We start from the raw sequence: 543,227 nt of genomic DNA, 5'->3' as shown, positions 1-543,227 counted from the left end.
TCCAGCTACCTTGTGATATCCAAATAGTTGAATTTCCATTTGTGTTGGGAAAATTTCCCATGGCTTTTTTTCCTTACATACAGCATTAAAGCTGGTTATACATAGAAAGATGGATACTTCCTCATCTTTGCGGCCACCGCTACGCCAATTACGTTAGCCGCTACTTAATCGCTACCTAAGGATTTTCGGCTATGGAACCGGTACAAATCTGCTCACCCTCCTGTGTCCACGTCACCATCTATTACCTTTAGGCTGGTTTCACACACTCCGGCTCCTGCCGGACGGTGAAATCCCGCACGGCCAGGGAGCCGTGCCGCACACAGTACTTTATCATGGAGGGGATGGCCACAGCCCGGCAGCCATCCCTTCCAGTGGTGGGATCCGGCTGCAGCCGTGTGGCCGGGCCGTGGCCGTCCCGTGTGAATGGACACAATAGTGTCCATTCACAACTAATGTGTGCGGCACGGCTCCCTGGCCGTGCGGGATTTCACCGTCCGGCAGGAGCCGGAGTGTGTGAAACCAGCCTTACTAAAGTTGTGGTGAACCACCGAGCCGGAAGGGTGGCCACAAAGATGAGGAAGTACCAAAATATGTATCCAAACTCTCTGGGAAAAAAATCTTGTAATGTATATGAGCAAATGGCAATCAACTATTTTCTCCCAAACACTGAAAAATTGGTAAAATCAAACATTTGGGAGCAAATGGTTGTGCTTTGCTCCGATACATTACCAGATTTGATTGAAAAGATAAGGTACTTGTGAGTTATCCGGGCGTCCGATTTTTTGATTGTATGCCTTAAGTTAAGGCATACAATCAGATGCGATGCGATACGATATCGCATCGCATCGCATGCGACCATCGGATGCGATGACCCGATTTTTCCATAGGAATCAATGTTAAAATGGACTGAGTCCATTTTAACATGGAATTCAATGGGAAAAAGGGGTCCTTTTCATACCCCTACTATCCAAGTGGGCATGGAGTTGGATATAAACCTGTGGCGAGCGTAGCGAGCCACCGAGCCCGAAGCGTGGCGAGCGAAGCGAGCCCCGCGAGGGGACGGTATTCCGTGTCCCCTCGCGGGGCTCGCTACGCTCGCCACGCTTCGGGCTCGGTGGCTCGCTACGCTCGCCACAGGTTTATATCCAACTCCATGCCCACTTGGATAGTAGGGGTATGAAAAGGACCCGATTTTCCCATTGAATTCCATGTTAAAATGGACTCAGTCCATTTTAACATTGATTCCTATGGAAAAATCGGGTCATCGCATCGCATCCGATGGTCGCATGCGATGCGATGTCCCGATCCGACCCGATTTAAAAATCGGACGCCCGGATAACTCACAAGTACCGATAAATCTTCAGGAGTTTACCCAGCCCAATACCAAACACCAGTGGTCCCAGGACAAAGAAAAACTGATGACAAAGCTTAGGCTGGTTTCACACACTCCGGCTCCTGCCGGACGGCGAAATCCTGCACGGCTTAAAAGCCGTGCCGTCCCTGCAGTGTGTAATGGACTGCTATGTGTCCATTCACACAGGACGGTCAGGGCACGGGTGCCGGGTAGCAGCCGGATCTTACCACTGCAGTGTCCGGCTGCCGTGCCATGGCCGTCCCGTACTCACAGGTCAGTGTGTGCTAAGGCCGGTTTCACACACTCCGGCTCCTGCCGGATGGTGAAATCCCGCACGGCCAGGGAGCCGTGCCGCACACACTAGTTTATCATGGAAGGGATGGCCACAGCCCGGCAGCCGTCCCTTCCAGTGGTGGGATCGGGCTGCAGCCGTGCGGCCGGGCCGTGGCCGTCCCGTGTGAATGGACACAATAGTGTCCATTCACAACTAATGTGTGCGGCATGGCTCCCTGGCCGTGCGGGATTTCACCGTCCGGCAGGAGCCGGAGTGTGTGAAACCAGGCTGGTTTCACACACTCCGGCTCCTGCCGGACGGTGAAATCCCGCACGGCCAGGGAGCCGTGCCGCACGCAGTACTTTATCATGGAGGGGATGGCCACAGCCCGGCAGCCGTCCCTTCCAGTGGTGGGATCCGGCTGCAGCCGTGCGGCCGGGCCGTGGCCGTCCCGTGTGAATGGACACAATAGTGTCCATTCACAACTAATGTGTGCGGCACGGCTCCCTGGCCGTGTGGGATTTCACCGTCCGGCAGGAGCCGGAGTGTGTGAAACCGGCCTCAGGGTGATGGGGGCCTTTCACACACACCGGTCATTTGGTGTCCGGTTTTAGCTCTCCACCGCCCCCAAACTGACGTCACTTCAGTTTTTACCCTCAAATTTACACAGCACTGGCTCACGGAGCCGGTGCATGTGAAAGAGACAACTATCAGGCAAAAAGCCGGACAAAGTGTGTCCGGCTTATTGCCGTCCGGTCAAATCCGGAGTGTGTGAAACTAGCCTTAGACTGTTTTGTTAACTGTGTATGCACCTTGCAGGGTTGCCGGACGGCTCCCCGACAGTCGGGATTCCAACAGTAATTCCTCCGACGTCGGAATCCCGACTGCTCCCTCGTGGGGGTCCACGACCCCCATAGAGTAAGAATAAAATAGGTGGCGAGCGCAGCTCGCCACCGTGCCCGCAGTGTGGCGAGCGCAGGATTCCGACGTCCGAGTAATGACTTGTCGGAATCCTGTCATATACTGTCATATGACTGTCATATACATAAGCGCATATGTAATGAGCGGCTCATTGATATGCACGGCGCTCCTTAGATATGCGCATAGTGGGAACTAATAGTTCCTGCCCCGATGCCCTATGGACCCCGAATGGACCCTGCTGCACCACCAGCACAGTGCCCATGCGGGATGGACCCCGCAGCGTCCCCACTTCCCAGCATACAAAGGGACCCGAAGTACTGTGCCCATGCCGGACCCCGGGGCCTCCTCAGCAGTGCATGAACCCCGCTGCCCGGATCCCCCACGCAGGTAAGTATCAGGGGAGGGTGGGCACAGGGGAGGGGGACGTAGTGTGGGATTTTAAATACCGTTTAAGAGGCATTCCCACTGCCTAAAAAACGGTATTTAAAGTGTAGGACTCTGCTTTTTAAACGGGTTGAAATACCGGTTAACTTTAACCGGTAAATCAACTCTGGCGCTTTCCCACTGCAGCCTCAAATGGTAAATAGTGGGGAAAAAATGGCAATTTAACGTTTAAGAGCTGCAGTGGGAAAGGGGCATCACTCCACATTACCTGAATGAGTTGTTCAGCATTGGATAACTATTATTTATTTATTTAACAGTTTCTTATATAGGCGTTCGGTTTTTGGTTCCTGGGCACTGTTCCCAGTTGCCGGGGTTAGCTGCTTCACTTGTTGGATGACTAGTCCAATCAGGGGTACGTGATAAAAGGTAGATTAAGTGCAGCGCTCAGCCCCTTTGGTGTTAGGTGCGATGATATAAATATTAGGCAGGTTTGGGTGCTTGAAATAAACTTTACTGGTAATAATGCAGCGGCGGGTCTGCTGTCCAGTTGTCTGTCTTCTGATTGGCGTTTCAGACTTGTTCTGTTCTGTGTGGTTGGTGCTTTGGTCTGCCTTTTGATTGGTGTTCTTCACACCTTGTCTGTGTTTTTGCTGATTGGTGTAGCTTGCGGTTGCTAGTGGTAACTGGTGTTTCTTGTTTCTCTGCTGTGCTGCACAATTTCTGGACAGATTTGAAGGGAAGGAATCCTGCAATGTTGTGTGCGGATTTTACACGTTATATATATATTATACATGCGGCAATTAGTGTGGCGGGAGGTGCGGTAAATTTCAGATTTGTAAGACGCAGTACATGGGGTGTGCGTGGTCCTGGTGTATATGGGCAAAATATTGATAATAATAGGGTTCTGATAAGATTAATGGCATATATATAGTGATATATATATATATATATATATGTACAAGGAATGACTCTAGTCGCGCCACAGAGATAGCTGCTGCTCTAAAAGACCCCCCTGTTAGTGGGAGACAAGTGGGTATGGATATAGAGATGGATAGAGAGCGCTAAAGGATTCCACCACCCTGTGTGTAATGTACAAATAGTTCAAATGCAACAGTTTCTGAAAAGTTTAACAGTTCTTTTATGAAAAAGTTATAATTTGAAATTGTATTATCTCTTAATTCATTCCTTAAAGATGATGACAGAAAGACTTCATCAGGGTTTTTTAGGGTAAACACAATGAAACAATGAATGAAGATAACGATGGAAATGAAGGTTTCTAACCATATGGTGAATATCAATTTTTTGAAGAAATCGCAATCTTTAGTGGGTGATATATTGTTCCTTTGAACATGAACTTGGAGGCTACTGTTCCCTATACAATAAGTCAATTATTACTTCCATGTTCAGCCATTTTAGATGGGGGGAGCCTTCCAGGAGATGTATGTCGGCAATTGCCGTATAGCAGGATGTGGTCCAATAAAGAGAACAAGTAATACTTTCGGAGCGATCTGATTTACGCCCTTGGGGGTCAAGCAGACACTTCAATATCTTCCCGATGAAAAAATAATAGTAAGGCAAGATGTTCTCCAATGACCAGTGTAGAACAGTGTCTGTGACAGTGCCCCTGTACAGTGTGGTGCAAGATGGCGTACCTTAAATCTGGAGCTGGTGACGGCGGCGGCTTCTGCTGGAGAACCTGTGGCAGGGAACGGCACAACCCAAGGGACCCACAAAAGACAACGCTACTTCGGTTAGCAGCGACAAATATTTATTAAAGTAAAACAACTGGACTAGTCGCTGTGATATACTCCTACACCTATGCAAACATCAATAAGAAAGATAAAAAAAACACAAAGACAATGACAACAAAGAGAGCAATATTAAAGACAATAATATGACATCACTAGAATACTATACTGCACATATAACACAATACTGCACATATAACACTATACTGCACATACAACACTATACTGAACTGTAGTCCCTGGTGCAAGGAAAACAGTCAATGAAGAAACGGTCCCACGCAGGAAGATCCTCACCAGTACAAGGGTAGGCCCTACCTTAGTGTGCACACTACTTTTATGTATATCAAAAGTGATCAAAAATCCTCTCTAAGAGGGGCAGGCAGATTCCCATCCCTTAGGGCAATCTCCTGTATCAGAGGCAAACAGGCAGTCCTGTTAGTGGGGTATCCAACACCCCAGTACCTGAACAATCAGCTGCAGTTGCCAGCTCCTGCTGGTCACGACTCCTGGCTGGCCACTGCCTGTCTTGGGTGCTGTGTGGTCCTCTGGGTGACTCCCAGATGGGCTGCAATGTCCCTCTCTGCCTAGTTCCGTGCTGTAGATCTCTGCAGTCACTCCTACAGGGCTCTATCTCCCTTCACATGCTGCTCACCCCTTCTTCTGGTCAGCAGTGCTGGCTGTCATTCACTGCTGGGTCCTTGCTCCCAGTGCCTGGTCTCAGATGTGTGCTTCTCTCTGCACAGCATCTCTGTCTGCATGCTTCCTGGCTCAGGATACAAGCTCTTCTCCCCTCTGCACACTTTCTCTCTCTCACACACACTGCTGCTGGGATCACCTCTGACCTCCCAGCTTCCTGTCTCATGTCCAGGGGAGCTGGGACACTAGGACACTAGCTGAGTCTGTTAACCCCTCACAGACCTGCAGCTTCCACAAGCAAAGGAGGTTTTCCTCTGAGCAGCATTGGCTGCAATTAAAATCTCTTTGGGGGCACAAGAGTACACCAGGGGTGGACTGCCACATGTCCACACCCAAAAAAGACCTCTGTAAATGTGCCCTAGGAAATGGGGTTGGCACCTCAAAATCAGGGTATTCCAACCACCACCATATATATATAGGAACATTATTGTAAGAGATAATCATAAAGCTGAAGATACAGTTATGGCATACGTATATGTGAAAGAGATAATAGTGTGATACAAATGTTGGCATACTTGTATTGGTACAAATTGGGATGATAACAGTAGGGGTATGGATACAATTGATGGCATATATATATATGTATATATGCATATATTGATGTACAGTGCATGCGGAATTGCGAAGTGTGGAATAAATGAGTACGGTGCGCTTTGGAAAATGGGAGAGGGAAAGAGAAAAAGGAGAAAAGAAGGAAAAAATGGGGGGGGGAAATTATATGGGACTGGAATGGGAGTTGTGGGGCGAGGAAAGGGGGGGGATGCGGGAATGGTGAGTGTACTCTTGGAGTGGGTGATGTTAGTGATTAGCGTCCATGGTTAGTTCTTTTGAGCGCTTGGTTGGTCTAGGCGGATTATTCAGTGTCTTTAGTTCGTACATCCATCTGAGTTCTGTTTTGTTAATAAGTTGTGTGTAGTCTCCTCCTCTCCAGTTTTGTTTTACTGTCTCGATTCCTATGAATGTAAGTTTCTTATATAGTGCACACATATTCTGCAGTGCTTTACAGATAATATCTGAGCATTCTCATCAGTCCTTCCCCAGTGGAGCTTACAATCTATATTCCTACCACATGTACACACACACACACACATTCTAGGGTTCATTTTTTAGGAGCCAATTAACCTACCAGTATATTTTTGGATTGTGGGAGGAAACCAGAGGAAGCCCACGCAAGTACGGGGAGAATAGACAAACTCTGCACAGGTAGAGCCATGGTGGGAATCAAACCCATGACCTCAGTGCTGTGAGGCAGTAATGCTAACCATTACACGATCTGTACAGAACTAGAAGTTACAACTTATTTTCATTCCTTCTCCAGTACGGTATTGCTCTCCTTCTCTTGTTGGCGCTAACAATGTAAATAGCAACTATTCCAGTTTAAATTTATTTGTTGGAAGGGCTTGTGTTACACAACCACCTGCAGCGTCCTGTCACATGGCAATAAAATTTGAAAGGTTTCTATACAATGATAAATAAGCAATACAAACTTTTTTTCTCATATAGTTGTGTGCATGACACTACAATCTTCCTTTACTACTTTTATAGTAGGTGCTTTACTACTGTGTGATAGCTGAGATACGGATCCTCCATTGTTTAGCTCTCAGAATATTACTTATCAAGCCACATGGTTGGTTGATTTATTTGTTTATTTTAAATCGCTCATTTACAATGATTTTCTTGACCGATTTCAAAATGGCAAAACCTGGCGTGATGTTTATTTTGGAAACATCCCCCCCCCAATACATAACATGGTAACATAGAAATAGGGGGTGTGGCGTAATTTTAAAAGGAGTGTGGCTTAATATAAGGGCGTGGTCTAGCAGGAAAACAATAGGTACTTATGTATTATCTGTGCTACCATGTTAAATGCACCCCATTTTTTCATACCCCTACTATCCAACTACGCATGGAGTTGATTTTATATAGTGTGGCGAGCGCAGCGAGCCACCGTGCCCGAAGCGTGGCGAGCCCTGCGAGGGGACGCGGTCTCATAAGAAAATCGGGAGCCCAGATATTACATAAGTACCAAACAATTACCTTACATCACACTTTTGCAACCTGCATGACCAGACATTGGTTACCATAGGAATTGTTATTGTCCTCCCGCACTTAAGTTGGCGGGCTGAAGGCCACACAATGACCTAGTACGCCTCACAGATCAAGGCCAAACAATGACAGGCTACTTAAATCATTATACACTATTTATCCGTGATGCCAATTACACATTACGCTGTACACTGTGATGACAATTACATATTACGCCGCACACCGTGATGACAATTAAACATTATGTCGCAGACCATGATGACAATTACACATTACGCCACACACTGTGATGCCCATTAGACCCCACACTGTGATGGCAATTATACAATACTCCCCACACCGTAATGCCCATTACACATTATGCCCCATGTGCCGCTGCCGCACAACTGATGCCGTTTACTAATATGCCCCCACAGTGCCAGATATGCCCCCACAGCGCCACACATATATGCCCCCACAGTGCCACAAATATATGCCCCCACAGCGCCACACATATGCTCCCACAGTGCCACACATATGCCCCCACAGTGCAACAAATATATGCCCCCACAGTGCCACAAATATATGCCCCCACAGTGCCAGATGTGCCAGATATGCCCCCACAGCGCCGCACATATGCCCCCACAGTGACACAAATATATGCCCCCACAGTGACATATATATAAATACATATGTTTATATACATACATATATATATATATACACATATGTATATATATATATATATATATATACACATATGTGTGTGTATATATATATATATATATATACAGGGTCAGTGTGCAACATTTTCAGGGGGCGAGTTTATTTCTAGACATACCGTCTGGGGTGGTAGGGCTCTGTCTGTGCCTTATGTTATGTGGTGGGCACTGGGTTAGGAAGGTGGGCAGGCATGCGGGCAGGCTCCATCCTGAGTAGCTCTTTCTGCGCGCTGTGCGGCGCCAGCGTCTCCCTCAGACGCCGGCGCAGCACTTTATAGTTTATACCCAGAGGGAGAGCACACGGCGCTGGCTGGCTCCCGGCTCCAGGCTCCACTGCACTGACAGGGGAGTGAGCGGCGGGCGGCAGACAGTAGTGCGCACTATTAAAATGTTTGTGCGCACACCTTACAGGGAACATTGCCGGGCGCCCTGGCTGTTTAACAGAGGCGGACAAGCCGTGCAGCGCCCCGGGCTGCTGCACGGCTTGTCCGCCTCTAGAAATGGCCCTGCCAATCATACACTCTCGAGGGATTGTATGATGTATGTATGCAGATTCTGTGCATACAATCGGGAAATGTACGGTTCCGCGGGTTGGAGGATTGGTCCTCTGATCTGACGTGCTGCACGTCAATGGGTTGCTGTGCAAAATTCTACTACCAGCTATAATCTCACTGAAAATAGTTTTCAAAAGTAGGCAAGTATAGGTAAAATGGTTCCTGGTTCATAAACCCCCTAGTAGGCCAGCCCCAGTGGCGTAACTAGCGGTCCGCAGCCCAAGCACAGTAGCGCAGCAGCATGGGGAAGAACACTGTACATGTATGCCCCGGGCAGCCCTCTCATTCTGCCGTGGCTGGTGATCCTGGGAGTAGCTGAGCGGCAGACACCGCGCAGCACGCAGACACTTCGCCACGCCGGGACACCATTGCCGTCTGACATTGCCTGACGCCTATGCCCCCCCTCCCCCGTGCCTTACTCTCCGTCCAGCAGCAGGGACCCATGGTCTGTGGCGGTGGCGTAACAATAGCCCCGCAGACCCCTAGCGCCCACACTTACACGGCACCTCCCCGCTACTGCGGGCGCTGTGCTGCTACTATTGGAGAACCATAATATAGACATATCTTTCATATAGGTCAGGGGTGTCCAAACTTTTTGCAACGAGGGCCAGATTTGGTGAAGTGTAAATGTGTGGGGGCCGACCATTCAGCCTGACATTCTTTGAATCATTAATCACATCAGAATGGTCCCACACCCAGCCCCATTCACTGTATGTCCCCCAGCCTGCCCCTCCTTCACTCTATGTCCCCATTCACTGTATGTTCCCCACTCTGCCCCCCAGCCTGCCTCCCTTCTCTTAATGTCCATCAGTGCCTCCATTTATTGTATGTCCCCAAGCCTGACCCTCCTTCACTGTATGACTCCCATTCAGAGGCGTAACTAGAACTCTTAGGGCCCCATAGCAAAATCTTGCTATGGGCCCCCCTCCCCCCTCCATATAAAAAGTGACTGTGACTCCAGGCCTGCAACTTGCTGCAAGAGCTTCTTTCTGTACTGTGCTAAACAAGCCTGTGAGTCAGGAGAACCCTTATCTCAGGAGTTACCATCTATTTCAGCATCTCTGCATGCCGGAGAGAAAGGGAGGGTATGGCCAGGAGGTAGAGAATGATGGAGGGAGGGATAGACAGAGTGCCAGGTAGAGTGACAGAATGGGGGGGGGGGGGTAGAAAGAGAGAGGGGTGAAAGGGAAGAGAGGGAGGGGACATGGAGGAAAGAGATAGTTGGGGAAAGAGGTGGGAAGGAGAAAGAATAGGGGCAGAGCAATGGAGGGGGAGAGAGAGATAGATCTTGTTACCTCCACATCGGCGCCGGGACAACAGCAGCAGCGGATCTCCTAAGTGGCTTCCCCTCCTCGGCAGCGGATGCTCTTATTGGCGTCCCCTCAGCGGCAGCATATGTCTTCAGTGGTGTCCCCTCATATCTGGCACCACCGGGTCTCTTTGCCAGCGCCAGCAGCGCAGCATTCCTTTTTCGCGCCGGGGCTGGTCACCAGGTAGTGACGTTGAGCCCCGGCAGCATCAGGGAGACAGGGGGGAGAGCAGAGGCTGGATAAGCCAGACCAGCTCCTCCCCTTCAGGCAAACCAAAGGTGCTGCTGGCGGAGAGGAGAAGAGGAGGTACGGCGCGCAATGATGGCAGGGGAAGAAGCTGGAGGGACGGCGGCACTGCGGCTACCTACTAAGAAAGGTCTAATGGGTGCAGGGGATGCCTGCTTAGCCCTCGGGCCCCCCAAAGACCCGGGCCCCATAGCAGTTGCACCCCTTGCACCCTCCATAGTTACGCCACTGCTCCCATTCACTGTATGACCCCCATTCACTGTATGTCCCCCAGCCTGCCCCTGCTCCCCCTTCTCTGAATGGCCATCACTGCCTCCATTCACTGTATGTCCCCCAGCCTGACCCTCCTTCACTGTATGTTTCCCAGCCCCTTGTGTGAGCCAGAGGAAGGAGAGGCAAAGCATGCACTGCAAGGACAGGAGATGCTTGGGCTCCCACTGCTGCCCTCCTCTGCTCTGCATGTTACGGGAGCAAGCTTCCCCCCTCCACAAACACTGCAGTCACTGTGATTGTGGAGTAGGGTGATATATACGATTGCAGCAGCAGGGGAGGACACCAAACACATCTATAGGTGGCGGCCGGCACCTCCGAACTGCAGCAGACAGCAAGGTAAAGACGCGCCCGCCAGGGCCCCACCTTTAGTGTCCTGTGCTTCCCACATCTGATGCTCTGCCCGCTTCCAGCTGGAGGCTGCAGGCCGCTTAAATTGACAGCACGGGCCGCAATTGGCCCCCGGGCCTGACTTTGGACATGCCTGATATAGGTAAATGTCCATGGCATCACTAATAGGGCAGGGACTATATACCGCTTTCAGTGACATACAGAACACAAAGAAGAACTATAAGGTTTGAAGTTGTGAAACAAGACACCACAATTGGTGGTAATTCAAGTGTTTTGCACCCTGGTGACCACTAGATGTCACCTGACAGAACAATTCAATTGTTGCTCCATTCGGGCTCACACAGCCGCCGGCGCTGACATTACTGTTCTGTTGTTCCGTCATGTTGACTGGTTGGTAGCTGGTTCATTTATAAAATGTTAAATAAAATAATACCGTCACCATGCCACTGGTTTTATTTAGTTGTTGAGTAAGATAAAGCCAGGTGTTTTACTAAACACAATAATACTATTCAACATATAAGATTCAAGATTTTCTTTTTTAACAAACATGTGGTGGCGTCAAATCTATTATTACTAATTCGGATATGGGATCATGGAGTGCAGATGAGGTTGGGGATTAAAATCCATTATGAAATTAAAGCAGATGGGAACTCCTGTGGTTTGCAGTAACATGAGATCCCCCACCATCTGTATGGGGAGTGTGAACAGCACCAAGTTCAAGTGTCTGAACTAATAGAGTTGTGTATGTTACTAATGAAGGATTATACATTATGTGCTGTAGCACTATGCTTTCCTGGATAGCTCAGTATACTAAAATAGCATTGTTCCAAGTATAATACAGTATGAATAAAATAGAGGTGACCCGGTGCATGCACCTCTGAGAAACACATCAGATGTCATTTACTAATAAGGCTCTGTCCTCTTTATGGACACATGCCTGCCATCTAGGGTCACTATCATCTATGTGCGTTATTGAAAATCTGATGTCATAAACTTAAACACAGTGGATGATTGCATTTCTGCAGATATATTAATACTCAGACAGGAAAATAACTGTATAGAGCGAGAGAGATACACAAATGTATTAGTTATATTACACAATGTCATAGCATACCTCTCACCAGTCCCGTGAAAATTTTCACGGGACCATCCTATTTTTTGGGGACGGTTTTGCATCCCACCTAGGTCCGGAGGTGTCTCACAGTGGGGGGAGGTTGGGCGTTCCCCTGCTACCCTCTGTTCTGCTTAGCAGAGCAGCTGGGAATAGAGCAGCATTTGTTCATGGGGCATGGTCATCAGCTCACAGTAGTCAGCAAAACAGGGGTATGGCCTTATGGGAGCATGTTTACGCATGTAGATAGCAATTTCTCAGTAGCGGCAGAGCCTGTGGGCAGACCAGCACAACTTCACCCCCCGCAGTAACGAAAACGGGAAGGCATGAGACTATGCCCTCTTTACCTGATGTAATGTCCTTGGTGGTTCTGTCTGGGTGTCAGCTGGGCAGCTACCTTGCCAGTGTATGCAAGAGATCATGTAATGATGAAGCTGCACAGACAGAAGAACAGTGATAACTGTGACTATAGGTAGGAGTACTCAGATAGTAGCTCTGGTCACCATGGTCATCCACACTTGGGGCCACTTTGCATTCAACTCAGTATCAGGCCCATTGCTCCAGCCTGCAGTATATTGCTTTCACTGTGTAATATTGGTACTCTTTACCTAGAACGGCGCCAGCGATTGAAATCGCGGTCGTCGTGGGTAAAAATCGCGGTCATCGCGGTAATCGCGGGCATCGCGGGTAAATCGGGATGGCCGCGATGCCCGCGATGACCGCGATTACCGCGATTTTCCCATAGGGAACAATGTTAAAAAGCCTGATTGACCGCGATTTTACACTTAAATGCCTCAATGGACCCGATTTGGGCATAGAAATCAATGTAAAATGGGCCACACAGCCCAAATAGGGCCAATTAACCGTTAAATGTCCCCCCCAATTTTTAACGCCACCCCACGATCCACGCCAACCCGAAGCGTGGCGAGCGCAGCGAGCCCGCGAGGGGCGGCGGTACGCGTCCTCCGACCTTTTCATGCCCTACTATCCACTAGGGCGTGGTGTGAGAATATAATAGTGTGGCGAGCGCAGCGAGCCACCGAGCCCGAAGCGTGGCGAGCGCAGCGAGCCCCGCGTGGGGACGCGGATACCTTCACAGGTAGACGCGTCCCCTCGCGGGCTTCACAGGTGTCCGCGTCGCCACGGACACCTGTGAAGCCCGCGAGGGGACGCGCATAACTGTGAAGGTATCCGCGTCCCCTCGCTGGGCTCGCTGCGCTCGCCACGCTTCGGGCTCGGTGGCTCGCTGCGCTCGCCACACTATTATATTCTCACACCACGCCCTAGTGGATAGTAGGGCATGAAAAGGTCGGAGGACGCGTACCGCCGCCCCTCGCGGGCTCGCTGCGCTCGCCACGCTTCGGGTTGGCGTGGATCGTGGGGTGGCGTTAAAAATTTGGGGGGACATTTAAGGGTTAATGGGCTCTGTGGCCCATTTAACATTGATTCCTATTGCCAAATCGGGTGGATTGAGGCATTTAACAGTAAAATCGGGTCCATCGCGTCTTTTAACATTGATTCCTATGGGAAATCGTGAGCATCGCGTCGCGGGCATCGCGGGTACATTTATGGCCGGCCGCGACGCGACCGACACGATTTTCATGTTTAACATTGGTTTCAATGGGAAATCGCGGGCATCGCGTCGGTCGCGTCGCGGCCATACATAAATGATCACCACGACGGGCGCCGTTCTAGGTAAAGAGTACCGTAATATTTTTTTTTAATATACAGTATATAGTAAAGAAAGCTGCATGAGAGAATTTACTTTATATTTGTCATATATTAACTTATTTAATACTGATGTCATGTTATATTTGTGGTGCAATGTACAGTACAGCAACTACAATTATGTACGCAGCAGCTGAGCCATAGCAGATATTGCAGGATTTGTATAAAGGGGCGGTGGGAAGTGAGACGTTGGACAAACAGGATCACTGCACAAGCTATGACACGCCCCTGAAATGGCCTCGGCAGGCCTGTGTTTGAGTCACCCCTCCCTCGTTGCCTCCCACAAATAGTCCATGTTAATCCGTCTGTGATAAATCCTCACTACAACCAAGGTCCCAACACTATCGGGCAACACATGCAACATAGACAATAGGTACAGCGGCAAAAATTGTTCCACTATAGTCTATATACAACATCGATATTCCACCCATTTCAGAATTAGGCCCAGTGTGTCATTACGGCAGGACTTACTAGCAGTAGGATAAACATCCCTGGATCTCACTGATTCCATGATCTTCTAATTAAGAGACAGATCATTTCTGTTTACCCTGATTAGTTCATTAATGAACAGATTGATAGTACAATATCGGATTTTGACAGTCCACAAAGATAATGCCATTTACTAATTGCACCATGAGCATGATTAGGCTTGTGAGGATTAAGGGGTCTGGCGTCTTGCTGGAAACCTGCATTTTGTGGGATTGCTTTACTCCATCCCTAGGCCCTGTGCATCAGTAATCAAACAGGACCATTGCTATACCCACATCACTGCCATGATTGCGTCCTCTGTGTTGCTTTAGCGGAAAAGGTTTTGCTGGCAACACAGTTCTCTTGACTATAGAAAAGATGTTTCTATGCTCCCAGGGATTATCAAATAGCTAATTATGGACAGATTGTCATTAATGTGATTATGGATTGAATATTAACCTGACTCAGAATTGATCTGGACATTTTTAGTCTGCTGCCTGTGGTTAATTGGATTGGAGGCCCTGCAGACAGCTTGCATAGGACTTTAGAAGCTAATAGTTTGATCTCTATTCCCTGCAATCTGCACCTTATATTTCCAGCAGGCCGGCTGATCCCATGCTGACACTAACATAACATCTAACAGCAACTGATAGATTTTTGCTTGCATGGAAATGGGAAAAGTTTCCATTTAACATACTCAGATCTTTTCAACCCATCCTCAGTGTAGTCACCGTGAGCCTGATAAATGTTTCCTCTTCCAACACTGACTCCTGTATGTGGCCCTTCCAGCAGCTGAGAGGTTACAGAGCTCGGAGCCTGGCTGGAAGGATGGCTTTATCATATGAATTTATTATTTCTTTTAAGAGCACAGAGAAAAAAACATCATATAAAATATTCACATGTGGAAAACATTGTAACTGTCAGAATGACATTTATTATTGATGTATCCATTAAGGAGCTTACTCTGTCCAATAACTGCACGAATGTGACAAAAGTTGAAATACAAATAATAGAAAGAGCAGTGACCCCACTTCATATTTACAATAAAGGCAACAATATTACATTTACGTGTATGAGATCCCCCAACAGATATTATATATTTTTGGGGGCGATATTAAAATATTTAGGAAACATTTATTAGTTTATTGATTGCTTTTTTTTCTCATCAGCTTTCACACTCATTTCCTTTATAATTTGCTACAATTTATACCAGGTTTCCACTGTCACAAGAACCAATGTTATTGCTGGGTTTACCTGGGTCGCATCGCAGTGGAAAAGCATTACCCAGGAATCCAACAGGTGTAGGGAGCAGGGCTGGACCCGGGCAGAACCCTATAAGGCTGCAGTATAAATGCAACTTTTGCAAATGAATTAACAAATGCAGAGGCACAGATTGAGTAAATGCCATTTCTTTCTGTGTCCTGGCAGCATCAGGGTGGTTAGATGATTTGTTGGCTCCGTATAATGAGCATGCCTGAGTATGTTCTGCTATAATAAAGGTGGTACACAATATGATAATGAGACAGTGATGAGAACATATTTCAGTGCAAAGGTCTGACACATTACCACCAGCTCATACCCCTTTTACACCAAAAATCCCAGATCCGACCCGGCATTTGGAAGAAGGATCCAAGCTGGGTCGGATCCGGGATTTACTCCATTTACACTGTGGTGCCCACCCGCAGTGTAGACAGAGGCAGCGCTTGGAGATGACATCATCTCCAAGCGTCAAGACCGTGGTAATCCCCGCTGGATACACCGATTGCCGTGCTGGGGGCAGCCCAGCACCAAGGTAAGCTGCTGGGCTACCCCCAGCCCCCGTGCACCCCCCAGCCATCGTCCGGGAGGTGAATGGATGCGGCACACAGGCATCCTTTCACCTCCTCCGCTGCCGCAGCTGTCTGCAGAGTATAGCAGACAGCAGCGCAGGCTGTGTGTGCCCACCCCCCGTCCAACCTGCGGACGCTGTGGTCTGCAGGTTGCACGTCCCCCATTGATGTAAATGGGAGCCGGGTCATCCGACCCGGATTACCAATTTACACCGCCCTCTACCCAGGTCTTAGCCATGTTTTACCCAGGTCAGGACCTGGGTAGAAGTCCCGTGTAAAGGGTCACGGCGTGACACATTTACACTACCTCTGACCCGGGTCTGACCCACCGAAGACCCGGGGTTTTGAGGCGGTGGAAAAGGGGTATCAGAGGTGGCTGCAGGCAGTGCTCTAGATTCTGGGGGATGGCATTTGCTCTGCCTCAATCACTATACTATTTTTCTATTTGGTATTATATACTGACCTAAAGTAGACTTGAGCCCTCAGTGATTGATGCTATCTGCAGTCTCAGGGTCGGAAACCATTGGACTCTCAGGGGTAAATTTACTAAGATCGGAGTTCGGTTGAAGATGGCGTTTCCACGCTGCTTCTGATCAGCAGTCACCAGGCACAGTAAGGCTGGCAAGGGTACATTTGGCGGGAATACAGAAGCAGAGATGATGAAGGTGGCAGAGGCACAGATGGGGTGAGGAGCAGAAGCCTGGCTGTGTGCTCAGTATGGGTCATATTAGGTTGACATGCATTGTCTTAGGGTGACACATGAAATAGGTTGACATGGCTAATATCATGGGTCGACCTAATGACCGTACCCCCTTAGTATGTGCATATAAATTAAATAAATTAGAGTTGCTGACGATGGGACCTTAATTCTTAAGAGTTCTGATGATGGTATAATATCTGTATTATTCTCAAATATTCATATATGTAAAGATTAATAATGTTAATAAACGCTGTTGCCAAAGTTCAGAGCCAGCGTCGGTTATGCAACAGATAAAAGATGCAAAAACGCTCCTGTACTTTATCAAACACCCTGCAAAATACCAGAAATACCAGACAATAGAAGACCAACAGGAGGCGAGTTATGGGGAGGAGCTATATTTACTGTAAGAGGAAAGTGTACATTGTACAGCATTGATGAGACTTATTTCCTTTGGTTTATTGTATTTATTGCTACTTGCTAAACCACTATTCTTTACCAGTACAAGGAGAGGAAATAAGAGGAAGGGGTGTTTGATAGACCATGTGGGGGGACACTGTTGTTCACAATCCTTGGGGCAGCATAAGATCTGAATACAGCAATATCACAGCGCCAGGGCCGCTAAGAGAACTCCTGGGCCCCGGTACAACAACTTCCTGCGCCCCTCACAGACGGAGCTCCACGCACACACTGTGAGGACCCGTTGTAACGCCACTGCTTCCAAAGTGGATACAGGGACAAAAAATTACACCGTAATGCCTATTACACATAACACACATCCATTACATATTATACCACATGCCATAATGCTCATTACACGTTATTCCACACACCATAGTGGGCAGTACACATTATACCATACACCGTAATACCTATTACATATTTTACCACATGCCATAATGCCCATTACATGTTATGCCACACATCGTTATGCTCATTGCATATTAGGGGGTCAACATGAATTAACCTGGTCTGCCAGGGGTTAACATTCTCTGCCAGGGGTTAACATGCTCTTTGCCATGGGATTAACCTGCTCTGCCAGGGGTTACATACTCTGCCTGGGGTTAACATGCTCATTGCCATGGAGTTACATTCTCTGCCATGGGTTACGTTCTTTGCCAGGGGTTAACATTCTCTGCCAGGGGTTACATGATGACTTCCAGAGTTGGATCTCAGTCCCAGCAGCATGGAGGGAGGCAGCAGACACAGAACAACCAGCCACCCACCTTCCACCTTGGAACACAGTGATTTGGATATGGGTGGGGAATGAGGTCTGGGACTGCTAGACTGGAGACATGGCACTGGCACCTGCTGCTGGTGGCGGTTGGGATGGGAATGTGGGCGCTGGATTCTGCGGAGTGGGTGGTACTCCCGTGGGAGGTGGCCTCTCTCTGAGAATGAGTCGGAGAATGGAACGACACAGAAGGACCTCTGTGATGCTGCTGCCGTCTCACTGGCCCACATCCGCACTCCCAATGCTGCCGCTGAATAGCTGACTCTGGCACACTCAGACCCGGTGCACTCACCACCAAATAAATAAAAATTGTGTGTCCAAACCGGGCCCCCCTGACAGGCTCGGGCCCGGGTAAACTGTACCTGCTCTCCCCCCCCCCCCCCCTCTCTCGGCACCCTCCACAGCGTTGAGGTCATGAGTTCGATTCCCACCGTGGCTCTAACTGTGCGGAGTTTGTATATTCTCCCCGTACTTGCGTGGGTTTCCTCCGGGTACTCCGGTTTCCTCCCACAATCCAAAAATATACTGGTAGGTTAATTGGCTCCCAACAAAATTAACCCTAGAATGTCTGTGTGTGCGTGTACATGTGTTAGGGAACATAGATTGTAAGCTCCACTGGGGCAGGGACTGATGTGAATGTTCAACTATACTCTGTAACACGGAATATGTATGCGCTATATAAGAAACTGTTAATAAATAAATAAATGTAGTCTACTGGTTGGTAAGGTAAAAGCTGTATTTCCCTCCACAGCAATCTACACCCCAGTCTCCCCCACACACTGTCTGCCAACTTCTCTGAATGAAACTACTTGGACCCTGTATATGTGTCTAGTTTGTAAACAGAGCTGAGGTATTGCGGTGATTGGATAAAAGCCTAAGAAAACAGTACACACAGTACTAATCATAATAAAATACTAAAAGTCATGTTTGTTTACAGACCCTAAACCCTCAATACTGATGTAGCTAAGCAAATGTTATCTACACAAAAAGTAACAGTTTCTGTACAAAAACAGTCCAGGCACATCCCATTTAGATATGAAGTAGAAATTCATATTTCATGAATAGTAAATATAAATACACACCAAAAAAGAGAATCCGTGAACAAAGAAATAAAATTTCTCCCCATTAACACTTTCTTATAATACTGTTGCCGAACTGGTGGCCACTTACAACAGTAAGGTAAACAGCAACTGGTGTAATAGGGGAAAAAATATGGGTTGTCCGTGGCGCATACCATAAATTAACTGCAAGTAGCACTGCATGGTCAAGAGAACTAGTTCCTCCAAATTTATCGTTTCAGAGATAAAAGAGTTAAAATCTCACTTTTACAATAACTTAAAAAGTAAAGACTGCATTTTACATGAAGTTTTATTTTATTTAAATCTCCCCACATTTATAATAATATTCCCCATGGCTTGGTATGACTATCTACTGATTTGGTATAGTAGCTTCTCTATGACTTACCTGATGGTTGGTATATTTAAGATCAGGGTCAGACTGGTCTATAGAAGTATAGGGGAAACACCTGTTGGGCCCCACTGCCCAAGAATCCACCCCATATCTCTCAACTTTTGACATCTGGAGATCGGGACCCCGCTTGCGCGCAGAAGGAGTGCGCCAAAAATGTTGGTGCCGTGGCCAGGAGGCATGGCCTACAAATGGTGCCACTCATGCTAGGCCACACCCATTTTTGACACTGTGGGAGAGTGGTCAGCTGCTGTCCATGCAATTGTTATGGTGGTAGTTGCTGCCGCCTCCATACAGGGCCAGCAACAGAAATCATGGGGCTCAAATACACCCATTTGTATAGGGCCCCCCATCTCTGGGTCCTTTGTAAAATGTTGTTGAAAGGCAATTACTAAATGCAACAGGCCAAAACAAATACAACAGTGTTAAATACAGTTGTCAACCAGTTAGAATGTACGAATGAAGAGTAGTAGGATCATACTTGTCTACTTTAGAAAACTAGTTTCAGGGAGATTATAGTTGGTATTTGAATTTTGCATGGGCGCGTCATTGAAGGGGGTGTGTCATGCACATGCTCGTGTCTAGTTCCATATATGGGCGTAGATGTGCTTTAAAGCTTGTTGTGAGATAATTCTAGATAACATTATTAACTAAATATTTTTGGAAATGTAGCAAGTATTGGCATAACACTTTGGGGTCTATTCATTGTGGCGGTGAGGGGGGGTTTGTACGGCGAGGACGACTTATTTTCGGCGAGTAAAAGCCATCCTTGCTGTCCAACCCCCTCGACATATTCAATGTTTGGGAGAAATCTTTGCCGTGCTTTAACCCCTTCAGTGGCAATCCCAAGAATTTTCCGGGCTGCGCCTCAGTGCTCAGTCTGGCAAGCCCGGAAAATTCTCAGGATTGCCACTGTTTAGAGCTCTGCCGCACCTCCTCCTCCCTCCTCCTACCCCCTCCCCTCTGGGTTTTCTATTGAAGTCTCCGGCGCCGGCTTATGACAAGCCGGTTGCCGGGAGCATGGACAGGGCGGTGGGGCACAGGGCCGGGCAGCGGCTGATTGATAGTTCAGCAGCGCTGCCTGGACCTGGGGAGAGAGTGGTGGATTTTTTTTAGGGAGCGCTCCCCATAAAAAACTTGCCAAGTGGGGAGCGCTTCCTAAAAAAAAAAAACACCACTGAAGGGGTTAAGGGGCATCCCCTTAAATGGTGAGCCCTGCCGCTTTAATGGGCACACTCGCCATTTCCGCCTTGCTGAAAAGAACTAGTGAGGTGGAAACGGCGAGTGAAGGGAGGCAGTTGAATTATTATTATTATTATTAACATTAATGTCTGCAATACTGGATTTGTTTGTTTGAAAGTATTTGCTGTAATATTTATTTTCTTCTAACTCCGCACAATATCATAATCAATCTGATGCCTATGCAATAAATTCCAAATGCAATTTAACAACACTTGCCTACTTTAAAAAAATAAAATAAAGCATTTTGGGGAGATTGTGACGGTGACACCTAGAAGCATGAAGGTGTTCTGCTACATTTGAAAGCAGTGTCATGAAAGGAATTACATCCAAATGTAGACGAGCACCAAAGCAATTATTAAGATCTAATGTACTTCTTGAAGAAAGGACACTGATATGTGTCTGAGCTTGTTCATGTATTGTGTTTTACAAGTGGCTCCACAAGAAACCTTATTTAAAATGTATGTATGTAGCCATAGGGATCATTGTGCTTTATTACCAATGCAGAGAAATGCCACTGATGATTCCATTTCTGATTTATTTTTTTACCCAGTTGCATAATATGGGTTAGGTGAAATCAGGGAGATTGCTAGACTCTTCCAGGATTCAAGGAGATTGCTACTATTTCAGGGAGTCTCCTGCAGAATGCAGGAGGGAAGGCAAGTATGGGTAGAACAGCAGTTCCTCCGCTATAATAAATTTAGATCAATTGTATGAAATTGAGGTTCTATAATTATGCTGTCCTTAATAAACTGACAGTGATTGGTGACAGTTGAAAACACATCTAGATTCTAAGCAATGGTCGCCAGGAAGTAGGACAGACAACACTATAAAGCTTTTTCATAGCCAGTTACTAAGTGACGCAGCACAGAAGAGCAATAGGTGTGTCAATACACATCAGAGTTGTAAAAAACATCATTTCAGCATTTGGCTAGAATACTTATATCAGACAATCAGGAGTGAACTGCAGTTGGTAGACTGCAAGCCTGAAAAGTGTGTCTACTACATGAAAATAGAATGATGTTGTTCAATTATAGTTATATTTAATAATAATTCATTACAGATCATCTGTAAATATAAGTTTGTGTATATGTAACTTATGCTGCACCGATCCCTTGCTGTGATGAGTGAGTGTCGCTCCTTACAGTATACAATGTCCCTCCATGCTCCCACAGTGCCCCAGAGCAGCAGGCATCCACAGTGGCTCTCCATGTCCCATGTCTTGTTTTCTGGCTTCCCGCCATGGCTCCTCTGCAGCCCTGTGGCACCATTTGAGATCATGCGCAGTGCGCTGCAATAAGATCTAAAAAGTTGTAAAAGGATATTATTATAGTAATGATATATTGTATTTTCATTATAGCTGCCTATTCTACCATATTATTATTATTATTATTATAATAGATAGATAGATAGATAGATAGATAGATAGATAGATAGATAGATAGATAGATAGATCACATGAGAGGGCCCTGCTTGTGAGAACTTACATTCTAAAGGGATATCTTTTGCAATATATTATTATTCCACATTAAGGACAGTCTCAAATAGTACCAATGTAAAACCAATCCAGCATATACCCATTCGGCAAGTAGTGCATATTAGCTGTGAGATTAGAATAATGCCTTATGGAACACCTACATTTGCATAGTTCAAGAAACTAACTTTAGAATTGTGAATTATGAAATCCTTAGTATAAAAAGTGATTGGGAAAATGCTGAAAAACGTGCAAGTCACTTGTTAAATAAATAAATACATAAATAAGTGCAAAATACTATTAAGAACGCGATTAATGCCAAATGTTACGGCTCAGCGTGTTATATGTATATGCCACCAGCAGATGGCGCTCCACCGCTAGATCTACATAGGTAGATGGCAGGAACATATAGCAGAGGGTGACGGTGAAACAGTTATAGAAGAAGGGCAGAGATGGAGCCCGAACATTTGGTACATTTTACCTTTCCTCTACATAGCAAGGCCATCCTGACCTGCATGGAATACCAGTAACCGATGCGAATCTGTTCAATAACAATTCATGGAAGTGAAGACTGGCTGTGAGATATAACTGGGTTATAAGTAAATTACTCAGAAGTAAATATGAAATAGAAATAATATATGTCCTGTTGTGTATCACATACAGTAGTAAGGTAATGGGCATCGCTTTCCTGTAGGAGATATATGATATATCTGAGTTCAATGTTAAAGTGAAATGTAAAAATGATTGGAAACAATCTCTTTAGCCTTATGAATAAGTGTCACACCATATGCTGATAAATATGAGGCCAATTCCCCGGTCCTATGTGCTGCTGCTGCTGCTGCTGCTGCTTCTCAACAGCGTCCCTTGCTGTCATTGTTTTATTAAGTGATTGTCGTTCTATAAGTATATTGTAATATTATATTAAGTGGTTGATGATTATATTATTATTATTATTAATAATATTATTATATTATTATTAGTAGCAGTAGTATTGTTATTAATTTTATTATTACTATTATTATTATGATTATTATTATTATTTATTATTACTATAGAAATATCTGTCTTTTTTTAAACAATGTAATTAAACATAATATAAACGCATGTGTACGTATTATGCTGCTAGCACATATGGAGCGTGCCATGGAGAAGTGTGCCAGTGAGTTGCTGCTGCCTCTGCCCACTGTCACTGCATGGATTGGGCTCATCTGGCACGGGAAGGGCGAATCTGCACAACCTCATGAACGCGTACAATATAGATTTATTAGGCGGGGAAATGTTATGTAGTATCTTATATATTGCAGGTAATTTGTACCGCTGCACCTCAATTGTATCCTGATCCCTCATGGCGTGCCCCCCATCATTGCTGAGCCGGACACACACCACACACCCTCTATATGTCTAACTAGATAAAAAGATAGACAGTATGTATCTATATATATAGATATATATATATTTATACATATATGTATGTATACCTTTTTATATATCCAGATACATATATGTATATCTATCTATATACTGCTGGGAAAATGATACTGTGGGTCTGGGGAAGACATTCTTTCAGTTTCACACGAAATGATGGATCTGATGCCTGAAGAAAATAACATTTCATTTATTTTGGAGCCCAGTTCTACACCTTATATACAGAAACGTATTTTCACCGTTTTCACCTTCACTCTGTTGTCCTCCCAGAAGACGTGATGCACTAATATTACATATATATATAATGCTTTCTGTCACTGTCTCACACACACAAATATATATATATATATATATATATATATATATATATATATATATATATATATATATTAAAAACAAAGACTTTGGTTGTTCTTTTTTATGTATTTTTTAAGACTGTTGCTTGGACAACTCATTTTGGGCACATACTGTACATACATACATCCATATCACTGTTCATGTTGAGTAATAATCAGAAAAGAGTGAAGACGTGGGGAGAGATGTATTAATCAGATCTGGTCCTACTGCTATTTACATCACTCAGCTATTTTGCGCTATTTAGAAGTACTGATATCTGCTTTATAAATCCTGACAATGTCTAAATATTTAAGACACAAATATTGTTCAAGAGATGTATTTTATAGATAGATAGATAGATAGATAGATAGATAGATAGATAGACGGCAGTTCCAAAGTCATTATAATGAAGAATGTTCATTAAAACTCATCTTTCTCACACAAATTATCCATATCACCCAAATGATGCCTCCTATTAAGAGCCCATGATAAACCAGCTGGCACCTCTTTAATAAGCTGCCCATTTAAACTGCCGTCCAATCGCCTTGCGGCATCCCTAGCCCACGCCCATGCTGGTGTCCCTCCTGCAGCCTGGGGCTGAGCCGCTGATCAGTGCGGCGTGACGTCATGCCCCGTGCGTGGGACAGTCCTGTCTCCAGTGCAGGTTCCAGTCCTGGGAGCTGTGAGCAGGGTCCTGCAGCTCTGGCTCCCTGTCCTGCCTCCAGCACCAGACTGCAGCTGTATGGTGGAGCTCATCTTCCCTTATCCTTTCCTGGCTGCTATGGGGGATCATCCCAAAAGTAAGTTTTCTCCAGTGCTCCCACTGTGAGCTTCCCATGTCCATCAACTTGTAGTCTTTATACAGAGCAGAATAATGCAGTGACTACTGGTACCCCAGCACATCAGCACGCTCCTACTATCACTAACTTTCTCCCATCTATGTCTGCTCTACCCCTTCTTATCTGTTTGCTACTTTCCAGCAGGATGAGTGGTTCTGTACATGATCTTACCTATAACTATCACACACATCTCCAGGCACAGCAGGGAATGGCAGAGCTACAGTATTACTCAGAGAAACAGGATCAACGTGCATGAGGACTGGCACCGTGTATGCATGTGTATGACTTGTATAGAAGAGCATTAGGATTGGCAAGGTTTCATTTATAATATGTATGCTAACATGTGGGATATATATATATATATATATAATTCACAGATAGGTAGGTAGAACATTACAAACCTTAGAAAATAAGGATATATGTGAAGTACTAGGCCACTGTTCCCTAGTTCATTCATACTATAGAACTTAGTGCAGTTGAGAAGCTTGTGCTATAAATTGCAGTGTGTGACATACACACACACACACACACACACACACACACACACACACACACACACACAGCGCAGGGATATTATGCCTGATTGTACATTAACAAGTCATATTGTGTGAATTTGGTGTTATGTGCCATTGTTGCATGTGTATTTAATGCAGAATTATTGATAGATTCTCCAATGGGATTACTGGATACACAAGGCTATGATTGCATTGTTGTGTATGAGTGTCAGTTTTGGTTTCTGTGTGTATTGAATATACAAGTGATGGGTGTTATTACTGAGAATATAATGTTTGATTATTTCGTATGACACTGACATATATGAGTGTGACATTATCATTAGAGCCACATGTGCACATAGATAGATGGCTGGATGTGCTGGGGAAGGGCAGTGTCGCAGTCTGGAGTAACCCCGTGTCCCTGTGCTCTGTCTCCGGCAGAGAAGCCCGGCCTGGCTGTGTGTGTGGGCTGCGGGAGTCACATCCTAGACCAGTACATCCTGCGGGTGTCCCCGGACCTGGAGTGGCATGCCGCCTGCCTGAAGTGCGCCGAGTGCTGCCAGTACCTGGATGAGACCTGCACCTGCTTTGTCAGGGATGGGAAGACTTATTGCAAGAGAGACTACATCAGGTGAGACCCTCACACATTACCCCCATGCCACTCTCACATTACCCCCTGCCACCCTCACATTATCCCCCTGCCACCCTCACATTTCCCCCCTGCCACCCTCACATTACCCCCTGCCACCCTTACATTACCCCCCTGCCACCCTCACATTACCCCCTGCCACCTTCATACATTTGATTAATATTATATTACAGTGATGATGACGATGATGATGGTTATTAATAATATTATGACTCCAAACACATTGAACAAAATAATGCAAGTAAATCGTGTATGTGTGTGTATGTGTGTGTGTGTGGTGTTTTTATTTGCTTTTTGTATGTGTGTGTATATATATACACACTTGGCTTAATTGTGAGGTCATTGGTCAGATGTCAGTGCTTATACCTATAGTTGCTGTAATCAGTGTTACTATGGCCAGTGGCTCTGTGTGCTGTGATCATTGTGTATAGTGAGTGCATTGTATTGTGCGATACACACTATAACATAGCATTGTACACACAGAGTGCTCCCTATACAGGGGCCACATTCCCAGGGATAATGGCCCCATCCCCTCTGCCCGGCCTACATGTGCTACTACATACATGTGTCACTGGGAATGGCATTACTGTTACAGAACCCCCACAACTCCCCTGTATGAGATGGGTGCAGACACCAGGCCTGGCTAACTGCGCGTAGAACTAGTTCTATATAGGGATCTGTCTGTGTCTGTCTATCACATACACATACTGTACAATTCATTCAGGATCTATCTATCTATCTATCTATCTATCTATCTATCTATCTATCTATCTATCTATCATCTATCTGTCTAATTAATTCTACTCTGTCACCTATATACCCATAGATATATGATGTGCATGTGGTCGGGGTGTCCGTGCAGTTATGTGACGGGATCCCCCGTGTATTATATATACAGTGTGATCTAGTAATATGTGCAGTGTCACCGCTACAGATCATGTGGGTGCTATATTGATGGCTATATACTAACCTTACAGGCACTATTTATGTGTAGCCCGTATACCGTTTAATTTAGATGGATATATAGATATATATCGATATAGATATGATACATATATAAATACCTATATATATATATATATATATATATATATATATATATATATCAAATCTATATCTATACATATATAGATATTCATAATTGTATATATATATATATATATATATATATATATAATATATATATATATATGCATGTACTGTGCTAAACCCGTGATGATGCATGTTCCCCACGCAGTGCGAGATGTGTCCCCGGATTATTGCTGTTACCATTAGCTAATGGTGCTGTGTGCGGGTCTCGCAGTGCGGTATATTATTTGCGGGTCACGGCGCAGTGCGAGTGCCGGGGATTTGGTTTACGGAATGGACTGCAAAATCCCAGATTACATATATTATACGCATGTGCGCGGTTCTCTCTGTTACTAGCCGCTTTATTATATATACCGAGGACTTGTCACCACAGGCGGGGGATTGGAACACAATCCACACAACATTGTTAATAAAAGGGACAAGTTTAACTGTACCTGCCATACTTGTTGTTGTTATTATTATTATTATTATTTTATTTTGTCATTATTCTATATTATTTTATTATGATTATTATTCTATATTATTATTATTTTTACTACTATATAAATATTGGAAGTATTATTCGATATTATTATTTTTACTATTACTATACTTCTTATTATAATAATACTATATTATTAATAATAATAATAATAATAATCATCATCATAATAATACATATATATATCATATGGAAACTGAGAACACATTTTAATTGACTTTGACTAAATTGTGCATTTATTCCGGGTTTACAGAAAAATGTGCCTAAAATGACCATTACTGCCTTTATCATCATAGCTGCATATACAGTAACCAGATCCTTATTTTTTTTCTTACATTTTTTTTAAAGATTGTTTATACATTTGTCTTGAGTATACGCTGACTTTATTTTTGCTTTGTGTTGTTCTGTTTTGTTACAAGCAATTGTAAATAACTGAAAAAATGTGAAGATTGAGGAAAATGTTTGTTTATAACAAACATGATCACACTTTTCAAAATGACTGTGCAATATAATTATCAGTATGTGGTAATTAGGAATAAATACCATGATAAGAATTGTGATGAAGAGGATGATTACTGCTGTTATTGCTATCCATTGTTTGTAGATTTATCATACAATTTGTATGCAGAGCTGCACACATCGTTTTCTATCTAGTGTGTAAACATAACTAAATAATCTGACAAGATGATTTATATTCATAATTAACTCCCATATATGTATGTGTGTGTGTGTATGTATGTATATATATATATATATATATATATATATATATATATATATATACTGTATATTAATTGTACATTTAATGGTAACAATTTATGTAAATAATTGTTGTACATTGTGGGAGTCATTTAGACTGGAAAGAGAAGAATGATCTCTTTTGTTACCATTATTTATTTATTTATTTATTTACAGTTTCTTATATAGCGCAGCAGATTCCGTTCCGCTTTACAATTGTAGACAGTGATAAAACAAACTGGGTAGCAACAGACAGACTTGGAGGTAGGAGGGCCCATGCTGTGGCGTACATTGTACTGTGAGTTAGATTTACCATGCTGTGGCATACATTGTACTGTGAGTTGGATTTAGCAGCAAGGTGTTTTTTTAATTTTTGCACTAGATATTAATAATTGTATTACTGTATTATTATTATTATTATTATTATTATTATTATTGCTATTGTTTATTTACATAGCCCCAGCATACTCTGCAGAACTCTACAACTAAAAGCAAATTCCATGATAAATCAAACTGGGTGTTAACAAATATCTACAGGATTAGTACATATTGACATCATCCCATTATGTGCCAATTAGTACATCTAACAGACTAGTATTATAATATTTATGTAGTTTATTATAATGAGCTCCACAGGGTGGAGATAAGGCAGTTTCTGAGTTGTTCCCAAATTTTATGACAATGTTTGGTTTTCAGAATCTTGTAAGATAAAATAAACAAGTAAAAATGTGTTTGAAGCTCCAAACACATAACTATAACAAGTTACAAAGACCATTCATTTTCATAATTGAAAAATGGTAAAAGGAGGGTGAAACGTGTTGTGCATTCCAGAATCGAAACAGGAAGAGGAGAAATAAGTGAACAAGCAGGAATTAATAGTGAGGTATCGGCAAAACATGCACAATGATTCACCAATGATGTATCTGTATAGACAGGTAATTCCATTCCTGTTTTGGGCTAGGGAGCAGACAGTGCAATTTCTAACACTGTGCCTTGTATGTTTAACGTGAATTATTACTGTATAATGTAACAGAAGGATACTAGCAGATACAGCCAGCAGAGCTGGGCACACACCCCCACACTCCTTATTATTCTAGGGCAGAGTTCTAAAGTCTTACAGCAGCTTAAACCCTGTATTTCTCTTCAATGCAAGTAGAAAACAATCTGTAAGTAAAATCGTCTAACTCTTCTTCAGATTTTACACTCTACTATATTCTGTTGTGCAGTAAAGCAAGTACCAGCTGCAAATCACAAGTCCTTTGTGGTTAACATCCAATGCGATAGAATATCTTGAGACAGCTAATGTGGGACTATAATCCACTATATATAATCCACTATGCCAGTGGTTCCCAAACTTTTTTGAATCCTAGAGTAACAGAAAGTTTTTCGTGGCACCCCTAGACCAAAAGTTTTGTATTGAATACTTTAGATTTTTTTTTTAAATTAAGTAAATTGTGTTTATATGTTATCCTGGAAGCCACAAGCATTGGTTTTGCTTATTACATTGACCATAAATAATTGAATTGGTACTGGATCACAAACCCTGGGCACCCCGGGGTGCCACAGCACACTGTTTGGGAACCACTGCACTATTCTGATACCATCAAATATGAACATTGGGCCTTTTTCAGATCTGAGCTCAGTACAAATTTGTTCGGAAAATGGGCAAAACCATGTGCACTGCGGGTGGGGCAGATGTAACATGTGCAGAGAGAGTTACATTTGGGTGGGGTGTGTTGAAACTGAAATCTAAATTGCAGTGTAAAAATAATGCAGCCAGTATTTACCCTGCACATAAACAAAATAACTCACATAAATTTAATACAAATTTAATACATGTTACATCTGCCCCCGTGCAGTGCACATGGTTTTGTCCATTTTCCAAACAAATTTGTACTGAGCTCAGATCTGAATAAGGCCCATAGTTTCCTATATGATTTAAGGTGTAGGTTTGGGGATATGTATTGCAGACACCTTTGGGGCAGTTATTAGTTTTTGTTCCTAAAGGGCACACTAAATTAAAACCCATCAATCGGAATTCACAACTTATTGGACAGATCCACCCCACTAGCTTTCATTGTACCTACACTATTGGCTACTTGACAGAGAGTCAGGGAGGAAGAATTAGGGTTATGCTCCAATGAGTTATGTACCATTTTCGTAAAACCTTGTCAATTACAACTACATCTAAGACCAATGAGGAACAAAATCTGTATCATGAAAATCTTATTTTCTATTGCCTGCATGGGTAAGTTTAGGTTTGGATATGGAAAAAAATGTCAGCGTCTCTCACATTTGTTATATAAATTCAAATTAAAAATGTTATGTAAAAAAAGGTTTATATTTCCTATGTAAGGTAAATATCACAGGACATTATTACGAATAAAAACGTTTGCTTGGCAATTTTCACACCCATTTGGACAAATTCACTTGGCACTCAAAGCATTAATAGGTCCAGTAGCAACAGGCAAATTGTCGTAGTAGGTGCCTCATATTACTAGAATGATTTGTTAGTTATATGCCAACATTGTCACATGAATAATGCCATAGGTATCAGCTGTTAGTGCTCTGGGTTCTTAATATTTGAGGAACCACTAAGTATACATTTTGTTCAAATGTGGATAATGGGAGCAACCCTAAAATAATGAAAATAATTGGCACCCATGAATGAAGCAGGAATTGATTGTACAGATGTTAGCAAACTCGGAGCTCTAAGACTAGATGAGTGACCCGCCATGGAAGTAACCCCCTGCCAGACTGCATACAACAATAGCAGGGAACCCTCAGAATTTGTATGAAAATGGAAATACAGTAGGTACAGTAATATAAGGAGTGCTGGTTATTGTTTAATGGAAAAGGGTAGTTCATAGCCTTGAAGATACTGTAGATGTCTATGTGCCAATTGGGTGACATTGTGGAAAGTCAGCTCCCCTACAGTTAATTATGGAGAGAGAATGCTGCCCCCAATCATATGACAATTAGTATGCCATTAAATGTTTAACATTCATTTTTGTATTTCAGCCAGAGCCTGATTAGGGAGGTGATTTAATCTATATATGTCTAGTGTTGGGGCAGTACGGATGATGTAATGGTCAGCATTACTGCCTCACAGCGCTGAGGTCATGGGTTCTATTCCCACCATGGCTCTAACTGTGCGGAGTTTGTATATTCTCCCTATACTTGCGTGGGCTTCCTCTGGGTACTCCAGTTTCCTCCCACAATCCAAAAATATACTGATAGGCTAATTGGCTCCCAACAAATTAACCCTAGAATGCTGTGTGTGCGTGTGATAGGGAATATAGATTGTAAGCTCCACTGGGGCAGGGACTGATGTGAATGTTCAAATATTTGGGCAGATGTATTAAGCCTGGAGAAGAGATTAACTGGACATAAAGTGAAAGGAGATAAAGAGCCAGAAAATGAACTGTGTTTGAAAGTGACAGTTGGGAGTTGATTGGCTGGTGCTTTATCCCCCTTTCACTTTATTTCCATTTTATCTCCAGACTTCTCTAGGCTTATTACATCTGCCCCATTCTCTGTAAAGCGCTGCAGAATATATGTGCACTATATAAGAAACTGTTAATAAATAATAATGAATAAATAATAATAATAGGTAGAAGTGATTAGTTATTTATGATCTGCTAAGGAATTGTGAATGTTACATTTTAATATATACATGTATGTATGTATGTATGTATGTATGTATGTGTGTGTGTATATATATATATATATATATATATATAATATCTATGTATATCTATCTATCTATCTATCTTTATATATATATATATATATTATATATATATATATATATATATATATATATATATATATATATATATATACATACATCACCATAAAAATGATTCTGTGTTTATGTTATACATGTAGTGACAGTGAAATCCCACAATATGATGATGTGCACAACTTATTCTTCCAGGGAAGCTATGACGTCTCAGATCCAATAACATTGGTCATTGTAGGGACAACAGCAATGTAAGGCTTATTTTAGATCTGTGATCTGTTTTTAGCTACTTTTGTCATTTTGATTGATTAGATTTTTGTGAATGTCAAATGTTCATAATGACACTTCTAATGAAACAAAGCTCAATGGAGATTGTAAACTGTAGTTACAATGTGAATTACAAATGTACTGTACATATAAAATGCATTGTTATATGAAGCAGGAATTGCAGTGGCGAGTATCATGGGGACAAATAGAGTTGACAACCTGGCACCTGTTTACAGAAATGTACGATATAACATCCCTTTTAATAGGTTATAATTTCTGTAGTGACTTAGGGGGCATTTATCAAAGCTCAGAGAGAGATGAAATGATGAGAGATAAAGTACACCAACTTCTACCTACTGTAGTACCTTATATGTTACAGGCTGCATTTGCAAAATGTCAGTTGGCAGCTGGTTGACACCTTGGGGGAAATTTACTAAGATAGGAGTTCTAATTGAGATACTGTAGGATGTTGCTATGGGCAACCAATCAGATAATATCTGTTATCTTCTAGAAGGTGCTAAATAAATAAGTAGATTCTGATTGGTTACCCATAGCAACATCCCATGTGAAATAGAATTTCCGTCTTAGTAAATTTCCCCCTTTATCTCTCAGAAATTTATCTTCCTCCAAGTTTTGATAAATACCCTCCTTAGAATCTTTATTTACAAATTCGCCCCTGGTGCATAATATTATACAAAGTTCATTTAGTTGTTTTTGGCGAGAGGCTGCTAGATCCATATTTTATATTGTAAATGTATGTGTGAATGTACAAATACATACAACATACGTACAGCAATCTCATTTATTTAAAGCAGATGTATAATTCAACATTTTCTGTTTTTCATGGCCAGGTTGTTCAGCACTCGGTGCCCCCGATGCCAGGGCGCCTTGCCCCGCTCAGAGCTGGTAATGAGGGTTGGGGAGCGAGTCTATCACACTGATTGCTTCCGATGTTCAATCTGTAGTCGACGGCTGCTTCCAGGAGAGGAGATAAGCCTTAGAGACCAGGAATTATTGTGTGGGGCCGACCATAACATTCCAGGTATAAATGGCTCAGTGCTGCGTACTTCATCATATGGGAAATGCTCATTACACAGTCATGTGCCGAGCTCTCTACATAGTCATGTGCCGAGCTCTCTACATAGTCATGTGCCGAGCTCTCTACATAGTCATGTGCCGAGCTCTCTACATAGTCATGTGCCGAGCTCTCTACACTGTCATGTGCCGAGCTCTCTACACAGTCATGTGCCGAGCTCTCTACACAGTCATGCGCCGAGCTCTCTACATAGTCATGCGCCGAGCTCTCTACATAGTCATGTGCCGAGCTCTCTACATAGTCATGTGCCGAGCTCTCTACATAGTCATGTGCCGAGCTCTCTACATAGTCATGTGCCGAGCTCTCTACACTGTCATGTGCCGAGCTCTCTACACAGTCATGTGCCGAGCTCTCTACACAGTCATGTGCCGAGCTCTCTACACAGTCATGTGCCGAGCTCTCTACATAGTCATGTGCCGAGCTCTCTACATAGTCATGTGCCGAGCTCTCTACATAGTCATGTGCCGAGCTCTCTATATAGTCATGTGCCGAGCTCTCTCTCTCTCTCTCGTAGCCAAAGTGAAAGCTTATTCAATGCAGAACATACTATTTGGTATACTGTACTGTATGTTTGTCTTCTGTCCCACCTGAATCCTGCTCTAGTTATTGTCACATCTGTCATCAGTGTATCCTAGAGTAGTCACTATGGGGGTAATTCAGACCTGATCGCACGTCCTAGTGGATGGCAGGGTATGAAATACCTGCTTTGAAAAAATATATATGGAAAACTCATGTCGACCTTTTGACTGTCGACCTTCCCATTGTCGACCTAATGCTTCCGGATACCTTCTGACCCTTTCAACCTTAGGCCTATCAACCTATTTTATGTGTCGACCTTTAGTGGTCGACCTAATGTATGTTGACCATAGTGTTGACCTAGCGATCCTATCCCATCTGGGGGTGGTAACCGGCCATTTAGTGGGAGCGCTAAAACGCAGGCAGTATGGGTCATAGGATCAACACAATTAAGATCAACCACTATTGGTGGACAGACCATAGAAGGACACATGGCAAAGGTCCATATAGCTTAGGTTGATATGGTCAAAAGGTTGACACAATCAATAGGTCGACATAAAAAAAGTCCCATTTGTCCCTATATTGACATATGTCGACATGGGCACAGTATAAGTGTACCGTGTCCCTCGCATGGCTCATTTCAACCTTTTCCATGTCAACCTATTGCTTGTGTTGACCTTTTGACCATGTCAAGCTAAGCTATGTCAACCTTTTTCATGTGTCAACCAATGACCTATTGACCAATAATGATTGAGCTATTGACTGTGAACCTCAATAGTATTGACCTGCTGACCGCATCCCACGTGCACCATGTACTGTCATGTCAGCTGCCAATTTCAAAGGTACAAAACTAATCTGACAAAGTTGCACATTAGGTCACACCAAAACCATGCTTATTATTGAAATGCAGGGATTGTCCCATTACAAGGATCAAAGTCAGCTATAACAGTCATGCCGGGACAGCAGCAGCTGCAAAAAATAATAATAATTCAAATACAGTTGACCTGGAGGATGCCGTGGAATAACAGAGAGAGAAGAGAGAAGTGTCAGTATTGGACTGAGCTCCTGCTCACTTGTCGGTGCTAAGTCACTGAGTGCTCTGAGTATTGCTATGTCCTGGGCCTGTACAGTGGGATGCGGTCATTTGGTCTACAGCATGATAGTCGACAGTCACTAGGTCGACACCATTAGGTCGATATGGGTCTAGGTCGGCATGGGAAAATGACATGGTTCTAGCTCAAAAGGTCATTAGTTCAACAGGTCGTTAGTTCGACTGGTCATTAGTTCGACCGTGTCTAGGTCGACAGTCAAAAAGTCGACATGGGGGTTTTCACTGTTTTTTGAGCCAACATGTGCCGACAGGCAGTATTCCATGCCCTACCATCCACTAGGGCGTGGTGGGAAAATAAAATAGTGTGCAGAGCGCAGCGAGGCACCATGCCCGAAGCATAGCGAGCGATGTGAGATGATGCAGTGCACTTCAAACTGTGTCCATGTCGACTGTGAAAAACCCTTATGTCAACCATTTGACTGTCGACCTAGACATTGTAGGACTAATGACCTGTCGAACTAACGACCTGTCGAACTAATGACATTTTAACCTATAACCATGTCGACCTTTTCCCATGTCGACCTAGACCCATGTCGACTGAATGACTGTCGACCATCATGCTGTAGACCAAATGATCCCAACCCACCTGGCAAGCATAGAAATGTAACTTCTGACAAGAACTCCGCGATGACAAGACAAGGAGCCAGATGCACTAAGCTTCAAAAGTGATAAAATGGAGAGTGATAAACAGCCAGCCAATCAGCTCCTACCTGCCATGTCACAGACTGTGTTTGAAAATTGTCAGGCAGGAGCTGATTGGCTGGCTGTTTATCACATTCCATTTTCTCACTTTGAAGCTTAGTACATCTGGCCCAAGGTCTGTCCGGTCTGGCCCACAATACATAGCAGCTGGTTGGTAATGCCACCACTAACTAAGGAGCCATTACTAGTATAGGTATGCACTAAGCTGTATGTAGACCTTACCTAGGGGCCTTGACACAATGTAGGTTTCAGTGCAGGATTTGATTATCCATCTGTCCAACTGCTGCAATTATGCGATTTTATTCCTAGTTTTCTTTCCCTTAGAACATGGGTCCTCAAACTGCAGCCCTCCAGATGTTGTGAAACTACAAATCCCAGCATGCCTTGCCACAGTTTTGCTGTAAGGGAGTGTTAAACTGTGGCAAGGCATGCTGGGATTTGTAGTTTCACAACATCTGGAGGGCTGCAGTTTGAGGACCCATGCCTTAGAGCCCCACCTGAAAGCAATGTTATGTGCACTATAGTGGAAAGCAGCGCCTGCTGTATATACAGTATACAAGTATATCTCTCATGCACACATGCTATTTATATGGGCCATTAATAGGCACATATCTCCGCATTTCCTCACAACCCATGTGCTTGGTTATTTTCCACATATTGACTCTTCTACTGTTGTTCCAGAGTCTGGCAGATCCTCCTCACTAAGGTCCCACATCCACAAGCAGACAGAGAAGACAACAAGAGTGCGGACAGTACTGAACGAGAAGCAGTTGCACACATTACGGACATGCTACGCAGCCAACCCCCGACCAGATGCCTTGATGAAGGAACAGCTTGTGGAGATGACTGGGCTCAGCCCTAGGGTGATCCGTGTTTGGTTTCAGAATAAACGCTGTAAAGACAAGAAGAAATCAATTCTCATGAAACAACTTCAACAACAACAGCAAATGAATGACAAGACAGTAAGTAAAGCACTTTAAATGAGTAGTAATAGTAGAAGCAAAAATACCCCATACACTATGGACTTAATCTGACTAATTACCTCCAACCACATCTGACTAATTCTTCTCTTTATGGGTGGGGGGAATCATTCTTTGGATAGAGATAAAGTGGAGCCATTTCCAAAATCAACCAGTCAATTTCAAACTGTCTTTTCCAAATGAGAGTTAAAAGCTGATTGGTCGCTTTGAGAAACTCTCTCCAAGGCTTCTACATGTCTCCCTATGTCTTGTCCCCTCATTTAACAGATGGGTAGGTGTCATTTCCTACTACTTGTATGGAATCTAGCTGCTTTTCTGAAGGCAGTCACTAGTTCATAGCATGGAAGGACATAATATTTCCAGCAGGTTTCATCCATTCAGTTAAAGCTTTCCATCCTGATCTGATGGATTAGACTGGTCAGATTGGTGTTATCTGTTGTGCTAACATCAAGGGCTGATTCCCGCAGGCAAACTCCTACCAATCTCAATCTCCACTAAAACAAGGGCAAGATGATTTTAATCCCCTAAAGCCCAGTTCTAATTTCACAGGGATGGCAGCGTATAAAATAAATAAACTAGGTGGCCTGTTCCAAAACAACTTCCACAAAGGCGCAGTGATGTATTAATCCCTCCTATTTTGGTGTTGGTTCACCAACATTTGATTTGGTAACACCCACGTAAGGCCACACATTTTTCCAGGTCCATTTTTAGTTCCCAATCTGCCCCTGTGCTCTAGCAAAGGTATATTAATGTATTTTTCTCATTGGCTGCAGTAAAGGTGGATGTATGTTTATTTCTCTCTAGATGTAGTAAAAGTGGATAAATGTGTCTCACTGAGGTCATTATTCTAGTTCACTCTTAGAGGCAAATTCCTTCTCAGATGGACAAAACCATGTGCATTGCAGGGGGGCAGATATAACAGGTGCAGATATAATTCGATTTGGGTGAGTTATTTTGCTTCTGTGCAGGGAAAATACTGACTGCTTTATTTTTACACTGCAATATAGATCTCACTTTGAAGAAAACCCCCACCCAAATCTAATTCTCTCTGCACAAGTTACATCTGCCCCACCCGCAGTGCACATGGTTTTGTCCATTTGAGAAGGAATTTGCCTCTAAGAGTGAACTAGAAAAAGGCCCTAGATGTAGTAAAGGTGGATAAGTGTATCTTTCCCATTAGCTGTAGTAGGTGGATACAGTGGCGTAACTATAGCCCCGCAGCCCCCGCGGTGGCGGGGAGGCGCTTAGTAAGTGAGGGGACGGGGGGGGGGGGGGGCTGAGGGGCTATTGTTACCTGCTGCCTCCACTTAATGCCGCCGCCGGTACCTGCCGCTGTGCCGCATCAGTCTGCGGTCCCAGGTCTCCCTGATCTCCCGGCTCCTGCTAATGAAAACTGACACTTAGAAAATGGCTGCCCCCATACTGCAGACCGTTTTTGAGGATGCTAGAGGAAGCGCAGGCCTCCTCTAGAATCCTTAAAAACAGTCTGGCCCGCCAATGAGGGACATTCAGTGGGGATATCACCCCGGGTCGCCCCTTGGCTCCGGAAGATTCCTGCAATTCGACACCCGACCTTATCTCCAACACTCCAGTGTTGGATCAGATACAGACGCCTTTCTTATTTTAACTCAGGCACCTCACTCATCACCCCACTAATCAATAACCCTGAATTTCTCCCAGGGTTCGCCCTTCGGAACCTTCCTAGGTGTTCTATAGATTTGTCTTATTTGGGGCAACTAGTAGATATGTCTGGGCTACGGTCTTTTGCAGATCTTAACGCTGATATTGGTCTCCCGGGGAATCTCTTCTGGTTCTACCTTCAAGTTAGACACTATGGGTGACATTTAATAGGAGTCGATTTGTGTTTTTTTGCGATATTTTCGCATCAAAACGGCGATTTGTCATTTTAACGCATTTTTTGCCCAAATCGCACATTTAATAGGGTGCGGAAGGGCCCATTTTCGCATGTTTTTAAAAGTGCTTAAAAAAAAACGCACTTAATTCGCATCCAGATGTTTTCACACAGAAAAGTATACAAATAGCTTATTTTATATCATGCGCCAATGGAAATCGCACTTTTTTGGTCGATATAAATCGCACTTTTTTCAGACCAGGGTCTGATGTGCGAATTGGTCAGAGACATGCACAGATCATTGTGATCTGTGCATGTTTCTGGTGTAAAAATAGAGTTAAAAAAAAAAAACTTTAAAAAAAAACGGCGTGAGGTCCTGGTTTCATATAATCCCCTGGATTTTATAAAACCAGCACCAGGCTCAAGGGGGCACACGGGGCTGTCCTCGATGCCCCTGGGCATCGAGCTGATATTTGGTGTAAAAAATAGATTATAAACTATTGTCTTACACTGTGGAACTATGAGTCCCAGCAAGCCTCCCCCGCATGCTGGGACTTGAAGAACCACAAGTCCCAGCATGCGGGGCATTAAAGGGCCCGCTAGCACTTGTAGTTCCACAGTTAAAGAAATAGTTAAATAAACACACACTGACACCCATTAAAAATAAAACTTTAATACATCCAAAGCCCATACATACTGATACTTACCTATCTTGAGCCCGTCGGTAGGTCCCAGGGTCCGGTTCCTTGGTTCCGAGGCTGGTCCGTGGCTCCAGGGCTGAAGAGTCCGGGGTCCTGGATCCGAAGAAATCCATGGGGGACCTGTGGAAGGAAATCCTACTCACCCAGGTCCTCTGGCGAAGATCCCCTAATCTTCTCCGCCATAGTCAGCCCCCGGTACCCATTGGTCTTGAGAGGCGCAGAGAGGTTTCATCTTCCGCGCCTCTCATCCGAATGATTCTATTGGCCACCTAGCGGCCAATCAGGACCCGGGAAAGTCGGCTTCTGATTGGCCGCTAGGTGGCCAATAGAAACATTCTATTGGCCAGGGGCATCGAGGACAGCCCCGGGCTTCAGCATGGGCAGGTAAGTTCTGGAGGGGGGGGGACCCCTTCTTTGGGGGGGGGGTTGCCCACTCCCCCAGGACCCCTGCCCATGCTGACCGTTCAGGGGGATGAATGCTTTGGCCGGGGGGACTTGTATAAAAAGTCTCCCCCCGGCTGTGGCATTACCCTGCTGGCTGGTTGGGCCCGGTGCGGGTTCTTGAAATACGGGGGATCCCTAGTCATTTTGTCCCCCGTATTTTGGGAACCAGGACCGGTCCTTGAGCCTGGTGCTGGTTTTATAAAATCCAGGGGAACCCTATTTATTTTGCCCCGTGATTTTATGAAACCAGGACCGGCTCTTTGAGCCCGGGGGCTGGTTATGCTCAGGAGGTGGGACCTCACGCCGTTTTTTTTTTTCCAGAAATAGCAAGTTTTGAAATGTGCACATTTTCATGACTAAAAATGCGCACATTTCCATGACTTAAAATCGCCACAAATCGCACCATATTGCACTTTTTATCCGCTTATGCGCATCTCATTAAATATGCGATTCACACATGAAAACTGCAGAAAAAAAGGGCGATTTGTGGCGATATGGTGCGATTTTAAAAAGTGCGAAAAACTCTCATTCTATTAAATGTCACCCAATGTCTCTTCTCTTCCCAAACGGAATCAAGGATGGGAACCAACTCCTTTTGAATCACTATTTCTCTCTCAAGAGTTCCCAAAACACTTGATCTCTAAATTCTACCAAATATGTCTAAGCAATCTTCCAGATTTGATGCCTGCTTATACTGTAGCTTGGAACAAGGAGCTGGGTCGGGATTTGTCGGGAGCCAATGGACTCAAATATTTAAGTATGTCTTTGCATCCTCCTCCTTAATACAGACACTGGAAACTCAATATAAGATATTGTCCCGCTGGTACAGATGCCCATCGACACTGCACCAAATAAACAATGCCCTGCCTAATCTATGTTGGAGGTGTAACCAGTCTCCGGGTACTCATATACAAATGTGGTGGAAGTGTCCATCCATTCAAACATGCTGGCATCAGATCCACAGTATTGCAAAAAAAACCCAACTAATTCCTCGCTTCCCTTTAGCCCAGAATTCTGGTTGCTTAACCTCATAGACATGCCTATCTCCAGGTTTAAAAAATCCTTGATTAGACACCTAATGAATGCAGCAAGAGCGGTCATTCCGTGTCACCGGAGGTCCCCAGAACCCCCCCCCCCCTCTCTCATTGGCTCCGTAGAATGGACCTGTATAGGACTATGGAAGATCTAACATCCTTTTTGAAAGATATACACAGCCCTTTAATGCTATTTGGCTCGGATGGCTTGCCTTCAAAGAATCCCCTGATTATTCCCACATCATTTCATCAGGCCAGGTTTCTGCTACTTGGTGATCCCTAGGCACAAAAACCCTGCCATTGGCCCTAGTGCTGCCTAGTGGGGGGAGGGGTAGTAATTAGGTGGCAGATGGAAATGAGTTCCCCCACCTCTCCATGACCACTTTTAGCCCTGAGTAATGGTAGATAAATGTATCTTTCTCACTAGATGTAGTAAAGGTAGATGAATGTATCTTGCACCACTGGCGTATATATAATGGGTGCAGCATGTGTGGAGCTCACAGTCACCCGGGGTTCAGGAGGCCCACGCTGTACACCCTGCACCCATTTTTTTTTTATACTGGCATTTTGCAGGAATTTCCTGCATGTGCAATAGACAGTTCCCCTCTAGAAACTCCTATGTCTTGCCCATTATCTATAGTAAATGTAGATGAATGTATCTTTCTCATTAGCTACAGTGAAGGGATATTAACTTACACATATATGACTAGATTTAGGCAATTTAGAAAAAAAGTGTCTAGCCAATCTATGAAATTGTATTACACTGGGAACCATGTCCTTAGTCACTAACTCATGTTTGTTTCCTCACAGAGCCTTCAAGGGTTGACAGGGACGCCACTTGTTGCAGGTAGTCCCATACGCCATGACAGTGCTGTACAGGGTAGTGCAGTAGAGGTACAGACATATCAGCCTCCATGGAAAGCACTCAGTGATTTTGCATTGCAGAGCGACTTGGAGCAACCTGCATTTCAGCAGCTGGTAAGGAAAGAGCATGTGTAGTATAATGTAATATGTGGTGAGGTTGACACTGGCTCAGCTCAGTCCTTGCACACTCAGACAAATGTATATAGAGCAGGGAAGGGCTTTGTCGCTGCCTCTGCATAAAGTCGCAGATAAGTGACCACAGTTAGAAGCCACCGCGGCTGTGTCTCTGTTCACCTCTGAATCCGCCCCTAAGGCACAGCTCTGTTGCTCTTTCCTCCTCTTATTATTGCCATACTCACACTCGCCAGTTGTACACTACTCAATAAGGGTCATTTACAGGCTGGTAATGTTGATACCCACACCACCCATGCACCTTGGTGACATACTTTTTTGTACAGTTTCACTCAGACTTAGCTCCCGCACATCTCCACTACTATACATTTGGATCAATTTTGGCTATATAGCCAACGACCCGCATGTTCAGTGGGTCCTGGTGACAGGACTGAACTATATAATTTACCAATGTGTGTACACTTAATTCGGCCACCCGTGGCTGATATCGTTAACTATATCGGCTGCGGCAACTGACATTCAGTGTGCATGGGGCTTTACAGGAATCTGCATGGATCTGTGGGTCAGCTGTGGGATGCGCAGAATATGAGAGGCATTGGATAGATCATGGCGTTGCTTGATGAACATGGATTAGGTGCATGAATTGGCTACATGCATCAACATGCAAAGGACTTTATACAGGCCATAAAAGCTTGTGGCAGGCACATTGCAGTAGCATTACCTACTTTGCAGGGGGAGTGTATGTATTCCCAGGGCCGCCAAGAAGGGGGCGGGTACTAATTACCCAGGCCTGGGCCAGCGGGGGCCCTGGTCCGACCCTTCCCCCTCCGTCCCTCCCAGGCAGCAGCACACACTTCTACAGAATCTGCTGTGCTGACAGCAGGCTCAGCATGATCGTCTCACTGACAGCGTGGGAGCTCAGCAGAGCACATGCTGTAGGTGTGTGCTGCTGCTGCTGCTGAGGGGGGGACAATAACACCCCCCCCCTCGACTTTAGAGTGTACAGAATATCTATATATTCTGTGTGTCTGTGGTTGTATGCTGTGTGTAGTGTGTATGTATGAATGTATGTATGTATGCAGTGTGTCGTGTGTGTGTGTGTGTGTGTTATGTATGCTGTGTATGTATGTATGTATGTATGTATATGTAGTGTGTGTGTTTGTATGTATGTATGTGTGTATAATATCTATGTGCCTGTGTGTGAGAGAGAATACTGTATTTATGTATGCAGAGTCTGTGTGTGTGTGTGTGTGTGTGTGTGTGTATGTGGGGGGGCCTGCATTGCCTGCCATCAGCAGGGGGGCGGCCCTGGTTCCCAGCCTAGAAATCAGTACCGGGCCCCACAATTTCTAGTGGCAGCCCTGCCCATAAAGCTGCAATTGGATCTCATCCTAACCTTCTAGTGAGATGCACTTTGCACTTTCAAGTTGCATTTCTCCAGGAAAGTAATGTAACAAAAAGCAACAAATAAACAAAGTAACTATTTAAAACAAAACCACCATATGTCTCCGCATTCCCTTGATTGATTAAGGCCACAAATGAAACTAAACTAATCAGTGTTTTACTGACTGATCTAAAGGGATGGATGTTCCTAATATGGTTATTAGGGTGAACCTGGAAGTGACAGTCACACCATCTGAAAGGGACATGCACTGTAATGGTGCATACAATAGGCATTCCACGCCGCCGCCAATATCGGCAGCAGCAGGGTGCCGGCTTCGGCAAGTGCATACACACTTGCTGATGCCGGCGGGGGGTGAGTGGTGGTGGGGGAAACGGTGTTTTAGAGTCTGTGTGGGGGGGCATGCTGCCTTCTACATAACGCATCAGTCATAGGGCAGAGCTTACACACTGATATAAGGAAAAATATCATGTAGAAGTGCCAAAGTGATATTGCTCATTATTGTTATTTTGATATTATTACTAGCAAACTTTATCTCTGCAGCACCAACATATTAAGCAGCACAACACAGATACATCGGCCCCCATCCCATTTGTGCTGTTCATACAGAGAAGTCTGATAATGTTTAACTTATGACAGGGATCCCATAACATGATCCCATAACATGATCCCATAACATGATCCCATAACATGGAGCAGCATAAGGTCATTAGCATTTTCTGTGACTGATGCAATGTTACACATGACGGCAAATGTGTTAAATACGGTATGAATCACAGTATAAAGAGACACGTGCTAGAATGTCCTGCGGAACCTAATCACCATATAAGCATCCATGGACGGTATGAGTACTGAGATCACATTCAAAGCCAGTCTGACGTGTGATAAATTCCATTTCCCTCCCGTGTTATATAACCAATTAGTTAGTGTACAAATGCTGTCTTCAATGTCCAGTCCATTCATTCTGTCTTCCTGCTGTCTATTCTTTCTGCTCACTTTGTTGTCCTTTAATTAGTTGTTTGTTCACCCCTTTGCCCAATATTATCACAGTCGTCATCCATTCATCTCTTTTTTTTATTTTCGCTTTATTGCCTTGTAACTTTTGCTTCTAATTTTATTGCTTTTTACTCTTTTGGCCTCTGCTTTCTCTACTGCCATGCATTCAGTGCTGTGGTCTGCTGTTTACATTTGTAGCTATTCATTTTCCTACTCATTTAATGCTGCCCCTTTGGCCAGTGCGTGTTCTGCATTTTGTTTTAATTAAGTGACTAAATATTTGATTATTTGGCTTCTCTGCTCACTGTGTTGTATCCATTGAATTGCAGGTATCCTTCTCAGAATCAGGATCTCTGGGTAACTCATCTGGGAGCGATGTCACCTCTTTGTCTTCTCAACTTCCTGACACCCCCAACAGCATGATCCCCAGTCCGGTGGAAACGTGAGGTCTTGAATTTGGGACTGAACAGCATGGACCCCGCATGAACCCCCCCTACACTCCAGAAAACAAACCCAGAGCACTCATACAGCAGGAACCTCATCCCCACCATTGGGGCTATTCATCAGTCTGGAACCCTGCACATACCTGACTTTTTACTAGGATTTGGGAAGAAAACAGGAATTTATGGTTCTTTTTTGAACTGGTCTCACCCACAACTCATCTCAGAGGAGGAGGATGACTGATCTGGAGATGGTTTGGTCCTTCATTAGGATAAGAATCATCTGATTTGCAGTCTGGCTGAGACTCTCTCTTTTTACCTGAAGTCATGGGATACAGAAATATTTATATATCAAATGCTGAGACATTTGGCGGACACGGTAATTTATCTTGTGGATCGAGGACTTTATTATCGAACAAAAGTAAGTTATTAATATTTATTGTCAAAAACGCTGTTACATCAATTAATATAAAATGTTAATAAAAAAAAAAAATCTAAAGGTCTGATGTGTCATATTAACTCCAGAGCACTTTTGTTTTTAGCAATGAATGTAATTTAAAGCAGGAATATTGACAATTATTTAAACACTAATGAAAATTTTATAAGAAGCTTCTCTTTAATGACAAAAATATAAACATTGTGTGTCCTAAAAAGTATCCAGGTGTAAAGGTGCCCATACACGTTGCGATTATCGCATCAGTTTTGTACTTTTTGTGCTTCATTGCATCTCATCGCATCAGTACAGGAGTACATGCGATGTCCATTAGTAGCTATCAACTTAAAAAAAAAAAAAAAATCGCATCGCACCCGCACATGTAGGGGAATCGCATTGCATCGCATCCCCCTACAAGTGCCAGAATCGTACGGCACATTTTTAAAGTACAAAACGTACAGCCCCATATCTGAACATGCATGGACACCTTAACAGAGGCAATGCTTAAACAGAAAAATATAAAAACACATATAGATATCTGTCTCTTGGAGTGCCAAAGAGAGAAAGCAAGAGAGAGAGAGAGAATGGAGCACTAAAAATGTAGTGTTTCAATTTCATGCCGCAGGCCATAAAAAATATTATACAGAAGGATGGAAATAGGGGAAACATTTCAAAACAACAGATGTATCATGTCCGTTTCAGCATTACTGCAGGCCCCCTCTATTTTCCTCTCTCTTTCATCCCTTTTTTGGGGGCGGTCCCGTGTCCCACCCAAAGCCAGCAGTGTCCCGTGGTGGTGTGGGGGTGGGGCAGTTGGGAGTTCCCCCTGCTTCCTGATGCTTTGCTGAGCAGAGCAACGCTGAATAGATGCTGTGCGCATGGGCACAGCATCTATACTGGTAGGGAGAGGGGACATGGCCACCAGCTCACACAGAGCTGGCCATGCCCCCATAGCGTCAAAAATGGGGGTGAGGTTTCCCAATCTTAGCATCCCATTAAGCCACGCCCCTTTTTGATCGAAGCCGCACTAATTTTCGGGCCCGTGCCCACATCCCGACTGGGGACCTCTCAAAGTTGGGAGGTATGATTTTATATCCCGTAGGGAAGAATTGGCACTCACGAGACAGATATGAAACAGAAGTGTACTGGTATTTGGAATGATATATATATATATATATATATATATATATATATATATATATATATATATAGTAGGCAAGGAACACATTTGCCATTCATTTGTAGAAGGAGAGGGAATACATACAGTTAGTGAAAATGTAAAATACTCCCATGCAGAGGTGGCCTGGCCTAAAATGATGTATTGGCTTTATCAGGCTGGGGAGATGCAAAAAAAATATCTATAATAATAAAGAAAACACCACAGTAGCCTTTCCTGCAATGTATGTAATGGTTTCTCTATGAGGACTGCAATGAATTTTTCCACAATATGCTCCAGACTGTTTTAATATAGCCAATTACTTATCTTATCAGTAAACTTGTGTTACAGGAACAAACCTGATTATTAAGCAAATCATACTCACAATCTGCCTTTTCTGTAATCACATCAGTGCTGTGCAAATTCATTCTAGTCATGGAAATACATAGATCTTTCATTTAATTAAAATATAATTAAAATAATATGTGCATATTAACATTAAAATAAATGTGCACTTATTTTTTTTATTCAGTTTGTCTGCAATGTGTACACAGTATGTAAAGATAGATAGATAGATAGATAGATAGATAGATAGATAGATACATTTAGATTATACTATACCCTCAGTCACTTCAAGGTGATGTTTATCAACAAAAAGTCAATTATTATTTTTTACAGCAATGTTCCCTAATCAATAAGATAACTTGTGACATTAAATTACTGCTATATGCAACAAAAGTAATAAGTAATTAAAATACTTCCTATTGATTGTGACACGCACACACACACACAAACTGTGCAATTTATACGGTACCAAGTCCCAGTACAGTCCTGTTGAATGGGTTAAATGGCCATGTGCAAGGAATATAAATGTGCAGGGGCATGCGCTGAATCCCATGTGGGCACACCAGCTTTCTGCAGAGAAAGATTCACCTGGCCTTTCTGACATTCAACATTTATATTTTACAACAATCATTTTAAATCAAATAGACCAGAAGTAAACACAATACATATGCCACAATTTAACAGAAATGCAACAATGACAAAACGAAGCAAAGAGTTGCACTTGAATGTGTCCCAGGCAAGGGTGCGAAATGCCCCCCTCAGACTATGGATACCCCAGACTGACTCTTCTAACACTGAGCTTGGTCTTATTACCGTACTTGTCTAGACAGCCGGCAGCTTGTTATCTCCCTCTGGCATCACCTGGAAATGATACACTGCGAGTCCCCAGTATGGCCCGCTCTGGGGTCCAGCCCATCTCCCAAAACCAGTCTGGCGTGTCCTGGTTTATTTTCCTTTCCCAGGAGTAATAACAGTGTTGTGTAAGGGGGAAGGGATCTTGGCCCCAGGTTACAAAATGCCCAGGTCAGCTCCTGGGACATTTGTAGCCCTCAGAATGAATGAGGTTTCAGGAAATAACGCCAAATACTGAATGTAAGAGAAACCTAAGACTGAACACAGTTATTTCATATCCTCCTGCTCACAGTCCCTTCCTATAGAGTTCACCTTACATGTTCCAGTCATTCACTGCACAGAACACTCTGCATTCTCCTTTGCGGCGCATATGAATGTACTTATTTATAGCTGTTGCTCTCCGCTGCACTGGAGTAATGCTGCTCTCCTTCCTTTACCAGATCCATGTAGCACCTGGACCATATCACTCTTATGTGCTGCACAAATGGTTATTTGCTAAGGAATGCAGTGCTGGTTCTGCTGCAGCCAATCTACCCCTGTCAGGGAACCTAATACACAGCATCACAGAAGGGTTAAATCTAGGACGATTTGTTTTAAGGTTGCTCTGCCTTCGTTTGTCAGTCTGCCCTTGTCAGGTAGACATTAATGGCTAAATTTACTGACATGGAGTTCTATTTCAGATGGGATGTTGCTATGGGCAACCAATCAGAATCTACTTCTTATTTATTAAGCACCTTATAGAAGATAATAGATATAATCTGATTGGTCGCCCATAGCAACATCCCATCTGAAATAGAACTCCCATCTCAGGAAATTTTCCCTATAATACCAGAATTTCCCAGGCTCATGTAATCAATAGGGCAATTTTCAACTTGATGCTAGGGACAAAGCTTCATGGGGTAAGGCTGTGTACACACGGCAGCGATGTTTGCTGAAATCGCTGGAAATATGGTCGCAGGCGACCATATTGCCAGTGATGGGAGTGTGCCCCGACGATAAATCGCTGGGTGCGCGCTCCCGTTTTCAGCCCCATTCAAATCGCTGGTCGCAGAGCATGCTCCTGCGACCAGCTGATTACCTCTGCTGCTCCCCTGGCAGAGGTTCCTTTTCATCAGCGACCATCTCTGGGCGCTGATGAAAAGGAGACACTGAGCAATGTATGACTGAGCAATATATTCCCCCCGTGTATACGCACCTTAAGTCTATGCCTTTCAAGAAAAAATGTACATTAAATCCTGTAATTTTTTTATACAGTATATATGGTGTAAAAGACATTTATTGGTACTTGTTTTCTAGCACGGCGCCCATCGGGTCCCATCGCATACCTTAACTTAAGTTATGTGATGGGACCCAACGAGCCCAATTTTCGGGGTTTTTCTGAGGTTTCCTGACAAATGTAAAATCGGGTCCATCGCATGCCATTATAATGGCATGCGATGCGACCGACCCGATTTTACATTGTAAGTGTTGTATACAATGTTAAATTCCTATCTAAAATCGGGTCCATTGTATGCCATTATAATGGCATACAATGCGACCAATGCAATGGACCCGATTTTACATAGGAACCAATGTTAAATGGCCCCCCATACCCAATTTTTGATTGTATACCCACCCTGAAGGGTAATTTCTATGTCAAGTGCCCCCCATTGTTAACGCCACCCCACGATGAACGCCAACCCGAAGCGTGTCGAGCGCCAACCCGAAGCGTGTCCGACCTTTTCATACCCCCACTATCCACGTCAGCGTGGAGTAGATTTTATATAGTGTGGCGAGCGCAGCATGCCACCGAGCACAAAGTGTGGCATAAAAAATCGGGTCGGTCGGGTCAATCGCAAAGAACATGTAAGTGTAGACCTGAAGCCACCAGCAATCATTCTGTAGGGAAAGAGTGTTGAAGACAATGACAATGTGAGAATATTGTACATGGTGGTGGTCTGTGGTAACACATTCTTTCCATCACCTCTGTAGTAACACATCTCCTTCCATCACCTCTGTAGTAACACATCTCCTTCCATCACCTCTGTAGTAACACATCTTCCTCCATCACCTCTGTAGTAACACATTTCCTTCCATCATTTCTGTAGTAACACATCCCCTCCATCACCTATGTAGTAACACCTCCTCTCCATCACCTATGTAGTAACACCTCCTCTCCATCACCTATGTAGTAACACCTCCTCTCCATCACCTATGTAGTAACACCTCCTCTCCATCACCTTTGTAGTGGCACATCCCCCTCTAGAATCTATGTAGTAACACCCCCCCTATCCCCTATATAGTAACACATCCCCCCATCCCCTACAGTACATCTACCACATTTGTAGAAGCATATCCCCTCTAGTACCATGGGTCAAGGTAGCCCACACACCACACCAAGGCTGGATTAATGTCTGTGGGGGTCCTGGACGACAAAATTGTGTGGCGGTTCCCCCCCACCCCAGACGGAGGCAGGACGGTTCCCCCCCCCAGACGGAGGCAGGTCCCCTACTAGCTAATAGTTCTGCTGCAGGGACCCCGCTGCTGACTTCCCAACCACCTGCCCAACCACCTGCAGGGACCCTGCCGCTGACTTCCCATCTGCCGCAGGGACCCCGCTGCCTCCATAGCACTGCATCAACCCCACTGCACGGTTCCCCGCGCTGCCCAGGTTACCAGGGGGGACGACGACTGATCCGGGCCCCCGGACAGCCGCCCCTGTCGCCTGTGGATAATCTGGCACTGCGCCACACAGCCCTTGCACTCTGAACACATGCCACATATTTACCGGTAATGTCTTCAGAAAGAAACAATATGGAATGGATAAAGGGAGTCATGAGATATCAGGGCAGATATATTACAACAATTCCAGGTTTCCCTGCTTCCCACAGAAGGCAACCTATGTGTTACTAAATCCCTTCTCATACCAATAATACTGTAGTTTTCATTCACTTTGTTACAGTATTTTTCCAGTATTTAAAGTCTCAGGGCTGCATAAGGTCAGGGCATGTAATCTGCATGGGTCACACTCAGGCTGAGTGAAAAAGACTTGAGTTGAGTCAAAATACGTCGTTCGGAGTGACAGATTCCTGGGACGGCGACCTGGAGTATTGCCTGAGTGTGTGGGAAGCTGGCTGGTGCTTTGCCTTGGGACAATCCACATGTGCATTTAGAACTGCTCTGCCAGTTCCGACTTCTCCAGTAATATTTGGAGTTCAGACGTTCAGGGCACCTCCATCAAGCTTGTGTATATATATATATATATATATATATATATATATATATATATATATATATATATATATATATATATGTGCAATACATGTTTTAAATGTGAACTTTTTCCTTGTGAATTTCATTTGTGATTTTAAATTTGTGAATATAATTTGCTATTAAATAACTGTACTTCACTATGTATATTTGTTTCCATATTTCTCCCTGCATGACTTCATACTAACTGCGGAGGAGAGAGTAAATTGTGATTTTGAACTAAAAGCGCCTGTGCAAATTATGTACTGATTTTGTTTGCAACATTCCCGCCTAAAGGTGCGTACACACGGGGGAGATATATTGCTCAGCAATATATTGCTCAGTGTCTCCTTTTCATCAGCGACCAGAGATGGTCGCTGATGAAAGGGAACCTCTGCCAGCGGTGCCGCAGAGGTAATCAGCTGGTTGCAGGAGCAAGCTCCCGCGACCAGCGATTAGAACGGGGCTGAAAATGGGAGCGCACACCCAGTGATTTATCGCTGGGGCACACTCCCATCACTGGCACTCCCATCTCGCCAGCTAGGGTGACCAACTCATCCCTTTAATCCGGGACACATATTAATTACACAGGTTCTGTGGCTGGAATCCACCTGGTTTTAAACTGCCACACCTCTAGACTCCATTTCACCTGGTTTTAAACTGCCACAGAACCTGTTTAATTAATATGTGTCCCGGATTAATAGGATGAGTTGGTAACCCTATCGCCAGCGACCATATTCCCAGCGATATCATCCCCTATCGCAGCCGTGTGTACAAGACTAAAGAGTTCAATCTTTTTTCTCATCAGACCAAAGAATTTTATGTGGTCCTTCAGGTGCATTTTGGCAAACTTCAGGTAGGCTGCCATGTGCTTTTTACTAAGGAGTAGCTTCCATCTGGCCACTCTACCATAAAGGCGCCTGATTGGTGGATTGCTGCAAAGATGGTTGTCCTTCTGCAAGGTTTTCCTCTCTCCACAAAGGTTCTTGGTCACCTCCTTTCCACCTCCCTTCTCCCCCGATTGCTCAGTTTAGATAGCTGGCCAGCTCGAGGAAGAGTCCTGGTGGTTCTGGACTTTTTCCATTTACAGGTGGGACCTTTAAAGCAGATATTTTAATGTACCCTTCCCCAGATTTGGGAATCAAGATAATCCTGTGTTGGAGGTCTACAGACAATTCTTTTGACTACATGCTTGGTTTGTGCTCTGACTAAAGACCTGTACACATGCATAGATTTTTCCCAATTTTCTATTCGATTTTGCTTATAGAAGCAAAATCGAATCGAATCCTATATGAAATCGAATGGTTTTTGTGTCACTTTCAATCTACATTCAATTTGATGCGCGCTCCCGTTTTCACAAAATCGAACAGAAAAATCTACTGTGCAGCCAAGGAAATATCGAATTCGATCTAGTAAATCGAATGTGTACAATGTACCATGAATGTATAACTAATTCGATATCTAATGCAAAAGTACAGATCTAATGCCAAATCGAATGGAAAGATCTAATGCCAGATCTAATAGAAAATCGAATCTAACATTGAATCAAAAGCAAATCGATGTGTGTGTACAGGGCTATACACTGTCAAGTGTGGGACCTTATATAGACAGGTGTGTGCTTTTCCAAATCATGTCTTCAACCGAATTTACCACAGGTGGACTCCAATTAAGCTGTAGCATGAGCATGATTTTCAGTGGAAAGAGGATGCACCTGAGCTTCACGGCAAAGGCTGTGAACACTTATGTACATGTGATTTCTTAGTTTTTTATTTGAAATACATTTGCAAAAATCTCCCAAAAACTTTTTTCACGTCGTCATTATGGGGTATTGTGTGTAGAATTTTGAGGCAAAAAATTAATTCCTATTTGGAATAAGGCTGCAACATAACAAAATGTGGAAAAAGCGAAGTCCTGTGAATACTTTCCGGATTCACTGTAAGCTATTTTCTTTCCTTTCCTTAGAAAGTAGAGTAGAAATGCAATCCTCATCTATAGAGTTTTCACTGTACTCAGTACCACTCAGCACTTTGGGCCTTATTCTGGTTCACTGCTTCTGGCAAATTCCTTCTTAGATGGACAAAACCATGTACACTGCAGGGGGGCAGATGTAAAATGTGCAGAGAGAATTAGATTTGGGTGAGTTATTTTGTTTCTGTGCAGGGTAAATACTGGCTGCTTTATTTTTACACTGCAATATAGATCTCACTTTGAAGTAAAACCCCACCCAAATCTAACTCTCTCTGCACGAGTAACATCTACATCTACCCCACCTGCAGTGTACATGGTTTTGTCCATCTAAGAAGGAATTTGCCAGAAGGAGTGAACCAGAATAAGGCCCTTTGTCCCAAGTCACTGAGGACATGTCAAAAGCACTGATCAGTGATATCTATTTCATCCATGTCCACTTATTTTTCACACACAGTTGTTCGCATGGTTACACATAGGAAACACACGTTTTGAAACCCTTGGGGGAAAGATCACCTAGGTAAATATATGAAACTTCAGAACCCTAAAATGAACAGGGGGTGTCCAAGATCAGAAGGTACCATAGAGACTGCTGGTAACAATGTATCATTATCACTATACATTTGTATTTTCTGAAACATGATAAAATAGATAAAACATGAAGGTAACTGAGCACTGAGAATGAAATAACTCAGGTAGGTCACTAAAACTGTCTAGAAGTTGTTGATGGTAATCTTACTGCTTTGAGTGTGTCTGTTGCAGGAAGTCAGTGAATAAACTGTACATCTGTATAGGACACTGTGGTTACTACTACCCACAAATGAATGTATAGCCCAAAAAATATTCACTAAAAGTTTTTGGCCTAGACTAGTGGTTCCCAACCTGAGTTACATGTGAGTCTGTTTTGGGGACATATCATACAGTTTGTCATTGTGCATGCTCTGTAGCCTCAAAGCCGCAACACTGCTAATCAGAGCTGAGTGAACACAGGGGGCCTAATTCAAAGATGTACAAGAAAATATGCAAAATAAGCAACTTCTGGGAGTTATATGGAGACGCCTATAGGGAATTCGGACTCATGATAGACCCTAGGTCGACAGTCATAAGATCGACCACTATTGGTCGACAGTCAAAAGGTGAACAGGGCCCAAAGGTCTAACTGGGTGGAGTTTGTATATTCTCCCCGTGTTTGCGTGGGTTTACTCCGGGTACCTCCCACAATCCAAAAATATACTGGTAGGTCAACTGGCTTCAAACGAAATTAACCCTAGAATGTCTGTGTGCGCGTGCACGTGTACATGTGGTAGGGAATATAGATTGTAAGCTCCACTGGGGCAGGGACTGATGTGAATGTTCAACTATACTCTGTACAGAGCTGCGGAATATGTATGCGCTATATAAGAAACTATAAATAAAAAAGGTTGACAGAGAAAAGGTCGACAGGGTTCAAAGGTCAACAGAGAAAAGGTTAACAGGGTTCAAAGGTTGACAGAGAAAAAGTTGACAGGGTCAAAATGTTGACATGGCCAAAATGTTGACATGAAAAAGGTCAACATAATTTTTTTTTTTAAATAATGAGCCAACATGTGCTGACAGGTGGTATTGCAAACCCTACCATCCACTACGGTGTGGAGGGAGAATATAAGTGTGCCGAGCGCAGTGTGGCACCGAACCCGAAGCATGGAGAGCATAGCGAGCCATGCGTGGGGACGCGGTACACTTAGACGGTGTCCATGCCGACCTATGTCGACATAGACTACAAAAATTAAAACTCCTGTTGACCTTTTGACCGTGTCAACCTTTTCGCTGATGACATTTGGACCCTGTCGACCTTTTCACTGTTGACCATTAGCGGTCAACCATATGACTGCAGACCTAAACATTGTAGATCTACTGTAAAATACCATAATCCTCCTACAGTTGGTGTTTCTGACCTGCTGTATAACTAGTCTGCTATTCTATTATTACATTTCCAGCACGCAGTAATTAAGTAGGCACTGTTTATTTGCAAACATACAGCTGGGCCTAACAGAAAGGAACAGCACAGAATAAAGAATGTATTAACAGGTACATATTACTATTATGCAAGTTCAATAAACATCTCATGTGTGTACTGAGAAGATACAATATATATTGAACTCTAATCATCATCCAAGACAAGACACACTCACAGGTTTTCATTTCTTTAGGGAGGCTTCATGCCCTATCTCAAGATGGCCACTGAGATATCTACTGAGCCATTATGACTATTAATGCATGAGACTATGTATAGTGACACGGTGGTAGACAGAAGACTCCTGCTAAGCTCCACCTGAGATTAAATGATATCCACAACAATTACAGTGTTTCTGCACCACTACCCAGTACATACTGTATAAAGTACACTCTGCTGAAGCTCTGCTCCAAGACAACCAGTGTGTAATTGTACTGCTATCTATCAATAAACCAACACTGCTGTTTATGTAACTGGGCTGTTCATCATTTCAGTCATCCGCTGGTGTGTTCATAGAGAACTCTGTAACATGAACACCTACAAACACATTATTTCTAACAGGTTCATAATACAAGAACTGTCAATGAAAATGGTGATAAAAGAAGAAGAATTAATGTGTAAGGATATGTGGAATGTGTAAGTTTTGTATGGATTGATTGAAAAACATTACTCCCAAGTTTACAGACTGAAAAAACTGTATTGCACCTGCTCTCCTTCCAGCATGACTGATGTCACTGTATATACAAATATATATGCTCTATTTCTCATATTTGCAGTAATCTAGACACAACTGAATCATAAAACATGAGAACCCATGTTCTCATGTACCATGACACTTCCACTTGATTGCGTAATACAGATGACAGGAGTAGAACCACCCTGCACTGGAGCGCTGGTGACATGGGAACTGGAAGAGGACCACCGATTACTGACAATCACATTGTTCCTGCTCTAAATATTTCCTTTATTATTTTTCTGAGCCAAGCTGGGGGACGAAGCACTGGAGGTGTCCCTATAATAACAGAGGCTGAAGGGTGCTCCTGGTTATGGCCAGTTGTTGTTTAAAAATAAACAAATGGGGATGCAGATTTAGTACACTGCATATGGTCCTGTGATGTGGTGCAATCCATTTGGACCGAATTTCAAGACTTCGTCAAATCAAAACTTAAGATTGATTTTGCCATTTCGAAGGCCTGGGTTTTTTGGGGACAATACTCAGCCACTGATCGTAAACGCCTTTCACCAGGTGTCAGGTTATTATTGGTGAAATTAGCTGCGACGGTTAAAAAAACTATTCTGTCGGAGTGGATTTCCCCAACCCCCTCTTCTTTGTCCCTAGCCTTTCCCAGAATGATGTATTTGTTCATGATGGACTGGTCAGAGACCTCCATTCAAAAAGAAAAGCACACAACGAAGTTCTTTAATACTTGGTTACCCTATGTACAAACCCTGTCCACACCTCTGAAAACAGCCCTAAGAAACTCTTTCTCTGACACCACCTGGTATCTTATACCCCTTTCACATTGCACTTTTAAAACGGTATATTGCCGTTTTTTTCCCATTTTAAAACGTTTAAGGCTGCAATGTGAAAGTGCCAAAGTTGATTTACCGGTTAAAGATAACCGGTATTTCAACACGGTTAAAAAGCAGAGTCCTACACGTTTTAAAGCCGTTTTTTAGGCAGTGTGAATGGCTCTATTTCAATGGCTTAAAACGTGTCCCTTGGGGGTTAAACGGGTTGAATTTTGAATGGTATTAAATGATTTTTAAAACGGTTTTCACCTGCAATGTGAAAGGTCTCAAGGCTCAGACCCGTTTTAAAGTCCCATTTAAGAATACCGTGTCATTACCCATTTCTGCAATGTGAAAGCAGTATAACTGAATCTTTGTCTAACGACCCTCCTTTTTAGTGCTAGACTTAAGGATAATATGTGATTGTGATGTAACACCTTAACCCGTCATGATAGTCGACTATTTGCTTTGTCAATTACTTTTAACATTGTTGTAACCCGATTTGTCAAGTATAATAATGTTAGAATAACATTTATTTTGTACACACATGTCTTTTTCCTGTCAATAAAAGATATATTGAAAAATAAATAAATAAATAAATAGGCATCTACAGATAAAAAATGTGAATGCGATCAATTCTTTCTATAATCACAAAATAAATGATTAATATTGTATTTATTCATGTTAACAAAATATAATGACAGTGTTTATATTGTTATAATGTTTGGCTGTTATGTGTACCCTCAGTATGCTAAATAACGCCTTATTACAACTTGTTATAACTATCAAAGGAGCAATGTACTAAACTAATAATAACATCCAACCTCACATACAAAACAGTGGTAACTAGATATTCATCTCGTGTGGATTTCTATTGGTGCTTGTTTGATAGATTCCTACCACAGTCTCTATGTGATGACAACTTATCTTCCTGGCCGCATTTACAATCTGTACCTTTCTCCTCGGGGCATGCTGTAAAACAACTACAAGGAAACCACCCTGTTTGTTCATCCGTGTTTTAGCTTTTAGCAGTACTTGAGCTGTCAAGTGGGAACAATAGAGACATCTTAAGAATAACAGAAGTGGAAAGGAAAAAACAAAACAATAAGATTTGCCCAGTTTTCCATCCAAAATGTAAAATCAATCAGAATTTAAATTGGAAAACAATCATGCTTTGAAGCTGATCAATATAAAATGGTGTTTTATGGCATTAGCTTTATAACTTACATGCAAAACAAAAACATAACCACTGGGAATCACATTTGAAGTGCAGACTATGTCTTTGGTCCTCCTGCGTTCCATTTAGTAAGTGACTGCTATCACTAACCCTAATTCTTATCCTTCCTTCTACAACCCAACACTAACCCCCCCCCCCCCCCATACAACCTAACTGTAGCCTGGACCTACAACCTAACCATAACCTTGACAATATAAATATCATAACTGTCAACTTTGTGGTCTCAACATTGCTACTGTCAACTTTTTTCCCACATCCGTATGAGGGTCATTGTTATATATGACAGATAGTGAGCGCATCAGTGCAGATAAAAAGCAATACCAGTAATATGAATCATTCAATGAATCAAGCGTATTATATGCATTCAATCTAGTTTTGTGTTGCAGTCTATGCCACACTCTGCATCTACTCCAGAGAAAAAGATTCCTTTCAATGCTGGGGGACTTACTATTATTATTATTTTTTGACAGTTTCTTATATAGCGCACACACATATTCCGCAGCGCTTTACACAGAATATTTGAACATCACATCAGTCCCTGCCCCAGTGGAGCTTACAATCTATATTCCCTACCACATGTACACACACACTCATTCATTCTAGGGTTATTTTTGTTGGGAGCCAATTAGCCTACCAGTATATTTTTGAAATGTGGGAGGAAATCGGAGTACCCAGAGAAAACCCACGCAAGTAAGGAGAGAATATACAAACTTCGCACAGTTATGGCCATGGTGGGAATCGAATCCATGACCTCAGTGCTGTGAGGCAGTAATGCTAACTATTACACCCTCCATACTGCCCCACTCAAATGCAGTTCAACTAGTGCTGTCTATGTCAAGTTACCTTTCCAGACAAGGCAGACATCAGTGGTAGTGGTATTACTCTCCCTTAAGTCTATAACAACTGCTCCTGTGGCACATGCTGCAAAGTAGTGAAGTTCAGTATTTTGCAATGTGCAGGGTCTGTTCGGCATGGACATGAATGGGCTGTGCACTTTAGGAAGTACAATGGCATAAGACTGTCAGTGTATTACAGTCTGCTGCCTTTTTGTTAGGGAACCCTGTACTGATTAATAAGTAACTAGAGCCCCTCATTGAAGGGTCTTCTGCCTATAAAAATGACCCATTGTTCCCTTAGTGCAAGCAGGCACACCGGTACTTAGGCCACCGCCAGGTCTTATTGCCTCTGGGCAGTAGATACTTCTAAAACAGACAGAGAACCACTAGGTGGTGTTAGATGGCAGGAAAATACTACAATAGTTACTAAATCCAAAAGTTGCTGAAGGTGCAACTGTAAACTAGTCACTAGGATTACCCCCAAGGTGGTAAATAGGGTATCTGCCAGAAATGCTAAGCGCAGTCACTAAATCACAGTGAATAGCCGGTACAGATATAACAGGACACGGCAAGGCAACTGGAAAAGATGATGAATACACGAGGACTTGACTGTCGACAAAAATCCCAGGACAGGCACGGATGACACAGACACAGACTGGAACTGGACTGGTGTTCTAAGAATCTCCTTGAACAGGAATCCACGGACCTTGCTGGAGATGGTAACGACAGGATCCTCCAATGTACACGCAGCACAAGGTTTTCTCCAAAATCCTTCCAATTAGAATCTTTCGCCACAGAAGCAGCAGAAATGTGTTAATTCTACCAGAGAATTAAAGGGATCTTCTGGACCAGAATGTACTGGACCTTTCTGGAGTTGTTAATACGACAGAATCCTCCAGCAGATTAGGCAGGAACAGACCTCCCCAAAGTTCTTCTCTCTCTCTCTCTTTCTCTCTCTCTAAAGCTAATGGTTGCTCTCAAGTAGAAAACAGGAAAATTGCTAAGAAGAAACTAAACAAGAGAATAGATACAGATATTAATACCCCTGTAAATATCTCAGAGAGCACCACACAATTGGAAAAACCATATGAGTTATAAAAAATATTTTATTAACCCCTTCCCGACATTTGACATATATATACGTCATGGCCGGGATGTACTTCCCGACACATGACGTATATATACGTCATGACTTCAAAGTGCCACTGCGTCTAGAGACGCAGTGACAGAGGGACGATGTCTGCTGTCCCTGACAGCAGACATGTCCCTGCATGCCCAGGGGGGGCGGCGATGTCGCCCCCCCGTCGGCGATCGCTGTGATTGGCTGTTCAATGTGAACAGCCAGTCGCAGCGTTTTCCTGTGTTACCGGCGAATCAGACGCTCGGTAACACAGGTGTCAATCACCGCCGGGTGTGAGGGGGCATGAGGGGGTCATCGGTGACGACGACACCTCACCCCACCTGCCCCCAAGGCTGTGATTGGTCCGTCGGACCGACGGACCAATCACAGCCAAGGCGCGCCATTTAAACTAACGGTGACTGCGCTGCAGACGCCATTCCGGTCTGGAATTGCGTGCAGAGCGGTCACCGGCCACTCTGTCCTGCTATACATACCTGAACCTTGCCTGATACTTACCTGATCACCGCTGATCACCGCTGGTAGCGTGCTGCCAGCAGCTGAATGCTTCCTGGATCTTGTGACTTCCTGTGTCCTGCTGCTGCAGTGTCATAGAGTCACAGATCGTGAGATAGTCAGAGATAGTCAGATATAGTGAGAGAGAGTGATAGAGAATGATAGAGAGTGGTATATTTTGTGTCTGCTGCACCCCCTTTTGTGCTGATTACTATATCTGAGCTGATCAGCAACTTTTTGGGGGTGCAGAGGTTTTTTTTTTATATATATACCTGTCAGTTGCACCAAAGGTTGTGCTGCCTGTGCAACTGACTGCTGCCCCCCCTGCTTCCCCCCCTTTTGTGCTGATCAGTTTAATTTAATTAAGATCAGCAACTTTTTGGGGGTCCAGGTTTTTTTTTTTTATATATATATACCTGTCAGTTGCACCAAAGGTTGTGCTGCGTGTGCAACTGACTGCTGCCCCCCCTTTTGTGCTGATCAGTTTAAATTAATTAATCAGCAACTTTTTGGGGGTCCAGGGTTTTTTTTTTTATATATACCCTGTCAGGTTGCACCCACAGTTTTGTGCCTGCTGCCCCTCACTGCATCCCTGCATCACAGATCTGCAGTGTTGCATCACAGCATCACAGATCTGCAGTTTTTTTTTTTTTTTGGAGAGTGTAGTGGGGTTTTGTTTTTACACCCACGTTGCTTTTGTGGGTGTCCTGTGGCCGCTGAGCGCTGATCAGTGACGTACAATCACTGAACAGCATTTTTGGCACAGGGTTGATAAAAAAAATTTTCTGCAGTTTTTTTAAATTGTTTTTTTTTTTGGAGAGTGCTGTGGTATATTTTTTTTAATTGTTTTTACACCCACGTTGCTTTTGTGGGTGTCCTGTGGCCACTGATCAGTGACGTACATCACTGAACAGCATTTTTGGCACAGGGTTGATATTTTTTTTCTGCAGTTTTTTTAAATTGTTTTTTTTTTTTGGGAGAGTGCTGTGGTTTATTTTTTTTTTTTATTGTTTTTACACCCACGTTGCTTTTGTGGGTGTCCTGTTGCCTTTGAGCGCTGTTCAGTGACGGACGTTACTGACCAACATCTGTGCTCAATTTTTGGCGCAGGACCTTTTTTTTTTTTTTTTTTTACCCCTTCAATTTTTTTTTTTTTTTATTGGGATCAAATTCCTGTATAAAGTATTTTTTTTTCTGCACTACATACACACTACACACTACATACCCCCCGTGTTGAAATAAAGTTTGTACCCCCCCTACACTATACACGTGTTGAAACATTACACTTACAGAAACACAAAAATAAAAATGGCATCCCAAATGTCATCCCAGTCATCCAGAAGAATGTATTCAGCGGAGGAGGCATATGCCTGCTTGCCTCTGACTCTGACACAGCCAGTGATGCAAGCGGGGAATTTGAAGGATTCGTCTTAAGCTCCTCTTCCTCCTCTGGTGATGAGGGACCCCCTCAAAGACGCCCCCGTAGAGCAGCTGAGACCCCCCCCCCAAATGATTGATCCCACCACCAGACAATTTTGAGCCCCAGGTTCCTGAGTTTTTGGCCATCCCAGGAATCCAATTTGATTCAACAGGTCTCAGAGAAATTGACTTTTTAAAATTATTTTTCTCTGATGATTTTATAAATTTAATGGTGGACCAAAGTAATTTATATGCCCAGCAGTTTATTGCTCAAAACCCCACGTCATCATTTGCTAGGTGGACCCCTGTAGATGCAGTAGAGATGATGACGTTTTGGGGTCTGGTGTTACATATGGGCATAGTAAAAAAGCCAGAAATTAGGCAATATTGGAGTACAGATGTTCTGTACAGCACCCCACTTTACCGTATGGCCATGACTCGGACTCGTTTTGAGATAATCCTTAAATTTTTACATTACACCGATAATGCACAGTGCCCACCCAGAGATGATCCCACCTTTGACCGGCTATTCAAAGTCAGGCCGGTCATTGATCATTTCAGTGCCAAATTTGCAGAGATGTACATCCCTGAAAAATTTATTTGTATCGACGAGTCCCTTATACATTTTAAAGGAAGGGTTAAATTCCGCCAGTACCTTCCCAGTAAGAGGGCAAGGTATGGCATAAAAATGTATAAACTGTGTGAAAGCACCTCAGGGTACACCCACAGGTTTAGGGTATATGAAGGGAAGGATTCAAGAATTGAACCGCCAGAATGCCCCCCCTCCCTCGTAGGTGTTAGTGGAAAAATTGTCTGGGATTTAGTGCACCCCTTCCTGGATAAAGGTTATCACCTCTATGTGGATAACTTTTACACTAGCATCCCCCTGTTTAAGGCCCTTGGTTCAAGAGGTACAGCAGCTTGCGGTACTGTGCGCAAGAACCAAAGAGGCCTCCCAAAAACGCACATTGCCCAAGTACTGAGAAGGGGTGAAAGCAGGGGAATATGCACCGAAAATATGTTGTTGGTCAAATATAAGGACAAGAGGGATGTCCTTATACTGACAACAATTCATGGAGACAGTACCACCTCCGTCCCTGTACGAGGTACCAGTACCCACACCTCAAAACCTAATTGTATCCTAGATTACAATAGGTACATGGGCGGAGTGGATCTTTCAGATCAGGTACTGAAGCCGTACAGTGCCCTGCGGAAAACAAAAATCTGGTACAAGAAGCTGGCCGTGTATATCATCCAGATGGCACTGTATAACGCTTACGTGCTATTCCGTTCTACCGGCCAGAGGGGGACATTTATGCACTTTCAAGAGGAAGTCATAAAGGGCCTAATATTTGGGAACCAGCAGGCAGAGGGCCCCAGTACTTCTAGTACTGGCCCCTGTATTGTACCAGGGCAGCATTTTCCTAACGAAATCCCCTCCACTGCAAGAAAGGGCAGGACACAAAAAAGGTGCAAAGTTTGCTATAAAAAGGGAATAAGAAAGGATACTATTTTCCACTGTGAAACTTGCCCCGACAAACCCGGCCTATGTATAAAGGAGTGTTTTAAAATATACCACACATCTATGGATTATTAGGTTCATCATTTCACCGTGCTTCGGGGGTCTTGCTAATGCCACATAGCACCCACCATTCATTCCACCAGAATCTGAGCTGCAAAATCCAAAAATCACTCCTTCCCTTCTGAGTCCTGCCATGCACCCAAATGGTATTTTTTGGTCACATGTGAGGCATTGCCGTACTCGGGAGAAATTGGGGCACAGATTTTGGGGTGCTTTGTCTCCTTCATTCCTTGTGAAAATGAAAAATTTTGAGCCAGAACTGCATTTTTGTGTAAAAAATGTAATTTTTCATTTGCACAGCCCAGTTGTATCAAAATTGGTGAAACCCCTGGGGGTTTGAAATGTACACTATACCCCTAGATGAATTCCCTGAGGGGTGTAGTTTGCAAAATGGGATCACTTGTGGGGGGGTTCCACTGTATTGGTGCTTCGGGGGTCTTGCTAATGCGACATAGCACCCACCAACATTCCACCAGAATCTGAGCTGCAAAATCCAAATATCACTCCTTCCCTTCTGAGTCCTGCCATGCACCCAAATGGTATTTTTTGGTCACATGTGAGGCATTGCCGTACTCGGGAGAAATTGGGGCACAGATTTTGGGGTGCTTTGTCTCCTTCATTCCTTGTGAAAATGAAAAATTTTGAGCTAGAACTGCATTTTTGTGTAAAAAATTTAATTTTTCATTTGCACAGCCCAGTTGTATCAAAATTGGTGAAACCCCTGGGGGTTTGAAATGTACACTATACCCCTAGATGAATTCCCTGAGGGGTGTAGTTTGCAAAATGGGATCACTTGTGGGGGGGTTCCACTGTATTGGTGCTTCGGGGGTCTTGCTAATGCGACATAGCACCCACCAACATTCCACCAGAATCTGAGCTGCAAAATCCAAATATCACTCCTTCCCTTCTGAGTCCTGCCATGCACCCAAATGGTATTTTTTGGTCACATGTGAGGCATTGCCGTACTCGGGAGAAATTGGGGCACAGATTTTGGGGTGCTTTGTCTCCTTCATTCCTTGTGAAAATGAAAAATTTTGAGCTAGAACTGCATTTTTGTGTAAAAAATGTAATTTTTCATTTGCACAGCCCAGTTGTATCAAAATTGGTGAAACCCCTGGGGGTTTGAAATGTACACTATACCCCTAGATGAATTCCCTGAGGGGTGTAGTTTGCAAAATGGGATCACTTGTGGGGGGGTTCCACTGTATTGGTGCTTCGGGGGTCTTGCTAATGCGACATAGCACCCACCAACATTCCACCAGAATCTGAGCTGCAAAATCCAAATATCACTCCTTCCCTTCTGAGTCCTGCCATGCACCCAAATGGTATTTTTTGGTCACATGTGAGGCATTGCCGTACTCGGGAGAAATTGGGGCACAGATTTTGGGGTGCTTTGTCTCCTTCATTCCTTGTGAAAATGAAAAAATTTTGAGCCAGAACTGCATTTTTGTGTAAAAAATGTAATTTTTCATTTTCACAGCCCAGTTGTACCACAATTGGTGAAACCCCTGGGGGTTTGAAATGTACGCTATACCCCTAGATGAATTCCCTGAGGGGTGTAGTTTGCAAAATGGGGTCACTTGTGGGGGGGTTCCTAACTTTTAGCATCTTATGGTGCCTAGAAACCTACATGGTGCCTAAAAAATAATCTCATAAAAAGAAGGCTCCAAAATCAAGTAGGTGCTCCTTCTATTATGAAGCCTATGGTTTGGTCAACGTGCACACTAGGGCCACATATAGGATATTTATGAAAACAAAAGAATTGGGGGAATCAATTTTTAGTCACATTTCTCTAGTAAAATCTACTGTGTTCCTTAGAAAAATGTATTAAAATTGCAAATCTGCAAAAAAAAATGAAATTTTGAAATTTCACCTACACTTTGTTTTAATTCCTGTGAAACACCTAAAGGGTTAACAAACTTCCAAAATGCTGTTTTGAATACTGTGAGGGGTGCAGTTTTTGAAATGGCATCATTTATGGGGGTGCCTCACATACAAGTCCCTCAAAGTCACATCAGAACTGAACTGGTCCCTAAAAAAATCAGTGTTTGAAATTTTCTTGAAAATTTGAGAATTTGCTATTCATATTTTAAGCCTCCTAGTGTCCAAAAAATTTAAAAGGAAGTTGAAATAATGATGGAAACATAAAGTAGACATATGGTCTATGTTAGTTATTAACTATTTTGAGTGGTATGATAATTTGTCTCACAAGCAGAAAATTTAACATTTTGAAAATTGCTAAATTTTCCATTTTTTTACGACATTTTGGTATTTTTCACAAAAAAACACAGATTGTATCGACCCAAATTTACCACTAACTTGAAGTACAATGTGTCACGAGAAAACAATCTCAAAATCACTGGGATAAGTAAAAGCAAAAAAAAGTTATCCCCACTTAAGTGATACCTGTCAGATTTGAAAAAAAGGGCTCTGTCAGGAAGGCAAAAACAGGCTGCGGCGGGAAGGGGTTAATATTAATAGTATAAATCTATACCAATAATGCATAAAAAACTTTTAAATAAAACAAATACATACTGTATACATATATTCCCTATAAATTCAGATTCTGGTTAATAGGTTGGCAGAGAAGGATTATATAGTATAACACTGCTCCTAAGAAATGAAGAATTGGATTTTAAGCTGATGCCGGTACAAAGTCACTGTTTGCAGACAGCTCCAGCTACCCTGCTCAGCAGAGCGAGCCATCCACTGTCAGCAGTCAGTGTGGATGGAAAACACTGAATTGCTGGAAAGTGGCTGTGATTATAAGCGGTGTAAGGCAACTCATCCAGGTGGACAATTTGTGCTCAGCACAAAGCCGCCAGAGGGAGTAGATAGTGAGCCGTTCACCGCTCAGATGCAGGACGCAGTCCAGGTGATTGATTAGATGACAAGCTGGCAGGGGTGTGGTACAGGGTTCCGACAATTGGGATCCCGACGTCAGGATCCGGACTGGCCGGACCCAGACAGCATGGTGAGCGCAACTAAGCCCCTTGCGGGCTCGCTGTGCTTGCCGCGCTGCGGGCACGGTGCCTCTATGGGGGTTGTGGACCCCCACGAGGGAAAATAGCAGGTGGCCGTCGGGAACCCGGCTGTCTGTGTTTTGACAGTCGGGATCCCAAGGTCTGTAAATGTCTGTCGGGATCCTGACTGTCGGGACCCCGTCCGGCACCCGCATCATTGGGAATTACCATGGGAACGCCCAGCATTCTCATGGGAATGCCTATGAAATGCTGGGCGTTCCCACAGATTCCTCATCCCACCTCCCCATGCCTCTCCATGCCCCCCTGCCCAAACTTCTGTGTGTCAGAACTGTGGGCACTCAAACACAGCGGCTGCACAAGTGCAAAAAAACTATGTGCATGTACAGTTGCAAACTATTAGTCACGCGAGGACCGATTGCATTAGAATAACCCCCAGGTGTCGTGCGGTTCCTTTGTCATCTGTTTACCAGATTGTCAATCTTTTTCCAGATCATCAATGAAGGCAAATAAAACCTTGGTGTTTTTTAAATTCCTAAGTGAATTTTCCTAAAAAACAGCTTTGAGGTGCATGCCCCCAAGTCCAGAGGTACCTTGTTGCAAAATTTGGCGGCTCTGAGTACCATGGTATCTCCGCAATGTGACAGAAATGCACACACACTCAAGTTAGACAATGTGCACTCACGCAGATCGTTAACGATAACTCATATTGCCTGACCATGTAGTCAAATCTGACAATATCATCAGTAACTGCATAATCATGGGGGCTCCCCAGTGATGTCACTGAATGATATCGTTAACGATATTGTTCAGTGAGTATGCATTATATTGGTTGCCTAGGAGTTCAAGGGAAAATCGTTAACAATATTGTTCATGTTATGTTATAGACATATTGGGGGAAATTTACTAAGATGTGTAATACACTTCACAGGTCATGTTGCTATGGGCAACCAATCAGATCATGTCTACTATCTTCTAGAGGGTGGAAAATAAATAAGAAGTAGATTCTGATTGGTTGCCCATAGCAACATGACCTGCGAAGTGTATTTCACATCTTAGCAAATTTCCCCCATTGTCTATTGTGTACACAACTTTAATCTCATTCATCGCACTGACTTCTTCCCCCTCAATCCACAACATCATAGTCTTAAAAGCACTCCAAGACATCTTTTGATACTTTTAACCCCTTTATCAGCTGCAGTAACCCTCAAATTGCCAAAAATTAACTCTAATTTATCTCATCATAACAATCATTAAAACAGACATCTTTGGTCATTAACTTTGCCTAATAGTTAAATCTTCCCTCATTATATCCTCTTCATTAACATCAACCTCCACATCATTAATTAACCCCCAAACATTACAGTTAACCCATTATACTCATTAGTGCCTCCTAATAACATATCTGATCATTATAATCTCTCCATCAACTTTAACCTCCACATCATTAATGAATCCCCAACGCTATAGTTAACCCCTTATAATTATTAACTCTATCAACCTCATCAAAAATCCCCTTCAATATTATTGAACACTTTGCTATCATTAACCCCATGTATAATACATCAGTTCAATTTACATTCATTAACCCCTCATTACCTTCCACATTGTTATCTACAGAACTGCTTCACTGAACAACTTCTATATTGAAATACAATTTGTATTACCCCCCCCCCCCCCCAATCTAGAGTATACACCCAAACAGGTCCGGTGCTAGGGTGCTCAGCCCTATAAATGTGTACCCTCCTATAATTATGTCCTCTGAGACAGAAATGGGACTGGTTGGGGATACAGAAAGGTAACTGGCTGGGGAGGCACATGGGGTACTGACAGAGCCGTAACAAGACATTTTGGTGCTCTGTGTCAGAAAGATTGTTGGTGCCCCCCTCCCAGTAAAAAAAAAAAAAAGAATTCAGATATAATTGACATCCAGGACATGAATCAACTAACAACTCAGATGCAGTGCACAGTCAGCACATCCTATAGACTGGATCTCACAACACCCACCCGGAACTCTACCATCATTTTCTGACTTAGCAGGAATAAAGATTAGAACAGTATAAAATGGGAAGAGGAATTTTGGAAAAGTAGTTCACAACAATGGGTGGTCAGTGGTAAGGTCTGGCAGACGACAGGGTGAGAGTGCGGAGACAATTGTGGTAAGTGACGGTGAGTGTCTCCAGGGGGATATTGTGAGCAATGATGCAAGTAGAGAAAATGTCTGTAGTGCATAAAAAAGGGATATAGCCTCTCGAAACAGGGACCTGTCAGCATTACATGCTGCCTGTTTCTTGTCACTCCTGGAGCATTCCTCTCCATTGTATTCCAAATACACTTTAGTTCATTGCAGTAAGGAACTTATAAAGAAATGGATCCACCCTGGGCAGACAGCTTCTTCAGTTGGTATTCACTATAAATGCAAGAGCTTACCTGGTCTGTTGATGCCTGTTTGTGTAGGAATATAACCAATGTCATCATCAAACAAAGGTTCAACCATACTCATGCCCTGTGTCACTTCCTTCCCCCCTGCATCCACTCCAGCCTCCTACCCCTTGTGTCTTACCAGCTTCTTGCCCATGTGTCACTCCAGCCTCCTGTCACACCTTTATGCCCATGTCCCTCAACCTTCCTCCCACTCACATTCTCTCAGCTTATCTGTGTCTCTCAGCATCTCCCCCTATGTCTCTCAGCCTCCCACTCTGACAGCCTTCCTCCAAAATGTCTCTCAGACTACCTTCCCTGTGTCTTTCAGACTCCTTCTCTTTGTCAGCCTCCCCTCCCTGTGTCTCTCAGCATTCCTGTGTTTTCCAGCCACCCTTCCATGTTTCTTTCGACAGTCAAAAGGTCGACATGGGGTTTTTCAGTTTTTTGAGTGACATGTGTACAGGCCCCTGTGCATTGCTTTGAACATGGGCCTACAGTGATTTAAAGATGGCGCTGGCCCCATGACTTCCAGCCTTCTTATAGATATCAGCTACCTTTCATATATAAGGGACACTAATGCGTGAATAAGGGGTACATTACTACTGTATGGTATAATATGAATAAGGGGCAGTACTTTGTGAATATTGGGCACTACAATGTGGTGTTAGATGAGTCAGGGGTACTACATGACGTGTAATGTGAGCATGATTGTGCCACTATGTGGTGTAATTCTAGTTACTATTGCGTGATCATGCACCTTCCTTGTGGGACCATTATCCTATTATAAAGTATAAACACAAATTTCTAGTTTGCAGGGGTTGCCAAAAACCCTGGCACTGCCCCAGGCTTCACCTAATTGGAGGGGAAAGGGGGGAGGGGGTGTCAGTGCTAGGGATAATGAGTTCCACCACCTCTCTATGACCATTTAAAGCTCTGCCCTTCATGTCTGTTGTCTGCTTCCCGTTGTCTCTCATCAGCCTCGAGTCACAGCACACACACTGACCTGTGGATTTTGATTGCGAACAGCCAGCCCCTGTTGCATGGAATACTTCCATTACATTATGTGATAAGCTGCGCAAGCTCTAAGCCAAAGCTGGAGTGTAGAGCCACACTGGGTCCTAGTGCCTGCTGACTCATGACAGTAAATAACAGAGAAGCCTGGTAAAAATGTATAGGAACAACAGGAGGGGAGGGACGCACATGTCTGGGTGCCCATCCCCTGAATCTGCTACTGCAGCTATTTACAATATGGAAGAAGTTTAAAAAATCAAAATACAGAAGAGAATAAAAAATAAACTACACATTTATATGCGTGCGTACTGTATATGGATAGATAGAAGAGGCTACAACTCTAAAATTGTATATTTTTCATAGGTTGCAGTACTTTCCAGAAGATAAAAACATTTTTTAACCACTCACATTTGCCCATAAATTAAAAACATATGAACTCAGAAAGACCTATCTGTCTTGCAAGAAAATATTAATATAATCTACTTGGATAGCCAAAAAATTAAATAAAAAAAGTTATTCCTGGCAATGCAAAACCCATCAAAACAATAAACATTGTGGTTTCATAGGTGGAAATTTGACAAGGATCTCGGGGAGCATAAAGGCTAAAGATGCACTCTTCACAACATGCAGAAATGTGATTGTATCCTGTCGTAAAAGGTGCTACTCCTCACCTCTTTCAGTTTTGTTATGTTGTTTCAGCATTTTAAAGGGCTGGTAACTAATATGATATAATTTACAGTACTCACAGAACAAAGCAACAGTGGCATAATAATGGCACTGCAGCCAACGGGGTGGCTAGGGGAGTCGGCACAGTGGGGGCGCATGGTCTCTGCAGATTTCAATGGGTCTGGCTGTCCATACAAAATCTGCTAAAAATGTCCCTCCAAAAATATCTGCCACCTTGGAGGAGACAGTTGATAGAGGTCCTACTGGGTAGCGTATATCGCTTCCCGGGAGTTACGGATTCCGATTAGCAACGTATATATATTGCGGCAGAGCCAGCATTCCCTCACATGAAAGTAATGGGGAGGATCCAGACCAGGTTTTGGTTGTAGTAGCAGAATCCCAGGTGTAATCAGCAGCACCTGGGATTTAACGATATAAGGGTTTTCAGGGCAGAGTCACCTTGCTCTCGATTGTGGAAGACCGGGGGTGTTAAAGCATAGGGACCATTGGAGCCTTTCAAGAGTATGCAATGCTGAGAGAGCCTGTATGCTACTGCCTGTAATACCAACTGCATATGAATTTAATCTGCTATACTGTATCCTGCTGTTGAGAATAAACAACAAAGTTGTTATCTGAGACCCTGTGTTTGTGATCCTTGTCACTATATATATATATATATATATATATATATATATATATATATATATATATATATAATTGGAATGTACAGTATAACCCACTGGTAGCAAGCAACAAATCCCCCACTGGCAATGAATCCCTGGAAACGATCATGAAACTGCTGGCAATGAGCATGAAACACCTGGCAAGAAGCATTTATATATAAAAAATTATAATAAATGTATGGGGGTAGGGGCCAAAAGTATTTAAATCTACTTGGTGATAATTTCCTAGGCATGTTCTAGCACTGGTAGTATAAAGCAAAGGCCAATACTAATAACCCTTTTCCACTGACATAAAAATCTCGGGATTTGCACATGAACACACACCTACCTGGGATTTTTTGTCAGTGAAATGGTGACAAATTAAAAATATCAGGTAAAGTGACCTGAGAATTTTACCCTGGTCACAAGCAGGGTGTTTAGCGGTTCTTTCTTGGGTAACGAGTAGTGGAAACCGCTCTAACCTGGGATTTTGGTGGAAATGGGGTATAGTGGATAGGTTGTTCAAGTTTTAGCTACTTTTAGTACAAGTCAATGTTTATTAGCAATCAAATATGAACCAGTACAGTACTAGCAATAAAAGTAACAGTTGCAGAGCAAGTGCATTTATTTCAATATACTGTAACAATAGAAAAGAACAAAAAGACACTGAAAAAAAGAATCAACGCCTGTGCCAAGCGATCACAGATTTATCTTGGGTCTCACGAGATCTGGGCCAAGAGGGCAATCCTGCTTACTATCAGTAACAGCCTGTTAATATCTCCACCCACTGCACAATGCATTCATATTTTTCTGCCACCACCAGGCCCTACCACTGGCCCTGGAACCGCTTACTGCTGTGTATACATAGACATTTTGCTGCAACATCTCCTGACTTGCACGGACATCTCCTGACTGACATGGACAAGGCCCTGTATGGTCGCTGGCTGAGGGCAGAGCTTGGAGATGCTGGCTCAGCCCAGAACAGGCGAAGAACCAGTCAGATGGAAATATATAGTTACTTTTACCATACTAACAAATTTTATTTTATTATTTATTAACAGTTTCTTATATAGGGCACACATATTCCGCAGCGCTTTACAGAGGATATTTTAACATTCACATTAGTCCCTGCCCCAGTGGAGCTTACAATATATATTCCCTACCACATGTACACACACACTCTTCTAGGGTTAATTTTTTCAGGAGCCAAATAACCTACATGTATATTTTTGGAATGTTGGAGGAAACCGGAGTACCTGGAGGAAACCCACGTAAACTCCGCACAGTTAGGGCCATGATGGGAATCAAAACCATGACCTCAGAGCTGTGAGGCAATAATGCTAACTATTACACCCTCCATACTGCACCCAACAAAGTCTTGGAGCAGGGACTTCTTATATTTAGCAATTCGTATGTACTTTAAATGATTAAACTATTGTTAGTAAACTTTGGGCTCAGTGTTCCCAATTATGGAAGAACTAAACTCAAATTTCCAAATGTTTGATAGCCCACCCCAACTCATGTTGTAATGACCCTGCGATACTCATATTAACAGTGTGCACTGCAAGCCAAGATGGATCTAATTATTTCTGAAATCTCTTCATTATGATCCCAGTCCTGGACATCATCATGGGTTTTTTCCTTTTTTTTTTGTTGACATTCAATTTTATGTGATGTTGGGCATATTTCACATATTGTATATTAGGTAAGTTCAGCTTTGCTGATTTTCAAATGAGGCACAAGGCAAAAAATGTAATGTTGGTGGTCACAAAGTTCCATCCTACAGCACATGTTGAGACAATCACACAGAACCGAAAAGCCCCTTTAGATTGTTGGAAGTACAAATGTGTATGTTGAACTTATATTTATGAATAATTTGAGTTTCAGTCAGTCAGATCAGGGTGGTGGGAACAGGATGATTGTACTGTGTAAAATTAGAACTAATAACTATTTGTTTCTGCTGTGGAACTATGAGTCCCAGTAAGCCTATCCTGCATGCTGGGCTTTGTAAAAGCACAAGTCCCAGCATGTGGGGCATTAATGGGCCTTCTGGGACCCAATAAACACATACACACACGCCTGAAAAGTACAATTTTATTACATCCGGAGCACTCTACTCACCTACTTGACCTGAAGGATCGGTGCCTTTGTCCAGTAGAATATGACAAAGATAATGTCCTCTTTGTTCCATGTAGGAATCCCGGGTCAGGTAACATAACAATACTCTGACCAGAGCCACTGAACTGAGCAGTGGAGAATGTAAAGTTTACATTCTCTGCTCCTCCCCCAAACTGCGCGATTGGCCACATAGCGACCAATCAGGAGCCGAGTTTCATGAAGGTATCTTTAGATTCAGAAGCAATTTTGCCGCAAACAAAGCGGCAACACACGAAGCTGCACGTGGCCCACCCATTGGTGCTACCATAATGAGCAGTGTTGGTACCACCAATAGGTGCAGGGATCTGTACAAAGCCTACTGGTGGGCATAGAGGATGGCTAGGGATGGGGTCATGGGTCTTTACGCTGTGTGGTAAATTCCTTTCTGGGTGCCTAAAAGGAATCTGTTTAAATAGGAATTAGTTTCTGTGCATTTGATAGATCTGCAGATAATGTTGAAGTTTTCTCTGTAATTTTCCATCCAGCCATAATACTATGTCCGTCGGCCAGGGCTCTAGACAAACTGAAACCGCACAAACCTTTCAGGGCCCTTGTGAAAGCGAGACGTTTTTATGCTCACCTGGAGTCAGGAGACCTGAAGAATGTTAAAAAGCTGTAAAGCCGTGTTTAGGAGCCTTAAATCAAATAGCAACTTGAGACTAGAAAGACTCAGGACACATTCTCCTAGTGCAGCTAGGAATTAGATGAAAGAAAGCTGTTTTAGTGGTATTATGTAGAAATGCATGCATGCAACTTTATGTAACTGCTATGGAAAAAACAACACTGAAAACAAGGATAAATGCTTCAGAAAATAAAGTTCATTGTATCCATGTTACCAGAGCATTAAATACTATGCCTTGTATCTAATCTACAAGGATGTATTTTCTAACACTGAACAATAGCCAGTAACCTTAAATCATTGAATTTGATCCAATATAAAAAAGCATCTTATAGCACTGACAGATATATATGTGTAAAGTTAGCAAACTAGAACGGAATGCAGTATATCTGATACATGTCCGTAGCCTTCATATACGGAATCTTATACTTTAGGTTTAATGGTATTCTTTGCTGAAAGTACCTTGTGTTCCTTATGAGTGTACTGTAGCTGATTTATATTCAATAGCCTTGCTGTGGGCTGCTGTGCAAAAAACGGGCAAATGCGCATGCGCAGTACCTATATCGGTACTGCACATGCGATGGTCACGGTGCCTGTAATTTATATTGTACAGGTGCCGGGACCATGATTACTTCTATGGGCTGCTGCCGAAGCAGCCCATACAAGCTGGCCATATGCGCAGTACATATGTTTGTACTGCGCATGCGCCAGTCCCGGCACCTGTCATCATAGGACAGGCGCCAGGGACCTGAAGGCAGCGGCGGCGACAGGGGGGAGCCTGCGGCCAGAGGCAGCCCTCCTCCCTGAAAGAGGTAGGAGCCGCCACTGATATATTATGCTGTCTTTCGGGAAATAACAAGTAGTCTCATAGATTATTGGTGGGAAATTTATTAAAGGTTCTAAACATGACAAAAGGTCATGGTGCCCCTGGCAACCAATCAGATTCTGTCTATGATTTCTTTATTGACAGAATCTGATCCTCTTTTCATTTTTTTTAGAACCTTTAGTGAATTGACCCTCTACCTTTAACAACAGACTGCTATAATAATGCTAATGATAACTGCTATATGTATAATTGTGTAATTTATTGATTACAGCTGTTACTAATGCCCCACACACACAGGGCAAGTTGAGCTCTGTGCTGAGCGACACTCAGTACAGATCGTTCTGCACACAGTGCTGCACCAGTGATGTAGACTGAGAGATCTGTCATTGTGTTCTCAACAGAGAGAACATTTATTTATTATTATTTATTTATTAACAGTTTCTTATATAGCGCACACATATTCCGCAGCGCTTTACAGAGAATATTTGAACACTCACATCAGTCCCTGCCCCAGTGGAGCTTACAATCTATATTCCCTACCACATGTACACGCACACACAGACATTTTAGGATTAATTTTGTTGGAAGCCAATTAACCTACCAGTATATTTTTGGACTGTGGGAGGAAACCGGAGTACCCGGAGGAAACCCATGCAAGCACGGGGAGAATATATAAATATACAAACTCCGCACAGGTAGAGCCATGGTGGGTATTGAACCCATGACCTCAGCGCTGTGAGGCAGTAATGCTAATCATTACACCATTCGTACTGCCCTTGGGCGAAGAGTAGATATTTTAAGCATGCTTGAAATATCTAGCCCGGTGATAGCGACGCGTGGGGCCACGTATTGCTATGGGGCAGACACACACGGCAATGTGCGCTTTATTTCTAAGCGATCTAGTCAGATCACTTAGAAATGGGGTTTAAATTGCCCTGTGTGTATGCCCCATAACGGAGACTCGTTCTCTGTAAAATGACTGATTTTTTTGCTTTGTGTAATGGAATTTGACATCTTGTTTCTGCAATTTTCAGCATCATATTCCCCTAATTGTCACCGCACCACACACAGACTTCCTCAGATACTGCAAATTGCGTACAGTAGCTCTGAGATTGGGAAAATGATAAATTCACCCATTAACTGACATTCTATACCGCTCTGCCAGACTTACATACAGTATAAAAGGAGAGCTTTATTCTATGTTAGACAGCTGGTAAATTCACTGATGAATTTTATTATGTATCAAAGTGTGTCTTATATCAGGGCAAAGAAAATAATCAAATGAAATTAGATTGAACTGATTCTACACAGAATGCTGCATATGGGGTAGAGTCTCATACGGGTGCTCATACCTCATACCGTTGCTGCGTAATGTGCATTTCCAGATGCAGGGGCAAACGCAGGATTTTCAGAAGGGGGTTTCCAGAGAGGGGCGGAGCAAAGCACAGAGATGGGCACTTAGGTGACCCAGTATATGCCGGGTCAGTTAAATTATTACAGATAGACCAAATGTATATAAATAATAATATATATATAGTGAAAAATACTTAGAGCCCGTCGACTACAGTAAAAAAAAAAAAAAAAAAAAAAAATATATATATATATATATATATATATATATGAATAGGCTTTGTGATAAAAAAATAATTCATTTATTTTACAGGTAAATAAAACAATCAATAAAAATAGGGGTGGGGATGCCTCAAAAGTATATCAAAATAGGGAGAAATTTCATAAACAATGAAGTGCTAAAAAATGACAAAAAATATATATACTGTATATGCACAATTAAACGGATAAAAATAAGAGACAGTTGATATTTCATAAACAAGATAAGATACAAACTATGATCAAAGTAAAAGAATTGAGTGGAAACGCTTAGCTAAGCACTTCATTGTTTATGAAATTTCTCGCTATTTTGATATACTTTTGAGGCATCCCCACCCCTATCTTTATTGATTGTTTTATTTACCTGTAAAATAAATGTATTAATTTTTTATCACAAAGCCTATTAATATATATATATATATTTTTTACTGTAGTCGCCGGGCTCTAAGTATTTTTCACAGTAACTCTTCTCCAATAAAGACAGCACACCACTGTCTTTTTAGGACCCGAGCAGACACCCCTAATAAGTAGTAGGGGGAGTATCTTTTAGAATAGGCACCCAGCTCCTCCTCCTGTTATATTACCTGGCGCTGACTTCCCTTTCTTTTCTGTATCTATATATATATATATATATATATATATATATATATATGTATACATACACATAACAGCAGTGTAGACCCCTGGGCATAGCAATGTATTGGGGCCCCTACCTATCCTCCAGCGGTAGGGGTGGGAGGTGCTATGAGCGGAAACTTTGATGTCCCGCAGGTGGTAGGGGGTATTATATCAACGGCTTAGCATGTAGGGCAGTGATTTTCAACCTTTTTCAAGCCGCGGCACACCAGACAAGACTTTAAAATTGCCAAGGCACACCAACAGTTTTTAATCAAATATAAGACAAGTAATAACAAATATTGACATATATATATATATATATATATATATATGTTGATATCTGTTATTATTTCCTTTAAAATTAGTTTATTATAGTACATAGTACATTATACATATGCCCCACACCGTCATGCCCATTATACATATGCCCCACACTGTACCGCTTATTATACATATGCCGCACACAGAGATGCCCATTATACATATGCCACACACCGAGATGCCCATTATACATAAGGCCCACACAGAAATGCCCATTATACATATGTCCCATACCGACATGCCCATTATACATAAGGCCCACACAGAATTGCCCATTATACATATGCCCCACACCGACATGCCCATTATACATAAGGCCCACACAGAAATGTCCATTATACATATGCCCCACACCGACATGCCCATTATACATAAGGCCCACACAGATATGCCCATTATACAAATGCCCCACACCGACTTGCCCATTATACATATGCCCCACACTGTACCTCTTATTATACATATGCCACACACAGAGATGCCCATTATACATAAGGCCCACACAGAAATGCCCATTATACATAATGCCCACACAGAGGTGCCCAATATACATAAGGCCAACACAGAGATGCCCATTATACATATGCCCCACACCGACATGCCCATTATACATAAGGCCCACACAGAAATGCCCATTATACATAATGCCCACACAGAGGTGCCCAATATACATAAGGCCAACACAGAGATGCCCATTATACATAAGGCCAACACAAGGATGCCCATTATACATAAGGCCCACACAAAGGTGCCCAATATACATAAGGCCAACACAGAGATGCCCATTATACATATGCCCCACACCGACATGCCCATTATACATAAGGCCCACACAGAAATGCCCATTATACATAATGCCCACACAGAGGTGCCCAATATACATAAGGCCAACACAGAGATGCCCATTATACATAAGGCCAACACAAGGATGCCCATTATACATAAGGCCCACACAGAGGTGCCCATTATACATAAGGCCCACACAGAGATGCCCATGTAGCCCACACAGAGATGCCCGTCAAACATATGGCCCACACCAAGATGCCCATACCTGGAGCTGCTCGCCTGAGAGATCTCCAATAGGCAGGCAGGCGGAGGGAGGAGACAGAGAGTGGATCCTGGGGGTGCTTGCCGCGCTTCAGACAGGAGGGCGCCGCGGCCTGGGTGGGAAATAGGATGATGCTGGAGCCGTCCAGAGTGTGCCTCGGCGGGTGGGGGGGCGGGCACCATGGATGATGCGCGCTGACACTGACGTCAGGCGCACACATCCATTGGAGTAGAGCGGGCGGGCGGCGTGAGTCTCGGCGGGTGGGGGGGAGGGCACCATGGATAATGCGCGCTGACACTGACGTCTGGCGCGCACATCCATTGGAGTAGGGCGGGCGGCTGCGGGAGGACCTGGGTGTGTCGCCGTGATCAGCTGTCGCGCGGCACACCTGAGGGTTGGCCGCGGCACACTAGTGTGCCGCGGCACACCGGTTGAAAAACCCTGATGTAGGGCCTGGATCAGTAATTTCCACTACTTACCCCTTTACTGCACAGATGGTGGGAGATGGGGTGGGAGAAGGGGGCATTGGGCTGAATGAAGGGGCCCTGATACATAACTTCCAGGGTGGTAGAGGGTGTTTAATATGCAGAGGAGGGGTGTATAGTGGAGTGGGCTTATTATTCATAATTTTCTGGTGGGAGGACAGCTTGCTTGACTGCAGATATCTCCAGTTCTCGGAAATAGATTTCTTAGATTTTAGCTGGAATTTAAAAACTAGAGAATCCCACCTACCAAATGGTACTGGGGACTAGGGGACTAGGGGATCAGAGTTCAGGAGACAGAGCAATCTGCCAACGAGTATATAAAACTACATACCAGGTGTGTGGAGCTGGAGCAGTAACCAGCTGCTGGAAGGCTGACATCTCTGGTTCTGGGCAGAGTAGAGACAAGCTTCTAGTGTCCTTCAAAGGGGGTGAGTCCCAGCTTTTGGAATATATCCTCAGAAAAACAGGCTTGGATGGGGACCACTGCTTTGAAGTCAGATATCTCCGGTTTCCCAGGGCCGATTTTTAAAATTCTTGTACCCATGGTAAGAGGGGACCCTCAGCTTTCAGTCTAGGGCCCTTAGATTCCTGGGGAGGGTGTTTCTGGGTACTCAGAACCCCCCCTGCATGCGCTACTGAGATAGTATGCTGCCGTAAACATTCCTTATTTTTACAAAGCAATAAAATGAAGCAAAGATTGATTCCATAAGTTCTGCACAGTGGTATCAAAAGAAGCATCAATGGGACTTTGGGGGTTATTCTAGTTCACTCTTTCTGACAAAATCCTTCTTAAGCCCCGTACACACGGGGGGATAGATTGCTCACGATGAGCGATATATTGCTCAGTGTCCCATTTGCATCAGCAACCAGAGATGGTCGCTGATGAAAAATAAACTGCCAGGGGAGCCCGGCAGTGGAAATGAGTTGGTCGCAGGAGCATGTTCGTGCGACCAGCAATCACTACGGGGGAGAAAACGGGAGTATATCGCCGGTGCACATCAGCGACCATATTGCTCGCGATATTAGACAAAATCGCCCCCGTGTGTACACAGCCTTAGATGGACAAAACCATGTGCACTGCAGGTTGGGCAGATGTAACATGTGCAGAGAGAATTAGATTTGGGTGGGGTTTTACTTCAAAGTGAGATCTATATTGCAGTGTAAAAATAAAGCAGCCAGTATTTACCCTGCACAGAAACGAAATAACTCACCCAAATCTAGTTCTCTCTGCACATTTTACATCTGCCCCCCTGCAGTGCACATGGTTTTGTCCATCTGAGAAGGATTTTGTCAGAAAGAGTGAACTAGAATAAAGCCCTTTGTACATGGCTGGATCTCCCATTTGCTGAAATGTCACATCCATCAAACACAATTTAATATGACTCATTTGTCTGCTATAGATGACACTACATATATGTTCATAAAATGTATATATCATACATGCCTACCTGACCCTCTCCATGCGGGAGAAAATGCTCTGTTCCTGGACTTCCCTGGATGCAGGACAGAAAACAGAGAGTTGTAGTAAATGGAGTACAGTCAAAGGAGGGAAAGGTTACAAGTGGAGTACCCCAGTGATCTGTACTTGGACCAGTGCTTTTTAATATCTTTATTGGTGATATTGCAAATGGAAACAAGGGTAAAATGTGCCTTTTTGTAGATGACACAAAGGTATGCAACAGGGTAGACACACCTGGAGGGGTAAAACAAATGATTGATGATCTAGGTAGATTAGAGGAATGGCCAAGAGCATGGCAACTACAGTTTAATGCCAAAAAATGCAAAATCATGCACTTGGGTCTCAGAAATCCAAAGACTAAATATAGTATAAATGGCACTATAATGGAAACTACTGAGGAAGAGAGGGATCTAGGTGTCCCTATTTCAGGGGACTTAAAGGCAGGTAGGCAATGTAACAAAGCATTGAAGGAGACAAGTCAGATGCTTGGTTGCATAGGGAGAGGTATCAGCAGTAGAAAGAAAGAAGTAATAATGCCACTGTATAGGTCATTGGTACGACCTCATCTAGAGTAGTGGTAATTTCTGGAGGCCATATCTCCAGAAGGATATAAATAAATTAGAGACTGTACAAAGAAGGGCAACTAAAATGGTGCAAGGCCTACATCACAAAACAAACCAGGAAAGACTATACGATCTTAATATGTATAGTTTACAGCAGGGAAGGGAAAGGGGGACATGATAGAAACTTTCAAATATATCAATGGTTTTAACAAGGTACAGGTGGGAGACATTCTTCACAGGAAGAGGAGCAACAGAACACAAGGACATGCACTGAAAATAGAGGGAGGAAGATTCAGGGGAAATATGAGGAAGAATTACTTCACAGAAAGAGTAGTAGATAAGTGGAATAGCCTCCCATCAGAGGTGGTAAAGGCAAATACAGTAAAACAATTTAAACATGCTTGGGATAGGCATATTGATATCCTTACAAACAAATAAGGATCAAATATGATTTGAGGTAACATGTTTAAAAAAGGGGACTAGATGGGCCAAGTGGTTCTTATGTGCCGTCAAATTCTATGTTTCTATGTTTAATGTATGACATAGAAGAGGAGGGGGGGGGCTTAAGTGTGACATCACTAAGCCCCGCCCCCATGATGGTAACACAGCGAATTCACGGATCTCCGAGGAGGGGGCGGGGCTAAAATGACGCGATTGTGTCACTTTAGCTCCGCCCCCTCCTCTGAGACCCGAGGATTGCGGCATTTTAATACCGGGGGACAGCGGGGGTCCCCCCTTAATTTGGGAGGGTTGCCCACCCTTCCGGGGGGCCGGGAGGGGGATCCGATTTTCGGGAGACTCCCGGAAATTCCGGGAGGGTCGGCAACCCTGTTTTAGATGGGCAGATTAGATTGGCAGTCAAGGTAATAATGCTAAACTGTGCCCTTCTATCTAGGCCTCTGTGCATACACATGGTGCAGTCTAATAATTGCTATTGGACAAAGGGCCTGATTCAGACCAATTCGCTAGCCTGCATATGTTCCCAGCCTAGCGAACACTTAAACGCCGCCCTGCTGAACGCATGACCCCCCCCCCGCCACACAAATCACCTCTCTAACATGCGAGGGTATGTGTACGATAACACATCCCCTCACATGCGGCCGCAGGAAGGAGAAATCATTCGATGGTCGCTTATCATCAGATGATTTCTCCATCCTTCGCTAAGAAATGTCAGCCTGGACTGACTTTTCTAGTACCTGCTGTCCTCCGAATTTAGGGCGGGCGCTGACATCATGTGACGTCAGCCACCCACGCAGGCATCACCACGCCTGCTTCTGCAGAGGAACTCCCAGCATTTTTATGCTTTTTCCCCTGCACCGGCCCCTTCCCTCCCACTACGGAGCAAACGGCTTGGCAAGCTTAAAACTCACAGAGGCCGTTCTCTCCTGTGGTTTGCGCATGCACAAACCCTGACCATTGGGAATGGGGAAGAATTCGGCCCTTAATGAATGGGTCTGAATCGGCCCCAAAGTTCTGGGACTTACATCTATTTGTTTTCTCATGGAGTGAAATGGATCTGTCAATCACAGAAAGCAGATACTGTAGTACTCCGCACTGATGGTGGGTACAATTACTGTATTTGACAATTACTGTATTTAAGGCTTGACCTGTGCCCATAAAGCCGGGTACACACTAGATAATATGCTCCAAGAGCTATATCGAATGATTTCCCTTGTACTTCCCGATGCCCCGGACAAATGATTTTGTGCATACGTACTGAAAGTTATCGTTAACTAGATCGTCTAGTGACGTCATCCTGTCCCCTGGCACTGGCAATAAAGACAATTTGAGCTGCATGTACAGATAAAGGACATCGCTAAGGACTTTCAGGAGTGCGCATTTTTAACAATATTGAGCATAAACACTAGACGGTATTACCGATTATATCGAAAGGCCAAAATGAGCGATATCATTTCAAATATTGCTTTGTGTGAATGGGGCTTTAGCCTTACTGCACACAATGTCATTGTCAGCTCTGCTTACTCCTTATGCCAGGATTTTGCCAGCCTGGATTTTTCTTTCACCTCAATAATTATTAAACTTAACATAATAAAATAGTTACTAGCACTGTGCTTACTCTGATAACACCACCCTAATAATATATTATTATATCAAAATGCATTAAAATAAATATATTCTATTTTATGTAATTTCCTCATAATAGGAACCTTGCTACAGCATCACCTCTGGCACTAAGCTGGTAAAAAAAGTTTCCAGATGAAACAAAAAAAAAAAAAAAAAGATGTTTTAAAATAATTATTTTATTTATTTCTATAAACAGATTTATTTGTAGCCTGTGTTGCTCTGCACTGTGTTTGGCCAGTCACAAGAAAAATGTGCAAAGACTAGACAATACAGATGTGGAGCAAAGTGAGCAGATCCTTGTCTGGGGCCTACACACGTAACCTAATTTGGCTAGATCGCTTAGAACATGACCCTACTTCGCTCCGTGTGCAGGGCCCATAGTGATAGCGTGTCTGCATGTCGCTATTGCTGGGCAATGTAGATCAAGCATGCATTAAAAATCAAGTCAGATTGCCAGTGTTCTCACCACTAGGGGCATTGGCTCCCTTTAATCCCCTCCTGGCTGTGCCACCAGACATAACACAAACATTTTTATAAATCTAATGCAACAACATATATACATACAAAACCCTAAACAAAGATTTTGTCCATTACATATTAATCTGTCCAGAGCTAGTCAGCATTGTGCCACTGTTATCCCAATATAGGCAGTAGCATGGCACAGCAATTAGCAAGGCTCAGGTACTGAGATAAATGATATACAGTACATTTATCAGTAAAGTGATTTATAATACGATGGTGCTATATAAAGTACGATAATAATATTAGGGGGAAAAAATATGATTACATGTACTGCACAGAATGTATGTAATCAGTATAGAGGACCTGGCGGAACCATTGAACATCACAGTTCGAATGCCAATCCAAGCGAACAATCATTTATAGTTAGATCAGCTTTTTTCTTTTCCAGCTGCCAGTGTATAAAATGGTACTTATCACACTGACTGGCTGAGCGTAAATCATGTGCTAATCAAACCTGTCATCTCTCAGATTATATATTTAATATAAAGTGACTTATATTAATATTAATCTTTAAATCACGTAATTTAACAGTTGGGTGAGCCATGACGTCCTTCAAATATTGTCCTTGCAGAAAGTGATTTTTATAAATGTAATTGGAACATGCCAACTGCACAGATTAAGTATGTATGTTACCTATTAATAGGGTAATCATATGTGTGAGACAGAAGACCAGTACATACATGACGTGACATGGGCTATAGTAACATATCCAACTACTTATGTAAACCTAAGCACATCAGAACTCAGTAAATATAAGGATTCCATGGTATAGGTAATATTAAGGACTCATTCGCCTTTATGGAACATACAGTATACATTAGCAACAGCTGACGTGTCAGGTGATACCTATGTACAAAACAGACACTATCGATGCATCCCCCCCCTCCCCCAATTTGCCATTAAAGGGTTAAAAAAAAAGTCGCCAAAACCTCAATGGTCATGGTGCAAAATCGTGTTTAAGATTTGAAACAGTGACTTGGATTTTTCAATTAGATGTTTAATTGAAATACAAACCCACTTCTATTTGGGGTTAATGACGTGCTGCCTCCATTATTTATGGCCAAGTTGGCAGAGTTCCCAAAGCTGTAAATAGCCAGCGCTCAGAGAATATAGCAGTGGTAAGAGACACTGAGACACTTCTACATTTCCTTGCTGGTAGTCGCAGCAGCCAATCTTATGTGGCAAAATAAGTCGTTCTTCTTTGTCAGTGAGATCATGAATCAAAAAGAAACTTACATTTTGTTGAACAGCCTGATAGACTTTATATGGCATGCCAGCATCTTATTACTGGGAACTGCAATAGCGTTCTGCTTGGGGAAGAACTTTTCTCTTTTGTGCTAACTTTTCTAAATGAGATATTTTTTTTGATGAAAGAAGAAGCAAGTTTTACACAGATGTAGTATTTGTGTTTATCTGTTTGTGCTGGATAAAGAGATACTGCCATTGATCGTTCTGATGGAATTTCAAGGAGAAAGTATGAAGCCGGAGGAAAACACACATATATTAACAGAACTTCTAAAATTAACAAGTTGTTTTTTTTTCAATCAAAAGTACAAAAAGGCTGGTCAGGTCACACATGTAGGAAACGTTTTGAGAATTAAAACATTGTCTCACCCCTAACAGTGAGAAAGAAAAACACATACAAATAGGCTGGGAATTCTATTCTGCCAACACGTGCAGCTGTGTGCTGTTATTGGTAGATTATACTAACTGGGATCAAAATGATCATGTACTGGGCTCAACTGCCAAACACCAAAGTCTATGCGACTTGGCTCACATATTGTGTATGAGGCCAATCAGGAGTCACTAGGCCGCCAATAGCGGTATTCAGGAGGAGCCACAGGATGTAACACATCCTGTGGCACTCTTCTTAGTTTGTGGGTGTCGCGTTGGTTGTTTTTTTTATTTTGCCAAGACAGTGGATGCCTACATGGACAGAAGAGGATGCTATATACACTGGAGGACCTACATAAGTATGATTTCCTTCCACAGGTACCCTAATTGGATTTCTTCAGGACCAGCGGACCCCCCATGTGCCCTTCAGGAATGTGATACTGACAATAACTGGTGGACAAAGGTTGTGTAAGGAACATGCATCACTGAGGAACTGTGCCGTTTGAGGAAATCAAAGTTTCTTTCAAAAAAACTTTGGATGGGAGTATCAGACATGATAACTGATTCCATTAATAAAAATAAGAGGTGTATAAGGATTTATTTAGTGATTGGCAATAGTCCAAAATGCCCAATATATACTACAGGACACTTTATTGTAAATATTGGAGAAAGGTAATATTTCTAGATTATACTGACAATAATAAATCATAAACACTTGATTACTGACTGGGTAGTTATTGACTCATAGAGAATCAGAAAGTGAGAGATTTTGGGAGGGCTCACATACAATTTGGCACTTGATATGCCATTTTTTACAGGAAAAAAAAAACATTCAAAAGAATGGGTAGCCAATCAATGGCCACCTATTTCTTTGGATGTTTTTTTTTTTATACATCCACCATGGATGTAGAGTCCACGATGTGCCACTGACGGCTGCACATACGACCTATCTTATGCGCAGGGAGTCAGACCTCTGATTCGATTCACATGGGACTGCGCATAAGATCGGATGTCTTACACATACAATTTGGACCAATTTCACATGATATCTCGACAGGATCCACCGAAATCTGGTCCAAATCGCATAGTGTATGGGGACTTACACCTGTGAGTGCCAAAGTTGAAATATATGAAGCTTTATGTATATGAAGTTAAGTCATGCTTCTTGTATACTTGAAATTCTATTTTGCTACCATTCCAGGGAAAAATTATAATCACATTGGCCTGTATTCAATGCCAGGCAAAAAACCCATCTGCTTTCACCGTTTTTTGAGCGAATTCAATTTGCCTATTCAATCCCAGTGCTGATTTTGCGTAAACCGAGTGTATTGGCGAAATTGTCAGGAATTCACCTGGTTTTGACAAATTCACAGCTGTTTTTCTGGCCATTTACTGGTTCTGGTTTAATCGGAACCCCGTGCTTTCATGCAGGGGAGTGATTTCTAGCATCTGCGCATGTGCAGATGCCTGGTGCTAGCAGGCATGGCAAACTAGGGCATGCAGCATTTGGTGCGGCACATGGACCTTTCAAGTCCGCCAAACGCATGCAGCGTTTGATGGACTCGCAAGGCTGTGAAATTCGTAGCCTTGCGAGTCAACCAGAATAAGGTCCTTAATTTGACTAGATCGCTTAGAAAATGGCCCTACATTGCTTCATGTGTCCGGGCTACAGAGAACACTGGCCCTGACACATCATTGTTTGCTGAGCGATCTAGCACCGCTCAGCAAAATCTCTCCATGTGTGGGCCCCATAACAGTAAGAATTAAGGGCATGCATGTTAGTAGCAAATACTTAAACAGCACACAAGGATGAAAATAAGTTACTTTATTGCAAGATGTATAGTACAGAAATGTTCATTTTACTGTAATACAATGAACAGTCACTGCCAGATGATCTCAAACCACTGCTAAACAATGTGCTAGATGAGAACCCTTTGGTAGTGAGCGATTGGCCAAGACAAGTCTAGCACACAATCCAAATATCACAGCACACTTTATCTACACACAGAACATATAAATAGTGCACATTAAATATATAAAGGCATTTTTACACGCAGCTGGTTAGGCATAATTACATGGTATAATTACATGGTATCCCAGTTCTTTATACGTTATGGAAGGCCCATATTTTGAGCCAATCGTGCTATATAAAAACACATAAAAGTAATATATACTATAGTAGCTTAGTCTTTCTTCAGGAAAAACTGCCGTGAGGGCTCCCAGCACTGACGTGGGAAACGATAGGCGAATTCTAGGTACTGCTGGGAACGGTCTGTGGAAGAAAAGATACACATTATTACATATAAATATGTAAAAAAGAAGCAAAGATCATTTCCTACTCAGACACTGCTAGACCAGTGAGATCAGGATACAGAAGAACACAGAGGGGGAGATATGATTACTCACCAGTGTTTACACAACCTCCTGCTAAACACATTAGAAATGGTGAAAGATTTATCTCTTACGACAAACTCTGCTAGAGGTTGGTAGTCCATTTATTGGCTTATTTGTTTTTGCATGCCTTCTACTTAAGGGTTCTAGTGCATGGACCACAGAGACAAAGTGCCCAAGCTAGAGGTTAAACAGGGGTTAAGTAGGATTGAAGCCAGGCTCTTCTAGTTCATAGTCAGTGTCATTGCCCTATAAATAGCATGCTTGTAATGCACAATATTATGCTTTGGGGATAGACACCATAGTAAACTGTGGCTGGTTTCCCTATAAATGTTCAGTAAAACATATACAGTAGGGGGATATTCAATCTCCCGCCGCTATTTCCGACAGGGGAAATAGCGGCGGCGCCCTATTCAATGCTATTCAAAATAAAAAAACGGCGTGGGGTCCCCCCTCCTGAGCATAACCAGCCCCGGGCTCAGAGAGCCGGTCCTGGTTTCATAAAATCACATAGCCAAACAAATAGGGGTCCCCAGGATTTTATAAAACCAGCACCAGGCTCAAGGGCCGGTCCTGGTTCCCAAAATCCAGGGGACAAAATGACTAGGGGTCCCCCATATTTCAAGAACCAGCACCGGGCCCAACGAGCCAGCAGGATATTGCCACAGCCGGGGGGGAGACTTTTTATACAAGTCCCCCCGGCCAAAGCATTCTCCCTCTGACCGGTCAGCAGGGGTCCTGGGGAAGTGGGGACCCCCCCAAAGAAGGGGTCCCTCCCCTCCAGAACTTACCTGCCCATGCTGAAGCCCGGGGCTGTCCTCGATGCCCCTGGACGGTGGGCAACGAGCTGATAAATGTGTAAAAAGAATATTAAACCTATTGTGTATTGCTGTGGAACTATGAGTCCCAGCAAGCCTGCATCGCATACAGGAACTTGGAGAACCACAAGTCCCAGCATGCGGGGCCATAAAGGACCCGCTGGGACTTGTAGTCCCACAAAAGTACAAATAGTTAAAAAAAAAATACACACATACAGTAAAACTTTATTTCACACGGAGCCGTGCAGGGATCCCGGAGAAGCACCTGAAGACATCTGTGAGTATGTTTTCCTTCCACAGGTACCCCACTGGATTCTACTGGAGAAGAGGACTGAGCTTCAATCAAGTCATGTGAGTTGGAATGTATGGGCTCCTTGTGAAATGAAGTTTTACTGTAACATAGAAACATAGAATTTGACGGCAGATAAGAACCACTTGGCCCATCTAGTCTGCCCCTTTTATAAACATGTTACCTCAAACCATATTTGATCCTTATTTTTTTTGTAAGGATATCAATATGCCTATCCCAAGCATGTTTAAATTGTACTACTGTATTTGCCTCTACCACCTCTGATGGGAGGCTATTCCACTTATCTACTACTCTTTCTGTGAAGTACGTGTGTGTTTTTTTAACTATTTGCACTACAAGTCCCAGCAGGTCCTTTATTGCCCCGCATGCTGGGACTTGTGGTTCTCCAAGTCCCTGCATGCGGTGCAGGCTTGCTGGGACTCATAGTTCCACAGCAATACACAATAGGTTTAATCTTCTTTTTACACATTCATTAGCTCGATGCCCACCACCCAGGGGCATTGAGGACAGCCCCGGGCTTTAGCATGGGCAGGTAAGTCCTGGAGGGGGGGGGGGTGGGAGCCCCCCAAAGAAGGGGGGAGACCCCCCTTTCCCAGGACCGGTGCCCAATGCTCCATAAAAAGCTGTGGCATTACCCTGCTGGCTAGTTGGGCCTGGTGCTGGTTCTTGAAATACGGGGGACCCCTAGTCATTTTGTCCCCCATATTTTGGGAACCAGGACCGGCCCTTGAGCCTAGTGCTGGTTTTATAAAATCAAGGGAACCCCTATTTGTTTGGCTCTGTGATTTTATGAAACCAGGACCAGTTCTTTGAGCCCGGGGCTGGTTATGCTCAGGAGGGGGGATCCCACGACGTTTTTTTTGTTTTTTTTACACAAAATCGCACATTGTCATGACTGAAAAATGCACATTTTCATGACTAAAATTAGCACTATATCGAACTTTTTTGCTGTGAATTCGCATCTCATTAAATATGTGAAGTCACAGAAAAAAATTCAATTTTTAAAAAGTGCGATTGCGTAAAGTGCCTAATAATCGGCCCCTAATAAATCTCACCCAATGTCTCTGTATATTTGAATACACTACCAATTAGTCTTGAAGCAAAAATACTAATGAGGATCAACGAAATTCCAATGGAAAATGGTAGAATATGGCTTTGGTTTTCATTAAGCTACTGTATATACTTTCAAAAGTATCACATTTATGGGAGTGTACTAATTAATGTATTATTTAAAAATATCATGCATCAGTAGACTGTTCTAATTCATTTATTCTTGATATACATTGAAGATAATCATTCTCTCTCCTTATTATATTATTTGTTACAGGTTTGAGTCTTAAATTTAGCTGAAAAGTACCCATCTCATTTGGAACATACATTATATATCTACTAAACCGAATACACAAGGCCTTTCATTATATCTACTTGAAAAAAAAAATAGAAATCTGCTAACTTTAAAATGATTGGGTTTGAATGTGTCCTGTTATCATTCATTTTGGAATTTAAATTCAGGAGTCAAATGTACTCATTAAAAAAAGAAAAGAAAAAAAGCTTTGAAGGTGGCCTTCTTAAAGTTGAGCCATTTTTTACCAGTGGTAAAAGCTTTTCTATGCATCTGTATGGGGCTTTCATATTACTCCGCACAGCAAGTTCATAAGGGCAGCACTTGTAGGACTGAAGGACCACCCGCAGGCGATGCAATGAGCACTTCTAATTGTCATGTTCACAGGCCCTATGAAGTACAGTGTTTAGCAGTGACGTGTCCTGCAGAGAGTGTGTAATGTGGAGGTAATTTAACCTACTCCCAATATGCTAGTTTGTTTAGTAAGTAACTATTTCCAATGGCAGGCAGAGCCTTTGAGTAAACTCGCTTTTGTTGCTAATAAAAAAGAACAAGCTGTCTCTCAATAGGCTTTTGTTGTGAAGTTGTTCAGTGTTCATTATGTACAATGAATTAGCACCATGCTCATTATACTGCTTGGGCTGTCAATGGCATCTTCTGAAAACAAGTCATTTCCTTGGTCTGAAGGTCAGGAGGATAGACAGTACCATGTCTGAATGACTGCAATCACCCAGCCTTGGTTACATTACCTTTGTGATGAGACGTCCTGCTGTCGGCATGACTTGATCCTTGCAAACAGTCCTAAGACAATAGCACAATGTATTGGTTAGCAGAGCGGCAAACAGCTACAATCCTTGCACACTGGTACTATTCTCCATTTACAGTGAGTTGGGCGCCACTGGCTTAATATAAGCACTGAACGATTTTTTAATAGTTTTGTTTAAACTCCTAGAATAAACCATACAAACCCAACTAAATAAATAACTGCCAAAAAAAAACAAACAGCAAAATAAACAACAAACATTACTTAAAGCGTGTAGACATAAACATAAACTAGACTAGAATAGTAAATTTACCTCAGGTTAGACATCCCAACTACACAAATAAATCATCACACAGCCGTTTTAAGGCCCAGGGATGAGCTCTGCTACCCAAATGTTGGTGCCTGACTGTCATATTCTACTGCTTGCAATGTAGAAACACATTTCATTACAGACTGAGCACATTTTTAAACCATATACATGTCATAAGACAAATGGAAAAGTAGACATCCTCTTTTCCAGCAGCTACTATGAGTGCTCTGCAGATAAAAGCATCCAAGTTCCTGCTTCCTCCTTACAATGAAAAATAAGCAAATGTGACACAGTGTTTATAGGTTATAAGATTAGAGGCCAGAAAGTAACTGGGCACAGCAGAGAATTACACAGCTCACAGCTCCCTACACTGTAATTTAACTCATCCACTACACACTTCTGCAGAGATGTGTATAAGGGGAATATACCAACAACTATCTCTAAACCATGTAGGTAATGCGATAACATACAGGACAGCATACACTAGCCAAACATATCTGTACTGCATGCACCAATTCAATTACAATAATACTAATCAAAATGTACCCATCTACTGGTTTATTATAATTATTTTAATTAACTCTATTAGATCATAGAGTAAAAGCACAAAAATAACTCACTTTTGCTTTAATTTACAGACATGTAATGGTTAACATTACTGCCTCACAGCACTGAGGTCATGGGTTCAATTCCCACCATGGCCCTGTGTGGAGTTTGTAAATTCTACCCCTGCCTGTATGGGTTTCCTCTGGGTACTCCGGTTTCCTCCCACAAATCCAAAAATATACCGGTAGGTTAATTGGCTCCCAATAAATTAACCCTAGAATGTGTGTGTGTGTGTGTGTGCATGAACATGTGGTAGGGAATATAGATTGTAAGCTCCATTGGGGCAGGTGCTGATGTGAAGTATTCTCTATAAAGCGCTGCAGAATATGCAACGCTATATAAATAACTGGTAATAAATAAATACATTTACTGTCTAGCTGGAAGTCACTGTTTTCTTGTTTTGCATATTTGTGTATGTACTCAGTAACTGACGCTGTGGAACCCTTGTGGCGCTATATAAATAAAGTATATTAATTATAATTATTATTACTACATGTCTGGAAATTTGGTTGTGATGAAAACATTCTAGTAACCATAGGATTTAATTTTAAACAAATGGTAGAAATAATGAAATTTTGTAGCTAAATGTCTTAACTGCTAATTACATAGCTAAAATCTAATATCAGATTAATTCTTCTATATCTAAAGCAGCTGCTAGCTGATATATCATGCTCCTTACTCTAGTTCCTAGAATTCGTTGTCATTTTGTTCTCATATATCAGGGTGTTTCTAATGATAAAAAAAAAAAACACATACGTTTAACAGGCTTAATGTTCTGTCTCAAATTTAATTATATTTGGCCTATGGTAACCTTATGCGGTTGGAAGATATAGCACAGAAAGATGGTAAAAAAAAACCTAGGTTCATTATATTTCTCAAGAAGCTAATCATATGTTAAATATCAGTAGACAAGTTCATTTTCAGAATTTCATCAGCTGCATGTCAACAGCATGCAACTGAATGAGACACAATGGTTCAAACCTACAGCTGCTACCAATTCTGACTAAATATACACAACTTGTCATAATAAAATAACTTTCGCGAAAGTACAGGAATCTGCTCCAGTGAACATGGAGACACTATTAATGCTATTTTCTATATGACATTTACAGATTTTTTTCTGAAGATGACAAATGAGAATAAATAAGAAGAACGGGAATATTATCATAGCCACAATGGTACACTGTATATTTATGCAGTGCAAGATTGAAAATGAATACTGTAAAGGTATAAACATAAAAATACAGGCTTTCGTACCTCTTCATCATTAATGCCGGGCACATTTATAATTTGTGATAGGCATACATAGTCATGATAATAAATTATACAATACTTTAATATCACAGAAATATTTTGTATGTTTCATGCATTAAGTTTAATCTGCACTACATGTTATTAGATTCATCTCATAATACTATAATAAGTAAAATATTGTATTGTCATTGTAAAAACAACAATACAAACAGGTCATCCACATACATAATGAGCTAAGTACCATTCTGTTCAATCGGTTATTGTAATTATATTTATAGAGCTGTTTACTGATTTATAACAATTTGTGAAATATTTCTGAGCAACATGTAAATCTGAGTGTAGTCTGATGATATGTACTAAAAACTATCCAGGCCAGAAATGACCTACCTGCAAAGCAATCAATAATTCAGCGTATACTTTAACATACTTACAGGACTGACCAATAATGTGGTAAGAAGCAAAGTCCTGGCTCCTGCCAAGTAGTACCCAATTCAGTCTGGCTAAAAATGCCACCATTACTCTTTCAGTCTAATGTTACTAAATAATAAACCTGTCACTTTATTAAATATTCAGTAGTTTAATTAAATATCATTGATCCAGAATGTTTTTTTTTAAATGCAATATGTAAACTATTAACATTTTACATATTTATTTGCATAGTTTCTAAGTTTTCAAAATGTATTATTTATTAATTTGCTTACACCAAAAAATGACAGTTTAATACATGGCATTCAAAATAATAACTTTGTAACATCTTTTATAAATAACCATAACAATCACATCTACTGTACATAAGGAATAAAGCCGCTAGTATTCTGGAATATGGAACTAAATATTTGACAGAACTTTAATTGCAATATGATTTTATCAACAACTATGATACTGTAGTCCTTTCTTTTAATTTAAGATATATTTGATTAGTTTTCATCCATTTTTTATTCTATAATTTCTATAATTTTGTATATATGCATTTTTATAGACTAACTTGCATAGTTCTTACTTAGTAAATAACATTTATTATAACAACAATAATAACAATTAAAAGTTTAATTAATAAAAATATATAAATCCCCGAGTAGTTGTGCACCAGATTTATGATACAATATATGATTAAATATGAAATGTTTACATCTATGTAAATTTGTAAATGATTATTAGTACAGTACCTGTCTTCAAGAACAAATGCGTAATATAATTTTTTTTACTAACGCGTATGCCATTAGCAAATTTATACTTACTGTCACATGAGGAATCACGGTTTCTGTGGGCAGTGCTGTGACACTTCCGCTGTGCCCAGATTCACATATCATATCCTATAATTTTACTATTCCCCTTTCACAAATAGTTCCCTATGCACACACTTGTTAAAACATTTTAGAGGTATACAGGTCATTGCTCCCTTCCCAGCTCTGTACCTGAATGAAAGTGGCAAGCAGCTGACAGCTTAACTCCTGCTCCAAAATCAGTCTGTTCTGGGGGTTGTTGTAGCAGGCGGAGATCAGTGTGGGAAATAGGAGCCGGACCAGCCGGGAGTCACTAAAATACTGGAAGGGGAGCTGGCAAAGTTTCTGAAGAACAGTGGGGTGACGGCCAGACTGGACAATGACCTGTTAAAATGAATAGCACACATCAACAGTGGATCTATGTGAGAGCATAAACTGTCCCAATCATGCAATCCTTATTTCAGCATCTGAAATACATGCGTAATAACAAAACAAATGTATAAGGTTAGTGGCTGGCCTCCTAAATGAAAACGTATTTCTGCTGAGTTCTCTTTCTCTTGATACTCATATATCCAAACATCAACAGGCCACGATGCGTAGGCTGTGTCACTGATTACTTTACAACATGTGTGATAAATATATTCCATCATACTAAGCCTGGCACTGATGAGGGCATTCCAGTACACATTCTCCAAATCAGCCGTCTACTTACGTATTGTACACACATTTTGTTACATTAACAACACATTGCTACAGTAATGTGAAAGAAGTGGTTACTTATACACGTCTACTACAGCAAATATTCCTCCATATCTGATGACACAGCACTTATATAGGCATCCAACAGCGTGTATAAGTGGTAGAAGTCTGTACTAATAGAAGTAATATAGGATAATCTTGCAGGGACTGCGTGCTACAGTCACATATAACATACTGGCTGGAGGTTTACTTATACACCCCCATGAAAGAGATATACCACAACAGAGCATCACAGATACATCAGAATGCAAAATTCAGATAAGACTTTCCATAGGCTGGTCCCGACTCACAGCCTATATCTGCAGTGTTCTTATATTTCCATGTTTTGGTAATTATGGTTCAATAAAATACGGTAAATACGTTTTCTATGCAAATCATGCCCACTGCCAGTTTCCCCCAGTATGGTCATTAGTCATTCTTCTATTTTATTATAGTTTTGTATACAGCCACTGGCCATATGTGGTACCCCTACGACAAGAATAGAGTGTAACTAGGGAGTTATGTCGTAGCTACGGGTTTGTAAAAATGAGTTTGAATGTAAAATAATTTGTTTTAAAAAGAAAAGGGGACAAACCCTGTAATCACAAAATCTACGGAGTGTCCAGTAAACAGGTATCTAAGAAGTTCATTATCTGATTTGTACATTTATTTTCAGGTACAGGCATTATTTTCATGCCAGACATGATGGTAAAGAGATTCAGACAGATAATGAAGTGTCAGAAGCTGATCTCCATATATTACTTTACTCTGGACTGATTGTATAAGTATTCTATATATTTGAAAATATATGCTAATTTGAATGTCGTTCTGCAGTTTCATAGCATTCCTCAGAAGAGGTGGGGACAGAAAACTCCTTATCTGTTACTCTTATGCTGGTAGGTGAGAAGAAGGCCTGCGCCATAATAGGGGAAGCAGGTGATTAACAGTAAAGCAAACAGACGCCAAGCTACTACAATGGATATGTATTTGCCCTTTACTACAATGCATTACACTGTACTATTAGTACTTTATAGGACAATGCATTTATGTAAAAACACCAATTACAAAAACATATTGGTTTGCTAATTCCCTTTGTAAATGTTTTTATTTTCTTAATCATGTTTTAATTCAATTGGGTCAGTCCATAAAAATTTGTAAAAATGTCCTATATGTGACAAAAAAAAATCTGTATCTGTTTATGTGTAAGCTTTTAACATAGTTTGAGTAGTTAAAGTATAGCTTTATATCAGGCTTTCATAAAAAAAATAACGGCAGTTCTACATTTGGAGTTCGGGGGTATTGTCAAGTAAAAGTTTATTTTACAAAATGGTGGTGGATCTGGCTTGCTCTGGCTTAACATTTTGTAATATTGTGTTGGATATTAGAATGTTTTTTTTTTTCAACCTAAAAAATAAGCCTTTTGATATTACAGCCAAGTTTAAAAAAAAAAAAACTATCTTATGTTAAGGTTTAACAAAAATGTTATGCAAAATGTCCCGTATGTACTGTAAAAGCGGAACGGCCCATTTATACCTTTGTCAATGTATTTTTTATTAACAGTTCTACAACTTTGTCTAAACCTTTTAGAAGGTTTATTCCCTATTTGAACATCTATTACATAGTGCATCAAAGTCTTTGCTATGAAACATCTACAGCATAAAATCTATCAATATAAGTAAGAATTCAAGAACCTAGGAACTGCTAATGAAGAATAAAGTAATTAATTAAAGGCAAATTAATTCCCTTAGAGACAAATGATTGAAATGTTACAGCGATAAGCCTGACCTACACTGATTTAAAAAATATAATATAATAACAATAAGATCCAAAATACATGTTTTACCTTATAAAAGTAATACTTGGAAGAGCAAGAAAAAGGTGTAATAAATACATATGTGTGCACCAATATTACATATTACAGTATATTAGTAATCTTATACATACAGTGTAAATATATCAGGAAACTGCATATATATGTTAGGTGAGAGTGACAAATTCGAAAATACTGACCCAATAATGATTTGCTCCATGAATCTCATCAGACGTTATTACAATATGTGTACAGATAAAATAAAATATATAACGTGATGCAATTCTTGGGTCAGCTATAAAATCAAATATGTGACAATTACAAAAATGTACTAAACAGTTTAATATTTTTAGTGTAAATCCAAGTTCTTTGCGCTTACAAAAACCAAAGTGCAAAATAAGGTCCATATGTGAAAAATGAAAGTTGGTACAGAATTGAATGAATCTGTAGTGTGAGGTCTGAAAGCATAGGAGAACCAAGAAAGACAGAAGTGTGTGCAAAGGCCGCATTCTCTACAGGACAGTGACATTGGGTTAGTTTGGCGACAGACCCCCCTTCAGAGTGTCTGGTGTGCAGGGGTTAAACTAGTAAATGTCAAGGGGCTTTCTATACCCAGCATTAGTGAACAGTTCATCCAAAAGCCCTAACATTTCATAGCCACTTAGTCAGGCTTTGTGAAAAACTTTTCATCAGCCCATGATAAACATCTCCCATTAACCTTGATGGAGGGAGGGGCAGACTTTTAGGTGTAAGCACTGGGTCTGTGAGGTGGGACACCCACGTTTTATCTTTGGCGCCAGATCAGCTTCTAGGCAAAGAGGATCCTTTAACCCAGTGTCTGCCAGAAGTCCAGAGCATATTCCAGTTCACTGAAGGCATAATTCACTTCAGCAGTTTATATATATTTGTACAAAGTATAATGGACTGGACAATTAGGACAAGCAGATGACAGGGAATATCAACCAGCCATGCAGTCATATAGTGTCGCTGTAAGTAGTTCGGCAAAGCTTATTTATGGCTGTTTAGTAATATCCCCCAAAAAAGCTAATTCATTGAAAAAAATAAAAAGCCTAATAGCACACATGATTAAAACGATATTTATTTTCTATAATCTTAACTAGTGCTTCAATTCTTTCCAAAACTCATGTGATTAAAATATCATTAGGACTGCAGTGTTCAATATTTGTATTATCAGAAATTACACTGTCGCTAACTTTGGGTATAATGACGCCAACTATTAGTTCATAAGGAAGGTCTATCTTAAACTCAGCTGAAAAGAAATACATTTCAGCGTAACACTTGGAATAGTGAACTTTAAGCTACAACTAACATGAGACCATTACAGAGAACATGTTAGTTTCAGAACACACTTATACTTAAATTACTTTCGAAAGTAAATACTTGTAGTAACTAATTCTTTCTTGCAGGAGGTTACCACCACTGTGTAGGTGACATAAATCCTCTGTTCTCAGCTCATACACACAAAGTATTACTTTTACAATTATGACCCTCTAGCTACACAAAAAATGGTCCCTAAACTGAAATACCGCTCCAATAGAGCTTGTGCCAGTGCTGTTCAGATCTGTCCTGGCCCCATAGTGATATGGACAGAATGAAACCCACAGCATACAGGCATTTATTCATCCAAAAGACACATCTTAAGGGGCATACACATGGGGTGATTTCAGCTAACTACATCGATTAGAAATGGAGCATGTGAACCCATGCCTACGCATGCGGCGGAAGGGGAGAAAAATCATTCGATGGTCAGTGACATTAATAAAGGTCAGTCTAAACTGACTTTTATTTCCGTCTGAGTCCTCCGAAGAGGGGGCATCGGCCCATCTGCATTCCCAGCAGAACACCAAGCGTTCTTAAGGAGGCACCTATAAAATGCTGGCCGTTACCCTGCTGCCGCCCCCTATACCTCCTGGCAATCACTCCCCGCAGCGAACGGCCCGGTTAGGTGTAACTCGGCCAACCAGTCACTCCCAGGGTCTGCACATGCGCAGACCGCCCACCATCAGAACGGGGACGAATTCGGCCCAGTCCGATCATTACTGAATCACCCCCTTTATGCAATAGATAACACCTATCCTTGTGTATCAATGCCTATTTCATTATAGCTTGTGAGCAGGGCCCTCCTACCTCTATGCCAGTCTGTTACTACCCAGTTTGTTTTATCACTGTTTCCAATTGTAAAGCGCAATGGAATTTGCTGCGCTGTATAAGAAACTGTTAATTATGATAATAAATGGTCATTTGCACAAAGTGCATTGCAATGTGTAATTGGAAGCTATTCTGCATACATTTACAGGCAATGCTTACTGAATGACACAAGTGGACTGCTAATGGGAATGGCACTTAAATTTGTACCAAGAAAGATTGATTGAAAGACTGGTGAACATAAAGGGTTACATGATGTATATGGTTCTAGTATACAGGTAACTAGATGTTTACCTGTTCTGGCATAAAGTAATACAGTATAGGTATAGTCACTCAAAAAAAGATATTTAATCCCTTTAGGTATCTAAATAGATACTTCTTCACGAGGAGATGGGAGGGAGGTAGACTTGGTAATATGCATTACTTATACTGAATTCTAATTTTGCAACAGGGCAGGTTTTTTGTTAAATATCATAGAAAAAAAAAACAGCAACCAAGTGAAGGAGTTAACAAACAATGCCATCTTGTAATTACTTTGGTCAGGACGACATATAGTTAGGAAGCAGTTTATCACAGGTACACGCCCAAGGCATGGCCACCTTAAATTGAAGCCAGAAGGAGTGAAAGCAACTTCATTCTGAGAGATTTACAAGGTTTCAAAGGCTTTGAACAATACGCTAAGAACACACTGAGAGTTCATAATGTACCTTAATCAGGGACAAGATCAACAAACGAAGAGTTGGCATTTTTCAGTTGATGGGTGGGAGGGAGTGAGGAAGGTGGAGTTTATTGGCAAAAACCCTTTACATATGCATCTGAACGTGGCTTCAACCACAGACATTTACTATGCGACTCTGAAATAGTGTATTGGCAGTAACGAACAAGATGGATAAAAAGCAGGAAGATACACAGGGTTTGACTTTGAGTCAAACAAAGTTCAAGCTGTGCCAGTGTCTTTTGCCGCAGCCCCATCTCATGTTAACGTCATGGATAATTTCAATAATACAGATGCATACTTGCAGCATCTTGCTGTTCCATTTCAGAGCATCTTTAGATGGCACCACTAATGCTTGTGCCAGCCCTATGGGAGATGCAATTATCCGCCTGATCATGGCCTCCTGTATGAGTGTTGTGCATCTTTGGATGCAGCCCCTTACTGCAACATGCCCAAATCTGCTCAGCCAGCCCCTCATTATCTGCCATGTATGCTCACAAACTATTAGTTTGATTCTGTTCTGCATCTTTTAGTGCTAACACTGGGATACATGTGCTGTTGCGACTGGGCCGTATGCGCAGAATTAAAATATTGGCCAACTGGTTGCAGCATCAACACCCAGTGTGACTCAGAATCGGGCCCTAAACATCTATAAAGGCATTTTGCAATAAATTACTTTGGGGATTTAATTTGGAGAGAGTTAAAGTACCAACCAATCAGCTCCTGTTATATTTGCAAGCACAGCCTATAACATGGCAATTCTCAGTTGATTAGCTGGTATGTTTTCTTTCCCCACTTTATCTCTCTCTATGGCTTAGTAAAAAGACTGGTGTATAATTTGAACATATCTACATTAGTACTACGTGCTGGGTTGACCATTGCTAAGAAAAATGTAACATAGTGGGCATGGTTAAAATGTTCTTGACCTGTCTTAGTACAGGATGCCATTCATAAGACAATATTATGTTAAAAAATATAAACACATTTCCACATGTTGAATCACCAAACTCATGAACTAGGTCCCGGGTGACTGACCGACAGTTGGGATTCCGACTGTCGTTTCTCCAACACCAGAATCCTGACTGCCAGGAGCCCAACAGTCGGAATCCCAACTTCACGGCCTATTCTCCCTCATGGGGGTCCATGACCCCTATAGAGGGAGAATAGAATAGGTGTCGAGTGCCCGCAATGGGCTTGAATGCGCTTGCCCATGACAGTCAGGATTCCCATGTCGGAGAAATGGCAGTCGGAATTTGGTCTATCGGAGAGTTATACTCTACCCAAAGAACCTATAGTGATCAGGTGTATCACAGATAAGATAAGCAGACTCACACCCATCAATAGTTACCACTTCCTTTTATACCACATATTATTTATTTATTAACAGTTTCTTATATAGCGCATATATATTCTGCATCGTTTTACAGAGAATATTTGAACATTCACATCAGTTCCTGTCCCAGTGGAGCTTACAATCTATATTCCCTACCACATATACACGCACACACAGACATTCTAGGGTTAATTTTATTTAGAGCCAATTAGCCTACCAGTATATTTTTGGATTGTGGGAGGAAACCAGAGTACCCGGAGGAAACCCACGCAAGTACGGGGAGAATATACAAACTCCACACAGTTTGGCCCATGGTGAGAATTGAACCCATGACCTCAGCACTGTGAGGCAGTTATTCTAACCATTACACCATCCGTACTGCCCAACAGTACACATATACATTCTAAACACTAATGTAAGCAATTACATATCAATTCCCACTTGTAGGAGTATAATTACAAAGATTTTGCATGGTGTTTTCACTCCACAAATAGAATTGAATGTTGAGCTGGCTGTCTCCTGCTCTTGTCTCTTACATTGATACTGCTTTTATTTTGCATTTGAGCCAAAAAATCCCTATTCCCAGCACTGTAATTAAAAACTTCATGCACAGAACTGTTGTGCATGTAATAAAGACAATCTGGGTTTTCAATGGGATTATTTATTTAAGCAATAAGACAACATTGGACAGCATTTTTAAGAAACACTTATTTGTGTACTGACTCCTTTTTAATGTTACCCCCTACCTGCACCCCTAGGCACACATCCAGCTTGTAGAAGCATCTGCCAGGAGCAAAGGGTTTTGAGCAGATCACGTAAATGCGCCAATACAATACCAAGGCATTTGTGGATCATATCCTCTACCTCTTTTCAATATATTGTCATCCCTTTAGACCTGGTCATAGCAAGCAGCCTTGTCAATCTTTCTCTGTGCATTTCTGTACAATATATGAGGGTCCCCAGCCATTGTACAAATGCAAATCCCATAAGGCAATGACTAGATACAATATTAGATGACCTACAAAATTTGCAGGATATCTCCCCAAAACACCTGTTTTAAGGACATAGTCACAAATTTCAACTGTCCTCTGGATATATCGAAGGGAAAAACAGTAGAATACATGTGAGATACTGTATTGGCTTGCAGTCCGCGAATTATGACAGCACATTGAGTCCCTTGGTTTCTACTGGGGCTATTTGTATGACCTACCAAGCTTGATCCTGGTAGCTACAGCCATCGTAGTCTATGGGCTACATTCCGCACAATTGTCTGCGAGTATAGTGGGTACAGTAGTCGCACTAGCATGCATATTTTAATAACGATACATCATATCTTATCGATGTGATAAGAAATGATAAACATTGGATCTGAAATCTAATAATTAATAAATATTACCAAGAGTAACATAGCATATGGGAAACCACATTTACAGGAATTTCCAAAACATAATATTAAGTAGACATATAATAACAGTCTATAGAGTTTTTGTCCCAGCAATCATATGAAATCAAGGACATATTATGTCACACATTCAGAGCAAAAACATTAAAGAATGTGATGGAGATCATACATTTGTTCGCCATGTGTATAGGCCAACGTTTAGTGTATTTTCTCCAAAAGGGCAGACAGTAAATGCAAATATATGTATAAATAAGCTCCTTGTACGCGTAATAATTCTAAATTAGCACTATTTATTATATGCAATAAAAATGTATGATGAGAGTAAATGTATGAGCATACAGCAACATTCAGTGCTCTGTATTATACGGTTTTCCTGATGATATCCTTGTGGGCTCTGGACACATCTGAATGCTCCATAATTATAAATAAAACATATTGAAAGCATCCGAGCTGGAAACACAATAGTGGGTATGTGATACTGCTGGTTCCAGATCACTTCTTCCCTCTGGCAAGTAACAAAGGCCAGGTAATAAGGATTAAATTGTTAACACCTCTAGGAAACTTTGCACGCCATACACAACTACAGCAGCAGGTAATTGAGGGAGACAAGAGCTTGTGATATGATCCATTATGTCTTAGGCAATGGAGAGAGTTAACTATTGGTAGGTCAGATCAGAACGAGGTATTCACCACTATTAATTTAATAGGAAAGACACTTTTAATTTAAATGTATTAATTTAAATGTGTGATTAAAGTAAAAGTAATGTAAAGTTTTAGGGGGTTATTCAATGTATTTTATGCCAATATTACCGGAAATATTGACAAACATCTATTCAACATAGTCCTTTCCGACCGCATTGAATTCTGTTTAGATTTGATTTTTAAAATATTGGATTGTTGAATACACATCCGTTTTCGCAAAAATACATGCGAATTTGACAATCCACGTGTATTCCAACTGTCGAATTGGCCGATATTTTCCAACTGTCAGAACGTTCCATCAGTCAGAATCAACACTGAATCTGCACAGAGCTGGTGGCTTGTAATAGCAACAGTGAAATGGCTTTATCATCACCTACTACATATTGGGGCAGATGTATTAAGCCTGGTGTGGAGATAAAGTGGAAGGTGATAATGCACCAGCAAATCAACTGTCATTTTTCAAACATAGCCGATTGGCTGGTTCATTATCAACGTCTACTTTATCTCCACCGTATGGAATGCCCTTCCATGCACATTTAGGGTGCCCGTACACGTTACAATTATTGTATACAATATCGCATCTCATCACGTCTCGGTTTTGCGATGAGATGAGATCTAGTTCAAAAAGTATGTGCAGCACATACTTTTTGTACTAGATCTCATCTCATCGCAAAACCGAGATGCAATGAGATGCGATATTGTATACAATATTGTATACAATAATTGTAACGTTTATGGGCACCTTAAGACTCTCTTCTAGCCTCCAAACTTTCAAGCATTCCCTGAAAACTCACCTCTTCAGGCAAGCTTATCAAATTCTGGAACCCCCACATAACCTCCAGTAGCATTCATATCTAATTGCATCCCATCAGGACTGTCTTGCAATCTGGTTGGACTGCCATGCTAGGAAATCCTAACCTTATGTATCCCTCATATTATCCCTATAGATTGTAAACTTGCAAGCAGGGCCCTCCTACCTCTATGTCAGTCTGTTATTACCCAGTTTGTTTTATCACTGATTCCTATTGTAAAGCACAATGGAATTTGCTGTGCTATATAAGAAACTGTAAATAAATAAATACATAATTCTCCACGTTATGTCATCAACAGACTTAATACATCTGCCCTACAATTAGAATGCACCATGTTATTATCATTATAACATTACTATACAAAATGCAGTTGGCATACAGGCACTCGGGGTGCTGGTTGTTGAAATCCCGGTGCCAGAATACCATCACTGCTTACAATGTTGGCACCAGAATCCTGACTGTCACTATGCCAAACATAAGTATACCGGGGAGAATTAGGCACTGTGGGGGTTGTTTAGGCCACAGGTAATTAGGGTTAGGACATAAAGGCTGAGGGTTAGGATACTTATATACTAGGTGTAGAGATCCTCTGCATCAGGATGCCGCTGTTGGTTTTCTAATCACTGGCATATATTTCACAGCACATAATCACATTGATTTTTCAGATCTTTCGTAAATCATGTCATTGTTTTTATGCATAGTACAATAGATTCCAAGTAACCAAAACACGTTTAACATTCACTAATTGCAAAAGAGTTTAATCCAGTGGTTTCCAAACTGGGTGCCATGGCAACCTATACTCTGATGGTACCAAATCTCTGACTTTATGGTTCTTTATGACTTTATGGTTCTTGAGATAGGTAGCAGTAGGAGTTGTGTCTACCTTGTCAGATAATATATATATATATATATATATATATATATATATATATATATATAGTTTTTGTAGTTCCGCACTCCCAGCCAACAATGTAACATATATATATATATATATATAGGCAAAGCAAATGAAGCAGCACTCTCGGGTCTTGTAATACCATAAATCATAGGCAGGACCGCTGTGTCCTGCCTATGATTTATGGTATTACAAGACCCGAGAGTGCTGCTTCATTTGCTTTGCCTGTATCACACGGATTTGTCCGCGTCCCTGGCACTTTGCTACACTACAGAAACTTGGAGTGCCGGTATTCAGATTGATTGATATATATATATATATATATATATATATATATATATATATATATATATATAACTACAGAAGATACACTGATTGGAAGTATATATGAGTGGGTTGGGATCGTTTGGTCTACAGCATGATGGTCGTCAAGCATTAGGTCGACAGGTCAATGGGTCGACGCAAGCATTAGGTTGACAGTAAAGAAACCTTGATGTGAGAGTGATAACACAGTTTGATGTGAGTGAGGTACGCAGAACAGATGAGAGTGAACATCTCTAGAGTAAAAGATAACAAGCAAGTAAAGCAAGGAACCTACTGGTGAAAAAGGAGAACACTTTTTAGGATAAGTATCCGACCCAACTATGATTCCACGATTTAGCGCCATCTTCCTCATTTGTTTTCTTTTTCTTAGCCTATTGTTTTTGGGACTTGAGGGTACAGTCCAAGTAGTGAGGTTGAGGTAGCATAAGAAGCAGCGCTTGAGGTTTTGCATAAAAAAACCTCAAATTAGGTCGACAGTGTCTAGGTTGACAGTCAAAAGGTCAACATGGGGTTTTTCACTGCTTTTTTTGAACCGAATGTCGACACAGTCGACATGGACACAGTTTCCAGTGCACTGCATGCGCTCGTGCTGTGCTCGGCACACTATTTTACTTTTCCATCATGCCCTAGTGGATGGTAGGGCATGAAATACTGCCTGTCGGCTAAAAAAAAAACAGGGAAAAACCCCATGTCGACCTTTGGACTGTTGACCTAATGCTTGTGTCGACTTAGAACCATGTCGACAACATACTGTAGACCCAATGACCGTATCCTGTCTGAGTAATGCTGGCCATACCATGCCAACTTTTTTTTATCATGTAAGACCGACTGAACGGCGGTACAGAATGTTGACACGACCTGTATGTCTGGAAGCAAACAGCTGATTTTGGGGTTAGGGTTAGATAAGAGTTAGGATTAGGTTTATATACAAACTGAAGTTAAAATTGAATTGTTAATAGTCTGTCAGGGACAACACTGTGAATGATGACATTTGACTTGTCAACGTTCTGTCTAGGTCAACATTCTCAATGTTTACATTTTATCTTTAAAACTACTTCCCTATAATATGGTATATTCCCAAGGATATGACCTCCGGTGACTGGATTAAACAAGAAAGAGTTCTGGAAGGTTATAAAATAAACCCTCCTTCAAGAGGTCTTGGGGAGTTGCTGTGTATTCATTTTGCTTTTTAAAAAAATTTTGTTCTCAGTTTTTATTTGTATTTTTCTCTAGTGCAATACAGCAGGTTCCTGGGCTTGCCAGCACTTGTGGTCCTTCAAGTGCCATAAAGCTTTGTCGGATGTTTTTGGCACCTGACCATTCTGGTCACAAGGACAAAATGTCATAAATCTATTTTTTACGTCTATTACCTAGCACCCACCAAAGCATAGTGTTATTGGCAAAAGGACTGGTTACATCCAGTAGAAAGGTGCAGTTTTTATCATTTTCCTGATAATAGTTCAGTACCACAGTACAGACTGAATGATAATTATTGAAACTAGTAGTTTGCATGGTTATCATTCAATAATGCATATGGCCACTGAGGTTACCATGGGGGAAAACTTAGTAAGATTGCTGTTTATGGCCGATCTGCGGTACGAATGGATATGTCCGGGATTGCCCGAAAATACAATGGAGTATATGGCAAATTTACTAAGCCGTAAATTTGGCATACGCCAATGGCGTAGGAGTTCGTATTTGATGGCCATATTTAACGGCCGCCAAATACATTCGATGTGGTAGCATCGCACAGATCAGTCAGATATATGCGATTCTGCAAACTGTAAAATAAATAAATACATTTAAAAAAAACGGCGTGGAGTCCCCCGCCCAGCAATAACCAGGGTTGCAGAAATACAGGGGGGAAAAAAAGTTGGGGGTCCCCCTGTATTTCTAAAACCAGCACCAGGCTGAACATTCATTATTTAATATCTTATTATCATACGGATAAGCTTTTTTTCCCTAGAGTTGAATTTCCTTATTGTTTGATAGCATATTTTATGCTTTTTTAAAATACAACCTCCCCCATCTTCAAATTCTGTACACATCAATGTTATTGAGAGATTAAGATTTATTGATATTTAGAGCTGTGGTGGGCTTCACCTCTGTTATTGTAACACAAACATCACCTGCATGGGGATCTGAATTGCCCTAAATCCTACAAGAGACAGTTGTAAGGCTAAGTACTGATGTCACTGTAATTATGCACATCATTAGCTGCCATTCAAAATGTTCAGGATTTACCGTGAGGTTCTGTATGGCACATTCCTTGCTAAATGCAGCATTCAAAATAACCTCCCTGATTTGCCTCTGGTCTTACTAAATCCTACTCTTTAGTCTTAAATCCCAACACAAAGCACTCTCTGAAAAGTTTGTGACTGCTCATGTGTCAAATACAGTGTTGCAAGTTTTCCCATCTCTTTACTGGAAGAAGGGAAGCAAAGCAAGGAGGTGTGGGCAGCTGAATGATAGAATATTATGATGCAATGGTAGATTTTCCCTCTACTCCTTCCACCTATCCCTATACTTCACCCTGTTCCTCCTGTCTTGCTTTACTTTTCTCCCTGTTTATCCCATCTTCCCATCCTCCTTTCTTCGGGTCGTCCACTATTCCTACTGTCTCATTGTATTCTTCACCCTTTTCCTGATGTCTATGACTATACTAATACGGTCTCTTTTCCTCTCCTTATTTTTCCAATCCCCACCTATTCCTATCGGTTTTTTCTTCTGTTCATTAGTCCTATCTCCCCTATTTTTCCACAATTCCTACTGTCTCCCCCTATTGCTCCCATCTTCCCCTATTCTTTCCGTTCAAAATCTATTCTGTGTCCCCCAATCTCACTCTACAGGTATGTCAGTCTAGCAGCAAAAGTTCTTAGGGCAACGGGGTCTCCCCTAATCCTGAGAGTGCAACTGCTAAACTTACATTATATAACAGCATACTTGCCTACTTTGAATTTCACCTCTCTGGGAGAACCCTGGAGAGGAAACACGTCAGTGGGGCGGGGGCAAGGCTGACATCACTTGGCCCGCCTCCATGCTGTAAAACAGTGATTTGCAAGCCGTGGAGAGGGGGCAGAGCTCAAATGCTACGAAATGCTGCTATTGCATCATTTTAGCCCCGCCCCTTCTCAACGGACCCGCGATTTGTGGTAATTGAACCAGCGGGGGAGGGTGGTGGGGGTGTGTGTGTGTGTGGGGGGGGTGGGGGTGCAGGGACTCTGGCCAGCAAGTGGGAGACTTGCCCACCTTTCTGGTACGCAAGCCTGTATAACAGACTGCTTACCAGCTCTTCATAATGATGGAAAAACACGACAGTAAGATCAGTGACATTGGCTGTGTGTGGCCGAACGGAGTTAAATTGATTCATCGATCGCCATCTAGTGGTCCCCAGCGTGCAAAACACTTGAATTCCACACATAGATGTGAGAAGCAGCATTAGCCTTTTCTGTTTTAGGATAGTTGTAATTCATAACATTAATTATATCATACCACACTTGAATAATTTTGAAAAAGCATTTCAGGGAGATTGTGAAGGTGACACCTTTAGCATGGATGTGCACTCCTACATTTTATAGGTGTGTCATAAAATGACTTACATCCAAATGTAAATGAGCCCAAAGCAGTTAGTAAGATCACCTTGTTTAAGAAAAGTCACTGATACGTGTCTAAGCTTGTTCATGTATTGTGTTTTTCAAGTGGTTCCATATAAGTGGCTATGAGAAACCTTATTTAAAATGCATGTAGTCGTAGGATTCATTCTGCACAGATAATTCATTTGAATGTATATATACAGTATCTCTGATTTATTTTTTGTCCCAAGAATTAGGGAGATTGCTAGACTCTTCAGGGAGACAGGCAGATTGCTACTATTTCAGGTAGTCTCCTGCAGAATGTAAGTGGATTGGTAACTAAGTATGATTTCTTTTAAAATATGGTGAAACTACGTTTAATTCTCTTGATACTAATATTTTTTTATTTTCTCATTTAGTATTATACAAAATACGCATGTAGGGAATAATTTTGTAGACTTTGAAAGACAGTTCTATTGTTTTGAAAGAAATTAGGAAAGTAGTATCTTTGATATTTCCTCTTTATTAAATTTAGCAACTTATTTGTCTGTGTATACTTTCACAAAAATTACTAAAATGATTCAGTAACTTTACAGACAAAATCTTATCGATTTGAAGCCAATGAATTGGTTTATGAATACGAAGCTTCACAACATAAAATAAATGCCCAAAAAATTATAAAGAAAAAACGATTTATGACCTCACAGAGGGCCTAATTCAGCATGGATCGTTGATCTGAGAGGTTGCCATTCACTGCGAGTAGAAAGCCGCCACCCAGACAGAAAGAGAAAATGCCCTGCGCAAATTTGAGAATAGATCGCAGATCACTATATACTTGCCACTCCATATGCAATTTCTGAAACATCGAAGAAACTTTGCTATCTGAGCAAATGTGGGCAGTTCTGAGGCTGCCACTAATCTTCGACTGAGACAGACTCTAAGTGGTTATCGCTGATGTCAGAGACCGAAGAAATGCCTGGGCACACCTGCGTTTTTTTCTGGCACAGGTTTACACCCAGAAACACTGGCATCCTGTCAGTCAAACTGCGGATAGATTGTGATTACGATCCATATTCATTTTTTGACTCTATTTCCCCTTGCACATGCACGATGCGAACTATATGCATGTATAGGTGTCGATAATTGGTTGATTTACAAATTCTCTAATTAGCAATCCATGATGAATTAGGCACAGAACGTGGAGACTGATCAAATGACCTTATCTTAGAGTTATTTCTCCTTCCTCTTTGATTTTTCAACAAGTTTAAGCAATTAAATCTGCAGAACGCAATCTTGCTAAAAAGTTGCCGCTAATCACCAGGATTCCAAACCACTTAGTAAACTTATCCATTTAAATCTTTACCTTCTATATTTTTTTTTTATAAAAAATATTCTCACTATGATCTTCCGCATATGCCTTAATCACCATTCTTCCTTTCACACGTATGTTCCCCACCTCACGAGAGAAAGATCTGGTGGAGAAGACTTCCCTGGTTAGTATTTCAGAGCTGGTGATAAACCCTTACCATACACTAAATCATTGGCTCTCAAACTTTTTTTAAACCATGGCACCCTAGAGTATCAGAATTATTTTTCAGGGAACTCCTAGGTCAGAAATGTAAAAAAATAAATACATTTGAATTAAGTAAATTATTTCTAAATGTCATCATTAGGTTTAATTACTTCTTTAGGGATACAATTTGCTTCTGGTTGTCCATATATTTTATAATTAGCAGGCACCAGCACTGGTTTTGACTATTACATGGATCATAAATAATTTTAACTGGTCCACCAATTTAAGGCACCCCTGCAAGTGTTCCAAAGCACCCCAAGGTTCCACAGCACACAGTTTGAAAACCACTGCCCTAGACAGACAACAGCATAGCGGGGGTTATTCTGGTTGATTTGTAAGGCTTCAAATTCCAGACTCTGCCCGCCGAATGCCGGTAGCCCCCACCTCGCATGCCGCATACGCTCGCACGGGCTGCGAATGGATACTTAAGATTAACATCCATTCGCAGGCTGTGAGGGAACACCCACATCATTCGTTGGTCGCCGACCATCGAATTATGTGGAAGGCCCATGCACATCTCAGGTTAATCTCAGTAACCTTAAATATGTGTGGATATTTGGCAGCTAGTGGGCAGCAGCTAACATCTGGTGATGTCAGCTGCCTGCCCCCGGCACCCACGTCAAAGGCCAATTTCCATGGAAACGCCCATCAGTTTCATGGAAACGCCTAGGAAACGTTATCTGCCGCCGCCCCATGCCCCCTCCCTAGGGTGTGTGCACCTGGCGAACAGTCTGTTCACTGTAGCTGCACGTACCCAGCATATGCGCAGAAATGTGGCTGTGCATGCACATACACCCAACACCGGTCCCCCATGCAAATGCACGGGGATGCGAGTAGATTAGAATAAGGGCCAGTGTCTCTTCTTGGATTGCCCCCTTCCTAGTGATGGGCCTGGCATGCCCAACCCTTGCTGTCCTCTGCTGGTGGGGCCATACCATACCAAAGAATGTCTTTCTTTTAATGACAGGTCCACATTGTGATACTGTTTTGAACTACTCATAGCTTGGGGAGAAATCAATATTTCATTATATTCAAAAATCAGCAGGAGCGAGCCAAAGGGACAAGGGACATGGCCTAGGGGCAGACCAAAAGAATGGTCAGCTTGCACATACTCTTACAAACACAATGATTGGTAACACTAGACACCCTCGGATCACAGAAGCAGTAAGGAGGTGTCTATTAACACACTTCCGTCAGCATTGTATATAATCAGCCAGCTGCAGCTATGTGATCTGCATCCATTTGTGCATCAGTCTGCAGTTCAGGGCAAATAATTCATTTCATACAGTAGCAACAGTAGTCTGACAAATTAAGACTAAAGAATTTTCATCTACACTTAGCACCGGGCACAGACATAGGCGGTTCAACAATGGGGGCAATGTGTGCAGTGCACATAGGCCCCTGGATCCAGGGGAGCAAACATCGCACCCATGCGTAATTACATACCTCTCTAGAGTTCTGCCACAGAGCTGTAGTCATGGCAAAAAAATTGCCGGTAAAATGGGTGTTGCGCATGCGCAGTAGTAACTGGTACAATACAGAGTCTACTGCACCACGAAGAGGAGGGGGCCCATCCAGAGTATGCACACGGGCCCCCTTCTCTGTTAAAATGCCCCTGGGCACAGACACTATTTCATCATGTGTGCTAGGGCATAGGTCATGGGAAATGCCTAGTAATTAGCTGTTTCTTTAACTCTGACAAGTACTAATTAAAATTTAGAACCAGTTACCGCTGTATTAGCCAAACGTCCATCAAAAGTATATAAAATGTTTGCTTTATGAACAAAATAGGTAAAAATATAAGAAACAGCTAAATAGGTATACACCACGAATACTCATCTGCTTCTTCCAATGCTAGATATATGTATATAAGTATAATTTTAGTGATCATTGTGACTAATGTAATTATAGAGTCCAGGAACAAAAGGTATACATTTTAGACTTCAAAGTATATTTCTCCTTGATTATAAGGTCTACCTAGACATCGGTCATAAACAAATGAAAAAAAAAAAAAAAAAAACAATGAAAAAAAAAAATAATTCAAGCATTGCCAGTGGGGAATATGTTCTGTTTAGATAACACAACCCTGCTATTAAAACTATTACCTTATACTATGGGCTTAGTTTATATCTAAATATAATGAATTATATCATTTGTTTTACCAGCTGCACAAAAAATTTGCCCTCCAAACAACAGGATGTATAATCCTTGAGTTGAAGGCTTAAAATAAAAATCTGCAACAATGTAATGGGCCAGGGCTAGGTTTCAAAGCGGTTTGATTTTTGTCCAAAACTTGGATCATATTACATTTGCAATTTCCTTTTTTTTTGGGGGGGGGGGGGGGGGGGGGATTCGATTGGGAGCAAAGTTTAGTGAGGGGGGAAAAAAAGCACTTACCCAGCACAAATTTTCGATTCTGTGGGTATGCACCTTCCAGATACCTACGATATTCAGTTGTTCTTTAAATATGACTGCAGGGTTTACAGCACTGAATACCCTGTAGCCCGAGTTTAAAAATAATAGTAAAAACAACTGGCTAGCAAAACCATGCGGCTGTGGGAAAGTCCCCGTGGCACATTTTTAACAAAGATTTCCTGACTGCAATTGAACTCCTCTCTTAAAGTGCAAATCCTTGCGGGGTAGAGAGATGTTACAGGTGTGAAAGAACTGAATCAGATTTCCTTAGGTAAAGATCCATGCAAAATGGATCAAATAGTAATCACTATACCAATTAATATTATGTCCAATTTGGGAAGTGAGCTTGACGTATTGGGTTTATTTTGTTGCTTTGCCAACAAGCAGTGGCTTTTGTTGAATGGTTGGAAAACTAATAGTTGATGGTGAGAGATCCGATAAGGACAGATAAATCCGGTTGTCATGCAAATAAACCATAATACTGGAAGCAAAAGGAGCTTATTAGTTAGAAGATCCATTAAATACAGTGAGTGACTGACAATGCCAAATGCAGCAGAGAGATATCGAATAATCATATATGAGTAGTGGGCTTAAATTTAGCAGTGGCCAATTTGGCCAGTGGTGTTTCCTTTGAGTGTTAGATTAGAAATGAAAGTTACAGTATACTAGGACCTAACATGCTGTGAAATTCACATAATTATGACATTTGCAATATTGGCTATGGGCTTGTCATACCAGATCATTTTCACTGAGAGAAATCGTGAGCCAACCAGGAGAAGAGGACTGCCATCAAAAATGTAGCCTGGCTAGGGCATCTCCTCTTTAAAATGAATGATTGATCAAGGGCAAACAATACATTATATTCTTAATATTAACTGTTAAATATATTTAACAATACAAAATTAATTCCCCCTAAATTTAAGCTTAGACCTAGACCAGGCATGTCCAAACTGTGGTCCTCCAGCTGTTGTGAAACTACACTTCCCAGCATGCATTGTCAGTTTTATCATTCCCTAATAGCAAAACTGTGGCAAGGCATGATGGGGCTTGTAGTTTCACAAGAGCTGGATGGCCATACATTAGACTTGCCTGACCTAGACCAAGCTCAAGTCTACTTCCTAACCACAATAACCAATCTGTAAAATACACCCAAAATTCTAAACAAAATTTGTGCCAGTAGAATAACAACAGGGCTCCCAGCTTTAGGAATGGTGAAACACTACTTTTGGAGAATTATAGACTCAAAGAAAGAATTACTTGTTTTACCGAGTTATATTTAACCTCGTCTCTTTTTCTAGGTAACACTATAAATAGATGTATTGTATAGTTCACTACTGTATCCAGCATTACTAGTAATCACTGGCCATGTCTCTTTCCATGTAATAATGCACAATTTTGTTTGTACACAAAAAATAAATATATAATTACAAATATCTTCTTCTACTGCATATATTAGCTGAGTGTTCCACTTCAATCCCAGCTAACATCATACAATTTCTTTTGATTTTCACATGCTGCAGGCTTAGATCCTTCTTGAATATAAACTACAGACAGAGCTCAGGGCGGTTTATCAGATGCGTTTCTGACAGATTATTTATAAAAGGGTTGAAAAAAATGACTCTTGACGTTCGTGCACCCTCTGTAAAGTGGTGTCTGTGAATTCTCTGCCTGTATGTAAACAATCGGGTGTGTTCAATCAGCAAAGTGTCACTGCTGGGACTCTCCACATGGAGGTCACACTGTTTCAGCATTTTCAACAGAGCAAGTTCCAAATTTCCCTGAATACATCTATATACAGTGGGAGAAAGAAGGGATTTGACAGGAAATTCAATGAAGTCTGCCAGCTAGGCTGACTGCAAAGTTTGGTGTCATATTGTGTTATTTTTGCGCGTTATAATAAAACGTACTTCAATGTACTGTATGACACTATAAATATATATTTTTTCTAATATAAATATGAATACAAAACATGGGGTAGATGTATGAAAAAGTAATAAGGGAGCAGAAAGCCAGAGGAGAAGTGACCCATAGCAGCCAATTAGCACTGAAATAACATCTAGAATTTGCATAATATAAAATTATACAGAGCAGCTGATTGGTTGCCATGGGCCACTTCTCATCTGGCTCACTTCTCCCTAATCACTGCTTCATACATCTACCCCATAGAGCAGTCAATTTGTAACTTGCCCTTGTAAATGTGTGCGAGAAGGCTGTATATTAGCCCCACTGGTACTTATGTATTATCTGGGCGCCTGATTTTTTCATTGCATGCCACTACTTAAGGCATGCGATGTGATGCGATTTTTCATTGTAAAGACCCAATTTTTAATTGCATAGTCAACCATGGGTGATTTCATAACCCCACTATCCAACTACGCATTGGAGTTGATTTTATATAGTGTGGCTGCGCTCGCCACACTATATAAAATCAACTCCACGCGTAGTTGGATAGTGGGGTATGAAATCACCCATGGGTGACTATACAATTAAAACTCGGGTCTTTACAATGAAAAATCGCATCGCATGATTTGTATGCCACTATATTGCATGCGATGCGATGAAAAAAAACAGACGCCCAGATACTACATAAGTACCGCCCCACTTATGGTAGCTCTAGACTAAGATGTTTGTTTGCAGCACTTAGCGATACTAACAAATATCAGCAAGATCAGGCCACAAGTGGGGTGCACTTGGCTGCCAATTCCAGCTCTCATGTAATTGAAATTACCTCAAAAACTGGCACGATGTACTCAGTGCTAATGGGCCGATTCAGACCCAATAGTTAGGGTCGGAATTTGGCTCCGTCCCCGATGTTTGGGGTTTGCGTATTTGCAAACCTGGGAGGAGAAAGGCTTTGGCGAGTTTCACACTCACCGAGCTGTTTGCTTTGGGAAGCTAGGGCCCAAGGGCAGCAGTGATAGAGCAAACTGGGTAAACAACAGACAGACATGGAAGTAGGTGGGCCCTGATGCAAGTTTACAATCTATGATATATTTTTTTAATTCTGTACTATGCTAGGATACATTACTGACTATGGGCATGGTTCGGAGATTTATGTAAATTTTATATTTACGTGATCACGCAGATGATCCGATGCTGTGTCTTCAGATGCAGTAGCGGATTAGAGAAGACGACAGGAGGCAGCAACAATGGCATCCACCACATGCCTAAGAAGTACAACTACAGATATAGCCACGCTCATCATTGCCACACCAATCACCATGTGCGACTTCTGTGGTGATTGGTGCCATCCAGTCGCCATGTTCGTGTGTCTAATTTGCTCCCACAGCTAATAGAACTGCATTGAGTGGCAGTATTGCAGCCTAGAGATTCGACGCTGTGGGTGCAAATTTGATGCAGTAAACCAAAATGATGTCAAAGTAGTATGCTATTGGCAGCTATATGAGCTTGCGCCAGGAAACACCCACTAGTTGCCACACCTATTAACACCCACAAGGCTATTACACCTCAACAATGACAGCATATAAAAAATTTAAAAAAAATAACAAGATGTAATAAAGCCACTATTGACCAGAATACAGCACACCATAAAATATGACAATAAATTATATTTGGTAAACATAATACTGTGTATCATAATTTCCATACTATATTTATATAAAGAATACAAGTTGGGTACAAAATCAGTCACTCAGGACAATGACAGTGGCATCGATTATTTTAATCCTCCCAATAACCCATCCCTTATGCAGGGGTGGGACACTAATCCCTCCCCCAAACCTATACCCTAACCAACTCCCCACCCCCGTAGACTAACCCCCCCCCCCTACTGCCTATCCAATGACCGTAATTTGACTCTCACAACATCAACCGTATCCCAAAAATACAACATATACCTAAACAGAAGTTTATATATAGGCAGCTAGGAACCTGGTGACTTCTCCTGTAACAGACATTTGTCATGTGAATATATAAAGCAGCACAATGTATTGCAATTATCTATGGCTTGAAGGACTAATGCCACATACAGCCAAGGAGGCCCAATATGTGCAGTTACCCAAATCATACTGACAGGGCACTTGAACATAGTAAAAGAAAGAAACCTGTCTAATGTTACAAGACTTTCAGGCTAATTTAATATGGCAGCTTCATTTTGATCTTTGCTCATAGACACTAACACAATTCAGCTCACACTGGTTTATGAGCAACACAAGTTTGCTAAATATCCTCATCACTGATAGCTCTTTGCAAGTAACAGTTACACTAAGTTGACATTTAATTATGTTTTCAGCAAAAGCATAATTACCAAAGCAACAAAGAGGCCCACATCTGATGGGGACACACTTTCCCTTTTAGAGCCTTATGTATCAGGCATTACAGGGTGCCCTTTTAAAATGCTTCCATGAAACCTGCAAATGTTTCATTATGCCCATAGTTTTCAGCACCTATTTCTGAATTGGCACCAACGTTAATATTATTTGTAACGTTTTGCTCAATTCAAATTACCATAGTGTAAGTCTATTTTGATCTCATAAAGACATTTAATCTCTGTATCTGCAGTTCATCCACACAAAAAAAGATTATACCTCACACAAGCACTGATCCTTACACAACCTCAGACATTTCTCGTGTAGACTCAATTCATCATAGCGGTGAGCTAAGAAATGATCACGTAGTGACTGAGAATAGGTGGTGGAAGACTTAGCTCCACCAAGGCTCATTTTTACAGCACTTAGGGGCAGATTTATTAAGCTTGGAGAAGAGATAAACTGGAGATATAGCGGAGAAAAGGTAAAAGGAGATAAAGCATCAGCCAATCAACTCCCAACTGTCTTTTTCAAACACAGCTGATTGGCTGCTGCTTTATCTCCTTTTACCTTTTCTCCGCTATATCTCCAGTTTATCTCTTCTCCAAGCTTAATAAATCTGCCCCAATGACCTGATTCTTACTGGTAGGTCCTAATTACCTAGTAGGTTTTGTTCATTCACTGATATATCTATTACACAACATGGGAAGATGGTCTTAATGGTGCAATTACATCAGGGGAAAAAACACTAAAGTTATCAAATTAAGAACAATTAAATATTTATTTGTAAATGCGTGACTGCTGCTGGCATATTAGCTCAATAGGCCACTTAATGTGCTGAAAACACATACTGTACCATTGTTTATGCAAATGGTGGGTTCATGTGGTCAGACATTCCCAGTGTCAACATGAAAATGGCAACATAATGACATTGATGTTATAGTGACAATGTTAGTATGTTGACATACTGGCTTTCCTGGCATTCAGCTCCAAACCCTAATGGAAACCCTTAAGTTTACCCTAACCCTCATGAAAATGTTGATATTACCAATGTTGACATTCTGCAGGTGTTGACATCAATCGATCAATGCAGTCCTCATGCTGTAGACATTGTGAACAGACCCATGGAGGCTGCATACTGTAAATTGCCCTTAGCATTGATCACAAGGTATAAGCACAAAGATTTAAATCGGCACTACTGTTTATACAGGGTTTTGCTGGTTGCATGTCATAGATTGTTCTAATAATAGTTCAGAAATTGCAAAAACACTGAAGCACATATTTATTAAAGCTGTACTGTAGGAAATCCATGCCAAAAAAACATTTATGGGGTATTCCTGCAAAATCTAAGTATAACCTAACTATAAAAAGGAGATCTCCGATACCTGCATTGGCTCTTCCATATTTGACTGCAAAAGCAGCCTCACTGATGCATGCACAGTCCTATAAATTAAAACACATGTTTATGTTTTGATGGTAAGTACAAGAGCAGGAATTTCCATAAGGCAAGCTAGGCACCTGCCTAGGGCCCAGCAGGTTCCCACAGGAGCACTTGCCCGCACTCCCAACGTCCCTTTAATGTACTTTAATTGTCTAAAAAATGTTTGGACACACAAAATGGTTTCATCCACTGTATGTGACACATGTATTAAACCTACTTCCAACAGACCTAATTCAAATTTATATGCAATGCTAATGGTCACGTGGCTTAGCATTTGTTGGTAGACTGTGCCAAGTTACTCTATCCATGCCTTCTGCAATCAGAAGCAAAAATATAGTGCTATGGATTGTTAGGAGAGGGCCCCAAACTGGTATCTTGCCTAGGGCCCTATAATGTCTAAATTCAACTCTAGTAACTACATGATTTTTTTTTGTTGCTATAACTTTGCTCCCAGGTATTCGCCAGAACAGAAGTTTTCAGAGTTTTTGTCCCTGTGCCACAACCTTAGCTAACAGTCATTTCCAACTGCATTTTATATGCTGTTGTTGGTTAAATTTATTAATAATAAAACAAAATGCTTATACTCTAGGAAACAGTGGTTCAAGAGAATTTGGGAACCACTGAGACAGACCCTGACTTCTCTTTGAATTATCAGTGTATTGTACAGGGCAATTTGTGAGGAAGATGCAACTTTAAAAACACAATGATAAAGTAATGCTGTATTTGTGGTTAAGCCCAGATCTTAAGGTGTGTACACATGGTTAGATGTGGAATTCGATCAATTTCGATTTGACATGCCATTTATTTCGATCTGTCATTCGATTTGATTTCCACTTGATTTCTACTTGCCTGTCAAGACTATTTTTCTTTTCGATTTCCACTAAACGGAAACGAGCATCGGGATCGAATCTGCATCGTATGCTGCTAAAAGCATTCGATTTTGATTTGATTTCCATTCGATTTTGACTATATAGTCAAAACTGAGTTTTATATCTAACCATGTGTACACAGCATCAGGCTGTAAATCTTTAGGATAAGCAGCCTGGTCGATATTTGGGGATTTTAATACATTTTTTACTACATTTTTGTTTTACTTCAGCAAAAGTTGTCTAGGTTGGCTCAAAATTATGTATATTAATTAAATAAATGATTCACAGTTGAAATCACTTAAAGTTACCATACAACCATGGAAAATATTTTATTTGAATAATGTTAAAAAATGAAATCTAAGATTTTTGGCATTATGTCGGAAGGAACTCATGTGACTCTGGGAGGGTCCACAAATTGCCCATTGTTTCCTTTGGTGCTAAGAAATGTCTTTTATAACTTTGGCTGCACTGTACGTCCCCCTCCATTCTCCCTTTTCCTCACTAAATGACACCATATTTTTTTAAATGGAATGGTTGGACGGACCTTTGCGGAAATATGTATCTACTGAAAAAAAAATGTAACACGTGGGAGAGCTACATTGATACTCAGCCTCATGCTATGAAGCAGTGGTTCTCAACCTTGTTCCTCAAGACCGCCCAACAATGCACGTTTTCCAGGTCACTCTGCAGGTGCACAGGTGCACTCATTATTCACTGACACATTTTAAAAGATCACAGGTGGAGCTAATTATTATACCTGTGATTCTGGGGGAAATTTACTAAAGGAAATTTGTAAAAAATAGGTGTATTTGTATTTAGAAATACACTTAAGGTGTGTACACACGGAAGATGTGCCTTAAGATCCTATCCACGATCCGTTCAGATAAGATCGTGGATAGGATCTTAAGGCACATCCGATTTGCATCCTATCTTGACTATATAGTGCAGATCTGCACTATATAGACAAGGCAGCCAAGACTTTCTGGCTTCCGATACGTGAGCGCGCATCAGGATCGGATCGGGATCGCAAGGGTTAAAACCCTTGCGATCTGTATCCGATTCCGATCCGATGTTGACTATATCGTCAACATCGGAAAGGAAATCGGACCGTGTGTACAGAGCATTATTTTTGACATTTACTATCCTGAAAATACGGCAATTCGTATTCGTATTGATAGCACATCAATACGAATACGAATTGCCGTATTTTCAGGATTGTAAATGTCAAAAATAAGTGTATTTCTAAATACAAATACACCTATTTTTTTACAAATTTCCTTTAGCAAATTTCACCCTCTGTGTGGAGACCTGGAAAACGTATATCTTTTATAGCAGTGGATGAGAACCACTGCTATAAAAGATCAGATATGGAGGTGCTTCCAAAATTCACTTTGGTATGAGGCTCATGTTTGTATGCAAGATCCCCCGATTTTACTTGAAGCGATCTAACATTAGTGCCTTAAGTTCTTATTTGGGAATGCCTGTGGGACTATTGATTTGGGAGTGGACCTAAACCCACCACGTTCTGATGTGTATTTTGCCTCTTCCCCTTTATTTATTATGCATTGATGTACTTGTGTTTTTGTATTTTGACATATTATTGTGTTATTCATATCTTGTATTTTGTGCATAAACTATTTGTATTGAATTTTCTCTTTACGCTTCAATAAAAGAAAATGTATTTGAAAAAAAAATGAAATGTAATGGTGCCCACAGACACTACAATAATCGAATGCGTTTTGTACTTTTTAAGTACAAAACGCATCCTCTGTACAATCATCGGGTGCAGTTTAAGTGCCTCTGCGACGCGATGCGCGTCCCCGGCACCCCGATATTGTATGTCCAAAAAAGTATGTGCAGCACATACTTTTTTGGACAATATCGCACAGCATCGGGCCTGCTGTGTAGTGGCATACGATATTGTATGCTGTCCGTGCTTTTATTTTATTTTTTAGACACGCCCCCTCCGCTGTCAGTCATCTGCTGCTGAGGCGCGAAGAGGGCTGTCACGTGGAGGCAGTACAGGCGGCAGCACAGGTCGGTGCGGAGCGGAGAGGAAAGACTATCAGGTAAGGTTTTTGTTTTTTTTGCAGGTGCCCGCAAAAATAAAAAGGAGCAGAGGCGTAGCCGCCCGTATTGGCCGCCCGCTCGCCTCAAGGCCGCCCGCCCGCCCGCTTCAATCCTGCCCGCAGCCCCCGCAGGAACGCCAGCACCCCCCCGCAGCCAGGTAGACGCTGCACGGCCGGCCGGACCCCCGCCACTGGGTAATTTTAATCTAAGGAACGCCAGCACCCCCCCGCAGCCAGGTAGACGCTGCACGGCCAGCCGGACCCCCCCACACGGTAATTTTGATCTAGCGCAGGAACGCCAGCACCCCCCCGCAGCCAGGTAGACGCTGCACGGCCGGCCGGACCCCCCCACAGGGTAATTTTGATCTGGGTAGGGGGTATTGCTGGGGCAGAAGAGGCTGCAGTGAAGGGGCAAAGTGTATTGCCTCCAGGCCTCCACGCTCCTTCAGCAGAGCATTCTCATTAAAACGTTCCCCTGCCTGACCCCTCTTCTGCTTCATAAACCATTAGTTTCTCCCCACTGCCTTATACATTGTTTGGGGAAGCAGTGTGGTGGGGGCTCATATTTAATGAAGCTGCAGCAGCGTGGGGACCTGGAATGGGGAGAGGAGGAAAGATCCCTAGGGGCTGCCTCATCAATACCAATAATGAAGCAGGGGGAGGCAGATAGGTACTGTTTGGAGTGGGGGCATGGGGAGATGCATAACATTTATGAACAAGTGGGGAAAGGGCAGGAGAGAAGGAAAAAATGTTTCTCTCCCCCTTCCCTGCAGTTGTTTTTGGTGCCTGGAAATTATGGGTGTCCCTTTGTTTTATTTTGTTTGTTTTTAAAATGATTTATCCCTTCTAAATGATAGCTTCCCTGGACACGCCCATATGTATCATTAGACACGCCCTTTGGGTGGAACATCACACACCCCCTCAGAATCTCAAATCTCCCTGAAACTGATTTTCAAAAGTAGGAAACCCTGATGTACATTGAAGGGGTGGGGCGGGGGAGGGGGGGGGGGGGGGGTTGTTCTTTTTCACCGGTCTTTTTCTTTTATGGGGGACCCCAAGATTTCTGTTGCCATCCCTGCCGCGCATGGGCAGCGTGCTCAGCAGAGCAGAACACACTGCACTATTGTGTATAGAGGCCTGGAAAGCCATTTAGGTCATTTCAGAATGCAGAAACTTGGAAAATGGCTGCCCCCATACAGCATTATGGTGGCAGACATTTTCCAAATGTCTCTTATTACATTACCACTGCAGCCGGAGCCAGGGACCGGCCGGGGTAAGGAGGGGGCAATGGGATAAGGAGGGGGAGGGCAGGAGCTGGGACCAGGTGGTAACTATACTCCCGGCGACCCCCCCAGGTGCCCACATCTGCCTAATGCCTCCCCGCCACCGCGGGGCCTGCAGGACTATAGTTACGCCAGTACTCCCCACCCCACATGACCCTGCACTCGTCAGTTTGACGGGGATTTACTAATTAGGAGCCGCTAGGCCGCAGGGCGGCCAATAGCGGCATTCGGGAGGCGGAGCTGCTCGATGTGAACAAACACCGTGCCGCTCTCTGCTGTCCGGGCTGGTTTCGCGTTTGCGGTTTGTATTTTTGCAGAGACCCTTACCTGGACTACGTCGCCCAGGGACAGGTGAGTATGGTTTCCTTCCATAGGTTCCCACATGGATTTCTTCGGACTCCGGACCGCCGACGCCATCGCCGACATGGATACAGACGCCGACACAGACCAGAACATCAGGAACAAGGCTACCTACGGGCTCAAGATCGGTCAGTATCAGTATGTATGTGTTATGTATGTATTAAACTTTTATTTTTCACGTGTGTCAGTGTGTTTATTGTACTATTTCTTTTACTGTTGAACTACAAGACCCAGCGGGCCCTTTGATGCCCTGCAGGCTGGGACTTGTGGTTCTCCAAATCCCAGCTTGTGGGGGAGGCATGCTGCCACTTGTAGTTCACTAGTAACAGACAATAGTTTTTATTCTATTTGTTACACCATTCCATCAGCCCGATGCCCACCGGCCAGGGGCATCGGGGACAGCACCAGGCTTCAGCCTGGTCAGGGAAGTCCTGGAGGGGGGGGACCCTTTCATTGGGGGGGCCCCCACTCCCCCAGTGCCCCTGGCCAGGCTGACCGGTCGGTAGGGCTGAATGCTTTGACCGCGGGAACTTATATCATAAGTGTCCCCCGGCTGTGGCATTACCATGCTGGCTGGTTTGGCCTGGGGCTGGTTCTTAAAATACGGAGGACCCCTACTCATTTTGTCCCCCGTATTTTGGGAACCAGCCCCGGACCTGGAGCCTTGGGCTGGTTTTAAAAAATCAGCGAAGCCCTATTAGTCGGGTTTTCCTGATTCTTTATTGCCAGTCCCGGCTCTTTCAGCCTGGTGCTGGTTACATCAGTGGGGGGGACCCCACGCCATTTTTTTTTTAAATCCCCCCCCCCCTCCCCCAAACATTGGTCTATGGGTGGATTTCATGTCTATATGTCTTAATTTTTAGGTTGCAAATTGTGCTGTGTTTTAGTTTACATTAAGATCTCTTAAAGAGAGGCTACGGGATGTGGTTTAGTGCAGGGCAATGCCAAGCTTCCCATTATGGTACCCTCATTCTCCTCGCTGTGAGCACAAAGTAGCCATGTTTCTGGATGCAGTATGAATGTTTCATTTTGCCCATCACAATGAATTGAATCGCCCCTTGTATGTGAGAGAACCCTGGGCATTATGGTGTTTGGCATAATGTGTACTGGGCATTACGGTGGGATGTGTAAAGGCCCAAACACACTTGACGTTTTTCAGCTGAAAATCGGTGAAAACAGTAGTTTTGAGCGGTTTTCGGCTCGAAATCACCTAGTGTGTATGGGCCAGAGTTTTCCTACTAGCAATGATGCGCGCTCCCGCATCATTGCAAGCAAAGTGGTTTATCTGCTGGTTTTACCAGCAGATGTGGTGATGATGGATGGTTTTTCATCCATCATCGCCATGTGTGCATGCTGCCGTGCTGATAGTGTAACCACTTTCAGCCCAGCGGACAGTGCCGCTGCCCCTGCCCCCTCGTCTGTCATACTCACCCTGTGCTGGTCCGCGCCGCCCCGCTCATCACCAGGCTCCGTCTGGTCGCCTGCTGCTGCTGCTCCCCGGCCAGGCCGTCCCGCCCCCTTCCATGTTTAACTCGGAGCAGTCACAAATGCTGTCTGCCCAGTGCCCAGCTAAACACACTGGCCACCAATGTTTATATTTTTCTGCCCACTGCCACCAATGAATTCATTTAAATGCAGCAGTATATTATTATTAATATATAATAAATATATATATATATATATATATTTATTTATATATAAATATATATATATAAAGTAGCCAGGTAAGCGGCACCCGGAGACTAATCAATAAGGTAAACCAAACGTGGATGGGATCAAACGTTTTCGAAGTTTATTCACTTCTTCATCCTGATGAAGAAGTGAATAAACTTCGAAAACGTTTGATCCCATCCACGTTTGGTTTACCTTATTGATTAGTCTCCGGGTGCCGCTTACCTGGCTACTTTGTTTGGATACTGCGGTATCTTTAAAGCTTGGCACCGGAGCAAGTATACACTTGCAAGCTTGGAAGTGCTGCCCCACCACCCTCCTAAATATATATATATATATTTATATATATTCACAAGTGTAAATAATAATAATAATTATATATATAATTAAATGAGGGATGGCCAGGTATGGTCCAACGGAGCGCCCCAAGGGGAGGGGGGAACGATTTGGCGGTTACTCGCTCCATGGGGGAAGGGGCTGGTGGGTGATGCGGCCGGCGCTGCATCGATCCACGGGTGGGGGGGGGAGGTTGGGGGATGATGCGGTGAGAGCTGTTTAGTCGCTCAATGAGGGTGGTGGGTGATGTGGCGACGGCCGCCGAGTTGCTCCGGGGGGGCAGGGGGGGGGGGGAGTTGAGCCCCCCCTGTCTAGTATACACATGCCATTTAAATAAGTATATAGGTGTGAAGTTTGCGTTTAAATAAATATCCATTGGTGAGATTGGCCATATAAATATCTGAACATTGGTGGGCAGTGTTAGCGGTAACATATACATTGCTTGTCTGTTCCAGCAATGCATAAATAAGTGCCAACACTGTCCACATTATTGCGCAGGCCAGCAATCTATCCATTACCGTGAACACTACCCACCAATGTTCATAAATTTATATGTCCATTGCCACCAATGTAAGGTAAATATGGAAACCTTGAAAATCAAACACAGCCCATTTATAATGAAAGATTTTCAGAAAAGTCTTTCGCCTCCTGAAAATCTCTTGCTCTTTGTGGAAAATAGCTAAGTGTGTACGCACTACTTTGGTGAATGATTTATCTATCAAAGATTTTGTCAAAGTCTTTAGAAATGAAAAATTTCAAATGTGTATGGGCCTTAAGTGTCATTATGGCGTGTTGCGTATAGTGGATGTGGCATTACAGTGTGTGGCGTAATCTGTTATGCCCCTGCATAGGAGCAAGGGACCCCTCTAGATGACATTACCCATTTTGTCAACATTGTGAAGTATTTCACATTCAGAAGGGTTCAATGTTTTGTCCTTACATATTTATAGAGTATGCATAATCTGTTCATTTTTTCTAACCAAAAACCCTTTCTCCAAATGTAATAACCGAGTATAATTTTACACTTTCTTTAACAGTTTGCCATACCATTGTCCAGGTGGAATTAGGATAAAAAAGCATTTTGCCACAGAAGCATTTTTCATTAAAGGTATGTGAAATCCACAGGTATACAATACATGAGCATATTAGCATTTTGTGGAAACGATGGGTACAGGGTAGGGTTGTGGTTTTTTTTTTTTTTAAAAGGTGGATTGTGCAACCATCCTTGAGTTTCTGTATTGCGTAGGCATTGTGTCTACTGGTGCTGTTTAAAAAGCTCAGTGGGGCTCTCTGTAACGCGGCGTGTAGCGTTTGTAGTGCAGATATTGGGGGTTGTGTATTAAGGTGCGTGTTCCCTATGTTGATTTTCATGTTCAATATATACATATCGGCATTGGGGGCTGTGTTTAATAAGGCGTAGGGGCTGTGTATTAGACGTAGTGGCGGTTTGGCATAGCGGTAGAGGCGGCTCTATGTAATGCCAGCAGTGGATGTGTGTGAGATGGAGAGGGGGAGTTGTGTATTTTACTGAATGGGGGAGGAGTTTGATGTTTTGTTGGGATGCAAAGGTGTACTCATAAATATATAGCCCAATGGTTGTGAAAATGTTGCACAGCATACAATTTCGATGCACGCATGTAAAGCTGCGTGGCACTATTAAGGCAAATGTTGGTGCACATTATGACTATAAACTAATGCCACACACATTGATAGACATTTTGCATTTAAAGAGCACTATATCTGGTACCGTGATGGCCATTCTTTCAATGTCACACAAAATTACATGCCAGATTTCAAATGTCATTACGGTGTGTGTTGTTTGGGTAATATTGCTTGGGGAAGATGGACATGTGTGACATGTGCATTGGGGGGTGGGCAGATTTAAAATGTTTTGACAGCATACTTTTGAATCATGTATTGTATGATTTCTTAATGTACACTTGTCGACCAATTGTTCACAATGTTTGCATTTTGACTTTTTCTTTTACAGATTGCCTTTATTTTCACGTGGCTGGTTAAATTGTATTGAACAAATTTGGTTTCAACAGGTATGTTGTATTCCTATCAGGGTCCACCATAATGCATTGCGGAATATGTCTATTGCAAAGAGGGTTTACAGTGTATCTGTGCTTGCCTTTGATTTCAAAATTAAAATGTTTATGGGGTCTTCTGAAGGGAGCACGGTATATTAAGACCAGAAGGAATATATGTTTAGGTCTGCACATATTTGACATGGTTGTAGACGTACTACAATTAAGGATGACTTAAATGTATTCGTGTTGGCATATTAGTAATGCAAAATTCCCTTTTAAGTGTGCAGTTTTTGCATACTTTATGGTATGATCCTTTGGAGTACACCAAAATAGTTTCACAGGTGATTTCCATGAATGTATTTAAAATTGTAATTTTTTGCATTTCTCCCTAGCTTTGGAACTTGGTTTTGCTACATCTCTTCAGGACCTCCACGACTGAGATTTAATGTCATCTACTGGACATTTAACCAAAGGTAAGTATTAGTGAATGTAAATATGTGAAAATTCACCAATATTCAACTGGATGTGGTGTATATCCACATTTGTGCAATTGTGGTCTGAACAATGTTATTGGAGCACTATGATGTTGGGGTTTTTAAAAATTTACGCATATCGTTGTAGTCCATGTATACAGTGAGCTTATAAGAATGGCCCATAAGTATATTGCACAGAAGATCCATGAAGACCTGATGCTGCCAATTTCACAGTAATTGAGTTAAAATTGCAACATCGACTTTGCACTTTAGTTTTATTTGTATGTACTAATTTTTCATAATTGGTTGCTAGGGATGCTCCTTCCATTGTTGCTTACTGCTGACAACTTTAGCAAGTTCACCACCTTGATTTTGACTAATAAACTAGCCCAATGACCCCTATGAGAGTCTACCATTACTTTTGTATGTAGTTCCAAAGTCATGGTAGTGCAGACTTTTTTAAGCTCCATTACTAGAAGTGCACTAATATCTCTGCCTAGAGTGTATTACCTTTGTTGCTGCTGTTGCTTGTTGTTGTTCCCAAGCATTTTCCTGAGCAGTAATTTGGATAGCTCGGGTAAAGTATGGTTTTCCAGCAACCACACTGTCTGGAATGTGCTATGCCGATATATTGTTTGGTTGTGCACTCTGGTTTACAACCACATGTTGATTACCGAGCAAAATGATATGCATGTGTACTCTGTTCCGAAGGATCCAGTGTCAATGAATGTCAATGTTTTAAAATATTTCTCAGTATGAAGTTGCCCCTCTCCTCTTTAAATACACCAAATGGACGTTCTCCATGATTTCAATCAACATGCTGAAGCCATATTTATATAACAATGTGCAATATTTAACATTGTAGGGTTTCAATTGTAAAGTTAATTTTTTTGCAATTTTTTCTAACAGAAATGGAAACTCCATTGGGGCAAAAGTTCTGGACCCGATTTATTGAAATTTACGAGGCAAACGACTGTCTCTGGAGGACCGAAAACAGAGACTATCATAACAAGGAAAAAAGGAATCGGGCATATGAGAAACTGATCGCTTACTGTAAGGCACGAAACAGTGAGGCAGACTTGAAATTTGTGCGGAAGAAGATTGCTAACATGCGGACAGTAGTAGTCAAGGAGTATCATCTGGTCCAAGAATCGCGACGTTCAGGAGCCGGTACTGATGAGATCTATAAGCCGAAATTATGGTATTATGACATAATGAAATTTATTGTTGAGCAACCACCACGGAGAAGTGCACAGGAAACGCCGATGGATGACGACTCTCCTGAACCCCCTGCACTTGAAGATCAGGAGAGTGATGACATCGTAAGTTGTTTCTTTTTTTCCTTTTTGCTAAATGTGACAAGAATACGTTTTAATTTTCATTTTATTTCTATTTCTCCTTAGGACGCTATCCCCACTACGGATGTAACGGCTGTAGTCGAGACATTGCCAGAGGACCCTGTGGTGGAATCTCCTTCAGTGGCTCCACCAAAACGAGCACGGAGGAAGCAACCCACCCATGGAACCTGCTTTGCTGCATCCGTAGCGGCACCTTTTTTTAAGCAAGCGGAGGCACTCTTGCAAAGACCCCCGGATGATTTTCAAATTTTTGGCAACCATATTGCCGGCGAGTGTAGGAAGATGAACCCAGAGCAATGTCGCATCTTCAAGCGCATTGTCCATTGTGGATTGGCACGCGCATCAGATAATACGTTAACTGATGAGTGTGACATTACACCGTTATCAATGCGCCAGCGTAACCTGCCCACACAGCCCACCTACCCATTTCCCCGTCCCGTGCACAGTGCGTCGGGAAATCCTCCGCATCCCCCCTCTTCATATTATGCGCCCGGGCCTTCCACCCAGTCACCCGCCACCTCTCAACCCAACACATTGTCTGGTGGTCTTTATTCAGGGATGATGTGTTTGGAATCCCCCTCACCAGATGATGATGTTTATTTCCATTGATTTTTATAGTTTGATTTGGCACTAATCTTATTTTGCGTTAATTTTTGTTGCTTAAAAAAAGGTTTCTGCACTTCTCCGTGGTGTCTGCTCAATACTAAATTTCATATGTTGTAATATCATTATTTATGGCATTGTAGATCTCATCAGTACTGACCTTCTGAACGTTGTGGTTCTTGTTTCCAATGATTTCCTTTTCTACCTACTGTTTCGCATGTTAGCATTTTCTTCCGTACACATGGATAGTTTGCCCCATTGTTTTGTGCCTTCCATGTGACTGTTTGGTCTTGTGCCTGATTCCTTTTTTCCTTGTTATTTTGCACAATCCTCAGAGGCAGTGTTTTGCCTCCGTGAATGGAATGAATCGGGTCCAGAATTTTACTTATTTTTTTACTCCAAGTAAAATTTTAAAGTTCAAATAACTGTGTGGAGTCTTATTTATTGCATAATATTTTTAGAAGATATTTATACATGTTTGGGGAATTATTATTTATAGTGCACTTTTGCTTATTGAAAACTTAGTACACACATTATCATGGGTGACTACACACACGGCACTTGGTTTGTGAAATTCACTGATCTTTTGACTGGTTTTCTTCATTTCACACTACGACAGTGTATATTGTTCCAATATTTTTATTTGTTCCATCCGTAAAATATGTGATCTCAGTGTATGACTCAAACCATATGACTTGTGTCAACCCAAACAGCCCGAGGAATTGATCAGCATGTGATTATAATGGGTGTTAGGGTACCTCTCCAGGAATGTTTCTCCAAATTACAGGGTTGTATGCATGTGGTGTGTAAAATTGTCCATAGGGCCAGTAGTAGTGTATTAGTTTGTAGAACCCAAGGTAGTAACCTGCAAATCCTATCCATGGATAGCAGAATTGTATTAAACTTTAGAGGTGTATGAATTGTGACATTTTTATACCATTAAAAATATGGAACATCCAAAGTGTCGTGCACATTACCTGTGAACCGTGATGTGTGCTCAAAGGACCATTTGAAAAATAGACGACCGATATTAGAAGGTAAACTGCAAACGTGGTTAAATTTAATGACATGGAAAAGGAGGAAAACATAAATAATGAGTCTGAGATTCCGTGCAGGGACTGGGTAAACAATGTTACTCCATTTTTTTACAAATACAGTAGCTATTAAATAACCTTCATCAATGAAACTAAGCCAAAAAAGAATTAATGCTGCTCAAAATATCCTTTTTATGATATGCTCTGGTCCTGCCATGGAACCGAGCCAATTCCATTGAAGAAGGTCTTGTACTGCTCTCTAACTTGTCGTGCAGATGTGGAGGAACCATGTGCTGTGGAGTTGACTGTGAAGTTGTCTAGGGGACAATTCTCGATGGCTTCAGTAGTCAATTCTGACACATACGGTGTGGATGGTCTAGTAGCACATCTAGATGTTTGCCGTAAGTGGTTGTGAAGGGCACAGGCTGCTAGGACAACTTTATCAATTTTGTTTAACGACAAATCAATGGTGGTGTGAAACACCCGGAATTTGCTGCACAAAATCCCGAAGGCATTCTCAATGACCCTGCGTGCCCGTGACAATCTATAATTGAAAATTCGCTTCTCTTGGTCGAGACTTCTTTGCGGGTAAGGTTTGAGGAGGTGCTCTTCAAGTGCAAAGGCCTCGTCAGCCACAAAAACAGATTTCAATCCAAATTTGCAGGCATTATCACAGGGCAAATGTAGAGCATTGTCTCTAAGTCTTTCATAGAATTTGGTGGCCTTAAAGGTTCCACCATCAGATGATCTCCCATTTGTACCAACCGATATATATATAAACTCATAATTGGAATTGGCAATAGCCATCAGCACAGTGCTAAAATACCCTTTGTAATTATAAAATATGGATCCACTGTTGGCTGGTGGCTTTATTCGGATATGTTTGCCATCGATTGCGCCACAGCAATTGGGAAATTGCCACCGGTCCTCGAAACCCTGTGCCAATTGAATCCATTCATCTGAGTTTTTGGGGAACTATATGTAAAAATGATGAAAGACATATGATTAAACCTAGATATAAATATTATGTTGACATCTAATATTATGAATAGATATATATTTATGTGTGTGTATATGTATATATATATATATATATATACATACATACAGCAGAATTAGGCGCCACTCACAGAATTCTTCAGTGAAAAAAAATGCAAGTTTATTGCATGTTACATGGGTCTGTAACATGCAATAAACTTGCATTTTTTTCACTGAAGAATTCCGTGAGTGCCGCCTAATTCTGCTGTATATACGTGGGCTGAGAGGTCTAGTAAGGAAGGCACCGGGTAAGAGGTTTATGTGGAAACTACTTGGAGAGTGACGGTTCTTGGTACTAATATATATAAATATATATATATACACACACACACACATACAGGTGAAGGATCTGCGCAAGGTTAGCACATAATCAATTGGTTCTGCCTCTAGAATGTGGTGTTGCTCACTCCAAATAGGCTTTGTCACGGCCTCAGTAACGTGCATTGAACAAAAGATATGAGGAGCGCACAGGTAATTATAATTGCACAGTGTTTACTGAAGAAAAGTGTTGGTTCACATACAATCCAATAAGTAGGAATCACCATCAGTACGTCAGCTTCATATCGCGGACACCGGAGGACATCAAGGGAACCGGCAGATGGAAACAGCTGTGGCGAGGACAGAGTTCCAGACACGAGGACTGCAAACAGACGGGAATCACATTGGCAGAGATCCCATACGTCAGGTGACCACGGCCCAACGCGTTTCATCACTGATGACTTATACGTACCTTTGACACGCCTCCTGACGAAGTCATCAGTGATGAAACGCGTTGGGGCGTGGTCACCTGACGTATGGGATCTCTGCCAATGTGATTCCCGTCTGTTTGCATGTGTAAGTCCAGACTTCCAGGAATCCGCTACAATGTGGCCAACTAAATTTATACGGTAAAGCGTCTCAATTTCATAGGGTCAAGGTGTATACTACTGAACCTGTTCACAATGGCAATGGTCAACGCAACAGCTGTCGACCATGTTAATTGCACTAGCCACATCAACCTGCGGCGTCGTGAGCGCTGCGAGCACTGAAAATACCTGTGAAGGCCAAAGTGGAACCCGGATACCTGTGAAAGGTATCCATCTCCCGTGTGGGGACTCGCAGCACTCACGACGCTTCAGGTTGATGTGGCTAGTGGAATTAACATGGTCGACAGCTGTTGCGTTGACCATTGCCATTGTGAACAGGTTCAGTAGTATACACCTTGACCCTATGAAATTGAGACGCTTTACCATCACATTTTGTGGACATTTTACACCTCCCAATATCATCCTTTTGCCAGACAGCATCGTGAGGAGGGTGGGTTCGAAGTACAGAACTTGTTGCCTTTAAAAAACTTAAATGTTTTGAACAAATTACATTGCCTCATTTTTACTGCCTGCCTTTCTCCCTGTAATCCCCATGACTCAAATGGTGCTGAAAGTCAGTGGAGGAAACCTACACAGTCCAATGTGTAACGGAGTCAATTGTTCCGGCACCATAATTACACATCCAAGCATTCCTTGGCAAATTATTTATATTAGGGAATGCACAAACTGTGGGAAGCCATGCTGCAATGTGTACATAAACAGCAGCTAGAGGCCCACGGTATCCAGAGTATTTGTCGACAACAAGAGGGAGGACAGCCATTTGGTCGACACCATTAGTTCGACATCGTATTAGGTTGACATGTCCTTAAGTCGACATGCCATTAGGTCGACATTGTCTAGGTTGACAGTCAAATGGTCAACATGGGTTTTTTCACAGTTTTTTGAGCCGACATGTGCCAACAGGTGGAATTTCATGCCCTAATATCCAGTAGGGCGTGGTGGGTGAATAAAAAACCATACCCGAAGCATAGCGAGTGAAGCGTGTGATGCGAGGGGCTGCGTTTGACTTCAAACTGCGTCCATGTCGGCTGTGTCGACATTTTGGTCAAAAAACATTGTAAAAAACCATATCGACCATTTGACTGTCGACCTAGCCACTGTCGACCTAGCCACTGTCGACCTAACGTCAGTGTCGACCTAATGGCATGTCGACTTAATAACATGTCAACCTAATGGAATGTTGACCTAAAAGCATGTCAACCTATTGAGTTGTCGAACTAATGGTGTCGTCCGAATGGCTGTCTATCTTCTTGTTGAAGACAAATGGTCCCGCATCCGCGGTCCACAGGATGGATATTGTAACAGTAAAGGAACTTTATTTATGTTGTGACAATATGAGGGAAAGCACAACGTTACCTGAAAGCACTTTCTCTTCAGAACTGTGTAGATGGCTTCACAGGTTTCTGGAATAATCTCTCCCAAAGCCTGCGGGGAAATCCTTGTGGAGAATTTCAGGTCCTCCAATGACCTCCCTGTGGCTAGATAGCGCAAGGTAGCCACTAGCCGATCGTTTGCTGATATGGCCTTTCGCATGATAGTGTCATTTTTACTTATCAGGGGAGACACCAATTCAAGAAGATCCCGGAAGGTTTGGTCATCCATCCGTAAGTAATTACGGTAGTCCTCCGGATTTTTCTCTTGCAATTCAGCAAGGAGGGATGTATGGGACATGGCTTCACGTTTCAGAAACCAAGCTTTAGACCAGCAGCTCCGAGACCTTTTCTGCTTTTTATGGTGATGCTCATGTTCCATGTGCATCACGGCTATGCCCTGTGCATAAAGAACTTGTACCTGGTATTGAAACTCATCCATTATATGCAGCGCAGCAGTACCAAACATACACACAAAGTGAATGATCAGATAAAGCAAATCTATTTTTTTTTACTTTATTGTACTGACATTACCTCAGAAGTACTTTTTTCACATCATTGAAAAAATTCCAAACAACTTTATGGGTTCTTTAAACAAGTGAACAATAAACAGAATAAAGTTCAGAAAATTAACATTACAAAACTAAGATCAAATCGCATCGCATCGCATCGCACGTACATCGTACGTGCTAAGTGCCAATCGCATCGCATGCTAAAAGAAAATTGTATAGAACCATTGTATAGTCAAAAACGCATAGCACAGTACAATTGTAGTGTCTGTGGGCACCATTACAAAGAATATATAGAAAGACAGTGCCGTTCCTGGGGTATCAGGACTTTAGATCGACAGTAATAAAGTCGATCACTTATGGTTGACATTGTCAAAGGTCAACATGGCCAAAAGGTTGACATGACAATGGTCGACAAAGCATATAGTCTATATTTTGTACAATTTTTTCCTTTTTTTTTTAAACGGTTTCATTCTTCCATCCACATGGACTACAGTTGGAAAACATGGTGCGCAAATGTGGTAAACTAATTGGAGGTCCACATGCAACAAGATACAAATTGACACCCACAAAGACCTAAAAAACAACTCATGTGCTACTCATTTCCATGTCAACCTTTTGCTTGTGCTGCCCTGTTTTTCCATACAACCTTGTGCAATCGGCCTACAAATTGGCCACCTTTTCACTGTCTCAGTAAGAAACAAAACCCATTCCCAGCGTAAGTGTTTAGTCTACTGTACATGTTCTCCTGTTAGCAGAAGCAAAACTCATGCCAATAACACATTATAATTGTAAATCCAAGCTGCTAACTCATTCCAGTGACCCATCAGGCCAGATTTCCTGTCCAGTCTATTCACTAAAATTAAATGACTTTATTTAGATCATACAAAATGCAAATTTAACATAGTCCAATTAAGTTAATTACCTTAATTAGGATTGTGTAGTTACAGTACAAAACATAAGCATATGTTTTAATTAATAAGACAGCAGCATCTGTTATTGGGATCTTTTAGCACACAGTGTGATTTCTCTAAGCGGGATTGGGACCAATTCTCTATGGACAAAGACTTATAATAGACTGAACGCTAATAAATTACTTGCCAGGCACACAGTAAACTCAGGTCTGTGCCAGATGCAAAGCAGGTGACAGTGCAAGCTTAGCAGTGACTAATGAGAGGAAGGTGATTTAGGAATTACAGTGTCCTGGGCAGGATGCTCACTGCTGCTCTTATGAGATTTCTGCATCAAGAAGGAAACACAGTGTTATAGTTGCTTGTCCTATTTATGAATGCTATGTGCTGCATGAATACTAAATAACACAAAATAATATAATCCTATAAATGAGGACATGAAGCAAATTTGTATGAATAACTAGCACTAAGATATGAGATTTCACAAGCTGAAGGTCCGACCTATGATCTATGTGATCTAAGATGCTGTAGTGGTACCTGTTTGTAACACAGACCGTGCACTAGAAATCCTTAATAGATTATGGCGTATATTCAATTACAGTCGAAACTGCCATCTTGTCGGAAAGACATCAATTTCCGACTGATGTAGGTCAGAAGGTGTACCGACCGATTCAATGCTGAATGCACTGACCTGTCAGAAACCAGGTGGATTGGCGGAATAGCTGCAGTTGCACCTGCTTTTGACAGAAACGCGGCTAAACCCGACAGGTTTTGGCCCTGTTTCCAGCAATCTCAATCAGTCTTGAAAAAGATGTTGGATTAAGGCAGGGGGGGGGCGGTGGCTGGTGAGCAGCAGCAGCTCACCCGGCGCAGTCCTCGCGCCAGCTGTCGCTCACTCTAGTCCATTTCAAAGTTTACACAAGTTTTCAGAGCGTGGCAATATACTTAAGAAAGTTAACTTGTGGATTGACCTACAAATGTATATGTTGGAATAAATAAAAGCATCACATCAGAGTAATTCTAATTAGCACTTCAGGAAAGAAACTTTATACCTGTAAGCTTTTGTATTTATCTCCTAAAATGCGTCTTTGTTTATACGCAAAGAAAAGTCTGTGTTCCCCTAAATATGTGTACATTTAAATAATTTTACAAGCATCTAGTAGCAGAAACACCAGAAAATGATTTTTTGTTGTTGTTATGTATTGCATTGCTCACTCTCAAGAAAATTTGGTACAAGATTCATCTGGGATACAGCCCGCCCCTGATTTTTTGTCTAGAGGTATGTGAATCTGCTAATAGGAAATTTACTTGCACTGGGCACATTAATGCTTTAAAACAACCCTGTCTGCAGCCCAGCCCTTTGATTATGGAGTATGAAAGGACAGGAGTGAGGTGTCTGCACTCACAAGCAGCAGTGCTGACTGTATTTGTGTGGAATTGTATGGGAATCATTTAATTTATGGTGTTGTGTTTTATGTGATCAGAATTTGTATTTGTTTCATTCTGTGGTAGAATTGATTATTTCCTATGATGAATGGTTTAACACTTAACAAGCAATCTGATCTCTTAATGATGTGCTCAGTGGTGAATTAGCATGATATTGGGCAATGAGCTGTATGCACACCATGACCCACTTTCCTGAATCTCTATTACATGTCAAACATATATTATGCAGTGAGCCATGCAAGGGCAGGTGTGGGCTGCCACATAATATATGTTTTACATGTAGTCAAGGCTCATAGACCTGCTGCTTACACACCTCTACCGATCTTCCTTTATAAGACATTACATCAACCGCCCCTCCCTTCCCTTGCCACTCCCTACTAGCAATTGTCAAACGACAAATATAAACATTAGGGAGAGGGAGTGAAAGCACATATGGCAATATGAAAAGTGTGTGGGAGCATACGTCTTCTCCATTCTGCTCTGGTCCTATATTACTCCTACAATCTTCCCTTGTCACATTCGCCCCAAACTGTATGCTTATATACTACAAATACAAGTTCCACCTCCCTGTAGTATCTGTAGGTTGGTCTTCTTCTCCACAGCTCCCACTGCTGCTACTGGAGTGCAGGAACACTGTTTCAGCACACAGTCCCTATGGCTCCTCTAAGGGGAAGGTTAGCTCAGTTAAACGTTAACAATTGAGTACAGTAGGACTGCTCCTTTCAACACAAATGTCATTGGATGCACTGCAAAAGCACTAACATTAAAATGACAAAATAACTGTATAACAACTAAAACAATAGATTACTTATTCAGATGACTTAGTCAATAGATGACTGATTAAAAACATCTACAAAGGCTTAGACCTCATAATGTTGACTGGTCATAAAAAATACACAAAATAGTGAACCTAATGCAAGGGTAGATAGAACCAGTCCTGATCTAGTAAAATATGCAGTTTGTCAGGTATATCTAATAAATCAAGTCTTAACAATTTGTGTTTCTAAAGCAGTATATCAACATGTTAAAATTCAATATAATAAAAACAGAAAAGTCTTTCTTGAATAAAATAACAGAAATATCCAGAAGCATGCATGCAATAGTGTTTACTCTGGTAAACAGTGTTATAAAGAAAATACTATTTGGTTTTATTAGTCCTGAAAATGTAGATTAAAGCATATCTAAAAATCCAATAATAATAATTATTATTATTAAAATACATAACAGATTGGCTTTATCAGAGCTCTGATTAAGTTTAATTTTCTTTATTCTCATATAAATGCCGTGTACACTGACCTCAGCCTCCAGACATGTGGAACCTACAGATCTGCAAGCTGACACATTACCGCTCTCTTATCAACTAAAAATGATGATTGTGATATTAGGTAGGCCAGTCTAATGTAATGTAACATATCACTCACCTGATTATCGGGGTGATTCACTGTGAAGTAACCAACACACACAATGATTTCATGAAGAAGATCCTCACAGGTGTATTGTGTGCAAAACCAAGTCAGGCAACTAATCACATGTCGGAAAGCAAGAGACATGCCCTCTGCACCTACAACAGACTGGCCGCAAACAAGAGGGAGACACTTTATAAACTGGGAAATCTTCGGAAAATAATTATATAAATGACATGTTTATGTATCTAGAACACAAGCACAATACTGGGCAGTATTCAATGAGAAAAATTTGCCCTGTTTTATGGCGAATTTGTGCTTTTTTCGCCTTGGACGGAGCATTTTGCTCTCCAAAAGCGAGCAACCCTATTCAATGTGAAATATTCGCCGTCTTTCTAAGTGATTTTCGCCATCTCTCTCCGTGTAGCAATTCTCCATCTTTTCATGGAGAACTGGAATGTGAACTTTTAAACTAAAAGGTTTTTTTTTAATTTTGGTGTTAAAAAATCAGGATTTTTTTTTTCTGTGAAGGGGCATGTTATTTTTATTCATGTGCTTATAGCAAATGAATATATATTTAATTTAAAAAAATATATATTTTTTAAATTTATTTATTTATAATTTTTTTTTACACAGAGCAGCCAGCAGGGGGCCAGAGCTCTCGAGCCGCTCATTAGATATTCATATATTCACTGCATCCGATCATTACATATGCACGATCGGGTGCAGTGAATACTGGGTCCCCCGCTGGCTATAGGGGGGGGGGGGGGCAGCTTGTGCTGCCTGGGTCCCGGGGAGCCCACCTCCCCTCCACATATGTTCTGAGGCAGCCAGGGAGACTTTAATCTCCCTGGCTGCCACCGTCCCACGGCTCCCTGCCAGCTCCCTGCTGCGGACGCTCGTCCGCTGCAGGGGTTAAGACTCGCCGCGAGTGGCGGCGAGTCTTAACCACATTGAATAGAGGGTGCAGGAGAGGCAGCGAGCCCTCCGGAACAGGGCGAGTGCATGGCGAGAGACAAAATCTCTCGCCATGCACGACAAATTTTTTTCATTGAATACTGCCCTCTGAGATGCAAATGTCAGGAGGTAAGCAGAGCAAAGAAGGAGAGGATCTAGCTCAGGTAGCAGAGCGCTGAGGGCAACCTGACCAGGTGATTGAAGTCTTAAGGTACATGGTACAATTATTGTATGCAGTGGCGGAACTTGCCGGTGGTAGCCCCAGGTGCAAAAATATAATTTGGGTCCCTTTGGGTCCCTTCCTCTACCCCAACCCAAGTCCACAATGTGCACCATGGCTGTGGGTGACAGGAAGAAGCAGGGGGAGGCAGATTGTGACAGAGAAAACAGTGTATTACAGAAAGATGGTGACACAGGCAGCAGTGTGCCCCTTAGTCCTCAGGGGCCCCGGTGCACTGCACCTGCTGCACCAATGGTAGTTCCGCCTCTGATTGTATGCAATTTGGACTAGATCACATGGCATGTTTTGCAAGGAAATGGATCATTGGATAGACAGCAACTAGGTCGACATGAGGTTAAGTCGTCAGGGTCATTAGGTCGACACACGTGTTAGGTCGACATGAGGAAGGTCGACAGGTTAACATTTTCACTCTTTTTACCTGGAATGTCGACACAGTCGACATGGACACCAAAAAAGTGCTCCACGTCCCTTCACATGGCTCGCTGTGCTTCACGGATGGTGCCTTGCTACACTGGGCCCACTATTTTATTCTCCCACCACACCGTTGTGGATGGTAGGGCATGACATACCACGTTGGCTCAAAAAAATAGTGAAAAACCCCATGTCGACCATTTGACTGTTGATCTTCCCCATGTCGACCTAACCCCAAGTCGACCTTCATGCATGTCGACCTAATGCTTGTCAACCTAGTGACCGTATCCTGTTTGCAATGCAATGAGATGCAATATAGTAAGAACAGTATGTGCAGCACATACTTTTTGAGATGTGCATTGGGATGTGAGCGGGAGTGCTGCGCATCTCATCACAACTGGCAATTGTACCGTGTATGGGTACCTTTAATGCTAGTATCTGAGCCCTAAAAGTAGACAATGATTTCAATGCTAGATGCTAGGCATGTGCTGTAGCCAGTTTTGTTATGGCTAGCAACTAGGCAAAGGATGTACAACTTCTAACACATTTACAGTTATAGATAATGCTTGCTTGTAGAAAGACAATGTACAGAATTATTTCAGCTCTTTTCTAATAAATGGACTATTTTCATTAGACAAAGAAAAGAAAACATTTTATAATTATAGTTTAGATCACTTATTTCTAGTTTATACAATGTGTATGTTTTTGAAAATATCTGTTGTTTTCAGAGTAGTTGTAGTTTTGAGTCACTATTAACTAGTTACCTGGAACGACTGTAGATGAAGTGTGGCAAAGCTGTTCAGAAACCTCAAACAGTGAATTGCCACTTGGATAGTATTCTGCTCATAGGTTTCTTTAGAGCTGGAAACGCTAGGGTCGGAGGCGGTATTATGGAACAATGCACAATACAACATATGCAGGACACCCACAAGATCGGAGTTCTGAAGGGCACCTGACAGACCTGTGGGGTCCTGAGAGCTTTCAAATAAGTCCCGGGAACTATATCAAAACAAGATAAAAAAAATACATTACTGGACAATTATGCAAAAAAAAAAAAAAAAAAAGCTATCTTAATGTATATAAATGTTTACAGGTTAAGATAGGAAATAGTCATGATGAGAAGGTAACAAGCAACTATAGGCATCAGGCAACCAAACCCGTGGACTGGGGAGTGCAGCACTACAACAACTAAATAAAAGTAGAGACAGACTAAATATAACTTATTATATAGACCTAAACAAATGACATGTAAACTCTTTAAACAATACATTAATTATAACACAGGAGTTTGAAATATTTCCATCAATATAATTATATATATAAAAATAAAAATCTTCAGTAATGTACAGCTATTACATACAGTAGACATTGGTTTCTTATTTATCCGACTGCTCTGTCATGCTCGCATTGCATCTGATATCGCTCTTTGCAAACATTACCACATGGGTTGGTGGTATGAAGAGACTCGTAACCACACAACCAAAATACTCCCAACAACCAAAATATTTTTAGTTGGGTTACTGGAGCTATGTTTACATTTAGGGCTGATAGTATATTTGGGAGGTCCCGATGTCTCCTGTTGGTTTTGGATGTCAGTTTTAATCATGTAAACTTCTGAAATTTAGCATTGGAAAATGAAAGGGTCTATTCAGCAATCCCAAATTTAAGATACCAAGAAAAAGGGTATCTATTACTAGTGGGAATCCAATCAGTACCAATTTTGGATATGTGGTGTAAACAATAAAGGCTAAAATCAAATAGTTCAGTTACATACAAGTAACTAGTTAATATATTTTTAGTTTTAAAATCACACATGCATACCGAGTACAACAAAGGCACCACAAGTGCTGATAGATGTGTGTGACTTATCACAACCAGTAGGTGGTAGTGTTCTGATTATGGGCGCTATTCAATGTGAATACCAGCGGCGTGCAGTGAATCCTGTTTAGGATTCGCTGCACATTCGCCACTGCTCGCTGCGTTCCGGAGCCTCGCCGGCTCCGGTATCCAACGAGTCAGGGGCTCGCTGCCCCTGACCGGCAAATTTGAGCTCCTGCGGCGGACGCCGCAGGGAGCCTGAGGACGGTGGCAGGCAGGGAGATGGAAGTCTCCCTGCCTGCCCCAGAACGTTTGTGGGTGGGAGTTGGGCTCCCCGGGTGCCAGGCAGCACAGGCTGCCCCCCTGGTGTTGCCAGCAGGGGACTGGGTATATTCACTACACCCGATCATGAATTGGTAATGATCGGGTGAAGTAAATATATGAATATCTAATAAGCGGCTCGGCTCCGGCCCCCTGCTGGCTGGTCTGTGTAAAAAAAAATATATATATTTTTTTAAATTAAATATATATTCATGTGCTTACAGCACATGAATAAAAATAGCATGCCCCTCCTCAGAATAAAATTCCAGATTTTTTGACACCAATTGTAAAAAACAAAACACTTTATTTTAAAAGTTCACCTTCCACTTCACCATAAAAAGATAGTGATTGCTACTCGGTGAATCATGGCGAAAAAAACCTTGAAATGTATTCGCCATCTGGTCATTGAATTGGGTGATTCACCGTTTTAGTCAGAAATTCGCCTTACAGCACAAAATCGCCATAAAAACCTGGCGAATCAGCCTCATTGAATACCGCCCTATGTCTTTCCTTAGTCGCCAACAATAACTTTGGGGTTTATTTTACGGTACTTGTGTAGTTTCACGGCGCCATGCAGGGCTTGCTTCACTCGCCCACGCTACGGGCTCGCCACGCTATCTAAAATCAACTCCATGCCAACGTGGATAGTGGGGGTATGAACTATCCACGTTGGCATGGAGTTAAGTTACTTTATTTTAGATAGTTTGGCGAGCGTACAACCCGGAAGTAGCATGCTGACGCCGTGAAACTACACAAGAACCTTATTTACTAAATGACTGCTCTGCTATTTCCAACTGTATGCACACATACTACGAGCATTATTATTTTGGATTGTGAGAGAAAACCTGAGAGTACTCGGAATAAAAACATACAGATACAGAAAGAAGATACTAACTCCACACAGATAATACTCTATATAATCCACAACAGTGACTATACATTGTAAAGTAGACATCTAAGTTGATCACACATGAGACAACCAAGACATTTAATTGACAATTTAATTAGATGTGAGTTGGCCCACATTGCAAGATTTTGTTGCCATACTGTATGCTGAATTTCTAGGAGCTCACTGTCTCAGTCATATACCAGTGCCTATGTACATTATTCCAGCCTCAGGTGCCTTTGCCACTACATTATGCCAGCATCCATTGCTTATACATACCAGCACTCACATCATATCAGCCTATAGTTCCCATACAAAACTCCAGAGCCATATTACACACTATATAGACAAAAGCGATTGGACACTGACAGCAAATGTATCAATTAAATTTTATTGATGTCAGTCCAGTGATTACTGTCCACAAGTTCCTGGACAACAACAGGTGGTATGTTTTACCATTCTGCCTTAAGTACAGTGACCAAATGTTGACACAGAAGGAGGCGGAGTTATACATATTTACAGCTCCCTCTCTAAGGCTGTAGACATTAACTACAACTCCCTCTTATCTCAGATAGATTTTTTGTTAAAACTTTGGCTTAGCTTGGAGGTGTCACATCTGGGTAGATTGGCGGCTTTTAAGATGGTGATACTTCCTAAATTAATCTTTTCTGCTTAATACTTTACTTAATCCCCCAGAAGGTGATCGGCCAAATACACTCAGTGATACAGAAGTTATCTGGAGACAGAAATCTCCTAGAATAGCATATAGTAAGTATAGAAGTATAGTAAGTAAGTACTACAGCGAGGAGACTCGGTGGCCTGGAGATCCCTGATGTCCGAAAATACCAGCTTGCTTGCCTTGTGGCACAGATAAGTGATTGGTCTCGGTCTATCGATGTCAATCGATGGGATGACCTAGAAAAACAGCTCTACACTCATATTCCTCTAACGGACCTTCTATGGATCCCGACCCAACAGAGACCGGCCCTATGTGGCACCCCACAGGCTGTAATGGAGTCGCTCAAAGCATGGGACAAGGTTCTAGTTCATAGAAAGACTATCTGTTTATCTACTTGTAAATTGTCATTAAAGGCCGTTTCGGGTTTTATTCTTAATCTGAATCTTGTTAACTGGAGGACTAATATTATAGATACCATTTCAGATTTGGTAGATGCATGCCAAGTACACTATTTAGTTCAGTACAGGTCCAGTTTAACCTCCCCTCTACAGAACTATTCACATATACTCGTATTGTGCATTGGTTGTCTAGTATGTTACAAGCTTCCGGTACAGTACGTTTGCCCCCACCTACTATTTTAGCAAAGATATCTTCTGGCAACTTTATGCGCTCAATCAGATTTTGGTATGTTTTGGCACAGGGTATTGAAGGAGACAATAAATTGACTTCACAGTTTAAGTGGGAAGCAGATTTGAATTCCACATTTACTCTGCAACAGTGGCAATGCAAAACAGTGAATCATGGCAAAAATCATGCTGAAAGTTTGCCTCTCACACTACCTCTGAATGTAACAATCACATAGAAATACCTTTTTAATTATTGCATGGCCTCTATTTCACACTGGTTAAAATGCACAGGATTTGGTCTAGGTATCCAAGTTATGTTGGAGGAACTGTTCAGAAGTGGGTGACTGACGCCTTTCACATTTTCTGGGTATGCTCTAAAATTTGTCAACTCTGTTTTTGATCTATCATCTAAGATCCTACAAGTCAATATCCCATTATCACCTGCCATCGCCCTACTACACATCTATCCAAGTGATCTGCTATGTGTTAGGCCATATTTTATTTGCTACTAGGATAGCAATAGCTCAAAATTGGAAGAACCCCTCCCTAACAGATTATCGGAACAATTCACTAAGCCTACTTGATGGAAAGATTATTATTTACAGTTTCTTATATAGTGCAGCATATTCTGTTGCGCTTTACAATTGGATGTACCTTATTCCCTCAAAGCCAAGTCTCCATTGGCTAAATGGCTTAGATGGCATAAGTTTACATCGTCTAGAGAGAGGAGAATTTTTCTTGACTCTGGTTGACAATGTCTATTTAACACTATTTGGGATCCTTGTTTCTATCTCTGTTGAATGATTGCATTGTTTTTAGTATTTTTTTGTCTTCTTATATTTTTCTTATACAACAGACATGTTGGTTTATTGTTATGTTTTATGTACGGCTATTACAAGTGTATCTGTTTTATTTGTATACTGTATTTTGATTCGCTTACTGTCTCTTATAATCTCTGTATTTCCTCCTATTTCTTTTTTTCTGTACCCCCTCCCCTTCTGTGGATAACATAATTAAAACATTTCAATAAAAACTATTGATGGAAAAAAAGAAGGTGGAGTTAGCCTAGAATGTACCTGTCGCCCCATTTTTCCCCCAGAAGTTCTCAATAGGGTAATGTATGGACTCTAAGCTGTTCAGTTCATCCTGGTTACTGTAAAACCAGCAGAAACAGCCCCACAGCATAATATCATTGCCTCCATGCTTTACTTTAGCTACTTTACACTACAATCAGACATTGTCCTGTCTATCTGATCTGAAAGGTTTTATACCTTCAGGGACATGTGTCTGCTGCAGGAGCTCATAATTTCTCTTGAATGGGAATGTCCAATCACTTTTGTCTACATAGTGTACAACGCTCTGGTGCCACATATATACCATGTCTGATGGTCCATACCATGTGGTACATCCACTTATAAACATAGGTTTATTGGCAAATACAATTTAGCATAACATCAATAATAAAAAAAGATAAAACATTTTTTTGTACAATTTCTGTCATTTTTAGCAGAAGGTACCTTACTAAAACAAAAATTTGATTAATCAGTGATAATGATTGTTAATTAAAGGCAATGTTCACAATCAATGTGACTATCTTCATACAATGTGATGAAAACCACAAACATAATGTACATGTGATAACGAACAAAGTATGGGTACTTATTTCCTAGCACGGTGCCACCGATTTTGATTGTATCCATCGGGTCGGAAAAATCGGGTGGATCGAATCGCATGCCAACCAAATCACATGCGATGCGATCAACGCGATTTTTACATTGGAATCAATGTAAAATGGTCCCTGAGACCCGATTTTACATTGATTTCAATGTAAAAAGCCCCAAAACCCCCCATTTTAATACCAAACCCCCCATATGTTTCAAATGCCCCCCCATTGTTAACGCCACCCCACTATTGACGCCAACCCGAAGCGTGGCGAGCGGCGGCGGTACGCGTCCCCCGGACCTTTTCATACCCCTACTATCCACGTCGGCGTGGAGTTGATTTTATAAAGTGTGGCGAGCGCAGCGAGTCCCGCGAGGGGACGCGGATACCTTCACAGGTATCCGCGTCCCCTCGCGGGCTTTACAGGTATCCGCGTCCGCTCGCCACGCTTCGGGCTCGCCACACTATATAAACTCAACTCCACGCCGACGTGGATAGTAGGGGTATGAAAAGGTCAGAGGACGTGTACCGCCACCCCTTAACAATGGTTGGGGGGCATTAAACATACTTTTTAACCATATTCAATGTGAAATGGGCCATATTGGCCCATTTCACATTGTCACCTATGTAATATCGGGTTGATTGCGTTGATTGCATCGCGGGCCATTATAATGGCCCGTGACCGACGCAATCAACCCGATTTTCACTTTAAAAATAAATTTACATTGTTCCCTATGGGAAAATCGTGTTGATTGCGTCGGTCTTATTAGGGGCCGCGATGGACGCGATCAACCCGATTTTGTCTCTCACCAGCAAATTAGCTGGTGATTGACACAAAATCGGGTCCATCGCGTTGATTGTATGCCTTAAGTGCCTTAAACTTAAGGCATACAATCAACGAGATGGGCGCCGTGCTAGGAAACAAGTACCTAAGTATGTTACCAATATAACAGGAATTCTCAGAAATCCTGTGGGCTAAGTGCCACACCCAGAACATGGAAAATTGCTTATAAGTCATTGTACTATCCAGAGCCCATGTAATATAGAAATGCTGGAGAAGATCCTTACCTCGGAGCTACAGAAATGCATAGCCTGCAAAGCTCATGTAACAGAGCAGTTGCTGCCTGCAGGAATTCGGACATTTTGGGACTCTCATCAAGAGGACCTTGTACAGACATAAAGCAGCCAGACAGCTTCTCCATTAGACCAATTTGAACTGCGTAACTGCAGAAAACAAAACACAGAGTAAGGATGATAGTTTCTTGACTACCACTGGTAATCAACACATCATTGGATGGAAAGAAAGAAGCCGATCTGTAGCAACATATGAATGAAAATCAATTAATTATTATAGTTATAATTTTATTTATAAGGCGTCACAAGTGTTTTGCAGCGCCGTACAAAGGAACAGTACAGGGAGACAAGCTTAACATTACAGTAAATGAATAACAGAATAGAGTACCGGTAAAATGAATGCCACAATTCAATACACATTACAGCTTAAATGTAAGTAGTGAGGGCTTGACCAATGTGCTACTAGAGGCTTGTGGCCAAAGACAGAGATGAGTATGCAGACAAAGATGGTGACTGAGTGTTTGAGTTTGGGAGAGCTGCGAGTTAAATGTGAAGAGAATAGGGCTTTGACATCAGGAGGGAAGAGGGCCCTGCTCTGAGGAGCTTACAATCTAGTAGGAAGGGGAAACAGACAGATTACATGAGGTGCAAACAAGTAAGAGGTGGCTTGATAGCAGGATATAAGCAGGCAGAGATTGTCAAGGCATGTGGCAGGGGTAGGAGGACAAGCCTCAGAGCTAAGTTATGCAGTAAAGCTATGCAAAGTTGGGGAGAGTCAAATGGGGTGAGGGAGTGCGTTCCGCTGAAGGGGTGCAGCACGGACAAAGTCCTGAACTCTGGCGTGGGAAGCAGTAATCAGGGCGGAGAAGAGGCAAATTCATTTTATTATTTATTTATTAACAGTTTCACACATATTCCGCAGTGCTTTACAGAGAATATTTGAACATTTACATCAGTCCCTGCCCCAGTGGAGCTTACAATCTATATTCCCTACCACATATACATGCACACACATTCATTCTAGGGTTAATTTTGTTAGGAGTCAAATAACCTACAAGAATATTTTTGGATTGTGGGAGGAAACCGGAGTACCCGGTGGTAACCCACGCAAGCACGGGAAGAATATACAAACTTCGCACAGTTCGGGCCATGGTGGGAATCAAACCCATGACCTTGGTGCTGTGAGGCAGTAATGCTAACCATTACTCCATCCGAATAGAAACCAAATACTGCACAGATTACTACGAACCTAAAAATTAAAATTACATTTAAGGGAAAAAAATCAATTACCAGCTCTGAATCTCATAGCCTGGGTTGGCACATGAAATATATGCAATTTATGGGGCTTCCCCTAGTTTTCAGAAACCAACACCAAGCTAAACCAGCTGGAGGATAACTCTTTAGTAGTAAGACACAGCGTGGAGTCCGCTGCCCTAATGTTACCCAGCTGCAAACTGTTCAGCCCAGAGCTGGAAATCTGGGAAAAAGTCAGGACCCCAAAAGAATGGGTCACCCCTACTGAAGACAACCAACCGTGAGTTGTGTGTGCTGTTTTAATGATAATAAAATAGTTAACAATAATGTTCTATACATGCAAATTAGTAAAGCCTGCCCTGACATGATATTTGACATGGCAATTGTAGAACCATAAGTGCTAGCATTCCATAATAAGGGCCTGTTGGTTATTGTAGTCAGACTGTAAAAAAAAAATACTCACTCAGCAAGGGGCTGCAGTCACCCCCCTACCCGCTAATTTTTGCACTTAACATTATCACCTGCCCTGCAACCTAAAGGTGTGTTAGACACACACAGTGTGATTCTGGCTCATGGCTGATTTTGACTATACAATTTTTTTTAATAACAGTATGTGATTTTGACAATCTTCACTTACAATTTTGACTATGTGGTATTTGGTCTATGGCCGAACACACTGTGCACATACTGTAGACATAGTCAAAATTGTCTTGCCTGCTCAGTCTATCTCTACTTACGATACCGACATCCCTGAGCCGTGAATTGGTTTTGCATGCAAGGTTAACACAAATTTGGCTAACTTACTATATGATTTTATATATACAGCATTGTCAAAATCAGAAGCCAAAATCGCACCGTGTGTACACAGCCCATTCTGAGGGGGAAATTTACTAAAAGGGAAGTTGTATTTCACATGGGATGTTGCTATGGGCAACCAATCAGAATCTACTTGTTATTTCTTTAGCACCATCTAGAAGATAACAGATAGTATCTGATTGGTTGCCAATAGCAACATCCCATGTGAAATACAACTCCCATCTTAGAAAATGTCCCCATAAGTGTCTAACCCTGCATGCCAGCAGCCTAACCATAACCTCCCCCCAATCTCCACAGCATAACCCTAAATCCCACCCTCTAGTGGCTAAACCTGACCTCCCAATATCTTAATTGTCGCTGGTCTCCCGGCGATGGTTGGGATGCCGACATTGATATAGTGCAGGGGTCCTCAAACTATTTTGCTCTGGGACCCCATCAGACAAAAAAATAATTACAGGACACTAGCAAGTTACTGCAGAAGAACATCATATCACATGTATAGGGAGCAGACAGCACACACATGGCAGCATTGTGGAGGCACAACATGATGGGAGTCAAAAATAATAGCTCAACAGATCTATCAGACTCCTTTAATCACTGACTGAGATGAAAAAAGTCATCAGCCTGATGGTCAGCAACATGGAGTCGCGACACCATGCTGAGAAGGTCGGGACCCACTTTGGAGTCAGGACCCACAGTTTGAGAACTGCTGGTATAGTGAGTTCAGAATATGGGACCCACTTGGCTAGCATAACTAAAAAGCTTCAGAACAACATTAAACTTCTTCAGAACATTAAAAGGTGTACCCTTGTGGGCTTGGTGGCTCACTCGAATTAGATATCCAAGTGGACAGTATACTTGCTATCCAAGGGGTCACATGTTCTGAATTTAAATATCTACTTATTGCTGCTGGGAGGCATGTCATTCAGTAAGTTGTTGCTTTTTCCCCTGCTAGATTACCCCCAAAGCGGAACAGCCATGAGCCCAATATGCTGCAGCCACAACACCTCCAGGGGGGCCAATGAAGTAACTGTACCGAGGCCCAGGATTTCTCTTGGCAGCCTGCCTGCCAGTCACATTGCATGAATGAATTAGAGAAGCACCTCCCTCCTAACACAGCATTCAGCTACAAACAAAATAGAATGTGCAATAATGACGACATAATATAGTGATTTCATGTATATTATGCAGCTCAGCAACATACAGACTTTGAGACAACTTACTCTATTTCCATATAGTCTAGATATAAAGTCAATATGTCTACCAGAAATGGTTGACAATCAAAAGGTCGATAGGGTCAAAAGGTCGATATGAAACAGGTTGACGTGCATTAGGTCGACATGGTCAAAATGTCAACATGAAAAAGGTAGACACATGAAAAGGTTGACACGAGTTTTTCATAATTTTTTTTACTTTACCATCCATGTCAGCATCGAGTAGTGGTTCCCCAACTTTTTACAATCACGGCACCCTAGAGTATCATAATTTTTTCTATGGCACACCTAGGCCAAAAAATAAAATGTAAAAAAATATATCTAAAATTAGGTAGATTGGGTTTATATGCCATCCTTAGGTTCAGTAATGTGGTGAGGGACAAGATTTGCTTCTGTTTGGCCACATATATTATGATTAGTAGCCAACAGCACTGGTTTTGTCTATTACATTGACCATAAATTATTTTAATTGCTCCTGGGCCACCAACCTGTGGCACCCCTGCAAGTTTTTCTGAGGCACCAAAGGGAACCACGGCACACAGTTTGGGAACCATTGGCCTAGAGTAAGAATATAATAGTGCGCCAAACATAGTGAGGTACTGAGTCCGAAGCATGGCGAGCAAAGCGAGCCATGCGAGCGTACGCATTTTTAAATAATTGGGGGTCCACGTTGACAGTGGTCAACATTGACACAAACATTTTTGAAAAACCCATGTCAAACTGTAATGTTGCTAACTTTTGACCCTGGTGAATCTATTGGCGTAGACCTATTGACTATCTAGACACTGTCTGTCTAATAATCCACACTTGTCCCAATATCACCTTCTCAGTTGCACCCATTCTTCTTTTTTCAATTGTGCCATCTTGCCATTAGAATAAGCAGGCTGCCATACATGCTTTGTTTTAAAAGTCTGCACTGTTTTAAGCTACCTTCAGGGGCAAACGCAGGATTTTCAGAAGGGGGTTTCCAGAGGGGAGGAGCAAAGCACAGAGATGGACACTTAGGTGACCCAGTATATGCCAGATCAGTTAAAATATTATAGATAGACCAAATGTATATAAATAATAATAATAAATATACATAACAGCAGTGTAGACCCCTGGGCATAGCAATGTATTGGGGCCCCTACCTATCCTCCTGCGGTAGGGGTGGGGGGTGCTATGAGCGGAAGCTTTGATGTCCCGCGGGTGGTAGGGGGTATTATATCAACCGCTCAGCATGTAGGGCTCAGTAATTTCCACTAATTACCCCTTTACTGCACAGATGGTGGGTGATGGGGTGGGAGAAGGGGGCATTGGGCTGAATGAAGGGGCCCTAATACATAACTTCCAGGGTGGTAGAGGATGTTTAATACACAAAGGAGGGGTGTATAGTGGAGTGGGCTTATTATTCATAATTTTCTGGTGGGAGGACAGCGGTACTTGTGAGTTATCCGGGCTGCCGATTTTGTCCTTAACTTAAGGACACCCGACCGACGCGATGCCCGCGATTTAACCCGATATCGTGGGCATCGCGTCGGTCGTGGCCGTTATAAGGGGCCGCGACGCGATGCCCGCGATTTCCCATATACAGTAATGTTAAAAGACACGATGGACCCGATTTCCCATAGACAGTAATGTTAAAAGACGCGATGGACCCGATTTCCCATAGACAGCAATGTTAAAATAAAATGACAATGTGAAATTGGCCAATATGGCCATTTCACATTGGATATGTTTTAAAAAAAAATGTTTCATGGCCCCCCACCACCGTTAACGCCACCCCGCTATTGACGCCAACCCGAAGCGTGGCGAGCGCAGCGAGTCCGCAAGGGGCAGCGGTACGCGTTCTCCGACCTTTTCATACCCCTACTATCCACTAGGGCGTGGAGTGGGAATAGAATAGTGTGGCGAGCGCAGCGAGCCACCGCGCCCGAAGCGTGGCGAGCGCAGCGAGCCCCGCGAGGGGACGCGGACACCTTCACAGGTATCCGCGTGCCCTTGCGGGCTTCACAGGTGTCCGCGTCCGCTCGCCACGCTTCGGGCTCGGTGGCTCGCTGCGCTCGCCACACTATTCTATTCTCACTCCACACCCTAGTGGATAGTAGGGGTATGAAAAGGTCGGAGGACGCGTACCGCCGCCCCTCGCGGGCTCGCTGCGCTCGCCACGCTTCGGGTTGGCGTCAATAGCGGGGTGGCGTTAACGGTGGTGGGGGGCCATGAAACATTTTTTTTTAAAACATATCCAATGTGAAATGCCCATATTGGCCAATTTCACATTGTCATTTTATTTTAACATTGTTGTCTATGGGAAATCGGGTCCATCGCGTCTTTTAACATTACTGTCTATGGGAAATCGGGTCGGAAATCGGGTCCATCGTGTCTTTTAACATTACTGTCTATGGGAAATCGCGGGCATCGCGGCTCCTTATAACGGCCACGACCGACGCGATGCCCACGATTTTGGGCGCGATGAAAAAATCGGCAGCCCGGATAACTCTCAAGTACCAGGACAGCTTGCTTAACTGCAGATATCTCCAGTTCCCGGAACTAGATTTCTTAGCTTTTAATGGAATTAAAAACCAGAGAATCCCACCTACCAAATGGTACTGGGGACTAGGGGATCAGATTTCAGGAGGCAGAGCAATCTGCCAACGAGTATATAAAACTACATACCAGGTGTGTGGAGCTGGAGCAGTAACCAGCTGCTTGAAGGCTGATATCGCACAGTAGAGACAAGCTACTAGTGTCCCTCAAAGGGGGAGAGTCCCAGCTTTTGGAATATACCCTCAGAAAAACTCTAAGTCAGACAGAAACTGAAATATCTGACTGGGGAGAGCAATTAACAGGCTTGGATGGGGACCACTGCTTTGAAGTCAGATATCTCCGGTTCCCCAGGGCCGATTTTTTAAATTATTGTACCCATGGAAAGAGGGGACCCTCAGCTTTCAGACTAGGGCCCTCAGATTCCTAGGGGGGTTTCTGGGTACTCAGAAACCCCCCCTGCGTGCTATACTGACCTTGCATGTTACTGTGTGTTTTGTGTTCTCCATTGTCCAGAGATGTGGAGTACTGCAGCTCATTAAAATTTAGCAATAACAATATGAATACACACACAATGTCCAGTATTACCATTACTCTATGTCAGGGGTCCTCAAACTATTTTACTCTGGGGCCCCATCAGACAATAAAAATAATGACAGGACCCCAGCAAGTTACTGCAGAAGGCCATCACATAACATGTGTAGTCAGCAGACAGTGATGGGAGGAGTCTAACATATAGACAATTCAAAAGATTTTTCAGACTCATTGAATCACTGACTGAGATTAGAAAAGTCATCAGCCTGATGGTCAGCAACATGGAGTAATGACCCCATGCTGAGTAGGTTGGGACCCACTTTGGGGTCAGGAGCCACAGTTTGAGAACTGCTGCTCTATGTTTAAAAGGAATAAAATTAAAACATTGTCACTCCCTGGTAGAAGTACATACCTGATGATGTCTTGGATACGGCCAATAAAAGCATCAGTTGGGGATAATTTCGTTTTGGGTACTACTTTTATTTTGATGGAGTCTGTCTGTTCATTGTGACCCAGAGGTTTGGCAGTCAGACAAGAAAATATCTTACAGCAGAGATGGAGAAGTCCAGTAGTCAAACCATCAAACACCTGCTTGTTACTGTTCCTTCCTACGATGGTCTTTTCTTCATCTGGCACAAACAGCTATAAAGTACAAAAGAAATATAATATTTTAGGGTGTTTGATGCTTTAGCAAATAAGTCTGTATCCCCTTAGAAACCAATTCATTGTTTTGTCCTTCCACTGAATGAATTTGGATGGAAACTTTAATGAAATATAATAACTGACAGATATGACAATAAGTCAACAACATGCAGTAACCATACATCAATAATCTGACAGAAAAGGAGAAGGGAAGATAAAAAACTACTGTGTACCACAAAGCCTCGGAATAGCAACACTAATAACAGAAGAAAAACTTTAAATAAATTTTGCAACGTAAAAGTGATTCTAAAACTGAAAGGAAAGCCAGGGATAGGGGCAACTGGTAATACCACCAAAAAACAATACAATAAAACCTCAGCAACTAATTATTTTTGAAATGTTGACGGTTACATTCAACTCATTGATAACAACGATTTAAACCCAAGCGATTTAGGTGTGTGTCCACATACTGTATATCTAGCCTCTTCGTGCAATTTTTATCATTAAAGTACTGTAGTACAATACAGTATAATTAAAATACTGTAATGTTGCATTTTGTTTTAAGATACATAAGCAGTTGCACACAGAATACAGACATGCTGAATATTTTTTTAATCAGAAGAAGCTGCTAGAGCACCTCGAATAAAACACATTTAAAAAAAAGTATGTGTGAGTCACATGTTGCTCATTATGTGTTATGCGATATGTGATATGCACATAAATAAATACAATAAAACACTATGGGGGCATTTAATGCGTGACGATATTTCCGACAGTAGGAACTATCGGCACACACCTATTCGATGTGCCCGTTTTCAGCCACATTGAAGCCCATGCAGATTCGACTTTTTAAAAAGTCTCATTTGCATTGTTGAAAACGGGCGCTAGATAAGTCAAATCTGCGGTTGTTTTCAACAGTCGGAAGATTGAATGGCGTTGGTCGAATTGGATGTTATTTACTACTGTCGGAAATATTCGAGAGTCTGAAAAAGGTTGCGCTATGCATGCGCTACTGAGAAAATACAATAGTTCTAATACACACAGTTTTCAAACAAGTTTCAACAATCCTGCTGCTTCTGTTGGCCAAAGATTGAATGGCGTTGGTCGAATTGGATGTTATTTACTACTGTCGGAAATATTCGAGAGTCTGAAAAAAGTTGCGCTATGCATGCGCTACTGAGAAAATACAATATTTCGGTACTTGTGAGTTATCTGGACGCCCGATTTTTTGATTGTATGCCTTAAGTTAAGGCATACAATCAGATGCGATGCGATATCGCATCGCATCGCATGCGATCATCGGATGCGATGACCCGATTTTTCCATAGGAATCAATGTTAAAATGATTCCTATGGAAAAAGGGGTCCTTTTCATACCCCTACTATCCAAGTGGGCATGGAGTTGGATATAAACCTGTGGCGAGCGTAGCGAGCCACCGAGCCCGAAGCGTGGCGAGCGAAGCGAGCCCCGCGAGGGGACGGTATTCCGTGTCCCCTCGCGGGGCTCGCTACGCTCGCCACGCTTCGGGCTCGGTGGCTCGCTACGCTCGCCACAGGTTTATATCCAACTCCATGCCCACTTGGATAGTAGGGGTATGAAAAGGACCCCTTTTTCCCATTGAATTCCATGTTAAAATGGACTCAGTCCATTTTAACATTGATTCCTATGGAAAAATCGGGTCATCGCATCGCATCGCATCGCATCCGATGGTCGCATGCGATGCGATGTGCCCGATCCGACCCGATTTAGAAATCGGGCGTCCGGATAACTCACAAGTACCAATATTTCTAATACACACAGTTTTCAAACAAGTTTCAACAATCCTGCTGCTTCTGTTGGCCAAAGACCAAAATCCACAATCTTACACCTATCACAACCCGTGCAGTTCCACTTTCCTGCCTGGGGGTCACTGTCTGCTCTGGTGCGTCTAGCACACTCGGGTCTGGTCTGTACTGAGGCAATATTTTTAAATATAGTTTATCGAAAGGATCAAATGTAGAGTAACATACAAAATTCCATAAAGGAAACATGGGACAGCATGCATTGGCCAGTGCAGCAATTTGTCATACATTACATGCAAAATGAAACTAAACCATCCTTTTTAGTAATAAAACCAGATAAATATTCTAATAAAAGAAAGAGCATAGGAAAAAGAGAGGGTACAAAAAGTTGTCGTTCAAACAGGCACCACCAGAATGTGAACAATCAGAATGCCAACATGCCAAATGTCAACAATAATATGACGCTGACAGTTGTCCTGTTGACAATGCTTCTTAGCATTCATTCTGAATATGACAATAACCACAGGCAGGCCATACTTTGGGACAATCTCATTCCAACCACACAATTAGTTGGCCCAAATATAAATATAAGCAATTGGAGTCTTGTTACTGTCAGCAGTCATTTAGAGGCATCTGGTATCAAGGTTATATTGTATAATATAACTATAGGACTAAATCAGGTTGGTTTGCAAAAGCAAACTCCTTTAATGGCCAAAACCATGTGCATTGCGGGTGGGGCAGATGTAACATGTGCAGAGAGAGTTACATTTGGGTGGGGTGTGTACACACTGAAATCTAAACTGCAGTGTAAGAATAAAGCAGCCTGTATTTACTCTACACAGAAACAAAATAACTCACCAAATCTAACTCTCTGCACGTTACATCAGCACCACCTGCAGTGCACATGGTTTTGTCCATTAAAGATGAATTTGCTCTTGCAAACCAACCTGAATCACCTCCTATGTACCAGGCTACTGATATGATGTTCAATAACCATTGAAAGAGGCAGCCAAAATCCTCAGTATACAAACAGATGACAGGCATGACTCATACCACCTATTCTACCTTACTTGCTGCTGTAAAAGAAAAAGTGCAGCATCTCTCATGAAGTGATTAAAATGTTAGCAACGTAAAGTAGGAACCTGTACAATTAACCTATTGTCTGTGATACCCCACATTACAGAAACACATGTTCATACGAGTGAACACGCTATAACATGATGTGTAGGGCACATACAGGCACGCCTTGGCCTTTCAGCGTTCTCTGAAGGGTTTTCATGGCTAGAAGCATTATTTTTGGTAAAACACAGGGATGTCATCACAAAACCATCTTGCAATTTTCTTGATATATCTGCACTGATGATACTGTCAAGTGGAATCTCTACTGAACTAATGTAACAAGTTCTATTTAACTACTAATCTCAAATTATAAACACACATTACAGAAAATGAGTGCTCTGAAACATCCCACATATCATCTATTGCAGGGGTTCTCAAACTGTGGGACCCGACCCCAAGGTGGGTCCCGACCACCTCAGCATGGGGTCATGACTCCATATTGCTGACCATCAGGCTAATGTGTCTGTGGAGGGAGACAGGGGATAACTCATTATGTAAACACCTTCTGCTTCCCTCTTTCATCCCCCTTTCACCCTTTTCCATTTCCCCATTACCCACTGCATTCCTGTCACAATAGCGGTCACTTCACTTCACTGACCACACATGTGGCCATTCTGTGGTAACTGCACCTTCTGTTTAAAAGAATTACCATTTTGTTATATTTATTTTGTGAAATCACATGTTATCTGCAAATCACAAATGTAATAGAGTGCGTGCAGGCTCAATTTTTTTACCTTTACCAAAAATTGCAAGGCAAAAACCTCATCCAGGTTTTCCCATTCTATACTATAAATCTAAGGATGAGATTTCTCATATTGCACTCCTAACCTTAACAAAAATTACCAGAAAAGTAGACTAGCTTCTGGCTGGCGAGCTTGAAAGAAGCATGCACAGATTAGTGAGATCCGTGCATCCTTCTGTCAGAAAATGTGCAGTCCCGCCTTGTAAGCATAGCCAGCCCTGGGTTCTTTGAACTGGTCCTGGTTGTAAAAATACAGGGGAAAAAAAAAGTGTGGTTCCCCTGTATTTTAACAACCAGCACCGGGTGTCTTGGATCAGTCCTGGAGCCAAAAATATGGGGGAAACAGCTAATTCATGAGTTTTCAACTTTTTCACCCAGTTTTTAGACAGTTTTCACCAGTGCAGTATCGACAAAAAAAACCCTGTTAATCAACATCAGTGAAAAAGGACTTAAAAATGAATTGAAATTGAATACCCCCTAAATGTGAAATATTTTGGAACTGTGGTATAAATGTTATTAAATAAATCAGTTTCTCATTTTTTTTTATACAAGTGATGAGCAAATCACCCCGAGCTTCGAAAGGGAGCAATTCTGAATTGACAGTGTTAGGCTTTTTTTTAACCAATGAGGATATAATGGGAATATAAGCATTCCTTGTAGATGACATTATTTGTTTTTGCTCCTGGCGTCAAAATGCGAAAGGTCCACGTAAAATTCCCCATGAGAAAAACATCCTCCACTTATGTTAATGGTTAAAGCTGGTGTTTTCTGGGTCGGTCATAAAATAAATCTGGATGAATTTGTGATCTTTACGATCATAAGGAAACAGACTATCGGCCAATTGTTATACTTGTCCTTGCACCTTAAATATTGGCACAAAGCCACATTTGATTACTCATAAATGAGGTAATTTGAAATGCATTATTATGCTGACATATGTGCTTCATAAATACTTGACTGTAGATGGTCACCTGTAAGAAGCAATGCAATGCTTCCGAAGGGGGATTGCTTCTTATTTAATTTTTCTCGGCAAAACAACATATACTTTTTGATTTGTGTCATGAAACTCGCAGACATTCATACAAATGCGAGCTCCAGATAATTTTCCAATAAAATTAAAAATACCTATTAATAGTACTCGCAGTAGGGATTTGCAAATTGTCAGCCATATGTAATGTGAGAAAAGTGTATTATAAAGGGGGGTGACCTTCCTGTACCCCCTACAAATTACTATTTAGAATAATACAGAAGGCTGTTAGTGGTCATAAGGAAAGTACTGGAGGTATTTAAACGCAGCCCCCCAAAAAAGCGAACTATTTAAAAAAAAAAAAATTATACGGAAAATAATGAAAGATGCCCCCAAAAAAGGAAGGAAAAATATGCTTTGGGTTTACTTTGATGTTACTAAAAAAAATTGTAAAAGAAATGATGAAAAGCAATTATTTTTCAAAAATAAAAATAATATTCTCATATAATTTTTAATGCATAAATCAACAAAACTGTTGATTTTGGGGCAATTTGAGATCATTGTTTTTAAATCCCCCAAATGACACGTAATTATTGCACTAATTAAGCAAGGTAAAACTTTCAATTGCCTAATTAGTCATTAGCAGGGGTGTGAAAGTGTATATGCACAGCGTCCTGACATTTTCACCTTAAAATAAGGATTTTCAGTACCATTTCTCACCCTTGGTGAGGTTCGAATTGAATAATGAGCGTTTACTTTAAGGGTGCCCACACAGGATGCACTGATGCCTGTTAATACTAGATTGTATTGCATCTAGTTAAAAAAGCATGCTGTTGTAGCGCTATCACATGCATTTTGATCTAGAGCTGATCTAGTACAAAATGCAAAGGAGCACATCGCACTGTGCGTAGGCACCTTTACTGGTTTAATGTGATTTGCTAATTGGATTGTGAAATTAATTTGCAATGTAAATTTGCAGAAATAATGGCAACTTGTATCTCACAACTCACACCTAATTGGATTGACCCCATATTACTGTACCTATAGAAATTAAAATATACATTTTATAATTTATGGCTAAATTCATAGCGGAATACTCTTTATCGGACCACAAGACAGGATTATTTGTTCTTTCAGTTCGAGTTACTCATCTCCTCTCTTAACATGTCTGGCCCTGTCAGCAGATAGAAGATAGAATAGTTTCGCTCAACAGAGGAGTCCCTTTCTCCCTGAGAATTAAATCTGCTGTGATTTGCAGAAAGACACAATTATTTTGCTAAGCAGAAGACTGTCTTTCCTTTTGTAAAGCCATTCTTTCTCTGTCATTTGAAAATCAAGATTATCTTGGTCAGTTCCATTAATACAGGATAAACAAATTCTTTTGGCAAGTACTATGACCTATATTCGCTTTTTGTTGCAGAATAATGGTAATACAATATTTAAATTGTAATCAAAGAGCTTCTCAAACAGAGACGTATAGATGCAACAACAGACACATTTACTGTGGGTGATCATCATGTATACCCTCACACAGGCAATGCATGTGCCTATGATTGTCCCCTCGCCCATCTATTCGGTTCTTTCCTACTGTCTAAAAAAATGTATAGAATTTTTTTTTTCAAAATGAATGTTACTTTGAGAAATTAATTTTTTTTTCACATAAATGAAATATTAACAGAAAAAATGGAGGTTTACACCAATTTTTCTGGCAAAACTGGGTAGTGTTCACTCTAGGTTTGTTTTACAGGGTGCCACGTCCTTCCCATTTTGTTTTACTTCTAAAGCTGTCCCGGACCTTTGAACAGGTTTTACAGTGTGCCCTTCCACCTCCCCTGCCACGCTGTGTAAGTCCAGTCCACTGCGACTGGGTGCTGCTGGTAGAGCTGTCTGACAACTGCTCTCAGCAGAAAAGGTGAGCGGCCAGTCAGGGTAGCAGGGTACGGGATGCAACTGGAACAGCTCGCTGTCGCATAATGTGTAATGGGCGTAATCTTGGTATGTGTGCAATTTTTTATATATGATTTTTTTTTCTAATGTCAATTTTGAATGTAAAATGTGCCCTGCTCGGTGGTGAGCACTCTGCCCTAAAAAAAATCCTAGAGCGAACACTACTGGGGACATTTTTTTTTACTTCTATATAGAGATTAATATGTCAAAGATGTATTTTGCAGCTTTTTACAGAGAATATATGACAAATTATATCAGTCCCTGCCCCAGAGGAGCTTACAATCTATATATGAAATAAACAAAACTGGAATATTCACACACCCAAGTTCCTAAACCAACCTCAGACAGCATAGACAGCATAGACTGGTTACCACTAAAACATTGAGGTAATGATGGTGGGGCTCCCATTCTTCAGTGGAAATACACCTTGAAAAATCCATAAGAGCGAAACGCGTTGGTATATTGGAGCCCAGATACCCACCTTTGGATCTCCCACTCAGCCTCCTTACTGTGACCGGACCAGCTTCCCGAGTAAATCCCAGCAGCCATGCTAACCAGGACACTACACCGTCAACAAACCAGGACAAGCCCTATACCAACTGGGGCTCCCTGGGCTGGAGGATACCATCACTCCTAAACAGTCCTTCCAAAACCATCGGCACAATACATATGGGACACAAATAGGAAGCGTATCTAGGAACGGACACAAGGACATAATCCCATTGGAAAACTGGGTGACTATCTTTGCTCTATTTTATGAATACCACTACCAGTACTCACCATGTTTACATGAATTTCTTTTTAAAGTGTTTATTTTAATAAATGTGTTTTTTTTTATTTTTCACCTGTTGCATGTTATTAGGTAAAGCGCGGTTTCACATCCCCCTTTTTACCATATATTTCTGTTTGTTTGGGCTTGACTCCCAAACCCACGAAACCGCAGCTCAAAGCAAAGCCACCCATTTTTAGGTGCCCTCTCGGGACACTTAGTGCCCCACAACCGCTTTTTCTTCAGTGGAAATAACCTGCTATGATTCTAACTATTAACAGGTCCACCTGTCATTGCCTGTTTAGATTCTTTATGGGGGGACAAGGGTCTGCAAAAGAGCCCTGCTCTGAGAAAACATGGGGCTGCACTAAGGGATCCATAAAACTCTGCTACATTATACTACGATAGTAATGAAATGTAAACATAGGCATTACTACCCCCCTTCCCCAATAAGGTCTTATTTATATATGTATTAATAATACCTACAAACAGATGGAAGACATTGCTAGTGGAGGCCATATGGTCGCTGCCAGCATCGGCAAGTGTGTAGAGTATTGCCAATGCTGGCTTTGCCTCTGGGTCCAGTTGTAGGCAATGTTGTGCTGTGTACACATTGTATAGTGTACCCATAAATACTTATCGCCAAGAGGTATATCCCGCACTGGACCGGATATAGAGTATATGGACAGATAAGAAGGGTATAAATCATTGGGCAGGGAGTAAGTTGGTCGACATGACTGAAAATTGATGTGGGTTAGGTCAACAGGTCATTAGGTCGACACAAGCATTAGGTCGACATGGGGAAGGTCAACAGTCAAAAGTTCGACATGGGGTTTTTCACATTTTTTGTCCAAATTTCAACACAGTCGACACGGACACTGAAACGTGGCACTGCGTCCCCTCGCATGGCTCTTAATGCTTCAGGCACGGTGCTTTGCCATGCTACACTATTTTATTCTCCCACCACGCCCTAGTGGATGGTAGGGCATGAAATACCGCCTGTCAGCACATGCCGGCTCAAAAAAAAATAATCAAAAAATCCCATGTCCACCTAATGCTTGTGTCGACCAAATGACCGTTCGACCTTCATGCATGACGACCTTTCGTCAAGTAGACATTAATGAATGTCGACCTAGTGGTGTCAACCTAATGCTTGTCGACCCAATGCTTGTAGACCTAGTGACCGTATCCCGATAAGAAAACAAGCTTACGTAATAAATTTGATAATCAAGTAATTTATAGTAGTTGGAGGTGCCCCCATAAATTTGAATAAGTAGAAAGAGTTTGTTGCATGTACCCAGAAATAGGCAAATTGAGGCATAGAAATAGGCAAATTGATCACATTGTTTAATAATTGTGATTGAGCGATTATTAAAAGGCTTAGAAACGTTGGCTGCAATGGCCGTTTGAAGTGTCTACTTTTTTGAGAGTGCCGCCCGTACAACATGGTATATTGGGGACCTGGGTTACAAAGAGTGCATGACTAAAAGTAAGGCAATGGGTTAAACATGGGTGGATACAGCTGCAGCACAGTCTCCTTCTTGCAAAAAAAAATGCAATTCTATTACAAGATTGTCTGTGGCTATAGCCTCGGGGAGAGTTTATATAAAAACAAAAGCTTTAAGACATCCGCAAAACACGGGGAAATCTTTCTTCAACTCGTCAAAAAAAATAATCACTTTGTAAAGAGTATGCGTCCAGGAATAAAACTTACATTTTGTCATTTTAGTTTAATACAGGTATTTCTTTTACTCACTACCCAGGTGACTCACATGTCAAATGCTCCAGTCTTTAGTTTTTAGTATAAATCTGCTTCCACATTAACAGGAAGACCTTATCTTTATTTATATACATCACTGTAGTCAATAGGCAAATTATTAATATGGCTTTTAGGAAATAGAAACAGACAAACATGGAGGAACCATTTTCTTTTACTGTAGCTTCACAATAAATGTATGGTTCTCTTTTTTATGTTAATTAAATAAACCATTTTAAATAGTTCTAAAATGTGCGATGATCACCTACGTATACTGTATGCATTTTTTTCTGAAGCAATTATGCATGATGCATATATTAGTAAATGTTTCAATTCTTGGTGCAACATTTTGTGGATTCCAACTAAAATTTAAAAGCGCTCAAGTTGGGGTACACTCTAAAGCTTCTAAAAAGGAAAGAGTGATGGTGTTGCGCATAGTAACCAATCCGATTCTGTCTTTCATTTTCTAGGATGCAGTAGACAAATAACAGTTGCAAATCTGATTAGTTGTTATGCGTAACACCACTTTTCATTTTTAGAAGCGTGTTTTTAAATCTACCCCTTAAAAGCTGCACCATCTGTATCTCTTTAGGTTAACTGAAACATTTAGAAATATGTGCATAAAACAGATGCATTATTGTGCATATCCCACATTTAGGGGGGTCATTCAATTAAGCCTTTTTTGGATAGCTGAAAAAATAAAATTTAGTATTCAGTTGCGTGGTTGTCTTACCTATTTTGTTAGGTTTTTTTTCACAGATGACGATTCACAGTTTTTTGGGGGTCGAATTGGCATCGGCGAAAAAGAACTAAAATAGGTGAAGATGCCTGCATTTTCACCAGAAACATGTGAGTAATTACTTGCCAATAAACATGTAATATGATAAACATGTTTTTCGACCATTACTTTTTCAATTACTCCGTAAATCATCACTCTGATTACATAGGTTGAATCTAAATTTGATCTAAAAACAGCAAATAGTGCAGTTTTTTGACTAGTCGAAAAAACAACACTTAATTTAATACCCCTTAGTATCAAAAGAAACAAATCTGTTTATCACACAATCATTGCCACACTGTTGTTCATGAAAGTCACTGAAAGTGAGGAGCTAATATCATTATTATCTTTTGTTTCTTATTCAGATTTAACCATGGTTTTAAATTCCTTTATGGGGCTTTATGTTCTGTTTTTGAAATCTCACTGATTTGTAATTCATTTTGTTGTAACGTTACATTTTATTCATTGTGATCCCGTTATTAATTTTCTCTTTTTGCTTTCTCCATCCTGCCCCTGTTCTAAATCTCAAAAAATGTTATTTAAAAAAAAAAATACAAAACATAACCAACCCACCAGCTTGCCAATCGAGCGACTAATATGATAAGCTATACACACTTGCCATTGGGATGTTTGGCCATTTTATATGCCGGGCCAAACATCACAACTGTCCCAATTGAGTATCAGCATTTGATTCAAGGCACTCTTTGTTTTTTATTGTTGTTTTAAAAAGAATATTCAAAACTTCAATAACAAAAATGTGTTGTCCTGTAAACCAGAGTTTTAGTTATGTGGTGGTGTACAGTTGTGCTTCTAATTGCCCACATGTTTATTACTGGCAGCCACTAGCACTGATTTTGACCATACAGTAAATAATTTGATTTCGTCCTAGACCACCAATGTGAGGCACCCTTGCAAGAGCCTTGTGGCGTCCCAGTGTGCACACAACTTTGGAACCACTGGTCTAGGTGTAAAAAAAAATAAAGCTTGAAAAAAAAAAAAGTAAATAAAGCTGTAAGAAAGTACCTTTCTATGTTACTGGAAAGCAGCCAGTTATCAATGGAGAACAAGAAAAAAATACAAATCCCCAATACAAATGGTGCCCTGGTTGGAATCAAATCATGGGTTCTGAACTGGAGGTGGCAATGTAATACAATGTTACTAAGGCCCTTATTCTGATCGGTGCGGCCGGATCCGAATATGCGGCCAGCACGGTGCGTCCTAAACCCCGCCTTCCATACGGATCGCCAGCTCCGTCCGTACGCGGTAAGAAGCTGTCCGAACGGACCGCACGTGTATTTCTCATGAATACACCTCCTCCATCTCAGGGAACCTCCCCCATCATTCGATGGTTCCAGACCATCGAATGCAGGACCGAGTGGCCAGGCAGCTCCCGCAACCTCAGACCACACGGGCATTTCTCCGTGCAAAAGCAGGGATCTGGGCGGGCAGCTGACATCCGGCAATGTCATATTTCCGCCCCCTACACGTGCGTCACGGCCGCATTGCCATACGTACTCCCAGCGTTTGCATTGGAACGCCCATGAAACGCAGGGTGTAAACATATGGTAATGAGCCCAAACAGCCCTTTACACCCCTCTCCACCCCCTGTTCGTAGTGTACACATTTAATGCGGAATGTGGCCGTGCGTCCCGCTCGCACACGCGCAGAGACGCCTCTGCACATGCGCAGACACAAAACATCGGCGGCACGAACGCACGCTAATACTACCGCACCAACCAGAATAAGGGCCAAAGTCACCTATTTACAATTGTGTCATTGTTGTTCTCATTCATAATTATTAAACAAAAAAACTTGAGAAAAGGAAATTGTTGGTTGTTTATAGAAACCAATGACATATTTAGCAGAGCTGTATACCAGGGGGATCCTGTTACACACAGATTACATATAAGGATGAAGTGTAGCAAAAATTTGTAGAGTTGATTGTGAGCACATGCGCCTACATTAATTGCAATTTATAACAGATTCATTGATTTTCGAACTAATTTCATTTAAAAAGTTGTTGAGAAAGCAGGGAACATAAATTTGAATATTCGGAAGGAGCTTAGCATGTACAGTACACATAGGAAATACATCATTGCAGGAGAATGTGAAATAGGTAAACAAGCCTATAAATCCAGTAGGGTGCTGTAGTTTCCATAGCTTCTTCTCAAGTTCTAGTAGATACCACAGAGTTTATTATAATCCGTCCACACAATACTGATGCCTGCCTGTTAAGTGAACCTTCCCATTAAATGTAAACCATGTAACACACATGGATGGATGAACTGATGGGTTTGGGAATGTACTGACAGATATTGCACTGGAACATAAAAGGAATTGTGTGTTATGAATGTTTCACAGACAAGCTAACAAGCACAGCCATTAAATGTCCCTAAACAGTCCAATTTATGTCTGATTCAAAAGGAGTTATGTAAATTATTAAAGGCACATACATAGATTTTCAATTACCATTCGACTTGGCTCGGGGACAGATTTGGACACCAAGACTTAGGACGAATGTTGTGTCTGAATATCTTACGATTAGGAAGTACTGATGAATTAAGAATGAAACTGTTAATTAAATATTCAGTGTGCTTTCATATACAGAATTGCTGTCTCCAGAAAGTATTTACATTTACTCGAATTTCAGCATTTTGTGGTATTTACTGAAATATCATGTTATGGGAGGCTGATGATCATTTTGGTTTGGTTATAAAACCTTCATGATTGTGCTTTGAGGCTTTTGCTAAACCTTTTCATTGATAAAATAAAAACATCTCGTAAAAATGCAGAAAGTCATGGCAGAAGCAGAAGCAGCAAATAAGACTAGTACAAACTGGCAATTTTACTTGAATATATGTACAATATACTGTATAGAGCGCATGTTATTTGTAGCTACAAATATACACAGCACAAAGCATGTATATTGGACACATTCTAAAAAGGAAAATTAGGACAGTAAAATGTCATGCATATTATAATTTTCTTTTACAATCCACACAGCTAATTGACACAGCGGATTAGAATCTTACTATACTCTAAAATAAATTTGTCATCAAACTCCTGATCCTGACCACCATGAAATGAGAACATACCGATAGCTGCTGTATGAGTAGCTCCAGAAGGAATGTGATTCTGCTGCTCAGCAGGACGTAGGTACAATTCTCAGGGCAGTTACTACAAGTTAATGTGTAGATATTCACAGCACTGCAAAGAGACCTACACAAAATAAACAGCAAATAGTTACCATATAAAAATATGTTCCTATTACATGAAAAAAGTAAAGAAGCAAATCGACTTATAAGATCCATCATACGAAACAAGCTAAATGCTGGAAAATCTGACAGAAGTGTTAACTAGAGAGATGTTTGTGGCTATTTAGAAATATAAAACAAATTCCAGATACTGGTGACGGGAAAAAAATAACTGACTTAACTAAAAGTGGCCACACAAGAAGTACAGTAATCCAGCTTTATTTTCAAATGTCTGGATCTATATCCGGTTGGACAAACAAATGGGTAGCTGATTTTCAGATGAAATAGTTCAACAGGCAGTGTGACTGACTATTCACTACGGGATTACATTTGTATAGTGGACTGATGACTGCATACATGTAGCCACAGGGGGTATTCAATCCTGGATTCCGGCTGTCGGAATCCTGCCGTGCTTTTGGACAGCTTGACAACTCATCGGCAGGAGGAATTCAATTATCTGCCTTTTGACTGGCGAAAAGGGGGTGTGTCGGCAAAAATGGCTGGGGATTGTCGAGATCAGGCCGTGAATTTGACAATCCACAGCTGTTCCCGACAAAACAGATCTGAGCGGTTTGAAAGTCGTATCGGAGTTACGCCTTAAATGCTGTTGGAAACATAAGATTCAGTAGGCGCCGCCGCTATTGACCCTGTCAGAAATAGCGGTTGGGATTGAATACCTGCCCATAGTGTTACTACACAACTGCATTTATGGCCACAACTGATAGGAATTAGGAATGATTTCAATTAGTCTATGCACTCTACAGTGGCCAGTGGAGGCCCAAACATTTAACTCTTGCTTTATGTTAGCTACCAGAATCAACCAACTACATGCGTACATTATGAAGAGCATGTTAAATGAACACATAGACAGACATTTTATTGATGAATACAATTATAGGGATATATCACCATTATTATCAGCTACATAAAACATGGTTACATATGCCATAAACAGTAAATACATTTTATCTTTAGGATTATAGGCAATAGGCTGATTAGGTTGCAGGCTGGAGTACTGGGTCCTGGGTTGGCACAGCATGGCAGGGGTAGTCAGACCATGCCACTGGTTTCTGGTGTATCTGGTGCTCCCGGGGTTTGCGCAGGCGCATATTTGGGAATGCACAAACCCCGACCATCAGGGACGGGGACAAATTCAGCCTGAAATTAATGGGTCTGAATCGGCCCAAAATATTGTAATTGAAAAAAAAAAGTGAACATTTCTTAAAATCTGAGATAACACAGAATTTCATAATGCCAATTAAACAACACAATGGAATGGTTCACATGGGTGTAACTATAACGGGTGCAAGGGGTGACAATGATATGTGGCCTACAGGCTTAGGGGAAACTGAACCCATAAAGTTGTGTCAATCTGATCGGCTTGTAATGGAGATGTAATGTGTCAATCTGATCAGCTTGTAATGGGAAGGGTACTATACTGTTACATAATAAGAACTATATAGAACAATATGAATGGAGGCACTGCAATTTGGCATAATATGATATGAGCTGAGGACACTGTATGTTATAATGGGGTCGATTTATTAAGCTCGGTGAAGTGATAAAGCGTCTGGTTTTTATCACCGGCCAATCAGCTCCTACCTGTCATTTTTCAAACCAAGCTTGTAACTTCACAGTTAGGAGCTGATTAGCCGGTGATAAAAAACAGACACTTTATCACTTCCCTGAAGCTTAATAAATCTGCCCCAGAGTGAATTGTGGGGAACCGTATGGCATAATCTGTAAAGGCAGCCCTCCATCCATCATGTAAAATTAGGGACCTACTATGGTTTATTAAATAAACTAGGGCACTAGTATGGGGCTTAATATTAACTAGGGCACAACTATGGAATGAACTAAGGGACTAATATGGAGTATAAAATAAATATGTGCAATGGAGAGATGTCTCCCAAAAAGCACTGGGACAGTGGCCCTTTCAATATGCTGCTATGTAACCCACAATATTCTTCTTATGCACCTGACATTTCCAAAATATTTGTGATTTATGGCACTATACCAAGGTGGAATTCAAATAAATGACCAATAGTGGGACTCTGTCTATGATCTATAATGATGTCTTAGGGGACATCCTACTATCCCTAAAGCCGCGTTGGTCGATAAAAACAGACGGATATTGCAATTAATGACCGATGGTCATTATCGCAATATCCAATTCATGTCCATCTTTATTCGCTGAAAATTGACACCTGATCGGGCGAAATGCCTCAGAAAGGAAATGTGCATCAGGACTAATAGGATAGCCCTGGCCGTAGCTACTCGCGGTGGTGAATCACCGCTGCTAATGGGATATCCCTATGAGTATAACCCTCCATATGACTGAAAGTTTACACAATACAGAATTCCAAGACCAACATTAATGTCATATGTGCTATAAAATAGTATTGAATGCTATCTTGCTTTGTTTTGATCTTTTCTTTATTAAAAACCTAATAAGCCTAATATAGTTTTTTTTACTTTTTTGTACAGTAATTATAGGCCATCAAGCTTCTTATCCTCTTTGCCAATGATGCATTTCTTATTACTATGCAATTTTAATACACAGATGAAGTCTGACCTGCTTTTAGGGACTGTATAATGGGATTAGCTGTGTACCTCAAACACAGACTGGTCAGGAAGATTTGTGTTGCTGGATGGCAGATTGGAATCCGAACCAACAATATATTAATCCTATTACAAAAGCTGCTTCCATTCCAGTAAAAAAATATTTACCCATCTAAAATCAGCAGAAACAGATAAACTCCCCCTGACCAGGGCTTTAGGAGCACAGCAACCAGTAGGGACTGTGAACAGTATAATCTGCCAGCAGTAATACGGTAATACTTTACAGCAAGAGGGTGTAAACGCACAGGCAAATAATGGGACTTTCTAGTATATTCTGTCAGAAGGTGGTGGTGGAATAAATGCATGTCACAACCTACTAAAGCAGTATCTGATGTCCTGACTTCAGGATATGATAATGTGTTTTACGAATACATAAAAAAAAACAGGGGCATATTTAACAACAAGTGATATTATTGTTATGTTCTGGTTACTTATCTTAAATGATGCACCAACCAATCAAAGCCTGTTGTTTTTCAAACACATCACAGTTAAAAGCTGATTGATTGCAGCAGCATTTAAGATTAGTAACGAGAGATAACACTCCCTTTGTTGTTAAATATGCCCCATATTCTTTATCCAGTGGAAGTGAGACTACCAGGGGATCTAGATTGGTCTGGATTAATTACTGATAAATTACTTATTTTATGACTTGTTTATGATATATCTTTTTTTTGTTTAATGATATATCTATTAATACAGTGCAGCTCAGAGTCTTATTTATGTGCAAAATGTGCCCTAAACCAGTTACTTTTCAGTAATTAGCTATAATCCATCCCATGCAAGGTAGACAATTAAAGTAATGGGCCCCATACATCAGCAATCACAATTTATGGATTTTCAGATATTGGGATATTTTGGCCAGATAAATGGATTTTACAATCTATCTGACTTTGCCCACACATTACAGATTTATTTCAGTGATCGACAGATTTTTCCATCTACTCCTTGTGTGTGTCAACCTGTCCTTGTGTGTGTCAACCTGTCCCAGCTTTCAGCAGAATCCTGAGGCGTGTGACGTCAGCCATGTTTAGGCGCAAGGGGCACTTCGTGGCCATGTCTTTTGCCCAAGAGACCCTTCACCGAAGCCAGCAGGCATTCCATCAAATTGCTGTCTTCCCTAATGTGATAGGGGCTGTGGATGGCACCCATGTACCATTTGTGCCTCCATCACGAAGTGAGAAGATCTATAGGAACCAAAAATTGTTCCACTCACTCAACGTGATGGTGGTATGTGGCCCATCCATGGAAATTCTCTCCTTCAACTCGAAGTTTCCCGGAAGTGCCCATGACTCTCATGTTATCCGACAAACCGGGATTTGGCAGAGACTACAAGAGCTTGAAGGCCGTGATTGCATCTTCATATCTGGAAATTGCCCCAATCAATTGTCATTTCAGCTGTTCATAATGTAAATAGATGAAGAAGACGAATTGGGAATGCCCACACATCTAAAAAAGATCTGCAGATAATACCAGATTATTAAACATGTTTAAAAACCTGATTAAGCAATCGATTGGCGATTTTGATTGGGATTGCCAAAAGGGGAGCCCACACATCTAAAATTAATTGTGGCAATCATCTCCATATCTGAAAATTGTCACAATTAATTGCTGATGTGTGGGGCCCTTTAGTGTCTGTTTTTTTGCTATGGTCTTGTGAGATGGATTTAAATGAAAAGTTAGTAAATGAGGCTTTCAGTCTGCAACTCTGGAAAAGTACGTATATATTAATATTATTGTTGATTTGCAAGATTCCACAGTTCTCTGCAGCACTGGACACCAGGAGAACAGGTCAAATATAAAACAGAGAAAGATCAAATAAATGCCATAATTACAACAAGGAGTAAAGAGGACCTTATTCATAACGAAGCTTACATTCCAAGCTCATATATTGTACAGAGATACAGTCCAGGCCATAAATATTGGGACATCAACACAATTCTCATATTTTGGGTTATTTACACCACCACAACAGGTTTGAAATGAAACAAACAAAATATGCTGTAACTGCAGACTTTCAGCTTTAATTTAAGGGTATTTCTAGCCAAATCAGGTGAACGGAGTAGGAATAACAATGGTTTCTATATGTGCCTCCCACTTTTTAAGGGACCAAAATTAATGGGACAATCAACTCAAAAGCTATTTCTTGGACAGCTGTGGGGTATTCTCTCTATATTTCATTATCAATTAAGCAGGTAAAGGGTCTGGAGTTGATTCCAGGTGTGACATTAGTATTTGAAATCTGTTGCTATCGACTCTCAATGGGGCAGATGTATTAAGCCTGGAGAAGAGATAAACTGGAGATAAAGTGGAGATAACATGGAAGAGATAACGCACCAGCCAATCAGCTGTGTTTGAAATATGACAGTTGGGATCTGATTGGCTGGTGCGTTATCTCCTTCCACTTTATCTCCAGTTTATCTCTTCACCAGGCTTAATACATCTGCCCCACTATGAGATCCAAAGAGCCGTCACTATCAGTGAAGCAAGCCATCATTGGGCTGAAAAATCAAAACAAACCCATCAGAGAGATAGTAAAAACATTAGGGGTTGCCAAATCAACTGTGTGAAACATTCTTAAAAAGAAAGAATGTACCGGAGAGCTACATTAAAAGACCCGGAGGACCACAAAAAACAACTGTGGTGGATGACAGAAGAATTACTTCCCTGGTGGAGAAAAAATCCTTCAAAACAGTTGGCCATATCAAGAACACTCTCCGGGAGGTAGGTGTATATGTGTCAAAGTCAACAATCAAGAGAAAATTTCACAATACTGAATATAAAGGGTTCACCACAAGAAGTAAACCATTGGTGAGCCTCAAAAACAGGAAGACCAGATTAGAGTTTGCCAAACAACCTCTAAAAAAGCCTTTACAGTTCTGGAACAACATCCTATGGACAGATGAGACAAAGATCAACCAGAGTGATGGGAAGAGAAGAGTAGCAAAGGAACTGCTTATGATACAAATCATACCACCTCATCAGTGAAGCATGGTGGTGGCAGAGTCAAGGGTCAAGGTCATGTATGGCTGCCAATGGAACTGGTTCCCTTGTATTTATTGATAATATGACTGCTGACAAAAGTAGCAGGATGACTTCTGAAATGTTTTGGGCAATATTATCTGCTCAAATTCAGTCAAATGCTTCAGAACTAATTGGACGGCGCTTCACCAAGCAGATGGACAATGACCCGAAGCCTACTTCAAAAGCAACCAAAGAGCTTTTTAAGGCAAATAAGTGAAATGTTATGCAATGACCAAGTCAATCACCTGACCTGTATCCGATTGAGCATACATTTCACATGATGAAGACAAAACTGAAGGGAGAATGCCCCAAGAACAAGCAGGAACTGAAGACATTTGCAGCAGAGGCCTGACATGGCATCACCAGGAATGAAACCCAGCATCTGGTGATGTCTATGCATTACAGATTTAAGGCTGTAATTGACTGCAAAGGATTTGCAACAACGTATTAAAAAGTGAAAGTTTGATTTAGGATTGCTTATCAGCGGCATCCTCAGATGATTACTGGACAGGTGGGGAAAAGCGTCATCAGGATTCCCAACTACTGCCACACACAGTCTTTGCCAACCGGGGGACATAGACCGGAGCTGAGAAGTCCCGGAGAAGGCTGCACGACTAGGGAGGCACCAGCAGCCGGGGGCCCGCTCCAGGTACATAAGGATTACCCCCATAAGAACGGAGTACAAAGTGTATGATTTACGGAGCATAAGTATAAAACCTTTTTCTTCATACTAATCAGTACTGACTTACTTACCCTGCATGGATGGCTATGTGATCAAGACCAGCTTTCTATCAGCTTAACATTTGCACATGTGCTTAAGCTATAAACGCTACAGCTATAAGGATCTGAATATAGAGACTGTTCTCTGCTTGATTGAATAAGGCTCTTATTTGCTTTCTATTGACACACACTAACCTATTGCTGCTTTGCTGGACTAATTCAATAACTAACTCTGCATGATTAACAGTATATATACTTTTTTGTGAAAGTGAAGTTGTTGCCAGATTATATCTTCCATAATTTTTACCTTAATACTTTGATAGCATGTGATGTGTCACTAATATGTGATTTTATTGTAATTTTGTCTCACCGGCCGGTGCATTTATATATATTACATTTTATTGAATAAATATTTGATAACCTTGAAGGTTATAGTCCTACAGTGCTGTCTACTTTGTGTTTTTTTCTGATTTGATATATAAGGGTTGAGTATACCTTAGAGACAGCCGCTAGGAGTGTAACTTGGTTTGCTGCGCTCAGTTGTTCCACTAGTCTGTACCAGGCTGATTGGACCGGAGGACTGAAGAGTCACCAGACGGTCTGGAGCAAAGTACTAAAGAATTACCAGACGGACTGGAGCTGAGTTCTGAAGAATTACCAGATGGACTGGAGCAGAGTTCTGGAGAACTTTGAAAACACAAAGGAGAGCAAAGGACACACTTGTACAGGTTAGCTGAGAAAAGTTTTGCACTGGTGTCTCAGCCTTGTGAGGAACCCCCTTATAAATCAACTAGTGCTCCCTGATTGGCTGATTGAGTTTGCTGGGAACTACTGTAACTGGACAGCTTACAAAAAATAATATGGTGGCGACTATACTAGGCTCCCAGCAGGGAAACGTGCTGCCGAACCCTCAGTTGGTAAAGGGAGGCAGGCACTCACTTGCCGCATGGAGGAGCTGCAGCCTCCGATGGGTTGTACAAACGGGTGAGTGCTGCACCCGTTGAGTCCTGACATGTTGGAGCAAACTTGTTATAAATCTAGTGACTGAAAGGGGGGGAATTTCATAGGGGATCCTCCATATATTTTTATTTATTATTGTCCCGATGAGAAGTATTTTTCTCAACTTTTAGACTTTGATAAAGTCTGAACCACCAATACAAGATGAAACCCTAGATGGCCCTTATGGACCTCCATACAAAAAGAAGGACATGTGTTGTTTTAAACGAAACATATGCTATTGATTTTAAACAAAAACCATGTAGCTATGTGTATTCACCATAATTTGTTATGACTAAGAAACAATGCTGATATCTTACAACCACCAGTTTTCAGACTCATTCATTGCAAAATGAACCTAATAAGGAATAGAAAGGTTGTGCTGCACTGAATATTCATTACAGTAGTAATTATTGCATCCTTCTAAAGGCGGCCATATAGGGCAATTTATCTGAGGCTTCAAATTGCATCAGATTTCTCTAGAACTCTCCGGCAGCTTCCCAGGAATCCAGCATGTCAGACTTTGTACTCGAGTGCTTATTTCACATAAGATATATCGCATGCAATTTATCAACCCGTGACAAATCGCATGCAATTTATCTTACTGCTACACTTGTACCATACAATTTATCTGATGGGCTGTACTACAGGGCTGGCCTAAATAGTGCTATTTAAAGCTATGTAGAATAGGCTAGTAGCTACCCTACTTATGGGGCCAATTCAGACCTTGTCCTAAGGGGAAGCCCGGGGCTGTCCTCACCACCCCTGGGCTGTGGGTGGCAGGCTGATTGCAAAAAAAAACACATTGGTGGCCAGTGTCAGTAGCAGCATGGTAAAGTGCTTCCACCACACAGGGAGGGAGGAGGAGGAGGGAACGAGCAGCAAGTAGGGAGGGAGCAGTGAGGCCTCACAATGGCAATGCCTTGCATGGGCAGCTGCGGTGCGGTGATGACCTGTTGACCCGGCGACGGATTTCTCTGGTGGAAGGTGCAACCGAGGAGGGGCGATGCAATGCGCACAGGAACGCGCATTACATCGCCCCTCTTGTCATGTACATGCAATCTGGGCATTGTAAATGCGATTTAATGCTTAAATCGCATGTAAAATTGCCCAAATTGCATGTACATCGCCCTAGTGTATGGGGGCTTTTAGTCAGAAGGTCCCTACCTCTGTTTGTTTCAGATATAGGGATTGATCTAGAGATGGACAGAAAGCAGATTTTATGCGGCGGAGTGATTATCAGACAACTGCGCATGTGTTGCAGCGGCCTTGAGACAGTGGTCACGGTGAGGAATTATTTTGCAAAGTGGTTGACAGTCAGGGGCCATTATGGGAAGTGGCAGCAACAACACAGGTGTTTTTGGGGTATTTCTCAGACTGCGACTGCAATCCTGTAAGCAGCTGCAATGGCTCCTGGGCTTTATTGCCAGGGACATATTGCATGACCTTAGAGGTAATCGGGAATTCTATAATAAATTAATATGCAAACAATGCTGTCTTTGGGGCTGATTTAGACCTGATCGCACAGTCATAAATTCAACACGGCCAGTGTTCAGGTAAGCTAGAGTGAAATCCCGCCTTGGGAATGAATGTGATCACTGTGTGAATGGATGTGCATAGCTACAAATCAATTTGCAGCCAAGCAAATATGTTCAAACCCCAAAGTAACAGACTCCAAGCACACCTGTGTTTTTCTTGGCGCTCCCACTAAACGGCCACTGTTACCCCTTTGTAAGCAGTTGATGGGAGTTTCAATACAGCTGCAGCATTTGCATATTTCCACACTGCCGCTATATACAAATTTGCACTACTCCAAAATCAAAAGCGGTTACAACCAGTGACGGTCTGCAGCACAGTCCAAATTTCAAATAGGGGAGCCACACCCACTGCCAGTGAGTCAGTTTAGAATGGCAGTGGGTGTGGCTCCCCTATTTGAAATTTGAACTGTGCTGTAACCCCACCTCTGGAGCCTCCCCTGGTTACAATGTCTCCAAAGTAAGACAAATAAGCCAATTAAATTGTTTAGAAAAATATCAAGTTTCAGTAGTGCTATAAATCACAATATAAAGCATAGGTCATACCTGTGGAAAGTGGTTAATGTCATTTATACCCCTATTCCACTAGCCTAAATAAACTGGGTTTGCAGGCAGTGTAAATGCTCCATTTTGAATTTCAACGCGGCTACCGAATAGGGTTGAACACGGATTAAATATATAAAAAATTATTTAGGTGCAGTTTTGTCTCTTTTCTTATAAGTGCGCTTTGTTTCATTTCTTTAATTGTTATTTGGTATATGTTGGTAGATGTTGTTTTAAAAAAAAAAAAAACAGACAGCACTACAGGGAAGAAACTGAAAGTAAATGATATTGTGTTTACTTTCAGTTTCATGCCTGCAGTGAGTGCACACAGGACCCGGCTGCCGTAGCAGCAGTGACTGTAAGTGCTGCTGACTTTGATCTGGCTGGGCTCCCACAGTTTTGCCCCCCTAATTTTTGCACTTGCTCCTTCTCTCCTGCTGTGACTGCTCTGCGTTGCCGCTCACTGCAGAAGCAGAAGGACAGGAGATGCCTGGTTCTGGCTCCTCTGTGCCCCCCCTAGTGGCTAACGCCCGGCGGCCAATGTCTCCATTGCCTCCGGGAGTTACGCCACTGCCCAGCGATATGTATCCCCACTGTACACGGAGCCCGAAAACATGGCACAGGAGTGTGTGTATGTTTTTGGCTCCTGCCTACTGGGGTTTTGACTACGTCTGTACCCTGGCTCCCGGCATTCTGTATGCTGCAATTCCAGACTGTGGAACGCTTGTGGGTAGTTGCCTAGCAACTCCCCCAGCATCCTCACCCGGAAGTGCGTGGTGGCCACTACCGGTAGTCAGGAGGTGGTGCGCGGTGGCCCTGAGAGGATCAGTCAGGTAGGTATAAGAATTGTGGGTGTTGGGGTTACTGTAGGTGTGGTCCGAGGACGGGGTTCACTCCCCGAAACGTTACCTGTCACCCAAAACAGAATGAATTTTGATGTCAGTCCCGTCTACATTATTTGCTTTCTGGCACCTGAGCAAGCTAACCGTTTAAGTGAGTGCCAGCAGTATATATATATGTGTGTGTGTGCGTGTATATATATATATATTTACAGAAAAACACAATTGCAGCATTGTTTATTGACATTGTTTGCAGTGTGTGAAAATCAAGACATACTGTAGTAACTAGAAATTATGTATATAAAATGACAGGGTTAGTACTATGAAAATGTGTACATATGTACAATATGACCTTCCCATGCATGGAACACAGAAACTATAGATTCTTACTTAAAAGGAATGCGGTAGGATGTGCTGGTGTTAGATGTAGGTGTCGCTGCTTGCAGGATCTGTTCTAAAACAGTCAGCCCACCAGCAGCCTGGAAGGATATCTGATCGGAGGTATTCTGTGAAAAGAGAACAGGCAGTTAGACAAGTCTTCAATGAGGGCAAGAGAATTGGAAAAGAAAACTAGTATTCATTTTCTAACATGTTAAACACTGACGCTTACATATGTATCAAAATGTATATTATACAAAAAAAAAAAACGATGGCTGCAAGTTATGCAATACATATAATAAGTAGTACTACAGGTTGAGTATCCTGTATCCGAATATCCAAAAACCGAAATATTCCAAAACCCGTGGTTTTTCAGAATATATTTTTTGTTTGTTCCCCCACCCCCCCTGACCCTTTTTTGATACTTACTACGTCCTCCGGCATCCACGGCGGACTTCAGGATCCTCTTCTGCGGCATCTCCGCTCCCAAAGGTGCATTGCGCAAGCGTGCCAGTGACATCGCCGGCGCACCTGCAAACTCGCTCAATGCACCCCTGGGACCGCTGAAGAAGATCCTGAAGGCGGCCATGAGACCATTGGGGGGACGAGGTAAGTATGTTAAAGAAAATTTTTACAAAAATCCGAAATGCTCATGGTTCCGAGCATTTCGGATAAGGGATACTCAACCTGTATTATTATTACAAGTTATTTATATAGTGCAGCATATTCTGCAGCGCTTTACAGAGAATATTAGAACACTCACTCAGTCCCTGACCCAGTGTATCTTACAATCTATATTCCCTGCAACATGCGCACAAAGTTTCATTCTAGGCTTATTTTCACTATAACTTCACGCGCTGGGGTCATGGGTTTGTCTTTGAGTAGTGCCCTATCTACTGTATGTAAAGTTATATATCTACTGTATGTAAAGTTGTATGTTCTTGTATGTGTTTCGTTCAGGTGTTCCGGGATCCTCCCACACTTCATAAACATACTGGTAGGTGAAATGCTTACTGACAAAATGTACACTTGTGTGTGGCAGAGATTAATGTGAATTGTCATTTTTCTCTGTAAATGCTACAAAATTATAATCACTTACATCACTTATTTGACAAAGCACACCTATGGGTACAACAAAACAAATAAATAGGAGTAAAACTAATAGTAATATATATATATATATATATATATATATATATATAAAAACACAAATTATATAAATGACAGTTAAATATATAATACACTTACCAGATAAAATGTTACGAGTGTATTAATGCAAGTTTAACGGATGCTTTTACTACCAGCACTAACAATAATTTGCTACAAATCTGTTGGTGTCTAGCAAATAAAAAGGGAAGGGGTCATAGGGTCAGCATACATTGAGTTGACCACTCAAGGTCGATAGGGCTTAGGTCAACACCTGAAATAGGTGGACATGGCTAAGGTCAACGGGGTTGGAAGGTTGACACAAACATTAGGTTGACAATGGGAAGGTAAACATGAGGTTTTCAGGGTTTTTTGTCCCGAATGTCGACATAGACATTGTCTTAATGTACCGCATCCCCTCCCATGCTTCGGGTGCGGTGCTTTGCTGCATTCCTCGCACTATTATATTCTCCCACCATGCATAGTGGATGGTAGGGAATGAAAAACTCATGTCGAACTTTTGACAGTTGACCTGATGCTTGCGTTGACATTCCGCATGTTGACTTTAATTGAGTCGACCTAGTGACCGTATCCCAATAAAAAACATGGGGATTTTGTTTATATTGTGATTAAAATATTGAAGCTTGCAGCCCATCGTCAAGCGACCCCAATTATCTGCACGTCCCTACAATAATGTATCTACATATATGCCCCAAACACCATTACAGTGCTGCTAAATGCATGGTGTCCTGGTGGATACAGTAGGGACTTGCACATAATTGGGGTATCTTGGCGACGCACTGCAAGCTTAAATGTACTGCTCAAAATTTAAACAAAAGCCCCATGTTTTTATTTAGCACTGCCCCTTCACACTTGGCTATAATGAAGATGACCAGACTCAAAACATTCTGTACCTGAGCCATAAAGCTGACTAAAGATCAAAAGCAATTCCTTAGAAACAAAGACCCAAAATGAATGTTTATACATATGTCCTGCAATATACACTAGAGAGATTCATGGCATGGGTACACATTGATGCAATCTTATTATTGCCAAAGGGCTGGTCTCCCAGCAGTCTAACAAAAACAATAGATATGGAAAGCTTTTTCATTCTGCGTAGTTTGCAAACGAGTGTACCAGACAGCAGTAAGAAGAATAAAAAAAAAGACTGGTATCCAAATATAATCCCTTCCAACGGTGTCTTTCCCACAGCAAATGACATGTTAAAAATAAAACTCAACCTAGTACTTGAAATACAATGTTTGCTATTTATCTGCTGTGTGAAACACATATTTTTATTTCCATTTAGAGCTCTTAACTTTACGCCTCTTGGTTTTAAATATCCAAATGGCAGCCATCTTTAGTAGCCCCAAGAGAATGCAGTTTTATAACTGAACTTCTTCAAAGCCCAATGCTATGAGTAGTGGCTGATCTGACAATGTGTGAGGAGATGAAAGGAAAAGGATTTGAGATGTAAACCATTATACAATATTAATAAAGCATATGTGCTCCATGAGTCTAAATAAGGAAAGAACATTTAGGATTGCGCACAGTTCTATGGTGCTTCATGGCATAGTTACAAAGAGTCTCTTTTACTAATAGTTTGTATGCACTTCTATGTAAAGATAACTGACTGATGTAGATCTGGTTCTGACAAATGCTATAAGTAAAATACTCTCCCATTTGTAGAAAAAAAAATTCTTGAAAAAGAACACATCAAACAGAATACAATATGTGCTTTGGTAACACCATACTGAAAATCTGAAAATCTATAACACATTTAAAAGTGAACAATCTTTCTCTAATGTATCCTGATTACTTCTCTACTCCTTAATGTATACAGCGGTATTACTAACAGTAGAAGCAGGAGAAATGTGGTGTGTGTATATGTATATATATATATATATATATATATATATATATATATATATATATATATATATATATAATGTACGTCAATAACGCCAGAACTCGTGTTTTCCTGAATTTCTGGGCATTCTATAAAACAGGTGTGTTAAGAGAGCCGGCAAAGTCCAAATCTGCAGATTTCAAGCAACAGAAACTGTTGTCCCTACAGAATTCATTCAAAAGACAGAAGTAAGCTTATTGCCTTAGCTACTAGAGTTTGTATAATTGCAGCAATACAGATACAAATGTATAAACCACCATAATAAATGTGTGTCATTATACGAAACACTCATACAAATGAAAAGTGAAGTAACAGTCTTTAAAAATATAATAAGGCTCAATAAAGAGTGTGCATAACCATAGTGTAAAAATTTTTTAGTAACATCTGCCTACTTTAGCAGGTTTACTTGATTTAATAGGATGTACAATCTACAGTAGGTGTTTGGCTTGCTAGTCAAAGATTGCAGGCATATAATCAGAGTGCTGTGCTCAGGTCTCACTATACTGCCTGCTAGATCCTGCTCTAAAGGGCCCTACATACGCAGAGATTTGTGCCAGAGATTCATAACGGGAGATTCAGCACAAGAGATTTCACTCTCTCAGATAATGAACCACATACAGAGAGATATGTGTCAGAGATTCATAATGGGAGATTCAGCACGGGAGATTTCAAATCTGTCACAACTGTCACAGAAAGTGACGTAAAAAACTGCACTTCATCACAAAAATAATGTTATGTGGTATAGACATCTACCACATAAATAATGTCTTCTTTAATAAATGTTCTTTCACCTCCCCCTAGTATCCACCTCCCCCCCCCCAAAAAAAGTTGAATCATTGGTGGCTAGTGGTTCCCCCAGAACCCCCCACCCCCATATGCAAACTATTAAACATTGGTGGCACAGTGGGAACTGACAAAAGAAATACTTACCAAGTCCAGGGTCCAGCATCTCCTCCTCTCAGTCATACAGACAATAATTTTCTATAATAAAAAAATGGTTCCCAAAATACGGAGGACAAAGTGCGTGGGGTCCCCCGGATTTTGGGGACCAGCACTAGGCTCTTGAGTTGGCCCTGGTTTCCAAAATACGGGGGACAAAATGAATAGGGGTCCCCCGTATTTTGGGGACCAGCACCAGGCTCCACTAGCAGGGGGTGTAATGCCATAGCCAGGGGACATGCTTGATGGGGTCTCGTGGCCAAAGCATTACCCACCCTAACTAGTCAGCCCAGGCTGGGAGTTTTTGGGGAGGTGGGGACCACCAAATAAGGGGGTCCCCGCTCTCCAGGGCACCCCAGGCCTGAGCTGAAGCCCGGGGCTATCCCCTGCACCCCTGGGTGGTGGGTGCAGGGTTGATAGCTTGTTTAACAGTTATATTGTCTTTTACAGTAGGACTACAGGTCCCAGCAAGCCTGCCCCACATGCTGGCACTTGGGAGAACCACAGGTACCAGCATGTGGGGCATTAAAGGCCCGCCGGTACCTATAGCCCCCCTGTAAAGGAAATATTAAAATAAAAACACAAACACTGGTTTTTACATATTTTATTAAAATGCATCTTGTCTTCACCCAGGGGGGCTCCTGCGGCGTCTTCACCAGGGGGTGTTGGCCCCCTAAGCTCTTTTGCATGGCTGCCGCCTCCCAGGGCTTCTGCCTCGTCATCTGTGTTCTTCACCTGGGGACGACGGCCTTTTAAGCTCTTTTGCATTGGCCCCGCCTCCCAGGACTTCAGGAGCTCTTCTCCGCTGTCGGACTGACTGCCCCTACCCTGTCTCGAGCTGGCTAATATAGCCAGCTCTAGGGGGGGGGGGAATGATGTGGTGAGCCGTGATTGGCTGGCCGTGGCCATTTTGAATTTTTTTTTAAACATCTCCCAGTGTGATATCCTGTGTGGCCATCAATTCTTCCCATATTTCCCTGCTCGTTTTAAGCTTCTTTCTGATATTGACATTACAATCACACTGATGTACCGCCAAGAGGAGTTCCAATACAACCTGATGTATGAAGCGGTGATAAGGCTGGAGAAGTGATAAACTGCCTGGCACTTTATCAACGGCCAATCAGCTCCTGACTTTCCATTTTTAAACAGTCTGTAACTTAACAGTCAGTAGCTGATTGGCCGGTGATAAAGTACCAGGCACTTTATCACTTCTCCTCCCTTATCACTGCTTCATACATCTACCCCTCTGTGGCTCATTGTAGTTTGCCTTTAGTGTGCACTTTCACCGTATTACCTTGAACTGACTTTGTGCCTTTGAATTATTGCATTTAGACTTGGGTCTGTGTTAGACAACTATTATGTCTTTTACATGTTGAGACTGTGTTCAGTTACATTAGTTTTTCCTCATCTATTTTACTATTGTGCTTGTAATATATATGCCTATATTATTAATGGTTTGCCACCTAATTGCCAATGTTCATATACAGTATGTTGAACATGGCAGGTGGCCACTAGTGCCACTTGCCCTATAGTAAATACTATTTGTAAAAAAAAAAAAAAAAAAAGCAGTAATCATTTACAAGGAAAAACCAGGCTGGTTTTGCCTTGCAAATGACTGCTTTATAAAAAATGGGCCGACTCAGACAAAATCCTATACCACCGGCAACTTGGAGTCTATTGCATTTAGCCTCTATTCTTTTAAATTCAGTACTTTTGCAAGATATTCAGGTACTCTTTACCTAGAAGGGCGCCAGCGATGTTGATCGTGGGCATCGTGAGGTAAAAAATCGCGTCGGTCGCGTCGTATGCGGGCTAAAGATGCCCGGACGCGACGCGACCGACGCGATGTCCACGATTTCCCCATTGAAAACCATGTTAAACATGGACATCGCGTCGGTCGTGTCGCGGCCGGCCATAAATGTGCACACGATGGCCGCGACGCGATGCCCACGATTTGCCATAGGAATCAATGTTAAAAGGCCCGATGGACACGATTTTCATGTTAAATGGCTGAATGGACCCGATTTTACCATAGGAAACAATGTTAAATGGGCCTTAGAGCCCAAATAGTTACCCTGAACTCTGAAATGGCCCCCCCAATTGTTTACGCCACCCCACGATCAACGTCAACCCGAAGCGTGGCGAGCGCAGCGAGCCCGCGAGGGGCGGCGGTACGCGTCCTCCGACCTTTTCATACCCCCACTATCCACGTCGGCGTGGAGTTGAGAATAGAATAGTGTGGCGAGCGCAGCGAGCCACCGAGCCCGAAGCGTGGGGACGCGGATACCTTCACAGATAAACGCGTCCCTTCGCGGGCTTCACAGGTGTCCGCGTCGCCATGGACACCTGTGAAGCCCGCGAGGGGACGCGTATAGCTGTGAAGGTATCCGCGTGCGCTCGCCACGCTTCGGGCTCGGTAGCTCGCTGCGCTCGCCACACTATTCTATTCTCAACTCCACGCCGACGTGGATAGTAGGGCATGAAAAGGTTGGAGGACGCGTACCGCCGCCCCTCGCGGGCTCGCTGCGCTCGCCACGCTTCGGGTTGACGTTGATCGTGGGGTGGCGTAAACAATTGGGGGGGCCATTTCAGAGTTCAGGGTAACTATTTGGGCTCTAAGGCCCATTTAACATTGTTTCCTATGGCCACATCGGGTCCATTGAGGCATTTAACAGTAAAATCGCGTCAGTCGGGCCATTTAACATTGATTCCTATGGGAAATCGGGTGTATCGCGTCGCGGGTATCGCGGGTACATTTATGGCCGGCCGCGACGCGACCGACGCGATTTCCATGTTTAACATGGGTTTCAATGGGAAATCGCGGGCATCGCGTCGCGGCCAGACATAAATGTACCCGCGATCACCACGACGGGCGCCCTTCTAGGTAAAGAGTACCGATATTCACATTTTTACATTATAAAGGGACAAATAACACTTTATAATGATTCTCATGTTAGTACTACATCCTAATAAACATGCTATGCACCACACTGTCAATCTAAAATTAATAAATTGGGATATACACAACTGTGGCATATTTGTAACTTAGGGGGTGACTCAGACCTGGTCAGGCAGGTCCGAATTCACTGTCCAGGCCGATGGTGCAGGTCTGCGCATACACATGGGCAAATATGCACTTATGTAGTCCCCCTGTGCCAACGCTTTCACTGAGTATCACACTCGCTGAGGCGTTCGCTGTGTGAAAGGAGGGAAGGGGGCAGGCAGGGGGAACACCAGCATTTTATGGTCATCCCCATAAAACCGCTGGGCCTTCCCCCAGCGAATGGAGGTGTGTCGATGCCTGCTGACATCACATGATGTCAGCACCCGCCCAGAATTCAGCCATCTTCATTGGAAATAAAAATCAGTCTAGACATTCGGTTGGCCGGCGGGTGCCATTTATCTGTTCGCTAGGCTGCGAACATGTGCAGCCTAGCAAACAGGCCTGAATCAGGCCCTTATTACATTAAATTAAACAAATAGTAAATAAACATTACAAAGTAATTTTTGACGCAAAAAGAAAACCAGTCTGGCCTGATATACGGTCTGTAGAACCACTTTTATGAATATTTTTCACAATTGGACTACAAAATACTAAATGTAGAAAGGTGTAAACAATTAAAAAGACTAAAAAGTTATGCAATTATTATATACAGATAATATATACATATATACAGATGATAGACAGCCTTTCACATAGAAGTTACACAATTTTTAACACTGGTCTAGTGCTGTTTGACATTGTGGCAGGGGGATCCCAAGCTTTTTGTTCTCTTCTACAGTGTCAACACCTGGTTCAACCTAGTGCATGCTAGTAAAACAATACTGTGCTTTTTCTTTAATCATTTTTTAAATAAGACTAAACTTTCATAGGCAGTTAATTTATTTGGGAGGGATTTGGGCTAGGGTTGTCCATATATGGTTACATTGTTTTGCAAACGAAAGCAGACCTTTAAGGGTTCACCAACATTGCTGGTATAGAGTGCACCCAATTTTTTTTGTACCCTTACCTTGGTGTTCGGGATACTGAGCCTAGCTCTTTCCTGGACACACACGCAAAGCCCAACCCCAGGCTCTGATTTGCCTGCAGCCCAGTGAGTAATATAGCAGGGATGACCATTGTTGAGTGAGATAAATGACGGTTCCACTGTAAATGGTTTAAAAACTTGGGGATTAACCCCCAATGGTACCATCAATGGTTAACCCACAGTTATAAACCTTCTATTTGGTAAATCTGGAAATTCTATACTTTTAAAAAATAATACAAAAAATGTATGGCAATTTGATGCTCTATCCTATATCAAAGTGAGGTTTCTCTGGGTTTTTGTGATGGGCTTGAGCTTAATAAACCTGCAAAGATGCAATCCTGCTGGTAAACCACTGCTAAAGTGCCAAAACTGACACTTAGTAAATTTAAGGTGGGGTATTCAATCTGCTGAGAACGGCCGGCAATTGTCGAGCTCCCAGCTGCAGCTCGAAGATTTCCGGCCACATCTCGCGGCCACCCCCCCTTTTTCGGGGCACGGCAGGCGGGACATTGAATCCCGCCTGCCGATTCAGCGTCGAGCCGGCTGAGAACAGGACAGGGTCACGGCTGTCCGGCCAGCCTGACAGTCGTGGCCATGCATTGAATACCCCCCTAATTCTGAAAAAAAGAAGCTGTCACACATAAAACTCCTAGACACACAGGGTACTATAAATGAAATGACAGGCCTTTTGCATGCCAAACCATGTATAGAAGCCATGGTCTTTCTTGGTTTCCACTTTGGTATATCATTTCACTTCGATCCATGTCTGATATTTGTAAGCTCTTAAGGTGCCCATACACGGTCCGTTTAACGGATCCGTTTGGGACTTAATTAGCACACATCGGATCGGATCCCTAGTGCATGCAGTGTGCATGCACTGTGATCCGATGCGATGTGTACCTAGTACAAAAAGTATGTGCAGCACATACTTTTTGTACCGTACGATGAGATGCCCGGGAGCACGCATCTCATAGTACAGAACGGACGGTCCGGGAACGGACCGTCTATGGGCACCATAAGTTTGATACACAGAATTATTTGATTCCAAATATTCTGTATAGAAAAACCAGAGAATGCTACATACAGGGATGCATTTGGCATTGTCAATACCTGTGTTATTTTGGGATTTATCTAAAAATATAGTGATTTATCAAATGCCCCATTTTTTGGTGATTTTGATAAATGCTGAACACAATGTTTGATAAAAAGCTCATTAATTGACCTATTTACCATCTAAAAAATCTCACAAACTTACCTGATATTTACAGCAGAAAGTGGTAAGATACCATATTGTCATGTGTACTTAACATGAAATATACAGTATTCATAAGCTTCGTGTTACTTAAACTCACATAGACAGAACATAAAATGAGTGACATTGGAAGGTGTCTTCTATGTGAGACCTGACCCGGCATAAGTACTTGGGATATACAGCACAATGATCAGCACTGTCCTGGAATCTCCTCTGTGTGTGGCATCCCCACAGACCTGTTTAAACTGCTAAATGGTGCTTGGCCTCCAAGGCTCACGGTGTGAGTGACAGCAGACTAATAAGATTAGCGACTGCCTTCCAGTAACACTGCCAGAAGGGGGATAACAGGGAGACGACCTGAATTACACTGCAAAGGAATACAACCAATTTTGAATACAAGTTACAATTACCTCGGCTAATGAAAGGAATAACAGCTGTTATGCTAGGTACACACCAGGACGACTAGGGCACGATTCTGTCAATTTAGATCCGATTCCGACCGGTTGTATGCAGATTGTGTGTACTATCGTGTGTTTTTGCCATTTATTTGATCCGATTCCGATCCAATGCGCGTTCACGCCGCTCGTTTGGTCGCATCTTTGGTCCTACGTGCTGCAGGTAGGATCCGTCAATCCCAGGCCGACCGACCGTCAATCGTATGCAGATCGTGAGTGTTTTTTGCCGCCTACGTCGTCCGTCCGTCGGTGCGTCCGTCGTTTGATCCAGCCTATTTGAGTGGCATTTCCTAAACACTCCCCCGGCGCCATGTTTTTCCACATAGCAAACAGCGCTGGCGCAGCAGTTGGACTCTCCTTCTTGTCTCATCTCCCAGAACAACAACCTGGTATGTTTGCACTCCCAATGCTCTTCTATGCATGCCCACTGTTGCCACCAATGTATATAGTGTGTATAAAGCACTGGTTTGGCAACCGTGCACCCGACCATGTCACTGTTTTTTTTGGGTGGGCCCCATGTGTGTGTGTATACATATAACCAGTGTCCACCATTGCAGTATTCCAAGCACTCCTCTCTGCTAGGCCCCATTCACCTGTGTGTGTGTGTGTGTTTGTGTATATATAGATATATATACATAAACCATTGTCCACCATTGCAGTATTCCATGCACTCCTCTCTGCTAGGCCCCATTCACCTGTGTGTGTGTGTGTGTTTGTGTATATATAGATATATATACATAAACCATTGTCCACCATTGCAGTATTCCATGCACTCCTCTCTGCTAGGCCCCATTCACCTGTGTGTGTGTGTGTTTGTGTATATATAGATATATATACATAAACCATTGTCCACCATTGCAGTATTCCATGCACTCCTCTCTGCTAGGCCCCATTCACCTGTGTGTGTGTGTGTTTGTGTATATATAGATATATATACATAAACCATTGTCCACCATTGCAGTATTCCATGCACTCCTCTCTGCTAGGCCCCATTCACCTGTGTGTGTGTGTGTTTGTGTATATATAGATATATATACATAAACCATTGTCCACCATTGCAGTATTCCATGCACTCCTCTCTGCTAGGCCCCATTCACCTGTGTGTGTGAATAGCAATCTGCACAATAAAATGTATAGTGGTTTTCATAAAAGTTTATTAACATTTTAAATACTTAAAACATAAGAACTAGGTAACTGGTGTAACTATAAAAATTTAAATATGAAACAAAACATGGGTATAACTATAACTATAAAAATTTAAATATGAAACAAAACAAACAACTAAAATGGTTTTATCTTTTTACAGTCCCAATGTCCAACGCAAAGGAACAAGAGTTTTTGGAAGGGTTTATTGAAAAATATCGTACACACGAATGCCTGTGGAGAACCAAATCCAAGGAGTATTCAAACAAAATGAAAAGAAACCAAGCCTTGGAGGAGTTGGCACGCTACAGTCTTCCATTTCACCCAGAGGCCAATGTTGAATGGGTGAGGAAACGCATCCAGAATATGCGCACGGTGTTCTTAAAGGAACACAAGAAGATGGAGGCTGCAAAGAAGTCTGGTGCTGGAGTCGACGAGATGTATCAAACATCGCTCTGGTACTATGACCGGTTGACATTCACCCTCAGCCAGGAGTCGATGAGGACAGGAGTAGTCCTTATGGTAGAACATGAAAACCAAGAAGTCACGGCGCAGGAGGAGGAGGAGAATTCGCAGTCTGCATCGGTGAGTCTATTTTTTTGGCTATCTAATTGATTCCTCCTGCCAATCCACAGCGCCCTCCCCATTAAAGTAGGCCATGTACTCTTCCCTCACCTGTTTGGCTCGTGCACTCCCTGTGTAGCGTTGTGTTGGGGTTTGCAAGGAGGATATCTGCACTACCTCCTCTGGCAGTTCTTGGTCTTCTTGGAGTGCTGTGCCTGTAGCCCTTTGCTGTGTGGCTTTTCTGCGGAGCAAATTGTGCAGGACACAGCACGCCGTGACAACCCAGTCAATTTTGTCCACCCTCAGGTTAATGGCAGTGTGGAAAATGCGAAACCGGCTTGCCAGGATGCCAAAAGCATTTTCCACAACACGCCGTGCCCTGGATAGCCTGTAGTTAAAGATCCTTTTGTCATGGTTCAACCCCCTTTGCGCATATGGCTTCATGACATGCTCGTGCAGGCCAAAAGCCTCGTCAGCCACAAAAACAAAGTTAAGCCCCTGTTTAGTTTCCTGGACAGACGGCAAGTGAAGGGTGTTCGCTATGAGCCTTTCGTAGAACTTTGTGTCCTTGAAAGTGCCACCATCCGATGCACGGCCATTCCTTCCTACATCCAGGAAGATAAACTCATAGTTCGCATTAACAACAGCCATTAGTACAATGCTAAAATAGCCCTTGTAATTAAAATAGTAGGAACCACTATTGATAGGCTGGGCTATGCGGACATGTTTGCCATCAATGGCTCCACCGCAATTTGGGAAGTTCCATCGCTGTTCAAACTCCTCTGCGATGACTTTCCATTCATTCACGCTGGTAGGGAACTGAAATTAGAAGTAAATAGAATTGATTAGTAAACATGTTCAATTTTTTTACAGCTTGGTGACTACCCACCTGCAACCCCAGACCTATCTGTCCTATCTGATAATGCATGCACATCGAACGAAGTTCCTACTCCGGCACGCACTCCGCCACCCACCCTGGAACCCACTCCACCACTCCCCCGTGCCAAAAAAATGCGTGGCAAAGGAAAAAAAGAAGAAGCAGCGGCACATGAAGAATTTATGATGCGGGCACATCAAGTCCTGCAAAGAAACCCGGACAAACATGACAACTACTTCACTTATGTGGCAGAGTGTGTTCGCAACATGGCTCCTGACCAGCAACTTACTTTTGAAAAGTTATGCATGGAGTTGGTGTATAATGGCAGTTTAGGGTATCTCAACAGTGGCACTAAAATAGTTGGCATTGGTAGTGCACCAGACACACCACTGTCATTAGAATCACCAGTGCCTACTCCGCCTGCCACCGTAGCAGGCCAGTCGAGCACAATTCCAACACATACCCAGTCAACACCTACACAGCCTTCTCAACCCCCCAAGTACCGTCAATTCTACAGTTCTTTACTGATAGAAGATCCAGAGTGTCCTGTTTTTGAGGATCTGTCTTAAAAAATAGGCTACTTTATCATTTACCATCGACATGGTCTCAGCTGCAGGTATGTGATGGCCACTGCTCACATGGCGTATGGCGCACATCAATGGGGCCGGGACCATTGCATCTGCGCCATGCGCCATGTGGGCCGCAGCCTTTACATATCTGCAGCAGACATCCTCTGCCACACAAGGGCCACAGTGTGTATTTTTGTTTATTTATATGCTGCTACCTGTACCTGCATTACCAGAGGGAGAACAGGATTCTCCTCAATCTGGATAGCAAACTCCATTTATTGTCCTTTTGTCTTTGCCAATAGTATGGGGTACTGTGCGGCAGACATGGTCTCAGCTGCAGGTATGTGATGGCCACTGCTCACATGGCGTATGGCGCACATCAATGGGGCCGGGACCATTGCATCTGCGCCATGCGCCATGTGGGCCGCAGCCTTTACATATCTGCAGCAGACATCCTCTGCCGCACAGTACCTATCCCTACTGTTGTAAGGGCATGTTCCAGAAGTTACCAGAGTGTGTTTTTTTTGTTTATTTATATGCTGCTACCTGTACCTGCATTACCAGAGGGAGAACAGAATTCTCCTCAATCTGGATAGCAAACTCCATTTATTGCCCTTTTGTCTTTGCCAATAGTATGGGGTACTGTGCGGCAGACATGGTCTCAGCTGCAGGTATGTGATGGCCACTGCTCACATGGCGTATGGCGCACATCAATGGGGCCGGGACCATTGCATCTGCGCCATGCGCCATGTGGGCCGCAGCCTTTACATATCTGCAGCAGACATCCTCTGCCACACAGTACCTTATCCCTACTGTTGTAAGGGCCTGTTTCAGAAGTTACCAGAGTGTCTTTTTTTTCTTTTTATATGCTGCTACCTGTACCTGCATTACCAGAGGGAGAACAGGATTCTCCTCAATCTGGAGAGCAAACTCCATTTATTACCCTTTTGTCTTTGCCAATAGTATGGGGTACTGTGCGGCAGACATGGTCTCAGCTGCAGGTATGTGATGGCCACTGCTCACATGGCGTATGGCGCACATCAATGGGGCCGGGACCATTGCATCTGCGCCATGCGCCATGTGGGCCGCAGCCTTTACATATCTGCAGCAGACATCCTCTGCCACACAGTACCTTATCCCTACTGTTGTAAGGGCCTGTTTCAGAAGTTACCAGAGTGTCTTTTTTTTCTTTTTATATGCTGCTACCTGTACCTGCATTACCAGAGGGAGAACAGGATTCTCCTCAATCTGGAGAGCAAACTCCATTTATTACCCTTTTGTCTTTGCCAATAGTATGGGGTACTGTGCGGCAGACATGGTCTCAGCTGCAGGTATGTGATGGCCACTGCTCACATGGCGTATGGCGCACATCAATGGGGCCGGGACCATTGCATCTGCGCCATGCGCTATGTGGGCCGCAGCCTTTACTTATCTGCGGCAGACATCCTCTGCCACACAGTAGCCCGTACTTAGTGGGAAAGTTTAAACTGGGTCATACATACTTAAATCTTTATATATAGTGTGTGTTTTTGTACAATATCTTTTATATATGGTATTATAATATATTTGTGTTGACACAATCTATTTACTATTTTACATGTTTTAACCATGAAAGGCCTAAAAAACCTGTTTCTGTCCTAGGCCTAAATTATAAATAAAAATATTTTGTTTGCACAATAAAGTGTACGGTGTATATTTCATCCTTACCTTGCAATACTGGTACTGCAGCACCTTCACAATGGCTTTGCAGGTCTCCGGGATGATGAGGCCCAAAGCTTGCGGGGAGATGAGGGATCCAAACTTTAGGTCAGCAAGAGACCGTCCTGTCGCCAGAAACCTCAGGGTCACCACCAGTCGTTCCTCAGCAGGGATAGCCATGCGATACTTGGTATCCTGCTTCTCGATGTGGGGAGTCACCAGACGCAGCAATTCCTGGAATGTGGCATCATCCATCCTCAAGAAGTTACGAAAATCGTCTGGGTTATTCTCCCTGATGTCCCTGAGCAGTGGCATGTGCGAACGAGTCTGACGCTGAAGTAGCCACTGCTTTGTCCAGCATGATCTTTCTCTCCTGCGCTGGGCTCTCTGACGCCTGAGCTTCAAAACTGCATAATAGAGCAGGTACTGTTGCTGGTGACTACCCATCACTGCATTCTCCATAGTGCAGGGTTAAAAGACACTTTGTAATGGCAGGCAAAACAAAGTAATGTGTAAATAGCTATGTCCAGCGTTCAGCAGGTATAAACCAAGCCTCACTAGTAACAAAGCAGAAATACACTGGTTTAAAATGGCTGCTGCTATTCCTATCCCCCTCTGCTAGTCCTCCCCCCTCTGCTAGTCCAGCCCCGTCATTCAAATTTCAAAGGCCCATCTGACGACGGTCGCATGTGTTCTTGCAAAAAAACAAAAACCAGCGATCCGACCGTCTTAACGACCATCGCGGGCGCATCGGGATCGGATCTAGATCGTTCCGCAAAAAAACACAATTTTTGCTAATCGTTTGCTGGGGACTGCCTGGGAGCTCCCGGGAAGTCCAAGGGAAATCGTTCCATGGTCGTCTATCGGTCGTGAACGACGGTGGTCGTCCTGGTGTGTACCCTACATTGATGTGAAGGAGGTTTCCCCTGGGTGAGGGGTCAGAACAGCTTTGTACTTGACTTAGACAGGGACTGGAACTGGAGAATTTAACCCTTCCTGAGTAAAATAACAGAAGCATTTTGCTATAGGACAGGATAACCAGCTTCCGGTAGTCCATCAATCTAGGTTATCAGGAACGAACAAATCATCCCTAATTCTCTACAATATCTGGTGTGCATGGACTGTCCAACTACTCACGTATCATGCCTAACAAAGAAGTTTTCTTTGGTGAAGTGTATCCTTACACAGTGTCTGTGTGATAAGGACACTTTTGATGATGACACTTTTGAAAAATCTTTTTTTCACATTTTTATAATATGGTTACCTCACCTATAGGCCTGTACCTGGCTCATTTCCACCCAAAACAAAATAAGAAATCTGTCCAAAGGGTCAACAGTGTCTAGGTCAACGTGAAATGGTTGACATTGTCAAAAAATCAACATGGGATTGGTCAAAACATGGGCAAGGTGCCGCACTCCACGACTGCTGTGCTCGACACTCTTTACTTTTTCTAACCTGAATGGTAAAGTATAAAAAAAGTACCCCCCCCCACCCCAAAAAAAATGCATGTTGACCTTTCCATGTGTAGACCATTGTCGTGACCACCATATGACCATGTTGACTATATGTTCCCATCTCTCTGGGTCACTTACTTGCTCCTTGCTAACAGATCACTTGCCAGTAATGCATGATGTACCGCGTTTTTACTGGACAATGTCCGACCTCGCACATCACACTTTCTGCTTCATCATGATGAGCATGCCAATGAGGGAAGACATGCAGGAACTGGGACTATCTACAAGTCCTATTTCTGCCCTTATATGTGTTCTCCAAATACAATGAGAGGAGGTTCCAAATAATCATGCTATTCACTGACATATCGATCTACTAGTTACATTTAACATTCCCAAAATACTGCTTATGCCAATAAAAAAAAATGGTTCCTTGCCCTCAACTTAATGTCTTCCTTGTCTCATTATATGCCACTTTATACATCATCATAGCTGCAAAACACAGTCCCATTTCTGTATAATACCCCCTAAACAGCAACATATATCAGATATCCAGGCTGGGATCCTGTGGTCAAAAGACCAACTCCAGCATCCTGATACAGATAATCCCAACAGGGGCTCCATAAGTAACCTAACCATCTCCCCCTATCCTCTCTGCAGCCTAAACCTAACACTCCCTACTAATGTCTAACCCCCATACCCAGCTGCCTAAAGATAACCCTGCATCCTATCTCTAACCTCCTCTTCACAGCATAACCCTAAGTCCACTCCCCCCCCCCCCCCCAAGTGCCTAAACCTAACTCCGCCTTTCCTCAGCTTGATCCTAACCTACCCTGGCATACTTACTTTTGGGATGTCGGTATTCAGGCATCGACATCCTGATGTCTTACGAAGTTCCCGTGCTGGTGTTCTGAAGGCATTCGGGATGCGGGCATCAGTATACTGAACACTGACCTCCTGACCACCTCACTAAACAGCGGACACCTGTATAAAATTCCTAATCACATATCTTGTAAAATTTCTGCTTAATACTACACTTTGTTCATCTCTCTATACAAACCAATCCTTAGCATCCTCCGTTTTTACCTCATATCCCAACTTATTACCTATGTATGTATGTATGTATGTATGTATGTATGTATGTATGTATGTATGTATGTATACTATCTAAGTATATATCTACTTTTATTTCACTATCTTCCGACTTTTAACAACTCTTTCTCTTTTGATATAATAACAAAGGACAACTAATAGTATATAAGTATATTGGTCATCAACACATTTAATACTTGTTATTTATAAAGCAATCGTTACAAATATTTCTCATTGTGTTTTTTTTACAGGCAAATATTAACAAAACCATCGTATCCAATATACAGTTTACACATTTATTTTGAATAGATCTAGATACAATTGCAAACCTTAACCCAGTGGTTCCCAAACTGTGTGCCGCGGCACCCTGGGGTGCCATGGAAGACTTGCAGGAGTGCCCTGGGTTGGTTGTCCAGGACCATGAAACACTATTTATGACTAATGTAATAGGCCAAATGTGAACAAACAGAAGTGAATCCTGTCCATTATCACATAACTGTCACTCGGCATGAGATATAAATACAATATACTTAACTAAATATTTTTTTCTTATTTGATCATTGAGAAAAGTTTCCCTAGGGGGTGCCATGAAAAAATTATGATACTCCGGGGTGCCTTGAATCAAAAAATTTTTGGAACCACTGCCTTAAACCTATATATAGGGTATATATATAGGATGGGGGAGTGGACCGGCACTCTCCAGACAATGAGGTTGGTGCTCCGGTGCCTGCTAAATAGTTGATGCAGTACGTAGAAACAGAGGCACTCAGAGGCTGCTGACAAAAAACAAAATACCAACATTTCGGGGTACTTGGGCCCCTTTGTCTGCACCTTGACAAAGGGGTCCAAGCACCCCGAAACATTGGTATCTTGTATGCACCTTATTTAAAGTAAAAGCATTTTTTGGGATTTATCAGCAGCCTCTGATTCTATTATATATATATATATATATATATATATATATATACAGAAAAAAGTCTCACCGTGAGGTAAGACAAAAGCACTCTCCACTAATTAAAGATCAGGGAAAAACTCCTGATGAATCAAAACCCAGCCACAACAATAAACATTATCCTGAGCTGTATGCTCCAACGTTTCGGTCACTAACCGTGACCTTTGTCAAGGAGTCTGTCAAGTCCAGCAGCAAAGTAAGGTGGTCACCAAGTTCAAAGAAAAAAGACAGCAGGGAATATCCACAGGATCGCGGCCCTGATCCTGTGGATATTCCCTGCTGTCTTTTTTCTTTGAACTTGGTGACCACCTTACTTTGCTGCTGGACTTGACAGACTCCTTGACAAAGGTCACTGTTAGTGACCGAAACGTTGGAGCATACAGCTCAGGATAATGTTTATTGTTGTGGCTGGTTTTTGATTCATCAGGAGTTTTTCCCTGATCTTTAATTAGTGGAGAGTGCTTTTGTCTTACCTCACGGTGAGACTTTTTTCTGTACATATTGGTTACAGGCTAAGAACCTGTATTCCATTAAGGCACCCCACCCAATTGACTCTCTGATGCAAGTGCGAGTGCAGGCTTTGTGGATCTGTATATATATATATATATATATATATATATATAGTACAGAGATAGGTCGCACAACGCTTAGATTCCAATGGTGTCCGTGCCCGGTTTTGTATATTCATATAGTTGCCATCCTTTATAGAGAGCCTGTCCCTTTAAGGAAGAAACCAGCACTGGACCAAAGCTTTTGTAGCAAAAACAACTTTTTATAAATCCAACTCAGGGAAATAATTTTACAATGGCATGAATCCGGCTTGTCACAGTCTGTAACCACTTAAGTCTGGGACATTTAGTCCCCACCCTCAGGCATACACATAGATACGTTACTGTGAGTTGATCTTCAAGCCAGGATTTGTGCTCGGTCCCCGACGGACCGTTTCGGTGCCTTGTGCACCTTCTTCAAGGGAAATGAGCTATATATATATATATATTGAAAAGTAATGCCTCCATGGCTATATGTTTTGTATTTGTGAACATATTTAAACACTTTTTTTTGTACATGATAACTTAGTTTATCCTCCATGTAATGCACTATTCAACGTAGTCCCCATACCTTTCCACGCATGTGTGCCAATGCCTGATGAGTCGGGCAAACCCGTCGGAGAAGAAAGCTGGTGGTTGATGTTGACACCAGGACCGAATGTCAGTTTTCACCTCGTCCACAGAGTTGAAGTTTTGACCCTTAAGGTGCTCTTTCACCTTTGGGAAGAGGCGAAAGTCACAGGGCGCAAGGCCGGTGCTATACGACAGGTGTGGCAGAACTCCCTATATATATATATATATATATATATATATATATATATATATATATATATATATATATATATATTCATATATCTCTTCTGCTTTGGGATATGTATAATCAATACACACAAGAGGCAAAACCTGCCAGTGTGCAAATTACAAATGTAATCTACAAAAATAACTGCTATAACTCCATCCATCCCTTTATGTGTGATATATCATGCATTATATATGTGTGTGCAGGTATGTATCTATACACACACACACAAATCTGTATGTGCTTCTTCTCTTTCTGATGTAAAACAATATAAGACAAGGTTAGGATTCTGGGAATAACCCTGCTCCAGCTAATCACAGCTCATGTTTGCATCTGTGATATTTCTTAGAGAGGTCATTTTGATTACAGGAAATTTCACCCCAATATGTTTTATCAGCAATGTATTAATGTTTAAATCAAATTGTCTCGTTTTTCGTTAATAGGATCACGGTGAAGTAACAAGACGGTCACCTCATGACTCTGTAATAAGACAGCCTAGGAACCTTTACTTCATTACAGTCCATGCGGCAGCTTCGATTTAATTAGATGCTCACCGGAGACCACTGCCAACTTTTTGATACGTTGTGTCTTTTTACAACATATTTACACTTTTATGAGCAGAAAACCAGTAATAGCAAGCCTTCCCACTAGTGATGTCTTATATATAACAGCCCAATCTGAACTTTATCAAAGCCTACATAAATTACAAAACTGACCTCTTGTAATAAAGCATGACTTTATAAAAAGTACAGACTGGCCAGAAAGACAAGAGACCAAATGTGCCCATGGTAATATAGGGTTCCCTTTCCTGCTGTAGTAGAGTCGACAGGAGAAGTTGCTAAATATAATTCTGAATGATTTCTATAGAGCTCTAATCCATTCCCTGCATATGTGCGGACACACATAAATATTTGAACACAAAGTAGATTACTATAACTCACACATTTATAAAGTCAAATGCCCGAAGCACTTATCATCATTTATTAATATTTACTAGAGACACACAGACATGCACCAACCTACAATAAATTCATAGAAACAAGAGCAACACAAAGGGGGGTATTAATTTTAAATTAAAATATTAATTAAACATACCTATATTCTATATTAATCATACTTATAAACAGGCTTAATGTGCCTTAAGAACAATTTTAGATACAGAAACTTGACCCACATAGGATAAAAGTTGAATGAAAATCAAATCAGAAAACTATTGTTTAGTACAAGAAAATGGATTACTAAAAATAGATACATGAACGCACAAAAGAAGCGCTTGTGAATGAGGTGTAGTAACTTTACTTTTCACAAGCTTCTTATATACGTAAAGGGTTACTTTCTGAATACATCTATATGAACCAGGGCACATGTATCAGTTTCCAACCAGTACCTTATATATGCAGAGTTTTTATGTGCTCCCATGTTTCCTCCTGGTACATACCTTCACAGAACCCAGACAAACATCTCCCACATCTTTAAAACATCTGTTTATGCACTGCAGCTGATTAGAGCCATCTCATTAGGAAGCTAATCAGCTGCAGCACTACATTAGCATAAAATCACAGTCAGGCTGTGCAAAATGTTGCAGTTGCACTTGCAACTGCGGACGCTTCCGAATCAGGTCCCCAATGTTTGGAAGACTGGAGCACCCTAGAACAAAGGTGCAAAAAGTGAAGACAGCACCTGTCTGGATGTGTAAAAGTTTTGAATAGGTACATTGGTCATTCACAAGCCTGCCATACTGTACATCTGAAATCTCTTAAAGTCTTCAGAACTTTAATGCAATGTTATTCATCACTGAACGGTTCATATTCTTACCGATCAGCAACAATTAGGTCATATGGGCAAAGTTAAACTAGAATCATTAACTCAGAGCCTTATTCCTTGGCTAGCATTAAGAATTATAATAAAGGAAAAAAAAAAAACACAGGCTACTCACTTCATCATTACAATGTGAAGCAAAAGATTACTAGATCTTGCAAACGTTTTGAAAGAAATTCTAGAACCAATCTGGCACATATTAAGTATTGTACATAATTAAATGATGTTAGTATATGTGTATTTTTAGCAATGATACCTTAAGTTCTGGAAACAACTAGACTTGTAGGTAATGAAGAATTCAGTGCTCTGCCATAGTCGCACCTGCACTTTTCTGCTAATGGTAATATCAGACCTTCCCCTGGGGTACAAGCGTTTGTCTCACTGTGCAAGGCCTAGGATACAGAAATACTGCTTGCTTTCTTTTTAGATGCAACCACTGGATACTTACACTAGCCTCATGCTGGGTGAATGACCATCAGAGAATCGGAGTGATTGTTTGGGTTTGCAATCACTTTTGTGACATGTCATATCATGCCCATAAGATGGTGCATCCTTGTGTGTCTGATTAGTCACCTCCCAGTCACCATTCAAGATCACCTAATATATTTCCAATATATTTCTGTTCATCTGAATCAGTACGGTGCCTCTGTGTGTGCACACGATAGGACATTTTAGCAATCAATTGCACAAATATCAGTACAATGTATCCTAGAGAAAAAAAAAGAAGCAAACCTTTATTTGTTAACAAAACAATTGTTTCTTATTCAAAAGGATAATAAAATCTCCTTGGTCAAATAAAAGAAAAATAATAAAAGGAGGGTAACACAATAGTTTTAATCTTAAACCGTATAACTCTCTATGTTTCTATGTAACATTTAGCCAATTGCTAAACATCAACTTATTATGTTTTTAGGATACAACACTCCAACTTGGCTGAGTCTGTGCCCACTAAGATCGTACAGCACTTCTAAAGGGCCCTACACACGGGGCGACATTCAGGATTTTCTAAACTAATTGACTTAATCACTCAGAAAATGCTTAAAAACGTATGTAAATCGCTGTGTGTGTAGACCACACAGTGATTTAAATGCCTGGCCCATGGGTCCGAATCCTGGGGGTGATTAATCATTTGCTTGCAGGTTATTAATCAGTTTGATGTTTGTCAGCCATGACCTTTAGACATCAGGGAGGCATTTCAAAGTTAGGCTTCTATCTAAACACTGCTCTGTGTATTGGTCAATACTTTTGGTCAAATTATATACAACTTTGTACTGTGTACGCCAAAATGTGATTGTATCTAGATTTCTGTAGACACATTGCATTTTTCCTAATGTCTATGGAGGCAGTTGGATTGAAAACATTAAATGCAGTTTTAAATTAACACACATCCCGAAGGCGTGACATTAGATGGATGTGGACACATAGGGCCTGATTCAGACCTGTTTGCTAGGCTGCGTATACTCAAAGCACCACCTCCCCTCTCCCGCGCCAAATCCCCTCACAATCATGCGAGGGGATGTGTACTCTAACACATCCTCTCGCATGTGGCCGAAGGGGAAAGAAATCATTTGATGGTTGCTGATGTCTAGGCTGACTTTTATTTCTACTGCTGATCGACGAATATGGGTGGGTGCTGATGTCATGTGACGTCCGCCACCCGTCCAGGCATCGACCCGCCTGCGTTTCCAGGGGAACGCCCATAAAATGCTGGGTGTTCCCCTGCACCAGCCCCCTGTCTGATCCCTCTCATTGCGAATACCTTGGCAAGTGTGAATATCTGCTTGCACAGACCGCCACTATCGGAAATGGGGCCCCGTCTGATCAAGCCTAAATCAGGCTCATAGTGAGATACGCATCTCTTGTTGGTACATGAGAGCTGGTGTTAGGCTACATGGTAAGAATGATCTACAGCACTATCTAGGCACTCCTGAGAGGCTGTTTGCATACTGCCACCCAGAGGCCTAACTAGTACATTGCTGGCCCCATTTTGAAGGGTCCTCTGCTCCAATGCTACTACTGTATAGAGGCAATTCTCTCTTTAGCAGTTGTTGACTTTATACCTTATAGTAGTGTCCTAGTTCATTTAATGTCTATGCAGGCTGCCAGCCTGATGTGTCTGTACAGGGCATGTGTATAAATAGTGTGCACAATATAACCTCCATCAGCCTGTCCAAATGCTGATGTTCATTGTGGCCCCTGCATTAACTTTTACTGCTATCTGTGGCAAAGTCACATGTCAGTCAAATGTTCCAATATGTGACAACCAGTAATGTCCATGGGGTTATTCTGGTTCACTCTTCTGGGAAATTCCTTCTCAAATGGACAAAACCATGTGCACTGCAGGTGGGGCAGATGTAACTTGTGCAGAGAGAATTAGATTTGGGTGGGGTTTTACTGCAAAGTGAGATCTATACTGCAGTGTAAAAATAAAGCAGATGGGATAACAAATCTCTGTGGCATCTAATATCAAGCCTTGTTCAAAGTAGCTTAAATCATTATATGCTGCCATCTTCAATGTGAAGTATATGACAATGTATAGCAGAGTCTCTCTATGTTTAGTAATTCAATTGTGAAAGATACCATTTAATACTGGGGTGTGGTGGCATGTACTGGGAATAAAAATGACTAACAGACTGGATTCCAAATCTGAAGGAACCAAGCACTGTAACAACCACACAAGTGACTTTCAACTGTTTTGTGCTCTCCTCCTAATGTTTATTGATTTGTATGCACTAGGAGCTTTTTCCACAGGTTATTGTAAGACTTTTCCTTTGCTTACCACTTCCTTATAAGATGTTTCCTAGGCAGGCTTTGAAAATACACGCATTTTGTTATCTGTATTCCCAGATGATCTAATGGGCGTTCTACCCCAGTTGAGTATATCAGAATTTTCACTCTCAGACGATAGGCTATCTTCTAATTCCCATGTGGTCTGATGGGAGACTTTTCTTTTAGTTAACATGTTATACATTTTGTTGTTCTATTATTATTTGCATTTGTTTTCAGCATTCCTCCTCTCTATTCTTTCCTCCTTTTCTATTGCCACTTGCATCTCTTTCGGGATGTCATATTCTACCGCCCTAAAAGTATAGCGAATGCATCTGCTTTTCATACCTCCAGGTCAGATGGCTACTCCTATTTTCAGCCAAATACTTCTCTCGGAGGTCTCCCACCAAATCCTGGAAGAGGGTAAGGGACATGTCCTCAAATGTAAGATTTTTAACCATTCATGAACTATTGATAACCTTGTCCAGGCTGCTGCGCATTATTAAACTGTCAAGGGAGGGGAGGGATCTAGTTGTTGGACATAACTTTAATTGGTTTTTGGACCCCAATATGCTCCACTCATTCTTGTCTCATACTATGCTGCCATTGTAGAGTGTAAACATCTACACAATCTCTAGTTGGTTAAGGGCCTCGAGGAGAAACCATCCCCAGGTACGAGATTACACTTCCTACTCTACACTACATTCCACTAACTCTAGTGATGCGTACACACGGGGCAATATGATCGCTGGCAATATATTGCTCAGCAATCATATTGCTCAGTGTCCCATTTTCACACTGCCAGGAGAAGAGGCAGTGGAAGTCGCTGGTCGGAGGAGCATGCTCCTCCGACCATTTATTGCTGGTGCACACTTCATAAGTGTACCGTGTGTACACAGCTTTAGATAGATTATTTACGAGTTGAGCTCAGTGCATTTATACACAGGTAGTTCTATTAATCAAATCACAGGGAATGACCATGCCCCAATTCTGAAACTGTTACAAATGCACTCTGCTCTTTGACATTCTGACAGGATGCAACACTTTTTACGTTACAAGCAAACAATGGCCTCTCATCGAGGAACAGTATGGACGGGTTCCCTTCCACTTCCTTCTTTGGGTAGCATGATCCCTAGGACCAAACATACCACCCTTGATCTGACATTAGTATGCAATGAGAAATGTAAACATTTTATCCAATTTGCCCCTGAAACATCTCTCCTTATTCCCATAGTGTCAAATACAGATTTCTCATTGGGGCTCCCATCAACACAACTTATATATTTGTCTACAAATGCTGTGCTTTCATCCAGCCAACATGTGGTCTATAATGGGTTAATTCAATCACAGATCTCCAATGCACGCTTGACCTTCCTCCACAATCTTTCTGCATTTAGCTCTAATTGAGACATGTTATTGGCCCAATCCTGCTATTGCTCATTTCAGTGTCCACTTTTGAGTCCCTTTGCCTGCAAAAGGTACTCCTAAACAGTATGGGCCAAATGTAATAGGATGTGAGAATTAGAAAGTGAGAGATTTTAGAAGAGTTTTCTCTTTTTTTTTTTAAAGCGGCAATCATTTACATGGCAAAATCAACGTGGTTTTTCAGTTTCATTTATTACCGCTTTAACAAAAATGGGAATACTCTCCCAAAATCTCTCACATTCTTATTCTTACACCCTATTTAATTTGTCCCTTTATATCAAAATTATACCAATCTTGTTTGCTCCCTGCATAATCCCTGGAATGAAAACTTAGGTGTGGCGTTTAATGAAAACTTTTTATCAAATATTCCAATATTTTCAATTCACCTCAACATGATCTCTATTGGTACAGTATGAAAACACTGTACAAATACTCTTCAGATATTGAAGTTGCTCCCCCATCCTTAAGCAAATGTTTAAGAGTCTTTTGGACCTTTGCTGGTCATGCACCGCCCATACCTTCATATCAGCTGGCACTGTGCAGTATTGTTGAGATTTTGGTAAACAGTGAAGAGATTCACAAAAATTGTTACTGGAATTCCTTTTAACTTGAGTTGGTATCTGGTCGATTGGTGGAAAGGGAATAGGTTGACCACTATTGGTCGTGAGGAAATAGGTTGACAATAGAAAAAGGTGAACATGGTCTAGGTCAACACTGACAAAAGGTCAACATGTCAATGGTTGACACATTAAAATGTTGACGCAAGTTTTTCATGATTTTTTTTTAAACCGACCAGTAAGCAAAGATAAAGAAAATGACAGTGCCCAAAGCTTGGCAAGTGCAGCGAGCCATGCGAGGAGACGCGGTACACTTTTACAGTGTCCATTACGACATAGACACAAAAAATGTGATAAATGCGTGTCTACCATTTACATGTGTACCTTTTTGTCAACCTTTTTCATGTGTCGATTAATAGTGGTCGACCTAGACACTGTTGACCTAAAAAACACATCCCTTGACTTCTGGCTTATAAATCTAATGGATTGAACCCATCTCCCACTCTAAAGAATTTCTAGTAAGACATCTTATGAATGCAGCCAGAGCTGTGCACCCTTGTCTCCACCATTCATCTTTCAGTGGTTCAAGAGAACTAACTTTTACATCGAGATGGACGACTTAAGCAATGGCTTTAAAAAAGGCTAGTGTGTATTGGGCTTTAAATGCGTCACTTCTGTACTTCACTGTGATATAAAATGACTGGTTGAGATTTAAGGAATAAGAGGACTATAAAACCTAATGCCTACTACTCCTTAGGGTCAGTTTTATCCCCGCACTGCTGGCTTCAGTAATGCCTACTACTTCTCAGCAAGCCCATATACTCTCTTTCAACTATAGTGTCCTGGCAGATTCTCTAGGTTTCCCAACTGAGACATTCACTCCTTCTCCTTCCTCCATTTACCCCTGTATTCTTTTTATCTCCCCCACACTCTTATCTTTTCCTATATTACTTTGATTCCCCTGAAATTATTTTTGTCTAGTTACTAATTATTTCTTAAGTTCCAGAAATAACTGGTTTTAATTGTCATATGTACATTGGTGATTATGTTCTTTTTGCTAGATAGAAACATAGAATTTGACAGCAGATAAGAACCGCTTGGCCCATCTAATCTGCCCCTCTTTATCCTTTAGAATCTCATTCCTATTTCATCCTTAGTTCTTTGTAAGGATATTTGCATGCCTATCCCAAGGGGAAGCAGTCAGCATCCCGGCAGTCTGAATGCTGCCATTCAAACTACCAAGGCATCCGTATGCGATCATAACATTGGCACCAGAATACTGACAGCCGGCATCTCAATCAGTAAGTATATGGGGCGGGCTAGCATGCGGCCAGGGAAGGAGGGGTGGGGTTAGACATTAATCGTGAGACTTATGGACTGTGGGGGGAAGGGAAAGGTTAAGCCACGTACACACGGTGAGATTTCACTTTCTATTAGACCTCTATTCGATCTGGGTTGGTTACAGTGTTTACATTAGATTTTGACTATGTAGTGACGATCGGTACTGTATAGTCTTGGCTATTATTCTATTCGATTTACACTACACGGGAGCACGCACTGGGATCGAATCCGCATTGAATGTAGAAAAAACATTCTGTGCCCATTTGATTTTCTAATCAATTTTGCTTCTATAAGGAGGGGGGGGGAGCAAGGCTGCTGCAAGGGAGGGTTGGGGGGTAGGGGGGTCGGGATTTTCCATATCGAGATGCTAGGATCGGTCTTTTGACCACCATCATCCGTACAACCAGGTTAAGGTATGTATCCCATATCAAGCATGTTTAAAAATTCCTCTGCTTTTATTATATTCTTGTCTTATTCCTATGCTATTGACAGATTTTTACCATGATTTACTTTTTTTTAATAAACACAAATTGCATAAAAAAAGTTTCATTATATTTTTTCTCACAGATACACCCAGAGAAAAAAGACTTTGAAAAGCACTGATAAGACAAAAGGCAATGCATGTGCTGTTTGTGCTATTACTTGTACAGTTCTTGTTTACAAAACCACCAATGTACTGTTACATTACAAGAATGTCACACACATGATGACACTAGTCTTATGACATTTTTAATGTCATAAGCTGTGATCCGTTTAGGCTGTGTGCATAATAGTTTTGAAGTGAATCATTTTTAAAGTGCGGCATAATTTAAATACAACTGCAGCGTTATACTGGCGTTACACTGAAGTGAAACAGAAGGACAGAAAACAACAACTGAGAAAAACAAAGACTGCTTTGAGTGAGTTCAATTCATTCACACAACATACTACTCCTGGCTGCTTAATCTGGCTACTCAACCATAATATCATCATTTTTACATCTGCAAACAACTTTTACTATCACTGTTAATGCTTGTATTTGCACTGTCAGTTTTGAAAATGCCCAGCTGTACCTCTAATGACTTCACCTCTCCTGCTTTTCCATTGATAGTAGGTGTCTCCCATCATTTTATTCTTGCACCTCTTCTTCTCTATCTCTATACAGCCTATCTGGGTGAGCTTATGTGCTCACTCAACTTCCACTATCACTCTATGCTGATAATACAAAAATCTACCGCTCCTTTCCTGATCTCTCTCCCTCTATCCTCACTCATATCTCCAACTGTATCTCTGCTATCTACTCTTGGAAGACCCAGCGCTTTTTTAGACTTAAAATATCAAGGACTAAGCTGACCTCTTCCCACCCTCCAGCATAAAACCTGACCATCTCTCATCCTAACCTGTTTATGCCCACTTCTACCCCTTCTGTGTCACCCCTGTCTGTCTAACCCTCCCCTTTAGAATGTAAGCTCTCACAAGCAGGGCCCTCTCTCCTCATGTGCCTTTCTTAGAATATACTGTATAAACCTCTGCCACCCTGATGATTGCTGCAGCGTCCTGTCTCCTGATGCAACTATCCATATTTACCATGTAATTGTCCTAAACTGTCTTGTGCTTTAACTCGGTATGTGATTTTGCTTATAATTATTCTCTGTAAAGCGCTGCGGAATATGTGTGCGCTATATAAGAACCTGTTAATAAATGAATAAATAATAATGACAGAGAGCATCTGACAGTTTAAGTTACATAGCATTCTATCTGCTCTTTCTGGTGTATTAGTTTACCTTTTATTGCACAACTTGGCTTGGAAAGATTGACTGTCCAGCTAGTGGCGGACTGACTTTACATTGACATCAACAACTCAGATCAGATCCGATTATCAAAAACTCAGTTAATCTTCTTTAACAAAATAAACTCTGTTATCCAATCTGTGCTAATCTATGTTCTCTAGGAAGCTTGGCTTACCTGCCAGCACTGCATCCGGCCTTCTTACATGGCATTTTATTGCCTAATTCACAAATACACGTCATAAGCATCAATAAGCAAAGTCTATACCTTACTGTATTCCATAAAATACCAAATTGTTTTTATGTTTCCAAAAAGTGAACAAATTATGCATGAAATAATATATTTGAACAATATAAGCTGTAAAATGTATGCACACAATACTCTGTTGGACAGCCTAGTAATGGAAGCCATGACACCGATAGATGAAAAAATAATGTAACTCAATAAAGCATTCAAAAGCTTTAAGTCAGGGGAAACTATAACGGACCCTATGACCTATACCCTTTGTAGCTGCAATCCTGTCTGCAGGTACTGCTAAAATAGGCATACTGTATGAAGCAGCTGTCTGGACTTATTATTGATATGCCAACAAGTGGCTTAGCAGATTTAAGCAACCGCATACAAAGAAGCAGAATTGGTTGCAGATCAGCCAATCGCAGTTCCGAGTAACAATATGGACCTACAGTATGGCCATGGGAATGGAGACACGTGGAGTCATATTTTCTGCATAAGGTATAGCAAAGACATTCCCTTGAAAACAGGCGCCACTACCCGTAGCTTCCACGAATGGTCCCTGGCTGCCAATCACTTTGCTAATAATACCTCTCTGTTATTGTTGTTGTTACTGAATCGAGATGCAGTGCAAACAGGGGGCATTCACAGTTGGCTGATAATTATTCAACTCCTTATATATCGGCATTGTGTACAACTGTGATTTAGGCTCTCTATTACAGAAAGGTTTCAAATACACATTTTTATTGCTGAGAGAAGTAATGCTCGAGTAAGACAGCTGTCGAAGATTTTGAACAAAAACAATCATTTGTACGATCCCTTATGTTGCTGCGATTTTAGAATGCTAAGTTACAGGTACAACATCTAACCCCAACAGCACTTAGAGAATAGGACTTTTTTAGATTTATTTCTACAATGATTTGGAAGTAAGCAATGCAAATAATTATGTTGTTGAACAAATATAAAAAAAAAAACATGTTCCTATGTGTGCAAATAATATACTCAGACAACACATTTTTTTATTTGCCAAGATTAAATCAATGGAGAAAAAGCATATGGAGTATATGAAAGTTTTAATACTCTGATTGGAAAGGGTTGGGGGTCTCCTGTGTACCTTCATTATGATGCAGCTCATAAAGAAGTCCATTTAGTAAGTGAAAGCTATTGTCCTGCACTCTGACCCTCCCAGGAGAGCATTCTGTATGCGATCTCTGCGATTAGCAACGGTATACAATGTCTTCCGCTCAAGTACAGAGCAGCATGCCCCAACCACTTCCTACACAATACCTCCCCAGGGAAATTCAATTAACAGTGTCAACTCTACTCCCTCCAGTCAATGGCTGACACTATCAGGGTGCTTCCTCCCGCCCACCATACAAGAGAATTACTGCCCACATTTAAGTATAATCTTATATAGGCATGACTATACACTGCTAAACCCATCTGCTGGAAGGTTATTGATCCAGCAATAAGAATGAATGACCCTCCAGGGAGTATGTAGGAATACTTCACAACAAATATACAGAACAACTCTGTCTTTGAATAATGTATTGACTGTGATACATTTATAAAATTGCAGGTTCTGTGTGAATGTGGAATATAATACAGTTATGTTTGTTGGGCTAGTTATCATTTACAGAGGTCTGTAAAACATATGCATAAAGCAGAGAGAACCTTAATGCTCTGCACTTAGGGCCTGATTCATGTTTGGTTGGTAAACTGTGAACATCCCAGCTTATCAAGCTCATGAGACACCGCCCGTCCGAACGCCCGCCCCCTGCCACCGCCTATTCCCCTCTGTAACATGCAAGGAGATGTGTAACGAGAACACATGCCTCTGCAGCAGGAAAAATCATTCAATGTCACCGACCATTGAATGATTCTCCTGCCTTCACAAGTAGAAGTCAGTGGAAATGGACTTTCATTTGCGTGCACCTGGACGAAGACGGGGCAGGTGCCTGACGTTCCTGTGATATCAGCCGCTCGCGTACTCATGGGAATGCATAAAACGCTGGGCGTTCCCATGGTTGACTGAGGTACTAATTATGTCAATTGCACTATACATGGGTATACGTAAAACCCTTACAATTAAAAGACCACGTTTGGAAACCTCTGACTTAATGAATAATTGACTTACGACAAAAAAAAGAATAATACATGCTTTATGAAGGAGCACCTTGAGCAAACAGAGCCTGATTCTGAGTCAAATGCAGATGAGAAAGTGAACTTTCCTCCCATGCACAGACTTACACTACCTGATGGAGATCGCTTCTGTGGCTAGATTGATTTGTCTGTTGATAGACCACACTTTCCTTGAAAATGGGCTTTGAATGGTAACTGGGCGTCGACTAATCAATAGCTAAGAACCTCCTTATTTTTTTGGGAGTGTTGGGGGTACATAATACAACTTCAATGCCTGACATATTGACAGTTAACATGCAAAATGTCAACATAATAACAGGTTGACATTTTGACCATGTCGACACATTGCATGCTGAAATAACATCCATGCCAACATATAATACAACAGCAATGCAGCTCACTGTCAGCTGCATGGATTCTGGCATTTGCTAACGAATGTAAGTAGAATGCCATGAGCATGCAGAACAGCAGCTGCTAGATGCGTGCAACTCAAAATCAGGACCATAGTATTGCTTTACACGTACAAAATGTTGACACTATTAAGGAGCTGAAGTGCTCTTCTTATAGAGGAAACCATTTTGATTTGTGATCTTGTACTTCATATTAGGTCAGTGTTCACTCAGTGAAAACTATTTCACAGACAGGCTTTTATGGATTTCAATATAAAGCAATGAAAGTATGTGTTTGATTACATTATCACATAGGGGGTATTCAATGCCAGATGAAAGAACTGTAATTTTTACCTGTTTTTAGGGTTAATTTGACTCGCCTATTCAATCCCAGTGCCAATTTTTTGCCTGGGTGAAAATCCAGCATTGCAGAAAACCGAGTAAATCGCAGAAATTGCCGCAAATTCACGTGGTCTTGGAGAATCTGCGGCCGCTTTTATCCATGCCAAATGGCCCCCCCAAAAAATTAAAAAAACTTTGAAAATGCACTGAAAAATGTATACTGACCGTCGAGTCATTGCCGATTTTTCACCTGGTCAGGAAATTTGTTCGGTGTTGAATACTTAATATAATGGGAAAATAGTAATTGCACAGACCTAAATAATTCTCTCCCCAAAATGTGGTTAAATTAAAACACACAACAATAAAGGTGATTCCTTGATTTCTAAAGCTGAAAAAGGTAAAAAAGTTAAAAATTTTATTCAGATCTTAAGTATTACATCAAAATTCCAGTTTAGAATAATGTTTTTAAATATAAGCTCAATTAATAAACAAGATAGTCCCTACGTTTTTTTCCAGGCTATAATTTGAGGTAATCACCATATTTTTTGTAATGAAATCACGGAACAGAATTGTCCTCATTCAACGAGCCTCAATATGGGTGTTTTGCAAGATAGCTGACTTGTCCCATGTGGTTTTGCTAAAGTCAGGCATCTTTTTGTTTCATATTTTTAGTTAGGGGCAGTATCCATTTAGCCGTGGCAAATGGATCCGCTGGGGGTTTCAAAAACACATCCTACTTCAAATGTGTCTATGAACTGATTGTATAGCCCAGTACTGAGTAACCATTGGGCTAAAAAAATTATTGCTGAAAAGTTAATATGGGTAAATAGATACCCCCCTTAGTTATAATGCGTCACGACTAGGATGTGACAGGAGACTGAATCTATGCAATTCAGAGTAATGATTTCGCAAACCTTCAGGCAACACTGTATTCAAAATGAAAATGTATAACTCATTGTGTGAATAATGGTTACTGAGCGAATGTAACATTTTCTTTATACTGATAAAAAAAAACCTTTGCCTGCTATCATTAAACAAAAATCATTGATCCCAAGAGGACGTTATGATGTTGATTGTGATCTTGGTGCCTGAACTGAATGACTCTACGACAAACTGTAAGCAATGCAGTCACATCTGACCATCTGATCATAACCCTGCTTGTAGGAATGTCAGGCTTTTTAGGAACTGCATGTAAAAGATGCAGTTTTCACCTGTTATTTATATATCTATTGAAATAGGGGTATGCCTGATAAGATATTAATGCAGGAAATGGTATTATCCCGCTCGGGCCCCACTAATGGCCTCAATTTTGAGAACATGATTTAAAGTTAATGGGGAAGTCTGTAGAATGGAAAGCTGTTCTGCTATCTGATTGGCAGCATATTACTTGTGGGGGAAGGCAAGGACTCCTATCCAAGTAATCCCTCAATTGTGGCTTTTAATGGGAATAACTCTCCGTGGCTATGCTAGTATATCCGATATCTGATAACAAACAGTTACAGTCAGGATCCGACTGGGAAAGGCTGCAAATACAGCCTCTTCTGGAATGTTATCAGTCAAATGCTGCACACTTTGAAAGATGATCCAGAGCTTGCAGTAAAGCCTTTCTACAATAAATAAAGGCAGGGATAAAAATGGCTGCATTTAGCAAACAATACTGGGGCATACACACAGGGCACCTATTTCTAAGTGATCTGACTAGATCATTTAGAAACTAAGCACGGATAGCGCCATGTGTAAGCCCAACAGCGACGGCGATGTGAGGTCCTGCGCGTTGCTATCGCCTGACTAGATTTATACTGCATGCAGTATAAATCTAGTCATTGCCAGTGTTCTCTTAATTGAGAACACTGGCCATGCCAGATCGCTAATCACACATCTCTGGTGCATTGCATGTGTGCCATGCTGAGCTATCTGTGCTACACTACATCGCTGAGAACGGAGGCTCTTTCACCCCGTGTGTATGCCGCATACTGCAGGGGACACAAAAACTGCTTATACCATATGGAGGTAATGTCTATTTCCTGTGAACATTCAAATGCAGTCAGATGCTGGGAGCAGTGGCGTAACTATAGTGCCGCAGACCCCGTGATGGTGGGGAGGAGTGTCCAGGAACTGAAGGGCTGAGAGCAGAGACTGTAGACGGACAGCGGCGGCCGAGGCCGCTGATTGGCTGAGAGAGAGTGCTCTTTTTAATTTTCAAACTCTGCCGCCATTGTCCATCTGCAGTGTCTGCTCTCAGCATTTCAGTTCCGGGACACTGCGGACGCCGCACCCGGTCCCACAGCACCCTTCAGTTCCCGCCGCACCCATGGCACCGGCACTTCATGCTGCCCAGGACAGGTACAGGTTACCACCTCGCCTCCCCCATGCCTATATCTGTCCCAGCCACGGTGGTGGGGGGCGCCAAAATTTTCCTGGTGGCAGGGGCGCATCATTTCTTGTTATGCCACTGGCTGGCAGTCTGCATTGTAGAAAACATCAGATGTGAGAAACTTGCATCTGCTCTAAAGCAGCTGCAGAGTATATATAATAAGCATACACATATCATGGACTGTGACTATTGAAGCACCTATGAGCTCTGATTTGTCATCCACTTAATAAATTATAACACAGGTCAATGGCTGTATGGGAGACACGGGGGTTGGAGAGTGCGCCTTCTTGCAATAATAACATGCAGCCGTGCAGTGTTACCCACACACTCAGGGAACTGGAGGAACAATGCAACCATCAAAAACTAAACATAATGGGGTGTATTCAATGCCTATGGCGAGCAGCGCGGAAAGCTCACCATCACAGCTCGCAGGTCAATTCAACTGATACCCCCTGCACTCGCTGTTTCCACCTCTCAGGGTTTTTCTAGTGAGGTGGAAATGGCGAATGTGGCCATAAAAATGGGGAGGGTCACAATTATATGCAGCAGGCTCGCTACAGAGGAGGCAAACCTCGCCGTTTGGGGGAATCCTCGCCATTCTGTGAAATCGTCCCCGAAAACAAGCCACCCTTGCCGCAGAAACCCCATCCCCGGCAGCATTGAATACCGCCAAATGTTTATCTGTTGCACAATGTGATTATACTGCTGTGAACGGAGGTCCTGATTTGCATTCAAGACTGAGGAATGATAAAAGGGAAAGGTTGTACACATATTAATTAACCCTTTGATTGCCAACATCTCTGTGAGAGCTGCGCAAAATATCAGCTAAAAATGGCAGCGTCGCTCACATTAGTTATATAAAGTTGTTATAAAATGTTGTGTAAAAAAAGATTATATTTCCTACAGGTGTCATGTACATAAGGGAAAAATTACAGGTCATTATGATGAATAAAAATATTTGGCAATTTTCACACCAATTTTGACAATTTCACTTGGTACTCAAAGGGTTAAGCTTTGTTCGATCTTCTACTGTACGTATAACACTGTTAAGTGTTCAGTTGTGAAATAAAATGTTTCACTTCCTTTAACAAAATAAATACCCGAATAATTACAGTAAAATTAATAAGTGAAACTGTTTGGCAGGTATCCTAAAAAAAATGATATCCAAGAGTGTTTAGTAAAGACTTTAATCTGAATATCTTCCATGTATTCCTCTATAATGCCAAAATGTACATGTTTGTATGCATCTCTCTTGTTCAGATCAAGTGTGCAGCAAAACTAATTTATACTTTTCATACAACTAGTAAAATGACATAGTACTGTACATGGCTCCATCTACAGTATCTTGTTCTCAGCTTATGTACAGATCTGCCTGTCCTTTTCTGTAGGATGGCTATGTCATCTCTGTCCCCAGAGTGAAAGACATTGGGGTATATTCAATGTGGCCGGCAAGGGGTTTTTTTATGGCGAGGATCACTGAAAACAAGCCATCCTTGCCATCTAACCCTCCCGCCAGCTGCTCGCCCTTACTCTATGTTCCAGGGAAATCCTCGCCGTCCAATTCCAACGAATGGTGAGGTTCGCTGTTAATGCAGCGAGCCCGCTGCATATAGTCTCGAGCCTTGCTGTTTTGATGCCCGTACTCGCCATTTCCACCTCGCTTTTTAGAAACAGCGAGGTAGAAAGGGCGTGTGCAGGGGGTGGGTTGAATACTGAGGGCGCTAGGCACAGCTCGCTGTCATAGCTCGCCTGTTTGGCATTGAATATACCCTAATGGAGAGGAGCCAATGGGCAAAGATAACACCTTGCTACTGGTGTTAACCATAACAAGGAGAAACTGTTGTTCAGATGCATGCAGGCCATGTAGGTAATGGTGGTATCTATATAATAATCCTCAATTGTTAGGTACCCTTACATATATGGGGGGTTATTCTGATTCATTCGGAAAGGCACAATCACTCTCTAATGGACAAAACCATATGCACTGCAGGTGAGGCAGATGTAACATGTGCAGAGAGAGTGAGATTTGGGTGTTTTATTGTTTCTGTGTAGGGTAAATACTGGCTGCTTTATTTTTACACTGCAATATAGATATCAGTTTGAAGTAAAAACTTCACCCATGTCTAAATCTCTTTGCACCTGTTACATCAGCCCAACCTGCAGTGTATATGGTTTTGTCCATAAGAGAGTGATTGTGCCTTTCCGATTGAATCAGAATAACCCCCATGGTCTGCATGCATGTGAGTAACATTTAGTTTTTGTTACTGACAATATCAAGCAAATATCAAGAATATAGCCAGCATATTTTAACATATTTCAGTTACTGTGTTCCCCTCCCATCCTTAGGGGGTGCAGTCGGTTGGTCGACAGTAATCATGTCTACAGACATTAGGTCAACAGAGTTTTTCAAGTTTTTCCCCACCAAAAAGGTGTTTTTTCATACTTTACTATCCAAGTGGGCATATAGTTAGATTATAAGTGTGCTGAGCATAGCTAGACACCGTGCCCGAAGCATGGCAAACGACGCAAGCCACGCAAGGGGACACGGTACAGTTAAAGGGATATTATGGCATGCCTTGCTAGAGTTACCAGTCATGTTCTCGTCAAATGTGTAGTACATTCCTTACATCAAAAACCTTTATCAATAACAAGTATGTATTATCTTTCTAGCCCACTACATACAGCTAGTGTGCTTACTGGTGATTGGCGCATGTATAGTGTTGTGCAGAGCAGATAGATGTACTGTTGGCAAAGCATGTGTAATACACTAGCAGTAATTGCATGTTATATGAAATTAGCAGATTGGCCTTACCTGCTTTTCTAGGATTCTGGTGACTTCTCCTAGAGCTCTGTCCAGTGCAGATACTTTATTGCTGGCTGAGAGCCCACTGTCTTGTGATTGCAACTGTTTCTGGAGATCTTTGGTAAGTCGCTGTAGCCTGAAGAAATCAAAAACAATGTTCACTGCACATGTTAGTGAAAGTTCAGCTAAGGTTTCTATTTTATTTATACTGTGGGCAGGTGCACAGTTTAGTGGTCTCATAGCTAGCCTACTTTTCTGTCGACAAGGCTGGTACCAGTGGATTGATTAGTGAGCTACCAAGCACATACTTCCCAACTGTCCCGCTTTTCGTGGGAAAGTCCCGGTTCTTTGGGATGTTCCCACATCACGCCCAGGCCAGTTGGGAGTCCCCCCCCGTCAACTGTGAATAGATGCTGTGGGGCATAGCCTGTAGCTCACAGAACTGCTGGGCATGCCCCCACAGCAGTGAAAATGGGGCGTGGCCTCACGGTAGCAGCATACAGGCCATGCCCCCTTCCCTCTAGATCCCCCCCCCCCCCCCCCAAAAAAAAATATATATTTTGGGGCTCACCTCCGGCGCGCACACTGTCCCTCCTCCCAACACTCAAATGTTGGGAGGAATGCAAGCAGCATGGGTGTGGCAAACAACTGTTGACTATCGGCATGCAGTCAATGTGTCAAGTGTTGACATTTGATATTCTGACACTAACATAATGTTGACGTTGTTAATGTCAACAGTCCGTATGTCAACATTGTTTTTTTCATGTAGATATGTATCCAGCACTGTTGACATTCTGTCCTGTCAGTGTTGAAATTGTGAATTTTGACATAAAGAATGTCCACATCTTGTCCATGTCAACAATCGTTGGCATGAACATATACTGAAGGAATAAACCCACTAAACTACTTTCAGGTCCAGTTCTGCATGAACACCAAAGCCAGTATCCAATAAGCCGTGCTAATATTCTGTGGCTAATGGATTTGCTGGGGGCTATCCAAATAGCCCCAACAGCTGCCATTTATTGGGGATTGTGCTTTGCCTCAGGAATGCAAAGCATAATCCCAGATAAACAGCCCCGAGAGCCATAATAACACATGAGTCTGGATACTTATCCAGGATCCCATGGGTTATTGTCAAAAAATTTGAAATTTTTCAGCTGATAAAATTGGGCTATAATTGGATAGCCCAATAATGTCCATGAGTCAAAAATCAGTTTTTAATCTGCTAAAAAATGACTGAAACTAATTGGATACCGACCCATGTTAGAGTGAGAGGAGGGATAAATGGCTATGTGTTTATAAGAAGTATCTACAATAGAGTTTCCCAAACTTTGCTATTACAGTCAATGTTTTACAGAAATCCATGCTTGACCACAGGTACAGTACATAACAAATACATGGATAAAAAAATACTACTTGGGAGGGAATGGCATGGGCTAATAATGCTGCTTTCACACCACAAAACCTGCTTTAGACCAGGTATTTAAAACGTTTTTTAAAACGATTCATGAGGAAGTTTACCCGGCTCACATTGCTCCCCTGTGCACTGTGGCCGGTCCAGGCTGGGGGGGGGGGGGGGGAGCGGCTGCCCGCGGGTCCTCCCGCAAAACTGATATTGGGGGGGGGGGGGGGAGGCTCAATGAATCAATTCTTACAGAGGAGCCCCAGGGTCCCCACCAAGACTTTGTAGCCACAGAGGGGGCAGACCTGTGCCGCCCTGTGCACCCCCATTATCATCATCCCAGCAGTAGCCAGTCACCCATGAGCCCCGGGAGCAGCCCTGGTGCGCTGCCTGCTGTAATAGCAGCATCTCAGCCGCACACATGCCCGGAGCCGTGGCCGCCGTTACCATGCTGCTGATACAAGACGTCCGGCCAGGTGTAGCTGCAGGAGGCGTCCAATCAGGGATCCCGATGTCCCCATCATTCGGGGGTTAGTAGTGCGGGAGGAGCAGAAGCCTCGCTTCCTATCACCACTCCCTGCGGGCTGTGCACAGGGACATACGGGAGGGCGGCCGCAGCGCATCGCCGGCTGCAGGACATGACGCGTCGCCGCTGGCACTGACCGCTGGCAGCGAGGACTGAGGAGAGCGCCTGGCGGCGGCGGCAGCAGCGGGGACTCGGCTCGGGAGGCATCACAGCATGGGCTGCACTGTAAGCATCCACATCTCTGACAGCAGGGTGGTGTATCAGAGGGGGGGGGGGGGGCGCGTCCCTACAGTGTATGTTATATCAGTGGCGGGGTCCCGGCAGCGTATGGGAACTAGTGGCTGCAGGGACCCCGCCACTGATATAACATACACTGTAGGGACCCCCTGCCCCCAGCGCGATTATTCCCCTCCCTGCGCTGCCCAGGGGGAGAGGGGGTTAGGAAAACGTTTCAGATCCGTTTTGTCACCAAAAAAAAACGGGTCTGAAACGGGTAGGACCCTGCTTTTTTACTAAAATCACTTTGCACCTTTCAGACTGCACAGATTACCGTTTCAAAACTACCGGGTTTTTTTGTGCGGTCTGAAAAGGGCATAAATTAGTAAATAAGAAAGCACAGCCACAAACATTTAGCTTAAATGAATTAGTTGCACCAAACATGCATTGATACATATTTTCTTCATCACATCTAGATAAATGCAACCTTAACATTCTGTCCAAGCTTTACATTTTCTGCAGAATCTGGAACAGTCTATATACACAGTATGCTTTTAGGACATGTACCTGGTGTGTGCATTTTATTGGGGATTAATGATTCTTCTATTACTGAAAATAACTAACTTTTCTTTTACTGTTAATAGTTTTTTTTTAATCAAAGATTAATAATAAAGAGTAATAATACTAGGCTGCATGTTCCAAGATCCACCACAAGTGATACCCTGCCAAATCATACATTTATATACTCAAATGTATACTCTAGTCTAGACTGTAAGCTCCTTAGAGCAGGGTCCTCTTCTCTCCTGTTCTCACAGCACTCTTCTTGCATTTCAACTACAGCTCTCTTACTCACCTACAATCTATACCCGCATCTCTTCTCACTCACTTCCCTTTATCTCAGCTGTATTGTGTACTAAGAATTAGGCTATTAATTGTGCACTGTTTTCGTTCTTCTGTTGCTGTTATGTCTAATTCTGTGTACCTTGTACCGTTCTAATGTGCTCAATATATACGGCGCTGCATACCATTTGTGGCGCCTTATAAATAAAAATATAGTAATAATATAATAGAGGTTCAGATTAATTTGACAACGTGTTAAACTCTGAGGTATTGTCTTCTGATCTGCTAACACAGGATAGTCCTGGGTTTAATCTGTTTTTTTTTTTTAATGTCATGCATCAGGTGAAAATGTCATGCATCATTGTTAAAAGTATGAATTAGTGTGTGATAATGATTATATGTTTAGTTGTACTGTTAAGAAAATGCAATCTCACTGCCACCCTGAAACTTATTTCTGTGTCTCCTGCTGTTGCAGTTTGTTTATGTACCATGTACTTGTCCTATCATGTATTCAACTGTACACATTTGAACAGTGGGATACGATAAGATATTGGATACAATTTTCTTTGCTCTCTCAGACATGTGATATCTTATGTACACACTATACAATGTGATATAAGATCATAATATGTGCATAGCATCACCCAATATCCTACCATTAAACCTGCAAGCAGGACTATCATACGATGTCTGATAAGATGCATGGGAGTGTGCATCTTACGACACTTTGGGCTCGATTCAGACCCATACACAGGGCTGGGAATTCACAGCTTGGCGATTATCGAAAGACCATACATGCGCATGGTAGGCTGGGCATATCTGCAGGGTCCCCTTGCGAATAGCTAGCCTTCCCTGGCCGCTCGCAAAGTGATTGACAGGCACCAGCGTTTCCGAGAGTGATTGACAGGCAATCCCCGGTCATTGGGATGGAGGGTCGCTGAAATCCACAGCGGCCTCCTCCTCCCCACGGCCTTCACAGCACCAAGTTAGTCTAGGCTTACTCAGCACTGCGAGCAGGGGCAAAATCATTTCATGGTGGTTTTCCTTAAAGCAATCGCACACTTTACCATTATCACTTCAAAGTCCAAGTGGATGGTAAAGTATGAAAAATTCCCCAAAAATCATCTCGACCCGTTCATGTGTTGAATGTAGACCATGTCAACCATATGTATGTAGACCATATGGTGATAACATTGACATTGTCTATCAGCCATCCAGATACCTACTGATGTTATACACTACTGTCACTACAGAAGTGTACTCACTTAGCTTTGTATGGAGAATCAGACACAGGCGGTTTAGCTTCCACAGCTTTCTCATATTCTTTTGCTCTGAAAGACAAATATAAAAGAATGTGAATATTTGAAGGCAATAGTATAGTCCCTGTTTCTCCTTATACAGGATTGTTTCCACACACTTATACCATTTATTTACTCTCAGGATTTCTTTCTTCAGAAGTTTATTAGAATTTTTGTAATGGTTAAAAATATAGCAAGTATTGTAAGGTTCCAGCAGATACTGTGACCATAGGAATACACACAGTAATGGAGCCCACACACGCACCGATCCCGGCGTGCGTTGTGGGCTTAACTAGCACACATAGCATCGCATCGTATGTCTTGTGCATACGATGTGCATGCGATGCTATGCTAGAAAAAGCTAGTACAAAAAGTATGTGCAGCACATACTTTTTGTACTGTACGATGAGGTGCCGCGGGAGCGCGCACCCCATCGTACAGCATCGCACCACCGGCAACGGTGCGTGTGTGGGCTCCTTTACTCTACCACTGAACAGGACAGCACACATATACTGTTACATATACTGTACTCTACCAGAAGGTGTATTCCACCAATGGTAACAGTTGTGATGTCAGTCTTCCTTTTATACTATTGAAGCATTAGTGCTCAAATTGTATATATTATTCACACCTAATATGATAAGTATCGTTTGAAGCCAATTGAATGAAACATGGATAACAGGTTCCTGGAGATATATCAAGCAAGACTTATGTCTTACAGGGCCAGATGCCTCAAGCTTCAAAAAGTGATATTTTGAGAGTGATAAACAACCAGCCAATCACCTTCTATCTACCATGTTACATGCTGGGTTTAAAAAATGGCATGTATGAGTTAATTGGCTGGTTGTTTATCACTCTCAAAATATCACTTTTTGAAGCTTGAGGCATCTAGTCCATAAAGAGAGTATATGTCCCTCTCTTTAGGAAATGGGGGAATTTTTAAATACAGGTTGAGTATCCCGTATCCAAAATGCTCGGGACCAGGAGAATTTTGGATAACGGATTATTCCGTATTTCGGAATATTTTAATATTTCAATGATGTATTTTGAAGTATCTTGCATTTATGCTGTATAAACACATAATATACACACAAATATATTTTATTACCACATAAAATACACACAAATATATTTTAATTGTTCAAAAAACAAGGTTTCAAAACGTGAAACAAAATTTGTGTACTATCTCAGCACTGAATTTGAATGCCAAGCAATCATTGTCTTGCACATATATAGTGCCAGTTACATATCATGTCCCCAGTGATGCTGTTACAAATGTCCCCAGTGAGTTTTTAGCAAAAAAAAAAAAAAAATTTCACTTTCTGGAAAGTCCGTATTTCGGAATAATTTGGATAACGGATATTCGGATACGGGATACTCGACCTGTATACTGTATAGAAAAGCAACACACTTGCAAATACTCATCTAGAAATATTCACAGATAGCTAACACTATATGCAATAAGAGAGGAGAACAGCTATAAAAGAAAAAACAAAATCTTGTTTCTGAAATGGAAAGTCCCACCTCTAACAATCGACTCAGAGGAAAGGCAAACGTTATCTATTGTCTGTTAGAGAGAGATAAGGGACAGAAAGGTCTTCCTACAGGTGATGTATGGTCAGGAAAGTAAACTGCAAACAATTGAGCAAGTTTGTCTAAAGCTGGGCATACACTGGTGCAACTTCTCCCCTCGCAGAAGTCGCACACAATCTGCCCTTAACCGTACGGGTCTTTCCCGAGCGGTAGGATCGCATGCAATAAATCATATGCAGTCCTTTCGCATAAGATCTATCACAATCGATGCCAGCAAAGCCTGCCCGGCTCAGATGCAATGCAACAGATCACTTCTGCAGCTGGTGCGACTCGCAAGCTCCGGTGTGATGCACATGGGACCACGTATCGCATCGGCTCTGCTGTCAATCACATGCAATTTGAATTATTTTCATACAATTGATTGTCGCAATCGGTTGAAAAGAGCACAAATTGCATGTGAATCGCCTAGTGTATGGGCACCTTTAGGGGGTATACTATTATAGGTGGTAATTCACCGCAGGAAAAAACACGCTAATATTATGATTTTAATATGATGGTATTATTTTAGGGGGATAACAAAGGGCATCCAGACCCATGTGTTATCGTGGAAAAACAGGGCTGATAAGGTTGGATCAGAGATCCTGCTTTGCATGAAAAAGGCACACAAAGCATAATTCACAATAATTGCTGGCGGTCAGGGCTAATTGGATAGCCCCTGGGAGATTCATTAGCCACAGTTATTTACCACAGCGAATTAGATACCCCCTTAACATCTTACAACCATATCTAGACAGCACAGTTCATCTATGCAACTATGGTCGAAGACTGACATAGACTTGTAACTTCATTGATTATCAGACAGCATAATCAAGGGTATCCAGTCACAAGGTGGGCAGTAATCATGTTGACATTCATAATATCAACACAATGTTGATGTGATTCAAATTGTCAACAGGCACCAGGTCAGCATCATCAACTGTTGACAGGTTTACAATGTTAACATTCGAATTTTGCCAACACTGGAAGATGCGCATTACATTGACGTCATAGAACCTCCCTACTTAGTCTTCCTACTCAGAAGACAAATTGTTTCCTACACAAATATGAATTCTGGAAATCACCGTCAAATTTGTGAAGACCATACCAAGCTGACATACTGAATAACATGAATTATATGTACCATATGTAGCATATAATGCAGAGACCGTAATGGCTTTTGTTATCGTGTCCTATCTGGGAAAAGCTCTATCGGGGAACAATGTGTGAACTGTGTGCAATATAATATTGCTAAAATCCACCATTTACTTTATAGCTGTCCATGGGAAAATGTACCCTATATGGACAACAGCAAAATTACTTGATGGAGGTCAAGTCAGGTGACACTACAGGTCACTGCAGTGGCAAACTGAATATTTTCTGGAATCCTGGTACAATTGGCAGTCCTTTAACCTACTGTAAGTGCCACATTTTGCTATCAGATACAACAGATTGATATTGGAAGGTAAAATTCCTATCCAGATCCCTAAAAATGATGGCTAGGCTACTATCCTAAAATATGAACTGAACATTTCTGTAAAAGAAAATTATAATTCTGGGTACATATAAAAAAAAAACCTCTAATAAAATATAAAATATATTTTTTTACATTGATAACGCTTTTAAGACAATGGGGGAAATTTACTAAAGGAAACTTGTAAAAAAAATAGGTGTATTTGTATCCAGAAATACACCTATTTTTTACATTTACTATCCCGAAAATATGGCAATTCGTATTCGTATTGATGTGCTATCAATACGAATACGAATTGCCATATTTTCGGGATAGTAAATGTCAAAAATAAGTGCATTTCTGGATACAAATACACCTATTTTTTTTTACAAATTTCCTTTAGTAAATTTCCCCCAATGTGTGAGCAGTATGAAAAATGATATTGCTAAAATCCCCCATTTACTTTACAGCTGTCTACGGGTTGAGAGTAAAATGGCACAGTGCAGTCAGTATTGGAAGTAAAATGGCACATTTTCAATTATATTGAAAATTATATATATATATATAATTATAATATATTATAATTATATATATATTCAGTTATATATATATATATATATATATATATATATATATAGTACGGGTTGTATAGGCACTCCTCTGGTAGACCAGCAAGTAGGTAAGTGCCCCAGTGCCCACTCGTGTGCTCCCAGAATACAGGATGGACAGGCAGTGGCAGTCGTGGGTCTCAGAAAACGAAGAAAACTATTTGGAACGCAAGATGGTTACTGAAATGACCTGCTATTAAAACCATACATACGTTAAAACCATACATACGTAGCTAAGCTGCAGTAAACACCAAGTCAGCTATATGGAACGCAAAATGCGGATATGATTGATATGTGTGGAACGCATAGAGGTACAAGGTAACAACCCAGCGTGATGTCAGTTCCGGCCGTACGAAAGCGCGGAAGTGCGCAATGATAACGAGGCTTGAATGCAATGACACGACGCATGCGCAGCCGGAAGCGGGCGCTATAAAACTCAGCAAAGACACTGAGAAACTTATACACCTCCTGAGGAAGCCGCTGAGATTCGTTTAGGCGGAGAAACACGTAGAGGAGAGCGGGGACTTTGTTTGGCAGCCATTATACAGATCCGGTGGAAATACCTTTGATATGACCAAATCATCTGGAAAAGTACCAATGGTCGGAGTGTGACACCGAGGTCTGGGAGCCACTTGCCCTATCAAACAGCTGGAAAACTATAAGTATACTCAAATACCCTTAAAAGTACCTTGTGCACATAGGTGGGACTGGACTGAGCTATAACTAATATACTAACCTGCATACAGTGATCACAGAAGCAACTAACCTATAAATTCAATTCATGCATGCATGCAATTAACCATTTGTCTACTAAAACTCAATAATATGGGGATTACTCTGTATATTTTGTTGTAGGAATTATTTTGGCTGCTAAAATTGTTTATATATGGTATTTAACCATTTTAAAGTGTTACTATTTATAAATTATTTTTAATAAATAAGTGTATTTTGATTTTGCACAGCGCTGCCTCCATTGTTTCTTTTTTCTTGTGTGTCCATACATAAGGGGTCTGGTATTCCCCTTAATTGAGACAGCTGCAGTGCATAATCACACAATCTGCGCTCAGAAACCCTTCTGTTTTTTTCTTGTTGCCTCCCATTCTAGCTGCTTCTGACTGCCTGTGGCCCCCTTGAGTTTATTTACAGTTTTAAAATCTTTAGTACTGAAAGCCCTGCTAATATTCATGGTAAATTGCAGTGAGTTGCTTGAGCCTAAACCAGAAACAGAAAGTGGGGCGGAGCTATGACCGCGACTCGGGATCAGCAAAAAACACCATTTGGCCCATCGGGAGGGGGTTTCTGTGCGCTACTGCATTCCCTCACTGAGCATTGCTTAAGACAGAACAGTGAGGAATGGGCAAGTAAGAGACTGGAGGTTGGAGAAGGGGGGTTGGGGAGTAAAACTAGAGTCAGTAAGAAATCAATAGAGCATCAAGATTTCAACCTAGCCTTAACAGAAGCAACTAAAAATAAACGTCAACTTAAATGCTTACTGGGTAATGCAAGAAGCTTAGCAGGAAAAATCGGGGAACTAGAAACTGTGGTCACTAGGGACGATTATGACATTATTGGTATTACAGAAACATGGTGTAATGAGTCGCACAACTGGGCATTAAGCATGGAGGGATATGCTCTCTACAGAAAAGACAGGGAAAATAGAAGGGGGGGGGTGCCTTTATGTAAAAAATAACTTAACATTGTGTGGTAAAGAAATGAGCTCAGATACAGAGGAAGATAACTGATAATAACAAAAAACCTAATAACAGAATTTTAATAAAAAAATGTGCTCAAATCTTTTACTATTAAATACATCCCAAAAGTCAATAAGGGTAAATTCAATAAAAAAAAGCCATCATGGTTGGACAAAAAAGTAAGGACAGCAATCAACAATATAACAAGAGCATTTAAATTCTATAAAAATTCTATAAAATGAGGCGTTCATCAAGTACAAAGAAGCAAACAAAATTTGTAAAGAGGTAATCAAAGTAGCTAAAAAAGGGAAAATGAAGAGCGCATAGCCACTGAAAGCAAAACTAACCCCAAAAAGTTTTTCAAGTACATAAATAGTAAGCGAATAATTAAAGAGAACATAGGCGCATTAACCGATATCAATGGTGAAAGTTTTACAGAGGATAAGGGAAAAGCAGAACTGTTAAATGGGTTCTTCTCATCAGTGTTTACTAGGGGAGAGCAGAGAGTTGAACGCACAGGTACCGCAAATGGGACGAACAAGCAGGATCTCAATATTGATTTCACGACAGATGAGATAATATTGCGGCTCAGCAAAAACAAAACAAACAAATCACCAGGGCCAGATGGGATCCATCCTAGAGAACTAATGGAATTAAGGGAGGAACTAGCGACCCCCCTATATTGCATTTTTGATAATTCACTATCATCAGGTAAGGTACCAAAAGACTGGAGAATAGCAGAGGTAGTGCCAATATTCAAAAATGGAAAAAGGGATGACCCAATAGTGAGTAAAATATTTGAAGGATTTTTAAGGGATGGTATCCAGGAATATTTAGACCTTCATAGTTTACTTAGTATTAACCAACATGGGTTTGTGAAAAATCGTTCATGCCAGACAAATTTACTAGGCTTCTATGAGGATGTCAGCAAAAACTTCCTAGATTTTGCTAAAGCTTTTAAAACTGTACCACACAAGAGTTTGATAAATAAAATGGAGGACCTGGGATTAGCGGCAAATATCTGTAGATGGGTAGGGAACTGGCTGTGTAATAGAGAACAAAGAGTGGTTGTGAACAGTGCCGTCACCAGTACTAAGGAGAGTGCCACAGGGTTCGGTACTAGGGCCCATTTTATTTAACATATATATTAACGATATTGGGATGGGGTTACTCAGCAATGTATCCATCTATGCTGATGACACAAAAATTGAGTAGTTATTAAATCAACAGAGGATGTCTTCGCGCTTCACTTAACAATCTAGATGAGTGGGCAAAAAAGTGGAAGATGAGGTTCAATATGGATAAATGCAAGGTTATGCACCTTGGGAGACATAACCAGTGTGCTAGTTATAACCTAAGTGGGGAGGCATTGGGTAATTCAGTACTTGAAAAGGATCTAGGAGTCCAAATAGATAACAACTGAGGTGTAGTGCTCAATGTCACATAGCAACAAAAAAGGGCAACATAATTCTAGCATGTATTGCTATATATGCTAGAATTTTATATATGGGCAGCACGGATGGTGTAATGGTTAGCACTACTGCTTCACAGCGCTGAGGTCATGGGTTCGATCCCCACCATGGCACTAACTGTGCAGAGTTTGTATATTCTCTCAGTGTTTGCGTGGGTTTCCTCCGGGTACTCCGGTTTCCTCCCACAATCCAAAATATACCAGTAGGTTAATTGGCTTCCAACAAAATTAACCCTAGAATGTCTGTGTGTGCATATACATGTGGTAGGGAATATAGATTGGGAGCTCCACTGGGGCAGGGACTGATGCGAATGTTCAAATATTCTCTGTAAAGCGCTGCGTAATATATATGCGCTATATAAGAAACTGTTAATAAATAAATAATAAATAAATGTATTAAAAGGAGCATGGAAACTAATGATTTAAAAGTAATTATGCCACTGTACATGGCATTGGTTATACCTCACCTTGAATATGGAGTACAATTCTGGGCCCTGCACTATAAAAAGGACATCATAGTGTTGGGAAAAAAACCAAAGAAGTGCAACAAAGCTAATCAGGGGAATGGAGAATTTAAACTACGAGGAGAAATTGAGCAATTTGGGACTATTTACACTAGAGAAGAGACGTTTAAGGGGGGGCATGCTCAACATGTACAAATATATCAAGGGCCAATATAAGGAACTGTCAAACACCCTTTTTACTGCAAGAAAGGAATCTAGGACATGAGGGCACGAGTTTAGATTAGAAGAAAGAAGATTTTGTTCCCTTAGAAGAAAACATTTCTTTACGGTCAGAGCAGTCAAACTGTGGAACTCTCTTCTTGGAGAAGTGGTGTCGGCAGACACAATAAATGCATTTAAAATAAGGTTGGACAAGCATTTATTGGTTAAAAACATCCAAGGGTACAAATAAGAATCATAATCTGTCTTTAAAAATAATCATAATCTGTCTTTAAAAATATCAGAACATACTATATAATAAGGGATACGCTATTAAAACATAGGTTGAACTCGATGGACGCAATTCTTTATTCAGCCTTATCTACTATGTAACTATATATGTGAGGACTCCTCCCACCACACTTCCAGCTCTACAGTGGTAAAACTCAATATGCCCAAATAACATAGGACAATCCCAATACAATAAGTAAGGACGAGCCTCAATACATCTCTCAACTTCAATACCAAGATCCCTTCTGTCACAAGGGAGCACTGCAACATTACCAGGAAAATGAAAAATTCTGTGGTGTCTTCTTTATTAATGGACGTGCATTATTGTTGTCTTTGATCTGGAAGCCATTTTGTTTCAGTAGGAATTAGAAACAAGGTAAATATTGCCCTGCCAGGCACAATGATCAGGAGAGAATAGACGTAATAAATGTAAAGTATTTATGGGTTGAATCTTCCTGATTTTGCCTCAGTGAGCTTGTGATCCAGAGGCAGCCTGAAGGATACTGAACTATACTTTTACACAGATAAGAATCTTGGATTTTTTTTAGCAGATATTTTGCACATCTATCACAGCAACGTTGGCACTCCAAGAGTTAATAACAGCTATTATACTGGGTCTACTAACATAGGCAGATGTATGAAACAGTTATAAGGCAAAAGAGAGCCAGTAGAGAAGTTGCCTATAGCAACCATTGAGCACTGAAGTAACATCTATAATTTGCATAATATAAAATTATACAGAGCAGCTGCTCCAAAAGACAAAGTGAATGAATAAACAGCTTCATCCACTCATAGAAATTAATATTGAGAGAAATAACTTTACTTAGAACATTGACTCCTTAACAACTTTTCCATGAAAAAGGAACATCACCTGAATGAATTGGGAGACAAAAGGTTTGTGATTGAGGGGTAGATGTATGAAGCAGTGAAAAGGGAGAAGAAGTGATAAAACGTCTGGTACTTTATCACTGGCTGATCAGCTTCTGACTGTTAAGTTACAGGCTGGGTTAAAATAGGAGCTGATTGGCTGGTGATAAATTACCAGGCACTGTATCACTTCTCCTCCCTTTTCACTGATTCATATAGCTACCCCTGAGGGACTGCATCTACTACCTCATTTCCCACTGTACTGCATTTATTGTTGCTCTGCATAAGCTCTAGATAGGACTTTCAGTCTCATAAGCCCCGTACACACACGGGGGAGATATATTGCTCTGCAATATATTGCTAGCAATGTATTGCTGAGCAATATATTGCTCAGTTTCTCCTTTTCATCAGTGACCAGAGATGGTCGTTGATGAAAGGGAACCTCTGCCGGTGGAGCAGCAGAGGTAAACAGCTGGTCGCAGGAGCAAGCTCCTGCGACCAGCGATCATAAGGGGGCTAAAAACGGGTGCGCACTCCAATCACTGGCAATATGGTCGCCAGCGACCATATTTCCAGCGATTTTAGCCCCTATCGCCCCCGTGTGTACACAGCTTAACAACTTACTGGGTAAGGCAAAATGTCCTTTATGGCAATTTTTATATGTACTGCCCATATGTGTATTAATTGCTTAGGTAAGAAAAAGAGTGAGAAAGGTAACAATGCTAGTAAGGGTGTTGGGAACATGGTAGAGGTAAAGAGAATACGTATTGCTCCAAGTTCTGAAATTAAAACCATGACTTAGATCCTGTGATATTGAGGAGCAGTGTCATTTCATTGCAAAGTGATATATTCCTATATTCCATCAAGGATATTGGTGTGGATCAAAGAGTTGACAATGTCTAGGTCGACAGACAATAGGTCAACACCAAAAGGTCGACAGACAGAAGGTTGACATTGACAAAAGGTTGACAGGGAAAAGGTTGAACTGAGGATTTCACGGCTTATGTTGTCAATGTTGGCACATACCCTCACATGCTTTGGGCATGCTGTTCACTTTACCATTGCCAATAGTAGTCCATGTCGATCATAAAGCACGAAAAAGTCCAAAGAAAGAAAAAAATGGTGAAGGACTCATGTCGATCATTCCATGCGTTGATTATTACCACATCAACATTTGTCAACATCGACCAAATGCACATTATAAGATAAGGGGGGAAATTGAATAGGATGAGAGATTTAGAAAGTGGGAGATTTGGTAAGAAATCTCCAGTTTTTTTAAAGTGGCAATCATTTACACTGCAAAACCAGTTTGATTTTGCAGAGTAAATGATTGCAACTTAAAAAAAAAAAAAAATGGAGATGTTTTGCCAAATCTCTCACTTTCTGAATCTCTCATCCTATTACATTTCACCCATACATTATTGTCATGAAAAGTGCCTATTTTTTTCAGGCTTACAATTTGCTATTTTAATTCAAGTGAACATTGTTCAATCCTAAAAGTCATTTTATTATTATCCTGCCCAGCATACACTGTTTAATTGCTTCTTCAAGTTATTATACCAGTAGCACATATTGGTCTACAGATGAGCATGCCTTCACCAGATAATATGCTGCTGCTCACTGGATGTTTCCCTGCTGTGGTACACTGTCATATACACATCGCTCTGCTCTGACAGATTAAAGTGTTTCTCTGACAGACCCTCCTCACACGTTACACAGTTCACACGCCTGCCCATAAATTATCACATTTTCTCCTACCTAATTTAATAACCCAGGGTTATAAATAATATTAATAAGACCAACAAAACTTCTACAGAGAAATAATAAGCCATTTATCAGCATCTGTCCCGTGCTCCCCTCTGCCCTCAGTAATGTGAGGATTTAGATGAGAAAGCAGTTTGTAAAACCTTCATACGCACTAAACCAGCATAATATTAAAAATCATTATCCAAAAAAATATCACTGAACCACAGTATTTTCTACTTTTTTGTTAGTATTAACACATATCTGACAATACAAGGCTGTCTAGCTATCTACTATTTATTATACTTTTTACACGATAACTGCATGAAAAGTGTATTAAAAACAGATCTTTTACTCACCATATAATGTTATAAAATCTAAACATTTTAAATTGAATTGTTAATGCAAAAAATGTTAAACATGCATTGATGAAAACAGCTTCAGTTTTCATGTGTTAATTTTGGATGTGCCTCTGGGGGGGGGGGATTCAATTGTGGGCAAAGAGGGTTAACTGAAGATGCAGTGGCTTTTAAATGCTGCTTGACTTGCCCCCTTCGTCAGGTTGGCTGAATACCAGACTCACGTAAAACTGCTTACTACCCTTAGGCCGGTTTCACACACTCCGGCTCCTGCCGGACGGTGAAATCCCGCACGGCCAGGGAGCCGTGCCGCACACATTAGTTGTGAATGGACACTATTGTGTCCATTCACACGGGACGGCCACGATCCGTCCGCACGGTTGCAGCCGGATCCCGCCACTGGAAGGGACGGCTGCCGGGCTGTGGTCATCCCTTCCATGATAAACTAGTGTGTGCGGCACGGCTCCCAGGCTGTACGGGATTTCACCGTCCGGCAGGAGCCGGAGTGTGTGAAACCAGCCTTAAGGGAGCAAACTCTTTTGAGCCATATCCTGCTATCGTAAATTGTGTTGCGCAGATTCGCTGAGCAAATCCATCCACAAGTCCTAATGTTAAAAACCGGGTAAATCCTAAACAATGTGTATATTTAGGATCAAAGGGCAAAGCCTGAGAGCTACTGTGCCATCAGCATGCTGACCTCCGATGCTGTGGCCTCCTTACTGAGAGTGGGTTAGAGGGAATTTAGGACTCCTGACAGAATGATGCCATACTTGTCCGTTTTGATCTTGCATTTTTATACAGCAGTGATAAACTGCAGACCTGACCATTCTCCTTCCACGGGATGATATTTTAACTTGTCCCATGTTGTGACAGAACTCTAAATTGATTAAACTAGCACCGAGATTTGACACCGGTGGCGGACGCATTCTATTTGTTGATTATTATTGATTTTCTTTGATACTTCATTTAAAAATCAATAGCTGCGGAGAAGAATCGGCCTGGTTTACCCAGTCTGATACAGGCTATTGTGAACTGGAGATGAGCCACAGACTCACACACGACAGCGCCTTCCAATTATGAAAAAGCTCTTAACAGGTAAAACTTCATCTTGAAAATCAATAGTCCGTTTTCTTGCTCAATCAGAGAAAGTGGCCATAAATTAGGCTCATCTCTGGGAATCTCTAGACAAATACATAGCAAATAATCTTTACATTATTTTCATTCACTTTTATACATTCAAAACATATGGCCTTATATGTTTCCAAAGGTAGTAGGTGGCTGTATACTCTTATTTCTATTCTGACCCCAGTCTTTCTCAAAGGTCGGTATTCAATGCCTTTTCGGCGAGGGGGATTGTACAGTGATAAGGGCTTTTTATCGCCGAAAACAAGCCAGCCTCACCGTCAAACCTTTGTCGAAGCCTCGCCATAGTCAATGTACATCCCATATCCGCATTTTGTGGCGAGACCCCCCCTGTTTTAATGGCCACACCTGCCGTTTCCACTTCACCTCAGGGAACATGCGAGGTGGAAACAGCGAGTGAAGGGGAGGGAGCTAAATACATGATGGCGAGCTATCGGCATTTCCCATCATTGATATCTCTCCGTCAGGGCATTGAATATACTCCATAGTTGACATGGCCAACTACTGTCATTCACAGTGTTGACATTCTGGCAATGCTAACATTATGTCAGTGTCGATATTGTGAACGTCGACATTTGACACGCTGCCCATTTACCACACCTGGTTTACAAGGAAATGAATCTCATCTCAAAGATCTACATCAGATTTATTTTAAAGAAATAAGTGTGTATGTTTAATGTCCATTTAGCTTATAGAAGATGATGATGAAGAAAGACACCAGCTTTAAAGTGCTCTATATATAACGGAGTTCAGTGGTGATGAAGCCTGCTGCAGAAATCAATATGCACTGTGATTTTAGACATTCATATGATGACTAGATATGGACTTCAATGCTAAAGAATTTCCGTGTATTAACACATTTTGTTTGAGACATAAATATATGATAATTGCCATCATGAGGATACTGGTTGTTCCATGCACACATAACATTAGTGAGTATAGATGTCCACAGATATAAGTCTAATGTTATTGGCTTATGCACATTTGTATGTCACAACAAATGCGCATACTGCAAAATAATAGCGACAGCTTTTAAATATCTGTAAAATGTAAAAGTACAGTATATACGCAAAGCCAGTACAATAAAGACAGCAGCCAGTTATTTTAATTCAGTGCTACTTTTTATTGAACAAAAGCACTCACTAAGGACAGCATTTTCTTATAGTCATGGTATAGCGGCTGTTCTGTAATGGTGTGCGCAGACGGTGAGATTTGTTTGCGATGCGATTGCTATGGGATTTCTGCTCCTCTGCTAACTCATGTGCGATTTCTTTTCGATTTAGATTTTCTGCACTTTCGAAGACTATGCAATAAATTTGGTACTTGTTTCCTAGCAAATTGATTAGCGGGTGATTCTGCGTAAGAAAATCACATTGCATCGCATGCGTTTTTTTGCAATTTATTCACTGCTCTTTTTTGCCCCAGGCGGTGTGATGCGATCGAATCGCATCGCAACATTGCATGCGATTTTATAGGGTGCGATGCCATTTACTTTACTATACACTTATATGAGAGCTATGTGATTGAGGAACCCCCACATTATCCATGCCACCCCAAAGCGTGGTGAGCGGCGGTGGAGGCGTCGTCCCGACCTTTTCATACCCCCACTATCCTCGTCGGTGAGGAGTTGATTTTATATAGTGTGGCGAGCCCGAAGTGCGGCGAGCCCCATGAGGGGACGTGGAATACATGTAGGGGGACGCAAAATACATGTAACATAATCCGCGTGCCACGCTTCGGGTTCGAATCATCTCGACGTGGATAGTGGGGGTATGAAAAGGTCGGGAGGACGCGTTCCGCTGCACTAGCCACGCCACGCATTCGATTCATTCTATCTGTATATATTTTCCGCTATATTGTCCTGGCTGCACTGTCTATATAGCTTTTTGATTTAGGCTAAACATAAAACCATGAAAACTTAAAATCATGTTCGATCTCCATTTGATGTCTATGCGATACCGATTAGATTTTGACTATATAGACAAAATCGAAGGGTAAATGTCACCATGTATCACCATAAGTCATTTCAGAATGGAAGAAACTAGATCCTTTATATATCCATTATTTGTATGTTCCTCTGTCTCGAAGGACCTTCAGGGTCTGTATTATGATATAATAACTGTTGCGCCAAATGAGAGACAATTTTCTTTGCTTTTAGATTTGTCGTATTGTTTTCTGAACTACTAGTAAGTGTTTATTGGCAAAGCCATGTTTGTTACACTATTTTGTACAAATTACTTTCAAATATGTATTTGGGAATATTAGAAAGTTGTATTTCATATCTGTAAGGAAACATACCTGGAGTTCATACGGGTCTTCAGCTTCTTAGCTTTTTTTTTATTTTTTAGCTTCTCTTCCCCATCTTTTACAGGTTCTACGGGAAGAGCTGTTTCAACCAGAATATCCACAATATATTTTTTCAAGGAAAGATGTTCCTAGAGGAAAGATGAAAAAGATTTAGGTCTCAGGAGTTTCCACTCCAAATCAGTTCATTTAAAAACGTCACCAAAGGAGAAATTCTAGAACCCGTTTTATGGCCTAATAGAAAGATCTGGAACTGGGGTTTAAACACATCAGCACATTTTGATCATAGCAAACTCCAGCTAAACAATATAGGAAGAGATGGGGTAAAGACAGTGGGGTAAATTCACTAAGATGGGAGTTCTTTGAAGGTGGGAGGTTGTCCATAGCAACCAATAAAATTCTACCTATTATCTTCTAGAAGGTGCTAAATAAATAAGAAGAATCTGATAGGTTGCTATGGGCAACCTCCCATCTCAATAGAACTCCCATTTTAATAAATTTACCCCAGTGGGTGCCAACATGAAGATATGCAAGAGTAGCCTAATTGCTGGACACTGTGGCTTCTAGTCTATCTAACCAATCTAGGCAGGACTCATACAGTGTTAAACATTAAACACATTTTTTGCAGAATGTGTGAAACCTAGGTCAATGTTCTGCCATGCATTATAATAGTATAATATGTAGGTGCTATAACAGCAGTCAGGAAGAGAAATCTGTTTTTTTTTTGCGTCCGCGCATGTGCAGATTTTGGGCCAGTGACGCGGGTGCAGGGGGCGGGCAGCTGACGTCAGCTGCCCACCCGCTTCCTGCACAGGGCTGGGTAAATCAAATGAGTTCTCCCCGGCGTTTAGTCCGCACGCAACGCTGCGAAATTAGCAGCATTGTGTGGGGACCAGAATAAGTCCTTAATCTGTATTTAAAATATGATACATACAAAATATGGTACATATTTTTCATCTTTGCAGGGCAGAACATATGCAATTCTCTGTTTATGCTCCCCCCATCCTGTGTGTCACATTAAACTAGAGTAAGGAACTTTTATACCCTGTGGTTAGATGGGTACTTTTAGGCACCTTAAAATGGTGCATCTGGTCAATAAAGTACTGATAAAATACTACACTGTACAGCTATTGATGCATATTTACCATAAATTAACAACACAGATCATAGCTAGAGCTGGACCATTGATATACTTCCCAGCCTGTGCATATGGGCGTCTCTCACCCCTTTCTCAGACTTCTCAACTTTCAGGGCGGGAAAAGTGGATTAATACAAACTTTATACTCAAAACTCATCAAAAGAAGGCAAAGGGAATATCAGAAATACACAGATTGGAGTGTCATTTAAACTCAATGCAGATCAAAAAGAAGGATTAGTGTTGTCTCCAAACTAAGTGTGAAGTTAACGCAGCATATTAAGTGACATCGCTGTTGTGCGGATATCACATTTTAATTCTTGGACAGGTCCGTGTAATCAAACTATATAAAATATTCCTGCTATTAATAGAACATATAATCAAAAGATTACAAAAAAACATGTTTTTGAAAAAGAGTTTTGTGTTCTGGAAAAAAAAATCCAAAAGCAGGAATATAGAAAGCTGAGATTCTGAGAGCCGGTTATGTTACAATGACCTCTTGTGCTTGTGGTTCTCCTCTCAATAGCAGGAACAACTGGTGCCACTAAGGTACACTACCTTATGTAGCTACTGCTACTGACCAGCTTCACTTTTATATGTTCCCTATAACCCAGAGCACTGACTTATTTTATAACAATCAGGAGGAACAGGACTAGCAGAACTTTAGTTCATGATCCATATACAAAGGCATCTGTTGGCCAATATTGTAAGGACAAACAAAACACTGCTGTGCATCCCATTAATGCCAATCACCCATGCAAACTGGTCTTAAAATCAACAACGCGACAATGCATTATGGCCCTTATTCTGGTTCACTTGCAAAGGCAAATTCCTTCTCAAATGGACAAAACAATGTGCAATGCAGGTGGGGCAGATGTAACTTGTGCAGAGAGAATCAGATTTGAGGGGGGAATATCACTTCAAAGTGATATCTATATTGTAGTGTAAAAATAAAGCAGCCAGTATTTTCCCTGCACAGAAACCCACATCTAACTCTCTCTGCACATTACATCTGCCCCCCTACTGCAGTGCACATGGTTTTGTACATTTGAGAAGGAATTTGCCTTTGCTCGTTAACCAGAATAAGGGCCTATATGACTACAGACTCAAACAGACTTTGAGGTACCATAGAATGACTTGGTCATGACAAAAAAAAATTATATATATATATATATTTATTTATTTGTAATGTTTATTTGTAATGTATTACAATTTACATTATCTATGATCTGTAATCCGCTTTTTACATTGAATTACTGAATCTATATATCTATATTCTATTGGACAGAATTTTCACAAAACCAAGAAAAAAATCATAACAGATCAGAAAGAATTAACAATCGTCTATTACATATATAATGCATTTCAATGATAATACAAATAAAGATGTTTCAGTAAACTGTATAATTAGTAGCTGGCGGTCAGATATTGCATAAAAGTCAGGCAGATGAATCTAGTAGCTAGGTGATCTTCTAAAGGAGCTACAGAAGGAAAAACAGATGTCCATAGACAACTTGTTTACTTGGCTTCTGGAACTTGTTCAGTCCTAATATTACATTGTAGGCACCTCTATATGACTTTATTACATTAAAACAGAGGACCCAGAGCCAGAAGCAACACATAATTAATTTGTAAGGAACTTATTAATGCAGATAGTGTCATTGTAAACAGCTTATGTAAACATATTTGAGTTGAGCCTTTCAACCATAAAATCTGACCCCTTGTAACAACATTCGCATTTTACTCTGAGGTAATGAAATCCATAAATAATAAACATTAATTGCTCTACACAATTAGCAACAGGGAACTAGTATTATATTCTGCCCAGAATCACAACATTTATATTCCAAGAGCATACAGTGCAACACATGGAATGTGTACATTTTTGAGCTGCTAAAACACCAATTAGTTTAAAACAACTAATTTCTTGATCACAATCTTAAAACTCGGCAGTAGGTTCATTGTGAAAATGACATATCCTCTTTAGACTTGTCACCATCTGTATTCATCCTCATTACTGAATGCCTTTCTGCCATTTCATCTTAAGGTGATCATACACTACTGCGAGAAGTTGCAGCAGTGTATTGCTAGACGATCCCTCTTGAGCCCTGGTCACATGTGATGTATCGCATGTGATCCCGTTACCCGCTGCCTGGAGGGGAGGAGAGTCGGAGGTCGGACGTGCAGCAGGTCCCGCGCGCATATAAATAGGTAGTAGTGGAAGGCTGCTGAATTCATGGGAGTGTAGCTGTAGTGAAGGGACTGGTTTAGAAAATCACATGGAGAAATCCAAAATGGCCATACCCATGCAACCAGCTTGTTTGTTTACAAACATGTGTTGAGGGAATGTGGATGCTGTGGTCGAATTTTGCAGAAAGAAATTATATGGCACAGGGTACTTCTCACATATGATTGAACTAAAAGTTATGTATGGTTGCCTTTTGTGGCAAAAGTATTTACACTTATAAATGTATGTATTGAAAATTAAAGCACTTGCTACTTGGAATGCATATGAGAACTCCTGAGGCCAAATGTAATAGGGTGAAAGTTAGGGAAATGTGCAAGTTTACCACAAATATTGCAAATTTTTAGAACTAGCACCAAGTAATAGGGTGTAAGAACATGCAAACTCACATGTTTCTCCCATCCCAGGCACTCACAATGGTGAAAATTGCATGCAGTCAAAGTGGCTGATACAGTAACAGATTTAGGGGAGTATTTGTTCCTGGCCAGGTGACAAATTGGCAATAATTCACCTATCACTATTCAATCATGGGCGTTTGCCCTTGCCTTCGGGCATTTGGTCCTGTCTGCCCTTGCCTTAAAGCATGAGGATGTGGTTGCACCTGCTGTTAGGCATGTCTTGAGGGCCGCAATGACGGCTCTCAATCGCGGTGAAAAAAAATTCAGATTGACCAAGATCCAGCCAGTGTCTGCCATGTCGGAGGTCCTGTCCACGTCTGCTGTCCTGTTGGTGCCAGAATGGACTGTTGCTCTGCCCAGTGAGAAAAGCCTCTGGCATCTGGAATCCGCCTTCTCAAGGGGGCATTATGTCAGGACTTCCATTTATGTCTTGTTTGGTCTGCAGTGCCTCTGGTTTGCCTGAGGTGCTGTTGTTGTTATGTTCAGCTTGCAGTACCTCTGTGTGGCCAGAGGTGCTGCTGTCATTTCTTGGACTGCAGTACTTATGGGTGACCATAGGTGCTGCTGTTGGGTTCTGCCTGCAGAACTGTGGTTTCTGAGAGCAGTTCCAGCTGGTGTAATCAGCTGGACTGGGCTGTTCTCAGAATGTCATTCCCAGCTGCAGCACATATTGATCATTGAGGGGCCTGTCTCTGTGTGCTGCAGCGATTGGTCTGCTCTGGTTTTAAAACTGCATTTGCCCTGAGCTCAGGGCCAGTTATAGTTTTACCAGCCTTGTCTGAACTTCTGAGTCCTGTTACCTGACTCCTAATACCTGTACCTGATTTATTATCCTGATAAAGCAGTGAGTTACATCCATCCTGCCTCCGTTTGTCCGTTCCTCCAGCAAGTACCATTACTTCTAGTCTTGCAGTCCACTGGGACTCCTAACAGCGTTTTTGCTTGTTTTTTATTACATTTTCGACAATGCCATTTCACTTTTTGGTACTTGTGGAGTATCACGGCTCCCACGACCTGCATCGTATGCAGATCGTATGCTAAAAATCGCATCGCATGTGGCATACGATGGCATACGATGCGATGCGATGTTTTACCGATTTTTTACTATTTTTGCTCAAAAATCGTATGCCATCGCATAACATCGTATGCCATATGTAGTGGCATACGATGTCATACGATGTTTTACCGATTTTTGAGCAAAAATGGTCAAAAATCGGTAAAACATCGAATGGCATCGTATGCCATATGTAGTGGCATACGATGTCATACGATGCGATACGATGTTTTACCGATTTTTGAGCATTTTAGCTCAAAAATCGTATGCGATCGCATCGGATGCCATACATGCATTGAATGCGTTGAAATGTGTATTAAAGTAGTGAAATGCCCCCAAATGCCATTTTTCATAGTGCACCACCCCCACTATCAACGTCAACCCGAAGCGTGGCGAGCGCAGCGAGCCCGCGAGGGGCGGCGGTACGCGTCCTACGACCTTTTCATACCCTCACTATCCACGTCGGCGTGGAGTTGAGAATAGAATAGTGTGGCGAGCGGACGCGGATACCGTCACAGCTATACGCGTCTCCTCGCGGGCTTTACAGGTATCCGCGTCCGCTCGCCACGCTTCGGGCTCGGTGGCTCGCTGCGCTCGCCACACTATTCTATTCTCAACTCCACGCCGACGTGGATAGTGGGGGTATGAAAAGGTCGTAGGACGCGTACCGCCGCCCCTAGCGGGCTCGCTGCGCTCGCCACGCTTCGGGTTGACGTTGATAGTGGGGATGGTGCACTATGAAAAATGGCATTTGGGGGCATTTCACTACTTTAATACACATTTCAATGCATTCTGATGCATTTCAGTGCAAAATCGGGTGCCATCGCATCGCATCGGATGCCATCGTATGGCATCCGATGCGATCGCATACGATTTTTGAGCTAAAATGGTCAAAAATCGGTAAAACATCGTATCGCATCGTATGCCACTACATATGGCATACGATGTTATGCGATGTTTTATCGATTTTTGCTCAAAAATCGGTAAAACATCGTATCACATCGTATGCCACTACATATGGCATACAATGCCATGCGATGGCATACGATTTTTGAGCAAAAATGCTCAAAAATCGGTAAAACATCGCATCGTATGCCATCGTATGCCACTACATATGGCATACGATGCCATACGATGGGAGCCGTGATACTCCACAAGTACCCACTTTTTTTTTTGGGGGGGGGGGGGGGGGGGGGGGGTGAATCGGCATTGGCAAAAATGCATGCAAATTCACCAAAACCACATGGATTTGTGGCAAATTCACCAAGCCACACAGTTTTTGCAGATGCTGTATTTTTAGCCGAGGCAAAATCACCCTAAAAACTGATGCAAATTGCCAATTTTTGGTCTGGCAAAAAAATTTGCCCGAGATTGAATACCCACCTTAATCCATTGTGGAGAATGCACAAGATAAACTCCAGTCCTGCAAGACTCTAGTGACAACAGATAAAAGCGAGGGGGTGTCTTGGTTGCTCCCTGCATTCATAATGTAGTAATTAAGATATTACTATGTACATTATCATTATATTTTATGTTTAAGGCTTCACAAAGTTCTGCAGTGCTGTACAGAGTATATATAATAAAGAGTAACCACTACATATCAAAAGAAAGGTAGTTCGCTCTGTATATGCTTAAGCACCACTAATATTTGTGCTGCCATAGTACTAACCATAACATACAGCAATAATATAACAGACTATATTGAACTAGGACACAGGGCGAGGGTCGGGCACCTTACTATCTTGTAAGGCAAGAAGGGGAAAGCGCAGGTATGGGAGGCAGTTGCTCACTCAGTGATACTATAAACAAGTAAGGGCAAGCCTACACAGTCACAGTGACTGACTGGACTTGACACACATGTCAAGGTTAGAACAAGTGGAAAGAGGGCTTTGCTGGCAAATATACGAATATGTTTTTTTTATATGTTTTGATCACATTTATGTTTGTCAGGATGCTCTAGATAACAGAGTTCCATATAAAATATCCTATTATTTGACATAAACATTCATATCAATGCTGAGAACTGAGCATCAGTACTAATAATAATTGCATGGCCCTCTTTTGGATGCTAAGTGGTTAAGCACTGAAGAAATATGCCCCTGCATGTCATCCATGTGGCCAGTCTTAACTCTTAGGCATCAATACAAAATATGTCAGCAGGGCAGCTGGATAAAAAGTCAAGTGTGTGAGGTCAGAGCGGCAGCTGTGTGAGTTCACAGGAGAGGTGTTTATTATCCAGGCAACTAATGTGTGAGGTCACCAGAGAGATATATTATATAAGGGCACATACTGCTTGGCATTTAATAACCATGAGTACTTACATTCACTGATTGCGTTTGGACAAAATAACACTCACTATTGCTTAAAGGGAAGCTGCACTGAAAATCTAACATGCACTAGTAATTCCAGTAGACTGAATAGCGGTTCAATGTGTTTTTATTTTTATCTTCCAGTGTTACCTGTCTGAGCCCTTCACAGCGATTACCCAATCATGGACAACACGGACGTCAAGTTCATGCTGCCTAGGGCAGGGTGTCAATGCTCCTTCCATCTTTATGGCATTAGTAAGTTTTGCAATGTTTATTTTACTTGGGGGGGGGTTTAAGGTAAAAAGACCTCTCGCGTGTAAAAATGTTCTCTATATCATTCTAATTTACCACCTGGCCAGAGCAGGTAGCAGCATTGCTTCTTCTCACAGACATTTAGGGGGATATTCAATCGCCGTCGAGCATCTCCCGTGGGGGAGATGCTCGACGGGCCCTATTCAATGCTGTCTTCCCCGACAGCATTGAACAGGGTTTCCTGGCAGAACGAGCCCGACATCTCTAGCTGTCGGGCTCGTTCTGCCGAGAACAGCCGGGAAGTGACAAGCTGCCGGCTGCATCTCGTCACTTCCCGGCCGCAACTCGCGGCCACGCCCCCTTCTCGTCCCGCTGCAGGCGTGACATTGAATCCCGCCTGCATGTTCTCGGTCGAGCTGACCGAGAACGGGACTGGGTCACGGCAGGCGAGCAAGCTCGTCTGCCGTGACCCGAAGATTGAATACCCCCCTAAGCTGGGTATACACTAGTGATTACCGCAGCCACCGATATCGATAATTATATCGGCGGTGATGAGGGAGAACAATATAGTGCATACATACTGACTGATATCATTCCCTCCATTCATGCAGTCACTGAGGATATTGGCAGATTGAGCTACATGTACAGACAACAGTGTGTATTAAGCCTGGTAAAGTGATAAAGTTGGTAATAAAGTGGAAGATTATGCACCAGCCAATCAGCTGAGTTTGAAACAAGACAGTTATGAGCTGATTGGCTGGTGCATTATCACCTTACACTTTATCACCAGTTTATCACTTTACCAATTTTGCCGCAATGATTCAATTGTCAACATTTTTAAGTTGTTAACATTTCATGTTTAACTACAGTTTGTTGACATTACGACATTCTTTGACAATCGACAACATGACTATATCCCATCTGATTAATGTTAATAATAATCCCAATAACATGTTTGTTAATGCAGTCACATAATGACCACATCAGCTTGAATACGTGGTCAACTTCTGGTTGAATATAAAAAAAAGGCCTAATTGTAGCAAAGCAAGACTATAATGCTTAATGCTTTTTTCAGCTACTCGTTAGATTTGATTTTCACCGATGCCAGTTCCAAAAGTGAATCCTCTTCGGCGAAAAAAAGTAAAAAACAAACTTAATTGAATAACCCCTTTTGCTCATAGAACTATAACCAACAAAGATATAAAAGAAAAGATAATTTCACCACTGGCGCTGTATACTAAATGCAGCAAAAGACTAAAATGATGGTCACCGGACCATCTACATATACCATAGAGTAACAAACTTAGTCCATTTGCGCTTAAAGCATTGTTCCACAATGATCTCCACTCTTTCTCTCCAACCACAATGGCTCGAATATGTGAAAAGAAAGAAGAATACACAATTGTAGTGGGATATAAGACACTGAAGACAAAATCTCCTCCAAACGTGCAGGGGGACTATTAGAAGATAGTGCTCCCAAAGTTCCCGAATGATCCAGGGGTCACTCAATTGCAGGTCACCACACTCTAATGAGTATCAACAGGTGCTTACATGTATGCTTACATGAGTAGGTTTAGGACAACTCGCATAAAGGTATCTTTATGGGATATGGAGTCTCACAAGCTTCTTCCAAATAAACAAATTTTATTCCAATAAAAACACAGTGTAGGCCACAATCCTTCACAGCAGAAATAACCACACTAGTTGGAACCCGGGTAACATGTGGGTAATACTGTACTGTATGAAAAGTGATCCCGCACCATTGGACAGTAAAATAGACACTGGTTGCGACGCGTTTCGGCACACTGCGGTGCCTTTATCAAGTATTGTGTCAGCAGCAGGGGTTTCTGAGCATTCAATTCAGTGGGGGACTGTTTCCACAGCTCCCTCCACGTGCAAACAGAAAAGCCAGCAGGCTGCTGTGAAGGATTGTGGCCTACACCGTGTTTTTATTGGAATAAAATTTGTTTATTTGGAAGAAGCTTGTGAGACTCCATATCCCATAAAGATACCTTTATGCGAGTTGTCCTAAACCTATTCATGTAAGCATACATGTAAGCACCTGTTGATACTCATTAGAGTGTGGTGACCTGCAATTGAGTGACCCCTGGATCATTCGGGAACTTTGGGAGCACTATCTTCTAATAGTCCCCCTGCACGTTTGGAGGAGATTTTGTCTTCAGTGTCTTATATCCCACTACAATTGTGTATTCTTTTTTATTTTCACATATTCGAGCCATTGTGGTTGGAGAGAAACAGTGGAGATCATTGTGGAACATTCCTTTAAGCGCAAATGGACTAAGTTTGTTACTCAAAGATATAAAAGAATTGTCATTGAAAATTGGGGGAATATTATAGCAGTAAGGTAACTAGACATTTTGGTGCCTCCCCCCCCATACTTAAAATAGCGATGTTGCTTTGTGTGAAAGGGGCACATAATAGTACCAGTTCACATTACACCACATAGTGGTGTCTGATATTCACATTATACTACACAGTACACACTGTGCCAGGTAGAGCCCTTAGACACACTGTGCCAGTTAGAGCTCCTTAGACACACTGCATCAGGATTCCGCACACCTTAATGCCCATTACACAATATGCCACACACCGTAAAGCCCATTCCACATTATGCCACCCACTGTAATGCCGATTATACCACATACCATAATGACCATTACATATTATACCACACTGTAATATCCATTACACATAATACTCCCAGTAGTGCCGCTTACACAGTGCCCCTAGAAGTAATAACTGTCCAGTACGCCACCGTTGTTGCTGCTGCTGAAGCCAAGCTGAGGAGGGCAGAGCGGAATGCTCACTGACACTACCCTGTATGCGCTACACTCAGATCCTACAATGCTGAGGGGCTCACACCAGTGCCGACGGACATTTGAAATATTGCGCCAGCTCGTAATCCAATCGGAGCCCGTAGTCCAACAGACAATTGCTAACTGCAGTTGCCGGTTTGCAAGATCTGCTGCTGATCTGCATCCAACGTTGCAGACCTGTAATGCACATGTATAGTATATATCCACTACTTTGTCAGATAGTCAGATATCACGCTACTTTGCTTCTCCAGCCACATCTGAATATATCCATATTTTTTGTACCACATTCCTTTATTTAGTATTTTATGATGCTGCTATTGTGTGAGGAGTGTTTTGCTGTATAACATGTGCTATACGAAAAGCATAACAATAATTGTGTTACATTCTGACTGTATTCCTGTCTAGTTGAGAGCAGACAGACTGGAAGCACATTGGGGGAAATTTTAGTAAGATGTGTATTCTACTTCACATGTGATGTTGCTATGGGCAACCAATCAGATCCTGTCTACTATGTTCTAGAGCAGGATTCCTCAAACTATTTTGCCCTGGGACCCCGTCAGACAATAAAAATAAATTACAGGACCCCAGCAAGTTATTGCAGAAGGTCATCACGTCACATGTGTAGTCAGCAGACAGCACATACATGGCAGCATTGAGCATGGAGGCACTAAATAATGGGAGGAGTCTAAAATAACAGACAATTCAACAGATTTTTCACCTTGAATCACTGACTGAGATTAGAAAAGTCATAAGCCTGATGGTCAGCAACATGGAGTCGTGACCCCATGCTGAGAAGGTTGGGACCCACTTTGGGTCAGGACCCACAGTTTGAAAACCGCTGTTCTAGAGGGTGCTAAAAAAAATAAGAAATAGATTCTGATTGGTTGCCCATAGCAACATCACATGTGAAGTAGAATACTTTGTAAATTTCCCCCATTGGTGGCCAGCTTAATGTGTATTGCAGGATGTGCAGATCCTGATTATAATTTATAAAGTAGGTAATATCATCAAAGATGTCACTTTAGCGTACTGGTAAAAGTGAGAGCAAAATATATGAGACATGTTATTGCGTATACAATGTTCTCACCTTTCACTAAGGCCAGTATTCAATGAGAAATTTTCTCCGTGCATGGCGAGAGATTTTTTCTCTCGCCATGCACTCTCCGTGTTCCGGAGCCTCCTGCTCCCCCTATTCAACGTGTTAAAGACTCGCCGCCACTCGCGGCGAGTCTTAACCCCTGCAGCGGACGAGCGTCCGCGGCAGGGAGCTGTCAGGGACCCGGGGGACGTAGCAGCCAAGAGAGATTAAAGTCTCTCTTGGCTGCTGTAGGGGATATGGGGAGGGGAGCAGGGCTCCCCTGGACCCAGGCAGCACAGGCTGCCCCCCCTATAGCCAGCGGGGGACCCAGTATTCACTGTACCCAAACGTGCATCGGGTGCAGTGAATATATGAATATCTAATGAGCGGCTCGAGCGCTCCGGCCCCCTGCTGGCTGCACTGTGTAAAAAAAAAAAAAAAAAAATTGTAAAAAAATATTTTTTTTTAAATTAAATATATATTCATGTGCTATAGGCACATGAATAAAAATAACATGGCCCTTCACAGAAAAAAAAACCTGATTTTTTGACACCAAAATTAAAAAAAACACCCTTTTAGTTTAAAAGTTCACATTCCTGCTCTCCATCAAAAGATGGAGAATTTCTACACGGAGAGAGACGGCGAGAATCACTTAGAAAGACGGAGAATATTTCACATTGAATAGGGTGGCTCGCCTTTGGAGAAAAAAAACCTCTCTCCACCGCGTGAAAAGCACAAACTCTCCAGAAATCACAGCGAATTTTTCTCATTGAATACTGGCCTAAGAAACTTATCTACTTGGGGCGTGGCCACGGCGGCAAGGGTGTAGGACGCGAGTCTGAGATGCTCCGTCCCCAGCTGGCAGCAACACATCCTAACCCTGCAGCACTGCCTCTGACCTGGCTGATCTGTCTGCTTGCTGTCCCTGGAGTCCGACAGTGTGGTCGGAAGCCATCAAATCCGCCCGCCTGTGTCCCTCCAGCCTCCTCTTTCGAGCGGCCTGACCTCCCTGGTGACCTCCGGCGCTGGCCTGCGGGATCCCGGCTCGGCAACCTCTGCCTCCCTGGTGACCTCCGGCGCCCGCGGGATCCCGGCCCGGCGATCTCTGCCTGCCACACGCCCTGTGCGCACAGTCTCCCCGCTGTAGCGGTGTATGGTGGGGGAGCGTTTATTCATCCTCCTCCGCTGAGGGCTGAGCACGGGACTGCTGGCATCCATGTTCAGAGGTGAAGGGGCGTGGCCTAATTGAGTGGTGGCCATCTTGGAGGGTATACTGTCCTGGACAGCAATTTACATGTATATATGGACAGTTCTGCTACATGTATATCATACCCTCCAACATTTGAGGGGCAGAAATCGGTACACACTTAGGAAGGGGGCGTGGTCACGGGCAAAGTGGGCGTGATCACGCCCCCTTTCCGAATGTGTCATGGGCAGTTTTTTCCCCACATTATTCTTGTGGCCCGAGACAGTGTGAAATAACATAGTGGCCCTGGGGGGCATATGGCAGTGACCCTGCCCCCTGGCTGAGCACCTGATGAAGCTGATGAGCTGATGGAATATTAAATCAATATATTTAATATACTTATTTTTTAAATACTATATTAAATATACTGATTTAATAGGCCAGCAGCCCACTTATAAAACTAATCCACCAGTCAGACACAGTCACAATGTCCAGGCTATACCCCCACCCCCACCACGCTCACTGGAATGAGATTTTGAGACAGTGACTCACGAAGAGGATGATCTGCAGCTTGAACATGTTAGGCAGCTGGGCTGAGCTCCGGGTCACCAGGGTCAGACTCCTCAGATCCCCCCTCATGTGTGCCCCGGCTGGTGGCCGCCGCGCACCTGCCAGTCTGCCTCTGCCTCACATGATCTTTCGTGCCGACAGTGAGGCAGGGCAGTACAGTTGTCTCTCCGTCCCCTGAGCGCACAGACTGTGCGCAGGGTATGGCGCTGGTGCAGCAGTGACGCCATGACGTCATGCAATGCCCGCCGGCGCCGCAAGGGACACTTGGGAACGGGAGGGGAGAGCCGGGCACCGCAAAGAGCAGAAGACACTTGAAAAAAATGCACAGAACACTTGGGAATGGGAGGGGAGAGCCGGGCACCGCACAAAGCAGAGGACACTTGAAAAAAAAAACGGTACATTCGGTACAAAATGATTTTGCCGGTACAGACTGTTAAAAAACGGTACTGTACCGGCAAAATCGGTACAGTTGGAGGGTATGGTATATAATACTGTATATGTATAGTGAGCCCTGCTGACAGCCTGTATTCTGCTAGTGATTGCTGGCTGTGACTAGTTCCTGAGATCTTGCTCTGCATTTTTCTTTTCTACTTATATATTGCAGTGATCCGTTATATTGCTGTGTGGAACACACAGTTAAATTCCAGCCAACCGTATTTTATATATATGAACATGGAAGCTTCTATCTCACAAATCCTGCATGCAATCTATGCTTCTACTAACAGGCTCCTTGACAGGGTGCCGGACGTCTCTCCGACAGTCGGGATTCCGACAGTCATTACTCCGACGTCGGAATCCCGACTGCTCCCTCGTGGGGGTCCACGCCCCCCATAGAGGGAGAATAAAATAGGTGACGAGCGCAGCTCACCACCGTGCCCGCAAGGGGCTTCATTGCACTCCCCCCGCTGTGCAGTCGGGATTCCGACGTCGGGCTAATGACTGTCGGAATCCCGACTGTCGGTGTGTTATACCACACCCCCTTGACAAGCTGGATGGCACACAGGGTGCTGTCCCTCCCTCATATACCACAGATGAGAGCTACACTGTGCTTAAGAGAGATGAACCTATGTGTACTGACCCTGTGGCCTTTACGGCTTCTGTAGTTGTTCATTCTCTGGACATGTATTTTAGTATGGATTTGCCCAGAATAGAAACTTTTGGCTGCCCCATACCGGACTCCTATTAGTATTTTGGTTCACAGAAAGCACCCTCCATTACTCCTGGTTTAAATTTTGGGATCCTGGACTGTGATGTTTCCATTAGCGAGATAGGGGTAAGTGGGTATGGGATCCACGTATGCCTAAATTCGGGGGTAGGTTATACAGGGTGGGGGGTATGGGGAGGTTTGCTTTGGGGCTTTTGGGGAATTATTTTTGTTAGTAATAAGTAGGTGTATTTTAGCTCTTAGTATAGATTTCCTGGCAGATGGCAATTTATAGTTTATCTCTCCTAAATTATTGGGTTACAGTATATTTTCCAATACTAGGACTGTATTACTGTGTTCCTATACCTCCTGCTGTCTTTGTCGCCTGGGTGGCGGCTTCGGGCAACTATGTTTCATTTATATAGACGAAGGGAGTCAGTACTTTTTCATTCATCCTATTTCCTTCTATTATTATATGTATGTACAAATTATTGTCTGTGCCCACTTGCTTTATGCTCATTTTGTCTGTCAGGACCTGTACGTTAGCTTGTTCTTCTCTATTTAAATATTTAATAAAAAATTACTCAATTAAAAAAAAAAGAAACTTATCTACTTCAATGGATGTAGCAACAGTTGGTGAAAACATAATTCTATGAAAAACATTGCTTTGAATAATGTTGCCCCTACCTGGTAAGGAGAGCATTGGCTATACTAACAATTAGGAGGCATTACTGTCTGCAGAATAAAGTATGAAGATAACAGATTTATGCAAAGCAAAATTACATTTTGGACAACGCAGTAAGGGTTAAAATAATAAAGTCCTCACTTGAACCTAGTTAGTAGGGTTGTAAGAAAGCATGGTAATTGCATGTTTCAGGTGTCCATATAAATGATCCCATATTTATGCATTTGCGGTGAAGGTTTGCACTAGAAATCTAATACTACACCAAATGTCACCTAGAGATCTGCCATGCAGCCTGTTTCTTTATGCACAGGGTATCATTTACAATGCATTAACACCAGCTCTCACTATATTTATATATATATATATATATATATATATATATATATATATATATATATATATATATATATATATATATATATTGTGGACGGCCGGCACTTCTCCTCTTATAAGAATGTCTCAGGGCCAGGTGCCTTCAGCGGGGGAACAGCCGGTGGATGCCCCAAATATGCAATGGAGATAGCAGCGGCACTCAGGACTTCAAAGACTAGTAGCCAATAGCAGTGACGTTTCAGCCCTTTCAGGCTTTTATCAAAGCTGTTTTTTGATAAAAGCCTGAAAGGGCTGAAACGTCACTGCTATTGGCTACTAGTCTTTTTTCTTATTGAAGTCCTGAGTGCCGCTGCTATCTCCATTGTGTGTATATATATATATATATATATATATATATATATATATATATATTATATACACACACACACACACACACACACACACACACAAATAATGGCCTCTATATTTTTTGGGTAATGGTATTTTAGATCTACAGTCATATGATCGACCACTAATGGTCGACTGTGAAAAGGTTGACAGGATCCAAAGGTCGACAATGAAAAGGGTCAAAAGGTCAACAGGTTTTTTTTTTTTTTGGGGGGTGGGGGGGTGTACGTCGACATAGGTGGACATGGACACCATCTAAGTGTACCGCGTCCCCTCGGTTCCTCGCAGTGCTCAGCACATTATAATATTCTTCCTCCACGCCATAGTTGATGGTAGGTTATGAAATACCGCCTATCGACACATATCGGCTCAAAATTTTGTCCAAAAATTCATGTGTACCTTTGGACCCTGTCGACCTTTTGTCGGTCGACCAATAGTGGTCAATCTATCATGAGTCCGGATACCTTGAAAAACATACCATAAAAGCATTCCAATCAATACATAGATTCCCTCCCTTACTTGTAAGGCAGTGGAGGCATCGTGGCATGGTGTCTTTCCTTGTGCATATCAGATGCTGCTTTTAGAGCCCACTGACAACTCTTGTAAGGTAGGGGAATGTTTTCAAGGGAAGACAGGGAGGCTTCCTAAGCGGTATACTCTACATGGGAGGAACCTTTCTGTAAGCACCAGGGGCCATTAAACACAACCACAGAGCATCACATTTATTATTAGGCATCACTGATTTATTTATTTTTTAAATAACCGATGAAGACATAATATAGGTAGCTACAGTACGGTAGTCAGAAAACATCTGACGATGAGGAGTAAAAAGTCAAAGCAATAAGATTATCATAACAACTTACAAAATACAACAATAAACAAGAATAGAAGATGCCAAATTGTCAACATACAGGATGGGGAGAAGAAGAGAACAAGGAGTAGATGGACAGATGAGTGGATAGGACAACAAGAGATGAACCGCTAGTATGTGAATGCAGGGACGTGATTATATTGTGTCCATTGACCTCGCAAGTATCAGAAAAACCTTGTAGGAAATTGTAATTTGCAAGATTTCATAAACAAACCAAGTTTTCTGGTGGAGGATCAGGAGATGCCAGTGTCTTGCAAGCCTATTATGGTGGAATGGCATATCAGAGAATGGAAGGGGGAGTAGTACATGCTTTGGTAAATACAGCATTGTGGTGCCAAAAAGAGCAGCCAGGGAAGGACGTATTTACAGCCAAAAATCTTGGAGAATGGGCCACACGACCTCAAAGTTTGAGGGACACAGCCAGTATTTCTGCAACCAGTAGGGAAATTGTGTAATCTAGTAAGTAACATATACTGTATATAGTACCATTGATAGAGTAATGTACCATATATACTCGAGTATTAGCCTACTTTTTCAGACCATTTTGTATGCTGAAAAAGCCCCCCCTCGGCTTATACTCGAGTGAAGGTCCCACTTGAGTCAATGAGTTTTCCCAGTTTTTTGTTGTAAAATTAGGTGCCTCGGCTTATATTCGGGTTGGCTTATACTTGAGTATATACGGTATGTGTTTTCTTTAATGCATACACATTTAAAGGATTTGGAGACTCCAGCCCAGATGTCTGCCCAGTCATCTGCAACAAGAGACCCACATAGATCATGTTCCTCTGCAGTTCACGTGTATAGCGACTCGGGGTGGATGGAAGCAGGACAGAGTTATAAAAGGAGGAATGAGTCGCAGAGGTGGACAGCCAGTCTAAATAAAAGAAGCTGAGAAGAAGAAGAGAGTAAGGTTCCTGGAAGTCTTAGGGGGATATTCAATCCTCCCGCAGCCATTCCTGACGGGGGAGATGGCTGCAGGGCCCTATTCAATGCTGTCTTCTCTGACGGGGGAGAACAGGACAGGATCAACCCAACATTGAATACCCCCATGAGAGTGTGGAAAAAGGTATCACTGATTATTATACCTTTTCCAAAGCCATCATTGTCCCAAAGGAAAGTGACAGCATTTAAAAAAATTGCCACTATATACTGAATTTACAGAGCCCCAATTTAGCAACTTGCGGGATTTAACTTCCATTGAATGCTAATCACTTTGCAAACATAAAGAACAGTCAAATTTCACTTATGCAAAAGAAATGAAGATTGGATAACACATAACACTAAAGGCCCCCATACACTAGGGCGACTTGTCCTTAGGACAAGTCGCCCCCGACTTCCCCCTGAGCTTCCCCGGCTGCTCCCCGGGGGAGCTTGATTAGATTGGCACTTGATGTGCCATTTTTTACATGTGATAAATCGTCTCGATTTATCACATGTAAAAAACCCGGGGAGCAGGGGGGGGGGGGGGGGTTAAGAGGTGGGAGCTGGTGGGAGCAGGGGGGCTGGGGACGCTGCGGGGGACACGTCTGTGTCCCCCGCTGCTGGGGACGCTTAGGGGGACAGCGTCTGTGCGGCGAGAAGGTAGAGGGAGCAGGGGGGGCTGGAGACGCTGCGGGGGACACAGGCGGCATAGAGCCGGGCAGGGGGAGCCGGCCGGGAGCTGTCAGTAATGAATAAAAAAAAAAAGCCCATACAATGAATGGGCGGCCTGTGATTGGCTGAGCGCTCTCTCAGCCAGTCAGCAATTGGCTGAGAGAGCGCTCAGCAGCCAATCACAGGCTGCCCATTCATTGTATGGGCTTTTTTTTTTATTCATTACTGACAGCTCCCGGCCGGCTCCCCCTGCCCGGCTCTATGCAGCCTGTGTCCCCCGCAGCGTCTCCAGCCCCCCCTGCTCCCTCTACCTTCTCGCCGCACAGACGCTGTCCCCCGCAGCGTCCCCAGCAGCGGGGGACACAGACGTGTCCCCCGCAGCGTCCCCAGCCCCCCCTGCTCCCTCCACCGCCGCGCCGCCCCACTAGGTCCCAAGTCGGGTGGTCGGACGTGCAGCAGGTCCGACCACCCGACGCAGATCCGATGCGCACGGGACCGCGCATCGGATCTGAGGGGACATCAAAACTAGCCGATTTTGGTCCGATTTTGGCCAGATCAGTCGGATCTGGCCAAAATCGGACCAAAATCGGCTAGTGTATGGGGGCCTTAAGGGGCAGATGAATTAAGCCTTAACAAGAGATAAATGCAAGAGTGATAAAGAGAGATAAATGTCCAGCCAATCACATCCTAACTGCCATGTTACAGGCTGTGTTTGAAAAAAGTCAGTTAGGAGGTGATTGGCTGGGCGTTTATCTCTCCTTATCACCCTTGCATTTATCTCTTGTTAAGGCTTAATACATCTGCCCCTAAAAGAGTTATAATCTACTAGTAAGCCCGCTCAAAGCAAAAGCTTTGAAAGTTAGTTGCCTCTGTATGTGTGTGTGTGAGAGAGAGAGAGAGAGAGAGAGAGAGAGAGAGAGAGAGAGAGAGAGAAAGTTTTACTCGCTACCAACAGATGGCAGTGTTTTGGACACACAGAGACACTAGACACATATACAGTTGATAGGAAACCATTTTTGCGATGAATCCAGTAAGGACCACAAAAGAAACATCTATCCTTGCACATTATGAAGAGATAATTACAGATGACATGTGGGAATTCCGTTCATGTCTATGTAATGAATACATCATCTATATATATATAATAAAACTGTAAGAGTTGTGGCTGTACGTAGAATTTTTCTTTCTTTTTTAATATACTTCTAGGGACTGTTTATGATCTATCGAGATATTAAAAAAACCCTCTGAATTTCATCTCCTGTGGATGGGACCAGTGGCAGCACCAACAGCTGGACGGAGATACAGAGGACACTGCATACTACAGAAGCAACACTCAGCAGCAACGGCTATTCCGGACACGCAACTTAATCTCGATAGAAGTAAACTATCTTTAGGTTGGCCCGGACACTCCCACGCACTTAAGAAGAGTGTGTGCTCTGCATAATATTGCTGCATTAAGGATACAGAGCATATGCAACATTCGAAACTTGATAAGTTCACATAAAGGGTGACATTCTATGGGATGAGATAATCTGACTTTTGCGATTTTTTTCGCAAAAACGGCCGTTTTCGCACTTTTTCCCTAATTCGCATATTTAATGAGATGCGACAAATGGCAAAAAGTGTGGTTTTGCCGCGAAATCGCACTTTTTAAAAGTGCGATTTTTAGTTTTCGCCAGAACTCACATCCAGATGTTTTTACATTGAAAAGTATACAATTCGCATATTTAATGAGATGTGAATTAGAAAAATGTGTCTAAAATTCGCAAAAAAATCAGACCAGGTTCTGATATGCGAAATGGCCAGAACCCTGCACAGATCATTGAGATCTGTGCATCTGCGCTGTCCTCTTCACAGCCGGCTCCCCCCGCACTGACAGCGGGGAGAACCGGATCTCTCCGATGCCGCTAACAGCCTCTGTAGCGCTGTCCCAGCGCTACAGAGGCTGAGAGCGTGATTGGCCGATGCGTCTTCATGGAGACGCATAGCTCAGCCCTGATTGGCTGAGCTATGCGTCTCCATGGAGACGCATAAGCCAAAGACGCTCTCAGCCTCTGTAGCGCTGGGACAGCGCTACAGAGGCTGTTAGCGGCATCGGAGAGAGCCGGTTCTCCCCGCTGTCAGTGCGGGGGGAGCCGGCTGTGAAGAGGAGAGCGCTGGACCTGGATTGGTGAGTATATTTGTGTAAAAGTGAGGTGTGTGTGTATGTGTGTGTAATAAAGTTTTACTTCTCTGTGTGTGTGTGTTTTTTTTAACATTCTTTTTACAGGTGGACTACAAGTCCCAGCGGGCCCATTAATGCCCCGCATGCTGGGACTTGTGGTTCTCCAAGTCCCAGCTGCGGGGTAGGTCTGCTGGCACTTGTAGTTCTCCTGTATCAAGCAATGTTATGTATGGAAGATTTAACCCTATCAGGCCGGCGTCCACTGGCCACGGACGCCGGTGACAGCCCCGGTGTTCAGCCCTGGACGGGTGAAGCCTGGGGGGGGGGGACCCCTTTATGGGGGGGTCCCCACTACTCCAGGTACCCCGTCCAAGGCTGACCAGCCACGGTGCTCATGTTTCGGCCGGGGGACCTTATATAAAAAGTGTCCCCCGGCTGTGGCATGACACCGAGGGCTGTTGGAGCCCGGTGCTAGTTTCAAAATACGGGGGACCCCCAGATTTTTTGTCCCTCGTATTTTTGGAATCAGGACCGGTCCAAGAGTCCGGGGCGGGTTTCAGAAATACGGGGGACCCCTATGCTTTTTGTCCCCCGTATTTTTGGAACCAGCCCCGGCTCAATGAGCCCGGGGCTGGTTATGTTTAGGAGGGGGGACCTCACACCAATTTTATTTTTTTTTATGAACACAAAATCACACATTTCCTCAAAATCGCACATTTTCATGCCTACAATTCACACATTTTCATGGCTAAAATTCGCACATTTTCATGCCTAAAATTCGCACATTATCGCACTAAATCGCACTTTTCATTCCAGAATTCGCACCTCATTAAATATGCGAATTCGCGGCAAAAATGTGATATTAAAAAAGTGCGATAATGTGCGATTTTGAAAGTGCGAAAAAATCTCATCCCATAGAATGTCACCCAATATATCAATACAAATGTAAACTTCCAATCTGTGATTGAAAACTTACTATATAAAAGTTTATAATAGTGAGATCCTCCTCCACTTTTTTAATATATATTTTTATGGGAAGAATATTTTATAGATACTTTGTTCAATAAATATTAATGATATAGTTACAAAATGTGTGATATCTCCATGTCAATCCTGTTTTATACTAATTAGCGCAGAGGTATTCTATTAGTTATAAATGAGTGCCCTTTGACATTTCTTTATGATAAATAGCTTTTCAGTTATATTAACCCTTTGAGTGCCAAGATCTCTGTGAGAGATGTACAAAATATCTGCTAAAAATCCCAACGTCACTCACCTTTGAAAATAAATTAAAATAAAAAATGTTGTGTGAAAAAAGATTATATTTCCTATATAAGGTAAACATTACAGGTCATTATGATGAATAGAAATGTTTGCTTTTCACACCTACTTTAACAAATTCACTTGGCACGCAAAGGGTTAAAAAAAGGGCTACAATGAAGCAGTCATTTTGGGGAGTTTCTAAACATATGTTATACAGTATCTAGTGTTCATTCTAGCACCCGCCATCTTTGAAAACCCATGCAGTTCCTCTTCCCTGCCTGGGGTGTCACTGTATGCTGTAGTGCTTCTAGTACAGTGTGGTCTGTATATCAAAACTGATATGTAAACCAGACCTATGCTAGAAGCACCACAGCAGACAGCGACACCCCAGGCAGGGAACAGGAACTACATGAGTTTTTAAAGATGGCGGGTGCTAGAATGAGCTCTAGTATCATTAACATGTATATGGCTTCAGACAGGACGATCATTTCATGAACAGTGCCCAATTCAATAGCTCAAGCCCTGTACACCATTCTAAATGGCTAGGAAAATCGCCCTTGTGCTTCCCATCGCTACAGTAGATCGCCCATACACGGATAGATCTGTGTATGGGCGATCGCTTAGAAAATGGGCTAAAGTCCCCCCGTGTGTATGCCTCCTTATGGAGTGAGGTTAGAATGATGGCTGCCACTGAACTTCATTTAGAGGCCGCCTGATGATGATAAAAGTAATTTACACCAAGATTATTAGTGGCTTCCTGTTTATATGTGCTGTGATATAGTATACTATAAATTGTCTGATATTGCAGCCATACAAAATGTTATGTTGATTTGTGTCTCCATTTCAGCTACCACGTCAGACAGCAGAACAACACCCATAATCACACAATGAAAAAAGAGAGTGATGTCACTGCAGCCATATCTACCAGGCACACAGCAAATGTGACATCCAGTAATTGCTGCACGCAGGGACAGAGAAGCAGCCAATTCCAAAATTCAATCATTTTTTCAGATTTCCCTGCAGTGTGATAAAATTAGAGGCTATATTATTTAATGTTATGCAGTTTATCACATTTCGGGTAATACAATACCAAGAGGGTATTAGAGATCAGATTGCATGATGGAATAACCTGTAAAAATGATTATCAAGGGAAGAAGAGGTTCTGCATCGAGAAGTAAGACTATGAATACAATAAGCACCTACATGGGAATAACTGCAGAAGATGTCAGTCTGCTTCAGAAAAAAAGAGATATATCAAGGAAGCGCTTAATTTTAGTGTTGTGTATGAATATATCTAATAAAGTAGTTGGCTCAATAGTGGACACGGCCTTTTCACCAGGAATTAATAGTTCTACCAGTACTTGTCCTTTTCTGGCAGGTCTTCCCTCACACCAGTGACACTACGCGCAAGCCGACAGACACATTCCTCAGGCTTATTAAAAGAATAAAGAGTTGTCGTAAAAGTTGATAAAGAAATTAAAAGATAATTAGAAACAGTTCAATACTGTTTCAGTGTACAGTAATACACCAGCAGTTACAGATGTGTCCTTATACACCTGTGCCTTTTGTGCCACATGGCAATAGACGAACACCACAGCTTCGATGCTGTCATGAGGAGTAATTCCCAGACTTACATATTTAATTCTGAATTTAGTATCTTATTGTACTTAGGATCTCACAAAGGAAGGTCACAAATATTGCAAAATGCTGCTGCTGTGATGCATGATATTGCCCACTCATATCAGTACCCAGCCTGTTACCTATTTACACGTGCTAAACAAAGCCATTTGGCACAATTTGAGGATGGATATATGAACCGATATGTAATGACTGTTAGTACTAAATTGGAAGCCAGTACAAGCAGGGCTACTGTATGTTCTTATTGTTTCTTCAACATGTGCAGTTTCACAATATCCTGTATTACTGCTTGCTCACTACACTGATGAACAAGGCACTGGGCAATTTTTCCAGCTACATCCCTAAACACGTCTTTATGTGGAGACAGGGCTGGTGCTAGGGTGTTAGCCCCCCCCCCGCTCACCCCCCCCCCCCCCTTGCAAACTATAAATGTGCGTACTTGGGGACCATGCGTGCCGGAGGTGCCCCATTTAATAATTTAGAGAAACAGATAAGGTAATAATGTGTACACACGGTGCAATATGGTTTCCGATGTTGCCGATATAGTGAACATCGGAAGCCATATCGCATGCTTTTTCAGAGCTTGCGAGCCCGATGTGCTGCCGATGCGCGCTCCCGTGTGAGCGAAAATCGGCAGCCAAATAGAGAGGGCAGGCAAGACTATAGTGCAGATCTGCACTATATAGTCAAAATTGTGCCTCTGCAGTATGCCGTGCAATGTGAGTCCTGATCGTATCGGGACTACTGTGTGTACACACCTTAAGACAGACATCTTATTTTCTCTTTCAGCCATGGGAGACACAAGAGAACCATGTGGATGTACCAAAAGGTCCTGAAAGCTCATTGGCGGCATGTACGACCCTTCAACCAAAACCAACATCTCTGGTAGCAAAGGAATCAAAATGATAGAAACAAGGTATGTGCAGATGACCAAGAGGTGGTCCTGCAAAGCAGCTCTGCCAAGGCCTCGCACCATGCCACTCAGGAGGTCCCAACTGACTGGGCAGAGTCAGCGAAAACCGAAGCCCACATACATGGATCTAAGAGATGTCAGCGAATCAACATCTCCTAAGAAAGAAGGAACTACTATCATCTGAGTAATATGAATACAGTAGATCACCTTTGGTAAACAGTAAAAAAAAAAAAAGACCAATTAGTTCTTAAGACTCCATGGTCTGGATGAAACATCAGGAATGCAAATCAAGGAGATAAAGCACTCAATTCTGATACCATACGGACATAAACCATTTGAGAGCCCCAAAGGCTCAAAAGGGAAATGTTGAAGAGGCTGAAGTGCTAATACCAAATCCCTGGACAATTCAAGAGGAATAAATAAAGGCTGAATGTGAAGTAGCCCTTAAAGGAAAGGCTGTATAGCAAAATACAGAACATCTCAGATTTTAATTTCTGCTGAGCAGGTGAAGTAGGCTTTCCAGACCCTGCGGCATGGTTTAGTTTAAACCAGCTTCCTACCAAATAGAATATGGCCTTATTCCTGTTTTTAATAAGTAAAGCAAAAAACAACATAACTAGGCAAAAGTATGTTGAACAGCAGGTAGGGCTGATGTAATAAATGCAGAGAGTTGGATTTGAGTGGGTTATATTTTTTTTCTGTGCAGCATAAATACTGGTTGCTTTTACATGTAGCCCATAAATGTAAAATCTTTTTGCACATCTAACATCTAACTCACCTACAGTGCAACATGGTTTTGCCTAGTTGTTGCTTTTTGCTTTACTTGCAAACAGGCACCACTTCTAAGTGGAAAACAGGGAAACAGGCACTTTGACCCATTGAAGGATCCAAAATCTGTTGAAATGTAGCAAAATCTTGACTCTGATACTCTGAGACCAAGGGGGTTCAATTACCTACAGAGCCAAAGAAGGTCCTGCTGTAGGTGCATAAAGAAAGTGCCCAGCATTCAAGGGCACTAAAAAAATAATGTATTTTGCAAGGGGCGAGGTATAGCAATGGAAAAGACCAATCTGCCTTAACTGTTTAGTGCTAAGACTTCTCCAGCACCAGCCATGGTTCTCCAGTGTCCCCATGACTGATAAAGAAAATTATTTGTATCTACTCCAAAACTCATCTAAAAAAAATGAGATATCAATGTGATTATATTGTGCATGTATGACCACCCAAGACAGAAATACTGGTCACAGCATCAACACAACCAGTAACAACATCTTCATAGTCAAAACCCAATATACCCAGTCATAGCCTTAAACCACCATGAACATTCCTTGTTGGAGTCATATTTATGACTCATGAACTGTGACACAGCAATGACAACTGCTGTTTTTAATTATGAGTATATATATATTGAAAAATTTAACTTTTGTTGCTATGGGTTAGCTTGATTAATCTTTACGCTAATAATCTAATTCAGGTCTGTCCCACAAAATAAAAAAATGTTGTCAGTGAGAAGAGCTATATTAAAAGTACCCAACTTTTAGAGAATAAAAGCAAAGTATTTTCTGTACAGTATGTAGATATTTAATGGGCTTCCATGGTGTTTTGATTATCCCGAAAATTTGAACAATAAGATGACAAATGTACCAACTAAATAAAGAAGTGAATTGTTTATTAAATGTTCTGGTGGTTTTTACTTAATTTGTGTGGCACTCGTTTCATAACTGCCGATATTAGCTGTTTCACCTGGTCTTCATCAGTCTGCGTGTTTCAGCATATTTTTAAATCCTTTTGGACAAGACTTCCATTTTTCTATTTTCTAATTATCTTTTATAGCATACACCGCTGTTTAATCTTAAAATCATAAATGAAGTTAAATTCTCACTGACATCTTAAATATTTGTATGGCAACTGGCTTACATTTATTTGTATGCAAGTGAGGATTGGGGAATGACAGCACCCTAGACACGGGCAGATATAATTGTTTTGTGTTAAGATTAATCAAGCAGATCCATAGCAGTAGTCTATTGTATTTTGCAATATAAAAGTTTAAATGTCCAATAAGATTTTGCAACATTTGTCAATCTGTTCATTAAACAGAAGATAATGGGACAGATGCACTAAGCTTCAAAAGTGATAAAATGGAGAGTGATAAACAACCAATTAGCTCCTGCCTGACATTTTTTAACCACAGTATGTGACATGGAAGTTAGGAGCTGATTGGTTAAAGCTCAGTGCATCTGCCCAATGTCATTGTGTGATGGCTTTGTGTCTCACAGTAAGTACTGCTGCCTCACAGTGTTGGGGGTCAGAGATTAGATTACGCCCACATTTGCAAGACTTAGGGGGAGATTCAATCGCCGTCGAGCATCTCCCATGGGGGAGATGCTCGACGGCCATATTCAATGCTGTCTTCCCCGACAGCATTGAACAGGGTTTCCTGTCAGAACGAGCCCGACATCTCTAGCTGTCGGGCTCGTTCTGCCGAGAACAGCCGGGAAGTGACGAGCTGCCGGCTGCAGCGCGTCACTTCCCGGCCGCAACTCGCGGCCACGCCCCCTTCTCGCCGCTCGGCGGCCGGGACATTGAATCCTGGCTGCCGAGCTCCAGGCGAGCTCACCGAGAACGGGACAGGGGCACGGCTGTCGCGCTAGCTCGACAGCCGTGCCCCTGACATTGAATACCCCCCATACTAGTGATATCCCTTACAGACATACGGCAAAATCCTGGGATTTTTCATGTGCACGAGCACAATCCCGGGACCAGGGTATGTCTGAAAGGCTCTACCCAGGATTTTAGTCCTCTAAAATCCCGGGTCCTGTGCACCTGCAATGGACCCGGGATTTTTTAAAAACCCGGGTTTGAACTGGGTCTAAAATGCTGGGTAGTATGTCTGAAAGGGGTATGAATTAATTGGTTTCTGCCACTAAATGTTGACTGATTATTTTCTGTAAAGAATCAGGTTTACTGTAGGTATGAAAAAACTCAGATACAAATTGCTATTTAGCTGTCTCACAATACTGCAATGCTTCAAGTTTCAGGCATTGAGGCTTATGTGATAGAATGTGAGCTACACAGAATTACAGGGAGACCCACAGTATAAATGATTGCCGATTATAAATACGGGCAGACGCACTGGAATTCCTGCAGAGTGTGCAGCCGCCCAGGTTATTACATAAGCCTTATGGTTGCTTTCACCTCTTTATGCACAACACAGAATGTTTTATTTTCTTGTACTACTCACCACTTCTTCATCGGATAATTCCCGGCCCTGGATACTGCTGTTCTCTCGCACAGCCAGTTGGTGTTTCTTTCCTTTAATGTGGCTAAAGAGATACACCTCAGAGGAAATCTGTCAGGAAGAGTTCAGCTCATTATTAGTATATAAATAAAATATCCACTGCATAATTAGTTGCATAACCATCTTGTGCCATACACAGACATGTGAACAAGCACAAAAAGAAGGGAAGTGGCACAAGAAACGCGAGATTTAATTTACGTCTTGGAGAAGTAAGGCTCAGAAAGAATACAAGGTTATGAAAATGAAAACAAAATAATGATAATATTCAGAACATGCAAAATAAGATTGGCAGAAGGGGAAACCGAAGAAATAGAATGCTAAGAGATATTCCGAGGAGAAATATACTGACATACTGTATACTGTAGGAAGCAAGGTTCTGTGCAATAGACACCCAATACGACATGGAGTGAGGGAATGAATGGAAGTAATCCTTACCATTACACTACAGAGAGTGCACTGCTTCTTCCGCTCATAAGGGGTGAGTTTAGGTGCATAGTCTGTGTTTGCATGTCTTCCACTGCTAAACTCTGCTGCTTTCTCCTTCCGTTGTTCAATCTGCTCCAGGTGTCTCCGTACACCCTCGTCATGCTGAAATAAAAGATGTGAGACTATTCTATGGCTGACATACTGTATAATGATACATAGACAGATTTCTACAGCTGCCATCAAACTAGAAATAATGCACAGAGGAAGAAGTCACCACTACCAATCATAGCCATGTATTAAACACAATGGCTATTGTACACGTACTGCCAAAAACCCCATGTCGACCTAATGACCCTGTTGACCTTACCCAAGTCGACCTTAAGTCATGTCAACCATCCTGCATGTCTACCTAATGGCGTCGAACTAATGCTTGTCTACCACATGCTGGTGACACAATGACCGTATCCCGCCAGCAACCTGGGTGTTGTGAGTGCTCAAGCAGCCCATATATTTGTGCTACCTGCAACCATGTCCCTATGGTGGAAGAAAAGTTAACAACAATAATCATAAAAAGGTATCTCTTTGCATATTACTACAGTTACTGTTTCCATTGTAATGATCTGTTCCCATCACACTGTACACAGATCTACATGAGCAATGGTACTTCTTCATCTGGCCACTGGGTCATGTGGGATTTGTGTGGTGTGGTACTGAAGTCATGAGGTGAAGTTTGCACATGGATATTACTGTTCATTAGTTGCAACCAAGAACTCTCAACATTCTTATTTTTCACAAATAAGCTCCTTGTATCCACTGCACTGTTTAATGCAAATGAGCTGTCTCTGTTACTGATCAGGGGTTTCCCAATGTGCAATCCTCTAGACTCCACATTGCCAACTTAAAGCACCCAATGAACCCCAAAACAGTCTTTTGAAGAATTTCAGCTCCTCAGTCTGCACTAATGTTGCCAGAGGTACTCTGGGTCAGCAACCCCAAACTGCAACCTACAATGCGTCAATCATTTAGCAGCAGATCAGGGCATTATTTATGCTAAATCCAAATTTAGCTTGTGTGAATCTAGACATATACCATATATGATACCTTTTTACTCAGCACAATCTGGATTTATAGCATTTATAGTTTGTGGATTGTCTTTTTGGTACAGAACACTACTGGGGACATGAACTGTAACTGCCACTACTGGGGACATGAGATGTAACTGGCATTACTGGGGACATGAGATATAACTGGCACTACTGGGGACATCTGTAACTGGCATTACTGGGGACATGAGATGTAACTGGCACTACTGGGGACATCTGTAACTGGCATTACTGGGGACATGAGATGTAACTGGCACTACTGGGGACATCTGTAACTGGCATTACTGGGGACATCTGTAACTGACACTACTGGGGACATCTGTAACTGGCATTACTGAGGACATGATATGTATCTGGCACTACTGGGGACATGATATGTAACTGGCACTACTGGGGACATGATATGTACTTGGCCCTACTGGGGCCATGCTATGTACCTGGCCCTACTGGGAACATTCTTAACTGGCACTACTGGGGAAATGATAGGTAACTGGCACTACTGGGGAAATGATAGGTAACTAGCACTACTGGGGAAATGATATGTAACTGGCACTACTGGAGACATGATATGTAACTGGAACTACTGGTGACATGTTATGTAACTGGAACTACTGTGGACATGATATGTAACTGGAACTACTGTGGACATGATATGTAAATGGTACTAAATATGTGCAATAAAAAGATTGCTTAGCATTCAATTTCAGTACCTCAGAAAGTATACAAACTTTATCCTCAAGATACCTCATTGAAATATAAAAATATTCCAAAATACAGAATAATTTGTTATTCAAAATGCTTTCTGGTCCCGAGCATTTTGGATAAGAGATACAGAACCTGTACTACATTTGGATTTTCTTATGTGCTGAAGCATGTGGCTTCACATTGCAGGGTAACTTTTGTTTTATTTCATGGTGATTCTTAAATCATAATCATTGTCACATTGTAGCACTGTGATACACTTGTACAGTATATGCAGCGGCTTCAATTACTGCATGTGCTATTGCAGAGTCTACTAACACATTAATTAGAGGGTAATATGCATAGTTAGGTGCCGTTATCATGACAGAATAGCATACTGTGTACCTTTAGAGAAATCAGTTCACCGCAATGAGAACTAAAGCTAACAAATGTTAGAACATTTTAGCTAATATTTGTATTGCCCATAAAGCGACAAAGTAAAAGCAAAGTAGTAGTTCAGTGAGAGTTTACATGTATGGGAGTATGGTGAATTCTCCTGCAGGACTCCATAGTATCCCAGTTTCTCTAATCATAAACAGAATGCTTTTCTCATGATATAAAGGAGGTTTGTAGCTCTGAAAAGTGAGTAGTAGTTTAGAGGTCATGCTGTAATCTGCAGTCTAACAAAGCTAATTTACTCTAAAGTCAGGATGCGGTGTAGCAGTAACACAGGAGTCTGCTGGAGAGCGCTCTGCTCACAGACACATACAGATAACATCTAGAGAGGCAGAGACTGGCCTGAGGCATACCCATTATTAGGGGCGGGGCTCCGAATGAAAGCTTCAAGTCTCTGAGGTGGTTAACTCCAATCTGCTAACTGACATGTCATGTCCTTGCTTTACAAACTAGGTGGGCTCAATGCAGCTTATCTGTCCCAAATATCTTGCTTTCTAGGCTATGAAATTAGGTAAGGGAATGCTTTGAATGGTTCCTCCTTCCGCCTAATATAAACAAAAAAGACCTCAGGCCTAAATATTCGGCTAAATAGAAAACATAGGTATCTTAATTTAATTCCATTGAAGCCAGATCAATGCTGTGGGTACGCATAAAGTAGAATAATTTCTCTAGCAGGCATCACTGCCCACTCACTCCAGAGCCTTGCTGATTCAATACCAACCTTAAGCTGGATCTTCTTTTGCAGCTCCTCCATTGCCTCTTGTTGTGCTGCTGTCAGCGCGGCCAGTCTTTCTTCCCTGTCCCTTTAAGTGAAGAGGTGACACTGATCAGTGAGTAACGCATGTAAAAATAGAATTGATAAAGGTGACATATTGAAAATGATACAGAACATTTTACAGTTCATGAATTTTATGCTTAAATTATGATACTCTAAAACAAGGTCATGTCATTAATGAAAGCCCATTGGTATAACAGATTGCATATGAAGCTAAATGATAGATCATAACAGAACTCCAGTTAAATACAGACAATGGATTAAAAGGGCATTATGGTAAGTTAAGGGTTAATATAATATCCTGTGCAATGCAGGCATCGTCGACTTGCTGCCCAGTTTTTTAAAGGAGCAACCAATAACAAAATAGTTTTTGCCTTTCAAATTATTACCCCTTTAAAGTATAGGGGGTGGTTCAGGTTGGTTTGCCAAGCACATTTGGTTTGCTAATGGACAAAACCATGTGCATTGCAGTTGTGGCAAATATAATGTACTCAGGAGTAGATATATGAAGCAGTGATATGGGAGGAGAAGTGGGCCGTTGCTACCAATCGGCTGCTCTGTATAATTTTAGACAATGCAATAGATGTTACATCAGTGCTGAGTGGTTGCCATGAGACACTTCTCTTTTGGCTCATTTCTCCTCCCTTATCGCTTCATACATCTACCCAATAGAGAATAAGGTTTGGGTGAGTTATTTTGTTTCTGTGCAGGGTAAATACTGCTTTATTCTTACACAGCAATATAGATATTTGTTTGAAGTACACAACCCACCCAAATGTAGCTCTCTCTGCACATGTTACAGCAGCCCCATCTGCAGTACACATGGTTTTGTCCTTTAGCAAACCTGAATCACCTCCAAAATGCAGACTCGCTTCAAACTCTCTCATGTCTCCATTTACCCTATAGAGGGTCAGTCCATCTACTCAGAAAACACAGTTACAGGCTGGGAATACCATAAGCAACACACCTGACTCATTAATGACAAATGGGGGGTGGGGGAGTGTTGTTTTTTTACACACATTGAACTGGTGGCTGATGATCCACTGTTGCAAAGAAGCTTTATAACAAAGGTTTATAACATTTAACAGCATCAACCATAATTAGCAACTAATTTTATTACATTTTAAGACATTGAACATTTGGCATATAGCACTGAAAGCCAATTCTATATTAAACCATTTCACTGTTGAAGGTTAGAAGAAAAACTACTGTAGCTACTGTATTCTGTGCACATTCCAATACTACCACAAATGTTACCTAGAAAATAAATCAATGCCATCATCAACAGTTAAAGAAACATTTCTCCAATTCATGAATTATCTATACTCCCCCCTGTCACAAGATTTATACTGTAGGTTTGAAAATCAGTGATCTAATTTCATATTTACGGCTACTAAACATCACATTTTCCATAAGGAGATTTCAGCTTCATGCTGTCCAAAGCTGTCTAATGGCTTCTAAAGTCCTATTAGAAATCCAGATAATAGACCAAACGATGCTCTGTACTTCACTACACTGTCCCTTTCATAAGAAAGTTTAATTGTCACCAGATGTATAGCAGCAGCTGAATGTGCAGGCAGACCTTTAAGCATATGAACAAACTATGTCTTTAGTCAAAGTGGTAGCAGATTCTGTTAATTGAGCCAAGTGTTGATAGTTTTTAGGCTCTGGTTTAAACTACTGATTTCAAACTAGTTTATTTACAGTGAGGTTCAGAGACAGTAATCCGATTATCAATAGCTTTGAAATGGTTAAGTGCCACAGCAAAATAATTTAAATGACATCAGATACCAAAGCTTCTGCAGTCCAAAATTTATTATGCAGGATTCAAAGCAAAATAAATCAACACACAAAATAACAGGGGGGACATGTGGCTGAAACTCAGGGCGAGTGCTGTTTGAGAAGGACCACTTAAGTGCAGTCGGTATAACTGACAACACTGCTCTGTAATCACAGTGTCTGGAACTAAAAGTTCAGTGTATTGGGGCTGATACAGTAACTGTGATTATTACGTGACCATATGCAGAGGCGTTACTACACTGATATTCGGTGTGCCAAAAGTGTACTCCAGGAAAAGGGGTAGAGCTTTGTTGCCAAATCATGGGGGGGCATGTTCTTGTGGCCCCATCACCGTTTTCGGCACACCAGGGGTCCAGGATATGCAATCTGTCCCCAGTGAGTGCTGTGGCTACAAGTGCCAGCTCCTACACACTGACAGGAGCCGGGTGCTGCATGTAATGTTACAGTGCAGCCCCTAGCTCCTATCACTAAGCAGGAGCCAGCATTTTGGTATCACCGCTTGGCAGATGAAAACAAAATGCAAAGAGAATGAACAGTAGAGAAATCTAATGTAAATCAAATCAATATTTGGTGTGACTATGCCTTCAAAACAGCATCAATGCTTCTAGGTACACTTGCAAGAAGTCTGGGATTTTTAAGATTATAGTTAGGTGTATGATCATCATACCAAACAAGTGATAATGACCATCATTTTTATGTGTAAGTTAAAACACAGCCATTAACTGAAACTGATGTTTAAGAGACTTAAAACTATGTGAGGAACACCCAAAAGCTACTACGAAAGTGAGATTGTGGAAGAAACTTTCAAGTCACCAGTCATACACCATGGCAAGACTGACCACAGCAACAAGACACAGGGTAGTTATACTGCATCAGCAAGGTCTCTCCCAGGCAAAGATATCAAAGCAGACTGGGGTTTCAAGATGTGCTGTTCAAGCTGTTTGAAAAAGCACAAAGAAATGTGCAATGTTGAGGACAATATAGGCTGTGGTCGTCCAAGGAAACTTAAGGTGCCCACACACGTACCGATCCCGGCGTGCGTTGTGGGCTTAACTAGCACACATAGCATTGCATCGTATGCCTTGTGCATGCGATGCTATAAAAAGCTAGTACAAAAAGTATGTGCAGCACTAACTTTTTGTACTGTGCAATGAGGTGCCGCGGGAGCGCGCACCCCATCGCACCGCCGGGATCGGTGCGTGTGTGGGCACCTTTAGTGCATCAGTTGAAAGACACATCATGTTTACTTCCCTTCAAAACCATAATTATGTCTAGCAGTGCCATCAGCTCAGAACTGGTAGAAACCAGAGGAACCCAAGTACACCAATTTACTGTTCGTAGTTGTTTGGTTAGAAGTGGTCTACATAGAAGAATTGCAGCCAAAAAGCTATACCTCCGACGTGAAACAAGGACAAGCGATTTAGCCATGCACGGATATATAGAAATCGGAGTGCAGAAAAATGGAAGCAGATGGATCGATGGATCAAAATTTTAATTATTGAAACAGAAGGTTGTTTGTTCAGGTAGGACTGAGGAGCGGTACAATATTGAGTGTCTACAGGCAACACTGAAGTATGGTGGAAGTTCCTTGCAAGTTTGAGGCTGCATTTATATATCTTGCCTCCGGGCAACTGGAAAGAACTTACGCCACTGCAGGTACTTATCCATCATTTAATACCATCAGGGAAGCTTCTGATTGGCTACAAATGTATTCTGCCGCAGGACATAAACCCCAAACATACAGCCAATTAAGAATGATCTTCAGCGTAAAGAAAAACAAGGGGCGAAATGTAATAGGGTGCGATTTTTTAGACATGTGCGATTTTTGGTCAAAAACGGCCGAAATCGCACATTTTCCGAAAATCGCACATTTAATAGGTTGAAAATCGCGGTAAAAAATCGCACTTTTTACCGCGAAATCGCACTTTTAGAAGTGCGATTTTTAGTCACATTTCAATTCGCATCCAGATGTTTTCCCATTATAAAGTATACAACTCGCAAATGTAATAGGGTGCGATTTTTGGTAAATGTTACCAAAAATCGCAAAAAAAATAGACCAGGTTCTGACAGGCGAATTTGACAGAACCATGCACAGATCATTGAGATCTGTGCATGGTTCTGTTAATAAAAATGTGTAAAAGTGTTTTTATAAAAAAAAAACGGCGTGGGGTCCCCCCTCCTAAGCATAACCAGCCCCGGGCTCATTGAGCCGGACCTGGTTCCAAAAATACGGGGGACAAAAAATCTGGGGGTCCCCCGTATTTTGAAACCAGCACCGGGCTCCAACAGCCCGCGGTGTCATGCCACAGCCGGGGGACACTTTTTATACAAGGTCCCCCGGCCAAAACATGAGCACCGTGGCTGGTCAGCCTTGGACGGGGTACCTGGAGGAGTGGGGACCCCCCCAATAATGGGGTCCCCCCCCCCCAGGCTTCACCCGTCCAGGGCTGAAGCCCGGGGCTGTCACCGGCGTCCGTGGCCAGTGGACGCCGGCCTGATAGGGTTAAATCCATCATACATATCATTACATTGCTTTTTTACCGGCGAACTACAAGTGCCAGCAGACCTCCCCCGCATGCTGGGACTTGGAGAACCACAAGTCCCAGCATGCGGGGCATTAATGGGCCCGCTGGGACTTGTAGTCCACCTGTAAAAAGAATGTTTATAAAAAACACACACACAGAGAAGTAAAAGTTTATTACACACACACACCTCACTTTTACACCAGCGTTACTTACCATTCCTGGATCCAGCGCTGGTCTGGCTGCTTTACAGCCGGCTCCCCCCGCACTGACAGGCAGCGGGGAGAACCGGCTTTCTCCGTTGCCTCTTACAGCTTCTGTAGCGCTGTCCGAGTGCTACAGAGGCTGAGAGCGTGATTGGCTGAGCTACAGTATGCGTCTCCATGGAGACGCATAGCTCAGTCCTGATTGGCTGAGCTATGCGTCTCCATGGAGACGCATACTGTAGCTCAGCCAATCGCGCTCTCAGCCTCTGTAGCACTCGGACAGCGCTACAGAAGCTGTTAGAAGCAACGGAGAAAGCCGGTTCTCCCCGCTGCCTGTCAGTGCGGGGGGAGCCGGCTGTAAAGCAGCCAGACCAGCGCTGGATCCAGGAATGGTAAGTAACGCTGGTGTAAAAGTGAGGTGTGTGTGTGTAATAAACTTTTACTTCTCTGTGTGTGTGTTTTTTATAAACATTCTTTTTACAGGTGGACTACAAGTCCCAGCGGGCCCATTAATGCCCCGCATGCTGGGACTTGTGGTTCTCCAAGTCCCAGCATGCGGGGGAGGTCTGCTGGCACTTGTAGTTCTCCGGTATAAAGCAATGTAATGATATGTATGATGGATTTAACCCTATCAGGCCGGCGTCCACTGGCCACGGACGCCGATGACAGCCCCGGGCTTCAGCCCTGGACGGGTGAAGCCTGGGGGGGGGGGACCCCTTTATTGGGGGGGTCCCCACTCCTCCAGGTACCCCGTCCAAGGCTGACCAGCCACGGTGCTCATGTTTTGGCCGGGGGACCTTGTATAAAAAGTGTCCCCCGGCTGTGGCATGACACCGCGGGCTGTTGGAGCCCGGTGCTGGTTTCAAAATACGGGGGACCCCCAGATTTTTTGTCCCCCGTATTTTTGGAACCAGGACCGGTCCAAGAGTCCGGGGCTGGTTTCAGAAATACGGGGGACCCCTATGCTTTTTGTCCCCCCGTATTTTTGGAACCAGGTCCGGCTCAATGAGCCCGGGGCTGGTTATGCTTAGGAGGGGGGACCCCACGCCGTTTTTTTTTTTACTTTTTTTTTTTTCCACAAAATCGCATTTATGAAAATGCGCACATTCTCATGACTGAAAATGCGCACATTTTCATGACTAAAAATCGCGGCAAATCGCATTTTTTGCCGCTAATTCGCATCTCATTACATATGCGAATTCGCGGCAAAAAACGCGATTTTTAAAGGTGCGATTTCTGGCGAGTTTGGAACTCGTCCAAAAATCGCACCCTATTACATTTCGCCCAAGGAGTCCATGACATGGTTCCAGCAGAGCTGTGATCTCAACATCATCTAGTTTGTCTGGGATTACATGAAGAGAACAATGGATTTGAGTAAGCTAATATCCACAGAAGATCTGTGGTTAGTTCTCCAAGATATTTGGAACAATCTCTTTGCCAAGTGTTTTCATAAACTGTGTGCAAGTGTACCTAGAACTAGTGTTCACTCTAGGAGTGACACCGGGCAGGGCGCTGGGGGGGGCGGAGCGGGCACACCGACGTCACAGCTGGGGGCGTGCCCGGGCCGCGACGTCATGAAAGGGGCGTGCCCGGGCCGCGACGTCATGAAAGGGGCGTGCCCGGGCCGCGACGTCATGAAAGGGGCGTGCCCGGGCCACCGCCGTAATGAAAGAGGCGTGCCCGGGCCACCGCCGTAATGAAAGAGGCGTGCTTGGGCCGCCATTGTCATCAAAGGAGGCGGGCCCGGCCGGCAGAGTCATCAAAGTGGGCGGGCCCGGCCCCTCCGAATACACTGTGCTGCCGGGGAAGCGCCAGGCATCGCCATCAACGGCGACGCTGGGCTTCCCCGTGAGGCTGTTTTAGCATGGCGCTGCGAGACGGGCAGGGCGCATTTTGCCCTTTAAAAATCGGGCAGGGCGCAGCGCCCCGCTAAAACAGCCTAGCGGGAACACTATAGAACAGGCATGTCCAAAGACCGGCGCGGGACCAATTGCGGCCCGTGCTGTCATTTGAAGCGGCCCGCAGCCTCCAGCCAGAAGCAGGTGTAGCATCAGATGCGGGACACACAGCACTAAAGGTGGGGCCCGGCGAGCGCGCCTTTACCTTGCTGCTGGCAGCAGCGAGGAGGTGCCGGCCGCTACAGTGATATGTGTTTGGTGTCTTTCAGGTGAGTATGCATCCAACCCCTGCAGCTGCAACTGTATATCACCATCCTCCGCAATCACAGTGACAGCAGTGTGTGGGGAGGGGGTGCAGCAAAGGGGAAGCTTGCTCCCATAACATGCAGAGTCGAGGAGGGAAGCAGCGGGAGCCCAAGCATCTCCTGTCCTTGCAGTTCCTGCTTTGCCTCTCTGTCATCTGGCTCACACAAGGGGCTGGGAAAGATACAGAGAAGGGAGGGGGCAGGCAGGGGGACATACAGTCAATGGGGGCAGAGTGGGGGACATACAGTGAAGGAGGATCAGGCTGGGGGACACACAGTGAATGGAGGCAGTGATGGACATTCAGAGAATGGGGGGCAGGCTGTCGGACATAGAGTGAATGGGGGCAGAGTAGGGGACATAATGAATGGGGGTCATACAGTGAATGGGAGTCATACAGTGAACGGGGGCAGATTGGGGGACATACAGTGAAGCAGGGTCAGGCTTTGTGACATACAGCGAATGGAGGCAGTGATGGACATTCATAGAAGAGGGGACAGGCTGGGCGACAGAGTGAATGGGTGCAGAGTGGGGAACATACAGTGAATGGTGGACATACAGTGAAGGAGGAGCAGGCTGGGGGGCATACAGTGAAAGGGGGCAGGCTGGAGGACATAAAGTGAATGGGGGCAGAGTGGGGGACCATTCTGATGTGATTAATGATTCAAAAAATGTCAGGCTGAATGGTCGGCACCCCACATTTTCACCTCACCAAAACTGTCCCTTGTCGCAAAAAGTTTGGACACCCCTGACCTAGAATAAATGCTGTTTTGAAAGCAAAGGGTGGGTACACCAAATACTGATTTGATTAAGATTTATCTTCTGGAATATTTTAAACTACAGGTTGAGTATCCCGTATCCGAATATCCATTATCCAAATAATTGTGAATAAGTGAACCAAAAAAAATTTTTTTTGATAAAAACTTACATCATTGAAATATTAAAATATTCCGAAATACGGAATAATCCGTTATCCAAAATTCTCCTGGTTCCGAGCATTTTGGATAAGGGATACTCAACCTGTATTACAGCTTTAGTAGACCTAGTTAAAGATTTGGTTAACAACAACACTCCTTTCCCATACTTCACTAATATGTCCACCTTGTTACTCCCTAAGCCACATAAAGACCATACACTATTGGATTCCTATAGACCAATTAGTTTGCTCAACACAGAAGTCAAACTTTTAGCTAAAGTAATGGCAGATAGTTTACAAAGTATTATGCCAGCGTTAATCACCTCACTCAGTTAACCCCTTCCCGACATTTGACGTACATTTACGTCATGGTCGGGAAGCACTTCCCGACACATGGCGTAAATGTACGTCATGGATTTAAACTGTCACCGCGTCTATAGACGCGGTGACAGTTTCAACATGTCTGCTGTCCCTGACAGCAGACATGTCCGTGCATGCCCAGGGGGGGCTGCGATGCCGCCCCCCCGTCGGCGATCGCTGTGATTGGCTGTTCAGTGTGAACAGCCAATTACAGCGTTTTCCTGTGTCACCGGCGAATAACGTTCGCCGGTGACACGGGATCAGAGGTGATTGGTGCTGTAAAGTACAGCACCAATCACCGCGGGGTGTAAGGGTGACACTGGTGTCACCCCACCTCACCCCGCCCGCCCCCAAAGGCCGTGATTGGTTCGTCGGACCGACGGACCAATCACAGCCAAGGAGGGGGATTTAAACTAACGGTGACTGCACTGCAGACGCCATTCCGGTCTGGAATAGCGTGCAGTGCGGTCACCGTACCCCCCTGCCGCCATACTGACCAGAACCTTGCTCCATACTTGCTCCATACTTACCTGATCGCTGCTTCATCACTGCTTTCTGGATCCTGTTGCTACTTGTGCCTTCCTGTGAAATTGTGCTGCTGCAGTGTACTAGCTAGATAGAGAGAGAGATAGATAGAGAGATAGAGAGAGATAGAGAGAGATAGAGAGAGATAGAGAGAGAGATAGTGTCAGAGAGTGCTATATTTTGTGCTGCTGCAGTGTGATATAGTTATAGATAGAGAGAGAGAGATAGAGAGAGAGAGATAGATAGAGAGGCCTAGTGACAGAGTGCTATATTTTGTGCTGCTGCAGTGTGATAGTTATAGAGAGATAGAGAGAGATAGAGAGAGAGAGATAGAGAGAGAGATAGTGTCAGAGAGTGCTATATTTTGTGCTGCTGCAGTGTGATATAGTTATAGATAGAGAGAGAGATAGAGAGAGAGATAGATAGAGAGGCCTAGTGACAGAGTGCTATATTTTGTGCTGCTGCAGTGTGATAGTTATAGAGAGATAGAGAGAGAGAGATAGAGAGAGATAGTGACAGATTGTGCTATATATTTTTGATATAACTGACTGCTGCCCCCTCCTTTTGTGCTGATCAGTATAAATTAACTGATCAGCAACTTTTTGGGGGCGCAGGTTTTTTTTTATATATAGATATACCTGTCAGTGCTGCTGCTGCAGTGTCATAGAGTGATAGATAGTGAGAGATAGAGAGATAGAGAGAGATAGTGACAGAGAGTGATAGAGAGTGCTAAATTTTTTGTCTGCTGCCCCCGCCTTTTGTGCTGATCACTATATCTGAGGTGATCAACAACTTTTTTGGGGGTACAGAGGTTTTTTTTTTTTTATATATACCTGTCAGTTGCACCAAAGGTTGTGCACCTGCTGCACCTCACTGGTAATCAGTGTCGCATCACTGATCACCTTTTTTTTTTGTGTGTGTGCTGTGGGGTCTTTTTTTAATTTTTTTTTTACACACACTGTGATTTTGTGGGTGTCCTGTGGCCGCTGTGCGCTGATCAGTGACGTACATCACTGATCATCTTTTTCGGCACAGGGTTGATCTATATTTTTTTTTTTTTGATCAAATTCCTGTTGCCTTTGAGCGCTGTTCAGTGACAGACGTTACTGACCAACATCTGTGCTCAATTTTTGGCGCAGGACCTTTTTTTTTTTTTTAACCCCTTAAATTTTTTATTTTTAACCCCTTCATTTTTTTTTTTTTTATTGGTATAAAGTATTTTTTTTTTTCTGCACCACATACACACTACACACTACATACCCCCCGGATTTAAATAAAGTTTGTACCCCCCCCTACACTATACACGTGTTGAAACATTTCACTACCAGTAACACAAAAATAAAAATGGCATCCCAAATGTCCTCCCAAATGTCCTCCCAAATGTCCTCCCAGTCATCCAGGAGAATGTATTCAGTGGAGGAGGCATATGCCATGCTTGCTTCTGACTCTGACACAGCCAGTGATGCAAGCGGGGAATTTGAAGGATTCGCCTTAAGCTCCTCTTCCTCCTCTGGTGATGAGGGACCCCCTCAAAGACGCCCCCGTAGAGCAGCTGAGACCCCCCCCCCCCAATAATTGATCTCGTATGGACCCCACCACCAGACAATTTTGAGCCCCAGGTTCCTGAGTTTTTGGCCATGCCAGGAATCCAATTTGATTCCACAGGTCTCAGAGAAATTGACTTTTTCAAATTATTTTTCTCTGATGATTTTATAAATTTAATGGTGGACCAAACTAATTTATATGCCCAGCAGTTTATTGCTCAAAACCCCACGTCATCATTTGCTAGGTGGACCCCTGTAGATGCAGTAGAGATGATGACGTTTTGGGGTCTGGTGTTTCATATGGGCATAGTAAAAAAGCCAGAAATTAGGCAATATTGGAGTACAGATGTTCTGTACAGTACTCCATTTTACCGTATGGCCATGACCCGGACTCGATTTGAGACAATTCTTAAATTTATACATTACACCGATAATGCACAGTGCCCACCCAGAGATGATCCCACCTTTGACCGGCTATTCAAAGTCAGGCCGGTCATTGATCATTTCAGTGCCAAATTTGAAGAGGTGTACATCCCTGAAAAATTTATTTGTATCGACGAGTCCCTTATACATTTTAAAGGAAGGGTTAAATTCCGCCAGTACCTTCCCAGTAAGAGGGCAAGGTATGGCATAAAAATGTACAAACTGTGTGAAAGCACCTCAGGGTACACCCACAGGTTTAGGGTTTATGAAGGGAAGGATTCAAGAATTGAACCGCCAGAATGCCCCCCCTCCCTCGTAGGTGTTAGTGGGAAAATTGTCTGGGATTTAGTGCACCCCTTCCTGGATAAAGGTTATCACCTCTATGTGGATAACTTTTACACCAGCATCCCCCTGTTTAAGGCCCTTGGTTCAAGAGGTACAGCAGCTTGCGGTACTGTGCGCAAGAACCAAAGAGGCCTCCCAAAAACGCACATTGCCCAAGTAATGAGAAGGGGTGAAAGCAGGGGAATATGCACCGAAAATATGTTGTTGGTCAAATATAAGGACAAGAGGGATGTCCTTATACTGACAACAATTCACGGAGACAGTACCACCTCCGTCCCTGTACGAGGTACCAGTACCCACACCTCAAAACCTAATTGTATCCTGGATTACAATAGGTACATGGGCGGAGTGGATCTTTCAGATCAGGTACTGAAGCCGTACAGTGCCCTGCGGAAAACAAAAATCTGGTACAAGAAGGTGGCCGTGTATATCATCCAGATGGCACTGTATAACGCTTACGTGCTATTCCGTTCTACCGGCCAGAGGGGGACATTTATGCACTTTCAAGAGGAAGTCATAAAGGGCCTAATATTTGGGAACCAGCAGGCAGAGGGCCCCAGTACTTCTAGTACTGGCCCCCGTATTGTACCAGGGCAGCATTTTCCTGATGAAATCCCCTCCACTGGAAAAAAGGGCAGGACACAAAAAAGGTGCAAAGTTTGCTATAAAAAGGGAATAAGAAAGCAAACTATTTTCCAGTGTGACACTTGCCCCGACAAACCCGGCCTATGTATAAAGGAGTGTTTTAAAATATACCACACATCTATGGAATATTAGGTTCATAATTTCACCGTGCTTCGGGGGTCTTGCTAATGCCACATAGCACCCACCATTCATTCCACCAGAATCTGAGCCGCAAAATCCAAAAATCACTCCTTCCCTTCTGAGTCCTGCCATGCACCCAACTGGTATTTTTTGGTCACATGTGAGGCATTGCCGTACTCGGGAGAAATTGGGGCACATATTTTGGGGTGCTTTGTCTCCTTCATTCCTTGTGAAAATGAAAAATTTTGAGCCAGAACTGCATTTTTGTGTAAAAAAATGTAATTTTTCATGTTCACTGCCCACTTGTATCAAAATTGGTGAAACCCCTGGGGGTTTGAAATGTACACTATACCCCTAGATGAATTCCCTGAGGGGTGTAGTTTGCAAAATGGGGTCACTTGTGGGGGGGTTCCACTGTATTGGTGCTTTGGGGGTCTTGCTAATGCGACATAGCACCCACCATCATTCCACCAGAATTTGTGCTGCAATATCCAAATATCACTCCTTCCCTTCTGAGTCCTGCCACTTTTTGGTCACACATGAGGCATTGCCGTACTCGGGAGAAATTGGGGCACAGATTTTGGGGTGCTTTGTCTCCTTCATTCCTTCTGAAAATGAAAAATTTTGAGCCAGAACTGCATTTTTGTGTAAAAAAATGTAATTTTTCATTTTCACTGCCCACTTGTATCAAAATTGGTGAAACCCCTGGGGGTTTTAAATGTACACTATACCCCTAGATGAATTCCCTGAGGGGTGTAGTTTGCAAAATGGGGTGACTTGTGGGGGGGTTCCACTGTATTGGTGCAACATAGCACCCACCATTCATTCCACCAGAATCTGTGCTGCAAAATCCAAAAATCACTCCTTCCCTTCTGAGTCCTGCCATGCACCCAACTGGTATTTTTTGGTCACATGTGAGGCATTGCCGTACTCGGGAGAAATTGGGGCACAGATTTTGGGGTGCTTTTTCTCCTTCATACCTTCTGAAAATGAAAAATTTTGAGCCAGAACTGCATTTTTGTGTAAAAAATGTAATTTTTCTTTTTCACTGCCCACTTGTATCAAAATTGGTGAAACCCCTGGGGGTTTGAAATGTACACTATACCCCTAGATGAATTCCCTGAGGGGTGTAGTTTGCAAAATGGGGTCACTTGTGGGGGGGTTCCACTGTATTGGTGCTTGGGGGGTCTTGCTAATGCGACATAGCACCCACCAAAATTCCACCAGAATCTGAGCTGCAAAATCCAAAAATCACTCCTTCCCTTTTGAGTCCTGCCATGCACCCAACTGGTATTTTTTGGTCACATGTGAGGCATTGCCGTACTCGGGAGAAATTGGGGCACAGATTTTGGGGTGCTTTTTCTCCTTCATACCTTCTGAAAATGAAAAATTTTGAGCCAGAACTGCATTTTTGTGTAAAAAATGTAATTTTTCATGTTCACTGCCCACTTGTATCAAAATTGGTGAAACCCCTGGGGGTTTGAAATGTACACTATACCCCTAGATGAATTCCCTGAGGGGTGTAGTTTGCAAAATGGGGTCACTTGTGGGGGGGTTCCACTGTATTGGTGCTTGGGGGGTCTTGCTAATGCAACATAGCACCCACCAAAATTCCACCAGAATCTGAGCTGCAAAATCCAAAAATCACTCCTTCCCTTCTGAGTCCTGCCATGCACCCAACTGGTATTTTTTGGTCACATGTGAGGCATTGCCGTACTCGGGAGAAATTGGGGCACAGATTTTGGGGTGCTTTGTCTCCTTCATACCTTCTGAAAATGAAAAATTTTGAGCCAGAACTGCATTTTTGTGTAAAAAAATGTAATTTTTCATTTTCACTGCCCACTTGTATCAAAATTGGTGAAACCCCTGGGGGTTTGAAATGTACACTATACCCCTAGATGAATTCCCTGAGGGGTGTACTTTGCAAAATGGGGTGACTTGTGGGGGGGTTCCACTGTATTGGTGCAACATAGCACCCACCATTCATTCCACCAAAATCTGAGCTGCAAAATCCAAAAATCACTCCTTCCGTTCTGAGTCCTGCCATGCACCCAACTGGTATTTTTTGGTCACATGTGAGGCATTGCCGTACTCGGGAGAAATTGGGGCACAGATTTTGGGGTGCTTTTTCTCCTTCATACCTTCTGAAAATGAAAAATTTTGAGCCAGAACTGCATTTTTGTGTAAAAAAATGTAATTTTTCATTTTCACTGCCCACTTGTATCAAAATTGGTGAAACCCCTGGGGGTTTGAAATGTACACTATACCCCTAGATGAATTCCCTGAGGGGTGTAGTTTTCAAAATGGGGTGACTTGTGGGGGGGTTCCACTGTATTGGTGCTTGGGGGGTCTTGCTAATGCGACATAGCACCCACCAAAATTCCACCAGAATCTGAGCTGCAAAATCCAAAAATCACTCCTTCCGTTCTGAGTCCTGCCATGCACCCAACTGGTATTTTTTGGTCACATGTGAGGCATTGCCGTACTCGGGAGAAATTGAGGCACAGATTTTGGGGTGCTTTTTCTCCTTCATACCTTCTGAAAATGAAAAATTTCGAGCCAGAACTGCATTTTTGTGTAAAAAATGTAATTTTTCAATTTCACTGCCCACTTGTATCAAAATTGGTGAAACCCCTGGGGGTTTGAAATGTACACTATACCCCTAGATGAATTCCCTGAGGGGTGTAGTTTTCAAAATGGGGTGACTTGTGGGGGGGTTCCACTGTATTGGTGCTTGGGGGGTCTTGCTAATGCGACATAGCACCCACCAAAATTCCACCAGAATCTGAGCCGCAAAATCCAAAAATCACTCCTTCCGTTCTGAGTCCTGCCATGCACCCAACTGGTATTTTTTGGTCACATGTGAGGCATTTCCGTACTCGGGAGAAATTGGGGCACATATTTTGGGGTGCTTTTTCTCCTTCATACCTTCTGAAAATGAAAAATTTTGAGCCAGAACTGCATTTTTGTGTAAAAAAATGTAATTTTTCATTTTCACTGCCCACTTGTATCAAAATTGGTGAAACCCCTGGGGGTTTGAAATGTACACTATACCCCTAGATGAATTCCCTGAGGGGTGTACTTTGCAAAATGGGGTGACTTGTGGGGGGGTTCCACTGTATTGGTGCAACATAGCACCCACCATTGATTCCACCAGAATCTGTGCTGCAAAATCCAAAAATCACTCCTTCCCTTCTGAGTCCTGCCATGCACCCAACTGGTATTTTTTGGTCACATGTGAGGCATTGCCGTACTCGGGAGAAATTGGGGCACAGATTTTGGGGTGCTTTTTCTCCTTCATACCTTCTGAAAATGAAAAATTTTGAGCCAGAACTGCATTTTTGTGTAAAAAAATGTAATTTTTCATTTTCACTGCCCACTTGTATCAAAATTGGTGAAACCCCTGGGGGTTTGAAATGTACACTATACCCCTAGATGAATTCCCTGAGGGGTGTAGTTTGCAAAATGGGGTGACTTGTGGGGGGGTTCCACTGTATTGGTGCTTGGGGGGTCTTGCTAATGCGACATAGCACCCACCAAAATTCCACCAGAATCTGAGCCGCAAAATCCAAAAATCACTCCTTCCGTTCTGAGTCCTGCCATGCACCCAACTGGTATTTTTTGGTCACATGTGAGGCATTTCCGTACTCGGGAGAAATTGGGGCACATATTTTGGGGTGCTTTTTCTCCTTCATACCTTCTGAAAATGAAAAATTTTGAGCCAGAACTGCATTTTTGTGTAAAAAAATGTAATTTTTCATTTTCACTGCCCACTTGTATCAAAATTGGTGAAACCCCTGGGGGTTTGAAATGTACACTATACCCCTAGATGAATTCCCTGAGGGGTGTACTTTGCAAAATGGGGTGACTTGTGGGGGGGTTCCACTGTATTGGTGCAACATAGCACCCACCATTGATTCCACCAGAATCTGTGCTGCAAAATCCAAAAATCACTCCTTCCCTTCTGAGTCCTGCCATGCACCCAACTGGTATTTTTTGGTCACATGTGAGGCATTGCCGTACTCGGGAGAAATTGGGGCACAGATTTTGGGGTGCTTTTTCTCCTTCATACCTTCTGAAAATGAAAAATTTTGAGCCAGAACTGCATTTTTGTGTAAAAAAATGTAATTTTTCATTTTCACTGCCCACTTGTATCAAAATTGGTGAAACCCCTGGGGGTTTGAAATGTACACTATACCCCTAGATGAATTCCCTGAGGGGTGTAGTTTGCAAAATGGGGTGATTTGTGGGGGGGTTCCACTGTATTGGTGCTTGGGGGGTCTTGCTAATGCGACATAGCACCCACCAAAATTCCACCAGAATCTGAGCTGCAAAATCCAAAAATCACTCCTTCCCTTCTGAGTCCTGCCATGCACCCAACTGGTATTTTTTGGTCACATGTGAGGCATTGCCGTACTCGGGAGAAATTGGGGCACAGATTTTGGGGTGCTTTGTCTCCTTCATACCTTCTGAAAATGACAAATTTGGAGCCAGAACTGCATTTTTGTGTAAAAAAAATAATTTTTCATTTTCACTGCCCAGTTGTACCACAATTGGTGAAACCCCTGGGGGTTTGAAATGTACACTATACCCCTAGATGAATTCCCTGAGGGGTGTAGTTTGCAAAATGGGGTCACTTGTGGGGGGGTTCCTAACTTTTAGCATCTTATGGTGCCTTGAAACCTACATGGTGCCTAAAAAATAATCTCATAAAAAGGAGGCTCCAAAATCAAGTAGGTGCTCCTTCTATTATGAAGCCTGTGGTTTGGTCACCGTGCACACTAGGGCCACATATAGGATATTTATGAAAACAAAAGAATTGGGGGAATCAATTTTTAGTCACATTTCTCTAGTAAAATGTACTGTGTTCCTTATAAAAATGTATTAAAATTGCAAATCTGCAAAAAAAAAGAAATTTTGAAATTTCACCTACACTTTGTTTTAATTCCTGTGAAACACCTAAAGGGTTAACAAACTTCCAAAATGCTGTTTTGAATACTGTGAGGGGTGCAGTTTTTGAAATGGCATCATTTATGGGGGTGTCTCACATACAAGTCCCTCAAAGTCACATCAGAACTGAACTGGTCCCTAAAAAAATCAGTGTTTGAAATTTTCTTGAAAATTTGAGAATTTGCTATTCATATTGTAAGCCTCCTAGTGTCCCAAAAAATTAAAAGGAAGTTGAAATAATGATGTCAACATAAAGTAGACATATGGTCTATGTTAGTTATTCACTATTTTGAGTGGTAAGATTATTTGTCTCACAAGCAGAAAATTTAACATTTTGCAAATCGCTAAATTTTCCATTTTTTCACGATATTTTGGTATTTTTCACAAAAAAACACAGACTGTATCGACCCAAATTTACCACTAATTTGAAGTACAATGTGTCACGAAAAAACAATCTCAAAACCACTGGGATAAGTAAAAGCAAAAAAAAGTTATCCCCACTTAAGTGAGACATGTCAGATTTGAAAAAAAGGGCTCTGTCAGGAACGCAAAAACTGGCTCTGTCAGGAAGGGGTTAAAGGAATTCAAACCGATATTGCGGCAGTGGCTGCTTCATCTATGACACATTCACACAAAAACATTTTATTGAGTTTAGATACCGTCAGAGCTTTTGACACAGTCCTATGGCCCCACTTATTTATAATTTAGCAAAAACAAGGCTTTGGCTCCTTTTTTATTTAATTATTATTTGTTTATTTATATGGCGCCACAAGGGTTCCGCAGCGCATAACAATACATAAATGAGCAAAAAACAAATAACGAATTCAATTACAAGACAAATTAGGACAAGTAAATGGTAAATAAGGATAGTTATATCAGGGGACAGAACACTGCAGCAATTATTAGGGTGGCAGAGGTTTATATATTCTAAGAAAGGCACACGAGGAGAGAGGGCCCTGCTTGTGAGAACTTACATTCTAAAGTGAAGGGTAAGACAGACAGGAGTGACACAGAAGGGGTATCAGTGAGCATAAATAGACGGTTAGGATGAGAGATGGTTGGGTTTTATGCGGGAGGGTGCGAAGATGATCAGTTCAGTCTCTGACATTTTAAATCTATTTAATACTATTAATTATCTGTAAACGTCCCCTATAACAAACCTGATGATAAACGGCAGCAGTAGTGCCCCTCATGTGTTACGTAGAGGTACTCGCCAGGGATGTCCCCTTTCGCCATTATTGTTCAACCTTGCAATTGATCAGCTACTGGGTGTATTGGAATCTGATTTGATTTTCAAAGGCATATATAGGATTGAGGGAATTCAAACTAACATTCTTTGCTGATGACGTTCTCCTCTATATATCCAATCCCTCTTATTCATTACCTCACATATTTAATAAATATGTATAAATATTAATATAATCCTATATTATAGGATTGAGGGAACTCAAACTAACAGTCTTTGCTGATGACGTTCTCCTCAATATATCCAATCCCTCTTATTCATTACCTTACATATTTAATGTATTAAAAAGCTTTGAAGAAATATCAGGCTTTGCAATAAACTTAAATAAATCAGTGGCTCTCTCCATAGGTACTTCTGCTAGATTAAATCAAATAATGGCGAATGTATCTTTGTAATGGACAAAAGATACAGTAACTTTACTTATCTAGGGGTCGAAACCCCTCATTAAATATCCAATTATCCGTTATATATGCTAAATTACACACCTCTAATTAGACAAATCTCAGAAGAACTCAAAAATTGGAAAAATTTACTATTGTCATACCTAGGACGTATAAACCTAATAAAAATGATTTCCTTTCCAAGATTAATGTACTTTATCCAGGCCCTCCCTTTACACATTACGTTGAAGGATTTACAACACCAATACAAACTTTTTAGACGCTTTATTTGGCATGGTAAATGACATATAATAAGTTTAATAAAACTACAACAGTCAAGAGAAAATGGAGGGGTTGGATTTCCAGACATCCGACTTTACAATAATGCCACTATGTTCCTCTATATTTCTGACTGGATCTCTGAACAGGATAACTATGCCAATACCTATCTAGAAAAATAACTATTAGGTGGAGGCAGCTTAGACTCTTTTTTACATCTCCATGACCAAGAAGTTCCTACACACATATAAAACAACCCCTTACTATGGAACGTCAAAAGAACCTTGCACTGGGTTAGACATAAACCCGGGATTAATTCTCACAAATCTCTTTTCCTTCCCTTCATTGACAACCCTGAGTTTTAAAATGGGCTGGCCTCATATCCATTCACAATATGGAGAGTAGGTGGTGTGTCTAACTTAGTCGCCTAAAATACACGTGATTACGAATTTTGGTGCAGCTGTTTGGCCCTTTAGCAGCATATCCCCTGGCTTTCCTACGAGCAAAACACTACATATCCTTGGTGACAAGGCAGTTCTCAGAAAGAGACTGGATGAATCCGATAGATGCATTATTGACGAAACCCGCATATTTAAAAAAGCATTTTCCCTTTATTATCGATAGATTAAGGTTGACATGGATCATTCTACTTTAAATAGTGGCATGTCGCAGTGGTTAGCTAAATTTGCTAATTATGAAATTAGAGATCTGCTCACTGCTCTTACAAAGTCCTGCAGGAACAATTTCCATAGAGGCAAAAGGTGAATGATGGGTATTCCCTCCAATGGTGCCTGAAAACAGGAAAGATACATTCCTATATATGGTCCCCCTATATATAGGGATGTAACTTTCCTGTTTTCAGGCGCCATTGGAGGGAATACCCATCATTCACCTTTTATTTATGGTGTAGGGTCACCATTGTTTGGGTTTTTCCCGACTCATGCTGCCAGGCGCACCTACGGACTTTTGTCACCTTTGTTGCCATTTTCCATAGAGCATACCTATCGCCACAAAGGAGATTCCTCATCCCATGTATGCTATAGATGTGGAGAACCTTATGTAGAATTATACCACAGTTTCTGGTCCTGCCCAATAGTCTGGAAGTTCTGGCTACAAGTCAGACAATATGCAGAATCATCACTAGTTGATCATATTCTATTTACACCAGAATGGGCACTCGTTCAGACGCTGACCCGCTGTTTCTGGTGCCCGGCCTGCGACGCTGTCACGAGGTCACGCAGCGCAGGCCGAACAATCGATACGTCCGCTCACAGCCGAAAAATCATAGAAGACAATCTGCATCCTGGCCACGACCTGATCAAAATGCCTGCCCGGCACCAAGATGCGCCTCCAGCAGCACATCATCTATCCCCAGTCGGGCTCCCAGACGCCGGTTGCCCCGCAAAGCTCCCGCCGCACCCCCCCGCACCCGGCCATGAAGGTAAATTATGCTGCATTTTAAGCATCATCAGTGGAACCTGCTAGACGCTTATGTAACTTTAGCGTCATGGTGTCATCACACAGTGACAATAGATTGTAACACATTGGGGATATTATAGGGATATTTATAAGCCTAGAAGCTATGAGTGTAATTTCATGATCTCAGTATGAAGGATATAAGTTAAATAGAATTATAATTGCCTGGAGAAATTAGCACTGGACAAAAAAACAGGACTCACTGTCCTTGCTCGGCCTTTCCTGTTTCTGATTTATTCTATTTAGCATGTAAGCTCTCTTAAGCAGGACACTTTCCGCTCCCATATGTATTGGTTTATACTTCTATAAAACATCTGTTTACACTATATGTGACAAATTTGACGATACATTGTAAAAGGATAGAGCTTTTAGAAGACTGCAAAATGTTAATACATAAAAGTACATAGTCAGCTTATAGAAATAAACCTTTACCACCGCAGCCTAAAAAGGTGTAGTAGATAGCATTCTTTACTAATTGCACATTTCCATCAGTACAGATTTCATGCATCCATGCCAAAAGAAAATTCTATAAAGCAGATTGTTTTTAAATAGGAGAAGGTATAGATACGGAGATCTGCCAAACAGGTTTGTGCTGCTGTTACAAAGTTGGATAAACAGTTACCCAGTGCCTGATTAACCAATGGGCTGATTAGGCTGCAGCATAGGGCGCCAGGACTGGGGGGCCTTATATGTGATAGCCGAGGTATAAAATGAAGGCCTAATTTATTCCGTGCTTGTTGGCTATCACCCGTCCCAATGTACTGTTGGGGGTAAAGTTCTTAAGGTGACTGCCATATGGCTGTGCCAATGTAACTTGCTGATGGAACCATTACGTTATGTACATTGTGCTACAGCGCCAGCTGGGCAGCCTAAAGCCAAAGTTTCCTTCACATGCCGCAAGCATTAGATCATACATGCCAGTTGTATAACCTTCATTACATGCACAAGTGCAGTATGACTGGCAAGTCCTTAGGTGCCCAAAAGTGTCTCAGCAGCATTACAATGGGAGCTACATGTATTACCCTAGTGCACCTTTAATCAGGCCCTGCAGTTATCTATACCTTCGGTAAAACTTGTACTTTGTAAATTGTATAAAGTGTCAAATACTTAAAATGCAGTCCAGTTTATCTTAGAAGCATATTTAATGACACTGATGTAACTGATGTAACTAGTAAGCAGCCATGATGTCTGATTTTGAGAGTTGCAATAAATAAGACTTAAACCAGCAGCCATGTTATATACTAGTCACTTACCTAGCTCTCTCCCTAGCTGCATCCTCTCGAGCACGCTCCTTTTCTTGCCGTTGCATCTCTATACGTGCTTCTTGTTCCTTCCTCTTCATCAACAGCTCCTCAACACGGGCCTGGCGTTCTGCTTCTAGAACTCGCTTGCGTTCCTAAGGAACATCATATAGGTGTTATTCCCCTGTATTTATGGCGATGGATACTTTAGAACTAGCTAAATGCTATGCACTATGGACCTTATTCAGGTTCATTCGCAAGTGCTGTTCGTTTGCATGGGGACTGATGTTTTATTTCTGCGCATGTGCATACGCAGGGTGCGTGCACCACTGCAAATACACGGATTGATAGGTGCACGCACCCAGTACTGCGGGCGGTTGGGCGGAGAGGGGCATGGGATGGCGGGCGGACCCATTAGCATATGTGATCATCCAGCATTTTATGGGCGTTCCCATTAGAACTCATGCTAATGAGGCCATGACATGGCTGAGGGGTGGACAAATGACATCACCGGATGTCAGATGCCTTCTCATTTCCTTCAGAACGTTCAAGCATATGTAAGGGTGCCTCAGACCACTCTTACATATGCGTGCAAGTTGCACATCCTTCGATGGTCGGCGAACATCGAATGATGTGGGCATTCCCCTGCATGTCTATGCAAAACATCCATTCGCAGCCAGTGCGAAGGAGTGTGACTTGCAATTGGTGGGGTGGCGTGCCACCATCCGCAAGGTGGGGTTAGGCTTACTCGCAAGGACGCGTATACGCATCCGAGCAAATTAACCAGAATAACCCCTTATCTGTTTTGAAAGCCTTGTACATATTGCTCACTTGATATAAGCAAATGAAATGTGTGTTCATAAAGTGAAGGTGGTTGCTCTACCTGTACAGCTTCATCTCGCGCTTGCTTCTCCTCCTGCCTCCGCTGCCGTTCCTCCTGTAGCTCATTAAGTCTTTGCTCATATTCCTTCAGTTTAGCTAAGACATCGTGACGCTTGTTTTGAGCTTCCAAAGTGTTGATGAAAGCAATCTCATTTACCTAAAACGTCAAGGTCAAAGTTATGAAAAGTCAATATTTTATGATCCATAATAGATAACCATACTGTCTTATTTGGAAGACAGAAATGCAATGTGTACTTTGCAACTATTTCTGAAAAAGTTCCATTAATTTATATTCCATGCTACACACACACTAGATGCACTTTACACTTACACATGTGTGCTCCAGAAATATCATCTCAGTGACTTATGCCAGTTGGTTAAATCCACTCAGCAATCAATCAAACGATTACACACATGACAATGGCAGCTTTGTAAACCTTGAGACATTAGTTCTTTAAAAACCTTGAATACCACAACTATAAGCTCCCTGATAATGGAGGCGGATGTAAAGCCATGAAGTGATGAATTCAGTGCTCGTGCTATAATGGCTTACAATTCCAGCTATATCTGCCTGAAGACAATCTGTCCTGAGCTGAAAAAAAAAACTGTAGTACAGCATGTTTTACTGGCAGTTATTTTCTGTCAGCTCTGCTGACATTTGGATCTTCTCTTCACAGACAAATGGTGGTGTTGCCCATAGCAATTCATCGGATTCTGTCTATCGTTTTCTGGAATGCAACAGAGAAATTATAGCTAGATCTTCTTGGCTACTATTGGCACAACCAACACTGGACTGTTTAATATGACCTACACATGGGGCGACTGTGTTGAGCGATCTGAGCGATGCTAGAATGTTTAGATCACTCTGCAAGATTGCTCAGAACACAGCGCTGCACAGTGATGTGGCAGCTATGTGTCAGCACTGTGTGCTGAGCAATCTGTTAGGGTGAGAACACTCACCCTGACTGCCGATCTGACTAGAATTTTTCTGCATGCAGGATCTTAGTCGCCTGGCGATAGCGACGCACAGGACCGCTATATTGCTATAGCCCCTACACACAGAGAGATGTAGGGGCATTTTTTAAGATCGCTTAGAAAATCAGCTGAAATCGCCCCATGTGCAGGCCCAATTAGAGCTTTAGTAAATCTACTGTACATTCAACTGCTAGTGACATTAGATAGGATGCAGCACATCAAATCTGTCCACACACACACACACACACACCTATCTTCAAATGTCACCAAACAGAATTGGACTTTGCTAGTCAGCTGCGCTAAACACGAATCGGAAATGCCTAGAACACGATTTGCTACTACTACTGTATGACCCATGATCGGAAAAAAAATAGCGGCAAAGTTAAGAAAAAGTATAAAGCACAGGAGTGATACACAAAATTAGTCCAGTGGCACCAGGGGACCACTTGCTTTTAATTAATAAAGTTACCAAGTAATGGAGTATTGCGACTCTTATTCAACAAACCCCATAAATACAGCATACTTAGAAAGGGAGCCTTACATTACTTATATCAAGTATGTACATACTTCTTTGCAAAACTTATAAGCTAATAGACAATGGGGGAAATTTACTAAGATGGGAGTATTTCACATGAGATGTTACTATGGGAAACCAATCAGATCCTATCTATTATCTTCTAGAGCAGGGGTGGGTAACCGGTGGCCCGTGACCACCTGCCACTCGGCGCTGCTGTATGTTGTGTCCGATGGCGGCTGAGTGTGAGCGCGGCGTAGTCCTGTGTAGCCAATGCTCAGCCTGTGTGTAGCAGGCACCAGACGTTGCCTGGTGCATGCGTGAAAGGCCACTGGACTACACCTCGTGCACACACAGCCGCCATCGGACACACATACAGCAGCGCCGACCCACCCACGTCACTACGGCTGCAGTGCCACCGCAGAGGATGGGTGAGTCGCCGTGACTGCATGGGGCTGCAATCTGCACCATTTTTCAAGGCTGGCGTGCAGGTGTTTGGAATATCTAAAGGGGTAGGTGTGTGGCATTACTAATGGGGGCAGGTGTGTGGAATAACTAAAGGGGAGCTGGTGTGTATAAATGTGAGGGGCATGTGTGGCATTACTAATGGGGGCAGGTGAGTGGAATTACTAATGTAAGGGGCAAGTATAAGGGGCCTACTATTGTGTTGCATGATGTATAAAAGGGGTGTATGGTGTGCTACAATACAACATTTTTATTGGTAAGCTGCTCAATCAGAGGTCTGTCATTCAGGTGCCAACAGGGAGGGGTAAATCTGGTTAGGAAAGAAAAACAGTTTGTATCCCTATTGCACACTGAATGAGAAATATACATATAATAATCAGACAATACAGAGATCTTGGTTGCATATATCTGCGGTGTGCTACAATACATTCAAAGACACACACCCTTTTGAGTGACCACACCCCCTATTTCTAGAGTGCGGCCCTCGAATATCTGCTGTAAGTATTAAGCTGCCCCCCAGCTGAAATAATTGCCCTCCCCTGTTCTAGCAACATCCCATGTGAAATATAACTCCCATCTTAGTAAATTTCCCCCAATATATGTTATATAATGCATGACACACTGCCTGTATTTCATCCTGCATTTATGTACAAGTCAATAAAGAGAAAATAAAAACATATTTTTTTATTATGTTTTATATTAAACTGAAGGTGCCCATACACGTTGCGATAACAGCGTGCAATGTGATGGGTTATCGGGCGGATCACATCGCAATGCATGCGTTTTGCGTGCGATGCGCTCTGCGGACAGTACAAATGTGTGTGCAGAACATACTTTTTGCACTGTGTGATATGATGCCTGCGGGAGCACGCATCGCGATGCATTGCACGTTGCTTGTCGCAACATGTATGGGCACCTTGAGATCTTCTTCAAGTTAAAAAAAAAAAATAGACTAATACCCATTTCGACTTATATTACAATCCCAAGTTATTGCACGTGAATCCAGGATTTTTTGCACGTGAATCCAGGGTTTGTCCTGGAAGAGAAGGAACCTGGTACCCGTTTACAGTATAGGATGAGCTGGTACTAAATGACACATATAAAAAACATGCTACTAATGAACTGAGCAACAGGAACATTTTCATCTGTGCTATTAAAACTACTACAATATTTTTGTGCGTTTTGAACTAGATCGCATCACGCGCAAATCGCATGTGATTTGCATGCAATGCGATCCGAAGCTAGTTAAAAAAGCACGGGCTGCACAGACTTTATGTGCTGTGCGATGGGATGCCCACGGGAGCGCGCATTGCACGGCACTGTGTATGAGCATCTTTTCTTACCATTAATACATAAGCTTTTATGGGAATCTGGCCAGATGTCTCTTGCCATATGGCACAAAAGGGATAGGTGTATGATGACACAATGTACATCCCAAAGATCCCACCTGATAGACAATGACTATGGTGTTCCACTTTTAGACACAACATTTCAGAATACAGAAGGTGTGCAAAATGGAAAGATACAAAAATTATTAAGGTATACAGTTGCTCTATTATTGAACTCACAAACAGCAGCAATCATTGTTTCCTCTACGCTAAGGGGTACGATGAAATCAGGATGGTTTACTTTCACTACCACCAAATCGGTTTAAGTGGTCCACATGTGGCTACAAGTGTTACTGCACCCCATGTTGTAATAAAAACACAAAACTACAAAGTTCTTTATATATTTTCAAAACAGTCATAACTTTCAAAGGTTCAATAAAAACTTCATATGTTTAAGGTTATGATAGAAAAGTAAGATGACTAAAGATAGGGTCATTTATCTATAGCCATCTTGCTTTCATCTGGTTTATCTTAATCCTTCAGCAAGCAAAGTGCCAGATCAAACACTACTTGCTAAGATCCGGAACCAGCCGTACAGCTGCCTAACATTTCCTGTACCATCTCCACCATATTAACAGACTCTATCTCTTTATACTAATGGCAATATCATCTTTATTTTTGTGTTTGTCCAAAATATGCGATGCTTGTTCTGCTGATTCCATACCTTAGCTTCCTCCTCCTGAGCCTTCTTCACAATGGCTTGTAGCTGAACATCCCTCTTAAACTCTGCATGGAACAGTTTTTCATCCATCATTTTGCGCCTCTGCTCTAACAATTCCTCCTTCCACTTTCGCACATCTTTCTCCTGTAACAAAATGAAAGCTATAAAAAGAAATATCTCCAAATACTGTGAGAGATTCCTACAAATGTATGGCCCAAATTCAATGATCCACAGAAAAAGGAAATAGCCTCTGCCTTTAACCAATATGGCTATACAATTGCACTCCCTTTCTCACCTGACAGCATTCTTAACACGTGTTAAACTAGCATGCTAAACAGATTTGGGGATCGATTTAGGCCCAAATTCAGCCCCTCCCCCCGATGTTTGGGGTTTGCACATGCACGTGCATGCGCAAACCGCCAGAACAAATGGCTTTGGTGAGTTTCATACTCCTTGAGCCGTTCACTCCTGAGGGGGTGGACATGGGAGTAGGGGAACACCCAGCTTTTTATGGGCATTACCATGAAAACACTTGGCTTTCCCCTAGGAACTCCGGCGGGCCAATGCCTGCTCTGTGTGGACAGCTGACGTAACATGACGTCAGCGCCTGCCACCTTTTCGGTCATCACTGTGTAAAATAACTATTTGGGTTGTCTTGGTCTCACGATAACCTAATACTCCTATTGTGCTGGTTTTGGGCCAGATGCACTAAGCTTCAAAAGTGGTAAAACGGAGAGTGATAAACAGCCAGCCAATCAGCTCCTGTCTGCCATGTCCCAGACTGTGTTTGAAAAATGTCAGGCAGGAGCTGATTGGCTGGCTGTTTATTGCTCTACATTTGATCACTTTTGAAGCTAAGTGCATCTGGCCCACTGAATTTCTCAGCTCACCCTTTCCAGCAGCTTTTGTAGCTTAAGGGCTTTCTCTTCTCGCAGCTTTTCCCTCAGCTGCTGTGCCTTTAGTTGCTTCTCTTCATGCTTCTTCTTGGATTCAGCAATTGTCCTGGGGAAAGGAAAATAATGGGAATTCATCAACTGTGAGACTCCTCACTTACCGACTCAGGAACTGAAATACAGCCATAACTACAGCTACAGGGTTTTTCAAGGGGATTTTTTGAGTCAATGTCAAAACCCGAGGAAGTGGATCCCCAAATAGTGTACCTCTTTGCTCGCCATGCTTTGGGGCCAGCTGCCTCTCTCTGCTACTGCTGAGCTCATCAAACAACAATTACCAATTGAAGGAAACATGGATGGCAAAGTAGGAAAAGTACAAAACAAATTGAAAAAATAAAAAGTAAATCGGGAAAAAATCATGTAGACCTTTTTGCTTGTGTCAATCCTTTGCTGTCAGCCTAGACATTGTCTGCCATAGCTGCATCATATAGCCATATACACTTAGCAGGTTTAGGGAATTACCAATATATATATATATATATATATTCCCTCACATAAGTACATGAGTTATATAGACATAACACATAAAGCGCAAGTAAGTAACAGGTATCACCAAACTTTCCGGCAGTATCTTTGGCTATGGCGCTGTGTTATATATAGCATCTGCTTTGCATAATTGTGGGTTATAAGGGGTGACACATGAAATGATGCTGTTAAAGTTAGGAAGAATGGAGATTAAAATAAATTGTGTACATTTTAGATGAAGGTCATTGATAAAAATGTTAGAATGTACACTGGCTCTTTACTTTACATGCTTCATAACTATTGCATGAGACTTATCTCTCTAGAACACTGGATAATATACCTCTTCAGAGTTGGACGGAGCATGTAAACACACACCCATACATAAACATGTAAATATATATATATCATAGGCAGAAAGCTGACCTTTTCCTGGAGGGTGAGGACAGCTTTTCATGCATGTGGATACCATGACCTGGTGGCCTGGAAGGTTCCTCTTCCACTATATCTCCCCAGGATGTGTTCTGTCTCCACGACTCACGAGCTACAAGAAGAAGCATGTATTGTGTAAATAAGATTTTCCTTCCCATTATTACAAAGGTTCTTTCTTGTTCACCTGAAGTAATCACGTTGTTCTATATCAAGAAACCCCTACCATTAGAGATACATTGCTGATTTATATGTAAAATAGGCATTCATGAGTCTAGAATAAAAAGCAAGTAAAAAAGTGATTTTTGCAAATGCAATTATATTTATTCCACATCAAACATAATCCCTGTGACCCTCACCCCCAAAATCTCCACAATGGCTAAATAAATATCCAGACCTGTGTAACCTTTACCTCTACTTCAGTTTAAAGGAACATGAACATAAAAATAGAAAAGTACAGTATTTCAAAACAGTGGCAAAAGTGACGTATTCCCACCCCTATTCCCATTACTATGCAGAGGTAGTCTCTCCCCTGGGGGGTGTGGTACAGGGTTCCGACAGTCGGGATCCCGACAGTCATTAGCCCGCAGTCGGGATCCCAACTGGCCGGACCCAGACAGCATGACAAGCGCAACAAAGCCCCTTGCGGGCTCCCTGCGCTCACCACGCTGCGGGCACGGTGGCGAGCGTAGCTCGCCACCTATTCTATTCTCCCTCTGTGGGGGTCGTGGACCCCCATGAGGGAGAATAGCAGGTGGCCATCGGGAACCCGTGCATCAGTATTTTAACAGTTGGAATCCGGACGTGTGGTAAATGACTGTCGGGATGTCATCTGGCACCCCCCCCCCTGGGTCTCCTACTATGTGTTCTCCTTAGTAGAGGCATTTCACCGCTGATCTCTTTCCATAGCAGGGAAGATTCAAGGCAGTTTCTGAATGAACATCTGCAGAGTTTCATGTGTCCGCTGCTCAGCAGAGCAGATCCAAGTGACAGGCAAGTGTCAGGGATCTGATATATAGAGCGAACAGTTGTGGTTCTAGACCATGGACCACTACCACAGTACTATTATTTGGAAAGGAGTATGGATCAGAGGTTATTTAAGGTGTACTAGAATTTTAATTCCAAATCCAGTATATGAACACTGAAGATATATTTTCTGAAATGGCACCTGCCTGCTAAGTTTTTCAGTAAGTCATAAAACTTGTTGCCAAACATTAACATCATTTTTTAACATCTTTTAAATCATATTAACCTGAAAAAAGTACAAAACATATGTACAGTATATGAATTATTCCTGAGGTAACAACCGACCTTTACTCCAAAGTGTTGCTCTTTAAAGTTTACATCACTTACTATATATAGCACCCTACTGGATACATGAACACTACTCATGGAAAGAGGTATGGGATATGATATTGATCCTATCTATTTCCTAAGTAAACATAATATGTATCTCATATATAAAATAAATGGATAAAAACTAGAAATAAATTAGAGTTCACACACCACCATGTCAGGAGTGTACATATTGTCATTTACATACCTACATTGGTAACATACCTTCATAATCTGCTAGAACCTCATTCCAGTCCATGGACATACCACTGAATAATATGCTTCCACTGCCCATACTAGCCTGAAATAAAACACAGTTGCAAATATTAATAGCAATACGGTAGCTAACATCGTTATCAGTTGTGTTCACAACCTGAGAGCCAAAGATTTATGTGTAATTTCTTGTGCAGTGCCCAAAGGTTAATTAAAAGATGTTCAAAATTATGTAAAAAAAACTGGACAGCTAGAGTGGAAGCAACAATTTACTGAAGTTAGATCTAAAGACCATAAATGGGATTCATGTTTCAGTAGAGTATGGGGTCTCCAGGTAAACGTGCTGGGATATTACATTAAAAAAAAGCTTAAAACAAGTCCAACTGATTCCAGGAGTCAGTAGTACTACCCCTGAAGTGCTATCTCTACATTTATAATCGTGTGCAAATAGAGAGCAGTCCAATATGGAATGTTCATGTCTTATGAACACTGATGACTAAACTAGAATAACCTTATTAAAATGGTCCAACATTATACTGTAGTTCTAAAGTTGAAATTTAGACAACAAAAATGACTTTGCAGGTAACAGGACTCACTGAGAACTCGCTTTCATTGTCTATTTCAATGTCATTTTCTTCTGCCGCAATCTCTCTGGTTAACTGTTCTTCCTCTGCAATGGCGCTTGCTATGGCTTCCTCATTGGCTTTTTCCAGGCGATCTGCAAGTTCTTCTTTTTTTGCAAGAACCTCTGCCATGGACTGTGAGAAAAAGGGACATAAACAGTGACAAAAATTAGGGAACAGACAAAGCATGGACTTCGCACAGATTACATAGCAATTCAAAGTCACATTTTATTTAATTTGTCATCAAAGTAAAACCTTTATGCAAATTAGTCATCTGTATAGGAAATTCCTCATGTATTGTTGACAACTTTCACAGTCTATAGAGCATTTGTATGTATATGATTATTCAGGCTTTCTTGGTCTCCCCTCTCTCCAAGTAGTAGGAGCACTACTGGGCTACAGTAGTTGCATGAAGAAGCTGCTCAACTAAGTCAGCTTGCAGCGACAAACTCTGTACAAAGTGGGTCTTAAATAAGCTTCTCCAGACATTGAACCATTAGGATCATGACAAGAGAGGCACAAGTGTAGTCCAGTCTCCATAAATCCAAAGATCTCAAACCCATGTGCTGTTACATGAGGAGAGGGACGTCCAGTTAAAAAATAATGCATAGATTTTAGTGTTAAATAGTAAAATCCAAATGCAAAATTGACATAACACAGAAGCCAGCCATGCTGGATTGCTCACTCTGTAATTCATCTAAAAATACAGCTGTGTCATTGCGTAAATTAGGCTTAATATAAATACCCAACACAGAGTCACATGACCTGCATGCACAAGTCCTACAACACATGCAGGGGCAAGAAATGGATTAACTGCCGCACATGCTAGGCAAAAATCATGCACTGACTGAGTACTATAGCGGTATATTTATCTAGAAGAATACATATCTTATTAATTCAGCACCTACATTAACAAAGTTGGGCACACTACTAAATTATTAATCGTGATTTATGTGTAGTTAAGATAGTTTTACTAGAGCTCTGTCTAACAGCAATTTGGGTGCATTGCTATGATATAGTAAAAAGTCCTATTAGTGTGTCCAAGTGTCAGACTGTGTAAAGTGCTGTATTTTTTTTATATCATCTAAACACCTTCTCTGGAAATCTCACCAATGTAGGACTATTTATGTACTTACATATATATATCAGGTGATTTTTGGTTGTCACAGCAATAACTCTCCAATGATAGCATTTATAATGCAATATGGTGGTATATTAATTGCAGGCTGTGTGAGAGTTTTTACTACATCTCAGGTATAATGTGTAGCAGCTGCTATCATGTGATACTGTATATTTACATGTATTTATATTTTTGGGAGATGCCACTTGTTTTCTTAACTGTATTAAAATGATTTGTAATGAACTTCAAAAGAACGATACTTTTAATTTCAACAAAGACAGAGAAATTGCTTTTCTAAAGCTGGGTACACACTATAAGATATTTCTTAAGGATTTGGATAATAATGATATTATTGTGTATATGGTAAAGTGTGTACCCACTATATCGTTAAAGATGCACACTCCTGCGTCTGAACATGCTGTCCAATTCTGACTATATTGCCACAGACTGCATGTTCTGAGCAAGGGTATATAACATTTAGCGTGTATGCGCTGGATCGATTGAGAGATATCGTTAGCAATATCGCTCATGGAGGAATCATATAGTGTTTACATAGATTAAGGCAAGACATATACAAAGCATATTTAGTTTAGCACAAATATTAAATATAATTCAGTACGGTATTATTTGAAAACAAGTTGGCCTCTAAAATGCAGCAGATAGGATTTCAATTCAGTTAATCCAGAACATTAGAAAATTAGGACTGTGCTCCTAATAATATACCCCTTTATCACAGTTATTGCTGTGAAATGACCAGCTCACAGACGTGAGTCCAACCTTAAGATAATGATTTTATGAGCAACCCTGAGCATCTAACTCACTAACATGATTTTTGCTTATTATAACAACAGGGAAAGCAAAATAAAGGTATACATGATGACACAATGTGACAAAAACATGGACAGTCTCTGTTAGCATCTTAAATCTTTCTTCTAACACCTCTGTAACTAGAATGGTCGGAAGAGTTTACCTGTTCTGAACAAGTACACCGTGAGAAGAAACATTTTGACAGATGAGAAAAAGAAACTGTTAGGTCACATTAGAGAGAAACCATCTTTCACACGCAAATACCAGCTATCCCCACATACAGTAAAGTCACCCACACACTCACCGGTTCAATGAAGATCGCACCCACATTTCTTTTTATTCTCTTATTGTCATTTTCATTCATGAACAAATGCTTCAAGTAAATATAGATTCACAACATCAGCCATACACATAAGAATTCACACTTGCACAATTCACGTCATTGTCGAGCTGCTAGAATTAGATTTACAACATGCAAATTAATCAGAATATTTATTCTGTAAACTCTGTATAAATCTAGAAATAAAAGATTCAAATGTTTCAAGTAATTCCCTGGATACTTTATTGTACCCATTATATAATAATATAAATGAATTCAGAGATTAACCTGTGTTATCAAGTCACTAGTTATCAGTTCCACGTATTACATACACTGGGAGGTCAATAAAAATTAAGCCCTGGTTATATTACAGGAACTGTTCTGCCAAATGGAGCAAATTTCATATTGTAAAACCACGTTTCACAGCTTAGAAATGACAGATAAATCCTACTGCTGTCCAATGGTTGAAGTTACCGTGGTCTCACTGATCCTAATAAAAGAGCTCTCAAAGTGGTCAACCAAGACTGTCCTGTTCCTTATTGTCTCCTCAATACTTCACTGAGCAACCAACTACATATTAATTTCCCACCCAATATCGCACCATTCAAGCCTTATGTATATGTGGCACTGGAGCCTTCGTACAACTTACAAGAGGCAGTTAGGTAAGCTATTGTGTGAATCTGCTAAAGGGAATGTGGAAATACTCGCTGATGATCAGGGCTTGCTGTACCAGAAGCATATGGTGCTAGCGATGTGCTTAAACAATTTATTCACTTCTGAATCTTTTCCTATTTAATTCAAGTTTGTGACCAATGCATGTGCTACTTTCTGGAGTAAGAACCCCTCCTTCTCATCCCATACATAACCCATCCAGCATTCATTTCACACATACCATGATAGAAAATACTTAAATAGAGAAATAAAAAAGTAATATAAGGCAAAATGTTCTTACCAATCTTCCAGCACTCACGTTTGAAAGGTCCAGATCACTGGCACTTCTCCCTCCCCCTTCTGGGTCTGCAGTGCAGGTGACCTTGGCCTTTCGTATCCTTGACAAGGGATCCAGGAACACAACAGGGATGTCCAAGCAGGGTAGTGATGGTGTTGGTTGTGGGATTAATGGGCCAGTGGTCTTTAGTTCTTCTAAAGCCTTGTGGACTGTAAACTAAAAACAAATGATAACATAGTCAAAATCATATATATATTATTTCTGGAAGGTGATTTTTGGTAACGATCCCTTTTTCTCCCTTCATACTTAACCAAAACCGATAAATGAGGTACCATTTTAAAAATTAAGTTGTCTGCTTCTGACAAATTGTTAATTTAGAATTGCACATTTTATTGTTTGTATAAAAATTGTTAGAAATTGACTTTTGACCCTAGAGTTCTTTCCGTGAATGCGTCTATACGGCACGGCTAGGATGATCACTTTTGCTTGGCTACTTGATTACAACTTTTAATACAATATACGTTCCACACACTAATATACAATATGTGGACCGTGTGAAAATTTTGCATGCAAATAAAATACCATTTATTTTATAGCGAGGTTGATGGTTTGTATTAGGATGAAAGAAGACCTGGTTCATTTGTAGCCATTGTTCATTTGTCAAATAACAATGGTGTGTAAGGACAATATCAAACCAAAATTAATCTTATTTTATTCACATGCAAAATTTTCACACGGGCCACCTAGTGTTATTGAATTACTGAATGGTATTAATATGTCATTAAAACTTTTAGAAAACTAATCATTTTACCATGTATAATGTTTAATGAAACAATTTAGTCTATAGTCTATTACCCAGTCCCCAATGTGTATCTCTTTAGTATAGGAATCAAAGAGAACTGTACCAGCAAATACTGTACTACCATGGCTTTAAACATATTGGGCCAAGGAATCCCCGCATTCCTCTAACGCCTGATACTGCAGAACTGGGTGTTGATGTCAATTGTGGGAGCTGATAGCCACAGTCTATCAATAAGTCTGTTTACTCTATGATATGATGAGAACGCATTACCCTATATGGAATGATATTTACACTATACACATTCAGCGCATGAACAATGATCTTTCTCTTCTCTAACTATCTTTTCTTTCCTCTTCTTGTATATTTTAATGTAAAAAAAATTTTTTTTTTAAATGTTGACATTCAGACAGAACGGAGCAGAGATACCATTTCCATTTATTAACTAATGTCTTTATTGTGATCTACATGGCAACATGTTATGTGAACATAATATACAGACCAGTATGTTAGACTGGCTATCATTTGACATCTGTGTATGTACATTCTCTGCCTTGATACTCTGTTCTGTACTCATATTTTGCTGAATAAAAAAGACTTTATTTAAATAAAAAAAACATATTGGGCCAAATGTAATAGGGCGTGAGAGATTTTGGCAGAGTTTTCCAATTTTTATAAAGCGGCAATCAATTAGGTCAAAATCAGATTAAAATCAACCCGGTTTTTAAGTGTAAATGACTGCTGCTTTAGAAAAATGGGAAAACTTTCCCAAAATCTCTCACACTGTATTATATTTGGCCTATTGTATTTTTATAATATCAGGAAATACCATTCTATCCTAAATTAGATGAAGATCACTAGAGGTTCATTCTATCTCCAGCACCCAGAGGGTGTGTAACTCTCTCTGGGGCTTTGCACTGCTGGCAGGTAGACTGTGGGGGGAGGAATGTATTGCCTTACATGGATGGATATTCACTTAATTTATAGATCAGAAAAAAAGACTTGGCTACTAATATAAGGATCATTAAGCATAATATCTTCCTCCTCATCAATAAATCATGTTGCTATCTTCTACATAAGTAAACAGCAAGGTGCCCACGCGGCCCTTCATTGTAAACATTCTGTTAACCTGTACAATCCTAACATGTGTAAATGCTATTAAATGCAAAATAAATTGGGTACAGTTATGAAATGTGTTCTACAGGTAACTATGCATAAAAGTGGTGATGGTCATAGAGGTTATGTGAGGCAGTAGAAAATTGGTGATGGCAGTTTTAAAAAATGTTTCCTTTTATATAAAGCTAAACTACAGTAACATTAGTTTACAGCGCTATTTAGAACTGAACGCTCCTTTAGGACAAAGGAAATGTATGCAAAAACCTGACAATGCAGTCATTTCAGCTGCTGTAATATCACTGGCCTTGCCTTGTGCAGGAAGTCACTAATTCACATTAATATTCTGGCAAATAGCAGTCATTCAGTTATTTTATGAAATCCTTCCTAAATGGCAATCTATGGGGTTATTCAGACCCGATCGCTGCTCTGCTAATTAGCAGAGACCTACAATCAGGTATGCCCCCAAGTCAGAGTGAAATCCCACCCTTAGCGGGGCTTGCGAAAATTATCTGGATCAGCAACTAGCTGCAAATCGATTCACCAGCCGCTCACCATCTATTGATTTTTCCAGTGTGTGCAGTCTGTGTGTAGCCCAGGAATTACTCTGAGGCTGCGATAAAAATATCACACACCCTCCCTTCTAATGCCTGTGTTTTCCCTCACACTCCAAGAAAATGGCTGATTAATACCCCCCCACCCCCAAGTGTCGGCTTTCTGTCAATCAACTAGAGTACAGAAAGTGGTTAAAATAAAAAAGAGCAGGAATTTAACACAGGATATGATCCGTCTGCATGCAGTCATTAGTCGGCCGGCCTGCGAAATCACAGCCATGCGAACAGGTATTAATAACCCCCTAGGGTGCATTTATTTTATTATTTATTACCACTTATTTATATAGCGCACACATATTCCGCAGCGCTTTACAGAGAATATTTGACCATTCACATCATACCCTGCCCCAGTGGAGCTTACAATCTATATTCCCTACCACATGTACACGTGCACACAGACATTGGCCCTTATTTTGATCTGAGCGGTACGGACCGCGTGCGGCCGTACCGCCGATGTTTACACTCTGTACATGCGCAGAGGTCACTCTGCGCATGTGCAGGGGAATTCGCCGAGTAAAAAATTTAGACGCCGCAAAGGGGGCGTATAGGGGTGTGAGGGGCTTAATAGCCTCATTACCCTATGTATACGCCCAGCGTTTCATGGGCGTTCCCATGCAAACGCGGGGCGTATGCATGGTAATGAGGCTATGACGCCAGTGATGGGGGCGGAAAGCTGACATCGCCGGATGTCAGCTGCCCGCCCCAATACAAGCTTTCACACGGACGATTGTCCGTGTGCTCTAAGCTTGCGTGAGCGGGGGGAGCGTGCGGCCCTGCCTTCGATGGTCATCGACCATCGAATGCAGGGGGCAGCTCCCAACATGGTGGAGGCGTACGCCCCGCCATTTTCATGCGGATCGGCAGCCGTCCGTGTACGGACGGCCGTGCCGATCCGTCTTGTAGGCGGGGATTCGTCTGGTGCGGTCGGAGCCGCATATGCGGCTCGACCGCACCAACCAGAATAAGGGCCATTCTAGGGTTAATTTGCTGGGATTGTGGGAGGAAACCGGAGTACCCGGAGGAAACCCACACGAGTATGGGGAGAATATACAAACTCTCCACAGTTAGGGCCATGGTGGGTATTGAACCCATGACCTCAGTGCTGTGAGTATTTAGAAACAATGTAGTTATTTCATATATATTATTCAGCTCAGTAATACATAGCTCGTGACCTATAAAATAGACATTGACTTTACTTGAATTTGTTGCTTTCAGCACACACATTTTTCTTTCTACATAATAATTATTATAACTATTGTTAACCTTTTATTATACAACGCAGCAAGTTCTGTTGCACTTTACAAAAATAAGATGATGGGAACAGTATGTACAGTATGGTTCTACAGGTGACTGTAGGAAAGTTCTTGTTGCAATAGAATGCCAATATACTGTATATTAAATCATGGGTAATGACTAGAGACAGGATTATATGCATTTGCATATTTGCATATGCATTTGCATATTTTGCCCATTCTCACTGGTTATTGCATATTTTACCTAAAATCTAGTGATGGTGCATATTTTAGGCCCCGCTCCCTTTCCACCCGCGAGTCACAGCACTGCTTTGCCCTGCTGCTGCTGGCCAGGTAGTGGTGGAGTGTGCAGGCTGGGGCAATATGTGCGCAGTGTGGGGAACCTTGGATGTACGCTATGTCTGACACTGCTCTAGGCTGCAAATCCATGTTGATAAAAGTCAGTCGGGCGGATGCCATTACGAAGCTCCTGAACCTTTGCCTGCCCCTGGCCTGGGACTTTATACCAAGAGACAGACTTCTGCTGCAGAGGAGGCAGGCAGAAGGGTTGTGACATCATGTGGCAAGGAGAAAATGCCGTGTCACAGTGAGTATGCGGCGCAGGGAGGAAGCCTTCCACTGCGCCGCCCTCACACGCTATGATGACATTTGATCCATCGGCGCTGGAGATGAGGGTCTGTGTAGTTGATGCAAGAAGAGCTTTGGACGCTGCAGTCTGCTGTAGCAGCCAGAAAGAAAAAAAATCCTGTGTACAGCACTAGACATCTGCAGATGCTGTGGGCCTATTTTTGAGGTTTATTTGCAACTAATTTTATGCTGATTTTTTAATAAATAAGTTAAAAATTACTTTTTATTATTATTTAATGTAGCATATTTTAACACTTTTCATGCATATTTTAAGTATTTTTCAGGCATATTTGCATGCATATTTCAAGCTTTTTATGTTGCATATAATCCTGTCTCTAGTAATGACTATCAAAACAAGTTGGATATATATATATATATAGAGACAGGATTATATGCATTTGCATATTTGCATATGCATTTGCATATTTTGCCCATTCTCACTGGTTATTGCATATTTTACCTAAAATCTAGTGATGGTGCATATTTTAGGCCCCGCTCCCTTTCCACCCGCGAGTCACAGCACTGCTTTGCCCTGCTGCTGCTGGCCAGGTAGTGGTGGAGTGTGCAGGCTGGGGCAATATGTGCGCAGTGTGGGGAACCTTGGATGTACGCTATGTCTGACACTGCTCTAGGCTGCAAATCCATGTTGATAAAAGTCAGTCGGGCGGATGCCATTACGAAGCTCCTGAACCTTTGCCTGCCCCTGGCCTGGGACTTTATACCAAGAGACAGACTTCTGCTGCAGAGGAGGCAGGCAGAAGGGTTGTGACATCATGTGGCAAGGAGAAAATGCCGTGTCACAGTGAGTATGCGGCGCAGGGAGGAAGCCTTCCACTGCGCCGCCCTCACACGCTATGATGACATTTGATCCATCGGCGCTGGAGATGAGGGTCTGTGTAGTTGATGCAAGAAGAGCTTTGGACGCTGCAGTCTGCTGTAGCAGCCAGAAAGAAAAAAAATCCTGTGTACAGCACTAGACATCTGCAGATGCTGTGGGCCTATTTTTGAGGTTTATTTGCAACTAATTTTATGCTGATTTTTTAATAAATAAGTTAAAAATTACTTTTTATTATTATTTAATGTAGCATATTTTAACACTTTTCATGCATATTTTAAGTATTTTTCAGGCATATTTGCATGCATATTTCAAGCTTTTTATGTTGCATATAATCCTGTCTCTATATATATATATACCTTCCTATCATACAAAAGTACATTTCAAAATATATCACTTTAATATAATAGTGACACAATATTACCATGGGCTGCTGGGCAATTCTGCTTCTTTCTATATCTAATTTCCAATGTGTACCTCCCCTCATCACATCATGCCACTGACAATATCACATGCTGCTCTACCGTTACTAATATAAACACACATATGAGCAGGTCTCTGTTTCCTGCAAGATCAGCAAATGAGTTTCCTGCTGCTGCTGCTGCTGCTGCTGCTGCTGCTGCTGCTGCTGCTGCTGTGAACAGTCCCAACAACTACAGGTTGTTGTTCTATTACTGTCCCCTCTGAAGGAGGGTGCCTCATCATATTTTTCCTACTTTTCTTGAATGACAGGAAAGTCCCAAATTTTGTGATGCTTCCACAATTCCAATTAGAGTGGACCAATATCTTGGATCTGGCCCACTCCCCAGTGAAATGGTGGTCTGACAGCTTAATGATGTTATCTGCGAGAAATCACATTATTGTGGTACAACTCCCAGCCGTATAATACTGTAAGATGTACTAACAGCAGGGGCCATGACCATAATGTTGCAATTAGTGGCACCATCCCACTTCCCCTAATTTTCCCACAAATCTACACATGGAAGCAGTAATGAAGAGTTGGATATGCGTCACATATGAGTTGGAGATTGGACATAGGCCTCATTTCATTGGTCAGTGTAATTGGCAAAACTAGTGCTTGTGGATTCCCATCATAAAATATGAGGAAAAAACAGATGCAAATACTGTCTTCCACCACATAACTAGCCCTACGAATGACAATAACAATTTATTTAATATATTTTTCAACCAGAAAAGTTTGGCATATGGGTTCCACTTATAAAATTCTGATACTCTAGGGCCCCTTGATTCAAAAACATTTGTGAACCACTGCTGTAGCTACATGGACTGAAAGAACCTGTAAGTGACACAGTAGTAAATCTATGCCAGGTGACATCGATTATCCATTATCTGGTCACCTATCCACTGACCATCCCAATGTTACCTACTATCTTCAGGCAGGCCAGTGTTCACCTTTATAGATGGAGTATTAAATAAGAAAACCACAAAGATTTTGGATTTCCTATTTTATACTTCTGTAAACAATGAACAGTGCATAGAGCTCCCTAGAACGCAGCCCTGATGCCAAATCCTATTTCTTCATTGAAGGTTTAACCTGCTTACAGCAAATATCTTCCGTGGTTTGGGAAGTTTTCCGGAGTAAACCTTGGAATGACATGAAGGCTTCTCAATCCTATTACTCATTGAGACGCTGCCAAAGATTGTGCCCTGTAATCCCTGGGATGTTCTTTGCGTCTGTGCCTCTGCTGGTGAAAACTTCCTTGAAAAACATGTTCTATACAATGATATAATTCACCAGAAATCTTTTATTTACTGTCACACTGGGTCAAAGACTCCTGCCGATACATGTCTCCCTCTGGGCCTGTGCATTGCCTATGGCAGGCGTAAGGTTTGCTTTTTGCTAAAATACACAGTTATATTTTGCTTCACTACCATTTATACCAATAAATGCTGTTTTGCATTAAATTCAAATTAGCTTCCCTGAATGTAATATGCCTACAATTCTTTATTTTGGGCTTACTAACCTTAAATTCGGTGTCTAATTAGCAGGGGCTGGCTGGGAACTTTCAGCCTGGGGGGCAAACACAAGCAAGTGGCCCCACTTTTTTTTACAAGCGCATTAAATGGAAAATCAGATTCACAATGTTGGAGGCCTAGTTTGCTTATTTAGCCGGAATGGGCTTAGAATGCCGCCTGTCAGAAACCGGCAAGTGGAACATAAAACATTGCATCCTTCTGCACATGCGTCAGATAAATGCGCTGCATGGGGCACTGGGAGGAGACCGATTAAATCCCTCTCAGTACATATTGCAAAAAGAAACCCATAGGCTTCTATAAGGCAATGCCATTTACAGATGGCAATGCCCACCAAGTCCATGCTCTAGAACAGGGGTAGCCAACTCCAGTCCTCGAGAGCTACCAACAGATCACAGTTTCCAGCTCACCTCACAGGTACACAGGTGCACTCATTACTGACTGACACATTTTAAAAGATCCACAGGTGGAGCTAATTACATCACTTGTGATTCTGTGAGGAGACCTGGAAAACATGAACTGTTGGTAGCTCTCGAGTACTGGAGTTGGCTACCCCAGCTCTAGAATGTATCGCATTCAGGAGCTTGGTGTATATGAGAAATGTGGTCAGACCTCTGACTATGGATTTTCAGAGGTTTGGACACATTTTTACCTTTGGTGCACCCTACCCCAGTGAGTATACAGAACCCATCTACAGTAGGAAACAATATATTTTGAAATAAATTAAAAAAAAAAATTCAAAATCCCTAGATACTATTATAATAACAACCTGAATCAATAATGGAGTCCTATTCATAAGTCCCAAATATAATTTTTTGTATACAGTATATGAACAGACAGACAGATGGAGCACAAAACTTCCTTTACAAAACCCAATCCAACACAAAAAAATTAACATATCTAAGTTTAAACATTACAGTACTTGGTGCACGGCATCTGTACCCTGTGCTACTGAACTCTCTTCCCTAGATTACTGACCCGTGTGAAGCCTATTCCACAGATGGAGCGCCTCCCGTTCAGTGCCGGAGATCGCCAGAATGTCCCTGCTGGCGATCGCCAGCGGAGAGGCGCTCTATCTGACTGGGATGTGCGAGCATCTCACACGCACGTACGCCCCAGTTTTTTGGCGTCGGGAGACGCGAACCCTGCCCGTCTTTGCTTCAGGGAGACGGGCAGTGTTAGGGGGGTGCGGGGAGGCGGAGGGGACCACCGAGGAATGACGACGAGACGACAGCGGGGACCAACGACGGAAGGGAACACGCAAGTGTCTTGTACACGCGCGTCCCCTTCCGGTGGCTGGCGGGGCAATCCTGCCAGACCCCCGCTAAACGAAAGGTGCTCCATCTGTATATGACCGCTCCCTTTACACTCAATCGATAAATATACAATATGCACACGTGCACTCATACATATATTTAATTTTATATACACAAAATACACCTTTACACACCACACTCAAAATGCAAATTTTGTTATCAGACAGGCAGCTGGCCTGGCTCCTAGGAAAGGGGAGGAGACTTAGGAGAGTGTATGGGACGAGATCTGAGGGAAGGCATCTGGGCTGGAACCACAGCACAGATGACCAGAATGGCAGGGGACAGAGCAGCAGTGTGAAATGAGGGATAGAGTTTGGGGCTAGTGGGCCGCTGCTAATACCATGTTACAGAAGGATGGTATGGGGTTTATGTGACACCCTCCGCGGTTTGGTGGTCTGGGCTACAGCTCTGCCAACTGCCCCTTAAATATGTGCACAATTAGTCACAAACACACACACAATAAAGAATAAAACAACAAGCCCCCCACAGACATGTATGCAACACTGATATTTTTCCCACATATAAAGACACATACCTATAATTAAGAAAACACCAGCAAACTCCCCCCCCCCTACCCCCCCACACACACACACACACACACATATGTATGCAAAAGTTACACATATATTTTTACACTCACATGCAGACACATCTAGTAGTCCCTACACACTCACTAAACAAGATAACAGCCCCCCCACACATGTATTTTACCTCCAGTACAGACAGGCAGGGACGAGAGAAGGGAGGGAGTAGGATGCATGCTGCTGCCCGGGAGGAGAGGAGAGTAGGAGGTCGGGACACAGGAGGGGAGGGGCCAGCCTGTATGGGAGCTCAGCTCATTGGTGGCTGGTCCCAGTAAAGGGGCTGGCCCCAGTATCAAGTATTGCAGCTGAGCTGTGTACAGTAGGCTGAGCCTGAGGCTCCGTACTGGCTGTACTGAGTGTGCCTGACCCGTCTGCACCAGCCCTGAACGGCTGTCAGTGCAGCGAGGAGCACACGCTGCAATGTCTCCCGGCCACATGAATGTGCAAGTGCAGCACACACCTGCGGCCCCAAACAGGTACAGTTTGCTGGCCTGGGGGGCAACTGGCACCCTGCCCCCCTGCCCAGCCCGCCACTGCTAATTAGGATAACAAACATCAGACCACAATACACATCAGGCACTAAAGGAACTGTAGGTTTGGCATGTTGATTCCCAGTAAAATCACTGAATTTCTAAATATATTATTTATAACGACATCTAGCTTACATTTAGTAATTATAAACTTTAAAGACAGAAGAGGAAGAGTGCTGATTCAGCCTGTAACATTTGCTGCAAGCTAATGGTCTGTTAATGGTTGCTCCAACTGGAGCTGCTCCGTCTGTAGTTTTGTGTGCTCCTTCCAAACACATTCGATGGTCAGCGACCATCAAATGATTTGTCCCCGCACCCAAGCCTACGAATGGATGTTTATGCAAAATTTCCATTTGTTCCTTGCGATAGAATCGCCATCCGCCAACCTGTGCCAAACAATGGAAGGGGGACACGTGCACGAGACGCTCGCGAGCCCCGTTCCGATAGAGCCCTCTGCAGTCTCCCACCGCTCCCTCGTCACTGCCCGCACCCACCCCTAACCCTGCCCATCTCCCTGAAGCGTCCCTGTCAGATGGAGCGCCTCTCCGTTGGTGAATGCCAGCTAAGGGAATCTGGTGATTCCCAGTGCTGATTAAGAGGAGCTCCATCTGTAAGACACTCTCAGGTGTCTTAGCTTTTCCTGCTCCCTGTACAGGAAGACGGCAAGCAACTGACATCCAGTGATGTTAGCTGCCCGCCTCCGGCAGCCGCGTCACTGCCTCATTTCCATGGGAACGCCCAGCATTTTCCTGGGAACACCCATGAAATGATGTGCGCTCCCCTGGGCTTAGCTTGTTGCCGCCGCCACCCCCCGTCCTCACTGGCAGGTGTGAATGGGAAGGTGAACTAGCACTTCGCCATGCCCACTCGCACCCAGCATATGCACATGCGCAGAAACAGTGAGACAACCAAAATAAGGCCCGGTAATCCTTAATGATTTGACAGTTGTGTAGTGAAAACCATAAGTCCCTGGAAAATAGATGTATGTTGCAGCTCCAAGGGCACTGGCCACTAAAAGTATACACTATGAGAAGAAAAAATGCTTTAAAACTTTCCACCAAATTGAGGTCCCAGCAACAATATAAAGGGAACCATGGAAATTGTGCATTAGGATCTATCCAGATCTGGTATACTGAACAGACAGGCATGAGAGAAGGTGTCTCGCCTCAGTAGCCAGTCTCTTGTCCAGCAGCTTCGATTTTTGCTCCTCTTTTTTTTTAGTTAGAGACAGCAATATAGTGACCATAGCAGTAAGAATGCCAGCATGAGCCTTTCTTTTCCTCAAGCTCATAATGAAAGTGGTAGAAAACAACGGAACGAATGAACGTACGTACGTGTCCTCTGCACAGCCAGCACTGATGTAAAAAAGAAAATCACTTCTGTTTAGGTTCTGTAATCACGCCCCTTTGTTTTGGTATGCCCTTAACCCAGCCCATTATGATAATTATGTTTATATATATCGTGTCGGGAGAGTGTGTACGGTGGTACAATCTTTCTCTTGCGACTGTTTGGACGGGAGTACATCGGACGTCGCAAGTAAAATTGTACAGGTGTGTACGCGCGTGATCGGCTGTTGTTTGTGGACGGTCCGACGGGAGTGCGGTTGGCCGAACGGTTGCAAGAAACAGGGATTGTATATATGTGTACCCAGCTTTAGGCCAGATGTATCAAGCTTCAAAAAGTGAAAAGGTTGGGACTGATAAACAACCAGCCAATCATCTCCCAACTGTAATTTTTCCAACTCAGCCTGTAATATGGTAGTTAGGGGCTGGCTGTTTATCACTCCCATTTTATCACTTTTTGAAGCTTAAAACATCTGGCCCATAAGCATCTCTTATATATTTGGCTACATCTGCGGCACTAACGCTGGGCGGGGTCACACACCACCCAGCCTGCAAAATCGTAGCCATAGCCAAATATATAAGAGAAAGGTAACCCTACCTAACCCACACCTATGCTATGCCCACCTAACCCACCTAACGCACACCTTTAAACAAATACCACCAGCACGGTCCCGGTCGTTGTGCCCCGGCTCCTGCGCTCAGGGCAGTCAGAGTGTCGCGTCACACAGACACTCTCGCGGGAACACGCTCCGCACACACACTGTGCCAAAGCAGTGCGCACACTGACTCCGGCTGCTTACCGTGCGCTGAGCCCCGCAAGAGCGCCCGCTGCCTCCGGCTGCTCACCGTGCACTGAGCCCCGCAAGAGTGCTCGCACAGTGCCCTCCCTGACGGAATGTGTGCATTCTTCATACAAGGGGGACATGCACGCAGGTCCCGTCACATCACCGTTGGAGGCGTGCCCTTGCACCGATTATTGGGCGTGCCTCCAGGTAACGTCCACACCCCCATAAGCTCCCGCCGCTGTAAGTGGGGGAAGCCTCTTACCGCCACCGCTCACTGTGCACCGCGCTGTGCTGCTGTCAGTGGGAACACACGCTGACAATTTGCTCACTTGCGCCCACGCTCCTGCCCTGCTGCGCCACTACAATACTGCCCGGGGGACCCGCACCGACCTGCCTTTCATCACTGCATGGAGCCGTCCCTTCTAACCTATGAGGGGCGTGGCTCCAGATAGCGGCAACACCCCCCAAACGCTAGCGCTAATGTGTGTGTGTGGACCTGCGTGCGTGTTCCCCGGGCAGGAAAGTACAGTATGGGGTGCTTCACCTATAGTGCCGCTGGAAGGAGATGTTCCCTGTCTGACACAATCCTCCACTCTTGCTGGACTGCGTACTGGGACAGCAGCTACAAGAGCCACAGGTGGGTGCTAAAATATGGAGCCCCTTTCTTTTCTCACCCTGGACCTACTACAGTGGCAAAACTCCATTGACCATGCAAGCAATCCTCCCCCCACCCACCCTACCAACCCATCCGCATCTCCCACACCAGCACCGCAACTGTCCATCACTAAGCCTGTGCACCCCTGCACCTAACCACCACAGAGCACCCACACAAGGCACACCCCGTCTCTCACCCACGACAACCCCACGTCCATCCGTCAAACCCCACTGCCACCATCGCTCCCAACCATCCCGCAAACAACTTCACCACCCCCACACCCACCCCTACACGACATACACCACACACATGCGGAACCCCTGCCCCTGAAGCTCCACCACCCACAGCACACCCGCACCACACCCTCCCCCACCTATGCAAAAACAACACCTACAACTCCCACACCCGTCGTAATCAGGCACCCACCTACACCACTCCTGCACGCACACCTCCTCAACCACCACTACCCCTGCACCCAACCAAGGCAAAACTACATGCACACATCCCCCACCTGCAGTAAAATAGAAATTATATTTCACGCAATAAATACGTTCACATGTTAAGGGGGCAAAGCCCCATACGACGGTGTGAAGAGCGCCCGTAGGGCGCGATGAATCACCTAGTACATGCATAATTGGTAATAACACTGGTTGAATCAGGATGGTATTTGTTTTTTCATTAAACTGGTTAAACTATTATTATTATTATTTGCAACAGCAATACCAGTAAGATTGAGATGCGGCATAATGTGCGTGACCTAGGATGCTGTGATGTGGCAGGCAGTAGGGGGGGTAATCACAGGTTATCTGAGATTGGCAGTTGAAAGGTCTGTTAGATTTATCTTGAAGGAGTGCATTTTGTTTCCAAAATGACACATTTGTTCTGAAATGTCTTAATGGCATTCTGTCCGCCTGTCTTCTTGATACAAACATATTATTTACAAAGCATTTTTTGCCGTTATTGTTATTAATGTGACAGTCATAACCTCATCCAAGCTTATTGGTTGTATTTCCGAAAGCTGGACTAATGATGAGGGCGGAGGGAGCATCCTTCTAGGGGAGATCACATCACTGCCAGCTCGCTGATAAATCAATACCTATTATATGGAGCTGTTTGGATGTTGATACAAACAAGTCACCATCCTCTTACTGCTGAGTAATGAGACTTCTCTCAGTTGCTCTTCCGTCACTCACAGAACTTGGCAGAAAAAAGCAGCACTGCCATTCCTCCTCAGCTGGCAGGACGTTCCAGAGTCATCGCTATTTACCTTATAAACCACTGTTAAATGCATCATAACTCACCAGCTGCGCAGGAACATAATGGCAGGCAGGGAACAGCGAGAAACCATCAAAGGAAAAACACTACAACAATACATTAGCTGTGTCCTAGAATCAATTCCTTCTATTAATATCTAAATCCATTTTTTATATGTTCCTCAAATTGGAAAGCCTCAATATTACAAATATACAAGAGAACAAACATGTAAACAGAAAACAGTAGCAGATAAAATAGATCTCTGACTAGTGATGGAAACCAGAACAGTGCACACTACAAGTGTTTAGTCTTCAATAATATAAATTATCTAACAGTCTGCATGCAGGCAAATGCATCATTTGTAACTCATCTCCTCATACATTCTCCCTACAGCATGTAGACACATTCATTCCTGCTAGTGCCTTTAATCATTATGTACACAGCGTATAAGCACAGGAAATGCACTAAACACATAAGTATTTTGTATATACATGGGAACATTTTGCAAACACCAGATAATAAAAAATACATTTATTTATTCTACAATGATTCAGTAAGTAAATAATATACTGATGGGAAAAATGACCTGCCTTCCGGACTATAAATATGTATGCCCATCGCAGAGGTTACACGATTTCAACGTGCCATCTTAGTAAGAAAATGGGAGCTCTTCTACTTTCACATGTTTAAATTATGGCCCACACTTGTGGGGAGTGGGGTGCAGAATATTAGTGGTTCTGTATTGGGGTGCAGGAGTGGGGCGTACGGTACTGGTGGTAGTGTAGTGCAGGTAACACAGGGTAGCAATGGTAGTGTGAGCTGGGAGTGGGGTGCAGGGTAGCAGTGGTTGTGCATGAGAGGAAAGGGAGTGCTGGTTAGTGGTGGTATTGTGTTGTATTGAGTGCAGGGTAGCTGTGGTAATCTAGGTAGTGTAGCGCAGATGGTGTTGCAGTTAGCAGCAGTAGTGTAGCGTATGCAGGGAGGAGGTGAGGATAGTGGTGGTAGTACAGTGTTTGCAGGGAGGAGGTCCAGGATAGCTGTGGTAGTGTAGTGTATGCAAGGAGAGGGTGCAAGATAGTGGTGGTAGTGTAGTGTATGCAGGTGCAAGATAGCAGTGGTAGTGGGCCTAGATTGAAGTGGGCCGTTATTAAAGTGGGAAAACTGATTCATAACTACAGCGTTATACCAGCGTTAAACCGAAGTAAAACTGAAGGACAAAACAACAACTTAGGAAAACCAAAGTCTGCTTGGAGTGAGTTAAATTCATTCACACAACATACTACTCCTGCCTGCTTAATCTGGCAATTCAACCATAATATCACCATTCTTACATCTGCAAACAACTTTTACTATCACTGTTAAAGCTTGTACTTGCACTGTCTGTTTTGAAAATGACCAGCTGTACCTCTAATGACCTCACCTCTCCTGCTCTTCCATTGATAGTAGGTGTCCCCGACATTTTATTCTTGGCCTTCTTCTTCTCTTTCTCTATACGTCCTCTCTGGGTGAGCTTATGTGCTCACTCGACTTCCACTATCACATCTATGCTGATAACACTGAAATCTACCGCTCCTCTCCTGATATCTCTCCCTCTATCCTCACTCATATCTCCAACTGTCTCTCTGCTGTCTACTCTTGGATGACTCAACGCTTTTTTAGACTTTAAATATCAAAGACTAAGCTGACCCCTTCCCACCCTCCTGCATAAAACCTGACCATCTCTCATCCTAACCTACTGTTTATGCCCACTTCTTCCCCTTCTGTGTCACCCCTGTCTGTCTAACCCTCCCCTTTAGAATGTAAGCTCTCACGAGCAGGGCCCTTTTTCCTCATGTGCCTTTCTTAGAATATATAAACCACTGCCACCCTGATGATTGCTTCAGTGTCCTGTCCCCTGATGTAACTATCCATATTAACCATGTACTTGTCCCAAACTGTCTTGTACTGTAATTTGATATGTGTTTTTGATTATAACTATGCTCTGTAAAGCACTGCGTAATTTGTGTGCGCTATATAAGAAACTGTTAATAAATAAATAAATAGTGCAGTGTGTGCAAGTAGGGTGCAGTGTAGTGGCGATATTGTAGTGGCTATGCTTTTTGAAGGGAGACTACCATGTTGTTTTTTTATTATTATTTCTTTTAGATGTGGACTAAAAGTACTAGTGGACTGGAAGATCCCCACGGCCCTAAGTCACTAGCCTCCAGAACAACACGGTGAAACAATTCAATTCAATCTGGCTTCCGTGGTATTCTCACCATAATCTTGTTCTCAAGTTATATTTCCCACTCTCAAAAATCAATATATCTCCAATTATCCCCTGACTGCTCCTGGTCGCTATACCGGCTGAGATTGCTGTCACTCACACAATGGTGATGCTGCTTATTCACATAATTGTGTGCTCATTGGAATACACACACGCAGTCTAGGCAACTGAAGGTCTTAGCAGTTATGTGGCACACTCATCTACTGCATATTGCACACTGACTGAACATCACTTTCTGCCAAGAGCTTGCAGGATCTTGGGTGAGGTTGAATTGCTGGATAATTACATTTAAATTCAGTTCTATGCTATTGACGATTATTTTTATGTTAGGATATTTAAACTCCAGATAGAGCAAATAATTACTGTATGAGGCTAAACTCACCCAGTTATCATAAAGCTAATTATCTGCAGGATTATAGTACAACAAAGGGCATCATTTAAGTTGCGTTCTTTACTCAACTGTAACTGTGCTATACATTTTACAGTACATGACATCATTTGTGAGCCCATTGGCCTTTCGAGTGTTATCACACATCAGTACCATGGACAGAGCATGGGACAAGAAAGATATTTTGAGCTTGGCTGTATTGGCAGCTTTGTAACACAGCAATCACATGCAGTAATACTGTGAAATGAAGAGCAATTTACACTGTCCATGAAATATTAATGAAATACATTGTCCAGTGGATTGTATAATGATACCACGGATGGCATGATGTTAGCACCATACCGACTAACAGACCGGAAGTCTAAACATGAGACAATTGACAATCTGAGGGAGTAGGGTTACCCATGCAATGCTTGTTTTTCATGAAGCAGAGGGTTCCGGATGACTGGTTGACGGTCAGGATCCTGACAGTCAGTAAACCAATGTCGCAATCCCGACTGGTCAAATGCCGACAGTCAGTTGATCCAGACCAACAGAACCTGGGGAATAGAACCTGTGGCAAGCCCACCGCCATTAGCTGTAACTAATTATGTACTGTATAAGTATGTGTGGCTTTTAGAATGATACGCTAAAAAAGAGAACCCTTTTTATATACCATACCTGAAGTGCAAAGCCACTGTGGGTATACAGTTTATCATTCTGGAAAAATGTAATTATTATTTTAATAAAAAAAATAGCATTAACCATTTAGAATAAACAGCAGCTGATAAAATGAACACACGTGAAAACAAACAAAAGCAGTTGCTCATTACCCACAACCATCACTACAGTGTTCATTTGATTTAGATCACTATTGCATTCTATCTGTTTTATGGTTCAGCAACACTTAGTTGTAGTGTAATGGCTTTTTAACTTGCATGTGTTTAGTAGGTCCGAATGTTGTACAGCCCGGTAATACTGTCCTGAGTGATCCCACTTCTGTCTGAGTCACACAGCTGTATGACCAGGCTTCTTCTCTACTGACTACCACACTGCCTACTGTATGGCTTTAATCCTAGTCCTCAGACAACTGCAGGAATATTTATTGCTTGTTCCCTATCAGTTTATTCTTTAGCAATATGCTGCCAAATTAAAACCTAACAAATTTTTGGCTGTGCATTGCGCATCCATCATTTATAGAAGAAATTTCCACTGCTATTGTTATCCAGCTGGGAGCTCTTCTGTGCAAATATCTTGTGGTTGCCAGGCCCAGACATTCCACCCAGACTAGTGCTTGCTTCATTGTACAACGTAAATGAAAGGCTTGGCTCCAGAATGGACTCAACTGACCAACTTTCTAAACTGTTAAACCCCAGGCCACCCCAGCAGCAAACTGGTGTATTAGAGTAATCAATCCACCCTCAGATAACTTTCTCATTTTACTTTTTACTGCTTAAGAGAGAAAAAAATAAAATAAAATGTTTCCGGTCTCAGACCAGCTTCCTCCAACCACACTCATTTCACGAAGATTTCAACATATCATTGGTGCACATCCGGTGCATGACACATCCAAATGTAATTAGATGCAATTTTTTTAAATATGTGATTTTTCTGGGGAAAAAAACACATTTTCCAAAAATTGCACATGTAGTAGCAAGGGAATTGGGTTAAAATTCATGCATTTTGCTGCAACCAAAAAAATTGCACATTACAAATCGCATCCATGTGTTTTCCCATTAAAAAGTACGCAACTCGCAAATGTAATTACGTGCGATTATCCAAATTACACCCAAAAATCACCAGTAAAATAGAGCTGGTTCTGGCTGGCGAGTTTGATATCTGTGCATGGTTCTGTCCAAAAAGTGTCTAAAAATAAAAATGTTAAATATAAAAATGGCATGGGGCACCTTTACTAAAAATCACACATTGTGATTTCTGACTTTGACTAAAAAAAATGGAACCTAATTACGAATTTGCGAATTTTGCAAAAAAAAATGTTGGTGCGATTTTTTTTATCTGTCTAAAAAATTGCACCCAATTACATCTTGCCCCAGGTGTCCACACATTGGAAGGCACACCATTTATAAAGATGTATGTCTAGCGGCTCCTGGAGGTATAGCGGACTGACACGCAATGGTTATGATGACTATCCCCGGCACTATCCTACTACATATGACTGTGTACTGATCTTGCCAGGTGAGAGCATTTTGCTACTACTTGCATTGTGGGCAGTATTCAATGCTTTTTGCGAGATGTGACTGCTCGCTGTCACAGCTCGCACAGTCAGTATTCAACTGACCCCTGCACACGCCGTTTCTCACTGCAACGTTTTTTTACAGCGACGTGGAAACAGCCTATGCAGCCGCCAAAACAGCGAGGCTCGTGGCTAAATGCAGCCGGCTCCTTACATTAGCCGCGAACTTCGCCTTTTGGGGGAATCAGATTTACCCGGAACGTTGAATACGTTGAGGGGCTGGCACAGGGTTTAAACGGCGAGGGTCGCTTGTTTTCGGTGAATTGAATACGGCCCTATGTATTTGGACTACAGAATTTGATTGAGTATAATTACAGATGTGGAAGTGTACATATTTTATTAAATCTAATATGGATAATACAACTGACTGGATGAAACCAGGAAAATCATTTAGTAAGGAATGAATACATTTGATTAGAAGCCTCACAACATGAAAACCAATGCCCAACATAGTTACATTATCCTTTATTTTAATCAAACATTTCTTAGCAGTCATATGCAGGACCTTCACTCACAGCCTCCTTATTTAAAGCATACATTTAAAAATACTGTAGTGGCCCTTCCATATTGCAGCTAGACAGAAGCTACTGGCTTCTGTAGCGGAAGTACTGTAGGAGAGCATATTGAAATGTGTAAAATGTGTGAGTGAAGATGCTTAGGGATGTGAGGGAGAAATGGAGGTGACAAGGTGATGCTCTAAATTAAAGAGGAGAAAGTTGCAAATGAGATTAATTAAATCAGAAAATTGTCAGGCGCTGCCAAACAGCCTTTTGGAGCCCTGAGCGGTGGCACATGTCGCACCACTCTAGTTATGGACTTGCTCAGTTTGCCTACACTGTACAGCAATTGCAGATCACAGTTAAAGTCACTTCGGCTATAATGTCGACACTCATAATGCAGCTTTTCATTATATCGGTTCACATAATCCAACAGTGATTTAGCCTGTTCGTCAAGCCTCTTGGTCAGCTGACAAAGAAGTTAGTTGATCCTGCAGCAGTTTCGGTGGTAATACTAGCCCCTTGTCATTATCTTAACCCTAACCTCCCACATAATAACCATAACCCTCCTCACCTAGCCCCTGTCAGCAGTCTGAGAATGTGGGCAATGTACATTTCAGAACACTGAGAAAATGACATTCTGTAGATGTTGACATGTTCTTTGTCGACATCGCAACTGTCAACAATGCAATGTCAACATTATAAATATCAACATAGCAACTGCATCCCCCACCAATATTAATAAATGCTCTCTACAGCTCAAGTTTATTGTATTGGTAATATACTGAATCCCTTCTTTGAAACTCACCCCAGTTAAATTAAACTTGTATACTTAGCTCCCAACTGCCATTTTGCAACCACTGCCTATAACATGACAATTTGGAGCTTTATTACCCTCGCATTTATCTCCCTTAAGGGCTTAACCCTTTGAGTGGCAACATCTCTATGAGAGATGTGCAAAATTTCTGCTAAATATGCCAACATCGCTCACATTTGTTATATAAATTCAAATAAAAAAAATGTTGTGTAAAAAAAATAAATTTCCTATATACGGTAAACATTACAGGTTATTATGATGAATACAAATGTTTGCTGGGCAAATTTCACACCTATTTTGACAAATTCACTTGGCACTCAAAGGGTTAATACATCTGCTTCATAGTGAGATACATGACTTTACAACAGTTAAGAGATATGGCTAGAAGTTTTTGATTATATTGGCTTGCATAAATACAATGTCCTACCTGGGTGATTTCTGTCAGTGGAATTTCACAAGGACATAGCAATTCCTTAGGAGGAGGGTCGACAAGTACCGGAGGGAGCTCTGATTTTGCAGTCTGTTCGTGGATCTCTTCTGGAGACTTGGAACAGATGTTTTCTTTGTCACTATCATCTTTCGGCCTATGTTCTATTACTGAAGGAGCAGGCTTGTTTGTCACAGCAGAAGATCTGGATCGTACGGGCCTTCCACGCTGCACAGTCTCCCAACCTTCTGTATCTGTCCGATCTACAAGTGCAGAATCTGCGTTATTAAAAAAAGCCATGTTATTCTGCCCAACACCCAGTAAAATGTCTGACACAACATCACAAGATGGTGACAGCAACAATCCTCTACTACCTTTTCCTACCTACAGTACAGTTGTCTACAAAAGTGGCTCAGAAAATAGAGAAAAGATCAAATTGATCTGTAAATGTGTCTGCTGCTGACAGCAGTACGGCAGGATATAGGCAGTTTTACAAGAGAATGGTGTCTGCTGCAAATATAAGTATTTTATAGCTATCTTCCCTTATCCATACTGTTAAGATCAATGATTACATTATGCCAGGGCTGAAAATGGCCCAACTGGTGAGTAGACTACAAATCAAAACCTGGAGGGATCCATGATACCTGTTTTCACCATAGCATCAAATCTGAGAACCAACGTATTGGCTGCAACTCAACAGCTATTGGCACTCAGACTTTAAGGGTGACATTTAATAGGATGCACTTTTAGTAAGGTTCTGAAATTATCGCGATATTTCAAATCGCAAATTTCTTGAAAAAATCTACTTTTTAATAGGATGCAAATTCACAGGTGAAAAATGTGATATGGTATGAATTTTAGTCATGAAAATGTGAAAATTTTAATCATGAATGTGTGAATTAATGCACATGTGCGATGTGTAAATGAGTAGGGCACTGGGGACAGCCCCAGGCTTCAGTCTGGGCAGGGGCAACTCTGGAGGGGGGACCCCTTTATTGGGGGGGGACCCCACTCCTCCAGGGTCCCCTTCCCGGGCTGACCAGCCCCGGGGATGAATGCTTTGGCATGGGGAACTTGAATAAAAAGTTTTCCCCCAGCTGTGGGTCTGGTGCTGGTTGTCAAAATACGGGGGACCCCTACTCATTTTGTCCCTGTATTTTGGAAACCAGGACCAGCTCTTGAGCCTGGTGCTGGTTTTAGAAAACCTAGGGATCCCCTATGTTTTTTGACCAGGACCGGTTCTTTGAACCAGGGACTGGTTGCTCAGGAGGGGGGACCCCATGATGTTTTTTATTTTTACTTTTACACATTTTTTGGGACAGAACCATGCACAGATCGCACTGGTCTGTGCATGGTTCTGTCAAACTCAACATGTTGAACTGGGTCTATTTGTTGTGTGATTTTTGGTAACGTTTTCCAAAAATCGCATCCTATTAAATTTGCGTGTGGAATACTTTATAATGGGAAAATATCTGAATGCGAATTGAAGCGGGAGACAAAATCGATAGGTCAGAATGTGCGATTTTCTCAGCAAAAATTGCAAAACAGTCAAAATATCCTGTCACCCTAAATGTAGCAACTTGGATGTTGAGTCGCGGCAATGTTTGGGATGGCCATTGGTTTGACATACCTATATGAAGTTTGGACTGTGCTGCTGCCCCACCTTTGAAGTGTAAATATTGTAGGAATAAACAACTCATATGCATGTGCAGATGAAAAGCTGCTGCACTATACCAGACATTGCCGCTGCCCCCGACTCAGAATCAGGAGCTAAGTACAGTATATATCTGAAAACAAACAAAATGTTTTCTTACCTATGTACATGACGTGTAAGACATATTAAAAGTACCAACAATCATCAATCACCTTATTTGGAGTCAATAACTACTGGCAAGGAGAAAAATCTATTAAATTGGTTGTGTGTGTGTTTCATATACTGTACAAATGACTATAGCAGTAGTCCAGCAATATTATAGACGTTCTGATCTCAAACTTTATCCCCAGAGAAATTTCAATTACATTTTTTAGTTTTATTTCTATTCATATAAAAACAAACTAGTGTTCCCATCTGGAGTTCTTCCACTCCACTTCCCTTTCCTCACTGATAGATTTATGACTGGGGGAAAGTAGAAAGGTTTAGTGTAAGAAAGGGAGGTATTTCATAACAACTGCTGAGCACCAGAGAAAGGACTAGCACAGAACATGCCTGTGATACATGTCATATTCATACAGCCTCCAGTGGCACAGAGATTGAGCGGATATAGTAACTCGGAGTGGTATCTCGGTCCATGCCGTTGAATAAAAAAAATGTTTTAAAGTATAAACAAGTTGATATCAGAAGATCTCCTAGGTTTTGAACATACTGACCATCTCATTATTTAGGTTGACACCTGAAATAGGTCGACATGGCTAAGATCAACATATACAATAGGACAATGGCAATGTTGACAGTCAAAAGGTCGATGGGAGTGTTTCACGAAGTCGACACAGACACCTCGCTTGGCTCGGCACACTTTTCTAGTCTCCCTCCATGCCGGGCCTAGTGAATGGTAGGACATGAAATACTGCCTCACGGCACATGTCGGCTCAATTATTTTTTTTAAAACATGTCACCTTTTGAATGACGACCTTGCCATTGTCAGCCTAATGCTTGCCATTGTTACACACAAGCTGCCCGCAAAGCCAATGTGCATATAGTTAAGGGATTATTTTCAACTGTGTAGGAGTATAAATTTATGAAAACACCCATGGCACATGTGTCCTTACAAGTGACTGCACTGACAGACGCAGTAGAGAAGGCTGTGGTCAGAAAGAGACACTGCACCTGCAACATGACTGAAGATTCGGAATTGATATAAACATAAAGGAGGTAAAACCATGAGGTGTTTCTCTGTGTATTGCCTCTTTAATGTGTTGGAGTTGTTTACCCTTGAAGATTGAGATGTTAGTTGTGGTTTCTCCTGTCCTATAGGATTGTTAGGGGAGGAGCTTGTTGAGTCTCAGTTGATGCTAGGCAGATTTAGTACCCCTCTCTTCACTTTCCCTATTTCTCTGTTGTGTAATTTATTGCATTGGTTCAACTCATTCAAATGAAGACCACAAGCAACAATGGTATGCTGTCATTAGGTCGAGTGTCTAGGCCAACAGTCAAAAAGTCATCCACAATTGGTTGACACATGCAAACGGTTGATGTGAGTTATTCATGATTTTTTTTTTTTTTTTTTTTAAACATATTTTTAGTACTTTATCATCCCAGTGGGCAAAGACTAAAAATATAAGTGTGCGGTACACTAATAAAATGTCTATGTTGACCTATGGCAAGATAAACACAACAAAAAAGTGAAAAACTCATGTTAACCCTTTTCCATGTTGACCTTTTTTTAATGTGTCGACCTTCTGCCAGTTGACCAATAGTGATCAATCTTTTTACTGTTGACATAGACACTGTCAACCTAACAATCCACACACAGCAACAATACCATGTAATAATACCAGGGGTATTTCCTTATAGACTTTTCGAGAAGTCACTGCTTCACAAAACCTTTTACCAGTGCTATTTCTCACCATTTTCCTGCAGTGCTCTCTGTATTGGGGAGGAGGCACACTGGTGCACAATCTCTGGGACCTGATTACTGGGAGCAGTTCCATGATTTGCTTTCACTTTATCAGCCCAACTGACACCTGATGGAGTCAACCGCCCAGGAGTCATAGCGAGCGATGGTCCCCTGGAATGCAGATTATCATACAGTAAAACTTAATGTCGTATTACATGAATAAATATTATACTTGCAGATATTTAAAACTAAACACATCATTACTATGGGTATTCCCTTTACTTAGTTATAACACAGATTTAATGAAACAAAAAGATATACTGTATACCAATAGAAGAGTAGACTAGTGTTTATGGAGTTTTCTTGGGTTTAGCAGAAAATCTGACATTAGTGGGTTTCATTAATGGACATTAAGGGGGAAATTTACTAAGATGTGAAATACACTTCACAGGTCATGTTGCTATGGGCAACCAATCAGAGCCTGTCTACTATCTTCTAGAGAGTGAAAAAGAAATAAGAAGTAGCTTCTGATTGGTTGCCCATAGCAACAGGACCTGTGAAGTGTATTTCACATCTTAGTAAATTTCCCCCTAAATCTCAGCTTCAACGTGAACAATATGGAGAAAACAGAAGTGGAAAGGTGAAAATATCAATGGTTTGGGAAGGGATTGATAAAGCACGGCACTTTTGAATAGGTTCATAGTCTGTGCTTTTGCGATCGCAAAAGCGAAAAACTGCACTTATTCATGTTAGACGAATACCCCCCTATCTGTTCTGAAATCATGCATGAGGGACTGCTACCTAAATATTGCATTTTCTTAAATAGTAACAGTATGAATAAACAATTGTAGAAAATAATGACTTACTGAATTGTTTATTGAAAGAATGTAAAAGACAGAGCCATACATGAAACAAAAAAATCAAGAGATTCCACACAAAAAAAACACAATGTTACAGATATAAATTCTGTGTGGCCAAAATATATGATGTTTACTTCAACATGTTCTCAAGAAGATCTGCGGAAAGTTGGCAGTGTGAAGCTCTGAATGGCCTAGAGGTGTACACCTATGGGGACATTTAATAGGATGAGAGATTCAGAAATCTCCAGGTTTTTTTAAAGCGGCAATCATTTACACCTCAAATTCAAACTGTTTTTGCAGTGTAAATGATTGCTGCTTAAAAAAACCTTGAGATTTCTTACCAAATCTCTCACTTTCTGAATCTCTCATCCTTTTAAATTTCACCACTTGTTTCTGCACTACTTGTGCTTCTCTTCCCACACGGCGTCTAATTCTGGTTCACTCGCAAAAGCAGTTTCTGTGCAGGGTAAATACTGTTTGCTTATAGATATCAGTTTGAAGTAAAAACCCCACCCAAATTTAACTCTCTATGCACATGTTACATCTATATATACATATACATATATATATATGGAAACAGACTCAGGTGCAACTCGGCTACAAAGTGACATCATCAAGGAGCGTCAAACAGCTGGGTGTAGTATACACAACCGTGTAAGTAACCATGGTGACCACTTACTACGCGGCTCAATTATAGTATTAAAACCACAGTATAAGCTAATAAGGCAATCAATAACGGGACTATACAAAATATAAAATAAAAATTTAAAACAGATTATGTATACATCACTAACCGGTATCATATCTTCACTGCGTAATCATAGTTACCAGGCATAATAAAGCAATTTAAAATAATACCTAATATTGGAACCAGACATTAATACTATGGGCAGTATTCAATGTCGCTGATTCGCCACTTTTCACGGCGAATGTGTCCTATTTTCGTGCTCCCTGGCAAATCTGACCTGAAAAGTAATTTGCCATATTCAATGCTCACAATTCGCCAATGGCGAACTATGAATAACGGACAATTCGCCATCTTCTAGTCGCCGCAATTCGTCGTTGGATTTTAATGGGTTTTTCAATGTGACTAGCCATGAGTGTATTCTAAACAGGATTCGCTGCACATGCCGAAAATCGGCATTGAATACTGCCCTATGTATTCAACAACACATCCTGATGTCTTATTAACACCTCTGGTGGCCATAGAGCCCATCCTCAGAGTCCAGCATGCTTCATATGAAAGTAGTTTAGCACTGTGATCGCCACCCCAAATGGATTTGGGTATTTTAAACAAGCAATATAATGCACACTACCAATAGTTTCGATTTCACTGTATCTTTCTCACGCCTTGAGAAAGATATAGTGGTATCGAAACCGGTCGGCCTGTGACCTGTGGACACAAAGGAGGATTTCAGGGGACCCAGCTTTGACGACCAGCATCCAGGGACGCCTGTGGAAACATTCTTATGCTATATTTGTCTGCATTCCATCTGTAGACATAAAGTCATGGTGAGAGTCCTTTGATCATATCCACCGGTGTCATCTTGTTTTAACGTACTGCACCATAAATTGTTTCTTTTATCCTTCCAAGTGTACAGTACATCCACTTTATTGGGCAAATGAGAGGAGGAGGATCCATTGGTGGAACATAGATTCTCCTCAATCAAGCGCTATTGTCTACAATTTAAGTAGACATATCCATTCGGTACGAGTTGACAATCTCTATGTCCTACATGTGTTTATTGAAGTGAAACAATATCACACTATCTGTGTTCTTTTCTCTTCTTTTTTGGGTCATTCTACTCAATTTGGGAGAAAAATCATCTATCATAAGCGCTCTGGGAATATCAGACAACAATTGGTATTGTATTTGGATGTGAAGTGGTTCTTCTTTGTCTGTGTACCCTAAGCTGCTTTGAATTAGCGCACGATCAGTTGGTCTACACCCTTGTTTTGCAATATAATGCACAGAATGTACAAAATGCCAGGCAATTTTAAGAGCCTTCCTGATGGCCGACCGATGTGCAGTTCTTTAAAACTTCTCTTGTCTTCTCAATATAATTCAACCCATCTCTCAGTGTCTAAAATAAATATTTTATTTTTATACACATCCATAGTTTGTCTCGATAACAATGCTATAACACCACAGGCTGCCAACATCCAAATATTACTGTTTTATATAGATATGCAGCAGGAGAATCATTGCATAGGGGGTGCGTGTATATTAATGCTCGCGCTATCCATTTGTTTTAGGGGTGCCAGCAGCAGATGCACGTGGCATCATCATGGCACTTCTATACACCCCTGCTATACACAGCAAAGTGATAACAGGACACATCTACAGTATATAAAGGAATTCACCAGTTATAGCCTTTTATAGTTATATACAATAATGCATCACTTCTAATACCCAAAATTAAGGGCCCTCCTCGCAGTAGACGTTGAGCTCACTCGATCAGATGATGGACTAGGCAAGACATGGCGTCCAGGAGACATCTTCTTCACTTCCCATGCCAAAGAGGTAGGTCTACAAAATAACAGACATTGATTCTGTAATCATTTATGACTGCAATAAATGGTATATGTATCTAAGCTACAGTATCAACCAAAGTTAGTTATATTGCTGTTCACATTATATAAATTAACATGAATTTGTGTGCACAAACACGAAAAAAAAAATTTAACTTAAAAAAAAGGCCAAGAAAGTTTGAACATGACAATCCACTGCCGTTTTCCAACAAAACAGATCCGACTTTAAGAAAAAAGCCAGATCTGACAGCCTTCAGTGCTGTCATTAATGGTAGCATTGCTGTCAATAATGACAGCATTGAATAGGGGAGTGCCAATATTTCCCAGTCCGGAAATATCAGCACAGTAAAAACACACAGTATGTAGGCATGGAGTGGAGAATGATAACGCCGCAGCCAAACAGCTCATGACTGCCATGCCACAGGCTGTGTTTGCAAAAATGACAGTTGGGGGCTGGTTGGCTGGTTGTTTATCACTCTCCACTTTATAACATGTTTGAAGCTTGGTACATCTGGCCCAAAGGATGAAATTATATAATATACAAGGATTTAGTACATATACAGTACAGTAGTAAATAAATGAGTGGATCTGTATGATCCTACAGTATAACTGTGTTTGAAAATTACTGTAAATATAAAGTGAAAATCATGCGCACATAGAATGCAAGAATGGTTTTTGCCATTGGGGAAGAGAGAACCTAGGATTGAGGGCTAATTACCAGTTGCAAGCACAGCAAAAAGAGCAAGTACAGTAACTCTGCACTCTGTGTATTGGCACCACCATGCTGCACTGCAGGTGAGGCAGATGAAACATGTGCAGAGGTGCAGATGTGAGAAAAGTGTGTCCCAAACCGAAATTTAACTTGTAGCATAACAATAAGTTGTCCAGGATGCAGGCTACATGCAAAAACATCCAGTACTTACCCTGTATAGTAACATAGTAATTGAGGTTGAAAAAAAATGTTAGTCCATTGAGTTCAACCTATTTGACTTGTAACTACTGACTTGAGTAAGTCATATCTATAGGATTCCCTGAGTGGCCAAAAATGTATCCAGTTTTGATTTAAATTCATTAACAGTAGTTGCTGTAACCACCCCCACCGGCAATGAGTTCCAGGATTTTACTGCTCTAATGGTGAAGAATCCTCTTCTTAATTCAATATGGAATTTATTTCCTTTGAGTACATGCCCCTGTGTCCTAAGTGGGTGTGGTATAGGGTTCCGACAGTCAGGATCTTGACAGTCATTAGCCTGATGTTGGGATCCCAACTGGCCGGACTCAAACAGCATGGTGAGCGGGGCCATGCTGCGGGCACGGTGGGGGTCTATGGGGGTCCACGAGGGAGAATAGCCGGTGCCCGTCGGGAACCCGTCTTTCGGTGTTTTAACAGTCGGGATCCCGACGTTGGGTAAATGACAGTCGGACCCCGTCCTTCACCCGTCTTAAGTATGGGCCTGTTAGTGAACAAATCATCTCCCAGTTCCATGTGATTCCCAATCCTGTATTTGTACATACTAATCATATCACCTCTCAACCTCCGTTTCTCCAGTGAAAACATATTCAGCCTGGTTTACCTATTTTTGTATTCTAGTGATTCAAAATCTTTTAATAGCTTAGTCGCCCTTCTCTGTACCCATCCCACTTCATTTATGTCCTTTTTAAGGTGCGGTGCCCAGAACTGAACACCTTATTCCATGTGTGGTCTCACCAATGCCTTGTAAACAGGCACTATCACATTGGCATCCCTTGAATCCTTTCCCCTTTAATGCCTGCAAGTGTACAGTTGGCTTTTGTTGCTGCACTTGAGCAGCGTGCACTACAGATGGAGCACCTCTCTTCCTTGCCCGACTCTCACCAGAACGTCTCCGCTGGCAAGAGCCAGCACAGAGGGACTCCATTAAACTGGGACGCGCGTGTGTCTCACGAGCATGCGAGTCCAAGTCTCTCAGCGGCTGGGCAGCGGGTCCCTGCCCATCTCTGCTTCAGGGAGACAGGCAGGGTTAGGGGGGTGGAGATGGGGACCGTCCCTGGCGGTGGGGGAGGTGGTGGAGAACTTCGTTGCCAGCGACTCGTCTCATGTGCGCACGCGGGAGCTGGTGATGGAGGCGCCAGCCCCTGGAATAGCAAGAGACGCTCCATCTGTATTACCCAATTTTTCATCTATGATGACCCCCAAGTCCTTCTCTACAGCAGAATTCCCTATAATAGCTTGTTTATTTTTGTGCCCATAATGAATTACTTTACACTTATCAACGTTAAACCGCATTTTCCACCTTTTCGCCCACCTTTCCAGTTTAATTAGGTCACTTTGTAGTGTTTCCACATCCTCTCCTGAGTTAATTTCCTTACTCAATTTCGTGTCTTCTGCAAATATTGCAATCTTACTCACTATGGGCCTTATTCTAGTTCACTCTTTCTGACAAAATCCTTCTTAGATGGACAAAACCATGTGCACTGCAGGTGGGGCAGATGTAAAATGTGCAGAGAGAATTAGATTTGGGTGAGTTATTGGTACTTGTTTCCTAGAACGGCCACAATCGTGAGTGATCGTGGCTCTTAATTAAGGGACACGATCCTCACGATGTGGCCGATTTTTTACAATTTTTTCACTTTGATTGACAGAAATCGGGTCAATCGGTCGGTCGCGACCAATTAAAATCGGCCGCGATGCGACCGACCGATTGACCCGATTTTTCCATAGACTTCAATGTTAAAAAAACTTTTAACATTGAAATCGGGAGGATCGCGTCGGTCTTGTGCCATTATAATGGCACAAGATGAGATGGACTTGATTAAGTCCATCTCACATAGGGTAAAATGATAAAAAAGGTGAAATGGCCCAATATGACCCATTTCACATTTTTTATGTGCCCGCCATGACCCCACGATAGACGTCAACCCGAAGCGTGGCGAGCGCAGCGAGCCCGCGAGGGGCGGCGGTGCGCGTCCTCCGACCTTTTCATTCCCCTACTATCCACTAGGGCGTGGAGTGAGAATAGAATAGTGTGGCGAGCGAAGCGAGCCACCGAGCCCGAAGCGTGGCGACGCGTATACCTGTGAAGTTAGACGCGTCCCCTCGCGGGGCTCGCTGCGCTCGCCACGCTTCGGGCTCGGTGCCCACTTAGTAACATTTGGGGGGGCAATTGAAACAAATCTGGTGAAAAAAAAAAAAAAATCGGGTGAAAATGCGATGCGATCGATCCGATTTTTTATCTTACGACCACAACGATCTAAATCGTTGTGGCCGTGCTAGGAAACAAGTACCGAGTTATTTTGTTTCTGTGCAGGGTAAATACTGGCTGCTTTATTTTTACACTGCAATATAGATTTCACTTTGAAGTAAAACCCCACCTAAATCTAATTCTCTCTGCACATGTTATATCTGCCCCACCTGCAGTGCACATGGTTTTGTCCATCTAAGAAGGATTTTGTTAGAAAGAGTGAACTAGAATAAGGCCCTAAGTCACTTCCTATATCATTAATCAATATATTAAACAAGGCGGGTCCCAATATTGAACCTTGCGGGACTCCACTTTGGACCTTACCCCAGCTGGAATGTATACCATTGCATGCTGTTTGTTCCATATATCAAGTTAGTTGCTTTTCTTTTTGCTTTGCTTCAAATCCCAACTTTGATCCAGAATCATTGCAAGAGAAAATAGCTAGAGCAGGGATGGGTCTGGCATATTGGTTATAATTCATATTTCATGTCAATGCTACCTTTTTTCAGAGAATCTGCCGACCATCAAAAATCTGACACACACTTGCAAAATATGCCCGGTAAAATAGAAGTTAAAGTATAGTACAGTATCAGCGTGAGCATCGTTCCGCATTACTGTTACATTTATTTTGTGGTATCTTCCAAAGCAGTTGAAAACACAAACCGTTTCAATTTGGAGGAGTGGTGCAGTGTCAAAGGATGCCCTGTAGAGGTTGCTGTTATCATCTGACTGGTAGCAAACATCCATCTCGCACTATAGGCATTTATACATAACTGGGATAAACAAAGGTCTGCACTGGCAAGAAATAATGAAATAGGTAGCACTTATGAACCAATTGTTCTTTATCTGTTGACAATATTTTATAAATGACATCCTGAGGCAGGGATTAAACAGGACTGTTCTTTAAAAAAAAAGGGGGGGGGGATTTTGATGGCTGCCTTAAAATAAACCTTTATTTTACATTTGCAATTGAACAATGTGAGACATGTGCAATTCATTCATGTTGACACAAATAAGGTGGAATAGAGGACAATATATTCTCTTACAAATGTGTGCGCCAAGGTGAACTTGTAATGGTATAGTCAGGCTTGTACATGTCAGCGGAAGACCTGTATACATTTACAGTACCTGCTCTGGGCATCTGTCTTCTCCAACTTTTCCTGCAGCTGAATCCAGTCAATAAGAGCTTTAAAGTCTCTCACGTAGTTATCCAGCATCATTAACACTTCCTGCACAAAGGGGCATAAAACACCAGGTTAATGCAGGAAACACAATTTGCTGACAATCTATGTATCTCTATTTCATTTTAGTGTTGCCCATTTTCACTACCAATGTCTCAATTAATTAGACTTAAACAACAAATCTATTTTTTTTATATTTCAAAATAAGTGTAAACCTTTTGGATTAATTTAGCTATGTTCCATATGGACAGTAAAGATTGGGCTCTCCTATTGTCCTTGATAAGAAAGAAATGCAAATGAAGGCCTGAATCTGATTAGCGAACTCACCCATACGCTCTTGCACAGGGAGATCGATGATGAAGCTGTGCATGCGCATATTCACTTATGCACAAGTGCAGGGCTCACACACCCTGTGTTTCCTGGGCATACCCACAAAACGCTGGGTACGTCCAGAAAAACGCTGGGCCTCCTCATGCAAACGGGGGTGGCCACCTGACATCCGGGGGCGGGCAGCTGACGTCACTGATGTCAGCTGCCCGCCCAGTTCTCAGAGCAGCGTGCTGCAGATCTATGTCAGCAGAGACTGACTTAGATTTGCGAGCACTGATGAAATAATTCGATGCCCACTGACAATCGAATGATTTCAGGCCCGCACGCAAGTCTGCGAATGGATGAGTATGCAAAACATCCATTCACAGTGCACCGGGTATCTTCGCTGTGCAATGAGGGCGGGCATTCACATGCCCGGCGGGCGGTGTTACAAGGCTCGCAAGGCAGCAAACTACAGCTGCTTTGCGAGCCAACCAGAATCAGGGCCACAGTTTGTTGGAAGTTTCTTTTATTAACAATTGTAAATAGCATCTAGTCACGCATTGTATATTTTATCACTACAGTAAAATCGTTTTTGCATTTGTTTATGTATAGATAAATGCATTAAAATGTAAGGAAACAATGACGGTCCCCGCAGTCATTAGGGGAGATGCATAAAACACATTTTAAGACATACTTTATAAAAAATGACCTGCCAAAGTGTTACTAGTTAGTTGTGCCTAAAAGAGCAAGGTTTGATTATCTGCCAAATAACAGAAAGAACAAGTGGTATCACCCATTGGGCTCTGCCTGTGAATGGTCATGCTCCTCTAGTATGCTAGAACTAAGGCTACATTCATGTTAACAACTCACAGGCTATATAGCTAGTTTAAAAAGCAATATTACATGAAACAGAGGCCTGGACTGGTTTCAGAAAAGCAGAATAGCTTAGAGTGCCAGATGGACAGTATTGCCTTGGGCTAACCCACTTAGCTGCAGAACCTTCTGCATACCTATTATATTTCACCCATTTAGGCCCATGCTCTCTAGGGAGAAGTGACCACTTCCACATATTTTGGAACTGTACTTGTATAGTTACATTTTGCTCCAACATTATATATTTATGACTTGCCAGTTGGTGGGGCAACTTGATCATTCTCATGAAACCAACCTCACAGGAATTGTTCATTCTAAAACCATGTGTTCTGTGGGTGCCTGTTACACCTCCAGTCTTGACATAAAGTGGGAAATAATCTACTACACGGAGAAAGTTTTCAGCCAAATACAAATTAATCTGGCAGATGTAACAAAAAGCCATTAATACCACCACATGCTAAATATGTTTACTTTCTGTATGTCACTGCTACGGAACCTCTTGCTGGTTGTATTACAGATGACGGTCGTACCAAAAGCCTGGAGATGTACAAGACTGAAATATATGCTGTTGGTGGGATTTTATATCTGGGGGACACCTACTGAAAACCAGAAATGAGGCTGGACAATACCCTGGATTAAATGTTAAGAGGGACAACCCTGAATTTTCTACCACCGATGTGCATCTACCACTTTTTTGTAATTAAAGACTTTTCATTCTTCTATAAACAGGATATTGTATGAAGTGTTTAGAAATGTAGCATGTTACAATACTGTATGTAGCAATAACAAAGATTTAATGATAGATTTCCTTTACATTGCCAGGCTCCACAGAGCTCAGGACAAGGCTGAATGTGGACAGTTTATGTAGATGTTCTTTTCCTGCCAGCTATTATCATCTTATGATGTATTACACTGTTTTAAAGTTCTGCTATAAAAAAATAATACAGAATGTAAACAGAGATCACCAAATATTCCGTAGATCATACATTAAATATAGTAGCTCATCAGTTATTTCTTATTTATGAATCTTTATTTTAGAATAATTATTTTATTGGAAAATATGATATTGCACAAGTATACAGTATGATGGGTTTATTTGTTTTAGTTATCCAACTTTGGCCCCAACTTCCTTCTCCTCATAAATGACATACAAAATGGCATTATGACATCATATTGTACTACAGGACAGTATAGAGTGGCAAAGACAGAGAGACGACAGGAGAGGGTCCTGGGTGGCTGCTAGCCTTTAGTACAGGGCTGGGCAATTGCGGCCCTCCAGATGTTGAGGAACTACACATCCCAGCATGCCTTGCATCAGTTTCAGCATGGCCACATAGCAAAACTAATGCAAAGCATCCTGGGATGTGTAGTTCCTCAACACCTGGAGGGCCGCAATTGCCCAGCCCTGCTTTAGTATGTGCATTCCTGCTCTGTTGCTCTACATAATCCGGAATAATTATATTTCCCCCAAATTGTGGCTGTCACAGTCCTGCAATTAGTCCTAATTTGCAGCAGTATAGCCCCCTCTGCCTGTAAATGCGTGATCATCTCTCTTGCAGGTACCTACTTGAAGGACTGCTCTGTTCACCTTATCAGGCTGATCATACTTCATGCCATGTGAGCTGTAACACAAGCCATGTTTTCCGAACAAGGGAATACAAACAGGACAAGCAGCAGCGGGGGCTCCGTCTCCACTCATGCACATCTCTCTCCGGACATCTCACCCACAGCTGGACAAAAGTGTCTCTCAGGATACTCCCTCCCCCATCCCGGATCACCAGAGCTAGATACCCATATTATGTTACCAATTAGTTTACCAATTGGCTGCAACGGATTCGATTGGTTTGTAATTAATTCTAGTCACTGGCGCGCAAGGCAGGACTGTTGGCGCCATCTCTTTGTCCTGATGACACTCTATACCAAGACGCCAAGACCCCAGGGCCCAGCACATCAATACAGCTCTCTTGTTCACCTACAAAGCTTCTAGCTGCAGATAAACTCTGGTGCTGAAGCAGTGGAAATTGCATGAACTATAGGATACACAAGAGCGGAGACCTTTACAGAAGAAGGAACGTAAGCTCTAAATGGCCTTGTTTCCGAAGGTCAAATTGTGTTTGTCAAATTGATGAGAAGCAAAAAGATATTAAATAACAAAATACACATGACTGAAAAGACTGTCACAAAGTATTTATCAGAAACCAGATTTGCAGGTGGAAAAATGATCATTTTACAGTTACTGTAAATACATGAGAATTTGTCTTTAAATATATTATTGTTTAGTACATTCAATGTATGAAAAAGCTCAATGCAAAAAGCTGTTGTGTGAAGGAGTTTGACAAGAGTTAATAACTGGAGAAACAAGACAGTAAAGGACAAGAATGAGAACACAGAGGATATTACTTTGGGACCATTAGGGCAGACTTTCCCAACATTGGTTCCCAAGGCACACTAACAGTTAAGGTTCTAGTGATATCCGTGCTTGAGCACAGGTGACTAATTTGTAGCCCAGTTATTTGGGCTTAACCATCTGTGCTGAAGCCTGGATATCATTAAAACCTGCACTGTTAAACTAGATACACACCTACAGATTTATCTATCCAATATAACTGGTGTGAACAAAAATCTGTTAATGTATGGGAGTATATGAGAAGTCAAAATTTGCTCCCAAATGCTGAAAAGCAGACAACGTCATTCATACAAATAGATTAAATCCATGTGATTTAACAAATTTATCCAAACAATTTTTTTAATCTATTTTCCAATATTTGGCAGCAAATGCTTGACTGTTATTTGCTCATATACACATCCAGATTTTAGTTCCAACCAGACAGATTGAACAGATAAATATTTAGGTGTGTACCCAGCTTTAGGGGGGTATTCAATCTGGGGTCGCGGCTGTCGAGCTGGCCCGACAGTCGTGATCCTGTCCCGTTCTCGGTCTGCTCGACCGAGAACAAGCCGGCGGGATTCTATGTCCCTCCTGCCACGGGACAATAAGGGGGCGTGGCCACAAGCTGCGGCCAGGAAGAGGTGAGCTGCGGCCGAGAGCTTGTCACTTCCCGGCTGTACTCGGCAGAACGAGCCCGACTGATTGTGAAGTCAGGCTCATTCTGCCGAGATACCCTGTTCAATGCTGTCGGGGAAGACAGCATTGAATAGGGCCCCGCAGCCATATCCCCCGTCAGGAGATGGCTGCAGGTGATTGAATACCCCCCTTAGTGTGCTTTGAGAACTGAGGTTGGGAATGCCTGCATCAGAGGAATGAATGAGAAAGAGAAATTCTACACATAGTATGTATTAAACCAAAATCATGTCTCTTTAATAGTAAAATAAGATATCTCACTCCAATGATAAAGCCAATGCTTCCTTTTCTCCTGGACTATGAATAATAGAATAAGTTACTGTTTCCTCAATGAGCAGAAAGACAATAGAGGAATAACAACAGTGCCATCTACAGCTGATTAGAAGTATCACATAAAAGAAAAGGTACTAAATAGTGAAATCAATGACTCTTGTCTGTTTTCATGTCATAACAATGTGTTAAAATAAAGCTGCAAAATTATAATTGTGTGATGATCCCAAGACAAATGTTCGCTATTACTGGCATGTCTTCAACATTGCTTTTTCTTCAAGAATCTTGTACCTTTAACGTCTAAATTCATGTGACACACAGCACTGTATTATATAGCCATAATCTGGAAATATTACCTTGAAAAGTAGTTACTTTTGAAAATGAGTTATTCCCCCCCACACACACACACACATTTATGTGTTTATATTAAAAATAATTACAAGTAAATGTATTCTATATAAATATTTCCATACATACACTAAGGGGGGTATTCAATGTCAGGGGAACGGCTGTCGAGTAAGCCCGACAGCCGTGCCCCTGTCCCGTTCTCCTTTTGCTCGCCTGGAGCTCGGCAGTCGGGATTCAATGTCCCGGCCGCCGAGCGGCGAGAAGGGGGCGTGGCCGCGAGTTGATGACGAAAATAGACGAGCTCCGGCCGGGAGCTCGCCTATTTCCGGCTTTTCTCGGCAGAACGAGCCTGACAGCTTGTGCTGTCGGGCTCGTTCTGCGCAAAACCCCTGTTCAATGCTGTCGGGGAAGACAGCATTGAATATTGCCCCGCAGCCATCTACCCCATCGGGAGATGGCTGCGGGAGCACGCCTAACATTGAATACCCCCCTAAGGCCCTTATTCTGGTTCACTCGCAAAGGCAAATTCCTTCTCAAATGGACAAAACCATGTGCACTGCAGGTGGGGTAGATGTAACTTGTGCAGAAAGAATTATATTTGGGTGGGGTTTTACTTCAATCCTCCTAAGTGTGCAAAGCACATGTGTCTGGGAAGTCTGCTCATATTAGTGAATAGGATATCTCTGGACCAGGCAAAATGAATTAATTGATTCAGCTCAATACTACATGGTTCCCACATTTTTTAATGACAACATCCGTTTTTAAAGAGAAATTTCCGTTTTTTGCAAATAAAGTTTCAGCAAAGAAAAAAGTTTTTTATCTCGAAAAAGTGCCACCGCGCATGAAACGCGTAGATTCAGCAAGAAGACACACAGAGACCTTCTCAAAGCCCCCTGCCATGGACAAGCTTGAAAGCCGGAAATTAACACCCGCCGCACGCACCAGACTGACAGGTGGAAGTCGGATGCTGTCTGAGTTCTCCAGCCTCAAACACCCACCACAGCATATCTGGATGCTGCTCAAGTTCCCCAACCGCCCATACCACCAGCAGCAATTCCAATAGCTATAATTGCCGGGATTTAAGAACAGGGCTAGATTAGGAAACTCTGTGGACTTCTTACATTATCAAAAAAAGAGCTTAAACATTTTTGCCTTACTTATTTATTTAACCATTATATTTTATCTCATTACTGATTTAATCTTAAAATTCCACTTTTCTGTCTGCTCTTTCAACCCCTTCTTCTGTTCAATTAGTGCTCTAGAAAACCTTTCAGCATTCTATATTGCAGATCTATATTGCAGTGTAAAAATGAAGCAGCCATTTCAGGCGTTTTTCTTTGTGATTGAACCAGAATAAGGGCCTAAGTACATACATATTCACTCACCCACACCGTTGCTGTGGGTGAGCGAAAGACTAAAAGACTTTAGAATTGATTTTATGACATTTTCACATTACAAAATGTCTCTAAACTTCCCAAAGCAGCAGTCAAATAATTGGGCATTAAGTGATGCTTATTATATACTGTGTGTTAACTTTTAGTGGTGATTATGTTTAAGTTATAAAACTACAAGGTCATATATATCAACATTCATCACATCTGAATGGATTATATGTCAAATGAATAACTGATGACAATGAGTCCCAGGTGGTCTAGAGGTGCCTTGCCTTGTCCCGGAGACTGCACTGGCTCCAGCGGTGTTTTCCAAGTCTCAGCTATCCCATTCAGCAGCAGCATTCTTATGAGTATTTTCTCCACTATGCCTAAATCTAATCCCTCTGCCAAACCCTCCCACTAGTCCCTAATTGTAATCTCCCCCAGCCCGCAATTTAATCCTATACCCTCTCGATGGCACCTATCCCTAACTGTCGGCATCCTCAGACTGTCATAATTTTAATTTTGATATTAATATTTAATAATATTTAATAGTTCTGATGTCGACACCATGAACATGTCAACATTGTGCGAATGTTGGCAAGGTGCCAGTCGGGAGTCTGCACCATGTAGATATGGCTACTGTCAACCTCTTGAACGGATATCTGCTTGATGAGCCCATAATATTCATTATTGGAGCTACAAATGCCCAGAACCCCTGGATTGCCACCTGAAGGAAATTTGCTAATTAATGATGTATTATATAATAGATGATATAGTCCTAGATACTATTATAAGGCAACTCTTATTATACAGTTCACCAGTGAAAATCTGCCCCTCAGTTACAACAGATACAGCAAGGTAATTGCCCACCGTAAAAATGAACTCTTAAATAACATAGCTAATGTGCACACATCCATTACATGATAATAAATATGATGCACCTTACCTTGCATTCCACAACACTCTGATCTGATTCACAAGTTACATAGATCTCATCCACAGCTCTTCTTAGATTGTCAAACAGAAATGCCCAGTACCGGGCACGCAGGTCTACTTTCCGGGGAAGCCTTGTCTTGGAGGGACTTTTATCTTGGAGTTTATCACCCAGCGAACCAACATTTAATTTAAGGTGCAATGAGTTACTCTGAAAATATAAAACAAAAATTATACCATGGATCATGTGCTGTCTGAAAAATAATGGGGGAAATTTACTAAGATCGAATGAGTACAAACGTATCCATTCAATGTGATATACAGCCAGGAGCAGTGCACGGCAACTTTTAAAACAGCCGAATTCATCTGATTTGCTGTATTTACAAATGTCAACTAGAGATGAATTCCCTCATTTTCGGGACTGCAAGTGTCAACACACCCTAAACCCTGGATGCTACTTGGACCGAAGATGACGCAATCTTCGCTGGATGTAATGGTGAGTACGATTTTTATTCACAGGTAAAGATGTGGATTCTAGTGGACAAGAGGACAGTCATAGGTAAGTACTGTATGTATTAATGTATGTAGTATGTATTAAAGTTTGTTTTTTACAGGTGTTTCTATGTTCTTGGGGTATTGGTTCTGTAGTAGAACTACAAGTCCCAGTGGGCCCATTAATGTCCCGCATGCTGGGACTTGTGGTTCTCCAAGTCCCAGAATGCAGGGGAGGCTTGCTGGGCCCTTTAATTCTACTACAGAACCCAATATCTATTTTATAACACTTTAGTTTTACACTTTTAACACCATCAGTCCGCCAATCACAGCCCAGGGGTGGTGGACTTCATCCCAGGCCGGGCCTTCCCTAGAGGGGGGGACCCTACTCCCCCATGAACCCGGCCCGGGCTGACCATGATGCTCATGCTTTGGCCAGGGGACCTTATGTCAAAAGTGTCCCCCGGCTGTGGCATGACACCGCTGGCTGTTTGAGCCCAATGCTGGTTTCCAAAATAAGGGAACCCCTACTCCATTTATTCCCCCCCCCCCCATATTTTGGGAACCAGGACTGAGCAAAGAGCCTGGTGCTGATTATAGAAATACAGGAGCACCCCATTTCATTTTTCCCTGTATTTCTGCAACCGGGGTGGGTGTATTTTTTTTACACAGAGAAGCATTGCACGGATATGACTGTTCCATGCAATGCTTCATGCTCGTCCGTATTTGGCTGCCAGTAAACACAGCAGCCAAATACGAATGACTTCACCATCCGAAAATATAAATCAGGACAACACGGCAACATTGTAAATTAGCCGTACTATCCTTTCATATAAAAAGTTGTATCTGTTTTGTCGAAATCCACCTTAAATGCTGTCGGAAACAGCAGTATTGAATAGGCAGTGGGTGCTATTTCCCCTGTTGGAAGGGGTGTTTTGGCACAAGTATGTAGGGATGAGAGGCATTTTGGGATGAATAGGTTTGTGATAGATATATAATGATGTATAAGCATTTAAAGGGAGTGAAAGAGTTTAACTACCATGACAGAAATTCTGTACATATTAGATCTTTCTAAATACATTTTTATAATGCTTACATATTACAAAATACTTTACAGATATTATTTTAATCATTCACCTCAGTCACTGTCTTAGCAGAATTTACAATGTACAGTATATTAACTACATCACAGCCTTAAAAACCAGTGTTAATTTTTGACAGAGGCAAATAAAGTTATCAGTATAGCTTCTTACACACTAGCCGACCTGGCTAATCCCGATATTGAGGGTCATTCTGGTTAACTTGCAAAGGAACAATCACTCTCTAATGGACAAAACCATGTGCACTGCAGGTGGGGCTGATGTAACATGTACAGGGTAAATACTGGCTGCTTTAGTTTTACACTGCAATATAGATATCAGTTTGAAGTACAAACTGCACCCAAATCTAACTCTATGCATATGTCCATTAGAGAGTGATTGTGCCATTGCAAGTGAACCAGAATAACCCCCATTGTGCGTACACACTGCACAATATCAGCTGCCTATATTGTTCAGTGACATCACCGGGACCCACTAAACATGCAGGCAGTTTGGTTCTATAGTCAACTTAACCTGCATGTTCTGCAGACATCAATCATCGTCAACGACAAATGGGAGCGTGCATCATTAATGAACTTGAGTGTACCCACTACACAATATTGTGAAAGATATCAATCAGAAACCCTCTTCCTGAGCGATATCTTTCACAATATCCTTTAATGTGTATGGGGCTTATGTCTTTAGAAACCGACGCAAGCACAGAAAGAACATGTGCCCAGATCTGTGAGGCAGACACTATGCCAACATACTTGTGTTACATGAATTGTTGGAAGTGCCTGAAACAGTAAATTTATTTCTAACCTGCTTGACCTGTCATACAGTGTGAGAGCCAACACATAATGAGACAGACAGACCAATCTGAGATTGCCATACATAGGGGCAGATGTATTATAGTGGCGCTTATCGCGCCGCTATAATACTTCCTGCTTCACCTCATTAGCGAGGCGAAGCAGGAAGGGACATCGACAAGATGTATTAACATCTTGTCTGCCGAAGCGGGGGAGTGCTAACTCCCCCTCCGGCGATGTCCCCTCCTGGAGATAGCGCATCAGTTTACACTCGACGGCCGGCTCGACTGGGCAAGCGAGGAATCTCGCTGCTCACGTGAGTTCCCCAGCGCAGCCCAGAGCTAACAGCAGCGCTGTCCCTGCTGTTTAGATAGGGCTTCGCCAGCCTGATGCTTGCGAAGCCAAAAGCGGCAACGGGCGGAACGGTCAGCGATGCTGACCGTTCATACATTCGGCCTGCTATCATTTAGATACCAGCGCCAATATGGACAGGGGCGCATAGTGCCCCTATCCTTAACCGCACTTTGGCTCTGTCATACATGGGGGAGAAGCGGTATCAGTGCACATAACGTGCGCTGATACCCCTTCTCCCGCATAACAAACGTTTATACATCTGCCCCATAGTCAGATAAAACTGAGGAATGGTCAATCTGTTGCCAGTGATTTAAGAGTCCATTTCGATTCATTTTGTGCTACCAATCATGAATATGCCATGCTTATTTTTCAATTGTCTTTAGTTTTTGAGATATGCATTTGCCTCCTCCCAGCATTGGTGAGGAGATATGTTACGTGTCTCAAATGTGATTATAGCTACTTTATCACACATAAAACAAATTATTTTTATTGGTGAAAGACATTCTTTCAAAATTGCAAAACTACATTGATCCTGTTAAGTAAGCGGCATAGACTAGAAACCTATTTCAAATGGATAAAATAATAAAATTGTATCTTTTTTTTAGTAATTTGTTCCCTAGTGAAATTAAAGAAAAATTATAAAATAAATTATTTTCTCCATTAAAAGTACCTTACTAGTCTAGGCCATATTAGACAGAACAGAACTGGCTTAGTTTTGCTTTTTTAACAACTATCTTTTTTCAACAACAACAAGAATTTGTTTTATTTGTGATAACATAGTTGGTAGTCATATTTAAGACACATAACATATTCATATCTCCTCACTAACTCTGTGAGGAGACATATGTTTATCTAAATAACTAGAGTTAATCAAAAAAATAAGCATTGTTATGATCAAAAGCACAAAATTAATCAGAATCGACTCTTATATCCCTGGCATCAAATTCACTGTTCCAGATTTTTTTGTCCCCCTTATTTTTGGAACCAAGACCGGTCCAAGAGTCCGGGGCTGGTTTCAGAAATACGGGGGACCCCTACGCTTTTTGTCCCCCGTATTTTTGGAACCAGGTCCGGCTCAATGAGCCTGGGGCTGGTTATGCTCAGGAGGAGGGACCCCACGCCATTTAAAAAAAAAAAAACACCTTTATACATTTTTTTTACACAGGACCATGCACAGAACTCAAAGATCTGTGCATGGTTCTGTCAAATTCACCTGTCAGAACCTGGTCTATTTTTTGGGTGATTTTTGGTAACGTTTACCAAAAATCGCACCCTATTACATTTGCGAGTTGTATACTTTATAATGGGAAAACAAATGCGATTTTTTACCGTAAATCGCACCCTATTACAGGTGCGATTTTTGGAAAACGTGCGATTTTTTGGAAAACTTTTTATCAAAAATCGCAGATTTCTAAAAAATCGCACCCTATTACATTTCGCCCATAGTGTTTAAAAACAATTATGTTATCTTACATAACACATTCTCTATAGGGATTCATGCCTAGCATGCAGTCACTGTGTAGGGGGTAATCTGAACTCTTTGTTATAAAATGTTTCTACTGTACTGTACTTTAGTATAAATGGGCTAAATCTCGCTATGCCTCACAGCACTAGAGAACACAATCTACCCAGTCTTCTCCAACAGAAAGTCCATGGTGTTTGAAGGTATAGATGGATTTTATGATCGCCTTGTGAGGTGCAGAAAAAAATTAGTCAATCTACAAAACATCCCTGCACAAGGCCCCGGTATATAGGGGGGATCTTAACATATTGGCCATACACAAGGGATAGGCTGGAACCGTCAGGAAAGTAATGACTTTTAAAAGTTTAGGCAATTTGTGGCATTGCTGTTCTTGTGGAACTAGAAGTTCCAGCAATCCCTCATACTAGAGTGTATGTTTACTTTTACCTCCCTACAAAGACAATTCCTACAAGGAAATCATAATTATCCAACTTCACAAAAAGGTAATTTGGAAAGAATAACCAGTACACAAAGGTGAAAGTACAAAAGTCAAAAGTAGATCATCATTAAGAAGTAGTAAATGGGGCCTAGAGATGTAACGTGTGCTATGCAGGGATATAAGAAAACCTCTTAGAAGGCAATGGGCCTTATTCAGACTTGATCACTGCTCTGCGAAATTGCAGAGCCCTGTGATCAGACAGCCGCACCACACCAGAGTGAACAGCCACCCTGTGCAAGGCTGCAATGGCTTGTGAAAATCATGGTGATCAGTGGCTAGCTGTAAATCCATTTGCAACTCACTCACCATAGAATGTTTTTTTCAGTTTGTGCATTACCCAGGACGTTATCTACCTGTGCAATAGAAACAGGATGACAAGGCCGAAGCTGACACACCCGGTTACCACCCACAAGCGCTGGCATATTATCAAACATTGGCTGGCTCGGGATTAAAAATATTGATGTTTGGTATTGCGCATGCGTACTGTGATCCGTATGCATGTGCAGTAATTCTAGACGGACGCAGTGGGAATTCGCACAACAGCGCTCAGGTCTGATTAAACCGCAGTATTCCTGCCCATGATGATAACTGCAATAATAGCAGTTATGTTTCCATTGGTAGCTATTGCTTAATCCCATTCAGGGAGTGGATCAAAAGGTTGACAGTCAATAGTTAGAAACCAAAAGGTCGACATGCGCTAGGTCATCACTGACAAAAGGTCAACATGAAGGACGAAACATGTAAAGGTCGACATGACCAATTAGTGTAGCGCGTACAGAAAGAGCACCTGGATATACTGCAAACAGCACAAAACAAACTTGCTTTCTTTCAAATTGAATTGTATATCTTGTTTTATTTTAAATCCATTCAGTAAATATTGGGGATTTCATGGCACACAACATGCTAAATCACATATACAAAGCATAATAAAGGGAAAGAGCATAGCATAGATAGAAGTTACATATCTTGTTGCATCATTAACCCTTCAGTATCCCCTATAATGCAATGTTGTCTTCAGTGAAATAGTTGCCATGAAACCTTTTTTGTCCCCAAAGTCATCATTTCCTAAACAGATTGAGGCATAAACTTCTGTTGTGATGATTTATCCATTTTGGATTAATGCATGTAAAATAAACACCCTTATCTCAGACACCCAGAAAATATCATAAACAGTCCTCTCATTTCAATTAATCTTCCTTTCCTGAGATTACGGGTCTATCAACAACTCCAAGAACTCCCAGCACTGGCTTCCTGCTGCAGGAATGAGTGATGAGCTCACTAATGTACAACTAAGTAAGGCCGTGGGCCGCAAAGAACTTCTGCCTGCAGTCCCTGTTATGTGTTTACTGCACCTAAGTACAATTCAGCCTTTTCATGGAAACTGATAAATAAATTAAATATCACTAAGAATGTCATTTAAAACAGCTAGTATGAACTGGAAGAAATAACAGGGAGCAAGTATACAAAGAATGTTATGAAAGAACTATAAAGTGCTGATTCTCACACAGACAATCATATTTGGACTGTTTTAATACCCTAAGAATATTAGTAGATTTATATGCACAGTGATTGCCCGTCAGTGAGCATTTGTAGGAGGTAATGGTGGAGTGGGCACGCAAATACCCATTTCAGGGGTCTGACGCAGCTAGTGACAGCGATCCCCTATGCCAGGGAAGGGAAACCTTTGGCCCTCCAGTTGTTGTTCAACTACGCATCCCAGCATGCCCTGCAACAGTTTTAGCATGGCCAAATAGCAAAACTGATGCAGGGCATACTGGGATGTGTAGTTCAACAACAGCTGGAGGGCCACAGGTTCCCCATCTCTGCCCTAAGCCATAAACATGGCTCTGGTGTCCAGCAGTGTATGGCCATCCAAAACCCCTCCATCTGATATATTGCATGCGACCCCGTTCCCTGCTGCCGGAAGGGGGTCCGAGACAGAGGTCAGTCATGCCGCAGGTCCGACGTGTCTCCGGTCGGAGGCGCACTGGACCCGATAGGATGTCAAACACTTCCGATTTTAGCCGATTTCTTGTCCCGATCTGTGTATGGGAGCCTTTACTTCCAACCACCATTTTGGCCGGTGATTGCTAACTGCCAGGTTTACAGGCTGTATTTGAAAAATGACAGGTAGGAGCTGCTTGGTTGGTAGTTTATTACTCTCCACTTTATTACAAGAAGCAGTAGTACACAGAAAGGGGATGATTGTGGAGGAAGGGCAGCATGGGGGATCATTTGAAGAAACCAAAGGCGTTACATGACAATGCACAGTAGGAGCTGCTAGTCTGATGTGTACTTGGGGGTTTATTCTGGCTGATTCGTTCGGATGCAAATTCGCTTCCTTGCGAGTCAATCAGAATCCGCCCTGCGAATGATGGTACCACCATTCGCACGACACGTACATTCGCATAGCATCCAAGGTGGGAACCTCCCACATCTTTCGATGGTCACGACCATTAAACCATGTGGTGCGCACACGCATATAAAAAGTGACTCTCAGGTCACTTTTATATGTGTGAGCGTTCTCTGTGAAATGGGTGAGCAGCAGACATCCAGTGCCCACGTCACTGGCGACTACCATGGGAATGTCCATGAAACACTGGGCGTTCCCATGGGCGATTACCCCCGCCCGCCAACCTGCAACACCCACCGGTCGCAAGGACCCACTAGCCTCCCATCCCCCCCGTGGGTGCACGTACCCAGCGTCTGCAACTGCAAAGAAATTGTCCCATGCAAACGCATATGCAGTAACGAACGGACCAGAATAAGGTCCCCAGTGCTTCTGTTACAGTAAGCAGTTGGCATAACTAAAACATAGTATTGCTGCCAATTTTAGGCATTTTCCAAGCTTACACAAGGGATGTCTTACAGGCGTGTATTGTCCAACAGGGTGCACCCAGATGCTTGCAGCATAAATTACCTGTTTGGGGAGTTTATGTGCTCCATGCGTTCCATGTGTTCCTCTCTTAGGTTTTCCACATGGCCACTTGGCTTTCCCTGCGTGAAACAATATATACAGTATATATAGGATAAGATACATTTACACTCTTATAGAGTACACTAAGCAGCAACAAGAGAAAAAATAATAGCTCATAAACTATTTTTTTAGAAATAAATCTGTGAAGGTTCCATGCTTTAACAGATGATGATTCTGGGACAGAATTGCATTAAATCTAAAGTACAAATGCAATACAGGCTGCATGCACTGTTGTTGTTTTTCTTCATTTGGGGTTAAACACATGAAAAAGGATCACTAACCCATATAATCGTATACAGTGACATGTTTAATATCAATAGCTGTGTTACAGGGCTAATGCATGCAAATGAGAGAGAGTTACTTCCTGGGTAAGAGTGTAAGGCCTGAAACAATAGGTTATAGTGCTCAGCCACCCCTTGTTTCACACCAGTGGAGAACGCTGTGCTCCTAGCAGGCAGGCCATGTGATGGTTTATTCATGGCTGTACAGTACAAGGGATATCGATTGCCAAGAGATGTATCTCATTTTGTGCATTGATTTTGTATTCTCTTCCCGTGTAACCTGACCACTGACAGCCCCTTGGAAGGAGCCGTATTTCCCATAATCAATATGTGACCCAGGCCCAGGGCACAGTCTTACAGTGCTGGCTGAGGTAATAGCATAACATGGGAGAGGAATCCTTATTACCATTTACAGGCATATGCTTGTAAATCTCCCTGTTGCCCTCTTCTATACCCTTATATTATACTAGCTACTGGCCCCGGTTTCACACGGGAGCAGTTCTGAATTTACGGCGATAGGCTTTTTTTAACTGAGGTATTTCTCTTTGTGCAGCCATTGTCTCTCTGTCATCTGACAACTGAGTTTCTATTTCTTGGTCAGTATCATTATTACGGGATAAACTAATTATTTTAGCGTCTGATGTGCTATGAATAAGATTTTCATCTCAACATAATGGTAACACAATACTTATATTTTAATTAGAGGGCTCCTCAAACAGAGACATTTACTATAGCAAGTGCACTGTATGCTCGGCGGCCACACATGAGTCTACGAGCGTCCTGCCCTTCCCCCGTCCTCTGCCAGTTTGGCCATCACCCTTTGACTTCCACTCCTACTGGACATGTGTTTTTTCTATAACTTGCAGCACTAAAATCATCACTGGCCAGCTTCTTCTGGTCATACACTAATGTTACATACTCCTCAACCCTTCTCAACAAATGTTCTATAGAATTGTGCAGACCACATTAAAATACGTGCCGTGGTTCTCGGCATTAGCCCAAACAAATTGACAAACGCCTACTAGGGACTTTATTTTTTGTAGAGATATTATTAAAGGTGCGTACACACTGGCCGATATTTTGAACAATATGATAAATTTGTTAACAAGGGTTTCTATTGTCTGTCCACGCAGCTCAATTTTGGCTATGTCCTTCACAAAAAGCTGCATTTTACAAGACTCTAGCTAGAATGTTCGTCATATCGTTCAGTGTGTACGCACAGTAACAATTGTCCAGGACATTGGAACGTTCAAGGGAAAATGTTCAGCAATATCATTCACTGAACACATCGTCTAGTGTATGGGCCTATAGAGACGCTAAGCTCTGCTATAGTCTCCAACAGAAAACAGCTGTAAGATTTATGTACAATTCAACTGAATTCTCAATTGAAATCAATTTGCAATTCAGCATTAATGTAGTCGTAGTATCACTAATTAAAAAGGCTCTGCCCACCTTATCCCATGATGGCATCATGGGATATATATATATATATATATATATATATATATATCGATGATGCCCATTTATGGGGCCCCTGTGTGGCATGCTTAACCTTCCAACCCTGTTTGGCATGCTATAAATTGGGGGCCATGCTATGTGGCATGCTATGTATTGGAGGCAGTACTGTGTGGTATAATATAAATTGGACACCAGAGATAGTCATGTGGCTCGGTCGGATGAGTACCGACAAGTGTCTGAGGACATGTCGAGAGGTCTGTGGAGCACTGAAGGGGTTTGCATGGTGGTTTATACAAGCTTTCATATATGTTTGGTTGGTGATGATGGTCTGGCTCCAAACTTTTTAAACTGGCTAGATTATAGAAAAATGTATCAAGTTCTACATTAGAGTTTCAGAAACCTGGGCTTTATTTGAGTGAGGTACACGGCTATATAGAGAAGTACAATTACGGTACAAACACAACTGAAAACAATTCAGCACAAAATAATTAAGAAATGTAATTAGCCTGATCTTAATTACCAATATTTAAAAATAATTAAACTCTGTTTGTCCAGACTAAATGACTCATAATTATGCAAAACATTTACATAATTAATATTCCCAGAGAGTTTAATGAAGGGTGTAGTGCAGCAGCTCACATTGCCAATAAATACGAGGCAAAACAGTGCTTGTTTTACTCAAACTTACTGTACTGGTCAGGTTCTAGTGCTAGATAAGCCATTTTATATTAAAGTGTGAGGTTCAGTTCGAACCACTACCCCATGGCTGCTCCATGTGAATGAATTGATCAGTGATAATGCTGCTCATGAAAGTTTTGTACGTACCTTCACTTTCTTTGTTCTCCAGAGGAACGCTCCAGGCTATCAGGTTTCTGGCTGTTCGTCCTTCCTCTGCCACAATTTTTCGAACCTTGTCATGACTGTTGGATCTTTGAAATGAAGCCTGTTAAATAAAAGTGAACCAGAATAAATAGATTTTTAATGTCTTTAGCATGCTACTTCTTAATGTACAGTAAGTATATTCATAAACCCTTAATAAAAGAGATGTATGCCTTTGGGCATTATAGGGAGAAGGGGTATCAGCACCGTTATGTGCGCAACACCACTTGTTCCCCATGTATGAAGGAGAAGTAGGGCAAGTTAAAGGGGCATCCATGCTATCTACATGATAACATGCTGATAGCAGGGGGCAAGGTATGAATTGTCAGCAGCATCAATATCAGCAACTGCAGCTATCAATCTGTTAGGGAATCTGCAAAATACTGCATGTAATCGAAAAAGGGGCCTAATTCAGACCCGCTTACTAAGCAGAGTTCTTCACTGCCTAGCGAGCAAGTAAACACTGCCCACCGGAGGAGTGAACACCCACTCCCCTTCTACGACTCAATACCTGCGCTGGCATGCGAATGGATGGGTACACTGACACATACAATTGTATGCGGGTGTATGGACAAAAATAATTTGAATTTGCAAACTTTACATATAAAAGTCAGTGTAGACTGACTTTTATTGGGAAATGGTCGAAATCGGAACGGCGCTGATGTCAGCCGCCCACCCTGTGGAGGCTTCGGCACACCTGTGTTAGTATGGGGTCGCCCAAGAAACGACCACCATTTGTTGTGGGCACGCCCAGGAAATGCTGGGCATCCCCATGCGACAGTGCCTGAAAATGTGAAAAAATGCCTTGGAGAGTGTGATACTTGCCAAAGGCGTTCGCACTGGGGGTCTGCACATGCATATTTCCGTTGCTGCGTTGTCCGTTGGCCTCCGGACCGAATTCAGTTTTCTACGAGCCAACCTGAATCACGCCACATGTCTCCTCACCTCTAATTTTGATCATTACGCCATTCAATTATGGCATTTTAGATCAGTGCTTCCCTCACTGAATGTAGCAGATCCTCATACCCCATTATAACATCCTCACTCACTGACTGCATTGTATATGAGTGACCCAGGCTTACTAACTGTTGCAAATACTCATTATTATCTCCCTCACTCACTGGCCACATTTTAGAAGACCCATTATTACACCCCTCAGTCTATTACTGTAATGATTATATATCAGTGACACCCCTCCCCTGACTGATTGTAGTGTCTGCTACAATCAGGGAGGGGGGGGGGGGGGGGGTATTGATATAATTGGTTCACGCTAAAGACAATGATACGTAATCAATACAGTCACTGACTGATTTAGGGTTTAATTAAATATTGTAATATAGTGCATGGGAAGAACTCCTGTTTTCCTGTGCGCATCCAGCTCCTCTCCCTGCACGTCTGATGTCATATACCCTTCTGTCATGATGGGGACAAGGACCTAATTATGAAAAGTACCATGCCCAGGTCCAGCATCAATTACTTTTTGCTGTGGCATCCAGAAGTCACTGTGTATATTCCTGTGTATACATATGTGTTTATGTTCTATAGGTGTGTGTGTGGGTGTTCTATTTGTGTATAAAAATACAGAAGAGCTTAGCTCGTAGCTACCATAGGTGCAGGGAGAGCAGCTTCTATGGAGCCCAGAACTGAGAGGGGCCCACCTTTCCTGTCAAGTATACATTTTTCACCATTGGTTAGTATACCGACATTGGAATCCCGACTGCCAGTACTCCGACAGGGGGCGAGCGCATTGAATGGTCTTGCAGGCTCGATGGCTCGCCATAGGTTCTGTTTTCCCTCTATGGGGGTCATGGACCCCCACAAGGGAGAATAGCCCCGCAATTTTGGTATCCCGACTGTCGGGCATTTTATCAGCCAGGATTCCGACTATTGGAAGGTCATCCGGCACCCTAATGGTGGCAGCCAATTTTAGCAGGGATTGTTGAAAGTAAAAATGTGCATGCTTTGATTTACTCTGATTTAAGGTGCCCATACACTAGTATGTTTGCAGGAACGTGCACCAGTTTACATCGTAGGACGCTCCTGCCCGCCGTAGTGTTCAGCGGCTCACACTTGGCTTTCTGGCCAGTGTAGCTGCTTCTACATCTTACACTGCTGGACACATGGCGGAGCGCTCACCCACGCACCCCAATTGGGACCTGCTAAAGCCTGCACATCAGGGACTGCGAGACACTATCAAGCCGTTCCCCACCAATTTTATGAGGTAACCAACAAGTGCCGACTTTGCAATCTCCACAAATAAGGAATTACAAGGAATCCATTTGCCTACTGTTGTGGCCTATTTGGGAAAACATACCCTCATATTTCTATCACAGCGCTGGGACTTTCACCCTTTCATAGAGGACAGTAATCATCTCTTGTCCATATTGTGCGCAATATTCAAAGTACCTAGTCAGGACTTGGTAACTATTTGTTTCTTTTATACAATCTTGCATTGATGTTCATGTTTTAATTGTGTATTGCATGCATGCAATTTATTATTTGTGTTATTTATTATTAATTAAATTATAAGTTTCTGTGTGCATAAGGCGCCCACTGGTAATTCTTTCTACCTGTTTCTCTTTTTGAGGGCGGCATCCCTCTACCAGAGGGCAGCCACTTGCACACTGCACACACACACTTGTCCTTAGCGCTCAAAGCTTTTTGCTAAAATTTTTTACATGTTGTTAGAAAATGTGTGTGAATTTACATAATAATTCTTACAGCCAGGAGCACATTCTCATGAATGCACAGATGTCAAAGACTGAGAGACATCCCTGTTCTTGTATGGACAGCAGGGGGCAATGTGTCGGTCATATAGTAAAACAAATACCGAAAGTAGCCAAGCAAGACATGTATAAATCGCCAGGTTTGATGAAATATTTGTGACGTATAATAGGACAATAGTTCAGGGTTGCCTACCTGACCCTCAAGGAGAAAATGCTCTGTTCTTGGGCTTCCATGGTGATGTATGAATGCCATCACCTGTAGGGAGGTAGGAAATTGATAAGAAAGGTGTTTCACCACAGGTGGCGGCAATTAAACATTACCAGTGAAGTCCAGGAACAGAGCATTTTCTCCCTGAAGGAGAGGGTCAGGTAGGCAAACCTGCAATAGGTACAAATAATGAGATGACGTGTACATTTCAGGACTGGCCATCCAAAACAATAACACTAAAGGCCCATACACACTAGGCGATTTTCAGCTGAAAATGGATAATTTTGTCTGTTTTGAGCGATTTTCAGCTGAAAATCGCCTAGTGTGTATGGCTCACCGATGGCAGACTAGTGATGATGCGCACTTCCGCATCGTCACTAGCGAGGTCATCAGTCAGCTGGTTTTACCAGCATAGTCAACCAATTCCCCCCGCCCTGCTCCAGATGGAGCTTTCTACCTGCGTTTCCCAGCTCCCTCCCCCTGCCCCGCCGTCCACTGGCTCCACACAGAACATACATTAATGCCGCCTGGCTCCCTCCCCCTTCTCCTAGTCCTTCCCCCTGCTCCTTTATGTGATGCCGCATGGAGCAGGGGAGAAGAAACACCATGTATCCCTCCTGCAGTGCACAGGGTTTTGCCCATTTTGAGAACAAATTTGTACTGTGATCAGATCTGAATAAGGGCCACTGGGCGCTCAAACAAGTAAACTGAGCTGCTTTCAGCTCAAAGTTGCCCAGTGTTGGCCTTAAGAGCAAAGGTCCTAAAGGTCTTCCTTGCTTTGGGTAATATTGTTATTCATGAATCCAACATTAGGAAATCATTACACTAAGTGTTCATGAAAAGCTACAAAAGTAACCACTGACGGTCAACTGACTCAAGACCACTGAGATGACCAAGAACTCTTGAGGTGAAAGTGGAACTTTCATATTTTATAATATTTTTTTTACAAAATCTTTCAAAATCCAAAACCTCAGTAAAAAATAAAATCGCACCTCAATACTCGTCTGAATGTGCAACTAGACTTGTTAAGCTCCTCTTTAAACCCTCCCGCACCTCTGAGTAAAATTAGTATCTAGATTCTGGTAAATGCCTCCTATGCTACAAGATAAATACAGATGTTGATAGATAGATAGATAGATAGATAGATAGATAGATAGATAGATAGATAATACTTGGCACTCCAGATTAAAGTTGATTCTGCTGCCGGTTGCCTTCTCAGTGATGGTAGTATATAGATTGTAGTTAGAGCGGCACTCACAGGCTTATATCAATCAGTAATGACAGAGGGGCAGATTTAATAAGCTCGGTGAAGTGATAAAAAGGTCTGGTGTTTATCACGGGCCAATCAGCTCCTAACTGTGAAGTTGCAGGCTTGGTTTGAAAAATGACAGGTAGGAGCTGATTGGCCGGTGATAAAAACCAGACACTTTATCACTTCCTCAAGCTTAATAAATCTACCCCAGAGTCACAGTCAGTGTTTCAACGTTTCAGTTTTGTTTCAAACCGTCATCAGGTATGACATACAGTGAACACGTACAGCTTATATAACCCAGCAGGGTGCATTTCAACAAACCACGTGGTTAGTATATAAGCTGTACATGTTCACTCTATGTCATTCCTAATGATGGTTTGACATAAAACTGAAATGTTGAAACACTGACTGTGACTCTGGAATATCTTCTGAAGGTGCTTCTGTAACTTTATGTGGCATCAAGAGCTATTCTGGAGTCACTTACCATGTTTTCACATGAGATCATTTCTATGCTGTTGTTCATGGGATACGGTCGCAAGGTCGACATACATTAAGTCGACCACTAAAGGTCAAAAGGGCTTAGGTCGACATGGCTATGGTCGGCAAAGTGGGAAGGCCGACACAAGCATTAGGTCAACAATGGGAAGATCAACAGGCAAAAGGTCAACATGAGTTTTTCCCCTTTTTTTTAGCCAACAGGCCGTATTACATACTCTACAATCTACTAGGGAATGGAGGGAGAATATAATAGTGCATGGCAATAGTGCAAAAGCATGGCCCAAAGCATGGCGAGAGCAGCAAGGGGACGCGGTACACTGATGTACTTACGTCGAAATTCGAGACAAAAAAAACTTGAAAAGCTCATGTCGACCTTTTGACTGTCGACCTTTCCATTGTCAATATAATGCTTGTGTTGACCTTCCCACCCTGTTGACCTTAGCTATGTCGATCTAATTCATGTATGTTGACCTTCATAGTGTTGATCTACAGTATAACTCTAATGCTAATTTAGGTTGAGGTATTGATCCCAGGAGATTGAGATTGGTGATAATTTGGATGTTTTTTCTCCCGCATTTTAAATGGTGCAATATTCAGTTGAGCGTACCGGTGGGTGTGAATAGCTGGGCGTCCCTTACATATAATTACTTCAGTAGACACAGGTGTTTAAATTGGATTGCTCAAGAAGCTTTTGTAATGCATCCACTTCCCTTTATGACAGTCCAGGGCCACAGAAAATTATCAGATGTTAATAGCAGTAGGGTGCCAAGAGTTACAGACTTTACAGGATTTGTTTTCTCATAATATTCCTGCATGGCTACGGAGCATATGTATGAGGGTGATTCATTAGGAAAGGTGAAAATACCTCTCAAATGTTTATTGTTCTCTCTTTTATTCTAATTTCCAGGCCAAAGTAGGGGATTCAGTATTGAATCCCGGCGGTCGGGATCCCGGCGTTCAGAATCCCGACGCCGGAATCCCGACCGCCGAAATGTCGACAAGGGGGGGACGTGGATCGCCCCCCCTTGCGGGCTCGCTGCGCTCGCCACGCAGCGGGCCCGGTGCCTCGCTACGCTCGGCACGCTATTTTATTCTCCCTCCAGGGGTGTCGTGGACACCCCAGGAGGGAGAAAGTGTCGGCATTTCGGCGGTCGGGATTCCGGCGTCGGGATTCTGAACGCCAGGATCCCGACCGCCGGGATCTTAACTGCATCCCAAAGTAGGTTGAGCACTGCTTCCCTCACAGCCATTAGACCATACCTCATATCTGTCATACTGTCCCAACATCAGATGGTGAGACTGGAAGAAACATGGGCAAATAGTGTGAACCAATCAACAGCTGATATACACTGCAAAAACACTATTTCCTGCTTTGTGTATGAGATTCAGATCTCACGGTCTACGTTTATACTTGGCTTAATAAAATAATACTGATTGAAGATAAGAATTTTTGGTACTTGTGTATTATAGCGGCGCCCATCGCATCGCATACCATAAGGCATGCGATGGTATGCGATGCGACGCGATATCGCGCGATATTGTACAATGTCATACAATTTTAAAATTGTATGACATTCTGTATGGCATACAATGCCATACAATGCGATGCGATTAAAAATTGTATAAGCACCCTAATGGGTGTTTACAATTTGAAATGCACCCCCACGCCACCCCCCCACTATAAACGTGAACCCGAAGCGTGGCGAGCGCAGCGAGCCCACGAGGGGCAGCGGTACGCGTCCTCCGACCTTTTCATACCCCCACTATCCACGTCGGCGTGGAGTTGAGAATAGAAAGTGTGGCGAGCGCAGCGAGCCACCCAGCCTGAAGCGTGAGGAGCGCAGCGAGGGGACGCCGATACCTTCACAGGTATCGGCGTCCCCTCGCGGGCTTCACAGGTATCTGCGTCCGCTCGCCATGCTTCGGGCTCGGTGGCTCGCCACACTTTCTATTCTCAACTCGACGCCGACGTGGATAGTGGGTTCACGTTTATAGTGGGGGGGGGTGGCGTGGGGGTGCATTTAACATTGTAAGCACCCATTTGGGTGCTTATACAATGTTTCATCACATAGGGGGCAAAAATCGCGTTGCATCGCATGCCATCGGGTGCATGGCATGCGATGCGATAAAAACATTGCGCGATGTACATCGGGGGCGCCGCTATAATACACAAGTACCGAATTTGGACCTGGAGCCTGGGGCTGGTTGTTAAAAATCGGGGAACCCCTATTTGTCGGGTTCCCTGATTTTTAATTGCCGGCCCCGGCTCTTTCAGCCTGGTGCTGGTTACAGCTGTGGGGGGGACCCCACGCTGTTTTTTTTTTAAATCCCCCCTCATATTTTTTATGGGTTAAACAGGTTTTTAAACGGCAGTGTGAATGTGCCAAAAACGGCTTTTAAACGGTAATTTACCGTTTAAAAGCTGCAGTGGGAAAGGGTCTTTATGGCTCTTGCCGTTTAAAAAAAACGGGTAATGACCCGTTTCAGCAGTGGGAAAGCAGCATCAGTTGTATTGTGTACTACAAATTGTGCTAATTGTTACCTGTGCTCTGTTTTTGTTCTTCAGTTACTATTATGTCTAGTTCTATGTACCCTGCATTGTTCTAATTATGTGCCCTATGTACGGCACTGTGAACCACTTGTGGCGCCTTATAAATAAAATGGGTACTTGTTTCCTAGCACGGCCACATATCTTATGGATCGTGTACCTTTAGTTAAGGTACACGATCCATAAGATGGACCCGATTTCCTTTGAAATCAGGTCCATTTGGCCGGCTAGGATAAAATATCGGGGGCATCGCGTCGGTCGGGACCGTTAACAATGGTCCCGACGCGACCGACGCGATGCCCGCGATTTCCCCATAGGCTTCAATGTTAAAAAATATTTTAACATTGAAATCGTGTCGGGAAAGGTAAAATATCGGGGGCATCGCGTCGGTCGGGACCATTAACATAGGTCCCGACGCGATGCCCCCGATTTTTACATAGGCTTCAATGTTAAAAGATTTTTTAACATTGAAATCCTGAAAAAATGTGAAAAATGTGAAATGGGCCAATATGACCCATTTCACATTTTAGATGTCCCCGTCGTCACCCCACGATAGACGCCAACCCGAAGCGTGGCGAGCGCAGCGAGCCCGCGAGGGGCGGCGGTGCGCGTCCTCCGACCTTTTCATTCCCCTACTATCCACGTCGGCGTGGAGTTGAGAATAGAATAGTGTGGCGAGCGCAGCGAGCCACCGAGCCCGAAGCGTGGCAAGCGCAGCGAGCCCCGCGAGGGGACGCGGATACCTTCACAGTTATACGCGTCCCCTCGCGGGCTTCACAGGTGTGCGTGGCGACGCGGACACCTGTGAAGTCCGCGAAGGGACGCGTTTACCTGTGAAGGTATCCGCATCCCCTCGCTGCGCTCGCCACGCTTCGGGCTCGGTGGCTCGCTGCGCTCGCCACACTATTCTATTCTCAACTCCACGCCGACGTGGATAGTAGGGGAATAAAAAGGTCGGAGGACGCGCACCGCCGCCCCTCGCGGGCTCGCTGCGCTCGCCACGCTTCGGGTTGACGTCTATCGTGGGGTGGGGTGTACGCCGTGACATTTGGGGGGGTTGGGAATATTTTACATTGAATCCAATGTAAAATCGGGTCCCAGGGACCCGATTTACATTTAATAAAAAAAAAAAAATCGGGTCCAAAATCGGTCGGTCGTGACGATCGCATCGCATGCGACCAAATCGCATGCGATCGACCCGATTTTTCCGACACGACCACCCCGATGTAAATCGGTGTGGCCGTGCTAGGAAACAAGTACCATAAAATGTTATAATAATAATGACTAAGCTGTCATTTGATGGGGTTTTAATTAGTACTTTAATAACATGGCAAATGCATTGCCCATAATATGTTTTCATGTATCTGACCAGCAGAAAATATCACTGCAATATCTAGTAAACTGTTAAAGACTCTGCAGGTACTCAAGATATCACTTAGGCTGGGTACATTTTACAACGGGATGCAGTTAAGATCCCGGCGGTCGGGATCCCGGCGTTCAGAATCCCGACGCCGGAATCCCCACCGCCGAAATGCCGACACTTTCTCCCTCCTGGGGTGTCCACGACACCCCTGGAGGGAGAATAAATTAGTGTGCCGAGCGTAGCGAGGCACCGGGCCCGCTGCATGGCGAGCGCAGCGAGCCCGCAAGGGGGGGCGATCCACGTCCCCCCCTTGTCGGCATTTCGGCTGTCGGGATTCCGGCGTCGGGATTCTGAACGCCGGGATCCCGACCGCCGGGATTCAATACTGAATCCTTTACAACAACCGGCAAGCTTGGCAATAGTCAATGTGATTTACCTTTGCCTTGGACCAGTGGAGATTGCCGGTATACACTACAGAATTTAATGAGCAACAGAATGATACCTTGTTTTGTCCCTCGTTAAACTGTACCTAGTGTTCTCTCTAGGCTTCTTTGGCAGGGCATTGCCCTTCTGTGTGCGCCCCCTGCTGCAGTGACTTGCCGCTGAGGACTATCTGCGGATGTCAGTGTCTGCTCTTCCAGCAGCCACTGCCGCTCCCCGCACAGCACTGACACGCCGCTCAAGTCCGCTGCTGGGAGTGGCGTGTCAACTCTTCAAGTTGTGTGTGTGTGACTGCGGGCCAGGAGGGGTGTGGCCTATGGGCATATAAATAGATGTTGGGGCAGATTAGGCAGGGAATGCTAGCCTCACGGAACGGTGTGTGAAGGCGGCATTACTGCATTGAACTCTGCAACACAAGTCACATACAATGTAGATGATTGGGGGGTGTGGGGGGGGGGTGGATGGGCACAGTGTGCACTGCGGCATAGCTGCAGGTTGCATGGAGCATGATTCCTCCTTCAGTGACAATAGGAATCGGAGCGGTGATGGAGCAAGGTCCTTGTAGTGCCTGAACTGTTCCCTACAGCTGGCAGGATTGGTCAGGGATGTGGCCCTAGTTGTATAACATGACAGATGGGTGTGATGAGAGCTGACAGCAGTTTTGAGGAGATGGGTAATTATGCCTGAACTGTGCACTACAACTGGCAGGATTGGTCATAAACTGCAGCCATCTTTGAGTTCAGCAAGGCGACTCCTTCTAAAGGTGCCCATGTATGAAGGGGGCGGGGGTGAAGTCACTGACTGAATGATATCTCTCACTGTGTATACACTACATCATTCTACTTCGGCACCGCCGATATAGTTAACTATATAGTTAACTATATCGGCGCCCGTGGGAATCGGTCCAGTGTTTACCCAGCATAAGACTCCCTGCATTAACCCTTCCAGGGCTGGCATGAATAAATACATGGCCATGTCACATCATGGGGCCAGAGGAAGACAGACTGCCAAAAAGAAAGAGAAATCTACTACTGCTGCTGCTTCTCCTTTAAGACCCGCTGCCTCACCTCTCTATCCACTCCAATCTATCCTCAATGATGCTGCCTGGCACATCTTCCTTTTCAAAACATACTATGACCGCGTGCCCTCTCTTACAAGCCATACACTACACTACACTTATAAAGCACTCACCCATCCTCTCCAAATTATATCTCTGACATTTTCTACCTTAACACTCCCGCCAACCCCCCCACATACTGTACATGAGGCATCTCCTGCCTGATGATGACTTATTTTCACTCCTACTTTATCCTACCCTATCTGTGGAATTCTATTTCTCCCCATCACACTCTCCACCTCCATAAAACTCAAACAGATGCTAAAGACCCATTCCTTTTTTAAATCCAGCAGTCTTTCTTTCTAACCCTCTGTTCCACACTCACTGTCTACCCCATCTGTAGTAGACTGATATATGCTCAGATAAGATAAAGAAAGTACCCTGCTGGGTAGCCGGTGTCAGCAAGTCTATCGGGGTTGAAATGTTATAGTCCGTACACACTACACAATATACACAATAATGTCGTTATCATGCATATGGTTTGAGAGAAGCCGTCTCCCATTCATTGCTCTTGGCTGTCCGCACACTGGACAAGGTATTAACCTTTTCCGGTCCAATTTCATTTTTGTAATTTAAACAGTCTGGTCCAATTGAATTTTTTCGAAATAATTATAGACAGTATTGAATAATGAATGGAATGGATCCTGGCGCCGCTGCACAACACCCAGCCATCGACCCACAGGCAGACGTCATACTGGGACGGATCCCCAGGAACAGGGAGGGATGGGTTTGACAGCTGTGGTATCAACCATGGGGTCAATGACAGGTCCAGTGGGGTAGGCACCTTCACCCCACAGTGATCTGCATCAACACGGTGCAAGCATTTGCCCTTCAGCCCCCATCCGGCTGCCCCTCTGCCCGCTCCCCATCTCTCACTCAGCGGCGTGATCTAACTTTCAAACAGGCGGTGCCCAGCACCTGCATTCCCCTTGGCCGGATGTCCCCTCTGCATAACGCTGACAGCAGCCCTGTTCTCAGTATATACAGCAGGGACTCCCACGGGGTTGGGATCCACCTATCCCAGACTTGCGGGAAGGAGAGCGCAGGTTCCTAGGGGGGTGATCGCCGTCAGCTTGACGATGGACCTGATACTAGCGCCAGGCCTGTCGAGTCTGACTCGACGTTGGACCACAAAATAATTAAGTTGGTTACTGTGACTGGTCACTAGTGCCATTTTCAAGAGGCTTCTGAGTGTCCTACGACTTATAGCACTGCAGTGATTTCGGGCTAAAGTATACACTAATCCACCCTGACATACTGAGCTCATTACAATTAAGGGAAAGTGACAACATTAGGGCTGCTATAGTGGAAGAGGGAGGCTGGAGTCACACATAAGGGGTTGCTGGAATGATCCACAAGGTTGTCCTGGAGGGAGAGCGAAGTTTATTATATGAATCCGGCTTTTTCGATGTATTTTATGTTGGATCTGGGTTTATCAATGTATTTTTGTACCAGGGGCATGGCCTAGTGGACACAAGGCATGTCCTATTCTTGGTACACACATGATGTTGGTTTGGGGGCACCCCTAAATATATATTTTTGGCAAACCCTGGTCTAGTGGTGTATGCCCATTAAATGTGACACCTGACAGGATATGATTTGCACGCATCTATCCAAAGCTACAGTCACTTCCCGCTCCTTATCCCATGGACTATATAACAACACTAGGTGATTCATCGCGCCCTACGGGCGCTCTTCACACCGTCGTAAGGGGCTGCGCCCCCTTAATTTGTGAACGTTTGTATATGAGAAATATGGTTAGAATTGTATGAAAGATGCCCTGTATTGCAACTTAGGTGTCCGCGAATCGCGGGAGGGGGGGTCGCGGAGGGTGCCGCGAATTGCAGGAGGGGGGGTCGCGGGGGGTGCCGCGAATTGCAGGAGGGGGGGTTGTGGGGGGGTGGATGCTGCGAATCGCGGGAGGGGAGGGATTGCAGAGAATCGCGGGAGGGGGGTCGCGGGGTGGGTTGCCGCAAATCGCGGGAGGGGGGTTACGGGGGCGGGGGTTGCGGCGAATCATGGTAGGGGGGGTCGCGGGGGGTGTGCCGTGAATCACGGGAGGGGGGGTCACGGGGTGGGGTACCGAGAATCGCGGGGTGGTGTGTGTGTGCCGTGAATCGCGGGAGTGGGGGTTGCGGGGGGGGGGTGGGGGGGGTGTGACGCGAATCGCCACAAGAAAAAATCAACACAGAAAGGTCAACACATGTAAATGTTGACATAAGTGTGGCACTTCATTGGTGTCCATGTCGACACATGAGAATGAATATGAAAACATTCAAAAAATGAAAAAAAAAACTTCAAAAACTCATGTCAACCTTTTTCATTGTCGACCATAGCCATGTCAGTGTTTTCCATGTGCAATTTAATTCTGGAGCTGCCGCGAATCGCGGGGGGGGGGTGCCGCGAATTGCGGGAGGGGGGGTCGCGGGGGTGGGTGCCGCGAATCGCGGGAGGGGGGGTTACGGGGCGGGGGTAGCGGCGAATCATGGGAGGGGGGGTCGCGGGGGTGTGCCGTGAATCACAGGAGGGGGGGTCACGGGGTGGGGTGCCGAGAATCGCGGGGGAGGTGTGTGTGTGTGTGCCGTGAATCGCGGGAGTGGGGGTTGTGGGGGGGTGGGGTGGGGGGGGTGTGACACAAATCGCCACAAGAAAAAATCAACACAGAAAGGTCAACACATGTAAATGTTGACATAAGTGTGGCACTTCATTGGTGTCCATGTCGACACATGAGAATGAATATGAAAATATTAAAAAAATGAAAAAAAAACTTCAAAAACTCATGTCAACCTTTTTCATTGTCGACCATAGCCATGTCAGTGTTTTCCATGTGCAATTTAATTCTGGAGCTGCCGCGAATCACGGGGGGTGCCGCGAATTGCGGGAGGGGGGGGGTCGCGGGGTTGGGTGCCGCGAATCGCGGGAGGGCGGGGTTCACAGGGGTTCCGGTGGGGGGTTGCCGCGAATTGCGGGAGGTGGGGGGTCACAGGGGGTGCCGCGAATCGCGGGGGGGTTGCGGGGGGGTGTGACGCGAATCGCCACAAGAAAAAATCAACACAGAAAGGTCAACACATGTAAATGTTGACATAAGTGTGCCACTTCATTGGTGTCCATGTTGACACATGACAATGAATATGAAAACATTCAAAAAATGAAATAAATCTTCAAAAACTCATGTCAACCTTTTTCATTGTCGACCATAGCCGTGCCAGTGTTTTGCATGTGCCATTTAATCCTGGGGCTGCCGCGAATCGCGGGGGGGTGCCGCGATTTGTGGGAGGGGGGGGGTTGCGGGTGGTGGGTGCCGCGAATCGCGGGAGAGCGGGGTTCATGGGGGTTCCGGTGGGGGGTTGCCGCGAATTGCGGGAGGGGGGGGTCGCAGGGGGGTGCCGCGAATCGCCGGAGGGGGGGTTGCGGGGGGTGTGACGCGAATCGCCACAAGAAAAAAATCAACACAGAAAGGTCAACACATGTAAATGTTGACATAAGTGTGGCACTTCATTGGTGTCCATGTCGACACATGACAATGAATATGAAAAAATTAAAAAAATTAAAAATAAATCTTCAAAAACTCATGTCAACCTTTTTCATTGTCGACCATAGCCATGTCAGTGTTTTGCATGTGCCATTTAATCCTGGGGCTGCTGCGAATTGCGGGGGGGGGGGGGGGTGCCGCGAATCGCGGGAGGGGGGTCGCAGGGGGGGTGCCGCCAATCGTGCAAGGGGGGGTCGCGGGGGGGTTCTTTTTGCCGCGAATCGCGGGAGGGAGGTCGCGGGGGGGGGTGTTTTTTCCGCGAATCGGGGGGGGGGTGTCACGGGGGAGGGTTTGCCGCGATTCGCGGGAGGGGGGGTCGCGGGGTGGTGGTTATGCCGCGAATTGCGGGAGGGGTCGTGGGGGGGTTCTTTGTGCAGCGAATCGTGGGAGGGGGGGTCGCGGGGGTGTTTTTGCTGCGAATCGCGGTAGGGGGGGTCGCGGGGGAGCGGGTGTTTTTGCCGCGAATCGCGGGAGGGGGGGGGGCGCGCGGGGGGGGGAGGTTTTGCCGCAAATCGCGGGAGGGGGGCGCTCACCTGGTGGCTGTGGAGTAGCAGTGCTGGGCAACATGGGAAGGCAGTGGATGTCTGGCACTGTCTGTGGGCTCACTGGGCTGGTTCTCTGTCACATACCTCCCAACATGACCCTCTCCAGGAGGGACACAATGCTCTGTTTCTAGACTTCCCCTTAATGTATGATTGCCATCACCTGTTTTAAACAGGTTAATTTCTCAGAAAGGTGTTCAGCACAGATGAAGGCAATCACACATTAAGAGGAAAGTCCAGGAACAGAGCGTTATAGACACAGACACCCACTTTGAGTGACAGATGTAGCCAAATATATAGGAGATATTATACAAGAGCAGTATTAATCTGGCACAGATAGGCACTAAAAAAACTTAACGTGCACTTTTCAACTGTGTCCTGTCTGAAAAGCCAGGAAATAGAGTCAAGCTTTGGAAAAGATACACATACTAGGCAAGCTAGAAAAGAATGGTGGAGGTAATTTGCAGAGGTCAGGGTTTGGAGAAGACAGAGTGCCAAAAGTTCATTAGAGTAATAAAAGTTAACATTCCAAAACAATATTTTGCTCATATTGGAAGTGCTGCCAAGCGTCTTAAATAAGAGCAATCCAGGTGCATACATGCTGTCATGACTCACTTACATTACATTCACCTGACAGAGGACACCAGGATTTCGATTTTTTTAGTTTAGTAACCAGATGGCATTTCCCATACTTTTAATGGGAAATGCGATATGGATGTATTTACAAAAAAAATGTAAAGAAAACACTGCAGTGAGCCCTGTCATAATTATGCCAACTTGCGCAGTCAGGGGGCTCACTACGGATCCCCTAACCCTACACAGCTGTCTGCCTCTATGCAGCAGTCATAGCGGCAATGCATGAACAGCACATAATTGGGGTGTTTTTCTCCATAGATATCCATCCACACTTCTTAAAAGAGATATACTGGGTGAGATTTAATAGGAGGAGAGATTCAGAAAGTGAGAGATTTGTTAAGAAATCACCAGTTGTTTTTTTTAAAGCGGCAATCATTTACACTACTAAACCAGTTTGATTTTGCAGTGTAAATGCAGTGCCACTTTAATAAAACTGGATATTTCTTACCAAATCTCTCATCCTATTAAATTTCACCCCCTGTATCTAGGGGAAGATGACAAGCTTCCCATACACGGTCCGTTGTGGACCGGCTCCGTTCTGTACTATGCGATGTGCGCTCCCGCGCATCACATAGTACGGTACAAAAAGTATGTGCTGCACATACTTTTTGTACTAGCTACACATCGCATTGCATGCACAAGGCATGCAATGCGATGCGATGTGTACTAATTAAGTCCCGAACGGATCCGTTAAACGGACCGTGTATGGGCAGCTTTACACATTGATAATGTCCAATGTACCCAAATTAGCTACTAATAAATTATTAGTATCTTAGTATTATCAGTATCTCAGGCACACACAGATCCCAACGGACCATTTGTATTTCTTTAATGTTATTTTTGTAATTAATCAATATTTTTGTGTGTACATCACTCCAGCATTCCAGTCACAGCCGATTGAGTCAGTATTTATTTTGTGTCAAAACTACAACTCCCAATGCTAGCATGCGGAGAGCACAGGGCAAGTCCACCCTGCATGGCGAGTCCTCCCCCACAAAATTGGAACTATTCGCTTCATAGCTAAATGCTCCCGTCCTTAGAGGGGTTTGGTATAACACACCGACAGTCGGGATTCTGACAGCCAATATCCCGACTGCCTGGACTCAGACAGCGGGAGGGAGAGCAACAAAGCCCCCTGCAGGCTCACTATGCTCGCCACCTATTTTATTCTCCCTCTATGAGGGTCATGGACCCCCATGAGGGAGAATACCCCCTGCCCGTGTGACGGGCTTTTAGCAGTCGGGATTTGTAATGACTGTCGGAACCCAAATGCTGGTGAGTCCTCCGGCACCCCCTTAGATATGCCGCCTACCTCCAAAGACAGGCACTGAGATTTCATGTTTTGATTCACAGCTGCTGCGCGATGTTATATAGCTGTTGTGGGGTGAAAATGGTACAGATCTTGCTCCTAACGCCGTGTTGCCACCACCCATCAACCATTAGACTGCGGTCGCATTTTCCCAGAATGTAATCACAGATTCAAAGTAAGCGCATGCGCAGATTAACCAAAATCACCTAATCACCCAACCACTGCTGAATTAGCCCCAAATTGTGTGATACTGTAAATGTAATTGTTCACTAAACAGGCTTTCTTCTAGTACATTCATTCAACTACCAAATTTGTCACATAACACTCACTGAGGACTTCAATAGACATTTTTATGTACTGCAGCATGTGCAATTTATGCCGACGGCAAGGTTTTACCTATTCAGTTGTCTACCGTAATTTCAAGAAGAATTACCATGACTTTTCCTCCCAGCCGCAGAGCAGATGCAAAATGGGGTGGAATTGCTATTTTAAGGTAACATTTTAGCAAAAGGTTCAGAACTCCTGGGACACCCCCTAGTAATTTAATTAGAAGTTTTTAATTGCTTATTTAGGGTAATAAATACTATGATTGGGGTAAAATTCTGCCTGTAGGAATGGTGCCCTCAGTGAGAGCTATAACAACGGTGCAATCAGTGAGAGCTACAACAACGGTGCAATCAGTGAGAGCTACAACAACGGTGCAAACAGTGAGAGCTACAACAACGGTGCAATCAGTGAGAGCTACAACAACGGTGCAATCAGTGAGAGCTACAACAACGGTGCAATCAGTGAGAGCTACAACAACAGTGCAATCAGTGAGAGCTACAACAACGGTGCAATCAGTGAGAGCTACAACAACGGTGCAATCAGTGAGAGCTACAACAACGGTGCAATCAGTGAGAGCTACAACAACGGTGCAATCAGTGAGAGCTACAACAACGGTGCAATCAGTGAGAGCTACAACAACGGTGCAATCAGTGAGAGCTACAACAACGGTGCAATCAGTGAGAGCTACAACAACGGTGCAATCAGTGAGAGCTACAACGGTGCCTATGGTGCCCTCAGTGAGAGCTACAACAATGGTGCCCTCAGTGAGAGCTACAACAATGGTGCCCTCAGTGAGAGCTACAACAATGGTGCCCTCAGTGAGAGCTACAACAATGGTGCCCTCAGTGAGAGCTACAACAATGGTGCCCTCAGTATCAGCTATAACAGCAGGGCCCTCAGTGAGAGCTATAACATCGGAGAGAGCTACAAGAACGGTGCCATCGGAGAGAGCTACAAGAACGGTGCCATCGGAGAGAGCTACAAGAACGGTGCCATCGGAGAGAGCTACAAGAACGGTGCCATCGGAGAGAGCTACAAGAACGGTGCCATCGGAGAGAGCTACAAGAACGGTGCCATCGGAGAGAGCTACAAGAACGGTGCCATCGGAGAGAGCTACAAGAACGGTGCCATCGGAGAGAGCTACAAGAACGCTGCCATCGCAGTTATGGTGCCATCACAATTATGGTGCCTCCAGCGAGAGCAACAGTGATGGTGCCACCAGCGAGAGCTACAGTGATGGTGCCACCAGCGAGAGCTACAGTGATGTTGCCAACAGCGAGAGCTACAGTGATGTTGCCAACAGCGAGAGCTACAGTGATTGTGCCACCAGCGAGAGCTACAGTGATTGTGCCACCACCGAGAGCTACAGTGATGGTGCCACCAGCGAGAGCTACAAGGATGGTGCCATCAGTGAGAGATACAAGGATGGTGCCATCAGTGAGAGATACAAGGATGGTGCCATCAGTGAGAGCTATAATAATGGTGCTATCAGTGAGAGCTATAATAATGGTGCTATCAGTGAGAGCTGTAGGAATGGGGCAACGCAGCCGCTACAAAGGACGGCTCTAACTCTGGTTATTACACTGGATGTTTCCCATGTTTATACATGTTACATGGCTGTTCACACACTGACTGGGAGCCATGACATCTGTCACACCTAGCACAGACAGGTATATGACAACGTCTGTACAAGTTGTTACAACCCCACACACACAAACAGCAATGAGCTAGACTGCATAGCAGCAAAATCTTCAGCATAACCAAACAGCCTGTGACACAGGGAACCTGACCGTGCATCACAGGTATAAGCCACCCCCAACAGGCTCTAATATATATCCACAGCATCTTCTCTTATATCCGCTGCGCCATACACCGAGACATGCGCACAGCCCAGCGTCATCGCCTTACCATCCGCCCGCCACTGCGTTCCCTCCTCTCTCCGGTGTCACCGGCAACTGACCGGAAAGGCGGGAAGCGCAGGCGCGGGATTCAAGGGGCGTGGTTTGGCACAACCAATTGCTGGGGGGAGATGGGCGGAAATTAAATGTAATTGGTTCAGGTCATAGAGAACTGTCAGGCGCGAGATAGGCTTAGCCAATCGCGTTCCAGAACCTTTTACTATATCCTCGCGGTCTACTTGTTTGTAAGCGGAGGTTGCTGTGGTAACTGCATTGAGCTTCCCGGAAGCATGAAACGGATGACAACATCACATGATAAACCTGGACACAAAAGTGTGTTACTTGTGAGGAGGGCATACCTCCCAACATGACCCTCTCCAGGAGGGACACAATGCTCTGCTTCTGGACTTTTTTCTTAATGCATAATTACCTTCATCTGTGTTGAACGTTAATTTATAAGTAAAGCCCCGTACACACGGGGGAGATATATTGCTCAGCCATATATGGCTGAGCAATATATGGCTGAGCAATATATTGCTCAGTTTCTCCTTTTCATCAGCGACCAGAGATGGTCGCTAATGAAAAAGAAACTGCCGGGGGAGCCTGGCAGTGGTAATCAGCTGGTCGCAGGAGCATGTTCCTGCGACCAGTGATCACTACAGGGGTAAAAACGGGAGCGCGCACCCGGCGGTATATCGCCGGTGCACACTCCCATCGTGGGCAATATGGTCGCTTAGCGACCATATTTCACGCGATATTATAAAAAATCGCCCCCGTATGTATGCACCTTATGGTGCTTCAACACAGGTGATGATAATCATACATTAAGAGGGAAGAGCAGGAGCAGAGCGATATGTCCCTCCTGGAGAGGGTCATGTTGGGAGGTATGGGATGGGAAGCGTCTCATAGGGTACAACCTGTTACGTTACTAATCTGGGTTCTACCTGCCTCGGTTCCCCTGTCACTGCATTGTATTATAGCGTCACCATGCCGTATGCAATGTACAATACACTGACCAGCGATGTATTGGGCCCCATACATCAGCAATTAATTATGACAATCCTCCACTCTTAAAATGATTGTCACAATTAATCTTTATTGTGTGGGCTCCCCTTTTGGTGATCCCGATCAAAAATTGATCGGGATCACCAATCAATTGCTGAATCTGATTTTTAAACATGTTTAAAAATCTGGTTTTATTGGAATTTCATTTTTGTATGTGTGGGCGTTCCCTAAGTAAATTGTGCTTACCTGCAGGGCCGGTGCTACCCACTCAGCAGCTCCTGCAAAGCAGGGAGGCGTCATGCTGAAAAGGCGCTGTCTCCCTCCCTGCTCTGCTAAAGCTGCCTCAGTCCTCACTGTCACTGCCTCCTGCACGCCACCCGCAGCACCTGTCTAACAGCGGGCGGGTGGCCTGCCCCCCTCTTCCTCACGGACACTTGCGCTGAGGCATGAAGCGCTGTCTGTGAATGCCTGGATGACATGTAAAGTTCCGGATCTGCCCCCCTACCCATTCCCACTGCGCCTGTCAGCTGTCAAACAAATGACGAACAGGCAGCAGCGCCGCCCTTCCTTCCCTCTTCTCAGTGTGCTGTGCCAGTGCAACTGCCAGTCCTCAACACTCCGCCTCCTCTATCTCCTCCCCTTTTCTTCCATCTCCTCCTCTCCCCTCCTTTCCCCCTCAGTCACGAGAGGGGTGTAATGGCGTCCCCAGCGTCATGCCTACGCAGATAGAAGAGGAGGGACTACACAAGAGTTAAACAGCAAAAGAACAGTGAGTCTTTTATTATACATGTTTATAACAATTTTTTTAATAATTGTAGATTTTTTTTTTTTAATATTTAGACACTTTTTAAATAATGGGCTGAGTTATGTGCCTAAAGGTGGCCATACACGCTGCAATAGCAGGGTGTGATGCGATGTGCGCTCCTGCGGGCATCGCATAGTACAAAAAGTATGTGCTGCACATACTTTTTGCACTGCTTTCAAATCGCATCGCACACACATTGCATGCATGCCGTGCGATGGGATCTAGCACATAACGTATGCGATTCTCGCAGCGTGTATGGGCACCTTTAGTGCCTGCAACATTTTGCGGACACAGCACAGAGATGGTGTATGCATACATGTACATGCACCCGAGATCCTCCATAGGATCGCATGTTGCATAAGCTCCCACAATCGGGCTGCAGCTTGTTGCAATGGCAATGTGAAAGGGCGCAAAATTTATGGTTTGCAGGAGGGCGCCGGACACCCTAGCACCGGCCCTGCTTACCTGTCATCCTTTGGCAGGGGGAATGTGCGGTGGCAGGGCTTCGGGTGGCCTGCGACGTTCATGAGTGGGGTTGGCGGCTGGGCTCAGGAGCACAGAACACGTGGCGTGTCCCCTGTGCTCCTAATTTCCCCCATTGGCAGCTGCGTGGCTCAGGGTGGCCTGCGGTCAGTGAGGGGAGGGTGCAGTTGCTGGGCTCAGGGACTCGGCATATAAACGCGGGCGAAGCATCAAGGACATATTGGTAAAAACCAACTTAACCCCTATCCCAAGGGAATCTTTCCTGCCATCACAGATACGTGGCTGAGTCAGATGCCCTTCTTGCATAACCTGCCGATACATGGAACCGGGTACATATGTAAAAAATCCACATACGGGATATCGACACAAGATAAAGCATACGTTGACATGCACAACCACATATTTATATACATTATAATCTGCCCATGTGGCTTAATGTATGTTGGACAGACTTGCAGAGATCCTAGAACACGTATGGCTTTACATACTGATCATCAATTCGAGCATTACTGGAAGGTAAACCATCTAATGGCCCTGAACAGCCAGCCGCAAAACATTTTAGTATACTCTCCTAGTGAAGCCTGGAATTTAGGGCATAAGAGACGAAACGCATAGAGAGGCCTCTACCCAACCTTCATTTGCACACCTTTAATCACTTTATTATCCTTCTTCTTTTGGCAATCACCACTGCACAAATATTGGAGCACAACTGTGAACTCACTTGGGGGACCCAAAACAAAAGGTCCAATCTGGATAGCAGCCAGGAAGATCCTGGTAACCAGCTCAACCAAGGAGGGATAACAGTAATTTAATGAGCACTATTTTCTTTATTATATGGTACGCAGAACTTAAATATAAGTCACAGTGAATACACTAATCTATTACACTATATAGCGCCATTCTCATTACAAATCTAATTCTCTCTGCACATGTTACATCTGCCCCACCTGCAGTGCACATGGTTTTGTCCATCTAAGCAGGAATTTGCCAGACGGAGTGAACCAGAATAACCCCCACTCTCTTTACCTATTTGAAGAAGAGACAGTTGAGAAGAAGGATCTGTTTGGATCTTTCAAAGGATTCGCATGCGGGAACCCAAGGTCAAGCATGTGCAGTAACACTAGCAAGGTCAGACTCTGCAGTTTCTGGTCAATGAAAGAATGTTTTCTATAGACAAAAGTACATTTACAATAAAATTCTATCACTTACTGAATAATAGTATGGTCTGTATATCCATTCTTCTTTGTATAGCTCTTTCATGTCTCTGGAAGATAATTGCCGTTAAATATTTGTGACACAGTTGATCGAATTATTCACAATTATTATCTCCCCTTCAGAATAACCTGAAGGTAAACAAGTGTGGAGTCAAATGTGATTATATGTCTAATTGGTTGCTTAGCCCATTGTTGCTAAGGGAAGCGTTGCTAGTGACTCCATAATTCCACTGTTCTGGATGTACTGTATAATGTCTGCCTTCCTACTCTGGAATCAGTATTACACAATGTTAAGAAAAATGTTAATATGTTATTTATTCTTTACAGGATACTTGTATTCTAGATATGTGAATTTATAAATCAGATGTAACTTCATATTATTTGCTGTGTTGGCAACGTACTTAAGATTAAGATCAGTGGTCAGGGAACTCTGTCCTCATTACCCCACACAGTGCATGTTTTGCTAGTAACCCAGCAGGTGCACAGGTGTACTAATTACTCACAGAAACATATTATAAGGTCCGCAGGTGGAGTTAATTATTTCACTCCTGTGAGGAGACCTGCAAAACATGCACTGCGTGGGGTAATGAGGACCGAGTTCCCTGACAACTGCTCTAGATAGTATAAAATCCTCCAGTCATTTTTATTACAAGCTTGTTTGGACAGTGTCACCTATATTAACTTTTCCTTAATGGCCCACACACACTGGGTGATTTTGAGCTGAATGCAGCACAGTTGCCTAGTGTGTATGGACCTTGACTTAGAGCTTTCCTACACAGTGCCACCATTAAGGGCACGGGGGGTGGGTGAGGGTGCATTGGAATGCATTTTATGGCAATGGGGGTATGGTTGGTATGGTTCCCAAACTGTGTGCCATGGCACCCTGAGGTGCCTCGAGATACTTGCAGGGTTGCCCTGGGTTGGTGGTCCTGAACCAGTTCAAATTATTTATGGTCAATGTAATAAGCAAAACCAGTGCTTGTAGCTGCCGATCATAAAATATGTGGACAAAAAGAAGCGAATCCTGTCCCTCACCACATAACCGACCCTAAGGATGACATATAAACATAATTTTAATTATTATTTTTTCCTAAAGTTCTCAATTTAAAAAAAATGATCCTAGGTGTGCTACACTAAAATTTCTGATACTCTAGGGTGCCATGATTCGAAAAAATGTTTTGGAACCTTTGCTATAGTGTTTAGGGAGTGCAGAGCTATAAGAATATTTGGTACTTGTGTAGGTTCACGGCGGCAGGCTACGCTACGCTGTCAGCGTAGCCCAACGGCAGTCTAGTGTAGTTAGTGTAGTGTCCCAGTGGCAGCCCTGCGTAGTCAGCATAGTGTCCCCGTCAGGCAGCGTAGTCACCGTACTGTCCCCGCGAGCTGCAGCTCTGTCCCCGGCATCCCTGGGAAGCCTAGTAAGCGCCTCTCACACAGCGCCTCTAAACGCCAGATCCCCAGCGCTGGTGGATCCCGGCGGAGAGGCGATCATGCGGGCACTGGTGGAGAGGCGCTCCATCTGCCTGAGATGCACGAGCATCTCATACACTTGTGCGTCACAGTAATTTGTGCAGCAGGGTACGGCAACCCTGCCCGTGTCTGCTTCAGGGAGACGGCAAGTGCATCTTATACACAATAAAGGACGGATTTGCCAGTGCTCCATATTACATACTGGCAAGTGCCTCCAGTTCAAACCCCCACTATCCATGTCAGCCCAAAGCGCAGTGAGCATAGCGAGCCCTGTGAGGGGATGCGGTACGCGTCCTCCTGACCTGTTCATACCCGCACTATCCATGTCGGTGTGGAGGGGACTGTATAAAGTCTGGTGAGCGCAGCGAGCCACCAAGCCCGAAGCGTGGCGAGGGCAGTGCGCCCCGCGAGGAGATGCGTAAAAGGAGCCCGAAGCGTGGCGAGCGCAGTGATCCCCGTGTGTGGTCGGGGAATATATGTCAAGTATACTGCGTCCCCACGCGGGGCACGATGCGCTCGCCATGCTTCAGGCTCGGTGGCTTGCTGCACTCGCAGACACAAGCTGACTATGCTGACTACGCTGGCCGCGGGAACACTATGCTGATTGTGACAGGGACACTTCGCTGACTACGTACAGTACCTGCCGCCGTGAAACTACACATGTGCAGAATATTATCTGTGCAGTTACATCTAAAGGGACCCAGACCAAGCACTCTAAAGGTTGGCCAAGCCTTTCTGGTAGCTGGCCACACCCAAGTGAGTACCTGTCAAGATGCAAACTGCCTTGATAGCACTGTGATAGCATAGGTTGTCATGAGTGACAACTTCACATAGAAAAAGGCATAGTAGATGGCAATATTAGGGAGATACCTGGAACAGTGGATAGTGGTATGTGATGGCATACTGGTATATTATGTATATTTAGTATGTGTATTAAAGGGGAAATAAAACTTTGTAAGATAAGGAATCCCTATCTTCTGTGACTAGAAGAAAATTGGTATGCTAATTGCATTTGATAACAGGAGGATTTGTCAATGGCAGAGCTTTTGATATTGGCCAATGTACTCACCCCATGGGCCAGTGTGCTGCATAAACTATATATACTTTGTATCTGTGTAATAAAGAAGGAATGTAATACCCCTTTCAGACAGAAAAAAAGACCCGGTAATTTCCCTGCTCTTGCCGTGTCGACACGGGTTTTTCTTCTGTCTGAAAGGGTCAACACGGGTCTAAAGTTCCGGGACTTCGACCCAGGTATTTACCTGGGTTTTTCCCGTGTCAGACACGTGTTTGCGGCTGTGTGAAAGGCTCCGACCCGTGTTTTTCTCCCGACTATTGAAAAATCATGCTGATTGGCTGTGCAGCATGGCGCTGCGTGATTGGCTGATCTTTACAGGTTCCCTGATTGGCTGAGCGCACGTGGCAGAGGCGTGCAGCGCAGCAGTAAATGGCCATGGCACACTGGAAAGATGAGGAGATCCGTGAGCTGCTCAATGTCAGAGGGGAGGAAGAAATCCGCAAACAGATTACTGGCACAGTGAAGGACGCTGTAGTCTACACCAATATTGCCAAGGTCCTCACTTCAAGGGGCATTGTGCGTACCCAGCAGCAGGTGGTCAACAAACTAAAAGCTCTGCGCAGGTACTACAACAAAGTTTGTGACAACAACAGGAGGAAAAGTGGTGCTGGGAGGATGGAATGGGTTTACTTCGACCAATGTAACGAGGTCTTTGGCAATTCTGCCCTGGTGAACCCTGTTGCCATATCATCATCCAGTGCAGCTTCATCACGGAGCATAACTCCAGAATGCAGCCCATCTTGCCCACCTATAATGGAGTTGGAAGACAGCATAGACAACAGCATCCCTGATCCTATTGCTGCCATGGAGGACACAATTGATCCATTAGAGGCTGAGGTTGAGGACAGTGGAGCCAGCACCATTACTCCATCTGGGACACCCACTCCTGCACAGACTGAGACCCCAACGTTGCGTCGTAACAGTAAGTTTTTCAAGTATTGTTTGTGTATCTATTTTAATAGATGTACAGGGGGCTATAGGTATCAGCAGGCCTTTAATGCCCCACATGCTGGTACCTGTGGTTCTTCCAAGTATCAGCATGTGTTGCAGGCTTGCTGGGACCTGTAGTCCCACTGTAACACAGGTAACAACCCCGCACCCACTACTACAGCACACGTGTGGTGTGCCCTGGAGAGGGGTATTGTGGGAACCAGTAGTAGTAGTCTCTATCTATCTATCTATCTATCTATCTATCTATCTATCTATCTATCTATCTATCTATCTATCTATATATATATATATATATAGATATATATATATATCTATATATATATATATATATACACACTGGCATGCCGCTATTGGATTGTAATGATTTTTCCTTTATTTTTAGTATTTGATGTACCTGCAAGGAAGAAAAAAACGTCAAAGATGGAGCTTGCTACGCGCTCAATGTCAAGAATCCTGGTAGATCATCTCCGAGAGTCCGATCTTGAATTTCAAACTCAAGAGGATGCCTGACTGCAGCGCTTCTTTGACAACGAGAGACAGTTGCAAGATTCCTTTCTCACACAGTTGGTGGGTCTGCACGAACGCATAGCGCGTGAAAATCGAGATGCACAGATGACCTTCCTTACCAATATGGTGTCTACATTACAGAATCCGCAGCCTTACAAGCTGTGTAGTCCGTACGCTGAGGGTGATTATTGTAATCCTCCACACAGAGGCCATACATTTATGCCTTCAAATTCAAGCCAAACTACTGTGCAGGGCCAAGGGCGTAGTTATACTGAAAACATGGGCAATAATTTTTCACATGCCACACAGCCAAGTAGGCCACATGCCAATACCAGTCCACAGGAGACAGTGCATGATACTGTCAATGGCACAGGATATAGTAGGCAATATGGCAATGTGAAAAATTATGCTGATGATTCAGTGAATGCCAGTAATCATAACACTCCTGTTAGCACTGTAATCAGCACTGCCTACAGGCATTTGTAGTAATGTTGCTATATGGTTGTTCTTTTTATATTTTTTCTGGGCTCGTTCAATTTTTCTTGCTTAAAAAGTGGCACTTACAAGGCCCGTTAAATGCTGTGTTCCATTTTGATGTACACAGTAGAGTATTATGGTTCTTTAGTTTATGAGCCTCAAAAAAGCTCATTTGGTTCTTCAGTTTGGAGCTGAATCAAAGTTCTCAAACTTTTTTTTTATTTAAATGTGTACAAATAGAGTATACTCTAGATATGTGACTGAACATAATCTATAATGTGTACACAGTATGCCTTCTTCTTTATCTTTAAGGCAATAAAAAAATTCCCTGTTTGGGGCTTATATTTATATATTTATATTTTTTTGGGGTGTACTAAGGGCTATTTCACACACTCCGACTCCTGTCGGATGGCGAAACCCCGCACGGCCAGGAAGCCGTGCCACACACCGTAGTTAATAATGGGCACAGATGTGGCCATTCACCCAGGCCGCCTGGTTTCAGCCGGATCCCATCATTGTAAACTGCTGTGTGTGGCACAGATTCCTGGCCGTGCGGGTTTTCACTGCCCGGCAGGAGCCAGAGTGTTTCGAATTGCCCTACAGCACAGGTCTTCAACCTGTGGCCCTCCAGATGTTGTGAAACTACATGTCCCACCATACATTGCCACATTTTTTCCTATAGTAGGATGGCAAAAAAACTCAGGGCATGCGGGGACATGTAGTTCCACAACATCTGAAGGGCCACAGGTTGAAGACCTGTGCCCTACAGGTACCAAAAATTGCAAATACAAGTGTTTATCTATATATACAGTGCCGGATGAAAAGGTGTGGCTGCTGGACAGTCAGACTAGGTGTGTGTCTCCCCTATACAATATCAGCTTGGATGGCAGCACAACCTATTCACCCACCACTGATAGTAGACCTATGCTAAATACATATTCTACCTCGTGTTGCAATAGTTCAATGTTGTTTCAGTGTTGAAAGGGTATTTATGACCACTAAAGATTTATATTTGAAAACATTTTATATTTAAAGTGAACTGCATAAAACATGTTTTGTGAAAAATAAAACAAGTTCTTTCAAAATACAACCAATGTGTCCTTGTACTTCTACTGTGTCATAGTATTTAGGTTAATAGAGAGGGTGTTCTGCAACTTGTCAGCCATGTTTAATGCAATGCAGTGAGCAGTCACCACCCACTTTTCATGATCTCATCTCTGTGTGCCTTTAAAACTGTCCTTTTCTTATGACACACAGAGTTTTGCAGGAAAAATCCGGCTTCTGTGTGAAAGGGGTCGACACGGGAAATACCCGGGTTTTTGCTCCTGTGTGAAAGGGGGTCAGCCCCTTGCTGTCTAGTTGTACCCGGGTTTTTGTATCCGGGAAATACCTGGGTTTTTGGGATTTTTCTGTGTGAAAGGGGTATTAATGACCAGTTCCTGTGTCTTCTGACTACATACTGTATAAAGGGCTGTGAGCCCTGAGTTGTTAATACCCTTTTTACACCAAAAATCCCGGGTCCGACCCGGCATTTGTAAGGAGGATCCAAGCCGGGTCGGATCCGGGATTTACACCGTTTACACTGGGGTGCCCACCCGCAGTGTAGACGGAGGCGGCGCTTGGAGATGACATCATCAAGTGCTGGGACCGCGGTCATCCATGCCGGGACCGTTGATCACCGTGCTGGGGCAGCTCAGCACCTAGGTAAGCTGCTGGGCCGCCCCCGTACACCCCCCAGCCGTCGTCCGGGAGGTGAATGGATGCCGCACACAGGCATCCATTCACCTCCTCCGCTGCTTTCTGCAGAGTATAGCAGACAGCAGCGCAGGCTGCTGTGCCCCCTGTCCAACCTGAGGACGCTGCGGTCCGCAGGTTGCACATCCCCCATTGATGTAAATGGGAGCCGGGTCAGATGACCCAGCGTACCCATTTACACCGCCCTCTAACAAGGCCCTAGCCATGTTCTACCCAGGTCAGGACCTAGGTTGAAGTCCCGTGTAAAGGGACATGGCGTGTCCCATTTACACCGCCGCTGACCCGGGTCTGACCCGCCGAAGACCCGGGGTTTTGCGGCGGTGTAAAAGTAGTATAAGAGAGACATTCTCTGACTGAGAGAAATGATAACTGCTGTAAACATCTTGTATGCAGTGAATGGTCCTTAGCACCTTCAGAGACAGACTTAGGGATCCATTTATTAAAACTACCTTCACTAAAATAAAGTGAAAAGAGTGATTTCACACCTTTCATATTATTTTAGTATAACCCATATGTAGTCAAAGGGCAATTTGAGGAGAATTCGTAAAATTCTCCCCCAAGCCCTAATAGTGCATATTTTTTGGTAAGCAGATCACGTTTCCCATACATATAACCAGTAGTGGCTCTTACTGTTTGGGAGGAGGGGGGCTGCCCCAATGCCCCTCCGCTGCCGCGCTTCACTGCCACCGCGCTTCACTGCCGCTGGTCCCCTGCACGGGGCCAGGGCATGCGCAGTAACTTCATACATACTGCACATGCGCTAGCCCAAGCTGCCTTTGCAGCAGCCCCCGGAGGCTTGATCGGGTTCCCGGGTTCCAGCGCATGCGCAGTATGTTCCGCGATACTGCGCATGCGTAGAACCCATTGTGGGGGCTGCCGCGCATTTGCGCAGAGAGAGGCATCCCGGAGGGATGGAACACCTCCCGATGGGATGCCTTGAGTGACTGGCAGGTCGGACTTCCAATAGGAAGTCACTGCCAGTCACAGTGAAGCCAGAGCACTCTCACAGACTGCATCTGGCTTCGCTTTAGGCAGAGACAGTGGCGGATTTTACCTGGGGGTGGGGGCTGCAGCCCTGCAGCCAATGTTCCCTCTAATTTTACGAAGGCTGTGTGCGGCTAAAGATTTTGGCTGTGCAACTTTGGAATGAAATTAAAATTTTTGTGCGTCACTTATATATAACTGGAAAATGACATTCAGCATTTGTTTTAACTTTACTTCAAAATGATATTAAACATTTAAACATTCAAAATACAGTACACAATGTAGTTAATGGGTGAAACACACATTAATTGAGTCCACAACTGCAAAAAGGGACCACTGCTGCTTTGTGAGCTCAGTTGTAATGTCTGTGCGAAGGCTCTTCAAGGTTTGTGCGCGCGCACGTGCGCACAGCTTAGAGGGAACACTGCCTGCAGCCCATAGGTAAAAACCACCACTGCATATAACATATCTCCCAACTGACTCAATTTTCGCGGGACTGTCCTATTTTTCAGGGGACTGTCCCATAGAGGGAGGGGCATTTGGGAGTCCCCCCTGCCCTGGGCTGCTCTGCTGAGCAGATCAGTGGTGATGCATGTGTCTATTCCTGGAGACAGGGGACATGGCCAGCACCCCAGAGTCGGTGACCATAACCCCACAGCAGTGAAAAACCGGGAGCATGGCCTCGCGGGAGTGACGGGATTTGTAGGCCATGTCCCCTTGACATTAGGTCATAACCCCAAATTTTTAGTGTGCGCAGGGATCATTTCAGAAATTGGGATGTATGCTATAATGGGAAATGTGATCTGCTTAAATGTACTAAGGTTAAATTGTAAAAGAAAAAGAGCAGACAGGTTCATGATATTAACACCAGTTTGGGGTGGTGGATAGAGGCTGTAGCTGCTTCGAGATCACTGTGTTCATGTCAGAGTTGGAGATAACAGGGCACCTCCATCAAAAACCCACACTCCCCACTCCTGCTGTGGATCGTACATTGTAACTGCATTCGTCAAGCTTTTTTAACTTACGCTTGCCACCATCTTTTTTTTTCTATGCTCACTGTTGGAGTACCCACCCCTTCTCCTCCATGTAGCTGCACACGCATGATCACAATATCCCTTTCACATTTGCCATAATGTTTGTGAACAATGAGGAGATAGTGATATTCACTGGTTAAGGGATCATTTGCAAGCTCTGTGCCTTGATTCGAATCTTAATACATTTAAGGGATAATTACAGAAATTGCAATGCGGATATAATCATTAGATAAACAAAAAAATTGTTTAGGGACTATTTTGGTGTAACTGGTCACCCTGCAGCCACCACGTTGGAGGATTGCCAACCTCCAAAAGGTACACAAGAAAGAAATGAACGTGGGGCACTCAAAGGTGTACCCAATAAATCAAACAATTTAATAAAACACAAACACACATAGATTACACATTACATTAATTTTAAAATTAATTCATGCACAGTGGATATGTAAAGGTACACACACTGTTACTTTTTGTTGTACTATAGCCACTTTGTTATATTGGGCCTTATTTTGGTTCATTCTTTCTGACAAAATCCTTCTTAGATGGACAAAACCATGTGCACTGCAGGGGGGCAGATGTAACATGTGCAGAGAGAATTAGATTTGGGTGAGTAATTTTGTTTCTGTGCAGGGAAAATACTGACTGCTTTATTTTTACACTGCAATATAGATCTCACTTTGAAGTAAAACCCCACCCAAATCTGAGGTGTGGCTTCAGCGGCCAGGTAGCAGGAGCAATCCTTTGTAGCTCCCGGCTGCATATATCCTGTATCCACATCCTGATCTAGCAAACTCACCCTCTGCTGCCCGAGGTGGTGTGTGAAGCTGCCGTGCTCACTCTGGCTGGTCCGCGGAGTCTCCTGTGTGCGCGGTATGCTGGGGAAGCCCTGAAGTTTATCATCGCGCTGTTCCCGGGGGGGGGAGACCCGCACCATCTTGCTGCTGCTGCTTCCCGGAGGTTGCGTGCTCGTTCAGTGCTGCTGTGCCGCTCCTCCGCTGAACTTGGACCTTCTCCCCAGCGATCAACTCCTCTGCTGCTAGGTTCTGTCTGGCTGCCTGTTGCTGCCCCTGGACACCGCTATTTGAGGGAGTCGGAGGCCTGTTCTTGCCACGAGGTGGTCGGGAGGGACCGCGTCCATCTTGGCGCGGGGGGCCTAATACACAGACATTACTCCTGCAAGGGTCATATGCTCTCTCCACACTTCATATACAGTGTGGTGACTTTGGCCTGCTACATGTGAGCTGATGGTCCTCACTGCTCATTCATAGTGGACTACCTGAAACCACCTGTCTGTGCTGCTCTCCACTATATGAGCCACGGCACTTGAGGCACTTTGTGAGGGTGCCTGTTTCAATATCAGCCTGATATATTAGACATTTTTTCTGAACTGAGCTTATTTATATTAATGTTGCCATATTGCTGTCTGGATAATTAATCCTCATTGCTTATATCTATTTGATTCTTGGTGGTGTGCTAGCCACCGCCAGGTTACTGATTCCACCCTCCTGGTGGGTCTATATCTATAAGTTCATTCCAAGATGGATATCTCCGTTTCTACAATCATCCTGGCATTGAATGCCTCGACACAGAGGCTGCTCCAGCTGTTCTCATCTACAATAGTCACACCTCAGTCATCTTCTACCTCTGATCACGATGTTGGAGTGAGTGCTGATCACAATGTTGGAGTGAGTGAGGCAGACTCATCTTCCCCTATTCTGGATTTCCCTGTATGCTCCTCTACTGGCTGTGATTGGACCCTTTCTCCCATAGAGATGCCCTGCCTAATGGAGAAAAGTTATCCTCAGTCATCCTCTTATACCTCTGATCACAATGATGGAGGGACCTCTCCTATTCTGGATTTCCCTGTATATTCCTTTACTGGCTGTAGCCGGACCTTCTCTCCTGTAGAGGTGCCCTGCTTGATGGAGAAGTGTTATCCTCCAGAGTTTGGATGCAATTATGATATTAAGTATTATCTACAGTTTCCCTCTGCTTTTAAAATTGAGGACAAGGGGCCCATTTACCGTCTTTATGTGACAAACGAACAATATTTTCGTTATCCTTTTGGACCTTGGAGCGGGACTATTGCTATGCTTTTATATATGAGAAGCTCTGATACTTGGCCAGACTAAAAGATAGTGTTGTACATACAGTACTTGGCCGGAATAAAGTTAAAGATAATGCTTTGCACCGTTCACATTAGCGGACTGACCTCTCTGTTTCTACTCTCCTTTATTGTAACACTGCCCTTATATCCTTACATATTGTAGACAAGTTGATCCTGGTCTTTTTAATTATACCATGTTTTTGCTATCCTACTGATCCTTGGAGCGGGACTGTCGCTGTACCTACTTACCTGAAACACGTTGACACTTAGCCGGACTAAAAGATAATGCAACCATATACCTGCTGAAATGAAAATAGTTTTTAAATACTGTTCTACATACGCTGACTAACCCTCATGTTACTATTATTTCATGTGATCGATCTCTATGTTGTGATTTTGTTGATATGTACTGGCTATACGTATTTAATGGCCACTGGGTCATTGCCCCACATAGTCCATTCTTCCGTTATTCGCACACGGATGTTTGGTGGGTGGGTGTTTTGGGGTTTATCTGGGTGGGTGGGTGGGATGGGGCGGGTTGGGTTAGATTAGTATTAGTGTAGTATAGTATAATATTAGATGTAGTTGGGTGGGCGGGTAGGATGAGGGGGGGGTAGGTTAGGTTTTTGGTAAAATTAGCTACAATATAGCTAAAGACCACTAACTTACTTCTTCTATAGTCCATACGTAGGAATAGGTAGAGGGGTAGTATGTTTGCAGGGCTCCAGGTACACCTAAGTTGGGGGTGGGTAGTACAGGGTGGGGGGTTATGTGGGAGGTTTGCTTTGGGTCCTTTGGGAGTTTTTTTTTTTTCTATTAATGTTTGTTGGTTTATTTAAGTTTAGACAGTGGGGTTTTTCGATAGTTGATTATTTTATGATGAAGATCAATGGTGCCTACAGATTTGTTACGCACTATGTTCATACGAGTGAGCCTCCTTCTACCTCTCCATTCCCGGGAACCTGGATGGCGCCTCCAGGTGCTTGACTTAATGTAAATTTATATCCTGTGGGGAAGGTGCTCATCATATGTATTGCTCATATATGTTCTGTGCTCGAACGCGTATAGATACCTTTATATAATTGTGTATTTATACTATGTGCGCTGTTACATACCTCCTGCCTGCACCTACTGATCTTCTTGATACACTGCTGTCTGTAATGTCATTTCTTTTTTTCTTGTTTGTTTCATTTTGCAAAACTAATAAAAATTACTCAATTAAAAAAAAAAAACCCCACCCAAATCTAATTCTCTCTGCACAAGTAACACCTGCCCCACCTGCAGTGCACATGGTTTTGCCCATCTAAGAAGGATTTTGTCAGAAAGAATGAACCAAAATAAGGCCCATGGTGTCCTTATCTCCTTTACAGTTGCAATTAATTGCCAATTGGAGGGCTAGTTTAGGAGATAAGGACACCATGTAACAAAGTGGATATAGCACAACAAAAAGTTACAGTGTGTGTACCTTTACATATCCACTGTGCATGAATTAATTTAAAAATGTTAAAATAACCATTATTTTCACATTATGTTTTCATTTAATAAATTTGCCCCTGTCTTTTGTAAGACTATCTGAGCAATAAACATCTTTAAAATGAGTGCATTCATAGCCTGCGACTACCAGAATTGCAAAAAAATGCTACTCCAATTTCTAGCTGACTTGGAGTGAGCCCACTGTCTTCTGTAAGCTACCATACAGGTCCTGGTCCAGGTCAGTGACCAGTAAAGGATAGCAGATGCCAGTTGGAAGGTGTGGCAACAGTGTTTTCATGCATACGCAACAGCACGCAGTTCCAGGTGTCGTTTTAAAGGGGCCTGGTGGTGTAAGCAACAAATTTGCCCACTGCAGAGTGGGTGGAGTCTATAATAGGAAGAGATATTCCCCTATTGGTCCAGGTCCCATAAGTCCCAAATCAAATCTGAAAACACTTGGCGTGTTCAGCAAGGGTGCATCAGAAGATGCAGGGGAGACAAGTAGGACCCACGGAGACCAGTAGAGAGTTAAGCACCCTTTATTTTTTATTTTTTACACGAGCCGTGGGGTTTCTATGGCTGAAAATCCCAAAACCATTTTTTATTTTATTGGATACCACATGTATTGGGAGCACACATACCTATGGTAAGACAGAGTTACTTGGAGATGGCCTGGGAGCTGGAGATACTCGGAGACGGCCTGGGAGCCGGTAGAGGTGTCGATGGCCTGGGAGACAGAGATACTTGGAGACGGTGTCTCCCCCAAACCCAAACTCGCTCATCTGACTGCAAGACAGAGAAATGTGATTCGTCACTCCACAGAATACGTTTCCAATGCTCCACAGCCCATTGTTGGTGTACTTTTCACCATTTCGTTCCACGCTTGATATTGGACTTGGTGATGTGAGGCTTGCATTTAACTGCTCGCCCATGAAAAAAAAAACATTCCTTTAAGCTCCAACCGCACAGTTTTTGTGCTAACATTAATGCCAGTGGAATTTTGGAAGTCTTCAGTTATGGTATCAACAGAGCATTGGTGACTTTTATGCACCATGCACCTCAGCTTTTACGTGGTCTGAGCTGCTTTTATTCATAAATGTGTTCACTCTCTAATAATATCACTTACAGCTGACTATCCAGCAGGATAGTGATATAAGGTGCGTACACATGGGGCGATATATCGCTCAGTGTCCCGTTTTCATCAGCGAACAGAGATGGCCTCTGATGAAAGAGAACCTTTGCCAGGGGAGCCACAGAGGGAATCAGCAATCATAAGGGGACTAAAAACGGGAGCGCTCAGCGACCATATTGCCAGCGATTTTTGCCCGTGTGTACAAAGCTAAACTGTCTTATTACCAATTACCACAATACCAGTCAACAAATGCTCAATAAATTTAAGAAAACTGCATCAAAATGTGTACAATGTTACTTAAGATTACCCTCAACAGACAGACAGACAGATGCCTACCAGCAATTTCTATCAACATCTTAATAATATCACTTGAAAATTCAGTTTAATCTAATTTTGCTGTATGCCTACTTTAGAATATCTTCTGAGGTGGCACCATTTTAGAGTCAGCAGCAATAGGTTGTTCACAAGGTATCCTTAAGCTGGGTACACATACATACAATCGTCGGGCCGTTCTTCCGTTCTGGGTCGGACAGCCGTTCAATTGTATAGGTGTGTACACTGTCCCGAGCGAGCGATAAACGGGCAAAAACGGTCTTGTCCGTCCATACTCGGACGGTCGAAGGTCCATCGCTGTTTAATTTTCATCCAACCGGCCGGGTCCATATCGGAACAAAAGTGCAGTGTGTATGCACGTTTGATCGATATGCTGGACGTTCTTGCGACTATACGTTCCATAGCTGCATGATCTCTCCTACAGCACAGCATGTAGTCACTCTCTCGATTATCATTGTCATTGCATGATGGTTAACACCCCTGCTGCACAGGTACTTGTTGTGCCACGTAAAAAGTTAAGTCCGGCAAACCGCTCTGAAGAACGGTGTATCTGGCCGTCTAGATGTAGTCAGCCGGCAGGGTGACTAGAGACAGACATACGGCTGACTACATCTAGACGCACACCCCAGCTATTTGCCGTATGTCTGTCTCTAGTCACCCTGCCGGCTGACTACATCTTTTTACGTGGCACTACAAGTACCTGTGCAACAGGGGTGCACCATCATGCAATGACAATGACAATCGAGAGAGTGTGTACAGTGGTACAATTCTTTTCTTGCAACTGTTTGGATGGGAGTACATCGGACCTCGCAAGTAAAATTGTACAGGTGTGTACGCGCGTATCGGCTGTTGTTTGTGGACGGTCCAACGTGTCTACGGTCGGTCAAACGGTAGCAAGAAAACAGGGATTGTATAGATGTGTACCCATGGCCGGATTTGTGCCTAGGCCCGTGAGGCACCGGCCTCAGGGCGGCACCAATTAAGGGCGGCAGGCAGGCTGACATTCTGTTAAATGGCACAGCGGGTGGGCAGCAGCGAGTGACGAGCGCCGCCGCCGCAGACATGAATTATCATATGTCGGCGGCAGCGCCGCTCGTCACCCGCCACTGCCCACCCACTCTGCCATGCACATTACATCACCGATTAGTGGCTGGGTCTGATGGTCCCCCTGCGCGTCCGGAAAGGGCTAAGACTCACTGCTGCCGGCTCCCGTCCATTGGCTACTCTACACATACACACAGTCTATTGGCTGCTGTGTATCCAGGAGCTGAGCTGAGCGGCGCGCAGATCCTCCCTGCACTCAGTCAGTCACAGTGTGTGAGCCGGAGAGAGACTGATGGAGACACTGTGCTTATCACTGTACTAATAAGTGCCTCCCTCCCTTCGGGTCCTCCGTACAGTGAGCAGTCCAAAGTGCTTAAAAAAATATTAAGGTGGGCTACAGTTACATTTTTATGAAATATATAAATAACAATGTATATACATATATGATTACATTAAAATAGGGGGAGGGGGGACACACAATATGTTGTGCCTAGGGGCGGCCTGACCCCTAAATTCGTCCCTGTGTGTACCCAGCTTTAATGTAACAGTAGTTTATTTCTGTATCATTCACAACCTGCAATTCCACCACATTTCCACCAGGGAGAGCTATTGATATAAGCTGCCAAAACCAAAAAAAAAAATTGTAGTAGTGATTTAATTGCACAATAGCCAACGTGAGAATGACTTAAAAGTATGTATTTTATAGATAATAGAAAGTTATTTACAAGCTTAACCATCAAATCCCCAAAGCCAAAATAGATAAATAGTACTCCAGTGCAGGTGAAGCTTGATTAGAAATTATTTAGGAAAGCAGATGGAATTTGGACTTAATTGCACAACACCTAAGCTCAGTTCAGGCAACTATTTATAGTATGTATAATGTCCTAAGCAGCTGCAATGTAAGTACCTCTGCTACAAAATATATGTACCTCACACAGAATGATTCGCGGACCAGGTAGCTGAACTCCTTGCCAAGATTTGCGGCATTATTAATCGCTCTACGTTTTCCACAGTTGTTAGGCACCAACTCTAAAAATCCAAGCATCATAATATCAAATGATTCACTGACTCTGGGTCATATTTTAGGCATACTCTAGCTAATATTTTTGTGTCTTGTAGGTCTTCAATTTAATTCTCTAGCCTCCCTCCTCTTAAAAAGATTTAGATTTGCTTTTGTTGCATTTACCATGTTTTGTTCAGTCATGTAATCTACTTGGTACAGTACTTAGTACAGTACAGTACAGTACCGTTTTGAATGGACTGTACCGGCCAAAAATATTTTGTACCGTGGTCATGCTCCTTTCCGAATTTTTACCAGCTTCTGCCCTTAAGATGTTGGAGGGTATGATGTATGATGTAAGAGTACTTTTAGTCCAACTGTTTGTGCCAAGTGTAAGCACATCCTTTCATTACAGATATGTTTTAGAAAGCATTGTATTATTTTGATATATTTATACAATTCAATCTGTTGTTATTTATTAGTGTGATTGCCTGTTTTCTTTGTATTAAACCAACATATATTTTTTTATCAATACCATCTCCATATTTACTTTATGAGATACATCTCGCGGGCTTCACAGGTGTCCGCGTTCGCTCGCCACGCTTCGGGCTCGGTGGCTCGCTGCGCTCGCCACACTTTTTATTCTCAACTCCACGCCGACGTGGATAGTGGGGGTATGAAAAGGTCGTAGGACGCGTATCGCTGCCCCTCGCGGGCTCGCTGCGCTCGCCACGCTTCGGGTTGGCGTTGTTAGTGGGGGTGGTACACTCTGAAAAATGACATTTGGGGGCATTTAACATGTTTGCTACACATTTCAATGCATTTGGATGTATTTCAGTGCAAAAACGCATGCCATCGCATCGCATCGCATGCGATTTGATTGCATGCGATGCGATTTTTGCTAAAAATAGCTAAAAAACGGTAAAAATCGCATCTCATCGCATGCCATCTCATGCCACTACATATGGCATGCGATGGGAGCCGTGATACTCCACAAGTACCAATTTTTCTTCTGCATGATTTGATAGACCATGTAAATTGGTCATTGAGATTTAGCTGTAGCTTAATGTTCTCTCATTAATCAGTGTCCTGTATCTTCCCCACACCCCTCTCACAGCCATGCTCATGTGCATCCTTCTGAACTTGATCAGTAAAGCTTGGTAGAGGAAGGAAATCTAAGTCTTGGGAGGACACTTCATTTTGAAAGACCATTCATATCAATGATGTTTATGGAAGGTGTGACATTTTGTGAAGGCAATGGTAGAAGTATAGATATTGATCTGCAAAGAGAAAAAATATACTGGCCCACCAGCTGACCTGTCTTCTGGGCCATTAAGTAGTTTTTGAAGACCTTACCATATTGCATGGCAAGGATTTAAAGGTCTGAGCAAATCCCCCTCAGTGCAGTGCACACCATTGGTATTAAAGAGGTGTTGTAAAATGGAGAAGAAGAAGAGTGGAAGATCTGAGCACCCCACAGGGGAGCATGGTGCACAGGCCTACTGTAATGCAGTCACACCCCATTTAACAGGACTATGTCACACAATTCAGTATGTCAAAGAAGCGCGCAAAATGCTACTAGGTAATTTTCACAGTTCTGTGCATGCATGTCTGCCGCAATGCGCATGCACAAAGCTGAAACTGTGGGACAATCCAGGCATTCTGGGACACTTTCCAGGCAGTATGCATCAGCTGCATGACGTTACATGCAGCCACTGTGAACCGAAATTGGCGGTCCTGCCTTTGCAGACAGGGGGTTACCCTAGAATTGCAGCAGCCTGTCCTCTACTCCCACTGTCCGGCTCACTGCAGCAAAGGCAAAAAGTACCAGCTCCCCCTCTCAATGACCCTGATTATACCATCAAGTTGTGATGGTGTGTACTTAGAATCAGAGATTAATTTACTAAAGGTTCTAAAAGTGAAAAGTGGGCATGTTACAGCTATCAGATTCTTGGGGTTGTAGAATTTACTAAGATGGGAGTTCTATTTCACATGGGATGTTGCCATGGGCAACCAATCAGAATCCACTTCTTGTTTATTTAGCACCTTCCAGAAGATAGTAGATAGGGAAGTATTCAATGACTATTTTCGGCATGTATAGCGAATCCTGTTTAGGATTCGCTGCAGATTCGCCGCATTCTGGAGGGCCGGAGCATTTGCTGCCAGCCCTCCCTGTCACCCTATTCAATGCCGCAGGGGCTCGCTGCCCCTGGCTGCAAATTTTATTCGCCACAGGGAGCTGGGGAACGGCGACAGGCAGGGAGATGGAAGTCTCCCTGCCTGCACCGGAATGTGTGGGGCAGAAGGAGAGCTCCCCGGGACACAGGCAGCACAAGCTTCCCCCCCGGGAGAGCTGGCAGGGGACGCGGGTAGGGAGCTTCTGCACTGCTCCAGCTTGTGCATATGTAATGAGCCGGAGCAGTAAATATATGAATATGTAATGAGCGGCTCTCGGCCCCCTGCTGGCTGTTATCTGGCAGCACGCACATGAATAAAAATAGCATGCCCCTTCACCGAAAAAAAATTACTGATTTTTTTACACCAAATAAAAAAAAAACCTATATTGTAAAAGATAACATTCCAGTTCACCCTAAAAAGATGGCGATCGCTACACGGTGAAGCACAGCAAAAATCACGCTGAAAGCCATTCGCTATCCTAACATTGAATGCCCTCAGGGCTAATCACGGCGAATCACAGTGAAAAACCCATTGGAAAACAGCAGTCATTCACTGTTCGTCGTCTGCAAATTTTGAGTGTTGAATAGGGCGAATTACTTTTTCAGTCAAAAAATTCACTAGGGAGCACGAAAATAGGACACATTCGCTGTGAATCAGCGTCATTGAATACTGCCCATAGAATCTGATTGGTTGCCCATAGCAATATCCCATCTTAGTAAATTTCCCCCTAGGTATCAATCATTTTTCTATTGCATCCTAGAAAATGATAGACAGAATTTGGTAGGTTGCCATGGGCAAAATCCCCATTTGTTTCGCTGTTAGAAACTTTAGTAAATTTACCCTTAGAGACATATGGCCTCATTCAGCACTGTTTATACGATTTCCACACTTCTGTTTATGTGCACATGCGGCAGCGTGCATGCAGAAGCCCTTAAACTGTGGTCGCCTTCAAGAAAATGGGACCGTAGTCTAAGCGCCAGCAGGGAGTGGTGATGTGGTGGTATGGAGGTTGTGGTCTGTATAAAGGAGTGGGTTGCGGTGGCTGCTTGATGTCACATGCAGAGACTACGAACATGTTAGGCTGCATAGGCAAGAGGCTAGCCTAGTCATGTAAACACTTCACTGTCCAGTGAAGTGTTTGCATATTTTCGATGCGATTGTAAAAGTTTGCAATTGTGGGGAGGGACTCGACATGTGGAGTGGCCTTGTCCTGTGCTTGGCAGCCCACCGCCTACTAGTGACAGCCAAATTTGCTTTAAGCTTGTTATTTAGTTATGTGGACTACTAATGTTAATTCAGCTGTTGATTAAATATTTATTTGGTATCTTTAAAAATGATAGTCCCAGCATTTAAACCTAGAAGCTGTCAGTTGGCACTACCTCAGTGGGTTTTTCTTTGCACAATTTCCGAGAAGTGCATAGATCTTCCTCATCTGCAAAGACATTGTCTGATGTACAACTTCCTGTGCTACTCTTTTGTACAGTTATAGAGAACTGGAACATCCTGATAAAGTCAGTATAGTATACCTGCTGTAACCCAGCCCTCAGCACTCACTATACAGCTGAGGAGAATATTTCATGATACAATCTAAGCTGCCGCTCGGACTTATGATCTTTCTCTTCTGCAAGAAGCCATTATATCATGTGTCTGTGTAACACAGAGCAATTTTATCATTAAGCCTTTTTGCAGATCAGAAGCAGTAAATCTTTCTTGGCTGGACATAAATCATTCTTATAACCACATTATCTCCTGCAAAGACCTGAAACCTGGTGACATCTGTCCAAGCTGAAATGCACCATCTACAATAACCATATTACTTACTCTGCTGTATCAGGACAGAACAATGGCGCAGTTGCAGTTTAAAGACGTTTTCTGGGTAAGTGATTATTCATTTTATAGTGTTTGCAATGAAAGTACATTAACTGGTCAAATACAGTATTTTCCTTTTTAAATTATATATTTGTGAAAGTTGGCTTTTCCTTTTGAGTCTATTTAAAGAAACCAAAATCAGTGACAGGTATAAAGGTCTGATTTGGAGCCGTAGACAAAAGTGAACGCATCTGCATTACTTGCTTAAAAGTATCTGCCCGTTTTCAGAGACGGCCTCAGCTATGCGGCTGCTTCGACTAAGACATCCGCTTCTTAATGAAGGCATCATAACTGTCATCACAGAGTTGCACCAGGCCTGTCTTGGGTGCTAAAGATCCATCTGAAACCTCTGCATGTTTGTGAACTCTGAAAAGGCCACATTTCTGGTCTACCCGCTCACAGCCATGCCCACGTCAAGCTTATGCTATTGCCAAATGCCCAGTTTCTTCCCAGTTATCCCCATTAATGCTCATGTGGAGATTTGGTTGATTTCAATGCGACAGTTCTACAAAGATACAAATATTACGCCTGGATGGCCTCATACGCACAAGCAGTGAAGAATCACAGGCGCATCAGCTGTGCATGCAGCTCTGAATGAGGCCCACAGTGCCTTAAATCATTCAGCCCATATCCGTTTCCTATTTCTACAGGCTGGACTTTTGTATTATGTTAAGCTGTCCATACACTTATGCAACTTCACGGAGGCGGAAGTCACATAATATTTCCCTTTTGAGGCATGCGGTCCTTTTGCATGTGATATACCGTACGTGATCCATTCACCGCTGCCAGATATGACAGATCTTGCATGCAGCACGTCCGATCTCTGACAATGATGAGCATGAGACCACAAATTGGATCGAATCTGAGACAAAACACATACAATTTGCCGCTTTGCATACGATTTATCATCCTGTTCCGTCGGAATTGGATGAAAAGTGGTCAAAACAGACACTATAAATACTTTTAAAATAAGGTTGGATAAACATTTATTGGTTAAAAACATCCATGGGTACAAATAAGTAACATAATCTGTCTTAAATATCAGAACATACTATACAACAAGGGCTAAACTATTATAAAAATAGGTTGAATTAGATGGATGCAAGTCTTTATTTAGCCTCACCTACTATGTAACTATGTAAAAAAATCACACTAGTGTTTGGCCAGCTTTACACTTTCATATTAATCCTTAAAAAAATAGTGAACCATAAAGTAATGGAAATTCAAAAGTGAAAGATTGGGTACTTGTTTCCTAGCACGGCCACCCCGATTAAGATCGGGGTGGTCGTGCTGAAAAAAATCGGTCGATCGCATCGCATGCGATTTGGTCGCATGCGATGCGATCGACGCGACCGACCGATTTTTGACCCGATTTTTTTTATTGAATCCAATGTAAATTGGGTCCCTGGGACCCAATTTTACATTGTATTCAATGAAAAAAATTCCCAACCCCCCCAAATTGAAGCGCGTAAACAGCAGCCCACGATAGACGCATACCCGAAGCGTGGCGAGCGCAGCGAGCCCGCGAGGGGCGGCGGTACGCGTCCTCCGACCTTTTCATGCCCTACTATCCACTAGGGCGTGGAGTGAGAATAGAATAGTGTGGCGAGCGCAGCGAGCCACCGAGCCCGAAGCGTGGCGAGCGCAGCGAGCCCCGCGAGGGGACGCGGATACCTTCACAGGTAAACGCGTCCCTTCGCGGGCTTCACAGGTGTCCGCGTCGCCACGGACACCTGTGAAGCCCGCAAGGGGACGCGTATAACTGTGAAGGTATCCGCGTCCCCTCGCGGGGCTCGCTGCGCTCGCCACGCTTCGGGCTCGGTGGCTCGCTGCGCTCGCCACACTATTCTATTCTCACTCCACGCCCTAGTGGATAGTAGGGCATGAAAAGGTCGGAGGACGCGTACCGCCGCCCCTCGCGGGCTCGCTGCGCTCGCCACGCTTCGGGTTGGCGTCTATCGTGGGGCGACGACGGGGACATCTATAATGTGAAATGGGTCATATGGACCCATTTCACATTTTTTGACATTTTTACACCATTTCAATGTTAAAAATTTTTTTAACATTGAATCCTATGCAAAAATCGGGGGCATCGCGTCGCATCGCGTCGGGACCAATGTTAATGGTCCCGACCGACGCGATGCCCCCGATATTTTACCTTTCCCGACAAGATTTCAATGTTAAAATATTTTTTAACATTGAAGTCTATGGAAATATCGGGGGCATCGCGTCGGTCGCGTCGGGACCAATGTTAATGGTCCCGACCGACGCGATGCCCCCGATATTTTATCCTAGCCGGCAAAATGGACCTGATTTCAAAAGAAATCGGGTCCATCGTGGGTAATCGTGTCCCTTAAGTAAGGGACACGATTACTCACGATTGTGGCCGTGCTAGGAAACAAGTACCAAAGATTGTTTAATACGTAGAGCATATTTGCTTATACCTTCATTAAAAAATGGATGTGGCTAGATCGGGTTAATTGGGGAGCAGCACGTAAGAGGAAGTTTGAGGTTGTGTCACAGATTATCCATGGAATTTAGGTGCAGGCTTTGAGTAGACATAGACATCTACTGTATTTCCTTCATTCTAACACATTTTTAGCATAAAGGGGGTTTTCCTAATTCACTGGCAAAGGCAAATTTCTTCTCAAATGGGCAATAGCATGTGCACTGCGGGGGGGGGGGGGGGAGATGTAACTTGTGCAGAGAGAGTTAGATTTGGGTGAGGTTTTACTTCAAAGTGCGATCTATGTTGCAGTGTAAAAATAAAGCAGCCAGTATTTTTCCTGCACAGAAACCTAATAACTCACCACATCTAAATCTCTCTGCCCATGTTACATCTGTCCCCCTGCAGTGCACATGGTTTTGTCCATTTGAGAAGGAACTTGCCTTTGCGAGTGAACCAGAATAACCTCCTATGTCACAGACTCAATTGCAGCAAAAGACGCAAGGAAGGCCACAGCAACATCCAAATGAAACTCTGGCTGCTCAGTAGACCCCACCACTGTTAGGGCTGCTTTCTTAAATTTCACTGGCTGCTTTTCCATCACAATCCACCCCTGCATGCAGCTAACAAGGATACTGAGCAGGCTCAGAAACAAGTCTGTGTTAAATAGCCTGTTTTGAGGTGCAAAGACCATGTTAACCCATTTGTCTGGAAACTTGTCAGATTGTATGGATTAAGTACTGTTAACACAATAATTTACTGGGCAAAATAAAAAAGTCTAGAATTGGAAAGCCCAGGGCGTTAAAGCCCAAGGCTACAACACTTATACACAGTAAATTTCTGCATCTAATACCCCTTTCAGAGCAGAATGCTGGGGAATTGCTCAGGAATTTGTAGACTCTCCAACCCAGACCAGGCTGAGACCAGTGGCGTAACTAAGTTTTGGGAGCCCCCCCACCCCACCCCACCCCCCCAATCCCCCACCGCCCATGCAAACCCCCCCCCCAATCCCCAGCAATTTTACCTATCGCGCTGGTCCAGACGGCTCCGTTCTTCTTCTGCTGAGGACCACCACAAAATGGCCGCCCCCCCATACAGCAGAAAGTTTCAGAGAACTGTGTGCTATATGGGGGCGGCCATTTTGTGGTGGTCCTCAGCAGAAGAACGGAGCCGCCGGGACCAGCGAGATAGGTAAGTCTGCGGGGGATTGGGGGGGGGGGTGTAACTATAGCACCGCAGCCCCCGGCGCCCCCACATGCACAGCGCCCCCCCGCAGTGGCGGGGGCTGCGGTGCTATAGTTACGCCGCTGGCTGAGACCCCTTTTAGACTTGCAGCAAGACCCGGGTTATTGCCAGGTCATCACTGCTTACGTGGACAATGTCGGTGTTTGAAAGCACAAGCTCTGCCTATGCAGGAGCAGAACATAGTGTCCCTCCTCTAGAGGGTCATGTTGGGAGGTATGTATTTTATGTACCTAAGGCCTGTCGACCTTCAGTGTTCAACCCAATGCATGTCGACCTTAATAGGGTCGACCTAATGACGGTATCCCTCAGCACCTATACTTATTTTTGTTTAGAATGCTAGAATGTTTTATATCTACGCAGATATATTTTTTAACTGCTATAATTTAGCAGAACTCCATTCAGAATGTAGGTTCTAATCAACCACGCCTATCTAAGTCTGGAGCTGTAATGAGCAGGGTATATAATTATTGGGCAGCACCAAGATGGTATTAGAACCTTTGGTACTTGTTTCCTAGCACAGCGCCCATCACATACCGTACTTAGTGGTGTGCGATGCATGCGATATTCCCATTAAATTAACTGGAGTGTTTGTACAATGAAATATCGCATAGCATTGCATGCCAGCAAATGGCATGCGATGCAATGCGATTTTTAATTGTACAAGCATCGTGATAGGTGCTTACGATGTTAAATGCACCCCCCATTGTCAACGCCACCCCCACTATCAACGCCAACCCGAAGCGTGGCGAGCGAAGTGAGCCCGTGAGGGGCGGCGGTATGCGTCCTCCGACCTTTTCATACCCCCACTATCCACGTCGGCGTGGAGTTGATTTTAGATAGTGTGGCGAGTGCAGCGAGCCACCAAGCCCGAAGCGTGGCGAGCGGCCGCGGAATATGAGCCAGAAGCATGTCGAGCGGACGCAGAATACATGTAAACTAATCCGTGTCCCCTCGCAGTGTTTTCTGCGCTCGCCACACTATCTAAAATCAACTCCACGCCGACGTGGATAGTGGGGGGTATGAAAAGGTCGGAGGATGCGTACCGCCGCCCCTCGAGGGCTCGCTGCGCTCGCCACGCGTCGGGTTGGTGTTGATAGTGGGGGTGGCGTTGACAATGGGGGTGCATTTAACATTGTAAGCAATCAGGGTGCTTGTACAATTAAAAATCGAATCACATCGCATGCCACTATATTGCATGCGATGCAATGCGATTGTATACAATGCACTTTGATCAAAATCAGGGGCGCCGTGCTAGGAAATAAGTACCGAACCTTTTCTTATGATGCTTATACCAGGGTTGCCTACCCTCCCGGGAATGGCCAGGAGGCTCCCGAAATTCAGGTCCCCCTCCTGGCCCACCAGAAAGGTGGGCAACCGTCTAGGATACTGCCGGAATCCTCCCGAATCTCACTGGCCGCAGCAGTAAATTACCGCGATTTGGCACTTTCAAGGGGGAGGGGGGATAAAGATGCAAATTGGGCTTGCTGAAATCTACACTAGGCCCCACCCCCCGAAGTACTGCTGACAGTCTCCTCACTGGGCTTCTCCTGGAGAGCAGACTTTAAAAGTAGGAAACCCTGGCTTATGCTGATTACTAATAATTAGGGGTATCTCTACATTTGGAGTCAGTTTCACACCAATTTCGCTATTAACAACCTTGATCATAGCTGTTTTTGTAGGACAATCATGCTGTTGTTTTTCATTTATAATATACTAGTGCCACTGGTAAATGTAATGAAGCAGTCCTGTAAAATATGTTTCATTTAAATAATTCATGGGCATTATGTAAGCTATAAATTACGTAGGTTAATGTTTCCAAATTGTCAAAATGGTAACTAAGTAATAGAATAGCCCTACTGGCTGCACATTTGTGTCTTGTATTATGCTGATGAAGATAGCTGTCCACTTAGTGTGGAAAACTTTCAATTGTGTGCCAAGCCACATATAAGGAACAAAGTTGTCATTGACAAGCCAAGATTATACACATCTGGCCAAGAAGAGTTAATTTTAGTTGCTAGATGACTTATTGCTTCATACAGTGTTCATTGTGTTAGCTGTTTGCAGCACAATGAAGAAGCAGCTGCTTCCATGTTGGTCAAAACAAACGATGTCACAGTTATGATCAAGGATTTCCCTGATTCGGATATGATATAAAAATATTCCCTGCTTGTCTTCACTGACTGATCCTGTGTAACTTTGATCTTAGTTATTGATATGTCAGTTTCTGTTAGATTTAGATAATTTGCACTGAATCTTTTTATGGAATACGTAGTTTGAGCGTTCGGAGCGATGCTAGATCGCTCAGCACAGATTGCTGCACAGCGCTGTGCTGCTGAGTGATCTGTCAGGGCCAGTGTTCTCTGTGAGAACACTGGCCCTGACACCGGCATTTATAGATTTATCCAGCATCCTGGATATTAATCGCCAGGACAATAGCGACATATGGGGCCGCGCAATGCTATCGCTATAGCCACTACACGGAGAGGTGCAGGGGCATTTTCTAAGCTATCTAGTGAGATCGCTTAGGAAATGCGCGGAAATTGCTACGTGTGTAGGCTCCATAAGTTGAACTAAATGTCGAATACTTGCAATGGGAAGAATCATGGCAAAGTGTATTTTGTTTTCAGATCCATCTTATACTGTAATTCTTTTTAACCAGAGAGTGAGAGAGAGCAATGGTGTCATGGAGAGAGCGAGAGAGAGAGAGAGAGAGAGAGACAGCACCAGTTAGAGACTTTCAAGAGAGAGTGAGTGAGGAAAAAGAGAGAGGTGAAGCAGTGGGGAAAGAGGTGAGGAGGAAAGAGATAGAGGAGAGTGAGATTAGGAGCAGAGAGGGTTATAGATAGAGAGGTGAGACAGAGAGATGGATGAGAAATGAGAGAGAGGGTTGGGAGGAAGCTAGGAGAAGAGAAAGAGAGCAGAAGGGGTGAGGGGGTAGAAGAGAATGGGGGGGGTAGAGTAGGATGGTTTGGGAGGGTAGAGGAGGAGAGAGAGGGTGAAGAGGACTAAAGAGGGAGAAAAGAGGGGTAGAGGAGGATAGAGGGGGCAAGAGGAGGAAAGGGGGGTAGAGGAAGAGAGGGGAAATAGGATGAGTAGAAGTAGAGGAGAGGGAGTAGAGGAGAATAAAGGAGCGGTAAAGGAGGTGAGGGTAAAAGGAGAGAGGGAGAGAGTAGAGGATGAGAGGGGGAGTATAGGACAAGAGGGGGTTAGAGGAGGGGAGGGATGTAGAAGAAGAGAGGGGGGAATAGAGGATAAGAGTTAGAGAGGGGGTGAGTAGAGGTAGAGAGCAGGTAGAGCAGGAGACAGGGTAGAGGATGAGAGGGGGAGTAGAGGGGGAGTAGAGAATGAGAGGGGGGTAGAGGATGGGGGTAGAAAATTGCACAGTATCATTACCAAAAACTTTGTTTATCGCACCCTATTACATATTTCACAATGCGATTTAGTGCGATTTTAAAACATGCCTAAAAATCACACCCTATTACATATCACCCATAGTGTTTCCAATAACAAAAGAGACTTTAATTGAGCAATCTAACCAAGTAAAGCTGGATACACACTTAAAGATTTATCTGTCCAATTTATCTGGTGGGAACAAAAATCTTAGAGTTTATGAGAATTAAAAAGTTGCTCCTAAACGCTGGAAAACAGACAATGGTCATTACTGCAAATTTGTTAAATCTGTTTTATTTAACAAATTTATCTGAACAAACATTGGCCCTTATTCTGGTTGGTGCGGATATGTCCGCGTGCATTCGTTCCGCCGATGTTTTGTGTTTGCGCATGTGCAGAGGCATATCTGCGCATGTGCGAAAGGGACATACGTCCAAATTCCGCATGAATTGTTTACACTACGAACAGGGGGAGGAGAGGGGCGTGAAGGGCTGTTTGGCCTCATTAACATATGCATACGCCCCGCGTTTCATGGGCGTTCCCATGAAAACGCTGGGCGTACGTATGGTAATGCGGCCGTGACGCACGTGTAGGGGGCGGACATATGACATTGCCGGATGTCAGCTGCCCGCCCAGATCCCAGCTTTTGCACGGAGAAATGCCCGAGTGGTCTGAGCTCGCGGGAGCTGCCTGACCACTCGGTCCTGCATTCGATGGTATGCGACCATCGAATGATGGGGGGAGGTTCCCAGAGATGGAGGAGGTGTATACATGAGAAATCCGCTCGTGCTCCGTGCGGTCAGCGGCTTACCGCATTCGGACGGAGTGAGCGATCCGTACGGAAGGCGGGGTTTAGGACGCACGGTCCTGGCCGCATATTTGGCTCCGGCCGCACAGACCAGAATAAGGCCCATTGTTTTTGTCCATTTTTCAGTGTTTTGGAGCGAATGGTTGATTATCATATGCTCCTATACATTACCAGATATGTGTTCCAACAGACAAATTGGACAGATACATCTGTTGGTGTGTACCCAGTTTGAGAGTATACTGGTGTATAGGTGTCTTGTACACCACATTTATTTTGATGGGGTTCTTATGTAATATCTGGGCTCCCGTTTTTCTTATGAGACCGCGTCCCTTCGCCACGCTTCGTGCACGGTGGCTCACTGCGCTCGCCACACTATATAAAATCAACTCCATGCGTAGTTGGATAGTGGGGGTATGAAAAAATGGGGTGAATGGGAGCCCAGATAATACATAAGTACCTTTGATGGTTGTGATTCTTTAAAGCAGAATTTGATTAGATCATTCCACAATGAAACAATGAAAACCGTACTTCATCTGTGGGAAAAGTTCTTACACAGTTGATTAACCCTCAACATTCTCCTCTTGAGCCCAGACCAGGCTTGACCATCTTTTAAACAACCAAAAGTTGCTCTCTCTAAAGATTCAAACACTTCTATATGAGGGGGATTTACTTCTCCTCAAGTCTTAAAAATACTACAATATGTCATATATAATAAATAAATAAATAAATATAAATATATATATATATATATATATATATATATATATATATACTGCACTTTAATAACACACATTCAGACGGTCCAAGTATTGGTCAACGTTTCGAAGCCTTTAATAAGTACGCTTCTTCATCAGGACATGATATATATATTTCCAGAGTGTCCGCACTCACTTAACGATGTCCAGAATGGGGTGTATCCACTACAGATGAACAAGCATCCAATTGTATAAACAATAATGAATGGCCACTGGCCCACTCACCAAATCTTTCAAAGTTAGAAGGGTTTATTCACAGATCATAGATAGTTGTCAGGTGGTTGATGTTCAGTCCCCTCATATATACTGTATAGTTTTATTTGACCACTATTCTTCTCATTTGGAACTTATAATTTACACCTGTCCTTACTTGCATGATTTCAATGAATAGTTCTAATCGTCTAAATCAATAATACTATATTATGCAAATTACCCCCACACATTCCACCCACAAACCTACTCCCTAGGTCTCATCCTTCACTTGATCTGTTCCATCCCCCTCGGTCATCTACAGTACTTTCCCCATTCTCAGTGGCCAGACAGGTCCTCTTCAGCGTTGCCAGCTCTGTCCTGTGTCCCTAGCAGTAGGAACCATAGAAGGGGTGGTGCATGCATGTTAGAGATGGGGCAGACCTTACACAGTTGTTATATACTGTGTTTATATATATATATATATATATATATATATATATGTTGGAGGGGTGCTGGCACTCAATTCATGCAGTGTTGATCTGCCCGGTGCCCTCGGATGGGACCTGCCGCGGTAGGACCCGAAATGTGTACAGGAGGGGATCGTGGCACTCGGGACTGACGTACAAAGAATCGACTGGAGCCAAATAGTATGGTTGACGTTTCAGCCTTTTTAATCAAGGCTTTTTTCAATGTAAGCTGTTTTGAAAAAAGCCTTGATTAAAAAGGCTGAAACGTCAACCATACTATTTGGCTCCAGTCGATTCTTTGTACGTCAGTCCCGAGTGCCGCGATCCCCTCCTGTATATATATATATATATATATATATATATATATATATACGCTCCTTGTTGCTGGCGGCACTCAGGGACTCAATACTACGCAGTACTTTGTGAAACTTTAATCTTTAAACTTTGATTAAAGTTTCACAAAGTACTGCGTAGTATCGAGTCCCTGAGTGTTGCCAGCAACAAGGAGCGTATTGAGTGGAATTCATCCCACATAGGAAGGCACCAGGGCAAGACACCAGGGCAACAGAGTGCCGGGGATCTCCACTGGCTATATATATATATATATATATATATATATATATATATATATATATATATATATAAAAATCTTCAATCTTCATTCTAATACCCTCCAACATCTGGGACGCCAAAATTGATACAGGGGGTGTGGCCATAGATAGGGGCGTGGTCATGGGTAAAAGAGCTGTGGTCATGACCCTTTAACTATCCAATTTATTTAAAAGTTTGGCCCTACCTAAGGGTTCCTGATGTTCTAGAAGTGTAGGCACTGGGCAGGAATGTCCCTATACTTCTGACAGTCCCGTCGGCTGTGCGGGGTCTGCCTGGAATGGAAACTTTGGCCGCTGTTGGTACCCGCTGCTGGGTCCTCCGTGCTGCGGCACTTCAGGGCCCCTGCTGGTGAAGTCATGCTGCCTATTCTTGATCCCAGTGGCGGCTTGTGCCAGTCACTGCAGATTGGCTGCGCACAGGCTATCCCCAAGCAGGTGGGAGGAGGGCCCGCCGCGCACCCCCCGCCGTGTACCCTGGGAGATGTAGTCCAGGCCGGCTGATCCCCCATGCTCCAGTCGGTGTTGTCCTGAACTACAACTCCCAAAATCCCTCAGAAACCGGTATAATCAGTACTTGCATTTTTAGTCGTTACAGACCGTTAAAAAACTGTACTGTACCGGCTAAATCGGTACAGTTGGAGGGTATGCAGTCTTGATAAGAATAGTTTGTCCTTTTTGTCAATGCCACAAAAAAAGTTTTCTGAATTATTACAATCTGGCAATCTGTATGTGATGTATAATAGCATAATATATTTATTCTTTGCGGAAGAATGCTAGCACAAAGCTCACGACAAGCAGTTACAGCACTTACTTGTATATGTTCTGAATTATAGCAACTAATGCGCATGATGGATGCCAACAAACTTCTTTTGGGAGAACTTTTTTGAGCCAGATTATGACAGTTTTCACTCTGCAGAAGCCCAGGCTTCCCTGGGTATGCGGGCCACACTTGGGTCCTTTAGATGGGATAGTTTAGATAGGGTCTAGCTAGCTAAAAAGGTCTCCTTTGTGAGGGAAGGAGGTGGAGCAGGAGGAGAGAACAGAACACCTAGTAGGAAGGTGACTGGCTTTGAAGGTGTCACTCAAAACATCCTCAGGTTATACATGCCAACTTTTTGTTATCTGTACTCTGGGACAAGCCCATGTAGGAGATGCTGCTAACACCTGAGAGAGCAGGCCCTCACAACACCATTAGGCCATCATCCACCATACCAAAATTCATTGATTAACTGGTTTGCTGGGTAGGGGCAGGGCTTATACAGTATATACATGTTTTTAGTTGTTTTGTTCTCACTCCCTCTATATGGACCTGAGAGTTCTTATATTATCTCCCCATGCTACCCACTTTACTAGAAAAAAAGAAGAAGCCTGATTTGCCTATTCTTTCAGTGGTGCTGTTGACTACCTCAAAAATTCTGAGTTTTCAACAAATTGGTGGTGAATAGGAAAGTAAGCCAAGTCTTGCCTACCCCTGCTCTAGGAAGTAATACTTGTTTATGTCTAGAGCTAATACTTATTACAACCCTTGTTTGGGTTTGATTTTCCCTGAACAAGAAGCAAAACTTTGCTACCTTGGTATTCTATTTAAATAACGTTAGATTCCTCTGAGCACAATCCCACTTCTGCATTACATGTTTAAATTGTTAATGTTCAAAGAACTACTTTACTTACAGCTCAAAATCACTATGGGTTTGTAAGCAATTATTAACTGATGGGGCAGATTGCAGGAAGGCAAGGGCGTAACTACTATTGGTGCAGGGGGTGCAGCTGCTATGGGGCCCAGAGCTGAGGGGGGCCCACTTTGCCTGTCAAAGTATCATATACTGTACACATTTTTCAGCATTAGGTGATAAATAGGGGCCCTTACAAACTTTTGCTATGGGGCCCACATGTATCTAGTTACGCCACTGCAGGAAGGCTAAAAATGGGGCCAGACCTCAGAAAATGCAGTTGTCAGAAGTATGGACGTTTATGCATATGCACCAAGCCCCAGAATGCAATAGATTCCAGAGCTTGGATGCAGTAGGCAACGACACTTTTAGATGACATTGTCCAATAGAAGCCTATGGGCTTCTATTAAACTACTCTTCTGTTCTGAGAGGGATCCTATCGGTTCCCTGCCAGCACCACCCACAGCACGTGCCTCACTAGATGCATGTGCAGATGGGATCCAGGACTTAGTAAATAATAAATCTTATTATTGTCTTTCAGCTGCATGCTGATTGGTTTGGGTGCTATAAATGGCTCATGAAATAGAAGATGAAATATATGCCAAGGGCTAGTAGGTGCTAGGGGTGATGTGGCTATGGGGCCTGGAGACTCAGGGATCTGCCTTCCCTACTCCCAGATCATAGTTGCTTAGCAAGTACCTGGAATATCTACCCCCTTCATCCCTGACATGGCTGAGTGACATGTGGGATGTCATCAGCTATCTGTGAATCGGATGCATCCCAATCATGCATACAACATGGTGGGATGCATGAGAGGAGGGTGTGGATGCAGTGCCTTCTGACCTGCACACTCAGGCCACACTCAGCTGGCAGCTAGATAAATGAGACATGTGTTCTTCCAGATATGGGGAAAAGAGCGATTGAGAAGGGATAGAGCGGGCAAAGAAGCATTAATTGGAAGGGGGGCTGATTTCAATTTATTTAGTTTATAATAAGACGCCATATTCAGGTGCTACGGAACCCTTGTGGAACCATATAAATAAATGATAATAATAATAATAATATTTAAATAATCTGGGATGTTATGTAAAGCAAGCAAAGAGGTCAAAGGGTTAATGAGGAAGAGGAGAATGTCATCAGCAAAATATATTATTTATGTAGGCCACTGAGAATGGGGTAGCTTATCAATTCTGTGTAGAGCTTAATTTTTTTGAACTAAGGGTTCAATAAAAAAAAATAGAGAGGAGAAGGGACAACCCTGTCTGGCGCCAATGAAAATTGGAAATGTGTTGGATAGAAAGCCATTGCTAAAGACCCAATCCATGGGGCATTGATAAAGGGCCTTGAGCCAAAGATAGCTCCATGAAAACCAAAGAGCGACAAAGTTTGCCGCATATAGGGTCTTATTCAGTTTGTGTTGTAGTCTTGCGAATTCTCACAAAAATACAACCCATGGTGGCAGGCTGCTGGGATACTACACATTTAGAGGATGTTTCAACTGATTTTAGAGTCTTCGTTTTGTTCATAAGAGATTTGTAATCACCCATCAGTACGTTAGAAGAGGGTTTATTCAAAAGGAAACCATTAAAATAAGAACTTCAAATGTTCCCGACTTTGAAATGAATTCCCTTTTTCGCTATGAAAATATATGTATGATTCATCCAGCCAATATCATCTGGTGGAGCACAGTGTCGCTTTACACATATATAATAATGTTAAGATGTGATTTATTTTGAAGTAGGAGTAGATGAGTAACAACCTGTAAAACATTATTTAATTTAGCTTATATACAAACTAGTAAGCCCGCTCTAAGCAAAAGTTTCGAAAGCTAATCTGCTTCCATCTGTGTTTGTGCATGTGTGAGAAAGAGATATAGTTTTACTCTCTGCCAGCAGATGGCAGTGTTTTGGAGACTCACAGACACTAGACATAGGCCCTTATTCTGGTTGGTGCGGATATGTCCGCGTGCGTTCGTGCCGCCGATGTTTTGTGTTTGCGCATGTGCAGAGGCATATCTGCGCATGTGCAAAAGGGACATACGTCCAAATTCCGCATGAATTGTCTACACTACGAACAGGGGGAGGAGAGGGGCGTGAAGGGCTGTTTGGCCTCAATAACATATGCATACGCCCCGCGTTTCATGGGCGTTCCCATGAAAACGCTGGGCGTACGTATGGTAATGCGGCCGTGACGCACGTGTAGGGGGCGGACATATGACATTGCCGGATGTCAGCTGCCCGCCCAGATCCCTGCTTTCGCACTGAGAAATGCCCGAGTGGTCTGAGCTCGCGGGAGCTGCCTGACCACTCGGTCCTGTATTCGATGGTATGCGACCATCGAATGATGGGGGAGGTTCCCAGAGATGGAGGAGGTGTGTCCATGAGAAATCCACTCGTGCTCCGTGCGGTCAGCGGCTTACCGCATTCGGACGGAGTGAGCGATCCGTACGGAAGGCGGGGTTTAGGACGCACGGTCCTGGCCGCATATTTGGCTCCGGCCGCACAGACCAGAATAAGGCCCATAGATAGATAGATAGATAGATAGTTAGATAGATAGATAGATAGATGAGATAGTTATATAGGAAGGAAGAAACAATACAATCTTCTTACAGGCTGCCTACTGCATTGCATTTGTGCATCTGAAAAATCTGTTTTATAAAGATGTCTTCTTTAGGCCAAAGGTGCATTTCATATCTCCCCAGCTTCTAGTGCCCCATATTTAACAGCCTCCAGGTCTCCTGCAATAATACACTGGTGCTTGGGGTGCGGCTGCCACTCTGCTCTGGATGCTCCTCAGTCATGTGGTCTGGACCTTTGTAGATTATATCATCTGCAGGTGCACCAAACAGCCAAACCCAGGTTGGATGCATTCACACAACATGCAATCAACATCGCCCCAATGAAAAACCCTGGTACCTAGGGTCATTTCTGTGTTTACAAGAAGGAAAGCTTGTTTTTGTCCTATGTATAAAATGGTTATTAATAATATGTTCTTTCTGCATCCTGTTTTGAGTGCAACTTTAGTTTTTGGTATATTATGGTTATTGCAAAATATAATAGTGGAAAACTGTGGAGACTGTTAGTTAGATTTTGCTGTCAGTGATATGTAAATATGAGTAATGACCCATACAGATATAGCAACGGAGCCTCCGTGCTGAGCGAAGTAGTGTAGTACAGATCACTCAGCACACATCGCTCAGCAAACAGCAATGCATTATCGATGTGTGCTGAGCAATCTGTCACGGTCAGTGTTCTCTGGTGAGTGAACACAGGCGATAACTAGATTTATACTGCTGACTTGAAATATCTAGCCTGGTGATAGCGACGTGCCGGCCCATGCATCGCCATCGCTATGGGGCATACACATTGAGCAATTTGTGCTTAATTTATAAGCAAGCTTGCCCGATCGCTTAGAAAACAAGCTAAAATCTCCCCATGTGTATGCCCCACAAGGCCTTTTTATTTTGCAGTATGTTATGTTGTAATATACAGCCCTTTATTTATTGATAGTTTACATAGTTTGCATGTAACTTCCCCAAGCTCCATTCAACCTGAAAACAGTGTCCAGTCAAACTCTGATTGTTACAGTTGAACTGAGTTTTGTAACCAAATCAGCCATCCATATAACCACAAGTTTGTGCTTTGTGTAAAGAGTATTAGAGGAACTGTACTACGATTACTGGTATTGTGTTAGTAAGAGAAGACTCATAAAATAGTTAATTTATGGCTCAAATATTACAAACAAATTGCAAAAGCACTAATTTAGCAGATTTAATAAAAATAATGACACAATTATACCATTTATTTGTTATCTATATTTTTAATGACAAGTAAAACTTTTTGGTACTTGTGTAACAGCACGGTGCCCGGCTACGCTACGTTTTGTAGGCTAAACTACGCTGTCAGCGTAGCCCAACGGCTGCCTAGCATACTTAGCGTAGTGACTCCGCGGCAGCCCAATGGCTGCATAGCGTAGTTAGCGTAGTGACTCCGGTGTCCATGGCAAGCCTAGTGAGCGCCTCTCACACAGGGCCGGTAACCACCAGATCCCCTGCGCTGGCGGATGCCGGCAGAGAGGGAATCATGCGGGCGCCGGCGGAGAGACGCTCCAGCTGTCTGAGACGCAGGTGCGTCTCTGACGCTCCTGCGTCTCAGTAATTGTTGTGGTAGGGTACGACAACCCTGTCCGTGTCCGTTTCAGGGAGAGCCTCCTTTTCAAACCCCCACTATCCACACCAGCCCGAAGCATGGTGAGCGTGGAGTTACTCGTCCCCCTACCTGTTCATACCCCCACTATCCGAGCCACCAAGACCGAAGCGTGGCGAGCACAGCAAGCCACCCACGAGGGGACGTGGATTACTTTACATGTATTCCACGTCCCCACACTTTATACAATCGACTCCACGCTGACGTGGATAGCGGGGGTATGAACAGGTCGGGGGACACATAACGCACCCACTCGCCACGCTTTCTGCTGGCGTGGATAGTGGGGGTGTTTCAGGAAAACATTCACACCTGCCATATCATACATCTGAGACCGTAATGACGACGTGATAACTGATAACTGGATTTTTGTGAATAATAAAGAAGAAGAAAAACCACTTAACAAAGTACAATAATATGAAATAACAAGACATAGAAAATAATAAAAGTTATTCTTCAGTTTCGGCATTCACAGAAACTGCAGCTGAAGTTGACGCAGTTGTGTCTGCATCTTTGTCAGCCTTTTGGGAGCAGAGTTAGGGCATATAGAATCCGCTGGAAAGCTTTTTCTGAACCAACAGTTAGCCAAGATAGGAGTCCAGATTTTGGCGCACAGTGCCCCTCTGGCATTTGCTACGCCACTTACAAGATCTCCAAAGGTGTTCAATGTTTTGGGTATGAACTCCAGTTTCCGTATCAACAAAATTATACCAGTGATTTACCCGTGCATGGTGGTACCCTGCCTGCTCCAGCTGTTGAGTGTTATATACACGCCATCAATCTGAATAAATAGTCGTCCCCGGTTCTATATATTTGTTGATAGCAGCCATCAGGGTGCTGGCGTCACGTCTGTCCACAGGCGTTATAAAATATTCACCTGTGTCTCAGGATATGCCTCCAAACAGCCACTGTTGAGGCAGCACGCGTCCAACATGACTTTTTCTCTGTACAAAGAGACTCTCGACCACCTCAACTATATTTCCCACACCGCCAATCTGGCTTTTGGGGTGGAACATCCATGGTGCAGGCCTCCCCCATACGGTTATTATACAGCACGATGGTTTTGTTCGACAACTTTATTTGTCGCTCACAAAAAAAAAATGCTTGTGAGCTCCTCTGCCCAGGAAAGTATAAAATGAATGAGGGTAAGAAATGGGATACGACAGCTTGGAAACCAATGTGCTGATCAGGAAACAGGGACTTGCAGTTCAGAAGGCATTAACGCATGCGGGTAAGGGACGTGGAGGCGCATTGCAATTTCTGACACTTCCCCACTGGATCCTTCGTGCCCTGTGCTGCTCTCTGCATCCCAAAGTAGATTTGGGGGAAAGTCAGCCAACTTGCAGCTCTCAAGTGAAGCCACATGTAGTACACCCCCTGCAACTGGCTACTTGGCAAGGATCGAAGCCTGCAGACAGCTCCAGCTACCCCACCAGAATCGTCTTTGGCATGCTTGTGTCCATCACCTGCACCGGCCACCTGTTACGGACAGCCCCGTTGTGTCCATTTACTCACCACCAACAGCTTTGGATGTTCCTGGCGCGTCTGTGCAGACCATCAGCAATGACTGCTTGCGGCGGAAGGCTCGCTCCCTGCTGATTCCGACATCAGCAGTTCATTAACAGGCGATGACCGCTGAGCGGGGTAGCTGGAGCGGTCTACAGGCTTTGAACCTTGCCGTAGCCGGAAGGATATATTTTTTCACAAGTCTCAGGTTTATTTCTACCTACTAAATTATTCTACCACTGAGGTTCGCTTCAAGGAGAGCGGGCTAAATATATTAATAAGTTGGAGCCTTATCCATTGCATTAATTGCACAGTTGGGGAATTCAGTACCGAACAACATCACAGGATCTCTGGTCTGGACTTCAGGTGATAACCACAATTTCCAAATCATAGGGAGTGTATGAAAGTATTCATATCTTTTATTCAATTTTAATGTATGTGTATTCTTTTATTTATTAAATTTTTATTGCTTATGCAAATTAACTAATAAATTGTATACTAATTACTTATCCAATTGTGTGGCACTCTCTGAGGTATATACACAAGAGAAAAATCTCTGTGTATTTCTATTCAATTCGATCGCTGTCACCCTTCCGACTCAAAGGAGGGACCAGGGCTTAATGTTAATGTGTGGGGCATGTGGTGGAACTCAGTTACCCCGCCTATAATAGTGGGAAGAACTAGTTCCACCACAGCCCTAAACAGAAAACCTATCCCAACAGCTTTCTTTTTTGGCACACATATGCGATGTCATGCCACCACGACCTCTAAAGGGAGGAAGAGCAGGAGGGTAATTATTAGAAAAATGGGTGCAGCATGTGTGGTGTGGGTCCCCCTGAGAATCAGGGGCCCATGTGCACACCACACATTTTAAATGTGCCACGGGCAGTGCTGAAGATTGAGGTTATTGTTGAATTCCCCGCGAAGCCAAGTGTGATAACCTGTTATAGAGCATATTAACAGGTTAGAGGTTGTGGTTTAGCAATTAATGTTTACTGAGAACCTGTTTTTAGTAATTTATTTATTTTTACTTACAGTGTCTTATATGCTGCGCTATATATAAATATATATATATATAGCTTGCAGTGTGAGGTGCGGCACTCCAAAATATAATATTCAGGCTGGTAGTAGCATCTTTTATTTAGCAGTAAGCAACGTTTCAACGCCGCTACAGCGTTGTCATCAGGCTAAACACAGGGGGGAAAAAAGAGAACACATACCATTATAGCAGCACCCGGTGGAAGACACACCAGCCGGAGGCCGTCCCAACGCCATCTCTGTGGCGCAGATCTATGACGTCAGCGGCAACCTCCGTCCTAGCGTGAAAGAGGATAGGAGTGTTCCCGTCACCAAGGGAACGGACATACACAAAACAAAGACAGACAGTACATATGTATAGACGGAAGAAATTGAAGTATCCTATTACTTACAGAGAATAGGATAATAGCTTTAGGAACAGTGCAAATGCGAATACTAGCAAGGTATAAGAGACAAAGAGAGCATGTATGTAGTCAGCATTATGTAAGGACTGAAATCCCAGAATGCTCGTTAAGTCCATGGGGGGACACGGTGCCAAGTCTTATAATCCATTTCGCCTAACATTGGAGTAAGGCCGCTCCTCTGTTACCTCCACGTATAGATGCTGGGATGTGGTCAATCATCCGGTATTTGATCGAAGTGATGCTGTGCTTACAGTTGGCAAAATGACGTGCAACAGGCTGTTCGCTGGCATCGGTGGCAAGCGCTTTCTTGATAGCCGACCGGTGTGCTGCCATCCATTCTTTAAAACTGCGTTCTGCCTTGCCTATGTAAGACAGCCAGCAGGGGCATATTATCTGATATACCGTGTATTATGTCGGCACTCTTACCGGCACACCCATTGGTGCCACTTTTCTATTGCACCCCAAAAGTGCACAAGACTCTAGTGGACCCCCCTGGGGAGGCCCATAGTGGCCACTAGAAATTCTCTCATACCTCGACAGCATATTACAACCGTGCATACAGAACCACCATCGATATTTGATGGACACCACTGCCTTGCTTTGTTCTCTACAAACACTACCAAAATTGGATAAGGAGACATATATGTTTACCATAGACATCTGTGCATTATATACAGCTATACCCCATGACCTTGGGTTGTCAGCACTACGTCACTTTCTATCCAACAATGAGACCTATGATGCACCAGATGTCGACTTGGTTATTGACCTGATGAATATCATCTTGACTAAGAACTTTTTCGGTACTTATGTAGTATCTGGGCGTCCGATTTAGAAATCAGATCGGATCGCATCGCATCGCATGCGACCAAATCGTATGCGATGCGATGGTCAAGATTTTTCCATAGGATTCAATGTTAAAATGGTCTGAGTCCATTTTAACATAGAATTCAATGGGAAAAAGGGGTCCTTTTCCTTTCCCCACTATCCAAGTGGGCATGGAGTTGGATAAAAACCTGTGGCGAGCGTAGCGAGCCACCGAGCCCGAAGCGTGGCGAGCGTAGCGAGCCCCGCGAGGGGACACAGAATACATTTTAAGAAATATGCGTCGCTTCGCTCGCCACGCTTCGGGCTCGGTGGCTCGCTGCGCTCGCCACGCTATATAAAATCAACTCTATGCCCACTTGGATAGTGGGGAAATGAACAGGACCTTCTTAACATTGAATCCTATGCAAAATCGCATCGAATCGCATCGCATCGCATCTGATTGTATGCCTTAAGGTAAGGCATACAATCACAAAATCGGCAGCCCAGATACTACATAAGTACCACTTTTTCCGGTACTCTTTACCTAGAACGGCGCCCATCGCGGTGATCGCGACATCGCGGGCAGCACATAAACGGCCGCGACGCGATGCCCGCGATCACCGCGATTTTCCCATAGGGAACAATGTTAAAAAGCCTAATTGACCGCGATTTTGCATTCAATGCCTCAATGCCCGCGATTTTCCCATAGGAATCAATGTTAAATGGGCTACAGAGCCCAAATAGCCCCAATTAACCCTTAAAAGTCCCCCAAATTTTTGTACGCCACCCCACGATCCACGCCAACCCGAAGCGTGGCGAGCGCAGCGAGCCCGCGAGGGGCGGCGGTACGCGTCCTCCGACCTTTTCATGCCCTACTATCCACGTCGGCGTGGAGTTGAGAATAGAATAGTGTGGCGAGCGCAGCGAGCCACCGTCCCCTCGCGGACTTCACAGGTGTCCGTGGCGACGCGGACACCTGTGAAGCCCGCGAAGGGACGCGTTTACCTGTGAAGGTATCCGCGTCCCCTCGCGGGGCTCGCTGCGCTCGCCACGCTATTCTATTCTCAACTCCACGCCGACGTGGATAGTAGGGCATGAAAAGGTCGGAGGACGCGTACCGCCGCCCCTCGCGGGCTCGCTGCGCTCGCCACGCTTCGGGTTGGCGTGGATCGTGGGGTGGCGTACAAAAATTGGGGGGACATTTAAGGGTTAATTGGGGCTATTTGGGCTCTGTAGCCCATTTAACATTGATTCCTATGGGAAAATCGCGGGCATTGAGGCATTTTACAGTAAAATCGCGGTCAATCAGGCTTTTTAACATTGTTCCCTATGGGAAAATCGCGGTAATCGCGGGTACCCGATTTTGATGTACCCGCGATTTACCCGCGATGCCCGCGATTACCGCGATTTTTTACCCCCGACGCCCGCGATTCTGATCGCGGGCGCCGTTCTAGGTAAAGAGTACCCTTTTTCCATTACAATGAAGAGTTCTATTTGCAACTCATGGGCGTGGCTAGTGGCCCCCTCATATGCCAACGTCTTCATGTTCGAATTTGAACAACATTTCATCTTTGAAAATTCTGCTATATCATCACATATAATCCAATATCACCGATACATCGATGATTTGCTGCTTTTCTGCAAAAGGTGCACCTATGGTACTTTGTGACTACATCGTCCAACACAATTGTAGTAATAGTCCGATAAAATTTACGTATACACATGATGCGCAAAAAATTCATTTTCTGGACGTCCAGATCAGGATTGAAGATGGGAATATTGCCACTAGTGTATACTCTAAACCGACTGACCGGAATAATGCTCTTCTGTACTCCAGCTGCCACCCACGAGCATCCATCAGGAGCCTACCCCATTCCCAAATGCTGAGGGTGAGAAGAATTGTTTCCGACCCCCTGGTCGCCTCCACGCAAATAGATGAAATGATCAATCGCTTTGCAGCAAGGGGTTATCCAATTACCGAGCTGATTGACACAAAAAAGAAAGTGATGCTATTAAACAGATCTGATTTGCTGCAAGCTAAAGACCGTCCTTCTTCTACGACCGACATTATACCTTGGGTAACCACATACACCCATATGAGCCCTAATGTTAACAAAATTGCCCGTTCACACTGGTCTATCGTACAATCGGACTCAGATATTGGAATTAAAAACTCTCAATTATTAATGAGCTACAAGCGCTCTAGAAATCTGAAAGACACGCTAGTGAAATCCGATGCAGCACCTTTCAAGAATACCTGCAAAAGTAGTCAACTAGCTGTGTACGCTGCCCATGTTTGACTTGTCAGTACCTTATTCCTGGCCCCGAATTCAAACACCCCCTAACAGGCAAAACTCTATACATTCGGCACACATTATCGTGTAATACCCAATACACGGTATATCAGATAATATGCCCCTGCGGGCTGTCTTACATAGGCAAGACAGAACGCAGTTTTAAAGAACGGCTGGCAGCGCACCAGTCGGCTATCAAGAAAGCGCTTCCCACCGGTCCAGCGAACAGCCTGTTGCACGTCATTTTGCTCAACTGTAAGCACAGCATCACTTCGATCAAATACAGGATGATTGACCACATTTTGTGTATGTCCGTTCCCTTGGTGACGGGAACACTCCTTTCCTCTTTCACGCTAGGACGAAGGTTGCCGCCGACGTCATAGATCTGCACCACAGAGACGGCGTCGGGACGGCCTCCGGCTGGCGTGTCTTCCACCGGGTGCTGCTATAAAGGTATGTGTTCTCTTCCCCCCCCCCCCCCTGTGTTTAGCCTGATGACAACGCTGTAGCGGCGTTGAAACTTTGCTTACTGCTAAATAAAAGATGCTTCTACCAGCCTGAATATTATATTTTGGAGTGCCGCACCCCACACTGCAAGCTATATGATTTTCACCCAGTGCGGGCACCCACACAGCTGCTAGCCAGGAGGCCGTACCGGGCAATACTGTTTGAATATATATATATATATATATATATATATATATATATATCTGTGGGTTGCGGTCTGGCACTCTCCCCAATAATCAGCTGCCCGGTCCCTTCGGGATTGTATGGATATCCTTGTAGAAAAGCAAACAGCGGCACTTTCTCGGCTCCTGATTGGCCACTAGGCGGCCAATAGAATCATTTGGATGAGAGGCGCGGAAGATGAAACATCTCTGCGCCTTTCATTCCAATTGTGTACCGGCGGTGGAGGCGGCAGAGACGGAGAAGATGAAGAAGATGACGGGATGTTCGCCAGAGGACCTGGGTGAGTAGGATTTCCTTCCACAGGTCCCCCATGGATTTCTTAGGATCTAGGACCCCGGACTCTTCAGCCATGAAGCCCCAGACCCGGACCAGCCCCGGAACCAAGCCCCCGGACCGGACCCAGGGACCTACCGACGGGATCAAGATAGGTAAGTATCAGTATGTGTGGGCTTTGTATGTATTAAAGTTTTATTTTTACTGGGTGTCAGTGTGTTTATTTAACTATTTATTTTACTGTGGAACTACAAGTGCCAGCGGGCCCTTTAATGCCCCGCATGCTGGGACTTGTGGTTCTCCAAGTCCCAGCATGCAGGGGAGGCTTGCTGGGACTCATACTTCCACGGTATAAGAGAATAGTTTATCATCTATTTTTTTACACCATTTATCAGCTCGATGCCCACCGCCCAGGGGCATCGAGGACAGCCCCGGGCTTCAGCATGGGCAGGTAAGTTCTGGAGGGGGGGACCCCTTCTTTGGGGGGGGGTCCCCACTCCCCTAGGACCCCTGCCCATGCTGACTGGTCAGGGGGATGAATGCTTTGGCCGGGGGGACTTGTATAAAAAGTCTCCCCCCGGCTGTGGCATTACCCTGCTGGCTGGTTGGGCCCGGTGCGTGTTCTTGAAATACGAGGGACCCCTAGTCATTTTGTCCCCCGTATTTTGGGAACCAGGATCGGCCCTTGAGCCTGGTGCTGGTTTTATTTACCAAAAATCGCACCCTATTACATGTGCGTGTTAGATGCTTTCCAATGGGAAAACATCGGGATGCGAATTGAAGTGTGACTAAAAATCGCCACTTCAGTATGTTTGATTTCGCAGCAAAAAGTGCGATTTTTTGTCGCGAATCGCACCCTATAAAATATGCGATTTTCTGAAAATGGCCGAAAGCGGACGATTTTCCAAAAAAAAACAACGCAAAAAAAAACGCACCCTATTACATTTCATCCTAAGTGTTGAACTATTAATATAGGGACATGTGTGTGATCCAACTAACTCTGTGAAAAATCGTGGTACAGTACTATAAGTGTAAAATAACTCGATCTGTCCCCTATAATTCCTGGTTCAGTCATAAAAAGAAAAGAAAAAAAAAGATTTGACTATTTAAGAGGATCTGTATCTATAAAAAACAATTACCGTGTGGAATACACAAATGATGAAAGAATCTTTTTGAAAAATGACATTATGCTTTTACTTGATGTCTAGGAGCAGGGAATCATATTACCTTGGTGTCCTGCTTATCTACCAGTAGTGAAGTCCATGACTAATACGCGGTACCTGTCTAGAGGATATCTATTGTGGCTTAACTGTATTAGATTTGTGTTTACCATTACATGATATGAGAGATGCGGATGAATCTAAGAGTTGTAGATACGGTGTCCAAGACACGTGAAGCTATGAGTAATGTAAATAATGTGGACAATATGTAAAGAATATGGACAATATGCAAAGAACTGTAAAGAAATGTCCAAAGGGTCTGTTTCTTGCGGGGTCCTGGACCGAACACTGGGCTGTGCTGTATTCTCAAAGTTGGTGGGCATAGATAGCATTCTCCAACCCTGTTAAGTGATGGTGATGGTTTCATTGATTTCAACCGATGTATCCATCTGGTTTCTAGATTAAGCAATCCCATAGACAAAATATGCTGTTATGGTTTTACAGAGAACCGGAACTACCAAACTTCCCGTTTCGACCCGGGATATGAATCCGGCTTGGGTTTTCCCACCAGACTCGGATCCCACATTGAGGCAAAACTCATCATCCCACTGTTGGTTTCTCATGGGTTTTGGATACTTTATAAGTCCCTGCTGATCGACACTATCTTCACTCTGGCATTGGAGAGTGTACCAGATGGACGTGTGTCTGTCTTCAGTGCACTCCTGTGGTTCTGGGACTGGCACGGGGTGGATGCTCTGTCTGCTGAATCCGTCCAGAGGTGCACTGTCTGCCCTGAAAACTCACCTCTTCAGGCAAGCCTATCATATTTAAGTTCTACACGCATAACCCTCTGAGGCACTTATGTATTATATAGCTTCCCTTCTGGACTTGTAACTTGTTGGGACTGCTATGCTATTACTGGTGCCTGTCCTTGTGTTTGCCTCCTATATCCCTATAGATTGTAAGCTTGCAGCAGGGCCCTCTAACTCCAAATCTGTCTGTTACCCAGTTTGTTTTATCACTGTCTACTATTGTAAAGCGCAACGGAATCTGCTGCGCTATATAAGAAACTGCAAATAAATAAATATAAGTCCAGGGGTGCTATGTCCGCTGTATCATTCCAGGGGTGCTGCTAGGTCTGCCGAATCAGTCCAGGTGTGCTGTTAAGACTGCAGTATCAGTTCAGGGTTGCTGCTAAGTCTCCCGTATCAGCCATGGGGTGCTGCTAAGACTGCAGTATCAGTCCAGGGTTGCTGCTAAGTCTCCCGTATCAGCCCAGGGGTGCTGCTAAGACTGCAGTATCAGTCCAGGGTTGCTGCTAAGACTGCAGTATCAGTCCAGGGTTGCTGCTAAATCTCCTGTATCAGTCCAGGGGTGCTGCTAAGCCTTGTGGCTGAAATTATTGGTTTGTTTGGGGCTCTACAAAATAGGAAGCAATGCTCCAAACAGTGCACAATGCAAATAAAAAAGGTGCAAGATGGAAATGCAATACACAGTGCACAAACTGGATTTAGTACTTTAAATAGGCACAATGTTGTCATCATCCTCCAGTTCCTCACCCTATTAGTGTGTACATCCTCATCTTCACAGATTACTTATTTTGTCAAAGAACTGGACCCACACGAATTTCCTGATATGAGCCGGGCTCCGATTCCTGTTAGGGTTTTCCCAACAGACTCGGATCCCAAATAGAGGCAAAACGTCATCATCCTACGGTCGGATTCTCACGGTTTTTGGATTCTATATATGCCCCTGCTGATCAGCGCCATCTTCACTCCAGCACAAAACCCGAAACACAAAAATGGCGCAGTTACTACCCTAGTTTTACAGTATTAATCCTGCCAACATTAAAAAAGAGCACGCATGACTTAATTAAACTGACTGTTTAATATAATGCACAGGAAGGAAATATGAAACATGTTATGTTGAAATGGATCTGAAATTGTGCAATGCATTGTTTTTTTTGTCACTAAGCTGTTACTAAGCATTACATATGCTTATTACCAATGGCAGCTGCTACACCCCTGCCCCAAGAGGAAAATGCCATCAGCCCGGGTCCCGGCAACTGTGCAATGAATCTGACAGGTGCCGAAACCGGTGCATGCACAGATGCCACTGTAGGACTGTGCACCATACCACATACCCCCAACTTCTATGGCCTCCATCAACTGCAACGCCATTTGGTACGAACCACCTAATCCTTCCACATGTGTGTGAGTACTGTTGACAAGCTGAACACCTCAGTAAACATCGTAAACTACATTATCCAAAAGCTCTTGGAGCTAAACAAAGGAATACACATCGCTCTTGGGCGTAACTCCCAGAGGCAATGGAGATGCTTGCTTATGGGTGCCATGCCCTTAAGGGCTCCCTGCATGTCCAGAAGCACCTGTGTAGTTCACAGCGGGATCAAAGTGTGACAGCGCACCCACTGCTACTGCAGAGTTTATTGGCTCTGTCCCAAGAGCTCTACTAACACAGCAACAGGGGACAGGACGAATGTCATCTGGGACTGCCCAGCCTGCACTGCAGCAAGCAACAGTTCACCTGCCGCTGCTGCTAGCTTGTAAGATGGGACTCACTGATGAACTCTGATCCAGCTTTCTGCAGACAACTGATTGTCACCTATCCCACTGGCTGTTGCCACACAGCTGGAGCCCAACCTATACACTGTGGGCTATGGTATGGTAATAATGGAGTTGTATAACACTGATATCGCACCCTTACACTCCACCAAGAACAGGGAAGGACAATGAAGCATCCTGCATAGGCTCTGGGTCTGGGTGGTATCCATTAAGCACAACTTGTTGTGGAATTTTTAACATTTAGAAACATGAAAAATGGAGGTGTTGCCCATAGGAAGAAATTAAATTCTTGCTATCATATTTCTATCGCATTCTAAAAAATACTAGACAGAATCAGGTTGCTATGGGTAACACCACCACATGTCTGTTTTAGAAACTTCATTAAATCCACCCCTCTTTGAATAAAGTTTATTCTGTCCACTGTTTCTGCTTATGGAGTGATTACATAATTAGTAAAACACTAATCTCTGCCCCCACTTCTATCCAGCCCGGCGTCAGGGTGATATTTAGACTCTATGAGTAGGTTGGGAGATAAGTCTGGGCATTTAGGGCTAGCCCACCACCTGCAGAATGCCCGCCCCCAAGACCATTCCCCAAACTAGCATACAATGGGATGTGTACGCTAACACATGCCCTCGCATACATCTGCATGCATCCGCATGGGGGAGTAAAGATTTTTTCACTGTTCACTAAGAAAACTCAGCCTGGACTGACTTTTTCAGCACCCACTATCCGCTGGCTGATGTCAGCCGCTCACACCAAGCAAGAAAAAGGGGAGGATAGCAGCGCTCAAATAGAAATTTCAATTGGATGATCTGTACAGAGTATTTATAGATAATATATATAAAATCAATATATCACAGAAAATAAAAGAACAAATTACAATAAAAACATAGTGAATAACATGAGGCCCATTTTCACAGTATAGCAGCAGTTTAGAGGGAGAGTCCGTTCCTATTATGCTCAAACAATTGTTAGATAGTAATTGTATAGTTACCACTCCTGGCTGGATTGATGGAATAAACTGATGGTAGTGACCATAGAGTCCAAGTGGTTGGTCCAATGCTGGCAAAAATTACCGAAGTCCACTGGCAAGATGTTGAGTTAATTAGGGTAGAGGTATATCCAGTTTGGGGGTGGCACTTTATGCACGATGGTGAAGGTTGGAAGTATCCCAGTGAGGAGTCCAAATGTAGATTCAATCCTGTTGGGCTGTTTCGAACTGTGATTCCAATTAAAGTAGTGGAAGGTGGGCAAGCACTGCTGACGCGTTTCGCTGTGCTTGGCAGCTTTATCAAAGGTATAGTGCTTGTGGGCATGTGTCGGTATATATCCTCAGTAAAAAAGGTCACATGACCAATCAAACAATAGATCAAACATAGATCATCCAATTATCCTAGTAAAATAAAATATTAACATCATAGACCTCACACCAAGCAGGCATAGACTTGCCTGCAAACGAGTCCGCCCAGTGTTTTCATGCGTGTTTGTAGGCACGCCCATGAAACTCTGGGTGTCTCCTGAGTCTGCCCTCTGGTTGTCCCCTGCCCGGTTTCCCAGTGGGCGAACGCCCCGGTGTGTGTGAAACTGGCGGGAGGCATTCGCTCTGGGGTTTGGTTATTTATTTGTCCTGGTGTCACTAATTCCCATCAAAATACCTCAACAAATTGTGTTCTCTCCTGAATTTAACCCAACTATAATAATAAATACTCCATCATCATAATTGATATGGACGACTTGATATTTCAGAGTTGCACTATCATGGATGCTAAGGTTTATTTATTTAAGGCCCCGATACACTATGCAACATCTCCTATGGGAGAAGTCGCATTCCATTAATTTTGAGCCAGCCGGGACCCTCTATGGCAGCAGGATTGCATGCAATACATTCCATGCGATACATCACATGCCTCCCTTCTGCATGCGATGTATGTATTGCATGCAATAAATGCTTCCTGCTGCTGGGAGGGGGTCTGACCCAGAGATCTTACATGTGGCACGTATGATCTCCAGGTCCGATCCAATGCGCATGGGGCCGCACATCAGATCGGACGTCGCACATAGACTGTTTGGGACGATTTCACCAAATTTCTCTGCCTGATCCGGTCCGATCCACCGGAATCGGGAACAATTACATTGGACATCCCAAGAACTTGGGGGAGATTTCTTTATAAAATCTCCTGATCAACACTTCAAGAATCATGTTTTTGGAAGGTGATGATGCCCCAAAAATATGGGGGGGAAAAGGATGTAGGTGTCTGACATATTTTTTAAATCAGCCCGGAACGCCACTAGTTAGTAATGCAATGTCACAGCTAGGGGACATGTTTATATTGCATTAACCCCCAATCTAGTCAGCCGGGGTTCCTGGGGGAATGTGTCGTCGTCCCCCCCCCCCCCCCACCCACCCATCCAGGGCACCTAAGGAAGAGGGCTAAAGCCCGGTGCTATGGCTGAAACACCTGGGTGCCAAATTCAAAGCAATCAAGTGAAAAATGTACCTATAATATTGTGTTTTACTTGTAGAACTACAGGTCCCAGCAAGCCTCCCCACACTTGGAGGTACTTGAAAAACTGCAAGTACTAGCATTTGAGACATTAAAGGGCCCACTGGTACCTGTAGTTCCACCTGTAATACAAATAATACGATAAACACAACACACATACAATGTAAAAGTACAATTTTAGTAAACATTCCTGCACACTAACAAACATACATACACACTCACACATACTTACCTACATTCTCCTAGACCTCCGGTCCTCTTGTACAGTAGAATCCATAGGATACCTGTAAAAAACAAAAAAATAATTAATAATTACAAAATCCAATGTAAATTCATCCTCTTCATTAGTAAGATTTAGTAGGAATCCAGGGGTTAAAAAAATAAAAAAATTGCAAGTCCCTATCCAAGTGAACTGAAGAATACGTGTGTCATAATAACGTAAATAAGGGGCACTAGTAGGTGGTGTAATATGAATGGGTGTGGATCGTATTGTCGACCAGACTTAGGTCGACAGTCATTAGGTTGACACCGTTAGGTCGACAGGCAGCAAGGTCGACAGGGTTCTAGGTCGACATGGGTGAAGGTCGACAGGTGTCTAGGTCGACATGGTTTTAGTTGACAAATGAGTTAGGTCGACATGGGTTGGGTCGACAGGTCGCGAGGCCGACATGTTTTTTTTCACAGTTTTTTTACCCGAATGTCGACACAGTCGAAACAGTTGAAAGTCAACCGCAGCCCCTCGCATCACTCGCTTTGCTTGCAATGCTTCGGACACGGTGTCTCGCTGCGCTCTGCACACTATTTTATTTTCCCACCAAGCCCTAGTGGATGGTAGGGCATGAAATACCGCCTGTTGGCACATGTCGGCTCAAAAAACAGTGAAAAAACCCATGTCGACCTCACGACCTGTCAACCTCACGACCTGTCAATCTAACGCATTTGTCAACCTAAAACCATGTTGACCTAGACACCTGTCGACCTTCACCCATGTCGACCTAGAACCCTGTCAACCTTGTTGCCTGTCGACCCAACGGTGTTGACCTAATGACTGTCGACCTAAGTCTGGTCGACAATACGACCGTATCCCAATATGAATTGGGCACTACATGTTATGTAATGTGAATATGATTGTGCTACTGTGTGGCATCATTTAAATTGGCGGGACTTTTGTGTGACCACACTCCTTCCTTGTGAGATCGCTGTCCCTTTATTAAGCAATATAGTTTGCAGAGGGTGCAGAAAACCCTAGCACTGTCACAGGCTCAGTCTAATGTGTGTGTGTGTGTGTGGGGGGGGGGGGGGGGGGGGGGGTGGACCACTTTAAGTCCTGGGTGGATCACTATCAATTATTTTGTAGCTGAGTATTTACCTTCAATGGTTATTTTTATTGCTGAGCAAGGAAGAGCCAATGCTCTTTGAACATGTGAGATGTCTGACCCAGATATTTCAAATCACATGGACAAGTAAGCTGTGCATGTAAGCTGTGCAACTCAGGGGCATCACAAGGTGGGTGAAGGCCTCTTCCGGTGTTACCCTTCCAGGACACCAAAATTACTACTCCTCCAAAGTAACAGGAGTCGGTTTGCTGTTGGGTGACATTAAAACAATATAACTGTGCTAAAAAGGTGCTATAACACTTATGTCAATAATGTAAACCAATTTAATAAATTAAAATACACAAAAAAATGTATAATAAAATAAGCAAACTAATAAAAAAATGTATAAACCCATTCAAAAAATGAAATATAAATTAAAATGCGGGTGACAAAAGCAGCTTCAGTCTATACGGCAACTTATATTTTTAGATATCCAATGTGTCCCTGTCTGTTGATATGTTGCCATGCTCTGTAAAATATTCAGGGCTGGGGATGGTATTTGTCCACAGGGTCCCTTAGTGTAGGCTTTATTGAGGATGCTTACCCCTTGCTTCTTATAGCCTTGGTGTGTATAAAAGGTCCATTTTGAGTAGTATTAAAGTCCCCAGGTACTTAGGCGGATTCTCTATCATCCTCCGCCACACATCGCCGGCATTCACATTTTTAATAATTGCATATGCACTAACATATGCGATTATTAACGCAAAGGACAGCTCTTGCGATAAGAGCTGTTCTTTGTTTTGTGGCGGGCAATGTGCAGTGGGTCCCCCCTCCTTCCCTGTACCCTTACACGGCTCCACTTCCTCCTTCCTGCATTCGGAAGAGGTGCAGGGAGAAGGAGGTCACTGGTCGGGGCAGCACAGCAGGAGGCTGCCCGGACACAGGTGAAGGGGATGGTGACGTGGATCGGTCGGGGGCACGCGGGGTGGCAGGGGACACAAAGGGAAGCCCATAGGCTTCTATGGGGTTATGCCATCTAGAACTGGCATAACCCCCCGCAGCGAAGCCCCGGCGGTGGGGCTTTGCTGCATATTAAAATGCGGTAAAACCCTGAAAACTGTTTTTCTTATGGCATTTTTTGTTTGGAGCACCCCACCCAATATGTGATGTAATCGAAGGAGGTAGAGCTGCTGGAGTCACCTATCAAAATCCACCAATGTGTGGCATTAGTCTGCAGTAGTCAGATTCTGACACTGAAAATGAATTGGCAGCGCTCAAGAGTGTTTTAAGAAAGTAGGAGGCCCATGTGCGGCCAGGCCCCCTTCTCTCTGCCAGAAGCAGCGCTGTGTAGTAGGGTCTGAGCACTAGAGAGTCCAGACCCCACTGCACATATGCGAATCCTTGGAAAAATGGCACGGCGGCCATTTTTTCAATGATTTAACGTTCATGCTTCACTGCACATACGATTTCGGCAGTGATCCTGCTGCTGGGTGCAGCGTGTGCGGTGTGGGCCCCACTGGAACTCATTTTGAATATATGCCACTGGCAGTGCTGAAGAGTGAAACATTGGTGACTTTCCCACAAAGCCAAGTGTGAATACTCTTTATAGAGCATATTAACAAGTTAGAGGTTGTGGTTTAGCAAGTCATTTTTATTGAGAACTTGTTTTTACTTTAGTATGATAAAAATTTAATCTGCGACCAGTAACCTTTTGATGAATCGCTAGACATGTTCAGAGCTTTATGGATTTATCACATATTTTATTTATGTCTAGATGTGACAATTATGCTTAAAAACTTAAAACAAAACTGTAGCTTGTTTCACATCCTAAGGATGTAGTGTCTATGACACAACTCCCCCCCCACCACCACCACCTTGCCCGCTATACTACTACTGGCAGTGGGGCTGGTTGAATGTAATGGACAGTGAATACCAGCTACACTGGAAACTGGACATTTGGGTTCCAGCCAGAACATCACTTTTGGCAGAAGAACATGCTGTCCATGTTTTTAAAAGAAGTGTTGTACTAACTCTGGGTCTACCAAAATGTTACAGATTATAATGTATGCTATCTGTGTGTATGTTTTTATATTGTGTTAGGAGCCACATTAGGGTCCTTATTACTTTTATTGACTGACCCTGCCCCCCCCCCCCTTCTCTTTCAAGAGGAAATTATTAATTGGACATTAGTAGTTTCCCCTGTTGAGTGTACATCAGGGGATTGGCATTACCATGTTCATTTCCCCTGTGTGGAATATGTTTTAATCTTGGAATAAAGTAATTGCTTCACAGTAGCCACTGACCTCCTTCATTTCTGAGTATTTGAGAGAAGAGTGAGCCACCACAGATACCATCATTCGATTTCAGGGCTATTATTAGCCCTACAAAAGGGGGAGTGTGATCAAATATACAGCTGTCTGATAACGGTACAGTTCTATACTATATGTGTCTTTTCTCTTATACTGTATGTACTGCATCCTACGATCACATCCAATGTGAGACTTCCTCCTTATTTACCACTAGGTCAGTGGTTCCCAAACTGTGTGCTGTGGCACCCTGTAGGTGTGCCATGGACCAAATAAAATTATTTATGGTCATTGTAATAGTCAAAACCAGTGCTTGTGTCTGCCAAATGCCAATAATAACATATGTGTAGAACAGTGGTGCAAGTAGAATTTTTTTCTTGGTGGTACTGATAGCCTCCACCAAAAATGGGCGTGGCCATGTGTCATGAGGGGCGTGGTTACACAAAGCTAGAGGGGTGACTAAATGACAATAGAGGTGTGGACACAGGAGACAGGGAGTGAGAAACAGGGAATGACTGGGGGTGGGTTGGCTCTTGCTTGGGGGAGAGCCAGGCAGCTTGTGCTTACAATAGTGGAGCCTGCTCTTCATGCTGTCGGCGCTGCTGATGCCTGTCAGTGTGACAGGCTAAATCAGTAGTAGCCGGTAGCTGCATACAGCACCAATCATAACGCTGGGTGGGCAGGCAGCGGATGCATTATATTTAGACTTAAAATGAAAATAGAATTGACAATGGGTCAGGGGGGTAAGTGGTACTGCGTACCTGCAACATATTTCTTACAGGTACTCCGTACCACGCCGTACCCCCTTACTTGCAACACTGGTGTAGAAACAGAAGCAAATCATGTCCCTCACCACATAACTGACCCTAAGGATGACATATAAACACAATCTACTTCATTTTATAATTATTTTCTACATTTTCTTTGGCCTAGGGGGTGCCGTGAAAAACTTCTGATACTCTAGGTTGCTGTGATTCCAAAAAGTTTGGGAACCACTGCACTAGGTGGGTTTTAGACCAACACTCACATAGGTGTTACATGGAATTCACCAAATTCACACTTCCCATCCTTTTCCTGCAATACTGTATGCGGACTAGATTTTGTGAGCGCCATCTGTATAGGCTCTGTAAGTTGACACCTTTTGGATTCATATTGGATGGCAGATTTATGGTTGCTCAGTAGTGCATCTTCATTCATTGTATTTTATACAAGGAAAAATGAAATCGTCCCAAGGCGCAAAGCCAGAATCCTGCAGCCGTACACTGGAAGAAAGAGGTTCACCAGATACCTCTCGACGACGGAATTGTAGAAAGAAAAGAAACAATGTAAGATGGGCGCTGGTTTCTTGTTTGCTCCAATGGTTTGCTCATAGAAGAAAAAATAGAGACATAGACATACATAGGTTAGCAATGTATGTGTATGAATTCAAAGGCAAACAGAAATGGGGCTGGGTTTTGCCCAAATGGGTAATTTCTTTAAACGAATATCGTACCCGCACTCACATGGAGCAATGGGTGTATAAGCACATAAAGGTATCTTTGGGTATCAGTAAATCTTTAAAAGTGCCAACGTAAGGAGGGTAGATTCGTACCGTACTCAAATGTACGATCACTTTTCAAATCGTATAAAGGTATCTTTTTGGATCCCACAGGTGCTGCTAGAAGGTGATAGCGGAGTTCCTCCAACCATTCCCAGGGTATCCAAAAAAGAAGGAGAACGTTCTCTCTTATTTCAAAGTTTTTATTACATAAAGAAAGTGTGCAGGATGCAACCTGTACCCAAGATGTTTAAAATGGACAAAAAGGAATCGTACCTGAGTTGGCAGAGTATGGCCATTCACTGCCAGTCAGGTGCTTCCAGGGTTTACAGGTGTGGTTGCTGCACAGCTCCTCTCCACCGACGCGTTTCGACAGATAAACTGTCTTTTTCAAGGCTGGAGAGCAGTTGTGCCTAGTGCTGGTATTTATAGCAATGGCTTAATGGTGTGGTATCCTCCCACTAAAGGGGAGGGAATCCCACCGGAAGTGTAATGGCTGTGTAGAGATTTAATCTACACAGCGCGAATACCCTAAAACAGGGTGTTTATCTGAACTTAATAAGTTTGCTTAGACCCCCTCTTGGGTTAAAAGAGGTGTAAGCATTGGTGGCAGGGTTATAAAAGTATATAAATACATTTAGACGGTGACCGGAAGCGGCTGGTGACCCGCATGTGACACGCATGTGTCACTTCCGCCGCTTCTCCTGTTCCTATGGGCACAAGCAGGCTCCGTCGTCTATGGACGAAATGTCACTTACGGAAGCGGCGGGTGACCCGCATGTGGAACGCATGCGTCACTTCCGCCGCTTCTCCTATACCTATGGACACAAACAGGCTCCGGCGTCTATGGACGGAACGTCACTTTCGCTGCTTGATTAGGATGACGCGCGCTCTAGGCGTCTCGCGTCACTACCGCCGGATGGCTCTGCGTGCGCTCATGTGTCCGGGCAGTGACCCGCACATGGAGCGCATATACCACTTCCGCCTGACGGAGATTTGGATGAAAGGCGGAACAAGGATCTTCATATGGAATTAAAGTGCCAGTGCTGCGTTATATAGTAATAAAGTGCCAATGCTTGTTTAGGACTGTCATCAAAAAATCCCAATATGATTCTAATGGGAATGATTAAAAACATGATGGGGAAATAACTATAAAGCCATGCTAAAAAAATACCATTACTATTACAAAAACGAAGATTTCTAAAAATTCATAAAAATACCAATACAGAAAATATGGATAAAAGATATATAAATAAAATACCAGGATTTAACAGTACATAAGGGGCAAAACGTGCAAAAAGTGCTTATAACGATAAGAAGTACCACCAAAAACATATAATGAACACACAATTTATAAAAACCACTTCAATTCAAAATCAGAATTAAGGCCATGAGGTGAAAGGGTATTTAGATCATAGATCCACCTCATTTCCTTTTGTGCTAATTGGATATCTCTATTATTGTGTCTCCAATTTTCCTTTATTAGTTCTAGACCCCAAAAACCCACAATCCCATTCGGAGAACTATTATGGTGGGTTTTGAAGTGCATAGAAAAAGGGTGGTCCATATGTGCCTTTTTTATGTTCCTGATATGTTCGGACCAACGTATTTTTAAGGTCCTCGTGGTTTTTCCTATATATACTTTATTACATGCGCACATGATCGCATATATTGCATATTTAGAATTACAAGTTAAAAATTGTTTGATCCTAAAATTGTGGTTATTTAAAATAAGATTGGTAGTCTTCTTATCAGTGGTCTTGCACGACCTGCACATGGGGCAATCCCCACACCTATGAAAGCCCTGGCTTCTAATCTGGCCACCTATGGCTCTATTCGTGAATGAGCTGGACACTATCTTATCCTTCACTGTAGGAGCCCTCCGGTAGATAAACCGTGGTTTGTTTGGCAGGATATTTGTGAGGACAGGGTCTTTTAAAAGGAGGTTCCAATTTTTATGAAATATCTTTTCTACATACTTATGATGACTCGAGTATTGCAGAATGATGGGTACATTCAATCTGAACCTTCTTGTACAGTTACTTCTTTTGAGGTCAATAAGTCTTCCCTCTGGAGTTTTGACACATCGTCTAGAGCACTGTCTAGTAACTGGTTTTTATAACCTTTTTGTAAAAATTTGTGTTTCATGACCTTGGAGCTGTCTTCAAAGGATTCCTGTTTTGAGCAATTTCTTTTTAAGCGTATAAATTGGCTTTTGGGTACGTTGGTAAGCCATCGCTTAAGATGGTTGCTTTTTGGATCAATGAAAGTGTTAGAATCAGAGGGTTTTATGAAAACAGCGGTCTCCAATGCGTTATTCTCCACATAAATTTTTAAATCTAAGAAATTGACGGTGACCTTACTAATATTAAAAGTTAAATGAATATTAAGAGAATTGGAATTTAAAAAGATACAAAAATCATTTAAAAAGATACAAAAATCAAATATATGGAGGAAGTTTTTAGACAATTAAGGGATGGAAAAACTTATAAGAAGTTGAGGTCTGACCCTTCTCAAAAGGTATTAAAAAACCTAAAAATCCTCATCTCCACGTATAACGAAACAGGAACCCTGTCCAAAGAGGTATCTGACTTTCTAATAAAGGAGGATTATTCTGTACCGGTAATCTACTTGTTACCGAAAGTCCATAAAAGCCTCACAGAGCCTCCGGGTCGCCCCATCATTGCAGGGACTAATTCCATAACGTCCAATTTGTCATTTTTTATCGATCACCATTTACAGCCCTTTGTGGTAAAAAATAAGTCGTATTTGAAAGATACGAAAGATATACTAAACAAAATCAAAGAGGTCAAATGGGAAGAAAGTTATTTTCTTGTGACAGCTGACGTTACGTCTCTGTACACGATCATCGATCACAAACATGGTATTGAAGCCATTAAAGAGACACTAATACCCACAGATATGGACACCAACCTCCAGACATTCATTTTAGAGAGCATCAATTTTATCTTGTGTAACAACTATTTTAATTTTGATGGCTCTTTTTACAACCAAGAGGTTGGTACCGCTATGGGGACCAGGTTCGCCCCCAGTTATGCCAACACATTCATGGCACGCTGGGAGGATAAGATGGTATGGAGCGGCCATGATTGGGAGGCGAACCTGGTCCGCTGGTGGCGGTACATCGATGATGTACTTTTTATTTGGAATGGCGAAGGATCCATTTTAAATGATTTTGTATCTTTTTAAATTCCAATTCTCTTAATATTCATTTAACTTTTAATATTAGTAAGGTCACCGTCAATTTCTTAGATTTAAAAATTTATGTGGAGAATAACGCATTGGAGACCGCTGTTTTCATAAAACCCTCTGATTCTAACACTTTCATTGATCCAAAAAGCAACCATCTTAAGCGATGGCTTACCAACGTACCCAAAAGCCAATTTATACGCTTAAAAAGAAATTGCTCAAAACAGGAATCCTTTGAAGACAGCTCCAAGGTCATGAAACACAAATTTTTACAAAAAGGTTATAAAAACCAGTTACTAGACAGTGCTCTAGACGATGTGTCAAAACTCCAGAGGGAAGACTTATTGACCTCAAAAGAAGTAACTGTACAAGAAGGTTCAGATTTGAATGTACCCATCATTCTGCAATACTCGAGTCATCATAAGTATGTAGAAAAGATATTTCATAAAAATTGGAACCTCCTTTTAAAAGACCCTGTCCTCACAAATATCCTGCCAAACAAACCACGGTTTATCTACCGGAGGGCTCCTACAGTGAAGGATAAGATAGTGTCCAGCTCATTCACGAATAGAGCCATAGGTGGCCAGATTAGAAGCCAGGGCTTTCATAGGTGTGGGGATTGCCCCATGTGCAGGTCGTGCAAGACCACTGATAAGAAGACTACCAATCTTATTTTAAATAACCACAATTTTAGGATCAAACAATTTTTAACTTGTAATTCTAAATATGCAATATATGCGATCATGTGCGCATGTAATAAAGTATATATAGGAAAAACCACGAGGACCTTAAAAATACGTTGGTCCGAACATATCAGGAACATAAAAAAGGCACATATGGACCACCCTTTTTCTATGCACTTCAAAACCCACCATAATAGTTCTCCGAATGGGATTGTGGGTTTTTGGGGTCTAGAACTAATAAAGGAAAATTGGAGACACAATAATAGAGATATCCAATTAGCACAAAAGGAAATGAGGTGGATCTATGATCTAAATACCCTTTCACCTCATGGCTTAATTCTGATTTTGAATTGAAGTGGTTTTTATAAATTGTGTGTTCATTATATGTTTTTGGTGGTACTTCTTATCGTTATAAGCACTTTTTGCACGTTTTGCCCCTTATGTACTGTTAAATCCTGGTATTTTATTTATATATCTTTTATCCATATTTTCTGTATTGGTATTTTTATGAATTTTTAGAAATCTTCGTTTTTGTAATAGTAATGGTATTTTTTTAGCATGGCTTTATAGTTATTTCCCCATCATGTTTTTAATCATTCCCATTAGAATCATATTGGGATTTTTTGATGACAGTCCTAAACAAGCATTGGCACTTTATTACTATATAACGCAGCACTGGCACTTTAATTCCATATGAAGATCCTTGTTCCGCCTTTCATCCAAATCTCCGTCAGGCGGAAGTGGTATATGCGCTCCATGTGCGGGTCACTGCCCGGACACATGAGCGCACGCAGAGCCATCCGGCGGTAGTGACGCGAGACGCCTAGAGCGCGCGCCATCCTAATCAAGCAGCGAAAGTGAACGTTCCGTCCATAGACGCCGGAGCCTGTTTGTGTCCATAGGTATAGGAGAAGCGGCGGAAGTGACGCATGCGTTCCACATGCGGGTCACCCGCCGCTTCCGTAAGTGACATTTCGTCCATAGACGCCGGAGCCTGCTTGTGCCCATAGGAACAGGAGAAGCGGCGGAAGTGACACATGCGTGTCACATGCGGGTCACCCGCCGCTTCCGGTCACCGTCTAAATGTATTTATATACTTTTATAACCCTGCCACCAATGCTTACACCTCTTTTAACCCAAGAGGGGGTCTAAGCAAACTTATTAAGTTCAGATAAACACCCTGTTTTAGGGTATTCGCGCTGTGTAGATTAAATCTCTACACAGCCATTACACTTCCGGTGGGATTCCCTCCCCTTTAGTGGGAGGATACCACACCATTAAGCCATTGCTATAAATACCAGCACTAGGCACAACTGCTCTCCAGCCTTGAAAAAGACAGTTTATCTGTCGAAACGCGTCGGTGGAGAGGAGCTGTGCAGCAACCACACCTGTAAACCCTGGAAGCACCTGACTGGCAGTGAATGGCCATACTCTGCCAACTCAGGTACGATTCCTTTTTGTCCATTTTAAACATCTTGGGTACAGGTTGCATCCTGCACACTTTCTTTATGTAATAAAAACTTTGAAATAAGAGAGAACGTTCTCCTTCTTTTTTGGATACCCTGGGAATGGTTGGAGGAACTCCGCTATCACCTTCTAGCAGCACCTGTGGGATCCAAAAAGATACCTTTATACGATTTGAAAAGTGATCGTACATGTGAGTACGGTACGAATCTACCCTCCTTACGTTGGCACTTTTAAAGATTTACTGATACCCAAAGATACCTTTATGTGCTTATACACCCATTGCTCCATGTGAGTGCGGGTACGATATTCGTTTAAAGAAATTACCCATTTGGGCAAAACCCAGCCCCATTTCTGTTTGCCTTTGAATTCATACACATACATTGCTAACCTATGTATGTCTATGTCTCTATTTTTTCTTCTATGAGCAAACCATTGGAGCAAACAAGAAACCAGCGCCCATCTTACATTGTTTCTTTTCTTTCTTCATTCATTGTATTATTTGTTTCACTTACAGTAAGCACTCTCCTTTTTATTACAGTGTACAGATTTAATTCTGAATACAGGATATGATATTATCCAGCAGCGATTGCTGGATGGCAGGAAAATGTGTAAGGATGTGGAGGACCTTCTGAGGCAGAGGTGAGAATCAGCAATACACTTCATCAAAATGTATTTTAAACCAGGAACTGGCTACAGAAATAAGCATCAGGCAGTATGGTTTCCCAGTGTAATCTTAGGATTTATTTGTCTTGGTGTCACTAATTCCCATCAAAATACCTCAACAAATTTTGTTATCTCCTGATTTTAAACCCAACTATAATAACAAATACTCCACCATCATAATTGATATGGACTTAATGTGATTTTTGAGAGTTGCACTATTATGGATACTACGGTGTAGGTTTAATAAGAATCGTGATCAATCACACTGGACATTGCAGGTACTCAGAGGAGATTTTTTGGTAAAATCTCCATATCAACATTTTAAGAATCATGTTTATTAATGGTGAAGATCAAGAAATCTACTCCTGTGTGGGGTCACATCTCCTATGCATTAACGATCTCTGGCTCTTTGAGCCGGTGCTGCTTTTAAAAATACAGGGGAAAAATTGCATAGGAATTCCATGTATTTAAAGAACCAGCAACAGTTTCTTGGACCAGTGCTGGTTCCAAAAATATGGGGGGGAAAAGGATGTGGGTGTACCCAATATTTTTTAAACCAGTAACAGACTCCACTACATTCATGCAATGCCACAGCTTGGGGACATGTTTATATTGCATTTACCCCCCAACTCGTCAGCTCAGGACTGGGTCTCTGAGGTAATGGGTCACCCCAATAAAGGGGACCCCCTATCAAGGGCACCTAAGGCTTTAGGAATGACTAAGAAGGGTAACACTTCAGAATGTAGAACTCAAAATCAGAATCTCAGAGACATAAGGTGCGTACACACGTACAGATTTTCTGTCTGATCTATCTGGTGGGAACAAAAACCTGGAAATGTATGGGAGCAACTGACAAACAAAAAATTGTTCCCAAACACTTGAAAACAGACAGTGATCAGTCAGACAAATTGTTTCATCATTCTGATATAACAAATTTATCAAAGCATATTTTTTTTTTCTGTTTTCCTGCATTTGGGTGGAAATTTTTGATTGTCATATGCTCCCATACATTTTCAGGTTTTTGTTCCCACCAGATAGATCAGACAGAAAATCTGTACATGTGTACGCACCTATAGACTGATGAGTCACAAAGCCTTATGGAATTTTACTGCCCACAACTGCTGTAATGGAAATTGCACATGACAGGGCAATTGATGTTTCCAAACAATATAAAGTTTCCTGCGGCAGTGGAATCCATAATGCTGGAAGAAACATAGGATTGCGAGGATGCTTTAGGATCACAGTAAGGGAACAGTCTGATTTTTTTGTGGAGAATTAGTACTTACTCTTAACTTCACCATTAGTTTGAAGCTGAAGTTTGCTGGATGAAGAGAACAGGATTTAACCAGATGACTAAAAGCTCCACAAAGGAAGACAAAGATCTTCTTGGCGACATCTTTGCCTCTCTTCAGAAGTAAAATGCAATCAGTTCATGTGCATTGTTTCTTCATGAGAAGGCGATGAAAGACTAGCACATGAAGCCAGATGATTGTGCTCTTTTCCAATGCATACTCTCTGTAGTGCAAAACTAATTTGTTGCAGAGTGGTGTGGTGCACTTGCTCTCTTGTTTCTATATTGTTGCAGAGTAAGATAAGTTCATCTAGCTTGGGAGGAATATCACAGGTAGCAAGCAAGATCATCTTGGGCTTGTCAGAAACACCATTCCAGGAAGCTACAATTAGTGGATACTCATTGCAGATTATTAAACATTTAAATATTCTCCTTGCATGATCAAAAATCTTGCAGAATGTTGAAATAAAGTCTAAGTACTTGGAAAGCAACGTGACTGAACTTTAACAGACCAGGGAGGTCCAAGCAAAAACTAGAATTAACAACAAGATAATGTACAGTAGGGAAATCAGTGGCTCTAACGCTGGTTTAAAAAGCTGGACATGCCTTAGACCAGGCATGTCCAACTATGGCCCTCCAACTGTTGTGAAACTACAAGTCCCCTCATGCCTTGCAGCAGTTTTGATGGGACTTGTAGTTTCACAACAGCTGGAGGGCCATAGTTTGGTAATGCCTGTCTTAGACCTATGTGACTAATGCAAACTGTCCATTCTGGATTAGTTTGTGTTCCCAGTCTGGAGCCAAGGTTGGGAGGAGAGGCTATGTGCAGGAAGCTAGGTGGTCTGATGAAGTTCTTGCGCATGTAAGAAGGCCACCACACAGCAGAGATGTGCAGGGCCTTCTGAGCAACCACTTTGAATTTACAAACAGGGCTGTTATAGATCGGGGACCTGCAGGGCCGCACATTTGTACCGCTGTGTGGGTTACACACACAGCAATACTCATACACTTTCTGAGCTAGTTAGTAAAATTATGTAAAATCGCTCAGAAAGTGTCTGTATATCGCTCCTTGTGTAGGACCCATTAGAGTACACAAGGAAGTCCGACCTGCCAGTCACAAAGGCAGTCCCATTGGGAGGTGTTAACGCCCTCCGGGACACCTTGTTATGGGCTGCCGGGCAAAAATGGCAAATGTGCAGTACCTATATCGGTACTGCGCACGCGCTGGTCCCGGTGCCTGTAACTTATATTGTACAGGCGCCTGGCCCATGATTACTTCTATGGGCTGTTGCCGAAGCAGCCCATAGAAGCTGGTCATAATAGGACAGGCGCCGGGGACGGGAAGAGGCAACGGTGGCGGCGGTGATAGGGGTAGGGTTGTGCCTGCGGCCAGAGGCAGCCCCCATCCCCGAAAGAGGTACGAGCCGCCAGTGCATACAGTACTGATACAGTCATTGATTAAATTACTTGTGAATTTTCTTTACCAGGGCCATTGCAGAGGAAAAATATGGAAAAGAATTAGTTCAAATTGCGAAAAAGGCTGGAGGACAAACAGAGATCAAGTAAGAATTGGATGACATCCAGTGGTGTATCTATAAAAGTTGCAGTGTGTGCGGCAAACACAGGACACATCTCCAGGTCAACAGGGGATGTTGCTCCAGAAAAGGAGGCATTGAGATCTTATCACATAACCCCCTCCACACACACAGCTTTACATTACTGGTATTGTAAGGAGGCATGGCTACAATGAGTCAAATCAGAGAAAAGCGCATAATAGCACTACCCACTTTTCCTTTGCTCGACTAAGGGGGGTGAACGCGCTGAGCGGGGGGGGGGGGGGGGGGGGGTAAGTAGGCTGCAGGAGACTTGCCCACTCCTCTGGGTGGCTGGGAGTACCAAATCGGGAGAGTAGGCAAGCATGCCTTACATTGTATGCTTGTGCAGGGCAGTGTACCTAGTTGCTGTATTCAAAATACACTGTAGCAGTGAAAGTCTCATACTGTACATGTAAATCAGGAATGCAGTAATACAAATACAAAACAAAATCTCCGTACTTCCACTAGGATGCAGCAGGAATGCAGCAAGTTTGGAAAAATTGTGTTTTTATATGTTAAAGACATTTGTTTTTAAAGCAATATTTGTATTTAATTACCTGTGTATGTGCTAATTTCAGCAAACTACGGGAGTCCTTTGATACTGTAAAACAACGTAAGTATCAAACTTTATTCTTTAAAATGTAAATATTGTATTAGATGTTAGGTATTTAGAGACAATGGGCCAAATGAAATGTTATTTGTAAAAAGTCCCTGCCGTGGAATTAAAAGTATAGGGAAATTTACTAAAATGGGAGATCTATTTCACATGGGATGTTGCTATGGTAAACCAATCAGAAACGGTCTATTATCTTCTAGAGGGTGCTAAATAAATAAGAAATAGATTCTGATTGGTTGCCCATAGCAACATCCCTGCAATAAAACACCCAACTTAGTAAATTTTCCCCAAAATTTGTTAAATGAAAGCAACTAGCTTTTGTCTTTCACAAATTCGCCACTATACATCTCATGATAAAATTGTACAGAAATCTGATCTATTGCCTTATAACATTTCGCTTAATATATGTCAATATGATGTGTAGCCCTTTTATGTGCTTTATTACAATATATACCCCAATGTATTTTAGAAATTGAGATTATAGGTCTCGCACACATCCAACTGGCCACAGCACTGAGGGAGGAGCTGCGGAGTTTGGAAGATTTCAGAGAGAGGCAGAAGGAACTAAGAAAAAAGGTGACTTAAAAAGTAGAATATAAAGTGTAATGTACTCAAAAATTATAACTTTTTTATGAATACACTTAGGGCCTGATTCTGGTTGACTCAGTAAGCTGCGAAGATCAGCTTACCGAGTCCCAGAGTGCCCGTCTGGCTAATATAACTGTGACACCAGTGGAGTATTTATAATAGATGCAGTGGGAGCCCACACTGCACACGCTGCACCCATTTTGAAAATACTTACCCTCTGGAGTCCAGCGATGGAGACAGAAATTGCCGGAAAAATGTCACAGTGTGCTGCACATTCGCAATGGAGTCTGTGCGCGCTAGTGCTTAGGCTCCACATTACTGCAGGTGCAGAAATCTCCAGAATATGGCCACAGCGCCATTTTTCTGGAGATCTGCACATGCGTAGAAGGGTCTGAGCGCTCTTGTGCTCTGATCCTGCTACTCTTAGCAGAGAGGAAGGAGCCCGGCTGGAGGAGGCTGCACATGGGCCTCCCCTCTCTTAAAACAACCCTGTGTGACAATACTGTAGTGCCAGGGTAATTTCACACTGCAAACACTGGGTACCTGACTACTATTGGGGTGCCAGGGTAATCACACAACCCACACACTAACTACCTACTAACTTGGGAGTGCTGCTAAGACCTCTTCTCTTATGGACATTGAGTTTGAAGCACTTTACTTGGTGATGTCCCAGTTTCCTAATGATTTAGCAGGTTGCATTTCCATGAATATTTACAGCGCTCACAAAATGGCTGCCGTCAATTAATTGCTTTTATGAAATGCAATATCTGAGATGAGTTACTTTGCCAACCATAATATAGTATAACATATAAACACCACTATAGCAGTGTTACTGTCTGACTGATATATTTTATTGTGTCCTTGCACAGTATGAGTATGCCATGGAGCGTCTGCAGAAAAATAAAGTATCCTTGTACAAGAAGACAATGGATGTGAGTTCTAATAAAGTATTAATCTAAGTAATTATAATTAATTTAAATAAGATCTGTATTCAGTAGTGTACATTGTTTGTGCTAGCTGTGCAAAATCGTAAAATTAGAAATGTTCATTTTAAATTCTCATACAGGTTGAGTATCCCTTATCCAAGGGATACTCAATGTCAGCACCGGGGTTCCTTGTGTTCCCGGCTGTGACCGTGGTGGACCAGTGGAGGGCGCTGGGTAGCAGGACGAAGGAGGTTTGAGGTAGTCGGAACTCATGCACGGTGGATCGAGGAAGATGACCTGCTGGGGACACAGAGGATTGGCTGAGACCTAAAGCAGAGGCGCGGGGTCTAAGCCGACAATGGTATTCACCAGGGACCCCCGCAAGGGGATATGGACTTAGCTGCAACTGCCGACCAGGTCGCGGCCCTCTGCCCAGGTTCCTCTGTGGCTTTTGCAGGGTTAGATACTCTGGGGTCTCTAGAGCAATGATGTTGAGGGTTACTTAAACCATCGATGGTGACCGATGGCACTGAATGCTTGACAGCAACACGGAGGGTACGGAGGGATGCATATAACAGACAGTTCACAGTATAGGGGACTGAGTACCACGGGATGCGGCCTGGGAGCCGGAGAAGACACGAGGGTGAACACAGGGAGTACTGGAGATCGCTGGGGAATACTTAAGGATCACTGGAGATCGCTGGAGCGGCCTGGAAGCCGACACTGGGGATCACTGGGGCGGCCTGGGAGCCGAGGTTGTAGTTGGCAGCCTGGGAGCTGCGAGATGGCCTGGGAGCCGGTGATGACAGTTGGCAGCCTGGGAGCTGCAGGATGGCCTGGAAGCCGGAGATGACGACCTGGGAGTCGTTGGTCTATGATGTCGATAACCAGGAGAGAATGTCGGAGTCTCTGGAGGCACTTTGGAAAACAGTTGACACAGGATGTCGACAACAGACGATAATGTGACAATACTGGGATGCAGCAACTGGTGGACGTCAGGGATGTCGACTGAGATGTAATAGTCTCTATGGAGCACAATAACAGTGAGCCAACCCAGGTGTTGACGGGGACTGTCGACAGGATCAGGACAAGATGGTGAAATCACTGATATTGGTAACTGGCTTAAGAGCCAGAGAGGTGCTCAGCGAGACACCTGATACTGGACCGCAGGGATGGTATTAGCAGGAGTCTCTGGAGATGAAAGGAACCAGGTAAGTAGCAGCAGGACACTTGGAGATGGTATCGCTGGAGACTGGATAGCCAGGAGCCTTGGAACTCTCTGTCTCTGGGGTAACCACACAGGAAGCAGAATGAACATTTGTTCAAGGCAAGGAGGACTCTGGGAAGCTGGCTTATATTCCTCCAGGTGATTGCTTGATTGTCTGCAGCTTGCAGTAGCAGACAGAACCAGGAAGTATGCCTTGAGTTACCTGGGATCATGTGACTGGTGCTGAACTCAGGGAGCTTCACAGGAGTTCTAATCACTGAAAATGCAGAGCAGCTGCAATAGCAGCAGCTAGGAAACAAACAGGCATAGAAACCTCAGGAAATAATTGTGAACCAAGTCAGGTTCATGACACTCAACCTGTACTTACATTTTGCAATTTTTGTGATATACATCATGCCTCAATCATAAACTGCGGAGACAGCTTTTCTGAATTGTGATAATGTTCCCCTACTGCTGAGTCCATAAGAACTTCATCACGTACCTTGTCCGTATCTCCGCTTCCCAATCCCTCCTGGCATCACGTGTGTGTCCTCTTCCCCGCTCCCCTTCTCTTGCTTACCTTGTCCATGTCATACTTAAAAAAATATATCCTGTTAACTGATTATAATTATAAAGAGATTGTGCTGTAGAAACAGAAAAACTTTTATTGTTTATTGTGGGGCTTTCATGAGGCATGCACGCGGGATGTTTTTGCTGTTTTTGTAAACGATCTATAGTACATTGCTTCGAAATGATGCACAAATTGCTCTATGTGTACACAATATAGCAACGGCAATACATGGTTCAGCACTTTCCCATACCCTGCTGATATTTAGGGCATGCAATATATATCTAGAACTGAATTTCAGATCAGGAGCTATATACAAAGAAATTATGATAATACTAATAACAATAATACCACCATATTATAATAAATGGATGCTGTATATATAAAAAAAACTAGCAGCGGACCCTTAGTGTGTCTGTGTATACCTGTATCAATTGATGAGGACAACTATCAATCGATAGGTCTTGGAGCAATGAAAAAAGGAACTGGGTCCCGCACCAATTTAATCAGGTGCATGTATGTCTGACTTAAAAACCAAACAATAATAACCTCCCTCTGGGACTGCCAGTCCGGGCTGCAATAAGTACAGAGCTGGTATCTGTATGAAGTCTACTCTACAATGACGGGGGTAGAGGCAGTCCCCCTGACAAATGCTTAAGTAGGAGCCGCCGTTGATAAATGTACCTTTTACAGTTCAAATAGCACAATATATGGAAGGTGTGTTTGGATTAGAAATTATGCAAAAGCCGCAAGATGTTTTTATGATATATTTGTCTCTTTCCATTTCTGTTTAGTCGAAGAAAAATTATGAGCAGAAGTGCAGAGATGCAGAGGAAGCTGAGCAGAGCTTTGAACTCCTGGCAGTATCAGGAAATGCTAAACAAGTAGACAAGGTAAACCAGAGCCATATCACATATCTCCCTTTTTATATACATGCAGAAGGGCATACGCACCAATAATGGCTGCTCCCACTGGGAGTTAGGTTGTATAGGACGGTACATGGAGGAGACGGCCCAAAGGGTGTTTTAAAGCATTTTCCCTTTAGTACATGCCACCGTGGATCACATGACCGTGCATTATTTCCCCAGTTCCCATCTGTCACATGACCATCTATAAATAAACCCAACTGTAAACAGACCTGTCAGAAATCTAACTGGGCCTGATTCAGAGGTTGTCGCAGGTCCTGTGCTGTATGCAGATTTACAATTATTGTGAGTCTGTGGCGGCACATGGTCCATTCTGCACATTGTACACCTACGCAGGGAGAGAGAAGACAGAATGCTGCTGCCTCTCTCCCCAGAGCAGCACACAGCACTGAGCAGCATGTGCTGGGCAGGGGAGAGAGGCTGCTGCAGTCAGTTTTCTCTCTCCCTTCCGGTACTTGTGTATTTTGGCGGCGCCTCCGATGTCCGTCGTACAACGAACAGATCGCATCGCATGCCATGCACCCGATGGCATGCGATGCGATGCGATTTTGACCCCCTATACGACCAAAAATCGTATAAGCACCCTAAAGGGTGCTTTTGAGCACCCAAATGGGTGCTTACAATGTTAAATGCACCCCCACGCCACCCCCCACTATAAACGTGAACCCGAAGCGTGGCGAGCGCAGCGAGCCCGCGAGGGGCGGCGGTACGCGTCCTACGACCTTTTCATACCCCCACTATCCACGTCGGCGTGGAGTTGAGAATAGAATAGTGTGGCGAGCGCAGCGAGCCACCGAGCCCGAAGTGTGGCGAGCGCAGCGAGCCCCGCAAGGGGACGCGGATACCTTCACAGTTATACGCGTCCCCTCGCGGGCTTCACAGGTGTCCGTGGCGACGCGGACACCTGTGAAGCCCGCGAGGGGACGCGTTTACCTGTGAAGGTATCCGCGTCCCCTCGCGGGGCTCGCTGCGCTCGCCACGCTTCGGGCGCGGTGGCTCGCTGCGCTCGCCACACTATTCTATTCTCAACTCCACGCCGACGTGGATAGTGGGGGTATGAAAAGGTCGTAGGACGCGTACCGCCGCCCCTCGCGGGCTCGCTGCGCTCGCCACGCTTCGGGTTCACGTTTATAGTGGGGGGTGGCGTGGGGGTGCCTTTAACATTGTAAGCACCCATTTGGGTGCTTAACATTGTATAAGCACCCATTAGGGTGCTTATACAATGTTTAATCGCATCGCATCGCATCGTATGGCATCGTATGCCATGTACAATGGCATACAATTTCAAAATTGTATGCCATCGTGCACTATCGTACGATATCGCGTCGCATCGCATACCATCGTATGTGTTATGGTATGCGATGCGATGGGCGCCGCCAAAATACACAAGTACCTCCCTTCCTTGCTCTTTGCAACAGGGGAGGGGGTAACAGGAAATGGGCCAGTTGTGGGCACGGGTAAAGACTACCTGCACCACCACCCCTTTCGGTGCCACTGGTTAGGTTCAGTGGTGGCTCATACCTTTTAGGGGGTGGGATGCTGCCTCTGGCCATAGCCACTGCGAGGGTACTGTGATGCAGGCACCCATCCCCCCCATGTCGCCACCACCTCTACTCCAGGTCCCCGCAAAGTTTCTGGTGTCTGTGCTGCACATGTTGCCAGCTTCTATGGGCTGCTTCAGCAACAGCACATAGAATGGAATCATGGCCCTGGCGCCTGTATAATACAAATGACAGGCACCAGGACCAGCACGTGCGCAGTACTGATGTAGGTACTGGCCATGCACAAGTGTGGAATTTGCTTGGCATCCCACAGAAAGGCGTCCCGGACTGAGGGAACACCTCCCAATGGGACTGCCTTGGTGACTGGCAGGTCGGACTTCCAATAGGAAATCACTGCCAGTCACAGTGAAACCAGTGCGGTTTCACAGACTGTATCTGGCTTCACTGCAGTGGTGGATTTTACCTGGGGGGGCTGCAGCCCTGCAGCCCATAGTTAAAAGCTGCCACTGGTTAGGGTACGGGAAGGGTGGGTTAGTGTTACAACCAAAATACATCTCCATGCTGAGCGCAGAGATATTATTCCTAAACCATCCATAACATGGGCTGAGGTAGTTGTGCAAGGGAAATCAGATTGTTTCCCTGAGCCTTAAGCTCTGTACCCAGAGGACGATCGAGGAGCCTGTGCTGACCGACGTGCTTAAGCACGGATTGCTCAGCACACATCGCTGCACACTCGAGATGCACCCGGGATATGTGCTGAGGCAGCTGAGCAATCTTAGCAGGAAAGACAGTGCATGCATAGGGCAGTATTCAATGAGGCTGATTCGCCATGTTTTATGGCGATTTTGTGCTATTTTCGTGCTGTAAGGCGATTTTTTTGACTAAAACGGTGAATCACCCTATTTAATGACCAGATGGCGAATACATTTCAAGGTTTTTATCGCCATGATTCACCGAGTAGCAATCGCTATCTTTTTATGGTGAAGTGGAATGTGAACTTTTAAAATAAAGTGTTTTGTTTTTTTACATTTGGTGTCAAAAAATCAGGAATTTTATTCTGAGGAGGGGCATGCTATTTTTATTCATGTGCTGTATTTTTTTTACACAGAGCAGCCAGCAGGGGGCCGGGAGCCGAGCCGCTCATTAGATATTCATATATTCACTGCACCCGATCATTACATATGCACAATCGGGTGTAGTGAATACCCGGTCCCCTGTTGGCTATCCCGGGGGGGCAGCCTGTGCTGCCTGGCTCCCGGGGAGCCCACCTCTCCCCCACAAACATTCTGGAGCAGGCAGGGAGACTTCCATCTCCCTGCCTGCCGCCGTCCTCAGGCTCCCTGTGGCATCGCCGCAGGAGTTAAAATTCGCTGGTCAGGGGCAGTGAGCCCCTGACTCGTTGAATACTGAAGCCGGCGAGGCTCCGGAACACGGCGGGCAGTGGCGAATGTGCAGCGAATCCTAAACAGGATTCGCTGCACATCGTCAAAATTCTCATTGAATACTGCCCATAGTCTTTCCCTGCAGATGATGGCGACACGCGACACCGCGTATCACCGTCGCTGGGAGGCATATACGCGGAGCCATCCATGCTCCATTTCTACGTTTTTCCTGTGCTGCTCTCAGCACACTATTATAATCAAACTATCTTCCCACTTGGATAGTACAGTAAGTTTGTCTATACAAATCAAATCGGCCTATGGAGTTTCTACCATTTTAAGGCATTGACCTGGATATTGTTGACCCAATATACCCTAACCATTGAGCGGTGGATGCAGTTTTGATGCTTTTGCAAATGGCGGATGGTTTGCAGTCTGTGTATGTGTCTGAGCCAAAGTGCACATGTGCCATAATGGTCTTGTGAAGCCTGTAGTAGTGAGGATTTAGGCGCAGTTTGATTGACAAACTACAACAGTTTGGGGATGGTAAAGCCATGTGGTGGAAGCTTATCACAGCCAGCTTATTAGCAATGGACATTCTAATCAACCACAGAGCTGCACATAGGTCCATTGGTCTGACATGTTTCCACTGTTCATCCAATACTGCATCTTTGGAGGCATGCAGCGGATGTGCAAAGCCAGTGGGGGTGTCTCATTAAAAAAGATGGCTCCTGCAGCATTAGCATATCTTCTCAGACTGAATACACAGCACCCACAATTTGTATCCTCCTATGAGTCAGTCCCTATGTCAGTAGCTTAAAGCCGCTGTGGCCTGTGGCTATTCTTTCACTACAGCTTTTAGTTCTTCTTCCCACAAATGGATGTTTCATTTCCTGTTTTTAAATAATCCAACAAATCTTTCTAAAAAAGAATGAAAGAGTCATTAACCTGTTTTGGCCCGGTACCTGAATCAGTTGAAATGTTTTCGAGATTTTTTTGAGGATGGCTAATTTTGTCCCAATTAAGGAAAATATGGTGGAATTTTCAGATGTAATGAAAAAATATTAAAGTTCTATGTATACAACTACGCAGCTGGGCAGGCTGTCTATCCCCTTACCTTGCCAGTCTATACCACGGGGCTGCTGCCAGTGTGCGACTAGGGCATGAAGGGCCCACCAGGAAAATGTAGTGGTAGGGGCCCATGCTTGGGGTTTTTATGGTCAACCACCACAAAGTTATGGCTATCTATTAGAGCAGGGGTTCTCCAACTATTTGCTCTAGGACCCCGTCAGACAATAAATATTAATACAGGACCCCAGCAAGTTACCACAGAATGGCCGCCACATGTGTGGACAGTGAAGTGAAGTGACCACTATTGTAACAGGGAGGCAGTGGGTAATAAGGGGATGGAAAAGGGGGTAGGGTGATAGAAGAGGGAAGCAGAGGGTGTTTACTTAATGAGTTATCCCCTGTCCCCCCTCAACAAACACATTAGTCTGATGGCCAGCAACATGGAGTTATGGGACCCACTTTGGGGCCAGGACCCACAGTTTGAGAACCGCTGCATTAGATAGTGCTCTAGGCACTTTACATATATAGTAAATACTGCCAGTGCATGCATGATAATGTACCTTACTAATAACAGGAATGCACTGCATAAAATACACCATAGTCCTGTGCAGTATAATGAGACATATGTATAACTCAAGAACTTGATCCTTAGAGAAAGAGGTGGACCTACTGGGGGTTTCCCCCTTTCCTTTTATGGGCCTGTCCAACCCTGGCTGCTGCCAACAGCCAAATTCCCCAAGGCTACAACATCGGTAGTGGACAGTAAGTAGGTCGACATCAAAAGGTGACATTTAATAGGTTGTCAGGGTCAAAAGGTTGACATTCAAAATGTCGGCATGGTCAAAAGCTTGACATTCAAAACGTCAACATGAGTTTTTCATATTTTTGGGGTGTCAATGTCGACATCTGTCAACATGGACCCTCAATTTATGTAACATGTAACCTTGCATGGTTCACTTTGCTCGGCATGCTTCGGGCACACTGTTATATTCTTACTCTATGCCGACATGGATGTGGAAGTATGAAAAAGTCCAAAAAAATTACAAAAATAAAAAGTGGAAAAAAAAACATGTTGAATTTCGCGGATTTTTTTAATGTAGACCTTTTGATCATGTCGACCTTTTGAATGTTGACACTTTCACCCTATCAACCTGTTGCATGTTGTCCATTTGTTGTCGACCTATGTCTATCTAGACACTGTAGATCTATCATCTGGATACCACGACATCTGACTGTTCTGTATTACAGAACCAACATATTCATTTTTGTAGCAAACTTAAAATGTAGACAGAAGTGCGACATGATTTAAAACCATCGATTTTGTGTAGTGTTTTCAATGTTAGTTCTATGTATTTTGTTGAACAGTATTTGCTTTGTAAACTCCATCAAGTATTGTTCTATAATGAGTCATAAAGCTAAAGAAGCCTGATGGAAAAGCTTGGGCTTCCTCTCTGGTGACACTAACTACTAAAGAAAACCCACAGTACACACTTCACATGTACACTAGGATTAAATGACCAGTCTTTATAATAGCTCAATACTGTTAGCGTGTTTAGTAATTATACAACATAACTCATTCCATCCTGTAGCACTTTCACTATGAATCCTAGGCATGAGTGAGCAGCGAGTATTCTTAACCACATACTGAATCTGCACAAAAGATATCTAAAATAAACTACCCACACTGTTTCCTCCTCTAGTCTACTCTATACTCACATATTGTACAACACGTATATATCATTTACTATTATTGTATGTGAAAGAATAATGTATTCTGTACTGTGACTGTTTATATTAATAGGACCTTAATCTAATGGGGCCTACACATAGGGCAGAATGTACAGTATTAAAGAAAAGATGCAGTAAAAAAGTTTTCAGTGTTTTTACTGAATTTTTGAAATGCACTAGAAATGAGGAAGTCCAAACACCAAGCAGTAGCGGGGATCGCGGGACAGCTGCCCTTTGCGTTGCTCATCGCATATGTTAGTACATATGCAATGAGCATTGCCGCGATGGGTGGCTGGATGTACTGCTGCTGCTTGGTACATCCCGCCCATAGCGATTTTTAGCCATTTTCTAAGTGAAAAATAACCCTACAGGGGTATGTAGGGGCCAACAATAGCAGTGCGTAGCCTCCTGCGGCATTATTTCTGTGACCTCATCAGATTTGGTACTTGTGTATTATCACGGCGCCCATCGCATCACATCGCATACCATTAATTAAGGTATGCGATGGCATGCGATGGACCCGATTTCAGCCTTTTCCAGGGCTGATAATACAATTTTAAAATCGGGTCACATCGCATGCCATTACAATGGTATGCGATGCGACGCAATTTGCCATTGAGTCCCATGTTAAATGGCACCCCCAGACCCGATTTTTAATTGCATACCCACCCTGATGGGTAATAAATATGTAAAATGTCCCCACATTGTTAACGGCCCCCCACTATGAACGCCAACCCGAAGCGTGGCGAGTGCCGCGAGCCCGCTAGGGGCGGCGGTACGCATCCTCCGACTTTTTCATACCCCCACTATCCACGTTGGCGTGGAGTTGATTTTATAAAGTGTGGCGAGCGCAGCGAGCCCCGCGAGGGGACGCGCATTACTTCACAGGTATACGCGTCCCCTCGCGGGGCTCGCCACGCTTCAGGCTCGCCACACTTTATAAAATCAACTCCACGCCGACGTGGATAGTGGGGGTATGAAAAGGGCGGGGGACGCGTACCGCTGCGCACGCCACGCTTCGGGTTGCCGTTCATAGTGGGGTGGCGTTAACAATGGGAGGCATTTCACATACTCATGACCCATGAGGGTGGGTATACAATTAAAAATCTGGTCTGGGGGGCATTTAACATGGTAATAAGGCATCTGGGTGCCTGTACAATTAGGAATCGGGTGAAATCGCGTCGCATCGCATGCGATTTTTCATCGTACAATGCCCTGCGATGGAAATCGGGGGCGCCGTGATAATACACAAGTACCTCAGATTTTCCTAGTACATCCCATGGCTGGCAACTCTCAGCTGCTGGCACTGGCGTCTCTTCCTCCATTGATGCCCCAGCTCTCCTACAGGTAGCTATGGCTGTGATCTACTTAGTGATGCCGTAAACCGGTTTCCAAAAAGTGGCTATTATGGGGCAGTGCCACCATATATGAAAGGGCGGACCGGATGAGTGGCCACATCTCCAACAACGTGCCAGCTCCTCTCTGACAATACAGATGCAACATTCGGGTCAGATACGGACGTGGATTGTCAAATTTCTGTGTTCCACCAGAGACCTATCTAGCGGCATACCACTCTCCATTGTTATACTGCAAATAATAACAGAATGCTGTGACATTGGGGTGAATTTATGAAGCTTGGAGAAGTGTTATCTATCCCCATAAAGAACGTTATGAGCAAGGTGATAATGGTTCAGCCAATCAGCTCTTACCTGTCAATTTACATATTGTAGCTGATTGGCTGAACCATTATCACCTTGCTCATAACGTTCTTTATGGGGATAGATAACACTTCTCCAAGCTTCATAAATTCACCCCATTGTCTCTTTCTTTGGAGTAGTAAAGAACTTAAATCTCTTTTATATTTCAGAGTCAGAACAAACTGAAGCAGTGTAAGGATGCTGCTGCTGATGCAGGTACAGAAAGTGCTGTGCTGTCTCTCTAATGTGGGAATGAGGTCTACTGCCTCCCTAGTCTTTATAACAAGTTATACATTATCTGTTTTATAATATACGCCATTTGTAGATAATTATATCAGTGTTGGAATTCACAAGCAATTTAGGACCTGATTCACGTTGGCTTACTAACTAGAGTGTAAATTCACTGCTTAGCGAGCCATCTAATGCCACCCACTGGACGAGCGAATGCCCGTCCCCCCCCCCCCCTGCCGCTGTCTTAAAATCCCCACCGCATAAACATCCATTCGTAGGGGAGCATACGGGGGCAAATTCATTCGATTTTCCCCTGTTTGCAAATATACATCAGTCTTGACTGACCTACTGACATCCTGTGACCTCAGCCACCCGCCCCTGGCAGGCATCGGCCTGCCTGCGTGATCGGGAAAGCCCGGAATTTTCACAAGGAACCTCTTCGGCTGGATGCCCAGAAATGTTTCGGGCTGAGCTGTGCTGCAGGAGCATGATCTCAGGAGAAATTTCCATGCATATCACTGATTAAAAGGTGTGCCTCCAGCTGTGCACCACTGGCGCACCACCATCTGCAAGCATACACAACCCCCTCTGTTGCTCACCTCCCAGTCCCCGCCTCTCCATCCCATTGATTATGCTCCGGATCACCAGGGCTCCACTGCTGCTTCCCTGCCCAGCCACTATTCACAGCAGCCCTGCTTGAGCAAGTTTGGGGGCAACTTGGCAGCAATCGGGAGCTCTCGGGAGTTCAGTCACCCGAACACATGAATGCCCAAGCACAAACCTCCCCTCGAAAATAGCAGCAGGGTTTTTGAGCGCTAGGGACAGGTGTGCTGTGATGTGTACAGATAGCTGCCCTCTGGTAGAGGGATGCCGCCCTCAATGCAAGGTGCACAAAGAAAAAGAACCAGTAGGCGCCTTCTGTACACTTAAAACAATTTATTTACTAAATATCACAAGAAACCATAAAAACATATGTATAAATAAACAATAAAACAATGATGCATGCATGCACAATAACCACAATTATTCTAAAAAGCCATTCAGATGCAAGTGCATAATGTTTGTAACTATAGTTACCAGTTCCTTTTTAGGACAAGTGGGGCGTTGAGGTTGGCAAATGTTTCCAACAGATCACACTCAGTTGTGGTGTAATTAGTGAAAGAAAAATCCTTTCCAGCAAGCCTTAGGCAAAGTCCTTTCCTTAAATGCTGATGTTTCTATATATAAAGGTCAGTCTTTTATTGGACAATGCAACCTCCTGTGACCATCTGACATGTAAGTTGCTCAGTGTGTTATTTATTAGGTCACAGTACCTTTTGTGAGGTTTTCCACACTTGCTTTGTCCGGCCAGTGGATCTGACTGCAGCCAGACTGCACAATACTCCAAAGGGTGAGCAGCAGGTGACAGCCGCTCTTGGGTGCGCTGTTGTCAGGCGCACAAACCACCGTGTGTGGTAACTGCTGGATGAAGCTCTGTTTGCAGGCTAAATGTGTCAGCTGCAGGAACTGGGTTGTCGCGGGTTGGTTCAAGCCGATATGGCAGATGTTTCCTCTCGGTCTAATGCCGTCAGTGTTCCCCGTCGGTCCTCAGCTGTCGACACTTCTGAATAGCTCCTCACAAGACGCGTTTCGCCGCGCTCAGGCGGCTTTTTCAATTGCTGCTGTCTTAAAATCCCCACCGCATAAACATCCATTCGTAGGGGAGCATACGGGGGCAAATTCATTTGATTTTCCCCTGTTTGCAAATATACATCAGTCTTGACTGACCTACTGACATCCTGTGACCTCAGCCTCCCGCCCCTGGCAGGCATCGGCCTGCCTGCGTGATCGGGAAAGCCCGGAATTTTCACAAGGAACCTCTTCGGCTGGATGCCCAGAAATGTTTCGGGCTGAGCTGTGCTGCAGGAGCATGATCTCAGGAGAAATTTCCATGCATATCACTGATTAAAAGGTGTGCCTCCAGCTGTGCACCACTGGCGCACCACCATCTGCAAGCATACACAACCCCCTCTGTTGCTCACCTCCCAGTCCCCGCCTCTCCATCCCGTTGATTATGCTCCGGATCACCGGGGCTCCACTGCTGCTTCCCTGCCCAGCCACTATTCACAGCAGCCCTGCTTGAGCAAGTTTGGGGGCAACTTGGCAGCAATCGGGAGGTCTCGGGAGTTCAGTCACCCGAACACATGAATGCCCAAGCACAAACCTCCCCTCAGCGGCTGTGAACAGCTGAAGCCAGTAGCAGCCCCAGGGGAGCAGGGGCTGCTGCAGAAGACCAGCGGCTCAGCTGCAGCTTGAGTGGTGAGTATTTCTGGGGCAGGACAAACCTGCCCTGGTAAGTTTGTCCTGTCCCAGGAAAACCCACCACTCAAGGGGTTAAAGATGATTGCATCCTTTGCATTTGAGTTACAGACACAATAATGTAAATATACAGAACACCTTTTCCCCTTGTAACCAAATTGTGCTTATTATTTCCTAGACAAGCTATACAAGCAAAATGTTTGTTTACTGGACAAAGCTCGCATTGAGTGGGAGATGGAGCACATTAACACCTGTGAGGTACTCAGTCTGTCTTGGACATATGCTTGGACTAATATGTATGCATCATGCAAATGTTATACTGTGTACAATATTCTTCTTTTCAGGCATTTCAACAGCAGGAGATAGACCGGATAACAATACTGCGCAATTCACTCTGGGTTCAGTCCAACCAGTTCTCCATGCAATGTGTGAAGGATGATGAGGTAACAAACACCTTCAAGCATTAGGGGAAATCCACTCACTGAAGGGACTAGTAGCTCTAAGCATGCAAGGGTCAAATGTTACCCTATATAAGAGCATGTAGTTTTCACTTCAGTTTAAATACTTACATCTCATACTGCATAGGAAACGGACAGGGAAAAGAAATAAGAAACACCAGCCAGGGATACATTAAATATATAAAAGGGGGACAGAGGTACACATGGATAGGGGTAGTGGTAAACATGGGTACTGGCAGAGTCAGATGGACCCACTGGGGTCCATTTATCAATACATTTTTTTGCTATTTCCACAAACAACCCTCTGAGCCCCTGCCTGTGTGAGTGCTCTATAATACATAGGGCCGGTACATTAGCACCCCAAATACTCATATCGCGCCCAGATCGCATTGAATATGGGTTTTGGAGCAGATGTAGTCATCTGTTCACTTACTTTGCAGCAGGTGGTTCTAGTGCAGAAAACAAGATATAGGTAGGGAAGTAAGTCATATTGATGGTGTGTAAATTAGCCCAGCCAACAGAAGAGGGCAGAGGAGTACTCATTCAAAATATTAGCTAGACAAAAGAAATGTAGAGAGGGTGAGTGGCAGCATATGTGCTCAGCTGCAACTGTAACAGCCTATGGGTCCATTTATCAATAATCACATTGGTAATGCCATCTGGGCAGGATATTAGCTCCCAAAATCACATTGCAATGTTATCACTCCCAAATGTATGATGCTGCAACTGCGTTGTGCTCACTTCAGTTCAATTAGAAAAATGGCAGTTGGGAGTTGATTGGCAGGTGCATTATCACCTTCTACTTTATCTCCACTTTGTCTCTTCACCAGACTTAACCTGCTCCATTGTTAGATGCGAGGAACAATCTAGTAAATCTTATAGCATCCAAACCCCATAGAATTTAATGGGTTTTGCAATTATTTTTTAGAAATGGAGGCAATGCAGCAGATAACGGAGATCCCTGCTGCAATCCTTCCTTCCTGCATGTGGGTGATACTAAATATTTTCAAGTAGCTTGGAAATGTGTGGTGTTTTTTTTTTTTTTTTAAATAAGTCCCTACGTAACATAGCTTCATGGATGCCAATGGCCAGTTAAAGGAACTGGGAACGAGACTGTCCTTGGAGCACCTGACACCCGGGTCTCTCCTGCCCCTGAGCCCGGTAATGTATGCAGAATGATTGCATATCTGCTATATTCTGCTGTGGATAATCCAAATGCCACCTGACACCCAACATAGGTCATTAGTTTTACAATGTCTAGGTCAAAACCAAAAGGTCGACAGTAACAAAAGCATGATACAGATATGACAACACATGAAAAAGTCGGGCCAACTTTTCAGTTCCCAATGATAGTTCACGTGGATGGTAAAGTATGGAAAAATTTTAAAATGGGGAAAAAAAATCCCCAAAAATTTACTTTTTATCGTTTCGACCTTAGCCATGTTGATCATTTGAAGATGTCCACTTTTGACCATTTTGACATTATGATGTAGACATACAGTATTGACTGTCTACCATCCTAGACATTGTCAACCTACCATCTGGACAAGGTCCACCTGTATTAAAGTATGTGCTAACCCTGCATAAAATTTAAAGCAATTCATTTTGTGCCTACCAATTGCATTGAAAAACGGAAAACCATTTTTCTGAGATACACTTTGCCAATGCAAAACAAAGCTTCATACACAGGAAAGGACCACATACACTTTCATGCTTATGTTTAGCTAGAAATGAGTCAAAAACAAGCCGTATATTAGATGAAAACAGGAAAGTTGAATGAAAAGTAGTGGGTGTAAAGAGGTGGGAGGTAGGTCTCTGATGTGAGGTAGGTCTGCCTAATTGCTGTTATCTGTTCTTGTCTAGATGATGGAGGTTGTCAGACAGAGCCTGGAAAAGTGTGATGTGGACGAAGAGATTCATCTGTTCATTGAGGCCAAAACCACAGGAAAGATTCCCCCCGGTACATACTGTAACATATGTTGTCATGTCTAATATCATAACCATCATTTCTACACATATAATGGTTGCATAATACTGCAGCCTAGGGAAATCAGGGGTGGATACAAAATAAAATTACAGGAGGGGGGGGGGGCACCATGGTGGGAAGGAGGGGACAGCCGGTATTTGTGCGAGCTCCTGGGAAAGACTCGCAACAAGGGAATGCCGTATTATGGGGAGAGGGTGATGCCTTGAAGAGGCAGAGGGTGACAGGAGAGAGAGTGGGACATGGGGAGGATAGTGACACAAAAGAGATGCAGAGCGTGAGGCAGTAGGGGAAGGGGAGAGGTAGTGGGAGACAAAGCAGCAGTGGGTGACAGCGAGAGGCAATTTGTGATGTCATGGAATCGGTGACATGGGAGATAGTGGGTGATAAAGGCACTTAATGATCAAGAGAGTCAGGGAAAATGAAAGGCAGGAGATGACACTGATTATGGAATGAAGCTGGCTATGTCTTGAAAAAGGCTCAGGTGAGAGCCGAAATGTAGACTGTTCCACATATAGCTATGCGACCATGAATAACTAACAAGTATTTTTGCTGATTGAGGACTCCAGTGCAAACACCCCAGCATTGAAAAAAAAAAACTTGACGTCAGCGAGTGCATCATCTCCAAATAAATGTTATAATATATATATTTGATATTTGATGTTGGAATATAAGTACTGCTATTATCTGCTTGCAGCTCCTGTACTGTATGAGAGCTACGATAATGTTTATAGACCAGGGAGCAGTAATGGAAACAATCTTCATGCTGGCAGTAGTAAGATGATAAAAAGGTGAGATGTTAAGTTATGTCATTGTAAGTGAGTATATTGTATATGATGCAATATGAAGTGTACTTAAGCACTATTCTAGCTGTAAACGAGGATTGTGAAATCAGATAATACCCACAGTTTATGCACAACTCTGCTAGTCAGCAATAAAAATCCATAGGCCCTCACCAATCTTTCAGTATGTGCAAATTATCCATTACAAGTGAGTCCCACATCTTCAGACACATGTGGAGGTGTGACTAAGATGCATGTAACTCTACATTGCCCATACTTACATATGCCACTGCAAATTTCATTTTCAGTATTCAAATAGGGTTACCACCTTCTTGTTGAGCGATTCCCGGACATTGACCCACCCCTTGATCCACCCACAGCCCACCCATTGACCAGCCCCAAGTCCCACCCCTTGACCCGCCTTATCATGGTTTATTTTCCTTTGCTCCAATTCTGTTCTTGATTTTGCACACCGTAATGCCACTTACATATTTTACGACACACCGCGATACCCATTATACATTTTGCCACATACTGCGATGCCCATTACACATTTTGCCATAGATTGCAATATCCATTACATGTTATGTGACACACCGTGATGCCCATTACACGTTATGCCACACATGCCCATTAAATGTTATGCCAGGGCTTGGCAAATGTTTTTAACATGTAGGAGCCAGACAAACTAAAAATAGGGATAGTGTGCGCCGAAGGCAAGCACCAAAGATTTACACTGTAATGCCTATTACACATCACACACATCTTACACATTATGCCACATGCCATATTGCCCATTACACATTATACCAAACACCATAATGCCCATTACACATTATATTAAACACCGTAATGCCCATTACACATTATACCAAACACCGTAATGTCCATTACAAGTTATGCCACACACACTGTAATGCCCATTATATATAATACCACATGCCGTAAAGCCTATTACATATAAGTGCTGCTTACCTACATGCTCGTTGTTATGGGTTTAATTCTTGATGCCAAGGGTTTCAATATTTCATGCTCGATGGCAGGGATGTGCCAGGGGTTATATGCTCTATGCCAGGGGTTATATGCTCTATACCAGGGGTTAAATGCTCTATAACAGGGGTTATATGCTTTATGCCACGGGTTATATGCTCTGTGCCAGGGGTTATATGCTCTATCCCAGGGGTTATATCAGGGGTTATATGCTCTGTGCAAGGGATTATAGGCTCTATGCCAGTGGTTATATGCTCTATGCCAAGGGTTATATGCTCAATCCCAGGGGTTATACAATCTATGCCCCGGGTTATAGGCTCTATGCCAGGGGTTATAGGCTCTATGCCAGGGGTTATATGCTCTATCCCAGGGGTTATATGCTCTATCCCAGGGGTTATATGCTCTATGCCAGGGGTTATATGCTCTATGCCAGGGGTTATATGCTCTATGCCAGGGGTTATATGCTCTATGCCAGGGGTTATATGCTTTATGCCAGGGGTTATATGCTTTATGCCAGGGGTTATTTTCTCTATCCCAGGGGTTATATGCTCTATCCCAGGGGTTATATGCTTTATGCCAGGGGTTATATGCTCTGTGCCAGGGCTTATATGCTCGATGCCAGGGGTTATATGCTCTATACCAGGGGTTATATTCTCTATCCCAGGGGTTACATGCTTGTTGCCAAGGGGGGAGTGAGAGGTGAAGCCAGGCAGGGTGAGCGGTGCGGCAGTCAGGGTGAATGGTGAGACAGGCAGGGTGAGCGGTATGACAGGCAGGGTGAGAGGTACGACAGGCAGGGTGAGCGGTGTGACAGGCAGGGTGAGCGGTGTGACAGGCAAGGTGAGCGGTGCGACAGGCAGGGTGAGCGGTGCGGCAGGCAGGGTGAGTGTCGAGGGCAGATTCAAATTAGCTGCAGACCTGCTCTTCTATCTTTGTTGGGCCAGCGGCTATTATCTCTACCGGTGGCCCGGCTCTCCCTCCCTGCTCTGTTCCCGGCTTAATTACCAGACTAGCCTAGAAGAAAGAAAGAACTCTCACTTTTTGAGGGGCACAACTTTTTTGATTTTTAAAATATAATGTTTAATTAATTATGCATATAAAAATTATTATTGGGAGCCAATTATTAGAACATGGACACATATACATACACATACGACAAAAAACATGCAAAATCTCACAATTATGAAAAAAACAAGACAAAACAAGAAAGCCCTTGCTTCAATTGATCTTTGCGGCAGAGGGGCTGAAATTAAATGATTGCGAACTAGCGAAAATATCTGGCACAATTGCTTAAACTAAATCTGGCAAATATTGCTACAAAGTGAGACATGAAATGATAGATACAAAACAAATAATTGTTAATACAGATGGGGCAGGCCTCTTCTTTGCTGGCGAATCTCCAGAACGTCACCGCTGGCGATCCGCCAGCAGCCTGCCTCACCATCTGACTGAGACGCGCGTGCGTCTCACGCGCGTCTCAATCTCCGTCGGCGGGGCGATGGGAACCCTGTCCGTCTCCACTTCAGGGAGACGGACAGGGTTAGGGGGGGTGCGGGCAGGCGGCGGGGACCCCGGGTGACTGCCGACAAGCCGGCGGTGACCCGGGGAAAGCGCCGTCGGAAGGGGACGCGCGTGCGCGTCCCCTTCTCGCTATAGAGACTGGCGCTAGCAGGGGATGGCGTCTGGCATCGCCATCGCCATCCCCTGCAAAGATGGGACCTGCCCCATCTGTAACTGTTGCCTGTGATGTCCTTTGCAACAGTTGTAGTAGTTAAGTGTGACAAAGTTGCAATTACTTAATTTTTTAGGTTAGCAGTGTCTCTGTGTCTCTAGAAAAAAGCTTTGAAGAGAACAATTGCACATACCAGCCACTTGATTGAAAGATAATAATCTCTTATTAATGAAATATTGGTACTTGTGTAATTTACACCAGGATCACATAAATGCATATTTATTAATTATCTGTTGCTTTGTTTTGCTAAATAGTAGACCACAGGCTACTATAGGATAAAGCCATGTGGAGATAGTGTTATCCTATTTAGGCTTGGTAAATCCAACAGCTCGACAGTCCCATGGAAATTTATGGAGGTAGGATTTGGGGATGACAATAAAGGGACTGCAGATACCTCCATAGTACATCTGAGGGATACTTAGTATTTGTGGGTGCACCTCCCAAAAAAGACTGTTTTTAACCCTTTGAGTGCCAACATCTCTGTGAGAGATCTGCAAAATATCTGCTAAAAGTGCCAACATCTCTGTTAAAGATGGTCAAAAAAATGACATTCAAAATCTTTGTGAGAGATGTGCAAAATATTCTCTAAAAATGCCAGCATCACTCACATTTGTTGTTATATAAATTCAAATACAAAATGTGTAAAAAAAGTTCCCATTTCCTACATAAGGTCATTATGATGAATAAAAATGATGGTACTTGTTTCCTAGCACGGCGCCACCGATTTTGATTGTATCCATCGGGTCGGAAAAATCGCGTCGATCGCATCCCATACCAACCAAATCGCATGCGATGCGATCGACCCGATTTTTACATTGGAATCAATGTAAAATGGTCCCTGAGACGCGATTTTACATCGATTTCAATGTAAAAAGCCCCAAAACCCCCCATTTTAATACCAAATCCCCCCTCATGTTTTAAATGCCCCCCCCCCCCATTGTTTTTTTTTTTTTATAAACGTTTTATTGTAGTTTTTTTGAAAATAGAGAAAACAAAACAAATAATAATAAGATACAAACAGTGGTCGAAGTGGGGCGGTATACGGGGGTATGGCATACCCCCACTCTGAAGATAAAAAAAATAGTTTTTTTTCCCCCTCAGGATGCTCTCTGATCACTCAGCAGCACATATTGTGCTTTTGTAATACCCCTGTACAACGGGGCAGTCTGGCAGGGGACGTTGATGGACAGGGGGGTGTCCGAAGGTGCGCACTATATTCACTCTTTACTTTTCCATACCCCCACTTCAAAATTTCCATACCCCCACTTCAAAATTTCCACTTCGACCACTGGATACAAATACAGGTAAACTGTTACATCAGAAGAGGTCTCCGGCATGTATTGTACACAGTCTCCGGTCTGCTCATCTCGCAAACTATGAATATAAATTACTAAAGCATATCTTGTCTGTAGTAGACAATGCCACCGTAGAAAGTTTTGAGACTAATACAGGTCTAACTAGGACGGAGAGATGGAGAAGTAACTCAGGGGTGGCCACGTACAGGGCCGCCGAGAGGCAGGGGGGGCGGGTACATTTTACCTGGGCCCGGGCCTGCCAGGGGGGCCCGGGTCCAGACACACACTTTGAAAAAAAATATTTGTTGGGGCTGCGGGAGGATTAGCGCCCGCCCGCCCGCCCATGTGTCCGGCCACCCACTTGTCATCTGTGGCTGCCCCTGCCTTCCCCTTCCCCTGCATATAGTGCACAGTCAGTCAGTCAGTGAGAGACAGACGCTAGAAGTGATAGTTCACCTCTAGCGTCTGACAGGAAGCACAGCTCTGCACTTCCTGGTAACGCTGCAGAGCTGTGCTCCCTGTCAGATGCTGGAAGTGAAAAATGACTTCTAGCGTCTTATCAGCGGAAGCAGGGGAGAGTGAGACTGACAGCCAGGGCTCTGCACTGCGGGGCTGGCCCCGCCCACCACACTCGGAGCAGCAGCAGCAGCCAGGCTCCGTGTGTCAGGGACAAGCCCTGCTCCTGCCTCTTCCAGCTCCTATATGTCTGCCTTTAGCTGCCTGCTCCACTACACTGCCGGGTCCCTGCACCTGCACAGGAGGGAGAACAACACAGCCAGGTGAGAGCTGTATCTCCTGGGGCAGTGGGGGCTGCAGAAAATGTGTATGTATGTGTGGGGTGGGGGTGGGGTGGGAGGAGTTGGCTGGGTGTAATTTAAAACAGAGGTTTTCATGGCTTTAATATGATTTTTTATTTTGGGGGGGGGGGGGGGGTGTATAATGTAATACTGTATAATGGTGTGTGTGTATGTGTAAGGTCAGGGGCGTAACTAGTGTAAGGCAGCCCCCGCTGCCGCTTGGGGGCGCGGGGGCTGCGTGGGCGCCGGGTGGGGGCCGCTGTCCGGCACTGCTGCGATTAGTGGTGTATCTATGCTTTGGCAGGCGCTGGGTGTAATGAAGGAGCCCCAGGTTAGCGGTGTGCGTCGGGCTCGGCGGCTGGGCTGTGCTTCCATAGCACACAGGATCTATTGCCTTCCGGATCCCCTGCAGCTGCCTGCTACATTTATTTTCTGCGTCTCCGCCGGCTGCCTGGCCATTTTAAATGCAGCCATGGCTAGTGAGCTCAATCAGAGCTAGCAGCTCGGCAGCCGTTCTGATTGGCTGCCGGGCCGCGAGCTCTGATTAGTTAATGAATTTTCGCCGCATTTGAAATGGCCGGGCACTGCGGGCAGCCGGCGGAGACGCAGAAGCTAAATGTAGCAGGCAGCTGCAGGGGCTGGCTGGGGCGGGCTGTGATGTGTCCCCGATGCCATTAGATTTAGGTCTAGTGACATGATGATTGCGTGTGGCTGGGAGGGATCACCTGATGTATCTTCTTACTGCCTTTCCGGCTGTCAATGTCAGGCAGCGGCTTAGTCACTGCTGTGACCAGCCGCATAGGAGAGCTCTGAAAGTGGGCAGGGCTAATGGGGCTTAGCAGGGCTCCATTAGGGTCGGCCATTAGTGGGGCTCCATGAGAGGGCAGGGAGGATCATGCTAACGTCAGCATGCAGTCAGCAGATGGGAACAGACAGTGGAGCAGTGGCACGCTGGTCGCCAGAGGAATGAACATAAATGCAGCAGCAAAAACTTCCTGGATGTCAGGCTGCGCGCCACTGTGCAGGGGAGCAAGCTGCTGTCAAGGAACATCCGCAGAACCGGGGTCCAGTATAAAAAAAGGGTAATCTTTCTGGCTATGGGGAGAGATGGGGCTGCGGGGTGGACACAAGGGGGGCTTGGACACCAGCCTGAGGAAATCGGGCAATTTGCTCTCCAGCATGCCCCACAATAATGATCTATATATGGGGGGGGGGGGGGGGGGGGGGGTGTACACCAAAGCTTTTTGGCAGGGGGGAGCAAAATTTGTAGTTACGCCACTGTGTAATGTAACAGCAGTGTGTGTGTGTACTGGCTGTAAGATGGCATGCTGTGTATAATTTAATATAATGGTGTGTGTGTGTAATGTGACAGCAGTGTGTGTGTGTACTGGCTGTAAGATGGCATGCTGTGTATAATTTAATATAATGGTGTGTGTGTGTGTGTGTAATGTGACAGCAGTGTGTGTGTGTGTGTACTGGTTGTAATATGGAGTACTGTGTATAATTTAATATGTGTGTTATGTGGCAGTGTGTGTATGGGGGAGCTGTGCGTAATGCAGGGCTCGACAAACCCCGGGGCCAGGTCGCCAGATTTGCCAGGTATCAGATCACACTGCGCAGAGTGGTGGTTTCTGTCAATGCAACAGCCGGGCAGAGTGGGGGATAATCCCCCTGGCTCCGGCTGTGTCAGATCAAGTCCGCAGTGTGGAGATGGCTTGCGACCAATCGGAGCTCGCACTTCGGGAGCCAAGCAGGAGCAACAGTGTTGGCTCCTGATTGGCTGTCAGACCACAAGCTCCAATTGGCCCTAAAGCCACCTTGAGTTTTGAAATAGCCACGCCGTGGACCTGATCTGATACAGCCGGAGCCAGGTGGATTGTCCCCCACAGCGTTTGTCATTACCGCGCATTGTAGCGGTGGGGAGGGAGAGAGAGGGAAGAGGAGGAGGGGTAATCCCTTATGGCAAATAGCATGTTACCCCTGGCAAAGAGTATGCAACCCCTGGCATCAAGCAAGTGGTATAATATGTAATGGGTGTGTAGCATGTATAATAGGCATTGCAGTTCACACATTTTCATCCTGGCTCCTACATTTTTAAACATTTGCCAAGCCCTGGTGTAATGTAATAGCATGTATGTACTGGGTGTAATATGGGGGAATGTGTGTAATGTAATGTAGTGGTGTGTACTGACTGCAATATGAGGGGAGGGTGGTGGGGTAGATGTGTGTAATACATACTTATATATGTATAGGCAGCAAAAGAGGCAGAAGTTTTCTTTCACATGTTTAGTGCAGTGTTACAGGAAGCAACATCCGTAACTGAATCAGGCCCAAAGTGTTCCAGAGTTTTCTTCTGCCACTGCAGGAAAACCCCATAGTGGCCATAGGTGCGCCCATAGGTGAAGTTAGACACGCCCTCTGGGCAGAGCATGACACACCCTATCAGTGATACGTTGCGTTCTTTTAGCAGCTCAAATCTCCCTGAAATTAGTTTTCAAAAGTAGGCAAGTATGATTAACCCCTTGGCAACAAGCTAGAACCACTGGCAATGGAAAATAACCCCCTTGGCAACGAGCATTTACCCTTGACAAAAAATAACCCCTTGGCAACATCCAATAACCCCACCCCTGGCAACGCATATTAACCCCTTGGCAACGAGCAAGAACCCCTGGCAACAGACATTAACCCCCCCTTGGCAACGAACAAGAACCCTTGGCAACAGACATTAACTGCTCTTGACAACAAGCAATAACCCCTGGCAATGCATATTAACCCCTTGGTAACCGACATTAGCCACCTTGGCAACGGACATTAACCCCCTTGGCAACGGACATTAACCCCCTTGGCAACAAGCAGGTAATTTATAATTTATTAGAAGCCTTACTGTGGGGGGGCAATGTGGTGTGGCATAGTCAGTGTGTATCGATTTTTGTGTGACATCCCATTTTTTGGGGACGGTCCTGCGGGAATTAAACACTGCATGCGTCTAATAAGGCGGGGAGGCTGAGGGCATGGCCAGCAGTTCACACAGCACTGGCCATGTCCTCACAGCGACAAAACGGCACCCAAAATTTTTTGGCGTGTGCCTGCGGCACGCACATTTATTCCTTTGTCCGCTGCCAAAGTTGGGAGGTATGCACCTCTTTTCTGTAGCTCGCCACTCCAGGGGGGGCCCCGTGACGCTGTTGTTCCGGGGCCCAGGATTTCTCTTGGCAGCCCTGGCCACGTATGTGGTACCCTACCGTGTAACGGTGGTTCATTTCCCGCCGTTATTTCAAATTGGACTTTTCTCCCAACATAACATAACGTTGGCCATAAACCGCCAACTGAACATTTAAACACATACAAACAAAGAGGGGAGGAAGGGGAAGAAGGGGGTGGGAGGACAAGGAAGGGAAGATGACAAGTAAATGAGACAATACAGCATTCACTATGAGATAAAGAAAAAAGGGGGGGGGGGGTTCAGAGTGCGATTAATACTATGTAATCTGGCGTAGCATGATCCAAGTGGTATTTTCGAAAATCTTCTGAATTTCTGACTGTATTTCTGACTGTATTTCTGGGTCTAAAGATTGAATAAAGAAGTCCCACTTAGCATAGAAACGAATCACACCTTTCTCAATGTCATGTAGGGATGCCTGACATTCATAATACATGATTTTCAGTAATGAGTGTTTCAACTCCTTAAGCGACGGGGTAACCCTGTGGATCCAGTGGGTCAGGATCAGTTTTTTAGACTGGACCAGTATCAAGCTAAGAAGTGGTATTATCCTTTTTTTATGCGGTCCAAGTGCCCAATTTTTAAAGTTAAGGAAAAGGATGGGGATGGGATCATATGTGAGTTGCAGGTTAAATAAGGTATTCAGGAAACCCAGGACTTTCCTCCAGAAAATTCTAATCTTTCCGCATTCCCAAAAATTATGGAAAAGGGTGGCCCCTATTATCTTGCATTTAGGACAGAGACCCAGATCTCCCGGAACAAAGTGGCTCCTTTGTCGCTGTGATACATAGGCCCTGTTAAGGAATTTCAAGTGGGTTTCCTGAAGAGAAGCAGACTGCAAGTGTTTGAGAGTGGTGGGGAGATTTTTTAGTAATGATTGGGTCGGTGGGAGTGAGGGGATATCAGTTTTCCACTTAATTTCCAACATTTGGAGGAGCTTGTCTCTTGGGAGTATAATGAGTGACTGATATAGATTTCTTATTCTATAGCCCAGGACGTTGTGTGGGGCTAGCAGACTAAGGATAGGATCTGTGGTGACTGGGGATGTAAAAGGTGGGGGTAAAGACTGGGCATAGTGACGGGCTTGCAGATACATAAAGAATTGGGATCGCGGGAGATGGAATTTGTCGGCCAGTTCTGTGAAAGAGAGAATCTTTCCACCTGGGTCAAAAACGTTGCAGATAGCTGCGATGTCCTTCTGACGCCACTCCAGAAATAAGTGATTATTTAGACCTGGGGCAAAGGAGGGTTGCCCCAGAACGTAGCGTGGGGGCTACTAGTTGGGTTCCTAGCAAATCTTTTATGGATGGTGATCCACATTGTGTATGTTTCTTTGAAAAGGAGGTTGTCTTTTATAACCCTTGGAAGCTTGGTGCGTGGGGTATGGAGCAAGGCTGCTGGAGCAAAAGGGTGGAAGAGGGCACGTTCCAGGTTCTCATTGGTGTATAACGACTTGTTCAGAAGCCAATCTGCGGCGTATCTGAAGTGGGCGGCTTGGGAGAAGTTTTGCGCTTGGGGTAAGGCAAATCCCCCCTCAGCTTTAGGAAGGAATAGCCTGGTAAGGGGCATTCTTGGTTTTTCCCCATCCAAATAAATTTATTGGCCATAGTATTATAACGGGAAAGATCTGCTTTAGTGAGGGCGAGGGGGAGCATTTGCAGCAGGTAAGACAGTTTAGGGAAAATTACACTTTTGATCACCGTGATTCGGCCATAGAGGGATAAAGGGAGAGTGTGCCATCTTTCTAATAGTTTTGCAATGGCCTGCAATACAGGTTTAAAATTGGAAGTGTATAGTGCATTAAGGTGCAATGGTATCATAATGCCTAAATATTTCATCAGGGCCGTGCAAATGCTAAACTGACTCAATGCTGGGAAGGAATCGGGGTATGATGGGGGCCAGGCTAGGGGTAGAATACGGGATTTCGCATAGTTAACCTTGAGTCCCGGGAAGGATCCAAAATGGTCTATGATTGCCATGGCTTCCGGGATGGATTTGGGGGGGTTCGATAGGAAAAGAAGCATGTCGTCTGCGAACAGACTTAGCTTCACCTCTCTGGCTCCAACCTTAATTCCTGTTACCGCGGAGGAGGCTCTTAGTTTAATAGCCAGGGGCTCTAGGGCCAGAGCGAAAAGGAGTGGGGAGAGAGGGCAGCCCTGTCGAGTGCCTCGCTTCAAGTTAAACGGGGGAGACAAGTAATTATTGGTCAGAATCTGGGATGTAGATTGGGAGTAGAGATTCATAATTGCGGTTATAAATGGATCTGGGAACTGAAAATTTTGCAGTGTGGTGATAAGATGGTCCCAGGAGACCATGTCAAAGGCCTTTTCGGCGTCTAGGGAGAGGATGGCCTGAGGTGATGGGGATTTCAATGACTGATGGTATTGCATGACTGTGAGGAGCTTCCTAATGTTTACGACAGAATGTCTGCCCCATATGAAGCCCGTTTGGTCCTTGTGAATGATCTCAGGGAGTAGAATTTTTAGCCTATCAGCTAGAATTTTCGTGTAGATCTTGTAATCAGTGTTTAGAAGTGATATTGGTCGGTAGGATGAGGGGAGGGTGGGGTCTCGGCCTGGTTTTAAGATAAGCTTGAGGAGTGCCGAATTAAAGTATGGGGGTTGAGGAGTGCCTTTGAGGAGAGAGTTGAAGAGGGTTGTTAATGGGGTAACCAGTTTGGGAGCTAATAATTTATAGTACTCACTCGTCAGGCCATCAGGGCCCGGTGCCTTTCCTGGCTTAAGGAGACCAATTGCCCTAGATACCTCTTCCTCCGAAATATCTGCCAACAAACTGGTGGCACGGTCAGTCCCTAGGGTCGGGATTGAGGTGGAGGCCCAAAAGGCCGTTTTACCAGCCTGGTCTACAGGTGAGGAGGTGTATAGCTGCGAGTAGAATTTATGTAGGACCGCTGAGATGTCGCTTCCTTTATGATGAAGGGTGCCCGTATCATCCTTTAGGGCGGTGATAGTGGTAGGGGGGTGTTGGCCCTGTAGCAGATTAGTCATAAGCCGATTGGATTTACCTCCAAATCTATGGTATTTGCTTTGGGTCTGGAAGGAGATCCTAGTCTCGAGCTTAGTCAGAAGGGCAACAAATATCGCTTTGGCCTGGGTAAACGCTATTTTGTTTGCATTGGTTGGTGACGTTTTAAAAATCTGATAGGCGGCCGTTAAAGATGCCTGCGCCTCTAAATAGTGCACAGTTTTTTCTTTACGCAAGTGGGAGGTGTAGGAGATTACTGCACCCCGCAGTACAGGTTTAGATGCCTGCCAGTACATGAGGGGGGAGGCAATGGACGTGGATTCATTATTTTGCTTGTAGTCCATCCATGTGGATTCAAGTAGGGATCTAAATTTGGTAGAGTTGGCTAGGTGGCTAGGGAATCTCCAGTTTATGTATGTGCCCCTGTCTTGGGAAGAGTGTAAGGTGAACCAGCATGCAGCGTGATCCGATATGGTGATCGTTTCAATTTTAGTATCTTGAACCCGGGGAAAGGCCTGTGTGGATAATAGCATGTAATCTATTCGAGACAGTGTTCTGTGGGCTGCGGACAGACATGTGAATTCGCGTTCTACCGGGTTGTAAGCCCTCCAGACATCCGTCAGGTGAAGACTAGACATCAGATATTGGATCCCATGGCTGGGGGGGGGGGCGTCTGGTTTTGGCTACTGAGTCCCTATCTAGCACATTGGAGGCCACAACATTGAAATCACCTGCCAATACAATAGTAGTATCCATATATGGTGTTAACAGGGTAACCAAGTTCCTAAAAAACAGTTTGGAAAAGGTATTAGGAGCATATACATTACACATTGTGATCCTAGTTGAGTGTACGGTGGCGTCCACGAGTACCCATCTACCTTCCGGGTCAGTAACAGTGCAGTGCACCTGAGTTGGGGCGCTCTTGTTAGTTAAAATGACAACCCCTCTAGATTTTGAGTTGTATGGGGATGCTGCCAAAAGTGACCAACCCATTGTGTTTAATTTTAAAGTTTCCTGGGGGTTAGGTGCGTCTCCTGGAGAAACACCACATCCGCCTGTAGCTTATGAAGGTAAAGCAATGTCTTCTTACGCTTAGAAGGGACGTGGAAGCCACCTACATTCAATGTTACCATCTTCAAATTAGCCATTATCATCTAATGAGTGGGAAAAGCTGACCGAATTTCCATACAGTGCAACCGCCCAATACCCGAGCCACACACACTGTGTATTAAAATGAATCTGATCATCTTTAGACATATTATCAAAAAGACAGGGGGAGAAGACAGAAGGGAAGAACACGAGGAAAGGAGGGGGAATAGGAGCAACCAGGGGGTAGGAGGCGGGACCCACAAGTTTAACATAGTAAGAAGGGGTAAATCTTGCGTGGGCAAGGTGGGTTTCCCTCCGCACCCTAGCTCCTCAAGGAAAACAAACAATGCAAAACATACAAAGAGACTTCTGGAGTCCCAGCGGCAGAGATGGCCACTGGGTACCATGCCCCCTGGGGGGGAAGCGAAACAGATACATGAGCCACAAGGCTCGCCCCGGCCATAAAAGATATAATTATTCAGGGCCAGCTTGAGGTCGGGACCAACGTGGTCTCCAGGCCCCACAACTGGCGCCGAAACAAAACCGCTAAATATAACATACTTATCAATATACGTTAAGAGAGACAAACAGTATAAAGCTGGTGGAAATCAGATGCAAAAATAAATTCGCACAAAAAAGAAAACCTGGAACTTTTGCAATAGAACTTAAGTAAGTTCTGTGATCGGGGAAGCTGCAGTCCACATGGATAAGTCTCGTAGAGCCAAAGAGTCCAGTGACTCACGGGGAGGGGGGGGGGACGGGACGAATCCAGGTTAGGGCCAGTAAGTAACGATCTCACGTCCAGCGTGGGAGTGACTAAGATGTGTGTCCCCTGATGAATGAGATGGGGGTGGACAATAAGGCAGTTGTAGATTGGACGTCAGGTAGTGGGTTTCAGATGAAGTCACTGGCCTCAATCAGTTTCGGTGTCATCAGGGCCCGCCGGTGAAAAGGAGGCTTGGGCTTGCTCCAATAGGTAGGCCTCTGCGTCTTGTACTGTACTAAACTCCTTAAAAGAATTTCCTGAAAACAGACGCAGCTTAGCGGGATATAGTAGCGCAAATTTCACTCGGTCTTTTACCAGTCTGGTACATAGCGGGGAGAACTCCTTTCTCGCTCTCGTGACTTCTGCAGAGAAGTCCTGGAAAATCAGAAGCTTATTCCCATTCCACTGAAGGGATCGGTTTTGCCTAAATGCCATCCATAGGGCTTCTTTGTGTTGGAAGTTGAGGCATTTAAAGATCACCGGGCGGGGTCTGTTGGTGCGGTCATCGCGAGGTGGGCCTAGCCTATGCGCCCTCTCAATGATTATGCCCGTGCAGGCCTCTGTAACATTCAGTAGATCAGGGAGGGTGGATGAGAGAAAGGCATATAGGTCAGGGCCTTTTAGGGTTTCAGGGAGTCCTATAATACGGAGGTTATTCCTTCTGGAACGATTTTCCAGATCGTCCAGTTTATTCTGCATGGAATAGGAGGATTTCTGCAGATATTCCGTGGTGGTTTTTAAAGCTGAGATGTCCTGGAAAGCTTCTCCCAGGTGAGTCTCATTTGCAGTAACCCTTTTGGAGACCTGCTTAAGTTGTGACTTAATGTCCTGTACAGATTGCTGCAGCTTAGCAGCGTGTGCATCCAGAATGGGGTTTATAGTGTCCTGAATGGCTCTGACCACATCTGCATAAGATAATGCTGTACCCAGGGGTGGCGTTGGGGAGGGAGCAAACATATCTATCTGGGTGGAGGGTATAAAGGGGGCCTCTCCAGCACTTACTTGGGGCTGGGCAGACATTTCCTCTGCCTCAGCCTGTGCTCTCTGTGCCTGCTGCCTCGTGTGCTGTGTGTCGGCGGCCATCTTGGATGTGGCGCCCTGTGCTGTAGCGGGCTGGCGCTGCTGCTGTGGCTTCCCCTGGGGCAGGGACTTTGACATTGGTAGGCTTGGGGTGCTGGTGGGACCTTGTAGGGGCTGGGCAGACATCTCACCCTTCTCAGTCTGCGCTGTTTGTGGCTGCTGCCTTGAGTGTTGTGCGGCGGCGGCCATCTTGGATGTGGCGTCCAGCGTAGCAGCGGTCTGGTGGTGCTGCTGTAGTCTCCCCTGGGCAAATAATTTCTGCATCAGCAGGGTTGGGGTGCCGGCGGGGGCTTCCTGCAGGTTTCTGGTGCGTTTTGAGGGGTCCTGTGTGGCGTGGTGTGGCTGGCTGGCCGGGGCGGTCAGGGAGCTCAGCACTCTGCTGCTGGTCCCATGGAAGCCGGAACCGGAAGTCCCCCCCCCCCCCCATTGTTAACGCCACCCCACTATTGACGCCAACCCGAAGCGTGGCGAGCGCAGCGAGCGCAGCGAGCCCGCGAGGGGCGGCGGTACGTGTCCTCCGACCTTTTCATACCCCTACTATCCACGTCGGCGTGGAGTTGATTTTATAAAGTGTGGCGAGCGCAGCGAGCCACCGAGCCCGAAGCGTGGCGAGCGCAGTGAGCCCCGCGAGGGGTTGCGGATACCTTCACAGGTATCCGCGTCCCCTCGCGGGCTTCACAGGTATCCGCGGGCGCTCGCCACACTTCGGGCTCGGTGGCTCGCGGCGCTCGCCACACTTTATAAAGTCAACTCCACGCCGACGTGGATAGTAGGGGTATGAAAAGGTCGGAGGACGCGTACCGCCGCCCCTTGCAGGCTCGCTGTGCTCGCCACGCTTCGGGTTGGCGTCAATAGTGGGGTGGCGTTAACAATGGGTGGGGCATTTAACATACTTTTTAACCATATTCAATGTGAAATGGGCCATATTGGCCCATATCACATTGTCACCTATGTAAAATCAGGTTGATCGCGTTGATTTTCACTTTAAAAATAATTTAACATTGTTCCCTATGGGAAAATCGCGTTGATCACGTCGGTTGCATCGCGGCCCTTTATTAGGGGCCGCGATGGACACGATCAACGCGATTTTGTCTTTCACCGGCAAATTAGCTGGTGATTGATAAAATCGGGTCCATCGTGTTGATTGTATGCCTTAAGTGCCTTAAACTTAAGGTGCGTACACACGGGGGGGTGGGGGGAGATATATTGCTAGCAATATATTGCTTGCAATATATTGCTGAGCAATATATTGCTCAGTGTCTCCTTTTCATCAGCGACCAGAGATGGTCGCTGATGAATAGGAACCTCTGCTGGGGGAGCCGCAGAGGTAATTAGCTGGTCGCAGGAGCAAGCTCCTAGTGCGTACTTGCAATATTGTTAACGATCCATGCTCCCATGCATCCACGTTAATGACCCCCTCCTTCATCTGAACATGCACAGATGAGGGAGGTGCTCGTTAACGATAACCATGCTGCAGCATGGTCCTCAGTCCCTCATCGCTCCCTCCCCACCGGCATCGGCAAGTGTCAGTGGCGTAACTATAAATATGGCTCCCCCCTGCCAAAAATTTGTGGTGCCCCTCTTCTTTAGTAAATCATGACAATGGTGCGGACTGGTGTGTGCTCACTGGCGTAACTATAGCACCGCAGCCCCCGCCACTGCGGGGGGGCGCTGTGCATATGGGGGCGCCGGGGGCTGCGGTGCTATAGTTACACCTCCCCCCAATCCCCCGCAGGCTTACCTATTTCGCTGGTCCCGGCGGCTCCGTTCTTCTGCTGAGGACCACCACAAAATGGCCGCCCCCATATAGCACACAGTTCTCTGAAACTGTCTGCTGTATGGGGGTGGCCATTTTGTGGTGGTCCTCAGCAGAAGAACGGAGCCGCCGGGACCAGTGTGAAAGGTAAGGCTGCGGGGGATTGGGGGGCTTGAATGGGCGGCGGGGGGCGCCCAAAACGTAGCTACGCCGCTGTGTGTGCTGGTAATGACACCGGCTGCCCCCAGGCGCAGAGGAGGCAAGGAGACTGGGGCGTCAAGGAATATGAGATATGCTGTCACCTACGGTATGCAGCTGCAGTACACAGCCACGAGCCACCGCTGCCCACTACTGCTGAGTGACGGCAAACTGTGTAATCGTACAGGACAGCAGGTATTTTTCAGTGCGGCCAGAGACCGCTGGCTCCCCCAAGCCACAGCTGGGGCTGCCACACCATAGTTACGCCACTGGCAAGTATGTATGCATTGCATAGGCAATGTGAGCATGCAAAGTGTCTATTAACTGGGAGAGATGGACAGGGGGCATGGCCAACAGTTCATTGAACACAGAGCCACCATGGTGAAAACAGGATGCCACACCTCTGATTTCCGTTGTCTCTCCAGGGCTTCAAAACTGGGAGGTATATTAAAGAAGTCAATTTTTATATTATTATTTTTTAATCCTTATTAGTTACCAGCCTGTTAAAATCACGGAACAACATAACAGTATTGTCAGCGCCAGCGACTACGCATGCCCGAATAGAGCAAAACTAGTGCAGACAACATTAAATTCCCCTCATAGAAGTGAGGAGCATCAATAGTCTTTTATTATACAGGATAAGAGAAATCAGAAAAATAGTAAAAACATAAAATCCGATTAGTCCATATTACCTGGCATGATGTAGGTCTCCATGATTTAATAATTAAAACAGCTTTATGACCTCTGGGTCACAACACCATACTCACTTTTTTGTCTTTGTACTTTTTGCCTGTTTAGGATATCTAATCTGCTGCACGGTTGTAGTGGAAGTACCAGGAACCTGGACGATCTCAACACTAGTCAGCCCCTAGGTGAGATTGCAATGTAGCAATCAATTTGTACAGTAACAATTTGTGTTTTATGTGGAATATGACTGTATGTTCTGCCATTTTCAGTGACAGGTGACTCAGACTATGCCAGCATCCCCATTATTCCTAGGATGCAATCCAGAGACTCAGACACTGAATGCCAAGAGTACACTGTGCTTTATGATTATAGTGGCCAGGTAATGGAACTGAGCATCATATACTGTACGCTACAACTGTCTACAAGTAGTCCATTGAAAACATTGTTAAAATATATCTGTGTTTTTTTGTCGACCTTATGTCCATCGACTACACCATCAGAACATGCTCCAGTGGCTATTGCCAGGGAGGGATCTGGACAATCTCCCTCCTGGTAAATTGTATTCGTAGCTCGTAGACTATAATGGCTAACGCCATCACTACTGTAATCAGAAGCAGGCAATATCTGCTCCGGAACCCCTGTAATACTTTCAGGGGATACATACATTTTAAGGGTATTAACTTCTTTTGGGTAATTTTCCACAAAGTGTGTATAATAAATATGCCCCAAAAGCATAAAAACATACAGTAACATTGGAATGACTTTATGTAGACTTTTAAGAAACAGATCCACTCAGAAGGGGAGATAGGCTGGGGGGATAGGCTGTGGGGTAGGGGGTGAGGTTGAGGCAGCGGGGTACAGTGCTAGGGGTTAGGCACTAGCTGAGATGGTTAGGGTTTGGCTGCAGAGGGGGAGGGTTAGGGTGAATAATTTAACACATCCTCAACATGTTCAAACACTGGTGCAGTCGCCATAGCAACCATCAATGAATTCGACCAGATGTTAATAATAATAAAACACATCGAATTTGATCTGATTCAGTGTATGTCCACTTTAAGACTTTTTGATTGATTCTTTCAGAACAGTGATGAGCTGGATGTAAGTGCTGGAGACATGGTTCGGGTAGTAGAGGAAGGAGAAGATGGCTGGTGGACCGTGGAGAGAAATGGACAAACAGGGCTGGTGCCAGCAACCTACATCGGCAAGCTTTGAGTAATGGAATCTGAAACTAGAAATATTGGAGGACATATTGAGTGTGATTCAGAGGTTGATGCAGAAGGATGTGGGACCATTTGTAGACAACAAGTAGATAGACAGCCATTAGGTCGACACCATTAGTTCGACAACTCAATAGGTCGACATGCTTTTAGGTCGACATACCATTAGGTCAACATGTCATTAGGTCAACATGTCATTAGGTCGACATGTCATTAGGTCGACAGTGCCATTAGGTCGACAGTCAAAAGGTCGACATGGTTTTTTCACTGTTTTTTTGCCGAAATGTCGACACAGTCGACAAGGACACAGTTTTAAGTGAACCGCAGCCCCTCGCTTCGCTCGCAATGCTTCGGGCACGGTGCCTCGCTGCGCTCGGCACACTATTTTATTCTCCCACCACGCCCTAGTGGATAGTAGGGCATGAAATACCGCCTGTCGGCACATGTCGGCTCAAAAAACAGTGAAAAAAACCATGTCGACCTTTTGACTGTCGACCTAGCCATTGTCGACCTAATGGCAGTGTCGACCTAATGACATGTCGACCTAATGACATGTCAACCTAATGACATGTCGACCTAATGGTATGTCGACCTAATGACATGTTGACCTAATGGCATGTCGACCTAAAAGCATGTCGACCTATTGAGTTGTCGAACTAATGGTGTCGACCTAATGGCCGTCTATCTATCTACCGATGCAGAAACGCCATCAGGCACAAGTGTCCAATGATTTCCCTCTGCCCTTGTGATGAGGCCGCAGTGCACAGAGATGCAGATCAGAATTGCATCTGGGGGTGTGGTTAGTAGCTGGGGGTGTGGCTACAAGATGAAGCCATTTTAGTGTTGCATTGGCACAATCAGCAATAATCACTTGGACATTCTGCATCTGTTTTAGGCAGGTGCAATATCTGATGGTCTGCCAGTAGTAGTATATACGTGTATGCACACCAGCAGAATCATGCCACATCTTGTGGGCATCTCAATAGGGCCCATCAGCCACAGCATTAGCATATTGGTGCAGTAGCAGCACTCCCAAATGACAAAATGATTACTGCACTTTCGGCCGCCTCTGAAGCCCCCATTGTGTAGCATCTTAGATGGTTTGGTAATTGCGCCACTGCTGATACTTATTTTGTAATCACTTTTAACACAGAATCTGATGGCAAGAAGTACGTCACTGTCATTAAACCATATTACAATTGCACTGCGGAACATTCACATATTCATTATATAGCTGTTTATTTCAGTTTTGTTAACAGTGTAAAGGCAAACTATAAATCCAAAATCCTAGGTTTCTTTACAGTATGTTGTGTAACATTAAATATAATTGCAAATGTCATTGTATTTACTTAACATTGTTGCGTCTACATTTATTTTCTGTTCTTTATACTTCTGTTTTTGGATCTTTTAAATTCATTCTCAGCCTGCACCCATTTTCTTGAATGCTTACCACTGCAGAAATCACCAGGAAAATTGTGCAGTGGCCATTTTTCCAGTGTTTCATGCATGAACCGTTCAGCGCGCGGGTCTTCTAGTGATCCTAATTCTCAGAGCCTAGCTGCCATCTAGAGAGGAGGGGACCCAGTTGGAGACGAAACTTGTCCGCCCCCCCTTCCCCATCTCTATTAAGCGAAGGTGAGGGGGGGGGGGGGGCGGCTTCCTGTTATCTGTGTGGGGTTTTGCTGGGGCAGGACAAACCAGGAAAACCCACCACTCAAGGGGTTAATACACACGTGGTGGTTTAAAAGAGGAGGGGGCACACATGCAGGCTCTCTTTTTTCTACAGCATCGTGCCAAAGTTTAGTACGCATGTGCTGGGATCTGGGAACATAGTGACCACTGTGTTCCCTATGAATCATCTGTACTGTGCATGCACTGCGCCATGTTCTGGATGACTTCTGCTGGGACCCCCTGCACCTCATCTCCCGTGTGCACATCACACACTGCACCCATTATAAATACGCCATTGATGTTGCTCCCCAGTTGTGTCTGCCTTCTATGTGTGTGCTTGTCTTGCTACTTGTCATCTACATCATCAGTCATGCACTTGTATCCACCTTATTCTAGGTGCAAAAGATAAGCCAAGAAATAGGTGTATTTTCAGTTCAGTCTAATGCCCCATTAGACTGAACTGAAAATACACCTATTTCTACACATGTAGTGATGTCAGGCTATTTTCTGAAAGATATTACTTAATTTAACAAGATCACTTAGAAAATGCCCCTACATCGCTCCGTGTGTAGGGGCCATAGCGATAGCGATGTGCGGCCCTGCAAGTCTCAATCGCCTGCCAATTAATATCCAGCATGCTGGAAAAATCTACAATTGCCAGTGTCAGGGCCAGTGTTCTCACCAAAGAACATTGGCCCTGACAGATCGTTCAGCTGCACATCGCTATGTAGCGCTGTGTGCTGAGCGTTCTAGCATCGATCAGAACGTTCAGCAGCACATCTCCCCATTTGTAGGCCCCATTACTATACTTGCCCTTCCTACATGGGCTCATTACAGCTCAGTTATATCTCTCCTGCCATAAGTTGCATTGATGTGCTTTCTCATGCTCTGTTACAAATCATGTGCAGTGTGAAAAGACACAAGTTATACTTCACAGTGCGCACGTTTGTTAAGCTTTTTGGTGTTTGGGCAGAACGCCTAAATGTGCACTAGTTGCTAGATCAATGGCGATCTCCAGCTTGTTCATTAGAAAGCGCAGTGACATGCTGTAACATAATGTCGGCAGGTTATTAAAAGAAAATATCCAAATATTGAGGAATAGGTGTCTCCTAACATACAATATAACAGTGGTTCCCAATGTGGTGCCTCGGGTTGGCGTCCCGGACCAAATCAAATTATTTATAGTCAAAGCAATAGGCAGAACCAGCGCTAAAAGCAGCAAATCTAAATCACAACTGTACCCACCACATAATAGGATGGTAGGTAAGCACAAATGACTTACTTTAATATTTTATTTTTCAGAACCTTCATTAAAAATGTTCTATCCTGGGCGTGTGGTAAAAAAAAAAAAATGCTGATACTCTAGGGAGCGCCGTGATTCAAAAAAGTTTGGGAATCACTGCAATAAAATGTTCTTATGTTTATTCTTATGCAACATCTGCACAACAACAACAAATATTAATGATACAGTAGATTTCCTGTATTACTATGCACAGTATATCATGTTTTGCAATTGCTTGCTAATTCTGTTAGAGGCTGGAAATATATCTGTTTACAGCCAGGGAATAGAGCAGGACCTGGTTATAGGTGTCTATGGTTTTCTGTAAGATAAGCTAGTTTTCTATGTATTTTAAGAGGACCTGCGCAATAGATCTGGTATGTGCTAGCGCCGGCATGACAGCCGTCGGGATCCCGAAAGGCATTCACCCGACGTTGGGATCCCGACTGTCAAAACACCAAAGACACCAAAACACGTCTGTCGGCTATTTTCCCTCGTGGGGGTCCACGACCCCATAGAGGGAGAATAGAACAGGTGTCTCGTGAAGCGCAGCGAGCCCGGGCTTTGTTGCGCTTGCCATGCTGTCTGGGTCCGGCCAGTCGGGGTTCCGACGTCGAGATAATGACTGTCGGACCTCTATACCACACCCGTGCAAAACCCCCTTCTTCTATGGATGTACAAAGCAATAGTTCCATATAGGAACTAGCAAGCAAAAGACAGAAAGATTTTGATACTACACAATATACATCAATTCAATAAGGAATGCCACAACATTGTGGCAATCCTTATTGAAATAACCACTAAATTTAATTATAACTTATAGACCTAAAGGGTTAGCACACTCACTCTCTGAAAATAAACAGATAACCTGACTTGTGTAATGCTGATCCTGATAATATGCAAAAGGATATGATGAGAGGAACCTACTTCTCTACAGCCTGATAGAGCTTGAAGGGTTTCCTAGGTGATTGAGGGTCAGATGACCTAAGGCACTTATTCTAATCTATTCGCATCCCCTGTGCAAACCGATGTTGGGCGTATGCACAATCGATGTGTAGTGCTGTGTGCTGAATGACCTGTTAGCACCAGTGTTCTCCCATGAGAGAACACTGGTGATGACTATATTTATGGTCCCTGCTCCTTCTTATTCTACCGGCGATAGCAACGTGTGGGGACGTTTTATGTTTCAGAGGAGGAGATTGCATACCTCCCAACATGACCCTCTCCAGGAGGGACACAATGCTCTGTTTCTGGACTTCCCTCTTAATTTTTATTGCTATCACCTGTGTGGAAACATCTTTCTTACCCATTAACCTGTTTAAAACAGGTGATGGCAATCACACATTACCAGGGAAGTCCAGAAACAGAGCATTGTGTCCCTCCTGGAGAGGGTCATGTTGGAAAGTATGACATTAGCATATTTACACATCACGGCATCATGACCATCTCTGAATCTGGGGGCCCATTGCCATATTGTCAATTGCCTGCATTATAGTATCCTTGGTGCCAGTTGTCATGCCCACATACCTCCCAACATGACCCTCTCCAGGAGGGACACAATGCTCTGCTCCTGGGCTTTCCTCTTAATGTATGATTACCTTCATCTGTGTTAAACAGGTAAATTGCTGAGAAAGGTGCTTCACTACAGGTGATGGCAATCATCAGGGGTGCCGAGAGAGGGGGGAGCAGGTACAATTTACCCGGGCCTGTCAGGGGGGCCCTGGTCTGGACACACAGGTTTTTTTTTATTTGGTGGCAAGTACCCCCAACATGACCCATTCCATTAGGTACAAAATGCTCTGTTCCTGGACTTCCCTGCCAGTGGTAGTTACAGAGGTTGGACTCCAGCACAGTCCAAAATTCAAAGAGGGGCAGTCACATCAACTGCCAGTGAGTCCAGGACAGTGATGCTTGGGGTGGCAGTATATGTGACCCCCTCTTTTTGAATATTGGACTGTGCTGCAGGCTCACATCTGTAACTGCCACTGGCAGGGAAGTCCAGGAACAGAGCATTTTGTACCTAATGAAATGGGCCATGTTGGAGGGTATGTGTAAATCCTTTGCAAAGAGCATGTAACCCCTGGCAGAGCATGTTAACCCCTGGCAGAGCATGTAAATCAGGGCAGACAGGTTAATCCCTGGCACAGAATGTAAACCCCTGGCAGAGCATGTTAACCCCTGGTAGAGCATGTTAACTTCTTAATATGCAATGAGCATTACGGTGTGTGGCATAACGTGTAATGAGCATTATGGCATGTGGTATATTATGTAATGGGTGTGTGACATGTGTAATAGACATTACAGTGTAAATTTTTGTAGGGGTATCCACCTTGGAAGCAGTGGCGTAACACCGGGTCCACAGAGTGTGCGGGGACCTCCGTCCGTGGGGGCCCCAGGAAGTTGTTGTACCGGGGCCCAGGATTTCTCTTGGCGGCCCTGGCAATCATACATTAAGAGGGAAGTGTAGGAGCAGAGCAATGTGTCCCTCCTGGGGAGGGTCATGTTGGGAGGAATGAGATTGTCCCTTAGCCGAAGACGGATTTTTTTGACTGTGAATGAGAAGAAAGGGAAATAAATTCTAGTCAGTCAAAAATATGCTTCCAAAGCAGAGTCAGTGTATTTATTCAAGTTATGTAGCCACTGCCTAAGAGGTGGCATAATAGGACTTCATGATTATAATTTGTGTCATTGGAATAGTTAATGTCACCATTAGATCCCTAACCCTTTTGCAACCAAAGAAGACCAATGTTTGTAGTTCCAAGTGCAATTTCTAAAAGCCCCCAAAAAACTCCTACAGAAAAATATTACGACATTCGTTTTTTGTTTTTTTTTGTTTTTTTAAAGAAAGATAACAATTCTCTTCTGCTTCCCAGTAACATCCCCCAACATTCAAAGAGACTAACCTAAAACACGAGTTCTAGTATATGTCATAAAACATAACACCACTAGGTGGCAGCAGAATCAAATTAGCGAAAATATCCAGAGCCAATACTATAAACTGGCAAGTGTGAACCAATGTGAAATTAGGCTACTGAAGAGGTCAATTATCCAAAAATCCCATCCCAGAATCAGGATGTGATTTTACAGATGCTATGTATCATCTTATTACGGAGCCCATCCCTGCACTGTGCTCAGTGTGGTGCCAGGGCTGCTGTGCATGCATGTCCTGCTGACCACACATGTGCAGTGGCTATGGCCAGGGAGGGTCCCGGGGGAATCCTCTGCCGCCTTGATCCATTATGTGTATCTACAGTGGGCCGCTGAAGTGGCTAATCTCTGAAATGCACAGATGGTAAATATGGCAGCATAGGTTTCTATGGAGGTTTCGGTTGCTGTGGGGAATTAAGGGATCACATCAGCAATACATTGGGGAGATACTAATTTGTGTTTACCCCTCAAACATTGGTATTTTCAGGGAAACAAATATTTATTGATAAATGGGCCGCTAACAGACTGCTCTGTATTGTTATAGCCAGAAGCTCCAACTACTACTACTCACTGCAGCACTGCCTTTTTTAGGGTATGGGTGAAAACCGGACCAACACAAAACCTCCGGACCGCCGGACCGGACATCAAACTCTGCATTTTGTAGCTTGTAGCCTCCGGTCCGGGGGGTGTCCTGTCCGGGGGTGTCCTGTCCGGGGGGGCTGCCTGTCACACCTGTCACCAGGTAGAGGAGGGGGGGTAGAATAAAGCCTCCCTGTATGGTCCGGGCATGTAGCAAAAACCGGACGGTCCGGACCAGCCGGGGAGGCTGTAATCTCCCCTCCCCCATGTCCCTGGTGATAGCTATCACAGGGACCCCCCTGGACAAGACACCCCCCCAACAGGACACCCCCCGGACCGGACCCTACAAGCTCCGGACTGCAGATTTTGATGTCCTGTCCAGCAGTCCGGTCCGGTTTTTACATAGTCCCCCTTTTTTAGCTCTTCATGATGTCCTTGGGTGTACTGGTCTTTCAGGTCTTTTAGCTGCCTTGATTAGACTCCCCTTGGCTTATTTACTAAGATGGGAGTTGCTATGGGCAACCAATCAGAATCTACTTCCTATTCATTTACCACATTCTAGAAGAGAATCTGATTGGTTGCCCATGGCAAAATCCCATCTTCTTTTTTTTAATTGAGTAATTTTTTTGAGGTTTTGTGCAAACATACATAAACGACAATATCCCATATACATATAGGAGGGCAGATAGGACAACAGTGTAAACCTGCAAACGTACAAGAGCAAATGCAGCAGATATAGTCATGTGATATTGAACAGGATATATAAACACATGAATACGAGTATCTCCTAAAATCATTTTTGGTGTTTTAAGCTGGGTACACATATGTACAATTTCATTTTTCTTGCGACCGTTCGATCGACCGAATACACGTTCGGCCGTCCAAAACATACGACCGATCTGCGCGTACACATATGTACAATTTTACTTGCGACGTCCGATGTACTCCCGTCCAAACAATCGCAAGAAAAAGATGGGCGTGCTGCTTTTGGGAGGAATGATCGCAGGAACGGGCTGCATATCGATCGAACGTGCGTACACATGTCACTTTTCTTGCGATATGGAGCCGTCCTGTCGGAAGAATATTAAGCAGCAAAGAACCTTCGACCGACCGACCGTGGACGGCCAAGAGCGTTTTTGGCCGTTTATCGATCGCAACGAAGGGATCGGGACTGCGTACATATATATACAATCGAACGGCCGTTCGTCCGCAGAACGGAAGAACGGCCCGACGATTGTATATATGTGTATCCAGCTTTAGTGTTTTAGTGTTTTAGTCCCCGAAGGCGCCATTCGGGCATGACCATACAAAAAAATAATGTATATTGTTATAAATGTTATATATTAAGATGCACAATATACTCTTCTTAATAGAACTCACGTATAGTAATGTTGCAGTAGCCACGTTAACCTAAAATAAGATAAAATGTATGCCCAATTATTCCAAAGTGAAGAAAAAGAAAAACAAACTAAAACTAAATCCCAAAGTAAACCTACCCCAAAACCCCCCACCCTGTATAACCTATCCCCCAACTTAGGCATACCTGGAGGGCCGGAGCCCCTGAAACAGCTACCCCCCCCCCCCCCCCCCATCCAATTAACTACACTACATCTAAACTACACTAACCTAAATAATCCCGACCTCCCCGATAGAGAAGTTAGTAGACCAGTGGTCTTTAGCTAGAACAGTAGGATACCCACAAGCCCAAGAGGATAGAAACATCTACATCGTAGCTAATTTGTACCATTCTAGTCTACCTCTTCTATCCCCCCACACCCACCCCCACCCAACTGAAGGATAATATCAATATGGACCGTCTAGGGCAGTGAACTTGTAATAGGCAATAAATCAGGAGTTTTAGTCTAAAGTATCCTATTATACAAAAAACGAAAAATACCAGTAGTAGAGCAAAGCACTAAGGGCAAACACAGGAGTAGAGGATATAGATATCAGGTCGGCCAGGTTCCTAGTAACAGCAGTATTAAGTACAATTATCTTCTATAAATCAGGTCAATGTGGCATCCATTACTAGTCTGGCCAGTGTTCAGGACCAAGAAGGGATCGAAATGTAACAGGGAGGGCATACTGCAACGTGACACCAAACATTAGTCCAGCCAATGTTCAGGACCCAGATCTGATCGTATCTCAATGATAAAGAAGGCAAGTCCAGGATCTGGAGGATAATCAGGGGGATAACCAGGAAGGGCAAAGTATAGTCTCCATATTCGCATAGCTGTAGATAGGAAAAATGGATTTTCAAAGGGAACCACAGCATGCTCCACATGTATGGATTCAGGATAACAAATATTTCCAGATTCGGACAGGCCCTTCCCGGAATTCCCAGCTGACAGGAGACCACTCATAGGTGCTGGAGGAGACTCAGGTGTGTGACACTTGGGGGGGATCTCCCTGCCTCCGGCAATATATTCCCCAGATGCAGACGAGGTAGGGGCAGCTTCCCCCCCGTATTGCAACCAACATGCTAAGAAGCCTGTTAGAAGAGGTGGCGATGGCCAGGGCCGTAACTAGGGGGGGGGGCTGGGGGGTCACGCGCACCGGGCGCTGGAGGGGGGGGGCGCTGTCACGTCCGGGAGCAGTGGCGTAACTATAATGAGCCAGAGAGCCGTTGGAAGTGGCCGCATCCATGCCTCCTCCCCCTGCCATAGGTGTGCGCATTGGGATGCTGGTCATTAGGAGGTGCACCCCCGGCAGCACCTCCTTTTGACAGCAGCAGTAGCAGTGATGATGCGGCTTGGTCGGGCTGGCTGCTGACGTGTGCTTCCGCCACACGCTGCAGCCGCGTATTGTGTTCTTCACTGCAGCCCGCCCACCAGCCTCCTTTTCCCGCCCCTGCAGCTTCTAAACTGAAACCCATTTCTGTGGTTATCGGGTGGTAGGAAGGGGGGTTCTTGAGAAATAGCCTGCATCAATCAGCACTAGCTGCCGCCCGCCTACCTGGTTCCCCAGCTCCTGTCCTTACTAGCACCAGCATGCCAGCGCCGCTGAGGAGCATTCATATACAAGTGGGAGCAGTCGCATCCTGATCCAGTGGCGGTGGTAGAAGCAGGGAGGAGCAGTGAACCCCCACGCCAATGGTAAGATGCTACTCGCAGTGGCTACCTGGGGATGGGGGAATATGTGTATATTTGTTTGACAAGGCTGAGTACACTAGACGGTGGTGGGGCATATGTATAATGGGCATCATGTGTGTGGCATAAGTTTAATGGAGCATCACGGTGTGTGTCATATGTATAATGGGCATCACAGTGTGCGTCATATGTATAATGGGCATCACATTGTGGGGCATATGTAATGGTAATCATGTGTGTGGCATATGTATAATGGGCATTATGTGTGTGACATATGTTTAATGGAGCATCACGCTGTGGGGCATATGTATAATGGGCATCATGTGTGTGGCATAAGTTTAATGGAGCATCACGGTGTGTGTCATATGTATAATGGGCATCACAGTGTGCGTCATAGGTATAATGGGCATCACGTTGTGTGGCATATGTATAATGGACATCATGTGTGTGGCATATGTATAATGGACATCATGTGTGTGGCATATGTATAATGAGCATCCAGGTGTGGGGCATATGTATAATGGAGCATCACGCTGTGTGGCATATGTATAATTGGTATCACAGTGTGTGGCATATGTATAATGGCACCAGGATGTGTGGCAAATGTATAATGGGCATCATGTGTGTGGCATATGTATAATGGAGCATCACGCTGTGTGGCATATGTATAATGGACATCATGTGTGTGGCATATGTATAATGAGCATCCAGGTGTGGGGCATATGTATAATGAGCATCCAGGTGTGTGGCATATGTATAATGAGCATCCAGGTGTGGGGCATATGTATAATGGAGCATCACGGTGCGGATCATATTTATAATGGGCATCGCAGTATGCGGCATAGGTATAATGGGCATCATGGACTGCACTTTTGGGGTCATGTGTATCTGGCACTGCACTATTGGGGGCATATGTGTATCACACCTCCATTTTCCATGGCCGCACCCCATGTGGCTACAGCTCTTAAGAGAGCTGACCATGCCCTCATAGCGGAAAAAATGGGGGATGTAGCCTCGCAGGAGTTCCACGGTAGTAGGTGAACCCTCTAATTTTGGGCGCGTGCCTTCGGCACGCGCAGATGTCTCCTCTCCTCTGCCTCCAGTGTTGGGATGTATGTTTGTGATGTATTGGACATTGCAGTGTGTGGCATATTGTGTATCATTCAGGGACAGTGTTCTATCCAGTGGCAGCAGCAATTAACCATTGCTTATAATGTGTACTGAGGGGCATAACAGTGTGTGCTATAATGTGTACTGGGCATTACGGTTTGTGGTGTAATGTGCTCTGGGCATAACGGTGTGTGCTGGAATGTGTACTGGGCATTACGGTGTGTGCTATAATGTGAACTGATACTACTATGTGACCACACCACTTCTCCCACCCCCCCCCCCCCCCAAAAAAAAATGCCCTAAATTTTTATCATAATATATGATATATTGTCTTGTTTGTTGGTTTAAAATCTCCCTTCTGCTGTCTGTAAGCACACACATATATATATATATATATATATATATATAAAAAAAAAAATTTGGTGGGGGGGCACTAAATTAATGTCTTGCCCCGGGCACCAGAAACCCTAGTTTCGGCCCTGCGATGGCCATCAGCATCACCTAAAAAATAAGCGTAGTTAGGCAATTTCATATTACATCCATCTATTATTTCAAAGATAATTTAGGTGTTTTAAGTTTTAACAGAAATTGATATGTTAAATGTTCAGTATGACTTGGAATGGCCCAGTAAGACAGCTTCCTGACCAATAAACCTGACTTCAAAATTCAGTAGTGCATCTAATTCAGAGGTGTGTACACAATGTCAATGTTAGACACAGAGCAATTATTTGCCACTGCACATTGCCAAAGCCACAGTGCACACAAGCAGCAAAATGATTAGTGCTTACGGACACAGAGGATTTATTTGCAAAGTGAATGACTAGAAAAACGCAAGTATGTTGCAGGGGGGGGGGGGGGGGGGTTTGTTTCCATACAGCTACTGCAAATTTGTTTGCAGACATAGATGCCCAGGGGGCTCAGGAGAGATAGAGCAATATTTCTACTTATGTACATAAAGGGTGGATGTGAGTGACTCTGGGGGTTATTCACATTTGTTCTGTCCTCCGTGCATTCGCACGCAGCACCGATGTTACGCGTCTGCACATGCGCACACGGGTTTCTGCGCATGTGCAGACGTATGGGGCATGCACCCATGGCGAACTTTCGGTTCGCCGGGTGCACGCACCCATGGCGGCGTGCGGGGTCGGAGGTGGCCGGGGGGCGTCGGGCTGCACCATTACCATATGGGAACACCCAGCATTCCATGGGCGTTCCCATGAGAGAGCGCTGGGCATTCTCATGGTAATGAGGCAGGGTGCGGGGGGCGGGTAGCTGACATCACCGGATGTCAGCTGGTCGGCCATATCTGCGACATCGCGCACGAATTAAAAGTTACTTAGATATGAGTGCACACAACACATCGTTCGATGGTCAGAGACCATCGAAAGATGTGGGCGGTTGCCCGAGGCATGCAAATGGATGTTTATGCAAAAGGGGGGGCAGGTGGGTGTCCATTCGCCGGACGGGGTTTGGTGGACTCGCAAGGCTGCGAAATCGTAGCCTTGCGAATCAACCAGAATAACCCCCTCTGTGCACAAGCAACGAATACATTTCACAATCCACATCAAATGAAATTGCAGATGCACATGCAATTGTGTGCAACTCTGAATCAGGCACATTCTCATAAAACATAGCAGGCTGGGAGCAGACTTTTCAAAAGTGATAAAATGGAAAGTGATAACCAACCAATCAGCTCCTGCCTGACATATTTCTAACACAGTTTGTAACATGGCAGTTAATTGGCTGGCTGTTTATCCCTCTCCATTTTATCACTTTTGTAGCTTAGTGCATCTGGCGCAATATCTGTAACCCAGATGGTTATACATCTTGGACAGTCACAGCTAGGCTGTTAGAGCACAGTCAGAAGAATCTGGTGATCAGACAGAAGGAAAATCAGTTGCCCACATGGAACCTCTGACTAGCGCATTTGGGATCTGTCCAATAGGTCTACACTTGTAACCAAAGTGGATACAGCCAGGTATAGATATGGCCATTCACCGCTAAAAGGGTAAATGGCCAGGCAACAATGGCCACTGTGCATTGGTGCCAGATGTTTGTTTTAGTTTAGTTTTTTTAATATCATTATAGCATGTCCATTAAAAAAAAAATATTCAAGAATTGGTAGAAGAGAAAACCAAAGTACACAGTAGTGTGAAAATAGGGAAGACAAATGTGATTCACATAATTTAATAAAACATATTGAGAACAAAATCATGACACCTAATACTTTCACAAGGCACGGGAGATCAGTGTAGACAAAGATTAAGAGCAGGATTCCCTGATACCCCGTCTGCCGCACATCGCCCGCTGATATAATTATCACATATGCAATAATTATGGCAAAGGACAGCTCTTGCGTTAAGAGCTGTCCTTTGCGGGGAGCCAGTGATGTGCAGCACGTCCCAGCGGCTCCCCTCTCCCTTACCCTGCTTACACTGTGCTGCTGTGGGCGGGCTCTCCTCCTCCTCCTCCCTGCACCCGAAAGAGGATTTTCAGTGCAGGGAGAAGGAGGTCACAGGTCTGGGCAGCACAGCGCTTTGCTGCCTGGACACAGGTGAGGGGGGGGCGGTGGGGATCTGTGCGGGGCGGCGGGGATCTGTTCGGGGTGGTGGTGGGTCGCGGTAGAAGCCCATAGGCTTCTCTGAGGCATCACCATCTTTTGCTGGTGATGCCCTGCGTCGCGGTAACCCGGCGGGAGGACTTTAGAACATCCCATGGGTTTTTACTGCATTTTTAGTTTAGAGAATTCCACCCTAAGAGTGTAGGTCAATAAGGAGTTAAGGGTGTTCACACGGAGAGATTTTTGCTAGTAAGCAATTTTGACTAGATGCACCAGAGATTTTGTCTATGGGTGATTTTGACTATACTAGAATTAACATACTTGGTTGGTATTTAATTGCAGATCGCCTAGTGAATATCTCCCTCAGCAGTGAATAGCAGCAATTTTGACTAGACAGCCAGCGATCTAGTCAAAATATTCTTGCCTGGCAACTATTTTTTACTAAGCGATATTCACTTGTTCGGGGCCACGTATCACCCATAAGGTGATTTGTCTAACCTTATCAGCGATTTTTACTAACCTTCTAAACGATTTTGACTACATAGTCAATAAGGATCACTCTGTGTGTACACGGAGAGAAGTCTGCGCTTCAGTTTTTATTTTTACAATGACTAAAAGAATTCCATAAAACAGAAATAAAACGTAAAAATCAATGTAAATTTATAACATACAATACACTCAGAAAAAACATATACTATTGGATGCAGATTTAGAAATTCTATTAGCAGCCAATCATATATTTGCATGAAATTAGTAGAAAGGTCACAGAACCTCTTTTAGCAACCTTAAAAACTGTCTTTCGTATGGGGGCAGTCATTTTCCGAATGTCACTTTTTTTATAAGCAGCAGGAGCCGGGAGAGCCGGAACCCGCAAGACAGAATCGCCGGTGGCAGGGGAAGACAGCATTGGCAGCCAGATATTCTATTGGATTATGAACCCACAAACCACTGTATTCATTGGTTGAATCAAGTGTCTTGTTGTTTTTAACCAATGAATACAGCGGTTTTTGGGTTCATAATTCAATAGAATATCTGGCTGCCACTGCTTTACCCGGGTTACATCCAGTATGATACAGAAGTTTGTGGATATGTGGTCCTGCACTGTTGTCATTCTATCTGAATAAAGTCATTTTTATTGGATCAAAGTTTTGTGACATTCAAGTTAAAGATACCTTTATAGGAGTCTACATAGCTTTATACATGTAAGCATACATGTAAGCACCTTGTTAACATCTGCACGTTTGAGGTGATCCCCTAAATACCCCTAGAAGGTTTTGGAATTGCTGGGAGCACCATCTTTCCATATTCTCCAATGCATGAACAGTGGTAGACATATATAACCACCCTATAGGAGTATAACGTTTTATATTTCTCCTCTCTCTCCGCATATACATACCTCCCAACTTCCAGGGAGACGGCAGTGACGTGCCAAAAATTTCGGGGGCATGGCCTAATTTTGGGGCATGGCCTATATTCACGGCTCTCCCGCGAGGCCCCCGTTTTGACGCTATGGGGGCATGACCCAGAGGCTCTGTGAGCCTCTAGCCATGCCCCCATCCTACAGGCTGCGGGAATAGAAGCTGTGCGCACAGCGTTTATTCCCCGCTGCTCAGCAGCCGACAGGGGGACTCCCAACAGCCCCCCCGCTCGTCGCGGGACACTGCCGGCTGCGGGAGGGACGTCCCTGAAAACCAGACTGTTGGGAGGTATGCATATACAATATGTGAATTGGAGAGGACAAGGAGGAGACGACAAAGAGAATTATCAATTATTGGGACAATCTTTTCAGCGCAAGTGAAACTATTTTTGTTGTGCCTGTGAAATTGACCTGGTATGTTGTGACCTGTTAACCAAAATAAAGACCACAGACTTCACGTGAATCCAATGCATGTGCTCCATTTCACATATGTTATATTACAGCAATATTACTTAAGAAAAATGGGCGAGACTTTGACACCTACGGACTGCCACATATGTAAAAGTAAACAGTGCAAGTTTACAAATGAAAAAAAAAACACCTGCAGGTGATTAGGTTCATTCTACCTGTGCTAGAAGTGGCCTCGGAGCAGGAAATGAATACACTGAATGGGAAACATTAAAGTAAATGTTGATACAGTGGGAGTGTCAGTTTTGTATGAAAGGCAAATGCTTTTAGCTATGAAAGCAGGCACATCCCAGTACCACTAGATGGACCTGATTCAGACCTGATTGCACAGGTGCAAATTCACACAGCCAGCATTCAGTTTAAATGCCGCCACGCTAGTGTGAAATCCCACCATGCAAATCAATGTGCTCGCTGTGAGAATGGATGTGTACATCTACATAAGCGAATATGTCTAAAACCCACCATACAAGGCTCACCATTGGATGATAATGACACTGGCCACACCTTGTCGCAGTCGCCACTTAAGCTCTGGACTTACTTAGCAGCAATACGCCTACTTCCTGTCACACACCTTGCGAATGGTGTGCGTATAGAAATAGTAGCAGGATTTCATCATAGGATGGCCTCGCACATGCGTACTGCAAACCATACGCATGTGCAGAGTATTGATCATCAGCCGCCGCCATGCAAATTCACAGCCAATGCGAACAGGTCCGAATCAGGACTGATAGCTGCGAGTTGTTGAAATAAGCAGCACCAAAACCTTTGTGCGGTGCCCTGGGGTGGTTTGAATAGGGCGGTTTGGGGATCGCCATGCAGGTGAAACCCTATAATATTTGGTGGATTGGCTCATAATATTGGCCAATTGTATGCCAAAAACCTTCATTAAATCCAACCATCTCTCATCCTAACCCTATGTTTATGTTTGCTTCTTTCCCAGCTGTGTCACCCCAGTTTGTCTGCCCCTTTAGAATGAAGCTCTAACGAGCAGGGCCCTCTCTCCCCATGTGCTTTTCTTAGAATATATCGCTGCCACTGTTATAATTGCATCAGTGTCCACCGTTGCAACTGTTTTATTTACCATGTACTTGCTCTAATTTGCATTTGTAGTGTAAATCACAATCTTTCTTGTATTGTTCTTTGCTCGTCTATGTATTGTCAGGCGCTGCGGAACCCTTGTGGCGCCATATAAACGATAATAATAATAAAATTCCTGTCCACATCCTTCATCTGTATTTTTCATCTATGTATCTACTTTCTCTCTCTCTTGTCTCACCCCATCCATCTTTCTCTCATCACTGCCCCCTTCCCCAGGTGTTTTTGAGGAGGGTCTGACACATCAGTGCTGACCACTGTCTCAGTCACAGATTAGTGGAAGCCTCTCTTCAACGGTACAGCAATTGCGTATGGATTTGCAAATGGATATCTATTTGTGATCCATTTGCAATTCTTGTGTAAGATAGCATAGGGCAGATGCGCCAAGCATCAAAAAGTGCTAAAGTGGAGAATGATAAACAACCAGCCCATCAGCTCCTAACTGTCATTTATAAATCCTAACAAGGAGCAGACTGGCTGGTTGTTTATCACTCTCCACTTTATTACATTTTGAAGCTTGGTACATCTGGCCCTCTGTCAGGGCAGCGGTTTTCTCCTTGCTGCCCACTGCACATCCTCACATTACATAGCGATCCATGCTGAATCAGACCATATAGCTGGCAGAACACCCAGAGACAGTAGCATTAGATGGGTGCACCATAGATTCAAATACATTTTTTCTTGTCACAGATGGAACCGAGCACAAATTAGCCTATAAAGGGTCATCATTTCAATTTTGCAGCGTTACAATTTTCCTGTACTAATTACTTGCACATAATTAACTAATTTCTTGGCAAAACATTGTCCTATCCCACAAGTCATTGACAGATACAAAACAGTAAAGTCTGGATAAAGCTATTTATTTAGATTTGCAAATAAAAAATAATGAGTAACATACAGCATTATGGGTCGGTTTTTCTTTTAGAATGTAACTGTAACCTTCTCTAAGGGCTGTAATTATGTATAAATTGTTTATTTCCTAGTTAAGACTTTTATTTCTATTTGTAGATCCTTGATTCAATTAATGTTGTATGCTCTACTGATTATATTACAAGTCAGCCCCCAAGATAAGATATATTTCAGCACACATTAGGCATTAAAGCAGCTGGAGTCTTTGTGTTGTAATCAGAGACAGATAACTTACTAGAATCACAATGCGCATGTTATCGAAGTACGAATCCATGATAACATCACGGCCGGTGCAAGGGTTTGTGGCACCCTAGGCAAAACTCCTGTGCGCCTCTTCAGCGTCCAATCCCCGTGGTCGGGAGCGCTCTCCCCAGCCAGGACCCATTATATTGAATTGTTGGGCTGAAGAGGCGCCCTTCAGTGGCCGGCGCCCTAGGCAGCTGCCCTGGATAACATACAAGTCTTTGGTATGAAGGGAAAGAAAACAGGATAGGGACAGGGATCGTTAGACAAAAAACAATCTAATTTATGCTTTTCTAGTCTAGAATACTTTTTATTTTGGACATAAGTTTCAGGTTTTGCTGCTATTGCATTCACCATTTTCAGTATGCAGTGACGCCCAGTGCCCATAATTTCCTGGTGACTATCTAAGAAGTACCTTAAGGAGTGATTCAGTAAGGTTTGCTAAGCAGCAGTTGTTAACAGCTTAGCAAATGGCACTGCCTGGCAAAACATCTGTGTCCCCCCCCCCGTCCGTCCCCCGCCACCGAATCCCCTCACATGTGGCCGTAGGGGAGAGAAATATTTCAATGGTCGCTGACCATCTAAAGATTTCTCTTTTATTTCCTTCAGTGTCCGCCGAAGAGGGTATGGGCGCTGACATCCTGTGATGTCAGCCGCCTGCCCCCAGCAGGCATCAGCCTGCCTGCATTCCCAAGGGAACACCCAGAGTTTTAATGGGGATGCTGGGCATTACCTTGATGCCGCCCCTTGTCCCTCCCCTACCCATATGAATGCCTTGGTGACTTTGATAGTCGCCAAAGGCGTTCATACAGCGGCAATGCACATGCGCAAATACGGACATAAGCTGTACAATCGGTCCCCGGAGCGATCAGGCACTAAGTTTGGTAACTGTGTACTGGGTGCTAAAAGTCCACAGAGCAATTCTAATCTGCACCCATTGTTCCAGCAGCATCTATGGATATGTAGTATGTTCATTTTAGAACTGGAGGTACAACTAGTCAACATTCAGAATGTGAACAGGTTCTGAATGTTGACAGTCATAAACTTGACATGGATGTTAGTTTGACAACTAATATGTGGAAATAACCTTTGACATGGTTAAACTGTTGACAATGTCATCATTTAACATGTCATCACAGAATGTTAACAGCAGAGTGTCAACATATGTTTTGTGTTTATTTTTACACTAAACCTTATCCTAAAAATCAACAAACAAAATGTCAACATTCTGATATCAACATGTTAAACATATTTTTATTGATCCTGAAGCAGTAGGGGTTATTCAGACCTGATTACATGGCTGCAAATTTGAGGGCCGGGCTATAATCGATACACTGTACGTGCATACGGCTCATAGTATGCATGCGCGAGGCTATCCTGCAATGAAATCCAGCAAATTTTTCACTGACCACATGCAAGTTGATTGACAGGATGTTGGTGTGTTTTTTTGGGGGGGGAGGGGGTAACTGCACGTTTTTCAGGGAGTGTCATGTAAAACGCAGAGCTGCTGAGGCATTTGAAGGAAAGTTGTGTGATATCAGCTCCGACACCGATCAGCCTGTTTCTATCACCGAGTACGTCCTGGGCTACGCACAGACTGCACACACTAGTAAAAACATTTGATGGTGAGCGGCTCCAGTATGGTGCAATTTACACAAGCCATTCGCAAGTCCTCTACAAATTAGCACCCCAGCGATCAGGTCTGAATACCCCCCCCCCCCCCCCCCATAGTCAGGTATGTATTGCAATAGAAAGACAGAGATTTTACAATGTCAGTAATGCCCCTTTCAGACCGCACTTAAAAACCGGTATTTTGCCGATTTTTAACCGTTTTAAAACGGTAATCTGTGCGGTCTGAAAGGTGCAGGACCACTTTACCGTTTTACAAAAGCCGCTTTTGGAAAACGGTTAAAATGGAGGGTCTTACCCATTTCAGACCCGGTATTTTGGCATCAAAATCGGGTCTGAAACGTTATTTAGGACCCAGCCAATGAGCTGGGTCTTAAATTCAGTGCAGTGAATAATTAATGAGCGCTCATTAAATATTCATAGCACTGGATGCACCCCCGCTGCCCCGCCCCCCACATTAACTTCCCCGACCCACCCGCAATGTGTTTAAGACCCCCCCCCCCCCCTGCAATGTGTTTAAGAACCCCCCCCCCACTGCAGATCCCGGCAGTACTGTAGTGACAGAGGCACTTATGAAAAAAAGTGTCTTTCGGAAAATGGCTGCCCCATAGGAAAACCAGTTTAAAAAAACTGTCTTTCGTATGGGGGCAGCCATTTTCCGAAAGTCACTTTTCTTATAAGAAAAGTGACTTTCGGAAAATGGCTGCCCCCATATGAAAGACAGTTTTTTTGAAACTGGTTTTCCTATGCGGCAGCCATTTTCCGAAAGACACTTTTTTTCATAAGTGCATCGGTTTTCACAGTACTGCCGGGATCTGCAACGGGAGGTACCAGCTGCACGGAGGGGGGGGGGAGGGGGGTTCTTAAACACATTGGGGGGGGGGTGATGTTAACCCACGGGAGGGGGGGGGAGGATGATGTTCACCTTAGGGGGGGGGCGTGATGTTAACCCTGGGGGGGGGGATGTTAACCCTAGGGGGGAGGGATTTTGCGCGGAAGACTGCACTGGCTTTGACCCTGTATTTGGAAAGTTTCCAAATACGGGTCTGCCAGTGTAAAAAAAACGGCACTTAAACAGTAATATACCGTTTAAGAGATGCGGTGTGAAAGGGGTTTTACCTGGCAGACCCGTTTTTGGAAACGTTTTCAAATACAGGGTCAAAGCCAGTTATGCGGTCTGAAAGCAGCATAATAGGTATAAATGGTGTAAATAATTAAGACTCAAGTCTTATTAAGTAAGAGAGAGCTGTGCAACATAAAAGAGTATCCCTTTATTAGGGTTTAACTTGAGGTACTTTCCTAGATTCAAACATATATCCATTACATATAACAATGCTAAATGTAAAAATAGGCTGAAATAATATAAATGAAATATAATCCTTGGCGCTCACCCCATCCTCCGTCTTCACCATTGTGTTCAAGTGTAACTGTAGAATGATACAATTCAGTATAATGGTAATAATCATCACCATCATCATCATCATCATTTATATAGTTGTCTTTTTCCAACAGGACTTAGGGTGCATGAGTGAGGAACGGAGGTAAAACGAAGGCTACCAACATTGCATACATGCACATGATGTTGCCATACTCAATCTCAAATGCACCAGTATTACTATTACACTGCTCAAAAAAATAAAAGGAACACTTAAACAACACAATGTAACTCCAAGTCAATCACACTTCTGCGAAATGAAACTGTCCACTTAGGAAGCAACACTGATTGACAATCAATTTCACATGCTGTTGTGCAAATGGAATAGACAACAGGTGGAAATTATAGGCAATTAGCAAGACACCCCCAATAAAGGAGTTGTTCTGCAGGTGGTGACCACAGACCACTTCTCAGCTCCTATGCTTTCTGGCTGATGTTTTGGTCACTTTTGAAAGCTGGTGGTGCTTTCACTCTAGTGGTAGCATGAGACAGAGTCTACAACCCACACAAGTGGCTCAGGAAGTGCAGCTCATCTAGGATGGCACATCAATGCGAGCTGTGGCAAAAAGGTTTGCTGTATCTGTCAGCGTAATGTCCAGAGCAGTGAGGCGCTACCAGGAGACAGGCCAGTACATCAGGAGACATGGAGGAGGCCGTAGGAGGGCAACAACCCAGCAGCAGGACCACTACCTCCGCCTTTGTGCAAGGAGGAACAGGAGGACTGCCAGAGCCCTGCAAAATGACCTCCAGCTAGCCACAAATGTGCATGAATCTACTCAAACTGTCAGAAACAGACACCATGAGGGTGGTATGAGGGCCCAACATCCACAGGTGGGGGTTGTGCTTACAGCCCAACACCAGGCAGGACGTTTGGCATTTGCCAGAGAACACCAAGATTGGCAAATTCGTCACTGGCGCCCTGTGATCTTCACAGATGAAAGCAGGTTCACACTGATCATGTGACAGACATGACAGAGTCTGGAGATGCCAAGGAGAACGTTCTGCTGCCTGCAACATCCTCTAGCATGACCAGATTAACAGTGGGTCAGTAATGGTGTTGGGTGGCATTTTTTGGGGGGGCTGCAGAGCCCTCCATGTGCTCCCCAGAGGTATCCTGACTGCCATTAGGTACCGAGATGAGATCCTCAGACCCCTTGTGAGACCATATGCTGGTGTGGTTGGCCCTGAGTTCCTCCTAATGCAAGACAATGCTAGACCTCATGTGGCTGTAGTGTGTCAGCAGTTCCTGCAAGACAAAAGCATTGATGCTATGGACTGGCCTGCCTGTTCCAAAGACCAAAATCCAATTGAGCACATCTGGGGACATCATGTCTTGCTCCATCCACCAACGCCACGTTGCACCACAGACTATTGGCGGATGCATTAGTCCAGGTCTGGGAGAAGATCCCTCAGGAGACCATCTGCCACCTCCTCAGGAGCATGCCCAGGCGTTATGGGGAGGTCATACAGGCACGTGGAGGCCATACACACTACTGAGACTCATTTTGACTTGTATTAAGGACATTACATCAAAGTTGGATCAGCCTGTAGTGTGTTTTTCCACTTTAATTTTGAGTGTGACTCCAAATCCAGACCTCCATGGGTTAATAAATTTGATTTCCATTGATAATTTGTGTGTGATTTTGTTGGCGGCACATTCAACTACATAAAGAACAAAGTATTTAATAAGAATATTTAATTCATTCAGATCTAGGATGTGTTATGTTAGTGTTCCCTTTATTTTTTTGAGCAGTGTATAATCCCCCAGAAGTAACACAAGACACAAGTGTCAATGAATTGCACTGCTCATACCCATATCTGTACCCCACAAACAGCTCCTTTACCCAATTTATACTTTTGCAGTACTTCAGGAATGGATACTGTCCAACCTGAAGCTTATTACAGGCTGTAAGCTTGTGAGCAGGGCCCTCCTACCTCTATGTCGGTTTGTTTCTACCCAGTTTGTTTTATCACTGTTTCCAATTGTAAAGCGCAACAGAATATGCTGCTTTATATAAGAGACTGTAAATAAATAATAAACCTATACACTGTCTGGCAGTAGCCATGCCACATGGAAGCCACAGAAGCTTTAGGGGAAAAAAAGCCCAGCCTGACTTTATGGATGAAAGGACGTAAAAGAAGACACAGGAGATGGCCCTCTCCAGTCCTGACTCTGAAAGATGTTTGGATTAACCCCACTGTGTGCAGCAGTAGGAAGAGGTAACATATACTGCTTCAATCAATGAAATTAAACATACAAAGATATAATACTTGGTACCAGTGGTTATTATTTTAAATGAAATTTTTTTTTTTTTACTATATTACAGATTTAAATATAATATTTTGTAGGACAGAAAACTGCATGGTATCCCTAATTCTTTTATTAGTGCCAACTGTTTTGCTATCTTACTGCCATTGTTCATTTCTATTCACATGGATAACCTTTGATGTTCTGTCTTGAATCTGCATGAATCAGGCTGTCCTTGGGAAACCAGAGACCTATGACCCACATTTGGTGCATTAAGAGGACTCTTCAAGGGAAGCAACAAAGCAAGAGCAGCCTGATGTGCAACCTTCAATCTCCAAACAAAAGCATGTACTTATATTTCATGGATTGTAGCAAGTGCACTAGATTTACCAAAGATCTATGTCATACTACATTTGTATTTTACTGCATAGCAGTGTAAAAGAAATAGCAGAAAGCTGTCTCCATCAGCTATAAAAATAAGGTTCTGGTTTGTACGTGAATACAGCAAATACTAGTTATAAATGCATTCTTTTGTACTGCTTTTGTACCTCCCTGTGAGAAGTTGGGTACAAACATGCAGATCAACTCTGCAGATAATCGACAGACTCACAGGGACAATAGAGTTTCTTCAATGGGATCGGCAGGTTGGGATTGGAAATTGTAAGCATCATATAAATCCCAGCCTCCCTATCCCACCATTACAGGTGCATTTAACGTTTTTCAGGCAGCAATCTAGCAAAATTTTGGTTGCTCTGCCTGATAATTGTGTTGTGTGTACCCGGCTAAACTTGTAAAGTGAGATATAAGCATGGAATTATACCAAGGTTTTATGGTGGTACACAATATTGTCATTAGTAAATCTTTTCTTAGATGGTATATTGGAATGTTAGAGTATTTGGTACTTATATGTTAGTTGGGCGCCAACTAAGTTATTTGCTTAGTTTTCTGTGTACGCTCGTCACGCTTCGGGCTCGGTGGCTCGCTGCGCTCGCCACACTATATAGAATCGACTCCATATCGACATGGATAGTGGGGGTATGAGTGTACTAACTATAGTGGGCGCCCAACTAACATATAAGTACCAAATATTTGACTAGGGGTGACCCATTGCTGTCCAGTTGAAATATATAAACCTGCGTGATCTAGGATATGGGCAATCTGCGCTGGTCACAAAATTCACAGTAGAGACTCTACTCAGGGAATACCTAGGGAAGAAAGAATTAACCAATGATGTGTGTGTGTGATGATGCGTTTTGCACTGAATCCCCCTCCCCCACTGTACAATGCCAGTAAATCTGGGAATTGCAGTGGGAGGGGGCATGACGATACAAAGGAGTGTCCAGCACCCACCTTGCATCATGCCAAGCCCGCTCCTGCAACAAGGGCAGCCAGAATGTCGATAAGTAAGTGGTTGACCTAATGGCTGTAGTAGTGTTGACCCAAATTCCCGATTCGCCCACAAAATCACTATGAGAACATGTAAATTCGCAATTCCACAGTTAGATCACTGGTCAGATTCAGAACTATAGGGGGATTTACTCAGATGGGAATTAGACTTCACATGTGATGTTGCTATGGCCAACCAATCAGAATCTACTTCTTATTTATTTAGCACTCTCTAGAACAGCGGTTCTCAAACTGTGGGTCCTGACCCAAAAGTGGGTCCCGACCTTCTTAGCATGGGGTCGCGACTCCATGTTGCTGACCATCAGGCTGATGACTTTTCTATTCTCAGTCAGTGATTCAAGGAATATGAAAAATATGTTGAGTTGTCTGTTATGTTAGACCAGGGTTGCCGACTTTCAAATGCTCCTCTCCGGGAGAAGCCCGGAGAGGAGACTTTCATTACCCATTCGGGGGCCTTGCCTTGACTGTGATGTCATTAAGCCCCGCCCCCATTACGAGAAATAGTCTAAATCACTGATCTCCATGGAGGGGGCGGGGCTAAAATAACACTTGTGTCATTTTAGCTCCGCCCCCTCCTCTGAGACCCGTGGATTGCGGAATTTAAATGCAGGGTTGCCCACCCTTCCAGGGGGCCAGGAGGGGGACCCGATTTTTGGGAGACTCCCGGTAATTCCAGGAGGGTCGGCAACCCTGTGTTAGACTCCTCACATCATTTTGTGCCTCCACAATGCTGCACTGTGCATATTCTGTCTGCTGACTACATATGTGATGTGATGACCTTCTGCAGTAACTTTCTGGGGTCCTGTCATTATTTTTATTGTCTTATGGGGTCCCAGAGCAAAATAGTTTGAGAACCCCTGCTCTAGAAGATAGTAGACAGGATCTGATTGGTTGCCCATAGCAACATCACATGTGAAGTCTAATTCACATCTTAGTAAATTTCCCCCATAGTTCTAGTTCTGAGAAGTAGCAATGCTAGCCACTGTGCTGCAATATCAGCAATTATTCTGAGACATCCTCATTTTCCTTTCAGCCCGTTAAACCTGGCCTATGGCTAGTGGGAAGTGAAAGTGGTTATAATAGTACAGAATTGTCCCATATATATGAGAGATTTTGTATATTTGTAGATATGCAGCAAATATCCCAAATAACATCCTCATGTTGTTACAGTATATTAAATTTGCAAAATAAGTAAATAATAATTAAAATTCCATCCATTATTTAGCATTAATAAATGAAAGTATTTACACTACTGACCTAAATAACATGCAGGAAATAAATGAGTGCTTGTACTTTGCATTGTTCCCACAGCCCTTTCCTATTCCCCTGCACTGGAGCTGGCTGTTATTATGAGAGCATGTCAGAAAAACACATTCTCAGCATTTCGCTATGTATCATATCCCCTTAGGACACTGTCAGACATGTGACAGTAACATTGGCAGTTTACAAAGGACTGGGAAGGTCAAGCTTTACTTTTTTTAAACACGCTGCAGTGTTAAGGTAGCAACACCAGAATATAGTTCACGGCTAATATGTTTGGGTTTAGAGATCCTTAAGGCTATTTCACACACTCTGGCTCCTGCCGGGCGGCGAAAACACGCACGGCCAGGAATCCATGCCGCACTAAGAAGTTTAGAATGGAGGGAATTGCCACAACCCGGCAGCCGTCCCTTCCAGTGGTGGGATCCGGCTGCAACCGGACGGCCGGGCCGTGGCCGTCCCGTGTGAATGGACACAATAGTGTCCATTGACAACTACTTTGAACGGCACGGCTTTTGGCCGTGCGGGATTTCACCGTCCGGCGGGAGCCAGAGTGTGTGAAATAGCCCAGAGTATATAATGTCAATATACACAATGTAACTGAGGCTTGTATGACACTATACAGAAATCAGGGAATAGCTTGTAACATATTCCATGGGGTGATGAGCGAGGCATTGGAGCAAGAGGTTAATGTTCCATTGTTACCTTGCGATGCATGCTCCCGCGCACATCATATCGCAAGGTACAAAAAGTATACGCAGCATGCACTTTTTGAACTAGATCGCATTAAGTCTATGGGGAAACGATGTTTGGCATCTGAGCATTTCTGCGTGCTTCTTAGTTTTGCATTCTCGTTCACAAGGCTGCAAATGGATGTTTATGCAAAACATCCACTCAAAGCCATGCAGGCGAATTCGGCAAGCGAGATGGGGCAGGCAGCTGGACGAGCAGCATTAAAATCAAACGCAGTGCTGCATGTGAACCAGAACAACCATCATAATTCAAAACTCACGCTGCTTTAGCATATAAAATGCATTTTGAATTAGATGCAATCTAGTCCAAAACACATGGTGTGCATCACACGTATTGTCCCATTTATTTAGCATTAATTATTGGGAGGCATTCGTTTTTATACAAATTTTATGAAAATTAGCATACAAAGTTTTTATAGGATTATCTGGATCAGTAGTGATGTCAATGCTTAAGGTCAACAAGTTTAAAATGTTGACATGCAAACGGTTGCAGTTTTGCAGCGAGTGTTTTTCCTACATCTTCGGGGGTTTCACTTAGGGTTAAGCTGCCAGAGAGGACAGTTAAGGTTAACCCAGCGTCAGTCAGGTTGGGTCATTACGACCCGGGCAGGTTTCACATGTCTGTATTGTTTTGTAATGTAATGCAACGTTGCTAAACTTCTCAGCAGCTGGAGAGAACTTCACCCTCAACCTACTCCCCGCCCCCCCCCCCCCCCCCTCCACTGAGCCAATACCCAATTTTCATCCCCTCAAGTGAAAGTGTGGAGGCGGTGACTTAGAAGATCTAAAGCTACCACCCGCATTAAGGGGGTGATTCTGTTCACCACGCTCTCAGGGGTGTGATGGTGAGCGACTGCACATATACTTTTATACCAGAGAGGCGTCTCACATCTGCAAGCGCCTGCAAAATCGTTTGATGGTCAATATTCGTCTTATGAGGGGGTTTGAAGGAAGAGCCGTTCATGCAGGTGGCGTTTAAATGACACACAAAGCTTCAAATGAAAATTTTCAAATTCGCAGCTGTGTGTGTTAAACAGAATGACCTAAGTAGAAGGAAGTTTTCCTTATAAACAGCCTTAATTTTGCATTAGTGCCCCCAATCCTGGTGTCCTAGGTAGCGGTCTAATGGTCGAGTCAGCCCTGATTGCAGATGGTTCTGCAATCACTCTGCCTTGCATACTGCACTATCATAGGTAATTGTGCAAATGTATTAAGAATTAAAGTGAGTTAGAATGTATTAGTGGCTGGGATGGTATGCAACCTCTTACCATTTGTTTCTCTTGGTTTTAATAATCTTAGTAGGAGTATACATCCCCCCACAACCAAGTCCAACTTCAGCTGGCCACTCTGATAGTCCAGAGTAGCCAGCTCTGATCGACACCGAACTAAAGGTGGCCATACACACGCAGATTTATCTGCAGATCTGTCTGGTTGGAACAAAAACCTGGTTATGGATGAGAGCAAATGACAGTTGACAGAATGTAAGCTCTCACGAGCAGGGCCCTCTCTCCTCATGTGCCTTTCTTAGAATATATAAACCTCTGCCACCCTTATAATTGCTGCAGTGTCCTGTCCCCTGATGCTAATACCCATATCTACCATGTACTTGTCCTAAACTGTCTTGTACTGTAATTCGGTATGCGTTTTTGCTCATAACTATGCTACATGATCTAGCCAGGAGACTTCCCGCGCTCACCAAGATTTCCATAATGATTTAAGTTGCTGGAGAAGCGTAATTTTACTTAAAACGTACCATCTAAATAGTGTAGTTGTAATGACCAACTGCAGGAGATGTTTGTTTATACAATGGGCCGGTTTCTGGTTTACTCATAAAAGCAAATTCTCTCGCTCTAACGGACAAAACCAAGTGCACTGCATGGGGGGTGTTTGCCCATTAGAGAGACAATTTGCTTTTAAGAGTGAACCAGAATCAGGCCCAATGTGTACTCTAACCAACTGAAAGTTGTCAGGAATTATAACTGGAGGCTGTGCTACTTGGCTGTTACTAGTAGGTCTATGCAGAACTAATATTCATGTGTATAGCATAATATCATCTTGTTCTAAAATCAAATATGGCCGGTAGCCGTCTGACCTGGATGACATACAGTATTTGTACAATCTGTAGGTATGTACCTAGCTTAAGGAAAAACTAAATACTCACAGAAATGTGGCGTATATGAACGTGTGCAGGTATAAAGGGAAACATACAGCTAATAAGTGTGACTGGGGTAACAGATAACCTAGGGCTAATTATCCATTGTCACCATGTTATGCAGCCCTATCTAGAGAATATGAAATCATTGGCATAAGTTATTGTATACATTTCATAGCACACAGAAGGGTGCTACCTCACAGGTCTGTGGTAGACACATGGTCGCTGGAGAATGACTAGGGTTACCACCTAGTCCCTTTAATTCCGGACACATGTTAATTACACAGGTTCTGTGGCAGTTTAAAATCAGGTGAAGTGGAGTCTTGAAGTCAGCCAGCCACAGAACGTGTGTAATTAATATGTGTCCGGAATTAAAGGGACTAGGTGGTAACCCTAAGAATGACCTTGGCACCGAGCACTAGGATGTACCTGTAAGATTTGATAGTCTAGTCTATGCATCCAGTTTGTTACATCAGATACAGTAGGTGTTTGGGGCAGTGAAAACGAGCAACAAATATGAAGCCTGTGGGATCAGAGATTTAAAAGTCACTAGGACAATTTAGTGCAACGTGTGTGTGTGCACACAATATTACTTTGTTTTGTACACCTGGGGGTCTCCCACAGGCCGTAAGCCCATCTACCATTTTCTCTCTGCCAATGTAATAAACCAGACCTAGAAAGGTTAGTGCACACCTTATGAAACATAAGCCGATATTGCAAGTGATAAGCGTGTGGCTTGTAATGTTGGAGATTATGTCACATGCTAAACAAAAAGGAACTGGTGGAGGTCAGATGTACTACTGGAAGGTTTAAGGTTAATCTTCTTATGGTTATTGTGTAACGGCAGATGAGCCTGGGAGAATAGGGACAAGGCAGGGGTGTATAAATACCAAGTATTCTAGGTCTATATGAATCGTTATATGCAGTAATGGTTGAAAAACAAAATATATAAAAGACATGTACACTGAAGTAATAAAAAAAAAAAAAAAAAAACATTTGCGTCAACTACAAAGGAGTTTCTATTGTGGTGATAAACAGTCTCCCATTGTGTCATTAGGCACGCCCAGTGGATATAGATATATAGCCATACACATTCATGATCCATACCCAAGAAAGAAGAAAAAAATATATGTTGGTTTATGTAGATCTTTATTGATCAGTTACTATTTACAGGTCAATTCCAGTCACAGATTCTGTTCTAAACTGAGACACTTATACAGACCACTAAGTTGCTAATGTTTTATTCTAGGATAAACAAAACATAATTGTCTATATAAAAGAACTTAATGCAAACTCTTATCAGAATAGTTGTTCAACTGTTTCTTAAGCAAATTCTGTCAAGCAGACGCCCACCCACATAATGCGTGGGCCCGGGTGGAAGAACAAGCTCCTTCCTCAGTGCAGTGTGCGGCTATTGCAGAGGTGGCTGAAGGCATAATTCAGTCTCCTGTGAGAATGAAACAGTAGCTGCATTGCAGAACTGCCTTGTCTGTTATTGAAAGAGTTAAAAAGACAGAGGGTTTCTTTCACAAATATTAAAAGGTAACGGCCTGTGCATATTGGTAAGAGATTTAGACACTACGGTTAACGGAAGGTTTAGAAGTGGATCGATTTTGCTGGATGTAAACAGGTTTCCTATCTATGCTACATTTTAGAGATACAAAAAAAAAAAAAAAAAAGGGACACCAAATCAAGGTTTACAGAATATCTGAAAAACCTTTTAGGAATTGTTCTCTAAGGAAACAAAGTAGTATTTTCATCATTGCACACACTAGAAGCGACATCTTTGAATCCAGTGATCCGTCTCATTGGTATTTAATCTACAGCTGAATAAGATTTCACGTGGGAGCAGACAAAGCATAGCAATGCATGTCACCAAACATGGGACTTAATCATAGCTGTGAGGTCAAGTGGTAATAATTTACACAAACAATATTCAGAAGTCCAGAAAGGAATGGCTGCTGGTGTTGCATGGATACAGGGGTGTAAAACTTCTCTAGAGATTAACCCTCTCCACAGCCAAAAGGGGGAGGAAATACTGCAACAGAGCAACATGTTCTTAGACATCATTCAGTAAGGTGCCAGGGTTCCTGCTAGCAGTGGACTTAAAGCAAATATATAAATCACAGTGCTGCATTTATACCAATAGCACTCTTCTAGCAAAACACCATCACTAACTCAAAAATCTACAAATCAGCACAAAATATAAAACAAAAACTCTATTAAAGTGACAGGCTTAGGAGAAAGTCCATAGGGTCAGATGACCAACGCAGATCATAGCTGAGAACCAGCAGGGTAGAAACAACTTAGAAAGTCTCATCCCAATGTGGCTTCCTCTGGAACAAGGCTTCAGGATCCAAAGCACAGAGGGGCAAGGTGATTCAGTGATTCTTATGCATAGGTTCCACCAGTAATGAGTAGTTCATAGGCAGGATCACGGGTTCTTCTGCAGAGGACGATACATGCACACAGCATTCCCAGGAGCTAATGCAGTGGAAAAGCAGGGCATAGTCAGTTGGGCTACCAGCTAGACATTCATAGATTTAAGCTATAAAGCCAAACTTAAGCATGAAGAAAAAAAAAAAAAAAGGGAAGACAACAAGGTGGAGGGATGGATGAGATTAGGATATATTCTAAATGCCTGCCAACAAACAAATGAATTTGAACATGGCAGAGGATTTACTAAGGTTTCCAAAAATGAAGTGGTGTTGCCCATAGCAGCCAATCTGACAGTTGCTATTGGCAATACCACCACTTGTCTTTTTCAGAAGATTAGTAAAGATAGAGAAATGTCTGTGTCCTTCTTTTAAGTTCCTGAGTGCCGCCGGACATTGTCTATTTGTGGGGACCGAGTGCTCCTAATTGCGGATGGCAACAGGACCAGGATTGCATGTGCTATTAAAAGCAGCATTTATTTTTTTAAGACTCTAGCTTTGCCTTTAACAAGATATCTTTTAAATAAATATCGTAGCTCTGCAGTTTGTGACTAAACAGAAATATCTGCACTTTCAAAATAACACCAACTATGACATTTGCATCAAAGTGTCAAAAAACTAAAAATACAGGCATTTTAAAACAATCCACCAAGCATGGACCACGTCAATGTACAAGTGGCCACAGCTTTAAGACTCTAGACAGTGTGTTGATAGAGATATAGATTTTATTTTTATTTATTTTTTTCCAGAGAAGCTTTAAAATCAAATAAACCCAAACACCCCCTGGTTACCCTGCAGATAAAAGAGTTAGCAGTGACCTGTATTGCATATTACACAGCACATTCCTTACTGAAATAACCTCAAACCAGTTCTGCAGGTTCTTTAACAAATCGCACCATTTTCGTCAATTATTTGTTAGAAAGAGAAAAGAAAAAGTAAACGATAAAAAAAATAGGGGAATGGCTAAGAATGGAATGTACAGACTGTTTGACTGAAAAATTACTTTGGAGTATCAAAAGCATAATAACTGGTAGACTGCTAGAGGACAATAAGGGTCCTACAGCATAAATGGTCTGACTAGTGCGCTTTTACCTTTTGTAACATAAGAGGAGCAGTGATGCATTGTCATGCCATGCAATCCAAGGTTTTTTTCTTTCTTTAAGTGGCTGGCATGTTAGACATGCATAGGAGTAGTATTTGACAGAGAAGGCCATTCAGTCAATTACGGCAAAGAAGAGTGCAAAATTTCCTTGGTTTATTTTAAATCTGCCACTTAATGCCAGTAGCATGAATACTGGGGTCTCAATGGAATCAAAGCAACAGATTTAGCCAAAATTTTATCCCAATCTCTTCTCCACTGTCAAACTAAACCCAGTCTATGGTGGCAGCTAAACTAGACATAGAATGTAAGATGACAACGGTCACATCTAACTGCAGATCATTTCCATATAGTGTGCCCACAGGTGTTTACGCAAGCCATAGGATGGGTCACTATATAACCTATTTAGTAAATATCTGATTACCCCCTATCATTTTTAAAAACATTTAATTGACATAATCACAAAGGTTAGTATCTGGTTTAGCTGTGTAAAGCGGATACACCGACTGTCACTAAAAGTCCAGTTTGAGCACTCCAACAGATAACTAACATTTCAGCTTGCCACATCTCACCTGTATCGCAGCAAATGCCAGTGCCGCCCATATTACATACATCATTATTTCTTTCAGTTTTTCCACAACCAAGACTTCACAGCCCTAGAGAGAAGCACAAGACATGTTTACAGACACAGTTAAAGGGGGGAAAAAAAGAATAATTTCGGAAGCATATTCAAAGCATTATGCCCAAAAATAATAAGTGGTTTAACATATCACACACATCAGTTCTTACCTCATAGTAAAGATCTTCAGGCCTGTTCAGGCTACCTGTACAGTTAAACACGCCATCTCTGCAGCAACTTAATGGAACATTATTATTTTTTGTTCTATTAAACCATGGCGTGTTCTCCCAGTCTGAATAGTTGTGTATTCCGCAGCAGTGAAGCTGTAGGGAAATGAGACTCCTTAAAACGCATGTAACAAACACCATAAAATCCCTTGTGAAGGGCATGAACAGCATTTATAAAACCCAGTAAATAAATAATAGACATACAGGCACCAGTGTAGTATTTTATATTTCTTGGATTTAAATTCTAAGAAATGTAATTTAACCTTGCAGTGGCCCAATTTAAATGTACCAATGTTTTACATTATGTTCTCCAAAATGCATTTGTAGAATTTTTTAGGTCCACATAATATTAATGCTGCTTTATATGACCTCACGTTTACAAGCGGTTGTGGGTTGTGTACCTACCTGATTCTGGACATAATCGATAGCTCGGCTTGCAGAGTCAGAGGAAAGGCCATTGTACTGGTTGAATACATTTGCAATGCTTTTATCAACTTCATCTTCCACCTAACAAACAAAAACCCACATGTATTGTTTATTTAGCGCACACATTGTCTTTGGCAGAATTTCACATTTATACAGCAGTGAATGTTAGCACACCTTTTGCATACACCATTCTTGTATGAAAGGAAATCCTGAAAATCACACTAAAGCATTAGGGCTAGCTGTACCAAGCTTCAAAAAGTGATAAAATGGAGAGTTATAAACAACCAGCCAATCAGCTCCTACCTGTCATTTTTCAAACCCAGCCTGTAACATGGCAGTTAGAGGATTGGCAGGCTGTTTATCACCCTCCAATGTATCCCTTTTGAAGCTTTATACAGCTGGACTTTAAAAGAGAAAGACCTATCCAATTAGAGTTCAGAAATTCTAATGACAAGAGCATTAATTGTAAAGCCTGATGTGTTATGCATTTAATAATGGCCTAAATGTAGGGCACAAAACTTCTGAGAATTGGCAACTTACAGTGGGGATCGAAAGTTTGGGCACCCCAGGCAAATATTCATTTTAATGTGCAAAAAAGCCAAGGAAAGATGGAAAAACCAGATGCCATTTTTTGTTTTGTTATTTTTAAAGTGTAAATGATGGAAATAAAATCAAACTTGTTTTGACATGTTATAAGAATGTCTAATCTGATGCCTTTTGGAGAGTTTTCCATCTTTCCTTGGCTTCTTTTTGCACATTAAAATGAATTTTTGCCTGGGGTGCCGAAACTTCGATCCCCACTGTAGAAAAGCCTCCACTTAGTAAGTTAACACTAAAGCCACACACACACACACGGCAATATTGCCTGGCCTACACACTGAATGATGTAGGGTAGGGAAATCACCCTTGAGCTTCTCAGAGAAAGGGAAATTATTACACAGATAAACAAGCATGTTTACAGCCAACACAGATGGCAATAGGTAGCACACCTTACCTTGGCTCTGTAGATGTATCCTAGGACCACCACAACAACTTCAGTCACAAATACCAAAAGCAAGATTACAACAAACTGTCAGAAAGAGAAAATCAGGAGGTCAATGATTTGTAGTAGTATAATAACCTGTCATATGTAGAACTCTTATCAATCATTCCATGCTTATGAGTGCAAATATTTGATTCTCTCTTCTCGTTTAAGATTTGTTAGTCAATGTCTGGTTAAAAAGGAGAATGTATCTATTGCAGTGGTTCCTAAACGGGTGTGCCGTGGCTCCCTGGAGTGCCTCGGGACACATGCAAGCAGGCCCTGCGACAGGGGGGAGCCAAGGGGGACAGCCGACCCAGGCTCCGACAGCTTGGGGGGCCCCAAGGCCTGCCAGCCCCCCGCTCAGCCTTCCATCCCCCCTGCCGTCCCTTCCCCTTGCTCAAATGTCCTGCAGTCAGTGTGATAGAGCGCAGGGGCTACTTTGAATTGACTTCCATGCTCCCCCGGGTCATATGGTATGTCCTGTCAGCTGGACCATTTACCAAAGAGAATGTATATCCAACCCTGTTTTCTATGTCTGGGAGGCATGTCTACTCAGAAGGCTTTAAAGAGACACAAGAGAAAAAATGTTAACGGATATTACATACAAGCATAAATCTAAAAAGAAAGAAAAAAAAATAGAGGCTAATGGATCTACTTAAATGCAGTACAATTATAATAGTTATACCAATATCCTCAGTGTTCAAAAAAACACCAATATTTAATTGAGCTGCTAACTGCATTGTATGCATATTCAAAGAGTGTACACTAATCATATAGGAATTGAAGACTCATACTGAGTCAGTGCAATCTTTCATTCGCATTATTTCATGGGACTGGTTATAGGACTTCTAGCTATAGTGGTGCCACATTTAGAGGATTAGAAATGCAATGCAGTCCTGGCACAGTAATTACACACTTACCAAATAGGACTGATAATCTGGTTACATTGCAATTTAAGAAAAAATATAGGTAAAAAAAATGTTCAGTGCTTTAAAAGTGTAACAACCACACCTTATTCAGCTGTAAAATTCAGTTAATTGATCCCTGTACTAATCACGTTGCAAGTGCAGCTAGTTTTCCAACACACGACAGTCCCGGAATACAGATTTCTATTAGTAGCTTATCAAGCATTATAAACTAGTAGTGTTCATTTGAGCACCTTCCATGTTTGAAAACCCATGCAGTTCCTCTTCTCTGTCTGGGGTGTAACTGTCTGCTGTGGTGTTTCTAGCACAGGTCTGGTTTGCATATCAGTGCTAATACACAGACCAAACTGTGCTAGAAGCACTACAGCAGACAGCGACACCCCAGGCAGGGAAGAGGAACTGCATGGGTTTTCAAAGATGGCAGGTGCTCTAATGAACACTAAACTAGTATTGTGTATGTACAAAATGTATATTACAGGGATCAACAATCCATAGCTTTTCAGCCACAGAAGTTCAAATCAATGTGTCTGAGCTTCCAGGATCGCATGCGACCCTGTTCCCAGTCACCAGGAGGGGGGGCAGAGTTGGAGGTCGGACGGGCAGCAGATCAGTCTTCCGGCTCAGGTCCAATGCACAAGGGACTGTGCTTCGTACCTGAGTGGTACGTCAAACACATCTTATTTGGACGTCGGGATGGGGGACAATCTTCCCAAATCAGACTAGTGTATGGACAGAACTTAACTGATAAGTATATACTACGATAAGAGTCATTCACTTTTTCCCCCATTACTGGAACAGAAGTGTTTTGCCTGAAAAACTACTGTAAAATCTGGGGTTTCTGGATCAAACAGCGAAAAGAGTGGTTGCTCTGAGCAACTTGCCCACATATCCAATCTGCTTTGAAGTAGCATTGCTATAAAGTACTTTCTATAAAACAGGTAGAAGCGGACTTCTTGTTGCTACAGGCAACGCCTCCACTCTTCAGTATTTGATAAATGAACCTCAATGTATAAAAGCTTCCAAACAGGTTTCAATAACATATTAAATAGAAATGACTTTCCTTTTAAAAGCACTGCTTTCTAGTGTGACAAAGCAGGGTCTATCGACTCCTTCATACTCTACTCCCAATATGCTGATACCCCAAAGAATAAAAAAAAAAAAAAAAACCTCAAATGTTAGTGATTTATAAAATCAATTGGGAAAGTAACTTTTTATATTTTTTACCCAGAACAAATACAATGGTTTGGGATAAGGAATCAGATGAAACTTGTTTGAACTGGTTGTGTTAACTTGCAGTCAACTCGGTCTCATTTTGTAAAATGCACATTGTTCTGTTTCTGCTGTCATTCAAATGGTTTCTATCTTCAGTGTGTATAAGGGAAGTGTCCAAAATAAGTCAGAAAGAAAAACTGCAATGGTAATTCATTTTATATTTAATGTGTGTAATATCTTGTAATGAACACTTACTGTTACAAGGCCACATCGACTTTCTCGGATTGTCGCACAACAACCAATCAAGCCTATGATGAACAATAGCGCTCCTGCAGTTATTATTATCACACCAGGGATCAGAGTGTAAACATCCTCAAAAAAGTGATCATAGTCATCGTAAGTGATGAAGACATAGGCTCCCACGTAGCACAGAATACCTGCGGCAGCCTGCAGAGGAGACAAAATTATACCAATATGAAAGACTATTACACAACATTACAAATACCGACTACTCGGAACATAAAACAAAGCATTAACTGTGACAGGTTTTTTTATGTCATTCCTAGTTGCAACATGAAGAAATGTTCTAAGCATTTCCAAATACATCTGGAATATACTGTTTAACCCTTTAAGTGCCAAGTGAATTATTCAGAAAAAGGTGTACAAATTGTCAAGCAAACATTTGTATTCTTCATAATGACCTGTAATATTTACTTTTTATAGGAAATATATTTTTTACATATTTTTTGTTCAAATTTATATAACACATGCGATGTGAGCGATGCTGGCATTTTTGTGGATATTTTGCACATCTCTCACTGAGATTTTGGCCCTCCAAGGGTTTATAAAGTTGCTTTACAAAAACAGTATTGAAAATTGATTAATGCAAAAAAAAAAAAAAAAAAATACATACATACAAAATCCACACTCCAAATCAGAAATACAGGCCAGCAGTGGGGTGCTCAATTTAAGTTAAACACACTAGGTGTATCGTATATATATCCAGTGGGCGCAGACAAATGCATCTGCATAAAAGAGCACACGCCAACATCCATAGGTAAAGTTCAGAAATAGGTTTAATACATCACCAGACCATAAGACTTATGATCTGGTGATGTATTAAACCTTTTTACTGGACTTTACCTACGGATGTTGGTGTGTGTGCTCTTTATGGAGATGCATTTGTGTCTGCGATTAGATAGATAGATAGATAGATAGATAGATAGATAGATAGATAATCAACTCCGCAACATTAAATATGGAATTTGAAGCAGGTCACTAATTTAAAAACACAAGTAGGAATACATAGTTAACCCTGAAAACTAAGTATATTACAAGCTATGCCAAAAACAGGAACAATGATAACCTAAATATTGCTTTTATTTTTGACCAATAAGAAAGGAACTACCCATTTTACTCTTAGTTACCCAACACAAAGCACTTTGGTCTGTGATACTGTAGGCACGTACTAAATCTGATGACAGCTTAAGTTCCAAAAATATAAAATACAAAAAACACAACATTAAAAAGACCATTTTTGTATGACCACTTTTGCAATCTTGTGTAGCACTCCCCCTAATGAGCTTCACGATCACACAATAAAGATCATTGGCCAAACGTAATAGCCTCAGATTTCGGCAGCCATGCAAGGATGTCAGACACACTCATAAGGTTTTTTTTTTTTTTTTTTTTTAAAGGGGCAAATCATTTATAAAGCATTTCCCTTTATAAAAAAAAAAAAAAAAAAAATTTCAGCTGGCATACCACACGGTTGCAGAACTTGGAGGCCATTACATTTGGCCACCTATGAAACTATAAAATCACCTTTTACCCAAGCCAATAAACTGGAAAGGGCAAACCACATCAGCTGCATTGCATCTTACAAAAAAAAGACATGCTTATGGAGCAGAGCAAATATTTAGCAATGCAGTTCTATAAAACTGAACATATTGCCACTTAAGTACCACATTTCAGAACAATGATGCCTATAGGGCAATAAATGCTGATAGATTACTTGGCTGTTGGCTGTTAAGAGGTCATGTTAAGAAGCAGAGGTAAGTTTAGAGTTAATACCTATATAAGCGGACTAACAAGGACTTATTGTTCTGGCTACCAAGGCTTCAGCTTGCACATAACTAAAGGAGCCCATACACGCTCCGTTGTGGTCTGGCTCCATTCTGTACTATGCGATGCGCGCTCCAGCACATCACATAGTACGGTACAAAAAGTATGTGCTGCACATATTTTGTACTAGCTACACATCGTATCGGATCGCAGTGCGTGCACAAGGCATTCAATTAAAGTATACAACGGAGCGTGTATGGGCTCCTTAACCAAGTTTAGTAGACCAAGCAACAACAACAAAACACTGTTCTATACCACTACAAATGTTCTTGACTCTGAAGAAATAGACTCTGTGACTAGAGGCAATCTGTTACTCAGTGGCCTGGTTTGTCATTATGGCAAAGAGAATCTTATGACAAAGGCATTAATTATCAGTCATTGGTCACTATGAGCTGCCCACACGGGGCGATGTGTGCTTAATTTCTAAATCGATTAAAGACAGACCGCTTAGAAATAAAAAGGGGGGGGGGGGGGGGGGAAGGAATCACCACATGTGTATGGGATTTAAGAATGAGCCTTTTTTTCAAACCTGCAACTGCAAATTCAATTAGCTGAAAGGTTTACCCCACTGCTAATTACTGCACTGGGCCAAATTAAATCACCAGGGATTAACATGCATGTCAACCCTTTCACATCAGAAAATGCTGGGACTTAACTGGGAAAATGGTCCCTGGATCAAGCAGGGACATTCCCGGGTTGGCCCCTTTCATACCACCCTTGTCCCTTCATTTTCTGGTGTGAGGGGGGCAGCGCCGTCCAGGCAGTGGTGATCCAGGCAGCGGCAGCTGGGCGTTGGTATCGCTATTTTCCAGGTGGGAAGCACTGGATATGAAAACATACCGAAAAGACTGGCAGGACGCTCTTAGCCAATCAGTGTCCAGCCAGTCTTTTCAATCTGTTTCCAAATCCAGTGCTTCCCACCCCGCTGCCCAGCAAATAGCACCCAGCCGCCACTGCCCGGATCCCTGCAGTCTGGACCCCCCTGCCCGAACCAGGGAAAGTACCTTTCACACCAGCCAGTAACCCGGGACAGTCGTGGGAGCAACCCTGCTAGCAAATTTTCCCAGGGCTGATACCCCATTCACACCAACCAAAATTCCCGGGTTGGCCTTGGGAACAACCCACGACTAGAGCTGGTGTGCAAGGTTCCCGGGGCCAACCTGGGAATTTTGCCTGGTGTGAAAGGGGTATCAGTCCCAGGGGTGTACTTTTCCTTGCAAGTTTCAGGAGCTGCAAGGCAAGGCCATGAGAAAAAGGCACCATCAGAGGTTATCGCACAAATAAAAAAACACTATGATTCCAATTTCCATGTATTCAAAAGTTCCCACGCATCATTTCTGGATTTTCAGCACGGGAAAAAGGCTATTTAAAATTGAATAGCAACTCTCTGCATGTTGTGGTAATTAGATAAAATGTCAATGTCGACATTGTCGAACTGTTCATAAGAGAGTAGAGCTAGGCATTATGGTGAGGGATAGGCTATGGAGACTGTCACAGTCAAGCCCCCTATACACACTAGATCATGGGTCTTCAACCTATGGCCCTCCAGATGTTGTCAAACTACATGTTCCAACAAGCATTTTTTCCTGTAAGAGCATGCCAAAACTGTCAGGGCATGCTGGGACATGTAGTTCCACAATATCTGGAGGTTGAAGACCTGTGCACTAGATGATTCTGACCACTGCAGATATCGGCTGTGGGTGGTCCAATTGAGTGTATAAACTGATCACGCATATAGTTCAGTGATATCACCGGGACCTGCTAAACACGCGGGATGTTGACTATACAGCCAAAATCGACCAGCAAGTTAAGCAAACAGGAGGGGTCGTTAACAATGTACAGATAGAGCAGCTCCCTATCGATCGAATTGGCAACCACCAGAAGGGGGCATTCTCCCGCGCCCCATTCCGACTGAGCCCTCCACCGCCCACTGCAGCTCCCCCGCAGCCCGTCTCCCTGAAGTGGAGACTGGCAGGGAAAGAGCTCCCCGCCGTCATTTTGACGGGGACGCGCGTGCGTCTGAGATGTTCATGGATCCCAGTCAGATGGAGCACCTCTCTGTCAGCGATCACCAGCTAAGGGAATCTGGCAATTCCACAACGCTGGCTGAGAGGCACTCCATCTGTATACACTAGAGCTGGGGTAGCCAACCCTAGTCCTCGAGAGCTACCAACAGCGCATGTTTTGCAGGTCTCCTCACAGAATCACAAGTGAGCTAATTCGCTCCATCTGTGTATCTTTTAAAATGTGTCAGTGATTAATGAGTGCAGCAGCTAGGTTGTCTGGAAAATGTGAACTGTTGGCAGCTCTCGAGGGCTAGGGTTGGCTACCACTGCACTAGAGACTATTTTAAAAGTGATCACTCAAAAGGCCTTTTGTGAGCGATATCTTTTATACCCCTTTCAAACTGCAGCTATAACACGGTAAATTGCAGATTTTTAACCATTTCAAAATGGTTATAGCTGCAGTGTGAAAGTGCCAGTTTTAAATTACCGGTTCAAGACTACCGGTAATTCAATACGGTTAAAAAGAAGGGTCCTACACGGTTCAGACACGTTATTTCTGCAGTGTGAACGTGTCTGAACCGGTATTTTAGACCCTACACTGGACCCCCCCCTCCCCTGGTACCTGGCCAGCGGGATCTCGTGCGCCCCCCCCCCCCCTCGCAAGATGGGTCCCCCCCTTCCCCTGGAACTGCGGGGTCTCCGTCTCCCACACCCTCCCCAGGTACCTGGCAAGTGTGGCATCTAATGCTGGGGAGGCAGCGGTCCCTTGAATGGGCGAACCTTGGACCAGTTGTCGTGTCCAGCCAGTACAGGGTCACCCTCTTGTTGCTGAAGATGTTCTGCAGCCGTCGGGGCACAAGCTTCTCTGTCAGCTGCTGGAGGCTGATGTCATAGTCGGCAGCCGCAAACTCCCTGAACTGGGCCCGGGAGTGTGGACACAGGAGACAGCAGGAAGACGGCGTTCCTGGGCCCGGTGACGGCCGGGGTCTCGGAGGGGGAGTCGGTCTGCAAAGGCTCCCCCGCGGCGATCAGCTTGGCCGGGGAGGTGATGTCCTACTGGTCCCACTGGAAGTCGGACAGAGTCTCCATCAGAGAGGTGTGGGTGAGAGCGGGAGTTGGGGGTACCCGAGCAGCGGCCTCTCTGGGATGGGGTAGATCCAGCTGTGTGCGGATCCCGCCGCTGCAGGCAGACACGCGAGAGCGGGTGCTCTGGGTGACACGCTGCTCCTGTAGTTCCACCGTGTGCTGCTGGCAGGTGAGAGGGGCTTCTGCCCGGGGCAGGGGAGGGAGGTAGGTGCTGGCTGTGTGCTGCATTACGGGGGGGGGGGCTGTGGCTGCCGCCCTCGGGTCACCCCCTGAGCATTGCAGCTCTAATGCCGTGGGGTACCTTTGCTTCGGTGAGTGCGCTGGCAAGCACCAGGGGAGGTGGGGCGCATGCCAGTACCAGGGGAGCGGGGGTATTACTGCTTAATTACCGTTTTGTACCTTTCACAACGGGTGCAATGTGAAAGGTACAAAAACGGTAATTAAGCAGTAATATACCGTTTACAACATGCAGTGTGAAAGGGGTTAAACTTGCTCTGACCCGGTTAAAGAAACGTTTAAAAAACCGGGTCAGAGCAGGTAGTGCAACGTGAAAGCAGTATCAAAATATCCTCTAGTGTGTGTACAGGGCTTTTAGACCACCTGGTTGTTTGTCTCCATTTGTCAATTTCAACATAACACGCATGTCGACAGTGAGGAGTATTCAATGTTTTTTGAGAGTCTGGCTCACCGCTCACTGTTCTGTGTCCCTGTGATCTCGCTGAAGTGCTCACCACTTTTTCTTATCTCCTCATTTCTGGCTTCCTCAGTATTCAATGTGTGTCCAGCTCACTGACCCCTTTTGCGAACTTAGCATAATTATGCGAGTTCAAATGGGAGAGCTGTAACTGGAGACTTCTGTTATCTCCTGCTCTGTGAGCTGGTCAGACTGGGATATTCTCAGCAGCGTGTTCCTCACATTTGTGGACAACAAATGGCTGTGTGACTATTTTAATTGGGTTTGTGCAGGGTGTATTTTGTTCTGTTTGGCCTTTATCCTTGTGTTGTGCTTTTAGCATTGTTTCTTTGCCCTGTGTTTTTATTTAATTTATTTTATAATAGTTAGTGTGTTTAAAAGCCTGTTTGGGGGTTAGGTGAGGAAGCATGGGAAATTACTAGGAGCATTCCAAAATGATTTCTTATTGGTTACCATTAAAATAACTTATTAATTCCAAATAAATTAATATAGAAGTACAGCATTATGGCACTTGCAATAAATACATTAGAGTACATTTTTTTTAATTTATAAGCAATAAAAAACAAAAAAAACAACAACTTTAACAAAGATAGTCCTACAGTTCACCTAAAAAAGATGCCGAGGGAAAAATGGTGAACTGCTGTAAAAAAAGAAACCAGCAGGACTCGCAATTTGTGCATTGAATACACTTTTGGAGAGAGACACTAAAATCCCCATTGAACAGAAATGGTGAGAAGTGAAGGGTGAACTGAGTTAGCTTCGCAAAATATTTTTGGAGAAGCAACAGAGCTGAATAGAGGGAAGCACAAAATAGGAGAGAAAAGTTCACCACTCTCCAAAAAACATGCACTCTCACCGTTTTTTACAGCGACATAGGAGCATTTAATACATGCCAGTGGCGGATTCAGCCCACACACCCCAAGGTGAGCGGAGGCTGTTGTGTGGCTGCGAAAAGGAAGGTTTGCCTGAGACAGTGGCGGGTGGTGAAGCCTGGAGGTGATTAAAAAAGGCAGCTTGCTGTATTGCAAGGCAGTATCGCATGTGACAGAGTGGGGTATGCATCAGGGGATTTGTACATAAGACTGACTGTGCTGCTAAAGCTAACTCCCCTCTCCCCCTCTCCCCGCAGCCTAAACCCTGACCTTCCCTCTCGCAACCTACTACTAACCTTTCCTCCCAGCGGGTGTCGGACGGCTCCCCGACAGTCGGGATTCCGACAGGCAGTACTCCGACTGCTCCCCGCAAGGGGCTTCATTGCGCTCCCCCCGCTGTGCAGTCGGGATTCCGACGTCTGAGTAATGACTGTTGGAATCCCGACTGTCAGAGTATTATACCACACCCCTCCCAGCAGCCTAACCCCCAACTTTCCCTCCTGCAGCCTAACCCCAATCTTTCACCAAAACCTATTCTCCCCTCCAGCAGACTAAACTCTAATCTCCCCATAAATCTAGCCCTGTCTCCTGCAGCCGAAACCCTAACAATAAGTGGACACTACATTGTAGATATATGGTGCCACATCACCAGTCCCCCATCTGACCACACCCCCACAACCATGCTTCCCCTCATCACTGTGCCCCCCTTGTAAATTTTTCCTGGATCTGTCTCTTCATAACACAAGAACGCAAAGAAGAGAAAACGCATCTATAGGTACTTATGTAGTATCTGGGCGTCCGATTTAGAAATCGGATCGGATCGCATCGCATCGCATCTCATCGCATGCGACCAAATTGTATGCGATGCGATGGTCAAGATTTTTCCATAGGATTCAATGTTAAAATGGTCTGAGTCCATTTTAACATAGAATTCAATGGGAAAAAGGGGTCCTTTTCCTTTCCCCACTATCCAAGTGGGCATGGAGTTGGATATAAACCTGTGGCGAGCGTAGCGAGCCCCGCGAGGGGACACAGAATACTTTTTAAGAAATATGCGTCCCCTCGCGGGGCTCGCTTTGCTCGCCACGCTTCGGGCTCGCCACGCTATATAAAATCAACTCTATGCCCACTTCGATAGTGGGGAAATGAACAGGACCTTCTTAACATTGAATCCTATGCAAAATCGAATCGCATCGCATCTGATTGTATGCCTTAAGGCATACAATCACAAAATCGGCAGCCCAGATACTACATAAGTACCCATCTATATTCACTACGCAGTAAATACAATTCTGTATATGCGGTCTTTAAGATTTTGGGTAATATTCAAATCACTGCTGTTTTCTGGGGGGGGGGAGGGGGGGGGGGGCAGGCAAAAAAAATATATATATAGATTTTTTTATTTTATTGAATGAGCATTGTTGAAAACAAACACGAAAAACGGACATAAATTTGCCAAAACACGTAGATCTGAGGCAAATTCGCCGATCAACGCATTTTTCGCCTAGACAAAAAAAAAATAATCGGCACGGAAATTCAAGCCAGGGCGAATCAGGCCAAGCTAAAAACTGCCTGGTGATAAATCCAGCACAGATTGAATATCCCCTTTGTGAACATAACTCAACAAAGCATTTTCACTTCACTTTAAATCAACTGTGTTATTGAGGACTAGACACTACGAGTTTAGAAGATGTATTCTTTGAACATTGGGATTTTACATCTGATATGACCCAAAAGGGCCTACTTACTTTTAATTTAAAGCCATGCAGAGACATCTGTTTCCATATGGTTTGATTACCACTGCAATTTAAGAAATGCCAGATGCAGGAGATCAAGATATCTCCAAAAGCTAGACAGGACACCACATTCCCAAATAATTGCAATCTGCTATGTGGGCCCCATATTTTACCAGGCTCAGAAAAGCTATAAGGTGCCCATACACAAACTGATACATGCGATTTTCGTCACTTTTTAAGTGATTGATCACATAAAAATTGCATTTATTTGACAGCAGGCTTAATGCAATGCAGGGTACAATGCGCATCACATTGGAGCCTGCGTGTCACACCGCCAGATGAGATCTGTAGGATCGCAGCCAAAGTAGGTAAGCATGTCTCGGATTGCATTCGATAGACCATATGCAAAAGGATCGCTTACGATATATTGTATGCAATCCTGCTGCCTGGGAGGCTCCCAAACGGCTCAAGAGGGGTTTGCAGGAGACTTCTCCAGTAGGAGAAGTCAGCTTAGGTTTGCCCAGCTTAAGGTCATCTTTAGATGGCATTAGCCACTGTACCTATGTGGAAAGCAGAGCTGGAGAAGGGTAGCAACATTTATCCTCCTCCTCTCCCCAGAGGCGTAGCGAGGGCGGTGCCGGTGGAGCACCAGCTCCGGGCGCAGGGGACTATCATGGCGCCGGAGCTGTGCCGGCACCGCCAGCTCGCCCGCTCACCTGCGCTCTCTATGCCGCGCCACGCCGCCATCTGCCCCGCTAGCTCCCGGCTCCCCGCTGTGTCCGGGAGACGCGGTGCTATTTAAAATTCACGTCTCCCGCTGGACCGCGCTAGCCAATAGGCGCTTGCGGTCCAGCAGCCAATCAACTGGGGGCTGCTGGACCGCGAGCGCCCATTGGCCAGCGCGGTCCAGCGGGAGATGTGAATTTTAAATAGCAGTGCATGTCTCCGTCCCAGCGCATAGGCGTGCGCACGGGGGTTGCACCCCCCCACACGATTGCAGTCAGGGCACTGGCTTTTAACCTTATCTCTGCTCCTGTCATCGAGCCCGGAGCTGGGGGGGGGGGGAGGGGGAGAGGACGGGGACTGACTAGCCGCAGCCCAGAGCCTCACCATGAAGGGGGGAGAAAAGGGAGAGGACCCACTGCGTGCTGACGCCTTTGCTGGACAGAAATGCTCCGCACAGAGAGGAGGAGCCGCTGACATTGTGTGATGAAGGAGAGAAACTAATGGTGAGCATCCCAGCATCTGTTTGTCTTTGCCCCCCCCCCCCCCAACTCTTCCCTTTGTCTATGCTGCCCCTCCATCCATCTGTGCTCCCCCTCCCCTCGTCCATCTTTCTATCTATGTTGTTCTATCTGTCCATCTTTGCACCCCCCCCCCCGTCTGTCCTGCGCCGTATAATATGTAATGGGCATTACAGTGTGTCAACTAATGTGTAATGTGCATCATGTGTGTCAAATAATGTGTAATGGGCACCACAGTGTGTGGCATATGTAATGGGCATCACCATGTGTTGTATAATGGGCATCATGGTCTGAGGCGTAATGTGTGAGGCGCAACATCTAATGGGCATCACGGCGTGAGGCATAATGTGTAATGGGCATCAAGGTGTAAGGCGCAACGTGTAATTGGCATCACAGTGAGGCGCAGCGTGTAATACGCATTATGTGTGGCAAAATGTATAATTGGCATTATGGCATGTGGTATACTATGTAATGTCTGTGTGACGTTTAATAGGCATTACGGTTTGTTATATAGTATGTAATGGGCATCAAGTGTGACCTTATGTGTAATTGGCAATACAGCATGTGGCTTTATGTGCAATGGGCATTACTGTGTGTGGTATAATGTTAGGCCGCGTCCCCTTTTTGCCACGCAAGAGCCCCGCCTACTACAAATCGGGGGGGGGGGGGGGGGGGGGAAACATGCCCTTGCTCCGGGCACCGTGGCACCTAGCTACACCGCTGCCTCTCCCAGCTATAAGGAAATTATACTAGAGTACCAGTCCATGAACATGAATAAAAATTGCACATAAGCGACACTGTATTAAAAAAGTTAAACATCTATAACTATATCTTAAAATTTGTAAACATTCATTGACAAGTTAAATTAGGTTTCTAGAACAAAAATTACAGACTCTTATAGTTGTGGGAAATCATCAAGAAGAAGTTTCCTTTAGAAACATTGGTGGACTTGTCATTCCTGTATGTGACAACTACATTTTGTATTATTGAATGTATTTATATTATAATTGAAACAATTAGAATATTTATGCACTTTAATATAGACTTTTCATTTATTAATTTTTTATAAACGTTGTGTCAACATTTTAACAAAAAGGTCTCTGCTAAAACTTGTATGAATGTCCCGTATACGACAGTGGAATGGCCTGGACACACGTGGGCAGTGTTACAACAAGCAAACCGGATTAGAGCTAGCTATCAATTTACAATTAAGCTATTTTTGTTGCGACATGCTTCCACTGGAGAAGTTGTCCCAGCTAGAGGGTTTATGTATTTTTTATGTAAATAGGCAGTGGCACTAAGCGGGCAATTTAATTGATGTTCTGATTGGATGCCTATTTCTTATTTTCTAATTGCCTGAATGGATTCAGCCACAAATAATGTAGCCACTGTAGCACAAAAAGTTACTTTAGGAAAACGCTCATTGCCGCTTGCCACCTCAGGAGGCTGCCAACAGACATTTCGGTGCCCACGGTGATTGAGATTGAATGGCAGAACTGACTTAAAGCCATCATAGGCCACATAAAAAAAAAAATTATAAATGAAAAGATCCCTAAAAATCATTTGCAGCGATAAATGATATTATGCATTGGTCAACTCAACTGCCTCAACTAAAATGCATTGTGAACATTAGGAGAGGCAGTAGGAGCACTTACATTGAGCTTCCCAAAAAAATAAAAACCTTATCAAACATGTTTAAAAGGAGTTTATATGCAACAACTGTATTTCAAATGTCAGTGCGTATACCAGCTGATACAAGCTATTCAGTATTACATAACAAAGTTTGCCCAGGACATAACTACCACATCTCATAAAAAAACTAAAAATAAAAAGTTGCCAGCACGACACCTAGTAGAGGTTAGCAGTTGCTGGTGAACCCCCCTCAGAACAATTCACTTGGAGTAAAGAATAGCAGTGAGTGCACTTGGTTCACATTTTAATGTTCTGAAAATATTTAATGATGTTCTGAAACACCTGAGTTATTCTAACCCAGAGGGTTTTGTTGTCTAACATGATCCCAAGCTTCTATACACATTTTAGGCATAAACATTTTATTTGAATAATGTAAAACAGGTTTAAAAATCCCATCCCAACAGAGATTGCGGAATAGGGCATTTTCATTATAGATTAAAATATGTTAAAATGTGACAGTTTAACACTTAATACATATGGCTATTGGGTGTGTATTTATCTATCAAAGCTTGGACAGAGATACAATTATGAAATAAAGTAACAGTCTATAAAAGTTAAGTCTATAAAAGTTAAATGTAGAGGCTTATTAGCTAGGGCTTTATCTCTAACTAATTTGTCTGAGAGCTTTGATAAATATCTCCCTGATCTCCGCAGTCAGACTCTAAAAAAACAATAGTGCATTTGGTGCTCTTCTCATCATCACCCGGACATTTGCAGCAGCTGAGATCCCATGTCAGCCCCTTATCTGATCACAGACAGGCTAGAGAAAGTCTCAAGCTGAACCCACAACAAAGCAGCAGTCACGGACAGCCAGGCACACAGGCGCTGCTCTATGCTCTCGCAAATTCATCTCAATACAAAAAGTTTGAGACAACATTTATATTAGAACAAGATACTCAGAGGTATAGTTATAAACACTGACTGGCACATATAGCAGTGACACAATGCGCCATCATCACTAAGGGTCTGCATCCTCCGCAGCACCAGGGTATTAGAGCAGCCTATCACATGTGCCGCCCCCGGGCAGCAGGAGTGAAGGGGATAAGGTGTCACGGTGCCCATCACCTGGGGAAACCGATCCAGCCAGGACGTCTGGAATTTCCATCAGCCATGCACACAGGCGCCGGGGGGAGCAGCAGGACAAAGCCGCACACAGGGAGGACAGAACACGCCAAGGGCACAGCAGCAGCAGCAGCCTGGGGACGGTGTACTCTGCGCTGCCAGCCACACTGCGCTACCTAGCACAGCCCCGATCCCCCGCAGCTGCCCGCTGATCCCTGCCCCTGCAGTAAGACTGACGTCGTCACATAACACACACCACTAACAGCGGCGCCCGCATCTACCCCAGCTCGCCCGCCCGGTCTCACCCAGAAAATGAGGTTGAGGAAGACAAGCACGGTCTTGGACGAGATGACCCCGCACTGCCCCATCTCTCCGCTCGTAATATGGCGTTCTTCCCCGCTGTGTGACGCAGCTCCCGGTTCATCACTGGCTTCCCAGGCAACTAGCTCCTCCCACAGCATACGGAACAGCGCAACGTGACACCGCTTCCGCCCACTTCCTGATTCCTGATACAGGGAAGCCATCTTTGATGAGGGGCGGGGAATGGCAGTAGAGAGACATATACCGTAACCGTAACATTTGCTGTGTTGGAGTGTAGGAAGCGCAGTAGTGTAGTTTTCACTTTTTTATTTTCTATTTTAAAAAATGTAAATAATCATTCATTCTTAGCTGGAGAACTTTTTTTTGTTCCATTATGGGTGCTCAAAATACCCTCCACCACCACTTATCATAGCTACCTAAGGCGGCCCACATTTATCATTGTTCGCACTTAAGGCCCCCATACATTAGGCCGACTGCAGGGCGGTGAGGAGCAGTGGGGGCGGGCGGCGGCAGTAGTGGGGGCGGGCGGCGGCAAACAAATGTGTTCCCGGCGGGTGCCGTGTGCGGCGAGTGATGCTGACCTGGCCGGGCAGCTGTGATCAGAAATAGCAGCGCTGCGGGACGGGACGCACAGTGGCGGCTATTAGATTTTCAAAATTCCTGTCAAATGACCGGCCGTTCTGTGATTGGCTGAGAGAGCTCTCAGCCAATCACAGAACGGCCGGTCATTTGACAGGGATTTTAAAAATCTAATAGCCGCCACTGTGCGTCCCGTCCTGCAGCGGCAGCGCTGCTATTTCTGATCACAGCTGCCCGGCCAGGTCAGTGTGTCTGCCCGCCGTGCTCCCCCGCCCCCCGGTGTCTGCATGCATATGCCTGACAGGTGGGCAGGCATATGCATAGCATACAGGGAGGTCGGATGATCTTATGTGCTGACCGTCCGACCTCCCTGATCCGGTCCGATGCGCACGGGACCGCGCATCGGATCGGATCATACATCACACACCTGCGATTTTGGGGCGATTTCATCCGGTTATCGGCCCAAAGTGCCGAAATCGGATGAAATCGTCCCAAAATCGTATAGTGTATGGGGGCCTTTACAATGCGATCTGGGCGGAATATTACTGCCCAGGATCGCATTGTAAAATGCGATCATTTTGTCCGAATGTATTAGCTGCTGTGCGCAGGGACAGAAAGGAGCCCATCCCTGCGATGCCTGGATCCGGAAGCCGGGGGGGTCTGTGCATGTGTGGTTACGCGCTGACCCCCCCCCCCCCCCCGCGACCCCGCTGACCGCACTGCCACTCGGGCAGTGTGATGTGTAACCATAGGCTACATATTTAAGTTCTACATGCATAACCCTCTGAGGCACTTATGTATTATATAGCTTCCCTTCTGGACTTGTTACTGCTATGCTATTACTGGTGCCTGTCCTTGTGTTTCCCCCCTATATCCCTATAGATTGTAAGCTTGCAGCAGGGCCCTCCGACCTCCAAGTCTGTCTGTTGTTGCCCAGTTTGTCTTATCACTGTCTACTATTGTAAAGCGCAACGGAATCTGCTGCGCTATATAAGAAACTGTAAATAAATAAATAAATAGGCTATAATGGGCTATCGCCATATCAGAATGCCGATAGCCCAGGGGTGCGATGCCACGCTGCCCGATGTATCAACATCGGGCAGCTTCGCATCCCCCATAGAAACCTATGGGGGATGCGGCCGGCGGTGCTGCAGGGGGGGATTGCAGCAGGGATCGGAGATTCCTGCTGCGGTCCCCTGTGATAGATAAGGGGGATACTTAATATTTGCGGTTAACCCCCGAAAACGGGTGTTTTCGGGGATTTTGCCGCAAATATTAGTTGATAAATGCGGCCCTAAAGGTGCCCACACACGCACCGTTCCCGGCGGTGCGATGCTATACGATGGGGTGCGCGCTCCCGCGGCATCCCATCGCACAGTACAAAAAGTATGTGCTGCACATACTTTTTGAACTAGCTTTTTCTAGCATAGCATCGCATCGCATGCACATCGTATGCACTAGGCATACGATGCGATGCTATGTGTGCTAGTTAAGCCCACAACGCACGCCGGGATCGGTGTGTGTGTGGGCACCTTTAGACTCCCTGAAATAACAGCAATCTTCCTCTCTCCCTCATTAGTCTAGCAATCTCCCTCATGTCACCTAGCCCACATTAAATGGTTACATTTAGGGGGAAAGGGGAATGACAGACAGATACATTTACATTGGATCATCAGCACCATTTCCCAGCACTTTACCAAGTATAGCAGCTCTTACTAACTGCTTTGGGGTTCATCTATATTGGGATATAAGTCATTTTAGAAGATTCCTCTCAGATGTAGCAGTACACATCCACGCTTCTAGGTGCCATGTTCACAATCTCTTTTCACAATCTCTCCATATATGGATCTAGACACACCCTGTGGGTGGAGCATGACACGCCCCCTCAATGGGGTGCTGCGCAAAATTCTATTACCAACTATAATCTCCCTGAAACTAGTTTTTAAAAGTAGGCAAGTATGCCACTTATGTAACTGAACAATGACACACAGAGCTGGTTCGGATGCAGGCAGGTGTTCAACCATTCTCAGTAGTTTGTAAATAATACTAATTAATGGGAAAATAACATATCAAGAGACGTTGAGGTCATGAAGCAGTGAAAAAGGTGGAGAAGTTGCCCATGGCAACGAGTCAGCTTAGAAGTAACATTTAGTAAGTGCATTCTATAAAATGATATGTAGCAGCTGATTTTTTCAGGGAGAAGCACACAGAGAACATGCTAATGCTGCAGTTCAGGGGACACAGATGGGGTCTGACATACCTCCCAACTGTCCCGATTTCCACAGGAACATCCCATTTTTATGGGGACATAGCCGTGGCACACGGTGGGAAGGCAGTTGGGAGTCCCCCGTCACCTGCTGAGCAGCGGTGACTAGATGCTGTGCGCACAGTGTCTATTCCAGCAGCCAGAGGGGCTGGGGGCATGGCTAGAAGCTCACAGAGCCTCTGGTGGAAGTGGAAGGAGATAACACACCAGCCAATCAACTGTGTTTGAAATATGGCAGTTGGGAGTTGATTGGCTGGTGCGTTTTCTTCTTCCACTTTATCTCTTCGCCAGGCTCAATACATCTGCCCCATAGATGGAAAGCTCCACTGGGACAGGGACTGATGTGAATGTTCAAATATTCTCTGTAAAGCGCTGCATAATATGTATGAGCTATATAAACAAATGGTAATAAATAATACATGAATACTCATAACAAAGTACTTAGTTTGGCAAGAGCGGCATATGTGCTGGTGTTATGTTAGACATACATCACAAGCATATTTTGAGAAAAAAATAGTTTAGTAATTTTGCCCTGAATGAGAAAGCACTTATCAGTTTCAGAGATCAGTAAGGAGTGGCTGGGCAGTGCAAGAAACTGTCATTATCTCCTTTGTGTATTTTCACCAGCTCTGGACACCTGCTGTTGATGCGACTGTTATGGTGCCCATACACATATCCGATCAGGTGCAATGTGATGTCCCATCGCATCGTGAAGCCCAAGTTTGTTTTTTTACAGCACCCAATGGCGCATGCTATCTGCAATAGCACATCGGGTGCTGGAAGAGAATCGGGCCGGTGGTGGAGTGCAGAGCTGTGAAGGAGCACTGGCAGAGGCACTATTGAAAACACTGGGCGCCCTGTGTTTGGCTGAGAGAGAGCTCTCTCAGTCAATGGGGTAAATTTACTAAGATATGTATTCTACTTCACATGTGATATTGCTATGGGCAACCAATCAGATCCTGTCTACTATCTTCTAGAGCAGGAATTCCCAACCACGGTCCTCAAGGCACACCAACAGTGCAGGTTTTAGTGATATCCAGGCTTCAGCACAGATGGTTTAATCAGAATCCCTCAGATACTAATTAAGTCACCTGTGCTCAAGCCTGGATATCTACCAAACCTGCACTGTTGGTGTGCCTTGAGGACCGTGGTTGGGAATGCCTGTTCTAGAGGGTGCTAAATAAATAAGTAGATTCTGATTGGTTGACCATAGCAACATCAAATGTGAAGTAGAATACACAGTAAATTTTCCCCAATGAGCGGCTGCCTGAATGTTAGGCCTCTGAATGGCTGAGAGTGCTCTCTCTCAGGCACTTAGAGAGCTGCCCACTGTTTTAAATAGTTTTTTTCAAATACTGCTGCTGCCAGCGCTCCTTCACAGCACTGCACTCCCCCGTTGGCAGCCCTCCTGCACAACGCTCCGCTCCACCACTGCCCGTCGCCAGCGCTACGGCCGCTGATCCACTTCTGGTTGATGGAACAAACTTAGGGGCTCATTTGTCATTAATTGCATATTCAGAGTGATCTGGGCGTGACATTAGCACCCAGGATCACACTGTAATATGCGATTAGATCGGCAGGATGTATAATCTGACACCATCAGGGACACAGACTCTGAAAGAAGTCCATCCCTGAGATGTGCTCATCGAGTTGCCAGGGTTATGTGCATGCACCCATTTGCAGTGGAGAAATCTGGGGGAACCTTCCAGACCTACATCCTGGTAGCTGCAGGGGCCAATCTGTCAGCATTGCATCCCCCATAGAAACCTATATGTGATCTGGCTGCTGAGAAGAATGTAGGGATTGCAGCAGGTATCAAAGATATCTACTGTGGTACCTGCTACATACATTCAGGGAAGATTTGTGGCTAACCCTGTATTGCAAAAATGGATTAATAAATGGGCCCAATATCCTTACGCATGTGTTGCCATGTTTACATTAAGATATTTCGCTGTTTGGGCCAACTAAGTGCGACTGACAGGTTTGGTGACATGCAAAAATGCAATAGGAAGTTAGTGATGCCATAATCTGTCTTTTATCTTTAAATCTATTTAGCATTTTTTTTGTAAAGTATTTTCTATTTGTAATTAGCAGATTTTTTTTTACATTTTTGTGATTATTCTTTTAAGAATATAGATTTTTAGTATTGTCATTGTCATAATGGCCCTTATTCAGATCTGATTGCAGCACAAAACTATGTGCACTGCAGGTGGGGCAGATGCAACATGTAAGAGAGAGTTAAAATTGGGTGGTGTGTGTTGAAACTGAAATTTAAATCGCAGTGTAAAAACAATGCAGCCAGTATTTACCCTGCAGAGAAACAAAATAACTCACACAAATCTAATGGTGTGTACACACTTGTACAATCACCCTGCAATTCTGACTATATTGTCAGAATCGCATCGGTATCGCACGCAGATCGCAAGGGTTTTAACCCTTGCGAGCCCGATGCGCGCTCACGGCAGAAAGTCTTGGCTCCCTTGACTATATAGTGGAGATCTGCACTGTATAGTCAAAATTGTATATCATCCCATGCATGCCATGCGATCCGTTGCAATGCGATCTGATCGCATCGGGGATCGCATTGCACGGCACATCTCAGGTGTGTACACTCTCCCTGCACATGTTACATCTGCCCCACCTGCAGTGCACATGGTTTTGCCCATTGGAAGACCAATATTTGGAATGATATTTTCATTTTGCAGCTGAAAGCACTAGGTGGCACATTCTTTTATGCTGAGAAAGTAATCTTCATCATCACAGATGTACAGGCAAGCATAACATACTATATCGCTGCTGCTATTAACCCTTTCAGTGCCAACATTGTTGTGAGAGATCCTCAAAATATCCACTAAAAATCCCAGCGTCACTCACAGCTACTGTTACAAATACAGCTAAGTCTTTTAATTGAAACTTAGTTTAATATTGCACCCAAAAAAAGAACAGCTGCTGTGAGTGGCGCTGGCATTTTTAGCGGATTAACATTATACATGCAAAACATTATAATGAAGACTGGTCACTGCCCACTCAAACTGCAATGTTCTTGGAAGATTGAACCATGTGGGGTTGCTCCGGCTCCCTTGCTGGCTTAGACCCCCCATTAAGCCTGCTAGACATGGAATATCAAACTATACCAGCATTCTTCGTCCCCCTTTGTATGTACCCTCAGCACACTCCTGTGTTTACTAAACTGCTGACATATTGAATATACTACACAAGGGCTCCCATATGGGATCTATTGAAAATGTAAAAATGACAGTAAAGGGCCGTACACACGCATCGACTTCGAATCGATTTCGATTCGATGTAGATCCGATTTCGATTCCCCCCCTCCACCACCTTTCGATTTTTCCTTCGATGTGAAATTCGATTTGCACTTGTGCAATCGATTTGATTTCGATTTCGTTCTACTTTCTATATCCCTTCGATCTGCAACCTTCTTTAAAAAAAGTGAGAAACCAAAACGGTAGACAGGGGAGTGGCTGCATGACTCATATCTAATGCTCAATCGAAATCGAATCGAATTCCAATCGAAAACAACAAAAACACATTCGATTTACTAGATCCCTTTCGAGATTTCCTTGGCTGCATAGAGGATTTTTTTGTTCGATTTGGCGAAAACGGGAGCGCGCATCGAATCGAATTTAGATCGAAAGGAACAACAAACCGAAACGATTTCTTACAGGATTCGATCTGATTTTGCTCCTATAAGCAAAATCGAATCGAAAATGGCCAAAAATCCAAACGTGTGTACGGCCCTTTATGTTGACATTGAACATGACGGCATGTGCAGGAATGTCAACATGCTTGCAAAGTCGACATGTGAAATGTTGACCTGCAATACACTGACATTCTGCAAGGACTGACAGAAGAGGGTTAGGGTTAGGCTGCAGAAGGGGAGGATTAGGCAATAGGGGGAGAGTGAGAGTTAGGAATTTTCACAACTGGAAGTGTTGCTGGATTGTCCAGAAGTCCTCATAAATTGACCTCTGGACCTCAATGACATTGCTGAGTCTCATTCTCAATGACATCCAGTGTTTGCGCTCAATATCATGAACGATGCATGCTCCCACGAGAAACAATGTCCTTCATCATCTGTAAATGCAGCTCAATTTTGATGATATCGTCAACGACTGTATGATATCGTTCAGTGTGTATGCACTGTATCATTTACCCACGAGTTCCGTGGGAAGCATTAACCATATTGCTCATGGAGCAAATTGTCTAGTAGTGTGTATGGGGTTAAAGGCTCCCATACACTTATCCAATTTCCATCGATTCAGATTGATGGGCTGAGAAATAGGCTCAAATCGGATGTGATTGATACCCCATCCGACCTGATTCGCGATCCCTTGCGCATCGGGTCGGACCCTAGAGATTGAACCTGCTGCAGTGAAGCACTGCTGGCATACACCTATGTGAAGGGGGTGGGCAGTGTGGGGTCCAGGCTGTGGGTGCAGCATTACGTGGGCTGTGGGTGCAGCCAGTCCGCAGTGTCCAGGAACACTGAGCGGACACTGCAGAAAGCGGTGGCAGAACGTGACTTTTTTTCTTTCAAAAGATAGGCCTATCGTTGATTGGCTGAGAGTGCTCTCTCAGCCAATCTGCGGTCTTGCCTCTGATTGGCTGAGAGAGCTATCTCAGCCAATCAGTGGCAAGCCTGTTTTTTTTTCTCTTTTTTTTTTAATTCACGTTCTGCCGCCGCTGTCCGTAGTGTCCACTCATCGCTTCCCGGACACTGTGGACTGCTGCACCCGCAGCCTGGACCTCCTGCCCCCCGCAGCTCTCTGGGAATTGCATGGGATAAATCGCATGTAAATTATCCCATGTAAAAATGGCACATCAAATGCCAAATCATAGTGAGCTCTCCCGGGCAGCTGCCGGGGGAGCTCAGGGGAAATTAGGTTCGGCTTGTCCTTCGGACAAGTTGGTCTAATGTATGGGACCTTAAGATTGTTTGTGTAAATTATTCAATCTGCTTCCTCTTTGTCTATAAATTCCTTGCCTCCTACAAATGGTAGATAGTGGCAAATCTTCCATTTTAACAATGATTCTGATTATCTAAAGGCATACAAGTGTGCGCACAATGTCCCATTCTATTGGAGCACACTAAAAAGTGATAAGCCACTATGATCAAATGAGCTAGACTACAGAGATAAGTGGGGATCCACCAAGCACAATGCAACATTGTTCAATCCCTTATCTGTGAACTACTCAAATAATAGATTGTATTATACTGTACATGTGATGCTTCATTAAAAACATGTTTTTGTTTTCTTTAATTATTGGGAAAATTAATTTTAGAATAAAGAACTACAGTGTGTGAAGTTGCCAGTTATCAACAGTCCATTCTCTTTATAAGAAAAGTGTAAATACAAACATGTTCTAAAAAAAAATGGGGAGAAAAACAAAATTTCCATGATTTAAAAAAATAATAATAATAATAATAAATTTGGGACCTGATTCTCATTTGATTGCATAGTGACAGGAAGCAGATGTGTAATAATGTACAAATGAACCAAAAATGCAGTAGGAGATGCAATAATGTACAAATGAACCAAAAATGCAGTAGGAGATGCAATAATGTACAAATGAACCAAATATGCAGTAGGAGATGTTTGTAGCATATAAGCTGACACTAGAATGACCTGCATACGACCTGATTGTATGCAGGTCATAAGAGCGATCGAACAAGCGATGCTTTAAAAGCACATACGATCTGCTTTCGAACCACAAGCAAAGCCAACTGATCATATGTATGATCACTGGAGCAACCTCTTGACTCGTGGGACCGCACATCAAACCAATATACCACACGATGTGCATCCATCGCACGGCCTGTGAAAATTGTGTGTTTGTGCCTGATATCGTTCTGATGTATGGCCACCTATAGACTCCTCATGCACACATTTGCAAGATCTGAGTACTGCAGCATCTGATGTCAAACTGTGGTGTCAAACTCATGGCCTTCCAGCTGTTGTGGAACTTCATGTTGTTTTCTGGGTGTGCCGCCGGCGTTGGCAGGGCGGCATTTAGCCGGTAGCAGGGCTCCGAAGATTCACAGCTCTCGGATCCAGTCAGCATCTCACAACACAGACTCAGCCCGACATGCCTACAGCACGGAGACAACACGTCACCACCTTAGCAGCAACATGTCAAACATACTGTGACTAGGGGGGATTTTGCAAGCAATATTGCAGTAAAGGTTCTGCACTTGCTCAGAGTAGTGCATGCTGCGCAGACCCCAAACATTGTATTTGTATGTAAACCATCAGGTGCTTACAAATTCGAATCAGGCCCTCAGTGTGTTCTTTTCAGCGCTCACTGATTATTTAATTTAAAGCATTTTAAAGCCCATTTCATGCCTTCCTGTCTGATTACAAACACCTATTCAATTGCATTCATTTCTCCCATGGTTTTTCAGGTGAAGACCAATGCATACTGTAGTTACTATACCAGTAATGTCCATAGTGATTACAGCAGCAAAATTTCAGCACAGACACAATTAAACTCTTGTTGACTTTTTCACACGTCGACTCTTTGCTTGTGTCGACCTTTTGTGACAGTCGACCTAGTGCATGTCAACCTTTTTGTCAATGTCAACCTATTGACTGTTTTCCTAGACATTGTGAGTAATACCAGACAACTTATTTACCCCCCAAAAAAAGTGTTTTACAAATAGTGTTAAAAAATATCTTAACTAAATGTAAATAAAGGATACTGTATATGTGCTTAATCTTTTTTTCCTTTTGCGGCCCAGCTTTCAGTGCTAGAATGTTACAGATCTGTTGATGATTCCTCTCTCCATACAAATGCAAATAGTTCACAGTGTGGTACAGAAGCTTATTCATCAGGAGTTCTTGGCAAATGCACCCACCTTTTCCCTCTATTCCAGCTTAGCTGACAAATGCATGGGCCTCCATCCTACTCTCAAAGGGCCTTATTTTGGTTCATTCTTTCTGACAAAATCCTTCTTAGATGGACAAAACCATGTGCACTGCAGGGGGGGGGGCAGATGTAACATGTGCAGAGAGAATTAGATTTGGGTGAGTAATTTTGTTTCTGTGCAGGGAAAATACTGACTGCTTTATTTTTACACTGCAATATAGATCTCACTTTAAAGTAAAACCCCACCCAAATCTAATTCTCTCTGCACAAGTAACACCTGCCCCACCTGCAGTGCACATGGTTTTGCCCATCTAGGAAGGATTTTGTCAGAAAGAATGAACCAAAATAAGGCCCAAAATGTGGACTTTATAGGTTTCGGCTAATTGCACATTTAGTTTTGTTAAACATTCACAGTTATAAGTCAATGTGCAGATATATATTAATTTCACTTCTGGTGTCAGTAACCTACAGTATGAGTCAAAATTATTGCACATTATCAACTAATAGAGTAATTACTAATCAGATTTTCTGTTTTTATGTTGTGCAAACCTAGAACTTTCTGTCTTAAGATAGACATACACTACCGTGATGTATCATAGCAGTGTATGTGAGCATGTGATCCATCACATTCGGTCCTTTTCTTGTGACTGATCACATGTCACCCCTGTTCCCCACCCCGGCCCTCTGCCGGGAGAATTGTCTGAGGTCGGACTTGCATGCTGGTACGACCTCAGACTCAGGCCCGATGGACAGGGGAACAAAGTCAGGGACGCAGAAACGCTGCACCTGGGTGACAGCAAGGGCTGAGCACCTTGTGCAGGATGCGTTCAGATGGTATTGGTGTGGGAGGTAGTAACGAAAGTCAGACAGTTCGGGGAGGGGATAAGTACACTGCACTGTCTGACTGAACGCATCCTGCACAAGGTGCTCAGCCCTTGCTGTCACCCAGGTGCAGCATTTCTGCGTCCCTGACTTTGTTCCCCTGTTCTCTGATATTCTTTACCATCTGCACGCATCCAGGGTTTGTAAAACATACCATAAATTTCCCTGGGACCAGCGCCAACCAAAGCATATCTATCCAATAGGTTGACAAAAGCAGCAAAGGGACCTGGATGTGAGCAGCGATGGAGTGATAACAGGGCCCATGCTGCATTTGGCAGTATGGCCCTCGCTAACGACATCCTCTGTTGGTCCTACATGTGGGGCTGATGGAGGATGTTGCTGATGACCCATTGGGGCTTGCCTAGTCAGTGACATAGTGGGTACACACTAGACCAGGGCTGGGCAACACCGGCCCTCCAGATGTTGATGAACTACACATCCCAGGATGCTTTGCATTAGTTTTGCTATGTGGCCATGCTGAAACTGATGCAAGGCATGCTGGGATGTGTAGTTCATCAACATCTGGAGGGCCGGTGTTGCCCAGCCCTGCACTAGACGATGTGCCAAATATTTTGGTTCAAACCATCAGAAATTAATGTTTTATGTATAATGCACAAAGAAAAACATCTTTGTTTGCTTCATTAGAATTTGACCCTGATCCTGCAGTTCAAAACGAGTTGAATAGCAGGATCTCCATTTAAGAATGACTTATAACTGTGATGTTAGTGTATTAGAATGCTTTCTATTTGTAGACACTCCCTTACTAATATGTGTAAGCATGAATCTTCGGTGATGGTCCCTAGGACAAGGGGAATGCTGGAAAGTGGGTGATCCTGAGGCAGTGTTTCTTGAGTTGGATGGAATAAAACAGCACAGCAGTGAACTCACATGTCTTTTTGTCCTTATGACTGGATTTACAAACATATGAACAAAACAATAACCACTTTTACACACTTATCTGGTTCCAAAACAGGTTATAACCAGATCTGTTTCTTTCATTGAGTTTACTGGGCATTTACCCAGTAGCCCCAGAATTCCAAGGGCACATGGCTGGTAACCCCCACTCCCACCTTCTGGACTGCAACTTTTGTGATGATGAAATAGGGACCCGTGCGAGCGCCCGAAAAGGGGGCCGGGCGTATGCAAATAAGGGTGCGGCTTATGCTAATGAACCATATCCTCATTTTCATACGAGAATAGATGCTGTGCGCGTGCGCACAGCGTCTATTCTATTAGATTGGGGGGTCTCCCAACTGCCACCTTCCGCAGCGGGACAATGTCTGCCGCGGGTGGGACAGCGGGACAGGACCCGAAAATCGGGACTGTCCCGCTGTAATCGTGACAGTTGGGAGGTATGCAATGCAATGCAATGCAATGCAATGCCTTTAGTAGTAAACCTGCTGTTTAGAAAGTCCATATGTGGCACTCCAGAATTGGGGTAACTTTTGCCCCCGGGTCGACATGGATGGGCAGCCTGCCCTTTTCCAAAATGGTGGCCAGGGACTCAGCACTCACCTACAGTTCCAGCCAGGAAGGGCCCGCACTGATTGGTGGTCCAGCAGGGCGCCAACAGGAGGGGGTCGTCTTAGCCTGTTACCAGGCAGAAGAAGGAGTAACAAGTGGCGGGGGACAGGAAAGGGGAGGAGCGGAGCGTGAGGAGAGTGAAGTAGCAGCGGTGACGGAGGAAGCGGTAACTCGGCGAGCAGCAGCGGGACCGCAGCACGGGGCGAGAGACGAGGGGCGCGAAGGAGAGCGCCCGCAGCATCCAGGAGGAGACCGGAGCGAGGGCGGCGACGTCTGGGTGATCCCCGCTGACCCCGCGACTCACGTCAGCAGCAGGGACGCGGCGCACTGGAGCGCGCGACCCCCGCTGACCTCCTGAACCACGCCGAGAGCCAGACGCAGCGCATAGCAGCGCGTGACCCCCACTGACCCCAGCCAACCGGAGAAGGGGGAGAGAGAGAGAAACGGCACATAGCAGCGCGTGACCCCCGCTGACCCCAGCCGACCGGGGGGGAGAGGAGAGAAACGGCGCGCAGGAGCGCATGATTCCCCCTGAAGACTCCAGCTGCAACAGAGAGGAGAGAGACCGTGACTGGCAGGAGCTGGCAACTGCAGCAGACCCTAAGGTACCCTGGTCCTACCCTCTCCCCACGGCCCTTCCAGGCCCTCCTGGACCACTGCCACCCAGCCAAAAGACTCCTATTTCCCCACACCCAGTCTTACACAGGCCTCACAGACCAGAACAGGTGGCCTAATCCCTCCCTATTGGGGAACAACTGAGGAACACCCTGCCTTTTGCCTTATTGCCTACTTCCTCCCTATTGGGGAACTTTTGAGGAATACCCTGCCTTTTTGCCTTGTTGCCTAATTCCCCCCCAAGTGATTGGGTGGTGTTCACCAGTTCACCGCCACGTTGGGGCCAGTGACTACAGGCGTGACAACTGTGCTTGTTGGCTCAGTGCCAAAATTCAGGGACGCTTTTGCCTTGGAGGACCAGTTACTTTTCCTTAGTGTCCCTCCCAAGATACGGTGCACCTAGGCCAAACAGGTACCTTATCATTAGAAGTGAGCTGCGCAGTTCAGGGACTCACAGTGTCATTTGATCTATGGACCTTTGTTATTATTTATGCTAAGTGTAAAGTGTTGCAGTTATCTAGAAAGTCATTCATAAGCCCTTTTAATGTGTGACCCTTCCTTTCTACTGTGAACAGATTGGTAGCGGTATTATTGAAGCGGAATATTGTGTGAGTTGCGGCCTACGGGTATTACAGCTGGCCCCATTGCGCACAATATTTTTATTATAGGACATCTTCTATTATCCTAGTAATATCTGTCAAATTTATTGTTCAGACTGTGTATCTGTTATTGATTACCGGTTTTATTGTCACTACACTGATTAATCATTTTGGTTATAGCGGTGACCTTGCACTTTGACGCAGTTTAAATAAAGTATTCTGATCACCGCCCTAACGTGTGCTGACCGGTTTGTGGGGTTGTCTTGAGGTACCGTCTTCCCTGGGAACCTTGTCCCTCCACCCTCCGAACTGCAGGCGAGCGAAGCCGGCAAGACACCGCAGAGCAGTGCCAGAAGAGGAGTCCGGAGTCTCAGGTACCGGTCACATACACCTACACGTGATCTGGTTATATCACACATACAAGCTGGGCAATTATGCCCAGTGTGTATGGACAGCAATGACCACTGTCATCGCTGGGGGGGAGGAGCGGCTCAGTGCATACACACTGAGTGGCTTTCCCCCTGCCCGGCAAGGTCAGCTGGGGGCGGATGGCTTTGCATAGTGCAGCGCTATGCAAAGCCATCCACAAAGCCACTCATCTGCAGGTAATACCAGAAGATGAGCAGCTTTACAGGCATCGATGCGGGGGCGCGCAGCAGCACTCACCACTCATCGCTGGGGCATACACACTGGGCGGCTTTGAGCTGAAAGTCGCTCAAACTTGCTGTTTTGAGCGGCTTTCAGCTCAAAATCGCCCAGTGTGTATTGGCCAATAGTGTTCATCTGAAAATATCTCTAAACCCAATCTTTATACCAATTGCAGATTTCTTGATTATTATTCAAGAATATCTGTCTATTCTAACATCATTTGATACAAACTGGCCAGATCTACCTTACCTTTTGCAAACAAAAAAAAAAGAATCAATAATCTTTTGATATTTTCCAAATTAACTTACCAACATAAGTAATGGTGGGGTGTACTGTTCAATAGTTCGTATAGTGCTAGAGCTCTTATACAGGATCATTTGTCATTCTCTTCTGCATAGTGCACTGATACCATTTGCTGTGCAATTCTATGTGGAATACATAATCCTGGAAACCTCTTCTCACATAGTATTGCTTATATTATTTTATAGCAAAAATTAATAGGTAGATTCCCCCCCCCCCCATAAGATTCCCAAAAAGTACAGCCTTAAGGCCCATACACACTGGGAGACATTGATCTTTAGGGCAGCTCAAAACAGCAGGTTTGAGTGGCTTTCAGCTCAAAGTCGCACAGTGTGTATGCCCCGGCAATGAGCGCTGCTGCGCGCTCCCGCATCATCGTCGGGAAAGTCGCTCGTCTGGTGGTATTACCAGCAGATGAGTACATTTGAGGACGGCTTCTCACTGACGGCGCCGGGCAGGGGGAAAGCCGCTCAGTGTGCATGCACTGCAGCGATTATATTGATCATTGATGTCCATACACGCTGGGGATAGTCGCCCAGTGTGTATGGACCTTTACACTTCTACCACCATAATTACATACATACAATAAGCAGCATACATATGATTAATTACTAACCTATAGGTCAGTGGTTCCCAATCTTTTTAAATCACAGCACCCTAGAGTATCACAATCTTGTTTCATCACACCCCTAGGCCAAAAATTCTTATTGAGAACTTTGTAAAAAAAAATATATTACATTTAGCAAATTGTGTTTAAATGTCATACTTGGGTTGAAATATGTGGTTAGGGATAGGATTTGGTTCTGTTTGTCCACATATGTTATGACTGGCAGCAACCAGCACTTACTTTTCTTATTATATTGACCATAAATCATTTAAATGATTCCTGATCACCAACCTGAGGCACCCCTGCAAGTGTTCTGAGGCTCCCCAGGGTGCCACTACACACATTTTGGTAGCCACTTCTATTGACCTGTCATGCATGTATGTAGTATAAATTTCAACATTTTTTTAGTTAGATTTCATTGGGCTATTTAACTGATGACTAATTTGTATACTATACAATCAGTGGCGGCTCTTACATTTGGAGTAGGGGCTGCCCAAATGCAGCCTCCCCCTATGCTGCCGCTGCTGCTGGTCCCTTCCGCCATTGCCCGCTGATCCCCACCATCGCCTGCTCGTTCCTGCTGCTGGTCCTGATCCCCGTCGCTGGACGAGCTCATGCACAGTAGCTTCTTCGGTACTGTGCATGCGCTGGCCCCCAGCCTCTATGGCATGGGTCTTCAAACTGTGGCCCTCCAGATGTTGTGGAACTACATGTCCCAGCATGCCCTGACAGTTTGGGCATGCTCTTATAGGAAAAAATGTGGCAATCCATGTTAGAAGTGAACATGTAGTTTCACAACATCTGGAGGGCCACAGTTTGAAGACCCATGCTCTATGGGCTGCTTTAGCAGCAGTCCATAGTAGCATATTCACAGTCCCGGGTTTGGCGCATGTGCAGTACCATCCTCAGTACTGCAAATATGCAGAACCAGTTTTTATGGGCTGCCGCAGCAAACAGCCCATAGAGGCATCGCGGAGGGATTCATACTATTACCGATTATATTTTTTCATATTGACATTTTTCTTATTGTTTAATTTATTTATTTTGCTAATTGTCAATATGTTTGATGATGTTTGGCAATTAATACAGAGTATCTAAGCACACTACAGGAATGTTGAAATCAACTATACTGTACTGAATATGATTTCTCTAAAAACTTTATTTGTATACTCTATGTATTTGCACACATGAACTATACTATATTGGACAGGTTTTGTAAACTGTTTCCCTACACCCTCCTAGCTTATCAAAAGCATTAAGCAGACTTCTGCCATATGTAGTAGTATCAGACGATAACAAGGAAAGCTGCAGATTATTTAGCTCAGTCAAAAAGCCAGGAGATCAAATTAAATTGTTTCCATCTAATCGCACAGAAGCTTCTAACATAAACTTTCAGTACTATTAATTATCATCCAGGAATACGATCTCATTCTTGTTTAGATAATATAAGTTAGATTATTCATTTATTACTTAAAAAATAACAGTAGCACATTAGTATTAAAATATAAAGGCATATAACTGTTTTAATAACATATTATTTACATACTCCTTTCTTCAGCAACTCGGTGGGTTGGAGACACACTTTCATCATAAAGACTGTCCTCCTGTGTGCTAGCACAGCAGGTTTTATTTGTGGTAGCATCCTCTAGAATGCCTTTGACAGAACTGTAGTCTGCGTGGGTCCCAAACAATTTGTCCCAATGTGTGAAGTGAGGAGCATAGTTACTCATAGGCTTCTGATGATGCACATCATGCTTTAGAGGTCCTCCATATATCCCAAATGGCATCAGACGGCACGTAGACCAGGGGAAGTCATAACCACAATGGTCTTCCACAGACACATATACATGGAACACCATAAATATCCAGGTTGTAAGAAGGTGGCACCTGAAGATTATAGGATTTAATGTGGTCCAGAATCCAACAGTCACCAGTTCCCAGCCCCCAAGGCATTGGGTGGCTAAGGAAAATGGAGCCATATATTCATGATGAATGGCATGGAATGTTTTGTATAGCCACCTGTTCCTGTGGTGAATCATATGCCAGATAAAGTACTGGAAATCAAAAAGCAGAAGGCTTCCCATTACCCCAACACCTACATCTAAAATGGTTGGAGTGTCTTCTGGCAAAGGACATGGAGGTCTCCAGTACCACTGGGCTGCAGCAGCTGGGAAAATGAAAAACATATGGTTGTACAGAGTCACTCCGAGGCAATGGAGAATCATTGATCTAGTTGGATTTCTGTCCTGTTGGATCTTGTACTTGTGAATAAAAGGCCACCTTCTACCCATGATGTTAAAGATGAAGTAAGGAATGCAGAAGATAATGTAGCATGATACTGTAAGGACTACAGGAAAGAGTGGAGATCTAAGAGCATCAGAATAATGGAGCCGCAGGTAGTCCCATAGTGGCTGCAGAAGCGGCCTGCTGTGCAGGTAGGTGTCCAAAACATGGTACAGAGAGGAGAAGACTTCCATCATCAGCACCTGCTTAGCTATAATCTTCAAGGGAAATGCTGCATTGGTTCTCCCTTTTATTATTCATTTGGATGGCGCTGAGCTGACTCCCCCTCCTATTCAGCAGCTTTCACAAGCCCAACAATTCAGACCCTTTCCAGCTCCCTGACAACACAGCCTGGCTCCAGGAGGATAATGTGACTGCTTTAAAGGGGCCACAATGAACAGCTTCTAGTTGCAGCCATTAAAACCTATGTGATATTACTTGTCAGTCTTAATACACATGCATGTAAAATAATTTATTGAATTGTCACACCAGTAATATAAGCAAATAATATGCCCATTGTCAAATGAACCTAGTTACATTCAAGTGGAGAAACACTATACTGCCTTAGTATTACATTACCACTGAATTATTTCTTTACAGAAGACAGCAGTGTTGTAACACACAGGATTTGATTCTTCTGGTGATATCATTAGCTATATATTATCATTAATGTGAGTACACATGATTCCCTAAGGACTAATTAGTAATTATACTTATTTCATGAGGTGATTATTAAAAAAGTGACACCATGTTGTAAGCACATCACATTTTGAATACCAGGTTGAGATAAATATAGGAAATAACTAGGTATGTCAGTATTCAATTGTTGAATATATGGGTTCTTTACTATAGTATGATTAGAACATTTTCAGGAGGCTTTTTAATAATATCAACACTAAATGGGACAATGAAAATGTATGAACAAGCAAAAGATTAACTTTAAGTTTAAAAAGGGTTTATGATACCGTACTACAGTTGGAGTTTGGCTTTTATTTTTGTGAAGTTAAAAAAAGTAAATACAAATATATACACATTGGCCCTTATTCAGATCTGATCGCAGTACAAGTTTGTTCTCAAAATGGGCAAAACCAGGTGCACTGCAGGTGGGGCAGATCTAACATGTGCAGAGAGAATTAAATTTAGGTGGGGTTTGTTGAAACTGAAATCTATATGGTAGTGTAAAAATAATGCAGCCAGTATTTACCCTGCACAGAAAAAAAAATAACTCACCCAAATCTAACTCTCTCTATACATGTTACATCTTCCCCACCTGCAGTGCACATGGTTTTGCCCATTTTGAGAACAAATTTGTACTGCAATCAGATCTGAATAAGGGCCATTCTTTGTTACTGAGAAAAACACATTTTGCAATTTTTTCCCCATATTTCAACTACAGGTTGAGTATCCTGTATCCAAAATGCTCGGGACCAGGAGAATTTTGGATAACGGATTATTCCGTATTTTGGAATATTTTAACATTTCAATGATGTATTTTGAAGTATCTTGCATTTATGCTGTATAAACACATCAAACACATGAAATGCACACAAATATATTTTATTTGTTCAAAAAACAAGGTTTCAAAACATGAAACACAATTTGTGTACTATCTCAGATATTGAATTTGAATGCCAAGCAATCATTGTCTTGTACATATATAGTGCCAGTTACATGTCATGTCCTCAGTAGTGCTGTTACAAATGTGCACAGTGAGTTTTAGCAAATAATTTTTTTTTTGGCACTTTCTGGAATGTATGGTTTTCAGAATAATTCGGATAACGGATATTCGGATATGGGATACTCAACCTGTAATGCCGACTCACAGATTCTACCTAGAGTGCAATAGTCACACATGTAATAAAATGGGCTAAATTAGAGATCACATAAACGAATAAGCAAAACATGCCTTTAAATACAATAGAGAACAAGTAATAAATAAAGGATGATGATGATATTATTATTACTATTATTAATAATAATAAAATGCACAGAGAGTGTGGATCTGCCAGAGAAAACTTCATAATACAATATATATGTATATAAGTTAACAGTGCCTGTATCCGGCTGCATATCGAATTGCAGTTTATGAGCACACAAGTCCTTGTGAGAGTCTTGGGTTTCCCAGTGGTCTGTGGGTTCATGTACAATCCAGTCTTCAGTTTTCCTACACTCCAAAGTTTATAGTTTTAACAGCAGTTTTTTGTCTGTTATAGAACAAGATGTTCCGAAAATTAGGTCCCAGTGTCGAAAATAAGGGGCATAGTTTATGTCCGGCTTTTGATGATGCAAGTCATGGGCCAGTGCCCCTCCATATAAGTCAAAGGGTAGGATTTGATTAAGAGACCATGGGAAATTGTAGCCTATGTGATCAGCTACTGACATCCAAATACTAAGCAAAGTACAGGTCCATGATGTTAATGGATGACACCCTAATTGAATAGGATTCATGGTACTCCAAAATCCAACAGTCATGAGTTCAAAGCCCCCAATGTACTGACTAGACAATGCAAATGGAGCAGTGTACTTGTGGTGAACAGCGTGGACTTTCTTGTACAGCCAGAGGTTTTTATGGTGCAGTATGTGCCATATAAAATATTGGAAGTCAAACAGAAGTAGACAGCCCAAGACCTCTCCAAGCAGAGTGCACACGGAAGGAGCAACCGCTGGCAATGAAACGCGTGGCATCCATAGCCAGTTCAGGAGTGCAGTAGGGAAGACGTAGATCACATTGTTGGACACACACTTCCAGATACAGAGAGCCATCATCCTTTTTGTTGGCCGCATGGTCATTTGAATTTTGTATTGGTAAAAAAATTGGCATTTCTCTCCCAGTATATCTATAACAACAAAGGGAAAACTGAAACACATATAGCCAGTAAATGCCAACAAGACTGGGAAAAATGGTCCACGCACTTGGTCACCAAACTCTGAAAGAATGTAATCCCAAATTGGCTGAAGAAAGAGATGCTGGTGGCTGGAGTTTGACGAGTTCATTCTGTTCTATGAGTTTAGGGCTCCTAATGCCCAATTTATCTGACCACTAATCCACAGAACAAGACACAGGAAATGCTCAAACCATTTTTTAGGCTCCTCTGGAACAATCTCATTATGTAAGACAAAAATATTTACTTGCAGCTTATTTCCTAAGTCGAACAGGATCAAATGCTTCTCTAAGCCGGCAGAAAAACAATGCGTTTCTCTTGATTTTAGATGGCAAAATTGTCAACTTGTTTTATTTTCGGTTTGTGGTACTGTAAATATTAAAGGAATACTAATTGTGAATTCATCTTTGGTGAAATCCTTAAATATTAATGCAGTCCCTGCAGTGCAACATGCAGTGTGCTATGAGGACCATGACCTGACAGTGATGGCAAGCTGCCTGGTTTGGACAGACCATTTTTTTCTGACACTCGAGGAGCTATAAAAGAGTGAAGGTGGGCATACACACGCAGATTTATCTTCAGATCTGGCTTGTTGGAACAAAAACATGGTTATGGATGAGAGCAAATGACAATTGACCATTTGCTTGGAAATGCTGGAAAACTGACAAACTGTCACTCATCCATAACCATGTTTTTGTTCCAACCAGACAGATCTGAAGATAAATCTGTAAGTGTATGGGCACCTTTACAGCCAGGCATGAGATGGGGGTATCAGTGTGGTAAAGCATTACAGGGATCTTTTTGGGGTGGTGGGATGTATTAAACCAGAAATGTGGTAAAAAACAAAACTGTTTTCGGTATATTTTTTACTGCATTTCCAAATGTACTAAAGCATCTGTAGACACTGTATGCACAAACTCAGTGTGAGTACACCCACGACAGTTGAAAGACACATTCCCAGTTGGGACTGGATCCCTAATATTGCAGATATTTGATACGCAGGACTGAGAAATGTTAGTCAACATTATATTTCTGTGGATATTAGCGATGTGAAAACAATTATCTGCACAGATATTACAAGTGTAAACTTGCTTTTCATTGTGCTAACAATCTGGTATAATTCATGGGGGCTGATTCTGGTTGACTCAGTAAGCTGCAAGGATCGCAGCTTAGCGAGTGCCATAGAGCCCGCCCCGCCTTTCCTACGTAAATCTGCCCCCCTCCCCCGGGCATCCGTTTCCCCTCCCAACCATGCGAGGCGATGTGTACCGAAGACACATCCCTTCGCATATGTCTGCTGCAGGAGAAATCAATCGATGGTTGCTGACCATCAAATGATTTCTCCTGGGAACGGCGCCTCCGATTTTGATTGTATGCATCGGTTTGGAAAAATCGGGTCGATCGCATCGCATGCCAACCAAATCGCATGCGATGCGATCGACCCGATTTTTACATTGGAATCAATGTAAAATGGTCCCTGAGACCCGATTTTACATCGATTTCAATGTAAAAAGCCCCAAAACCCACCATTTTAATACTAAACCCCCCTCCTGTTTCAAATGCCCCCCCCCCCCCCATTGTTAACGCCACCCCATTATTGACGCCAACCCGAAGCGTGGCGAGCGCAGCGAGCCCGCGAGGGGCGGCGGTACGCGTCCTTCGACCTTTTCATACCCCCACTATCCCCGTCGGCGTGGAGTTGATTTTATATAGTGATCCCGAAGCGTGGCGAGCGCAGCGAGCCCCAGGAGGGGACGCGGATACCTTTAAAGGTATCCGCGTCCCCTCGCGGGCTTCACAGGCTAACGCTTCGGGCTCGGTGGCTCGCTGCGCTCGCCACACTATATAAAATCTACTCCACACCGACGTGGATAGTAGGGGTATGAAAAGGACGGAGGACGCGTACCGCTGTGCCCGCCACGCTTCGGGTTGGCGTCAATAGTGGGGTGACGTTAACAATGGGGGGGGCATTAAACATAATTTTTAACCATATTCAATGTGAAATATTGGCACATTTCACATTGTCACCTATGTAAAATCGGGTTGATCGCATCGCGGCCCATTATAATGGGCCGCGACCGACTCGATCAACCCGATTTTCACTTTTAAAAAAATTAACATTGTTCCCTATGGGAAAATCGGGTTGATCGCGTCGGTCGCATCGCGGCCCCTTATTAGGGGCCGCGATGGACGCGATCAACCCGATTTTGTCTTTCACCGGCAAATTAGATGGTGATTGACACAAAATCGGGTCCATCGCGTTGATTGTATGCCTTAAGTGCCTTAAACTTAAGGCATACAATCAACGAGATGGGCGCCGTGCTAGGAAACAAGTACCGTCGGTGGAGACTGATGTTTTTTTGCATCTGCCGGGCGAAGAAGGGGTGGGTGGCTGACATCATATGACACCAGCCACCTGCACCTGGCACACATCGGCCCACCATGCCTTCCTATGGCCAATACCCGACCCTGCACACCCCACTTCCTGCGAACGGCTCAGCGACTATGCAAGTCCCCGAAGCCTTTCACAAAGAGGACCATGGGCATAAAAGACCATGCGCATGTGCAGTCCCCCAACCATTGGAACAGGGCCGAATTTGTCCGGTTCTGAAGGAATCCTTGTGTAATATGCATGCTTTCTATTAAATAGATCATTATGGGGTATATTATAATATTGTGATTATCATTTTACTATATTCATCTTTTCATGTATGTATTCATGGCCACACACAGTAAGGGCTGTGGTCACACAAATAATTAACATGACAACACACAATAGCACAATCATATACACATTATGTACCGCATGTAGTGCCCCTGATTTATATTAAATCACACAGTTGTGCCTCATATCAAAATCAGCTTTATTGGCCAGGTATACTTGCATATGCTAGGAATTAGGAGAGTCACCGAGGCCTGGGGCGGGAGTTGTGCCCTCTCTGGGCTGACTTCCACACCGCTGCCCCTGATAGTGTAACCATACCTCCTCCTCCTACACGCCATCACTGTGTTTCATTCGGAGCATAGGGTGGGTGGTAGACGGGCTCCCGCAATCTGCTCATGCTGGAGGACAGTGGCTGGGGCTTGCAGGCTGGAAATCCTTCACTGTTGCAACTGGGAGGTGCAGCCAGGTGCCGATGGCGGTCACCGCCTCTGGTGGTCAAGCCGGGGGCCATGGCAGAGCTCCTGCCTGTCCCGGCCAGGTCCTGTGCTGGGTCCTACTCCTTGACACTCCTGTCTGCCTCCTCCGTACACCTCCTCTGATGGAGGTCCCCGCCCTGGTGGTCAAGCCGGAGCTATGGCAGGAGAACCTGTTCCGGTCGGGGTGGATCGCCATGTCCTGTGCCGGGACCTCCTCTGCACACCCATTTGCCTCCTCTGTACACCTCCTTTGCCTCCCCGCCATGCTTCTCCATCACTGCGGGCCGAGGATGGGAGCTCGGAGATTGGACAAAGTGCAAACGACCATCCCTGGTCCCCATCGGAAGTACATATCATACACATAATGTCCACAGTTGTGCTGCTTCTAAACATCTGTCTCTGTCCCTCCAGCACAGGACCCGGCCGCTGGCCTGCAGGCTGGAAATCCTTCACTGTTGCGGCCGGGAGGTGCAGCCGGGTTCCGATGGGGGTCACCGCCTTTGTTGGTCCTGCTGGGGGCCGTGGCGGAGCTCCTGCCTGTCCCGGTCGTGTCCTGCGCTTGGTCCTTCTCCTTGGCACTCCAGTCTGCCTCCTTCGATGGAGGTCCCCGCCTTGGTGTTCAAGCCGGAGCCATGGCGGTGCGCCTGTCCCGGTCGAGGGTGGGTCGCCATGTCCTGTGCCGCATCCTCCTCGGCACTCCCATCTGCCTCCTCCGAACACCTCCTTTGCCTCCCCACCAGGGCGGGCGGGCGGACCGGGCAGGCAGCAGTGGTCGAGCCACCCGTTTCGCTCAGGCGAGCTACCGGTAGCTCGCGAGCGACGGGTTGGCGACCACTGCTTTAAGGTAAGGGTTCTCAAACTGTGAGTCCTGACCCCAAAGGGTCCCGTCCTACTCATTATGGGGTCGCAACTCCATGTTGCTGACATCAGGCTGATGACTTTTCTAATCTCAGTCAGTGATCCAAGGAGTCTGAAAGATCTGTTGGATTGCCTGTTATTTTAGACTCCTCACATCATTGTGTGCCCCCCCAATGCTGCCATGTATGTGCTGTCTTGTCTGCTGCCTACACATGTGACGTGATGACCTTCTGCAGTAACTTACTGGGGTCCTGTTGTTATTTTTATTGTCTGATGGGGTCCCATTGCAAAATAGATTGAGTACCCCTGCTCTAATGCAGAAATGTTTAAACAAAAATGTGTTTGGAGCATGGCAGGTCGATTTTTCTATGCTCAGAAAATATCTGCTGCACCATTTTATGGCCAGGATGTACTAACCACTTATGGTACATCCTGCCTGTTACAGTAATTACATACAGTATGTACAGTACATATGCGGGTAGTAACACAAAAGCCAACCTCCGCGAGGGGACATGGATTACTTGTCTACGGAATCTGCTGCGCTATATAAGAAACTGTAAATAAATAAAATAAATATTCACTGAGCCCGAAGCGTGGCGAGCGCAGCGAGACCCGCGAGGGTCCGTGAAGCCCACACTTTGGGATCAGTGGCTCCATAGGCGTGCGCACGGGGGGTGCCGGGGGTGCACAGGCACCTCCTAATGACCCCCTGCGCGATTGCAGCACCTCCAGTGACCGGCAGATGCAGCTTCCACCAGCACGCGATGCAACCAGTATATTTCCAATTGATGAAACCCCCCGCCCGCCCGTCGCCCATGTGACTGACACACCACTGCGGCGGGACAGTCTGTGTGATGTGCTCTCCTGCTCCAGCGGCGCTGCAGGCACACAGCACTAAGGACTAGTGGCACCCTCCTCACACCGCACCACCAACCCCGCGCCCCAGCCTCTGCGTACCGCATATATCGGAATTTTGAGCGCAGGAAACCAACCACACGTGTGGACATGGCTGTGATGCTACCCCTCGCAGGAGGCCACATACACATACACTGCGCGAGCCGGGACCATCCTGGGCTGTCACCCGGATGTCAGATGTATAAGTCGCCAGGAGCTGGGACCCACCTTCAAGTGCTTCCACTCCCCGGGTGAGTGCAGTTTAAAGTATTTGGGGTGCTATGAGGTATGTGTGTGTAGCAAATGAGCATATGCATGTAAGGGGTGTGTTTGTTATAAAGGGAGTATATATATATATATATATATGTGCTGTATATATTAATATATATTTATATACTGTATATACACTGTATATATATATATATATATATACACACTGTATATATACAGTATGTGTGTATATATATATATATATATATATATATATATATATATATATATATATATATATATATATACTGTCCCCCTCTCTCCTCTCTCTCACTCAATATCCCCTATCACTCCCCCCCTTTTCACAACCGTCCCTCTCTCTCTCCCCCCTCTCTTTTGCTCACTGTCCCCTCTCTCTCTCTCTCTCTCTCTCTCTCTCTCCCCCCCCCCCTCTATACATCTCCTTGTCATGTACCTGCTGAGCTTCTCTCCTGTAGTCACCATGTTGCAGGTAATAATAGACTTTAATTTATTATTTGGTGTTCGACTCATTCCAACGTCACTTCGCCAAGCCAGGGGCCCAGCGACAGCAGGCCTGGTAGGCTAGCCCAGGCCATCGTCACCCACCTCGCCCTGCCTGCCTGCCATCACCCGTGGAATCACAGAGGAGCCACCTCGATCCGCACAGAACACCGCGCAGCAAGACTACCACAGATTGAGTAAGTGCATGCAACCCCAGGCATCGAGCACGAAACCCATAGCAATGAGCATGAAACCCCTAGCAACGAGCATGTAGGTAAGCATCATAACATGTAATAGGCATTACGGCCTGTGGTATTATGTGTAATGGGCATTACAGTGTGTGGCATAAAGCATAATGGGCATAACGGTGTTTGGTATAACGTGTATTGGGCATTACGGTGTGTGGCATAACATGTAATGGGCATTACGGCATGTGGTATACTATGTAATGAGTGTGTGATGTGTAATAGGCATTATGGTGTATTTTTTTTCACTGTGCCTGCTGTCCCTATTTTTTTTAAAAAAGTTGTCGAGCCCTGGCATAACGTGTAATGGGCATTGTGGTATAATATGTAATGGGTGTGTAGACATTACGGTGTAAATTTTTGGCACACGCCTATGGTGCGCACTGTCCCTATTTATGCAAATATTCCTTTATCCACTACCAAAGTTGGGAGGTATGCATTAGGTGTGAGGGGCATTGCAATGTGTGGCATAATGTGTCAGGCATTACAGTGTGTTACAGCATATTGCGCAGGGACATTACGGTGTGCGGCATAGTATCAGGGGCATTGGTCAAATTTTAGTAGCTCTCCGGGAGGTTTTTTTTTTTTTTGCATTATCCATATATGTGCACCTTCTAATAAAATGTGCTGCGCACGCCTATGAGTGGCTCGCTGCGCTCACCACACTATATAAAATCAACTCCATGCCGTAGTAGATAGTGGGGGTATGAACAGGTAATAAATCGCATGCGATTTACTGGCGCCGTGAAACTACACAAGTACCTCGTGATTGGCTCAAGGCTGACGTTAGACTATTAAAAGGTGAGTAGAACATATGGGTGCAAGGTGTGTGCTGTGGGCCTCCATGGACTCAGGGCCCATGAGCACTGTACACCGTGACCCGGCCTGTACTAATTGTAGATACAACAATAGAGACTAGAATTAATGAGAAAACAACTAAGGCATCCATAGTGTATCTTTCTCCTTTCACACTGCTGCTGGCAATTAAAAAATAATTCTATCGACTTCCGGTGGGCGGACCTAACGAGTGGCCGCATTTTAGAGAGCTCTCCAGCCCCGGGCCCCAGATACCATAAAAAAGGGCGAAAATAATTAAACAGGGAGACCCAGGACCCTGAGGGCACACGCAGAGGAGACAGAGGTGGGCAAGAGGCGCAGACCCGGCTCCCCACCGAATCAAATACCCCGGAATCAGCGCCAGAGATCGGGCGCTACACAGGAGCGGGCGCCATCTTGAAAGCGTACCGCTCGCATCCCTGGACATAGGAACCGGCGACCCCCGCCCAGGTACAAAACCTACCTCCAGGCAGACACCAGCAACAGCCCCAGGTGCCTAGCGCCGTGGACGCAGGACTGCGAGAGACTCCGGCGGCGGCGAGGACCGGGGATCAGAGGATCATCAAGTCCTGGGCGCCATCTTGGAGGTGGCGGGCGGCAGCGGAGGACTCGGCGGCAGACAGAACGCAGGTAATTGACAGAGGAGTGGAGGGGCTGGAGTGCTGGCCGGAGTCCCCGATACACCCTGCGGCTCACTGCTATATAACCACAGCCTCCTGAGGCCAGCGAGCCTAAGCCAGGCATAAACGGGCGCCATCTTAGTGCCTGAAGCACATAAGAACAGCCCCTGTCACAGACACATAATAAGTTCCTGCATGAGAGAATAGGGTCTCACTACACCTGCCCTCATTGCAGTGAGAGTCACCCAGACAAGACCTGCTACACTGACCGATAACTACCACATACCCCCGGCCGCCATATTGGAGGAGGCAGGCCCTGAGAGGACAGGGTGTCAGCTAGCAAGACTCTAAGACTGCTGACCCTGAGAGAGACTTTTGGGAGACTCTTTGCTTCACATACCAATACCTCTAACACAGGGACACAGCAACAGCAAGGGGTACTTGGAACAAGGCTGCTTAACCTGGGAGCTATACCCACGTTGCCTCCTGGTGGATGGTGACAGAACTCCGCTCTGACAGCATCAAATATTGTTTATTAGCTGCCTTACCTGGACTGACACTGAGAAACTGCGCTGCTGCAGTGAATACGATACTTTTGAGAAACCGGGTGGGAAGCTAACACCGCGTCAATTTAACACCGTGACCCAACACAGACCAACCAAGCTCATAGGACGCCGCTGAATGCTCAGTCCGGCGATTGGCAAATATGTAGGAAAACCGCCCAGGGGAGGACGGAGCGGAACTGCTGCTAAAAACAGGGATACAAAAATCTCATCCACACTTGCTGCCAGCCCCTCAGCATCACCAGCTGATAAACAAACATCTCAAGTGATGAGTCCTCCAAACCGAAGATTCCTCCTCCGCAGCACGAGCCAAAGAAATAGCTGCAATACTTTCGCCCTTGCTTGGTGAAAAATTATCTGGAATAAAAGAGGCCATAGAGTCAGTGGTCTCACAACTGGGCGAATACGGCTCACGGTTTGAAGAAGCAGAGCAACGTATATCCAATGTTGAAGAT

At 43.4% G+C, this 543,227-nt stretch overlaps 7 protein-coding genes across 11 annotated transcripts; 3 read left to right on the top strand and 4 right to left on the bottom strand.

Annotated features, from left to right (window-relative positions):
* The first annotated feature begins 24,495 nt into the window (after window positions 1-24,495).
* On the top strand, window positions 24,496-44,861 carry ISL2 (ISL LIM homeobox 2). 2 transcript variants are annotated; one of them, XM_083183169.1, is made up of 6 exons: window positions 24,496-24,663; window positions 25,638-25,827; window positions 33,017-33,207; window positions 36,272-36,552; window positions 41,412-41,579; window positions 44,325-44,861. In XM_083183169.1, the coding sequence occupies exons 1-6, from the start codon at window positions 24,606-24,608 to the stop codon at window positions 44,439-44,441; spliced, it is 1,005 nt and encodes a 334-aa protein (XP_083039295.1). In that variant the 5' UTR covers window positions 24,496-24,605; the 3' UTR covers window positions 44,442-44,861. The 2 variants fall into 2 exon arrangements, with proteins under 2 accessions (XP_083039295.1, XP_083039296.1); XM_083183170.1 differs by having other exon boundaries at window positions 33,017-33,309.
* Window positions 44,862-86,105: 41,244 nt separating this feature from the next.
* On the bottom strand, window positions 86,106-364,107 carry SCAPER (S-phase cyclin A associated protein in the ER). 3 transcript variants are annotated; one of them, XM_083183157.1, is made up of 31 exons: window positions 363,994-364,107; window positions 345,533-345,650; window positions 342,912-342,988; window positions 335,310-335,507; window positions 328,050-328,150; window positions 323,582-323,698; window positions 320,319-320,479; window positions 316,755-317,032; window positions 296,427-296,639; window positions 293,202-293,363; window positions 292,618-292,693; window positions 291,055-291,172; window positions 290,104-290,215; window positions 289,217-289,357; window positions 285,212-285,367; window positions 284,341-284,483; window positions 263,096-263,177; window positions 260,144-260,296; window positions 259,652-259,759; window positions 232,350-232,486; window positions 218,162-218,227; window positions 213,922-214,048; window positions 176,548-176,663; window positions 165,723-165,846; window positions 152,539-152,768; window positions 145,780-145,935; window positions 139,484-139,718; window positions 137,129-137,278; window positions 93,505-93,696; window positions 89,906-89,957; window positions 86,106-86,567 (listed from the first exon to the last, which is right to left on the bottom strand). In XM_083183157.1, exons 1-31 carry the CDS (start codon window positions 363,994-363,996, stop codon window positions 86,479-86,481), a joined length of 4,191 nt encoding a protein of 1,396 aa, XP_083039283.1. In that variant the 5' UTR covers window positions 363,997-364,107; the 3' UTR covers window positions 86,106-86,478. The 3 variants fall into 3 exon arrangements, with proteins under 3 accessions (XP_083039283.1, XP_083039285.1, XP_083039284.1); XM_083183159.1 differs by having other exon boundaries at window positions 296,445-296,639; XM_083183158.1 differs by having other exon boundaries at window positions 316,755-317,017.
* A 5,988-nt stretch (window positions 364,108-370,095) lies between these two features.
* LOC146074726 (uncharacterized) lies at window positions 370,096-373,012 on the top strand. The gene is made up of 2 exons (XM_083183156.1): window positions 370,096-370,960; window positions 371,372-373,012. Exons 1-2 carry the CDS (start codon window positions 370,408-370,410, stop codon window positions 371,497-371,499), a joined length of 681 nt encoding a protein of 226 aa, XP_083039282.1. The 5' UTR covers window positions 370,096-370,407; the 3' UTR covers window positions 371,500-373,012.
* A 10,825-nt stretch (window positions 373,013-383,837) lies between these two features.
* PSTPIP1 (proline-serine-threonine phosphatase interacting protein 1) lies at window positions 383,838-465,870 on the top strand. 2 transcript variants are annotated; one of them, XM_083183155.1, is made up of 16 exons: window positions 383,838-384,071; window positions 386,692-386,889; window positions 426,990-427,090; window positions 429,893-429,967; window positions 430,579-430,613; window positions 431,086-431,192; window positions 432,074-432,136; window positions 434,700-434,798; window positions 442,379-442,424; window positions 444,916-444,995; window positions 445,082-445,180; window positions 447,059-447,155; window positions 447,877-447,970; window positions 464,668-464,741; window positions 464,826-464,935; window positions 465,637-465,870. In XM_083183155.1, the coding sequence occupies exons 2-16, from the start codon at window positions 386,857-386,859 to the stop codon at window positions 465,766-465,768; spliced, it is 1,245 nt and encodes a 414-aa protein (XP_083039281.1). In that variant the 5' UTR covers window positions 383,838-384,071; window positions 386,692-386,856; the 3' UTR covers window positions 465,769-465,870. The 2 variants fall into 2 exon arrangements, with proteins under 2 accessions (XP_083039281.1, XP_083039280.1); XM_083183154.1 differs by lacking the exon at window positions 383,838-384,071 and having other exon boundaries at window positions 386,449-386,889.
* Window positions 465,871-495,136: 29,266 nt separating this feature from the next.
* TSPAN3 (tetraspanin 3) lies at window positions 495,137-514,951 on the bottom strand. The gene is made up of 7 exons (XM_083183153.1): window positions 514,794-514,951; window positions 502,228-502,419; window positions 499,805-499,879; window positions 498,790-498,891; window positions 498,328-498,480; window positions 498,111-498,194; window positions 495,137-496,488 (listed from the first exon to the last, which is right to left on the bottom strand). The coding sequence occupies exons 1-7, from the start codon at window positions 514,947-514,949 to the stop codon at window positions 496,396-496,398; spliced, it is 855 nt and encodes a 284-aa protein (XP_083039279.1). The 5' UTR covers window positions 514,950-514,951; the 3' UTR covers window positions 495,137-496,395.
* Window positions 514,952-530,858: 15,907 nt separating this feature from the next.
* LOC146074722 (cholesterol 25-hydroxylase-like protein 1, member 2) lies at window positions 530,859-533,192 on the bottom strand. The gene has a single exon (XM_083183150.1). It carries the CDS (start codon window positions 532,195-532,197, stop codon window positions 531,256-531,258), a length of 942 nt encoding a protein of 313 aa, XP_083039276.1. The 5' UTR covers window positions 532,198-533,192; the 3' UTR covers window positions 530,859-531,255.
* Window positions 533,193-533,325: 133 nt separating this feature from the next.
* LOC146074723 (cholesterol 25-hydroxylase-like protein 1, member 1) lies at window positions 533,326-535,058 on the bottom strand. Its single transcript, XM_083183151.1, has one exon. The coding sequence runs from the start codon at window positions 534,992-534,994 to the stop codon at window positions 534,179-534,181; it is 816 nt and encodes a 271-aa protein (XP_083039277.1). The 5' UTR covers window positions 534,995-535,058; the 3' UTR covers window positions 533,326-534,178.
* Window positions 535,059-543,227: the final 8,169 nt, after the last annotated feature.

This window comes from Crinia signifera, chromosome 4 (assembly GCF_055691185.1).
Source record: "Crinia signifera chromosome 4, ASM5569118v1, whole genome shotgun sequence".
NCBI classification, from domain to species: Eukaryota; Metazoa; Chordata; class Amphibia; order Anura; family Myobatrachidae; genus Crinia; species Crinia signifera.
Note: the sequence above shows the minus strand (reverse complement) of the source record. Positions and strands in the feature narration are given on the sequence as shown.

Excerpts from the sequence above, each read along its gene's own strand:
- PSTPIP1 (XM_083183155.1), top strand. The coding sequence starts at position 386,857 with ATGGCGCAGTTGCAGTTTAAAGACGTTTTCTGG. Across the intron at positions 444,996-445,081 it reads AGCACATTAACACCTGTGAG|GCATTTCAACAGCAGGAGAT; the intron begins GTACTCAGTCTG and ends TCTTCTTTTCAG. Across the intron at positions 464,742-464,825 it reads CAACACTAGTCAGCCCCTAG|TGACAGGTGACTCAGACTAT; the intron begins GTGAGATTGCAA and ends TGCCATTTTCAG.
- ISL2 (XM_083183170.1), top strand. The coding sequence starts at position 24,606 with ATGGTGGAGCTCATCTTCCCTTATCCTTTCCTGGCTGCTATGGGGGAT. Across the intron at positions 24,664-25,637 it reads TATGGGGGATCATCCCAAAA|AGAAGCCCGGCCTGGCTGTG; the intron begins GTAAGTTTTCTC and ends TGTCTCCGGCAG. Across the intron at positions 41,580-44,324 it reads AACCTGCATTTCAGCAGCTG|GTATCCTTCTCAGAATCAGG; the intron begins GTAAGGAAAGAG and ends ATTGAATTGCAG.
- LOC146074722 (XM_083183150.1), bottom strand. The coding sequence starts at position 532,197 with ATGATGGAAGTCTTCTCCTCTCTGTACCATGTTTTGGACACCTACCTG.
- SCAPER (XM_083183157.1), bottom strand. Across the intron at positions 335,508-342,911 it reads CACATAAACTCCCCAAACAG|AGTAACTCATTGCACCTTAA; the intron begins GTAATTTATGCT and ends TTATATTTTCAG. Across the intron at positions 145,936-152,538 it reads CGTATCCAAGACATCATCAG|TTACGCAGTTCAAATTGGTC; the intron begins GTATGTACTTCT and ends TGTTTTCTGCAG.
- TSPAN3 (XM_083183153.1), bottom strand. The coding sequence starts at position 514,949 with ATGCTGTGGGAGGAGCTAGTTGCCTGGGAAGCCAGTGATGAACCGGGA. Across the intron at positions 498,892-499,804 it reads GATACATCTACAGAGCCAAG|GTGGAAGATGAAGTTGATAA; the intron begins GTAAGGTGTGCT and ends TTTGTTTGTTAG. Across the intron at positions 498,481-498,789 it reads TCGATTATGTCCAGAATCAG|CTTCACTGCTGCGGAATACA; the intron begins GTAGGTACACAA and ends ATTTCCCTACAG.
- LOC146074726 (XM_083183156.1), top strand. The coding sequence starts at position 370,408 with ATGGCCATGGCACACTGGAAAGATGAGGAGATCCGTGAGCTGCTCAAT. Across the intron at positions 370,961-371,371 it reads CCCAACGTTGCGTCGTAACA|TATTTGATGTACCTGCAAGG; the intron begins GTAAGTTTTTCA and ends CTTTATTTTTAG.
- LOC146074723 (XM_083183151.1), bottom strand. The coding sequence starts at position 534,994 with ATGAACTCGTCAAACTCCAGCCACCAGCATCTCTTTCTTCAGCCAATT.